Source organism: Triturus cristatus, chromosome 7 (assembly GCF_964204655.1).
Source record: "Triturus cristatus chromosome 7, aTriCri1.1, whole genome shotgun sequence".
In the NCBI taxonomy this organism is placed as follows: Eukaryota; Metazoa; Chordata; class Amphibia; order Caudata; family Salamandridae; genus Triturus; species Triturus cristatus.
In genome coordinates, this window is record NC_140590.1 from 348,279,148 (window position 1) to 348,855,863 (window position 576,716).

Consider the following 576,716-nt stretch of genomic DNA (forward strand, 5'->3'; position numbering starts at 1 on the left):
AAGGGCAGTGGAGGGGTGGTTGAAGAAGGTCCAAGCTTGCACATACGTTTTTTAATATTATACAGTTTGCTTTCGCCAACTGCTTGTGAGATTGCCGGGTGGGGGGCAACAGCCAAGGACAGCGGGGGGGAAGTTAAAGTTTAAGCTACATACCTTGTCTAAACGTGGTGCAGTCCGCTTTCACCGGCTGTTTGTATTTTACACTAGCATGTATTAATGCATTCTCTATTTTAGGCACGTTAACGCTGCATTCCTGAATTTCACGTAGCGAGCGGAGTGGTGGACATCAGTGTGGTCGCGGGCGAAATTCCGGCTGAGAGTGCGCCGGATCTTGAACGGTAAGAGGAGAGCGGGGGGCTCGCATTGCATTGCTTCTGGTAGCCGCCGGGTGGGTCTACGTTAGAGTTTACTCACCCCTGACAAACCGGATAAGCCGGGGCGTTGCGGTTACGGTTGCATGGTGCTTACAGCCCCCTGTATATCCTCCATCTGGTGAAGGTAATAAGCGTACTTACGCCTGTATTAGGGTATTAGTGTAGGGCGGTGCACCCAAGTCATGCCGGGGTCGATGGGTGGTGAAGGGGGGTCCAGGATGGAGGCTATGATGCAGGCCATGATGCAGGAGATGAACAGCATTAATAGGAGATTGAGTAAGGTGGATGAATTGGAGGCCCGCATGAATGAAAGGTTTACTGATCCCCCAGTCTCTTCAGGCAGGCCCGCGCGGCAGCGGAAGGCACCCTTGTCAAGAGGGGATTTTGTTAGCCCGCCCAAGACTTCTAAGGCCAAGAAGCGCAGGTGCAGTGCCCCAGCCCCAGTAGTACCGGTTTCGATTCCACCCGCACCCGCGGTTCCGGTAGCCCTTATACCTGTGCCGGTAGTCCCGGCGCCCGTTACACCGGCTCCTGCCATGCCGCCGGCGCTACCTCCTGTGGGGCCTGCTTCCCCGCCCGTGCTACCGATCCCAGTGCCGGGTCTGCCGCCGCCAGTCACTCCGTTGCCTGCCATACCAATGCCACCGGCCATGCCCCCTGGGGCGCTCGTAGTCCCAGCAGATAACCCGGACTCGGTCCCGCCTGAATTGGTATCTCAAATAGCGGCTTTATTGCCTTGGCTACAAAAGGGGGGCGTGTTACCAGCGTCATCAGATCATGCGGCAGAAGCAGCGCAGTTGGTAGAAAAGATTAAATCAGCAGCGGATAGAGCTGCGGTTCCCCCCTCTTCTTCACTTGCAGGTTCCAGCCCCGCCCAACCGAAGGCAGATGGTGGTCAACCGGCCCGGGCGCAGGAAAATGGTAAGGAGGTGGCCCTGCCTCTCTTGGGTGATGGGTCATTGCCCTCTAGGAGTGAGAATTTGGCACAACATGTGTCCCAGGCAACGGAAGAATTGATTTGGGCGGGAAAATATATTTACATTTTTTCATTACTACTGGATCACAGGGAGATGGAACAGGCAAAGACACTAAAGGAGTGGATGTATCCAAGTGAATGGAGGGCACAGTGTGCTAGATTTAGGGTAGAGGAAACTTTGCTCAATTGGGTTAGGGCTTTCGCAGTATTCACGACCATCATGGCCGAACGGCCTCCTAATGTGCAGGCGCCATTGGCTTGCTACCAGAGTAGGATTGTGGGGTGGAGCGAGCAGTACCCGGGGGATGCCTGGAAGGAGTATGATGTCAATTTCAGGAAAGCTAAGGAATTTGACACATCATTAACATGGGACAAGGTTGACTCTGTGTCATGGCATAGGCAGTTCTCAGGGAGCTCTGCCCCACTGCAGTCCACCAGTGCGGTCAGGGGGTACTCCACCAGACCTCAACACCCCTTTCGGGCGGCCCAGGGGAGCGAGATCCCGGGTAGGGGTAGGGGGGGGTATGAGAGAAAAGGGGTGTGTTGGGATTTTAATAAGCGCACCTGCACGAGGGCCCCTGGCACTTGTAAATTCAGACATGCATGTTCAGTCTGCGGTCATCCCTCCCACCCCGAGTCATCTTGCAGGTCTAAGCAGGGCAGCCACAGTCAGAGGGGGAGGGGGAAGCCAGTGTAGTTCAGATATTCTGGATATCCCAACCCCTATAGATGTTTTGGCAATGATCCCTTGGTTGAATAGGTACCCGAATCACACAGCGGCCACTCTACTGCAGGAAGGTTTTTCTCAAGGTTTTAGGATCCCGGCAGGGGGCTACACAGGTAGCGCACATTGCAGGAATCAACTGTCGGTGCAACATAACCCCGCAGTGGTGGCTGCTAAGATTAGCAAGGAACTGTCCCTGGGTAGGATAGCTGGCCCTTTCCAGAAGGTGCCTGTCCCCGGTTTTGTGTGTTCTCCACTAGGGGTAGTACCCAAAAAAGAGAAAGGGGAGTTCAGATTGATCCACAACCTGTCGGCACCGAGAGGTGCGTCACTGAATGATGCGATTGATGAGGGGATTTGTAGTGTAAAGTATGCCTCATTTGACCAGGCAGTTGACTTATTGCGGGCGCTGGGGCCAGGGGCATTGATGGCAAAATCAGACATAGAATCTGCCTTCCGCCTCCTCCCAGTCCATCCTTTGGACCACCATCTCTTAGGTTTCACTTTCGATGGCAAGTTCTATATGGATAAATGTATGCCCATGGGCTGTTCTATCTCATGTGCTTACTTTGAGGCGTTTAGCTCATTTTTGGAATGGGTCATGAGAGAGGTGACGGGCCACCGGCAGGTTATGCATTATCTGGACGATTTCCTTTTCTTAGGTGCGGCGGGATCTCAGGAGTGTGCTTGGGCGTTGCAGGAATTTTGTGTGCTCATGCGGGCTTTTGGGGTCCCGCTAGCGCCGGGGAAGACGGTGGGCCCGTCCACCTGTTTGGAATTCCTTGGTATCGAAATTGATTCAGTGGAAGGATGCTTCAGGTTACCCATGGCTAAGGTATCTAGCTTTAGAGCAGCCCTACGTCAATGCTGCCTACGCAAAGACAAGGTTACATTGCAACAGCTACAGGAGGTGGTGGGGCAATTGAATTTTGCGCTTCGGGTCATCCCAATGGCACGCCCTTTTTCACGCTCTATTGCCCAAGCTATGAAAGGGCTACGGGAGAAACATCACCACACGAGGTTGTCATCTGAGGTTCGCCAGGATATGCTTATTTGGATGGCATTCCTGGAGGATTTTAATGGCAGAGTAGTGTGGCCAGGTCCTCCCTCCACATCAGCGGAATTGGGCTTATGGACGGACGCTGCTGGGAGTACCGGCTTTGGCGCCATTCTGGGCACCAGGTGGGTCGCCCAGCGGTGGCCGGCAGAATGGAGGACACAGGGACTGACCACCAATATTGGCTTTCTGGAGCTCTTCCCGATATGGGTAGCATTGATGGTCTGGCCGGAACACTTATCCAACCAATCCGTGGTGTTCTGGTCGGATAACATGACGGTTGTGGAATGCATAAACCAGCAGGGGGCACGCTGTCCATTCATACTCCGCTTACTGAAGGAGATTGTGTTGCAATGCTTAAAATGGAATGTGGTTTTCAGAGCCAAGCATGTCCCTGGCGTCCTCAATAATGCAGCTGACTCCCTTTCTCGCTTTAAAATGCAGGTTTTCAGGGAACATCTTCCTGCAGCAGATCCCCAGCCGGCGCAATTCCCGGCAGTACTTTGGCAGATTGGTGCCCCAGATTACAGGACCTCGTGGTTGCTAGCTTAGCCCCCAGGACCAAGACAGCTTACGAAGGGGCGTTTTTGTCTTACCGGGCGTTTTTGGGGCAGGAATGGGAGGCTAGGTGGGCACAGGAGGACAGCTTTGCAGCTTACCTAGAATCGATGCACAGGGAAGGGCGCTCAGTGGCGACTGCGAACAGACATAGGGCGGCGGTCTCCTTCTTTGCGCAGGGTAAGGGTATGCGAGATCCCACTAACACCTTTCTGGTGCGCAAGGCCTTGAGGGGTTGGCGCCGTTTACAGGGTTACCGGGGCGATAGGAGAAGGCCCATTGGACTGGCACGGCTGACGGCCTTATTGAGGGCGCTGCACAGTGTTTGTAGCTCCCAGTGGGAGGTTATTTTGTTCAAGGCGGCATTTTCCCTGGCCTTCTATGGGGATTTGAGGGTTGGGGAGTTAGTTGCTGGGTCAAAAGCTGATAGAGTGGGCGGAATACGGTGGGCTGGTGTGGAGATCAGGGAGGACGTTATGAGAATAACAATTCAGAGATCGAAAACTGATCAGGACTCTCGGGGTCACACCATAGTGCTCCACCGGGCACGGGCCAACCCCTGCTGCCCGGTTTCTCACGTGGATGCTTTCTGCAGGCAGCGGGAGGGCACGGCGGGGGACACACTGCTGTGTCACGCCGATGGTACACCATTGACTAGGTACCAGTTTAGGCGAGTCTTGGAGCTAACGGTCAGTCTGGCAGGTTTCGATCCAAGGGAATTCGGCACCCACTCATTTAGGATTGGGGCAGCAACTGAGGCAGTGGCGAGGGGTCTCTCAGTGGAGAATGTGAAGACACTGGGGAGATGGTCGTCTGAACGTTACAAGAGTTATGTACGAATTGACATGTTGTGACAGGATGGTGCTCACGCCCGGTATGTTTCTGGTTTTTTGCAGTTTCTCAAACCTGTCACGCAGGGGAGGAACTCGTCACCGGGCGCCAGCGACCGACATCGGCACAGTACGGAGGACACAAGAAATTGGTGACTTGGATTGTGGGCCACTCTTATGTTAGGCGTGCGGAACATGTTTTCCTTTCAGGAGACCGTAGGACGAGTGCAGCGCAAAAGGGGTTTGATATATCATTTTTCGGGAGGGGGGGTTTATGCCTCAGCCAGTTTCGGAATTTTTTCCAGGGACTCTTAGCTCAGCAGCGGCCCCCCCCGTCAGTGGTGATACTTCACCTGGGGGAGAATGATTTGGCAAAATTGGGGAGGCGCGTGCCTATTGAGGAGATCATTTCCACTGCGGGGTGGGTGGCCAGGGCTTGCCCGGGTTCCACAGTAGTTTGGTCTCAACTTATCCCTCGGTGGCAGTGGCGGGGGGGGTCTCGGTCAGGGCGTTGAATCACTCGGTACAGAGGGTCAACACACAGTTGGACAAATTATTTCGGACCCCCCAGTTGCAGACGATTCCACATGGGTGTATCTGGGGCGAGCATTTTTACTTGAGGGACGGGGTGCACTTGACGGAGGCAGCGAACGTCTTTTGGTCTAATAATGTCTGGGCCTGGTTGGAGGGATTTGCAAAATAAGCGCGCTCCTGGTTTAGGTCTAGGTAAAGGGGGAGGCCAGATCGTCGGTTAACAATGCTGGCCTGTGGCGGTAAGGTCATGACCGGTGAGCAACTATTTGAAGGTCTGAGGGGGCGGGCATCATCCTACGGAGGTGCCCGCCCAGGGGGAGGAGCCATTGGCCCCTCCTAGAACTTCAGGGGCAAGGTAACTGGTGCTTCAAAGGGGCGCGGGTTGGGGAGTCACGCTTTCCTTAGGCTGGTAGCCACCCCGCGCGCGCATACTCATGACGTCACCGGATGGCGCAGAGTAAGGGCCTTCCTTTAGTGGGTAAATGAAGTTCACGGCGTGGACCGGGTAATTACCGGGCCCGGCTGCGCATGCGCACACCTGTAGGGGAGGCGCAGCTAGTAGGACCTGACACCGGTTAGCGACCTTGCCATATGGCCCAGAAATGTTAGTATACAAAAATGCAGAGGAGGATGTTAGACTCGGTTAGGAAACAATCTGTATTAGAGTCTTTGTTAAGGATAGTCACTCACACCTGTTGACAATAATGTATCTAATGTCCTGCTGATTTTTGTATAACTGTTTATCATGCACATTATATTTATTTATTGTTTTTGAACTTAATAAATACGGCCGGGGGGTCTCGCGACCTCCCGCCTTCCAAAGATACCACGTCTATGTGCTGTGTCCGGGGGTGGTGAGGTCATAGGGGGAGGGCGGTAGCCAGTCACTGACCATGTGGCAAGGGGGGGCTCTTGGCCCCCCCGCCTGCATGGCAGTGCGGCGACCTCCCCCGGACTTCTCGGTGGTGGGGCGTGTCCACTGGGGCGCGCCCTGCCACCGATTGGCTGCCAACGTGACCCGGATGTCGTTAATCGACATCCGGGTCGGAGGGGAGGGGGGCGGGCCACTGGGGGGATAAAGAGGCGGGGAGCGCCCAGGTGACCCCCTTGTTGCCTGGACGCTCCCCCACAACGGACGTGCCCCGGCGTTAATTTTTCCCCACCCACCATCCCTGGAGTACGTGGTTGATGCGTGACTAGTCCGACTAGCGGACATTGGGCGCGGTAAACTGTTATGAAATGTTAGTCTCTGATGAGGTTTTCTTTTAGGACTTTTTCTCCCATTGTAGTGATCAATATTGTATTGTGCAGTTATGTTCTTGACTATGCTTTCTCGTAGGCCTTTTTCTCCCAAGGTAGTGAATGATACTGTATTATGTGTAACTGGTGCAGTCGTGTTTAGGCCTTTTCTTTCCCTTGTAGCTTTATGGTGTTATACATGACGTGTGATTTTAGTCAGTGTAGTTGTCCTTTAGAATTTTCTCCCATAGGTCGTCGTATTTATTAGGTATGGGGCATGCGGTAAGGTCATGACCGGTGAGCAACTATTTGAAGGTCTGAGGGGGCGGGCATCATCCTACGGAGGTGCCCGCCCAGGGGGAGGGGCCATTGGCCCCTCCTAGAACTTCAGGGGCAAGGTAACGGGTGCTTCAAAGGGGCGCGGGTTGGGGAGTCACGCTTTCCTTAGGCTGGTAGCCACCCCGCGCGCGCATACTCATGACGTCACCGGATGGCGCAGAGTAAGGGCCCTCCTTTAGTGGGTAAATGAAGTTCACGGCGTGGACCGGGTAATTACCGGGCCCGGCTGCGCATGCGCACACCTGTAGGGGAGGCGCAGCTAGTAGGACCTGACACCGGTTAGCGACCTTGCCATATGGCCCAGAAATGTTAGTATACAAAAATGCAGAGGAGGATGTTAGACTCGGTTAGGAAACAATCTGTATTAGAGTCTTTGTTAAGGATAGTAACTCACACCTGTTGACAATAATGTATCTAATGTCCTGCTGATTTTTGTATAACTGTTTATCATGCAAATTATAAAATTTATTGTTTTTGAACTTAATAAATACGGCCGGGGGGTCTCGCGACCTCCCGCCTTCCAAAGATACCACGTCTATGTGCTGTGTCCGGGGGTGGTGAGGTCATAGGGGGAGGGCGGTAGCCAGTCACTGACCATGAGCTTAAAAGGACGGAGTGTGGCATATGCAAAACATGCCTTTTTCAGCGCTGTTGTGCGGTTTTCACAGTAAGTCTATATTGGCTGATGCAACATAGTTCTTTGCTGTCTTAATTGAGATGAACAACGGTGCCTCAACTGTTTTATATAATTGTCATCTTAGAAAGCAATTTTTGGGGAGTTTAGCATTAGTTTCAAGTAATTTTTAAACCTTCTCACTGCTCAATAGTTTGAAGTTTCTTGTATTTTAGCTTTTTCAATGCCACTCTCAGTTTCATTCATCATGAGCCCATTGAAACAATGGAAATGTCATATTTAACTAATCTGAAAACGTGGCAGCTATGGAGTAAGTCATGATCTCCTATGCCATGAAAATGTGCCTTTCCTTGCGCAGTCACGTTGTTCAAATAGGTATCATTTCTGATATTTATTTATATGTTTCCTTCGTCTTCATTGCTTGATTTTACTCACAAGAAAGTGTCACTCATAGTTGTTGAAATGTCACTCATAATTACACTTAAGTTATGAAAATGCCACACATAGCAATCATCTCAAACCTTGCAGCTATGCATGATATATAGTACTTTTCCCACTCCCTCAATCAGTATCTTCCTATAAATACAAGTTTAGACTGATATAAGCAGGCAAACAATGAGCGTGCACTCCACCGTTTCACCGGGGGCCAAGCAAGGACCTCCTTGTGGGCTCCCATGTTCTTTGTTCTCTCTTCGGTGCCCCTGGGGCCAAACCATCCACATCCGTGTGCCTTGTTTCTTCTTGTTCTTTTGCATCCTTTGGAGTCATGCAGTAAGCAGAGTAGGGTGTGTTTTCTTTGGACAGCGGTCCTTTCATGCCTTGGACTGCAACTCACAAAGGCAATTGAGTCTGTGTTTACATTAGCTTTGAACTTCAGTGTCGCAAAGTAAGTGGGGAAGTGGTTTTAGTACATTAAATCAGTGCGATCCCTGCCACTGACATTTGTGGCAAATCAATCCAGTCTCCTCATTTTCACTCTGTCATCCTTTCCTGGTCGTACTGACAACCAGCTTCAGTAGCCGTTCATTTTTCAAATTCTAACTTTTTTTTTTATCTCTCTTGAGATTGGCACGTAATGTATGCTGCAAACTGTCATCATTCGTGATAATGTTTTTATTCATGTGTATAGTGCAACTCTGTTTCTTGTTCTTAAAGGCTCTGCGTGTTTGGTTTACTTTTGGCCAATCACTCTCTCAGAGAGCATTTAGGCAGTCAGCTCCCCACTGCTCCCTCCCTCCTCCCTTGGTAGATAAAAAACATTGCCATTTACAATGTCAATAGCTCTAACTTAAAAAAAGCGAGACCGATTGCATTTCTAATGCTTGTTTAGGTCAAGCCTAGAGTCAGTGCCCATGCGCTGCTCTGGAAGGTATGATGTATTGCGTATGAGGAGTTTAGCCATGCCCACCACTTTTAATCTGTTCCTTTCTGTGCCTTTCCAACAACTTTATTTTTGTGTGGTAAATGGTGCCATTTGTCCCACCTTCGGGTGTGTTTTTCATGCCCATGGCGACTGACCCTCTTACATGGGTCATTTTGCTCAGGCTCTTACTTGTGCTACACTATTTTTTAACATGTATTTTTGGCTGTAACACTAGTGCTCGTGTTTTCAGATACTGTGCGCTTGTGTTTTGTTTAACATTTGTTTTTTGGCCGAAACACTAGCGCTCGCTCCTCCTCCTGACAGCCGCTGTCACAGCTTTATTTTAGTTTGGGATGTCGCCCCGAAACTATGGCAGTCTTCGCTTTTTAAAAGGGACACTTTACTGCCCTGCCCCCACTTCGCCTTTTTCCAGCTCTCTCTCCTTCGATCCTTTTCTAGATACCTATTGCATTCTCTATGATGTCCTACTATTTCCTGTTGTGCTGCAGTCGTCAGTCTCTGTCCTTTAATGAGAGGGTTGGCCAGTAGTCATACGACCAGATGACTGCCAAACTTTCACTTTCATTCTGATCCTTCCTCTTGGTTCAGTGCCATCTGGCATGACGGGCATGCATCGGTAATCAGTAGGTGGCAGTATTGCCAAGTATGACGGATTATCTTGACGCGCTTTTGGTGTGTTTTGGCAGAAAGCAACAAAGAAGTTGGAAACCGAAAGTGAAATTAGTTACCTCAAATTCTTGGGTACTGGATTTGAAAATTAGTATAAGTTGTTTTCAGCACAATGGTATTAGAACTCCTTAGTACTCAGTGCTGGCTTTCGGTTACGTCGATGCGACCTGTGCCGTTGCACCTGGGGCCAAGCTGGTAAGGGCTGTCTTTGCATGACAGACTGAGGTGAAAATAGAAATCTTTGCATGGACCACATTTTTGAGGGGATAATTGCAACAACATCATAAATAACTCTGGTGGTTAATGCACTTGATGGAGAGGCTGCAATTTGTGTAGTCATAGTTTTGACTAGTGATAAAGTGGCATACAGGGTTGTCAGCATCACTACAAATAATAATAATCCAAAAAAGGATTCTGATGCATACAGCACTAATGCACTTTAAAAAAGTGTATTAGCCCTGGCTGCTTCATGTGCCCATAAATGTTTCCTGAAGCAAGCATGTATTCCTGAATTACACTGCATGACCCAGTGCATAGTAATTGTATAGCTCTTCAATCCCTGGGGGCACAGCACCCAGGATAATGGACTACATGGCTAAAGGCTTAGACGGTCCCAAAAGCGAGACCTATTGGCTATGCCAATGCTTGTTGCTTTTCTCACCGCACATGTATGAGTATGATGGGTCTGTCTAGACATGAGTAACATGCTCAGGATGCCACAGGAATCAAGTTGCACCTCACCTAAAAGGCCCAAATAGGCCAACGCCGGTCTGGAGTTATTTCCCACTCAAAGGGAATCTGTTCTTGCAGTTTGGGATGGATTGTTCATGTTTGAGTAGGACCATGCCTGTTCTACATGAAAATGGTCACTGTCTGGAGTGTCACAGTAGGAAAACAACAATGCTCTGGAATGTGGGCCATTTTAGCCAACACCTTTTTTTTGTTTTCCTTATTACATCGGACATCCACCTTGGGGTTAGTTCATACTGATGTGATAAAAATAATAGGAGGTGTTTGTACAAGATATACACATGTTAATATGTGGGCATGAGTTCAGAACAAATGATCCATTAATCACCAATGTCGCATCACCACCACTAGTATACTAGTACTAGGACACCATCAACAGTACTATCACACCACTAATGATACCTTCACCACCAATCCTCCATCACTACGACCACAGATATCAACATCACCAATACCATACCACCAGTGTCATCACCAGCAATACGCCTAACATCACCATCATTCCTAACAATCCCACAACTATACCGCAACCACCATACCACAACTACCACTGTCAAATACACCAACACCAATCCAGTAAGTGCCAAACACCCCATCACCATTTCCAACCACCACCACTACCAACACTATGAATACTGCCACAACCATACCAAAACCCATAGCAACAATACATCAAACATGACACCAAAACCACCACTAGCATCAACAAAAAATATCAAAAACACAAAACCAAAGCAACCACCCACACCAATAGCACAATACAAAGACTACACCACCCCCACAAATACCATCACTAATACTACCACCAAGATGACTACCAACATCACCACAAAAACCACCATCAACATTATACATAACAAGTACGACACTACCAATAAAATGACCGCCATTTCTACTACCAACAATACCACCACCAATACCAGCAACTGTAACACAGAAATACCACTACCAGTAACATCATCAATATCGAATACCATCAGCAATACACCAATAGCTGCACCATCCGACACCACCAATATCACCACCACTACAAATATCACCACCAGTGCCACCCATACTGTCAGTAATGCCACTAATACCATGAGCTATACAATGCCACAAATGTCATCTACTCAATACCAATGCCACTACCACCAATAACACACCACCAGTACTGCTAACACAACCACTACTACGTCTACTGTCACTACTAGATTTTGGCAAAGCCAGTAGGTCTGGTTTTAATGTGCTATTACATGGAACCTTCATGTCTCCATGCCTTTTCTTATGTACATTATCACAATAAACCCAGCGTTGCTTGTTTGTGTTTACTCTTACGAAACAGGATGAGTTGCCATGGGTAAACACTAATCAACCTCCTCCATGATGAGCCTGAAAATGATTTGTTGTGTGCCAAATCCACTTAAAAATTCTACAAGTTGAAACCAAATATGATTATTCACCTAACTGTAGTGCCATGGCCATCAGAAAGGCAAAAGAACTGTAGGAGTGCACACCTTGAGATACAGTCCTTATCATGGGTTACTGCATCACAAATGTGGTGGATATCCAGTTAACCATATTACAAGTACATTATATCCTATTGAACTTGTGATATGGATGACAGGATTTCTTGAGTAACCCATCCACCAAACTGTAAATCAGGCTCTAAGTTGCCATTGTACACTCTGCTTTTAATGGCACATATTCAGCGCTGTGCCACATTTGGCCACTACAAACCCAACTCTCAAAGGCTGTTGTAACAATCAGCAATAGGCTGTGAGTGTGTGCACGGTACACATCTAGTGAAAAAAAACAACTCCATTTTCAATATAGGAATGGCCTGACTTCCATATAATTGTCAGCTGTAGGAAGTAGGGTTATTGGTTTAGTGGGGTGTAAACCCTCCTCAATCAACAAACCCAATCCTTGTGTCATGGCGAACAACAAAACATCACTATATTAACCTGTGCTTATCCTCTGGTGGCTTGGCACAAAAGCAGTCAGGGTATTTTGCAGCACTCAAACAGTAATAAAATGAAAACACAACACAAGAGAAATCCTAAACAAATTTAAAAAAATAAGATTATGTTTTAATAAATAATCATCTGGCGTCGGTTCTGATGAGGCTGTGTGGCAAGGCTTTGCGGGGATTTGTATCACTATGTGTTGGGTCTGATGAATCTTTCAGTTGTGTGGCATGGCTTTGTGGGCTTCGCTTCATGTCGGATTTGGTGGAACATTCACTTAGTCTAAGAGGAATTCTCTCAGATGCAAGCCAATGGTTCAGGACCTCAGGAGGCACCAATTGGGGATCAGAGACTCAGTCAAGCAGAGGTTAGCAGGGCTCAAGCTGGTCCAGTTGCAGGTCCAGGCAGGTCCAGACAGTGCCAGTGCATTAGATCTGCTGGGCTGTTGCAGGATGACTCTGGAGCTTGTTGTGCCCTGTAGCTAAGAACAGGAGGTCAACACGACAATGGAGTCATTCAATCTGGGATAAAGGGAGCAGGGCAGGCATCAAGCAGCAGGGCAGTCAGTCAGCAGGTCAGTCCTCTGGCAGTAGGGCAATGCTGCTCTTGTAGTATCCACAGGTACAGGAGTGTACTGAACAGTTGGTCTGAAGGTCCAATATTTATATCTGGTGCCAACGTTCCCTCACATCTGGTTCTGGGGCTTCCTTCCCTCCCCTGCCCAGGATCCAATGGGTCTGTGGTGACAATAGGCTGGTGTCAAGTGAGTCTGCTGGAGACCTAGTCCCCCTTTTTCTCACTGTTTCAGAGGAATACAAAGGCCTACTGTCAACTACACCAAGCCATGTGACCCAGGATACAGGCTGCAGTCACCGAATGGTTAAGACAAGAAAATGCCAACGTTTTAAAAGTTATCCATGTGGCAGGAGGACGATGTGATCCAGAGGGAGCCCTAACAAGCTTTTGTAAAGGAATCACTCTGGGCTCCAGCATCCACTTCTAAACAAATACAAATTACAGAGACTCACAGAACAACATGAGCAAACCAGAAAAGCCTGTCCTGCTTCTTTGATTTGGTGCACTAGTAAAAATCCCTAATAACCTTGACAACTGAGTAGTCAGAATCAAAACCTTTTGTCGTGCCCCCTAAGAAATCACCAAACCTTTGTTCTGAAGAGAACCCCCAAAGAAAGTGTGGGTTCGAAACGCGTAGACCGGGATCAATAAGGGATACTAGTTCAACCAGTATCAATATGGACGTATAAATTCATTTGTCGAAAGAAAATATTGGAAGCCCATATTAGATACCTCTGGACCCTTTATACGTTCCAGCACTAAGAGCACTCAATGTGAATGCAATGCTCTGGTCTTGTAAAATCTTGGATTGGTGAAGATGCAATTTTAGCCTAGTTCATGTATACATTTTGCGTTATCACAATGTATTTTTGACTTATCTTTTCATATTTCACACGTTTTCAAATATTTTTCACTGTATATCCATCGAGTTGAATGCGGATTGTCCTTTCTTTTATCACACCAAATGTGAAAGTTAAAAAAAAACATTTGTGTTCAATCATTACTAAAACAAATTTGAGGTCATGGTTATTGAGTAAAATGCACCTCATGCATAAGTAAAGATCTGTTTAAATCTCACAACCACCTGATTTTGTTTTGTGTATACAATTATCTAAGGCCCAAGGTGGTTGCAGGTAAGGGCCAAACCCCCCAATTCACACAGAACTTTTTAAAAGTGGCATTTTCAGAATTTTGACTCAATATCCGACTTTACCATTAAAGAGGGTTTGGAATTATAATGGATTTTGAGTGTAAACATGACATTCTTACCTACTCTCAATCAAAAGTCATCACTTATTAAATGTAAGGAGGTAACCCAATGTAATCCAGTGGGAGAAATAGGCCTTATGGTAGTGAAAAAACTAATTTAAGAGTTTTTCACTACCAGGACATGTAAAACCTAAAAACACTGTCCTACATTTTACTTGCAAAGCACACTGCCCTGTTCTGTTTAGGGCCTACCCTAGGGGTGATTAATATGTATTGATGGTTTAGCCCTGCCAAAAGGTTTATTTTGACCGGTTGAATTGCCAATTTAAAACTGCAAACAGGCAGCAATGGCAGGCCTGAGACATACTTTAAAGGGCTAGTTAAGTGGGTAGCACAGTACATACTGCTGGCCCATTTAATGTGCATGCTCTGGGTACAAACGGTGCCACTTTACTAGGGACATATAAGTACATTAAATGTGCCAATCAGGTGTTGGCCAATTTTACCATGTTTTAAGGAGTGATCAAAAGCACTTTAGCACTAGTTAGCAGTGGTAAAGTGCACAGAGTCCTAAAGCCAACAAAAATGAATTTCAGCAACAGAAGGCAAAATATTTTGGGGAAGCCCACCCTAAGGGTTGTCAGATCTAACATGTGTCCACCCAGCTGAAAGTTGGTAAGAACTATCCACCACCATGGGAGTTCTCCTCACTAAGGCGGAAGAACCTGGATAGACAATCAGCACTGGAGGGGTCTGACCTAGTGTGGTGTTCCAGCGTATAGTCCATTCCCTGTAGGGAGATGGACCACCTCAACAGTTTGGTATTCTCACCCCTCATCTGCATGAGCCATCTGAGAGCCTGTGGTCTGTCTGAATTTGGAAGTGAATCCCAACAGGTAAGGGAACCAGGAGAGTCTTGAGCTTTTTAACTAATGTCATACTGGCCTGGCAGGTGGGATATGACCTACAGAATGTATTTGAGGCTGTCTTCATTCAGGGCCAACAAAAGTGGATGACAAGCCTGGCAAAGGTCTTGACCTGCCCCAGATGTCCTGTAGTGGATATGTAATGAGCCAGACCCAGTAGGGAGGCTCTGTAGCACTGGGGGACCACCAACACTTGAGCTGCCCCAGGCTCATAAGCCTTAGGCTCACTATATATGAAGTAATTCTACCAAAAGATAAGGTGATCTCTAACTGTATCACCAGTTGAAAGGGCTTCAGCTTGTTACATCAAGCCCTCTAGAGTTGGGCACTCTTTCAGAGCTCAACCGAATTCCTCCCCCTAAATGTGGAGTACAAGACAAATATTTGTTTATTGTGAGGAAAATGATTCTTGTATCAGGCAGTGTGACTGATTGGCACATATGGAACGCACCATTTGTATCGTTAATCATACATCCATGACAATTGGGATAAATCATGGCTTCAGTCTGCACGCCATTACATAACTAGAGACAGAAGACGAGCACAAGGTGGTGTGCATTCTATCACCTTTCGCATTGTAGTCCCACCATCAGCCTCCCATCCTACAATCTCAGGCAGATCTCCAAGGGCTGCAATGTCCTCACCTGTTGGCTCCAGGGTGACACACTCAGTTTTTGCTTCCTACTGGACCATGGGAGTTTCAAAGGCTGGTTTAACACACCACTTGCCCTTTCTCTTTCTGGCAGCTGCCTGTGCCATTTTCCTAGGCTCCAGGCCTCCTTGACTTCCCTCTTTTAAAGAACTTGAGACCCTCTCTTCCCCCAATCAAAGGTAACCAGAGCCACTAAATAGTGATTTTCACTGTTGTCTGATACCACAATCTGGGAGATTGTTTTTGGGATACCCTGCTCTGAGGACACCAGATGACACCTTACATTAGTCATACTGACTCCTGTGTCCCACGGAGCATCTACCCTCTTCCCATTGATGGTGATGCCCTGCCTGTAATTAGAATTATTTGAAGGCATGTGGGCTTTTGGCATCATCTCTTTGTCACCCAAGGACACTACGGTAGCTTCAGCTCTACCCCCACACTAATTGGGACAATCTTCTCCCCAAGCGCTACACTGGCCATTCCTTGGGTCCACCCACAAGTGGGTGACTGTGGCCTCTTGGGATACTTGGTATCCCCATTCATGTGCCCTTACGTAAGACACTCATGGCACTTGTTGATAAACCTTTTTTTCTTATTTAAAAAAACAAACATTATTTTTCTGGTCAGATTAGGGCTGGTCTCCTTATTTTTGTTTTTATCTCCACTCTCTTTCTTCTGCTGGGGACCCTGACCACCCTTTTTGGAATCCCTCCGTCCCTCTCCTAGATATCTTCTTGGACACTCTGGTGCTGATCTAGAAGCCCACATTTTTGCAAGCTCACTGAAGTCAGTTAGCTTGCAGTCAATCAGATGTTGATGCAAATCTGTAAAGCAAGTATTGAGCATGTGCTCTCTCAAAATTAGATTGTACAGCCCATTAAAATAACTCACTTTACTGCCGCTCACCCAACTACTTAGTGCCCTGCTAGAGAAATCCAAGAAATCCACCCGACTGGTTTGACAACCTTTTGGCTATCCCTGAACCTGATGCATTATTTCTCTGGGGTGAACCCAAACTTAGTGAGCGGAATGGCCTTCTTGTGAGCATACTTCATCTAATCCCCCAACTCTAGTGTAAGAAGGGTGTCCGTCCTCATTATGGACATTTGTTTCCATGTTTCCACAAGCTTGCCCCCAATCCTTCTCTGAGACCTTGTGCATCCCCAGGGCCACCTCATAGGCTGAAAACAATGTATCTATATCATCCCCACCACAAGGCTAGGCACCAGGTCTTGTGGCATGTGGACTCTCACCTCTCTATTGGCCACTGGATTGCTGCCAACATCGTTGTTTGACTCTGCTGCTTGCTTAGCTTTAAGATTCAGCTCCTTCAAACTCACTTCATGAGCCAAGGCTTCCTTATAGTCAAGGCCCTTTCAGACAAAGCCTTCACTTTCTCCGGGGCCAGCTTCTCTTTTACCAAGGTTCTTTCTACCTCAGCTTATCTCTGCCCCAGAGCCCCCTGGGCAGCAGCCTCATCTGCCACCCTCTTTGCATCAGCCTCCTCCTTGACTGCTTCCACCTCCAACTTGATTTGGCCAGCAGCAGTTCGAACTCTCTGCTCTCCTGTCCTTCATCTCTTCTAGGGTCAGTTTGCAGGACCATAGGCGTCTGCCTGTCCGGGAATTGGACTGGCAGGGACCCTCACTCCTGTGGGTCCTCCTCTCTCCTCTCGAGCCATGGTCAGGGAGCTGCCCCTTCCATTTATTGCTCCTGCTCCTCCTCAACGTCCACCTGCACATCCTCCTTCTGTGCTGTAGCCTATAACTAAGAGGCCTCCTCCCAGGTCCTGAGGGCTTTGTGGAGCTTCAGCTTCTTGGAACTCGTGTTTGCTGGAAGCCCCTTCTCTCTGCTGAATTCCTTTAGCTGAGACGATCAACCTCTATGCTTGCAGCTGGCAGAGTGACAGATGCACATGGTCAGGTAGAATGGAAGTGAAGTTAGAAAAAGCAAGAGGTCAATCATGGAGAATTTCAAAAGATGTTGAATCTGGTATCATATTAATTATATGTGATTTTAGTGTTATTATGTATAAAATTATTGACTGGCACTGGACAAATGCAAGTACTGGATCTTACTGCTGCCACTAATGTACGAAACTGGGTTATTGGTTGAGGAGGTTGTAAACCCTTCTCAGGCAACAACCACAATGGTTGTCAAGATGAATCATAAAACATCACTAAATTACCCTGTGTTTAACCCTCTGGTTTCTTGGCACAAAAGCAGTGAGGCTTAACTCAGTGTGCTAAGTATTTATACAGCACACAAACAGTAATCAAGTGAAAACAAAACACAAGAGAAATCCCAAACTAATTTAGATAAATAGATTATGTTTTAATAAATAATTTGAAACCAAAACGACAAAAAATCCAATCAGAAGAACTGGACATAATGAATTTAAAAGGTGTAGATACAAGTAGCGCCAAAAAGGCACAAAGCAAAACTGAGAGATATCTGGTCACACTACAGCAGGACAAAATCACAAGTTCAGGCTAATGGCGATGTAGCACAGGCCAGGCACAGGACCAAGTTTGGCATGTTGAAAATGATGCCTTATGTCCTTTGTATGAGGTCTGACGCAGTGTTGCTTTGTGAGGCTTGGCATCTCTCTGAGTCTGTTCCGATGAGAGTGTGCAGCAAGGCTTTGTAGGACTTTGCATTACTTGGCGGTTCTGATGGAGCTTTCAGAAGTGCTGCGAGGCTCTGGGGGGCTTCGTGTCAATAAGCATCGGTTCCGATTACGCTTTCAGCTGTGCGGTGAGGCTTTGCAGATTTGTGCTTTGCACCAGATTTTGTGGAACTTTCACTTAGGCCAAGAGGAGATCTCTCAGATGCAAGTTAATGGTTCAGGACCTGGGGCGAAATCTCTTGGGAATCGGAGACTCCTTCCAGCAGAGTACAGCAGAGCTCAGGCAGGCCGAGTTGCAGGTCCAGTGCAACAGATCCGATAGGCAGTTTCAGGGAAGCCCCAGGAGATTGTTGTGTCCCTATAGCTCAGAACCAGAGGTCAGCCAACTGACCCTTGGACTCACTCAGCCTTGGATGAGGGGAACAGATCCAGCCTTCCTTCTCAAAGAGCAGTGCAGGCCACAAGCAGTGGGGGAGTCCATCTTCTGTAATGTCCACAGGTTCAGGAGCGTTCTGAAGGGTTAGTCTGAGGGTCCGATATCTATACCGGGTGCCAGCTTTGAAGTGGGAAAAACATCTAGACATCCCTCCACATCTGGTTCTGGAATGTTCTTCCCTTCCCTGTCCAATCTCCAAGGGGTCTGTAGTGACAATCGGCTTTACTCAGGTTCTTTGTGAGTGTACAGGAGGCAGCACCTTTGAAATGTAATTGAGGCAGGGAACACCTCTGATCTTCCCATGTTGGTATGAATTTCAGCATCAGGATTTGAGTAGCCAAAACATTTAGGAGAAGACCATCTGACAGAATGTCAGGTCTAACGTCAGCTACACCAGTGTCATATTATATATTGTGGAGAGGTGTGGCTCACTAGTTAGAGGCGGCAGACCCGTAAGCAGAGAATCGGCCAGGGACCAGGGTTCAATTCCCGACGCGGCAGGGTCGTGGACCAGGGTCAAAACGGACTCGATAATTCTCGCCTCGGTACCTACTCTAACCAGGAACGCACTCGGCAACTCTGGGCATTAAGCTTGCCTCATCTCTACAATGGCCCCCCACAGACGCCGGGGATGCCTGGTTTCACCTTGGAGATACCCAGAAAGGGACCATCTCACAGGGATAGCCAGGGCGGGTTCCCCAGCGGTCTACAGCGCCGGGACGCCCTGTTGCTGGGGTAGCTGTGCGCTTTACAAGTCTACAACATTTACATTTATGCAGCTGAGAACTTACTACCAAAGCATAAATGGTGATGTGTAAAACAGGAGGACTCCAAAAATTGGGAAGATCTCCACAAAATGGATTTGAACATCAAGGAGGGGCACAGGAAAGGCAATGCAAATCCCGCTTCAAATTTACTAAAGATAAAGCTCGACTTCCGGAAGGACAGATAGACAAAGAGAGACCTGTTACTACTCAAATAGTTCTACAGGTCAAGCAACTACAATGTTTCATTTGAGCCCTGGCACCCGCACACCACACACGGGCCACTCTTAAAAATTTCACTTAGGTAGAATTTTATTGCACATTACTTGTGGAGTGCATTCGGCCACTTTAATGATTGTTCCTACTTGAGAATTTAGACCACCAAAAGTCTGACTCTGAGGTGATACCATGTTAACTTAAATGGCCCACGGGTTTCGAAAATATGTTGGTTTGCTTCATGGTGACGTGGGGGAAGACACTACAAGGGGGTACACTGAAGGTCAGAAGGGTTTCAGGTGCATGGTATCCACCCAACCTGGGGGCATATTTACAAGAGCACTGCGTCACTGGAGCATGACTTTTTATGGTGCTCCGTGGTGCAATGCCCTACTCCATATTTGCAAGGCGGCGTTAAGCCACTTTGCATGGCACGCCTTGTAAATATGGCTCTCCTTGCCAACGTTTTCTGCAGCAAAGGGGCCCCAGATTTACACGGATCTGTAAATCTGAGGCAGCGCCAACAACTAACGCCTTTGAAAAGAAGGCGTTAGAGTGGCGCAACATGGAGAAATACCGTTATTTCTTCTTGCTGTTTCCTCCAATGCAGCACACGTAGAAGGAGCATAACACCATTAATGATTATTTTTGTGCAGGAAGGTATACCTTCCTGCACAAATACAATCATCCCTGCAAGTCAGGCACCCTTAAACCATGGTGCAAGGGTGTAAAAACTGGTGCTAGGCGGCATTTTTAGAGCAAGGGAAAACACAGAGGTGCACCATATTCTTGTAAGTACGGGGCATCCCTTCATTTTTTAAATGACACAGCGCGGCTCAGCTAATTTGCTTGAAACGCAGAGCTATGCCTTTTCTTTGTAAATATGCCCTCTGTTTTCCATTTCATTCAACAACCAACGCCACAAGACATTCACCTAACATCTCCCACACACACAAGTATTCAACATCCCCTTTGCAACCCCCCATACACTCTGAAAGGATCCCCGGGAAGCAGCTGCCAATCGTGGCGTTTTGCGACCCTTATCGTGGGTACAGAACCTCCGTATGAAGCTCTATATAAATGCTAGAGTGCAGTACAAGTGTAACAGCATATTTTATGCCCCTGTGTGCACACACTCAGAATAAGCTACACCAGCTTTGCTAAAGCCTTTCTTGTTTGTTGAAAAAAGAAAATAGAGACCGGTGAGGGTGAAAAAAAAACATTGAGCCTCCAAACGCCTTTATCTGTCTGTGTGCTGAAAATCAGTCCATTTGTTTGCGTGCCCATTGTTCCAGAACATGGGTAATGGACTGGCAAAGAATGCATATGCTGCAAGCTGATTATTTTGCCTCACAGGTTCTGTTTTTCACGGCTTGACTTGTTTGAGGGAAGAACGCCGTTCAGTCCAGCTGCTACTCTACTTTCTGAAATGCTTCTGCAGGGTTTTAATATCAGCAAATGTATGGTATAAACAGATCCCTTGCATACATTATCTGCCTATCTATGTAATGTGTACTGTGCTAACTGTATTACTGTCATTCTGTCTATTCATGCAGAAGATTACATCTTTAATTACCATTACTATGTGCGATGATAGAAAGGAAGGAAGGGTGACAAGGAGGGAAGGAAATAAAGAAAAATATCAACAAAAGAAATAGAGAGTGATCGGAATAAACGTCAGGAGAAATGTATGCTTTGCCTAATTAGCTGTATTTGCATTAGTGAAATTATGCAAAATTGACGAAAAATTACGCAAAATGAAGAGTAAATGTTCAAAATGCAAAACTGGAGCTAGGCGCTTTACTTTACTATCCATTTTGGAGAGTGAAGATGCATTATGCGCAAAAAAAAAGTAGCGCATAAAACACAAGCATCGCAAATAGCAGTTGCTTGTGTTCTGCTCGTTCGTGTTGTGTCTGTGCACTTCTGCTAAATTTTTGCTGCAAACTATGTGTAATTTTGTGGTGTGGCGTGATAGTGTAATTTTTGTAAAATTCACATGGAAAACCTAACACATAATTACTAAATGTATGTGAGATTAAGCCGGCACTACAGACATATCTAGTTGCCAAGAAAAATGCTGTTTTTCAATCCTTTTTGTTTTAATTTGTGCCAACTAGTGGTGGTGGTGCAGATCGGAGCTTCCGAATGCCCTCTACTTCCACGGACGGAGTGATCTCACAGTCACACACGCACACACACATAACACGCTGGTGGGGCCCATTACACCAACATTCATAACATTCATCCTACCACTCTATCCGTGCCATGTATAAGGGGAAACACTTTCGATACCTAACCAATCTGCATGTACCCTGAGGTCAATGGCATCAACTAGTTGCTATAGATCTGGTGAAACATTTTACAATACACAAATAAATTCAATAAACATGACAATAAAATAACCACCCGATACAGTGATTCAAACAGAATATTGTTTATCTAAAATTGTAAGAAAAGCCAATCAAATGCAAGATCATTCTTTCATATTTACCTATTCTGGCTAAAAGTCATTTTCTAAGTCAGAACCGGTCCTCAGCAAAATAATCAAAGTTTCTAGCCGTCATGTAGAGTCACCGTCCTCTCCGTCAGCATCAGGACCTCGGATCATCAGTTCGGGAAGAAGTGGCGCTAGACCTCTCTAGTCTACAAATATTTATACTAAATTTACATTCCAAAATGTTGCAATCATATCTCACAAAACAGTCGAATGGCGGAAATCATGTCGTCTTGGTACACTGGGATACAGTGATAGTTTTTCTCACACATTGATCGTCTCAAATAATGAATAGAAATAAGGAGTCCATAACTAATCCGTTACTTCTACGGATGTCTCTTTAGGGTAAAATGTTTCTTATTCGTGGGACCACTATAAGTTCAACAAGTCGGTATTTGGATTTGGCAACAGTCTTCACGTTCAGGGGCATTTGGCATCTCTCCCGGATTTGTCGTCATGATCATGGCTTTTCAGTTCACCAGGAGGGCAAGGTCGCAGTCAGCGCGAAGCCTTCTTGCAAATTTTCCATCTACTCGAATGCAGGCTGCGGGTGGTAGCCATGTTTTAACAGGCCACATTGGACAACTTAAGTAAAATGAAACACAAAACAAAATTACTGCACGGAAATGATTATACAGTGTTATTTCCCTGCTAATACCCTTATGTGTATGTATTTATCTAGCCATTTGCGACATCAAAAGCCATTAATGCATATTAATTATAAGCGCAAAGCACAATAACATCACATAAGCAACATCTATTCTGACCATTTGCTCACCAACTTAGTTAACTTATTATTTTAGCCATGCAATAGCATTCCCACGTGTAATTCTTCTGTTAATAAGGTTGATTAGTCGAGACTCAGCAAATCTTTAGTAATTATTAATTAATCAGTAGTACTTTTAATAATAACATACGAAAATGAAGGATATATTTGGGTTTAAAGTAAAAACCCTGCTCCATCAATCCCCCCTTTGGTGATATCTTATCACCACAAAAATCAAAACCCCAAAAATCAATTTAATTTCCCCTTTTGAAGAAATTCAAAATATCTTCTTGTTCATTTTTCAAACCCTTGTTTCCATCTCATCTTCTTTCTTGGTTTCTCTATACATGCTTTCCCTTAGCTCTTCTAATTCTATTTCTTGTGGATCTCTTTCTGGTTTCTTTTGTCTCTTTTTAACATTTTCTTGTGTTGTTTTCTTTTTATTTCTTCTGTACCTACAACAAATACAACCTAATCTAAGAATCAATAATGCAACAATTACACATGTTAATGGAAATAATATCTTACCAAAAATGGTACTACCTATTTTAGCTACAAAATTCTTAATAGCAATCATCTTATTAGCCATTTTAGTCCAGATACTTTCAGCTTCCAGTGGTACTAATTCTTCATGCAAATCAGTAATATTTTTGATATAAACTTTTAGATCCTTGCTTTCGTCAGGAATGTAAGTGCAACAATGTTGAACTTTCAGCATTCCACAGACTCCACCCTCTTTTGCCAAAAGAATGTCAAGGGCAAGTCGATTTTGCATCGCCATAGCTCGTAAAGCAACCATTTCAGTATTTACCAAAAGAAAACCTCCAGCGGTGCTTGTTGACAAGCGATCCACCACTGTTGACAGCTTCCGAATGCCAAAAGCATTTAAAGAAATTCCCACTGCTGGTATCAAAGCTCCAAAAATATCTCCTACAATTTCTGTCCATGTTTCTCTTCTATAGCATGTTAATGGATTAGTTTGTTCAGCATTTTCTACTCTATCCATGTGAAAAATCTTTGGAAAGACCAGGCCAACATAGCATGTGCCAAACCAATGGTCAGGCAACCTGTAATAAGCCTTGTTCCCACAAATATAATACACTCCCGGAAAAACTGGATCTTCTCCTCCTCTAAATCCCCATCCGGTTGCAATAAAGTATGTATCATGGCACTCACTAGTCCCTATGAAATAATAATCATACTGGGATCTCTTACTGGTAATGCATAGTTTGCCTTTCTGTGGTGCATCTATAGCCATAGTTGGACTGGCTCATTTTTCAATTCTTTTTCTTTCTCAATATCCCACACTGTTTCACTCATTTTATGCCCTTCTGCTTTCTTGTGCATGTTCAACCTTCTTCTCTCAACCATGTCTAGGAAAGTTTTCTCCTCTTCTTTCAAACTGCAAGTTAAATTGTTTCTAAAAACATATTCTAATGTTAATTCTCTAGTTTCTATAAAAATCTCACCTAAAGTGTTAGCTTCTTTTGCAGGATTCAGTTCTTTATTCATAGGCAGTTGCCCAAGAATATTATCTACATTTGACATATTATAATCTAATTTCCCTAACTGGTAAAATATACTAATCAACACTACATGAAATTCCATACGTAGCCGGAAGATGATGATAAGTCACTGTGAGAAGTTGGCCTGGTATATGATGTTCACTAGTTAAAGTGACCACCTTGTACCATGCCAAGCAACCCTTATGGTGTGGTTGTAAGTCAACCTTTTCGGACTAGCTGCCCTAGTGGTAGCGTAGGCTAAGCAGTCTTTGAGGCTAAACTCGTGAAACGTGTTAAGCAAGCTGTTTTACCAAATGTAACCCCCTTTTATACCAATGAAAGGACACCACACAGATATATATTCAAAATATATATGTATTTATTTCTCAAAGTAACCCCTAGTCTCTTTATGAGCACAGGAGCACAAATCGTCAAACAAGATTACAGTAGAATACACAGAAGTTGCACTTTATATGGATAGGCCCTGGTGGCCGCTCAAACCATATACTAAAATAGTGGTATAAGTACCACGAACAGAAAAGGGAAAAGGCCTAGGGCCTCTAGAATCGCTGGGCCTACAAGGAGCTAACTTCAGTTAGTGACCAGGAGGTCCACGGGTTGCGTGTGCAGAGCAAATAGTCACACGCGAGCTCCCATAGGTTTTCAATGGGTGCGTAAAAAGTACAAAGTTACTGCAAAGAGGATCTTCCGGGTGGACTAGGAACTTAAGATTGGAAACACAGACACTAGAGATGATTCTCTACACTTGGGCACCGGAGTGCCAGCTTTACCTCACCCACAGGAAGCGGGTGCATAGGCGTCGAAGTGCGTCGGGTTTCTTCTATCTGTTCAATGGAGCCTGTGGACAAAGATGCTGCAGGCGACCGGTCCGGAAGAGATGCGGTGGATCCAAGAGTGGATCGGAGATGTTGAAGACCTGTAAGCAGAGGGGACAGTGTTCACAGTCACTAGCCAGTGACCAGCGTGGCACCAGGTGGGTACCAGGCGATGTCGGGTGCAAACAGGAAGGAAGGTGTAGCTTGTCTCTGCAGCCACGTGGTCCCTGAAAGTCGACGACGTCCAGGAGTCGGTTCATGAGCTGTCCCACGCAGGCTCTCGCTGTCGGCGGTGTCGGCGACTTGATCGAAGCAAACAAGCCTTGGCAAAAGCAATTGTTGTGGAAAACGAAATAAGCTGATGGTTCTGACCAGCAAGGTCAGAGGGATTGCTCCTTTGGAGGGGAGCAAGGGCCAGTCTGGAGCAACCAGACCAGTGGTGTATTTCTTGAAGTTCGTCGCCAAGATGGCCACTAGCCAGCGGGCCAGCAACCGGTTAGGTGCGTCGAGTGGCAAAATGCAGAAGGGCCCCACGCAGATCGTAGAGATGCTGGAGGGCTCACCTTTGATGCAGATGCTGCTCGGGTGTTGGGCTTCTCAGATCACAAAGCACAACTCGGAGGGAGCCTCGGTTGTTGCGCTTGCAGCTTGTCGTGGTCTTTTCAAGATGGCTGGCTCCACGTGTCTCGGTGCCTCCACGGGTCTCCTCTTCTCAGGGACTGTGGATCGGGCGGTGAGAGGTCTGGAGGTCCAGGTCTTGTCAGTCTCTGTGCTCGGGCTCCGGCGGGAGGCAGCGGCAAAGCAGACGTTGATTCGCTGGATGGGGCTTGCGTTAGCAAGGTGGTCACTCCCTGACCACAGGGGAGATTGGCTTCAGTCCTCTCTGCGGCAGAGCGTCGAAGTTCCCGTCTTCTTCTTAGTTTCAAGTTGATTCCAGGATGTCTGAAGTCTTAGGACACAGCTCCTACCTTTAAGCGGATTCTAGGGGCCGGACTACCTGCTAGGTCCCTCCCTAAGGGTGGGACCAGGAAGGGGGGTGGTTACACCCCCAATCCTTTGTCCAGCTCACCCCAGGCCCGGGACTGGTGTGCCCCAGGACCGGATTGAACTGGCATATGCACCGAGGCTCCTTGTGAGCTTCAGGCATGTCTGGTTTCTTTCAAGCCCTACCTGACCAATACACAAAATCCTGTCTGGGGTGGTGCACGCACCTCCCCAGGCAGAAAACCCTTTGTCCACGTCTCCCAAGCTGGAAGGACTCCCAGCAGCAGGAGGGCAGACTTGTGTCTGTGGTGGCAGCATCCATTTTGTGGAGCTGAGGCTATGTCTGATTTTACCCGGGTTTCAGGTACTGTACATGTCGTGTCCCTCTAGAAGGGTGGAATGCTAACCCCGTCGCCAGAATTGGCGAGGGGTTAGTATTCCAATTCGTATGACACCTTACTCGACATGTTTTGATAAAGCCAAACCAAAGTTAGCATTTAACCGCGAGGTCCATAATGCACTTAAGAGTATATGGTATGACGATATCTGGAAACAGTAGAAGGAAGTTATTCCGACCACTGCAGACAGGCTCAGCTCATGCCAGAGCACCATCTCACATGGAACCAAGCACTCTGCCTTCAGGATTGTTAAGGCCTGCCATAGGAGTGACTTATAGGTTACCAGGTGTCCCATTTAAGGTTAGGTATAGGTACACTACACCTAAGTAAGAGGTGGTTACACCAACTTACCCCAGCTGAGTGATCAGCCAGTTGTGTCAAATTTGTTAGGCCAAGCCTGGGGTGGCATAATACATGCTTCAGCCCCTGGCAGGCCTTAGATACACCAATGCCCTGGGTACCTAGTGTACACTGGTACAGGGGCTGACAGGGTGATCCAATTCCAATTGGTTATGCACCTAGGGTGCATAGTTTTAATTTAGTAGAGAGAACAGCAGGCTGGGGGTCTGATTGGCAGGCCCACAGCCTCAATAGGTCAAAAACCAGTGAAGCAAAAAGCAAAAATTTGGGGTGACCATAGGATAGCAGACCCTACTCTCCTACACAACCCCCCCCCAAACGCAGGGACATTAAACTAGCCTTGACCAGTCTCGTCTTCATGTCCTAAGTGGAAGTACCTGGAGAGACCATCTGCATTCCCATGGTCAGTACCTGGCCGGTGCTCCACTGTAAAGTCCATACCCTGTAGGGAAATGGACCACCTAAGCAGTTTGGGGTTTTCACCCTTCATCTGATTTAGCCACAAGAGGGGCTTATGGTCGGTCTGAATCTTGAAGTGAGTGCCAAACAAGTATGGCCTCAGCTTCTTCAGGGCCCACACCACAGCAAAGGCCTCCCTCTCAATAGCTGACCAATTCTTCTCTCTGGGGGTCAACCTTCTGCTAATAAAAGCAATGGGTTGGTCTTGACCATCTACATTAAGTTGTGACAGCACAGCTCCCACACCCAACTCAGAAGCATCTGTTTGGACAATAAACTCTTTGGAGTAGTCAGGACTTTTCAGGATAGGTGCAGAGCACATGGCCTCCTTCAGGTCATCAAATGCCTTTTGACAGCTTACTGTCCACTGAACCTTTTTGGGCATCTTCTTGGATGTCAGATCATTAAGAGGAGTCACAATGGACCCATAGTTCTTAACAAACTTCCTGTAGTACCCAGTCAAGCCCAAGAAAGCTCGAACTTGAGTCTGGGTGGTTGGAGGGGACCAGTCCTTGATGGATTGTATCTTACTCTCCAGTGGTTGAACTTGGCCTCCACCTACAAGGTGGCCCAAATATACAACCTTACTCTGCCCTATCTGGCACTTAGTAGCCTTGATAGTGAGGCCTGCCCTTTGCAGGGCCTCAAGAGCCTTCTTCAGGTGGATCAGGTGATCCTCCCAGGTGGAGCTAAAGACAGCAATGTCATCAAGATATGCTGCACAAAAGTCATCCAACCCAGTGAGGACTTGGTTCACCAGCCTTTGGAAGGTGGCAGGTGCATTCTTCAGACCAAAGGGCATCACCACAAATTGATAATGCCCACCTGGGGTTGAGAATGCTCTTTTGGCCTTAGACTCCTCAGCTAATCTGATTTGCCAATAGCCAGCTGTTAAGTCAAATGTGCTCAAAAACTTTGCAGAAGCTAGTTTGTCTATGAGCTCATCTGCCCTTGGAATAGGGTGTGCATCTGTCCTGGTGACAGCATTGAGACCCCTGTAGTCCACACAGAACCTCATCTCTCTCTCTTGCCATCTTTGGTGTGAGGTTTGGGGACCAGAACCACTGGGCTAGCCCAGGGGCTCTCTGAGGGTTCAATGACACCTAATTCCAGCATTTTATGTACCTCAGCCTTTATACAGTCCCTGACGTGGTCAGGTTGTCTGTAGAGCTTGTTCTTTACAGGCAGACTGTCACCAGTGTCCACAACATGGGTACACCAGTCAGTTTGGCTAGGTATTAGGGAAAACAGATGTTGAAATGATTGTAGAACTTGTCTACATTCAGTCTGCTGATGGGCAGTGAGGTTGCCTCCAAGGGTCACTCCTTCAACTGAGCCATCTTCAGGGTTCTGAGACAACAGGTCTGGGAGAGGGTCACTCTCTTCCTCCTGTCCCTCATCTGTATCCATGAGCAAGCCCATGTCTGCCCTGTCAACATATGCTTTTAACCTGTTAACATGGAGTACCCTGTGGGGACTCCTGGGAGTTCCTAGGTCTACCAAGTAGGTAACCTCTCCCTTCTTTTCCAGGATTGTATGGGGTCCAGACCATTTGTCTTGGAGTGCTGCTGGGGCCACTGGCTCCAACACCCATACCTTCTGTCCTGGCTGAAACTCAACCAAGACAGCCTTTTGGTCATGCCAAGCTTTCTGTAAGGCCTGGCTTGCCTCAAGGTTTTTGGATGCCTTCTCCATATACTCAGCCATCCTGGAGCGGAGACCAAGTACATAGTTCACTATGTCTTGTTTAGGCTTTTTGAGAGGTAACTCCCATCCTTCCTTCACTAAACACAGTGGGCCTCTTACAGGGTGCCCAAACAACAATGCAAAGGGGCTGTAGCCAACTCCTTTTTGTGGGACCTCTCTGTAAGCAAACAGAAGGCAGGGTAGAAGGATGTCCCATCTTCGCCTGAGCTTTTCAGGTAATCCTTTGATCATACCCTTTAGGGTCTAGTTGAATCTCTCAACAAGCCCATTGCGTTGTGGGTGATAAGGAGTGGTGAACTTGTAGTTGACACCACATTCCTTCCACATAGCTGTCAAGTATCCTGACATAAAGTTGGTACCTCTGTCAGATACTACCTCCTTAGGAAACCCCACTCTGGAGAATACTCCCAGCAGGGCCCTGGCCACAACAGGTGCTGTAGTGGTACTAAGGGGAATTGCCTCTGGATACCTGGTGGCATGATCCACTACCACCAGTATAAATCTGTGCCCAGATGCAGTGGGAGGATCCATGGGACCCACTATGTCTATTCCCACTCTTTCAAAGGGGACCCCCACCACAGGTAGTGGTATTAGGGGGGCCTTTGTTGTGCCACCTGATTTGCCACTGGCTTGGCAGGTAACACAGGAGCGACAAAATTCCTTTGTATCTTCATTCATGTGAGGCCAGTGAAAGTGAGGGACAAGCCTGTCCCAAGTCTTGTTCTGGCCTAAGTGTCCTGCTAAAGGAATATCATGGGCCAAGGTAAGAAGGAAGCCCCTAAATTGCAGAGGTATAACCAACCTCTTGGTTGCACCAGGCTTGGGGTCTCTAGCCTCTGAATAAAGGAGCCCATCATCCCAATACACTTTATGGGTACCTTGAGCATTCCCAGCAGCCTCAGCAGCAGCCAGCTGTCTGAGGGGTTCAAGAGAGGGACAGGATAACTGAGCCTGCCTTAAGTCAGCCCTGGAAGGTCCCCCTGTCCCCAGAAACTCAACCTGATCAGGTTCAAGCTCTTCAGGGACAGTTCCTTCAGGGTTCTCTAGATCAGCTTCCTGGGAAGGCTGATCATCACTCTGAGGCAGGGGGGAAGGCACAGCCTTGACCCTCCTGTTCTTCTTCTTGGTAGGTGCTTGGTCCATTGTTCCAGGATCCAAGACCTGTGGTTCAGTAAGGCACTTTTTGGCCTGTGACCTGGTCACAGCAAGGACATGTGGTGATATACCTAACATCTCTGCATGTGTCCTGTACTCCACTTCTGACCATAGAGAACTCTCTAGGTCATTTCCCAACAAACATTCTACTGGGAGGTCTGCACTAACCACAACCCTTTTGAGGCCAGTTACCCCTCCCCATGAGAAGTTAACAACAGCCACACTATGTGAAGTAGTGGCATTGCTGGCATTGGTCACCAGGTAATTCTCACCTGGTATGTACTGTCCAGGGTCCACAAAGCCTGGTGTCGCCATAGTGACACTGGCACATGTGTCCCTGTAGGCTTGAGCCACTTTTTCATTAATTAAAGGAGTCTGTCTGTACTTGCCCAGGTTACTGGGGCTCATAGTCAGGGACAAATCAAGGTCCCCATCACAGATCAGGACTGCCTGTGTCAGGGTTCTGTCTAAGTCAGAATCTCCTTCAGTTCCCATAGTGATTCCCACTACACCCTTTGTCTGGGGACCAACACTGCTAACAGTAGTACTGGGAGCAGGTGCCTTGGGGGCAACAGTATTGGGGGCTACACCCTTTTTGCAATCACTAGTCCAGTGAGTTGTATTCTTGCAATGATTGCACCAGGGTTTCTTTTGACCTTCTTTCTTCTTTTTGGACTGTTGGGACCAACCCTCCTTAGCAGTAGTTTGGGGCCCTGTTGAAGACTTCTGGTCTTTAGATTTCTGATCTCCACCCTTTTAGTCTGTTTTCTTCTGATCACCCCCTTGGCCCTGGTTCTGGTTCTTTTGCTTAACCCTGGTTCTGACCCATTTGTCTGCCTTCTTTCCCAATTCTTGGGGAGAGGTCAGATCAGAGTCAACCAAGTGTTGATGCAGTTGCTGGTTTTGACAGTTATTTAAAATCTGTTCTCTCATCATCAAATTATACAATCCTGTAAAATCAGATACCTTACTTCCCAGCAACCAACCCTCCAAAGCCTTAGTGGCACATTCAATGTATTCAGACCAGTCCTGAGTCTGTGTCTTTTGGGTGTCTCTGAACATTAACCTGTACTGTTCAGTGGTTAAGCCTAACCCATCAACTAGGACACTCTTCAGGACTCTGTAGTTTCTGACTCCTCTTCTCTAACAGTGAGGAGTCTATCTCTGCCTCTCCCCTCGAAGGAGAGCCATAAGATTGTTGCCCACTGGTCTTCAGGAACCTGCTGTACTTTGCAGGCTCTCTCAAGAGCAGTTATCCATTTGTGGATGTCATCCCCACTTTTGTAGGGGGGCACAACCTTAGACAGGTTCCTATTATCAAAGACCCTATCTTTGTCCTTAGGGACAATGCTGCCACCAGTGGGTATAGACCCACTCTCTTTATGCTGCCTAGCCTTGCTCAGTTTCTCTTCCATCAGGGCTACTTCTAGCTCCTGCTTCCTGATCCTCAGCTGGGCTTCTTGCATTCTGGCCTCATGTTCCCTCCTCTGAGGGGTGGTCATCCTTTTCCTGGAGTGACCTTGAGAGCCTCTAGAGCCATGAGAAGCATTGGATTCACCTGAGCGATTCCTTTGCCTCCCAAGCCCTGTGTTAAGTCCACTGGGGAGATCCAATGGGGTAAACCCACTGTCAGTCCCCAATAGCCTTAGTTTAGCTGGGCCAAGTATAACACTTGGCACTGGGCTAGTTCCCCCTTCATCCTCACTCACATCTGTATCCCCCTCACTTTCCTCCTCTGTAGTATGGTGCTCATCTAAGGGATGGCTATTGGAAAGGGGTACCTCAGTGGCATCTTCAGAAGGGGGGCCTCCTGTTCCTGTCCCTAAGGGGGCTAACTGGGAAGCTTTCTCGAGCTCTTTCTGATTTTCATCATTCTGTAAGAGTTCTCTGAGCTCAGCAGAGGTAGGGTTCTTGGGCTGTTTAAGGCCTCTAAGAGTTGCCAAATGCCTGAGCTCATTCTGATTTAGGGTAGCAAAGATGGATGGTGCCCTCTTGGGGTCACTCTCAACAGAGATGGGTACTGTGGACCCCTCTGCCCCAGCCATTGCTCTTAAGTGTGGGTGGATGTGTTGCAATCTACCTACACTTGGGTTTACCTACTAAACCTATGTAGTAGTTGTAGTCAGGGTGTGCTACTCCCTTTGCTCTACAACAACTAAGTTCAGTAGAACTTAAGTATATCTAATCTTGTTTTATATGTACCTACAGGTACCTATGTGATCTTTCAATTGGTAACCAAGAGATTACAATGGTAAAACACAGCAAGCTCAAATCCAACCGCTGCTCACCAATGTGAGAAGTTGGCCTGGTATATGATGTTCACTAGTTAAAGTGACCACCTTGTACCATGCCAAGCAACCCTTATGGTGTGGTTGTAAGTCAACCTTTTCGGACTAGCTGCCCTAGTGGTAGCGTAGGCTAAGCAGTCTTAGAGGCTAAACTCGTGAAACGTGTTAAGCAAGCTGTTTTACCAAATGTAACCCCCTTTTATACCAATGAAAGGACACCACACAGATATATATTCAAAATATATATGTATTTATTTCTCAAAGTAACCCCTAGTCTCTTTATGAGCACAGGAGCACAAATCGTCAAACAAGATTACAGTAGAATACACAGAAGTTGCACTTTATATGGATAGGCCCTGGTGGCCGCTCAAACCATATACTAAAATAGTGGTATAAGTACCACGAACAGAAAAGGGAAAAGGCCTAGGGCCTCTAGAATCGCTGGGCCTACAAGGAGCTAACTTCAGTTAGTGACCAGGAGGTCCGCGGGTTGCGTGTGCAGAGCAAATAGTCACACGCGAGCTCCCATAGGTTTTCAATAGGTGCGTAAAAAGTACAAAGTTACTGCAAAGAGGATCTTCCGGGTGGACTAGGAACTTAAGATTGGAAACACAGACACTAGAGATGATTCTCTACACTTGGGCACCGGAGTGCCAGCTTTACCTCACCCACAGGAAGCGGGTGCATAGGCGTCGAAGTGCGTCGGGTTTCTTCTATCTGTTCAATGGAGCCTGTGGACAAAGATGCTGCAGGCGACCGGTCCGGAAGAGATGCGGTGGATCCAAGAGTGGATCGGAGATGTTGAAGACCTGTAAGCACAGGGGACAGTGTTCACAGTCACTAGCCAGTGACCAGCGTGGCACCAGGTGGGTACCAGGCGATGTCGGGTGCAAACAGGAAGGAAGGTGTAGCTTGTCTCTGCAGCCACATGGTCCCTGAAGGTCAACGACATCCAGGAGTCGGTTCACGAGCTGTCCCACGCAGGCTCTCGCTGTCGGCGGTGTCGGCGACTTGATCGAAGCAAACAAGCCTTGGCAAAAGCAATTGTTGTGGAAAACAAAATAAGCTGATGGTTCTGACCAGCAAGGTCAGAGGGATTGCTCCTTTGGAGGGGAGCAAGGGCCAGTCTGGAGCAACCAGACCAGCGGTGTATTTCTTGAAGTTCGTCGCCAAGATGGCCACTAGCCAGCGGGCCAGCAACCGGTTAGGCGCGTCGAGTGGCAAAATGCAGAAGGGCCCCACGCAGATCGTGGAGATGCTGGAGGGCTCACCTTTGATGCAGATGCTGCTCGGGTGTTGGGCTTCTCAGATCCCAAAGCACAACTCGGAGGGAGCCTCGGTTGTTGCGCTTGCAGCTTGTCGTGGTCTTTTCAAGATGGCTGGCTCCACGTGTCTCGGTGCCTCCACGGGTCTCCTCTTCTCAGGGACTGTGGATCGGGCGGTAAGAGGTCTGGAGGTCCAGGTCTTGTCAGTCTCTGGGCTCGGGCTCTGGCGGGAGGCGGCGGCAAAGCAGACGTTGATTCGCTGGATGGGGCTTGCGTTAGCAAGGTGGTCACTCCCTGACCACAGGGGAGATTGGCTTCAGTCCTCTGTGCGGCAGAGCGTCGAAGTTCCCGTCTTCTTCTTAGTTTCAAGTTGATTCCAGGATGTCTGAAGTCTTAGGACACAGCTCCTACCTTTAAGCGGATTCTAGGGGCTGGACTGCCTGCTAGGTCCCTCCCTAAGGGTGGGACCAGGAAGGGGGGTGGTTACACCCCCAATCCTTTGTCCAGCTCGCCCCAGGCCCGGGACTGGTGTGCCCCAGGACCGGATTGAACTGGCATATGCACCGAGGCTCCTTGTGAGCTTCAGGCATGTCTGGTTTCTTTCAAGCCCTACCTGACCAATACACAAAATCCTGTCTGGGGTGGTGCACGCACCTCCCCTGGCAGGAAACCCTTTGTCCACGTCTCCCAAGCTGGAAGGACTCCCAGCAGCAGGAGGGCAGACTTGTGTCTGTGGTGGCAGCATCCATTTTGTGGAGCTGAGGCTATGTCTGATTTTACCCGGGTTTCAGGTACTGTACATGTCGTGTCCCTCTAGAAGGGTGGAATGCTAACCCCGTCGCCAGAATTGGCGAGGGGTTAGTATTCCAATTCGTATGACACCTTACTCGACATGTTTTGATAAAGCCAAACCAAAGTTAGCATTTAACCGCGAGGTTCATAATGCACTTAAGAGTATATGGTATGACGATATCTGGAAACAGTAGAAGGAAGTTGTTCCGACCACTGCAGACAGGCTCAGCTCATGCCAGAGCACCATCTCACATGGAACCAAGCACTCTGCCTTCAGGATTGTTAAGGCCTGCCATAGGAGTGACTTATAGGTTACCAGGTGTCCCATTTAAGGTTAGGTATAGGTATACTACACCTAAGTAAGAGGTGGTTACACCAACTTACCCCAGCTGAGTGATCAGCCAGTTGTGTCAAATTTGTTAGGCCAAGCCTGGGGTGGCATAATACATGCTTCAGCCCCTGGCAGGCCTTAGATACACCAATGCCCTGGGTACCTAGTGTACACTGGTACAGGGGCTGACAGGGTGATCCACTTCCAATTGGTTATGCACCTAGGGTGCATAGTTTTAATTTAGTAGAGAGAACAGCAGGCTGGGGGTCTGATTGGCAGGCCCACAGCCTCAATAGGTCAAAAACCAGTGAAGCAAAAAGCAAAAATTTGGGGTGACCATAGGATAGCAGACCCTACTCTCCTACAGTCACTCCTTCCGAAACAGAGGGAGGTAATTGCATACAAACGTAGCAATCCCTTACATCCATTGTCTTTATGTATTCATACAACAATTTTGAAAACACATTACTAGAAAAATCATTAATTGACCTATCCTTATGTATATGTACATTGCTAGTTCTAGTTGGAATTATCTTCTGTGAACTCTTCCCTATATTAGTCCTGTTCTCAGTATGTCCTTCTAAAGTGTCTATAGTTACTCTAAAAGAAATCAGTAGAGCAAGCACGCTCCAAAGCAGCATAATCCTGTACAGCAGCAGCACATCTTGCACCATCTTTTCAGAAAGGTACATCTACTTTGATTATTGTTAGTGTTAGCCATCTTGTTAATTTGACCGTGTCTTTTGACTTAGCCTTTTCTACTCCACTACTGAACTTTTGGGTAGCAAGTACCCAACAGATTATTACAATCTACTAGTTTTAATATTACTTCTTTTCTTTTCTTCTCCAAATGATTTCTTTGGATTTATTCAGTTTGGATTTTCATCACTTTTCACTGTTTCTTCATCATCATCAAACTGTATTAGGTCCTGAACATCCGTTTCTTCTCCAATGTCGGACAAGATAACTCTCAGGATTTCCACAGCTTCTTCTTCATCAACCACTTTCTGTAAAGCCTCCTCTGGACTTCCTTGACTGTCTGCCTCTTCTCCTTGTTCAGGCAGTGCCACATACGTCCATTCTGGTGACTTATACCCCTGGTTTGGTTTTCTGATTCTTTTAGTTCTCTCAGATATCTTTGTTTCTTCTTCTTTCGTTGGATTTTGACTTGACACTTCGTTCACTTGTTCAGCTTTCGAAGAGTTAACTCGTGTCAGTCGATACCTCAGTCTCTTTATCTTGTTAGGCCAAAGATCTCCTTTAGCATTTCTCTTTTGTCTTCCTTCTTTATTGTTTCTTTCTCCAATCCAAGTTCTCTTTCTCAGAACTCGTCCTCCATGTATCTCACTCTCACTTTCATCAGATTCTGTCTCAGTTGCCTCTTGTTCATCAACAGTTTTCTCTTCTCTAGCAACTTCTTTTTCTCCAACAGTCTCTTTTTCCACCAATTGAGATTTCCCTACTTCTGTCCCTCCTCGGGTCTCCGACACGCAATCTTCTTGCTGTCTACTTGTCCCTTCACCGAGCTTGTTGTCGATGTTCCCTACACCTCCTCTGGGTTTTTCCGCAATCTGTCCCTCTCTGTCTTTTCCTGTCCCTTCTTCTTCAAGAATTATCTCAGGTGGAACTTGTCCAATTTCCTCATTTGATTCTGGTGTCACTTCTGTTGGAATGTTCTTTTCTTTTCTTTCTTTCTTTTTGTGTTGGTCACTGTTAGCTGAAACCTCAGGTACTTCTTCAGAATCTGAACTCGCCTCTGCGGTTTGCAATGTTCTTTTCAGAACCTCTTCTGGTGGGATGAAAATTTCTCTTGACTCACTTTCCCCCCTTTCAGGATTCTTTTTCCTTCTTACTGCCTCACTGTCTGCATCATCACTGGAATCTGATTCTTCAAAGTATTCTTTTCCAGTGCCGTCGCTTGGATTTGGAACTCTCAGTGTGTGACTTGCATGTATCCAATTTTTTACTCCAGCACACTTCACAGCAGTCGTTGTGGTCAGAATGACTTGTCTTGGCCTTCCCCACCTTGGAACCAGGCAGTTCCTTCTTCTGTGGACTTTTATCCTTACCCAGTCCCCTGGGCTCAGATCATGGGCTGGTTTCTTTTCAAGTGTGGTGGCGTCTTCTCCAACCTGGTGAAACACAGAATGAACTGCGTCAGCCAGGCCTTTACAGTAATCCAAAATCATGTCATCAGTTATAGTCATCAGCTTGTTGACTGGTACAAATGCATGTCTCATAGCACGTCCCATGATAATTTCATGTGGACTCAAACCTGTTGTTCTGTCTGGAGTAGACCTAATGGTAATCAGGACTAGAGGCAAGACATCAGGCCATTTCATTCCTGTGGCCAAGCACATTTTTCCAATTCTGTTTTTGATGGTACCATTCATTTGTTCAACCACACCAGAAGCCTCTGGTCGGTAAGCACAATGTAGCTTCTGCTGTACACTCAATGCTTCACAGATCAAACCCATGATTTAATTATAAAAATGTCCTCCTCTGTCTGATTCAATGGTCACTGGGAACCCGTACCTTGGGATGAACTCTCTTAACAGTAGCTTGGCCACTGTTATCCCATCATTTATTCTTGTTGGATAGGCCTCCACCCACCTGGAGAACAAACAGACCACCACCAGGACATACCTTAATCTATTGACTTGGGGCATTTCAATGAAGTCTATCTGCATTCTTGTGAAGGGTCCTCCCTCTCTGCCTATTGTTCCTAGGCTCACCACTGTTTTCTTTCCTGGATTGAATTGCTGACATATCAGACATCTCTGACAAAGACTCTCTGCTATCAGCCTGAATTTTGGACTATACCAGGTCTGCTTAAAGGCCCTTATCATAGCATCCCTCCCCAGGTGTCCTTGGCCATGATACATCCTTGCCATTGTTGATAGCATGCTATTTGGCATGACTGGTCTTCCATCCCTATAGACCCCCACATGGTCTTTTTCCCTTGGTGCACAACCTGCTTTCACCCAATCTTTCATTTCTTCATCTCCTGCCTCATCCTGCAGCTGCTTCACTTCCTCCGATGTTCCCACCGCATTAGTAAACATTAAGGAACAAGAAGACATTTCTCTTTCTTTACTCCGATTAATGGAATGATTATTCCTTGCACAGTATTGTGCTATGTCATTGGCAAATTTGTTCCCAACGGTGACAAAATCATCACCTTGTCCATGAGCAGCACATTTTACAACTGCTAGTTCTTTAGGCAGCTGTATCGCCTCTAGCAGTTTTCCAACCACTTCAGCATTCTTTATGGGAGTTCCACTTGAGGTCAGGAAACCTCTTTGTAGCCATAGCTGGCCAAAATCATGGACAACTCCGAAGCCATACTGGCTGTCAGTCATTACAGTCACTCTCACATTTCTTCCAATCTTGCAAGCTTTCGTTAGTGCCACCAATTCTGCCACCTGAGCGGATTTAACTCCTTTCAAAGGTGATGCTTCCACAACTCCTGAAACTGTACACACAGCATATGCAGCACTCAGTGTTCCTTCATCCGTTCTCAAGCAAGATCCAGCCACAAACAACACATGATCACTCTCAGGCAGTGGCAGATCTCTTATGTCAGGTCTTGGTTTTGTACAGTAATCAAGCACATCCAGGCAGTCATGATCAACCTCATTTCTCACTCCCACACATTCAGCATCAGGCAACAGTGTTGCTAGATTCACATTCACACATCTCTCCAGGCTCACATTTGTTGCACCAAGAATGACTTTCTCATATTTAGTCAGCCGACTATGAGACATGAACTGGGTCCGGCTCCTTGTTAAAAGGATTGCCACATCATGAGGTACGAATACCCGTACAGGATATCCCATTATGATTCCCTCACTTTGTTCCAGACTTCGGCATGTAGCAGCTACTGCTTTCAGGCAACCTGGTAAACCCACAGCTACTGGGTCAAGTGTTGATGAGAAGTATGCAATTGGCCTTCTCAGACGTCCATGTTTCTGGATTAACGCTGAAAGTGTGCATCCATTTCTCTCACTACAGTACAGTTCAAATTCTTTTTCATAATCTGGCATTCCCATGGCAGGGGCTTCACATAGCCTGTTCTTTAGCTCCTTAAATGCAGCCATTTCTTCTGGGTTTAATTCCAATGGGTCTTTCACCTCACTTTTGGTCAATTTAATCAATGGCTTGGCAATCAAGGAAAAGTTACTTATCCACTGACGACAGTAACCAACCATTCCCAGAAACATTCTTACTTCTCTTTGTGTCATTCGGGCCCTCATTCCCCTGATGATTTTTATCCTGTCAATGGTCACTTTCCTCAGGCCTTTCTCAATATTATGTCCCAGATACTGGGCTTCTTTCTTGCAGAATTGCAATTTGGCTGGGGATACTTTTAATCCTCCATCTGCCAAGTGATTCAGTAAAGCAATGGTGTCTACTTCACAAGCTTCACATGTTTTTGATGCCACAAGCAGGTCATCAATGTATTGGACCAAAACTGAATTTTCAGGCATTGTTAAACTCTCCAGAGATTTCTTCAGCAATTGATTAAATATAGAGGGGCTCTCTGTATACCCCTGTGGAATTCGGCACCATGCCAAAATTCGTTCTCCAAATCTAAATGAAAATATCGGCTGGCTGTCATGATGCAACGGGATAGAAAAAAGAAAGCATGACACAAATCAATTACTGTATACCATTCTGCATCATGGGGAATCTGATACAAAATCACTGATGGATTTGGCACAATGGGACAGCATGACACAACAAGCTTGTTAATTTTCCTCAAATCCTGTACTATTCTGAACTTTCCATTAGGTTTCTTCAGTCCCATATTTGGCGAATTACATGGCCTGCTCAATATTTCCCTTAACACCCCCTGCTGGATCATTTTCTCGATTATGGGTGTTATACCTTCAATTATTTCAGGTGTCAGTCTGTATTGTGGAATGTTTGGGTAAACTACTCCTTCTTTTACAGTAATTTTCACTGGATCTACATTTCTCATCAGGCCCACATCTTCTCCAGTAAAATCCCAAACTGCTGCTTTCACTGTCTGTTTCAATTCTGGGGGTAATGCATCTGGATTAAACACAGCATATGTTCCCAAAGCTTCACTTTTCCTGTTATCTAGGGTCATTCTGTATAGGACATCCTCATCTGGTGTTTCAAAGGTTATTCCATCTGGTGTACAGAAAATAGTGCAATTCATCTTGCACAGCAGATCCCTGCCTAGCAAGTTCACAGGACTGGTGTCACACACGACAAATCGGTACATGTCTGAGAATTTCCCTATTCTAACCCTTACTGGTTCAGTAAGAAGAGTTTTAATCTGTGTGTTAGAAACACCAACTACTTGGATTGCTTCATCCGAGAGAGGAAGATTCTTTATATCAGCTGACCTGACAGTTGATCTCGTAGCTCCTGTGTCAACTAGAAAAGTTACACTTTCACCATTGATTTTTCCATCTACAAAAGGTCCTGCCTGGTCTATTTCTAGAGTTGCGCCAAGTACGCACTCTTCCTCCTCTCTTCGGCACCGCCAGAAGTCTCCCTCAGAATCACTTCCCTCATTTTTCAGCCAATATTGAGAAACAGCGCTTGTACGTTTTGGCTTGTTTACCTGCTCTTCATCGTAGAACCCCGATTCTTGGCTGTACTTCTGGGATCCTCTTCTCTGTGGCAAGGGTGGTTAAGGCACCTGATTCTACTGCTTAACAGCCTTCTGCTGTTGCTGATGCTGACCACATCCCTCACTCTGCACCTGTGAATTCAATGATGGATTGTCATCATTAGTAGACGGTGGATTCTTACACTCGGATTTCCAGTGCCCTAATTTTCCACAGTTGTGGCATGGAAATTTCTTCTTGGCTTCCTCAATATTGCCTTTCCCTTTTCCTGGACCAAACCTGGGTTTATTTCCTGGGTTATTTGCTTGTTCAACCAACTGAGCTTCCTGTCTTTCTGCAACTTTCACCTGTGCCCACATTGCCTTTTCTTTCAGTTTCCTTTGTTTCGCCTCAATCTCATCACTGAAGTATTTTGCATGTCTCAGGATCTCATCAATCTTTTTGCTCTGCCAGTCTACGGTATGCTGCCTTATCATTTCACTGATTTCAGGTTGCAAGCCATACACAAATCTATATAAAAAATGGCTCAGATCCTTGTCACCCAGGTGTTCATCTCCACTGAACTGTTTGAAAGCCAGTATCAGTCTTTCATAATAAGCATGGACTGATTCTTTCACTTCTTGATGTGTTCGATCTATCTTAACCCAGTCTGTTTCCTTGGGGGGTACCTTGTTTTTCAAGAAGGCCATAACCTGCTCATACTTTTTCATGACCTCCGGATCTGGAGCTCCTGTCTTTGGATCTCTCGGGTACTGTTTAGTGGGCCAGTTTATGACTATCTTACATTCTGCCCACAGGTCTGCTGGTACAATTATATCAAACAGACTATTCAGGTCGATCCACAGCACCTTTGACAACTTCACAAATCTGTCGACCTGTCTATACCACTCGACGGGCTTCTCCCTTAGTCGAGGGAAATCATTTGTAAATGACAAAATATCCTGTCTGGTCCATGGGACATGTACGTACCCACCTCCTGGAATCTCCCTCATGGGGTAAGCTGTCACTGCTTTCTCTTTTTCTTTCATAGGGAATGTTGAGTAAGTTCTGTCTGCTGCATCCTCTCGCTTTCTATACCATCTATCTTTCCATCTCTCCACATCTCCCTATTTTCTCAGCAAAGCAATCATCTCCTTAATCTGCCCTGTTCGGCCTGCATTGTTCAGATTCTCAATGTCTTTATCTGTAAAATCCACTCGGTAAGGCTTTTGTAAAGCTTTTACCTTGTCCATGTCGATCCCCATTTCACTGGCTATTCCTTTCAACCTGTCATGTATGTTCTTCGCTCTCCATGTGATACTCTTACATAGAAATAGAATCTCCCCTTCCTGATAATTTTTCAGCGTTTCTGTAGGGATTGTTCCTACAATCAGCTCCTCCATTTCCATACGTAGTCTACCTACATCAATTCCCTGGGATTCGTTTTCTTTCCTCTGCAAAGCCTTCAGCCAATCATTCAAATCTTCAGCAGTTATTCCCATGGATTTTTCTGGACCCCCTGATTCTGCCACTCTTTGTGGTTCTAAGATCGATCCTCTGTTCCCTTCCACACATCCAGAGTTCAAACCTGAGTTAGTCTGCACATTCAACTCTCCTCCACATATGGTATGTCTCCACTGATTTTCTCCCGTTCTCCACTGATTTTCTCCTGTTCTCATTTCTGCCTGCTCTGGAGGAACAATCAATCTATTGCCCACATATGGAACTGTCAAACCACTTTCACCAGTCCTCTGCTTGTCGAAAATCGGCATAACTGGACCTATTGTCACAGGCACCGTAACTGCCTCAAGATTTTTAGTCAGTTCTCTGATTTTCTCTGTCAATTCAAAGGTAGTTCTTGCTAGTTCTCTGGTCTTTTCATCCTCAACTTCATTCTCCCTTTCTCTCTCTCTTTCTCTCTCTCGTTCTCTCTCTCTTTCTCGCTCTCTTTCCACCAGAGAACTACTGCTTTTCAACTCAGGGGTCATCACCTCTGTCTTTATAATCTGCAGGGTGTCTCTCATTGGGGTAACTGCTGTTCCTACCTCTGGTTCTCGTCTATACGGGGGTGGTCTTTTGTAGAGCATGTCCTCTAGGACATCGTCATCAGACTCATTCGCCCCATATCCCCTTGTTTCTACATTATGTTCTTTTTCTGTACACTTTCTCCCTTCTGTCTCCTTTGCTGTTCTTACAGGATATAATCCCTCAGTCATACTGGCATCACGCCATCTTCTCATCCGGTCATGATGGGTTTCGCGATCATACTTTCGCCCAAACATATACCGGTAATTTCCTTCACCCCTCTGCTTTTCTCGCTCATGCATTTCATCTTCCCATTCAGTCAATGCCTCAAATTGCGTTGGCCTAGGCCGACGCTCTAGACACATCATCCGCTCCCGTAAATTCCTCAGTATGGCCAGATTAAATGAGCCATGTTCCGGAAAAGCTAAAACTCCATCCTCTTTGGTATACTTCACCCAGTTGTCTAACCAAATACAGGTATGATACCCATACTTCGCAACCATGAAGGATGCGGGGTTTCTTATCGGGGGCAGTAACTGTCCTTCCCTAGTCACAATATCCTTATCCTTGTCAAACCAGTTCTTAACCTTACTAAACAAGGATTTCTTTTTCTTTTCCTCAGCGTGGTAATACATTTTCTTATTTTCCGCAACCCTTTTTGTCCTTTCTACAACTGTACGATCTCCTGTCCAATTGCAGCGCGACTCACACTAACGCACCAATCCTGGAGCGTCTACGTCACTGACTCAGTCCACGAATCACAGCGCGACTCACACCAACGCACCAATCCTGCAGCGTCTACGTCACCCTGTATGTCTCCCAATCCTAGCGCGGCGTACACTAACACACCAATCGCTTCCACCGTTCTTACCCACTGTCCAATCACAGCGCGGTCTTCCTGACGTCAGCAGTCGCTGCAGCAGCTCCTGCTCCTGTCTCCTGTCTCTCTCGTCTACCCCTCCTTTACAAAAGTACCCGGTAGACTTTGTTTCAACTTCTACGAGTCTGTTAGTTACAACATACAAACATCTCCATTGTCTGCTTCGCTAGCCATAGAACAGCAAAAGACCTTTCCCACGAGAATTCCGCCTTTCCCGAGAGCAGCGCTTACCTCTGCCTTACTACGGAATCGTTACTCCCGTTGATAAAGTAGCACATCCCTCTACTCTACCCTTCTAACATGCACCAATTAACTGTTTTCTCCGGAATGCTCCTAAGAGTTTCACGATTAACCAGAATGCCTTCTCATTCACGCACTTTCACACCAGAAAATGTAGTACATTCACACAGAATTCTGTCTTTCCCGAGAACAGCGAACAGTCTGTCCTACTACAGAATTATATCAAACGTTAACAAAGCAGCGCTTACCTCTGCCTTGTCCTTCTAACAAGCTCAGAGAATACCTATTACCTTTCTAGTGATAAGCGTTAACGGAATGCCATAAGGATCCCTGATACCTAAGACCAGAATTTCACAGATAACCTTCGCTATCATATACACTTTTCTCACATAGAAAATTCGCTTCTAATGGCAACACACGGCGATGCTACCTCATCGAACCCAGACAATGCGACGCGCAACTTCAATTGTCACACGTTTTCCCCTGTCTACATACAGGGCTAACAATCCCGCCTTTTCCGAGAGCAGCACTTCCCTCTGCCCTACCACGGAACTGTCACCGACTTCTACGTCCCAGAAGCCGTACACACTACATAAACTCAATACGACTTCGACATACAGTGTTAGTACATATATCAATACCAATCAATAATCAATAAGCTTATATACACGCAAAATTCACCAGATCAAGACAATAGTTAACCATCATTCTGCTACCAAGAAACTGGTGCAGATCGGAGCTTCCGAATCCCCTCTACTTCCACGGACGGAGTGATCTCACAGTCACACACGCACACACACATCACACGCTGGTGGGGCCCATTACACCAACATTCATAACATTCATCCTACCACTCTATCCGTGCCATGTATAAGGGGAAACACTTTCGATACCTAACCAATCTGCATGTACCCTGAAGTCAATGGCATCAACTAGTTGCTATAGATCTGGTGAAACATTTTACAATACACAAATAAATTCAATAAACATGACAATAAAATAACCACCCGACACAGTGATTCAAACAGAATATTGTTTATCTAAAATTGTAAGAAAAGCCAATCAAATGCAAGATCATTCTTTCATATTTACCTATTCTGGCTAAAAGTCGTTTTCTAAGTCAGAACCGGTCCTCAGCAAAATAATCAAAGTTTCTAGCCGTCATGTAGAGTCACCGTCCTCTCCGTCAGCATCGGGACCTCGGATCATCAGTTCGGGAAGAAGTGGCGCTAGACCTCTCTAGTCTACAAATATTTATACTAAATTTACATTCCAAAATTTTGCAATCATATCTCACAAAACAGTCGAATGGCGGAAATCATGTCGTCTTGGTACACTGGGATACAGTGATAGTTTTTCTCACACATTGATCGTCTCAAATAATGAATAGAAATAAGGAGTCCATAACTAATCCGTTACTTCTACGGATGTCTCTTTAGGGTAAAATGTTTCTTATTCGTGGGACCACTATAAGTTCAACAAGTCGGTATTTGGATTTGGCAACAGTCTTCACGTTCAGGGGCATTTGGCATCTCTCCCGGATTTGTCGTCATGATCATGGCTTTTCAGTTCACCAGGAGGGCAAGGTCGCAGTCAGCACGAAGCCTTCTTGCAAATTTTCCATCTACTCGAATGCAGGCTGCGGGTGGTAGCTATGTTTTAACAGGCCACATTGGACAACTTAAGTAAAATGAAACACAAAACAAAATTACTGCACGGAAATGATTATACAGTGTTATTTCCCTGCTAATACCCATATGTGTTTGTATTTATCTAGCCATTTTCGACATCAAAAGCCATTAATGCATATTAATTATAAGCGCAAAACACAATAACATCACATAAGCAACATCTATTCTGTCAATTTGCTCACCAACTTAGTTCACTTATAATTTTAGCCATGCAATAGCATTCCCACGTGTAATTCTTCTGTTAATAAGGTTGATTAGTCCAGACTCAACAAATCTTTAGTAATTATTAATTAATCAGTAGTACTTTTAATAATAACATATGAAAATGAAGGATATATTTGGGTTTAAAGTAAAAACCCTGCTCCATCAGTGGTACCCTTACACTGCTGACTTGATGCGCATTGGGGAGGCACCAAAACATAGAATAGGACAACAAAAGCTAGAGTGGAATAGGATCACATTGAAGAGGCGGAATGCAGTTTTTGGAAGGTTCAGTTTTAGGAATGCCATTGCTTTCTTATACTCTTTCATAGGACCTGGTGTCATGCACGAATATATGACGTTACAACGCAAGCAATTACAACACATGCTTTTACAATGCAGTCTTTACATTGCAACTACCATTACATCGCATAATTTTACAATGCATGCCATTACAGCGCATTTTTAAAAACTACCATTACAACGTATTCCTTTGCAACGCATTCCTTTACAACGCATACCATTACAACACATAATACTTTTAGGGCAACAGTAGGGAAAGTGTGGGATAGTGTAGGGGTAAAAAATACTATTCCCATGTACCCCAACACCCATACCCAACCTAAAACTAAATAAATCTCCATTACTTACCTTATAATGTGTTGTAATGGCATGCATTGTAATGGTATGCGTTGTAATGGCATGCGTTGTGTGTGACATGCGTTGTAATGGCATGCCTTGTAATGGCATGCGATGTAAAGGCAGTTGTGTTGTAACAGTTGCGTTGTAAAGGTAGGTCGTTGTAATGACTGCGTTGTAATGGATGTTTCCCGTCATGCACATATTGATGTCCTGATGCTTTCACTTCAGGTATAAGGACATCAGTCATTGATAACTGCCATGGAATGGATGACCTTGTTTTGTGAGTTGTCTCAGGGGATAGCTGATGGTTGCATAGTCTTGGATATACCGGACACAGTAGCTGGCCATCCCTAAGAAGGAGCGAACATCTCCTGCATCCCGAGGGCTGGAGGTGTCATTCAACGCAGTCTCTTTGTCTGGATCTGGTCTCATTCCCACCTGGGAGAAGATATGGCCAAAGAACTTCAACGTGGACTTATGGAACTCACACTTGGCTTTATTTAACGTGAGGCTGGCTTCCATTAGTGCATGACAGACTCGTTCTAGGGCGGTGTCGTGTTCTTGTGTTGTGGACCCATAAACCAGGATGTCATCACTGTAGTTTAGGGCATTGGGGATGTGATGAATCATTTTTCTAATGGCTTCTTGAAAGATTTCAGCAGCAGAAGACACTCCAAAACTGAGTCTCTTGTACCTGAAGAGACCAATGTGGGTTGAGAAAGTTGTGATGTAACGCGACTGCTCGTGTAACTCCAGTTGGTGGTAACCTTTATTGAGATCCAGTTTGAAGAATATCTTTGCTCCGTTGAGTGAAGCAATCATGTCACTGATATGTGGCCCGGGGTGTCTTTCTCGTTCAATGGCGGTGTTGGGCGCCCTCATATCAACACACAGACGGACTTTGTCAGGTTCACCTTTTTTCAGCACGACGACTACTGGAGAAACCCAGGGTGTAGGTCCATCTGTCCTTTCAATGATGCCAGCTTTGAGCAGATCCTGTAGCTCCTGTTCGACTGCTTGTTGGAGATGAAAGGGGATCCGTCGATGGTGTTGAGCTACAGGAGTTATTTGTTCGTTAATGTGTAATCGAATTTGACAATTAGCCATCTTTCCCAGGCCAGCAAATAGCTTTGGAAATTTTTGAGCCACATCAAGTTCGTCATCATCCTTGTACAAAATGTCCACTAATCTTAGCCGCTCAGCAGTCGGAAGACTCAGAAGGCAATCAGCCTCTGGTCCTTTATTGACATGGATGTAGGCAGGAATTGTGCGATCTTGATACGTGAGGTGCGTTGAGAACTTTCCCAAGCAAGGGAGTGGCTTTTTGGACATCCAAGTGTAAACTCTCACATGAGCAGGGCTTAGTTGCGGTGGTGACTTCATCCTCTGATATTCCGCCACTGGTATATAATTGAGAGAAGCTCCGCTGTCCATCACAAGTTTGGTCCAGTGCGTGCCGATTTGGATGCTGAGCCGAGGATATTTCTTCAATCGGTCGGGGTCAGCGACCATACACACGTATTCATCACTGTCCTGCGAGATGGGAGACAGTGACCTTGATTCTTGAGAAGACGCGCGTCGGGATCAATAACTTCGGCGGGACTGGTAGCTGGAGCGGGACGATCCTGTTGACGAGTCTCTGTGATCACGTACTGCTTTGGCCTGGTGACGCGTGCTCGAAGGTCGAGATGACCTTTCCTGATCTCTCTGTTTGTCTTTTCTGTAGGTTCCACATCCGTTCTCGAAGTGGTTCTCCCCCCACACTTCCTGCATTTCTGACCCATAGCGGGGCACCCATCAGTGTGGGAAAAATCATAGCCACACCGATAACATTTGAGATGACGCTCCCGCCGTCTGTTATTTCGACTGGAGCTACGACGTCGTCGGTTCACAGGTTGCTGCTGCATCTTGGACCGGGATGACCTCGGCTTCGCTGGAGAATATCTGCGTGTGTTGCGAGATTGAAGCCTGAAAGCTTGTTCACGCTTTTCATTTCTCCCTGCTTCCATCTTTTTGGCATGCTCTTCAGCCTGATCATGCACCCGTGTCATCTCCTCAATATCGTCCAGCGAATAGCTTTTCTTTAACAGTTTCCGTCTTAGTGATTCGGACTGACAGCCTTCAATAACCCTCAGACGAAGGGCATCTTCGGTCGAGAAAGAGTCAAACTCGCAATAGCGTGCCAGACGTCTAAGGCATGTGATGAAAGCGCACATGGGCTCTTCTTTTTCTTGAGCCGCCAGGTTAAACGTGTATCTCTCATAATCAATGTTCTTTATGTGCAAGAATTTCCGGTTCAAGGCTTCACACACATCAGGGTAAGATGCCACATCGGCTGCAGGTAGTTCCTTTATGATTTGGCCAACGTCTTTTCCTATTAAATTACGTAGTGCTATCAGCTGTTGACCGGCGTCCGTCACGTGCGAACCCTTCATGAAGTCTTCAAAATCCTCAAGCCACTCCTTCCAACGAAGACCCATACCTCCTCCCGTTTTGAGGACCAAATGTTCAGGTGGACGCAGAAACGACACTCCAAGCACCCCCATATGTCCAACATTGGCTTGCGCCGGACCTGCTTGAGGAGGTGGTGTAGTAGACATGGTGATGAAGCGGCCTTTCAGTTGACTTTACCAATGCTTGATGATTTTCAGACTTTTCAGTTGAATTTATCAATGCTTGATGAATTTCAGGTTATTCAGTTACATTAACCAATGCTTGATGTCTTTTTTTGTATGAACTTCGCCTGACTTCAAAATGGCCGCCGGGACTTCCTCGCAGGGGATTGGTGCAGGCGCCTGACTTAAAGATGGGCGCCACGAACTCTCGCGCCCCACGAGATTTGGCCTTTCACACACCGGCAGCAGCTCCTCAAGCAACCGGACCTCCCCCAGCAGCCGAACACGAAGGAAGGCACTCACCCACAGGTACTGGGGCTCAGCAACACGCGACTGGGGTGGGCACCCAGATCACTTTTACATGCAGTAAACGTGGGACCTCCACGCTGCTCCAACGTCGGGGGGGGGCTTACAGGTGTCCCTCACTCCTTCTACGCTACTCCAACATCAGGGGGGCTCTCAACTACCCCTCAGTCCATCAGCGAGCCAGACACGAATGGGGTGGGCACCCGGATCGCGACGCGCCAAAATGAACGCGGTCGGGGTAGGCTCCCGAACCGCACCACAAAAATCCTTTAAAAGCGCTCCACGTGCTCGCACAGCCCCTCCTGGCAGCCGCACTCACAGGGCACGCACCCACACCGCATGGGCCGTGGCCACGCTCGTCGCCAGTTGTAGTGTCCTAGCCACAGAGGACACAGACGCAGGGTCAGGATTCTCTCAACTTTCTTTATTGCTACCTTCCTTAATCGACTCCTTCTCACTACTGCCCTTCCCCAGGGCATGACTCCGCCTCCTACCTTATCCCACCCTCAACCCGCCTCCTCAGCCGAGGAGGTCCTAGTGCCCAATGTTTGAATGCAATACTACAAGGGGAACAGAGGATAGTTTGAAAAGATTGATGCTTACCAGCACTTTTTCATTAGAGATTAGGCATTTCAGCTCATTTCTCAACCGGAAGAGACTGATGGAAATGTGCAGTTTTAGAAGCACTGAATTCCATGAGCATACTGCCCTGAATTCTAATTTTCTGCCTTTGGCCTTCTGGAATGCCTTTGGTCTCAATTACATTTTATTTCTTGAGTGCAGATCCCTAGTGGTTTCATACAGGAGGTGTCTCTCCTCAAATAGTTAGGAGCAGACTCTTGTGACAGCTTCATGCATCAAGGTCAAAGTCTTAAAAGCTATTTTTTCCTGGCCAGGCAGTCTACACATAATCTGCAATTCAAGAGAGATGTGCTGTCTCTTGGACTGACTGGTGATAGTCTTTGCTATTGTTTTGAACAGCACTTGCAATTTCCTAAAGTTAGTTTTAAATGCGTCTACTTATAGTGCTGTACAAGATCTAACGTAGTGCCCAGACTGGCCCTTCCAATAACTACCCTGTGTGTTTCTTCTAGCAGCAGTTGGATCCTACATAACTGGCTGATATGGTAACTAGTGAATGCAGCAACCTTGTTCACATGCCTCTTAATCCACTATTGAAAGATCCTCCGCAATGTCTTAACTTTTTTCCTGGAAGGAGATTTCAGTCAGTCAGTCAAAAAAACTTTATTTCGGCTGTACAGCCATAAAAGCACAATTAAATATAACATTTGTTCATAAATTACAAAAATTATAAAACACAGCAATTTATGGAATTAATAGTAATACAGAATATCATTCAAAACCGGCAAGAAATGATGTACTACAATTTCATGAAGTGTTTACCGGCGCCACTACTACTCGTCACCCTGTAAATTACAGCCTTAGGTATCAATCGTGATCAGGAGCGCTATTAACACAATTTAAAAGATTAAAAAACATTTCAAAACAGCTACTATAAATAGGATTAAAAAGAAAATAAAAATAATAAAGTAGCTGAAGGGGGAGGTTTCAAGACAGTTTTGATGGCAGGGAGATGTGCAAATTTAAATTAGCAAGATAATTAACAAATGGGCACAATTGGGTCATTTCGGAGCTCTTTTTTCTTTATAATGCCTCTACGTATATTCCACATCGCAAATAAAAATCTGGAGGTAGCAAAGACAAATAAGGGGTGTATCTCATATTTTAGTAACCTAAAGGCCTCATTGTGGTCTCTGATCCCCACATTTCTGCAGAGCTGGAGCACCCACTTAGACCTTGACCTTCTGTAGGCAGGACAGAAGAGAAGAACATGGAGTTCTGTTACTTCGGTCTCAGTACACCCAGGACAGTCTAATTTTGTAGCTCCTTTCCATTTGTTAGTAAGTACACGGAGTGTGAGCACCCCGTGTCTAAATTGTAAAAACAATTTCATTGCGAGAAAGGGTTGAATATTATCCAGAGCCAACTCTAATTTGTATTGCTGTTTGACTTCCAGAAACCTGGAAGTCAGACTTGATGAGTTGATGCTCTGCGATAATTGGGCAAATTTATGTTCTTTGTAGGCGAGGAACAGGGACTTTTTAGGAATGGAGGGGCAAGTCTCTTCAGGTGTTAACCATATGTTTGCCCTCCCCAATGCTTGACAAGTATTCCTAATATGGGACAGCCATGGTATATTCCCTGCTCCCAAAATAGTCATAACATCCTTCAGTTCCTCCCTATAATTTGCTAGATCAGGCGTGCTCCATAAACGGCGCCAGAATAAAAGTGGTCGGGAGACAATTATATCAGCAATTGGGCCAACGCTAAGGTCCATCCTTAGTGGTGTTAGAGGTGAGCTTTTGGGAAGACCCAAGAGCTGCCTGAGGAAGGTGTTCTCTATAATGGATAAGGTGTTAGATGGGCAGTGGCCCCAAAGCTCTGCTCCATATAATGATGCTCCCCTTGCCTCAATTTTATATATTTCTACGGGTGGGCCTACCACATTTTGAGTGCTATTTTTATATACTTTTAAAATGCCCCCTATAGACTGTGTCAGTTTTAGATTAGCTTTTTTTACTTGAGTTCCCAAATCCATCTTATCATTAAGAGTGAGGCCCAAGTAGTCAAAAATCGACACCCTTTCTAGGGGCCTGCCATCCATTTGAGGGTGTGGGCAATTGCTAGTGTTAGCGTGGAAAACCATATACTTTGTTTTCTGGTGGTTTATCTCCAGTTTCCTATTCCTGCAAAATGTGCAGAACTCCTCCAGTACCCGCTGCATACCCATAGGAGTCTTAGACAGTAGCAGCGTATCGTCCGCAAACATTAAAGCTGGTATTTTGCGGTTCGCTAGCCTCGGTGAGTCTATATCTTTCACTGCCAATAAGGTTTCAATTAGACCATTTAAAAAGAGGGAGAACAGGGTCGGGAATAAGACACATCCCTGTCTCACCCCTTTCTCTACAGGGAATGGAGCTGTCAATTCCCCTTTCTTGCCATATCTTACTCTCGCGTACCTATCCTGGTGTAAGCGCTTCAGCTGGTGGCACAAATAAGTTGGTACTCCCATGTCATGGAGTAGGCCCGATAGCTGGTCGCGCTGCACCATATCGAAAGCGGATTTAAGGTCCACAAAGGTTAGATATAGGCTACCACCCCCCAAAATTACTGTTTTCCAATGGATCAGTTGCAATCTGAAAATCTGGTCAATAGTTGAAATTTTAGCCCTAAAACCAGCTTGTAAAGGTGTTAAAACTTTCTTTTCATCCATCCATGATTGCAATCGGCCCAGGAGAACATGGGTAAATATCTTTTGAGTAACATCAATAAGACTTATTGGGAAGTAATTTGCCAGGTTGAGCGGAGAGCCTTTTTTATAAATGGGAATGATTTCTGCTCCTGCCCAAGTCGGAGGCAGCATCATACCTTGGAGGATAGCGTTAAAAAATAACCATAGATAAGGTGCCCACACTAATTGTTCATTCCTAAATAGGTCACCGGGAATTCTATCCAGACCCGGTGCCTTTGCTGGAAGCAATTTGCCCATTGCCGCAGTGACCTCTATCATCGTACAGGGGGTGCACTAGTATTGAGTATTGGGGATTTATTTATTGAAGATTCTCTAGCCACTACGTCTCCATCTAAGTCCCTCAAATATACAATTTTAAAATGGGATCTCCAAACTTCTTCCCCCAAGTTTGGCTCAATTGCTGAGTTGCCTTCAGTTTTTACAGTTTTCACTAGATTCCAAAAACCTCACATGTCTCTATTGTCTAAAGCTTTTTTAATTGCTTCCCATTTATCTATCTCCCACGATAACTTAGCTTCAGCTAGCATTTTTTTATATTGAGCCCTGGTTTCTTTAATACGTGGGGTGTCATTATTTTTTATCCCCAGTAATAGGGCGTGTTTAGCTTCCCTGCACGCTTTGTTGTACCAGGGATGTTTGGGTTTAGTGTCTACGCCATTATTATTATCACCATTATAGAAAAATTCCGCCAGTTTTGAAAACATGTCCTCATGATTTTTGCCTAATACCAACAGAGATTCAGAACCTTGACTATTTACAGACATTCGAAATGCAGATTGTAAGAAGGGAGTAATTTGTTCGTACAAGGAGGCCACTTTTTCCTCTGATTGTATAAATGTTCCCCAGCGTACTCTTCTACCACCTTCAGTTGCTATTAAATTTGGGACAGGTTGGGTGGGTAAATTCTGGTGGTTGTTGGGCTGTGGGAAAACAATTACTAGCACCAGCGGGTTATGGTCGCTTTCGCAGCGAGGTTGGACAGACAAATCACTAATTCTATGCCATAACTCAACGTCTACCAAAACGTAATTAATTATAGAGGCATAACCCTGCCTATTAAACGTAAAATTACGACCATCAGAAGAGAACCGACCATTACATGCCCTAACTGAGTGGCTAAAAGTGAGTGAGCTCATCTGCAGAACTAATGGGGTCCATCCCCTTACTTGGTAAGCATAAAATTTGGGAATTGACCAGACCGAATCTTCCTCACTAGTGATGGCGGTGGTTAGACCATTTAATGGTCCAAAATGACAATTAAAGTCCCCGCCAATAATTACATATGTGAGCTCAGGCAAAGTATGAAGAAAGGTAAACAGACAATCTACAGTCTGTGAAGTTTTCCCCTGCCTCACTGGACGTGAATAGATGTTAATAATAGCAATTTTCAAAGTATTATGGAAGGTGAGAAGGATACACAAAATATCAGGAGAGGGGGTATCTATCACTTTGATGTTACAACCCAGATGTATACCGACCCAGGTACAAAGACCCCCTGATGGTCTCCCCCTTCACCCCCCTGAACAGCTGGAATACAATATGCCACATAACCCACTCTGTGCATATCTAGCCGTGACCAGGCTTCCTGGAAGAGGCATAGCTCATGGGTATCTATATACTCTCCCCAATCTGGGAGATCTATTTTTGAGCTAAGGCCTGCTATATTCCAGGATAGGCTCTTAGTGTTCTGTATAGAACATCCGTCCTGTTGTACAACTGGGTACAGAATTTTAGCCTGATCATGAGTCCCAGACTCATCCCGAGGGGTGCAGTCTGGGTCCCTTAGTATCTTAACATACACACTAGGAGTACTTGGTGCTGGAATAACCTCATAGATTTTCTCCGAGAGTTGAACACCATTCTCAATTCTTCCACAATTTTGGGGCGCGGGTTGCTGATTGTTAGTAGGGATCAAATATTTACAAGTAGGATTTAGTCAATCAACCAAGTCGAGGGAACTAAATCTATTACTGACAGGGATGTTAAATGTCATGATGTTTTCACAACCCTGGTCCATATTTGACAAATTGCTACTCTGTGCTCTCGATTCCCATTTTTTATACACGCTTCCTACTCTATCTAGCAAAAGACTAGAGGGATAGAAATAACCCAGGGGAAGTGTCTGGATACCTCCTGTCTCCCTGGGGGATCCCCATTCGATGATGTGTTTAACCGCCCTTCTATCCCTAAAGTTGATTAAGACACAATCCCCCAAAATGTCTTTTCGCCTCTGCCCCAACCAACTAACCCTACGGGTGAATAGAATTTCACTGTAGATTGAGTGGGGGAGTGGTCTGTATTTATTTAACCAATAAGGGACTTTGTTTTTGAGTTTAAGATATGTCTCCTCTCGACCTGATGAGAACTCTGGTACTCCTGCTAGTAAAACGACATAAGGTATGGAGGCTGGAGGCAAATTTATACAGGAAAGTATAGAATTGGTTTCCTTTTGCTTAGAATAAGGAATATTCCTAATGTCTGCCTCACAAGTTCTTTCTACCTGTTTTATAGTTGTCAGACCTGGGGTAGTTGCCGTAACCCTAGAATCTTGGTCGTTATTAAAGAGATGAGGCACCCTAAGTTCAAGAATATTTGGGCCCTGATTTTGTTGGGCTGAAAAATCAGTCCCGGTGGACAAGTTGGTTTGAACAGTCAATGCTTGCTCTTCAGGGAGGGGTTGCTGGGAAGGGAGCGCTGGAGATGCCATTAATTGTTGGGGATCAGTTACCCAATTTGGGGGTTTACCAGATTCAATGGTATGGAGAACAGTATCGATGTTAGTCCCCCATGATTCCATCAGTATGTTCAACTTATCGATACATCTCAATGCATCCTCGAATTCAGATTTTATAAACTGTTCGAGATGTGCTTTGAGCTCCGTGGCCAAATGCGATACCCATACTGGAGGCACAGAGGATTTGATACTACTTTCATCAGCAAGATAACTCCCTTGCTGTTGGTTTATCGCCACCCCAGTTATGTGTTTCGCATATTTCCCTCCCTTTCGATCATTTTGCTTCCGTGGTGCTCCTTTTCTTTTTGCCCCCCCCACCCGAACCAATCTTACTAGTGGTACCTGCAGCTATGGTTTCTTGTGTAGACGACAAGTCTAGAATGGTAGGAACAACTATTGGTTGGGGTGAATGGAAAACCTCTGGATCCGTAGATTGTGAGATACTTGGGATCATTGGTGTTAATGAGAGGTGTCTCTCAGTGCGTTCTATTTCACTGGAGACTGCTCCAATAGCCTGCTGCAGCATTCTGTCGATGGCAGTTGGTTGGGCAATGGGTTGAGCAATAGGGGTTCGAATTGGGGCTTTTTGCCTAGTGGTCGGCCTTGTGTGTGGGGGGAACTTTTCCCCATAATTATTAAATATTAAAGCCTCCTCAGGCCCAGCTAATGTTAATCAATAAAATAGGGCAAACAGTCGCCCCACAAATCTTCAAATAGTTTTGTATCTGGGTCATACTCTAAAAAGCCCCCCAAGTCTATCCCAAGTTTAACAATGCTCTGTGGGGACTAATACACAAACATTAGGCTCACAAGAGGGAGATAAAAGGGGGGTGGCCTAGCCCAGCCTCAATCATCTCGGACGGGCTTCACCCGTTGCGTCCCGCGCAGCGGGGTGCCTGGCAGCGCTTTATAGCGCGATGGTGACGCCTCCACCCTCAGCAGCTGCGGGTGGTTTCGTGATTGGCGGTGTTGGCGTGTTGCACTCTGGGACACCGAGTCCCACCAGAGTGTGGCCGCTACAGGGAACAGCAAAGGGAGACCGCAGTGATGGTGCCAAGTTCTCCAGAGGAGGCGGAGTGCCCCCGGTCTCTCAGGCGTCCCAACAGCAAACCGGCGTGGCAAGCAAGAACAAACAACCCCCCTGGGGGTATCAGTTCTGATCACTGCTAGATGTAATGACCAATTGCTGGGCTTGTAATGGCACACTTTAGCGACTATCACACTGCGTGCACTACAGGCTTAGGGCCAAATCCGTGCACCTTAGTCTGCTCAATGCTTCCCAGCTTACGGCAAGTCCGCAGGGACACCCAAGTTCGCACTTCGCCAGTAGACCAGGCCAGCAAGCGGTGCAAAGTCGTATGCAGGGCAACTGTGCATCCCACGTGCTCAGGGGGGCTCTATCCCATGATGCTCCTGAGAAGCCCTGCTGCGGCGCAGATATTAACAGTGGGGGATGGTGAAAGACGCTTTCGTTGGGTAGATACACAGGCACTCGCTGATCACCGTGACTGTAGTCTGGCAATCAGGTCGCCGAATGAACGGAGTGACGCAGGGTGTTCCCCGGTAGCTGCGTCTCTCGCTACCGCTCCAGCCTAGGCCTCGGGTCCTCGGCCTTCATCCGCACTACACCCTCAATCAGACCCACTAGGCAGACTGTCGATCTCGAAGGGGATCCGCCGGGTCGTCTAGCCAGCCCGCACAGCCCACTCATCCAGGGCAGAGCTTCTGCACTAGCTCGGCTGCCTGGCGGTCGGGCACTTTCCTTTCATTTGAAGCTCTGCTCGGCAGGACACCAGCCGGCGCCGACGTCTGCAGGCAGGCCCCGGGCGCTCGTTAGCAAGCAGCACGGATCGGCTCCTCGGGACCTCCGATCTTTTAGGCGCTCGAAATCGCGCTGTTTAGGTTCTTCTATCTGTGAGGAGTTTTAAGGATAATGCGATCACATTGCAAGTATGAGATGAAAATCAGGAGATGTAATGGAACCCTGAAGCTGCTCCAGGAGAGGTTCTTGCTAACAGGAAAGTAGAAGAATGAATCCAGATCTTGGCTGCCACGTCCCATCCTGGATAACAGGATGGCCAGGAATCCCTCATGGCTGACAGTATCAAAAGCTGCCAAAAGGTCTAATGGTGATACCAAACTGTAGATATCATGAAAAGTCACCCACCACCAGAATTAGAAAAGGGTTGTTGTCTGTTGTGTATGCGAATTAAGGGGAAATTGCTGGAGATCGCTGAACTGCTGTGACAATCAAGGAAAACAAGATGGTACAATAATTCTCCAAGACATTTGTTTTTTGGGGGTACTAATGTTCTGGTGAAGGATAAGCGATTGGAATAGAAAAAGTGCAGGAATTGTAGACTAGAAATTCCACAGACTGACTGGCTTGCAAGTCCCTAATGTAGGAAAAGGCCCTGCACCATTGACTGTTTTTTTCCTTTAAAAAACACAACATCTATTGGATCTTGTAGTAATGTGTTGTTTAAACTATTCATGTTTTAACATTTATGTCTTTCAAGGAATCCTTGGTGAGTCCAGGTTCCATACTCTATTGTGTCATGAGGTGGCGCTTTGGCAGTGTCAGTGAGGCTGACTGGCTCCGGAGAATCCAGTGATGTGCTACTGAGTGTATTATCCTAAATAAACAAGCATTGAATTGGCAACGGTGTACTGATCCTGAATGCTACAGAGCTGTTGATTCTTTGTCAACAGAATCTGCACATTTCTATGGGGTACTCTGCACAGAGATCTACTACTGGGAGCTATGTGGACGTGGTATTTTTATTATTGCACAGTTTTTAAGGTCCAACCTCTTCCTGGACGAGTGCCAGTGTTAAAGCATCATATGTAAACAAAGAAAATAGGTGCAGAAGCCAAAAACCTTTCTTAGGAGTCCTTGGCCTACAATAAAACAACTGCAGAACCCAGAGGCCTTTCTTAAGGGCCCTTTACCAACATTTAAATAAGTGCAAGGGTCCAAAACTAGTTTTCTGCTGAATTTGCCACGTGCTGTTATTGCTCAATACCAAGGCTGCTTAGTCTTGATTTCACCTAATTTGTCTTTCCTCTGCCACCCTAAACCTGTCTTTATCTCTTGTTGGTTGTTTTTCATCCACGCTGCCTCCCTTTGTCACTGTTTCCCATATTTCTCTTCCATTTTCCTTCTCTATGTTCTAATTTCGCTCTCTTGTTCTGGGTGTTGAAGAAAAGTTCTGTTCTGGTCCTTCACAATACGTGATGAGGCACAAATTAAACAGTGGCTGGTGGGAAAGGACCAGTCAATGGCAGGCCATAGATCTATCCTCAAACCTGCACCCATGAAAAATCATCATTCTGGCATAAAATTGGCACTGGCCATTGAAATAATGCTAGCTCCCCTAATGTCAGAGACTACAGGTTTGAGTCATTACAGGAAGCACCGTTCATTTAGGAATGCTCAGCTCCCAAACTCTTGAGCTGACAGAAGGGATCATCACTATAGGGTGTATGGTAAAAACAACTCATCAAGATCCATATGTCTGCCAGCATCGATCACTTTATCTTACAATATTGTCATTGGTATAACACAATCTGTCTATAGAATGGCCTTGAAGTGCTGTTGGCTGTCCATGGGTGCCTTCATGCAACGTTTACATTGCAGACCAGAGACTGAATTGTCTGACATTTCTGACAATGTGCTGTAAGACTGGGCAGTGTAATTCTGTGGTGTGAAGTTGGATGTTGAGAGACTACTTGTGTGGGTGGCACAATCAGTGCTGCAGGCCCACTGGTAGCATTCGATTTACAGGCCCTGGGCACATGCAGTGCACTTTACTAGGGACTTACCAGTAAATAAAATATGCCAATCATGGAAAACCAATCATGACACAATTTACAGTAGGCGCACTTGCACCTTAGCACTGAATAGCAGTGAAAAAGTGTGCAGAGACACAAAACCAGCGAAAACCAAGTCCAGCATACCATCAAAAACAGGAGGTCAGAAAGCAAAAAGACTGAGGAAACACGCCAAAAGATGCCATGTCTAACAGTACCTACAGCATACAAGGGTGGCTGATAACCATTTACTTTTTACACCTGATAACCCATTGAATATATGGTGTTATTCAAATGATGATATCTATGTTTGGGAAAATGTGATTATATCATTACAAAGTTATCCCTACCAATGTCAGAATCTCCTGAACATGGACAGAACCAGAGATCTGTTTTCTGACACAGTAAATCTGGAACTGTCCTGTTTATGGACTGCTCAGTTTGTTGAGGGGCAGACTTTCCAAGTGCATTTACTTGTTTTGTTCCATTAACCCATATGCTTCAGGACTGACACAGCAGCAGGTTCTTGTACTGAGTTGGGAATTTGTAATCTAGCCAAACTGGTTTTCCCTGTTTGCTGAGTTGGTGAAAGAAATGAAAGGGGTGAGTACTTTAAATGTTTAGGGTCCTCAACAATCCTTTGATCTGTCCTCATTCCAATAGATGGGTCCTATTCAGGAAAGAGGTCCCCTGTAATGCCCTCTGCGTCTGCTGCTGGGCGATTGTCCACGTGGTGCAGAGTGACTGCAATTGAGGCCTGCTATCACAGCTCCACCTGTATCATTGTAAATTACTTGGGGCCCTATTCTGTAGAAGTTGCACTTTCCCTGTTTGCGCCCTGGAGCACCTTGGAACAGGTGCGCCGTGCGCAAACAGGGAAAGTGAACCCTATTCCTTAGAATGTGCTGCCCCTAGGACAGCCGCGAACTCATGCTGCCCTGGGGGCAGCGCATCCAAGTGAAATACAGAGCGGCTTTGAAGCAGCCGCTCCGTGTTTCACTGTGCAGGTGGAAACACACCTGCACTTTTAAAGAGGATTAGCGATCCCCTTGCATGTGTTTACAGTGCACCCACCTGCAAGGGGATGTCTATGGTACCCTTCCAGAGGGCTGGTATCAGGGGGCGCCCTGACAGCGTTCCACCATTTAGGTGGTGCGCAGTCAGTGCGCCTCCTGAGAGCTTCATTGCCTGTGCGTCCGCGTCTGTAATATGGTACTAGCAAAGAGGCAAAGGTATTCCCTCATTTGCATGGGGCACCCCCATGCAAATTAGAGAACACCCTCTTGGGAAAGTGCTGGCGCTGTATGCGCACCAGGGCTATTAGTATCACAGAAGGGGCTGCACAAGCGTCTGCGGCCCGTTCTGTAATACCAAAGTGCCCCGGGAGCGTGCAAAGTTGACGCAAACGTGTAATACGGCCCCTGATATTCCCTTGATAAAGATTCAGCTTTTCAAAATTATGAGCTAGTGCTTGAGATGCACTTACCACTAACTGGTCTTCTACAGATGTAGTACATGAAGTCTCTACATTTCACCCCTCAGCTTGCATGGCTCCTGAAGATATCTTCATTATTCTATCACCAAGACCAGCTACATTGACTGAGTTGAATATATCAGTGGCTCTTGTAAGCCCGTCCTGCTGTGCTCTTTTCATTCTTGACCTTTTCACTTTTTCTCTCTCCTCCCTGTGTTTGTGCATTCCCTCGGCATCTAGCAAGGTGTCAAGCTCACGTTCCAACAATTCTCTCATATGTTCACATTCTTTCGGCATAGTCTGATCAGAGAAGACTGTTCTTATCGGCACATATGCATTTCCAACTTCAAACACAGATTTTTCATAGCCTTATGGGCAATTATACCTTCCTTAGGCCATAGGGGTTCATAAATACTACAGTTTTTCACTGTTGTTCCTAGGAATGCCTGTCAGAGGTGTGGCCTGTGTGTAGTGTGTTGCTATTATTTCCTCATATTTGCATTCCCATCACCAAATGGTATTTTCCGAAGGCGCGTCCCGTGCACGTAAGAGCGGTGGGAGTCGACATATGACGACAAGGGAAAATTAAATTTAAAAAAAAGAATAACATGGTTTTCTTTGTTTTATTTGTTTCCCTCGTCATCGTATTTCGACTCCCACCACACCGCCCCGCCGCTGTTACCAGCGCGGGCCGCGCTTGTATTTGGTCTGTGGCACTGTGGAACAAACAAACTACATGTGTTCAAAAGTGCTCACGACTCCTAATTAATTAGTGGCCCCAGAATACCTTTTCTATGTGTGTCTTATGACCCCTTTTACCATTCTGTCCATAATATGCAAATCTACCACATCCACAGGTATGTTAGGCCATACATTCACAAGTTGTGTATTTGTATATTTGGAATATCTTGACAATCTGCAGAAAAGAACACAAAAGCAAGTATTCTTTTCAATGCCATCAATAAAAGCAAACATGGAGGGGAGGGGGGCCTTCTGTGAAACCTTTCTATAGCAACAGAGGAGGCTATTATTACAACAAATTAGACTATAACGAGAAATAAAAATAAGCTTTACATACAGAAATATATTTTCACAATCCGTTATTACAGGCAGAGAAAAGGAAAATATCCAACTATATTGGCGCTGGGCACAGATTTCTTTTCTTTTCCTTTCTTTTCTTTTCTTTCGCAGTGCCAGGTGTCATCTTAAAAGAACAAATACCATATTTACAATTAACAAAACAGCTTTGCTACTACTATTTTGGGACACATGGGAGCACTCTGGTTATTTTCTGTATGTTTCTTGTTTTTACCGGTTTCATCTCTTCAATTTAGATCCAGTGTTTCTGGTCCATTTCCGAGCTGAGTACTTGATACACAGCAAGGGACAATCTGTCTGTGATGACATATGGCCATGAAAACCATGATGCTGGAAAAGGGATGTATTTATGAGAACAGTACACTCAGCTCCAATATTCATCTGTCTAATATATGAATGCACGTCATATCAGTTTCACTTCTTCTTTCATCTGTTGGTTTGCAGAATCTGCGAATGCATGTACTTGTGCTAGCCTGTCAATCATTTCCTGTACACATGCTTCTGACACCTGTGGAGCACTTAAATCTGCACAATTAATCCACCCTTGCATTGGTCTCCTAAAAAGAGCTTGATAGGAGATTGTGCCTATACCTGGGAGGTTGTGTGCTTGTGCTGTTCGAAGTGCATCCGACAAATGCTGATCCCATCCACCACCTTTAGCACGGAGCCCTTTTTTCAACAGTTTTATCTAACTTTGCATTCAATTCTTCCATTGGTGAGGTTGCGAGTCATAGTTACTTCAGGTTCTGAGTTATAATTATTGAAATAACTATAACTGGTGAATTTCAGTAGTTCTGTTCGTTTAAATCTGTTTTTATTGGACATTTCCACCTAACTATACCATCCCATCAACCTGGGATTTTTTTTAGAGAATGTCTAGGTTTTTTTAATGTAAAGAAAGATATTACAATTCTCAGCTATACTGTCACTTAAAACATTATTTTTTCGGTAAAGTTATAGCTTTGTTTTTGAAGTAAGATGTCCGTCACTGTGCATGGTGTGGGGTTGGCTGCAGGGCCTTGCTTCACAATATAAAGGGTGTCATTTTAAGTAAGGCAAATCTACTAGCTCTGTCAAAGGGTCAGAACACCAAAATATAAAAAGAGGTGGGCTTTATTGGCATTTTCAAGGGACAAGCACATCAACTATATATAAAGCAGTCATACAATAACTCTAACCATATGCACATTTTGTAAATTCACATATTTCAATGTTTAATAATAGTGATTGGCCAAAACATTTTCAATAAAATATTTAAAAAAATATTTTCATCATGGCTTTGAGGGTTTTTTTCACGTTTTTCAGGCCATAAAGAGCTTTCCTGGGGTAACTGATTCAATGACTTAGGAGACTTTGTGAATTTTCTTAAATGTTGGAGGGGGCTGCTAAGTTCCTTGCAGTCCTCCACACAGGCTTGGTGGTGCCTCTGCTCTTTTTAAGGGCAATTGCTGTGTGTGGAGTACAGCTGGCTGGTGGTCCTCAAGCAGTAGGAGGAGGCAGATACCATTGCATGGGCCCAGCCAGAGGGACCTTGGCAATGACATCGCTGCCACCGCAGGCAGCCTTGATCTACAGTCACCCAAAAATCGACCCAAACCCAACCACCACTCTGGCTACCGAAGACAAATCACTTGGGACCTGTGGGAAATTAAGGAGGGCCAGCAGGATCTCATGCGCTGGATGGAGGCAGTGGACACCCATTTTTATAGGGAGGTGGTGGGACTTGTTAGAGGTGGGGAAGAACAGTTGGGTGACAGAGGTGGTTTTTCGAGTTAGGGTGAGGCAGTGGCCATGTTGTGGGAGGGGAGGGTAGAGATTATTTTTGTATGGAAATAAATAGGTTTGTTTTTCTTTACTACCTGTCTTTACATTAGTAGTTAGTGTAGCATCACAGATAATTAAACAGGGAGTACTGTCAATGGAGTGATGAAAGAGGCTGTCCTTCAGGTCACACCTGTCCCATCACAAAGCAAATGTCGTAATGTATCCATCCCCTGCCCCGTCTACTTCTTAGTAGACCCCTAGCTAAGCTCCCTGCTGTTAAGTAGTTCACTTGCTTTACCCCTTCAAGTCTAGAACTCCCTGTGCAAACAGTGTTGTACAATACAATATGAATGACCATACACAACAATCCCACACTTCAATGGCTTAATCAATCTGAGCAGCACCCATGCCCCCATCAATGTCAATAACTGTTGTAAACTCCTTACTGCTCTTGCCCTACCCTCTGTAACTAGTGGTCGCTAAAGGAGACTGTCAATGTACAGCAAACCAACAATCCCCTACCCAGAGAACTTATTTCTTACCTGAGTGGATAAAGTAATGGCTGCTACCTCTCCTAATCGGCCCATGCCTTAATGAAAGGATCTTCTTAATGGACCAGTGGCGGCCCACCGGCACTAGCAGGAAAAACCTGAGTAATTCTGGTGAGGTGAACTAGTGCATCACAGGCAACCAGATTCAAATGAAACACAGAATGAGTGGAAAATCCAATTCTGGGACCATCGTGATTAAAAACTAGGCCTGGGTGTAATTGTAATTATGCTGAAGTAATCAGAGTAATTGTGGTAATTCCACATTCATCTTCAATGCAGAATTTCAGGTAATAACTTGCTATATGTGTTCTGCTGCAATCAGGGCTATTTCTTAATGCAAAATGCATCCTCACATCCATTTTGGATGCTAGGTTGCATTTTGCACTAAGAAAATAGAGCTAAACACCAGGAGTAAGTTGGGGGAAACGTCTACCCCAATAGCATATTTAGCACTATTTCATAATGCAAAATTCTTTCCCGTGTCCATTGTGGATGTGAGGGGGGCATTTTGCAATATGAAAACAGCACTAAATGATGGGGGTAGGTTTGGGGACAATCCTATCCCAAAAGCATATTTAGTGAGTAGCTACTCGCTGTTCTTGTTTGTGTTCTGTTGCATTTAGCACTATTTCTTAGAACAAAATGCATTCTAGCACCCATTTGAGATGCAAGGGGGCATTTCTGAATTAAGAAAGAGAAATCAATGTAGAATTACTATTCTCGCATAATTATGCATAATCTCGCAGAAGTTTGATTATGCTACACTGATATTAAAAACAACAACTAGCAACATAGTGTTGACTTACTTATAAATGCATAATGAACCTGTAAGAAATTGGGTTACTGGTTAAGGAGAGGTGAAACTCTATTTAAGAAGAAACCACATTCCTTGTCAGGGTGAAGTCACAAGCACACTCCAAATTAACCTGTGCTCAAACCTCTGGTAGTTTGGCACAGAACGGCCAGGCTTAACTTAGAGGCAATGGGTAAAGTACTTATGCAGCACTTCAGACAGTAATAAATAAAAAACAACACAAGAAAAATCCCACTCCAATTCAGAAAAGGTGGATAAAATGTAGTCACTATTTAAGACCAGAACAACAAACATCCAATAAGTAAAGATTTAAGTGAAAATAGCACCAAAAAGTACAAACAGTCAACTATGGAAATCTGGTCGCATTTGACCGGGACAAAGTCACAAGTTGAGGCCAGCTGCAATGAAGTGCGGGCCAACCACAGGGACCCACTTAGGTCGGCTGAACACAGTACTCAAAATCCTGGTTTGCAGTGCATTGTGAGGATCCACGTCGAAGATGCGTTGCACAGATGAAGCGATGCAGCGGTTCCAAGATGCAGCGAAGCTGCGATGCGATAGCCTGCATCATTGTTGAGATTCCATCGACAGGGCTTACGTTGCGAACTCCAGCATCGAGGATGCAGTGCACAGTAGGGGTGATGCATCTGTTCAGAGGGGCTGGGAGACTGCAATGCATAGTCCGGCATCATCATCAAGACTGCTGACGATAAGAGATGCGAGGGCCTGTTCAGAGGAGGCGTTGCGCAGTGGTTGTTCCAAAGTTGATGTGGGCTGTGTGCGGTGGCAAGGCCGGTCTTTGCAACGGGTCAAATCCACACAAAAGCAGACATGCATCAATTCTGGTCGGGTTGCACCACGCAGCGGAGGAGATGCATAGGTTCCTCTGGGTCCACAGGGGATGCAGAGCACTTTAAGCCCACTTCCAAGGGTTCAGGACCAGGGTGGTACCACTTGGAAGGATAGACTCACAGATGGCAGAGTCCAGGTGCAGACGCAAGGTTGTTGGAAGGCTGTTGTGTCTCTGAGGCTTCAGTTCAGGAGACCAGCCAACTAGCCCTTGGAATCAGTCTGGGTTCAAGAGGTGCAGGCTCAGTTCTTGAATCCAGTGGCAAAGTGAGCAAGGGACTCACGTCTGAGCATACCCTGCCAACTTATGGCGAACAAAGCAAAAACCAAAGGAAATGATGGACGGAGTGTTGAACATTGCAAGCACTCACCCCCAGTCAACTGATCTGGGTTTAATCCATCATCGTTCTTTAGCCCACTCTGCCACTCTGGCTGAAGACGGCTGAAATGCCAGAAACCGGTCCTCGGAAGCTTGTTTCCGGTCCAGGGAAGACATGGCTTGGCAGTTCGGGCTGGACTGTTCCCATGAGGCACAGGGTCAGACTGATTTGCATATGGCCATGTCTGAACTGGGGTGGCAGAGTGGGCTAAAGAACGGTGATGGATTAAACCCAGATCAGTTGACTGGGGGGGAATGCTTGCAACGTTCAACACTCCGTCCATCATTTCCTTTGGTTTGCGTAGTTCCAGACTAACTACAGGAGTTATCCAGCCCTTTGTGTGGAGACAGCCTATTCAAGGGTAAGTGCGACTGGGGCCTATCTCCTCCCTCCGATCCTGCCAGTGATGACCCATCCAGTCACACCTAATCTCCTCATTGGGGGTGACTGGCTAGGAGGACTACACAGAGCCCAACTGTCACACACATCCAGTCATGTGACACAGAGACAGGCTACAGGCACCAAACGGCGAAGGCAAGAAAATTATTGGACTTACTCAGCTCCCAACTGGATCTGTGGGGAAAGCAGAGCACGGGCAGCATAAATCTGGCATACATGGGTGGAAGAGCGCTTTGCGTTCTAGTTGACTCTCGCATCTTCCCCCCTCATGATACCTTCCTCTGCCTCTGGGTTCACAGTCACGTCGTCAATCAGGCAGGCTGCTATGTGGTGGCTCCTTTGTTCCTCGTTCCGGCTGGTGCATATTTGGCCTGCATTGGTATATTCTCTATTCCTGGAATTCCTGCAAAAAGCACAGAGCAAAAAAGAGAAAGAATATTTAAAGACATCAGCAATATAAAGGTGGTAACTTGCTTTCCGCATATGTGATATTCAGTATTGAAATAATACTTATCTGATTGGGACTCTTGGTTTGTGGAGTGTTCTTTCTTTTCCCGTACTAGCTTTATGGTCCTAAAAGAGAAAGAAAGAAAACGTGTTAAGTGCTACAGAACAAACCTTATAGCTTTGAGGTGATAATGCCCTACACGTTTTTTGCGCTCAAATTTTTGTGCTTAGAGTTTTTTGGAAGAGGCTATTGTATCAACTCTGCAATTTACAGAATATTTATAAGTGTGTTTACATGCCCCATTCCTTTTCATATGAACCAAAGTCTATAGTTGTTGTACTCTACAAACATATGCTCTTTTCTCTAACTGTTCCCATAGATTGTATATCATTCCAAGGTATGCAGTCAAATCTTTATGTTAGGAAGAGGGTACAGATTGTCTTTATTGAAGTGTGGCCACATACATAGTACTGTATATCTTGTTGCCTTACCAGAAAGGCCGTACACATACACTAATACTCCTTATTCTCTTCCTTGTATGCAGAAATATAAAGATACTTCAGGAAACTATTTGCCTCCCTGAGCTGACTCCGTGGGGCACATGTCTTTTCTCTTCCCTTCCCCTCTTCTCCCTTATCCCACGATTAGCTTTGACAATGTTGGGCAGTCTTGGTGGTGAGAGGAAGTTGGGACCTTGCTTCACTTTTCCTATCACTCCTGCGGAAACACTGGTGAGAATTGGAACAAATTCCAACTTTGTAAAAGTAGCATTTTCAGAATTGTAATGTAACATTTGACTTCACCTTAAGTTAGGATTTTACATTGTGATTCCAGAGACACCAAACATGAATGGACTACCTGTTCCCATTTCGAAATTACACTTATAAAAAGGTAATTCCAATGTTATCCAATGGGAGAGGTAGGACTTACTGTATAGAAAAAACAAATGTAAGAGTTTTCACTACAAGGAAATGTGAAACTTTAAACATGTCCAACTTTTTCAATACAATGTTTTCTGCCCTTGGGGCTGTCCGGGCCTAACTTAATGATGACTTATATGTATTAACAAGCATTGGCATAGCCAATAGGTCTCGCCTTTGGGGCCTTATAAGTGTTTAGCCAGAGCTATTGACTTTGCCAATGTCTTTAAGCTGTGCTGTAGAAAAGTGGGGCTGCTGTGCAGCTTGCTGAAAAGTGTTAATAAAAAACTGTCAGAAGCATTTTGTTACCTTATATATGACCAAGAAGGCATTATGTACAACCATATTAAAAAGAGTATTTACAATAAAACAATTCCTCAGTTTTCTTTTATTCATGCAATGCTGGCAATTTGTTTCTGCCTATTCCAATGGTTGTTTGTTGAAGCTTTTTTTGAGGTGGCATAAACAATCGGAGGGTGAAGGTTGGGAACTAGTACCTGTATTATAACACTAGCAGCGCCCAGACGCTAGGGGAGAATCAACAGATGCCAGATTCCGCGAGCAGGCTGAGGTGGTGCTGAGGGATGCTGAGGTGGTAGTGGTGGTGGTGACTGGTGAGGAGACGATGCTGAGGTGATGCTGAATGATACTCAGGTCTTGCTGAGTGATGATGATGTGATGGTGTACTAGTGCAAAGGCGATGCTGAGTGATACTGATGTGGTGCTGAGTGATGCCGTGGTGGTGCTGAGTGATGCTGTGGTGGTGCCGAGTGATGCTGTGGTGGTGCTGAGTGAAGCTGTGGTGGTGCTGAGTGATGCTGTGGTGGTGCTGAGTGATATTGTTGTGGCGCTGAGTGATGCTGTGGTGGCCATGAGTGATGCTGTAGTGGTGCTGAATGATGCTGTGGTGGTGCTGAGTGATGCTGTGGTGGCCCTGAGTGATGCTGTGGTGGCCCAGAATGATGCTGTGGTGGTGCTGAGTGATGCTGTGGTGGTGCTGAGTGAGGCTGTTGTGGTGCTGATTGATGCTGTGGTGGCGCTGAGTTCGTTACACTGTGCTTAGGACTTTGGATGTTAGAAATGGGTAACTGGGTTAGAATCTCGGCTCAGGCGCAGCATCTTGGGATTCCATGCAAATCGCTTCATTACAATGTGCTTAAAAACTGTAAGGGGAACTGATTTCCGTGTGAAGCGTTATAATGCCCTTGGTTCAAGTTTGCGCTATAATTATGCGGGACAGGCAAGCGGGTGTGGCCTAATGTAATGTTATTGGACAATATCAGGTGAAAGCACTACGTATTCACAGCTCAGGGAGTGCTTCTTCTTATGACAAATCTCCTAATATCACACCCGTTGCGGCTAGGGCTGTGGATGTTAGAACTGGGTAACTAGGTTAGAATCCCGGCTCAGACGAAGCATCTTGTGACTCCGTGCAAATCGCTTCGTTACACTGTGCTTAAAAACTGTTGTGTAAGTGGAGCTGATTTCCGTGTGAAGCGCTATAATGCCCTTGGTTCAAGTTTGCGCTACAATTATGCGGGACAGGCAAGTGGGTGTGGCCTAATGTAATGTAATCGGACAATATCAGGTTAAAGCACTACGTATTCACAGCTCAGGGAGTGCTTCTTCTTATGACTAATCTCCTAATATCACACCCGTTGCCACTAGGGCTGCGGATGTTAGAACTCGGTAACTCGGTTAGAATCTCGGCTCAGGCACAGCATCTTGTGATTTCGTGCAAATCGCTTCGTTACACTGTGCTTAAAAACTGTTGCGTAAGGGGAGCTGATTTCCGTGTGAAGCGCTATAATGCCCTTGGTTCAAGTTTGCGCTATAATTATGCGGGACAGGCAAGCGGGTGTGGCCTAATGTAATTTAATCAGACAATATCAGGTGAAAGCACTAAGCCCGGGAGTTGTGTGCGCGCGCGCGTGCGCTAAAAGGATCTGTTTTCAATTATCGCACCCGTGTCTGGGCACGATAATTGAAAACAGATTTGGCCTGTGTGGGTAACCGCAAGCTATAGGCCGTGGGCGGGCAACGGCGGGACATGCACCCGCCTTTTCCCAATTGCATGCCGTCTTTCTTAGAATTACAACAAACAAATGATGGACGGAATGCTGACAATGCATACATTCTCCCCCAGTCAAGAGATCTGGGTTAAATCCATCGTTGTAACGTCTTTCTTAGAATGACGCACGCAAAGCCCAATAGCCTGCCACGAAAACAAAACCACACGCACGAGCGTGTGGTGAGATTTCAAAAGTCCTCACATAAAGTCTTCGCCAGAACAGCGCATGCGCACTGTTACAGGCTTGAACTAAAAAGGAAGCTTTGGGCCTGGCAAAAGGTTTATTTTGCCAGGTCCAATGGCAGTTAAAACTGCAGACACACAGGCTGACCTGAGACATGTAAGATGGCAATGGCAGGTCTGAGCCATGCTGAAAGTGCTGCTTAAGTGGGTGGCCCAATCAGTGGTTCAGGTCCACCAGTAAAAAACACACAAACAATGGACAGAATGTTGAACACATCAAACATTCACCCCCAGTCTAGAGATCTGGGCTAAATCCATTGCTCTTTTGCTAACAATGCCACCCTATTTTAGACCCAGTCATATGCAAATCAGTCTTGAGTGGGCTCCTTCAGGGAGCAATCCAGCCCGAACTGCCAAGTCAGGCCCTCCATGGACCAAAAACAAGCATCCTGGGACCGGTTTCAGAGTATCACCCCTCGTCAGTCAAGCTAGATTGAATTCAGTGGCACAGTGAGCCCAGGACCCATGTCTTGGGTACCCACCACACTCATGGCGAGAAAGCAAAAAGCACACAAATGATGGACAGAATGCAGAACAAATCAAACATTCACCCCTGTCAATAGATATGTGTTAAATTCATCATTCTTTTGCTCACTATGCAACCCGAGTTTAGACCCAGCCATATGCAAATCAGTCTTGACCCTGCTCCTCATGGGAACAGTCCAGCCCGAACTGCCAAGTCAGGTCCTCCCTGGACCAGAAACAGGCATCCTGGGACAGGTTTCAGGGTATCACCCCTAATCAGCCAGGCTAGCTTGAATCCAGTGGCATGGTGAGCACGGGACCCACGTCCAACTCGGGGTGACAAATACAAAAAGAAAAATTGATGGAAGGAATGCTGAACAATGTCATACATTGGACCCCCCATCCTGAGCTCCGTCCTCAGGCCTGCTGCGTGGCAGAGTGCCCAGGATGGTGTCCCACGGGCCCAAGGAGGCCTCTACTGTGCAGTTGAGTCCAGGAGCGCCGAATGGGCCCCACCAGGCCCAAGGGCAGCCGCTCCCACCATGAGATCTCTCCTCCGGCCTGGGTCCTGGGCCCTGGGCCCTGGTGCTTGGTCACTGGGCTTGGGTCCCAGTGCCTGGGTACTGGCATCTGGGTCCTGGGTGCTGGGTCCTGAGTCCTTGGGCCTGGGGCCTTGGTCCTGGGTCCTAGGACTTGGTTCCTGGGCCCTGGTGCCGGGTTCCTGGGGCCTGGGTCATGGGTCCTGAGATTTGGGTCCTGGGTCCTAGGGCATGGGTCCTGGGGCATGGGGCCTGGGGCTTTGGTCCTGGGTCCTGAGGCCCGGACCTGGGTCCCAGGGCTGGGGTATGGGGTCCTGCTGCCTGGGTCCAGGGGCTTGGAGCCTGGGTCATTGGGACTGGGTCCTGGGTACGGAGGCCTGAGTCGTGGGGCCTGTGTTGCTGGGCTTGGGTCCTGAGGCACAGGTCCTGGGGCCTGGGTCCCAGGGCCTGAACCTGTGCCATGGGTCCTGGGTCCCAGGCCTGGGTTGTTGGGCTTGGGTCATGGGCCTCGGTTCTGCACTCAGGACCTGGGTCCTGGAGCCTGGGGCCTCGGACATGGGGCCTGGGATCATGGGTCCTGGGGCCTCTCTGTCCTAAGCTCCGTCCTCCAGCCCACCATGTGGCAAAGTGCCAGGGATGGAGTCCGGTGGGCACATCAAGGCCTCCCTGCATGTCTGGGCCCAGGAGCTCTGTCCGGGCCTGGGGCAGGAGCTTTCACCATGGCCTCCATCCTCTAGCCTGCCACACCACCAAGGGTCTGGGACGGAGGCCATCAGGCCTGGGGAGGCCTCCTCCACTTCACCTGCATGTAAAGGTGCATGCGGGCCCCATGTCAGAGGTCAGTCAGGACCCCCTGACAAACCCGGTGTCTGAGGTCTAGCTGGGGCTCAGTGCACCCGGGTCGTAGAGCCTCCATCTCCGCCAAGGACCAGCGGAAGCTTTTTCATTAAGGCACAGCGTGCTTTCCAATTGCATGTCCAGATGGCCTTGCTGCCCTGGAAGTCCTGATGAGGGCTCATTTGCTTCCTCAAGCCCAGCCAGGGCTCCAGGAGGTCGGATGCATTCGCGCCTTCGGTTCCCTCTGTCACTCGGGGGAAACATCCTTTACCCCGCATGCGTTACTCCGTGTGCCATTACCCCGCAGTTTTTATACCGCAAAATCTTTTACAACGCAGGGCTTTACACTGCAACTATTACAGCGCATTCCCCAAAGTAAAGCCCCGGTGGAGTTAGAATAGTAAATTGCATTGTAATGGGGAATCCGTTGCAATGGATTGCGTTGTAAAGCCCTGTGTTTTAAAAGATTTTGCTTTGTAAAAGCTGCAGGGTAATGACACGCGGAGTAAAGGTGTACGGGGTAAAGTGTCCTATTCGTCACTCGGTGCACATGGATTACAAGAAAGGAGGATATTCTTCATCTGGATTACAAGGTACAGGGTACTCCGCCCCCCCTTGTGGTACAGCGGTTCACAGATGGGTGCTGCCACGGGCCCGGGTCTGCACCTGAATCCATACTCTGTCCAATGGGCCTTTCCTCTGAGCCTGCCTTCCCCAAGAGCAGGAAGGGACATGAAGCTGACATCCCACCTGCACTGGACGTCTCAATAACAGTTCATTTGCTTCACGCCCTGGCAGGGATCCAGGAGGTCAAGTGCATTTGCACCAGTGGTCCCCTCTGTCCCTCGGTGCTCACAGATTACAAGTAAGGGTGGTAGCCTTGCTCTGGATTATTAGGGACAGGGTACTCTGGACCCCTTTGTGGTCCTGCTGTTGTCAGCTTGATGCTGCCCAGCCTGGCTCTCCTGGTCCCCCAGTGTCGGGGTCCGCCCCTGACTCCTAGCTCTACCTGAATTGCCTATTTTCAAAGCCTACCTTTTCCGAGAGCAGGCAGGGACATGAAGCTGATATCCTAGGGCAGGACAGCCTGCCAGGGAGGATCTGGTCAGCGCTGCATACTCAGATTGATTGGGCACGCTTGGTCCGCTTAAGGATGGACTGCTTGAACAGTCTCGGCTGTTGTTTTAAGCAAAGAGCTTCCACCCTGACAGGGACCGTCTGACTCAAGGGCCTGCCATTTGCAGAGACCCTAACCAGCAAAGCAAAGGCCAAATATCCTTGGCAGCATGTGCCCCCCAGCGGTCTGACCAGGGTGAAAGGGGGACAGCTGGTGCCAGGTCCCAGATACTTTGTGATGGTCTGGGCACCCGTGCGCCTTGCCATTGCCCTCCTCCACCAAGTGCATTTCCATAGCAGTTTAGAACGACCGTTGCATGGGGTGTCCGTAGCCACCCAGACCAGCACGCTTGTGTCTCACTCAAGCTGCACCTCTGCCCGCCTCTCCCTTGTGTGGAGATGGCTGGGCATACTGGTGCCCGTGTAACCGCACCTGTCCCTCCAGAAAGCCCCCCAGATGGGTGAGCGTCCCCAGCAAGTTCCCGAGGGGTGCGCATGTTGGTCTAGGATGGGCATGAGGCTCCAAACAACCTGCCCAGCAGGTGCAGCTACCTGGTTTATCCTGCCAGTAGTGTATGCCTGTCTCAAAGATTAAGTTGTGCACATGTAAGTTCACATGGCCGGTAGAGTGAAACTGTGAATGGCTCATTAAATCAGTTATGCTTCCTTTGATCGCCCAATCTGTTTTTTGGATAACTGTGGTAATTCTAGAGCTAATACATGCCAACGAGCGCTGACATCCCGGGATGCGTGCATTTATCAGACCAAGACCAATCTGGGTTTGCCTGCCCTCTGTGGTGACTCTAAATAACCTCAGGCCGATCACACATCCCTGTGATAGCTCCAATAGTGTATATTAAAGTTTTTGCAGTTAAAAAGCTCGCAGATGGATCTTGTGATCAAGCTGGTGGTCTGCTGCGAGCTACTGCCTGACTTAGCCCCTGCCTCTTTGTTAAATGGTAGCGGCAGTTGCAGTCGATAACCTTTCAAGTATTGCCCGGCGGTAATCGCCTCTTATACCATTCGAAAATTAACCAACAAAGAGGCAGGCGCCGGAGACTGGAAGGCAGGAAACAAAGTTTTATTCTCTCCGGAGGAGAACACATCAGATCAGACAGCAAGGTATCGTCACGAGGTGCACTAAACACATCTCTGTGGCCTGGCCTCTTATACACAAGTTTATTGCTTTATTACACGGTTTATTGTACATGGCACATTCTTGAGATTGCTTTGATACATGAAAGAACATCCTCGGAATCCCCACTTCGAGCTCGTTCCCACACATATCTATAGTAGAAGTCCCCACCCTACCCACAGTAGGAGATGGCTATCACACAGCTGGACATTCCGCCAATTCCCGGGGGTGTGTGCGACTGGTCGGGTCTCAGGGGGTGGGGGGCCTTGATCTTCTGTAATCCCTTTGATGTGGGGTGTTTCCCTTACAGTAGGGGCAATAAACTGCATCCGCAGGGCTAGGTGATGGCCTGGGATCGGTTCGAACAATCGGGCGCAGAGGAAGGGGGTTATCAAAGGGATGTATGACCATGTATGGGATGAAAGAAGGTGTCGGTCAGGCGTGGGATGTGGTTCCATGGCAGGGTCGCGCAGAAGGAGAGGGTTTATGGCCCATGTATGAGAGAGCGGGGGTGGCCGGCGCACGGGGGGATGTTCGCAGCGCCAGAGGGACGCGCTGGCGATCGGCAATGAGGTCATGGTGCCTAAAATGACCGTTGCGCGTTTTCAGCGAGCGGGCCTGAGAGGGGACAAAATGGCGTCGATTATGTTGACATCGCAAACCAGATTTTAACAGTCCTCCCTTTTCAACATATCTAGCCAGCTTGTCTAGCTGACATTCACCTTCGCTAACCTCTTAGCCATATTATCGTAAATGCTTTCATGCGTTCCTGTTTTAAAAGTACAGAGTTTTAGGACAGACAGGAACAATCTGACACAATTGTACATAGTTACATGTGGTTGATGTGACAGGCGAGGAGGTAGTGTATACAAAATTACATCAGCTGCGTTATATGTCAGGTGTACGGTTGATGCTATACAATTGTCATTCATACCAAGCTAATGTTTCTTAGATATTAGTGTGTAGTTGGAGGAGACCGATAAAGGACCTTGGAAACTTGATTGGAAGATAGTCAATTCAAAAGTGGTTGGGAGAGGAATACAACTCAACATGAGTTTCAGTCAGGGAGGGGGTGTTTCTTCTTTCCAGTGTCTTATTGCATCGAGCCATCACTGGTAAGCTCTCATTGTTCTTCTTCTTTCGTTGGCACTGTTGAGCACCGGCGGTGGAGCTAAGGTCCAGCTCAAATCCAGGCTTTCGCGTTGCAGGATGTGACCAATCTTTGCTCTTGGAGCACAGTCCTGTTTTGTCCTGTCCCTTGACTGGTCTTATCATAGGTACCTTGAGACGGAGTACCCGCTTCTCATTCTTCTTTTGTCAAGTCAAGTTAAAAATAGGGGAGTTTTGGAAGGCCGAGGGAAGATGGGGTGGAGTGGGATCGGATCAAAAAGTGGGCCAAGGAGAGCAGAATCTTTCAGCACTGGGCCCATCCATCGGGCCCGACGGGTTGGGACTTCAGGCACGGGCTGATCAGCGAGCAGGGGGCTTCAGGATAGCCTTTCGTTCTATCGTTTTTCATGCTGAGAATGGTGCCTCATCCCGCATCCTTTTGCTTCGTGGCTCCCCCTTGGTCGATGCCATAGGTGTTCCATGAACCGCAGCCAGGCTGTGCGTCACGTCCGACCCCTCTCTTCCGATGACTGCATGTTATCTTTGAATGAGTACAAGAAACAAAATCTTAGAGAGCTGGCAGGGAAGACATTTACACACTTCATTCTCTCTCCCAACCACCGAGTAGTCGGGGAAATGTTTTATCGGTCGCTCTATGATGGATGTCTACTAACTCTTATGTCGGTGTATGTTACTAACTTATTAATCATTGCTGTGGTGCGTGTTTTGTGCGTGTTCCTGCAAATTTCCATCGTCTGGCCTGCTAGGTGTCTATTCCTGTACCTTATAATCGTCGCAGGAGGCCTGACATCTGTCAACTTTCTGGTCTATCAAAATTCGAACCGGCTTCTCCGGTAGAAACTCGTTCTTCTAACACAAGCTCTGTTAATTCACATTTTTTTTTTTTCTCCGAGGACTGCTAAGTTTATGAAAAAGTGCAAGGTGCTACTGTCATGGGTTCACAAATATCTATTTCGGGGAGGGACACAAGCTAAACATTTTATTTTTTTTCGCTGGAGACAATAGGTAACCCTCATTAGTTTAGGCGATGTATCTTCAGAAAATAAAGTCATCAGCTGTATTATTCAAAATACCCTGGGACGGCTAGTACAAAACTGGGGCTATTCTGGGAGGACGGGGTGCTTAGACGTTCCAGTTCTGAGCAATTGGGCGGGGCGATTCTGAGCGGTGGAGGTGGTGTCGTTAGAGCTCTAAAACGAAAACCACTGACATATAGTCCCCGTGATGAGGGCCAGATTGGGAGACATCAGTCGTCGTACCTGTCCTTTCTTTCTCAGCCAGTTAAGTTCAACATTTTACAGAAAGGAGAGGTAGTAATGTGGTAAAATACGGTCGTTTTGCTTCTGTCAATTTGTTCGAACACTGTCGTGTTTCAGGCCAATTATACACATACTGAGGAGGTATAGTGTCGTTAATTTATTCAAAAAGAAAGAGGGCAAGAGAGCCTTCAGCGAGAGAGAGAGAGAGAGAGAGAGAGAGAGAGAGAGAGAGAGAGAGAGAGAGAGAGAGAGAGGGAGAGGTGCGCATCAAGTAGGCTATTTGGTACACGTACGACATAAAACGAGAGAGAGAGAGAGAGACATGTGTACGATAATAGGCTACTTGGTGTACACACAACATGGAGTAGCACGGGTCAGTTCTACGTGAGAAAACACAAGTGGGGGAAAAACATAAATTCGGTGATCACGTACACACAAATACCGGATAGGGCGTAACAGTACATACATCAAGCGCAGAAACTTAAGACGAAGACACAGAGCTACGTTGAGTATGGGGACCTCTCCTTTCCTGTCCTCTTTCCTATGCATGCTGCGTATTTTCAGTATTTTCCGTAATTCATTTTGGGGGGGTGTCGGACTTTTTACTCCCCTCCCTTTGATCGGTAGACAAGCACTCCAGTCATACGATGACGTTCTCTTCCAGCGACCCAAGCACACATGAAATGCACACACATTCATACCGTACAATCAGGGCACATACGCACAGTCATAACATACAGTTTTTCACGTTCCCAGTGGTGGTCTGCACTTCACGCACTATCCCACAACGTTTGTCTATGCTTTTCCCTACATTGAGCATGGTGCCGTCCATGTCCACTCCATTCTTCAGTAGTAACTCCGATGTGACCTATAGAGAAGAAAAGAAAGGGGGGGGGGGTGCAGCATTCAAAGTACGTTTGCGCGCGTAGACACGAAAAAGTTCTACTTACCACGTACCAGGCTAGCTGCAGGAGCGGGTAATACCACAGACCTACTATATCCTTCCTTTCGACTATACAAGATACTCCATTTTATTCGTCTCCTAAATTCGGGTTCCCTTGTCGTGCATTTGTTTCTCAATCGGTCGCATATTATGGGGCAAGGTACCGTACCTTGCATTCGGCAGATACCTTAAGCTATAGTCAACCATTTTCTAACAACTCTGAAAAAGACAGGCGTGATGGGTACAAATTTCATTACTCCAAAATTCAGGCAAAAAGGGAAAGGGTCGGCATTATCTGCCTTCTATTGCTTGGGAGTAACAGTCATTAAAAACCTTTACCAACCTAGATGGTTTGTTATGACGCTGATTCCGTAATTCCTTCAAAAAGCCCTTTATTGAAAACAATGTCAGTATACAAATACGGGCCTGCAACCGTTACAGGCCGGCCACGGTGTGAGAGGCGTCGAGTATCATGAGCAACACTACCTTAACATGAAAAAAATAAAAATGATAATAAAAATGGGAAGGCCAGCATTAATAAGGTTGTTCGTATGCCCGATCAGTACTCTTCCCGTCCCTCCGCCCATCATGTGTGAAAACATCGCATTCATATCCTTTTAACATAAATGTCAAGTAACCGAAACGCCATAAGGAGTTGTAGGCCCCTCCTACGTCGGCGCCATTTTGGGGCGAGGTCGGGTGGGTCCAGTGTACAGTCTAAGTCCTTCCATTAACTAGCTGCCGGACCAGAATCCCTTTCGGTAGTTCGAGAACTTTCGTTAGCGCCAACGGAAAGAACAGACAGCATGAATCGTGATTCGGGGGTGGGGAAGCACAGTTTTTGTTCCTACCGGGTCGTGTTGAGGTTCCACCGGAACTGATCCGAGCGGATAGGCTACAGTGTCTCCTGATAATTCAAACAGAAGCTTGCGTCAGCATGGCGTCACCACGGTCTCGCAGCAATGCCGTGATCCGTTCTTAGGGCGGGACAGCAGGTGGGTCTCTCTGCCGACGCCTTGAATCAGTCTCTCTCACGGCACCAAACGGAGGCAAAATGGCTGCAGCCCGAGGCAAAGACAAGTTAATGTGGAATGATCGAGCAATAGCGGCGGTTGCCCCCACCGGAAGTCCGTGGGAGTCGAGGGCCAAAGACTCCCGCAGAATCTGCAAAGCTGAGAGGACGTTTTCAAGGGTGTGGCCCACGCCCGAGCAGGCAAGCTTCCGAGTTCCAAGGTAGCCCAGAGCCATCTTTTGGTGAACCAGGCCTGAATCTGAAGAGCCGACCGCCATTTTGAGAGTCCAGTGGCAGCAGCAGCTCTTCATTACAGCCACCGGGGTGGGTCCCCCCGACCACTTGGCTGCGGGGGGGCCCACTTCTTGCGTCGAACGCTAATGGCAATCTTGGTGCAGAAAGGAACCTGCGCCTGGGTGATCGTCCGGTAGGCGAGAAGTAAATGGTTCCCCTGCTGCAGCTGGCCGGTGAGTGCAGGGGCGCCTACTCAGCTGGACGGCGAGTGAAACGGCAGGGGTGCCTTCTCAGCTGGTCGGCCAGTGCAGGGGCGCCTACTCAGCTGGAAGGCGAGTGAAACGGCAGGGGTGCCTTCTCAGCTGGTGAGCCTCCACCTGGGGAGGCGGGGGAGGCCCGTTCGCGTCGCTTCCCCCCCGCCAGGGCACCCTTCGTTGTCGATCTGTGCAGCATAGTAGATTGGCAGGACCAGTACACTTGTCGGACACCACTTCTTATGCCGTCCTGGTCTTGGCGCGTCGTGTAGCCTCCGGCCTATTCGCACAATATTCCACCACTGATGCTGCCTCACAGGCCGGTGGACTTTGTGGGCCTTTTATAGCCCAAGCCGACTAAAAGACCGCCCAAAACAGGCCAATGTTGCTATCTCGAGGAAGGAGGGGCTAGGACTATGTCATGTGGACGTGAATGCTTTGGGATTTGCAGCAGGCTATCATGTAAATAGTTAAAAAACGTGTTTTAGCATGTTTACCCTGTTGGAGTGTTGCATATACCTACAAGTTATTAAAAACGTTTTAACCATACTACTTTGTTGGAGTGTTGTATATATTTGTAATCTGGCAACGAGCACAAGGATGTCACTGCGTAACCGGAAAATGACATAGCCCAATTGTGCGTGATCTAGCCCAGTTCGGTAACGTCGATGGTGGGTATCGGCAGACTTCCATTTGTGCAGGATTTTGTTGGGTTTACTGGGCGGGGTGGGTGGTAGGGCAGACATGTTTAGACAACGAGAGCGATGGAGCCGAGCTACCTCGTGGCCATCCTGACCGTGAGCTTGGCTCCTTCCCCTAGTTTCATATTTTTCGCAAAGGGCTATTTCCTAGTGTTTCTTATTTTTGTAGGGTCAAAAGGGTCCCATCAGTGGTCTACTGGTCTCTCTCGATTATTTTTGTTTCTCTATAGCGATTTTTATGCCCTAGTTTGTTGTAGGCTACAGCGACTGATCCATATTTAGTAAATATGTCCTAATTAGGGGTGCCTTCCAGTGGAGCCGGATGGTTCACCTCTAATAAGCGGTCCGGGCAGAACCAACTACCAATCAGTGGGGAGAAGATAGGCATGACGGGTTACAACGGGGACAAAAGTCTGCACTACCTATCTTTTCACTGCTTGCAAAGACTAGACAGAATATCTCTATTCCACGTTATTTGCAAGCAGAGAATACCTCCAAAGAACCAATATCGAACAACTAGTGTTCGGTCAATCAATCAATCAATGGTGAGAAAGAGATAGGCACGACGGGTTACAATGGGGGACAAAAGTCTGCGTTACCTATCCTTCACTATCTGCAAAGACTAGACAGAATATTTCTATTCTACGTTATTTGCAAACAGAGAATATTCTCAAGAAATACTATTCTTCAAAACAATCAATATTCGGACAATCAATCAGTGGGGAGGAAAATAGGCACGACAGATTACAATGGGGGACAAAAGTCCGCGTTACCTACCCTTCACTATCTGCAAAGGGAGAGAGAGTATTTCTACTCTTCCCCGTTTGTAGGCAGCGAAGACCTCAAAAAGAGCAATCAATGAGCAATAGTAGTATTTTCAATCAATCAATCAATCGTTTCGCAATTCGTCGTGTTACACGACCTTACCCGGACCGCATGGACAGTTTTCCCGTCTTCCACCTCCAGCGCCCCGATCGTCCTTTACTCTCCGTGTTTGCCGCGGCACTCCTGATGGTTCCCAGTCAGGACCATAGATCACTCGAGAGAGGTCTGCTCGGAACCAGTGAAGTTCGGATGATCGGCTGCCAGACGAGGGTCTATCAGGCAGGAGCTCTCCCGATCGCTGCAGTCGTTCACTCTGTCGTCGGGACCTCTCCCACTGGATCCACGTGTCGCTGATGGGCCCCACGCTTGGGACGCCAATTGTTAAATGGTAGCGGCAGTTGCAGTCGATAACCTTTCAAGTATTGCCCGGCGGTAATCGCCTCTTATACCATTCGAAAATTAACCAACAAAGAGGCAGGCGCCGGACACTGGAAGGCAGGAAACAAAGTTTTATTCTCTCCGGAGGAGAACACATCAGATCAGACAGCAAGGTATCGTCACAACGGCCCCCCACATTCGCCGGGGATGCCTGGTTTCACCTTGGAGATACCCTGGAGGGACCATCTCACAGGGATAGCCAGGACGGGTTCCCCAGCGGTCTACAGCGCCAGGACGCCTCAGGGCAGCAGTGCGCTTTACAAGACACATACATTTACATTTAAACACATCTCTGTGGCCTGGCCTCTTATACACAAGTTTATTGCTTTATTACACGGTTTATTGTACATGGCACATTCTTGAGATTGCTTTGATACATGAAAGAACATCCTCGGAATCCCCACTTCGAGCTCGTTCCCACACATATCTATAGTAGAAGTCCCCACCCTACCCACAGTAGGAGATGGCTATCACACAGCTGGACATTCCGCCAATTCCCGGGAGTGTGTGCGACTGGTCGGGTCTCAGGGGGTGGGGGGCCTTGATCTTCTGTAATCCCTTTGATGTGGGGTGTTTCCCTTACAGTAGGGGCAATAAACTGCATCCGCAGGGCTAGGTGATGGCCTGGGATCGGTTCGAACAATCGGGCGCAGAGGAAGGGGGTTATCAAAGGGATGTATGACCATGTATGGGATGAAAGAAGGTGTCGGTCAGGCGTGGGATGTGGTTCCATGGCAGGGTCGCGCAGAAGGAGAGGGTTTATGGCCCATGTATGAGAGAGCGGGGGTGGCCGGCGCGCGGGGGGATGTTCGCAGCACCAGAGGGACGCGCTGGCGATCGGCAATGAGGTCATGGTGCCTAAAATGGCTGTCACGCGTTTTCAGCGAGCGGGCCTGAGAGGGGACAAGATGGCGTCGATTATGTTGACATCGCAAACCAGATTTTAACAGTTTGGTGCCCCCTTGACGCTCTTGACTAAAAAATTAGAGGGTTCAAAGCAGGTCAGTCACCTGACAATTCAGCTAGGAATAATGGAATAGAACTCAGGTTTGATTTTGTTGGTTTTCAGAACTAGGGCCATGATTAAAATGGACGGCGGGGGCATTCGTATTGTCCCACTAGAGGAGAAATTCTTGGACCGGTGCACGACGAACCAAAGAGAAAGCATTTGCCAAGAATGTTTTCATTAATCGAGAACAAAAGTATGAAGTTATTTCCATGACCCACTGAGAAGCTTCTGGGAAAACAAAGTCTTTGGGTTTCAGGGAGGAGTATGTGTAGAGCTCAATGTACATGTGAAAGCTCAGTAGAATGGAAGGCTTGTTGCTAAGGTGGAATGTTGGTGTTTGAAGGAGAGAAGAAGATTGTGAGCTGGAAGAGCAAGCTGGAGGTATCTCTCTCTCATGCTACAAATAAAGTTTACCAACCTATGTTCCTGCGTTGGGTAAATCTTTACATTGGCGACGAGGATGAAAAATGGAGTGGTATTCAGTTGGGATGAGAAGTGTAACGCTGCATTCAAACGCATAAAATATTGTATACTCCATGCTCCCACTTTAGGTCATTTTAACGTGAAAGCAAAAACTTTTGTCACTACAGACGCTAGTGCAATTGGCGTTGGAGCGGTCTTGACTCAAGTGTATGAGGGTAACGAAAGAATTATTGGATTTGCGTCAAGAAGACTCCAAGGGGCGGAGTTATCCTATTCAGTTATTGAGAAAGAGGCCCTGGCATGTTGTTGGGGTATAAAACATTTTCGCTATTTTGTCTGGGGGCTACCTTTTAAAGTCTGCACCGATCATAAGCCCTTAGTGCATTTATTTAAAGGTGGTAGAGGATTAGAAGGAAGTGTTACTCCAAGAATTTCTAGATGGATTCTATCTGTGATGGAGTACAACTTTGAGATGGAGTATATGAGGGGTGTGAAAAATTTGGTGGCTGATTATCTTTCCAGAATGCCTATTGACGCAATTCATGAGGACTTGGAGGAGAGTGTAAATGTGATTAAGCATGGCGATGAGCAAGCATTTGATAAAGGACAGTGGGAAGAAGCGATGATACAAGATAAAGTGTTACAAGAGGTGATGGTGTGTGTGTCAACAGGGTGGAAAGAGAACTATAGTCAAGACGTTAACTTCAAGGGTTATTGGAATGTGGGAACAGAGTTGAGTATAGATGAAGGAAAATTGTGGCGGAGAGATAAGTTGGTACCGCCGGAAGGTCTCAGACGCAAAATAATAAATATAGCTCATGAGGGTCACTTGGGCAGGAATATGACCAAGAGACGTGTGCGACAGTCATTTTGGTGGCCAAGCATGGACAGTGAGATTGAGGTGTTGGTTAAGGACTGTTATGCTTGTGCTAGTAGTGATAAGACTAAAGTCGTGAGGCAACCACCGCTTGCGTGTCCTGATTTTCCCAGTCACCCGTGGGAAAGATTGGGGATTGATTTTTTAGGACCCGTCATGAAGCTTGGTTCACGAAGCAAATTTTTAATGGTTCTAGTGGACTACCACTCTAAGTGGTTTGTAGTGGAAAGCACAGATAGCATTGAGACAGAAAAGGTGATTAGCTTTATGGAAAGGGTATTCTTAAATGAAGGCATACCAAAAACTCTTGAGTCAGATAACGGGGTTCAACTGGTTTCCCATAAAATGAGGGAATTTCTTTCAAGTATGGGAATCAAGCATGAAAAGGTCGCATTGTTCAGACCACAAGCCAATGGCTTAGTGGAAAGAGTTAATAGGTTGATAATGGGTAACATCCAACTTTCCATTTCCAATGATTTGTCGTGGGCAGATGAATTGAAAAAATTGGTGTGGTCATATAGGGTTACGCCACACTCGGTTACAGGTGTTTCCCCTTTCATCTCTCTTAAGGGTCGTGAACCGGGAATGAAGGAAGTGCCAGGATGGCTGAAGAGCAAAGAGTGTGTGTGGGTTGACCGTAATGTTATTAAGAATGATGTTGTTGAGCAACAGAAGGCTGCAGCCTGGCATTATAATATTAAGAAAGGCGTTAAAGATCATGATATAAGGGTTGGTGATTGGGTGGCTGTTAAGCGTGGGGGAAATGTCATTAAAGGGGAAAGCAAGTTTTCTCAACCTATACAGGTTAAGATGGTAAAGAAAAATATTCTCATTTTGAGAGATGGGTCAGCGTGGAGTACTGGAAATGTTTCCAAGTGTCGAGCTCCTGACCATATTGTACATGATTGATATTGATTTCTCATTTAATGTGTTTATGTAATATATGTAAGGGGGAAGATGTGTAGAGCTCAATGTACATGTGAAAGCTCAGTAGAATGGAAGGCTTGTTGCTAAGGTGGAATGTTGGTGTTTGAAGGAGAGAAGAAGATTGTGAGCTGGAAGAGCAAGCTGGAGGTATCTCTCTCTCATGCTACAAATAAAGTTTACCAACCTATGTTCCTGCGTTGGGTAAATCTTTACAGTATGGTTGTGAAGCTGAAACTTAAAGGAATTGACAGAAGGGCACCACCAAGAGTGGAGCATGCTGCTTAGTTTGACTCAAGACGAGAAACCTCACCCGACCAGAACATGAAAAGGATTGACAGATTGATAACTCTTTTTCAATTCTGTGGGTGGTGGTGCATGGCCATTCTTAGTTGGTGAAGTAATTTGTCTGGTTAATTCCAATAAGGAACGAGACCCCTCCATGCTAACTAGTTACGCGACCCCAAGCGGTCGGCGTCCAACTTCTTAGATGGACAAATGGCGTTCAGCCACCCAAGATTGATCAATTACAGGTCTGTGATGCCCTTAGATGTCCTAGGCTGCACTTGTGCTACATTGAATGGACCAGCATGTGTCTGCCCTTTGCCGGCAGGTGCGTTTAACCTGCAAAACCCCTTTTGTGACAGGGACTGGGGATTGCAATTATTTCCCAGGAACAAGAAATTTCCAGTAAGTGTGGGTCATAAGCTTGCGTTTATTAAGTCCCTGCCCTTTGTACACACTGCCAAATGCTACTATTGATTGAATGGTTTAGTGAGGTCCTCGGATCGGCCCGGTCTGGGTCGGCAACGGCCCTGCGGGAATGCCAAGAAGACGATCAAACTTGCCTATCTAGAGGAAAAAAAAGTCATAACAAGGTTTCCGTATGTGAACCTGTGGAAAGAACACACACCTGTAGGCATGGGACCCGCATCCTGGCTGGTGGAGCGGAGTGCGGCCACTGGGGTGCTTGGGCCAGGACCAGGTCTCGGATCATGCTCCTCCACCCATCCTTCCAGGAGCGGGACAGAAGGAAACCACTCCTGAAAGGGAACCCACTCTCACCCAGGACGAAACCGAATCACAGTTCCTCCCTGGGTTGGGACCACTCCCAAAGGCCTGGATGAGAAGGAGCCAGGGCCATCAAGGAACGCCAGATCCTCTCAGTGGGGGCATGTAGGAGGGGGAGCCTCCTGGCTTTTCCCCTTCTGGTGTGAGTGACCAGGGCAAGCGGTGTGCAATTCCCAGCCCACCGGCATGGCTCGGACCGCTGCCTAAGCCAGGGATGAGCCAGGTGGTGGATGGCAGATGTGCAAATGGGGTGACACTCCCTCGTTGCCAGCTACCCGGTTTGTCCTGGTCCTGTGTGACCAGGCTAAGGGTTTGAAGACTTGCACGGTCCATCCTGGTCCTCTGGGAGGGGCTGATGGTGGGGCTGCCTGCCTCTGCCACTTTGGGAACCCTCCTCTCTCATGGGGACGGGGGCTCCTGGACCGAGCTCCTTGAAACCCTCTAAGAATCATGCTAAATCATCCTTAGGTTACCTGATTCTGGGTCAGGGTTTCTTTTTAGTAGCAGAGCAGCAACCATGCTGTGAACTATTTAAAGTCAACCCCTGAGCCAAGCTTTTGTCTCTGTCCGTGGTTGCCCGCAGACTCCCATCACCACCCCCGGGGGTAGGTCCTTCTGCCGGTGGAATGGACGCAGAGGGGGAATGTGGGCCTGTGGGAGGTCGCCTGCACTACTTGCTGACCGGCATGGGGGACCTCTCCCTTCCGCGCTGCACCGTCGGGTGCAGGGATGAGGTCATGATCCCTTGCTGGTCAGCAAGACAACCAGATGGCTGGACCGGGATCCCCCAACTCCGTTACAAGTCGTTGAGAAGCAAGCAGCCCTGGGAAGGAGCCTCCTGAGCACCTGCCTCAGAGTGCATGGCCACTCTTGTCGTCGTTGGACTGCCATGTGACAGGGTCCTGGATCTGGTCGTCCCAGGCCATCTGGTCACTGGGCCATCCTGAGCGACCAGATGGCCCAGCGTGCTGCATGACCAGATGACTGGCTGGTCATTTGGCTGGGATAACTCCAACTTTAGTCCTTCCCCAGTGTTTTCTAAGCCCCCACTTCGTGGGAACTTAATAGTCAAGGAAAATGCACTTCCCAGGCAAGCCCATGGGGAGAGGGTGTGGGGTAGGCCGAGCTAAACCCTCCTTGGCTCCCCAGGCCCAGGAAGGTGGAAGGCACCCACCCACGGAAGCACCCTGAGCCCACTCTATGGTGAAGGTAATCACTACCCACGGCAAGGTGGCTGCAGACCATGGAGGCCTCTGTCGCTCCGCCTCTGGGTTTGGGTCTATCGGCTAGACCAGCCGTGCATGAAGGCCCAGCATGGCACCAAGCTGGAACACAAGTCCAGAAGAGGTCTGAGAAGCCCTTTGCAGATGCCTGGACCCAGTCTAGAATAGTAGTGATGGTCGATATTCTGTGCCACCCAGTAGGTACCATCGGCATGCCTGCCACAAGGCTTATTATTTGCCTGAGAACGAGTGGGGCCTGGCAAAGGGGAAGCAGCAGGCCCAGGAAGGTCCTCTCCACCCTTTTCCAGCCACAGCCTTGGTCAAAGTCCCGGCTGGGCCGGGCTCCATGTGGCGTCCCCAATCGCCACAAAGTGCACTGGGAAGGACTTTGCAGTCCCGGATAGGGTTGTATGCTCGAGGATGGTCCCGACCAGACTCCGGTCAATCTGACAAATTTGGAACCCATTTGGTGGCTCTTTGCTGCTTAGATGGAAACACCTGACCATGCCCCTGGCCAGGGTTTCCGAAGCACACAGAGCATGCAGGAAGGGGCTACGCATTGGTGAGGGAACCAGCAGGCCCAGGACTGGCCCGTAGCACCCGGAGAGGCTTCCCCTGCGTGGCTGGGTTCAGAGGCTCTGAACAGGATCCTGGGGCCCACTCTGGGCCATGTATGGGGTGAGCACTCTGGTGCTATGCTCCGTCCTCTAGCCTGCCGGCTGAAAAAAGGATGGGGGGTCCCGTGGGCCTGAGGAGGCCTCCGCTGTGTGGTTGGGTTCATGAACTTTGACTGGGCCCATGGCAAGCTCAGGGTTGGAAGTCCCCTGCCCCTGGCTCCATCTTCCTCAGGCCTCGAAAAATCATAAAAATGTTACTAAACCTGCAGGTTGAGTAACTTAAATAAACTCCATATCTTGTGCCCATTCTGGAAATACATAGATTTCCTTGATACCTATTTTCCACTTGGTATATTTTACCAAATGAATTGCTGTACACCCGGTATACAATGAAAAACCACTGCAAGGTGCAGCTCAGTTATTGGCTTTGGGTTCCTCTGGTTCTTGGAGAACCTGTAAGCCCTATACATCCCAGCAACCAGAAGGGTTCAGAGGACGTAACAATATATTGCTTTTAAAAATATGCCATAGTTAGAAAAAGTTACAGTTGAAAATATAGACACAAATGGCTGGATTTTTTCAACTCAATTTCATTTTTTTTTTATTTCATGTCTTACTTTTTATAGGAAAACCTTGAAGGATCTACACACATGACCCCTTGCTGAATTTAAAATGTTGTCTACTTTTAAGTAATCAAGAGATGCTGGACAGTGGAACCCTATAGGCCTCAGCACCTAACTTGTTATCCCTAACTTATATAGATATGATCTGGAACTACCCAGAAACGTGTGTGCACACTGACAAACACCCACTGTCACAGTGTAATTCCACTACAGGAATATGACAATTTAAAAAAAAAAACAGCACAGGTGCACCACAAAAGAGTTTAGACAGAGAATTTTATAGAATCCACGTCCAAAAATATTCTTCCAAAGTTCTTCTTTTATTTCAATGAAGTTTTTTTTTAAACATGATCAGGATGATCAAGACACAGCTGACGCGTTTCGTCCATATCAAAAGGACTTCTTCAGGTTTTTCACTGATGAGGAATACTCCGACTGATTCTAGCCGGCTGTTGCAATTGTGCAATTATTGTCGTATATCACCTAGTTCCCTGACCTGGGACCTTTGATTGCTTTGATTGGGAGTTATCATATACCCATTCATCCTTCTTCTTTCAGATTAAAGTGCTAACTAAATCTTAAACTTAATACATTTAGGATGGAAGCAACTGTTCACTCTACATTTGGCTTATCATGCGGTTTATTTTCCAATGTTAACAGCATAAAAGACTAATCTCGCCCTGAAGAAGTCCTTTTGATAAGGACGAAACACATCGGCTGTCTTAACAATGGGACGAGTTTTACTTCTTCTCACCAATCTTGTGAAGCTTGACAACTTTACCAAACGTTTGCTATATGTAGAAATTACCATAATTGATATAGTTTTGGAGGAGCAAAGGTAAAATCTGAAATTCACCCAGTAAGTTGATCAAAGTTGGCAAAATGTATACTTCGCATCGCTTGCAAAATTTGTTAAATGTTCCCACAAGAAAAAAAATGATTATAATGGAAAATCTCTATAAAGCTGAACTTTTCAACTCTGTTCGCACACTCTTCCAACAACATTGTTTTAAGAGACGGTTAGGGTTGACTTATACACTAAACGCAGATTCCCAGCTCCAGATCTTAAGTAAGAGTCAATGTCGTACATCTCTGTCCGCTGCCACGGAACTCAGTTACATTCTTAGCGGCCCCCCTTATCTCTGTCACTACCAGCAGGAGTCACTGTGGGTTATGCCAAGAGCCCACCTAATGTAATTCCAGACTTGCTCGGCAGGTGTCACTAAAGGACGCCATATGCTCTGTCCTTAAAACATCCTGTTGCCTCTATCCCAACTACCAATATAGCAGGAAGCAATGGACAATATGTCTGAGATACTCTCCATCTTCTTATACTTAAACAGATTTTTGAGGCGATCGTGGACAGTGCCCGGGCGTGCTGCCTTTCCCTTTCTCCCATCCTGTGGTCTGCACTGTGTGCTCTGCTAACTAGGCACGCGCCTTTAAGGGAGACTTAAAATAACCCACTCGCCTTGGCAATCTGATGAATGCAACAGGTGCAAAAATTATTTCCAGGCAGAGTGTGTGCCCGCGTGTGTGCATACAGAACTATCAGGACCGAGCTCGCTACCCCTCCGGTGCTTGTGCCGCGCTTCCCTGCCCTACAAAAGGTACAGAAGAACACTAGCTAATACATGATATAAATACCTCAAGTCCAAACACAGCAGCCTACGTCGCCAGCGGCGGAAGTAGAACAACCACCGGAAGCGCCGTGCACCTGTCTAGGACCCCACTCAGCTCCAAACGTGGCGAACCCTTCAGAAGCAAGGATGTGGTCCAACTTTTTCATGCAGGAGGAGGAACAACGGCTGGGGGCCCGGGGCCGAGGGAACCGGGGGCAGGGCATGAGCGACGCCCAGGAGGGCAAGATAAAGTTGGCCTTTTTCGTGGCCATCGCGGGAGTGACTTTGACCGTGCTGGCCGTGGGCACCGAGTTCTGGGTGGAGATGAACACCTTCAAGCAGAACCAGAGCCTGACCTGCGAGGCCGCTCACTTCGGGCTCTGGAAGTTCTGCTACAAGAAGATCTACGTGGACGACGTGGACGTGCTGCGGGCCACCTGCGGGCCCGCGGAGCTCCCTGGAGGTAGGACTCGGCGACGAGCGTCCGTTCACCTGTTGGCTGTTCACCCGCATTCGATGCGGTTTCGTTCTTGGCAAACCGTTACCCAACTCCGTGAGGGAATTTTAGTGAGATGTGCGAAAATGGAGGCTAGGAAAATCTGATGAGAATGCAAAAAAGAGTATTGGGTTTACACTAACAACCCGTGAACATTTGCATGCAGTTAGTTTGCTATGAAATAGTGGGGTTCCTGACAGAACTAAAGCAAAGAGGCCATGAGCCCTGGTGCAAGCGAGGAAACTGGCCCCTTTGACTTCTGTTGGCGTCAAAAAATGCAGCATTGGCAGAGTGCAATGCGCCCCTCGGGGCTCTGTGACCCGGTTCCGCTGCACCTGCTACACTAATGATAGCTACGCCCCTGGTCTTTGGTCCAGACCAGTGTTATAGCAACGCTGTGGTGCTGGAAACTTTTAATGTCGAATAATAACGTTTTTTTAGAAATCTGAGAATAGTACACCTCAGAGAACCGACATTGCGTTCGGATTGCGCGTTTTATAGACACCGACGTTGTGGTAGGTGGGACTGCGTGTACTTGCTCGATGGTCATACAGGACATGATCGTTTTTGGTCTGTGGCAGTCTTTTCTTGTAGCACCTCTGACCGCAACACTAAGCTATTCTGAGGTACACGCAACTCCTTGACACCCGTCTGCCGGTGGTGGGGGCAGGCGAGATTAATGATGTTACTTGCATGTAACGTAGGGACGGAGGCATCAATACATCTGGCTCCAGTCCAAAATTGTGGGCAGGTGTCCAGTTTGCACCCACTGCCAACGCCAAACTCTGCTGAGAAATCAAGTGCTGATTACGTATCAAAATGATGCAACCTCACCTGCAGAGACTATTGGACGGTTCGTTTATGGGCCGAGGTAAACTGGTAGCATGTGAGATGGTCAGTGCGTCCATGAGTGTGCTGAGCGCGCGATGGTCATGTGAGCCCGTTGTCATGCACACGCGTGTGCACTTGTGTGTATCAGTGTATCTACTGCTCCCACTCCCAGATAGTGAAATACTGAAAAATGGCTAATGTCCTCGTTTCTCCGCAATGCTGCCCTCCTTTGGGGTGGAACACATGTGTCTGCTGAGTTTATCAACAATCATTCTTTGTTTTGGCTGTTTATTCATCTGGCATCAAAATATGTTTATTTGATAAGATTCAAGGCGGGGCATGGCTGTGATTGTCGAGCGTCCCTTGGAGACGTCCCGCTGCCACAATACTATTCAAAGCGCCGCGGCTTCATTACATGGCAGTTGCGTGAAGCCAGTGGGACGTTCGTACTCGCATGTTCTGCCAGTCCCTTGATTTTGGGGTAAAAGTTTAAAGGGCTGCAGGAGACCCATGATGTGGGGACATGTGCAAGCGCAGTGCTACGTTTGCCAACATGTGTTTTTAAAATTGTAACGGGTTAAGAAACACAAGGAAATAAACACAAAAACTGTGCATTGAACTGAATACACCTCTCAGGGGCGTAGCTTGGTCAGTAAGGGGGGGTAGATTCCGATTTCTCAACAATCACGCTGGTTTATGATGTTAAAATGCATTATAGGACAAGCATGGCGCATGAGAGGGGCTAAAAGTGCGGTGGAAATGGAGACGAATGTGGAATAGTAGGGTGCTAAGTGAGAGAAAACACGTTATTTTGTAAAATAACCAACACTTTTAAAGATTTTCAAAATAGAGTGGGAGAATGTGCGTGTGCATATTTGCTTGTGTGTATATAAACATTCCTGGTGAATTTCGACAGACACCGAACAAAACCCGACGGAAAGCCTCTGTACCCATCTATTTACCAGAAAACACGTGTATTGGGAGAGTTGGGGGGAGGGGGGGGGCGCCCCAAACACCCCTGAAGCTACATCCATGACGCTCTGTGCATCGGCTCGGTTCGTAAATAGCATACAAGGTGTCTGCCCGGATCGCCTTCCCCGGCCATAATTTAGGAATGGATCGCTTTTCGAAGTAACGTGAGAATGTCTGTAAGGGAGACCGTCTTAGAGGCTGATGTGCGAAGACCACTTTCAGTCAAGGCTAGCATTCGCTTGCTGGCTTATGAGTAAACATTCGGTTGCCTACAAACACTTATTTCAAAGGTTGAAACACCTGCAGCAATGTATGAGGGAATTAGGGCACGTTCTGTTTTGAAATCTAGTCCTGACTCCGCTCCCGCGCGCTGACCACTCTTGTTACCCGGGGCAGCACTTTGAGGCGCTCCTTCTGTGAAGCTGTGCTTTGGCAGCGCCTTGCCACTCACGCGCCCACTTGATCTGACTTGCAGCTGTGGGTCGCTTTTTTGGCCAGTGTGCTGTCCGAATTGGGCAGTGTCTGAGCTGTTCAGATGCCACCAGTGGCCCAGTTGGTGCCTCTATTACCTCCCGCTTACCAACGGGGCGGAGGTGTCACTCCCAGTCTGTGCCGGCCCACTGATGTATGCAGATGGGGCAGGGGGCCAGAGCCAAAGCGGCCTAACTAATATTCAGGTGCGGTTCACAACTGTGAACGAATCCGTGCAAAAAGAGTCCTGGCACCAATCTTTTAATTTCTCAGCAGCGTAGTTAAGAAAACATGCCTCTTTAGAGAACTCTCCCCCTCCCTTCTTTTCATGATACTTAAATCACTGAAGTAGTGTTTTGTGAAAAAGCGCAAGCCGCAAATGTGACCACCTGTTTTTAGGCTTCCCAAGCCTGTTTTTGATCCCAATCCAACCCTGCCCACATCGTGTGACGTAGTTACGGCCATCCTCAGATGCCACCTCCAGGGGCTCTGGACGCCTCAGCGCACCATTCATTCTACTGTACTGTAGTTTATCTTCAGATACCAAACTGGGCCCTTCCATCTCCGCTCTCGCCCTGCAAGCCTCCCGAGTGACCCCACACCCCAGCCCTCGTCAGAAACTCAGTATTCCCAGACACAGATTGCTAGTGGCAACCCCAGGGCTTCGGGGTCTAGGCCGCACTCCATTGAATGCTCTTAGGAATATCACAACCATGGACATGAGACAGGTCCCTGCAGCCCCAGGGGCACAGCTGTGTGTGTTTGTGTGTGGGGGGTGGGTGGGTGGGAGGTTGCAACTCTCTAGGGTCCCCACAACCCTGAAAGGGTCCGCATTTATTCCAAGGCCAATGAATCTCTGTGAGATATGGGAGACACGAGCCCCTCAGCCCATTCCGCAGAGGGGCCCATTTTCCAATTTATGCCACTTAGAACCTGATTCACTTCTTCAACAACTTCTTAACCCCCCCCCCCCCACCCCCACAACCCTTAGTTCAGTTCAGTGACTGACATCTACTCATAAATTACATAGAAAACATCGGATGCAAAACGATGTGGCATATGATAACAAAAGTAACATAACTCAACTAAATATGGCATCTAAGAAAATGCACCGCAGCGGCTTGACATGACACGACGGAGCATAGCACATTCATTAATAATGTTGCAATTTATGAAACCCGTTATCCAACCAAGATGTGTTCTTGAGAGCACATGAATCAGATTTCTATGTGGCAGTAATTTACGGGTGAATTCAGAGAATTTCATACCTCATGAAGAAATGCAAAGTTTTCCAAAATTCTCTGAGGGTAGCATAAGTCAACTTTGTAAGTCCGTGCAGTCGGACAGTCGGATGTGCCATCACAACCCACAGGTGGCATCAGGCTGCAGGGGCTTTAGCAACGGGGAAACCCAATGGCCGCTGCTGGCTGCACGAGCTCTGTTCTCTTCTCCCAGATGTCCCAGCATAGGTCACACAGGAGCAGGAGAAGGAGGACTGCAGTGCTGCCATGACAAAAGGAAAGTGGTTCTGCTGCCACCCTGGCTTGATCCCACTGCAGGACTGGGCCCCTTCCTTCCAGCTTTTTTATATTGCAAAGCATTGCCAGGTATATAGTGAGGGCATAATCTAGAGTTTGGAGGACAACCTGCTCCATCACAAACGCAAAAGCGTACCTCGTCCACCCGCGGTCTCTTGCTCCATCTCGTCCACCCGCGGTCTCTTGCTCCACCTCGTCCACCCGCGGTCTCTTGCTCCACCCGCTCAATTATAAGTCAGGTGGACTGTCAGTGTTATGACAGCAGCACCCCCACTCTCAAAGACTTGCTCCGATGCTCGATCGAATAGAGGCCAACAGAGTAGGGGCATCAGACCGCCCACCCAATTTAGAGCAGATGGTCGGATTTCCTGTTTTTTTGAACAGAAAAAAATACCCATGCCACCTTTAATTTACCCAGCAACGAATATGAGTGGAGGAATGTTTTTTTCATTAGTTTGCAGGAACAAAAGCGAACTGCTGACACATTTTCCTTTTTACTGGCTCTCTATTTTATTCCTCTTAAAGTCATGTCATTCTTCAGAAACGATGAGGGTCAGCACACAACTAAACCCAGTCACACGCAGAGAAGAAAGACCTAGTCGTTGGAAAAGAAAAACACATACATGATCCTATCAACATTTGACTCAGTTAGGTGACTTCGAAATTAGGGGTATGGCTTCCAGTGTTCAAATGGTAGTAAAATCAGTTAGGGTGCCATTGCACTATTAGGAAACCCTCTTGTACAATGGTTAGGCCATTGGCGTAACACAAAATGATGCGAAATGATGGTAACAGGACACAAAAGCGTACACTCAGGTGTCTACTTCACAAATTCACCAAAGCCTGAGTAAAGCTGGGACCCAGGACGGACGCGGCCCTCTTGCGCCGCTGGTGCTCCAGGTACGTAGACTCCACCCTGATTTTGCTTGGGAAAACATACAAGATCTTTCATCCAGTCCATATTTTTTGATCATCATTGCCTGAGAATAGTCCACCCACAGGTGAAGGGAGATGCATGAGTCTGGTTATTATATGCATTTAATGCCCCTGAAGTGAACAATAGTTAAGACCAGTGGACAAGAACACGACTCACCTATTTATGGATCAACCTCGGCATAGTTTAGTAACTGTACAAGGGTAAATCACCATAAATGACTGGTCCGATTTGCAGAATAAGTTTAAAAATCTGCATCCACAGGATTCCGAACTTGCGTGGGTCCAGATTTCTAACCGTTTGTTATATCTTTGAGATTTAGAAGGGCATGCCTGCAAATCTGCTACAGCCTCAGGTTTCAAAGTGTAACTTGGAAAATGTTTGAAGATTTCCATTTGCTCACATGCAGAGGTATTTCTACCTGTGCAATTGTACATAGTGAATGAGGGAATGGCTTCTGATGTGCGAGAAAGTATTGATTCTCTGTAAGAGACACATTTATTCCTTGGACAAACCCATTATCTAGACGCCTACCATTTTTGCTTTTCTTTACCAACTTTGATTAAATTTTGTTCCCAAAAACGTAAGAAGATCCACATTTTACAATATTTGGCAGTTATCTAATATGCAGTCTGAATGTATTGAAAGATGCACATCGATTTTTTACAAATGGTCGTTAAAGTTTTTAAATCTAGGGAGTGTGCTCATAGTATATAGATCTCACATGCTTTTAGAAGTAGAAGATATTTCAAATTTTGTCGAGTGTTGAACATACCAGTGGACCACCTCTTGTTCCATATGCATTTTAAATTGCAAACATATGTGACACATTTGTGGGCCTTTCGCTTGATTGTGGCTGGCAGCTTTTGTATTGCATATATATTCCATATCCTTGCCTACTATATAGCAACAGGTGGCGTCAACCGTTGCTTCCGAAATTGATCTATTGATAACCGATTGGCATCGTGAGGGGGCGTGTAGACTGTTCACCTAGATCTCTCAACAGTAGTGCTCTGGGTTCAAGGAGAAGGTGGACCCTTGTAATGTATCCAATGATTGTTGATACCTTTCCCAGTATCTTTGAATGTGTGCACAGGACCACCGCATATGAAACGTGGAATCTTGTTCATCACCTTTCCAACGCAAGTCTGAACTGCCATCGGCTGCTGTTAATCGCATAGGAGTGACATTTCTCCCTGTTGGGATTTTATATTAGTTTTCCTTGTGCTGCATGCACATAGACAACTTAGAAGCTAAGACCCATATATTGCCCCACAGCCTTCCTGATAGTGCTGCATTTCAGATTTCTTTCCTAGATAACAGAGTATGCATGTTGTTTTTCTGATTGTTTAGTATTCATATGTAGACAGAAGTGTAATGTCCCTTTCCTTGTTTCTTTTATTGTAAAACATTGTCTCTAATTGTGTTGTTCCTCTAATTGCTAGTTCCTTAGTTTGCCTTTTGTTTCTCCAGTGTTGCAAGTGAACCATTCTGCAGTGGTCGTTTGGTGTCAATGCCCCTTCCATTACTGGAGCGTTTCTCTCTAATTTCCCCCATTGAAAGAGTTTCCCACTCATCCAAAGGACAGAAGTCACCCCAACTCTTTCAAAGATTGGAATGGGTCAGAGAGGAGTTTGTCAATGCCCTTGTGGGTGCTTCCAAACTCTGCGGGGCCTCTCTGCACTTGGTACCTCGTGCAAGCCCCTGGCCACCCTGCACCTCACCCTTTATACATGCTTATTTCAATATTTATGTAAGTACACCCTTTTAGGAGCTTGTGAATTACAATGGTGGTTTTACGTTTGCAAGCAAATCTGTTGAGTCTGTTAGCTAAAGGTACAGGCTCCAGTAGCTTTGGGACTCAGCATTATGTAGATACCAAGACACAGATGGAGACAAGGACGGCCATCCTATCTAGTTTTCCATGGTCCGTACAGCTGAGAAGCTCGTGCGTATCCCCCAGGTTCTAACTTTGGTCTTTAACTGTGATTAGTATCTGTCAAGTGCTCCTAACACTGACTTACAGTGGCTGGCCAATAAGCTCCAGCACTACTGTACAACAATCACATTTGAAAAGATAGCCGAGAAACTACACCCACTCCATCCGCTCTCTCCAAGATGAGACAGACCCTCCCTGTCGAGTCCCAGCTGCAGGGATGGTTTTACCTTAATTGACAACAACTCAAGAATTTTCACCACCAATTCATTTCCATCAGGCTCTCCACCATTCACTCCAGGGCTGCTGTTTGGCAGTAAATTGTTGATCTGGACGAAGAGAGAAGTAATTTGGCTGAGAAATGGTTGTCCTCAGGCTTGGTGAGTTTGTCAGATACCTTAAAAATGCAATCTTTTTTCAGGGTTCATAGGTTAGTAGAATGTAGTAAGTGTGGTGATTCACTATAAGAATAGGTGTCCCAGATCGCCTTCCATAGACTCAAGGCCTCACTTATAATACAACGTGTAATGGTTCTGTTTAATTAAAGAAAGGAAACTATAGCTTCAAATCCATCAGTGGTCAAACACAATAGATCTGAATGGTTCCTTTTCCTCTGCCTTCACCGAAGCAGTCTTCAAAGACCACGCCAACAAAAAGTCCCAAACAGCCTAGTACAGCGTCATTCTTTTGTAAAATATAACATATTTTACCCTTAATCTTTCTCATAATCATAAAAGCACATGTTCTATCTCACATTGACAAAGAAAACACCCTGCTCACTGGCATTACCAACACTACCCTCATCGCACTCACAGGTGCCTACACCCAGCTCCCTGAAGAGTGTAAATCCAACCACACTCCTACCACCGTTGCTAACCTGCAGAAGCTCCCCAACCTAGTTCACTTGAAAACGGAGCCGTACACTATAAACCCACCTACCTAGAATGGCTAGCTATACTTCACTGGCTGTGATCGCCACACTTTTATCACTGACCATCTCTTCATAAAAACCCTCAAAACAAGAAAGGAATAAACAAGAAAAAAAATGGCTGCACCCAGCAACCTCCACCTACTTGAGAATGGTACAAACCCCTCCTCGTCAGGCTAAGGGTCGTTTGCCACCACGGTGTGCAAATAGTACACCCATTGGTTTGTAACTGCCCTTCATTTTGTAATGTGATTAGCATACTTACTAATCAGGTGCATTGCACAATTTATATTCACTGAGCATCACAAAACCTCCTTCCTCACATAAATGAGTGAGGAGCATGATACCAGAATAACGAGTCTTACATTATGGTGTGCAGAAATATTATGATGAGACAATTATGAAGGTCAGTATTTGCAGGTAAGTATAAGCTTCTATAAATAACTCTACTTCTAGGTATCCTTAGCATATATATATCTTAAACGTACGTATGTGGAATTAAGAATACTAAGTCTAGACTTAGCAATAGAGTCTTAATTTCACAGTATTCTGGTTTTTGAAATGTTTTCCAAAATATTTTTTTCACAGCAATGTTTGTGTAATTGATATTGGGACATACAAGCGGTAGAGGTAGGATGCATTTGGTAGAGGTAGGATTCATTTTGCGACGCTCTATGAATGACTGTTAACACAGGGATGGCGTCCGGGAGGACAGCAGACCTGCATTCACTTCATCAGAACGGCAACCTGTTTTGTAAAGCCGCCTGTGTCCGTCACATGTACTGGGTCTGCGTTCATAAAAATATCTCTTACGGCGCTGCCTTGTGGGATTGGAGTCAAATGGCTTCCGTTTTGGTTTTTTTGTTGTTTAAAAGAACTTCTTTTGAACCATTAGTTGACCATAAATCACGCTTACTCTTTCCTTTTCTGAAAATATTCATCCATTTATGCATGTGCAAATATTATCCACAATTGCCGTAGTAGGCAACGATTCCAAGAAAAATACAGTGATCGCAGTTCATTGAATTCTATACCCAGATCTAGAGGGACACCTACCCATCCTATAAAATAGATTCATCTTCTAGGAGTCAAACTAAAGTAAAAAGTTTTAGTGCTCCAGCAACTACATATTTTTAAATAAAAATGTCGGCATGCTGAAAAACATTGGATGGAGCAACATTGGCCCCTCCTAGATGTCCACCATGAATCCCAAAGCAGAAGTTGGTCAATTTTCAAATGGAAGTAAAATGCCCTTATCATGACTATTTGAGATTAGGAAAGAGCTACAAAACCCCTTTAGAAAGTCAGAAAAAACATTTCCAACTCCCAAAAGTAGTTTTTTTGCATTTCAAAACGGTACTTAACGATTCTAAACCATACGCTTTTGCAATTCCTAGGCTTTGTGACTTGAAAATACCTTTGTACATTGAGCCCCTCACCCCTGTTATCTGAATAATTCCCACCCTAGTAATCCAGCCCCCATGCATGTAAACATACACCTATGACTGTGTAACCAGCACTCACATCATGTAACCCTCAGATTTACATAAAGCTCTCTGCTCTCACCAGGGATTAGAGCTGAGCTATATAAATAACCCCAAATAAAAAAAATCAATAAAATAAATGCCTTCTCCCATATTTTATTGCTTAGAAGCAACTGCCAGAAGTGGACTGGCATTTAGAAAATGGGGGATTCATTCCTCAAAGGCTGGGGAAAAACACATGCCAGTTACCGATAAATACAAACATTTGACATCAACATTTCTGTAGGTTGCTTTAATTTTCTTGAGCACTAGAAAAGCACACACCTGTCTAACTGTGTCCATCTGTGTCACAAAAATGGAATTCAGTTTGTCATATCATATCTCCTCCCTCGCACAAATGCTAAGTCCTTTGCTGTATCAGATAAGGCCAGTCTTATCCAAAAAGTCCATATCTATTTGTAGAGAGTACATCACTGACCTTTGACTCTCCAGCTCTGATCAGCCAGCTTCCTAGAATCACTGTGGCTCGTTGTTATGGGGCAGACCAAAGAAGTGGCCTTGAGAGCAGCGGCTTGCAGCAGGCGGTTGCACTAGCTTTTTGGCACTTAACTGTTACAGAACGGACGTAAATGCACGCACAGCTGCTTATGTAATAACAATTTTGCAGTGACGCATTTCATATCTGTATAATGGTAAGGGGGTGCTTCCACATTTGCATTGGGGGTGGCCCCATGCAAATAAGGAAATGCCTTTGCCATTGAGACTGTGCCATATCACCAATGCAGAGGCAAAGAGGCCCTCTGTAGATAACCTGAGTTGTCCACCATCTTGGAAAGGATGCATAGTTAGTGTGACACAGAGACAGGCACCTTTACAGGAGTGACAGAGGGACCCAAGGACTTCCCTAGAGCTCCAGGTAGGATGTTGACATCTCCGAGGAGATCTCCACACTCATTGCAAATGGAAGCTTTTTCAAAGGCAGCAACAGATAAAGTGGCAGTTTGAGAATCATTACTCTATTTTCACTAATTCAGACTCTCTGTAAGAGATTGGATTATTGGTTAAGGGGATTGAACACCCACCACACACAATAATCACAATCCTTGTCAGGGTGAAAGAACCATAAAAATCACAAGCTAAACCTGTGCTGGTAGCTTGGCACATAGCGGTCAGCCTCATTTTAGAGGCAATGTGTAAAGTGCTTATTCAGCACTCAAACAGTAATAAAGTGAAACCGTAACACAGGAAAAATCCAAACCAATTTAGAAAAAATAGAGCGAATTGTAATTAATAAAATGACACAAAAGGGAAAATGAAATAGAACTGGAGTTATTAATTTTTAACGTTTAATGTTAAAAGTAGCGCCAAAAATCATTAGGCACAATTGTGGTCATCTGATTGCACTTGACTGGGACAAGGGTATGATTTAAGGCTGACTGCATCTGAGCACGGGTCGGATACAGTCCTGGTGAAAAGTTTACCTTCAGATTTAGGGCCCTATTATGATGTCAGTCAGAGGCTTTTAGACCGACATCATATGTTTCATTTTTGAATGCCATATTACAATGACGGCGGTCGGAAGTGACACCGACCGGTCATGCCAGCTGGCTTCCGACGGGCTCAAGGAGCCCGTCAGGAAGTCAGAACCGGCACTTTCGGCATCGGGATTACGATGTCCATTTCCCACAGGCTTTCCATGTCGGGCTTTCCAACAAGGAAAGCCTGTTGGAAAGCGAACTTGGGGGCCCCTAGCAGGGCTCTCTTCTCTCTGTGGCCTCCGGTTAGGGGACAAGGGAGCACCCTTATATCCCTTCACAGTGCTGGGATTAACAGAAACTCCCATTTCTCTATGGGAGCTTGTGCTGTGGCCAGTTTACGGCACAGCACAAGCTTCCATAGAGAAATGGGAGCATGCAACTGCACCATGTGCAGTCGCATCACAATCAGTCCCTTAGTCTCTGGAATTGAAGTAAAAAATTTACAGCATGGCAAGGCACCAGGCTGTGACAAAAGAAGGCTCCACGTTATTGAATAGTCACTGGACAAGGTCTGGTAAAGGCGTTGACTGTTGCTGGGGAAGCTCTAAGTTGTAGAAATTTGAATTTCATGTGGAGAGATGGTCCCTATCCACGGGATACTTTTCACATCTTTCCTGGTGGAGATTTTGACCTTTGGACGTAATCACTTTTTTGGAGCTTGGGTTTTTCCAGCAGGTCAAGGCTGCAATCTGTAGCTAAAGAGGGTTCCAGAGGGCCAGATCCCTTATCCTCGAGAACCCACTAAATCGGATTTGTTGCTGTGCAGAAGAACATAATGGGAGCAACATGAATCCTTGGCCAAGCAGCAATGCACCTCTGCCGGATCAGCTTGGCTGGTTGGTCTTGGTCCCCCATCAGATCCCAGAGCAAAAAGTTGGCAAAAATGTGTACGTCCTAGGTTTCAGGAAACCTCAGTATGAGTACATTTTCAACACCAGCCAAGGATTCAGGATCTCAGGGACAGCACTTGGGGGTCAAGACTCACTCCAGTAGACGCCAGCAGCAGGGTCATCTGGAAATTCAACAAACAACCTCTTTGAGCTTGTTGTGTCCCTGTAGCCGAAAGAGGAGGTCTGCCTTATGACCCATGAAGTCCACTTCTTTGCCATAGGTGGAAGAGGGGAAAACTGGTCCAGTCTTCAAGCTCTTCCCAGGTCACAGAGAGCAGGTCCAGGCCTCTTCTGTTCTTCCACAGGTCCAGAAGAGACCTGAGGGTACTGGGTATGACATATTAATGCCCAGTCAGCCTGTGTGTGGAGAAATTTCAAGGCCACTCTCTAGCCAATAGGGTAAAGGTTCCCAGATGTGACCTTACCCAATTTTGTAGCACTTCTTGCATGTTTTACTTTAAACTATCCCACAGCCCCTGTCTGCCCAAAATCAACATGGCATAACATTCATTGCCTTGCTCAGAGCTTCCTGTGAACTCCCAGACGTGTGATTATGATAAAAGCAATGCTTTCCTAGTGGTCATTCCAAACCAGTTATGTGACAGCTCCCTGCTCTAATTAGGTTTGTGGCCAAGTTGTCTATGAAGACAAAGGTATGAAGACCTAGGTCTGGGATACATCTGCCATAAATAGGGTTGGCATCCTTTGAAGCTCAGGAAGGGCCTGGGCATAGCCCCTAGGCTATCCGCTCAAGGAAGAAATACTCCTCCCTGTACCCCAGCCATTTATCCGCTCTCTGGGAGCAATCTACAACTCACCATAGGGGAGGCATCAGCTGCCAGGTGACCCTGGGCACTAGTAGAAGCACCCTTTTGGCTTAGGCAGGGAAATTACAACATTCTAAAAGTGTAATTTCTAAATTAGTAAAATAAAATTCGACTTGAGCATTAGCTGGATTTTTAATTATTAATAAAATGAGTCCATTCATTTTTTCTAGCTACTCCCAAACTGGATTTAACACTTTTTCAAGTGCAATCGTTTAAACTAGTGTTAACCTATGAGAGAGCCAGCCTTGCTAAATGAGTTTGGAGGCTTTTCACTGCCAGGGAATGTTAAACAAGTACTTTACTACTGGGTAGCAGGAGTCGAGTGCATGGTCCTATGGCCAGAAACAATAGATGCAGAAAAAGAAGGCTAAAATATGGGGTAAAAGCACACAAAAGATGTTTATCTCCAATACTGTCTGTCACAGGCACTTTGATAGTTAGCACCTGCTCAAGAGAAAGCACTGTATTTTTGTAATCAAACGCATACCTAGATTGTGTGCCCATTTCAGTATTACAGAGCCTGGTGCACTGTGGTTAAACAATGGTATATCCATGGCTTAGAATTAGGAGCCCACTACAACATCTGCCCAAAAGGCCATGGAGGGGGAGCAGCAATGAGTGGGCAAGTCATACCCGTGTGGGCTCATTAGTTGCTGCTTTAGGTACCATATACACGTAGGTGAAGTCAAAGTTCCAGGTAGGCCCTACGGGGCAGATTTACAAGCCCCTTGCGCAACCGTATGTCACTTTTCCCATGTTAAAAATGATGCAAAAGTGGCGCATGGGGTTTGTAAATAAGCCCCTAAAGATTTAATCAGATTAACATCCGAGATTACCCACAAGGCACTGTGGAGCTGCACAAGATGGCGTCCAACAGAGTCAAAGAAACAAGGGGTGCTCTGAAAGGTTATATTTTAAAACTTACCAGGTAACTGAGGGCAGGAAAATTCTCTGTTTAAAAAAGATTTCACTTAGATCAACAATAAATCTCACAAACTCTTTCTCGTTTTCTTCACAGTTGACTTGCAAACTATCCTGGTTCTGTTGTTTTGAGTGTTATTCAAGGACATTCTTAATTCATAATGTTTGACATTGTTAATACGTTGCTGATCTGTTTTTTATCTCATTTACACATAGGCAAAAACTACTATTACACGATGGACATATAAAATCCTTAATCCTGGGAGGCAGTGTTTTAGAAGTGTGCTTATATCTAATAGGGGAGCGGCCACTACAACGCGGCCGTTTCCACGTATAACCATAATCATGCATGCATTACAACACATGCGTGGTTATCACGAAAAGCCTTTACCACGCATACCTTTACTACTAGATATGTAGTAAAGGCATGTGTGCTAAAGGTAATATTAAAAAAGGGGGCTTGGGGGGTCTCCCACCACAAACAAAAGTGTGCGTATCAAAAAAATACACCTGATTCCGTAACGAGGTGGAGGCAATCGGCGACGTTAGAGGAAACGGAAAGACACTTCCGCTTCCTCTTCACGATGTGCGACGCAGATCGGAAGAGCTTACAGAGAAGAGAGGATGTAGAGAGGTAAGGGGGAATTTAGTTTAGAAAATAATGAGGGGGATGTGTAGTGAAGGGGTAAATTTATAGGGTTCAGGGGAGGGGAAATTGAAAAAAGGGTTTGTGGATGGGAGAATCGCGCAGGGAAAAATGTTTAATGTTAAGGGCAGGGGAATCTATTAGAAGGAATGGGGGCATCGCACAGGGGTACAGGGAAGGGGTACTATAAAAAAAAGAGAGCTGGAGAGGGGAGGTCGCAGGGGAGCAGTAAAAGGAATTGGGGCAGGGATCGAAAATAACCTTTACCAAGAATATGCCATTATCATGCAAATCGTTGTAAAGATATGCGTGGTAAAGGCATTTTCATGGTAAATGTTATTCGTGGTAGGCCTGGGTGGTAAATTACGTTCCGCACGCGGAATTTGCGAAATTTGGGTAATTTTGCGTTCCGCGGAGAACGCAGAATTGCCAAAAATTCTGCGATCCGCGGCTTCACAGAATTTTTTGCTTGTTCACGTTTTCAAAATGCGTGTTCGCGAGATATTTCTCCCCGAGCACGCAAACAGTGTTCGCGAACAAGAAAAAAGCATCGCGAACGAGCGGACAAGCAATTCCGCATGTTCGTGGAACTTTTGTGTGCTTGCAGAGACTTTTTACCATTTCGCAGAGCTTTGCGTAGTGCGACTACGCAAATTCCGACCACCCCTAATTCGCGGTAATGGCATTCGCGTTGTAACGCATGCGTGGTAAAGGCACGCGTTGCAACGGAATGCGTTGTAATAACATACAACCTATCTAATTAGTTGTACAGTGCATAGGAGGTTCACCGTCAGGGATGGTAAGTTCTGGACCTGTAATGTAAGAGAGCGGGGAGAGTGAGGCAGTGGCGGGGCTCCTTGGTAGAATGACACCCGAGCTTCTTCTGTTTGTTTCTTAACAACATCTAAACAGAGACACACAAAGCCATTTGAAGACCTTTGTTGAGAAAAGACACGTGGAGGTGTGAAAGAGAGCTTCAGGTTGGATAGAGGTCTGACATAAGGAGAGCAAATCTACAAAGCTCCAATTCTTTTCTAGCTTGGCCCCCTGCTCCCTTCTCACGCTTGCAAAACAAGTGAAATGTCCTGCTCTCTTGGGAAATGACAGAAGAAAACACAGCAATGCAAGGCGGAGAGCTGGTGAAGAACAGGTTTGGGGTGAGACGTGCTGAGTGTGCATATGGGATAGTGGAATTTATTTTTTATGTCACTGTCCCATTTTAATATTTACAATTCACTCTAAAATGGAGAAGACCTAAAGAACATAAGACGATGAAGAACGGTACCCAGACGGTTATCTTACAATTATTGAACTTCTGTTAATTTCAGTACTTAATTTGAGCTGGTGGTTGCAGGTGGGGCCTACCAACACCCAATTTTGGGGACTGGCACTTATTTTTTCTCAAGAGACTTTGACTCAAGCCAAGAGAGAGAAAAACAGAAAAAGTGGAAGAAGTAGAAAGAGAAAGACAGAAAAACATTGACAAATGGAGAACGGAGAGATGAAAAAGAACTTTCAAGAGTGGCATACAGGGGCAGGGAGTGTCTGGTGATGGATGAAAGAGCTATGAAGTGGAATCAAGACTATGTAGCCTTAACCTTTAATAGAGCCAGCTGCGGGCTTCTTTGAAATCTTTAGGCACCAGCACTAATTATTTTACAAACTTAGCCCTGGTAATTCCCTTTGTCTGAATATACCAAAACACAATCTAAATTGGAGAGGAGTTGGCCTAACGGATAGGGCAGTCGACCTCAAACCTGGGGATTCAGGTTCGAGCCTCGGCAAGGATGCGTACCATCCTGTGATTCTGGGCAAATCACTTAATCTCCCCATGCCTAACAAATATGAAAGTGTCCTCATGTAAAGCAACTGGTGCTTGTGTAAATCGCTCTGATACTCGATTACCTCGGGTCAAATTCGTGCTATATAAAACTCAGTAAAAAAAATATATAATTACAAAGCCGAACAGTAAGATTGCTTGGAGATGATACAGAATGAGAAAATACTAAACCTTTGCTGGAGAGCTTGAAGTGCCTTCTGAAGATATTTAGGATCTAATAGAAGATGTTCTATATAGCTAACAGCCAGAATTGAAATCCCCAAGAAACGAATTCAGGATAATGAGATTAACCTGAAGATTAATGTTCACAGTGACAAACACTTTGAGAATCCCACACACTATCAGATCTTCATGGTTTGAGTGACCACTAAAAACTGCAGATTACTGTTCGGAATAAAGACAGGCTCTACACAATCTTTTAGACTGCTGATATTTATTAGGACTGGGTGGAGTTTGTGGAGTTCCAAGTAGCAGAACTACATGAAGTAACCGAAAAACCCTGCAGGCAACAGAGTGCGTTAGATCACGCAGTTCGCACTAATTTTTAGCTCCGGGTGTTTGTCCTGCACTGGAAAATTAGCGCGAACAGAAGCATGCGCAGCGCAAGAGGGCGCTGCTTTTGTCTGCCGCTTGAGTAGATGTTCTACTCGAGCAGCAGCTTCCTAAACGCTAACGGATGGTTTCTCAACATGAGCGGCCGTGACCATCCGTGACCGCCCTCTTTGAGAAATCTCACTGGGAGGTGGAGTAGTGTTGGAATTTCCTCGCTCATGTTCACCAACTTAACATTGGCAAGCACTCGCGAGAAAGAAAACTTCGCTCTGTGAAGTTTTTCTGAATTCTGCATGCTCCGTGGAGTTCGGAAAATTTTGCAAACTCTACGAACCGAGTGGAGTTCACCAGCCAGGCCTAATATTGATAAAGTGAGCAGGATAGATTTGGGTCCTGTCAATACCTATGACTTCTTTCTCAGTGTCAAAGGAATACCAGCTTCAGGTGACAAGTCGAACTCGACCCTCAATGTCCAAATAGTGTGATCATTTTGCACACCTGCAATTTTCCCCATGCACATGAAGGGTGCACAAAATTGTGTTTTGTTTTTTCATGAATTCTGCAAAATGATAGAAAGTTACAATAAATTTTATGTAAATCACAAAATGCACTTTGTAGTGTTTCAAGTGAAAATTTTATGCATAAACCTCATCTTCTAAAGCTGATTTTGCTCCGCTCAAGTCAATTTTCTACTCGAACAGCAGCTTTCTGACCGTGAACGGTCGCGACTGCCCGTGACCTCCCACGTTGTAGAAATCTTTTCCGGGTGCCCTCATACTGACCGAAAATCATGCTTGGGGAGGGGATGCCAAATCTCACTCGCCAACTTACAATTTTTGATCTGCGCAAGAGAAAAAACTTGGAAGAATTTGGTTGGAACTTCGTATTACACGCATAATGTGGAGTGGCCAATTCCACCGGCGGGGCAGAATATATTGGGCACCGCTAATTTTGACCGTTTCACTAGTGTGAAAATTACGAAGTGAAAACAGATCACAACAAGAAAAATTGTACAGAAATTGTATGCTAACACATTGCATACACCACCAGGCACCACCAGGCAATATTCAACATGCTTTCAAAGGTCAAATACACAATGAAGACTGATGCTCGCTATATAGGGCTATGAAAAATGGCATGGCATAACTTAATTTTCCTATATAGCATAAAACAATGTAACCTAGCATAACAAACACAGCATAATATATTGAGTTAAAAAGTGTACCTTGTGGCATGTTAAGACGCGCAGGGACCTAAACATTTTCTTCGGAGATGGTCGCTGGCTCTACTGATTGTAGGATTGCTGAATCACAAAGGTACTTGGTTCTGAATCCACCTCAAGCCACGTCCACCACCCTACACTTGCGTTTTTATCTGACATTTGCAGATTCTTTTACATCAATGCTTTCTCCCTTTGTCAGTTGTCACAAATTTCTTTTACTTCTCTTTTCTGCTTTTCTCTATCTTGTTCTTGGTCAAAGTTTGTTAATGAAAAATAAGTCCCAGTCCAGAGCTATGGGTGCTGATGCCTAGCACATGCAGCCACAGGTACATGTGCTCTGTAGAAGATGCAGGATTTGTCTGCTGCCAGAATTGCAGACAGGCTGATACCACTAAATGGCCAGTTTAGCTGAGACAGAGAGGATTCCAAGTCAAGCTGACTTGAAACGTGGCAAATGTGAATCCCATGCAGGGACAATTCAACCATTCATGCTTCTGAGTCCCAGTGTTGCATAGCAGCAGCACCTTTTACTATCCTATCAGGGAGTTGCACTTGCTGCTGAGATTTGCGGTGATCGGCAGGTTACCCGATGGAATCTCCATCTTCACAAACACAGCCCTTCATCTTTCCTAGGTCGGTACGTCATTGTGTATCATTACATTGTGCAATAATATCATTTTTTGTTTACGGCGCTTAGAAACGGAGGACGTGCTGTTTATTTTTCAAGCGTTCTTACGAGGATAATGAGATATTTTTAGAAATAACGCCTAATAAGTGTTTTCTAGTATTTGGTGTCAGGAAGCCTGACGTGACCTGTGTTTTTGTTTGGAAGAGGCTGGCAAAGGCCGCAAGGAGGTTCTGTGTAAAGGTAATCTCGCGGGATCGCATGTCTCTAATGTCACACAGTACGGGTAGAACCGGAGGGCATTTAGAACAAACAGAAACACATCAAGTGATGCCGGGACATCAGGTTTTACCCCTCCCCCAGCCAGCAGCGGAGGAATTGTCGCAGGGGGCCTTGTTGGAGAGCGGAACCAGAGGCAGGCTTAGCTAAGATCCAGAGCCATCAAAAGATACGAATCCAGCAACAAAAGTCATGAAAAAAATATAAGAAATACTTTAAATGATTTTTTTTATATACTTCAACATGTCTCGGTCTCTAAGTTAATTGCATACAATTATATCACTGGATTGAGGGACGTTTATTGGAAAGTATGTTTTTTAAACATGCAACATTAGGAATAAACAATGCCCTGACAACGTTTGCAAGAGTTGATTAAAATGTGTCAGTTTGTCATGTTCCCTATTTATATAGCCGATATTGTTATTACACATGAAGCAAGACTATTTTAAGTGGACTAAGTATAAGGAATTTCTTTTCATAGAGTACAGATCCTGTACTGAATTCTGCTCTCAAACCGGTTGATTAAGGAAAATGATACATAGTGAAGTAAAGAGGTAGGCCATAGATCACACAATTTGTCTAAGTGGGGAAGCTGGGATTGAGATCCATATTGTGTAGTTCAGAGACTATAGGGTTGCCTTCTTCTGTCTTCCGTTTAACACCAAAGATATGTGTTTTATGTTTGGTTTTTACGTTATTGTTATTCAGTTCCGGATAGTATATGGCGTTTCATAAATAAACCTATCACAAAATATATATATATATATATATATATATATATATATATATATATATATATATATTCACTGAAAAAACCATAGGTTTCACACATGTTATAGTTAGCTGGACATTTTACTGATAAAAAAACCAATGAAATTCCCCCGTTATAGTTAGTGCAGGCAACTATAACTCACGTGACCGCAATCCTCTGCTGATGACATATGTGTCTTTATGAAAAAAAAATATTTGTAATATATGTAAAGCTAAAATTTAATGGAAGAAGACATGGGCAAATAAGTGTCTAAATACAGTATTAGCATCAGCAGAGGATTGCGGTCGCGTGAGTTATAGTTGCCTGCAGTAACTATAACGGGGGAATTTCATTGGTTTTTTATCAGTAAAATGTCCAGCTAACTATAACATGTGTGAAACCTATGGTTTTTTCAGTGAATATATATATATATATATATATATATATATATATATATATATATATATATATATATATATATATATATTCACTGAAAAAACCATAGGTTTCACACACGTTATAGTTAGGAATTAGCATTTAAAAAACCTTGCAAATTCACTTAAAAAACCATAGGTTTCACACAAGTTATAGTTAGCTGTACATTTCACACGTAAAAATCCAATGAAATTCCACGTTATAGTTAGATCAGGTAACTATAACTTGCGCGCCCACAATAAACTGCTGATGACATCACATATTACATCACTCATGACATGGTCAGTGACATCACTCATGACATCAATGATGACATCTGAAATGACACATTGTGGATTGCGGTCGCGCAAGTTATAGTTACCTGATCTAACTATAACGTGGAATTTCATTGGTTTTTTACGTGTGAAATGTACAGCTAACTATAACTTGTGTGAAACCTATGGTTTTTTAAGTGAATTTGCAAGGTTTTTTAAATGCTAATTCCTAACTATAACGTGTGTGAAACCTATGTTTTTTTCAGTGAATTTGTACGGTTTTTTAAATGCTAAGTTATGTATTTATTTTTAATTTTTTTTCCTGGTTTTTCACCGTGCACACACCCTGCGCGCACCGCCAGTAGATAATTATCTACTGGCGGTCGCCAGTAGATAGTTATAGTTAGGACCGTGTTTCCATAGGAAATCCGCAACATTCTATTTGGAATAACTTTGGCGCCGGTTGACGAATCCTCGCGAAATTTTCAAAATAGGTGGGGCGCTCCGCTCCGCTCGTACCCTGAAAGTCTCGGGAGAATTCGTAAAGCGGGGGCTGAGAAAAAAGGGGATCCCAAAACGCGTTTTTCCCATGCAATTTTCCATAGGGACCTTTAGTCCAAGGTACAGCCCAAACGGCTGAACAGAATTATTTGAAATTTGGCAATGAGGTAGTCCTCAGGTCAGGGATGTGCCTTTTGCATATCTGGAGACAATCTGTTCAGTAGTTGCTGAGAAAATAGCATTTAAAAGCATATACATACCTATAGCCGCGCACCGTGCGCGCAGCGTGCGCGCACCGTGTGAGCACCCTAACGTGCGCGGGCGTAATTCTGATTGGTGGTTACATGTTAGTCAACATTCGAATCGGTCGAAATCAGGAAGTGTCGGCCGCCATTTTGTTTGTTTTCAGTGCGAGAGTGAAAAAGGAAGGTGGCGAACGTGAAAAGGGGGCAGGGTAGAGAGTTCCTGACCCCCTAGCCTTTGTCAGGGCGTCCCTGAAGGACCCCGAAGGCTGAAAATATATATATATTTTATTTTTTTTAATCATGGGGGTGCGCGCACCGTGCGCGCACGGTGGAAAACCCCCCCCAAAAAAACATTTTTTTAATACTTAGTTTATTGTAAAATAAATATATAAAAAATAATAATACATACATAACTTAGCATTTAAAAAACCGTACAAATTCACTGAAAAAAACCATAGGTTTCACACACGTTATAGTTAGGAATTAGCATTTAAAAAACCTTGCAAATTCACTTAAAAAACCATAGGTTTCACACATGTTAGGTGGATATTTCACTCGTAAAAAACCAATGAAATTCCCCCGTTATAGTTAGTTGAGATAACTATAACTCGTGCGACCGCCACTCTATCACAAGGATGATGTCATCAGTGATGTCATGAGTGATGCCACTGACCATGTCATGAGTGATGTAATATGTGACGTCATGAGCAGAGGATTGCGGGCGCGCGAGTTATAGTTATCTCAACTAACTATAACGGGGGAATTTCATTGGTTTTTTACGAGTGAAATATCCACCTAACTATAACATGTGTGAAACCTATGGTTTTTTAAGTGAATATATATATATATATAGTGATTAGAAGTGATTTTCTGTTTTGAATGTTTCCACAAGCATTGGAGAGCAAGCACAGTGAAAGGCCATGCCTGTCTGAAATCGGGCTGCACTTCATACAAGTATTTCTTTGAAGTGCTGGTACTTAAGGAGTAAACTGTGGGGGTACCAAGACCTCTTCATTTTTTGCTAATTGTTTAATTGCATCATTGAGGTGTTGAGAATCTCCTACAAACTGTCTTTTTCTCAAGTCTGCCCAGCTGGCAGTAACATTAACATAAAATATCATCTCCTGCCTCTCCATACCCTTCTGGCATGGCAAACAGGATGATTTCACAAGTGGCCAAAACCTCAAAGTTAAATAATTAACAAAGAGGTCATAGAGCCTTCCCAGGGTGTACAGTGCTTTAAAGAGAGTTAGGTGATGTGCAGCATGGATTCAGGTAGATCTCTTCTGTCTGAAACAGTTTATTCTTTAGTTTCTACTTCAAAAGTTGACGATGAGGGGTTGGGGGGTATCATTCCCTATTCCTCTGTCCCGCCACTCTAAAATATGGCGGTTGCATCTCACGACTCCTACGCCTAAGCATGTTTAGATAGGACCGACCTCACGTTGGGCATGCACGCTGAGCGCAACGCCAGGCCGACCGTACAGTGCAGAATTCATTAATAAGGGCAAACTAAGCGATAGGTAATTGATTAGCATTTCTTTAGCGCGGGGACACACCGTTTTGAGTGTAACCAGGCGCTCTATAAGTGGTTTTATTATTATTATTTATTATTATTATTATAATTCCTGACAAAGCTAGGTGACAAAGAGGGGACCAGTATAGGGTTAACCATTATGCTTGAAATGTAACCAACTCTGCTCCTCTGTCTTTTAGTGACACCCAACAAATATTCCAAATTCTATGCACCCTAGCCCTCTTCCACACTGTCTCAGTTTCTGTACTAATATTTTGTGCAGTGTGCAGGCAAAACGTTGCATCAATTTACTTGACATTAAAAAGGCCCAAGGGTACATTGCAAAACTGTGCAGAGTTGCATAAGCGCCAATATAACTCTTAGTAAATCTAGGTCTTAATAAGCAGTTCCACAACTATAGAAATGTGAATAAGCAGTTCACTGGTATATTAAATGAACCAGTCTTAGAATAGCGCAGCCTGAACTATTTTAAGTCACAGCAGTTTTTCCCAGCTGAGTGAGCACCGGAGGAGGGTCAGGTGATTGCAGCCTTCCACGAACCAGTGTGTGAAAGCCCTGGGGCTCCTTGCTAGGACAGCTTCCATGGTATTGCTTTGTGTCTTAATAACTAAGTATGGCCATTAGTGTTCCTTGCTTCTTTGGTTCATTGGCAGCATGTGGGTTTCCATTGAGGACATTTCCAAAGGGTGGGTGGGTCTTCTGATTTGTCCCCAGCACATGCAGGTGTCAGCCGCGACCGGTGCAGATAAGAGCAGTGGGGCTGTGGGGCACGGTGGTGCGAGGTGGGGGGGGTTTGACGCATGATGATGAGGGAAATCCATTGAAATCCTCCCCCCCCTCGTTCTTACCTGCATCGGCCGTGGCTGGCAGGTGTACTGTGGGCCACGATTGATGGTTACATACATATATGCAGCTATTTTATGTCTGTGGGAGAGTGGATGAGCATTTTGTTGTCAGAAGATCACTTCTAGAGGGAGCCCTGCTTTTCTTGAGTCTCCTAGATGTCTTCTGTTTTCTAGGTATTAACAAGGGGGGGGGGCTTGTGTCCAGTCTGTCTAGCTTCACAGAAAGCTTTAATTTAAAAACACGCGCTGGCCTTAGACTTCGAAGTGTTGAATACTTACATTGTTGGGTTACTAGGGAATGTAGCTGGTCTTGCCTATCAAAGATGTGCTCCCTTTGAGCTTCTCAGATACCTACCAAACTCGAGTCTTGCTGCAAGACAATGAGGGTTTTGGCTGATGCACCCACACCATGAATGCTGTGGTCGGGGCTCATGACATCTTTCTTCATTTCCCTCCATGGAATCCATATGTCCTCATATCCCAGTAATGGTGTTTCATAGAATCTCATTCTGATTAAAGTCTACAATTCTCAAATGGAAAGTAAACATTTGGTGCTGTATTGTAGGTGAGGTATGGTGTCATATTGTGTGAGACAGTGTAGCAATGGGCGGAGCATTTTCTGTTCAACCTTTTTGTGGTCTATTATGGTACGGAGTTGTAATATTTGCTGGTTGGTGATGTAGGGTACTGGTTTTGTTGGTCGTACAGTTAATGTGTGTGGTGCAATGTGATTTGGAATTGATACAATATGATGTAATGTCCTTATCTGGTGCTGGAAGGTGGGGTGAGGAATGGTCTAGTAATAATTTTAGTTGTGTGATATAGAGACATGTTGTATAAAATGGAGTAGTGTGATTTGAAGCATCATAGATAAGGCCTGGCTGAGATTGTGTCGTGAGATATGGAGTGTGTTGCAACTTATGGTGTCATTTAGTGCTAGGGGGTACTTAAATTCATTTTATGGTATAAGAATGTCATAATTAAAATATTGTCCTCCAGAAATATGATTTCCTAAATATGGGTTACAAACATATTGCCTCATTGGTAATAATGTAAGAAAACTACACCTAGTGGAGCGATATTCTTCTGTGTGATCTTTTTGTGAACGGTATTTCTGTCAGAGAGAATTTTTCTTAATATTATTCTGACATACAACTTCCAGCCTACACTGTCAAAACAGCTTTTAGTTTTACATTTCTCGATGAGGTGCGAGACCTTTGATGTTGCTGGGGAACTTTTTATACGTCTGAACAGGTTCTTGAATATGGATTATGGCCACTGAGAGCCATTACCCCAGGCCATACTAACACTTTTCATATTCCTTTCTAAATTTAGGGCCACGGTTACTAGCTTCCAATCCCAAACTGGATACACTTATTTGGAATCTCAAGAACTTTGGAACTTCTGTAGATGTGACAATGGATGTGAATTACATCTACCTCATCGCCCAGCGGCCCCCACCCTCTCTAATAGGTCACAGGCTAGTACATTCTTTGAGATATGTGAAATGTGTCAGGTGGCTTTGTGACGGGGAATGCATCCATATGCAAACTGGCAGAGCACTGGCAGAGCACTGGCAGAGCACTGGCTGAGCACTGGCAGAGAGCACTGGCAGAGCACTGGCTGAGCACTGGCAGAGCACTGGCTGAGCACTGGCAGAGAGCACTGGCTGAGCACTGGCAACGCACTGGCTGAGCACTGGCAGAGAGCACTGGCAGAGCACTGGCTGAGCACTGGCAGAGAGCACTGGCAGAGAGCACTGGCAGAGAGCACTGGCTGAGCACTGCCTGAGCACTGGCAGAGCACTGGCTGAGCACTGGCAGAGCACTGGCAGAGAGCACTGGCTGAGCACTGGCAGAGCACTGGCAGAGAGCACTGGCTGAGCACTGGCAGAGAGCACTGGCAGAGCACTGGCAGAGAGCACTGGCTGAGCACTGGCAGAGCACTGGCAGAGAGCACTGGCTGAGCACTGGCAGAGAGCACTGGCTGAGCACTGGCAGAGAGCACTGGCTGAGCACTGGCAGAGAGCACTGGCAGAGAGCACTGGCTGAGCACTGGCAGAGCACACTCGCTGGGAACAGGGCTAGGACCACCCCGCTCAGTCCCCATGGTTCTTGCAGCAACCTCCAGCCCAGCTTGCGTTTACAACCTGCTGTATGAGGACGACCTAAAATTGAAGACCAGATTATTTCACTGCTTTTCTCAAACTGGAACAATTCCCCAAATTAATTTTTTGTATGAAGGAAATGTACCTATTATATGAAGATTCAAAAGGTGATCGCTTTACAAACTCCCCAACACTCCTGTTTTGCTTGTGTAAATATTTGCAGCATGTCCAAAGGCTCATGAAGGTAAAGGTAGGAGACGGGGGGGATGGGGGAGTGGGGGAGAGGGGTTTATATGAACGGGTTTGGGGCTGTTTGAGTGATGGGGGGTGGGTGTGTCTTTCCACAAAGCAAGCAAAAGCACAGAACGATAGGTTACTATCAGTGGTCTAAATGGATAGGCGCTGTCCAGTACTGAGTTCCTGCGCCTCTTTAATTTGATAGGGAGAGTACCTGCAATTCTCAGCACTGCAGCAATACATTAAATGGGAGAGTACTGGCACTTCTCAGCACTGCTGTAACACATTTAATGGGGGAGTACAACACTTCTCAGCACTGCAGCAATACATATAATGGGAGAGTACGTGCACTTCTCAGCACTGCTGCAATGCATTTAATGGGAGAGTACTGGCACTTCTCAGCACTATTGCAGTGCATTTAATGGGCGAGTACTGGCACTTCTCAGCACTGCTGCAAAGCATTTAATGGGAGAGCACTGGCACTTCTCAGCACTGTTGCAGTGCATTTAATGGGAGAGTACAACACTTCTCGGCTCTGCAATACAACTGGCACCTCTCAGGAGCAAAGTCTAAATAGGGAGTACTTGCACTTCTATATTTCTATTGACAGCACTTGTTACTATAATAACGGCATATTTGGCTGTACACTTAATCTACCTCCATAAAGTAACCTGAACACCGAACTGTGTACGTAAACGTGTATTTTTTCCATGCAACTCTTCATTCTTGTGTTCAACCTGTTTTTATGACGGCCGCTCAAGCTTGCAAATAGAAACTGAGGTCCAGAGAAGTAGACACTTGCCAGGCACACACAGTTTTTTTTATTAAGGGTAAAAGGCAGGGCAGGCCTAGTAATTGCCTATTCCGGCACCATTGTGGGCCGACTTCAATACACTATACGTAACACAGAATTCAATAAATACGGGGACTAGCCTTGTCGAAGGACGTGCGTCATATCCGGTCTCTATAAACGAATCCATGGACATCTGTATTGTGAAGCGTTCGTATTCTTCTGTCAGCACACTGCATTGTGCGACAGGATATCAAAGGGGATGTTGATTCCGCGCGAGCGCAGGGCTTGCCTTCCACGCTCGCAGGCTTAGCCTTAGGTACAACATTATCAGAAGGGGCTAACGGAAATATGTGCAGCTGCGTCAGGGCAGAGGGGGCATTCCAGGGTTTATCGAGAGGCTGCTTTTAGGATCGCGAGGCTTCCATCGAGGGGGCCGAGCGTGACTTACTGACAGCTTCGAAATCTGAGACCAGGAGTGAAACCTGCCGAGAGCAGCGCGAGAAAAGGGGTAGGTGGCACGACGGCGCGTGAATCCCGCCCACCTCACCCCAACCTGCGGCACAGATTCCAGTTGCTGCATTAAGACGCAAAGCTGCTTTTTATGCTCGACGTGTTGCTCAGCGCCAGGCGCTTGTAAAATAGACCGTAAGAGATAGTTCAGTGGGTTAGGCATCTGCTACAGAGGTCTTTGTGTATCCTGAGCATGGTTGAGTTCACGCTGCTATTTATCCTTCCGATATTCATAGGAGAGCCATTGTGCCGAAGTCCAATCTTGCTCCGTAAATACAGTTGTGGCTGGTGTCAGGGCAAAGTGTCGGGGCGCGAGAAGGGGGGACACAACAAAAAAATAAAAACTTTTAAAAAAACGTACCTGCATCTCGCCACATCGCCGCTCTTCTGGCTCCACCGCAGGCACAGACTTCCCGACCGCCCTGTGGCCCACCCTGGCGCAGCTCCCACAGCATGAGAGCAGCAACAGGACTGGCCTGAGTGTCCTCGATTTGTGCTGCCAGGGAGACTGGGAGCCTGTGCCTGCCGTCTCCAACCCGGCAACGCAGCTGGGGTCGGAGAGAGCTTCAGCGCGCATGGCGGTCTGGCCAGCCTAAGACGGCCAGCCAAACCGTCATGCGCACTGATAACAGTCCCCACCACATCCCTGAAGTGCCTGTCATCCCCTGGTCCCGCCCCCAAGACTCCACGGTAGGAGAAAAATAAAACGATAATAATATTGCTTTATTCTTCAAGTTTTGCAGCTGCTGGCGGGGGTGGGGGGGGGGCAACGCTCCTCTACCGTAGAAGAGGAGCCGCCGCTGCGTAGATACATTCTGCCTCTGTTAGTCTACACCGTTGCAGGAGGGTTATTTGGCATTTAAGTCTATCTTGATTAATGAGCAATGACTTTGCCAATAGGTCTGGCTTGTGAATGAAGGTGCCTTTTGTGTCTGACAATAAGTCATTGTATTTCTAGAGTGCATTAGACCAGGAGGCATCAAAGCGCTGTACAAGCGAAAGGACAGACTCACCAACCTAATTTGTAAACAGCTAATTTTTATTTGCTTGCAGAACATCAGCTGTGAACTCTGGCTCCAGATATGTTCAGGCATGGAGTTCCACAGCCTGGCAGCTGCCACAGTAAAGGCGCGTTTCCCCCCAACTTGTTTTCTTGCATTGTGGAACTGCTACCTTATGACGTCCTGCAGATCTCAAAGATCTCCTGGGAACAGACCAATTCATGTTTGTCCTAAGATATCTCAAGCTTCTTGAGCGAAGGGCTTTGTGCATCAGACACAGTACTTTAAAAGACACCTGTTTCTTTATTGGCAGCCAATGAAGAGATCTCAGACCTTCCCTGACCGAGGCGTGTTTGGGTATTTCCAAAATCAAGTGTGCAGACACATTCTGGATGACTTGGAGCGTGTTTAGTGAAAGTTGATTGATGTTTGGGTACAGGGCATTGCAGTAGTTTAGGCGTGAGGTGTTAAGTGTAATGATGCCCTGAACTCCTTCGGAAGCAGCGAGAACCTTCTTCAAGATCCTGATCATCCAAAAACATGAACTCACCATTCTGTTAACCTGTGCGTCATAGATCAAGGTGTTGTCAAATAACCCACCCAGGTTTTTGGCTGCCGCCACAGGGATAGGTGGGATACCATAAGTAGCAGGCCCCAAGCGCTCAGTCCAAATTGAACTGTCCGCGCCAAACTCCACAATCTCATTTTTTCCCCATTCATTTTTAGCCATGTATCCCTCATCCATCTGCTAGTCGTCTGCGTACACTCCCTAAACCTGTTCACTACCTCTTCCCCAGCCATCAGAGATGGAAACAATGATCTGGGTGTCGTCTGCATAGGACAATACCTGGAACCTGAATGACCATACCAGTTTTGCCAGTGGGGCAACATACAAGTTAAATGGGGTGGGGCTTAGGGACAACCCTTGAGTAACTCCACAGGACTCTGAAAAGGAGCTGATCTAAAGTCACCACAACTAACTGTGTATGTTCTATTACACAGGACTCCAAAAGGTTGAGGGCCATATTCTTCAGTCCAGCCTGCTGCAGCCTTTGCACCAACAAAGATGGAGATATGGTGTCAAAGGCTGCTGACAGGTCTAGCAAAACCAGGACTGCCACACCTCTCTGATCAACTTGCCTACGGAAAAAATGTCTAGTGTCAATAAGCACTGATTCTGTGCTAGGATTCTTCCTGAACCCATTCTGCAAAGGGTGCAGCAGTTCAGGTCAAAGGAGGGGCCCGATTCACAGAACTAACTTAAGACAAAATCCTAAACTTACTACCATTTTCATATTCACAGAAGGCACTTACTCATTTTGGTATTCACAGAAGACACTTACTCACTTCGGTATTCACAGAAGTTAGGAGTCCTAACTTTAGGACTCCTAAATGCCTTCTGTGAATACCGAAAGTCTTAAAATTAGGATTTTTCTCAGTTTAGGAGTCCTAAAGTTAGGACTCCTAACTTTACTACTACTAAACTGAGAAAATTCCTAATTTTAAGGCTTTCGGTATTCACAGAAGGCATTTAGGAGTCCTAAAGTTAGGATTCCTAACTTTACTACTACTAAACTGAGAAAATTCCTAATTTTAAGGCTTTCGGTATTCACAGAAGGCATTTAGGAGTCCTAAAGTTAGGACTCCTAACTTTACTACTACTAAACTGAGAAAATTAATAATTTTAAGGCTTTCGGTATTCACAGAAGGCATTTAGGAGTCCTAAAGTTAGGAGTCCTAACTTTACTACTACTAAATTGAGGAAAATCCTAATTTTAAGACTTTCGGTATTCACAGAAGGCATTTAGAAGTCCTAAAGTTAGGACTCCTAACTTCTGTGAATACCGAAATGAGTAAGTGCCTTCTGTGAATACCAAAATGAGTAAGTGCCTTCTGTGAATACCAAAAAGGTAGTAAGTTTAGGATTTTGTCTTAAGTTAGTTCTGTGAATCGGGCCCGAGGTATTTGACAAGTTCCTGTTTTATATGCTTCACCAAGATCGTCACCGGAGAAGGCAATAAAGAGATCAAACACAGATTTTTCAAGGCTGTGGGATCATCATCAGACTTCTTCTTAAGAAGAATGACAACTGCGCCTTCCATACCTGTGGACACAGTCCGGTGTCCAGGACCTCTGAGTAGAACTTCTCCACAGCCTCAGTCTACAGATCCGGAACCAATTGCAGGACCCTAGGCGGACATGGATTGTCTGGAGAACCTTAAGTAGTACCAGCTAACAAGGACTTGATGCTATACACAGGCAACCACAAAAATTTGGCGAAACAACTGGGGGCAAGATGATCTAAGGCTGCCCCGTCACATCATGGAGAGACTGATTTCAGAGCTACCAAGACACTCAGAGGGAGCTGGAAAATCTGTGTGGATCTTAAAGATTTGATCTTTGTCAAACTCTGCTTCCTTATTACAAAAAGTTTGGGAGTTCTCCTCCTGCGCCATCTGCGGTGACATAAGGGTGCTTACTGTATAAAAGAGTTCTTTAGGGGCCCTAATAGCTGACCTTTTCCTTTGGGGTGAAATAAGCTGATTTGGTTTCTTTAACCCCCCTTTTATATATGAGAGTGAGCTCCCTAAGTTTAGTTTTCTCCTCTGGCACTAAGGCCAGTTTCCATTACCGCTCTTGCCTCCTACACTGTCTTTCGAGCTCCTTGAGTTCTTCTAAAAACCAAGGGGCAGGGGGCTTCTTCATACCCTTCAAAGTCTCTTAGGGGTCCAACCTCTTCTACAGCCAATCTTACCCAGTTATTGACATTTTCAGCAGAAGAACCCAGACCCAAAAGGTCCATCTCCTTAAATTTCTCCAGGACATGGACAAATTCTCCCACAGCTTTTTTTCTCCAGTTTCTAGTATTCTTGGTGATACTCTGTGTGTCCTCTTTGGCCCAGGTCTCTCCATGCCAAAAAGGCAGTCCAATCGGGTTGTCCCAATCAACTCACTAGTTTCCAAGTTGTGTTTAATCCGAGAGCGGGCATTCACCAAAGCACAGTAGAGAGCTTCCTTGGTCGATAAGACTCCCTCAGTATGTACTTACCAGACATTCACCAAGGGGAGCCATATCAGGTGGCCCCTATTCTCCCCCTTAGGGCTTCTAAAGGTTCATTTACAGCAGGGATAGAAACAGCTTCCCCCATCCATAATCTAGACCTATCACCTCCCCATATCTCATCATAGGCTCTAGATTCATAAGAGCCAGTCTAGAATAAGTCAGGTGGTGCTTGGGGTGGGCGGGTGCAGGCGGGCTTGCCTTAGGTGTGTCTTCAGCACACCAGCCACACGGTCGCTGGCACAGCTGTGCATTGTGCATTTAAACTGCGGGGGCAGACACATCCTGCAGAAGGGAGCAAAAAAAACTAAAACACTACCCTTCCCCTAAAGTATAAGCGTGGTGGCAAAACAAAGATGGCCGCCTCAAAGAAAATATGGGCTCTAACAGGCCCTTTAACCCACAGCCAAGTGAAGAAAAGCTCAAGAACAAGCCTATTTAAAAACAACAAAATAAAATGTTTTTAAGCAAAAAAGCAGTGTGAACCTGGAAGTCCAAAACCTTACTGCTATCTCCTCTTCGCCCGCGTCCGCACATCTGCACATTTAAATTGCATGCAGACACTCTGCCACTCATCTTTGTACACATACATCATTCACCAATCTATTCACCCTCTGACACAACCGCAATAAAGCTCATACAAACTCAACAACATATGCAAGATAAGTTAAAATAATACAAATAGCATAAAGAAAACACGCTGCCTTCTAAACACAGTGGGCATATGTTTGTAATAACAAAAATAAATACAGCAGTGGCAATCAATTTGGCAAAGGTATTGTAAATCGTCTATCTTAATTTTACAGTTCAAGCTGGGCCGCCACATTTAGAGCTGTGTTGGGCCATCTTAAAACAGTAGAACAAAGATACACATATGAAAACAGCATTCCATAATAATCTCCTGGTTTACAGGAATTGACCACCTAGAAAACTAAAGGACTGACCAACCAATCCTGATAATGAAGCACGCTCATTGTCAGGTGGATGCACACACATGATCAGAAAATGCCATCATTCATAGGGCAAAAAAGACTGATGCAGACTAAACCATTACCCCATGCAATTCACTGCCATAGATGGAAGCAGAGTGTAAGTGGCAGACAGACCAATGGCAGAACTGAGTGCACCCAAAGGACCTCTATGTATCTATGTGGATATATATTAATATATATAGATGTATGTATTATTACATTATTTTTGTACTATTAAGGTCCCGCCAGACATCTAAGAAGAGATTCTAGCAAGAAATATTACAGTTCAAATCTTCTCTCCCTAAGGTGTGTTAAAGGGATTCAAAACCAAATTCCCATCAAAGGTAATTTGGTAATTTGGCATAGTAAAAAACAATCCACTCTTAAATTCGTTTTGAATTTATCGTATGCTTTTCTCAATCAATATGTCAAGCCTAATGTGTTTATCAAAACTTTCCTAACAAGGATTCTGCTAGTACAAATCTTCTGTACCCATTGTTTGTCAGAGGGGGTAACCAGCACCGAAATCCTTGTCTACTATGGTAGTTAATCTGAGTGATTCCATGTAACAAAATACCTATTAGTGGGCTTTAGTACTGATTAATAAAAGTGTACACTTAAATACCTATTGACTTTAACATACATTTTTCACAATCAATATGTCAAGCCTATTGCCTCTGTCATAGCTTTTCATTAGAAACAGTCAAGCTTATAGCATTTATCATTGGCTTATTACCATAATGAACACAGACCTACTGTGGTGGGTCATAAGCCTTTCCACAAGGAAACCATCAGGTATACCATAATTTTCTTGTACAAACATGTGCAAAATGTAGGTGTGAAACAATTCAAGTCCCTACTAATAGAGCCTACTAAGGATTGCCATAATGCAAATTGTCTATCCTCATTACATGTGGAACAAAGAAAGTGATCGAATGCGCCCATTTCAGATATTCAATTTCACACTATGATGGGGAGAGGGGCACGTACCCACAAACAATAGTATAATTGAGCACAGGAATGAGTAGGGGACCAGAATTTGGAAATGATAATCCAGGACATTCCATAAACAAAAACATAGGACTACTACTATTTTTCATTGATGGGGGCGCATAGAGGAATTTATTTGCTCACCGACATCAAAAACATAGACAGTGAGGTACTAAGGTGAACAGTCCATTGCTTTCTGCTGGGAGCTGCTAATTAATTCTGCAAAAGAACACATGAAAATATGCGTCCTTCTGTTTTCAGTGACTCCTCTATGAAATTCGGGAAATTTTCCAGGATGAACAGTGAAGAACAGTGACTGTTCAATGCTAATCGGGGGTGCCCGGTCATTCTAGTAATAACACACATGGGGTCAGATGTATGAAAAATCAGTTTTGCGAGTCCTTAATAACGATTTTTAGCGAATCGCTATTAAGGACTTGCAAAATGGAATGTATGTAGGAATCGCAATAATAATTGTGATTCCTTAATATTCCTTAATTACGAATCGCAATTTGGAATACCTTCCCATTCATTCCTATGGACCTAGAGGCCCATAGGAATGAATGGGAAGACATTCGCAATTTGCCAGTACCCATTAGGAACTCGCAAAATGCGAATGCAATTTCAAGGTTGCAGGGGTGTCAAAAGGATACCCTGTTGCACCCCTGAAATATGTATGTGTGCACAAGTGGTGCACATACATGCCCCAAGGGCATGTAAGTGCGCCACATGTCACTTTGAAAAATGCAAAAAAGTGCATTATTCAAAGAAATCGCAAATTACCACCAACTTGAAGTTGGTGGTAATTTGCGATTTCTTAGGGAAAATTCGCACAACTTTGGTGCTTTCTGCATTGCATTTAAGGAATCGCAATTTGCGATTCCTTAAATGCATTCGCAAAATAGGGAATCGCAAATTTTGCAATTCCCTATATTGCGAGGGCCTTTTGGGATGATACTTCCCAAAAGGTTTTTTCCCGTTCGCAAACGGGCTGATTCTGAGAATCGGCCCATTTGTGAACGGGAAAACCATTGATTCATCTGGACCCTGGGACTGTATCATGCGCAATATATGCCTGAGCGAAAAAATGGTTTTCACACCTCCACCTGCACAAAGACATGTGCGGTTCACTAACTATTGAAAAAGATAATAACTATTAATAAAGGTGCCTGTGTGCTAATCTCGTGTGCAAATGTGTACACATTTCAGGAAAGTGCCTGCAACTGTGTGCAGGTGCATAAAACAATTTCTGCACAGACCCATGTTAAGGTCTCAATAGTTAATGACCAAAAGTCGGTTCAGTTTATTGTATGCGCCATCCATAAATCACTTTTCAAAATGCGTTTGTTAGTGCTAATAGTTATATAGTTATGTTAACAATATTAAAAGCGAGGATGATCATAATGCTAATCCTAATAATATTGGTTTATGTATTTCCAGCTAGTACAGCTTGTTGTCAGAAATGTCCGGAAAGTTGTAAAACGGAATTGGCACCGTATGCTCTGGGAACGCTCTCCCATAAAAGGAGGATGGAATGAAGTGTCAGATCCCCAGAGAATGCAATTAGTGAACAGTTTGTTTGCTCATTAAATGTGTGCACGTGTGTTGCTACAAGCCAAAACTGCAAACGTAAGCAGAAAGTCTAATAAACACTCTCAAGCCATGCGATTCTACTGCACCCTTTAAATGGTTGAACGAATGAATTCAGTGATAGGACTGTGCCTACTCCCACTTTATAATGCCTGTCTGTATATATATATATATATATATATATATATATATATATATATATATATATATATATATATATATATATATATATATATATATTACCTACTGGCGGTCGCCAGTAGGTAGTTATAGTTAGGACCCCTTTTCCATAGGAAATCCGCAACATTCTATTTTGAATAAATTTGGCGGCAGTCAACGAATCCTCGTGAATTTTTCAAAATAGGTGGGGCGCTACGCTCCGCTCCTACCCTGAAAGTCTCGGGGGGATTCGTCAAGCGGGGGCTGAGATAAAAGGGGGGTCCCAAAACGCGTTTTTCCCATGCATTTTTCCATAGGACCTTTAGACAGGGCTACAGCCCGAACGGCTGAACAGATTTACTTGAAATTTGGCAGAGAGGTAGTCCTCAGGTCAAGGAAGTGCCTTTTGTAGGTTTGGTGTAAATCTGTTCAGTATTTCCTGAGAAAATAGCATTTAAAAGCATATATATATGTGGGCGGAGCCTAACCACACATCTCATCCTGAGATCTGATTGGCTGTCAGCACTTCATCCAAGAAGTGTTGGCAGCCATCTTGGGACCAATATACATGATAGCACCTCATTAAAAAGCATTGCAGTTAATAGAAGGTTTTAAGACTTTAGTTACATTATAAATCATTTGTTGATGGTACCATACTCATTTTAGGAATTGTGGTATGTTCTAAGGTGATTTCACCATGTGAAAAAGCCTTCTGCTGGGATATCATGATTGAGAGAAAAATATTTTCTCATGCTTTTACCACAGAGGTTTGGAAGGTGATCTATAAGCTAAACTGAGAGCTTATTTTCTGTAAATTCACATTATCTTTCTCAGTCATGTGAGAATGAAGTCTGACATTCTCAGTAAAACATGTACATCCAACAAGGGCAGAGACTGTCAGTTGATTCCTTTGTGTTCTACTGCAGCTTCCCAGAGTGTTCCAAAGAACTACTAGAGCGCTAACAGTCCTACCTATGATAAACGTATGGCACACCTGAAGCCATCTTGCTTGGAATAAAGTGGTAACTCTTAAAACATTTAATTTCAAAAGGAACAAAATGAGGGGGTTCATTTTTCCATAAAAAGTATGATTAGTGCTGCAGAAAGAAAAATTAGGGCACATTTTGAGTGACTTCTCAAATCCTCTTCTATTTCATTAAAAAATTCTGACATGCAGACTGAAACATGAACTTTCAATACCAGCAGCAGTTTTCCCTGGTGAGCAGTAGCTTTACTACAGTGATCTAATGAGCAAAAAGAGTGCTATCTACCTGGTCTCTTGGCTGCTCCTGCTGAGCCTGAACTCGGCTCCCCTAGCGTGGTGCTGTGGTTGCTGTTCCTGGTGTTCCCTCCCTCCCGCCGCCGCGTTAGTCATCGCGTGGTCGCAGTGAGGAGGGAGGAGAGAAAACTACATTTCCCAGGCTCCCCGGATCCCAACATCCCGGAAGCAGCCTCACCATCGCCCGCGCCCGGAGGCGTTTTAAATCAGGACCTACTCCCGGCGGAGTGGGTGTCGTATCTACCTGGTCTCTTGGCTGCTCCTGCTGAGCCTGAACTCGGCTCCCCTAGCGTGGTGCTGTGGTTGCTGTTCCTGGTGTTCCCTCCCTCCCGCCGCCGCGTTAGTCATCGCGTGGTCGCAGTGAGGAGGGAGGAGAGAAAACTACATTTCCCAGGCTCCCCGGATCCCAACATCCCGGAAGCAGCCTCACCATCGCCCGCGCCCGGAGGCGTTTTAAATCAGGACCTACTCCCGGCGGAGTGGGTGTCGTATCTACCTGGTCTCTTGGCTGCTCCTGCTGAGCCTGAACTCGGCTCCCCTAGCGTGGTGCTGTGGTTGCTGTTCCTGGTGTTCCCTCCCTCCCGCCGCCGCGTTAGTCATCGCGTGGTCGCAGTGAGGAGGGAGGAGAGAAAACTACATTTCCCAGGCTCCCCGGATCCCAACATCCCGGAAGCAGCCTCACCATCGCCCGCGCCCGGAGGCGTTTTAAATCAGGACCTACTCCCCCCGTCGCGGGCTCGCGCGCGGGCTAAGCCCGGGCAAAGGGCGGGCCCTCTGTGGCCCTCAGGGGACTGAAGGAGACGGGACGGGCTACCCCCCTAACAACTCTTTCTGGATGCCATTGCTGTAAGGTGATATTATCATTGTGTCTCGTAAATGCCATAGGTCTGATTGGTGTGCCTTGGAAACTCTATCTTGCATCATCTCGGCACTTATATCCAATTGTATTTCCAAATAGTTGAACATCAAGCTTGAAATGTCCAAGTCTAGGAAAACCAATATGGCGACAAGATCAACGACGAGAAACAAGTCCGTGCCTGTAACTCCATTGCCTTCCCTTACAGCTATAGACTTAATGCTGCAAAAAACCATCGGAGTGGTCGCTGACGCAATTCAAAACACGGAGAGACGCCTCTCACTTACTCCTAATCTGTGTTTTCCTAATCTATCCATGCATACTTCAGTGCAAAATAACACTGCGGAGTCTATCATCAGTGTAGAGGACTCGCTATTACAGCAGTCCTTTTCAGGATTGCCAAATAGTAATAGCTGCAGAAGAAATACGTCTCCAGTCCTTCCCACTCTACCAACCAATATTGAAGGCAGCCCCCAATTCGCTTCTATTGGCGGGGCTATTCCATGTGCATTACATTTGGAAAATACGTCACTGACTCCTTCAGGGGTTGTGCTCGCAGAAAGCTCCCTTCTAATCAATACCATAGATGCAGATAAATCCCCTTCCCCAAAAACAAAGAGACCACGATATGGTAGGCAAAAAACAAAATCAAAATCGCTCATGAGGAAAATATATAAACCTATAGGCAAACGCAAGTCTTCAGCTAAAGATGTATGGCTCAATTTTAAAATGGCTAAACCAACAACCAGTACCTCTAACGATATTACAACAGTTGGAGAGCAAGCAGTAACGTTGCCTAATAGAAACTTGTTCAAGAACAGCAAAACTGTTATTAATGAGACAACGCAGACTGATGAGATGTGCGTAATTGATAGATCATATTTATTGAATTTGGAACAGATGTTTAAATCCATACTCCAACCCCTAAATGAGAAAATTTCTAGTATAGAACAAATTTTAAAGAACTCTGATAAACTTCATCCTAAGGATCGCCCGAATTTGCCTCAAGGTATTAACATCTATACCCAGACAGATAACCTTGACATTACGGGTTATAACATGAATTCCTCTATGCTATTGAATGCCAAGGCTCAGATTAATCCTAACCAATATACAAGTACATGTAATACTACCTTAACCCCTCCAGTCATGCCTACCACTATGATGGGAACCCCATCTGGCGGTGATGAAAGTGAATGGGCTACGGAAGGCACATCTTCCATACCACCTGACGCTCAGGTTGAGCCAGACAGGCCTATCCTTACAGTACCACCACCTCAGAATACTCGGCCAGTGCAAAAGCATATGCAGCCCCAACAAAACAAGAAACCCATTCACATTAACCTCCCTCCAGAATCCCAACTTCACACCATAGTAATGATAGGTGTACCACAATTAGAAATGGGTAAAACGGAGAGATATGGTGATTTAAAGAATAAAGTTAGTCACTGGTTAACCAGTCATAGACCGCTCCCCTGCCATATTAATGGTAAGATCACAAATGTTAGGAGGGTCGACTGGGTGGGCCATAGATTTAAATCAACCGAGGGTGACTGCATTATAGTCACTTTCGATGACACCAGAGCGGTAAGGCATATTTCTAGCTGGAAGGATAATTTGATCCATAGCTTGATTCGCACTAAGGATTTAAGCTATTTTTACCCCTCACGAAATCATAGCAATTCATATCCTAACATTGAGGATGAGGCAAACTACACTATGCATAACCCAAATTACAATGGTGCAATTCAGAGGAATCGCGAACCCTTTACTATAAAGGATCGACGTTATTTTAGAAATGATACACTAGATATGCCCAGCAAAGTTAACTTCTCAACATTTTACCCGGAGAATCAGGAGTATATAAATGCATCATATAACAATCATAACACCCCCCGTTTCATATATTCTAACACCCAATATAATGTCCCTATCTCAAACAGGTACAATGCCCTTTATGAGCGTAATGGTATGGAGGGTGTCGATTGACTGTGTGATCTATCAGCTTCATCTCTGCCTATCGATTTTAAATTTAGTAACCTTGTCCATGATGAGAATCTCTCCCCCCCTTTTATTAATTTAGATAGTAGCGTCCCTACAGATTTGGTCACAGATTCTTTTCCAGCTAGCCCCGAACTTGATGGCTTGGAGCATATTAGTACAATGCAACACCAGATAGAAGCTTTTAATATCCATCCAATTCATATAGACTCAGAACCCTCTGCAGCAGTAACTGTGGGAGCTATCAGCGCTGAACAACCTGATCATACATTAGTTCCCAGCGGCATCGAGGCCGCTCCCTTTAATATGAATACTGCTGTCTTCAATATGAACTTAGTCTCCTGGAACATAGCAGGTCTGGATGACAAACTAAGTGATCCATCCTGGCTCGCATTTGTTAGAAAATTCGCAATTATATGTCTCCAAGAGACCTGGATGGAAGGAAATAATGCCTTCATTGAAGGATATCAAAGCTTTCTTAGGCCAGCAGCCCCCTCAGCTAGCGGCAGAGCAAGGGGGGGTCTTGCTATTTTTGTCAATCTGGCTCTTATGTGTGATATAACCAGTCTTAAAACTGTTAATTGTAATATCCAATTGCTTGTACTGAAGCGAGGCAAACATGTTTTAACACTAGTTAATTTCTATAATGCTATAAATGACGAAGGGGAGTGTAATATATTGTCATTGAATGAACTATTGAAAGAAGGTCCAGGTACATTGCCGTGTAATGCTTTAATTGTGGGGGATTTTAATGTTCATCCCTGCGGTAACCCCCGAGACACCCCTATGGGTGCCCTGGGATGTAACAGCATGGATGGATTTCATTTCCGCCACACTAGGCAAGGGTCATATTTAAATGACATGCTAAATGAAAATAACTTGCTTGTTGCCATGTCGCTGGTCCCTGAGACCAAGGTCTATGATGTCCCAACATTTAAAGGCTCTGGTTCTGGGTCGTTCATAGATTATATGTTACTATCCGCCAATCTTGCCAATCAGGCCTCTAATTTCGTGATTCAAACTAGCATCCACAGCGATCATAACCCACTTTCTATTAATTTAAGTGGGGGTGTATTTGAACAACGGAAGCACTGTGAAGATGCGGGTATATTAAATTGTATTAACGGAAAGCGTCGCTTGAAATGGCAGATGGTAAATCAAGAAAAATTTTATATAGAAATTAACCTGACATGTGGTAGGGACTTAATGGATTGTGTATTAACATGTTTGCCCCCAGAACAAATCTTAGATATTTTTGAACGAATCGTGACAACAGTAGGGTCGCTGCTATCAGTCCCAGTAAAGGGGACGGTTAAAAATAACCCTAAATGGTTTGATAACGCATGTTCCTCGGCAAGTAATAACTTAAGAAAGGCGCTAAAAATCAAACCCAGAGACCCAGGAAATATTAAAAATCTCCGTATGACATATAAAAAAACTCTTATCAAACGGAAAAAGGAAATAAAAGCCTATACCTGGGAGCGTCTACTTGATCCCTCAGTTTTGGGTAACAGTAGCAAATTCTGGGAAATTATAAATAAGCCAATGTATGACAACCCGAGTGATACTGCATTAGGCACAAACATTTCAGAGAAAGACTGGGTTACTCATTTTAGTGCAATTTTTAAAAGTAACGACCAACAGACAGTAACTGATCTTTTAATACCTAAGGAGAACTTTTTATCTTTTACAGACAATGAAATAGAAAAGGCTATCCAAGGTTTAACTGGAAATAAGGCCCCAGGTCCAGATGGCTTGCCACCGGATCTTTTTAAATCTTGTACCTCGGTATGGGCACCTGTCCTTACCAGGGTGATAAATGCAGCTATAGTCTCTGGTTGTCCAAAGTCCTGGGGACAATCAACCATAGTTCCTGTATTCAAAAAGGGCGACCGTGGTAGTCCACTATGCTACAGGCCAATATCGCTAATTAATTCTGTAGCTAAAGTAATAGGTGGTGCAATCTTGAATAGGTTATCAATATGGGCATCAGAGAATAAAATTATATCCCCTATACAATATGGTTTCAGACCTGGTCATTCTACTATAACCCAATGTCTGAATCTATATTTAATAGTGGGCAAATACACCCTGGCCCGGCAGGGAACGATTCACTTGGCCTTCATGGACCTATCGTCCGCTTTTGATTGCGTCGATAGAGGTAAACTGTGGGACATCATGTCCAAGATGGGCGTTGAGCAGAACCTAATTCATATTTTGGCTGACCTGCATTCAGACACTAGAGCTAATGTACGTTACACGCAAGATCTGAAAGTAACAAGTGACATTAGAATTAATCGGGGAGTCCGTCAAGGGTGTATCCTAGCCCCATTTTTGTTCAATTTATACATTAATGAGCTAGAAGATTACCTGATAAAAATAGGAGCAGATTACCCCTATGTCGGCCGAAAAGGCGTCCCGGTTCTGCTATACGCGGACGATGCCGTCCTTATTTCTAGGACGGCAAATGGTCTCCAGTTACTTTTAAACTCATTTCAAGATTTTATGTGCTCTCGAGGCTTGAGTATTAATAACTCAAAGTCATTTGTGATGAAAATAGGCCAAGGAATGCGAAAGCCTAATTTATTATCCATAAACGGTGGAAAAATCCCAAACTCTAAAACCTTCTCTTATCTTGGTGTCCTACTTGACAATCAATTAACTTGGGGCCCAGCTGTTGTTAAAAAGAAGGGTGAGGTAACACGAACTAACGCAGCCATACTCGGGTTCGCTAGAAAAATGGGTAATAGCCCGGTGGCTGCTTTACTTAAACTTTACCAAGCCAAAAGCGTTGCCATTGCCTGTTACGGCAGCGAGCTCTGGGGCTACAGCCAAACACAAGCCCTGGAGACTGCAGAAAATAACTTTTTAAAGAAGGTTTTGAGGCTGCCAAGGGGAACTGGAAACTTCTCGGTGCATGAGGAGTTAGGGGTACCCTTTCTAAGTGATAGATTAGCAGCAAGTCCCCTGTTATGTTGGTTGACCTCCTGGCTAAATAAAGATATACCACTCACTCATGACATCTTAAAGGAAGCCTTAACCTGGGACGGCAGGTTTAAGGTACCATGGCTGAGGTACATAAACGACCGTCTTACGGAATTAGGACGACCTGACTTGTTCTCAGCCCCAGAGACTATAACTAGAGCCGATGTATCCTTTGTGAAAAAAACATTGTTACTCACTAGGTCCTTTGCCCGGGAGGAGGGTGAACTGCTGAAAGCTAGCATTAGGAAACATGCTTTACTTCAAACAACCCTAAGTATGGAACCTTATCTAACTTGGCCTATGTCCGGCTATGAGCGCTTTTTATTGATAAGGTTCCGCTTTGATTTATTCCACCTCCTGTTAGCAACTCCGAAAGGGGCATACCGAGGTCAAGTGCTTCCTGCTTGCGGCTGCGACGGGAAGTCTCCGCAAGATTTGGTGCATTTTTTATTTATTTGCCCTTATTATACAGTACCGCGGAAGTTATACCTAAAGCCTTGCTTAAAAAAATTCAATTTCACACAGATCAAACCAGCACTTTTTTACCTTCAACTTTTAAATAGTGACTGCACTTTATATATTTGCAGCTTCCTGAAACTAGCTATCACTTTCAGGAATAGTATGGAGGGTTAATTATGCTGTATCTAATATTGTACTTCTCCTTCATTTTAAACTTGCATTCTTATTTATATTCTTAACTGGTTCGTTTCGTCTGTTGCTCTGGTTTTAATATAGTTTCGCAACATATTTTGTCTCATATTTTTGCTGCTCAAAAAAAAAAAAAAAAAAAAAAAAAAAAAAAAAAGGGGAACCGAAGGGCTTACCTCTTTATCTGTGTAATCTTGCTCATGATTGTATATATATGATATGAATTTTTTAATTGTCTATTTGTGAAATTTGTTCTATGTATATATATTTGTGATATGTACTTTTATGATTGTAAAAAAAATACAATCGAATAAAGATATTTTTAAAAAAAGAGTGCTAACATTCTGAATTTATGGCAAATGTGTGACACATCTGAATGCCTTCTTGATGGAATCAAAGTAAAAAACTGAAAGTATTTCCTACTGAGGAGACTGCAGCAAATGAGGAAATTAGGAAACTTCATAACAAATAAGTCTCCCAAGATGGCCACCAGAGACAAAAGAGCCCAAATGTAGCCCAAATATCACCCAGATGTAGCCCAAGTATAGCCCAATGACAGAATGTCCCAGAATGTTCTTAAAAACAACTAGAGCGCTTACTGTCTTCATTATGACAAAAGTATGGCACACCTGAAGCCATCTTGATTGGAATAAACTGGTAACACTTAAAACATTTAATTTAAAAAGGAACACAATGAGGGGGTTCATTTTGCCATAGAAATTATCATTAATGCTGAAGAAAGAAAATGAGGGCACATTTTGAGTGACTTCTCAAATCCTCTTCTATTTCATTAAAAAATTCTGACATGCAGACTGAAACATGCACTTTTAATACCAGGAGCAGACTTCCATGGTGAACAGTAGTTTTACTACAGTGATCTAATGAGCAACTAGAGTGCTAACATTCAGAATTTATGGCAAATGTGTGACATATCTGAATACCTTCATGATGGAATCAACGTAAAAAACTGAAAGCATTTCCTACTGAGGAGACTGCAGTACATGAGGAAATTAGGAAACTTCATAACAAATAAATCTCCCAAGATGGCCACCGGAGCTAAAAGAGCCCAAATGTAGCCCAAAATCACCCAGATGTAGCCCAAATATAGCCCAATGACAGAAGTGTGCAAAACACTTATTATTTAGTGTTTTTGCAGTGTTATATAGTGCAGACTTGTCAGGTATTGGAGTGCTTTACATGAGCATTGGTTACATCACACAAGCACATATTCATTTTGGTTGTAGACATGGGGAGACTAAGTGATTTGACCAGAATCACAGAATGTCGAGCTGAAGCAGAAACTTCAACCTGGTTCCCCAGTTGCAAAGTCTGCAGTTCTGGAAGTAACACCACATCCTCTCCCCTAAGTGCAACATTTAATCAAGTGGTCAACTGGATAAAAAAACATAAAGATAACAAATAATTTAAAAGTGCTTTGTCGCTATTTGAAAACTCAGACAAAATGTCCTTATTTTAGTCTTTTAGAGCACTAACCATAATTTTGATGCCAATAAGACCCTCTCATATATGTAATTTCTAAAGGAAATGCTCTAGGTATTACAGTTTTGATTACATCAAGATGATGTCAGGCGTTCCACACTTTTGTAATAAATATAGAATGTTAGCAATCTAGTTGTTCATTGGGATACTGTTGAGAGGCAAAGGCCAGGGGCACGGACTCTGAAAATTGAAGGCAGGTAGGAGAGTGCAAAGGCAACAATTTAACCACACTGAGCAGGCAGGAAGGGCCGTGGAAGCACAACAGACTATGGAGGGCAGTGGAAAGGGGGGCAGGGGCAACAAACCAACAATACAGGACTTGCAAGAGAGGCTGTTGGAGGGAAGATCTATTACGGGTCAAGGAAGCTAGAGGCGGTCCCCAGAGCCCCGGGAGCCACCACAGAACTGAGCAGGAGAGTGAGTCAGGGACAAAAGGGGCACCTTAATTTGAGCCGGGGTGCCTAGGAACGCTTGCTCCAAAAATGAAGAAAACAGACATATGAGACATGGAATTGGTGGCAGAATACAATGGCAGTTTAATGAGAAGATACAACTTCAAAGAAACCGCAGAATAGAGACATAAAGTACAAAATACAGAATCCAGATAATCATACAGCTGTCATGATATTCTCTGTATCTCAATTAATGTACTGACAGAGAGAGAGAGAAAACACATCTATAAATGCATCATGAGAAACAAGTTACACCAAGGAAAATGTTACCTAGGAACACTCACGTTTACTCTTAGAGCAAGCATTCCTGCAATTACAATACAAAATCTTTTAAATGCAAAAGTAAAGAGAACAATGGTTAAACATAACATGACATTTCATATAGGTAAAATAGAATAAGATACTTCAAGCAAAGCAGAGCAAGACATTTTAAGCAAAGGAAGACAAGAGCTCCCAGCTCTTGGGGAAAACTTGCACAGCCTGTTAACCTACATACAGACGGCGAGGTAGTCCGTCGATATCTGTGGGTGCTCCCTTTTTATATCATTTTGTGGGCTCCTTTGCACGCTACATCTACCTACGTATGCTACCCAAAAGCTTCGTCTGCAGATTTTACCAGACATTTCGTCATTTACCCACTTAATGCTGACAATGGACTGGGTGAAAAGGTCAGTCTCTCAGGCCAATCGCTTATCGTAAGTTCCATAGAGCAAGCAGAAAATAATGGGTATTGTACGGGAATTCAATATATTCATGTACAAAATCTCCTCAGTTCTCCTAACTTGACGCTCTGCGGTTGCCACTTCCTTAAAAGCGGGAAACCTGCCCAGGAAGCAAGTACCAGTCCAGGATGCAGCCTACTGTATGTCGACAGCTTCAGTGGGATGTTGAACTTTGATACCGAGCACGGAGCACTCGGGTAGGGTGGGGGCTACTAGTTTGGAGCAGAAGGCCTCGCAGACCTGCCTTCAGACTGCTATACACTAAAATTGCAGAGCTATGGTCAATTTAACAAAGAGGCCTACATATTGAACAGAAGGGCCTACACAGGGGTTTTATGCTGGCTGAGTGGTAAGGATGTCTCAGGATAATTATATAGCAACACAGGACCCGCTGGTCAATTTAATACGGCCTACAAATGCGGCTGGCAGGGCAAGGACAAGGGTCTCATACTTCAGGTGTGGACAGAACGGGCCAGGGGCCCCCTGTGATACAAAATCTACCCTCCTTCAAGGCTGTGGCAATGTAATAGACCATTGTGGGCAGAAGGAAGAGGCAATGGTAGTACAACCATACATGCCAACAGACCCGATTCAGCGAGGAAACGTCCAATGTTTTTAAGCTCAAATGGGCTTTATTTGATCTGTCTCCTGTCTACAATATCCTCTTTTTCAATGTAACTCAAAGGGGAAAATCAATACCCCAGTTTTTTTTCAAAATCTCCCTCTTACCAAGTTCAAAATGTTCGCAAGTATGGTACATTGGATCATGGAAGGAAATGGGATAGGGACATGGACTTGGATAACAGAGGACAAGAGGGACATGGAGAGGTGCACCAAACTGACCCTGCAGGGCAGGCATCAGGGTTTGCAGCAGCACAATACACCACACAGGGCATGCAGGACGGGAGTGCAGCACAACAATCCATAGAAAGCAAGAGGGAGGGGACAGGACCATGCACATGGACAACAGAGAACAGAGGGGCAAGAGGCAATGGTAGCTAGCTGACCATAATGGACAGACAGGAGAGAAAGCTGCAGCATTACAGACCATAAAGGGCAGTAGGGACGGATCAGGGGCATTACAATGGAACAGACAAGCCAGGAGGGAGGGAGTAGGGGTCTTCACATGTAAACAGAGGGCTGGGGGCAAGGGGGCAGGGCAGGAGCAGCAAGATAGCCATGGAGGTCAGGCAGGATGGGCACTAGAAGCAAGACACACCATGAAGAGCAACAGTGAGACTGTGATGGCATACACACAGACCATGGAGGGAAGGTGGGAGGGGGTCAGGGGCAGCTAACTGACCACACAGGGAAGGTGGGAGGGGCCATGGCAGCACAGAAGACCAATGGCTATGATGGGCAAGAAGGAGGGTGCAGGGGCATGCACAAAGGACGATGGAGGATAGAAGGGAGGGTCAGGACCTGTGCACAGACAAGAAAGTTCAGGGGAAGGGACCTCACAACAGACCACACGGGGCAGGCAGGAGGAGCAGTTGCAGCACAACAGACCAGGGAGGGCAGAAGGGTGTGGCAGTACAATGGACCATGTAGGACAGGAGGAAGAGGATAGGGGCATGGCATGTGGACAGGCAGGGTGGAGGTGGCAGGGACAGGTTACAGTCATCTGACAATGCTAGGCAGGTGGGAGGGGAGTGGCAGCTCAACAGAACACTCAGAGTAGATAGGAGTGGCAGGTCCATGGGACATGGTGGGCAAAAAGGATGGAGCAGGGGCATGCACAAAGACATCGGAGGGCAGGGGGAAGGAGAATAGGGGCAGCAAGCTAAGCACAGAGTTTAAGCAGGAGGTCAATGATGGGGCATAGAATTGGGCAATGGAGGGCAGGAGGAGTGGACTGGTACATCATACTAAATTGAGGGCAGTGGCAGCACATCAGACCATGCATGGCAGGAGGGAGGAGGCTATTCCATGGATTCACACAACAGAGGATAGGGAGGAGGGGGATGGGGCAGCAAGCTAACTGTTCAGAGAAGGCGGGTATTAGGAACTTTATTGTTTTTAAAACATTGAGTCTGTGCGAACTACTTAAAATATGAACAAGTATGCAGCATAATCTCACTTTTATTCAGGAAGAAGAGGACGTTTGTGACTGTGACTCCGGGCTCACTTGGCAGAAACACCCCCTGACCCTCCACCCCCTATCGCAAAATGTAATGCCCGTGAAAAGGGTAGGTGAACACAGTGTTATATAGAACATAGTCCTGAGAGCACGATTGAAAATGAAAACTAGATATAGTGTATGGTATAAACTATGCACCAAAAAGTGTGATATAAGATGAACCGGGCGTGAAATATAATATGCAATACATTGTGCGCAATGACAGATTCATTGGAGAGCGCGAGATAGCACAGGCACTAGCGCGTGCTATGCGATATGCGCCTTGGAGTGTAATATGCACAGGGCAGTGTTGTGTAACCTAACTAGTCTCTAAAGTTGTAATATAAAATATGTGCTGGGGAGTGTAACGTTGCATATGCACTGTGACACAGATATGGATCGCAGATTGTAATATGTATGGCATAGCACTGTGCGTTATAACATAGGCATCGAGGAAGGCACGTTAGATGGGGCAATTTAACCCGTGCGAAGACAAGTGTGGCATGACATATTCACGGGGTGGTGTTACAGTGCACATGGGCTAGAGAGTGTCATAGCATATGCACTAGCTAGTGGAATACAACACAGAGGTGTGTGGCACTCGGCAGGCAATGGTGGGTGTAACACAGCATTGGGCTCTGTCAGGAGCGCGCTGTGACTCTCAAGTGATGTTCGTCCCCTTTCCAGAGAGTAAAATAAAAAGTATTACACATCCGGCAGTGGATGTGTGTTTTATTAACCGTGAGGGGGGTTTCTTGCATAGTTTTGGTCGAATTTTTGTCGAATCCCCTTTGAATGGCTTGGTGTGCATGTGTATTAAATGTGCCCGTCAATAGCTACCCATGTTTGTATAAATAAACGACAAGGGTGTCTACCGGGATTAGGCACGGTAGGGCATCAGACATGTCAGAGCTTCACTAGTAGTGTAAATACATTCCACGTGGATTCATTGCATGCATAGTCGCCTTTTAATGAATATCCCGCAAATCGTCATGGTGATAGGTACGTACGGTTTAACCAGCATGTCCTAGGTGTGTCTATAAATAAATATTTTTTTAAAATAATAAAAAACAGTGGCCGGCCCTAGGGATTGGGGTCAAAAAAATATAATTAGGAGACAGGCCCTGGGGGATGGGGTCATCAGGGCCAATAAATTAGAATAAGAAGGGGAACCACACAGCCCCCCTTCTTAAAAAATTAAAATAAATAAAAGACTGGCATCGTGCCGGAGGCCATGCCCCCTCCGTGCAGCACTCTGCAAACGCGCCCCCAACAGGCATCTCCAGTATGCGCCAGGGAGCTGCGCTGCAGACAGGTGTTCTGAGGCCAAGCCCCTTTTTACACCTCTCTGCAACGCAGCTCTGTGGCGCTTACTGGAGGTACCTAGTGGTCTAGTTTGACCCTAGGGACCCTTAGGATTCAAGGGGACTTAATCTCTCAACTTAGAACAGCCACAGGGCGCGTTTACACAGTGGTGAAGGGAGGGGACGGGGCCTGAGGTGACGTGTGCAAACACGCACTATGGCACGTTTTAAATTGGGGATATAATTTCCCTTCAATACTGAGGGCCCCTGGGGGCTAACTAGCCCACCAAGTGCTTCCAGTAAGCGCCACTGAGCTGCATTGCAAGGAGGTGGTCCAGGCCGTGCCACTTTTTACACCTCTCTGCAACACAGCTCTGTGGCATTTACTGGAGGTACCTAGTGGGCTAGTTGGACCCTAGGGACCCTCAGGATTCAAATGAACTTAATCTCCCAACTAAAAATGGACACAGGGCGTGTTTACACAGTGGTGAAGGGAGGGGACGGGGCCTGAGTTAACGTGTGCAAAAACGCCCTGTGGCCTGTTTTAAGAGGTAGTTTTAATCCCCATGCCCTATTATGTACTAGGGGCTTACAGAGGAGGTCATGCTAATCACAGGGGGACCCCAACGCATAATGTTCCCTAGTGTATGTAGGTGTTTTCACTGTATTCTAAGTGTCTTTTAACATAGCACTGGCTCTAGGACTGGCTAGTCAGACTCAGTTACCACCAGTATCCGTCTGAAAAAGTTGAGGGTACAGGATGATTTTGCAACAAGGCTTCTTTCTGCTCTTCTTTTTGTTCTTTCTGCACGTTATCCTTCTTCCTGCACTTATCTTCGTATTTGAGGACTTCTGTTGGTCCTTTCTGCACTTCTTTTGTTTCTTTCTGTGCATTTTTTCTTCTTTCTTCACATGTCCTATCTCTGTAGGCATAGTTAGAAATTAGCATTTAAAAAACCTTTGAAATTCACAGAAAAAACCATAGGTTTCAGGCACGTTATAGTTAGGAATTAGCATTTAAAAAACCTCAGAAATTCACTGAAAAAACCATAGGTTTCAGGGGTGTTATAGTTAGCTGGACTTTTCACTTGTACAAAACCATTGAAATTCCCCCGTTATAGTTAGTTCAGCTAACTATAACTCGCGCGCCCGCAATGCACTGCTGATGACGTCACATATTACATCACTCATGACATGGTCAGTGACATCACTCATGACATCACTGATGACATCTCAAATGACATCACTGATGACATCACTGATGACATCATCCTTGTGATAGAGTGGCAGACCTCCTCTCACCCTAATATAACCTTTGATACACACATTCAAAAATAGAGACTAAAATTTTCAAAACAATGGACATACCAATACCAGTTACAACAACCTCTTCAGTAATTCTAAGATCCACATACACATCCACTCATTCACCAACAGTCCTATACAGTCACTCATACATGTACTCACTCATCATATGTACTCATGCACCTATACATCCTGTTACACAATGCCACTCATCCATAGAGTTACTCACACACATAGTCACTCATGCTAATAAGGAATCAAACATACATTTACTTGCATATACAGTTATACACACACCACCACACTTACTTCTACGGAAACTTACACATACTTAGTCTTTTAAACAATCACTTATAGAAACACATACTTATTCATACAGGAACTCTTTCAATCTCTCACTCTCACATATACTCACATATATACACCAATAGTCACATATACTAGTTTAAAACATATGTAGTTACTCATAAATACACTATTGAGACAGTCATTCACTCACTAACACACCCATACACACACTCATCCACCCATACAGTCCTGCACACATGCTGTGTTCAACACATACAAACAGTGAGTCACTCATTCATGCACCTATGCACTACGTAATACCCCCCACCGAACCATGCAGACACTCAGACTGATACTCAAAAAACCAACTAATAACCTATATAGACACCCATGTAGCTACTCACCAACCCATGCAGCCACTTATACACAAAGTGAGAGACTGATACAGATATTTACATATTTAAACATTACTCACTAAGCCATGTATTCACTATGATACACTTAATCAGTCAGTTACACAATCAATTTTTCAAAAACAAATCATCCATTTAGACACTTATATACCCATTTATTCTTCCATCGACCTTGAGATATACATATATAAAACATATTTAATTTTCAGAAAAACACACATTCACTAGATGATGTCATCAGTGATGTCATCAGTGATGTCATTTGAGATGTCATCAGTGATGTCATGAGTGATGTCACTGACCATGTCATGAGTGATGTAATATGTGACGTCATCAGCAGTGCATTGCGGGCGCGCGAGTTATAGTTAGCTGAACTAACTATAACGGGGGAATTTCAATGGTTTTGTACAAGTGAAAAGTCCAGCTAACTATAACACCCCTGAAACCTATGTTTTTTTCAGTGAATATATAGATATATAGATATATAGATATATGGATATATATATATATGATTTTTTTTTTCAACCAATTTGCCCCAGCATTTGAAAGGTCACTCAACAGCACCCCTCACCAACAGGTGTCTTTTAGCCTCGTTGCATCTTGCCTCACATATGCCATAGTGTGTCTTTATGCCGACGCGTTTCGAGGCAAGAACACCTCTTCTTCATAGGCTTCAGTAAATCAGGCATTCAAAATCCACTTCAAACCAATGCGCTTTTATTTGAAAAAACACCTGCAGTGGGCGTGGCTCAGAGCAATCTTTTTTAACAAGGCATTATGGGAATAATAGTCCCTTGAAGTGAATAGCATTAGTACCTTCGTAGGTTGAATGTCCCGTTTCTACAATTTAATATATATATCGAACACACAATCCTGCTCCAGCAAGGAAGAAGGCAAGTACTCGAGGCTCAAGGAATAGGGTTCATTTATTGCTTCGGGTCTCCCTCGACCCTGCGACAGGAGAGACGCGTTTCGGTTTCAAAGAAGCCTTTTTCAATCTAATTAGCGCCATGTACATGTGAGTATAAATAGCCCATCCAATTCTAGGCACTAATAAACATAGAGGAAATACTTTTGTGTTTAACCCACGCACTGACGTAAATCGTTTCTAATATATCCTGACATGATGACAGAAAATATGGCTGGTAAAACATATAATCACACACATATATATAAAATGCATAATGCAACAGGTTGTAAAACTTATCCCTGCATAGCGCATCCTCAGACTACAGTCATCACGAAATCAGCATAATTCCTATCTGGACGTGCACATAGGAAACATAAATCACCAGCCTATTTGGGGTACCAATCATGCATTCAAGGTATGGCACCAATCTCTCAAAAATATACTGCCCTTAATGTATAAAAGAATTGAAAATACATTAAAACCGTGCTGCGTGCATCATACGCGTGTTGTACAGAGACCTCTTTAAACCCGTAATGTAGACTTTGATTGTAATGGAAGCTGGTCTGCCGGTATTTGACCTGTGATCTTAACTAAGGGATGAACGTTTAGGTATGTTGAACATCACATAGCTCTCAAATTTGAAGTGCAAGAGGCAGTAAAACGTACTGATTTAAAGATGCACCCCGGGGCTAAACAACACTTAGGGCCCGATTCTGATGCGGTTAGGAAATCTTCCGGATCAAATCGGTTTGGAAATGGTTTCTGACCGACTTGGATCGGGAGAGTCCGACCGAGCGAGTATGATGCATCTGGATGCTTTCAGATGCGATTTGGTTGGACTCCCATTGACTTCTATGGGAGCCTATGTTCCTAACCACATCGTAATCTGGCACTCGGTCAGGAAGACAGGTACCCCGATCCGATTCGGAAGGAGCAAATGCTGTTAGGAGGCCTTCCTAACTGCATCGTAATCGGGCCCTAGGTGGGAATGCTTTCCTAACTGCATCAGAATCGGGCCCTTAGTCTACACATTTCCGGCATGAATGCCTGCCACATGGTGAATGCTCATATCTCCGAAAGGACTCCAAGTCCCACAATGCCTCTTAGCAGTTTCATAAACGTCAAAAGTTTGTAGGCATACATCCCGTTAAAGAGTCAAAGTCATGAATTCATTTTGCCGGTGACCGTAAACACAAGTTATTGAAATTACTGAAAAATCGGTAAATATAGACTGTTGAAAGGAAATGTCTCAAAGTCTTTCACAGCAAACAGCACTGAATATGGATTCAAGATAGGCACAAACAAGGGGGTCGAAGGAGACCTATAAACAAAAATGAGGTATGCCAAACAGTCTTCACCGCTTCTGCGTGAGCGTCCGCGGTGGCCAGTCTATATATAAACACACATATATATATATATTATATATGTATATACACATATTTATATTCATATATGTATATATAAATGTGTGTGTGTGTCGATAAGCAGACATTATAAAGGGAGAGTAGGCACAGTCCTATCACTGAATTCATTCGTCCAACCATTAAAGGGAAAATCGTTCATCGCAACAATTATATATATATATATATATATTACCTACTGGCGGTCGCCAGTAGGTAGTTATAGTTAGGACCACGTTTCCATAGGAAATCCGCAACATTCTATTTTGAATAACTTTGGCGCCGGTCGACGAATCCTCGCGAATTTTTCAAAATAGGTGGGGCGCTACGCTCCGCTCCTACCCTAAAAGTCTCGGGGGGGATTCGTCAAGCGGGGGCTGAGATAAAAGGGGGGTCCCAAAACGCGTTTTTCCCATGCATTTTTCCATAGGACCTTTAGACAGGGCTACAGCCCGAACGGCTGAACAGAATTACTAGAAATTTGGCAGAGAGGTAGTCCTCAGGTCAAGGAAGTGCCTTTTGTAGGTTTGGTGTAAATCTGTTCAGTAGATTCTGAGAAAATAGCCTTTAAATCAATATATATATCTGAGCCAGCTTACGGTGCGCTTACGGTACGCTTACCGTACGCGTACGGTGGCGTGCGCGAGCGCGATTCTGATTGGCTCTTAGATCTAAGTAAACATTCGAATCGGCCGAAACCAGGAAGCGGCGGCCGCCATTTTCTCTCTCGCACTGAGAGTGATTTTTAAAATATAAAGCCCAAAAACATGTAAAGGGGCTGTTTAGACAGCTCCCACACACATAGCCATGTTGAGGGAGTCCCCAAAGATCCCCCAAGGCCAAAAACGTAATTTTTATTTTTTCGGTAATTTCGCCGATTACGCTTACCGTACGCGTACGGTAAAAAATTTTAAAAAAAAAAAATTATCCACACTCTCTCCACCCCGTGTGCAATTGGTGCCCGAAGGGCACCAATTGTGCATGGCTTATTAAATCCTGAGATAAACTAAAATATTTGTAAAATAAATAATTTAAAAAAAAATTATCCACACTCTCTCCCCCCCGTGTGCAAATGGTGCCCGAAGGGCACCATTTGTGCATGGCTTATAAAATATACGAAAAATTAAAATATTACCTTTCAAAACGAAGTGCATCATATGTCCTCCATGTGCGCACGGTGCGCGAAGCGCATCGTGCGTACATGGCCCATCTAGCGTAACGTGGGCACGCGGTGCGCGTAGCGCACCGCGTTCCCACCGTGCGTGCACGGCACTAACTGCGTAAAGTGGGCGCGCGGTGCGCGAAGCGCACCGCGTGCTCACTGTGCGCGCACCGTGCGCGAAGCGCACCGTGCGCGCACGGAACGAACTGCGTTAAGTGGGCGCGCACGCCACGAATGGCGTAAAGTAACTTAGCATTTAAAAAAACGTACAAATTCACTGAAAAAACCATAGGTTTCACACACGTTATAGTTAGGAATTAGCATTTAAAAAACCTTGCAAATTCACTGAAAAAACCATAGGTTTCACACATGTTATAGTTAGCGGAAATTTTACTGATAAAAAACCAATGAAATTCCCCCGTTATAGTTAGTGCAGGCAACTATAACTCACGCGACCACAATCTTCTGCTGATGACATATGTGTCTTTATGAAAAAAAATATTTGTAATATATGTATAGCTAAAAATGTATGGAAGAAGACATGGGCAAATAAGTGTCTAAATACAGTATTAGCATCAGCAGAGGATTGCGGTCGCGTGAGTTATAGTTGCCTGCACTAACTATAACGGGGGAATTTCATTGGTTTTTTATCAGTAAAATTTCCGCTAACTATAACATGTGTGAAACCTATGGTTTTTTCAGTGAATGTATATATATATATATATATATATATATATATATATATATATATATATATATATATATATATATATATATATATACACAAAACCCTTTACTCCAGCAGGAAAAAGGCACGTACACGAAGCTTGTAAGATTATGGCTTCTTTTAATGAAAAGGTTCCCTCGCGACCATGCATATATATATTATTGTTAGGACCAACTTTTCCTGTTTTCCTGTGGACAAAATGTTTTTTTGTTTTGCTAGTAACTTTGTGCTGTGTGATGAATCTTCACAAAAATTTCCAGGAAAAGCTCCCTACTGTGCCTTCTTCTGCATGGAAAGTTTCAGGGTGATCCTTTTGGTGGGGGCTGAGTAAAAGACGGGGTCCCAAAACGCTTGTCCCCCCTTGCAATGTCTATTGGGATTTTGAAGTTTTTAGACACAACTATAGCTCGAACTGCTGAATGGAAATATACGAAATTTGGCAGAAAGCTAGACCTTGGTCCAGAAAGATTTCTGTTTGTAATTTGGTGTAAATCTGTTCAGTTGTTTGGGAGTTAATAAAGGAAGAAATCTATAGATATCTAGAGACGCGTATCCTCTATGGATCCAGCGCATACCATCGGGGCAGGTACCCGTGGATCCAAAGACCAATTGAAATGAAAAAGACCTCACACACCATAGCACCGCCACACACAGCCTATGGGGCTGGGTGCAAGTGGGGCCTGTCTGCAGGGCCTTACATACAGTGATAAATATATTAGTTTACGTTAAAAAAACATTGAAATTCTAAGAAAAAAACAAAGGTTACAGGAATGTTATTCTCAGGTTCACATTTACCCACGCAAAACCATGGACATTTGTAAGTTATAATTATACTAATACCTATCTAAAGAAACTATAACTCGTGCCTCTATTTACTTTAGGCCACGAGTTATAGTTTCTTAACATAAGCATTACTATAAATGTAACTATAACGGGCAAATCTCAAAGATTTTGTGAGGGCAAAATGTGAACCTAACTATAACGTCCCCGTAACCTTTGGTTTTTCAGTGCTGTATATATATATATATATATATATATATATATATATATATATATATATATATATATATATATATATATATATACACAAAACCCTTTACTCCAGCAGGAAAAAGGCACGTACACGAAGCTTGTAAGATTATGGCTTCTTTTAATGAAAAGGTTCCCTCGCGACCATGCATATATATATTATTGTTAGGACCAACTTTTCCTGTTTTCCTGTGGACAAAATGTTTTTTTGTTTTGCTAGTAACTTTGTGCTGTGTGATGAATCTTCACAAAAATTTCCAGGAAAAGCTCCCTACTGTGCCTTCTTCTGCATGGAAAGTTTCAGGGTGATCCTTTTGGTGGGGGCTGAGTAAAAGACGGGGTCCCAAAACGCTTGTCCCCCCTTGCAATGTCTATTGGGATTTTGAAGTTTTTAGACACAACTATAGCTCGAACTGCTGAATGGAAATATACGAAATTTGGCAGAAAGCTAGACCTTGGTCCAGAAAGATTTCTGTTTGTAATTTGGTGTAAATCTGTTCAGTTGTTTGGGAGTTAATAAAGGAAGAAATCTATAGATATCTAGAGACGCGTATCCTCTATGGATCCAGCGCATACCATCGGGGCAGGTACCCGTGGATCCAAAGACCAATTGAAATGAAAAAGACCTCACACACCATAGCACCGCCACACACAGCCTATGGGGCTGGGTGCAAGTGGGGCCTGTCTGCAGGGCCTTACATACAGTGATAAATATATTAGTTTACGTTAAAAAAACATTGAAATTCTAAGAAAAAAACAAAGGTTACAGGAATGTTATTCTCAGGTTCACATTTACCCACGCAAAACCATGGACATTTGTAAGTTATAATTATACTAATACCTATCTAAAGAAACTATAACTCGTGCCTCTATTTACTTTAGGCCACGAGTTATAGTTTCTTAACATAAGCATTACTATAAATGTAACTATAACGGGCAAATCTCAAAGATTTTGTGAGGGCAAAATGTGAACCTAACTATAACGTCCCCGTAACCTTTGGTTTTTCAGTGCTGTATATATATATATATATATATATATATATATATATATATATATATATATATATATATATTTTTTTTTTTTTTTTAATTCTTTTTACCCCAATAAAAAAACAAAGGTTAAAGCCTAGTTATAGTTATGAAAACGGTCATTTATTGATTTTGTACAAAGCCTACTCAATCTACACAAACATTTGAGACTTAAAAGTGATAGTTAGAATTTTATAGTTATGCTTAGTTATAATTTGTGCATCGTTCAAAACTTACTATAACTTGGGCACCTCAGTACAGTGTTGTCAACTTGCTTGCCACTGTAACTGAACTATAACGCGCACATTCCCCATGTACAGCTAATACTCTTTCTTATTACATCACTTGTAGCATGTTTAATCATAGTATTCATAAGAGCACTCATGACATCTGAAATGACATCATTTATGTGAAGACTGTGCATTGTAGAGGGGTGATTTATAGTTCCTTTACTATCGCCGGACAATGGGCAACACTCTGTAAATAGGTGCATGAGTTATAGTAATTTTTGGGCGAGGCACAAATCATAACTTTAAGTTATAAACTATAAAGTTATAACTATAAATTTCGAATTTCTAATAGGTGTGGAGTTTAAGTTGCTTTTGTATAGAAATAATAAATAATGTTTTCCTAACTATACACTTTAACCTTGGTTTTCTTCACTGAATTTCAATTTTAAAATATTTTTAAAATAAAAATGTGTTTGAAATCATTCAGTGGAGTATTGTCAAATGGAATTTCATGCAGTAGAGTATTGTAGAGTTGCATAGAATAGAGTGAGTGTAATAGTGTAGTGGCATAGACTGGTGTAGAGTATTTTAGAGTGGAGTATAGTGGAGTGTCTTTGAGCTGAGTGTTGTAGAGTAGTGTGTCATAGAGTGGAGTGTTGTAAAGTGGAGTGGCAAAGAGTGAAGTAGAGTGTTGTAAAGTGGAGTGGAGAAGAGTATCACAGACTGTGGTGGAGTAGAGTGGCATTGTCTGTCTTAGAGTGGAGCGGCATAGAGTGACATAGACTGGAGTAGAGTACAGTACAGTGAAGTAGTATGTCATAGAGTAGAGTGTAGTAAGGTGGCATAGAGTGGCATAGAGTCTACACTATTGGAATAGTGTCTACACTATGCAACTGTACACCACTCCATATTAAAACACTCAAATCTACTACATTACACCGTATGACATTCTCCTCTACTCTACCGTGCCACACTACACTTAATGACACTCCACTCGATGACAGTAAACTCTACAATTTGGAACTCATTTTAATTAAAAATTAAATAAAACATTGGAATTCACAGAATAAAACCAAGGTTAAACCTTTGTTATTGTTAGGAAAACGTTACTTATTCTTTCTCTACAAACCAAACTTAAAATGCACAAATATTACAAATTCTAAAGTTATAGTTATACCATAAATATACACATTATGCACTACTTTTAAATTAATATATCTTTATTTATTCTTTAACTACAAACCAAATTTAAACTACACACAAATTAAAAAAAGAAACTTATATTTCTATGTGGAATATTGATAGCATATTAGTGTTAACATTGTTGGTTTGAAGAATAGCAGGTAAATTATAAGCATCTAATGGTTGTGCAAATTTTATTTTCGGCCTGCTTTATGCTGCTGTAATGTGATGAGTGTGATAACTGTTTTATTAGTATATAGTGTAATGATTTTTACAACATTTTTGTGGTATATAGTGTAATGATTTTTAGTAATCAATAAATACATTTCACTTAGCATTGACACTTGTGCCCCTCCCTTTTCCTCCTGCTTGTCCTGGTGCCCTACCATTGAGTCTGTAGGGGGAACTGAAGAATTCTAGCTCTTGGAGTTTTGAAGTTTCCTCATACATTGGCAGTCATCTTGATAAGCATCACTAGGCTGCTGTGATACAGAAGATGGCTGTCTTACCTACCTCCATTTGATCCTTCTGTTCATATTAGACATGTGATCCAAGAGCCAAACATGCTCTCCTTTGTGAAGTCCTTGATCTCTAAACCTGCCTAAGTCATTTCTACAGATGTTGGCGTTATTTTGTTGTATTGAAATAGTGTTAATATTGTACTGTATTTTATTTGTGTATAGCGTGCACATACGCCAAAGCTTCACAGTGCTGGTAAAATTACAATGCAGATACAAATCAGTGGTGGTAAAGGATGCAATGAAGGATTGTCATTAGTCTGGGAAGCGGAAAGTTTTCACATTCTTAAGAACATTGAACGATGAGGTGTGCTTCCCAAAACTTAGGTAGATTATTCCACAGTAAGGTGGCAGAGTATCAAAAGGCCTTGTCGTCAGCTATCACCTTTTATGTTTGTAGGAATGGTGAGGATACATTAGCCTCGAGTTCTTAGATGGCATAGCGGAAGGTGGAGGGAGAACTTCTTTTTCCAGAACTGTGGTGGTTTGCCATGTATAATTCTGTGCATAATTGTCTGGGTCTTGAACTGTATGTGCTGCTCTACCAGCAGCCAGTGAAATGTTCCCAGGAACCACAGTCTGGGGTGGAACAAAGTTAACAAATGCCTGCTACTTCTTTTCTTTCTGATGTTCACGAGCGGAGAGGTTTATATTCAGCAAATAGAAGTTGTGGTGAGGGTATGAGATACTTATACTTCCTACTTTAGAGGCATATTTACAAGGGCTTTATCTCCGCTTTTTTGGCCTTAAAAAGCCAAAAAAAGCAGAGATAAAAATATCGCCCTATTTACAAGAGGACGCTAACATGCATAATCGCATGTTAGCACCCTTTTTCCAAACGCCTCCCAGCGTCACTGGGTGTTCCCCGGATGGACTACCTTGCAAATATCGCTGATGTTCACATCGCAATATTTACAAGGCAGCCCACAGGATTTTAACACACTTTAGATTTTGGCGAAAACAGCAGTTTTCGCCAAAAACTAACGTCTGCTAAAATCCAGACTTACCTATGCTTTACATAGGGGGTGGATTATGCTGATACGACCACAGGTTCGTATCAGCAAGGTCATCACCGCTTTGCAGGGAACATCGCTGGAAAACCAGCGATGTTCCCTGAAAAACGGCGATAATCTCGCTATCTCTGGAATTTGTATCACCCTGGAGAAACGCGTTACATGGCGATACATTCCAGAGATAGCCTGCGATAAAAAAGTTATCGCTAAGCACAGCCAGCGATAATTATCGCTGGCCGTTGATAATATGCCCCTTAGTACTTTACTCTAAAATTGTGAGATATGTGGGCATCTTGAGGTGTTGGCAATAAGGTGAGTAGCAGCACTCTTTGTAGGTAACTTGGACTATTTGTAGAGGCACACAAGTAACAGGCATCCCCAGAATCAAGCTGGTTTAAGGCTAGGGCTTGAATAATAGTTGTTTGAAGGCATGGATCTAGAAAAGGTAAAACATTCTTCAACATATTCATTTGCTGGAAGCAAATACTGGCTTTGTGGGTGCCCTGCAGATTCATTGTGACGACGGGAACAGCAACCAGCCCTGGCAGATTGCTGCTCGACCAGCCCCAGGAGGAGGGGGGCTGCTAGTGAGAAGCACCGCTCCCAACTTTGTTACAGGGGCCGATAATGCAGCACTGGTGCAAAACCGGCTCCCAGTAACAAAACCGACCCCCACGGGTACAAAACCGGCCCCACCCCTGCTGCTCACTGGGGAAACACCCAGTGCCTGCTACGGTCTGTCCGGTCCTGATTGTGACCTGAGAGTCTGGCAGTATGCATAGATATTTATCCTTGTCAACTGGTTGGAAGGGGGATATCTTCATAATAGAATGCCAGGCAGAGAGAAGAAGACTTTCCTATGTTCACAAGTTCCATCTTGGAAGGATTGAGTTTAAAACAAATTGTGGCCATCCATTGGATTATGATAAAAGTCTGATTTATGCATCGCTCATCTGGATGGAACAGCTGACCTTGAGGAATGAGGGTGAAGATGAGTTGGGTATTGCTATCATACGTGTAGATCTACACCCCTGTTCTACCCAACAAGCAGACTAAGGGGGTGATGCAAATGTTAAAGAGTAGGGGGGATATTACTAGCCCCTGTCATTCCCCACACACCGGGGACTGGGGTTTCTAAACAAATGGAGGCAAAGCTACCACGTGAGTCCAGCTTAACAGTAAGAAGCAGAACTATTGAATGGTCAGATGGTCACCTGCCAGTAAATTCTAGATGGTTCAGTAGTATCTCATGGTCAGTGATGTCAAAATATTTGGATGAGGCCAAAAGTACTAAGGCCACCAGTTCTCCCTTGTAAACGTTATGGCGTAAATTGTCAAAGACAGAGAGTACTAGTACCAACTCCGTGTTATGGCCTCTTTGAAATCCCACATGTAAGGCATGCAACGGTTTATTTTACTCCACCAATTCCTGAAGTTAGCTAAACTGGAGTTTTTCCAGCACTTTAGCCAAGATAAGAGGAGCCTTTGGTGAGGTACTGCCTATAACAAGGGAACAGATCTCCAACATCGAGGTTAGTGTTTTGGAAGGCCCCTGTTTCTGTATTGGGATGCTTGCCAACTAGAGATTAATGGTATTATCCAGATCACGGTTTGATGGTCATCTACATTGTACAATGACATGTAAGACTCCAAGTAATGTAGGTCTCTATACATAATGTCTGGAATTCTATTTCTTACTGCATATGTGCTGCATATGTGCTGTAGATGAGTCTCAGAAACGTGGGTGAGGGATGCCTGGAGATTTTACAAGATGATATTTGTGCTATATTTCACAGTTGTTGATCTTTTGTACCAAATAAACAAATGTTCATTATAATCCCAGGAGTCATAGTCTGGGGTGAAACAGAGTAAGAAAACCCCTGCTATTACTTTTACTTCTGAAATACATAAGAGGAGAGGTTTATATTCTACACCAAGAAGTTGTGGTGGAGGTATGAGATACATACAATTCCTACTGTAAACGTTACTATAAACCTGTAGCACAATTACAGCATCCTTCTGGGATGGGGGTATAAGTGCATAAAGTGGAACAAACTTCCTGTTCCATTTCTCACACTGAGCATGAGGCTGCTGGAGTAAATGGCTCACTCACCATTAAAGAGACGTGGAAGAGCAAAGGGAGCGGAATGCAGTGCTCCCTCCAGGGACACACAGGGACTCAGGTTTGAGAAGAGAGCCTTGTGCAGAATCAGCCAATTTTGACAGTGGCAAGTCTTCCACTATGGCGGAGTTGCGTCGCCCCACTGCTTTCTCGCAGTGCAAGAAGCAAATACATAAAATGGTAATAACTTTTAGTTATTGCCATTTTATGGTTCTTTTGCTGGTGGGCAGGAGGGCGGGGCTGCTCTGCTCTGCTTACGGAGCAGAGCAGGGGAGGAGTGGTTGCCCACTCCTGAGTGCGCAAGGACTGTTTGGTCGGCCCTCTCGGGCCTTCCAAACCAGTCAAGTGCTTTTTGCCCTTCTCCATGGAGAACATGCCCAGGCCCTGGCTGAGCCCCGTGTCTTGGCGCTACTCACAACGCTGCACTGCAGCATTGGGATTGGCTTTGGGAAGGGAGCCTGGCTGCCTGCTTCCTGTTCCTGTCGGACGCAGGAGAGCAGGAGCATGGAAGACACGGTACCTGGCCTAAAGGTAAGTTTTAAAAAAAAAATTTATTAAGAACACCTCCGCGATTCCCCTATCCCCGCGACCCACCTACTGTCATGAGAACCCCGGCGCACAGAGACCCACTATCAGGTAAGGTACTGGAAGGTTGGTCCATAACGTCTCTGCAAGACACACCGGTGCTCTTCGACAGGTAAGAGTGCATGGTCGTTCTGACACCTCCCACCCCTCACACCCACCCCCTCACCCTCGAGGCATGCCGGCCGCAACTGAATTTTGAGATACAGTTAAATGATAGTCATCTTCTAAGAAGGATCGCTTCAGTTGCTGAAAATGTATTAGTCCTTTATTGCCTGTAAATAACAGTGCTAAACCTGTGTCTTCCATGAACTGGAAATAAAGCAACAAATCTTAAGAGTGTCATTACAAATGAAACGTTACTTCCTGTTTGGGCAAAAACAGGAAGAAGTAGCAATCCAAGTTTATTGCCCTGAGGCACAGCTAGGGCAGGACTGGGAACCGAAACCGGCCCTGACAAACTGCTCGGCCGACCCCCCTGGGGGGCTGAGGGGGTACAGCCAAGCTGTTTGCAAGGGCCGGTTTCGGACGATTTTGTTACCGGGGGCCGATATTGCAGGTCCCCGGTAACAAAAATGGCCCCCTAGGGGCCCAAAACCGGCCCGCACCCTAGCGGCCTACTGGGGAAACGCCTGGTGCCCACTACGGCCAGTCCGGCCCTGGGAAAAATTAAACATGTTCCCTCATAGCCTGTTTATAACTACCATTGTGGCTTCGTTCTTACCAGTTTCAATTATCAATTCACTCACAATAGTGACAACAAAACATCACTTTTATCATTATTTTATTATTACAATTTCTTTGAATATATCTCATAACATTTTCATTTTCCGTTGTGTATATCCTTTTTTCTTTTTTTTCCTCAAACTAAAGATAACAATTTATATAAAAAGACAAAAACAGATACAATTAATACATATAACTTCATATCAATAATTCCTTTCAACATAGAAAAATGTCCCTACATGTAATTTAAAAAAATACAAACGTACCACATTCATTCCAACACATCTATACTCTCCCACAGATTTATACAAAAGACAACTGTGCATAGGATGAGGTTATATTGTAGTAAGTAACACCTCTGTGACCAGTAAGATTTTATATTTGAAGAGCAAAGGCTCAATAAGCGGTCGACGCGCGTTTTGGTGGTGTAGGAATGATGATTAAATCACCTTCATCAGGACCTATACAGTAGTCAATTTCATCCGTACCATAACAATCAAGGGACAAGATCACTAGATAGGAAATATTTCCAGAATTTATCCGTCTGTAGTTTTTCAAATCGTCATATGCTCTATGGTGGCGATCTCCACTATAGTCAGCATAAAGAGCCTCTCTGTCGATAGAAAATTCCTTTACCCAAATTGTGCCGCTTTATTCTCTTTCTTCTTTAGTCCAAGATACTAGACAAAAGGGTCCACATTGGTCCCAGACAAGTTCGAAAAGGATGTGCTTCTAATTCCTCTTTGCAATTCTTGATCATCAAATCACGCTCTGCTTCAACGCCATGTCTTGGCTTAGATGATATTTCTATTTCTTTCTCATCAAAAGTTTTGATCCCCTCAACGCAATAATCCTTCCGTTTCTCCAGATCAGATACCTAGATACCAGATACCTAGTCCGGCCCTGGGCACAGCATTCTTCCTCAGCATCCGAGCACTGTTCTAATGCCCTAACAAATTCACCACAGATCGCAAAGCCACAGCATTGCAGAAGCACAAGTGTAGGACACTGGCTCAAGCTGGTGTGGTGCATAAAAGAAATGTGTAACCTTAAAGTAAGAACTATGAAGGTATGACATATATCTCCTTTCTTAAATGATCAAACAAAAGTAAAAAAGGTTAAGTGGAATAAAGGAAATAAAATTAAAATAATGGTTCATTATAATAGTCTTTCTTCCAAAAAGCCTGCTTACGCTTCCAAGTTTTGTTAATAAAATCCTGAATAGCATACTAACTGGTTTACTTTCTTGTTCCAATTTGGTCTTCCACAGCGTATGGTTAAATTGCAAAGTGTTCAGTTAAATTCCCTATAAAAAGCGCAGTGTGTTGATCCTGAGGAGTAACATAAGGAGGTACTGCTTAGAGATCCAAAATTACCACTGTCCATTTTGTCTTTTAGCCTGCTAATAATTTCTTACTGTCAGCAACCTGAGAGAAGGTTGTAGTGCTACTTGTTACACAGTATGTGAAATCTATGTTCTATATGGATTAGTAGGAAGTACAAAGGAACAGGTAGTTTTTGCACAGAATGTAATAAGAAAGTCTTGGCCTTAATATTGCCTGTCCAAAAACATATTGTTCTAAATATTGTCAACAAAAAATATTGTCCCATTGGAGTTAATGTGTTACACCCAACAGGGGCGGCCCTATTTACCTAGAACCTGGTGCCATTAAACAATATGAAAACAACAATGGTTCAAGAAAAATAATTTAAAAAAAATAACATTTCAAGCTGAAAAACAAAAAGAAAAAAAAGAAAAGGTACCCTAAAAAAATGGTTTCAAAACAATAAAAATTAATATTAAAGAATAGCAGCAGAATACAGTCTACAAACAATTTATACTCAGCATGTTACACTAGGCAAACATTTAAAAACAATATACAGTGTAAACAAAACACAATCACAATTGCAAAGGGTTTTCAATTCAATAAAGTTGTCCACATTATAACAGGAACACAACACAATCAGTGCTTTCTCCCCCATTTGTCAGAGGTGTGTCAACAGCGTTATGACCGTTACACATTTTTGGGTCATCATCAGGACAAAGAAATATTTTTTGCGCAGCCACAAGTCATGAAATCTGAAAACATAAAGAATATAAATATAAAGAATATTTATTCTTCTGGTGCCATCTTACATATATATATATATAGCTATATATCTATATAATATATAGATCTATATATACATATCTATATCTATATATCTTTATATATCTATATATATATATCTATATATCTATATATAGATAGATAGATAGATAGATAGATAGATAGATAGATAGATAGATAGATAGATAGATAGATAGATAGATAGATAGATAGATAGATAGATAGATAGATAGATAGATAGATAGATATCCTTTGGCTGTTCTTCAGTACTGGCTGCTTCATAGACAGCTTCCATCAGATTCCATCAAGCCAAATACCGTATTCATACCTCAATTTGGACTCCAAGCAATATGCTCTTGCTTGACTGACTTGAGGGCTCTGACATCTTTAAAGTTTGAGGTAACTTTCCAGAGTATTCCATAATCGTGATCATTAATTTCCCAACAAGACCAATTGAAAAACTTAGAAAATCAAATGAATGTGAACCCTGCTTAGAAATTGATTTGCCCTTACAGTAAATCTTTACAATAGGGCAACAACCGTGAATCCAGGTGAAATTACATTTATATTTGCATGTAATAGTTCCAACCCTCACCTATTAGTGATATTTAGGTCCTATATTTGTAATATTTTTTTGTTTACCTCGGTCTCCTAACTGTGTTGCTGGAAACGTGCATAGAGTGCTTAACGTCAACGTCCAGTAGTTTCCAAATATAATATTGCATGTGTTGTGTTTATGGGTCCTGTGTGTGGTGAAACTCTCTATTGGTATTGGGTTTTTATCAGTTATTGGATCTGTTGTACAGTACTTGGACATCTGTGCCTGCTGGTGTGTACTGTGTGTTTGTGTTTTGGGTATGTGTGTGTGTGTGTGTATGGTGCCTCCATGTGGTTATGTCCATCATATACTTCAGAGTGTCAGTTTCTGTTGTTGTGTGTATTTGTACCCATTGGTTTTATTCAGTCTTGATTATCACAAGAGTTTGTTCCCTCTTGCTTACAATGGATGAACTCTGTCACATACAGCATGTTCACAGTACTGGCATGTCTATTGATGGATATAAGCAATGGGAACATTTGTGTCCTGCTCTGGAGGCTCTGTAATGTACAGGATAACGAAACATGTTGCCTCACAGATATGCAGAGTACTTGGGCTGAGATAGGCTGCACAAAGGATGGGTGTTACCGTCATGGTCCTGTTGCACAAAATTGAACCAGAGAATTTCGACGTACAAGAATATCACGGTCAGAATATCGACGGGGAAAATATCGAAAGGTAAGTGCATACAGGGAAGTCTGGATTTAGTATTCCTAACTCCATGTCTATGTACCTTGAAGTATATATCACCAAAGTACACATATGTAGTGTTAGGTATAGACATCTATACTTACTTACCTTTCAATATTTTGGATTCAATCATTTGTCCTCAATGTTTGCATGCCTCGATATTGTGAGTTTGCTATTTAGGTTGCACACCCATGGGCCAAGTGGGAGTAAACTTCATCCTAAACATAATACAGCCCTACCGTAATATTTGTGTTGCTAATAGTACTGGTAGAATCTATATAGCTCAGTAGATTAATGCTTGGGATCCAAAAATGTATCTATAACCTGCAGTTCACATATTCGTGACCTATCACAGTCGACTCAGCCTTCATATTTCTAATGTGGAGTAACTAAGTACCATTGAGCGGGCTTAAGGTAATACCTCTTTTTCAACAGTCTACGCTCATGAAGATACAACCTTTGACTTGCAAAGCTGGGAAACTCAACCTCAGTTCTATGTTCCATGTCTTAGCTGAATGATTTTTTTCCCACCAACATCCCGCAGGCTGCTTGCTGTCCCACCACGCGATGTTCCACCCATTAAGACGTGTGAGAATCTGAAAGATTATCCGGGGGGGGAGGGGGGAGGGAAGGTTGACTGCCATAGATCCTAACAAGTGAAGAGCATGTTTCAATGAGAGGTCCTTGGTTTATCTTTGGTGCTTTGTTCCACTCTTTACAGACCTGACCCAGGAGGTACTTTTCCTCTAGATCTCACATCATGGTGTTCTCCTTTTATAAATCTCAATTCTAAAGATGACCATTGTGAATTAGAAAATCTATAAAAAAGCACATTTCGATTGTAAAGTTGTGTAACCCTGTGGCCATAGGGAAGGGCTTTTGTTTCACATTGGTGAAGATCCTGGACACGGATGAGAGGGAGAACGCTGGATAGTCACTAAGCAGCCATTAAGCTATTGCACCCCCATGGGCATACCTGGAGAGTCCTGCTATACAGAGAATAACAAAAGGCATCAGCTCTATGCCCATATAGCGCATGTTCGGTGTTCGGAGTCCTATAAAGCATGCTTATGCTCCTACCAGCACTGACAGCCTAGCAAGTAGTGGTTGGTACTAAGAAATACAGAACAGAGTTTGGTGTTACCTTATTGTGAACATTAGGTGTCTTTGTGTGTTGTAATGGAGTATGTGTTGCGCTGGATTTGTGCATTTCTGATGTTTGTTGCTGGATATATTAAATCTGCGTTTTGAAAAATACAAATGTAGCTTAAAAGAGCTTTCTTTTGCATGATCAAAGATTAAAACCCCTGAACTCTGAATAGTTAGGCAATGTATATGCGTGCTGTGGGTGTTGTATCTCGATTTCTAGATTGTGCTCTCTGTGTGTGTTATGGTAGGAAGCAATTGCCCACGCGTGTTGGCAATGTGCTTGCGTTCATGCTATATGCCTGTGTGACACTGTGTGTGTTAAGTTTCTTTGCATTTGTGTGTTGTTTATATTTTTTTGTTGTGGTTGTGTCTGTGTGTTACGTTTAGTTAATAACTTCTGCACACATGCAATGACTGTATTTGCTTGTAGTTGTGATCTGGAATCTGGGAAAAATTTAGTAAGAAGTCACGCAACGCAATGCATCAAAACAACTTGCTGCGCTGTGTTGTGTGAGAGTGAGAGTGAGAGAGCAGATATGTGCCATATCTGCTAAGATATTAAACATTTCCACGCTCTCTCTTTGCTGGTACACCATATGTTACGTGGCACCAATGGAGGCACCCTTGCGCCAAGGTGCAACAGTGCCCACGTAACAGGCAGAATGGTTTGTGTAGGAAGGTATACCTTCCTGCAAAAAACCAGTCCTTAGAGGCATTTTACTCTTTGGAAAGAGAAAGGGATGAGTAGAAGTACCATTGTGACTCAATCCCAGGTTTACAGACCTTAGTAAATCCGTTATTGCATCAGAATGCGTTGGTGGGTGCATGGGAATGCCCGTGCGCCACTCATGGAATGCTTTCTCAATGCAGAATAAGACAGGGCTGCAATGTGCGCTGCTTTGCTTTACTCTGGATTACCACACAGAGCCTCGCCCGGTGACATTGCGTTGTTTAGTATATCTCACTCAAGGGCTTGCGTTGCAGCCCTTAGTAAATCCGGTATTGCATCAGAATGCGTTGGTGGGTGCATGGGAATGCCCGTGCGCCACTCATGGAATGCTTTCTCAATGCAGAATAAGACAGGGCTGCAATGTGCGCTGCTTTGCTTTACTCTGGATTACCACACAAAGCCTCGCCCGGTGACATTGCGTCGCTTAGTGTATCTCGCTCAAGGGCTTGCGTTGCAGCCCTTAGTAAATCCGGTATTGCATCAGAATGCATTGGTGGGTGCATGGGAATGCCCGTGCGCCACTCATGGAATGCTTTCTCAATGCAGAATAAGACAGGGCTGCAATGTGCGCTGCTTTGCTTTACTCTGGATTACCACACAGAGCCTCGCCCGGTGACATTGCGTTGCTTAGTATATCTCACTCAAGGGCTTGCGTTGCAGCCCTTAGTAAATCTGGTATTGCATCAGAATGCGTTGGTGGGTGCATGGGAATGCCCGTGCGCCACTCATGGAATGCTTTCTCAATGCAGAATAAGACAGGGCTGCAATGTGCGCTGCTTTGCTTTACTCTGGATTACCACACAGAGCCTCGCCCGGTGACATTGCGTTGCTTAGTATATCTCACTCAAGGGCTTGCGTTGCAGCCCTTAGTAAATCCGGTATTGCATCAGAATGCGTTGGTGGGTGCATGGGAATGCCCGTGCGCCACTCATGGAATGCTTTCTCAATGCAGAATAAGACAGGGCTGCAATGTGCGCTGCTTTGCTTTACTCTGGATTACCACACAGAGCCTCGCCCGGTGACATTGCGTCGCTTAGTGTATCTCGCTCAAGGGCTTGCGTTGCAGCCCTTAGTAAATCCGGTATTGCATCAGAATGCGTTGGTGGGTGCATGGGAATGCCCATGCGCCACTCATGGAATGCTTTCTCAATGCAGAATAAGACAGGGCTGCAATGTGCGCTGCTTTGCTTTACTCTGGATTACCACACAGAGCCTCGCCCGGTGACATTGCGTCGCTTAGTGTATCTCGCTCAAGGGCTTGCGTTGCAGCCCTTAGTAAATCCGGTATTGCATCAGAATGCGTTGGTGGGTGCATGGGAAGGCCCGTGCGCCGCTCATGGAATGCTTTCTCAATGCAGAATAAGACAGGGCTGCAATGTGCTCTGCTTTGCTTCACTCTGGATTTACTAAACCACGCAGAGCCGCGCCCGGTGACATTGCGCCGCTTAGTGTATCTCGCTCAAGGGCTTGCGTTGCAGCCCTTAGGAAATATTCCCCTCTGTATTTCGCCTCGCCTGTATGTGTGAGGGTGGTTTATGTATCCGCTTGTAGTAGCTGATTTTGTGTTTTTAGATGTGTGTGTTACACTGTGCTTGTGCCTGTTGTATCTCAGTGAATGTGATTTGCGTTTGTTTGATTGTATTCATGTGTGATGTGATTTCTGTGTGTATTTTGTAACCTATGACTCTATGTGCTGCTCATTTACGTCGAGATGTAATGTTTTTATGCCTTGGCTGCCGTTCATATGTGTGCATGTCTGTATTACGTGTGCCATGCCGTTATTAATAATAGTTTTCTATGTGTTTCTTTTTCTTAGTGAGTATTACGTTTGTATGCCACTCATGCCTGTTTTCTCTGTGTGTGTTTGATATGTTGGTTGTGTTATGCCAGTTTGTGTTCTCTGCATGTGTTTCGTCTCTGCGTTACGCCTCTAGGTGACATTTCTCTGTTATTTGTTCCTATGTTTGTTGTGGTTGTGTAGCTTATGTTCATGTATACATGGATTGTCCTGTGTATGTTATATGAGTATACATGGTGTCCGATGCCAATACCCGAGTTGTGAACAAATTGGGATGTGTGTGCTATATCCGTATGTGTCGTGTCTGTTCGGGCTGTGCCTGTGTGAGTTCCATTTATGTGTGTGGTGACTATTGGCGCACCTATAATATTAGAGGCGTGTGTTACTTACATCGGTGATAAGTCTGTGCGTGTTGTGTTATGCCACTGAGTGCTGCCTCTATATGCCATGTCTGCATATGTCGTCTCCTGTTTGCTCCCTGGGTGAGTGTTGATAGAGCGGGATTGGAACAGGTGCTAAGTGTCTGCTTTCCTTTTGCTGCGGGTGCTGCTCAAGTGTGATTAAAGACGGTGCACACGGTGTCAGACACACCTCCCACCCCCGCACTAAAATAAGCCATCCTTGAGTTGCAGCGCAGCCCAAAATCCGAAGAAGACGTCATCAGAAATATTTCTATAAAGAGCTTCCCAGTGTTGTCATGGCAACTTGGCCGCGGTGTGTGAGAGAGAGAGAGAGAACGAGAGGGAGAGACAGAGGAGGAGAGAGACACAGAGAGAGGCCTACACATAAAGAGAGACCGATAGGGGGATCAGAAATTAACAACTAAAGAATTATATAATCGTCTTCAACGACCGAGAGCAAAACAGCTCTTCCTTCCTGTGTGTGGGTGGCAAAAAAGGGAAATTATTAGCCGGTTGCAGAAGCAAGAGCTGCTGGGGTAACCACAGGGGAACCTTCCCTGATGCCATAAGTAAAACCCACTCACTGGCATAGAGATGATAGGTGTGCTCAGGATACTGATCTCTGATTGGTCACTAGCGGGCAGGTCATGAACGTTTAGTCAGGTGACGAGGTCGCGCAGGATGTACTGGTTGAAGCCGCGTTCACACCACAGTGCACAGGTGGCATGACGCGCGTGCCCGCGCTGGTCCAGGTGACCCATGAGGCCGTGAGAATACTTTGGCCTGTGGCATCAGACGTCCGATAATTCCTGTTCTTCCTCAGATCTGAGATAGAATTGTAAATTGTGAAAGAACATTAGTGCGCAGGAACTAAGGAAACCAAAATGGGCGCTGGCAACAAATAAATGACCAAGATCAATATGGCAAAAACTCCAAAAGATGCGCCAAATAACAAACTCCGAACTGGTGGGTCGCGGACAGTCTCTGCAATGGCCCGTGACAGCGGAGTGTGATAAACTAGCCTACAACGCAGAGGTTAATAGGTTTCCTAAGAGTCCCTATGCTCTATTTCCTAGCGAGACAAGAGCAGCAAAGACAAATATACACATATAAACATATTTATTGTGTTAAATGTCAGCAAACATCAGTACAGTTAAGAAATAAAACACCAGACACGGGGACACTGCACACTGGCAGGGTGGGATTTGTCAGTCAGTTACCTCGAAATGATGCTCTTTTAATTAAGACAATACAGACATATTCCCAAGAGTTTTTCAAAGCTGTAGTAATTTTCACCCACTTCAGTGTGAAGTCTGTGGCACTCACCTATCTCGACAAAAACGTTGGTGGCCCGGTGCAAACCAAGCACACAGGTCCGCACCATCCTCCCAGTGCCTCTCACATCAGCTGTGAGTCGTTGCATCACAGCCAGGCTCTGATTGGCTTCAGGAGACAATTCTGATCCAACCTCACAGACTTTCAGCTCCCAGCACAGCATTCTATGGGAACCTCCCTCTCTGTCTAAGACATCTGCATATTCCAGCACACTGTCCTTTGGAGCAGACTCCTCCCAGCAGGCAGTTGTAGGGGCAGAGACAAGACAAACAAGCATTGCCAAATCCAATGGTCTGACCATGGCAGAGTGTTACAGTGATTAATACATTTTTTTAAAATTGTTTATTCCACGAGTCTACCACAAAACAGTGTGGCCACCTTCACATTTCTGCTATAGGTTGCATTAACAATGGTAAATGTAGACAACATTCACTGATGTGGCCAATTTACCAGTTATTTTTTATATAATACTTTCAGTTGTGTCATGCATTTTAAATATTATTTGTAAAGAAGACAACAAGAATAAATCACCAGCTAAACAGTCACTCCAATCACAGCAGCTTCACTACTACAGTGTCACCTAAACACTTTATAACATAAAGATAAAGAAAGCCAATCAACATCTAACTGAGCTCCCAAAGTGCAAGGAAAATAAATAGCTGCTATTTAATTTTGGTAAAATAAATACATGAAAAAGCAGATTTTAAACCAGGATTATAACTAAAGGAAGAGGAGTTGTTTTTAAGTAGATGTAAACAATGCGCACACTTTTTTTGCAGTCACTCAAAGTGAAGAGAGCCAGTGGGTAAAGTTGGCTAACCCACTGCCCCCTGCTGTATGCTATGGTGGCGGAAGCAAAACGTGTATGACAAATTAACAGACCAATGGACGAAGCCCGTTGATAAAAATATCCCATCTATGTATGTATATTATGTATGCATTTTTGGGGAAAAATTATAGTCTGCCAAATGAAGCTGTTTCAAAGGCCAGACATAAAGATTCATATCAGCAGCTGGGAGAGTGGCTTCCAGTATCCCCCGCCACACTGCAGCCGGCAGCAGGCATCGAGGCGTCATATTCTTCTGTGCTCCAAGCAAGTCCTCGAGCACCAAGGAAAGACATAAGAGTGATGCAGTTCAGGGTGCTCTGAGTTATAAACAATAAGATGACAACAAACAATATTAGTGCTATGGATGCCCCCTGTCTGCCCCAACTCCCTTGCCACCAACCTTCCTTTTCTACCTCCTTTTCTGTCTACTCCTAAGGGATTCCAGCACTGTCTGCTAACACTTTCTTAGGTTGTTTTCATTTGGTTTTGTCATTTGGTTGAATTTTGATGGTGTAATCTTTCTCTGGGTTGGAATATTTGAATAGTAAGGCTACAACCTAAGAGTAAGGGGGTCTGAATCGGGCATACTTAGCTCTAACAACTATAAGCATCACAATAATTTTCTAGGATGTTATTTTGATGTTCCAAGATAACAAAAAGAGTATCCTTTACTACACTGTATATAGACTAGGAACAGTTTTGTGCGGCATTGTGCAGTGTGTTACGTGCTGTGGTTTATGACGATAAATACAATGAGATTAATCTCATGCATTTTAATTGTGTACATTTTCTATTAGACCCTAGTTGTCATCACTATAGTTTAGAAAAAATAATTTGGACTAAACATGCTTCTACGAAAAAGAAATCTCAAAAGTAATATTCCACCAGACCGTAAGGACTTTGTTCAACAAGCAGTAAAAAACAATAACTTCCAGATGCTGTGGACGTCTGAGTCAAGCATTTCTTTATAAGTCGTCTTCTAGGTGATGCTTGATTTGTAAAAGAAGAAGTTCTGGGGACCAAGGTTTTCGCGGCTGGTGCTATCAGTGGCTGGGGTGTTGTACAGCAAGCTGCGTAGTCATTACTCTTAAATCCACCACTGGACTCTTCATGCCCCTTTACCTCACTATTACAGGTTCCTGCTTTCTCTTTTTGTGAGGACTTTTCCGTCTTTTTCCTTCTTTCCCCCTTGTTTGTTTTTCACTCTTTTGGTCTCTGTCGAAGCCTTTTGAAAAAAAAGTGCAGGCCCCTAAAAGTGTGTGCCTGTGGTCCCAACCTGCACTACCGGCTCAAAATAAGCACTGCTTCTAGAAGAAATTGGAATTACCATTTTCTTATTTCTGGGTTGCTGATGGGGATTCCCAGACAGATCCACTGTTTACTAAATCTGCATTGGTTGACAGGAAAATGGCAGGCAGATGGAGTCCCTCTGCACGGCATGGACTGCAACAGGTTGTCACGTGTCACAGGTCTTTAGGCATGGGAAAACCCATGCCTTTCTGGACCTCAAAGTAGTCCTGGAAGGCCCAAGTTCCAGCAAGAACATTCAATGTCTACCAAGTTGCCAGTCTGAACGCCAGAAAAGAGGGAGCGATTCTGAGTGGTTGAAAGGCGGCCGGCATGACTGGCTGAGGCAGCCTGCTGTTTTAACCAATTTGACTTGGACACCCCTTGATGTAACATAATGCATCCATGTGTTTAGGTAATTCTGAATTGAGACTCTACAGTAAACCATAATGGCAAAGGGACCTGAGGTCCTTGTGAAATGGCTTTGCTGTCCAATATGGTGCACAGGTGGTAAACAACGTTTACCACAAAACTTTTTCCCCGCAGGGAATCACAACGCGATCGTTACAACGACCGCGTTGTGATTCCGCATAGCATTACTCCGCAAGTCGGAACAACGACTTGCGGAGGGGGGGAGGGGCGTGGGGGGGTGTTGGTTTTAAAATCCAACACCTTCCCTAGTGTTCGCACTGACTGGAGTTGGGATAGTAAATTATACTATTCCAACATCCAGTGACCCCCCTCCGCAAGTCGTTGTTCCGACTTGCGGAGTAATGGCATGCGGAATCACAACGCGGTCATTGTAACGACCGCGTTGTGATTCCCTGCGGGGAAAAAGACGGCGGGATGACGACATAGATTCTGCACAGGTGCAAGGGACACAGCAGATATGCCCAGTATGTGAGCATGATTGGGAGGGGTGGTGACCTTCAGATTCAACAATCATGCTGGCATATAATGTTAAAATACATTTTGTGACAAGCAGAGATCAAGAGAGGGGGATTAAGGGGCAGTGGAAAGGGAGACAAATGCAGACTGGTATGAGTACTATCTGAGAGAAAACACAAGATATTGTAAAATAACCAACATTTTTGATGACTTTTAAAGCAGAGAAAGGAGAGTGTGTGTGTCATTATAGTTATGTATGCAAAACTACCAGGTGTAATCTGACAGACACCTCACCATACCCGAATGAAAGCACATGTACCCAGCTATTCATCAGAAAATACATTTACTAGGTTGGTGTAACACCTCAAATACACCCCCCCCCCAAGCTACGCCCCTGTATGTGTGATGCGTGCTCAATTGTGAAAGTTTATTGAACAAAGCACCATACTGAATGCTTCAACAGGTGAAGTGCATGCATTATGTGTTTCAGAAAAAGCATTCCCTCTCTAAGTGGATACAAAAAAACTGTTTCTTTTAGGTGTTTCCCCCTAAAAGTAGCCTCCACAAAACAATCATAACTTTCGAAATGTAAAAACATAGGAATGGTTCTTGATGTGTTTCGCACCCAGTGCTTAATTTGAGATGGTGGTTCCCGGTGGGAACATCTGGCACTCATTATTGGGGACCAGCACTTGTTTTTCTGTATCAGACACTTACCAAGAGAAGGAAAAACAAACAAAGCAGAAAGACAGAAGTAGAGAAAGCCATCATAGAGGGAGAAATCAGGAACCTGCAAGAGTGAGATAAAGGGCGAGGGTGTGTGTGGTAGTGGATCAAAGAGTCATGAGGTGGATTCAAGTCTACACTGCCTTAGTATTGGGTGCATCGACATTTAATTGCACCACTGAGGGCTGCTAAGCAGAGCTGTGGGCACCAGCACTTATTCTGTTTCAAATTAAGCACTGTTTGCCCACCTAAGAAAAATATGAGTGTTCAAAATGTCTCAATTACATCTGTAAATACCAGTTCTTCTTTAAAGGAATCAACATGTAATTATTTGATGGTGTAGGTTGAATTTCAGAGGAACATCTTCGGAGTCTCTACTGTTATAATGAATACCGCATGGTGAGAGGAGGGTATTCCACTATGATTGTCAGAAGGTTGCAAGTGCAAATATAGTGGCCACAATTTAAAAAATAATTTAGTGGGTATTATCTAATATTGGCATGCGTTTACCACCCAAACTGTACAGTTTACACCTAGAATGTGGTAGATGCATATTCTTCCAGGAAGCATGGACACAGGAAGTCCATGCAGGAGCAGCTCCCCCATAAGGGCTCCACTAACTAAATTGCCCCCAGAAAAGCCCCATGGATTAAAAATAAAATAGTAATACAGTTCTTTTATTGCCATTTTATTTTTCACTAACCTGCTTCCAGAACCGTGGGTCGGGATTGGTGGACCATTGCTGCTGAGTGGCAGCAGCAAGGAGTGGTGGGCTAGGCACTTAAGTTTTAAGTGCGCATGTCACTTTGACCAGCTGTCTTGCGACTGGAGCCAGACACTCCCACTCAAATCTCTTTAATCCAGCTGTCTTGAACAGCTAGGGTTAGAGCAAGCACAGGCCTCCATTGCCCTTGTGAGCACTGAGAAAGGCTCCTCCCTCCAGTCCTGATGCTTCTCTCATGCTTGTTAACAGCATGAGAGCAAAGCCAGGATTGGTTATGTGAGTTAGCTTGGGGCCAATGCTGGAGCCTGGAAGAGAGAAGAATACTGGGACTGGAGTGAAGAGGACGTGTCAAGCAGCAAGCAAGATAAGTGGCTATTTAGTTTATAATATAGGCACCTTACATGTAGCGTGCATGCATGCGCGTACCCACCACCCTTTTGCCCACCTCACCATTCTCAGTAGTTGCCAGCCGCTACCAAGTCCATATATAGAAAGAAGTGAAAAATGTGTGAAAGAACTAGATTTGGACTGTCCTAAGTGACTCCAAAAGGTAGGAATAGGGATTTGCCTATAGAAGTGACAGGAGTTAACAGTGCAAATGTTAACAGATGTAAAAACACTTCACTATGTTAAGTTTCTCAAGCATTTGCTACTATTTTCCTACCGCAACTGTTCTTAAAAGCTTACCCTTAGAATGCACATTAATTCACCAAAACTTGAGTGCTGCTGTTTGAAAAATTTCCTTCACCAGACTTATTACACAAAGTGACCCGTTGGCTCTTTGGTATTGCAGAAGGCCATAAAGCTCACATTGCATCTTCTATTATATGGATTGCACCAGTGCATTGTTTGTGATCCCAAAAGAGGAGTCTCCTCATTTGCATGGGGGCATTACCCCCAATGAAATGAAGGAATGGATTTGTCATTGCCCCTTCCCATGTTACAGATGCAGGGACAAAGGCAAACAAGCCCTAGAGAGGTGCCATGATTATGCACCACGTATGTAGGGGTCACAGCCAGTACATTCCTGAGTATGCCACATTGGAGGGAGACATGGACATCGTAGACATCCCCTGATAGGCCACTGCAGTCACATACCACATCTGCCTGTGGGGAGCATGTGATTCCTGGATCCATGTCCTCCTGTGATGAATTTAGAATGTGTCCCCTGACAATAAGAGATGTAGCCATAGTTTCAAACCACAGGTCTCTCACTCATTTCAGTGGTCTTGGTAGCACAGGCGCAAACTCAGGAGTTTGTGCCTACGCTGGCATGAGAGCATCTTATTTAATCAGGCTCACTTTCATGGTCTGCATCAGATGTATCCAAAACAAGGTTCACCAGATTAGGGGTAGGCGGAACTCGCAGAGTTTCACTCTGTGGAATTCCACTGAGTTACATGAAAAATCAGGGAGAACGGGCAGAATGAGGCACGTCACAATGTTCAAGCTATTTTTAGTGCCTCAAGCTCATTCCACGCTGACAAATCAGCACAATGTCACCATGTGGCATGCCAGAGGGCGCTTCTTCTCAAGTTGATGCTGCTGCTGCTTGGGTACATTTTCTACTCGAGCAGCAGCTTTCTGACTGCGACCACCCACGATGGGGAAATATCGCTAAGTGCCTTCCTAGTGTCGGAAAATCGCACTAGGGGATGCCAAATCTCGCTTGCGCTCGGCAACTTACTGTTGGCAGCTGCATGCAAGGAAAACTCAACCGCACGGCAGTTGGTGGAATTAGGCTAGAACTACACGTTACATGTGTCACATGGAGTTTCCAAAACTCCGCCAACTCTGCCGGTGGAGCAGAATTTATTGCCCACCCCTACATCGGATGTAAAATATTAAAGTGTCCATGATTAATGCAATCTGGCAGCAGAGGCCATATTGGACATGAGGTATTCTATCATTGCCTGTTCCTCCCTGCACCATGACTTGTGCTCTCCAGGTACAAACAGGGACAGTACGCTTTTTTATTGAGAAAACATGCACTCTCCCCAGTGCAGGTGCAAACTTTGTCAGTCCATGCCTGCGCAGAAGAGAACCCATCAGTTTAAGTCAGAGTTGCAGTTTCACTGCCATTCATTCCCTGCCACGTTTTCAAACAGTTCAGTGTATGACTGTGCCTGCCTATGCCTTGGGTGGGGCCCAAGTGCTCCCCTTCAAAGGCGTGTCCTTGTGGTAGTGCACTGATTCTGCCCCACCTTATATGTGACACAATCTGTGGGTCTAAACTTGGGTGGCATAGTGAGCAAAAGAATGATGAATTAAACCCAGATCTCTTGACTGGGGGTGAGGTGTTGAAACGTTTCAGCACTCCGTCCATCATCTTGTTGTGTTTACCATATTAGAGAAGAGACAGCATAAGCATTTGTGGTCATTCTATAATACTAAGGTAGCCGTGGGTGCAAAAGTGGGACTATTCCTTGTACAAGATAGGTTGAGAGAGTTGGTCAGATGGGGAAGAAGATATGGTGTCCAGCCTTTGGTATTAGTCCCTGGTATGGGGTCCAAGGAGAGATTTCAGATTGTGACTTTAGCTATGATTTTGAATAGATCAAGTTCAGAAAGAAGGTTGAACTTAATCCATTTTGTTGCAGCTTTACATGTTAGATTAAGGTCTTATCGCCAGTTTTAACTACATCAGAGAGCTGTTTTGGGAGACTCTTAGTATTATCAATCAAGCATTTGATTTGGGTATCCTTGGCCATGAAGATGTTTGTGTGTACCACCTTCTGGTTGCTCTGCATATTTCCAACCAAATAAGAGGAAGAGGGTGGAGTGATAATGTGACACACTAGGACTGGGCAGAGGTGCCCACCTTCCAGAACATTTCACCCCCAATTCAAAAGCCCTCTACAAGGGAGAGACTGTTGAGCAGACACTAGACCTGGGAGCGACAACAGCAAAAGCATACTCTGCTGAAAGGAGAAGCCAACTAACCCCATTGAGAAGATGGACTGAAGGACTTTGACTCTAGCTGGCACAGAGGACTAGTGTGGGTTTCTCGAGGGTCATTGGCGATGGCCCCACTATGTTCCCTGAAGAACAGTTGGAAGAATAAATCTACTGGAGGACCCAGAAGTGTTTCCTGGGGCTTATGTGTACTGGCCACTGACTCCGCCCTGGCTAGGGGTGGGAGTTACTCACTGTGTAGCATAATCACATTATTTACCCACAAATTCTGCAAGATCGGACAGAATTACGAAAGAAAAGTAATTCTGCATTTAGTGCTATTTTCTTACCGCAAAATTTCCTCCACACATCTAAAATAGATGCGAGAATGCATTTTTTTGCACTGAGAAAATAGCGCTAAATGCAACAGAAGATAAACAGCAGCGCAAGCAATCTCTCGCTGAATGTGTTTTCTTCGTAGAATTTTTTGCCATCAAATTACTCTTTATTAGGCGAGTGGGCGTAACCACATTATCAGTAATTCTGTGTCAAAGAGCAATGCCTAATTGCCACAATAACTCCAGTGCAATTGAAATTCTGCCTATGCTTACCACTGACACAAATGTGCCCCGCAAAATGGAAAAAGCCAGGGATGGTGTTCTACTTGTTGGCTGTGAATCGTCTGTGCAAAATCCCCCCTCAAGCAGGTGAGAGCAGAAAGGAGCCCAGTTAGAGGACAGGTATGGTGAAGAGAGGATCAAGACTCAAGCTGCACAACAAAAGCCAATTTAGAGGCTAGGAGACCTGAAAAAATGGTCCTAGTGGATAGAGCTCGCCACCAGGAGCAAAGTGACACCAACACCGGTCAAATCATCCCTTTAGGTCCAAAGAAAAACAGCACCTGAAGCTTGGTCCTCCAGGGGAACCAGTTAGAAAACTGAGTGCATAGCACTCTGCTGTAGTTTCTAAAAGCACCTCCAAGAGAGAGCAGAGCCCTCGGGGTGGTGCAACCATTACTTGATTATGAGAGAGGTGTGTGTGGGGCGCCTTTCCCAGAGCTTCCTTTGTCCGTTGGGATCCCCATCTCCCAGGGCCCACCACAATGGAGACTGCCAGAGGACCCCTTCTCCCTGGACAGATAACAAAGCATTCAGTACCAATGCACCCAAACAGCACTGCTTACAGGGAAGCCAGGGACTCAGGAGCAAGGTGGTGTGCCTCCTCTACCCAATGACCGTGCCTGTGAAGTGGAGAACATTTTGGGAGCTGCTAAGAACGCAGCAGCCCCTACATGCGCCCCCACAATGTTTTCTTGAAGTAGTCTTACATCTCCCAGGAGGTTATGTCCATGTCCCTCGGAGAGGTTTGTTACATTTTGAAGCACAGTGCGCTCCTCTGAGAAAGTCAAGTGTTACAGTGGGGAACTTGGGTCCCAGTGAAGGGGAGTTGCAGACGGATTACTTGTTATGTTATGTTATAGGGGGTTTTATACCGCGCTCAAATACTCAAGAGTGTCCTGGCACGTACAGTTACCAAAGCCCAATGGAGCGAAAAGTATAAATCGTCTAGTTGAAGAGAAAAGTTGTTTCTTAAAAAGTCTAAAGTCCTGAGTATGCCGCAGTTCCATTGGGAGAGAGTTCCAAGCCATAGCCGCTTTAACAGAAACTAAAGAACTAAAAGGGTTCACAGATGATAAAGCAACCCCTATTTCTTACAAAAACAAATTATCACGAAAACATGAGCACCAAAAGCAATATCGGGCATGGTGAATATCAAGCATATGCTATATATACATATGCAAAATATCAACAATGTCAGATCATCAAAGGCAGTATCGACATAAGAATGAGTTGAACATCACTCTCTTTGGTAATAGAGTAGAGGCAAAGTTTATCGTGAGACGAGCAATGCCTAAGACAAGTAATGTCTCTCAATCACAGTGGAGACAAAATCCTAAGTGGGAACATAAACATTGAGAGAGCACCAAAAGCAGTATCAGCTATGATGCTTGGGGGAATATTGAGCACACGGTTCTATACTTAATCAAGACCTAAACAATATTGGAGCACAAAAGGCCAACCATGAAGACAGGGCAAATAACAAACAATAGAGTAATGTCACAAAGTACATCTGTGGGCTTATATTGTTTAATATAGGTATGTGTCTCAGTCGGTAATCTACCATTACTTCACGGCCACTACTACGACTTACCATTACTACGGATTTTTTACTTACCAGGATCTTTTACTTCGCATGCTTTAAGTTTGCATGCTTCTACTTCACATATACCATTACTTCGCAAAGTCAATTACTTTGCTGACTATTCACATCGTTGTTTGGAAAAGGAGGTGCTTCCATTTCCAAACAACGACGTGCAGCTCTGGCGACGCCTGAAGCAGGAGAAGAGAGGAAGCCCGGTGAAGCGAGGGACCACGAGGAGAGAGAGGTAAGTGAGGCAGTGTAGTTTTTGGGGTCGTGCAGGGGGTTGTCTTTTAGGTATTAGGGTTGTTTTTATGTAGTGTAGAGTAGTGTATTTGGGTTTAGGGTAGTGGTCGTGCAGGAGGTTGTCTTTTAGGTTGTTGTGTTTATGTAGTGTAGAGTAGTGTATTTGGGTTTAGGGTAGTGTTGTGGTGTTTGTGTAGTGTAGGGTAGTGTTTTAGGGTTTAGGGGAGTGACGGGGGCGTGCAGGATAGTGTTTGAGTGTAGTGTGCAGAATGGGAGAAGGGGAGGGTCGTGCAGGGGGTTGTCTTTTAGGTTTTAGGGTTGTGTTTATGTAGTGTAGAGTAGTGTATTACCATGTCATCCCGTATCAGTGGATACGTTTCTATTACCGTGTTTTATTATATTTAAAAAGAGTCAAAATGCGTTGAAGTTATATACTTAGTAATATACTGAGAAGTAAATGCATATTGAGTACTTTTAAATGTATTTGCGAACTAAAAGTATGCGCAGTTAAATCTTGTGAAGTTTGGTATTTGCGATGTAAAAACATTGTAGTAAAAACTTGCGAAGTAATGGTCTGCTAAATAACAACATATATTCGTCTCAGTCACAGTGACAGGAGAAACAAATTGCATTGTAAAGTCAAGACAGACAGAAGGTGTGATGCTCCATGAAAGCCGTAGCAGGTCAATTAGAGTGACTCTCACACTGTTAAAAGTCTGAAGAAACAGAAAAATCACAAATGTTGAGCTTCACCAAGTAAAGCAGAATAGACACAAAATTGCACATAATTACAGCTGATGGACTTAAAGGGTACTTAACTTAATTAAGGCGGTCGACTTTTTAAAACTCATCACACCAAAGATGAACAGAAAATTCAAAACACTGCAGCGTTTTCATTGGTAGTGTACACACAACATTTTGAAAGGTTTTTAAGGATTTTAGTTTCTGAGAAAACATTTTTTTATGTCCACAAGATCATAAAAGCTGTCTTTGCTTACTATATAACATAGGCTTAGAAATACTCCTAAAAATACTCCAAACAGGGTTGCTTTAATTTCATGTCCACAGCTTTAATTGCATCAAAGCTTTACCTGCACTACAGAATTCCTATGAAAATCGAGTCAGGACTATAATATATAAAGTGTTTTATAAGGATAGAATATATGCATCTTTAAAAGTTAGTGATGTTAGGGAAGCACTCTAAGGTGCTGCAATTCAAGAACATGTGTGAATAGCCTAAATAACTTTTATTCCTTGTCATAAACCTCTCTGACCCATATTGATATACAGAATGCAATTGCGGGTGTGCTTTACACCCATTTTGTGAGAACCTTTCTAACTTTTTTAGTTTTCCAAAAGAATTCCAGAAGCACTCAAACACATAAAACATTTTGCCCACGTAAACATGTGTGTTCATTTCTGTCTGTGTAAATCTCAGGACAATGTGTATTTGCACAGCAATTTTTTGGGAAGTTTTGTTTCTTCATTGAAAAATATTTTTGGCTGTGAAAACACCCTTCCTTTACACCCCTAGAAATGTTGTGTGATGTTGAGAGCTTTTGGTGGCAGTTTTGGGGCACATCAGGCAAATAACTAATAACGAGGTAAGGGCCTCCCCATTGACAGCACTCTTGGGCTATGTGGCCGAAGACGTCCCGGAAACTTACGTCCATGCTACTCTTATTAGCTAAAAAGCAGTTTGCGCTCAATTGGAAGAAGCAGCTAGCCCCTACTATAGCAGCATGGTTGAATAATGTAATATACTGCAAGGACCAACTATCCAATTATTGGGAATTAATGCCTAGCAGATGCAGACCTTTGGATATCTGGCAGCCATTCATTACCTGGCTAGACTCGGGAGGTTTAGACCTATGCAGGAGCTAAGCGGGCATGCTGTGGTGGAGCGGCTGGGGCTAGAGGAAATTACTAAACATCTTGGACTAGGATCTAGGTGTGGGGAATAAGATGTGAGAATCCAGAAAAATGACATAAAGGGTATGGAAGGTAGGACCAACTACATCACTAATATACATCACGCGACATACAGGGTGGTACTACAGTCCATTTGAAGACAGCAGGCGGGTGGGGACAGAGGGGGGGTTACTGTTAGGTTAAGTTTAGACTTATTGAATATACACTCACGACATACGCTGTGACAATCTCATCAGAAGACAAGGGGGATGCTGCTACACGAATGTTTGAATTCGCTGCCAGCCCGTTGGGTTGCAGGCATGATAGCTGTGTAATGATAGTCCAGTAATAGTACATTTTGTGCTGCCGGCCTCCGGGTTGTGTGCATACAGCTGTGTCGCAACAACTTGTTTAAATTAAAAAAAAAAAAAAAGAAATGTTGTGTGTCCCGTCCTGGATGTATGTTACATTATCTCAGTCGAAGTATATCGAACTGTAAGTAGTATCGCATCCACAATTTTGACCCCATTATATCTTCAATGTACGCTTATGCAGAGAAATATATATTTACTGTTATTACCGCCACATCTGTTCACTTACATCATAGAAAAGAGGTCAATATTGCGGATGCAAAATTGTTGCAGGTTGATATTTCGTCTGCAATATTGTTACCTTCTAATTTCTCTCCTGTTCTATATAAATGGATGCACTTCTGACTTTGGCACTGGTACATCTGTAAATATTTGCAGGGTGTTCAAGTCCCTTCCTAAGGTTTTTAAATGCTCATGCACTTATGAGGAGAAAAACCATTTAAAAGTGCAAATTCAGAATTTCGTGACTGAGCAAAGTGGATTTGCATGCATAAATGTGGATATCTGGAACCCAACAGACTGACTTAAGAGATTGGCGGAAGGGATGCTCTATGAAGGCTATCCTTTCCTCTATTACATGCACCATAGGCTGTAGAGCGCTTTTAATACGGAGGCGGGATATCTGTCACTTTTGTAACAGAGTATTCCATGCACCAAACTCTAAATCAGACCCAAATACTTTTCGGTGGGTAGACATCTTGTGATTCAGGCCTAATGCATCAGGCAGAATGTGTGGACACTGAATAGATAATGTAGTTAAAATTGGGTTCTGGCGGGTCTAATAGGAAAATCATATCTAGATTGTTTCGCTCTGGCATTCACTCATTGAAGAGACTTGTACACTCTTCCTGGATAGAGCCCTTAGCCAGATGTGCTTAAGTAATTGTCCTCCAGGTGAAATGCATTATAGGAGGGGAGTGGGCTGTAAAGTATGGTGCAGGACCCTCAAGAAGGCCTATCTGTGAAGTGCAAGGACCTTCTGGTGTCTGCCTGTTGTAGGCACAGAGAATGGCCAACGAGGACATAAGCAATGCAGAATAATCACTTTAATGCCCAAAAATGTATTTGGAAGAAAGTATTTCACTAGGAACTTCTCTGTGCCTCCTAGGCCATTTTCATGTTATTGTTTTGAAAGGCTCGCCAAGGCACATTCAGAATGTTCAGTCCTGTTGGTGACACATCCTTATAATGTCGTTCTTTCGCTAGGCACAGGGCAAGTACAACCACTGCTGATTTCAACAGATATCCCAAATATGACGGAGGGATTTCATCATAAACATGCCACAACACATTTTTCAAGTGTTTAACATCCTACTGGCAACAGGATGCTGTTAAGACTGTATAATGTTGTCTTAAGGGTGGAACTGTTTCCATATTCATTAATCACAATAAGGATGTATTTGTAAATTGTGAAAATTATTATTGAAGGTGACTCGATATTTGGGGATCATGGGGGCATATCAACAAGGGCTTTATCTCTGCTTTTTTGGCTTTAAAAGCCAAAAGAGCAGAGATAAAACTAGCGCCCTATCAACAACAGGGTGCTAACATGCAAATTTGCATGTTAGCACCCTTTTACTCTACGCTTCCCCTTGCATCTCTAATGAGATGCAAAGGGGGCGTTCCAGACTAAAATAATAGGAGAAATGTCGCTAAGCGACATTTCTCCTATTATGAAGAATATCGCTAACCCTGTTAGAGACAAAAAAAAGCAGCGCTAACCGTGAGATTATAGCTGGGTTTCCAGAGATAATCTCACGTTAGCCACTTAGCGTGAGGATTTTTATCGCTATTGAGATAAGCGTTGCTAATAGCACGCTATCTCAGCGATAAAAATCAACGCTAGCCGGCGATAATTATCCTAGCGCTAAGTGCGCTTAGCGATAATTATCGCCGGTTGTTGTTGATATGCCCCTAAATTAAGTAGGGGCTTAGATATCAGTAGTGCAGCAAATGCAATGGCACCGCGGCCTAGGGATGTGAGTGGTCCTCTTCACGTAAATCATAGTTGTTTTTCGTACCAAGCAGGAGTTGGAGTTCATTTTCCTACATTGCATTAGAGCCCATGACACTGTTGCTCGGTCACTGCAATTGCGCCATAAGGTATTAGGAAGGAGACAAAATATATTGTTCTGATGCACCTGGTAACTAGTGTTACTGGCACCACTCGAATTTACGGTCAGAGTGTTTCAACACATAAGCATGATGCTACATTTACATAGCATAATTTGTTAAAATGCATATATATGAAAAAATAAAGAATTGAAAAAATGATGCTTGGAGAAAAAAGTTGCACATCAAACGTTAGAAGCTCAGGGCCTCTGTGGCATTCTGTATCATAGGTTACGGGAAACTGCTGTGACCTAAGGGTTCTTTAACCATGTGGTGATGTGTTGATCTGTAACCAACACATCATCAGTAGGGGAAAGAATTGTAATGGAGTCAGTTGACAAGGACTGGATCTGAGCTGCCGCACCCCTGTTCTGGATGGGATCTCTGTACATTTTGGACTTAATAAAAAGATTTCACCTTTCTCTACATGACGTGGCCTGTGGCTATTATTTACAACGTAAAAGCCTTGTTTATGCATAGGGCATCTCTGCAAGTCTTCTTGCTGTGCTGCCCTACACCAATGTTATAGGGCAGGAATGCACTGTATTAATGAAATATGGTGCATTCCTGTCCTTTCCCCTCCACTGGCACACAACTTGCCGCCTAGTGCCAACCGAAGCACCTTTGCACCATGGTGCAATGGTGTCTGCTTTGCATGCAGGATTGTTTTTGTGCAGGAAGGGGCACATTACTGCACAAAAACAAACCAGAGAGGTGTTTTCCTCTATATGGAAAGAGTTAAAAACTAGGAGAAATAAAATATTACTCCTCATTACGCCTTGTCTGGGGAGGCATTGGGTTTTGACGGTGCCCCTGGTTTATGTGATTAAGTAAACATGGGGCAGTGTCAAAATCCATGGGTGTTGCATTGGAAAACCCACCAAAATGCCCATGGAACGCCTCCCTGGCGCAGAGTAAGGAAACGCCTTGTGCTGCCTTGTCTTACTTCATATCTATGAGGCCATGCAAAGCCACGCCAAGTTGCGTCATAGATATGATTGAGAGGCTTGCGCTGCCAGAGCATCAAATAAGTGATGCTCTGGCGACGCAAGCTTCTCATAAATAAGCCCGTCAGTCAGAACATATAAAGTAACACCCATGTATACTATACAGGAACACTGGCTAACATAGCTAATATGTGACATATGACAACTTGACCAGAAGATAAACAGGTTAGTGTGTGATTGCTGGTAGGGTTTAAATTATACAGTTTGACCTGGTGAGGTCAACCATGACATGCAGAAAATTAGTCTCATGATGTAAATATTGCACTGTGGTTGAAACCTGTTAAGAATTACTAAAAACTGCCCACTCAGTGTTCCAGACCGACAACAGTGGGGAGTCAATCAGACAATTCCTGACATTCCCACCCTAACTCATATTCCAGCCCCATCTGGAAAGCAGACGTGGATGGACACCAGAGTTGGCTTGACTCAATAAGATGTTATATTGGAGGCCAAAGCAATCTTGCACTTCACTTATGGGGAATACAGTATTAAAATGCAGAGTCCCCTATGTGACCCAGCTTCATGAATCATATATTATGTTAGGAGACCAGAGGGCTGGTTTATGATGCCTTGTGTTTGCGTGTGCTCTGTAGTAGGTCATTTGAGGTGCAGTGACGTGGTCTGTGGTTATCATTTACAACGTAACATTGACCACAAGCGACTCTATCAAGACCCAGAGAGAGCTGAGAGACACGTCAGCACAAATTGTGAAGAAATAAAGAAGACCTCAACACGACAAAAATGAGGAGGTGTTCAACTTATTCGTGATGAGGACACATCGTTAGAACTGCGCTTCAGATGGGGCTAAGGTAATGTCCAAAGGTACCTTTTATATGCAATGACAGTTGTCTGCTTGAGCAGCAGCTTGTGCTTCCCTGCCCACAGCACTGGAGCTGTGACTTGTGCTTCCTTGGCAGCCCCAGCGCTGTAGAAACCGATTGCAGCACTCGAATGGTGCCTTGCGCTTCCCTGGCTTGCGGCGTGGAATCCTGACCACAGCACCACACAGGCCTTGACGTCTGAGATGTCTTGATGTCTTACGTACTGCGGCAGCGTGAGGAAGCCGTATTGGTTTGGGTTGGCAGCGCTTTGCATCCCCGTGTCCCTGTGATACGCACACATTTAGGCTCTAATCTTGTACAACGTGAGGGAGCCAATTGAGTGTTGCTCCTTACAGAAGTCCATAGCGTGTCTCTGTGATACACACACAAATCGACTCTGTGATTTATGCTTCTCCCTTCATGCACGTTGTGGGCTCTGTGCAGCACTCTGCTGCACACATTGGCCTTTGTGATACATGGGCCTGAGTTACTGACCTCTTGACCTTCGGGTTAAAACAGCCTTCTCTCACCAAACAGTTAACGCTTCTCATGTAGTATCTATTTCTGTGTAATATTCTTTGTTATATTTAGTTTTCACTACCTTATTGCATCTCAGTAGAGGACAGTAGTGGGCTCCTGCATTCTTCTTATAAGTTACTGACATTAAGTGCATTTGAAGTGATGCAGAATTTGACTGCTCCACTATTTTCTCTTGCTTCTCCAGGTGATCCACCAATACGATGGATTCAGTGTAAGAAGGTCTTCACCCATTATGAAGGGTGTGTGGCACTTCTCAGAGTGCTGAAAGAAAAACCTTGTTAATTTTACACTGTCTGGGTACAGAAGGGCAAGACGTATTTGAACACATGCCTGATTTGTCAGATGGCTAGGTGGCAGATCTTCATGAATACAAAATATTTTTAAAGAATCTTAATTTGCATTATCTTCCTAAACTGAGTACAGTTCTTGAGCGCTATCAATTTGGGAAGAGGATACAAAGTCAAGGGGAAACTGTTGAAAAATACATAACTGAGATGCGTAGGCTAGCTTCCACATGTGGTTTTGGTGGTTCCAGTGAGGAATGTTCAAGGGGCTAATTTATGTTGGGTTGCATGTTGGAGAAGGCCAAAGAAGCCATGTGGCAGAAAGACAAACCCACTCTGCAGGAAATCTTAACAACAGTAAAGACTCATGAACATTCAAAGGCATGTGTTGAACCTATTCGTAATGACTTGTCTCATGCAGTCAAGGTTGATGAGGCAACAGTTAAACTTGTATGATAAAAGTCAATTGCCGGAAAGGCAAGTCAGGACAAAGTGGGTACACAGGGCAAAATGGCTGAGATGTTTTCTGGCAAGTGCTTTCTATGTGCAATGTAGATCACATGGCAAACTACAAAGATTGCCCGCGGTGGAAAGCTATGTGTAAGACTTGTGGTAGGAAGGGACATTTCACAGAATGTTGTAAATCCAGTGGTAAAAAGTGAGAGAAAGTGATTGTGATGACAAGGATGATATTGTGGAGGAAGTGGTGGTCCTACAGACTAAAGAAGATGCGTTTGTAGGCCTCGTGGGATGGTACAGGTTAATGGGGAGCCGGTCAAGATTTTATTTGACTCAGGTGCTAAGATAACCTTGATACCAAAAATGTTTTATAACAAAAACTAAAAGGGAAAGTAAAACTCTTGAAACCAGACATTAAGCCTAGAGAAAATGGTGGTGAACCAATCAAATTATCAGGATATTTTTGGGAAATGATTGAATCCAAATATTGCATTATACCAGAGAAGATTTATGTATTGGTTAAAGGTGATTCCCTTATAAGCTGGATTCATCAGCAAGAACGTTTTGTATATATTGATCCAAATGAGAATCCTGCAGTCAGAGTGAGGGACATGAGTATTTCAGATGGTTGTGATGGGTTACTGAATGAGTTTCCTGATATTTTTAAAAAGAAATTAGAGTGCCTCAATAACTATGTACATGTGATTAAATTCAATGCCAATGCACAACCAAAAATTGCAAAAGTCAGGAATGTACCTTTGTCAGTCAAGGAAAGAATGAAAAAGGAGTTGAATAAGTTGATAGTCAAAAGCAAGAATACAGGAAGTAGAAGCCTTGGAATGCCTTGCACCAGTCATGATGGCATGAAAGGCTAACAGTGAGGCTAGGTTATGTGTGTACTTGAGAGAACTAGGCAAGGAATTTGTGTGGTATGATAGGTGTGAAAAAGGATTTAATGATGTGAAGTGCAGTTTGGACAATGCCTCGGACCTTGAGAGTTTTTGACACAAAAGATGAAACCATGGTCATGACTGACGCCAGTTCCAAAGGGTTAGGGGCTGTCTTGATGCAAAGTTCAGGAGTAAGAACCATTTTGTGTATATCACATAGCCTGAGGGGAGCTGAGACCAACTATTTGGCTATTTAGAGGGAGGCATTAGGGGTATTTTGGCCCATAAGGAAACTGAGAAAGTTCCTTTGGGGATGCAAATTTGAAGTGAAAACTGTTCACAAGCCCCTTAAAGAGGTTTTCTCAAAGAAATGAAAAGACCAAATTTGGATTTGCATTCACAAATGGGTCTTTGCGCTTCAGAAGTTTGAGTTTGCACTGTCTCATGTGCCTGGCGCAAGTAATTTACAAGCAGACTGCGCCTCAAGGTTGTGTCCTGAACCTGAAGTTGATAATCTCTTGTCAAATAAGTACTTTGGAGGGGAGAATTTTGAAAAGGAAGTGTTGGACTTGGCCCTTTTTGCAGGGTCATCCCTGAACTTTTTGCCTTCCTCCTAGCCTTTTTTCTGACATGGTGTTGGTGGTTTTAGGACTCTGGGGACTATAGCACTGCTGTCCAGTGTAAAGTGCGTGTGCTCTCTGATAAATATGGTAAAGGTTAGTCTACACCTGTTTGGCATATTTAATTTACCTGTCAGTCCCTTGTAAAGTGGTATCTCATATACCAGGGGCTGGTAAATTAAATGCTACTGGTGGGCTTGCAGCGCTGATTGGGCCACCCACCAAAGTAGCCTTTCAAACCTATCCCCGGGCTCTGCCATTGCAGGGCCTGTACGCGCAGTGTTACTGCCGCTGTGACATGGCACCTAAAGGGTCATTTTGGGTGGTGATGCCTAATATGATTGTGGCATACTGTGTTTTAGGCTAATCTGATTTATGCCCAGGGTGTTTATGCTTCTGATGTTTAGGATAATGTGTATGCTGGTGATTTATTGCCTAATGTGGTTTATTCCTAATATGTTTTATGCCTAAGGTGATGCAGACATAATGCATTTATGTCGCCCATGCTAATGCTGAGTACAGTATTCTGCCAGTAGTTACTGGTTGTGTTTTATATTTGCTATGAGAACTTTCTAAAGGTTCTGACAGTGGCCCGATTGGCCTTGTCCTGTGTATATAGTCCCCTGTAAATACTGCCTAGTGCCCGTTGGCATAGTGTATATTATGTGATTATGATCTAATGTGTTTTGGATAATACAAAGGCTATTTTTTTATTTGACCTTGTGTGGAGTTTCTTTTGTAGTGTGCCTAGTGTGTGGCTGCTGTGTGTGTGTTGCGCAAACACTTTAAACATTGCCTCTGGGATAAGCCTGACTGCTCGTGCCAAGCTACCAAGGGGGTGAGCAGGGGTTAACATCAGCAGGTAACTCCCTTGCCCTGACTAGAGTGGTGGTTTCTGCCTGGCTGTGGCGCATGCCGTAGCCAACCAGAAATCGCATTTCTAACAGGAAGTGAATATCTGCTTGATAATAGAAGGAGTGGTACAGGAATACGTGTGAAAGAAAGAACTCCATGATGTTGAGAGTCTACAGAAAGTTGTTAAGATGGTATTAGGAGGTTGGGTTGGTAAAAGCAGGTGTGATGATGAAATCCTAGGATTTTGGCAAGTAAGAACTTAGTTGACTGTTGTGGATGGGTTATTGTTGATTGGGAGTAAGTTGGTACCACCACACAAGAGAGTTAGAGAGGTCTTCTGGTAACTGTCGATGGACTTGATGATTGAGTGAGAAGTGAGGAATTGTGTTGAGTGGATGCAGAGTGACAAGGTATTGAAGTGCTGAACACAACCCATGGTGGTGAGGGAACAAGCATCAGGACCGTGGGTAGATATTGTCCTGGACATTCTTTGTTCTGTTAGAGTGAAAACATGTGAGAAGTATGTTCTTGTGTGCTTTGATATGTATTTATCCCAGAGATTAAGGTAGTCAATTCAATAGAGTCTAAGGATGTGGTTAGTTTTTTGGAAGAATTGTTCGAAAGAGGTAGTTTTCCATCCACCATGCTTACAGGTAGTAATGTTCAGCTTACCTCAGTGGTGGTTGAGGAAATGTTGAAGATGAGAGGAATTAAACACAAGAGAGTGGCATTTTATCATCCTGAAACAAATAGTGGTGTGGAACGCTTTATTAAGTGTTGAAAGAAAGTTTGCAACAATCCCTGTTGTGTGGAACAGATTAGGAATAGGTTATGAGGAAGTAAGTAAGGGACTACTGACTGACACCGCATTCTACCACTGGTGTTTCACCTTTTCAGTTGTTTAGAGGAAGAATTCCCAATAGTGAAACTGTCCCTGCATAGGTAAATGCGAAAAGGAAGGAGTGGATGATCAAGTTGCTAAAGTATAAGGATGGAGAGAAAGAGAAGAAAAAACAAAAGTGAGAGGGAAAGAACTGTATGACAAACGGAAAGCAGTCAAGGAAACTGTTGTGCCGGTGGGGGATTGTATAAAAATCAAATCTCGTTTAAGGTGATAAAATAGTGAAAAAATGCAGTTAAGACTGATGATACCAAAATCTGGAACCTCAACATGGTGGTTAAATATAGTCCTTTAAAAGGTGAAGGCTCAACCTTTTTGGACAAAGATTCATTGAAGGATCAAATCATGAGACTGCAACGTGAGAGGAGACCAGTACGGTTACAAGATTATGTATAAACCTAAGGATGTTGTGATTTTACATTTTTCTTGTCGAAGTCATTGTTGATGTAATATAACATATTTCTTGTTTATAGTCATGTATTTGTTTAATTTTATTTTATTTGTTTTATTGTGTAAAGTGAGGGAGGTGATGTGGTATTCTGTATCGTAGATTACCGGAACCTGCTGTGACCTTAGGGTTATGTAACCATGTGATGATGTGTTGATCTGTAACCACTAGAATGTAGGGGATAGAATTGTAACAGAGTCAGTTGGTGGGGACTGGATCTGAACTGCAGCACTCCCTGTTGTGGATGGGGTCTCCGTATCTTTTGAACTTAATAAAAAGATTTTACCTTTCTCTAAATGATGTGGTCTGTGGCTATTATTTACAACGTAATAGCCTCATTTATGCAAAAGTGGCGTAGGGCAGCCCTGTAAGTCTTCTTGCTGTGCTACCCTATACCAATGTGAAAGGGCAGAAATGCACTGTATTTATGAAATATGGTGCATTCTTGTTCTTTCTCTCCACTGGCACACAACTTGTTGCCTAGTGCCAACCCAGGCATTCTTGCACCATGGTACAATGGTGTCTGCTTAGCATGCAGGATTGTTTTTGTGCAGGAAGCGGCACCTTCCTGCACAAAAACAAACCAGAGAGGTGTTTTCCTCGAAAGAGGTAAAAACTTGGAGAAATTAAATATTACTCCTCGGTATGCCTGGTCTGGGAGGCGTAGGGTTTGGGCGGTGCCCCAACTTTACGTGATTAAGTAAACATGGGCCAGTGTCAAAACCCATGGATGTTGCATTGGAAAGCCCACCAGAATGGCCATGGAACGCCTCCCTGGCGCAGAGTAAGGAAACGCAGTGACTTGGACTACTTTGTCTTACTCCATATCTATCATCAAAAAAGTGATGCTCTGGCTGCACAAGCTTCTCATAAATAAGCCCCTCAGTCTGAACATATAAAGTAACACCCATTTATACTATACAGGAACACTTACTAACATGGCTAATATGTGACATATGACAACTTGACCAGAAGATAAACAGGTTATTGTGCAATTGCTGGTGGGGTTTAAAATGTACAGTTTGACCTGGTGAGGTCAACCATAACATGCAGGAAATTAGTCTCATGATGTAAATATCAGACTGTGGTTGAAACCTGTTGAGAATGACTAAAAACTGCCCACTCAGTGTTTCAGACCAACAACAGTGGGGAGTCAATCAGATGATTTCTGACATTCCCACCCTAACTCATATTTCTAGCCACATCTGGAACACATACTTGGATGGCCACCAGAATTGGCTTGACTCAATAACATGTTATATTGCAGGACAAGGCAATCTTGCACATCAATTATGGGGTATACAGTATTAAAATGCAGAGTCCCCTACATGACCCAGGTTAATGAATCATACATTAAGTTAGGAGACCAGAGGGCTGCTTTATGGTGCCTTGTGTTTGTGTGTGCTCTGTAGTACCTCATTTGAGGTGCAGTGATGGATAATGGAAGAAAGTCAGGAAATCCAGAGAAATAAGAAATGCAGTCACTAGAAGCAATTGGGTTGGAAGAGTGTAGCAAATAGAGCAGTCAAAGTATGGTACTTTACACATACATTTCAACATGCACTTATATTGTGTGGAACGATTAGGTTTTGCACACATTTATAAGCACTACGTGATGTGATAAGCCGCATATCTCCATAGTCACCAACATTCAGTTGTGTTGCAATTGGTGAGCTACAAAGTATGAAGTTGTTCACAAGGATGTACAAGAGAAATGTTGCTAATGTATCAAGTATCCCCTGGCATCTAAGATACCTTGTACTTTAATTGATTGCCTACAGTGACAATTGTGATACGGTTGTGTAGTATGTTGCATGTTGTGCAGCAAGTACCTTCACATCATTGACAGGGGTATAATGGGAGCCAGATATTAGTGATACTTGCTCCTAGTCCCCCTACCATGTCCAGGCTCAGATGTGGAGAGAAGTGTTATCTTCCCAACACATCTTTCACAACCAGTCCACAGAGTATGATTTTTCATTGTGACTGCTCTCCCTTCTCACTGGGTTGTTCTAGATGATCATGGCCATCACTGCATTGCCTTATCCTGCCTTTGTGCAGAATGAGTTTAGGTTGGGGTTTGGTTACTAATGGGATCCGCTAGTATCTGATTTAGACTTTTAAATGCACTGAAGCTGTGGTGTTTTTTCTACATTAGCTCTCATTGTCTTTTGCTCACCATCTTAACGCTTAAACTTTGAACTTGTATGTCAGCAATGCTTACATAGTATCATGCTGTATACACTGGACTGACAATGGTTTCAAAGAAATTATTTTTAAATATACTTTGGCTTTTTCAAAAAGACGTGGCGTAGACCTAGCAAGTCACCTGATGGATGTGTCTGATGTGAATGTATTTTGTGTCTGTCTGATTTATATTGTGGTTTAGCTTTTTTGATGCTATTTTGCTCTGACGTTCTGCCTAATTGTAAGAAAGTGGGTTATTATTTGGGAAGAATGTGAGCCCTTTTTAAGTAATAAATTTGACACCTTTCTTTTACGAGTAGCTAAGTTCCCATTTATAGTACTTGACTCTCCCGTGGTAGCGAGGCAAAGTAGTCCAAGGCCTACTCAGAGGAGGCGGTGCCCAAGTCCACAAGTACACAAAAAACATCCAATAAGTCATTGTCCATTCAAAACGCCTATTCTTTCTTAATAAAAAAAATCAAATGTACTTTGATGCACGCACACTACTCAATACTATGCATTAATTCATAAGAATATACAAGTTGCCAGGTGGAAATACCTAAGGTGAGATCCTGCCAACAGTTGAAATTCCTAGCAAGCCCTAAACTCTAAAACCACATTACCCCCCTCCATATACCAGACACATTACACTGGGGTGTAGCTATCAAAAGTCAAGCCTACAGGCTTTGTCAGAGGGTCATCAAACGGTAAAAGCAGAGAGAGATATGTCAAGATACACCAATACAACACTATTAAAACAAATTGGACCATCTTACAATGATTTCATTAATACACATAATGATTCACTTTTAACTTTGTCATTGTCACTAAAGCATTCCAATGACAATGTACTCTGTGCATGAGTCTTTTTTCTACCTTTATGCATGCTACCAAACGGTTTATGACCCAACAATATGAGATCCCTGTGCCTCACAGCCATCAGGATAAAAGCCCCAGCTCCAGGAGTGCTTGAAATCATGGAAAAGTGCCCCATGGTCATCAGTTTGACCCCTTATAGTGCCATTATTAGATACCATCATGGTGCTCCTCAGCGGGGTCTCCTACCTTTCTTGGTGCCTCTCTGAGAATCCTCAATACATTTTTTAACTTCATCCATGTCACAATCAACCATTTCACTCCTCTTCATCCAACCAGGCTTAATATTGGAATGAGGTATTCTGCCTCTCATTAATGAAAACGGACTTCTACCCACAGTACCATGAATTGTACGTCTGTAAGCCCAAACCATTTTCTTTATTTCATCATCCCATGACACACCACCTTTATTATCAAGTTGCAGAACACCTTTAATACTAAGCTTCACCCTCTCAACAATACCATTACCACTGGGATGATGTAAAGCAGTGAACCGTTATTTAATCCCAGAAGCACAAAGATAATTCTTCATTTTAGAAGATTTGAATTGCACCACATTGTCTGAAAGAATTACTGCTGGAAACACCTCCCTTAAAAATATCTCATCCAAAAATGAAATCACTATTCTTGTGTTGATAACCTCTACAACACGAACTTCCAACCACCTTGAAAAGGTATCCACCAGAACCAGGATGTATTTCTGTGAACCATCTTGCCAAGAGATGGGTCCCATGGTATCCAATGCAATTACCTCCCAAGGTAGTTTTGGGCAACCCGAGGAGCATAAAGGTGGGTTAAAGTTTTAAGGGTCTTATCAGATACCTCAAATTTGACACATAATCTGACAAATCTTTCAATGTCTGCATCCACTTTGGGCCACCAAAACAAAGTTCCTTGAGCCGGTGTTCAGTACGTGTGATGCCTGAATGACCTTCATGACATAAATTCATTTTTTCCAGCAACTTTGTAGGAGGAACCACATTCTTTCAGCGTAGGACTAATGAATCACATATACTCAGTTCATTACGCACTTCCCAGAAACCCCTGCACTCATCTTTCACTAAATCTTCTCAATGCCATTCCATCCATTCACAATCTATTCTTTCACTTTCAATAGCACCTGGTCAGTACTTTCAGCTTCAATCCATTCCTCCTTGCTAAAACTGTCCTGAGATCCATTCAATGACACTTTGCTACAGAGAATTCATTCCAAGGAGTATTGTCTATATCTGTCAACAGTAAGGACATTCTTCTCAGAAAATCAGCTGTGAAATTGTTTGCCCCTGGAACATTTTGAATGTCGTACATGAAATCTTGCAACCTCATGGAGAGACTTGCAATTCTTGCTGTAGCTTTATTCAAACACTCCGTTAATAATTTGGTAAGGGGTTTGTGATCACAATGCAGTGTAAACTTTCTGCCACACAAAAACCTCCTGCATTGTTCTAGTGCCCAAATACACACCAAGGTTTCTCGTTCGATCACTGAGTATTTCTCCTCAGTAGGGGTGAGCGAACGAAATGCAAAAGCAATCACCACTTCTTTGTTATTTTCATCCAGTTGATGAGGACACTACCTAATCCTTTACTGCTAGCATCGCTGGTGAAAATAGTACAAGCAAGAAGATCAAAGCCTTGTAAATTTGGTGCACGTCCAATAGCATTTTTAACTTCTTCAAAAGGTCACTGACAAAGTGCACTCCAGACAAATTGTACTTTGTTCTTAGTGAAGATCTCATAGCATGGGTATTTTAGGAGAATTGTTCCACAAATTTTGCATAGAATTCCACGAGTCCTAAGAAATATCTATGATCTTCCTTAGACTTTGGTGCAGGAGCATCAATGATAGCTCTTACTAAACTAGTTTTTAGTCTACTACCAAAAGCACTAATCTCATGACCTAAATAGGTAACTTTCTTTTCCGCAAATTTACATTTTGAAATTTCAGCTGTCACACCTTTACTCTGCAGATATTCATTACCTCTCTCAACTAGTATGTCATCTTGGAAAAAAACTACTCCCTGCGTATCACCAAATAATTCTCAGATCAATCTTGGAAGACTGCTGCCACAGATGCTAAACCAAAAGGCATGCTGCGAAATTGGAAACAACCGAAGGGTGTGCAAAAAGCAATATATTCTCTGCTAGAAGGATGTAGAGAAATTTAGTGATTTGCAGAGGAGAGCTCATTGGTCGAAAACAGTTTTGCGCCTTTAGTTAAAGAAAGCATGTCATCAATCCTGGGTAAAGGAAATTGGTCCACTATGATATTGTTGTTCAAATACCTCAAATCAATACACATCCGAATCCTGCCATTGCTATAACTACTGGTGAAACTCATTCTGAGGCTTCTATAGATTCAACAATATGTGCATCCTGCAATTTTTTACGTTCTTTTTTCACCTCATCCCTCACTATAAGAGGAATATGACGTACATTGTGGATTTTGGGGACAGCATTTTACTTTACACAGACCTTATGCGTAAACCCTTCAAGGTTTCCAATTTCTCCACTAAAAACACTGTGAAATTCTTTTAAAACCCATTTTTTGCCTTCTCAGAATCCCATGTAACTAATACTTGCTCCTGACTATTAGGATCTAGAAAATTATTCAATGCACGTTGATCCTTCCATCCTAAAACAGACGGACCATCAGCAGCCACATATAACTTACATGACGCCCTTCTGCCTTTAAATTCAAAAATATGAATTCTGTATCCTAGCATATTGATTTTCTCCCCAGTAAAACTCTCAGGATTAACATCAGTAGATTCTGAATAAGCACCTATGATATTAACAAACTTGTCTTCCCAAATGTAGCGAGCAATAATGGTGAATGGCGATCCAGAGTCTGCTGCCCCTCGTAAAGCTATACCCCCAAAGGAAACCGTGCAGAAGGGTTTGTAGCCATTAGCTCTACTTAAATTTAGTACAACATTTTTCTTCTTCTGAATAATTTCCTGATAAGTCTGAACCACTTTCTGTTACACATGCCACACAATTTTTCTTTGTGCGTTTCTTCCTACACACCCTTGCAAAATGTCCTACAACCCCACATTCTAAACACTTCAAGCCTGGCAAGGTACTACCACATCAAAAACACACAAAAACAGAACTTTTCCTAGGGTGTTCACTTCTTTCTTAGAATTAGGTTTCTGGTGCATTCTTTGATTCTTAGATGTAGTGGTCTTTTCTCTTTTCCCGTCACTAATTTTGTTGACAGATGAATAGTCATTTGAAGGAGTTACAACTTTAGTGCATCTCTCGGAAAGTTCTGCTTTTTTTTACTGAAGTTATGATGTCTTCGAGGCTTGCTTCACCTTCAATCCCTAACCTGTCTTGAATGCTATTTGATCAATTCATCGTTTAAAGATCCAAATCAGCATTTAATGGCCAAATTCTTAAGTGCAGAAATATAGTCTTCAATAGACTCACTGGTATCTTGTTTATGTTTGTGAACGCTTGCCTGGACACTGCTGCACAAATAGCAGGTGAATAGTGATCATCTAGATCTGCATTAGCACATTTAACCCCATCCAAGTGACCACCTCTTTCCATTTTTTGCATTTGAGTATACAATCTGAGACCCTCAGGCCCTAAACAATGCATTAGTATACTTTTTTTTCTTTCCGGTAACATGACACAATCATTGCCCTCCAGGGTAGCAATATAATTAATGAAATATTCTCTCCACTCTTGCCATTTTACTGTAGGTTCACCAGGATTGGTTAAGAATTATTTAGGGTTGTAGAGGTTTATGCTAAAAACTTTTTGCACCCATTGAATTAGCTGTAATTGATGATGAGCTTGCAGATTTTCCTTCCATTACTAGCTTGAGTTGATAACACAATCAATGACAGGAATACGAAATAAGCAAAACAAATTAACAAAACAAATCCTACCAAAAAAAAATAAAAAGGGATAAATCACCTCTTCTCACTGTAATGTTGAAAGTCCTTCGCTCACAACAGCACTATACCCTGTTTTTTTTAATGTAGTTGTGAAGCAGTGGAGGTGGTGAAACTATGTTTCAGGAGTTGGTAATTAGTGTAAAATGATCGCACGTAAGGTCAGGCAATGTGACTTTTAATGAGACGAGCTGATGTTGGCCACAGGCACAACTCGCGCAGGGCACTTGCGGCACTGCAATGTCTGGGAATCCTCATGAAGGAGCGCGCTCGAGAGAGAACGGCTTGAGTCGCAACGGCACAGCAGTTTAAAGGTAAACAAGGAGAAGGAACCACAATTGGGGCTGTACGCACAAATCCAAAGAAAAGAGGGTTTTTTAAACTCGCGCAAAGCGGGCGGTGTTCCCTCAACATGATCTCCACTGGCAAAATGATCAAAGTTTGTGCTGAGAGGACACCAACGCACTAATATGCACACTGTAGATAGGAGCGTTGACAAGTGAACCACACGAGGTCAGAGCAGCGGTTGAAAAATCACCATCCGGAATTCGTCAAAACAATGTAGCATCCTCCAAAGAAAGGCCACGAACAAGTTTCAGTAAAATATAGGTTCCTTTAGTCCAACCCCTGCCAGGAAGAAGGCATCCAACACAAACGGTCTCCTAGCAGATAATCATCATTCTCCAGACTTATTATATACCTATCATTCTACCATTCTAGAGCACAGAGTAGAGTTCTTCAATTAAATCTATACCTACCATAAAGGTGCTCCAAGCAATAATACACAATACTACAGGGTGCCACTATTAGATACCTTCAGTGTGCTCCTCAGCGGTGTCTCATGCCTTTCTTTGTGCCTCTCTGGGGCACCACAGAAAGAAATATGCAAATTATCAGGCCCCCTTCACCCCCGGGACTAATGGCGTAAGTCTTTCTCTCCAGCTGATGGGCGCCAGCGGCACAACCTTTTGTGTCCCATCAGCATTTGATAGTTGCTTTTTACTTTTTTTGTTTCTTAAGGTGCTTAAGGCCCCATTCCCTTTCTGGGTGGCTCCTTGTTTGGCCCCCAAAGGAGGTGACGTGGGAGCTAACCCTACGTGGAAGGCCTGGCCTGGCTGCCTTCCAGTGCCTAACACAGTTTGTGTGTTGGCACAGAGCAGACATCCTCATTTCCCTGCCCATGCTTCCAAACATGCAGGTGGGTGAATGTGCCATTTCTCCTCACCCACTCTTGGGCAGCACATGATGGGCTTGAAACACTGGACTTGTCTCTCTCTCTCCCCAGAAATGGTCATGGGGAGGCCACCTCGTGATGCTCCTGGATATTTGGCAGTCCCTGGTAGTTTTCCCATTATCTGAGTCTGATGGCTCTCCAAGGTCGTAAGTCCCCAAGTTATTGGGGCCCTTCAGGGACCTTTGGTACATAACAGTGCCACAGCACTAGCTACCAAGGGTGACCATTTTCTGCCTTCTGCTTTCTAATCTGTCTTTTACCTCCTAGAGATATTTTTATTCTTTGATCCCCCTCTGATTAGAGAGGTCAGGGCCTGCCCGCCTGCCCCCAAGAACCTGTCCTCTGTCTAGTATGTGGCGTTCACCTCACCTTGGGGTCACCTCTAGCAGTACCACGCAACCCTCAAGGCAGAATAACTTCTCTGCATTCACTCTTCAGGTCCCACTGGCTCCTTTGGCCACTTGCAGGGCTCCCATGTGGTGGTAGAATTCAGGGGGCAGTAATATAATGAATGTTGATCCAATGCAGAGCCAGTCTTCAGAAGATTCGGGAATCCATTGTCCTCCACAGTCCTCACCAGGTCCATCCCTTTACTGTCCCTCAGAGAGTGTAAATGGACCAGTACCACCGGCCCTGGAAAGGTGAATCCACAGAGTCCCATCCAGTCCAAGCCCAGAGTGTCCCAACAAACCAACTTGGAGTCCAGTCCTCTTCAGGGTCCTGCAAAATCCATCTCCTCTCTACCTTCCTCTCCAGTGTGCAAAGATTTTTAAGTTGAGGTAGAAAGTTCCAGGAGGTACGCATCTCTGCCCAATCCTAGAATGACACGTCATCACTCCACCCTTCTACATCAGAAACATTCTGACATGGCGACTTGAAGTGGTCTGTTGAGAGATGTTTCTGAGAGCATGAATCCACACCCATGCTGCCACAGCTGATATATCCATTCTCTCCATAAGTTCAAATACGTGATTAGCTTCTGAGGTCTGGCCTTCTCCCCTTTGCTGTCCTTGGAATGAGCCTTCTCAGATCTGGTGCAGTGTGAAAGGTAATTAGCACATGTAGATTCCGTCTCCACTCTTTCCTCTGAAAGGAACAGGTCTAATCATTGTCAAATGGCTCCCTTGATCCTCCTGCTGGTCAGCAGAGTAATAACCTTGACCCAGCAGGATGAGCAAAATCCAGAATCTAATTAGGGGCTGTGTCTATGAAATATGATAAAACCTCAAGTGTCAGAAGCAGTGACAATATGGCAAAAGTAATCTTAAGTATGCACTTGTGATCGTATTTCCATAAGACTGGTGTGTCACCCGAGTCTCTAAGCCTTACCATGATAAAACTGTACTTTTGGCAAGATTTTGCCCATAAGGTACAAAACAGTGAAACGCACACACATTCCAAATTATACAGTAAATGCCCATTCACATTATAAGGTCTGTATCAGGCTAGCACCAATCCATTAGCAGTCACTTCTGCAACAGGCTAGCTATGCGCAGATATTGGCTAAGCTGGATTGCCGTCCCACTCAAACAACCCACACACATGTACACATATGTTCACATGCAGCTAACCCAGGGCCTCTTCCCCCAGCGGTTCAGCAGCAGACCTTTTTTTAAAGGTGATTGATGGGGACTAGCAGTCCCACTCCACTTTTACAGAGCTTACAGTGAGTGAGACTCAGTTATTGAGACTCACCCACAGCAAAACGAGCAGTCCAAAAAGCAACAGTCCAGGGGCTTAAATGGTTTAGAATCCATTTCCCTACCTTAAGGATTTATCATTTCAACTTTTCTCTTGCTTAACATTTCTTTTCATTATTTATTGGCAAGTCCACTGAGTGGAATGAGCATGTACTTCAAGGATAGAGAGGTGTACATTTGAACAAGATGTGCTTGGAATACTATTTGAATCAATTTGAGTGTTTTCTTCTGTGTTTCTTCTTTCTCTCTGACTTCCTAATTTTTGGCTATTTGTGGTTTCTACTGATTTGCATTACACTGTCCATATTTTTCTCCTTCACACTGTTTAGGATGTACTCTCCTTTGGGTTGCATTTGTTGTAAACGTCCATATTTGGATTTGTGTATTACATTTTCAACAGTGTAACATTATGTTTTTGACCATAAAAATTGAGGCATGAAAGTATGGATAACACTGAATATATGTTTCTAAATGGAGGTTTGTGAATTTGAAAATATTTCATTCGGCATGATTAGTAGGCAGACACCAGGCATATTATTACAAATGCAAAATTTTGGTTTTGTTATTTTGGTCTAATGCGAACCTGTTGCTTCCTTATTTATCACAATTAGTCACTCAGCAAAACATAATAAACAGCTTTCTGAATATTAACTCATGGGACACTGCAAGCTGAGTCAGATAATGAAGAGAAATTCATGCATATGTTAATCTATATATCAATATTTTCTCCATAATGTGTATACAACAAAGGTTCAAAGGGTACAGTTATTTGTCATCACATTTAGCTGTAAGTATTTTTGTTATGTTTTATTTTTTTGAGCTAAATGATGAACTCACTGAGCATTTTTACGAATAGAAAGTGGTCTGGAAAACTATTCCTCGCCATCAAAATTATGATACACCTAACATTAACATATATTAACAGGGATGTAGTTGACCCTCAAAGAAGTATGTAACAATTAGAAAAACAAAGATATGCAGCCTCCATTTTAAAATGTGGAATACACATATTGATGTGTTATAGTACATAATGCCTATTAATATTATGTGAATGAACACAAAGCTGGCACCACTGGCAACTTTTTTACATTGATATTTCAGACATATTTTTTAAATACTTCAGTAAGGCTGTGTAAGAAATTGGGTTGTTGGTTGACTGGAATGTAACCGCTAGTCAAGTAGAAACAATCCTTGTCAGGGTAAGGGACAAGCAAACCTCAAATTAACCTGAGCTCACCCCTTGGTAGCTAGGCACAGAGCAGTCAGGCTGAACTCAGAGGCAATGTGTAAAGTATTTGTGCAACACTTCAAACAATAAAACAGTAAAAACACACCTCAAAAGGAGCCCAAAACACATTTAGAAAACTACAGTAATTTTTAATAAATAAAACAAGATTAAAACAACAAAACTCCAATTGGTAGAACTGGAGATATTGAATGTTAAATTGTTTTCTGAAAATAGCACCCAAAATCATAAAGCGCCAACTGAGAATATCTGGTTGTGCCAAAGTCACAACTTCGGACTGACCACGATGGAGCATTGGCCAGTTAGTCCTGCTGCACAGAATACCTGAAATCATGGTTGCAGAACGTTACATGGATCCGCGTTGAAGATGTGCTGTGCAGCCAAAGTGATGCGTCTGTTCAGACATGCGTCAAGGCTGCTGTTCAAGATCCTGTTGCGTTGTCATTGAGGAATCCGTTGACGGTGTTTTCGATTTGAAGTCCGGCATCGGGAATGCGGCGCACAGCTGGGATGCGTCCATTCCGAGGAACGGAGAGGCTGCGATGTGGAGTCTGGCATTGTCGTCGAGGATGCCGTCGATAAGAGTTGTGAGGACTTGGGCTGTAGATGCGCTGCACCATTGGGGACTACGGGGATGATGCAGATATTTGTGATTGGGCCAATCCACGCAGCAGCGGCGATGAGTTGGTTGTGTTCAAGGATGCAGTGTGAGAATTTGGCCTGGCATATTCTGTCCACTAGTTATAGTGGGCACCTTGCACCAGTCCAAACAACCCTTATTGATGATTAGGTTTAAGACAACCTTTATTGAAAGCTATCCTAGTGGTAGCTATGGAGAGCAGCCTTCAGGCCAAGTCTTGAAGGAGTGTAAAGCAGCTTGGTTAACCAGATTAGAACCTCTTGAATAACTAAATGAAAGGAGAACCACACAAGGTATTTATATAAAATATATGTATTTATTTCTAAACACTCTCTACTAACCTCTTTATGAGATTAGAGAAATGGGCACACAATAATACTGTTCTAAAATGACAGTAAATAGCACAATATACGATGGGGGAGACCAAACTATATATTAAGAAAGTGGTATAAGAACCATGACTTGACGAGACAGAGTGTCTAGAGCACGTAGAATCGCTGGGACCCCAAGGAACCACCCAAGGTAGTGACACAGGGGACCCACGGGGGACGTGTGCAGTGTGAGAACACAGCCGCGAGCTCCATACAATCCTATGGGAAAGTCACGATTGGAATTTTAGAGTTTAAGGACACTTAGGAGAGGGCTTGGAGCAGACCCTTTTAGACTTAGAAGGTTCTAAGGCCAGCACCCACGTGAGCACTGGAGTACTTGTGTTACCTAACCCAGGGAAGCTGGGTGCATAGGTGTCAAATGGTGTTGGGAATCCTCAATGTCGTCAATGGAGAGTTGCTGCAAAGTGCTGCTGCCGTGGAAAAGAAAAGTGTCAGGGGTGATCCAAGCCTGGATCAAAGATGTTAAGAACCTGAAAGCAGAGGGGACAGAGTCTGGGTCACTTGCCAGTGACCAGGGGCACAATAGACGAATGCCCACCAATGTCGGGTGTTTCAGGTGCAATGAGGTGAAGCTTGACTCCCCTCCCACGGAGACCAGGAGGTTTCGATGATGACGACCATAGTCTGCAGGCGAACTGTCCCACGAAGGATGTCGAGTGCTGGGGGGTCGGTGTCCGGATTGGAGATCAACAAGCTTTGGCAACGGCAACCCACGTGGTGAGAGTAAAATGGTTTCGGTGTGGACCAGCAAGGTCCTGTGGACTCCCCAAGCAATGGAGAGCCAGGGCACGTCTGGAGCAACCAGGTAATCCCATTGAAAGTCAAAGTACCCTTCTCAGGGACCCACAAATCGACAGACAAGGGATCGCAAAGGGACCTCGAGAGAAATCACTAAATACCAGCCCACGGGTCACTCAAGGAGTGTAGGCCAGTAATCTTCAGTGGAATCACTGCTCGGGGTCTGAACTACAAGTAGCCCAAAGCACAGCCTTAGGGATTGCCAAGAAGCATATGCTGCTGCAAATGTGCACGGTGTTCAGGGGTGCGGGTTGCACGGTCCTCACGAGGGCTTTGGATCTCAGGGTTGCTGAGAGCATGGATCGGCCTTGGGGAAGCTTGAAAACCCACCTCCTGTGTTGCAAAGTCTTCGGAGTCCTTCAGGAGCTGCGTAGTTGCAAACCAGACAAATGCGTCTTTGGTGCCTGCCTTGCAGGGGAGTAACTCTGTTACAAGGGAGATTCTTTGGTCATCCAACGTCGTGTAGATAGTAGAAGTTCTGGGATTCTGTAGCAGAGTTTTGTCCAGGAAAATCTGAAGTCCTGTAGTCAGCGGTTCCTACTTTATATCCAAGGAATGGGTGGGACAAACTCTGGGGACCCACCTATGGGAGGGTCAGGACAGAGGGGTGGCTACACCCATATCCTTTGTCCAGTTTCACTCCAGAACAGGGGCTGGTAGCCCCTGCAACCGGTTTGAGCTGGACTATACAAAGGGACACCAAATGTGCCCCCAGTGCAGACATCAAAGCACTCTTGGAGTGCACCCACCCAGCCCCAATACACTATAGCCTGTCTGGGAGGTGGTTACACCTCCCTGTGACAGGAAACCTATTGTCCAGTCTCCCCTGCTGGAGTTTCATCCAGCAGCAGGAGGGCAGACTCATGTCTGTGGCTGGCAGCATCCATTTTGTGATGCCAGGGTTCTGTTAAGCGGGTACCGGGTGTACCGGTGAAGTCATGTTTCTCCCTCTAGTAGGGTGGAATCATACCTCCCCCGCCAGTTACTGGTGGGGAGGTATGATTCCAAGGTGTTCGACACCAAACACAACATGTTTCCATGCAGCCATTCCAAAGTTAGCATTTACCTTGAGGTTATAATGCACTTAAGAGTATATGGATTGGCTGCATCACAAACAACCCCGGAATAAAGGTTCCGAAGGCTGCAGAGGGGCTCAGCTCATGCATGGGCACTGTCTCACATAAAACCTAGCACCCTGCCTTTAGGTTTGATAAGGCCTGCCATAGGGGTGACTGATAGGTTTACATGTGCAGTGATATGGATAGATATAGGGAACCTATATCTGAGTGAGGGGTGCATACACCACCTTACACAGGCTGGTGTAGCAGACCTGTTGTGTCATTTTAAATGGTCTCCCAGGGGTGGCATAACACAGGCTGCAGCCCCTGAGAGGCCTCTGAGGTACCTATGCCCTAGGTACGTAGTATACCATATACTAGGGACTTATAAGGGTACCACAGAATCCAATCTGTGGTGTACCTAAAGTACATGCAATCAATTTAGAGAGGAAGCAGCTAGGCTGGGGCCTTGAATAGCAGAGTCCCAGCCAGACTAAAGTCTAAAAACAGTGAAACATCAGCAAAAAGTGGGGGTAACCATAAGAAGCAGATCCTACTCTCCTACATGCAGCACTCAGCCGAGGAACTGCATCGGTTCTGTTCGGAGCTACATCACTCACCATAGAAGATGCATCTGTTTCACCTGGCAAGCACCTTAGGCCCACTTCCAAGGGCCCAGGACTGCTGCGGCACCACTTGGCAGGGTAGACTCACAGATGGCAGAGTCCAGGTCCAGGTGCAGGCGCAAGGGGGTTGGATGCCTGTTATATCCCTCAGGCTTCAGATCAGGAGGCCAGCCAACTAGCCTCTCTAGTCACTCGTGGTTCTGGGTTCAAGAAATGCAGGTCCAGTCCTTCTCAACCAGGCAAGAGGGCAGCAGGTCACCACAGCAGGGCAACAGTTTCTTCAGAACAGCAGTCCTTCAGCAGCACAGCAGTCCTTCTTCCTGCAAGAATATCCATAGGTCCAGAAGTGTACTGAAAAGTTGGTGTCTGAGGTTCCCATTTTATTCCTTGGTGCCCTGGTTCTGGAAGTTGAGAGAAGCTTCCAGACAAAGTCTTTGAAGTTCAGGGAATTCTCTACCTCTCCTGGCTCCAAGCTGGCTGAAGTGACAATGCAGAGTTGTTAGGCCCTTTGGGTGGAGACAAGTGTTAGACCTGGCATCTTTTAAATGTTGATTCCCCAGTCTTTTTGCTTCTGGCCTCTGTTTTTGACTATGTGTTGAACTTCGTTTTTGCTAGATTTAGGACTCTGGGCACTTTACCACTGCTGACCTGTGCTAAAGTGCATGTGCTCTGTGTGTAAAATGTATTGGCATTTGGTTTCTCCATGATTTCCTTTTTTGATTTACTAGTAAGTTCCTAGTACAGTGCACTAAATGTGCCCAGGGCCTATAAACTAAATGCTACTAGTGAGCAAAAGAATGATGGATTTAACCCAGGTCTCTTGACTGGGGGTGAATGTTTTGATTTGTTCTGCTTTCCATCCATCAATTGTGGGTCTTTTGCTTTCTCGCCCTAAGTGCGCCAGGTATGCTCAGACGTGAGTCCTGGGCTCACTGTGCCACTGGAATCAAGCTATCCTGGCTGAAGAGGGGTGAAACCCCGAAACCGGTCCTAGGATGCTTGTTTCCAGTCCAGGGAGGACCTGGCTTGGCAGCTCGGGCTGGACTGTTCCCATGAGGCACAGGGTCAAGACTGATTTGCATATAGCCAGGTCTAAACTGTGGTGGCATGGTGAGCAAAAGAATGATGGATTTAACCCAGGTCTCTTGACTGGGGGTGAATGTTTTGATTTGTTCTGCATTCCGTCCATCAATTGTGTGTCTTTTGCTTTCTCGCCCTAAATGCGCCAGGTATGCTCAGACGTGAGTCCTGGGCTCACTGTGCCACTGGAATCAAGCTATCCTGGCTGAAAATGGGTGAAACCCCGAAACTGGTCCTAGGATGCTTGTTTCCGGTCCAGGGAGGACCTGGCTTGGCAGTTCGGGCTGGACTGTTCCCATGAGGCACAGGGTCAAGACTGATTTGCATATAGCCAGGTCTAAACTGGGGTGGCATGGTGAGCAACAGAATGATGTTTTTAACCCAGATCTCTTGACTGGGGGTGAATGTTTTTATTTGTTCTGCATTCCGTCCATCAATTGTGTGTCTTTTGCTCTCTCGCCCTAAGTGCGCCAGGTATGCTCAGACGTGAGTCCTGGGCTCACTGTGCCACTGGAATTAAGCTATCCTGGCTGAAGAGGGGTGAAACCCCGAAACCGGTCCTAGGATGCTTGTTTCCGGTCCAGGGAGGACCTGGCTTGGCAGTTCGGGCTGGACTGTTCCCATGAGGCACAGGGTCAAGACTGATTTGAATATAGCCAGGTCTAAACTGGGGTGGCATGGTGAGCAAAGGAATGATGGATTTAACCCAGATCTCTTGACTGGGGGTGAACGTTTTGATTTGATCTGCATTCCGTCCATCAATTGTGTGTCTTTTGCTTTCTCGAACTAGTGGGCCTGCAGCACTGCTTGTGCCTCCCACAAGTAAATTGTATGTCTTAAAAATTGTATCATGTGTTGAGTGTGATTAAATAACACTCTAGCACCTATTTAATTCTCTTTTGATTTATTGTTTTGATTTATTTTCATCGTGTTCCTTTGCACTATTTGATGTATTAGTACTGGGACCACCCTGTTCTATACTGTTATGCACCCAGGTCCCAGTGATTTTGGGTTTACACTTTTCTATAACGTTTACCGAAGCTGTGGACATCGCTCGTTCAGTGCGCCGTGCAACGCCCTCAAATTTCAACACAGCCCCAACTTTGCTGCCGTGCTTCCGAAGAACCACTGCTGCATGAGCCTTAGACACTGCACCACCGATGCCCTTGGAGCTCCACCCTGACTCTGACGCATCCCCGGTCGTTGTGGCTTTCAACCAAGACATCGCTTTCAGCCCAGTGGTTCGACTTCAACAGTGAAGAATCAACACCACGCCTATTCGACATCGCAGCATCATCGACACCACATGGCCTTTAGGAACCAAGGTCTCACACCTGCAACTGACACTTCACCTTCTCAGCGTAATGCATTGTGTCGGAGCGGCAAACTTTCAACAACCTTGCACCACCTTAAGGAACCGATGCCTCACCTGTATATGCATACTCAAGCTACACCTCATTTTGTTTCCAATGTATTTAAAGTACTGTAAGGGGGTCTGTGTGACTTCTGTATCTGCTTCATGCTGCATCACAGTCAGACTGAACTTTTAGATTTGTCCCAGTCAAGCGCGACCGGATAGCCACTGTTGGAGCTATAGCTTTCTAAGCAATGCATTTTGGTTTAATGTTTAAAAATTCATATCTTGACTTGTGTATTTTGGAATTTTGTTGTTTTGGTCTTGTTATACTCAGATACATATTGGATATTTTTCTAATCTGCTGTGGAGTACTTTTGTGGTATTTTCACTGTGTTACTGTGTGTGTGCCTCTTTAGTTTATCCTGACTGCTCTGTGCCAAGCTATCAGCAAGTGAGCACAGGTAAACCTTTAGTGTTGTACTACACTAACCTTGACTAGAGATTGGGTCCCTACTTGGACAGGATGCATACCTCTGCCAAATAGAGGCCCCATTTCTGACAACAAGACACAGCTATTCAGATGTGAGTGAGGCTGAGTCCAGTTCCTCCCTCCCATCCTGCCTGTGATGGCCCACCCAGTCCCACCTATGCTCCTATTGTGTGTGACTGTCTAGGAAGAATACATAAAAATCCAACAGCCAACTATTCTCAGTCATGTGACCAGGGACAGATTACAGGGACCAAATGGCTAAGGCAAGAATATGCCAACTTTGTAAAAGTGCCATTTTCAGAATTGTAACTTAAAATCAGACTTCATCATAAATTAGGATGTTAAATTAGGATTCCAGAAATACCAAACTTGAACCAGCCATCTCTTCACATTTGGTAATTAGACACAAAATGTAATAAGACAATTCCAATGATATCCTATGGGAGAGATGGGCCTTCCAGTAGTGAAAAGCAGATTTTTCACTACCGGCATGTGAAAAACTTAACAGTACATGTCCAACTTTTTAAATACATTGCATCCTGCCCTTTGGGCAGTCTAGTTCCTGCCCTAGGGGTGACTTATGTATTAAAAGGAAGGTTTTAATCTTCCTAAAAGGTTTCTTTTGCCAGTTCGAAATGGCAGTTTAATCTGCACACACAGGCTCTGCAGTGGCAGGTCTGAGACATGTTTAGAGGGCTAGTTAAGTGGGTGGCTTACTCATTACTGCATGCCCTTTAGGAGCATGTAATTTACAGGCCCTGTGCACTTTCTGTATCACTTTCGAAGGGACTTATAAGTAAATTAAATATGCCAATTGGGTATTAGACAATATTAACAAGTTTCGAAGTGAGAGCACATGCACTTTAGCACTGGTTAGCAGAAAGTGTTCAGAGTCCTAAGTCCAGTAAAAACGAGGACATTAAAAATCAAGGAGGAAGGCAAAACGTCGTGCATAAGACCACCCTAAGGCTCATAGTTCTAACTGGCTGTAAATGTTTTCAAACTGTGTTTATAAATAAGAAGTAGATCAGAGAACAAGAATATGTATTCTTCAGTAAGTGCATGCAGATGACCGCTGTAGTAAAGCGCTGTGACTCACACTTACAACATCTCAGCACAATGGCAGTAGGTGACAGAAGCAAGATACTTGCTGCTCAGCGCAATGAAACCCGCCAGATCTCAGCAGATCATCAATATTTAGGGGGTTAATTCAGCAAAACAAGTCATGGTTCTGGGTTATAAATACAGGCAGTTACTATAACTTGAACACGATTCCTAATATCGACTGTGCACAGCCCTCTAGACGCACAAAACCCACTGGTCTTGCTTGTGCTGTGAGGTTTAATGGAATTCCGCAGGGATAAAAGGTACAAATAGCAAAGCTGCCTCGTCGCCACAAGCCGGAATCGCATGCAGTACTTACCCGTGAAGCCCACCCTCGCAGGAAGCGGACTATGCCAGACAACCGACGCGCAGCCCGGGCTGTGGAGGGGGGCGGCGCACACACTCTGCTGGCACTCGGGGCCGGCCACGCGGAGCCTGACTCAGGAAATCATCTCCCTTTGTTCGTGATTGCTCGCTGCGCATTTTGTGAAAGGATGCAGAAAATCCTCCAGCAATTGGCATAAATACTTTCCCTGTGAGGTGGCACAATGCTCCTGTGGAACGGCTACAAGCGCCCACAGGTGTTCCAAGACATCCTTTCTCACACGCAGTGACGCATTTACAATGAGATGATTCTACCACTGGAAAGATATTATCTTCTCCTACACAGGTCATGATATCTGAATGCAACACAGCGAAGCACAAGCACAGGTTCCATCAACAGTTTTAATGAGCATGTGGAGCTAAAGAAGTCAGTCCGAGGCTCGAGATGTAATTCTGTGTCTTTGGAATACAATATTGAATAGTCACACCATTGGTGTATAGTTGTTTGTAGCCTTTAATGGGGTACTCCCATCTAAAATAGTAAAACAAAACCTTTGCTTCCCCTATGACCTCCCAAGGTCATTCCTTTAAGTTCCAGTGGCCTGGATGTAGACACACCGAAGGCCCTTTACAGAACGTGCCTCGGGCACCAGTGTTTGTGCCAGCTGCTTGTATCCCCGGAGCACTTTGGTATTACAGAAGGGGTCACCATTTCAAACCGCAGCCGGTTGTTTTACTAATGTGCTCTCCTCAGTGCAGGTGCGAAGTAGCAAGTGCTCTGCCCCAGTGTGCTTTGGTCTCACCTAGTTATTGGTGCGTTCCAGGCAAATGGGGACGGTCTTCTAAATATATGTAATACAGGCCCTGGAAGTGACTGGTACACCGAGTCTCAGCTGTTGCATCTAGCAATCATCAGATGTGACGTGGATGCATTGCACATGTGGTATCAAGATCATAACCTAAAACAACCAGACATTTCAAGGACTAACAAGACGTGCAGACATGAACTATTTAAATATTTTAATGTTTGCAGTGAGAGTAGAATGGGGCAATACCTTACTTCCATTGATAACATATCATTGCATTTTGTACTTTTGGAAAGAGGGTTATTCAAATGCTTGAGTGTGAAGAGTTCCAGTGAGGAGGGTATAAAGAGTAGAAGGATCAGAGTTTGAAGATCCGGTGGCGGCTTGAGTTTGACTAAGAGGTTATGTTTGGAGGATCTTATTTTCCAAACTGGTATATAGTAGAAAAGGACTTTGGGAGAGTAACTGGTGGCCAAGGAACTCCCTGCTTGACAGATAAATGCCAGCAGGTTGTATATGGCCTCCGGGTGTTTGGTTATGTGGCGAGGTGGGAAAATGTCTTTGAAAACTGTTGAAAGTTCTGTTGGTTAAATTTAGAAACTCGGTGAGTGGAGCCAAGAAGTATTGGAAGAGGTCCACTTATGGACAATTATAATGGCCGAGTCTGCTAAGTGCAAGCTAATCACTGGGGATCTTAGCTTTGTCTAATGCTGTGTTTGGGTGAGCGTAGGATATGTTCAGTATTTGGTATCATAATACAGAGGCTGCATTGGTTATGAATGATTCCAAGGTCATAGATTGACTGAAGTTATGGTGTATTAGGTAATCCCTGCTTCTACATCCTTATTTGTCTTGTTAATTCTGATCGATGGGTTGTTGGTGGCCCCTAAGAGTCTGTTATTGATGACAGTTGTGGTTAATTGGGTTAAGGTGTCCTCTGAGAGGATGCTCGATATTTGGATGTCATTTATTTGATAACACCAATGCGCTTGTTAATCATGAATCTTGTTGGTGGCAATATGATGATGGTGTTTGTGATGGCAGTTGTGGTTGATGGTAGGAAATTGTCATTTCAGAGGATATTAGGTACTGTTTAATTGTGGTTTCTTGCTTGATGCTGGTGCATTTTTATTTGTTAGTCTTGAAATTGTTTTTGCATTGATGGGGTGATGATGATAACTAAGAAGCTATTAGTAATTACAGTGAACTTGATGATTACCTACCAATGTAGTATTTTATTGGCCTGATAGTACTATAAAACGTAGGGTTATTTTTGGGATATATATATATTGTGACATAAATGATCAGAAAGAAACTGAGAATTGAGACTAATGTTGGGTTACCTTTGAGAAACAACAAAAATTGTTTGAAGTTTTGCAGAAATTCGTTTCTGCTAGTGGAGGTATGCGAATGTTCTCAAGTTTGCAAATTCATAAAGTTGTGAAGTTTGTGGAGTCTGCACAATTTTACTGGTGGTTAAATTTTCCTCCAAATAAAAGAAAAGCATTTCACATTTAAAACCCATTGCTGCAAAATTCTCCCATTAATGGTTGAGTTTGTGGGTTTTTCTTAGATAAAGAATTACTTTATTAGGTTTTGATGCAGAAAGTTATCTTAAAACTTAGCTATTTGATTAAGTTCGCAAACTTTAGAACACCTCTTCATAAAGTTGACAGAAGTGACTTTGACCAACTTTGCTACCGTCTACAAATGATCCTGAACCTAAGAGTGTGCAGATACCCACTTCACCCCAAATATGGCTTTTTGTTACGGTCCTACATGAGGTTAATGGTCCCAGCTTCCTTGCCTGCATCATCTTCCATCATAACCTTGTGAACCCACACTTGTTATCAGACCAATACAGCAAAAAAGTCAACTTTAGATTTTTTCCCTAAATTCTGGTATAACTTTGGCACCTCAAATCAGGACAAGAGTTACAATAGATTCTTTCAGTTACTGAATGTAAAGCATATTCCTCTTTCCTTTAAATTTCAAGGCAGTTGACTTACACCTGATGTACCGCAACAACCGTTGGATAGCATGTTGTATTCAAAAGCTGCAGATAGCCCACAATGCCTCTTTCAGTACTGCCTGTGGACTAAAAGGCACCATATTGTGTATTTGGTCAGAAGATACTTTGTCAGCTACTTGTGAAGAACTATATACAATTTTAATTGTTTCCCTTTTAAATGTGCGACTCGCCAGGCTTGCTGATATCGTACAGATTATTTTATACTTTGTCCCTAAATTCTAAACTTGGGAATTACAGATCAGCTGTTTCTTAGAGTGTTTCTCCTCTGACAGGGAAAGTACGAGGGGTTATACCTGTCACTTAAGACCCAGCTAGATCTCATAAGATTTAAAATTGATTTGATTGACAACAAACGACCAAGAGTGGTGAAAGTGTCTAGTACAAACACAGTGTACATTTGAGCTAGCATTGGCTTTCGACACATTGTACATGATCTTTATAAATGGTAACAAATGTCTGTGTCAATGGGGAAAGTTATAAGAAATGTTTCTTTTATGTTCACAACAATTTCCAGATAAGCATGTATTCACCTCTTATGGCTATGCAACACTTCATAAGAGTAAAGTGCCTCAGTAATATTTAGATTGAAATTATGAAAGCCTATTTGCTGGTTTTCTAAAACTTTTTTTTTCAAAAAATGAAAACAATCAATTAAAAAGTATAATTTAAAGAAGTAAACAAAAATAACCAATAGTTGATTACTTCTGTAAGTTGATGCATGCTCGAATTGTCAGTAGATTTCGTTACTAATATCCTTGAAATGTAAGCTTTAGTAAGATCCTGTGACATTGCTGTGACATTGTGGTTATTTGTTAAACTATTTAGAGCATCCCATAGAAACTCTCATTGTAGGGACAATATAGTAAGCTATGAATAGGTAAGTCAATATTTAAAGGTATATCAATCTAAAGGGGGGGCGTGGCTAACCACCTAAGATGGCGGTCGGGTTTTGGTAGAGCTCCGGACCCTCAGGGGGATTTACTTCTCCTGCACCACCATCCCCTGTCTACTGGCGACCGAGGATAAGGACACCTGTACGCTGGGGTCCCCTGCATGACCCGATACCTTCTCACGCCCCCAGAAATGCGATCCCGTGAGGTGTGGAGGACGTGCCTGTTCGCCGCTGTGATCGGGCGGAGGCCAGGAGCTCGAATGTGATGCAGGCGGCCCGGTGCGCCGCAGGACTGCCTCTTTCTTAGGCCCGGCGGCCTCAGGAGCGGTCTAACATCGGGCCCGCCATCGTGGATGCTCCGCTGTACGCGAACCGGACCAGAGTACTGCAAATAGCGGCGTACCTCCGGAGGCTCCGGTGCACTATGGGCGGGCCGACGCACCGCACGGTGGTGCCCGCGAGGTGCCTGCAGGTGGCCACGCGGCTCTGAACTCGCGTCGGCTCTGGGATGTCCGGCAGTGACGGTGGCTGCCTGGAAGCGCCGGACGGATCCTGCTGAAGACAGTGCGGTGAGTTGTTGTGCCCGCATTGGTTCTGGTGCATTACCCTCACTTCTGGCCTCTCTAACCAGGTGCATTGGTAGCCCCCTGCATTCTGAGATCCAGGGTGGCTCAGGCACTACGGAATTGGACCGGCTGACATTAGAGCAAGACTCAGACTTGTTGGTGCACTCGTCCCCCCGGCTGCCGCGGGCCTCTCCCCACCCACACAGGACATAAACTGGGCACCATGGACCCTCGCTCTACCTGCATTGGCCCACACATACGTGCCCCATAGCGGCCCTGGCTCCACATTGCAGACGCCCTGCCCCAATACTAGCTGGAGCGGCCCAGATGGGCTACACTGCGCACTACAAAGCTCTGCACTTGCTTGGGGAGGCATAGCTGACTGGAGACGGGCAGCGCGACACACATGCTTTCTCTCTGCTAGACTATATCTGACTCACTAACCCCCTGAGGACTGCGCTGGCCTGCCTTGAGCTATCTTATACGGTGAGGTCCCCTATGTGAAATCCCCTGGACACTCAGTGGGGGGGCACTTCTGCTGGTTTCTCCGTGGTATCTCCTCTGTCGCCTGGCCCTTTTCCGGCTGTGTGGGCCTGACTGTGGTGCACTGTCGCGACCTCCCGGGGTAACTGCTACATCGAGCCTCACCACCACACATGGATATCTTCCTGGTGGGACGTGCTGCAGGGCCTGGATGGTGCGGGAGGAATAGGCTCTTTCCCCCCACCTATTTGTTTGCCTACTCCGTGCGACCGGAGAATAAAACACTTCGTCACAGTCGACACACACCATGTCAGAGTCAGAGCGAAAACGCTATATGGCCACCAAGGGGCAGGCGCCCCCTCCGCCATGCCGGAGCTTTCCAGTCGGCCTTCTTCGCCGGGGGCTCCGTCTTCTGAGATTACCGAGGATACACCCGACAAGTTGGATTTAATACTTAAAGAAATCTGCGATTCCAGAGCGGCAATTGAGATGCAGATCGGCACGCTCACCACAGGCCTTACTCTACTCAGGGCGGACCACGGGAAACTGGCTGATTCCGTTAAAGAACACAGACAAACCCTCGAAGACATGGATCCCCAAATCACAGCGAATACCACAACCCTACAACAGCTACAGCTACAGCAACAGGTAACGAGCCTGCTGGACCGGGTGGAAGATGCAGAAGGCAGGAATAGACACAACAACATCCGTGTCATTGGCCTGCCGGAACGCAGCGAGGGCACTAAGGCAGCCGAATTTATGGAAGCCTGGTTCAGGGACCATATAGCACAGGATGGTCTCTCTCCTTACTTCTGTGTTGAACGGGCCCACAAAATACCAACTGGGGCACCCAAGCCAAGCGCACCACCTCGCCCCTTAATAGTAAAAATCTTGAATTATAGGGACTGTGATATACTGCTACAAGAAGCAAGAGGAAAAGCACTGATCCAGTACGAAAACCATCGCATTTCTCTGTACCCCGACTACACTGTCATGGTCCAAAAACAGAGATCGTCCAATCAAGCTGTGAAGAAGAAACTCCAGAAAGCGCAACTTAAATACACCCTTTTGTACCCAGCTCGGTTGAAAGTCATCTATGACAAAAAAACTCACTTCTTCGAAAGCCCAGCGGACGCCGAGGAATGGCTCGAGGTTATGTGCCTTGGTTCAAGCCAGTTCAGCCACTCAGACATCTCCTCACAGGGCTCCGGCAAACCTCAAAGACTGGGTTCTCAATGGGCACGGAAGTCCACTCAGAACAGTGGTGGCACCGGACCATCGCGCGAACAACAGCGACTCGACCAGGAGGGGGCCCTTGCTGTTGCCCGGACATTTCGAGAGGACTCCACCAAGATCCCCACAGACTCAGAGGACAGCACTCTAAATTCAGAATCAGAGCATAGTATTACTCTGTTCCCCACGATCACACCCCGAACAGTGGATGACATAATTGATAATTGAGGCACGATGTGGACACACGACGAGCATGGAATGACAAAGGAATCTCTGCACTTTGAACTCTTGTGCGGAAGATGCAGAGCCCGACTTCCAGCATCCATTATTTCCCTTTTCATATATTGAATATAAATGCTAGCGCTATGTTTTAATCTGTATGATTATGTAGTGAGTTTGGGTTGTCTGCGGAGAGCGCACTGACAGACTGCTCCTGGGCCTCTGCGAACTTAACACTGCTTTGCTGGGATCCCGGCTGTGGCTTATATAAGAATACTTAAGCAGAAATGATGTCCTTGCCATGATTAGTTATACCCCCCCCTCCTGGGTTCCGTAGAGCCACCAGAACTTGGGCCTCAGAATAGACATGACCATGGTTGGCGGCAGCGACCCCCCCTATGAGCGTACGCACCGTTTTCTGTTGTATGATTGTTACAAATTGTTGTTGGGCCCAGCATAGTTCGAGCGCTGTGCCATGTTTTGTTAATGTTAGAGGGGGAAGGGAATCCAGGTCGATATCGGTCTATCGGCTCCATATAATGTGGAGCTTCATTCAGTCTATTATTAAATGCCTAGAACCACTGCTACTTTAGGGTCTTATAACCTAATAACGTGGAATGTACGAGGGATTGGGGCGATTCAGAAGAAACACCATATACACGCCTATCTCCTTAGGCGCAAAGCCCATATAGTTTTTCTGCAGGAATCCCATCTAACTGAGTCAGAAACACAAAAAACACGCAACACATGGCGAGGGCAGATCTACTCTGCTAACTACTCGGCATTTGCTAGATGTACGACCATATGGTTACGCCACGGGGTCCCATTTATCGAACTGGAACGCCGAATCGATGACCAAGGGAGATACATCCTGTTGAAGGGCACGCTTGATGGCTCCTTGGTGATTCTGGGCAGTATTTACGCCCCTAACTTTGATCAGGACCGATGAAGTTTATTGAAGTTTGAAGTTTATTGGTTTATATAGCGCTGAATCACCCCAAGAGGGTATCTCTGCGCTTACAACGGTAATCTTAACAGCCAGACTAGGGGACTAGAAAAGGTGAGTTTTAATAAGTTTGCTGAACTGAGAGTTCGAACAGTTGCGAAGCTGAAGAGGTAGTTCATTCCAAAAAGCAGGGGCAAGATGAGTGAAAGCTTTGCCACCACTACGCGCTTTTTTAATTCTGGAGGTGCATAGTAGGAGTTTAGAACCTGATCTAAGAGATCGAGAGGGGGTGTACTTGATTAGCTTATTAGAAAGATAGGAAGGGCCTAGGTCGTTTAGGGCCTTGAAGATGGTGCAGCTCATCTTGAATTTCACCCGCTTTCTCACGGGGAGCCAGTGGAGTTTTTTGAGAAGAGGAAGGCGAGCAGCCGTGTTCTGCACTACTTGTAGCTTGTTAAGGGAAGCTTCACTGGCTGATAGAAGCAAAGCGTTACAATAGTCCAGTCTATTTAGTATCACCGATTCCTCCACCGATTAGGTGCAGCACTGGCTGAGTGGGATGGTATCCCCTGGGTGTTGGGAGGTGATTGGAACGCTGTTTTAGACACAAACATGGATAGAACCCACCCTACCCTTCATGGTACAAATGCCCATAAGCTAGCCGACATATTTAATAACTGGGCAGATGGTTGGGTGCTTTCAGATACCTGAAGATGTCTACACCCTACATAAAGAGTATTCATTTTATTCCCCCGTACATAATCTCCATACCAGGTTCGATAGATTTCTCTGCTCTAATTCCATTGTCACTCAGGTCTGTCAGTCCACATATCTGGCAAAAACCTTCTCGGACTACACTCCCCTAGAGCTCACACTTACATGGGGCAATGTACCAACCCCAGTACCCATCTGGAAATTACACCCACAATTACTTGAGGATGCTCCATTTCGAACAGCACTCTCCACCACCATTACTAATTATCTAGCTGAAAATTGGAACACAGCCTCATCTAACTTAATAGAATGGGATGTACTAAAGGTGGTGGTATGGGGGGCGTCGATAGGACAGATAGTGGGAGCCCGGCAGGAAGCACATCAACTTTTGCTCCGAATCGAACAACAAATGACCACACTAGAGCAGGAGGCAGTGACGGACCCGGGTAAAAGAGAGGCACTACAGAATGCCCGTATTGGTCACGCTGAGATACTAGAGACACTACGGACAATCGATCATAGGGAATTCATGCAGCGAAAACACTCAGAAGCAGATAGAACTGGTACTCTGCTAGCCCGCCTGGTACAAGATAGGCCTGATCCACTGATCATAACCCAAATCCACACACCGGATGGAAGTATGGCCCATACGCAACTGGAGATAAACGTAGCCTCTTAGCACTCTCTATGCTGCACCCACACTAGCTGAGAACTCTTCTATTGCGGAGTTTTTACAGGATCTTACCTTTCCTGTACTCTCAGATGCAGTACAAAAAGAAATAGATGGCCCCATCACCCAACAGGAAATTCAAGCTGCAATTAAAGGTCTGAATCGTAATACAGCGCCCGGTCTCGACGTCCTACCTACTGAATTCTATCATACATACTCAGACGCTCTGGTTCCCACACTAGAGACAGTATATAGGGCCGCCCTAGAAGCTGGCCATCTACCACAATCCACCATGCAAGCATTGGTTACTTCGCTGCCCAAACCGGGACGAGACGGCCTTGATATGTCTAATTATAGGCCCCTTTCCCTACTGGCGACTGAATATAAAATTTTGAGCAAAGCCCTTGCTAATCGCATACAACCCTACACTAATACACTCATACATAGTGATCAATGCGGTTTCCTGCCGAACTGTAGCACATCCCTTAACACGAGACGGCTACATTATGTCATGAGGGCCACCCCGCACACTTACCAGTCTGCGGGATGCTTGGCATTAGACCTTCGGCAGGCCTTAGACTCCCTCTCCGGGGATTTCATGTTTGCGACACTTCAACGATTTGGGTTCCTGGACACATACCTTAAATGGGTACGCTTACTGCATACTTCCCCCACTGCTCGAGCCCGTACAGTCCGATATATTTCGAGCCAGTATACAATTCACAGGGGTACAAGGCAAGGATGTTCGCTATCTCCCCAATTATTCGTTCTTGCACTTGAACCCCTGGTGATAGCACTCAGACGGTCAGTAGACCGTCTTGGGATACCCATAGGTGGCGCAACCCACCTAATTTCAATTTATGCAGATGACATCCTACTATATTTACGTGACCTGACTGCCAATAATGCTCTGCTTCCGGATATTTTTGCCAAGTTTGAACTTGTCTTGGGCCTGGCTATAAACCCGAGGACATCTCTAGCCTACTTCTTCCAAGAAATACCCCACCCGAACGAACTACGGTTTAGTGCGTACGCCTTGCCAGTGGCCCCCACCACCTTTAAATACTTAGGCATTCAAGTCTATGGAACACAGATAGACCAACTTGATGGCAACCTAGTGAAAGTCAAAACGGGCCTTCAAGCCAGTGTGGCTTTTTGGACCTCTCTGCCTCTATCGGTGATGGGGCGTATCGCCATCTCGAAGATGGTAATGCTCCCTCGCCTATTGTATTATTTTGTGAACTTACCTGTTATCGTCCCACAGTCTATTTTCAATACCCTGAATGCTATGTTAGTGGAGCTCATCTGGGGGTCAGGCCGTAGGAGGGTGAGCCTACAGAAACTTCAGTTGGAACCTCGTGGTGGAGGCCTGGGAGTTCCCGACTTCAGAGCCTACTACTACGCTAGTCAGCTCCAATGGCTATCTTATTGGACTACCGGGAGGAACCTACAGGAAATCGGATATATACCTGGGGACCTAGACCGAGGCACACTGCACTCCCTGCTCCTGCCTAAGGCTAAAATCCCTGTGGACAGCCCCCCCTACCAAAGACGGCACTACTCTGCTGGAAGAAGGCATTATCATATACCTCCTCAGCGGCCCCAGACTAGATGAACATTCCCTTACTGGGTTTTCCCACACTGCAGGGTAGGCTTAAGAGGGCCAGGATCCGCGACTGGGTAGAGACGGGAGTGGAGGATATCGGGGCATTCTTCGGAGATGGTAATTTGCTTGATCATGAATCCTTTCCACAGGCTACAGGTGCACCAACACTTTTATACCTATTACACGCTGCAGTCTCCCATTACATTAGGAACAGATGGGCCCCACAGCGTAGTGAATCTCCGCAGCATAACTTGGTCCATCTCTTAAATTATATGGGGAAAGGGGGACAACTAGTCAGATGGCTATATACGGGTATACAAGCACACGCCGCAACCACACTTACATCCCTTAGAACAAAATATGAGTGCACAGAAGGTACATCTAAGATTTGTAGATTTGGCCCACATATTGGCGATAAGAGCCCTTACCATGAGGTGGAAATTCCCCAGGTGCCCGACGTTATCCAGCTGGCAAGACGACATGATACAGTTGGAGAAAGCTGACAGCGTAGCCCTTCGGAGGGAAGAAGAGAAGGGACTACGAAAACAACCCATCTCAATGGAATGGGATCTCATGTTACACGAATTCGAATTACTTGATTTACTACCCCCACAGTGTACCCACAGTGTACCCCAACACCATAATTTGCGATACCGCTCTGCGACTAATGGACTCGAAGCTCACAAATTCTGGCCCACATACTGCAATTTATGGGTAATATAGACCCTATAGAAATACCCTGCTAGACCCCTATCGGCTACTATTGACATTAGCATAGACTGACCAGGAGTACGGGATGGGGGGGTTAGGGAGGGAGGGGACATAGTTGGGTTTGTTTTATTTCAGTTATTTGAAAATATATGCTTTAAGCTATTGATATTTATGTGACACAACTGCAATGTTCTCGAAACTTATTGCTATTATTTGGAAGTATTTGAAGTACATTTTCTGTCGTACTGTATAAACACTGTATAGTGGACTCATGCAATGTATTTGTGGTAACTGTCTCAAGAAAAAAAAATAATAAAGGTATATCAATCTAAAGTTTGTAGGGATCAATTTTTAAGTTAGAATTGTTACACCTCATAATACTTAATAGTTCATAAACCATTTTAAAGTAATTAAAGAAGTAGATATTTTGTGTAATTAACACCCAAACTTTGAAAAGCTCTTGGAAAATGAAAACAACCCTCAAGCAAATGTTACCACATGTTTAAAGTGGCTAAACAACCCAGAGGAAAAAATTAGCATCCTTAGGAACACATAAACCAATCTCAAGCATGTGATGTCGATTTTTGGAATTGTAAATATTCAAGGCCTGATTCACAAACTGCATTCAGTACCATGTTTTGTAGTACTACAAAACATAGTACAAAATTAAGTTCACAAACTATGTGTAGAGTTTTATGATGCTGCACTCCCTGTAATTAGGTGTGTGGAGTTCTCTGCCCCAATTGTGGAGTTGCTGTGTGCAGAGAACTCAACAAATGTTAGTATAGGAAGTACAGAGTTGTTAAACCAATAAGTAGTACACGTATACAAAAGTGTAAGATTCCGTTTGTTAATCAGGCCCCTAATAGGTCCCTAGTAGGCAAATGTTAAATCATTGCACCAACAAAATCCCTATACCAACACTGAGCCCTACTGACAAATGGATGCAGCAATGGGCAACACTACTGCATCAAGCTCCTCTGCCTGATAAGATGTAAAAGGCATGCATTTTTCTACTCAAACTGAGAAGTACATCATGAACAATAAATGCAGTGCAGTTGGAGCTAGGTGTCAATTATTTCTTTATTTAGCTTCTGTATGATGTTTTTGTGAAGCACTTTATATCACATAGGGTAGCCTCAGAGTTCTCGGGTAGGGAACACAAGGAAGGATGGTAAAATACCAAAATTGCAGGGGGAAAAGTAATTCAATACATCTGTTGGGAATGATGATCCAAGCCTGCCTCCTTGTAAGCTGATAAACTATGTCAAAGCCTTAGGAAATCATTTTTGAGTCTCAGATGTAGTGGTGGATTATTCCATAGAGAGAAGTATTGAGCATTGATAAATCAGATGCTAATATTTTTGTATCTGTCCCACTCTATGGAAAAAGTGGTTTAGGATGGCAAACACAAAGCTTCTCTTTGGTAATATAGCCGTATAACCCACTGTCAAGAGCTACACTGGTACCTAAAGGTCCGGAACCAAATTATAGGCCTGACCTGCAAGTGATGGCCTAGAACAAGGAAAAGGGCCTTTAATGACTGGTATAGCCTGAGGCACAAAGGCTATAAGGCTATTACAACATTCCATCCACTGAAGGTAAAATGTTGTAAATTAAAGAGAAAAAGAGAAAGCTATGCATTGGAATGTTGTTGCAGAAGGCTTGATGAAAATGGAAAGATGAAGTGCCTACACCGGATCAGGGCAGTGTTGTCCTCAAGTATATATATATGAGGCGGTGTGGCCCTAATTAGATTAGCACTGAAAATAAAAAAAATGTGATTATCAGCTAAATAATAATTCTTGAGACGGATACAATTTTGAAACCATGAAGGCTTATTAAATAGTTAAAGTTTATTACAGAATGTAAAATATAGTTAGTCATTCGATGACATGCAGGGAACTAGCGTAAAGCTCAATTAAATGCAGAAACCAAATATGGCAAACCTTTAGAATTCTAGATGCAGCATGAGCTCAGTGAAAAAAGGAGCCTGCTCTCAAAGAGTCAGCCAATCAACTCTTTCTCGCCTCCAAAATCAGCATTCTTTTGTAGCAAACCACAATACAGAATAAACTGCAAGAGTACCCAGTACCATCCCATAAATGAATAATAATTAGTCCCCTTCCGCCCTAATGACATCGGATGTGTCAGGTCAAACCTTGTTACATGTAAGACAAAGACAGACGCATGAAATTAAGAGTCACACTAAGCTTCACGCATGAAGAACCTTTGAGAGGTGATCTTTCTATAGAGCTTACAAAGAACATCATCTAATTATGAAAGGAAAAGAAAGAATCACAATACTTATAACACTCATTACTATTTCAGTGCACATTTTGCTGAATGAAAACATGGTCACATTTCTAATTTCAAAATGGAAGTAGAGCCTAGTCTGGCCAATTTAAGTTCTGCTGTGTGCACCGGATTTATTCCAAATGTAGCCATGGTTTATTAATTCGAAATGTGCTTATACCAGCCATTATCAACCCTGAGTGTTACAGCAAACAAATGATGAACGGAATGCTGACAATACAAACGTTCTCTGCCAGTCAAAAGATCTCGGTTAAATCCATCGTTCTTTTGCCCACTACGCCACCTCAGTTTGGACCCAGCCATATGCAAATCAGTCTTGACCCTGTGCCCCATGGGGACAGTACAGACCAAACTGCCAGGCCAGGTCCTCCGTGGACCGGAAACAAGCATCCTGGGACCGGTTTCAGGTGCAATTCGGGTAGCGCGTAGTTGCGCAAACTACGCAAACTACGCGAGAGTAGAGTAGTCCTACGCCCAGGGTTAAACCTGAGTCCACGCCAGCGGGAACTCCATTTCCACCTCTGGGGTTCCAGCTGTGAGCGGAAACACAGTGGACTTCACCCAATTAATCCCCAGTCCAGAATACCTCTCAAACTTAACATATTCCCGAAGAAGTGCTGGTAGGTAGGTGACAGGCTCCCTCACGTACAACAGCATATCATCTGCATAAAGGGAAACCACCAGTGGTCACTGACAAAAGCGCAACGCAGTCGCAGCATGTCGCTGCCGGAGTTTAAAGGGCAATGGCTCTAGCGCGAGAGCGCAAACCATTGGTGACAATGGGGCAGCCCTGACGTGTGACCCGCTCTATAGGTATAGGTGAGGAAACCCATCCATTAACTCACACTCGTGCAAGAGACTCCGTGTACAGCACCCTTATCCGATGCAGAAAGAACGGAGGAAGACCCATTCTGGTGAGAACAGTAAACATATGTAGGAGAGTAGGATCTGCACTTATGTTGCCCCCACTTTTTTTCTGATGTATACACTGGTTTCTGGCTATAGTCTGGCTGGGTCACTGCTAATCAGGGCCCCAGTCTCTCTAAACGACTTGGTGTGCACATTAGATGCATTAGTGATTGGATACTGTGGTACCTTATGAGCCCCTAGTATATGGTACCTTAGGTACCTAGGGCATAGGCACTTCACAGGCCTACCAGGGGCTGCAGCATGTATTATGCCACCCCTGGGAAGCATTCTCAATCTGACACCACAGGACTGCTACTGCAGCCTGTGTGAGGTAGTGTTAGCACTCCTCACAGAGATATAGGTTCCTATACCTCACCATACACACACATATAAACCTATCAGGCACCCCTATGGAAAGCCCTATCAATCCTGAGGGCAGGGTGCGTGGTTTACAATGTAAGGGGGGGCCTCTGTGTGAGCAGGGCCCCTCTGCAGCTACCAGAGTCTATTCTCTATGGCTGTTTGTGGATGGGGTTAAACCATATACTCTTAAGTGCATTAAAATGCTAACTTTGGAATGACCACATCAAAACATGTCGTGTTTGGTGTCAAACAACTTGGAATCATACCCCCACATCAGTCCATGATGTGGGAGCATGATCCCACCATTCTAGAGGGGAAAACATGTAAAACAACAGAAATCCTATAAGAGCCCTGGCATCACAAAATGGATGCCACCAGCACAGGCACTGGGCTGTCCTCCTGCTGCTGACTGCAACTCACAGTGGAGGAAGCCCAACAAAAGGCATCCTGTCACAGGGAGGTGTCACCACCTTCCAGACAGGATTTAGTGTTTTGGAGCTGGGTGGGTGCACTCCTAGAGTGCTTTGAAGTCCTGCACTGGGGGAGCAGTAGGCTCCTCTGTGCATATGCCAGCTCAAACCGGTTCAGGGGCTACATGTCCCTGCTCTGGCGCAAAACTGGACAAAGGGAAGTGGGTGCAACCACCCCCTACCCTGACCCTCCCAGAGGAGTGGTCATAGCGCTAGTCCCTCCCCTATCTTCACAATAAGATAGCAAACTTTGCCATTGCAAATCAGATAACCCTGGATGACACTCTACAAAAAGAATCCTGGCCCTTCGACATTCCACTACCTTTGGAAGACAGAAGAATCTCCCTTGGAGTCAAGGAGTGACTCCCCTGCTTGGCAGGCACCAAAAACCTTAATCAACGGTTGCAAACTTTCCCGCTCCTGCCGGAGTTCGAAGTTCCTGCTGCCCCGGAAGTGGATTTCCTGAATTCTTGATGGCCATTGTGAGTCTCCAGCAAAACTGTGGTGAGTGGACCCCATGAGTGATGAGGAACAGCAATACCCGGGAACCGTGCACTTTTGTCGAGTGCAATCCGTTCACGACATTCTACGAACTTGTGCTTTGGACCATTTGTGGCCCAAGCCTCCAGCAGGTTTTGCAGTGAAAATCAGAGGCCTACCCCGCCCGAGTGACCATGGGCTCCTGTGAAGCATTTCCTAAAGAGGCATCTTTGCGATCACTTGCCTGTTGGCTAGTGGGTCCCCCGAAGACTTTCTCATCAACTAAAAGAGCTCCCTAGTTGCTCCAGGCCAGCTCTCACCTACCCTTGCGGGGTGAGTTCCTCAGACCTTGCTGGTCAGCACCATCGACTTTCTTCAGTTTACACAAGACTTGCAGTTGCCAAGGCTTGTTGGCTCCAATCAGGTTGCCAACACCGCAGTCAGCTGCAGACGTCATGGGACACTCCGAATCCAGCTGCTGGTCATTGTTGATCCTTCCTGAACCTCGTGAGCGAAGAGTCAAAACACCATCGACGACCTGAAATCACCCGACATCTGTGGTCATTCATCTTCTTGGCCACCGGTCACTGGCTAGTGATTTTGAACACTGTCCCTTCAATTTTCAGGTCTTCTGCATCTTGAATCCACTCTTGGATTCCACTGGACACTTCTTCAGTCGACGCAAGCAGCAAATCTTCTTTGGTCTCCATAGAAAACAGCGAAGCGACCCAACACAAAAAGACACCTATTCACCCGGCTTCCCTGGGTAAGGTAACTCGTGCACTCCGGTGCTCTAGTGTGTGTTGACCCTCGAAGTACTTACCTTGTAAGTGGCTTGCTTGTAGACTTCCTCGAAGTACCCCAAAACTTTAAAAATCAAACCGCGACTTGCACCATTGTAATTAATGGGGAACCCGCGGCTGTGTTCACACACTGCACGCGTCTCCCGTGGGCCTGTTACTTACCTGCTAACACTGCAGTAGTGAAGCCCCAGCGATTCCCCAGGCCCTAGGCCTCGTCATTTTGCGAGTTGACATTCTTATACCATTTTTTTAGTATATGGTCTGGTACGCCCCTAGGGCTCCAGCCATATTTGTGCTTAATTTATTGTAAAACGTTGACATTTGAATGTGTATCTGGCTTCTAATCTCATAAAGAGATTAGTAGAGTGTGTCTAGTAATAAATACATATATATTTGATATATATACCTGTGTGGTGTCCTTTCATTTGGTGATTCAAGAGATTATAAGGTAAAACAAGCTGCTTTACATTCCTCTGAGACTTAGCCTGAAGGCTGCTCTCCTCAGCTACCACTAAGATAGCTTTCTCTAAAAGGTTGTCTTAAACCTATCTACCATAAGAGTCTAATTGGACTGGTGCAAGGTGGCCACTAGAACTAGTGACCAGCATATGCCAAACCAACTTCTCACAACATATAATCCCACTGAAGGGAATCAAAAGCCTTTGCTGCATCCAGTAACACAGCAACTGCCTGAAAGTCTGGATCAAAGTAATGCAGTGTGGAATACACCGTACGCAAATTATGAGCAGTGGATCTAGCTGTCACGAAACTCGACTGATCCGGCAGAACCAGAAGAGGGACAAGTGGCTGCAGCCTAGTGGCTATCATTTTTGCTAGTATCTTGGCATCTATATTAATTATAGAGAGAGGTCTGTAGGAGTCACATCGATTGACAGTTTTATCTGGCTTCAGGAGTGTCACCAAGAGAGCCTCTTTAAGAGTAGGTGGGAGTTTTCCCTCATCGTATGCCTCCGCATACATCTCCAGCAGCCGAGGGGCCAATACATCCGCATAAGCTTTGTAAAACTCACTAGGGAGTCCGTCTAACCCAGCAGCCTTACATGTGAGAGACGTTATGGCTAACTTTACGTCTTCAACATCAAAGGGCTGTGTAATGAATTCCCTGTGCCCTTGGGACAAGCACCCCAGTGCAACGTCGTCAAGATAGGTGTGTATCTCCATTTGTGGCACAGTGGCTCCCCTCACATATAATGTAGTGTAGTACTTAACAATAATATCGCTGACCTCGGGGGTTGTATAATGAGCCACTTCATCTTCATCCAGCAGCTCAGTAATACATGCCTGACTACGCGGCGCCACAAGTTTCTGGGATAGAGACCTACCAGGGCAACCACTTTCCCCATAATAACGAGCTTTACTGCACCTTGATCTGTGCAACAGTTCTTGATCCACGGTGCTGGGACTAGGGACTTATCGTACTCACATTCTAATGTAGAGGTATATCTGCTGCAAGCCTACTTATCCTACGCCTAATATCCCGCAACACTCCAGCCTGTGCTCCTATACAAGTGCCCCTGATCGTTACTTTAAATGCTTCCCACAGTACTCCCGCACTGTCTACCGAGCCACTGTTTTCCCTAAAAAAAAGTATGGATTGCTTCCTCAATAGTCTGTCAAAACACAGGGTCCGTCAAAGAAGACGGCTGTAGTCGCCATGTGAAGGGTGGTCGCTCACAAGGTGGGACCTGCAATTCAAGCATCACCGGGGAATGGTCAGATAGTGTTCGTGCCATATGACTAACTTTCAGCGTCCAAGTACATACAGTCGCAGAGACAAGCCAGTTATCTGAGTGGGACCATGTTCCGTAGACAGAGGATATGAAGGTGCTTTCCTGTTCCCCCAGATGTTGAGTGCGCCACACATCATGCAAGTTTCCAGCCTCCATGACTCCAATAGCGTCTCTGATGCCTGCTTAAGCCTAGTTGCACTTCTGCTCATACGTTCAAGCGCTCCATCCAAGCACACGTTAAAGTCGCCCCCCCCAAATAATCTCAGCTGATGGGAACCCAGTTATACGGCACCATGCATCTGTGAAAAAGGTGGGATCATCTACGTTTGGTCCATAAACATTCACCAGTAGTAAACTCATGTTACCCAATTGACCATAAACCATTGCCACCCATCCCTGCTCATCCGTATCAGACCGCAAGACCATAAATGAGACTCCTTTCTTAACTAAAATCATCACACCCCGTGAGTAGGTAGAGTAAGATGAAGCAATTCGCACTCCTGCCCATCTGGCACCCACATTGCATTCAGAGGATCTAGTAAGATGTGTTTCTTGAAGGAGTGCCACTTGCACATCCATCCTATCCAAGTATGCCTGTACTGCTCAAATTTTTTGGGGGGTATTCAGACCCCGCACGTTCCAGGTCAAGCACTTCACTCTACCACTCATAATGCCCGTACCACGATGCACACCTAGAAGACAATGTTTCCTCAAGTCTTGTGTCTGCTGTTATGCGATGCATCTCAATATCCTGTGTCATGTAGATAACTAGTGCCAATACCGTACCCTGACCCACTACCACACCACCCCCACCCACTTCAGCTTCCCCAACGCGCCAAAACCATCCCAATGTGAAACAACTTGCCCCAACCAAAGACAACAGAGAAGAACTTGTTTGCGGGGTACACCCATTCTGAGGGGGGACGTCGGAGCGCTACTAACCTCCCAACTAGTAGGAGGTGGCTGAGCAGGTCTAGGGACTGTGCCACAGTAACTATGCAAGTTAACCCCAGTGTGCAGTCCATTTTGAGCTCAGCATCTTAGGGGAGCACAGGTATAAAAGACATTAAGCGTCCGTAATACAGTTTATACCATATCAGGAGAAAGCAATAAACAATAGTCCAGTTTAAGATGACAGATTCCCCCACTACTGCTCCTCATCGCTTCGTGCCGCGCTGGACTCCTGCTGATTCTGCTTCAGCTGCTTCACGTGTTCAAGGGCCGCCTTGAGATTAGAGAAGATCCTTAGTCGAGCAGGATAGGGCATCGCACAGGGGACCCCTTCCGATTGCAGACATTTTTTCACATTACCAAATTCTCTGCGGGCAGCTTGCACAGCAACATTAAAGTCAGGGAAGAAGGCCGGAGCATTACCCTGGTGGACAATAGAACCTTTATCTCTGGCCATCCCGAGTATGGCATCACGGTCCCTGTGGTTTAACACCCTAGCTATAATTGGGCGGGGAGGAGCCCCTGGGACCGGTCGCGCCGCAAGGGAGCGATGTACATGCTCCACAATAAACATAGTGGACAGCTGTTCTGTGCCAAAGATTTTCTATGAAGATCTCCATTTTTCCAACATTGGTGGATTCCGGCAACCTCGTGGGCCTTATGTTGTTGTGCTGGGACCGCACCTCTAAGTCCTCATTCTTGGCCTGAATGAGGGCCAGGACCTTTTCCATATTCAATGTCTTACCCGCAACTTCACTCAGACCATCCTCTGCTGCAGAAACTCATTGTTCCACCTCACCCATGTGGGTGTTTTGTTTCACCAGCTGTGCAGACAAGTGGTCCAGACGATGGTTTACCGCTGCCATGGTGCCCTCAATAGATTGCAGGCTGTGCTGCATGGTCATCAGCGTGGCCTCGAGGGTGGGAGGTGCGTCGCTAAGGGCATCCACCTCAGAGTCAGAGGCTGCTTTTTGTGCCGCCTTCGTTGATTTTCGCGCCTCAAAAGTGAGAAGCGGCTGGGAATTGTCCGTCCTCCCCATTGTCAACCACAGTAGCGGGAGCAGCCTGAGTATTAGATTTAGGAAACACCCAGCGCCGGCACTCTCTGCAGACTGGCACCAAATACTAGGTACACAGTCAAGGGATAGTGAGCACACTCACCAAGACAGTACCCAGGTGAGGGCAGCCGGCGCCAAGTAGACTCCCCGCAAGGCTGCACCCAGTCATGCGGCAGGAGAAAAAAGAGAGAGGCACTCACGCTATGCTGCACTGGCCCCCCACCCAGGAGTGTCCGCTCAACCCAATTCCACCTGCTCACCCCACTAAGCCAGCCAGAGTCCAAGTGGCCAGACCAAGAGACTAGAAGTCCGTCGTGCACCCACCAATTGTGCAGCCAACTCAGAGGAAAATCCAAATATCAGATGTTGTCAGGCAGTGGGGGAAGCCACCAGTACCAATATCCCCATCGGGGGACCAGTACCCCAATGCGAACTAGACTCCGTGGCTCACAGGTGGACAGCACCGGGCCCGAGACTATTAGTACAGCTATGTCCCATCCAGTGCCAATCCACGTGGTGTGGAGCCTCTATTCCGGGTTCCAAGGTACCACCACCACGAGCCACCATCCACCAGGCCCAGTGGCGCTCAGATCACACAACCGCTTCTTCACCCCCGGGCCCAGCAGCTCCTTCCCTCACACCAGCATCCGCTTGCCTATGTCCAGGTCTACACTGCAGCGTCCGGCCACACTCATAGGCACAGTATCCCCCAGAACGATGAGGCCGCAGGAAGAAGAGAGATTTAGTCGACTTCAGGCGATGCCCCCAGACTTAGTTAGGCTGCATACCGCAGATCGCCGGCACCCACCGCACCTGTCCCACTCTCCTCCCCCCGATGCTCCCCACAGCTTGCAGAGCAAGACCCGCACCCCCAGACCCACACCCACCTCCGTAGCCGTGAGCCCGGTCAGGTCCAGCTTCACTCACCGCGGTTGGCACCAGGAGGTCGCGGTTGGCGACAGGCACCCTCAAGGCATCTGGGGTTACAAATCCACGATCCGAACCGCCGCGGCCTCTCTTCACACCGTGGGGCTCCAATCCGCGTGGCAGGACCACAGCACTCCAGCGACGGTTAATCCCTCGGCAGGCCGCCTCAGACACAGTATATGGCACTCCGTGTCGGCGACCACCTCAATACTCGGCCTGCAATCTTCTGTCAGTTGGGACAGCTCACTCGTCAGCAGCCACAACGGTAGAACCACACATCAAGGCCGCACTGCAGGCGCCATCTTGCTCGCACTCACTTAAACTCGCCGGGGGGATCTCCAGCGCAGCGGCAACACCAAGCACTGCACGTTTCGCTCAACAAAGGCAGGAGAGTGGTATCTTGCAGTCCCCGTGCAGTAGGGACTTTGATGCAGCGATTTGGTGGCGGATAATGGCTGGATATTAGCTCACCCGGGCAGAGCTACACTAGCATGGGGCCATCTTGCTGGGCGCCCTCCCAAAAAAGTCTAACTTTACTACTTTTCGATTATCACAAAGTTAAACTTAGACCAAAAGTCTAACTTTACTACTTTTCGATATTCTCAAAGATAAATTTAGACCAAAAGTCTAACTTTACTACTTTTCAGTATTTACAAAAGTGAGATACTACTAGTAAAGTTAGACTTTTGGTCTAAGTTTACCTTTGTGAATACCGAAAAGTAGTAAGCTTACATAAAAGTCTAAGTTTACTTTTGTGAATCGGCCCACTGTTCGTCAGCGGCTGCATTAACTATATCACTAACAATGGAAATGTTTTTCAAGAAACTGCAAATTAGAACCTTCCATGCTCACATAGCACACCTCCTTTTCACATTCATAATCAATGAAGCTGTAGTAAGCAGAGCTGCAAAGACAGATTCAATTAATTGTTCAAGATCACAGACGGAGTTGGTGGCAGAGTTGAAATTGGATGCCTTTAAACCTAATTAATCACTTCTGCCCTATTGTGGTATGCAGAAGTACTTACAATTGAGCTGGCACTATAGAGGTACGTGCAGGATAATGTACACCACCGCACTGTAACTATGATGTGGATGGTAAAGAAGGGAAAGCTAATACAAAGTATTACTGGAGAAGCACTTGAAGGAGACTGGTGAGCAGAGTAGTTAACACTGAGCTCTAAGAATAACATGTTCTGTCATTTTTATATCAATCTTAATTTTTTTTTATCTCTGTCACACTTACAATGATTGCGGGCACTGATAGACCTTAGTACATATGAACTGGCCCTAATATTCATTGGCATAGCATGTGAAGGTTGTACCACTCCATTACATCACATCTTACATCAATCAAGCCATTAGTCTTCAATTACCTCTTCAGTTACATCCACAAATATCCTCTGGAAGGAAACAGCTTGCTGTCTTTCAAGGTAAATTATGAAATCTAATCAATGTGTATGATCAAATAGTTTCATAAAGATCGGATTCGGAACATAGGCAAACTTATCCACGATCTAACAGCGGTTGGGGAAACAGCACAGACTCCCTGTCCTGAGCGCAGCGTCAAAGCAGCCCACTGAGGCAAATGGACTCTGATGCTGCCCCATTGCCCGCTGGGACAAGGAAGAAGCCCACTGAGGCGTGAAGCGGGAGAAGGCAGGTAGCTTCAGGTAAGTTTCCTTATTTTTGAAAAACATTATTATCAAATCCCCTCCACGCTCTCCCTCCCGCACTGCCCCCCGCACCTCCTCCAAGCGCCCAACCACTGTTCGTATGTAGCGACCGCCACTGCCATTTACTGGTGTTGCTTTCAGTATGGATAGACTCCCTCTGAAGAAGGTTCAGTGGTCCATGGCATTGAATGCTGCCAAGAGGTCCAGCAAAACAAAAAAGCATCCAACACTATCATCTGTAAAGCGCAGGGCATCATCTCCCAAACCACACAGGGACGCTCTGTCTTGAGATGAGGGCAAAAACCTGATTATAGATGACAGTTGAACTTTTCCAGATGTTCCTGGAACTGTGTCATTGTCACCATCACAGCTAGACCCTGTTTAAGTGGGAGTGGGACAAAGCCATTGTGAATAGATAAGTTCACCTGCTGCAATATGATGGAGAAACCCCCAGATACACACTCCTGGGGGAGCCATGCTGGGGCCGATCTACATAAGAATCTGTGGCTTCAGAGATTTTAAGATAGGCTCAAAATTAATATGGTTTCGTGTTAAGATTAAGGTGGATTGACTCTTTATTTGTGGCACAGTATGCCCTGATTTCTTGTCCTTTAACCAGGTACTCAGAACAATGACAAAGTTAAGATTACTGTTTTTAAAGAGCATTGTGTATATATTTTGGGCCAGATTCTCGAAGATTTTGCTGTGATTTGCTCTTGTAAAACTCTTGAATTCTAGGAGTAAGCAAGGAGTAGCAAGAGTAAATCATGCTCAGTCATACACTACTCTTCGTGAATCTGGCCCTTTGTGCATCCAAGCATGTCCCATAGTGCAACATTGCACTATTTCTTTTGTGATCTGTGAAGTGAGATACACAGACTGGCAGTGAGTCCTGCATTATTTGTAATACTGGCTTAGTTTAGTCAAGCACACATGCTGTAAACCTAGCACAATTATCATTATGTGCTTAGTGTAGAGACCCCCCACACACATACACAAATGCAATAACAATGTGAAATACTTAGCATGTGCATAGACATAGAAATTGCAATCACTACACTATTTGTATCAGATGCCGGGCCTGATTTAGAGAAGAACGATTACAGCAACTACTCCAAATGTAGAGAAAAGGATAATTGTTCTTTGTGGAGACTCCCATGACTTACAAACAACTGCCATGGAGATCATATGGCAAAGGTCATTGTTTTGTGACTCTTGAGATCTGGAATTCTGTCCAAGAAAACCCTGTGCTTACCCAAAAACCTTGAGCCTGGTTACCTATATTTCCACATCCACTCAGCTTCTGCTTGTAATTCTCCACTGTCCTCTCTAGCATTAGATTAATCTTCTCCTCTCAACACTGGTATTGTTCTTGTAACAGAATATTCAAGTGAATCACAGTCTTTGTTGGCATGAGCGCCACCCACTGCTTAATTTGTACTGGTGTTTGCTGGTGATCGGTACTGGCACTTATTTGTAAAAAGCAGCACGTACTTATGAGAATTTACACATGGTGTCCTTGTGTGTGCATTTTTTAGTAACCTTTGTTAATTTATCTTTAAAAAAAATGATACAATTCGGACTTAAAACTGCAGTTTAGAGTGACTTTTGGGTTTTGCCAGCTATAGTGGACCCATGTGAAATACCTTGGGTCCTGGCACTTAATTTGCACAAATGTAGCACTGCCGCCACCATATGCATAACATTGCAAATAAAACAAAACATATATTTTTAGTGAGTGGGTGCACATAGAAAAAGCAAGCTAACTTAGAATTGGATGAACATGAAAGTCCTTAAACTAGTGGACAAAGTCCTTCATTCACTAATCCTTGGGAGAATCCAAGAGCATAACTTTCACTGTGCTAGATATAGTATGGAAGAGATAATTTTGCTGTTGGATTCAGTCAATAGCTGGACGCAGTCGTTGAAGCTGTCAGAAGTGTTGAATCCTTCTTGTAATCACTGTATTTTCTTTAACACTCAGGAATATCTCAGGGACGTAACAGGTGTCCCATTGAAGGGTCACTGATTGGAGGAAATAGTCAAGTGACATAAAAGCCCATAGGTATATAGAATATCCAAGATAGAGAATTGTAGAAAAACCTAACATTCACCAAACCCCAAGCTAACTAATTGAAGACTGGATCTAAATGGAGCAGAGCACCAGGACTAGAAGAAGAGGTCCAGAATCTAGAAAGAATCATGGACAAAAATCAGAAACAAGAGTTGATGAACTTACTGACGGAATGTTACTGGAGCATGTCCGATGCATGATATTGACTGTTCCAGTTCTTTTAATAGTGAGAACCAGGAAGTATGTGTAAAGAAGAATCAGGAAGTGACGTACAGGAAACCGGTAGTAACATACAGGAAATCGGCAAGCCATGATGGATTAGGAAACTAATAGGCAGTGTCTTTACTAAGAAAGCCTCGTTAATTTGAGAATAAAATACTGCATTAATTCCTTCCTTATGAGGGTGTAGACTGCAGGAGGAGGAATCGTCAGCCTAGAAATGAATCCAGAAAATGCCTCTGCCAGGTAAGAGGGTAACAGAAAGAGTGCACATGCTTGCCCCAGGACGATGCACAGACAGTAAGTGAAGGTGGGTAAGGTCTGAATTCATTCAAGAGTGTGCTCATCCCGCAATGCACCTCAAGGAAGGTTTGAGGAATTTATACGGGCAATCACCTCCCATCGATGGACCCACTGCCTGCAAGGAATATTAGATTCTTCAACGAACAAGAATAAGATAAGTACTTTGCACTTCGTGTGCAAATCGGAGGATTATCTATCACCAATTAACTCAAATTAGGTCCCAAAGTTTATGAAGGCTGCTCTATCACTATCACGTTCTTCCTGTAGCCCGACACACGATTAGTCAGGAAGCAGTGACACACAAATGTAAAGTACGTGTTGCATTTCATGACTTTTTTTGCGTGACATACTAGCCTTTCAGTTAGTCCTCTTCATATTGTTGTACCATATGCAAAACCTAAACTGTTAAAGAAAATCTAGCAGTTTGCCACAACCTTTCTGATGCAATAAGCCAAAAGTCTGTAAGTTTTATCCGAAATCCTTAAGTTTAGACCTTTGTGCTCTCATAAACTAAACTTTAGAAAAATGTAGACACCCACTTGCATGCTATATGTGCCAGTGTCATGTGCAGTTTCTGTCCTATCAATGTGCAAGGCTGGGTTTTTCTTGAGCAGCGCAGACTTTTGGATCAGTTTGTTTGTTGCATTCTCCCTCCCACCTCCTCTTCTTTCTGTGCTGCTTCCGCCTGAAGATTCTTCATGCTGCAGATACAGGTTCTTAAATTGAAGTTGTCATGGCAACTCCAGTCACCTCTTTTGCACACCATGCACTAACATGACTGAAGAAGTAACAGACGGGTAATGATCACACCAAAATGCAATTGTTAATATTAAAAAAGTCGATGTCAATGTGAATGACGATACATTTATTTACAGAAACGAAAATGCATTTTTATTGACAAATTCATCCATTGTGAACTCTGTGGCAACCCCGAATCAGAAATATAGAGGCAGGCCCTGAGACCCAGGCCCGAGGTCACTGATTGACAGATCACAGGCGGGGTAGCGCGTAGCCAGCAAACATGAGCGCAAACAGGAAATCCCAGATCAAACCCACAGATAGAAGCAGCGACACCACAATGGTCCTGGGAGATACAATCAAACATGGCCAGAGGGGTGCGCACGTTCCCAAAGCACGATAAAGTCAGATGCCTCATAAAGTTAGGAACACTCAGCCAATCAGGACACAGTACACACAGTGCACGCTGTGATCACATGTTACTCATTCCAGACATCTGGCCACGTTATCTACTGGCTGCATTGTGTCCATGTAAGGTCGAGACCTACCTGGATTCTTCATCCAAACATTAATTTATGGCCCAAAAGACAGCGATCCTCATTCCTTTCCAAAAAAGGACTGGTGGAACCATTTTATTACACCCAATGAACTGTATAGAAGTTTATGTTAGACCGATAGTAAATTTAGACAGTCCTCTGACCATATCCCTGTAACAGTTCGCTCGGCCGCACTGTTTAAGTAAATAAGCTGTTCCTGTTTTGCCAAATGCCTATCGTCTCTCGTTTTCCAAGGTATTTCATGTTCAAGCAACACAGTCACTGGAGTAATGTTCTTCCAGTTATTGAGGGACTCCGAATGATCAGCTTCACCGAGAGCTGCTGCTATGCAGTGCACTCTGGAATACCACCTTCAAAAAGCATTTGCACACAAGAGAATCATCTGGCATGAACTACATGCACCCAGAGCCTGGGATGCACACAGTTGAAAAGCTTTCCAACTTTGGGAATATTGTGTAGTTGTTCATGAGAACATTTCGACTTTTGCAACAATGTGTGTCTCTTATATGCTTATAGATAGAAATTCTGTATATTATGATTCATTTCGAAGTCCAAGATACCCCACCTTGGGCCAATGATATTCACACCTGTCTTCATTCCTCTTGCCACTTCTCTGCTCCCTTAACACGCTTTACCAAAAGGCTGATGCAATTATAATTGGATGATAGGTTACAATTGGAACCAGTTTCCTGTATTATGACAACCTCTCTGCCACTCTCACCATCTGTTATGAGTTCAGCTTCTCTACTACCCTAGCCAGCTGTCTGCTGCTGTGCCCGCACTCCTGATAACATGACAGCTGGCCTGCTGCTTTTAAAAGCTGTCAACAACCCTTACCACTTATCGAGTGGTAAGGATAAGCCGTGCGCCAAGAAAACATGCTACTGCAGTTACAACCCGTTGACTACCCTAAATGTGGTAAACTCTTTTAACAAACATACCTTTACTCTTAGAATATGATTGAAGTACAATGCTTCCCTGTTTACTACCCCTGCAACCCGCCTACGTATGTTCTACCGATAGTAGCCGGTCGCTTGATGCACATTATAGTTCTGTTGCATATATATAGTTTGTTTATCTCAGAAAGGTTTTGCTGCCCATATAGAATGTAGTGTGCCCATGTTTACTTATGAATTCTCACTAAAGCCTCTTACTTTTTAATAGACCCTCGAAGTTGTCAACAATTCCCGTGATTTTCCTGTTGCCCACATGAATTGCAAACAATACCATGGGCTATCTGTTGCCCTTAGGAAATGAAAGTCATTTTTTAGACTTGGTTACTGTTTCCTGTGAATTATCAATAATTCACAGAAGGGTTTTGTTATGCCTGAAAATACCCGGAGGCCCGTGATGTGTTTGGTGCCAGGGCTTACGTGTTTACTCTGTAGACTGTCCTAAAGCTACACTATTTGTTTGCTGCCACTGTTAGTATTCTAGAATATTCATGGCCTGTAAGAGGCCTTTAAGAAATGGCCTCCACTTTCAAGACTATTCTGTTTCCGGGATGAATCGCGAGTTATTCCCGCCCCCCCCCAGGACTTTTTGGTTTCCCCTTTGAACGATCAGAAATGCTCGTGCATTGTCTGTGAATTCCACAACAGTCAACGGTCCCAGTGATTTGTCTGCTGCTTTGGTTTCACACATAGTGACACCACCACCTTTGGATCCCTCTCCCAGTCGTCCTGCTCCCACCTCTTCCTGCTTTGCTGCTCTCAGTTCAAGCCAGATGTGTCTCTCTGACCAGCTGTGCTTCTGGAGTACACTCTCCGGACTGTAGCCTCTGTCCAGGCCCCCCTCTCTCTCTTCACCCCGAGAGGTGTGTGCATGTGTCTCCGGTGTCAGACCCTGTCTCTACTACACAGTCACTCCCATTGACCTGGCCACCTACCAATCCCTTTCTTTCTTTCTTGTCCAGTTTCTCTTTCCATCCAGTCATCTCTCCCCATCCAGTCTCTCCACCTGCCCCACTCTTCACTATCTATCTCTCGCCCCTCTACCTCTCGCCGCTTTGCTCTGTTTACCTTGTTCCACTGTCGGTTCCTTCTGGCTCTGGCACGTGGTCAAGGTGCTTCTGAAGCACGCCCAGTCTGTAATATATTAGGAGTTATAGGCAACTATATAAGCCTTTTGATTGGTTGAGCCAATATATTTATTCAGTTTCATATCTGGCTTCTTCATTGGTGTGTGAGGTTGTGTTGTGACAACATCACAACAACTTGGATGTGATGATAACATTAAATTGGGAAATACTAGAAAGTGTTCAGTGAAGTTGATTTACCTGAGTCACAGATACAATTATGTGAATATAACAGAGTTATTGATTAAGTATTAAAGCTGGGATACTTAGGTATCCTGTTAGCAGTGAAGAAAATACTGAAGTCTGATGCCTTCGTATATCTTTCATAATTCACATTATATTTGATAACTTGGAGGAAAACTTAAATGATTTCATTGGGTTATATGTGAATCTCCTGTCAGTCATGCACTTTTTTACAAAGGCACCAACAACAACCAGCGCTACTCCATTACAGACAAACACACGCCCTCCTGTGTCTTCAGAATTAATTCCATACAATAGATATAGGAAATTAAACATTTGTGTTGCAAATTTTCAGGTGAGCATGAGGTATTGTACCAGATCCCTCATGAAATTGAATTCCAAATAGAAAGAGAACACTTTCCTTTCATGCTGAACCTCTTTGTTTATTTGAAGGAACATATGTGTGCTGTTGCGTCAATTGCAGGGTGTCTGGAAGCCATTTTTCTTAAAGCCAAAGTGCCTTCCTTTCCTAGTTGATGATATCATCTCTACGTCAAAGAGATTTCGCTCCTTCATCATTCTTTGGAGCATTTTCTTTCTTTTAGTGTCTTTCTGAATCCCCGATTCACCTCATCTTTCGTGGGGTGATTTTATTTGTGTTGTACTGTTGCATATAACTTCTAAGACTTCAGTATAATCCTGAGATGTTGGTAATTCCATGACCCTCCTGGCCGCTAATGTCCCCAGCAGAACCCTCTGAAGTTGGCTGGCTGTGTCGCCGGGTGCCTAGTCCTTCTCAGGCATGGCATGAGCGAGCCATCTCTTAGCTCTCCGGGAACAGTTGCAGTGATTGCTGGCAGTCGCTGAATACCACCAACAAAAGCCACTTATGAAGCTAGATGCTTCCTATCGCTTTTGTGAATCAACACAGGAGATTTTTGCTGGCATCTGTCACTGATAGCTTGTTACGCGGCAGCTGTGGCAGCCCGCTTCTGCTGTGCGACAGCGGATCGGCTGGGCTTATAAATATGGATTTATAGACATGAGGTTTCTGAGCATGTGTGTGTGAGTCTTTATCAAGAACCCTGGCTGCCTGTCCTTGGATTGTTTCTGTCATTGTTCTGTATTTTGCTGGCTAGTGACTCAAGACCTCTTTGCAGCTAGTTGGTTAACAGAACTTCAGTCCCCTCTTTTTTTTTTTTTTTAAACTGTTTTTATTATATTTTTGCAAACAACAAAAAAACATAAGAAAATCGGTTACAGTCCTGCAGTGTCGTACATTAGTAATCCATACAGCAGACAGTAAATCGTTATAGCCATGGCGGGTCTTTTGAAAGATCAACATTAAAATGCCCACATAATTGTATCGTAATTCCGTGGGGTTTCTCTTTCAGTTTCAGTCCACTCTTAACAGCCATTTCCAGGAGACTAGGTAGCTTGAGGGCATGTTGATGTCAGGATTTAGTGAATGGACTGAACTAGGGGATGTGACCCCATCATAAAATGGAAGTTGTCCCAGTAGTATTGGAAAGGGAGAGAAGGCCTTCAGGATGAAGCAAACCCTGAGATTTATTAGGAAGGTTGGCAGTCATTGTTGATAGCTCAGGTCTGAGGGTATCGAGTTTCAGAGTAATGTGTCCTTGAAAAAGATGGTATTGCAGTTTAATGGCGTTTGTGTTATCCCCAGGCAGGCCGCTCCCCTCACCGCCGCGCAGCCCCCTGTGTGACCGGTGCTCGCTGCTCTGCCACCCGGGCTCCGCCCGCATCGCTGGTATTCCTGCTTGTCGCCCTTGCCCCCTTTCCATTCTTGATTTCTGTACCCCCGCTCTCCCTGTCGTTGCTCTTTGCCCCTGTGTTTTTGCAATCCCCGTTGCCCATTTTCCTTCGTGCCCCCTGACTCCGTTTCCTGCCGCTGCGTCCCTGCGGCCCTGCCCCCTGCCTCCCATTCGCCGCCCGCTCCCGCCTCCCAGCTGCTCCTCCCTCCCTCTGCCCCTCATATGGAGGCCGTGCAGCGGGCGCGCCGCTGGCGCGCCAAAGGCAAGCCCGTCTGCGCCCGTCCGCGCCCGGACCGCGCCCAGCGCCAGTATCCCTGGTTCCTGCCGTCACCAGGAACTCTGACTGAGATACGACACCGCCGCCCTCATCGCACTCAACACCGGACGACCTGCCGCCTGCCACCAAGCCACCCCGAAGCGCACCCACGGACCCTTCACCTGCCAAGCCTGCAAATTCACCTGCCTCCGAACCTGCACCCCGCCCACCGAACACAGCAACAATAACAACAACCACCTCAAGTGCATCCTCCTCAACACTCGCTCCGTCCACAAACACGCCATCGAACTCTGGGAACTCCTTGATACAACAGCACCAGATGTCGCCTTCCTCAGGGAAACCTGGATGAACGCCTCCTCGGCCCCCGACATCGCCATAGCCATCCCGGACGGCTACAAAATCACCCGGAAAGACCGCGTCAACAAAACTGGCGGGGGAATCGCCATCATCTACAGGAACACCATCAGCGTCACGACCAACGCCGAAGACAGTCTCACCGCCGCCGAAACACCTACACTTCCAGATCCACACCGACCCCCAGACCACCCTCAGAGGAACGCTCATCTACAGACCCCTGGGCCCACGGACACAATTCAGCTAAACCATCGCCGACTTCATCAGCCCGCACGACCTAGCCTCACCAGAGTACATCCTCCTAGGGGACCTGAACTTCCACCTGGAGAAAAACAACGACAACAACACCACCACCCTACTTGACAACCTCGCCAACCTCGGATTCAAGCAACTGGTGGACACGCCCACCCACCTCGCGGGCCACATGGACGACCCCATCTTCTCCGCCAGCAACCTCGTCTCCTTCAGCCACTCCACCGGACTACACTGGACCGACCACAGCTGCATCCACTTCACCTTCAAGAAGACCACATCCCACCACCACATGCCACAGATCCCCCGCAGATGCTGGAGCAAAGTCACCACAGACCAGTTGACCACATCGCTAAGCCAGAACCCACCTATCAACACCCCTGACACCAACGACGCAGCACACAATCTCGCACAGTGGATCACCAACTGCGCCGACGACCTCGCCCCACTGAGAAAACCCCCAGGCAACACGGGCAACAGAAAAACCTCATGGTTCACAGACACAGACAAAGAAATCATGCCGAACCCTCAAAAAAGCCTGGCGCCACAAACGGACATCAGAAACCATGACAGCCCTCACGAGCGCCACCCGCGAATACCACCAGATGATCAGCACCACCAAAAGGACATCGTTCAAAGAGCAGCTGGACAACAACACCCACAACAGCAAGGAACTCTTCAGCATCATCAAAGAGCTCTCCAACCCCAGCACCAGCAACAATGACATCACACCGTCACAAGACCTCTGCAACTCCCTCGCCACATTCTTCCACCGCAAGATCGCAGATATACACGACAGTTTCGGACCCCAAACTCCGCCTCCAGCAACCAAACCAATGACCCCCACCACCCTCAGCGCATGGACCCCCATCAGCACTGAAGACACCACCCACTTCATGAACACCATCCACTCCGGCTCCCCCTCCGACCCATGCCCTCATCATATCTTCAACAAAGCCAACACCATCATCGCACCCCACCTCCGGAACATCATAAACAGCTCCTTCACGTCAGCCATCTTCCCTGAAAGCTGGAAACACGCAGAAATCAACGCCCTTCTGAAGAAACCCACAGCGGACCCCAAAGACCTCAAGAACTTCCGCCCCATCTCTCTTCTCCCCTTCCCGGCTAAAGTCATCGAGAATAAACAGCTGACTGCATTCCTCGAAGCAAACAACTCGCTCGACCCATCCCAGTCCGGATTTCGAGCCAACCACAGCACCGAGACCGCCCTCATCGCAGCCACCAATGACATCAGGACCCTGATGGACAACGGAGAGACAGCTGCTCTCATCCTCCTGGACCTCTCGCCAGCCTCCGATACCATCTGCCACCGCACCCTAATTACCCGCCTCTACAACACTGGGATCCGAGGGAAGGCCCTGGATTGGATCACATCGTTCCTCTCCGACAGAACCCAGAGAGTCCGCCTCCCTCCCTTCCGCTCTGCGGCCACCAACATCATCTGCGGCGTACCCCAAGGTTCCTCACTCAGCCCAACCATCTTCAATATCTACATGAGCCCCCTCGCCACCATTGCACGCAAACACAACATCAACATCATCTCCTACGCCGACGACACCCAACTGATACTCTCCCTCACCAAAGACCCAGCCACCGCCAAAACCAACCTCCAGGACGGAATGAAATATGTCGCAGAATGGATGAAGCACAGCCGTCTGAAGCTCAACTCGGACAAGACGGAGGTCCTCATCCTCGGACAATCCCCATCCGCCTGGGACGACTCCTGGTGGCCCACGACGCTGGGCACCGCACCGGCAACCTGGGATTCATCCTGGACACTGTCAGGATCCCTAGCTCCAGTCCCAAAAAGACTCGCAAACGGTTACACACTAGTGATCATTCAGGGTTGAAAACCAGGCGTCAGTGGTCGAGTTGCTGGCAAGTTCGCAACTCCAAGATGGCCGCTAAGGTGCTGGGGTCTGCGGTCTAGTTGATTACAAGATTCTGGAGCGAGCTGATGTGACGCGCGCACACCTGAAGTATTGCGCACTTCACTGAAGCGTTTCCACAGAGAAGACAGAATTTAAGAGCGTCCGTAGTTTAAGGCATAGATACTCTTAGGGCTCGAGTTTTAGGAGAGTTTATCAAGCGTCCAAGTTAGTTAGTCATAGAATCACAATAGTTACCCAAGGTGAGAGAAAGAAGTTATTCGGAAATTCCGAGCGGAAAGAAACTTACCAACATCCTGACAGCGCTTCGTTGTTCTAGTCTTCGAGTCAAGTGGCGAAGCAGCAAAACCTGAAAAGAAAAGAAGAAGAAGAAAGCTAAGTGAACTTCTGAGAGAATTCCTAGAGTGATAAGATATAATAAGTAAATGTAAGAATACAATGTCGTTAAGGTAGATACCTACCATTGACAGCAGATTTAAGACTCAGTAACCTGTAAGAAAATAAGAGAAGATAAATGATTATTGGTTGCGAGAAGTCCTAAGAGATATGACATTAATAAGACATTAAAGATAGTAAAAGAAAAGATAAAAAGCAATACCTGAGGAGAATATCCAGTATAGAACTAGAACTGAGAATTCCTGTGGAGAGAAGCCGAACCAAGAACAAATAAAGAGACAAGAAAAGAAACAACCTAAAAGACAATAGATAAAGCCATAAGGAAGAAGCAACGACACATTAAGAGAAAAACCCAGTTAATTCACATCTGGTAGGTTAAGGAGTAGGAGGGGAACACATTAGGAAGCAAGGAATAAATAGGTAATAACCAATAAAATATATTGCAGGAAAGAATACCAACTCGAACCAGAGAGAGAGAAGAAGGCAGCATAGCGCCAAGGAGAGGGGCACAGAGTTTTAGGATCTCGGGTAGGTAGCTTTTCAAAGAAAAATGTAGAAGCAAGAAGTAGGATAGAGTAGAGGAGGGAAAACAAATAATTGTTGTGTGCTTAGTTTTTCTAGGGAGACATCAGCTAGCCAGATCAAAGGCGGAAGAAGGTTTCCAGATAGAAAAATCTGAAGGTCCAGAACCAGTCTCTCTTATTGTTTATTACTTTATCCACTTTCCCCCTTCCCCCTTGCTGATCAGTTAGCGCCAAGTATTCTTTTGGGGCTGAGTGGTTGGTAGTGGGAGTTGGGAAGCAAGCAACTTCTGTTCCTGTGCAAGACTACAGAACCAGCGAGAAGCTGAAGGGGAGCTCTGACAGAGTGAAGTGCCCACGTCGTAAATCTTGCACCCGAACAGAAAAGAAATGGTTGAAGGAATAAACTTACAGACCTTAGGGTCGGTCCTAGAGGCTATACAAAAGGAATTGGTAGCGGTTAAAGAAGAGAATCAAAGTTTAAGGCAGGAGGTCATGAATTCAAGGAAAGAGACGGCAGAACTAGCACAGAGAGTTAGGCAACAGTACACTGCTGGAAGGGAGGGTCCAACCACATCTATGGGATACACAAATAAGCTAACAACACAGGTAATACATTCCTTGTCACCAGTAATACCTTTGGCAGCACCCGAGAGATTCAGTGGGGACCCACAAAAGGCGCAGGTGTTTATTACGCAATGCTCACTTCATTTCATGTGTCGCCCTTCTATCTTTCCTGATGCGCAATCTAAGGTCATACTTGAGTGGTGACGCTGCGGCATGGTCGATGCCGATAGTCTCACGAGATGATCCATTGCTGCAGAATTTTGACGAGTTCCAAAGAGAATTCCTGAGAATCTTTGACCGAAGGCGGATCTCTCAAGCGGTAGATAATGAACTATTGGAGCTGAAGCAGGGAAATAGAGACTTAGTGGCTTACTTAGCTCAGTTCAACAAGCTTGTAACGGAAACGGACTGGCCGGAAAGCAAGCGGACTGCAGTTTTCTATCGAGGCCTGCGGGACGAATTAAAGATGGGTTGGCTCAGATACCCAACCGTCCAACTGAAATCTCCGCCCTTATAGATCTGGTTCTAGAGTTGGATTTCAGGCAAGGGGAGCGAAGAGGAGAGAGAAGACGAGAGTATCGAAGTACCGTTCCACGTTTCGACAGAGCAAAGACTGAAGTTGGAAAGAGCGCAGAAGGCATCTCAGGACCAGAACCTATGCAAATAGGAACTCTTTGGGGGCCGCTTACTAAAGAAGAGAAAGAGAAAAGGCGAGTCAGCAACTTATGTATGTACTGCTGTTCAAGTGGGCATTTTGTGCGAAATTGTCCAAAGAAGCCAAAGGGGTCTTTTAAGCCGAAGGAAAACTCGCAGCACCACCTGTAGAAGGAGTTGTGCAGGTGGATGCGAATCAGAAATCAACTCCCCAGGAACATCGGTTGGCGAATACGTTACAGTCGTCATCACCGCATTTGATTTTATCCATGACAATACGATTCCGTCAAGAAGTAATGCAAGGAGTAGCGGTTATGGTGGACTCGGGAGCCACAGGCAATTTCTGTGATCTGAAGTTCGCGGCTAAGATTGGACTGCAAGCAATCGCCAAGGCAAAAGGTGAACCAGTTAGAGCAATTGATGGTACCAATCTATCCTCAGGGCCTATAATCAGTCATACGGAATTGGTAGAGTTGATTCAAGAAAATGGGCATAAAGAAGCAATACACTTTAATCTAATCGATGCCCCTCAGTTTCAACTCATATTGGGGCTTCCGTGGCTCACGGAGCATAATCCCTCTATAAATTGGAATGATAGGACAATTGAAATGAATTCAGCGTATTGTAAAGAACACTGTTTTGGAACTTTAAAGGAGACGAGTAAACAGAACCTGGCTCACGCCTTATGTTCAGCCGAAGTGTCAGTGTGCGTAATCAATACGCAATCAATACCACCGGAATATCAAGATTTCGAAGATGTTTTCAACGAGCAGGAAGCCGAACAACTGCCACCTCATCGTGTCTACGACTGCAAGATAGACCTAGAGCCAGGGGCAAACTTGCCTTGCAGTCGGGTGTACGCATTAACGGAACAAGAGAATCACCATCTGAGAGAGTATATCGACAAGTACCTCGCAAATGGATTCATACGTCCTTCCCAATCCCCAGTGTCTTCACCACTGTTTTTTGTGCCTAAAAAAGAGCAGGGCGAGCTGAGGACGTGTATCGACTATAGAGCCATCAATCGCATCACAAAAAAGAACAGGTATCCTCTTCCACTTATCTCCGTCTTATTGGACCAGATTAAAGGGGCGCGGATAATTACGAAGTTGGATTTAAGGGGAGCTTACCACCTTATTCGAATTAGAGAGGGTGATGAGTGGAAGACGGCATTCAGGACACGTTTGGGGCTATTTGAGTACCAGGTGATGCCCTTTGGTTTGTGTAACGCTCCCGCAGCGTTCCAGCATTTCATAAATGACGTACTCAGTGAATTCATTGATCAATGCGCAATCGTGTATATTGATGACATACTGATCTACTCAGTAGATACGCAGGAGCATCAAACACAAGTTCGAGGAGTCCTACAGAAACTGCGAGAGAACAGATTATTTGTCAAGTTGGAAAAATGTGCCTTTGGAGTTTCGCAGGTGGAATTTCTGGGCTTTGTGATCTCGCCAATTGGAATCCATATGGACAGACGGAAGATTCAGGCTGTACTTGAATGGAAGTCACCCACCAGTGTCAAAGAAGTCCAAGCGTTCATTGGATTTGCAAACTTCTATCGGAGGTTTATTGGAGAATTTTCTCGACGAATCCTACCTCTTACGCGATTACTGAAGAAGGGGGTACGATTCGAGTGGTCAGAAGAAGCAGAGCAAGCATTTGAGGAACTAAAGAGTGAGTTCACCACTGCGCCTGTCCTCCTACATGCTGATCCGATGGAGCCCTTTTATGTAGAGACAGATGCCTCTGATTTTGCGGTTGGTGGAGTGCTTTCTCAAAGGAATAAAAAAACTGGCCAATTACACCCGGTGGCCTATCGATCTAGGAAGTTGACGCCAGCCGAAATTAACTATACGATTACGGAAAAAGAGTTGTTGGCTATAAAAGACGCTTTCAAGGAGTGGAGACACTATCTAATGGGAGCTCACCATGAAGTAACAGTTTACACAGACCATCGCAATTTGAAATTCCTGAAGTCTGCTAGAACTTTGACACCTCGCCAACTTCGTTGGTCACTTTATTTTGCCGATTATGACTTTGTGATAACTTATCGGCCTGGTACACAAAATGGAAAGGCGGACGCCTTGTCCAGGATGGGAACTGGAGAAGAAAAGAACCCACTTAGTGCTCAAGCGATCATACCAGATACTAAAATTATTGGCGCCACAGACATTCTGAACTTCAAGGAGAGGGTGATCCAAGCTTTGACCCCCGAAGAAATGCTGACTTGGGCGCAGCAAGAGCATGGAAGAGAAGTTCGAGATGAACTACCTTACAAGGAAGGTGCTTTGTATTTGCCAACAATAGCATTGCAGAACCAAGCCTTACAGGAATGTCACGATCATTTGTTGGCAGGACACAAGGGAGAGTTCAAGACGGCAGATTTAATCAAAAGAAAATATTGGTGGCCACAGATGAATAAGGATATAGAACAATATGTGAAAACCTGTGAGATATGCGCTCAGGGAAAATCAGAACGGCATGCTCCCCAGGGGCTGTTGCAACCTTTGCCCAATCCTCCTCATCCTTGGCACACAATCACCTTAGATTTAATCACAGATTTACCATCATGCCATGGAATAAACACAATTTTGGTAGTTGTAGATGCATACACGAAAATGACACATTTCTTGGCCCTAAAGGGAATTCCTACAGCGAAACAGTTAGCAAGTCATTTTAACACACAGGTTGTAAGGTTGCATGGGATACCCAAGGTCATAATATCGGACCGGGGCACTCAATTTGTCTCACATTTCTGGAGGGCTTTTATGAAAGGATTAGGAGTAGAAACTCGCTTTTCCACCAGTTTCCATCCGGAGACGGATGGGCAGACGGAACGAGTGAACCAGGAATTGGAGCAATATTTACGATTGTTTTCCTTGAAACAGGATGGAGAATGGCCTGACTACTTGTGGACAGCAGAATTTGCTCACAACAACGCGAAGAATGTGTCCACTGGGTATTCACCGTTCTATTTAAATTACGGAAGACATCCCAATTCCGCAGTACAAGATGTTGAGCTCTCAGTCCCAGCAGTCAAGGACTTGGTGGTTCATTTAAATTCTGTACATGAATTAGCATCAAGAAACCTAGAACAGGCTAAGGAAAGGTATAAGAAGTACGCAGACAAGAAAAGAAAGGAACCTCCTCCTTTAGAAATTGGAGACGAAGTCTGGTTAAATACCAAAAATCTAAGATTAAAAGGGAACCGAAAATTTCAGCCCCGGTTCATCGGTCCTTACCCCCATTGCAGAGCAGATTAATCCGGTGACCTATAAGTTGACTTTGCCCTCCAAATTAAAAATTCACCCGGTGTTTCATGTTTCCCTATTGAAGAAGGTAGTACCAAATTTGAGAAAAGAACCGATTCCGCACCCAATTCAGTTAGATACAGGAGTGGAGTTTGAGGTAAAAGAAATCTTAGACTCAAAACTAGTCAGAGGAAGACTGTATTATCTGGTTGATTGGAAAGGCTATGGTCCAGAGGAGCGATCTTGGGAATTAGATTCAGATGTGCATGCTCCTAGACTAATAAGACTTTTTTATCAACGCTATCCAACCAAACCCAGGGTGGGAGGACCATCTTTGGTGGGGGGGTACTGTCAGGATCCCTAGCTCCAGTCCCAAAAAGACCCGCAAACGGTTACACACTAGTGATCATTCAGGGTTGAAAACCAGGCGTCAGTGGTCGAGTTGCTGGCAAGTTCGCAACTCCAAGATGGCCGCTAAGGTGCTGGGGTCTGCGGTCTAGTTGATTACAAGATTCTGGAGCGAGCTGATGTGACGCGTGCACACCTGAAGTATTGCGCACTTCACTGTAGCGTTTCCACAGAGAAGACAGAATTTAAGAGCGTCCGTAGTTTAAGGCATAGATACTCTTAGGGCTCGAGTTTTAGGAGAGTTTATCAAGCGTCCAAGTTAGTTAGTCATAGAATCACAATAGTTACCCAAGGTGAGAGAAAGAAGTTATTTGGAAATTCCGAGCGGAAAGAAACTTACCGACATCCTGACAGCGCTTCGTTGTTCTAGTCTTCGAGTCAAGTGGCGAAGCAGCAAAACCTGAAAAGAAAAGAAGAAGAAGAAAGCTAAGTGAACTTCTGAGAGAATTCCTAGAGTGATAAGATATAATAAGTAAATGTAAGAATACAATGTCGTTAAGGTAGATACCTACCATTGACAGCAGATTTAAGACTCAGTAACCTGTAAGAAAATAAGAGAAGATAAATGATTATTGGTTGCGAGAAGTCCTAAGAGATACGACATTAATAAGACATTAAAGATAGTAAAAGAAAAGATAAAAAGCAATACCTGAGGAGAATATCCAGTATAGAACTAGAACTGAGAATTCCTGTTGAGAGAAGCTGAACCAAGAACAAATAAAGAGACAAGAAAAGAAACAACCTAAAAGACAATAGATAAAGCCATAAGGAAGAAGCAACGACACATTAAGAGAAAAACCCAGTTAATTCACATCTGGTAGGTTAAGGAGTAGGAGGGGAACACATTAGGAAGCAAGGAATAAATAGGTAATAACCAATAAAATATATTGCAGGAAAGAACACCAACTCGAACCAGAGAGAGAGAAGAAGGCAGCATAGCGCCAAGGAGAGGGGCACAGAGTTTTAGGATCTCGGGTAGGTAGCTTTTCAAAGAAAAATGTAGAAGCAAGAAGTAGGATAGAGTAGAGGAGGGAAAACAAATCATTGTTGTGTGCTTAGTTTTTCTAGGGAGACATCAGCTAGCCAGATCAAAGGCGGAAGAAGGTTTCCAGATAGAAAAATCTGAAGGTCCAGAACCAGTCTCTCTTATTGTTTATTATTTTATCCACTTTCCCCCTTCCCCCTTGCTGATCAGTTAGCGCCAGTATTCTTTTGGGGCTGAGTGGTTGGTAGTGGGAGTTGGGAAGCAAGCAACTTCTGTTCCTGTGCAAGACTACAGAACCAGCGAGAAGCTGAAGGTGAGCTCTGACAGACTCCTCCCTCACGATGACCGAGCAAGTCAACGCAGTCTCATCCTCATGTTTCAACACCGTGCGCATGCTCCGAAAGATCTTCCGGTGGATCCACACGAGACCAGAAAGACGGTCACCCAGGCCCTCATCACCAGCTGACTGGACTATGGGAACGCCCTATACGCAGGAACCACAGCCAAACTTCAGAAACGTCTTCAGCGCATACAGAACGCCTCCGCACGACTCATCCTTGACATCCCTCACCACAGCCACATATCCACCCACCTGAGAAACCTGCACTGGCTCCCCGTCAACAAGAGGATCACGTTCAGGCTGCTCACCCACGCACACAAAGCGCTCCACAACATGGGCCCCGAATACCTCAACAACCGCCTCTCGTTCTACACCCCCACCCGCCAGCTCCGCTCCACCAGCCTCGCCCTCGCCACCGTCCCTCGGATTCACAGAACCACCACCGGAGGAAGATCATTCTCCTACCTGGCAGCCAAGACATGGAACTCCCTCCCCGCACACCTACGACTGACCCAGGACCATCTCACCTTCAGGAAACACCTCAAGACCTGTTATTCGAGCAACAGCAGCACCCCCCCCCCCCTCCCTTCAGCACCTTGAGATCCTCACGGGTGAGTAGCGCACTCTACAAATGCATTGATTGATTGATTGATTGATTGATTGAGGTTGTTATCTCAGCTATCAGAATCAATCTCTGTAAAGATTTTGGGCAAAGGAGCTTGCACATGTTGGAGATGCAACAATATGAACATCTGTAAATCTAATTATGTCCCTATGTTATTAAATGAATTGTATCTGCAGTGGCCTGTATGAGAAACTGACTGTCAGAGTAGAAGCAGGAGAAGGATTATAGGTTTAACATATTTTAGCTGAGAAAGTCCTACAACACTGTAATCTAGCTGTTTATGGATAGTGGTAGAGCAGCAGCATTCTTAAAGTGTTAGTGGCTCAGATGTAGAGAGCAGCTGAGGCTAAATCAAAGGGTTAACTTAGCCAGAGGCTCTGCAGAATATATAATTTGATACAACTCTTCAGTACAGTTAAGAGATGAAGCACATAATGTCAAAGCCAAAGACGATATAAAAATGTGTCAACTAAGAATCATTAAAAACATTAAGGGTGACAACTGGAGAAACCCAAGATAAAAATACATTAATATGTATTTACCTGGTTTAGTAAATATTAGGGGTGGGCGGAATTTGCGGAATTAACCTTCGCAAATTATCGCGAGAATGTTTAAAATTATCGCAAACAAGCAGAAATATCGCGAAGATGCGGAAGTTTTTTTCCGGCATGTTCGCGCGATTTTCTGCATGGTTGCGGGTCGCCAACTTACCCATGTGGCTGCTTGCGGGCGCGGCCATCTTGTTTTGAGTTGTTCTCGCGGTGCATGATCGCGAGAAGAAAGACGTGATCGCGCGACGCATGACGTCACTGCGGGCGCGAACTGTCGCGAGACAGCGCAAATGGCTAAAAACAATACAACATCTCATGGAGAACGCGACCGGATCAAGAAAACTTGTCGGCGAACGCAGGGATTCAGGTAAGGCGATCGCGCGCGCGCGAGAATGTATCATTTTACAGCGCGAGCAAGAAACAAATTATCGCCAAGCTGCGGAAACCGGAATTTTTGACATGTTCGCGCTCTCCGCGGAACGCAAAAATGTCAAATTATCGCAATTTCCGCGAACGGAACGAAATTTTTGCCCAGGCCTAGTAAATATATGTAAAGTCCTGAAGCATCAAAAGCCATCCAAAGGGGTTAAAAATCCCTTACGTGTTTTACCACAAATTTCAAATGGCACAACACGCACATCTGTCAAAGCAATAGGTTGTAAAAATATTTGGAGGCTTAATTTAGAGTTTAGTTTTTTGAAGTTCTGTCCACCATGTTGCAGGGCCTATAAACCTGCCTGTCAAGGTGGCAGATGAATATCTATCATTACGGTTGTCTGTCATGGTTGGTGGAGGTTTCTCCACTAAAAGAACTTAATCCCCTAGAGCAGAAGTCACTTTGACTTTATCTACAAGGGGAGTCGTCACTTTGCTTTTATGCTTTAGGAGAGAAGCATCCCACAGAAAATCAACCATCAGCAAACCAAAGTTAGGATACACTGTTCGTGTCACATTGTAACCTACCTTGTCAGGCAGTACGTCCTAAGCTCTTTGGGACACAATACTGACCTCTAAATATCTGCCAACCTTCCCACAGCAGCCTCCTTGAGAAACTCTGCTAGACTGGTTGTTCAGCCACCGTGCCTGGCAAAGTCGACTCACAGCCATGCATAGGCAATCTAAGTGCTGAAGCACTTACCATGGTTCACAAAATGTGTGCACGGCCTATGAAAGACCACAGGGCTAAACCTGTTTGAGCCAAAGTAATTAGATCACCCACCTGCACCTATCCCCTGCACTAAACTGATTGTTTATTTGTTTCGTTGCATTTTCAGATTGATTCTCGAAGTTTTAAAAAGATGTGTTTGTATCAGGACCATTCCAACGCTCTTAATCTACTCTGAACTTTAAATGATATTCAGCACTCTCCTTTGGGAGCATGTTTACCTTCTAATGCATATGAAATTACAGTCTCCAAATGTGCATTCTCCCATTGCTCCTGATTATACCTCTAATGCAGTCCAAGAGTGTGCACCAGAGTGTCCTGGTGAGTCTGTATCCAGCCCCAAGTTGCAAGGTTTTGGAAATGAGCAGCCAGCAAAAGGTTGGGACAGCTATAGGTTGCACTCAGGTTCAGTGTGATAACATCTGTTTACTTCAAATTTTGGGACAGTAAAAAATTGCACTTTTGGTCTCATTCTGATGAAAAACCATTGAAATCACATTTTTTTCTCATCATGTGCACCCTTAAGTGCCACAGCTAGGGTTGCCACCTGGTAGGTTGCATACCAGCATGACCATTGTTTTAAAGTTCGGCTGATGCAAAAATTTGGAAAATCACCTAAAGCCAGTATATTTTCCCTGATGAGTAACATACTTCAAACAGTAAATGTTAGTAGAAAGCACTTTAAAATGTTTTCTATAGCCTGCCCTAATGACCTCCAACTGATAATTAAACTAAACAAACAAAGGCGCCTTCATATAAAGTTCTACTTAAGAATCATCCCCGGGCCTTCGCAGAATATTTATACGTGAACAGCTGGGCGGTATTTTTCTCTGGAAAAGGTGGCAACTCCTACCACAACTGAGATACACTGCAGCCATTTCCAGTTGGCCAGATAAAAGCTGCCAATGGTTAAACCCTTGTTAGGTCTCGCCTTCTAGACAGTGCAAGCATAACGACCTATAGACAGCGTAAGGTGAGCTCAGTGCCTGCCCATTGCTTACCATTGGTTGACTTTATTCTCACGCTCAGTTGCTTGCTTTTTATTGGCCGGCTTTACTTCCTCTTCTTATGTTTGTACCTCCCCTGGGACGTGTACGTGTATTTCCACTGCTCACATTTGAAGCACTACTTTTGTTTTAAATTAGTAAAAACTAATTCAGACAGTATCAAGAGATAGCAAGCAGATGAGGATTACAAGTTTCATAGAGAAACCACATCCCTCATTTCTCTTACTATGACAATCCTAGTGAAATGTGCAGGGGAAAACGACCAAATAATGGGGAAACCTGCGGGAATCAGAAGAGAAGCATTGATTGGCAAAACTCCTACTTTTTAAGGGTAAAACTCAGGATACTAAGGTATTCCCGCACCTCTGAATGGTGTCAGTAATTCTGAGTGAAGGAATAATGCACTGGTATGTCCTTCTACCCAGGAGTGGACCTTAGTCGCACAGCAAGGTGCAACATCTTGATTGCGGCTCAGATTTTCTTTGCCTAATATATATATATATATTTCTAAGATCTTTTTATTGGCATTTTGAAAAGTAAGTGCATTTCCTCTGCCTTACAAGGCAGTACAACAATAACAAAACATATAACCACTCTGTGACCGACCGTTGCACAATCAGCTTTCTAATAAAGCTTCACATCAGTTCCAACAAATACGCTTGCAGTAGTGTGAAATCCTGTACACAATAACATCATCCCCATTAGGCCTGTGGCTAGTGGTAGTCTGTTGTTGCTGGTGTTGGCGCAGAGGCTCCCATATGTCTCTAGGTCTGGATACTGAGGGCAGTTTTTCTGCGGACAATGTCAGGTTTTCTCTACAATACACCAAGTCTTTGATCCATCTCTCAGTCTTTGGGGCCATGGCGCTTTCCCAGTGTATATATTCTTTGCCTAATATTTGCCCATTTTCAGCAGTGTACGTTTTACAATCTTATCGACTTCTATTTCCATCATTTCCCTTCTATTGGCACGCCTTCCTGCATGTGGTTGCTGGGGGTGATGGATGTTGGCAATACTTGCAGTGGAGTTTGTGAAACAGGAGGCTCCATTGTTTATCAATTGGAGGGCTACGCAGTGCAGTTTGTTGACGACACGAAGGCAATGCCAGCGCTTTGCCTCCATGAGAGCGGAGGAGCACCGCTCCTCTACTGGAGAGCAGGAATCAGATTTATTAACATTTTATTTTTCATGCTAGCAGCAGCCAAGTCTGAGGGCCGGGCATAAGCAGGGAAGAATAGTGTGCATTTCAGTTTAATGTGCATGTCACTTTAGCGGGCGTTCTCATGACAGCCAGCCTGACATGCGCACATTAAATACTCCAATCCGGCTGTCTTATACAGCCGGGTGGAGAGAATGCACAGCCTGCCCAGTGCTTCAAGGAGCGTTGAGCCAGTGCGCTCCAGCCAATCCTGGTGCTTCTTTTATGCTGCCTGAGCAGCATGAGAGCAGTGCCAGGATTGGTAGAAAGGAGTTGTTGACTGGAGCTCTGGGAGCTTGTGCTGCAGAGATGAAGATGACCACCAAGCATGAGGCAATAGGTAAGTTAATCATTTTATTTTTTTGAAAAAATCATTTAACTCGCTGACAGGCACTGTGAGAAACTCTCCTGTACTTGTTCTCATACATGAACCATCTACATACAATGTTAGGTCCGGATCTGATAAGGGGATGTCTGTCAAGTCTTGTCTGGGTTTCGTCGTGATGGTAATGACTTCAATACAATCATGTGCTAATGGATCTGTTCCGTTTACTGGCAAAAGTGTGGCAGGATTTAATGTATTACAACGTCTGATTTCTATGTGTGGCTGAAACAATGTTAATTCATAACCGGTGAGTCTTGCTATAGTCAAGTGTTGTGTTTGTGTGCGGTTCAAGAGAACCTCTACTGCGTGTGGTACTTGTACTGTCAATTGATGTCCTAACACTATGGCATCGCTTTGTCTGATTGCTAAGGCTGTTGCTGCCACTGATTTCAGGCACGCAGGAAGAGCCTGAGCTACGGGATCTAATGTACTAGAAAAATAAGCAGGATATGAACTTACATTGTTTCAGCCACATATAGAAATCAGACTACTGTAAACAGACGTCGTTGCTTCTTCCTTATGGCTTTATCTATTGTCTTTTAGGTTGTTTCTTTTCTTGTCTCTTTATTTGTTCTTGGTTCAGCTTCTCTCAACAGGAATTCTCAGTTCTAGTTCTATACTGGATATTCTCCTCAGGTATTCCTTAGATATCGACAGCTGCGTTCGGCAATTCATAGCCACTTGACAGATGGGACTGTGATTCCAGAATACTCCCCGCTGGAGGATAGACTTCTCTTGGACCCCATAATACAGAAGGCAGTGTCTCTGACATACAAAAAAATGGTAAACAATACTCTGGACTGCTTGTGTCCCTTGCGAGAGGCCTGGGAAACGGATGTGGGTCTTATAAAGATGATGACTGGGCGCAGACTCTCCAGTGCCCCAGGGAAATAGCCATCAGAGCACATTTTCAACTGGTACAACTTCGCATCCTTCACAGATCATATGCCTCGAGAATGGTGCAGGTCCGTAATAAGGGTGGTGGCTCCAAGGTATGCCTCAGGGGGTGTGGCAAGAGGGGATCATTAATTCATAGTTAATGGTCTTGCCTCAGGATTCAGAAGTACTGGAAGGGCATTGCCCAAGTGATGGAGGCTGTAGTGGGTGAACAGGTCCCACTGGAGTCCAGATGGCACATTCTTGGCATCACAGGAGAGATTACGTGGCCAAATGGGCCAAGACGTGGTTAGTTTTTGCAGGAGGGGTCGCTAAGAGGAACATTGCATGAGCATGGGGGGCGCCGGAGCCCCGACAGTGGCCGCCTGGCTTTGCGATATGAACTGGTGTCATAGTGCGGAGCGGGTGGTGTATCAAAGCCAGGGATGCCCTCGCAAATGGGGGCCATGGACATTGTATGGGGGTCTGTGAGGGGGTCTCATGGGATACACTGACTCGGCTTTTTGGGAGGGTTTCGAGACGCACTCCAATGAGTATTGTGCGGCTCCGTCTACTGGGTATTTGTAGACTACGTGTTATAATGCTGACAATGTGTCTTGTCTTCTACATGCTTTGTATATTTATATATATATATATATATATATATACTGAAAGATGCTTATATCTGAAGCTTGTTTTTGATTTAATAAAAAGATTTTTTTTTTAAACAAATCATGGGAACAAGGTGGAGTTACACCTTAAGATAACCCTTGGAGTAAGGTGTAATGGTTGTGTTTCCGGACTATGGAAATTTTTTAGTGATCATCGGTATTCTAACTGAGAATTTGTTGTAATGGATGGTTATTGATTTTGTACTTTTGAACCTGCAGTGAGCACTTCATTGGTAAAATAAATTAGAGAATGTTGTCGTAAGGGTAATGTTCTTGCGTTTGGACTTACCAATGACTGAAAGAAAGGTGCTTCATTAAAATGGTTAGAATTAGTGAACTTTGCAAGGGTTCAGGAGAATGCAAAGTGATTGTAGAAATGAAAAGTTGGAAAATGCCAAATTTTAGAATTCTGCACAATTCTTCATGTATATGGTCAATGTTGTTGAAACTGGGCTTCTTCAGAGTTCAACCGCACGAGAAAGACAGTGGGAAATCGATAGCGGAAGAATACACACAATTGCCATGAAAATCGCTTTTTAGATAAAATTAAACCATGCACACAGTAAATGACGTTTTCTAACAAACGAATTGTTTTTTATTAATTACTCAATATTTGTCAGATCATTTTAAAACTTATTAACACTTCCCACAAGAGAGAGTGAAAGGAGAACATGACTTCAGAGGTTCCCTAAGACACACCATTGTAGACACTGCATGTTTCTAACTTTGTAAAATTTACAAACATTTTAAAAGGGAGACTATCCTTGGAAGTACTAAAGGCATATTACAACTTCAGGTCCATTTTAGAGTTCGGCAGGCAGCCCACCCTTCCACCAGGATAGCGGAGGACAACACCTTGCACCCTCATGGACTACTGTCCGCCATACTTCACAGTCAGTTGTTCTTCTTAAGGCACAGCAAGTTTGGCACATGCCTGCTGCCTTTCAAGTGCCCAGGCACCAGATTTTGTATGTTTCAATAACAAACTCCCAAGGATGAATTTTGTCATTAAAAAACAAAAAAACTAATGATCCCCAAACTCTGAGAGTATTGTTGCTTACTATACATTAAAATCTTTGGATAAGATATTTATGCTGTGTGAGACATTGATAAGTATTGCATTACATTTTATCATGAAGTCATGAGAATTATCATGACATAGGTTTGCAAGTGTGTATGCTGTATCAAGAACAGACATGGAAGTGATTGAATCTAGGCGTTATCAATTGCTTAGCCCTCTTTGAGTTTTGGGTACAACCAAGAGTGAAACTTGTGTGAGTTTGTGTCTTATCAAAACTGTAATAAATGCATATACAACAGGGGACCCCTGCACTAATGAAAAGTTCTTGACGCATGGAAAAGAACAACAGTAATGTAAATCCTCAGGCAACCACTCTCTTTACTTACAAATACAATATTTCATGATTAACAGAGCTCACGAACACATACAAATTAGAATAGTTTCAAAATTATTTCATTATCAATGTTCAAGAATAGAGAAACATGTGACATATACATAACTATTTATAAACAAGCATTTGCAATGCAAATAGGTCTCGCATTTGTGAGTTAGAGCTATTGACATTGTAAATGGCAATGTTTTTTACCTACACGTTTTATTTTTGAAGTGAAGGTATGTAGTGTGCAAAATCCCTTGGAAAGGTCCTGCACTTTGTAATACATATATTAAAAAAGACGCAAAGTGTGGATTGTGTCAACAATTGTTTGGCTCGTACCTCATGGGTGAAGTGTCGCCACACATGCACACAGTGGTGCTTTACTAATGCGAAACTCACTAATAAAAGTAGTGCTTACAGACTAACCAACGCCATCGGGATCGGAGCATGTGAATCTGAATCCCGGCTTCTCTTTCATTTTCTAGACTATTTGACTCACTCTCCTGCGTCTTAGTTATCCCCCAAACACTGGGAGGCAATGAAGTTTGCCAAGGGGGCGGGGGGCAGTGGGGCTTCGGGGGTAGATGAAAATGTATTCATTGCCTAGTTGTCAAAGGTTGCCCGGTGCTATTAGTTAAGAGTGTGCAGATGTCATTAAGATATTTGGGTGCCGATTCCGATCTGTTAAAAAAATTTACCGACAGACTGGTATCCGTAGTTTTTTTACGTACGAATCGTACAAGTCCCGTACAAACGGCGAAGTACGATTCGTACGTGAAAAATACATACAAATGACCTCGGGAAAAGTCTACGACACGTCCCCGGACAGTTTTACGTACGAGTCGTAAAACTGAAGTCCGAGCGCACAAGTCCGATCCGTACCGGCGTCCCGAATACACAAGCGCATGGAAAACGTCCCGTACGGAGCGAACTGTGCACGACCCCTACCCCGGGTACACTTGGGCCCGGGGTACGAGTCGTAGTGCCCCCCAGCCTCCCACCCCTCCCGCGAACATCCGCACCATACCCCCAGCCCCCCGCATGTACGCACCCTACCCCCAGCCCCCCGCATGTACGCACCATACCCCATTTGTACCCGGGTTATACAGGATCAGAATCGGCACCTAAGAGTACTTTACTCGCATCTATGAGAAAATCGACATTAGCTAAACAAAATGCCAGAATGAGTGTCAGTTTTCACAGTGTTTTAGACAGAAATGGTTGCTTAGTTTAATTGCAATATTTTTTGTATTACTCTTTTACACAGCATCCAAAGTAGGTTACCTAACCCCAAAGCCTCGAGTTGTTAAATGACCCATAGAAGGGAGTGTTTTACAGTTGAGCAAATGTGTCCAAATGTAATTTTGGTAGTGCCATGGAATGATCAGCCAAAGAGGTACTCGATGAGCAGGTATTTAACTACACGTTCAAAACGTACGATATTGTGGCTGTTGTTTGTTTGTACACAACCACCTCTCTGAATGTGTTTATTAACACAGAGCTTCATCTACCAGACAGTGCTCACAGAGGGGTGAATAAAGCACAGAATAAAATGTATTCATTTATCCTGAGTGTGAAGGCACCCGGAAGGCTTAGGTCCCAGCCCGGAGAGACTAGGGATCCCAGCGCTTCTACAGACTCTGCCGTGCTCCTCTGCACCAGCAGGGCACAGCTCAGAATCTGCCGTTTCTGTTAAGAGTGGGTGAGGGAGATGAGGTTGGGGCATGCGGGAGTTGCCAGCAGATTTCCAGGTTATTGAAAGTGATGATTCTGACGTGAGGCAATGGAGACTGACTTTGTCTATTTGTCTGCACCAATCTATTTCTCTACCATCTACAGGGCTCACTGTCATGTATCCATTCATCTCTCTTTGTTAGAGGTGCACGAGTCAATATATTAATCAATAGGTAGAGCCAACCGGAGACTAGCCAAGCGTATACGAGCCAGTGGGCGAGCCTTGAAAATGATCGGCATGTTAATCATACAGTAGACATGATGTAAATGTGCGATAATGTCTCTTCAGAATTCAAAAAAGTGCATTTCTTTAGCGCGTCACCTCAGTACACAAGATTATAGCACTAAATTGAGAGGAAGTTATTAAAAGTGCTCGTTTTAAGCATGTGTTAAAACACTGTCGCTCCTCCCGGCCGACAACAATGCCATTTGTCAACTAAGAGGCGTCAGTTGCCATGCATACCCCGAATATTGACTAGAGTCTTATTATATTTAGAGTAACATTAAAATCTAGTTCATTAAACATAAGAAGTTTTTGTACAGCACGCATCTTGAACTCGCATAGTTCAATGTGGCAATAATAAAGATGAAAACGGAAGTGCCGGCAGCCAAGAAAACTCTAACGGGAGTGGTGGGGGGAGGGTGAAAAGTCACAGACTGAGGGAGGGGGCGGTGGGGTGCGGAGACAGGGAAGATAATAGTGTTAGGAGTAAAGGGCCGTGGAAGGATACAAATGATGAATGAGGAGGGACTAACAAGTCTCAAACCAATCGAAGGCAGCATTTAAGACAACAGCCAATTGGCAGAGAGTGGGCAGAGCTTACAAAAAGCTTCCACACTACAGTATATACTGCATGCCTCGCAAAGCGATGGCAGTGCATTCGCCCTGCAACGCTAGGCGAGACCTAAAAGAAAATAGTGTCAGGAGTAAAGGGGCCAATAGCCATGGAAGGATACAAATGATGAATGAGGAGGGACTAACAAGCCTCAAACCAATCAGAAGGCAGCATTTAAGACAAAAGCCAATGGGCAGAGAGTGGGCGGAGTTTCCACAAAGCTTCCACACTACAGTATATAATGCATGCCTCGCAAAGTGATGGCAGCGCATTCGCGCTGCAACGCTAGGCGAGACCTAAAAACAGCTCTAAAACAGACCAGTACAATCATCCACAATTGTCATAACTCATATATGTTCATGAATAGCACTTAATAAACAAATAATGGAGTTCCAAAATATTTATAAATCACTTTCATGTTTAATGCAAGTCCTAATCTGAAAGATAACCATTCCGATATATATTTTCTTATATAGATCAAGATATGCCACATGACACAAATTCCAGCAGCCAAATATCATCGACAGTTCATGAATGTAACGTAGCTGGAGTACATGATAAACTCTGTATGCGCATTTCGACTCACAGGCCTTCACCAGGAGAGCCATATTTCATAGGTTTGGATAATGCCATCCTACTTCCTGCTAGTTAGAGTTTATATATCACACAGTCAATTCAGCAAGATTGACATGTAACAAGTGACTGTCTTTCCTCAATCGGTTATAAACGGTTGTTCCTGTGACGAACCACTAGGAATAGCACCTGACACAGGAGCTAAATAGCAGGCAAGGCTTAGAACAAGTTGCAAATCAAACAAACGGTTCTTGATGGCACTGTGCTGTGATGAGACAGCGTCCCAGTCTCTTTTCTACTCTCAGATTATTTTTCACCCTTAAAAGGGGCTTAAGTAGTTAAAAGAACATCTAGATTAAAAAATGTATCCCCTCTACATGCAGTTTAGTTTTCAAGAATCATGAATGCTTGTGTGCGCGTCTAGGATAGAACACAGAATCTATGCGATTCCGTCCATGTGGTGCAGCCAGGACCTCCACACGAACTGTAAAACAGAAAGTCTGAATAATAGCATGAATATAGTTGCTAGGCACACATGGTATTAAAAGACGCACAGCTCTGTGTTTTAGAATGGAGCCTTGTGTGAGACTGCGTATCATGATGTTTCATTTCCAGGGGCCATTTTATGGAAATTGCCCTGGGGGTGCAACGGACATGTGCACCAGCGGTGCGTGTTCCCTGGGCGCTTTGGTATTACAGAAAGGGCAGCAGACACTTGTGAAGCCCTTTCTGTAATTTATATAGCGCTGGCACATATATATCGCAAATAAAGCAATCCCTTTACCTCTGCGCCAGTGCTGTATTATAGACTCAGGCGTAGAGGTAAAGCAGCTGTCGGGAGGCGCACTGACAGTGTACCCCTTGATGGCAGCCCTCAGGAGAGGGGAAAGAGGAACGCCCCAGACATCCCCTTGCAGGCAGGTTCAGTCACTCACTGCACCCGCCTGCAGGGGGATTTTTCTCCCCTTCAAAAAGTGCAGGCAGGTTGTCGCCTGCACAGTGAAATATGGAGCGGCTCCTCCCAAGCCACTCTGGTGTTCACTTGAATGTGCTGCTCCCAGGGCAGCACGACTTCACAGCTGCCCTGTGGCAGCACATTCAATGTAATAGGGCACACTTTCCCTGTTTTTGCCCAGCGCACCTGTTTTAAGGTGCGGAATTGACACAAACAGGTGAAAGCGCACCCTAAGTGTAATAGTGCCCTAGGTCTACTTTCAATAGTGACCCTTAATCTGTGAATGAAGAAAGCTATTAAGATGAGATTATTCACTAAATAAGACTGAGCTGAATGTCCAGTGGTTGTTTCTGCTGAATTCACTGCATCAATAGGCCATTCAGCTCGAGAATTTGCTTTCTGTAAAGGGCCATACCAATCCACATTGTTATCATTCTTTGAGAGAAATATGTTGCTTAAGGTTCCAGTTTTGAAAAATGTCAAGGGGAGGGAACAAGGTTGCCACTCTCCTACTAAAAAGGCATGGCTTTTCCTGCACTTGCTTGTTTGGTAACGTCAATTTCCTGTGATTATAGCTATGTGGCACCAGTTACCATTCTACTTGATAAAGGTACAGTATTCATTTAATTTCCCTTTCCTGACACAGATGTTTTGTAAAATCATGTGAAGTCAGCTGCTACTGTGCCACTGAACTTGTAGGTCTAGGGGGCTGAAGACCTTCTTCTTTGAACGCTTCCAATACAACAGTCATCCTCCTCCCCTTTCCCTGACAAAATGCACCTGGAGTTTCACCATCTTCTCTTCCTAAAAGTAGGACTTTAAAACTCTGCCTCCAGGGCTTGCAGTCTACATTCTGTACATGTAACATTTTGCAATACTTACTAAACTGTTAACCCCATTCTGAATTCCAGAGCTGTATAATGTTTGTGTTTGCGTCTCCAAGTTCAATGGTTGCTAGGGAATGTTACACGCCCTTGGCCTCCAGGTCCCTGTCTGGTTGCCAGATGCCCTTCTGCCACTGTAACCAAGCTCCTGTGAGGAATGGGAGATCATGTGACCAGCTGTAATAGAGACGAGCTTCATGATTTTGAGGTGTCTGCATGTTTTAGAGCTCAGGCCGGGTGTTATTCTGACTGCTGAAACCTTTTGCTGTCTCTCTCGTTCTGCTAAGTAGGATTAACCCTGTCTTTTGTCCCATTTGCCTGCCCCGTCCTGAGGTTTCACCACATAAGTCCCCTCCAAGTTTCGTGCCTGGGCCCAAGCCCTTAGAATTCCCTGTCTGTGCTACCCAAATGGAATTGCCTTTACCAGCATATTGTACTCTCATTGAAACCACCAATGAAACCAAACGAGGTAAAGTTTGCTACATAAGTGTAGTCGCTCTCTAACTCGTATTCTCTAGGGGTGGTGTGAAATTTCGCTTGCTACCACTCCTACTATATTACGTTTTAAAAACATTTATTCAACTTCAAGGTGTTGACAGTTTTTATTGTTAAAGTGTAAGACAAAATGTGGTAAACGTAGTGGTGGGCGTAACTCGCATAATTCCATGTAGCGTAGTCACGCGGAATTACCTGAGGATTCCACAAGATCAGCTTGAATTATGTGAGAAGAGTAATTTTGCATGTAGTGCTATTTGTTACAGCAAAAGTACCCACTCGTATCCAAAATGGATGCGAGGATGCTTTTTGCACCTCTAAGCATCACTTAAGGCAACGGAACATGAATAGCTTGCCGAGCAGCTGCTCCCGCTTGCTAAACGTGCTCTTGGGGTACGATTTTCTCCCATATTACTACCAGCATTTAGCGCGTACAGAACGTGCGTGAGAATGCATTCTGTGCTAGGAAACAGCACTAAATGCAGCAGAAGACGAATATTGTGCGTGATTGTCTGCTTATGCTTGCTAAATGTGATCTTGCAGTAAGATTTATTTCCCCAACATTTCTCTTGATTACGAGAGCAGGAGTAATTGCATAATTATCAGTAATTCCACATGAAAGAGTAATGCAGAATTACCGAAATTACTCTGAATACTACAGTGTGATCGAAATTCTGCCTAGGCATAAGTACAAAAATTGTCTGTAAATTACTGAATGATTTCTTGTGTAATCTCAGTTAAAACCAATCTTTTGAGGGTTTTCTACATATTGCCGTGAAAATCAAGGGCTAAAATTCCCCCAGAGGGACAATTTGTGCCTCTAATAAATAGGCCTTAGTAAAAGTAGAACTTTTTATGAGTATAACTCCCTCAAACCTACCTTGCCTTATAAGGGAGTTTTACTCGCCAACTCGGCGGTGCAGCATGCCCAAGATACATCGTTTTATTTCTTTATTTACCTACTATACTTGTGGACGTCGTATGTCCAACTCCACTACCCCCCCACCCTACCCCTCCCCCGCCCGCCCCACCGTAGCAATCCCACAGCGAGCCACCACTGCATATATTTATATATATATATATATATATATGCATACCCATCTCCCTGCATTTTTGCCGGCCACATCTACCTTACGAAGCCGGTGCCGAGTTACAGGGCACAGGACCCTGTAATAAATCCAGGCAGCACTCGGGACTCAACTCCTAGTAAGACGTCAGTAAGATTCGCACTCCAGAGAAAGTTTCAGCATGTGCTAGTTTTATTTTGTTATATCTTTGCATATACTTGTGAATTGCACACTCCAGGATAAAGTGCTAAACTTCGCTTGTTCTAATTAATATTGCGCACTGAGCATTCACATTGGTGCACACAACTGAGAGTTAGACGTACTACGACAGCGGACCCTTTGTCCAGTAATTGATTAATTTGTTATACATTGAAAATTGTTTCATAATTAATTTTTTCTCTCTTAAAGAATATATATTTAGCAATACTTTGTTGGCAAATGGTAGTTTAAATGCAGAGATGAGGTGCATTTTACATTATTACTTTGAGAGCAGAGGAGTCTGTTTTCTCAAGGTCCAGAGCACAATGTGAGGGCCCATGAGTCTTTTCACTATGTTTTTCTGTTGGTGTAAGAATTGTTTTTGAAGGCGATAGGGCACCATCACTGCTTGTAAATTTGTCATCGAGGAAACCATAGATTTCAGGGACGTTATAGGTAGAAATTAGCATTTCAAAAACCTTTGAAATTCACTGAAAAAACCATAGGTTTCAGAGACGTTATAGTTAGTTGGACATTTGACTCATATAAAACCAGAGAAATTCGCCTGTTATAGTTAGTTGAGCTAACTATAACTCGCGCGCTCGCAATGCACTGCTGATGACATCACATATTACATCACTCGTGACCTGGTCCGTGACATCACTCATGACATCACTGATGACATCTCAAAAGACATCACTGATGACATCATCCACGTGATAGTCTGACACACCTCTTCCCACTCTAATATAACCTTTAATACACCCACTCTAAAATACAGACTACCATTTTCAAAACCATAGACACACCAATACCAGATACTAGATACCCATTCACTGATTCCTATCTATATATTGTGAGCCGTACATACACTGATACAGTCACTCATACATTCTGTCACTCATCATTACATCAGTATAATATCCACTCATACACCTATACATACATTCACACAGTGCTACTGAGCCATAGAGTTACTCACACGTCTACTCAGTCATGCCAAAAATCAATGACACGCCCATGTACTCACCTATGCAGATATATACACACCACCTGACTTAATTATACATACACACCACTTCCCTTATTTATATAGATACTATCACATACTTACTCTCTTATACAATCACTAATACAAGTACACATTTGTGTATGTAGACACTCTTGCAATCACTCTCTCTCACATATAGTCAATTATACACCCCAGCACTCACATATACTGTCTAAAAACATATATAGTTACTCACATATATACAACTGAGACATCAATTCACTAATCAACACACCTGTACACACGGTTAGCTACCCATACAGCACTTCCAAGATGCAGTTTTGGATGTATAGAACCAGTGAAACAGCTATTCAGACATGTATGCACAGAGTCAGACACCCCCCACCCACCCAGACAGACACTCAGACACCCATACAGATACTCCTACAAACAATCAATAACCCATATAGACACTGATGTAGCTACTCACCAACCCATGCACCTGCTTACACACCAACTGAGAGACTAATAGAGACATTCACACAGTTTAGTCACTAATCCATGCATTCAGTAACATACGTTCAATCAGTGACTTATAGAGTCAGTCATGCATCTACTAAATAATCCATTCAGGCACTTATACATTGACACATTCTTCAATAGACCTTGGCATAGATATATAAGAAACATATTTACAATTTACAGAAAAACACATTCACTGGATGATGTCATCAGTGATGTCATCAGTGATGTCATTTGAGATGTCATCAGTGATGTCATCAGTGATATCATGAGTGATGTAATATGTGACGTCATCAGCAGTGCATTGCGAGCGCGCGAGTTACAGTTAGCTCAACTAAATGTCCAACTAACTATAACGTCTCTGAAACCTATAGTTTTTTCAGTGAATGCTAATTTCTAACTATAACGTCCCTGAATATATATATATATATATATATTCACTGAAAAAAACATATGTTTCAGGGGTGTTATAGTTAGCTCGACATTTCACTCGTACAAAACCATTGAAATTCTTCAGTTATAGTTAGTTCTGCTAACTGTAACTTGCGCGCCCGCAATCCACTGCTGATGATGTCACATATTACATCATTCATGACATGGTCAGTGACATCACTGATGACATCACTGATGACAGCTCAAATGACATCACTGATGACATCACTGATGACATCATCCAGTGAATGTGGTTTGGTTCGTTATTTAAATATGTATTATATATATCGCAATCTGCATTGAAGAATGAGTGGATGTATATATATAAATATCTTGATGGAGGATTTAGTAGCAGTGTGATTGACTGTTGACTAATTTATAGTGTCTCACTAAATATATTGGATAGTGACTAAACTGTGTGAATATCTGTATCACTTTGTCAGTTGTTGTGTAAACTGCTGCATCAGTTGGTTACTAGCTATGTGGGACCCCCTAAGCAGGTCTAGAGGGTCAGGGTATTTCTACCCTGCCCCCTCTATACGTTTTGCACACTTGATCCACTGATTTCTTGAGCCTCGCTTCTACCGAGGCACAAAATGGCTGCCAACACTTCCTGGTTTGGAGTGTTTACAGCCAGTTGACAGTCAATTAGCATGCAGCTCGTGATCGGGAGGGTACGTGCTGGGTGCGCATAGGGTGCGCGGATCCTCCGAGGCCATAGATATATATCTGATTTTACTTTTGATTTTCTCAGCAACTACTGAACGGATTTACACCATTTAACCAAAAGGTACGAATGTGAACCAAGGGCTACCTCCTTGTCAAACTTGGTGTAATTCCGTTCAGCAGTTGCGATTAAAGGTTCCTATGGAAAATTGCATGGGGAAAACACGTTTTGGGACCCCCTTTTTTCTCGGCCCCCACTTGACGAATCACCCCGAGACTTTCAGGATAGGAGCGGACAGGAGTGCCCCACCAGTTTTGAAAATTTCACAAAGATTCGTCAACTGGCGCCGAACTTATTCCAAATAGAATGTTGCGGATTTCCTACGGATAATAGGTCCTAACTATAACTTCCTACTGGCGACCGCCAGTAGGTAATATATATAGATAGATAGAAAGATAGAAAGATAGAAAGATAGATAGATAGATAGATAGATAGATAGATAGATAGATAGATAGATAGATAGATAGATAGATAGATAGATAGATAGATAGATAGATAGATAGATAGATATCCATAAAAATCTGCTCCTTACGGAAACTAGAGACCCATGGAAGGTGGCGCGCCGACCAGCAGAGCTAGCTGGTAATTAAATCCCACGTATTGGAAAGTTTATAGTGCACACTCAGGCAAAGAGATGGTGGTAAACTACAAAAGCGATTTATTACTTCATAAACTCCGCGTGATGCATTTCGGCCATACTGCGACCTTGCTCACACACAGTGAGAAAACAAAAGAGCGACTTACATGTACATGTTACAAAATAAACATAGGACTAAAATAGCCACATGACAGAGTAGATGCAGTTGCCATCTTGTAGCATGTCTTTGGCCTGTAATAACAAATCAAACATAAAGTACATCAATGTTATGCAGAGACTGCCCTCCCCAAATGAGTTAATTGCGTGGCCTACTGGCAAACATCAGCAATTGTATACATGAGCAAAACAAACTTATTGCTTTATTAGGATGGGGATGCAACAGTCGAAACACATCAGCCAAAATAAACTCTACATCTGAAACTTTCTCTGGAGTGCGAGTCTTACTGGCGTCTTACTAGTGCTTGAGTCAGGACTGCTGCCTGGATATATATATATATCGGGGTGTGGCTGATTTTTGCCACACCCCCACTTCACTCACCTGGTCCTGACTAAAGCCTCCCACTGTTTTACGAGGCTGAAACATGTAAGCCGATTACTGTGACAACCCGGATCATTTTTTCTCCAAAGTTGTCCTCTCTCCTTTCTAGGTCTCGCCTACGCAGCGCGCATGCGTTGCATAGGAAAGAGACCTCTTGAAATCGATTCAGCTTTGCAGGCAAAAACGTGCACGCGTTGCATTGCTTTCAATGCAACGCGTGCATGTCTGGCGATTCCCTTGAGGGAGCGAGCGGTGCCATATGTTAGCAATTATTGCACTCGCTCGCGCAAGGGAAACGCTGCCTGCTCTCGGCCGCACTCCCCCACCCCCTACTTGGGTGAGGCACGCGCGCTTGTTTTTCGTATGGAGTGGGGTTGGAAATGGGATGCATACATCAGTGAACTCACCAGCAATAACACTGCAAATACAAGCCTCAGGGAGTCAGGGACGTTGGACACGCCTAGCAAACAACTTACTGCGGGATATTCTAGCAGTGCAAATAACAATACTCCTAGCTTACGTGCAACTCACCCAAAATCCCTGCCTTGCACCTTCAGAGCTGCCCGCCTGAGGTGAGTGCGGTGCTTGAGATCATTAAACCAGACCGCACCCTCCAACCAGCTGCCATCTTAGAACAGGAGTCATGCTTGTCACACCAACAGAAAATGTCAACGCACATAATACTGTTCAATAAAAAAAATATCAGTAAAAACATCGTTATTAACACATGTATTTTTGTTGAATACTTTACAAAAATGCTAACAATCAGTAGTGTGGTTATATACTTTTACAATGATACTACAATACGTTTTACACTAAACTAAAAATAAATATTCAAAATACTGTTTGTAATTCCACAAAACTAAATAGGGCTGCTATTTACTAGTTTAAATGCACTCATTTAAAGATGTCTGCCTTCTTGTCAGTAAAACGGAGGGATTTCTGTGTATCCGGATGTGCGTCATGCTGCAGGGTTCTGAGCTCTGTCTTCTATCTGTCACTCTCAGATATGCGGCTTAGCAGAGTCTGAATGGGGAGCGTGCGCTGGGCTTTCGGTTGCGGGGCATGGACCCCCGAGCATGCACAGTGGCTTCAGGCTGCTCGCTGTGTGCAACCAGAAGAGAAGCTACGGATCGGACAATTTGTGTTCACTCGGGATGCCAAAGCCGCCATGGTACACGCATTGCCTACTTCACTAGTTGCTTATATGTTGCATTGTGCAGTAATGGCATACAAGGCGCTGTTCAGTTATGGTGCACAATTCAGTTTTCTCTGACTGGCACATAATGAAAATTAAAGTGCACAATAAAGCAAAGTGATGTCCTGAATCATTATGCCTCCATATAGAGTGTACAGTCTACTTAAATTATCATGTGTTGCACAATGGAAAGGATGCTTTTGAAAGTGTGTCTTAGCCACCATACGTGCCAACATTTGGAAACAAAAGGATGGAGAGTTAAAAAAAAAAAAACAATTATCAGGGAATTTGTTTTTCCTACTGACTTGTATTGAATTTGGGCGAATTTCAGGCCGGAGACAGCTAAAATAAAGTCTTTTGGATTTAAAAATCCGTAGTCTCCCGCCTGAATCGGTTGAAGTATGAAAGGTTTTAAGCGGCTCAGCATACAACTAACCTATTGATGGGTATGGGCATGCTGTGACAGGCGGGTGCCCTCTAAAAGGCCCATAGTGTAGGGATACCCATTCATTCACAAGTCACATAACTGATTCTGCGACAGCACTACCCGCTTTTCATACCAGCCTGTACCAATATCACTCCTCTTACACAGCACGTCTTTTCTCCTCCTGCTCTTTCTCTCCTTTTTTCATTTATCACCGCTCCTCATGCCAAATTTAGTACCCTCTTCCCCCTAACGTGTCTCTTTCAGGGCTATCTGTATCCCTCTTTGCACAACCTTTTGATGACAACTGTCACCTTCTGTTGTCCTGCCTCACTTCCCTTTTGCTGCCCTTATCTCTTGTCCTCCAATCTCTATCCCCTCCCTTGCTGATTCACTCCACATCTGAAGAAGGCAGTGACTCATTCTTATCTCGGCTTGGTTCATTTTTGGCTCATGGGTTGTAAAGGACCTTGAGATGAGCCGCAGCCAAGCATCTGGCTCGAGCCATCAGTGACGTCCCCACCATTGTGTAGGAATTTTAAATCTGATCCCACCCTCAAATATATGCATTTTCCTTAATGTTCGTAGACTTGAATCAGAATAGTGAATCTGCTTCCTTCAATTATATGCCCGATCTTCAATGCTGCAGTGGTTGGAATTCGAATAGTGAATTTAGACCCTCAAATATATGCACTTTTCCCAATACGTTGGAATTGGAGTTATAACAGTTATTCTGACTCCCACACCAACATGTATGCACTCTTTCCAATGTTGATGGGATTTGAGTTAGCATTGTAAATCTGACACCTTTTTCAATAAAAAGATTTTTGCTTTCCTAAATATTATTAGAATTTGGATTAGAATGGTACATTTCACCCCAGCCCCCAAATATATGTATATTTCCCAGTGTTTTTCCAACAGCAGTTTGAATAGTTTACTGGATACTGCCAAATGTATGCGCTATTCCCAATGTTACCACATTATATTTTTGTGAATGTAGAATTGCAGTTAATACATTTTATTTTTGAATGTTTAATTTATTTCTAGTTTGCTTTTATTGTTCTTTGATTTTTTAAAAATAATTCCTATTAGAATATTTCATGAAAGAACCTAAAAAAGTACTCAACTATAAGAATAAATTATTATTTAAATTGTATTCAGGGATTGCGTGAGTATTTAGAATGTGTTTTGAGACATGTAAATTGTTATTGTTTTTAAATTATTTAATATTTTCTTATACCTGTATGCTGTTGTAATAATAAGTAGCCTTTTTATGAACTATTTTGTAAATGTATAATTCTAAAATATGAAATTATTTTTAAATGTATAAAAATTGAAGATAGTATTTTTTATTTGGCAAAGTACTTTTAAATACTGTATTTTTAATAATTACTTAATTACATGTATTTAGTAATATTTAGATTTATTAACATTTTTCTACAGTAATATTTAAACCCTACATTTAAAAAAAATAGATGTTATTTTTAAATTCTATTGCTTAACTTAACATACTATGTTTTGTAGTTGATATTTTCACGGCAGTTATTTTTTTAGTTGATATTTTAGCTCTCTACTTTCTATCAATGTAAATTCGATATTTATGTAATAGATATTTTTACCTCAATATTGTGGTAGGTCATTATTTTTGTAATCAATATTTAAGAGTATGATCTCCTAAATAACAAAATGTAGGTGAATTGTGTGTGGATTGAATGTATCATGCTAATCTGTTCGTGCCAGTACTTCAGTTGTTTGCATGTTCAAAGTTTGCAATAGAAGTGTCTGTTGGGCACAATGTGGTTGACAGGTAGTTGACTTTCCCACTACCTTCTTGGACTCAGTATTGGGTAGCGCACTTGATGAAAGCCATACTCTCAATGCCATGTATAACTCAAAAGATCAGATCTCAATTACATGAATTCTTCAGTCAATTAACCCATTGATATCTGTAAGCCAGTTCCATCCATGACCCACTAGTCTTTTGAATCCATGGTTAAACGAGTGGTGCGGCGAGGACAGAGCGCGTTCAGCAAACACACACACACAGGCTCATGCTCGCACCTGCACAAGAGAGAGCGCTCTGCGCATCGGGCTGGTATTTCAAGTCTGCCCAGAGCCGTTTTTGGCAGCGCCCATTCATTCCGCCACTCAGAAGGTGGAGCTCAGTCCTCGCCGCCCCACAGGCAGCTAGGAGGCAGGGCTAGGCTCCCTGAGTGCCCGGGAGCACAGGCCGGAACTCAAACGACGTCCTGGAGAATGCACCATGCCACGGAGAGGCCCGTGCACGGTCCCAGCTGGTGCACGGTGTGCTTTTGTGTCTTGACTTCCACGGGAGCTAGTTTCTATTTACCAAAGCCAACCAGCGCATTCCTTTGCCTTGCAGCTGCCATGACAACCTGCCCATTAAACAGGCTATGATGAGTCTTTTTTATACACGCATTTCCTCTTAGTCGCCCTACTCTTTCTTCCATGTCTTCAAAGTTTCTTCACAGTTAGAAACTGCCACCTTTCTGAGCGCAAAATTTTGGTTATTTGTACACGGATTGAGATTCTGGAAGGGTCAAGATGTTGCACTTCAGTACGAATGTGAGGAAAAAATCCATTCTTCTATTCGGCAGTTTTTATTTTAATACTAATCTAGGAAGAGCTTAGGTAACTCGTAAGGCACATTTGAAGTATTTTGTTTGTCTATTTGCTATTTTAAGCTTACATTTCACTGTGCTAAAGTACCGGCTTTTGCAGACTTTCACAATTTGTACTACCAGCCATGACAAGAATGACAAGAAAATACCAGCCCTACTGGTGAGATACTGGCCAGGTCACTACCCTATGTGGTGCACTGGTACCATAAGGCACAACAGATTCACTAAATAAATAATAATTGTAGTAATTTTGTATTGGCACTTTTGTTGCAAATAAGTTGCCGTTAATGTAGCATTGGGGCACCTTGTGTTACTCCAGGGTATGACTTTCCAAATATTGAATATTCAAATGACAGACAGCAAGAATGTTCTGCAGATGCATACTGATGGGGAGATGAAAATTTGGCAAATCTTGGAAAACCAGCATGCGTCTCCAATTTAGAAACAGACCTTTAACTAGTAACATTAAGTTTAAGGCTTCCCAAAGAAATACAGCTCCATTTCCCAGAATTTAGATACTTTAGGCATTTTTGGCACGAAGAACGAAGCATGTGAAAATAGCTTCCATGCCTAGGAAAATAAACAAGCATTGGCATAGCCAATAGGTCTCGCCTTTGGGACCTTATAAGAGTTTAGTTATCCAGCACAATATCCTTGGTGCAACAACATCAAGTGTTGCAGGGCTAAACACTTATAAGGTCCCAAAAGCGAGACCTATTGGCTATGCCAATGCTTGTTTAACCTTATCCTAGGCCTCTAAGAATAAAGCTTAATTAGTAAGCGTTCCTAGACATAATTTTAACTTGCACCACTTCCTTCACAAACACACAAAACCAGCTCCGCTGTAATCAGGCGTCGTAGCACAACTAGGTGGCATTCGGCTAACCATTTGGGGCCCCAATGATGAAGTATGCCATCAACTAGGTTGGTGGGTGAGGGGTCTTTCAACAAACCTAATGGTTTCCTGGCCCTCATCTAATTAAAATACGAGTGAGTCGCTATTGCTAGTGGGTCCGTCCACTTTTTTTTGTTTGAGAGCATGTAGTGGCCAGAGGCATTGGGATTCTAGGAGGAACAAAGGCAGAAGAATCAAGGAAATAAATGCACTCCCATGGAGTGCTGAAAGGCAAATAAAACAAGCACTGGCAAATCCAATAGTAGTAATTGTAGGTGAATGTGTTCTATGTTGCAATGTTTGTTGTTGGGTGAAAGAAAAACGCAGATTACAAGGTAGCTGAAGGGACCAAGAGTATTAAAAATGTACTTGCACAACTTGTACTTGAGAGCAAAATATAATTCTCTGGGCATTTCAAAGCCTCCATAAGTTTATATTATTAAGTTTTCAGTGTTTGTCAATGTACTTATACAAATTGTACTTGAGAGTAAAATGTAATTCTCTGGGCATTTTAAAGCCTCCATAAGTTTACATTATTACGTTTTCAGTATTTGTCACGATCTGGTCTCAATGTTTCGCCCTCTGCCACATTTTTCATTACTAGACAAAGAAGGTGTCACATGTCTAAAGTTGATGGTCCAATGATTTCTTCCAACACATCTCCTGGAGAGCTCCAGCAGTCCCTCAATGAATAGAGCTTTGAGTGTAAGGCCTTTACCGGTTACCTTTTGCACATTTTGTTCAGTCTTAACAGATGTGGGGTATCTAGGTGTGAGGTATGTGTTGGGTGAATGTAACATGCATGAGTATGCTGCAAGGTATTTTGACTAGGTGATGGCATCTGTGCTGCAGACAGTTCTGAGTGTATCAGTGATCCAGGAGAACTAGTTCGGGAGCGCATGAAGAGAAGGCCCTAGCTGCATTAACATCTAATACCTGGTGAGGGGTTTGTATATATGCAACTGATTCATCAACTTGTACATAGTTTTAAAAACCAACTGAGCTGAAACTCCTCCTTGTGGACAGTGAATACTACAATATGCTAAATATCAATGACACACAACATTTTCAGGGTGTGGTACCACAATATTGACGTTCAAAGATGTGCAAGATATCGACTTTTACAATATTGTCTAGGTAATATATGTTTGTTATAATAGTAAATCCACACATCCCTATGTATGCCTCCCATGGCGATATTGTGTAAGTGAATGTTTTGACTTAAATTGTTGCAGGTCATTATTTTTTATTACCTTATATTGACACAGAAGCTCTATTTAACTTTATTTATTATTTACAGCAAAAGCATTGACTAATGTAATCAGAAGGAACTGTCAATTTAAAAGGAACAGTCAACAAAATACACTGGGGAACATGTGATAATTATCGCAAAATAGCTTAACGCAACTTTGCACATCACAGTCTATCGTGGGAAAATAACACAGTGTTAACGTTGTATTCTCAACCCGGCGGCACCATCCGATAGTCTCATGATAATGCGTCAAATGACCCTGTTAAAACTAATGCAACACCGAAAAAATGCGAAACACGAAGGCGGAAAAAGTTGCGATGTGGCCAATAGCGATACAAAAATCTGCAGTAACCAGAGACAGGCCTGCAATTTCCACGCGGGAAATTGCACTATGAAAGCAGAACAAAAAAAAGGCAAAAATAAATAAACTGCATAGCACAATGGATGCACCCGGATTGAGTGCAGAGGACAACTCCAACCCCACAAGCCCCACGGAGGACCAGCCAGGAACCCCGTGCTCAGGGAAGGCCAAGGAGAAGAGAAAGAGGAAGACGGGGTTCAGTCCACAGGAAAACCGGATCATTGAGGTGATAGAACACTACCAACAACTGTTCGTCACCTCCACTGTGTCATTGGCAACACAAACATGGCAGTCCATCGTGAACAACGTGAATGCAGTTGGAGTGTCGAGGAGGTCCATGGAGGAGGTCAAGAGGCGCTGGCATGATGTGAAAAGCCAAACCAAGCAGAAACCCGCTGCCAACAGGAAAGCAGCAATGGCGACTGAAGGTGGGAGTCCTGCGCCACAGGAGGAGCTGGAGGAAATGGTGGCCACAGTCATCAGTGTGGAGACGGTGCAAGGAGTTGGGAGTCTGGACACAGCTCGATATGACCTGACCCAACAGCAACAGGGTGAGTAACAACCAGGGACTGGGGGTACGGGGAGATGGGCACAATGGCACACATGCACAATGATGTGTAGCACACTGCACACCCACAATGACTGGATCATGTCTCTGATCCCTGTGGCACAGTGTAGCACACGTACAAACACCAAGTAGACCCCCTGTCAACCATGTGCCCAAAGGGGTCCCACCCCACACATCACCAATCTCACAACCAACACATGCACACGTGCGAAACCCAGCAAAGATGCGTATTTGTGAGCCACACTGACAATGCAAATGACACTACATGACGATTAGCATGGCTGCAGTCCAATCATCATGACATTGTGCACGCCACAACACTGAGGTGGCTGAGTGAGGACCTCATCCGGAAAGGAGCAGGTCACACTATGACACATCCACATGCACAAACAACCCCTGACGTCAACAATACATCTGCAGACAAACAATGCACAAAAACCATGCAAGAGCACAAATGACCCAAGTTGCCAACATCTCAGCACCGTAAAAGCACACAAGTCAAAGGCACACCGCCTCAAAGGGATAAGGGGCAGCAAAATCACAGCTGCAGGGGCGACTCTCCCACAATGCAACACACTTAGCAATAGCAACACATCCACATTGACGACAATGCGGTACAAAGTGCAACACTTTCACCACAGAACAGAAGACACAACTGGTCCCGCCTGTGCGTAGAAACTGGCCAATCACATCTGGCATAGCAGGAAACTGTGAGACGAAAATGTACGTGTACATACTCACATCCGTGATGTAGTTCAAATATCCACTGTCCTGCATCAAATAGTCAGCTCCTCCCAAACAGTCACAATGTACATTGTCATGCAGTCTGTATGTAAAATTGAACAATGCATCAACATACATGTCAACATAATGTTAAAATGCATCTCCTCTTCACATTGCAGAGGGACACTCAACACCTCCTGCAGAGCAGAGCAGACAACTCATCAGTGATGATGAAGAGGACTTCCACACCTTCGACACCGACGCCCTACAACAGCCCATGGACATCTTAGGCAACCCACCTCCAGGAGCAGGGCAGCCCAGCTGCATCGAGGAGACCCATCCTCCTGCACAGACCACAAAGCAGGAAGCACCCACCACCACGGATGGCTCCCAGCACCTCACTGAAGAACACATTGCATTCCAAGGCCAGGTGTTAGAGTTGCAGAAGGAGGTGGCCGAACAGGTGCGGGAGGGGTTCGACCTCAAGGCAGCCAAACTAGATCACATACGTGGGTGTCTAAGTCCCATCAGGGACCACTTACACACCCAAACGGAGACCCACACTGTGACAAAGACACACGCATTTGCACATTTCCAGTACTGAACCACACCCAGAGCCACGGGTTAATCATTCACACCCCCATGCTGGACTTGCGTACACCGGCCCAATCCACTCCTCTTGCGTATTGAGTGGGGGACATCAAAGCTACATGTCCAAGGTCTTACCCACTGCCTGCAGTGACATGGTTGCGCCTGCTTTACACAGCACAATGTAATGTGTTAGGGCCCTGGGCCCTCATGCATGCATTATGACCACACGGACACACTGAGATAGTTTGTGGAACTGGCTATGGGCACGTGCGCCAGGCCCCTTTATTGCCAGGGTAACATGTACAGTGACGCCTGTGCTGAATGGGTGTGGGGTGAGTGTAAGCCAAACCTCATGGAGTGGTTGGTGCTGGCAACGAATATACCACGTTACATCGCGGTGTTTACACCGCGATACCTTTACCAGGCAGGCATTACAATGCAAGTCGTTACAACAACTTGCGCTGGAGGGCGCTGGAATTAGGAATAGTATGATTTACTATTCCAAGTCCAGTCTACATACAGTAGGAAAGGTGTTGGAATAGTAAATCATACTATTCCTTGGGTTAGAGCGCCATCCAGCGCAAGTCACTGTAATGACTTGAGTTGTAATACCTGCGCTGTAAAGGTATTCCGGTGTAAACACCGCGATGTAAACGAAAACACCAGCATAACACAAACAACTGCGAAGCATCATGGTGGTAGCCGGAGCAAGTACAGCGGTCACCCAATATGCGAACAGAAGGGTCCGTGAGTTGCAGTGCACTGAGGTTGGGGCACCAGAGCTGAGCGTCCTCATGAGAAGAAATTGTCTAGGATTGTGCCCCTTCGGGATATTCCTGCTGCAGCAGCAGTGGGGTGTTACACCTGCATCATCTTCCTCATCATTGTCCCAGGTCTTCCCCACTGCCTGAGGTGACATTGCTGCGTGAGCTGTCCACAGCACAAAACTCAATTAGAAAGGGTCCATGAGTTTTGGTGCACTGACTTAGTGGCACCTGAAGAGCTGAGCAGGGTATCAAGCTGATGATGGCATCCACGACAGGTGTGAGCAACTCTGATCGTCTGGCTGTAAGACTCTTTCAACTCTGGCAGTTGTTGGTTGGAGGTGGTCCTGGCAGTGGTGGCGTGTGCATCCTGCGGTGATGCGACATCCGGGCAGGTCAGGACTCGGTTTGATGTGTGAGCCCTGGTGGACGCAGTTGAGGCCGGAGGCAGCCATCAGCGCAGGGCTACAGACACATGGCGTTGATGTCCCCCGGGCCATCGACCCAGAAGGCCATCCAATATTCAATCAGACAGGGTCCATGACTTGAGCTGCACAGAGTTAGTGGCCCCGGATGCACTGTGGCTGGCACAGGCACACCGCCACGGGGCAGTGACTTGTGGTGCACTGAGGTAGGGCCACGAGAGCTGAGCGGGTCCTCATCGATGTTCAAGGTGAATGTTGCATAGTGTTTCGGGGGACAGCTGAAGGTGTTCTTCAGGGCATGATGCAGAGGGCAGAACCAAGCAGGAACAGGCACTATGGAGGAGATGAATGCTACAGACTCATTATTAACACCAAGTCAGTATCAGCTACATGATGATGAAGACAACCCCCAGGCCATATACTCAGATGCCACCAAAGTTCAACCAGAGAGTGTCCGTGAATTTCGGGGAACAGAGTTAGTGGCACCAGAGCTGGAAGGGTATGCAGCCTGCGATGAGGCCTGTACAATGATATAAACTCTGCCATAAATAAATCACGGCTCAGATCCAAATGTGTGACCTACTCGACCGCAGTGTGAGGCCGAAGGCAGCGGTCAGCAGGGGCCCACAGCCACGTATCGTTGGCTTGCGATGCACAGAGTTAGTGGCACCAGAGCAGTTGTTGGTCGTGTTCGATCACCTTCGTAACGATGATCCTTTTTTCCTCCGGACTGAACCGCGTCTTCCTATTACTCCTCTCCTTGCGTACAATGATATGAACTCTGCCATAAAGAAATCAAGACTCAGTTCCAAATGTGTGGCCTACTCGACTGCAGTGTAGGCCGAAAGCAGTAGTCAGCAAGGGACCACAGACAGGTGTCTTTCGAATGCTATGCACAGAGTTGGTGGCACCACATCGAAGGGAGTACAAAAATATAAATGCTGCTTTTGACATATGAACTCGGCCATTAGAAAATCAAGACTCAGTTCCAAATGTGTGACCTACTAGACCGCAGTGTAGGTCGGAGGCAGCGGTGGAGTATGTCAACGAGAAAGGAGTGCTGCGGCCATGTCTCGCAGAGTCCAGCGATGATCTGAGGAGGGTGCCAAGGTCGCGGGCCTCGGACTTGGAGCGTGCACCGGCACGTGGTGGGCTCTCTTTGACACACGCCGGTGTCGGCAGGTGAGCAGTGAGGCTTGGTGCGCAGGGGAGGCCTAGACGGGTCTGGGGACCAGCGGCCTGGGGTGCAGCAGGTACACAGGATCGCCGGCACCACATCTCATGGCATCGGCCTCGTGGCGGGGTGAGAGGCGCCGCCCTGGCAGACACGTTGGCCAGTCCGGAAGAGAACTACGCCCAGAGCAATGTGCTTTTTATTCACACCCGACGCAGGCATGGCGTATGCCGGTCCAGCCAAATCGGCTCACGCTTGCAGGGGGGAACGTAACAAGCTACATTTCTGCAATCTTCCCCACTGGCTTAGGTAACATGGTTGTGTCCACTGTCCACTACACTCCAAACACCAGCAGTGTATGTCGACATTTGGCATTGTGTACATTCTCATTCATGGGTCACCTGCTTCCTTCGCACATGCCTGGTTCCCACCTCTCCCCACATTCTGCTATTGTGTGGCTGAGGTGCCATGCCATTGATGGCTTGTGTACATGGCCAGCCCGGGTTACCACAGTAAGTTGTGCTGTTGTGTCTTGTAGGTGGGCATGTTGTTGGGCATGTTGTATGTGAGCTTGTAACATGTGCATTCCCAGAGTTGTGAGTTGCATGATTGTGGAGTTGAGGTGTGTAGTGTGTTCATTTGGTACTTTCCAACGAGCAGTGCATTCCCATAGGTGCCATCCTGGAAGCGCTGGTTGATGTTGGACTGCAGAAAGATGAAGGAATCATGCACACTGCCTGGGTAGTTGGAGACAACATTGGTGAAGAGTCCCCGGTGGTCCACTATTGCCTGCACATTGATGGAATGCGTGTGCTTTCTGTTGCGGTAATTGTGTGCAGTGTCGGCAGGGGGAACAAGTAGGACATGTGTGCAGTCGATTCCCAACACATGCGGGAATCCAGCTATGGCGCATAGTCCTTGCTTGGTCTCCAGCTGTTCCTGTGCATTGTGAGGGACGTATGGGTCCTGGAGGACCGAGCTGATGATGGCATCCAGGACAGGTGTGAGGAATGTGGATGGGGCTGGCTGTGAGACTCCTCCGACTCTGGCGGTTGTTGGTTGGGAGGTACCAGAGGCCAACAGGTGCAGCACAGCCAGCAGCTTTGTCTGCGGAGGGATGTTGGTTGTCCGCTGTGTTGGTACCGTCAGCCTGTGGGCAATGATGGTCTGGATGTGGAGGATGGTTGTCCTTTTGAGCCTGCAGTGGGCATTGACATTGTCTGGTGTTGGGTCTGTGATGCTGGTGCATTTCCAGAAGTTCCGTTGTCTTTGTCTGCGATGCCTCTGTGGTGGTTGGGGGGGGGGTTGGGGAGGGTCCGGGGTGGTGGTGGCGGTGGGTGTTGTTGCCCTATTGGGGCTATGGGATGCATGGTCAGTGGCGCCATGGCATCTGTTGTTCTTCATGTGTGGCTCTCGGCTGGTCTCCCTTTGATGGTGCAGGTTGTCGTCCGACTTTACACCAGGTCAGAGCAGGTGTTAATTTCCTGCTGCTGACGCACCCTATCGCCTGTTTTGTGGTCTTATCGCCGATGTGGCTGGTCGTTGAGAATGTTGAGGTGTGGTGTTGTTGCTGAGTTTTGCTCGGGAATGCCTACTCCGCATCTCATTATTGATAGTTGCCTGGGTCATCTGTGGCGATGTTTTTTGCCGATGCTTTAGCAGGAATACTGGTGGTATCGACTGTAAGCACCAGCTTGTGAATGGGGCGATATATTTTTCGCGACTTTGGCTGCGATAAAGTGCCGATTACTCGGCGATAGCTCCTTGAGAATATGCCCCTTATTTTTATATAGCGCCTGATACCGCACGTCTGCCATTTTCAAATGCTGTATAAAACAGGTGTCACTGTTTCTAACATCCAATGTAATATTTAAAAAAATGTAAATTACAAGGATGAAAGGCCACTACGGGTCCTGATCATCACGTATATCCGAGCAGATCTTCAGCTCACTGAACCATTTTGTTAAACAAACACCCTCAACAATGTTTGCTCCATTCAGAAACAAAGTAAATATTACAATTAGCCAATACAAGTTATCTTTTTATTACAGCATGCAGGAAAAGTACACATCTTTGCACGTTCATGAATATGCACATAAGCACTCATGGGAATCTGTGACAGACACAGCTTCCCAGGAGTACTCCATCATACATGCTGATAGACACGATTCAGACGGAAGACTCACGATTTTTTAAAGTAAAAATTGGCTTTGTTTTAGCTGTCTCCTGTCTGAAGTTGCCAACAATATGTTAATGGGGAAAATACATTGTCCCGATTTTTATTTCAAAATCTCCCACTTGCCAGTTGAACAATGTTGGCATTGCATGCTCCAGGGATTTTTGGAGAATTCATGGAATACCCAAATTGCATGCAAATCAAAAGTCAAAACATACAAGAATAGATTACCGACTTTTCACAGTGCATTTAAGTGATTTGGCCCAGCTTGAGCACATGGGGTTTTGGAACCTGTGACGTTGCCTGACAGAAGTAGAAGGAGGTGGCCTTCCTCTGCCACCATCTTTCACTCTGGTGCTGTAAATGATATATTGTTTGCTGACAGTTCGCACCTGGGAGCACACACTTTGTCAGAGAGTAAAGAGATACATTGTTTGAGAAATTAGCAACTTTTCCTAAATGCCGATTACCTACAACTGTGCCTGCACAAAATGGAAAACCCTCTGACCGTGAACGTACTCAGAGGCGGATCCTCCGCTCATGTGGAGAAGCATCACCCCACTGGTTTTCAGCACATGAAAAAAGGAAAATAAAATGATAATAACACGCTGTTATTATAATTTTATTTTTCTATGCTGATGCAGTCCGGCAGGATGGGGCGGGGCTGGGTTGCTCACAGAGCATGGGGAGGAGTGGTAGGAGCACTTTCTAAGTGTGCACGATGGTATGGCCAGCCGTCTTGGGTCGGTCAAACAGTCATGCGCCCTTAGCATGTTCTCCACCGGGCTGTAATACACAGTGTGGGTGGAGAACATGCACAGCCTCCTAGTCCCCAGCTGAGCATGGAACCACGGCGCTCAGGCTCACAGACTCCCCTAACCCAATCACAACGCTGCTGTTAGCAGCATTGTGATTGGGTTAGGGGAGTCTGTGAGCCTGTGTGCTTCCGGTCCACACAGAAGGAGAGAACGGAGGAGAGGTGGCAGGTAAGTGATCTTTGAGTAATCGCACCTCACTACGACTGACAGGGAGCAGCCGCCACTGAACTTACTACTCATACTCAATATTCATCAAATAAGACAACATATTTAACATAGAGCTTTCAGTGCCTTTTTAGTCATAGAAGAACTGTTCTCTAAACCCCTACAAACTATATTCATTCCTGGAATTTCACAGTGATGAACAAGGATTATGAGACTCACGTCTGCTAAAAGTGGCCAACAATAATTGTATATATCAGTACATAGGGCCCTCTTTAGAACTGGCATAATGGTGCATTCTCCATAAGTTACTGGTGCTTTCGGTAAACTCAAGATCCCCCGCTCTGGTTAGAGGGGGAAACTCCAGGTTTACACCAGCAGTGCCTCTTCTGAATCCACAGATGTACATTTCTGAACTGGTGATCCTTCCACCAATGAGCTGCCACGTCATCGTGGAGGTTGTTTTTCCCTAATGATGGCAGGGGGACCATGGTTGATTTTCTGTTATGTTGTGTTCACAACCATATGAGGTAAACCATCCTTTTCTTAACCACTCCCCATCTTTTGTGTGATTTATTACTGTGTAATTCTAGGCCCTTGTGGCAGAGAATTACACATTCGAAAGCCATTTACACCTGACAAGAATCCTTCATTCGTAAATGGAGCTACTTTCAGTTATAAGCTTATATTTACAGCAAAAGGTGTCTTTGAGAAAAGGGTCCTTTAAGCATGGAGCAAAGTGCAAGGATCTTAGAATGACAGCAGCTGTGAGTGAGGACGTGGTTGGCTAGAAACTCCCTTAATTTTCCTAAGTATTATTTATGCTGGAAGCCCTGAGATTTCGGATCTCGATGGACAGTTCTATTGAAGAAGAGGAGGACTACACATTCTTTGGTTTGTAAACAGACGGCTGCAGACAGCAGCCATATCCTGCATTGATGATCTGCCGTGAATCGCAAAGGTCTGTCCTTCCGATAAATGAGAGCAGATTCCGTACCATCTTTGGGTCGTAAGCCAGATTGATCGTTAATGGGCACCTAAAGAGAATACAGATGTTTTCACAGCTGCTTGCACAGCGTGACCTACTTCACCAGTTGAGACTGTCCTTGGAGTACATAGTTTTTTTGTGCATGCAATATAATTTTATTGAACACCCACTGGACAATGTTACAGTCAAGTCCCCCATTTCCTTCTGAGATGTGTACAGCCTTAATGAAGCACTATAAATCATTCTGTGAAACATATTCTTCCTATGAGTGGGATGCAGTGCCATAGCATATCATAACACCACCTAATTTAATGGAATGTTAGTAACTGAGGGCCAGATGTAGGTGGCCAAATAGCGATCGGTAACACTGAAATTAGCAGAATTTCAGCGTTACCGATCGCTAAAAAAGCATGTGAAATGTAGGAGCAGAAACACTGAATCGCTAAATAAGGACTCGGTAAAAATAACGGAAATCAACTACCGATTCCTTATTTAGCGATTATGCACACCGACTCACTATTTAGCTACTCGCAAAATAAGGAATCTGTAAAATAATTTTCAAACCTATGTACATAAAATCGCTATTACCGATTACTGAAAAAATCGCTAATTAAGAGTCGCGAATTACCATGGACTCAAATCAGGTGGTAACGAGGTGCACAGCATATTAACAGCCCCATAATGCGTCATCGTGAACACAATGGCGGCCCTCTACGTCATTGCAAGGTGGTTAAGGATACGAGCTGCAGCACAAAGGTTATGGAGGCGACAGGAATGCATCTACAGAATGCGCAGCACCTTATTCCAACTCACAGAGGCTGAAGTCCATGAGAGGTACAGGCTACACCCAAACACCATCCTGCACCTGATATGGGACCGGCACCCATTCCTGGAGCACCAGACACCAAGGGCGCACGCAATACCTACTCATGTACAGGTACTCTGTTGCCTGCACCTCCTGGCATCTGGCAGTTACCAAGGGGTAATAGCTGCGGCAGGTGGAGTCTCACAGAGTTGCCTGACGCGTTTCCTCAATACATTCCTGGATGCCATGTTGCAAAGGATGCCACACTACATCCAATTCCCCAGCACACAGGCCGAACTGCAGAAGACCAAGATGGACTTTTACCAGAAGGCCCAGTTCCCACACATCATAGGTTGCATTGACGGAACACATATCCCAATCTGCCCCCCTACTGCGACAGAGTACATCTACCGCAATCGCAAATCCACACATTCTATAAATGTACATGTGATATGTGATGCCTCTTCCATCATCACTGACATAGTTGCAAAATACCCAGGGAGCACGCATGATTCATGCATATTCAGGAACAGTGGGATCTATACCCGTCTCGTTGCGGGTGAATTCGGAGAAGGCTACCTGCTAGGTAAATACATGTGACACCCTCCTGAAGTATACACATGTTGCTACGATTGTTGACTGTGAATAACTTACTTTCTTCTCACACTTAGGTGACAGCGCCTATGCCGTGCGATCTTTCATCCTGACTCCGTACCTGCACCCATCCACCCCAAGTGACATGCGATATAATGTTGCACATAGATCTACGCGCAATGTGGTTGAGCGAACATTTGGACTACTCAAAAGCAGGTTCCGCTGCCTCCACAAAAGTGGAGGTGCACGGCAGTACCAGCCCTTGGTCTGCTGCAAAATCATAGCTGCACGTGCCATGCTGCATAACCTTGCCACTAAGAGGGGGACACCCATGGAAATCAGTGAATCTGAGGAGGAGGAGGATGAGGAAGGTACACAACCACAGCACAGCGCAGCAGGCGGCGCAGCTACAGCAGATGGGAGACAGAGACGGTCAGCGATCACACAGAATTAATTCTGAGTAAGCAATGAGACAAAGCCAGTTAATGCAATTGTGTCAGGGTGTTTAATTTACCTTTCCACAGGCAATTATTCTGCACACCGTAACATCAATGATGGCCTCACAGTGCCTGATCAAGCACAACATGGCATAGTCACTCCCCCATGCAAAATCAGCAGTCCCATCATTGTGTCCAATGGGTTACGTCACCCACCACACAATGGAATGTGATGGCAGTGCTTATCTCCTGCGCACACGCGCACCACTGCTGCGTTCAGCAGGAACGCTGTCCTCACCAGTGCTGTGTCCTGCGGTAGAACCATGCCTGACACTGCGCCTCCTGTTCTCTTGCTAGGGGGGTGTTAGGCTGTTGCGACTGGTTGCCTCTTCACTCTCAGCCCCATCCCCTGTACCGGTGGCGGCAATTTGGTTTGTCTGAAGCACCTCTAAACCACTGGTGACCAGTTACCAGGCCCTAAGGGACTTCACGGCTACACTTTGCCATTTCCAGTTGCATGGCCACAGAGCGACGACTGAGCACATGGGTTGCATTGCACAGCCTGTTGACAGACTTGGTATACCCTTCAAGTTTCTGCCTGTCTCTGCGCCTTGCAGCACGGTCACTATCACTTCTGTTGCATAACAGCCTCACTGCATCCGACATCTCCTTCATGCCCTCTGCCACAGTATTGTTGAGGCAGTATATAGCCTCTGTCATGTTGTCAATCTTCCTGTTGTTTGCCACCATCTGACGTTGAATGGCCCTCATTGTCTTTCCCTGCAGGCGCTGCACTTTGAGCATCTGCCCCTCCAGACCAGAGAAGACACTGGAGTCATCAGTGTCAGGACTCTGTGCCCCTTGTCGCCGTCTACGGGCACCTGTGTTGCTATCCTCCACGGGGGACTGTGTCAAAGATGCCTGTGTTTCATCGTCCAGTGCAGTCTGTGGTGCTCCCTGGCTGGCATCCTCTGTGCCATCTATCTCCTGGAGGCTAGCCATTGTATACCTCCTTGATCGTGCTGGAGGTGGTGGTGGGGATGGTGGTGTGGTGTCAGTAGGTGTTCTGTCTTCCTCCACAATAGTGTTTTCTTCCCTGAAAGCCTCGCAAGTCTCCCCCTCTGCATCCTGGGGCGATGTTCCGTCCGTGGATACAGAATGTACTATTACTCACTTGTCTGCCAGAATATTTCTGCAAATAAATTTCATGACTTTACAATCTAGCTGTCTGTCCTCCGCTAGCTCATCTCTTGATGTGTGTGACATGCCTATGCTTTTTGGGGACTGACTGATTTGCTAATAGTTGATAGGAACTACATCTCCCATGATGCATTGCTAAATCTAGACAAAACATGTTCTGGAGTGGGATTCTTGCAGGGGGATTGGGTTTAGGGAGGGATACAGCATGCTGTGCAGGCATCTTACCTTGTCTGTTGGATGCTGTTGCTGAGCTGTCCACGTCCCCGATGCCACTGACGCTCTCCGGCTGGAGGGTGGACTCAACCATTTGCTCTAGGGCAGTCGGAGCAGGCGTAGATGAGGTTCCCCCGCCTGTCTTCCTGGCTTGTTTCAGCCGGTCAGCCATCCTCTCCTTTGCACGTTTCCTCAGATCATACCATCGCTTCTTAAGCTCATTTGTTGAGCGATGTGTGACGCAAATGGCATTGATCTTCTGCTGGATACCCAGCCAAAATCTCCTTTTTTGTGCCTCAGGGACGTGAAGAGATTTCTTGCCAAAGAGCTGATCATAATCTTTGACTACCTCCTCTATGAGGATCTCCAACTCCCTCTCACTAAACTTGTGCTAGCGCTTTCTGTCACTAGCATCCTTCCCCTTCTCCTGTGAGGCCATGGTGAAGTTCCTCTGTGTTTGCTAGGTGGTAGCTGTGCAGCCCCTGTGCTCTTGCTCCTGCTCCCTGCCTCTCCAACAGCTTCAGGATAAGGGCAGCTAAATGGGTGTGGCCACTTCCTGGTTGTGATGTCATCAGGAGACACAGGATTGGCTTAATCTTGTAATTGCGATTTTTCAAACTCCCGGAATCGCTAATTACCGAATCTGTATTACCGATTCGGTAATACAGATTCGGTAATGTGGATTCGGTATTTGTAATAGCGATTTTTACCGTTTCGGTAATTTTTACCGATTTTTTACCTACATCGGAAATAGCGAGTTCTTAAGAGCGATTCGGTAAAAATCGCTATTAAGGACTCGGTATTTCGGGTTTACCTACATAGGGCCCTAAATCGCTACTTTATTGCTTCCTTATGCTTTCTTGTTTTGTAATCTTGCATATAAACTAGGTTATTGACTTCAATTATACAGTTTCGTGTAATGCCAACAGTTAAAAGGGACATGCCATCACTCACTTTGATGTTAATGGGGTCAAAGATCAGGAGATGTGACTTACTGTGATTACATCAAGGCCTGACCTAGAGCAGTAGCAGTAGCTATCTAAACATCCTTTGTTTAAATGTAAAATGCAAGAATGAAAATTGGCTGTTATTTTGACTTATTTAAGTGGTTGAATTAAAAATATATGACGTGCAAACACCTTTAGTTTGAGTGCAATTGACATTTAAGCCTGGCTGCACACCTTTGAACGTGTGCAGTTGCTAAAGCCCAATTATATCTAACTCTAGTTAGGAGATAGGTTTGGTAGCAAAGCTATTCAACTGGCTCACTACTAATTAAAGAAAACAATATTTGTTCTGTCTTACTAGTTAATTGTTGTTTTCTTTCACATCTCATTCCCTCCCAGGACAGGTGCCCTACCACTACACTCAAAGATCTCCTTTGAAACAACCTTTCCTTCCTTTTATTGACCTTTGATTTTGTGTTTTTGAGTGAAAATGAATGATTTGCAGGTGAAACATTCTGGAGACATTGTCCATAATCACCTAGAGTGAGGAGATCATCCTATCAAGAACACACCATCTTGATATGTGGATGTGGGTCTTGATCGGGTGAGATTCTGCTTTGATGCCTGCAGGGCCAGAAGAAGGGGCTTTGTGAGGAGGTAGGTGATAGCATGAGGAATCAATCCTACACCAAACACAGTTTTGCCATTCCTTTTTTATCTTTTTTTTATTGTCAACACAAACGTGAAATATAAAGCCAATTTGTACAAACTGAATCATAATCACTAAGGTAATCATAATGATCAAGTCTTTTACATTACGCAAAAAGAAAAAGAAAGAAAGCAATCGGTTATATAGTTGCATGAATTTTCCTTGTACCAAACAGCAAAGTAAATAAACATCCCATTTATATATACATTTTAAATATTATAATTAGCCTTTTAGAACAATGATTCCCAGATTAAATTAAATTTGCGCATGGGTTGAACACCCTTCGATTTAGCTAGTGCTTCCTCCATATCATGTATTTGCCTAACTAACACCCACCAGTCCATTACTGTGGGAGCTTTTGACGATATCCAGACCCGTGCTATTGTCAATCTTGCACAGACAAGCAAAATAGTTAAAAGATCTTCATTATCAGATCTCAAATCCCTTCCCCCCATCAATATTTCCATAACCGTTAGTGGTGTTTCGATCCCCAATTTTTGCAGCAATATTTGTTCCACCTTCTGCCAAAATAAGGAGAGTTCTGGGCATGTGACAAACATATGTTGCATGTCTGCCACATATAGTTCACACCTGGGGCATTTTGTCCTATCGTTAGCCTGATTATTAGATGACCATTTTGCTATTCGATCCGGTGTGTAATATAATAAACAGATTGTGCGAAACTGTTGCATTTGCAGATTGGAGGAATGTACTACCCTAGCCATTTTACTAAGTGCGTGTGATATATTTTTAGCTGAGAATGGTGTGCCCATAATTCTAGTCCAACAAGCAGCTATTCTTGGACTATCCTCCAGTCTGTGACCACATAAAATTGTATATGCTCTACTAATCAGAGATTTTTCATTAAAGTCGTATAGACAGTCCCATATATCTGAGTGAGATACATTCATCAATTTTAAATGCTTAACAAAATAATCGCAGATCTGTAGATATTTAAACTGCATATTATCTGTCAGCTTATACACAATCTGCATTTTACTGAAATTCATAAAGCCACCATGATCGTATAGGTCCCCTAGACATGTTACCCCATAATCAATCCAGCGTTTACCCGCCGGATCCTGAAAAATGCTTGGCAACCCTGGATTGCACCAGAGGGGGAATTTACCATTCATAAGTGTCAAGTCATACTTGAGAGAAATAGCACGCCATATAGTTATGCATTCTCGAACAGTCTTAAATTGAACCCTTTTGTAATAATTTGGGTCGTTAGTTCTAAACAAAAACAAATTGCTCTCTGCTGCCAACATAAATTTATGATAATAAGTGCTCTTCTCAGAGTGAATGAAGCTGCGGAGGCGACCCAAAAAAAGCAGACCAAAAATAAGTTCTAAAATCCGGGAAATCTAGGCCACCATGTCTAAAGGGGAGTTTTAACAGATCTAGCACTTTTCTCGCTTTTTTATAGTCCCAGATAAAACTGCTAAAAATCCCATATAATCGTTTAAAAAAAGACATAGTCAATCGCAACTGAATAGATCTAAACAGATACAAAAATTTTGGTAAAATCTTCATTTTTACAATATTTATGCGCCCTATAATACCAATAGGTAGCCTATGCCAGCTCTTAAGTAATTTAGCCGTCTCTTTCAGCAGGATTTCGTAATTTAGAGGGATTATTCTTTCGATCTGTGCCACCATCTTGACTCCCAGATATGTGGCAGTCGAACAAACCGCCTGTATCGGGAGCACTGATTTATAATTCAGTAGAGTTTTATTGATATTCAATTTGTACCAGATATCAAACCAAACTCTCGCGCTTCGTCTGTGATCACTTGCATAGCCCCCCAGGATCCGTTGAAAACACCGCAATGTCATCAGCGTATGCAATGACTTTAAGGGAATTGCCCCCAAGCAAAAAGGGAGAATTAGCTGCTGATTTTGAGAGGTCGAGACAAAAGACTCTATATAAAGAGCAAATAAAAGTGGTGATAGGGGACACCCTTGCCGGGTGCCCTGAAGAATCGGAAAGCAATTGATTGTAGACCCGCATACATTATTTTGGCACTAGTTTTGTCATATAAAGCTTTTATCCAAGTAAGATATTGCCCTTTGATGCCAAAGGCAACGAGTGTGGCCACAAAAAGTCCCACCCCACTCGGTCGAATGCTTTCTCAGCATCTAACAATATCATACCGAGTGGGGTCGACTATGTTTTTGCCACATCAAAAGCAGAGACAGCCATGTTTACATGTGCAGTCGTGTCTCTCCCTTGGATGAAGCCATGCTGGTAAGGCGACACCAAACTAGGTAACACAGGAGATAGTCGGTTCGCGAGAATCTTTGAAAAACTTTTTGCGTCGGCATTGATGAGTGAGATCGGCCGATACGACCTGCACTCATCTGCTGGTTTACTTTCTTTTAGAAAGAAAATGATTTGCGTTATTTTCCATGAGTCAGGAGCCCTGCCTTCTTCCCCAATAAATCTTATAACCTGACTAAGTGGTATCAATAGTTCCTCCATAAACCGCTTATAAATTTCCAAAGGAATAGTATCATCTCCCGCTGCCTTACCCGATGGTAGGGAGGTAATTGCTAGTTTTATTTCTTCAATTGTTATATCTCTGGCTAAAGAATTAGATGTTTCATTCTCCACACTTAACAAGGGATTATCTTGTATGTAATTAGATATTTCCTCTTGCTTAGGCTCAATTTCCGGAGTATATACCACTTGGTAATAAGCCACAAATTGTTCCAGTATCTGATTTGGGCGTTCGTATAATTTATTGTTAATCCCCTTAATATTCTTTATAGTTGTCTTGGCCCTGTCATCTGCTGCTCTAAATGCTAAGATCTTACCTACCTTTTCCTGGCACTTGTTTAGTTTCACTATACTCCTCTCCCTAAATGTCTTTTTCAGCGCTAATCTAAGATCCACTAGGTTGTACCCCAACTCATCTACATTTTGAAGACCTCTGGTGACTGCCTCAATATGCTCATTTTCTATCTTCCTTATAGCTAGTATAGTTGCTTCCATTTTCATTTTCTGCTTTTTATTTTGTCTCAAAATAAATTGCTGGGTAAATCCTCTAATTATTGCTTTAAATGTATCCCATACTACTATGGGGAGGCTGTCCCTATATTTGTTTCAAAGACTCCTTAAGATGTGCCCGAGTCATACATTTTTCCTCTGTCAGAAAATATCTGGGAAAGGAGAAAGATCAAAAGCTTTTATTCTCCAGGGAGATCTTAAATATAAGAAGAACAGGATTATGGTCTGACGTGACCCTCGGACATATTTCCATACTACTTGACCATAAAATGCTGTCTGATGCCCAAGCCATATCAATTCTTGAATAAAGCTTATGAGGGGCAGAGTAATACGTATAATCTGCTATATTGGGGTAAAGGGTCCTCCAGACATCCTTAATTACCTGCAAGCGCCCCAGCTCCCATATGGCTGCCTGTGTCTTCCGCATCATTTGAAAAGCCCCCCTCCTTGTAGTGCCTACTCCATAATCCATTATACAATTAAAATACCCCATCACCATCCGCTCCCCTTCCCAATTTAATAATTCCAAAGTCACTGTCTCTATTATAGTAGGATTGTCTATGTTAGGGCCTTATAGTGAGCAAAAAACATACTTTTTACCGGCTTTTTTCACTTGAGCGATAGCCCATCTACCCCCATTATCGGACAGCGCCCTACAAATTTCCACTCCAAATCGTTTGCTCTTCAAAATAGCTACACCCCGAATAGACACAGTTTGTGCCGAACTAACTATCACTTCAAAACCTAAATGTCTCAGAAAGCCTCTACCTTTGTAAGAAAGGTGTGTTTCTGACAACATAACAATCTGAGGGTTGTACATTTTTAGTTCTTCCGCTACTAACTGCCTCTTGATCTTGCTGTTGAGGCCAGCCACATTCCAAGCTAAGCACTTTATCATTGCCACCCCAGTATTAATTCTTCCCTGCCTTTTCTGTTATCTACCTCCATTAGCTTTTGATTACTTTGCTGATTATTTTCCCTCTTACATGTATATTTACATTTTTCCCTTAGCCCTATAATTGTGTTGACTTATTCTGCTTTTTCACACCCCCCTCCACCACCTACCCCCTCGGACCCCCAACCCCCCTCCCGCAATCTAAAGGAGGAATCATCCCCTTCTTACTGCTTCCGGTTTTTACATGAAAACTACGAATAAAGCGGTTGACAAGATCAGAGGAGGAGCAAGATGGCGGATTGACGTAGTCTCTGAGAAACCTGTAACACGATGTGGCTGCTGAGAAGTTTGTGACTCCTGCACCTTTTACTAGCTTGCTAAATGTGAGAGGAACGCTAACGCTAATGCCAATGGAGCGAGAAGGGAAAGAAAAGCACAGACGAAACAGGAAGCTGAATATCGGAGTGTAGTGAGAGGGGAGAGCGCTGACGCTTAGAGCCTTCGGAGCCTATCTGCACGCCCGGTACTCATCTCACGTGAAACTCGACTCGACTTGACTCACCTGACGGCGGCCCCGCTAACAGCCTACAGCGCCGGATGCAGACGCTAGTAAGGATCGGACTCAGGTGTACACCTCGCTTGCTGCTCACTTACGAGGCAGTGCGACTTGCAGCACGGTGTGTTTCGAATTGCACTAACTCAGGGTCAGCTTTGCGGGTACAGGCGTCCCCTCTGCTGTTGGAGATGGCCCCGCAGAAGAGTCCAGCTAGAGGGACTTGTGCCACGAGTCGTTTGCCGGTGAGTGTGGAGACGCCGGGGTGTTCAAAGGGAGCACGGAAGGCTGATGCCGATGGCGGAGAGAACGTGAAACAGGCGGTGAATCTAGGGAAGCCGGTCCTGCGCTACCTGCACTTGAAGAAGTCAGCTGATTGGAAGCAGAAATCAACGCTGATTCTAAAACTAGCAACAAAATAGATGAAATGATTACCAACTCAATTAGTTTGGAGCAAGCAAATAACGATAATACCTGTGAGGGTTTTAATCAAGCGGTGCATCAGAAGGCTGTGGGGGGCTCGGAGCTGATAATACCTGCTGTGACTGAAGCCGAATTAGGGGGGGGCTGAGATCTTGGATAATGTGGATGCACGGGGAGTATTAAGGGGAACCAAGAATGACAATTCAGATCAGCCCCTTGCGAAAGGTGAATTAATAACAAGAATCAAGCCTGCAGTGCTACAGAAAGTAACTTTACCTTCAGATGTTGTATCAAATGGACATACTATTGAAATTAAACAGCAGGGTGTTGAGAAGGAGTCTAGTGAGGCGAACGTTTGCTATACGCGATCTGTAGAGCATACAGCTTTTGGAGCACCCCATTTTAGCTGTGGATTCAGATGAGGTCGCTCTTACTGCTGCTATCGCTATCGCTAAGGTCGCAACTGCCACAGCGGCTGCAGCTGTGATAACGGCTAACCATTTGGAACATCACTCTGGTGTAATTCGTGGAGAGGAAGACCAAGAAAATCAGGTCCCTGATGACGTTGGCGCGGAGCAGCAACTCCAGACAAATATAAGGGAAGAGCAAATGGCCTCCCCGGTATTATTATTTAAAAAAAAGAAGAAGAGTCCAAAAGTCAAAATTTTAAAAGATACAAATAGGAGTCAGAGTATATCTAGTGTTGGGTCTGCTAGCAAGAAAAAGGCACAATTTAAGGGATTGCCTGCTAACTGTCCCATGCGGAGATGGGTTCAATCAAAAGGAGGGATAAAAACTGTTATGTCAAGGCTATCTGATGTAGGGCTGACAGATAAAGCTACAAATATCATCAGTGTTGCTGAGACTGTTAAGACAGTACGAGGAGCAAGCTGCTCAGAAACTGACCTAGACTCAGAGCTCTGCATAACACCTGAGAGAGATGGTGATTCAGGTCAAAACGAACCACTTACGGTATCTGGTTCATGTGGCTCATTCCAACTACCCTCCTCGTCAAGCCCGAGGGTGGACTTGCAAAAAAGACCTTCTGAGGAAATTGATACCCCAATACTCTCCCTGATATTACAAGCCTTAAAAGATCAGGGGGAAGAGACGAGAGAGCTTTTTGCCCAGATCAGGGCAGATAATCTTAGTATCCAACTATCCTTGAAGGAAGTAATAGGGAAAGTTGGGGAAATGACCGGTGAGATAACAGAGCTACAGCAGAGAGTGGTCACCACTGAGGAGGTTACGGCTAAAGTGGTAAACTTAACACAGCAACATGATGATCAGATAGAAAGCTTGGAACTCAAACTCGAAGAGTTGGAAAATAGGCAAAGGAGGCAAAATCTAAAATTATTTGGTATTCCTGAAGGGCAAGAGGGCTCAGACTCTAGAACATTTATTGTGCAAGTGATGCAGAAGGCCTTCCCGGATCTGGTGGACTGGGACTGGGATTGCCAGATCCAGAGGGCTCACAGACTCCCACTGGTGCAACGCCGTAAGAATGAGCGCTATTCAAGGCTGTTTTTAATATGTTTTGGGAATTATTTGCTGAGACAAGCAGTTTATTTAAAAGCGAGCCCCCGAACACCGATTGCCGTAGGGTCTTATTCGATCTGTTTTTCGCTCTGACTTCTGCAAGGCAACCATGGACAGGCGATGGCGGTTGAGACAGTTAATTGACCCCCTAAAAGCTACATGGGGCACAAGCTTTCTTACAGGAACCAGCCCCCCTGAAGATCATTAGGAGCAGTCAAACGCTTTCTTATTCGTCTGATCTTGAGGCAACGGAGGTATTATTAAAATGGCAGAAAGAGGTGACTGTATAAGATCAAGAAGGAATTAGTAGCTTTAATATTAAGGCTCCAAACTGGCTAAAGAGAACGGCGGGCTTCTTTTGCCCAGGGCTCTTTATCTTAATCACTCGCTTTGTGCTAAATTGGTTGTCTTGTTTCTTCTTTTTTTTTCTGATTCAGGAAAACTTAACTATCTCATAGGGTTTTCTTTTCTCTTTATTTCATGTTGAGCTATCCTCTCCGGCTAATTGAATCAGGGGGTTGAGATTAACTGACGGTTATCGTGGTTGCAGGTTTCCAGTTAGCTGCCACATCACAGTTTTGCCATTTCATAGAAAATAAAGAAAATAACTTTGTGGCTTACCTTTATCACAAAGTCCCTAACTGGGAAAGGAACCAGATAATTGTGCTTTGAAACATTTAACAAACACAGTTTGGTTCAGCTTCCAAACGTTTGCAATCACTCTCAAGGCAAAAGTCTGCAATGGACAGAAGCAGGGAAGAGTCTAAATGGCTGTAAGCTGGAAGTATTCTGCTCAGCGTGGAGAAAGTAGTGTAGAGTGGTTGGCTCCAGTTCTGCTTTAAATCTCTGGACCAGCAACACTTATTGGATGCCCAGAGGAGCTTCCTGACCTACAAGGGCAAAATGTGCCCAGGATGCGATGAAAAGAATACCTGCCGTGGAACATCTTCCCAATGTTTGGAAACTGTAGGAGATATAAGGAACAGTGACAGTTGCATTTGCCTGGAAGACAAAACAGCAAGAACAGTGGTGACTGGACATTTGACTGTGCTCCTGTTTGGACATGGGTTAAAACATTTCCCCAGTTGAATCTGTAGCCTTCTGTAACTGGAAGTTTGGGATATTTTGGAGCCCCATGGATTTTGTTTGAAATTAAACAAGGAGATTTGTTGTGAGCTAAAGAGTATTTAAAAGGATGGCATTGCGAAAAACACTCTTCCATTGGAGGGGGGAGGTTACTTTATTTCACTGCTACAATGGAGTAGTTATGTTTGTGAATTTGGAGAACCATAGCCAGTTCCTTGCTGTGCTTAAACTTTTACAACTTACACTCAATTTGTGTTTTTAAAAACCTTTCATTAATACATCAGATTAGTTTCATTTTTGTGTCATTTGATTATTCAGTTTTGTGATAACTTTGTTTGGGAATTTAATATTGTTTATTTCCTAACTTAATTTTGTTTTGTTGTTGTAGTTCAGGTAACACATACCATTTTTCCTGATAAAACCTTTCTCCTTGTGTCTGGCTATTGGGAGTAAGCTTGTAATTCCCCACAGAAACCTGTGACTTAGGTTCTTTTGAATTTGTTGGAGTGTAGCCACGGTTCATACCTAGACTAAGGCCTAACTCTCTGTAGTGTAACAGGAAGGTAAGTCTTGGTTTGGTACAGCACTCTACTTAAAGGAAAAGAAATACAGGAAATATAAAAATCTCCAAAGGTGCTGGCAGGTGCAATCACCCATATAGAGGTGCACAAACGTGAAAGCTAGATACTATAATATGGGGCTGTGTTATACATTGTTGGATGCCATTGCTTACTTTCAAGATACATTTGAATTTGAGATCTCTGAAACCTGCCTATGCCTGGCAGTCTTTACAATTTTAAATTGAGGTCCACTCCTGATCAATTCCTGTGAGGACTGAAATATTAGTCACTTGAATTCCTTTCCTTAATCTGAGCGAAATGAGTTGCAGGCTACCTTAAATTCCTGACCAGTTTTATTAACCCCTTTGGTCCAACATTAAATTTGCAACACACAGATAAAACAAGGTGTGTAGGTAACACATTTGTTTCAACCTACTACTAATATTTTCATCGTAGATTAGTCACATGTGTATGCATATATAATAATTAAATATAAAATAAATATGTAAATGCATATGTTTTTTCTCTGACCAGTACATGTATTTTAATTTGTACAATTATAATATTGCAGAAGATTTGTTGCACATTCTAAAGGATGATGATCTATTGCGTAATGTATACAGCAGATCTGAACAGAGGTTGGTGTTGTTGTGGTTCATGGAGTCTGCACCAAAAGTGATTACAAAGTCGGACGCAGTGCTCACACTAAGCAGAAGGAACTGTGCACTCTCCAACAGTAGACTCACATGTGAAAAATAGAGAAAAAGGCATGGCCAAGTAAAATGATGGGCTCCACCCTGCCATAGATGCTATAATAACGTAAGCCATGCAGTTTTCCCAATACACCCTGCTTGGTCATGGGATGGCGAATGTGGAGGGTTCATTTAAAAAAGAGGGTGTCTCCATACACCCACTGGCCTGCCCAAAACCAGTGTGGGTTTTATATTGCTCACAGTTTTGCCAAAGGGCTGGGTGCACATGAGGTGCCCCTTTGCACCCCGACCCCATGTGAGACCGTTATTGCCTGGCCATTTAATGGGTGAGGTATTCTTGTGGGACTTCACACCCCCTCCTTTAATCTTTGTTGCTTCCCTCTGTATCTAGTGGATGGACAGCAGCCAAGAGGGGAAATTCCCCATAGCACTTTTAGTACAGCAGCCTGGCCCAGAGGCTATGGTGCATGTACCCTCTTCATTCCATAGTTCTTTGATTGCCCCCAAACCTGTCCAGCAATGGGAAGCAAAATATTGTGCACTTTTGTTAGTGTCCAGGCTTCAATTCATAATGGAACAGTGAACACACAAGTCATTCACTGTCCCTCCATGCATTTCAGGAGAGAATCTGGGTGGATTAAAAGGGGGAGATGATAGTACCCTGGACTCTCGATGTCACTAGGATACACCTCACTATTTCATTGGAGAGCTCCAAGGCTTCCACTGAATGGATGCCCAGAAGCCTGCCTTTGACATAAGGATGCTGGACACTTGACAGTTTTATATTCAATCCTCTTTCACAAACCACTACTCTGATGGTGTAAGACTGGGATCACGGACATAATATTAATGCATACAATATTTATACACCAAAATATCAGAAATTAAATATCGATAATAGAAATATTGACTTCCTTTACTTAACTAATAAAACCACAAATATTGAGAACACAAATATCATTGTTAAAAATATCGATATTTACCTATTTCAAAAACAAAAATATTGGTGATAAAAATATTGTTACCTTAAGTGTTACCTTTAACTAATATTTCAAAAATATCAATTCACACAATATCAACTATGATATTATATCTAAAATAATGAATCATTAATGATTTTTTTTAACTCTTTATACATAAACAGTTACTTCAAATAAATCCAAAACAATCCATACACATATTTAAATTAAATTAAAATATTTCACATCAACAGAATATTTACAGTACACCCCAATAAAGTATATAATTAAAATATTAACAATACAACTCCAAAAAATAGCATTAACTACAGACATTTAAACTCCAACCTAAATATTGATAAATATATATAGATATAAATCAATTTATATTCAGGCCTATCAAACCATATATCGTACATCAAAAATGAAAGCTTAATTAGTGTTTACCATAGAAGGACTCAACTGATAAAAACTATCTAATTAAAACTAAAAATAATAAAATATACCTATACACAACTTTAATCAATCAAACAATTAAATTAACAATAAAAAAGATACACTAATTTGAACAACGAAATACTTAAAAATCAACAAACGCTGCAAGATGAGGAAACTCTACCAGAGTTTCTCACCAGACCGTAAAAGAAGAAATATATATATCTAACCAACAAGCTAACCAAGTAAGTAAAATATATATTTAAGCTGAAATGTAAATGTTATGAAATGTAAAAACATTAAATAGCAAATAAATATTAAGACATTCTCCAGCGGCTATCTCTTTACAAAGCCTTCCTAGAAAAACTACATTGTGAAAAACAAATAAGCTGCCAAAAAATAACACTATCAAAAACCAGCAAAAATATACTTATATGAATAAAACTATAAAATCACCCAAATAGCAAGCAAAAATAAATCTAATGACCTCAAACTCTAGAAACTACCAACAAATGAACATTTAAAATTAAACTAATGCTTTTTCCCAAACAACAGAAAAGAAAGCACCTGCTCCCCGATAGAACACCCCAAAAGAAAGCTGCAAAACCATGTGAAGCACCTAAACAGAACATATACAGAAGTATACAAAAAATCAGTTGCATATTTTTACATGTAAATAATAACAAAGATACAAACTTTCAATTATTATGTATATTTATACTAATAAATGATTTACTTATTTACTTGATTTTACTGTATTTATGGAGTGCTACAATTATCCCTACAGGGATATCCTGGAGCTGGATCAAAGTATACCATGGCACCTTGCTCAGAGAACCACTGTAGAGGAAATAGTCAAGTTTTCAGTCTCTTCTGAAAAGTAAGAAGGCCTGGTGTGAGGTAGAAATCAAGAGGCAGAGAATCCCAATGGGTGGCTGCTAAATGGTTAAAGGAGCCACCACTCATTCTGGCTTTTTTGATGCGCTTGGACTTCACCGTTACTAAATTTACAGATTAAAGTGCCCGTGACGGCTTGTAAAAGACCACTCAGTCCTGTAATGTGGCTCTCCCAGTGCCTTATAGCACCCTACGTACATGCCATAGAAGATTGAATTTGACCCTTCTGTGGACTGGTAGCCAATGGAGTGAGTTCAAACAGGCAAAGGCAGAGATGCTTTGTGAACTATTACAGATGTTTAGATGATGCATTCTGAATTGATTGCAGATGGGTGGATAAATAGTTGGTCATTCCTAGGTATAGAGCATTCTCATAATCCAGTCTTCTCATAATAAATGCTTGAGTGACTGTCTTGCACCTCTCTACTAGAATCCAGTGAAAAGGTTGGCGCAGAAGATCAAAGCATGTATCACAGGTCTTGCATGGATAGAGTGTCATGTATTAGAAAGCCAAGGTTCTTGGCTGCCCTAATTGGTGTTGGGGTGGGGCCGAAGTGCGAAGGCCACCCGGCGTCATTCCCAATTTTGCAGGCTCCACCAAAGAGCAGCATCTCTATTTTCTCAGCATTACGCTTCAAACAGTGGAACTGCATCCATGTGGAATCTTCAGATAGGAAGCCAATATGATTGTCTTGTGTCTCATTGTGTCTTCCACCCACGGAGATGATAAAGTGAGTATAATCTACATAAGAGAGGATCTCAAAGCCCCAAGACCTGACAATATCCACTAGGGAGGACAAACAGATATTGAACAGGGTGGGGCTAAGTGAGCAACCCTGTGGGACCCCCACACTGGAACAATTGAGGAATGGACCTGAAAGGAGGCAGTTGGACTGATCTATTATTTAAGAAAGAGCCAAATGACTGCAAGGCTTTTGAGTGTGAGACGATTTCATGTAGTCTCTGCTTTAGGCTGTGGGAGACCTTGTCAAATGCGGCCAGCAGATAAGCAGCCTTACCCTGGTCCACCTCTGATCTGATGCTAACCAGGACGGCGGAGGACTGCAGAGTGGACTCAGTGCTATTTCTAGCTTTAAAACATGTTTGGGTTGGGTCCAACAAGTTATTGTTTTCTAAATAGGGATTTATATGGGCATTGACCAGTCTTTCTAGGACTTTGGATGTATAAGGCAGTAATTAGATCGGGTGATAACATGACAAAGTGGAAGCGTCTATTCTCGTAAAAGGCTGAATCAGGGCATGCTTCCACATGGAAGGATACTCAGCACTATTTAAGGTAACACTACTTTCACTAAAAAGAAAGCATTTACTAAATTACATGGGCTACGCCTACAGCCAAGAAGTGCATCATCAGAGAATTTAAACTGGAAATCTACTAAACCTTATTCTAATGCATGCTATAGGAGGGCAACTACAAAGGAAAATGTTGTAATTCATATAAGAGAGCACAAACCCCCTCAAATGTGAGATAAATAGAAGTATGGGGAATTTGCAGAATATAGGAGAGACAAGCACTAGCTACTGGGAACCCATGATCAAAATCCTTAAATATATATTATCTAAAGTCCCTGATCATATAACAGGTTAATTACCACTTATCCCCACTTTAAAATGTTTATTTGCATGTACTAAAAAAGCCACTAGCAATACCCCACTTACCTCTAGAAGATACCAAGATATACACATACCTGAACATTTAACAATGACACATAATGAGGAATCTATCATTTTACATGGCAACCTAAATAATGAGAAATTAATCCTAATGTTCCCTACAGCAGATAACATCGTAAAACTTAGCAATAGGACCGGATGCCAACAGCCCGTCGGTTGCGGTCCAACCGCCAACAGCCCACCAGTCCAACCGTCGCATTACAATGCCGGTGCTCGTACCCTTTTTGGTAGGACAAAAGACCGCCACCTCCGCCAGGATCATAGATCCCGACAGGGCGGTGGACGTACCAACGTCCAACAATGGCGGTGCTGATTTGGATATCCCCTTCCTAATGCCTTTTCATGGCGGGAACACTGATATGAAAAGGTTGTCGGAATGGGATATTGGGGGCCCCAAACAGGGTCCACTTCCATCATAGGCCACTGAAAAGTGGCCCTGGGGGCACATGTAGTGCCCCCACTCATCTCCGTGCACCATTTGTCATGCACGACATGGTGCATGGCACATGGTGTATGGACATGCATGAGGTGCTGCACTGCAGCAGCATTTGCTGTAGCCCTTTACAACGGCCAATGCATACCAACGCCATGGTTTTGGCACCTTTATGACTGCCAGCCCGGTGGTTGATTCGAAATGAGGTTGTCGGACCGCTGCACGCTTGTCGGCAGAGTCTCCTGACCACCGCAGTAGGGGGCGGCAGTCCGACCGACCGTCATCGTAATCGGGGCCTTAGTCCCCTAATGGACTATTTCGAAGATACGTGAACGGCAGACTGCATTACTCCAGTCACAGACGCCAACCCAAATAGCAAATACGACACAGGCACAGGAAACCAAAACAAACAGCGAAGTGGAAGGCTGGCACAATGCCTTCAAATTCATACTAGGCAGAACCCTACCTACACTCTACAAATTTATGGAAACATTACAAAAAGAGCAAAGCTACCAAGTCCCACAAATTGAACAATCTGTCAGCCTAATTTGCCCTAAACTTAGCAAACAAACCAAAAGAATTTACAAGATGTTACAATTTAATGTAAAACTTTTCATAAATACCAAAGGAGTATATTACTTAAAAACCATAGCCAAAAGCATATTACAAAATAAATATTGACCTACCAAAGTCCTCAAACACACAACATATTTTTTATGGTAAATAATAAATATATTATTGAATTACATCAGTCAAAAAATGTATTTAAATTGCAATGTTGAGGCAGACTGATATAATAAAAATTATATATAAATTAAAGTTTTTTCAAATCTAACCATGAACAACCAAGAAAGTAAAAAACAAACTCAATCCATCACATAAAATAATTACACATAAACCAAACAAATCCACATAACAATCACATAGGGGCCCATTAGGATGTCGGTCAGAAAGCATCCGACCGCAGGTTGGAGGCTTTCTGACCGACATTCGTTGGTTTAAAGTCCAACCGTCTAATTACAATGTATGCGGTCGGAGTTTAATTTGGCCGGTCGGACCGACTGGTTTCCGACGGGGTCAAGGAGCCCATCGACCAGTCGGAGTCGCACATAATTCCCCATGGACGATGTTTTTGCCACAGGGATTATCATGTCGGGCTTTCTGACATGAAAAGCCTGTTGGAAAGAGACTTTGGGGGCCCCTAGCAGGGCCCCCATGCATCTGTGGCCTCCTGTTTGGGGGCTGAGTGCACCTATAGTGCCCCCCTGTAAATCCCTGCACAGTGTGGCAGGCACTGTGCCTGCCACGCAGTGCAGGGATTTACGGGAACTCACATTTTTCTATGGTAGCTTGTGCTGGAGCAGATTTCTGAGTGCTGCACAAGCTCCCATAGGGAAAAGTGAATTTGTGACCGCACCATGTGCGGTCACATTGTAATAGGGTGTTCGGAACCACCGACCTATGGTCGATCGATTCCCACACCAAATCGGTGCACCTGCCATCATAATTAGGGCCATAATGTTTACACAAACAATACAATATCACAACTCCCACCCAATGAAAGAAAGAAATCAAACTTACTGCTTTGTAGCTGCAGATCTTTGTCTGTATCCATGTAATATAAAAATAAAAATCCACCAAAAATGGGAAAAATATTGTCCAAAAAGTCCCCACCCAACAAATGCAAAAATGAAACAAATACAATAGAAATCCCTTGAAGCAATCCAAATTATCTAGGAACCATACAAAGCCCACAAAAAGTGTTTGAAATAAAGAAACTCACCAGGAAACCTCAGGAAAGGCCATCAAAGTAAAAAAAACATTGGTTTATTATAAACCATAAATGATTTCCTAAAAAAATATATTTATAAACTCCCACTGTCCATAGGACACACTTGCAGACAAAAACCTGTGAAGCAAATGAAAAAAACCTACCAGCAAAACACAGTACATTTCCAAAAATATATCTACATGACAATTAATCATCAAAATATAACTAACATAACACAATTTAACATAACATAGTAATATGTTACTAAAATAGTGCACAAAAAGCCAAATGACAAACTAGTGAAAAACAGTAAAACTAATACATCTAAATATAAAAAAGACCCACAATAACATTATAACTTACCTGAAGACCGCCCCCCTAAACCGCCCTTACCCTCAAAACCCTTACAAATATCCTTAAAAAAGGACTTACCTGTTCCAAAGAACAGTAGCACCTTACAGTGACCTGGTTCCTGGAAAATAGACTAAAAATAACACAAATAGGTTAAAGAATAGATGGCAGCAGCAGGAAAAGATGGGCGCTAAGTGAAACTTTAACAGAATAACGATCTCCCCATAGACATTAATGAGAAATATTGCAAAAATGTTGAATACATATATTCATTTTTTTAAATTATTATTAAAAATGTAAAATAGATAAATGTAAAAAAAAATTATAAAGTATAAATTAAATAATAGTATCAATCAATCACTCAATCATGTGTTTGTTCACCTGTAAGGGTCTCAAGGCGCTGAGGAGGAGGGGGGGTGCAGGTTCCAGTCCATCAAGGAGGGGGTCCGTCGAAGAGCCGAGTTTTTAGATTTCTCGTGAAGATGGGGAGTGATGTATTCTGTCTGAGGTGGAGCGGTAGGGTGTTCCAGGCACTGGCCGCGAGGAAGGAGAAGGAGCAGCCTTCCGATCTTGTCTTTCCAGCGTGGGGGACAACAGCGTAGGAGAGCTGGGCTGATCGTAGGGTCCTTTGGGGTGCGTGGAATTTGAGTCAGCTGTTGAGGTATGCTGGTCCAGTGTTGTGAAGGGCTTTGTGTGCGTAGGTGGGAATCTTGAGGTGATTCTAGCATCGATGGGGAGCCAGTGGAGTGCGCGAAGGTGCTGGGAGAAGTGGCAGTGTCTTGGCAGGTTGAGGACCAGTCTTGCGGCGGCGTTCAGGATGTTTTGTAGCTAGTGGGTGAGGTTTTTGTTTATTCCAGCGTAGAGTGCGTTGCCATAGTCGAGTCTGCTGGTGATGAGGGCGTGAGTGACGGTCTTTCTGTGCTCGAGGGGGATCCATTTGAAGGTCTTATGTAGGAGGCAGAGAGTGTGGAAGCAGGAGGATGCGACGGAGTTGATCTGGTGGTCCATTTTGAGCTCGGAGTCCAGGATGATTCCAAGGTTGCGTGCGTGGTCCGTGGGGGTGGGTGGGCCTCTGAGGTCAGGGGGTCACCAGGTGTCGTTCCAAGCATCGGGGTGTGGGCCCATGATAAGTACTTCTGTTTTGTCAGTGTTGAGTTGTAGGCAGCTGCTTTTCATCCATTTGGCAACGGCTTCCATGCCTTTTTGAAAGTTGTGTTTTGTTGCGTTGGGTTCATTGGATAGGGAGAGGATGAGTTGGGTGTCTTCTGCGTGTGAAACAATGTTGAGTCCGTGGGTTCTGACGATGGGGGCGAGCGGTGCCATGTAGACGTTGAAGAGCGTGGGGTTGAGGGAGGACCCCTGGAGGACTCAGCAGGTGGTTTGTGTTAGGTCCGACAGGAAAGAAGGGAGTCTGACCCGCTGCGTTCTGCCAGAGAGGAAAGGGTGGATCCAGTCGAGGTCCTTGTCCCGGATCCCTGCGTCGTGGAGTCTGTGTGTTAAGGGTGTGGTGGGAGACTGTGTCGAAGGCTGCTGAGAGGCCGAGGAGGATGAGGGCTACTGTTTCTCCTCTGTCCAGGAGGGAGCAGATGTCGTCTGTTGCAGCGAGGAGGGCGGTTTCTGTGCTGTGTGTTTTTCTGAAGCCGGATTGGGAGGAGTCGAGGATGTTGTGCTCTCGATGAAGGTGGCAAGTTGGCTGTTGATGGCTTTCTCGATGACTTTCGCTGAGAACGGGAGCAGGGAGATGTGTCTGTAGTTTTTGAGGTTGTGGGGGTCCACTGAGGGCTTCTTCAGGAGGGGGTTGATTTTGGCATCTTTCCAGTCGTCGGAGAAGGAGGCATTTGCCAGGGAGCGGTTGATGGTGTGGCGAAGTATGGGTGCGATGGTGTCGGTGGCTCTGTTGAAGATGCGGTGGGAGCAGAGGTCCGTGGGGGCCCCGGAGTGGATTGACTTCATCGTCTTCAGTGTGTCTTTGGTGGTGAGGGCTGTCCAGCTGTCAACCGTTGGCTTCAGGGTGTCGGGGGTTGCTGGTGAGGATTCGGTGTGTTGGTTGTCTTCGTCAAAGTTGTCATAAATGTTCTTGATTTTGTGGTGGAAGAAGGTGCTGAGTTTGTTGCAGAGGTCTTGTGAGGGAGGAATGTCATTAGACTCGCTGGTGGGTTGAGTGAACTCCTTGATGATGCTGAAGAGTTCTTTGCTATTGTGCACATGTGTGGAGATTCTGTCTTTGATCACTGTTTTTCTCCTATTTCTGATGAGTTGGTGGTGGGCGTTGGTGGCGGCTCTGAAGTTGTTGTGGGCTTCTGTGGATTTGGAGTGACTCCAGGCCTTTCTGAGGAGGTGCCATGTGCGTCTGGACTCTCGAAGTTCGGTGGTAAACCAGCTGGCTTTCTTGGTGTGTGTGTTGTTGTTTTGCTTGAGCGGGGCTATGGTGTTGGTGCTTTCGGAGATCCATCTGTGCAGAGTTCAGGCTGCGGTGTTGGGGTAGTCGTCTTCCGCGGTGGTTGGGGTGGAGTTGCCGAGTGAGGAGGTGAGCTAGTCGTCGGTGATTTTGGCCCAGTTTCTTTGTGGGAGCAAGTCCTGGTGTCTGTGGATGGTGGGTGTTCTGAAGGTGAAGTGGATGCATCGATGGTCTGTCGACGGGAGTTCGGTGTTATGGCTGAAAGTGATGGAGTTTCCGGTTGTGAAGAGGGGGTCAAGGGTGTGTCCTTGCTGAGAGCGTGGGTTCGGTCATGATCTGGCGGAGTCCAATGTTGTGGCAGTTGTCTAGGAGGGATGTGGTGTTAGGGTCTAGTTGGTTGTCGAGGTGGAATTTGAGGTCTCCCAGCAGGGTGTAGTTGATGGATGCGATTGCTTGCAGGGAGATGATGTCCATGATGGAGTTGATGAAAGGTCCGCAGGGTCCGGGGGGTGGTAGATGAGGGTTCCTCGGAGGGCGGTGGTAGGGCTGGCCTGTATCTTGAAGTATAGGTGTTCCATCAGGTCTGTGGGCTCGTCGGGGAGTGTGCTCAGCCATAGGGTGGATTTGTGGACGATGGTGATTCCTCCACCCGGGCGGGAGATCTTGTATCCTTGGGGAATGGTGATGGAGATGTTCGGTCCCGAGGTGGTGTTGGTCCAGGTTTCGGTGAAGAACGCTGCGTCCGGGGTGGTGCTGTCGAGGAGGTCCCAGATTTCGGTGGTGTGTTTGTGGTGTGATCGAACGTTGAGGAGGATGCATTGCAGGGTCTTTGGTTTGGTTGTGTTCTTGTAGGCATGTTTTGCTGGGTCCGTGATCCTGGAGGTGCTGCAGGTGTGCTGGCAGCGGTGACAGCTGAAGGGTTCGTGGGTGTCGGCTGGTGATGCTAGCTTACAGTTGTTGTTGCAGCCCGGGTTGAGTGCGTGGAGTGCCGCTGGGTTGTATCGTTGGCGGTGCGGACATCCAGGGTTGTTGGCGCTGGTCTGATCGCGGACAGGCACAGATGGGCTTGCCTTTGGTGCGGCCGCCATTAACTAGGGATCGGGGAGGGCTGGACAGCTGGGAGCAAAAAAAAAGTAAAAAGGTGAAAGGAAAAAAGGGTGAAACAAAGCAGAAAGCAGAGGAAAACTGCTACAAAGAGTGAAAGGGTGAGAAAGCTAAAGGGTGCAAAACGGAGCAGAAAGGAGAGGATGAAGGGGGCAGAAAGCGAAGCGCGAAAAAGAAGTCAGAGGTCCACTGGAACACCAGGGATGAGGCGCAGGTATAACCTGCGGGTCAGGGCCAGAATGGGAACCGAAACGAGCCCTGGCAAACTGCTCTGCCGGTCCTCCCCCTGGTGGGAGGGGGGGTGCAGCTGAGCTGTTTGCGAGGGCAGGTTTCATCCGATTTTGTTACAGGGGGCTGATATTGCCGACCCCTGGTAACAAAAAAGGCCCCCAGGGGCCCAAAACCGGCCCCCACCCTGGCGGCCCACTGGGGAAACGCCCGGTGCCCACTATGGCCAGTCCGGCCCTGCTGCGGGTGGAGGAGGACCTCGAACACCAAACACTACGGGAGTGCAGGGGCTCAGGAGAGGCTTCACTTAATGGTGGAGTTGCGAGGGTGGGAGAGCAATTTCACTGACAATATATATAATTATTTAGGATATACTGGAAAACGTATCTTAAAATAAAGTTGAAAACAGTTATATAAAAAGTCATGAAAAATAAAAAATCGGTTAAAAAAATGGAAAATAAAAGTTTCAAATATATAACATACAATACTATTGTAATATATTGTATATTTTTTTATTAATACATTTTTTTTAAAAATGTATTTTCCTAACTTTATATAAATGTTTCTTTTTAACTTGAAGTATGTATGATTAAAAATGTAACACTGTACAATAACTAAACTTTGGAAACAAGTAGAATTATTACATGTCTTTATTATATAAAACAATGTAATAAATAATATTATTGGTTGCAAACATACAACTAACTTCTTTTTAAATTATATTTCTAATCACCAACAATACTACTAAAATAACAAAAACAATTTCTACTACATAAAAATAAAAGCAAAATAAAATATTTCAGAATAAAAAGCTAAACTTAAATAATCACGCTCCAACATAAAACAAATTCAAAATTAGTTGAACACTAAGGGGATCATAATGATGATGGATGGACTTCAGTCCATGCACCATCGTACGGTATTTGGGACTGCCCGCCTACAAGGCGTTGGCCCCACAGGGCAAATTACAATGCGACCGCCACTGTAGCGGTCGCATTGCACATATTTTTGTATTGTGGCAGGTGCTGCGCTCTGCAGCACCCGCCGCATGACAAAACAGACACCCCACACATATCCCTGCACTACGTGGCAGCCACCTTGCGGTGGGGATATGGTGCCCCCCCAGTGCCTATGTTCATGGTCCAGGGTTTTAGGGGGGCCCGCTGCGGGCCCCCAAATCTGTTTCTGCCTGCCGTTTTGAGGTGGGTTGACCACCACAGAATGACCGGCATAAAAAGATATTGTGATCCCTACGGCACCATTCTGGTACTACAGGGAGGTCCGACAGGCGGTCGGACACAGACTGCCTGTCGGACCATGGCAGTCGGAGTTTCCGACCGCCACCAGTACAGAAGCCATTATGATATGGCAGACGGAGATCCCTGTTCCGATGGTGGGGAGAGTCCCACTGACTTTGTCGGTGGAAGTCTCCACGCCATCGTAATCAGGCCCTAAATGAGTGACATTCACTATTCCCACTCCAATTTAGCCTTATTAGGGGAAGGTGTTGGATACTAAAGTGGTGACATTTACTATTTCCAGTACAATCCAAACCAATTTGTGGAAGGCATTGGACACTAAAGGGGTGATATTTACAATTCCCACTCCAGCCTAAACCAATTTGGGGAAGGCAATTGACCCTCAAGGGTTGACATTTACTATTCCCACTCCAATCTAAACCAATTTGGAGATGGCATTGGACAATAAATGGTTGACATTTACTATTCCAACTCCAATCTAAACCAATTTAAGGATGGTTTGGACACTAAAGGGTTGACATTTACTAAAGGGGTGACATTTGATATTCCCACTCCAATCTAAATCAATTTGGGGAAGGTTTTGGACACTCAAGGGGTGACATTTATTATTCTCACTCCAATCAAAGCCAATTTAAGGAAGGTGTTGGACACTAAAGGAGTGACTTTTACTATTCACACTCCAGTCTAAATCTATTGGGGGAAGGTGTTGGACACTAAAGAAGTGACATTTGCTATTCTCACTCCAACTTAAACCTATTTGGGGAAGGCGCTGGACATTAAAGGGTTGGCATATACTATTCCCACTCCAATTTAAACTAATTTGGGGAAGGTGGTGGACACTAATCGGTTGACATTTACTATTTCCTCTCCAATCTAAACCAATTTGGGGAAAGGGTTGGCATTAATTAATCCCACTCCAATCTAAACAAATTTAAGGATGGTGTTGGACACTAAAGAGGTGACATTTACTGTTCCCCTTCCAATCTAAACAAATTTGGCGAAGGCGTTGGACTCTAAAGCGGTGACATTTACAATAAAGCGCTTCGACGCCTCGTATGGGGAAGTAGGCGCTATATAAATGCAATTACAATACAATATTCTCACTTCAATCAAAACAAATTTAAGGAAGGAGTTGGACACTAAAGGGGTGATATTTACTATTTTCACTCCAATCTAAATCAATGTCGTGTAGTTCCTATAACCCTATATTGGATCTGTGGGATTGGTGTCTAGACTGATTCCAGACACCCCCACAGGGGATGTTTGCCTGTATACCAGCTAGCTCACAGTGCCATTAGAAACCCCTCTTACCAAGGAGAGAATAGTTTGAGGCAGCTATCAAACATGACAACTCTGTCCCATCAGAGATCATGGAAACAGTACAGTACTTTCGCTCAGTCACTCGTGCTCACTTTGCCTCAGAGAGATACATAGAATAAATGGTGGGGACGTTTTCAATAAGCATTTATTGAACCAACGTCATTCTAGTGTAAAATAGGTGTGCTGAAACAACCAAAAGACAGAAACAGATATAAATGATTATAAGAACCAACAGAGCAAAAGGATGGTAGATTCCTACCATAGTGCTTAAAACAATTAATACAGGCAGGTATAAAAATACATTACAGTAATAATGTGTACGCCGACGATGCAACCCTAACTAGATGTACCTAAGTGTACCTAGCATGGATGTAGGTGTAGAGCCAAGAATCCTTCTAGGATAAAGCAAACCCCATTACCTGAAGTGGTACCCTCAGGAGATCTACCTTGCTGTGTCATGTCGGACTAGAATGACAGAAGGAATGACCTTTATACATAGTTATTATGAAGGAGATGTTAGTCCTGCTGAGATTAAAAGAATCCTTATGCATAATGATTGAGGCTAGTTTTCAGAGAAAACCCCACGTCTTACAAGCAGTAACGTAACTAGGAAGAGGTCAGCACCAAGAACCGTTATGTAGTGTAATGGCAGGGGAAATATAGATGAAAGGTCTGGTTACTACCTAAGCCTATATCGGGTTACCTGTATGAAACATAACATCAATTTGGGGGAAGAAGTTGGTCACTAAAGGATTGACATTTAGTATTCCTACTTCAATCTAAGCCAATTTGGGGGAAGGTTATAGACATGCAAGGGGTGACATTCACAATATCCACTTTACATAAGATAATACAAATGAAACAGTTAAAATACACAATCAATGCTCCATACATTTTTTTTACAATTAAATGTTATAAAATTGTATATAAAAACATGCAAAAAAAACTACAAACTTCTAAACATATTTAAATATTATGTCAACAAAACTGATTACTATTAATAATAAAATTTTCAAAATATTTACTACCTCTCATAAAGATGAAACCATAAAATGACTAATAAAATCATAATACAAAATTAACAATCATAAATGAAAAAATATCTAGAAAAAGGATTATTTTTTTAAAAATGTTTTAAAAAAGTATTTAAATTAATTTACAATTTTATAACACCAAAAATGTAAAATATTTCAACATGTTTAAAAGATTTGCTACAAATATGTAAAATGTAGATATTTAACAGAAAAATATTTCTAAATATTTAACTTTACTTCAAGCTTTGTTATATATTTTTTAATGTTATACTATTTAATTTTTATTTTTACTTAATACCATTAATACTTATCTTCATCAATATGAAATTAAAATGTATTAAAGATATTAATATAACAAAATAGATTTTAAACCTCTAAGGGGCCGATTACGAGTTTGATGGTCCATCAGCAGAAGGTGCCGCTCGCAGGCGTGGACGGGACGAGTGTTTGTAGGGTAGCTCACCTATACCGGGACTGCGAGGACCAGCGTGTTCCCTGCTCCTTGTGCGGCGAAACCATCAGCAGCTGGGGGACTCTTCCCGACCCTCCCTCTTCTGGCATATAACGCCTCACGGCCCCCGCTTCGCGGGAGCCGCTCGCAGGTGTGGACTTCTCAAATCATTCAGAGGGACGAGTGTTTGTAGGCTAGCTCACCTATACCGGGACTGCGAGGACCAGCGTGCTCCCTGCTCCATGTGCGGCGAAACCATCAGCAGCTGGGGGACTCTTCCCGACCCTCCCTCTTCTGGCATATAACGCCTCGCGGCCCCCGCTGCGCAGGAGCCGCTCGCAGGCGTGGAGTTCTCAAATCATTCAGAGGGACGAGTGTTTGTAGGGTAGCTCACCTATACCGGGACTGCGAGGACCAGCGTGCTCACTGCTCCTTGTGCGGCGAAACCATCAGCAGCTGGGGGACTCTTCCCGACTCCTCCCCCATTTTCAATTTAGGCACGCCTGATCTCGCGTAAGCGGGACGCGAGCGGGGCGCAGACCGGGGCTAAGCCCGGGCAAAGGGCGGGCCCTCTGTGGCCCTCAGAGGCACGAGGAAACCGGACCGGGCCCATCCATTAACACTTTGTGGTTTCCTACGTAAGTACTGCTAGACTCTGCTGTTTTGACTATTATGGCTGAGTCATTGAACAAACATCCACCCCCTACCACAGGAGGTACAAACAAGGGCACATTGGATGATTATTTTACTAGGGTCGCTTTGGATATTGGGAAGGAGACTATACTTGCTGAACGTAGGGCAGAGCGACGTCGTTCCGTTGAATGCATGAAAACTAGACTGCCAACGGACTTCACGCTTAATACTACATCTTCTGAGCCAAGCCCTCTTATTGTTACCCAGGAGTCATCACCCATAGACAATTTACCCATATTATTACGAGATACCCCCTCACCGCTTGATTTGTTTAACAATCTGCATGTTCCTAATATTTTATCTCCCCCTAGTATTTCCATTAACGAAACTGATATGATTATGGTCTCCTCTTTCTCAGAGGTTAAGGTTGCTAAAAAGAAGGCTGGGAGGGTACTTGCGTCTAAAGCTCAAAGACCCCCTCCCACCAAAAGAAGAAAGAGGGTAGGCGACTTACAAAGAAGTAAGATCAACCACTCTGATTTTGGAAAAAGATCAAGGTCCATTGTAGATACTGTATCTATGCCAAAGTCTAGTGTACCACCTATTTCATCTATAGTGGCCCCTACAGAAATAAGCCCTAACCCTACATCTTCTGCTCCAATGGCACTTCCCCCATTTGACCTAATTAGCCCCTCACATTGTTTGCCTAATGAAGCTCTGCATGTTGCCCCTCTTGAGAGTATCGAACGACTTTTAAGGTCATTCGTATTACCTATAATGGAAAGATTAAAAAAGATGGAGGAACGGCTGGGGGACCTAGAACTGGCCATTACTAATAATGTGGGGGTACTTAAAGATTCTGTAAACCCAGTGCCCCCCCCCCCTCTGTAGTACCAGTGATCCCTCCCATTCCTACAAGTAAAAACAGCAAGGATATTCCTGGTAGTCAACCTAGGGTTATACTCCCCAAAGCAGTCCAACAACAACTAGTACAAAATGATTTGAGTGAAGCAAATAGGGGAGCGAAACAATCTTCCGCAGGAAACATGCAAGATGAGAAGGGAGGTACTTTTTTAGCTAGGTTAGTGGACCACCTGAGGTACCAAGTTGATTTACCCCCAGAAGCGGTCCCTTATGTGGTTGTGCTTACGAGAGTTCCAATATTAGAAAAGGGTAAAAAGGAAGGGTTTTTTGAGCTTAAAAATAAAACTATGCACTGGCTTACCTTGAATAAGCCCCTCCCCTTTAATGTTAATGGAGAGATATTGCACGTCCGACGACTCCCCTGGTTGGGACGTAGAGCTAAGGACATTGAGGGGGATTTAATTGTTATTAATTTCAGAGATCCTAGAGCTGTCATTCACATTCTTAATCATCCCTCGGGCAAAAGTAGCGGGTCTATTATGCCTTGTGAACTGACATATTTTTATCCACGACCCTTAGTTTCTCATATGACGTATCTCGGGGTCTCAGCTCCAACACAGATATACCAGCCTGTATCATCCAGACCTTCTGATAATCAGCATATAATTAATGCACCAATTTCTGCGGCTTGTAAAAATCCATCCGACTGGGCCACTGTACCTTTTAGGAGCCACCAAAATGGCTTTAGGAGGATGGACTATCGGCCATCATTCACTCCGCTGGAAGTTGCAAATAGATTTGATGCCTTTTCAGGCTTTGATGATTGCGATTGACTGGGGGGATTTCTAGCTAATAAGCCTACCATTATGGAGCAACAGGCTGAGAATATTGAGTTAACTTCCCTAGTGCAGACTTTCTCCCAAGAACTACCTATTCTCCCTGTAATTGCTCCCCCTTCTTCTGACCAGCATGCATTGTCGCATAAGCACGTGTCTGTACCAGAAGCTGGATTTGCCTTGACTAACGACCCCAATGGTCCCTTGTCCCATGATCCAACCACCCAAGATCTATCGACTGGCCATGTTAAAATTCTTTCCTGGAACGTAGCGGGCCTTAAGAGCAAATTGTCCATCCCCGAGTGGAGCTCTTTTATGGCCCTTCACGACATTTGTATGCTACAAGAAACCTGGGAATTAAAAAGCAGTCCAGCCCAGGGATTTGCTACATTTGATATTGTGGCCAGCAAGGGTGAGAGGGGTAGACCTGCGGGGGGATTGTCCATTTGGGTTGGCACGCACTTGGGAGTCACGGCATTACAAATTAGAACCAATTCGCCGGACGTTCAGTGCGTATTGCTGACTATACCAAATGGACCAAACATCGCCCTGTTTAATGTATATTCAAGGCCAGTTAGGCGGGGCCTTGTGTCAGAGGCCATTGAAACTTTGTTGACTCTTATTCAGTCAATGGATCCTTCCACTGTGCTAATCCTGGGTGGTGATTTTAACTGCCACTTTGAGCCACTCATGGATTTGAATATGGGTGGGCCGGATGACGTTGATTCATTGTGGGCCATCCCTCAACCATTGACTTCCCAGGTCAAGGCTTGGACCCCGCTAGCTTTACAACTGCAGTCATTCGTCCTCACAACCTCATTACGAGCCTGCAATAAGAGGGTGGAACCTGACAGACCAGGGAACGTAACATTTAATCGGCACAATCAGTCCTCGATAATTGACTACATCTTCTTAGAGGCTAGGCACTGGGACAAGGTGCATGAATTCAGAGTTACTGAAAGAAATGACAGTGACCATAATGCCCTGGTGCTCTCACTTAAGACAGGCAGCTTTGGGCTTAAATGTCAAATTTTGGATGATAACTCTGCCACTGTGCCTTTAATTATAACAAACTGTAGACGTAGAGTTAAATGGCCAGATTTTCAGATGTCCGATTCCAAGCTTGCTGCCTTATATAAGACTATTATCCCATTTATCGAAGAAATGGGGAAATTTGGCCACTTAGGCAGGGCATCTGAAATTCATATTAATTTGGTAGCGGCACTCAAGGATATTCTCTGCCCTGAGAGAAGGGTTAATCGCCCTCGGTCTTAGTCCCTCCAGTGGTATAATGCCTTCTGTCGGGCTACTAGGAAGGCTCTCTTTAGAGCTTTAAAAACAAACAACAGGGAAGCCATTAAAGTACATCGTTCTGCGTATAAGGCACTTAGTGAAGCTAAAAAGGAATGGGAAGCTGCCAAGTGGGAGAATTTGGGTTCTGCACTCGGTAACAACAATTCCAAACCATTTTGGTCTATAGTAGCAGCTGGACTTAGTGGGCATAGCTCGGTTCCTGCCCCCAATATCGCCCCTTCCGTCTGGGAAAGCCATTTTTGTGCCCTTTATGGCATTTCTGAGTCTGGTGTTATGGTCGTCAATACCATTGAATCTCAGCAATCCCATAGTGCTAGTGGCATCGAAGAGCTTGTTCGGTCTATTGCCGTCCGCCCATATCCTTCTTTAGATGAATTAATTACCCTGCGTGAGGTAGAGACTGCATTAGGAAATCTGCTCCCAAATAAGGCCCCTGGCTTGGACAAACTGCCTGGGGATCTGTTTGGGACGCAACCAAAAATCTGGGCCCCTCATTTACTTGCCTTATTTAATGGTATCCTGCAGGGGGACGATCTGCCGCCTACTTGGTTAGGTGCAGAAATTGTGCCGATCCTAAAAAAGGGCTGTCCTCTAACCCCCTCAAATTATAGACCCATCAGCCTAATCGATACATCACAAAAGTTGATGGGGAGGGTTATTTTGGATAAGATCCTTGGGTGGATCGAGGAAAAGGGGATACTATCTACACTCCAGGCAGGATTCAGGTCTGGTACTTCTACCCTAGACCAGATATTTCGCCTGCAGGTCCTGTACTGGAAAACAGCTAAGGTGGAGGGTGGCAGCCTCTACCTTGTGTTTGTGGACCTGCGGGCTGCTTTTGATCTGGTCCCACGTGGGAAACTCTGGAGAGTCCTTGCGGATATGGGTCTCCCGCCCTATTTGCTAGCCATCCTCTCGAGGTTGCATCTAAATTATTTTGCGCAGGTTAGGTCCGGAAGGCATGGTGAACTCACAGATCAATTTCCCGTTTTGAAAGGAGTCCGCCAAGGGTGCGTCCTGGCACCCACCCTTTTCAGCCTTTATATCAATGGCCTCATTAAACATCTGAATGGTGTGACCAATAATGATGCCCCTAGACTGGCTACAGGTAGAGTCCCCGCTCTGATGTTCGCGGACGACACACTTTTGTTGTCCAGAACATCATCGGGCATTCAAAAAACCCTTGACGGTTTTGTAGAGTTCTGCCACCTCAGGGGGTTGGAAATTAACATAGGAAAAACAAAGTTTATGATTTTCAACCCCCCAAAGCGCACACGTCCTAACCCAGTACTTTATGGTAGCCCCTTGGAAAGGGTCAAAACTTTTATCTATTTGGGCGTTACCCTTACAGAGAAATTTGATTGGCAAAAGCAAATTGCTAGATCTACGCTTAGGCTAACCCAGTTAGCGGGGGGACTAACCAAAGTTTTTAAGGAATCCACCTTTAGGCCGGTTTCTCGTGCACTTAAAATATATAGCCATCAAGCGAGAATGGCAGCAACCTATGGGGCTGAAATCTGGGGCCACAAGCAGACCCTTTATCTCAAAAGGGTGGAGCAGTCTTTTGTCAGAAACCTAATTGGTCTACCGCCTAGTACGCCGTTGATCCCTCTTAGATTTGATCTTGGGTTGATCCCACTAGAGGAGATCATAAGCGCTAGACCAATTATGTACTGGAAGAGAATGTGGTCCGTCTCTGAATTGGCTGACTATAGAGCTGAATTTTCTGAGATTTGGCCTATTCTTAGATCTAAAGCCATCCCTTGGCTCCAGCACATTAGTGCAGTTTGTATTGGGCTTGGCTTCCCCGGTCTATGGGATACTCCGGAGACTAATTGTTCCGGGATACCTAAGAATATACTCCTTTCTCATATTCGTACACTAAACCATCAGTCGTTAATGAGTTCTACATCATTGGGTAGGCTGTCATCTGAGTTCCTCTTAATAAAAACAGAGCCTAAGGCTGAGGAATTCATGGATTCAATTGAACCTCCGGCTGCCCGCAAGCTGTATATTCAGCTGAGACACGGCACCCTTCCCATAAGATCTTTTACCTCTAAATGGACCAAATCGAACATTGTAGCTTGCCCCGCATGCACTTATAATATTGAGAATATTACCCACGTTTTGTTTTTTTGTCCTGCCTACTCTGTATTTAGAAAACGCTGGTTGATCCCTATCTGCAGGAATTTGGGATTCTTGCATTTTACTCAGGCTAGCAGGATACTGATGTACGATACCCATCCTCCCATTGTGTTTGCGGTTTCCCGCTACCTGTTGTATATGTGGCGCATTAGGCTGAACTTTTTAACCTAATTGTCTCAATTGTCCTATTTATTGTTTCTTTTTAATGTTTATTGTACTTTTTATGGTCTGAAGACCGAAATAAAGTTATTACAACAACAGCGTTGCACCGTCCTCTGTAGAACCGCCAAACCCATGGTGCGATCGCCTGCCAGATATGAACTTCATCCTGGTCTGTCGGGCAGTCGTGCGGTGGTCTCACGTCTTTGCTTTTCCCATGGAGCAATGGGAGAGGCTAAAAAAGTTCCAGCATGTCATGGATGGTGACGTCCATGCTGTGCTGGAAATTTGGGGAGAATACAGACTGGGGTACATGTTATACCCCCCTGAATGTATCCCTATGGCAGGGGGGATGTGGGCCCTGTAGGGCCCCCTTTGTTCCTGCACCGCCAGCCTTTTCAAGGCAAAGTTCCTGCCATGAAATGACTCACGGTGCAGGAATTTGTATTTTGCTCAGCGGGACTGGGTCAGTCCAGCTGAGCGTTTTACATTGTGGCGCTGCTCCAACATCATCAGGAAACAACTATTTCCTGGCACAGCTGGTGGTCCACCGCCGGTATGACTTTGAAAGTCTTAACCCGGCAGATGGTGAAATGCCACTGCTGCGCTACCATGAGTGCATCAGTGAGAAGACCGCCGCAATCGTAATCAGGCCCTATATTTTTACCTTCGATATCTTGTCAACGATATTTTTGATATCCCGATATTCTCAACATAATATTTTTGGAGAGTTGAGGGTCCCCCACATTGCCCAAGTGTTGTGAGACGAGCCTGGCTCCTCCGGGGAGAGAGCGGTGGAGTGCTGCTGCCTGGCTGGGCGTGTCCCCAGAGGGCGAGTGGTTCCGATCGGGCGTGCTGCAGCGGGAATGAGCTACGAGTGGTCCGGCGCCGACATGGAGGCGTCAGCAGTACTGCACTACTCCGAGAGGCCTGAGGCTGCGGTGAGCATTGTGTGAGCTCACCGATCCCCCCACACTCCCACCGAGCGGCACCGGTTACTGTGCTGCACCCACTGGCATTCTCACTAAACTCTCTGATAGTGTAAAAACTGGAGGCAAGAGCTTTGGAGGTGAGCAGACAGCCAATAAGAGGGTTTGGGAGTGGAACGCCATTCCTGCCACAAGCCTGCTCCGTAGGGCTAACTAGATTTGCCTGACTTTAAGATGGCTGCCAAGATTCACTCCCCTTCCTATCCTTCTACCCTTTCAAGCTCCACCAACCCGTCTCTGGACTCTAGACTTTTGGTCCCTTCCTGATCCTCATTTTTATGTGGCGGAGTCCGAAATGTATGACCGAGTCCCAGTGGAGCTGCTCTGACAGCTATAGGGGAGACAAGCTCTGGCTCACCGCAATGGCCGCCACCTACCCAGCCGGACCTCGGACTTAGGCCTGGTCTTTTTCTCTGCTGCTGACTCCCTCCCTTGGACTCCCTGCTCTCCCTGGCCTCTTTCTTTTTTGTGGATCTTGTTTTTCATGGTCGCTAATAACTCCTGTTATTGAATTTGTAACCTTTCTGTAATTAATGTGATTATTTTTGTAATCTTTTATCACGTTGTTTCCTTATGCAAAGCACTCTGATACCTCCGGGTCAAGCCAGCGCTATATAAAACTCAATAAATAAATAAATAATAAATAAATAAGGTCTCTTCTGCACATGGGGGGAATCTGGGCTTGATCAATTCACCACCGCCTAGCATGTGCAATGTCAGCAGTCAGTTCAGTGTGTTCTAGTTTCTAAGGTGTCTCTCTCTAGGAGTTGCATTTCACCTAGGGTGGAACTCTCTACTTCTGTATGCCTTCCCACCTGTACCTTTTCTTCCCCGAGCACAGGAGACCAGTACTGAGCAGAATCAAGTCCTACTAGAAGTCCCAGATTGGACATGGAGAGGAGAGTATAATATCCAGAGCTCCTGGGCTGCTCCGATCAGGCTGTTTCTCCATCAGGATCTGCTGTTTCAGCAACAGGGTAGCGTTCTGCGTCCGGGCCTTCTCTTTTTTTTTTTTTTTGTAATATTTTATTTGAGAGTGCGTACCGTCAAATACATATTATTAAGTGGGTACATAGATACAAATAATAAAACATATAATTATTATACCCTCGTGCAGTACAAAAACAGACAAAGCAATAAACAGTGACATACAATACAAATTCGATTGGTATCTTAAATATGAGTCCACCAATATATCATTCGTTTGTAGTCAATTTTGCTGCCCTCCATGTAGCCACCGGGGCCCAGAGTCGCTTGCCCAAATCCCTTAATTTTGCTCCCTTTAAATCATATAGTGCCTCCTCAATATTATGTATACCCAGCATTCTGCACAGCCACATTTGAAAAGTTGGGGCTTCTGTATCCTTCCAGGCTGCACTGATTAGAATCCTAAGAACTGATACAGAGATAAAGACTAAAGCTTCAGCCTCAATACTTATATTTAGTTTCGCATCACAGCCGACTATTAACAGGGTCGGGGATAGAGTAATTTTAACAGCGAGTAGCCTCTCTAAGAAGCGTGTTATTTCAATTTTGATTAATTTCAATTTTTCGCAACCATAGAACATATGTATAAGATCTGCCGAGCCTTTTCCACATCTGGGGCAGTTACTGTCTATCGCTTTCCCCCACGAAAATAGTTTTTCGGGCGTGTAGTATAAATTAAATAGGGTTTTATAATGTTGGGCTCTGAGATTCGTAGAACGTAAGAATCTCTTGTCCATAGCTAACGCCTTATCGATATCTATTTCTGGATCTCCTAATTTTTTAGCCCATGCAGCTTCGATTTTGTTGATATCATCTGTTATTGCATCATTAAATATTTTATATATATCTCTAATTCTGTGACCCCCGGATTTCAAATACTCAATTAATTCAAATTTCCCTAGCAAATTGATACATGGCCTAATTGATTTAATTTTATTTACAATCTGCATGTATTTAAACTCTTGAAAACCTCGTAGTGAATAATGTTGTGTAAGTTCTTCAAGTGTTCTACACTTGTCGCCAATCATTATTTGGCCCAGCTCTACTATGCCATGACTCTCCCAGTAACGCCACGTCCCATCCCTACTAAAATTTGGAAAGTGTGTTGAATTCCAAAGTGGCGTGCGATAATGGAGGGTAGGTATATCTAGAGCTTTTTTAACAGTTTTCCAAATATACCATACATCTTCTAACGTCTTATATCCAGTTTTCTTGAAATATCTCCTCTGAGTTTGCCTTAATAGAAGCCCTACGGCTTCACCGCCTACCAATAGATGAAAAATTGATGGTATTTCCATTTGTCTGAGGGTTGGGCCACCCGGATGAAATAGAATAGCCATGTCTGTAAGAAGACAAGCAAGATGGTAGCTCTTAATATCTGGCAGACCCAGCCCACCTCTGTCTTGTGGTAGTGACATATATCTATTTGACCGCCTTATTTTACCATATTGCCATAGAAATTTCAAGAAGATGGCCTCAATTCTCCTAATAATTTTATCATCAATTTTAAATGGGATTGATCTTAATTTGTAGAGCACTTTAGGAAACATTGTCATTTTTATAACGTTAGCCCTCCCTATCAATGACAGCTGTAATGAGTCCATTCGTTTTAAGTCTGTTTCCATAGATTTCAAAAGAGGGATGTAATTATCGTTGATTATTTCACCTGGTTCTGCGTTTATTGTTATTCCCAGGTAAACTACCGATGCTACATATCTTCCATCCACCTTGTCTATTTTTTTTGAACATAATACCTGAGTTTTGTCAACATTTAGTCGATAGCCAGACACATCCCCAAACTGAGTGGTGATGTTAACTACCTCCCTCATTGCTAGCTCTGGATCTTTTGTTATGACTGCTAAATCATCCGCATAAGCGAGAATTTTAGTTTGAAACCCATTTGATGTTACTGGTGTGATAATCGCGCTGTTCATTAATTTGGTTATTAAAGGATCTATATAAAGCGCGAACAAAATTGGAGAACAAGGGCAGCCCTGTCTAGTACCCCTTGTTATATTGATCCTATCTGATCTTTCCCCCATTAATTGAATTCTAGCCGTTGGTGATGCATACATAGCACGAATGGCTTGACAGATTCTGGGGCCAAATCCCCTTGCTTCCATAACCTTCCATAGAAAGCTCCATCTAACGCGATCAAATGCCTTCTCTGCGTCGAGGAGGATCATTGCGACCCTCTCCCCCCTAGCAGCACCCATATCGAACAGTGTGATAGCTCTCCTAATGTGGTTTGTAGTTCCTCTTCCTGGGATGAATCCATGCTGCCAGGGGGAGACCAGAGACGCAATAACCCTCCCGATGCGAGCGGCCATTATTTTAGCATATAACTTGTTATCGCTGTTTATCAGGGAAATTGGCCTATAAGAGCCCGGGTTGGTCTTTGATTTCCCTTTTTTGTGAAAGATAGCTATATTAGTTTCTTGCCAAGACTTTGGTATTATTCCGGTATTCATAACACCATTGAATAGATCTAAAAGCAATGGTGTTATTTCCTCCCTTAAGCTTATATATACCTCCAATGGTATGGCGTCCGGGCCCGCAGCTTTGCCACTTGCGAGATCTTGCAGAGCTTCGGATATTTCCGTCACTGAAATGTCTTGTTCCAAAGAAGTGATCTGGCCTAAATTTAGCCTACTGCCCATATCTAACCAGCTTGTATTCGTGTGCCCTCCTACCACTTCCTCCTGATATAGTTCTTGATAGAACTTCCTGAACCCCTCCAGAATCTCGCCAGGTTTGTTGTATGTTTGGCCCTGATATTCAATTTGTGACACGATGTTTTTACTTGCGACCTGCCTGATTCGCAGAGCAAGAGCTCTACCTGCTTGCTCGCCGGTTTCGTAAAGACGCGTTCTCTGTGCCTGATAGTATGCTGCCGCCTTTCTTGCTAATTGTTTCTGGATCTCGGCTTTTATGGAATTAACTTTATATAGGCTCTCGGTAGATTGATCACCTGTACTTATATCTTGTCTATGTTGTGTCTCTGCCTCACTTAATTTTCCCATCCATGCCTCCCTTTCACTATTAGCCTTTTTCCATACGTTGGTGGTGTAACTTATGGTCTCTCCTCTTAATCCTGCCTTAAAGCTATCCCATACCACTCCCCGTGAGGCACTATACCTATTAGCGTCGAAAAAGGAGTGAGTCCATTTTTTCAAGCGAGTAATGTATTCGACATCCGTTAACAGTTTTTTATCGAATGTCCAGGGTCTAGGGACCTTGACTGCTCTATTAATCATTATGTTTAGAACTAGGGGGTTATGATCTGACATGATTTTGGGGAGCTTATTTATTTGAGCACTCTTAAGTAAGATGTTTGATATCATAAAGTAATCTAATTTCGAGTATTTATTATAAGGATGTGAATAATATGTATACCCTGGATCTCCGGTTGATAAGTTTCCCCACACGTCATATAAGCCATGTGACTGGATAATAGACATAATTGCTCTAAACACCCTTGGCTTACTGCCAATGTATGTGCTACCATCCATGAAATTCGCAGAAATGTTGAAGTCTCCACATAGAACTATATTGTTATGCCAATCAATTAATTCGTTTTCAATATTGCTAAAAACTTGTGGCTCATCTGTGTTGGATCCATATACTGTGCATATAGTGAAGCCTAAGTTCATTTCGCATATTGCCCATCTACCTAGTGAATCCGCCTTGCACCTTTTGGCCCCTCCCAACCCCACTTTGCCAATTATGGCCACGCCTCTTATCATAGAAGTCTGGGATGTACATGACAGCAGTTCATAGCCTTTAAAATTCAACCAGTGTTTTTTGCTCCACGGTAGGTGGGTCTCTTGTAAACATATTATATCTAAGTTTATCATATTTAGATACTGCTCAAGCTTCCCCCTCTTTTTCCAATTATTTAAACCTCCTATGTTAAGAGATCCAATACTAATTCTTGACATTATCAATTTTTATACGCTTCCATAACAGCGTCCGGGCCTTCTCAATCTCCACCTTCATGCTTTGAGATGGAGCAGTGACAGCTGAACATCTTCAGTCTTCCTCTGGAGGTGGTTGATTATGTCTTCGCAGCCAGGCATCCCTTAACAAAAACAGTATGTACTTGTAATTGGGACAAGTTTGGTGCTGCATATAGCAGAAAGACCTCCTCCAGGTAAAGTTATCTGGTATTTTGTTGTTTGTTTTGTCAGTCACCCGGCTAGGCTTTGCTTTGGCACAGTAAAACAGTATCTTTTGGCTCTTTCGGCCACTTTGTGGTTGCTGAACAATTCCCTCATTATTCAAATAACCTGTTATGATGCTTTTTTGATGGGGTTACAACATAGGTTTCCTCCCTCTCCCATTCTCATGCCACAGTGGACCCTTAACTTGGTCCCCACTTATTTGCTTTGTACTCCTTTGAGCCACTTCACAGCTGCCATTTGCTGCTTCTTACCATCAAGACAGTATTCCTTGTCACCACGGCATTGCTGCTGCGGGTGATTGAGCTTCAGGCTCTCTGTGTTAACCTGCAGCACACCACTTTTATTTCTAGACAAGCTGGTTCTGCGAACACAAGCATTCTTCTTGTGAAGTCGTGCCGCCTCAGCCAAACCATTGCCTTGCCAGCATTTTGTACTCTGCCTCACCACTCTAAGGGGAGGAGAGACTCCATTAGTTTGCCCCCAAAAGATCACAGAGCTTTTACATTGATCGCACTAAAAAGCACCAGCTGAACGATCAGCGCTTTGTGGGGATCGTTGTAGAAAAAAGCACAACGCATTGCAGAAAAGGACCATCTCATGCTGGATTGTGCTCTCCACTAAGCTCTGCCATGCAACGGACCAAACGCAGCCTGTGGAAGGGCTCATTGCACCAGAGTCTTCTACTACTGCTTTGGCACGTAGAGTTCCTGCCCTGGACATCTGCCAGGCAGCTACGTGGGTATCACTCCATACATTAACACATTTCTATCTGCACAGACAGTTTCGCTGAGCAGTGCATTTCATCTACTCCGTGCTACAGGACTTTTTGGGTTTGAGATCACTCAGAGACCCACCGTTAGGGAGGTAGTCTTATGGTATCTATTCAAAAGGTGAGGAATCTGTAGTTAGACATCTCTGTCAGAAGAATTAGTCACTTACCTACAATAACTCTATTTCTGATAGTGTTTCTAACTGCAGATTCCTCACTGACTCTCCCACCCTCCCAGTTCTGTGAACTGTACTCCATCCATTAATAAGATCCCAAGTTTAGGAATCTGCACCCTGCTCACAACCAATTTACTAGTCGGGGTCGGGGAGCATGAACAGCCTTGAGGCAACTGATGTTAGCGAGTGGGGGTGCCGCCTGTATAGGCTTTGCTCATTATTTCCAGAGCGGAACCGCATCAGTGCGGATCCACATGGCGGAGCAGAGGTACTGCTGAAATGTTTTTGGTTCCACTCTGATGCCGGGGACATATCCAAAATGGGAGAAATTTGCGGTTATAGTCCCTACAAAAAGAGTGTTACCGATGGTAAGTAACTTGATTTTAGCAACCATACTTCTCTTGCCAGGTAAGGGTCATTATTCACTGGTTCAAGTTGATTTTACATGGCTATGACTCTCCTTTCTGTAGAAGTTATAAAGGATTTAAACGATACTGTATGCTCTCAGGGATTTGAGTTCTGCTGCTGTGTGTGTTCTCACAAACTCAATCTATAGCAAGCTAAGTGGAGGTAAGTCTTGTGTTGTGTTTTCTCAAATGCTACCTTGGAGAAAAGGAGTTGACGTGTGTTTCTGATTCTGCTTTGACATGAGCCAGGATAGAAATGTTGTGTGCGTGCTACTTCTTTTAGGTAGATAATCTTCTGTTGTGGTTCAGTAGCATTGCTGCTGCAATGGGAACACTCTCTGCTATTCATGCGGTTATCTACCAGTAACCATGAGTTTTTGTTGTACTGCAGTATATTTGCCTCAATACGATAGTGGTCAAAATACTCTGCTTGTCTTTGTTCAAGATAGTGATAATTGTAATAGGCACCTCATATACAGCATTATATATCTACCTTCGCAGCCCACCTGCTCTGTTTCACTCCTAAAATATATCCTTCTCTATGTACAGAATATTGCTTGGTGCAGGAAATGGGATCATCTGCTTCATAGAGCTTCCCGCCTACCTCTTTCCTGCCTAGTTAGCCACTGCTAGAAGGGATCGAACTCAATATGTCCCAGCGGCAGGACTTGGCTACTCATCTCTCCTGACCCCACCCAGCATAGCTTCTGTCCCCTTTATCACCATTTGTCGATTTTTCTAGGGGTGGGTGGAGTTCTGGTCAAATTCCGCCAGAATTGTTTATTGTGCGTGGCTCCAGAATGGTAAGTTGCTAAGAGGACATCAGGGGAAACATTTCTAACAGTTGCGGTCACAGGCGTTTGCAACCGTTCGCGGTCAGCAGGCTGCTGCTCAAGTAGAAAATGTACTTGAGATGCATCAAAATTAACTTGAGTAGCAGCACCCTCTGGTGCACCGCATGGTGCCAATCGCGTGAAATGCACTACTGCTACTAAGTTATAGCACGGCATGCTTATTTCTGCCCATTGGCGGAACTCCGAGGAATCCTATGAAGTTTTTATTGCAACTCCGCTGAATTTTGTGGAGTCAAATTTCAGGAGTTTGTGCCCACCCCTCGGTTCTTGATGACGGAGTGTTCATCAGGTAGGACAAAGTGGGGGCTGAGGGGAGGGTGGAAGTGGTGGCTCTCCAGGATGTTAAGGATGTTCTGTCCGGTACTGCTGTGGGAGTCTCTATATATCAGTCAGTGTGGCCCACTGGACGATGCCAGCTTGTTTCTGTCTCTGCCATTTCTTGTCTCCTGCCTCTTGCTTACAGCTCCAAGGCTTTGCTTTTTAGGATGCCTTTGTTTTCCTCTTCATAACCCAATGCCCATTTTTGTACATTCTATGAGGCAAACTCCAATGTTCGTAGATTTGGTTGCGGGGTTTCCGGGAGCTCTCAACAAAAGTCAGCTATCTTGCACCTAGCAAGCCAGGAATGCAGTGAAGCGCAAAAGATCTTATGCATGACGTTATCCTGATGTAAAGCTTTCTGACACCCACTGGAGTTAGGGCTCATGCATCTTGAGGATGTTTTAAAGTCTTGTCTATTGATATTGTGGCATAGTGAGTGAGGCCCTCTCCCTAAATAGACTGCTAATTAAGGACTGCCTGTCTCTTTCACGGTCCCTAGATTTACCCTGGCGGCTGAGGGGCATTAGGGACTTGACAGTGGTCCTGGGCAGGCAGGACTTATTTGAAGACCCGGTGCAATTGATTCTTGGCCAGTGAGGGATAAATGCTGTATGCTCTGGGAGGAAGAAAGACGGGCTAGGGTGTCAGCACTCCCCTCTGTCATTCATTATATGCATCTTGATCCCCCAGGGACATGCAACCATTTTTATTGCACGACACACAGCACGATCAGCACTTTATTTTGCTCAGGTTTCGTGATAACACATTCCACAGACTGGTTACCTTCCCTCAGTTTTTTGGTACTTTTTGCTCTGTTCACAGATCCATTCTTCTCAAACCTTTTTTAATTAAGCATTCCTTTGCACCGTTGTACAAAACTGCACCTTTTACAATCTTTGGGATCAAAGGCGATTGCTTTAATTGTTCATTCATTTTTGCGGTTGGTGCTCAAGACAGGGACATTGCACGTGCACGTCTGCCCATAAGAATGAAACTTCTTTGCACTGAGGCCACAGACTCATTCTAATCATGTTTCCTGTACTGATTGAATCATTTTTACTGTTGAACTGTATTATAATCAATGTATTTTTAGCATTCTTATGGCAAATGTTTTATTCTTGTTGCAATACATCAGGGACTGAACCTCCGGGACTATATTCTGTGTGCACTATGGTTTTATCTTGGTGCAGAGTGGCGGCTGCTTCAAATTGCTGTTTTATTTCGCAATTTACATTTTTTAACATACTTTATGGTCTATCTAATATGTCCGAATATTGTTGATTTGACTTGACTTGAATTGACTTGACACCTATTGGGTCTGGTTTACAGTATATATAACTGCAATAAATACATAAATAACTCACTCTCTGCTTCCTTCTGACTGTTGGAATACCATCCTGCTCTCAATTTATTGATTTGCTTGATTCCACTTTTATCACCACCACAAGAATACTTCTCTGTGACTACATTTTACATCCTCAGGCCCCTAGTTCGCTTTTAAGACCTGTTTCTATAATAGATGTTGTAACTGGAAACATGCTTAATTTTCTCTGTTTTAACTGGTTACCTGTTGCATAAAATATGGTTGAGCTATGCAAAACCTCAATAGCTGCAAATATTACCAAAAAGGTATTTTTTAGTTATAACAGAATCCTCTTTACTCTTATTTATTTAAAGAAGTTAATCCGCTTCTTGTGATAATTGATGCTGGGTTTGCCATTCTAAAATAGGTGACGTATAACATATCTGAGATATCTGAGTTCAATATAAGAACATATATTTCTTTTGGAAACCAATTAAGACTACAGTTGATGACATTTTATTTTCGAATGTTCCCATTGCTGTTTGAAACATATGTTGGTTCTGTTTGTGCAGTAGTGATTATAAAATGTTAAGTTCAGTTACATTCATTGCATGTCAACATATTACCACTTGTTGGAAAGAGTCTCCTAAATTATCTTTTGTCTCTTAGATGAACTTTGTTTGCACAAAGCATAGGACAGATAGAAAGCAAAAGAAATTTACAAGGGTTGCTTTTAAGAAATATTTTATCATATAATGCTACAAAAATCAGATTCCACGGTAGATGATGGTATGTAAATCCATGGGAGGTTAATTAAGAACATAAAATATTTGTACTTATTTTTGGTAATATTTCATTATTTGGAAAGTATTTCATTGAATTACGTATTATATATATATATATTTTAATGTTCGATCAATAACAAGATCATACCCACATATCAAGCATAAAAGACAGCAAATATAAATAGATAATAATCAGTGCAACGATTTAAGAACACAAAAGATAAAAGATTATTTAAAAAAATATAGCAGCTTGAATCACCCATCTTAATTTGATGCAGAGTAAACATTAGTTACAGTCAACAATAGCAAGTATTTGTTCGAAAGATGTCTAGAATCTTTTAACCACCTTGGCCATCAACCACCAGGCAAAAAGGAGGTATCTGGATAAAGTAAAAATAAGCCATTTAGGGGCCGATTTCGATTCCGGTCGGAAGGGCTCCGACCGACGGTCAGAGCCCTTCCGACCGATTCAGATCATGTCGGCCGGATTCCTTTCCGACCGAGCCATTCCGATGGGCTCAGTCGGAAAGGATTTCGACACGGATTTCCGGATTGCGGACGACAGGCTCGGAGAGCCCGTCCACAAATCTCCCAGTACTCCCCCGGCAGCCTCTTTGCGATCGAGGGAATACGATGGCAGTTTTTCTCTGCCTTTTCGTGCCGGTTTATCAGGCACGAAAAGGCAGTCGGAAAGTGTCTTTGGGGGCCCCCAGTAGGGCCCCCATGGGTGCGAGGCTGCCGAATGGCAGCCTGGGGGCACCTATGGTGCCCCTCTGTGGATCCCTGCACCCGGTGGCAGGCACCTTGGGGTGCCGCCCCCAGGGTGCAGGGATGAACTGCACCCCTGCTTTCAAGGATGCAGGCATGCATTCTGCTCGGAATGCATGCCTGCATTGACTTGTATTTGAGTGCGACCGAACCCTGTTTGGTCGCATCGTACTAGCAAGGCCATAACCGACGACTGCAGGTCGGTCAGTTACGGCTCCTGACCGATGTCGGACGGACCTGAGTCCGTCAGACATCGGAATCGGCCCCTTAGTAGTGTCCAAAGTAAAAACACGCAAAGCATCTGAGTGGCAAGTAAAAGACAGCACATGGAATGCGGGAACAATCCATTTTTTCCTCAATGTAGCATAAGCAGGACAAAGAAAGAGATAGTGAGCAATAGTTTTGGAGGCAGAATTACAAGACGGGCACATTGAGGTAAGAGTGGAGTTCAACCATTTGCTTCTCACAGCGTTTAGCGGAAGGGTGCCAAATCTAAACTGGATATAAAGTGCACGTGCTTGCGGGGCTTCTACATCATCCATGTACATTTCAAATTTGGAGCAACTTTTAACATTTAAAAATTGTGTTGTTAAAATACCTGGTGACCTTAATTCATTACGACCAGTATTAATAAAATTCCAATACATTATTTTTAGTTGAGGAAGCATATTCCTTGATATGGAGCGAGGGTCATCCCAGAGGGTACTCATCCCTATTTTTAAGAGTCACCGCTTGATATTCCTGAACCAGGGCAAGAGACCTGATTTCCTTTGTATGGACAGCAATTCATTCATAGCATCTTTTACAGGTATGTGGCTTTTGCTAGTCCATAATCTTACCCAGAATACAAGCACTTTTAGGGCAGCACAATGGGAGATTGATTTTAACCCAAGGTCAGTACCTAGTGGTAATAGGGGAGTATTCTTTGGGATGTTTAGGAGAGCTCTTAAGAATTTATTTTCTGCAACTTCTAATTGTTTAGTGTCCTTTAACAATTGCACCATCAACTTGTTATAATGTCAAAACACTCTTCAAAATTTGGGGGGACCATGCCAAGTTCCAGCTAATTCTGAGGCCTAGGTAATCGAAGGCTTTAACCTGCTCTAAGAGTTGTCCTTCCAGCAGCACTTTTCCCTTGGCAGATTTGTAGGGGTTGAAGACCATATATTTCGTTTTGAGACAGTTGATTTTCAAGCCCCTCGAATCACATGCTTTTGAAAATTTAGTTCGAATATTTTGAATGCTCTTTGGGGTCTTCGATATAAGTAGCGTGTTTTGATGGAGTAGGGCATGGGGAAGTCCCATGTCCCTCAGGGAGGTCCAGAGCCGAGTACGATCAATGGAATCAAAAGCGGTTTTCAGGTCAACAAATACTACATAGAGATGACCTTCCTTTAGTGTGACCTCTTTCCATATGAGCATAAAAAAACAAAGGGGCAAGCTGGCAATGAAAAATTATCGCCGCTTTAGCGTCCGTTTTTGGATGAAAAGCGGCTATAATTTTATCGCCTAATCAGCAAGTTCACGCTACCGCGTGAATCCTTGCTTTAGCTCCCTTTTCCTTAACGCCCACCTTTGCATCTCTAATGAGATGCAGAGTGGGCGTTCCGTCCCAAAATAACTGGAGAAGTGTCACTAACTGACATATCTCCAATTATCAAGGGAATCGCTAACAGGCATAGCGATAAGAAAAGTAGCGCTAACCACAGTTAATGCTCCTTTCCTTACGCCTGCTTTCACCCTGACTTAGCCATTATATCCAATGTAAGGTGAATATAACGGCTAAGTATGCCCTGCCTTATCAGGAAGCTAAAGCCAAAATGTGTGAGATCATCGCTGGATTTCCAGCGATAATCTCACTTTTGGCTGTTAGCACGAGGAATTTTAACACTTTTGAGACAAGCGTTGCTGATAGCACGCTATCTCAGCGATAAAATTCCACGATAGCCGGCGATAATTATCCTAGCGCTAAGTGCGCTTAGCGATAATTATCGCCGGCCCTTGCTGATATGCCCCCATATACTTGGTCTAGAGTGCTAGTGGCAACATGAAACCCTGCCTGCAGATGCGAGATAATATTGTTGCCCTCTACCAAATCTTGAATACGAGTTAAAATTAATTTACTAAAAACATTTTGAGCCACGTCTATGAGGCTAATGCGCCTGTAGTTGCGGGGTCCCCTTTATCCCCTTTTTTATGTATGGGAATAATTTCAGCGCCCTTCCACGTACCCAGTATGGGACCTCCATGGATAATAGCATTAAAGACAGCATGAAGCAGGGGACCCGAAATGTTGCATTGAATTATGGATTAATATTTACGGACACTACCATTACTATTCATTATGCATAATATTTTATTATAATATCCCCTTCTCCTTCTTCTTTCTTTTCCTATATATTTTATTATAATCTAATATAGTACTTTAAAAGTATTATAATTGTCATTAGGATTTTTTACCTTTTTGTTCAGCAGTGCTTTTATAGCACTCTAAATTATAGTAAAGTTTTGCAAGTAGATTATTATCTCGTTATTCTTATATGCAATCATGTAACATTTCTTACATTTGTATTTATTTACATTTTAATTGCTTAATTTTTTTTACTTATTTTCTTATCGCATGTTGCACGTTAAGATTTTTATGTTTTGAATATCCCGAAAATGTTATTCTCATGTATTATTAGTGATATTCCCATAGCATTACTAAATTTAAAAAGAAGTGTAGGTGGTATAACAGTCATTATAGAGCCCATATTCAGAAAAAAAGAGACTTTATCACTCATTTGTCCCTTACTTGTCAGTAAATACTTGATCGATAAGTGCTTTAAATATTATATGTGTATCTGGTGATGGTTTTGAGGTATTTGTGTGCTTCCTCTGGTGGTGGCCTTCCCTCCAGATGACTGCGATTTGTGTACTCATTATTGCAGATGTTGTGTAACTTCTTGTGCATCAAATGTATTTGGCTTATTGACTGGAGGTTCGCAGTACAGAATGAGTGTGCAGTAGCCATGCACTTTATATGTTTTTCCAATAATTCTTTTCAGTCAACTTCTCTCATGATGTGGTGCACACTATTTCAACTATCCCTTGCAATACATGAAGTTGCAAATTGAGACTTACTTTACATATAGCAGCGAATGTAGTGTAAAAAAACAAGAAAAAAAATATAAAAGAGGAAAACATTGAGAAGATAACAAAAACAGTGTTACAGAAACGGGATATCCGCAACAAACAGTTATGAAAATTATGAATCACTGTGTCAGGATTTTAGTCCTTACGCCGGGTCAACAAAATGCACTTTTAAAACAGTGAAGAATTTCCATGTTAATCTTCCCATTTATGAACTCATGCAACAAAGTATTCACATAAGATCAAATTGTAACAAGCTCCAGGAAATTAATACTGAAAGAAAGAGAGCACTTAAGATGTGTTATTGTGGCTTTAGTAGCCCCTCTCACTTACAAAATAGTACATTCAGGAGCTCTAAATACCTGGCACAGATACTAACCCTCTCCTCTCCATGTTGGCATGTCTCGGGTTGACTGCATCTATGAGGCAAATGCCATTCTGGGCTACATGCTGCATTGACTGTAGAGACCACACACCACAACGGCAAAGGCATTGGGGGCATTTGAAATAGAAACGCATACATCCAGCATTGACTTAACTGCACTAGTTACCAGTACTTCAAAGCATAAAGTTCTAGTTGAGAATGAGCCTGCTTTCCTGAGAACAAAGCTGAGACTCGGGGCTTCATTCACAAAGGTAAACTTATAATTTTGGTGTAAATGTATTATTTTTGCTATTCACAAACTACGAGTGTAGTTTTATGTCGAGTCTTTTTACTACTGCAGAGGCTGTCGTATCTTTTTATGTGCAGATTTTTCCGCAGTCGTAAAGATACCACATGTAAAACTACACTTGTAGTTTGTGAATAGCAAAAAAGTACTAAACTTACACCAAAAGTGTACGTTTACCTTTGTGCATTATGCCTCCTGTGTTCTTTCTAGAGCCATAGGTTTGGGTCATCACTAAAATGTATTGAATTGGAGACAGAACGTTGTCTGTTCAGGTGACCTGTGATATCTAATGGAATGTTGTGCAACCTCCCAATTAAAGTCACTCATTAGGGGGTCATTACGATGGCGGAAGGCCTGCCACTGCCAGCCGTGCGGTGGCGGGCCGTCCGCCATCAGAAAGCAATTTTCCCTCGCCACATTACGATGGTGGGGGGAATCAGACCGCAACTGTGGCGGGCGCAAAGACTCCCCTCTAAGGATCCGCCACAGGCAATTGTTCCGAGTGCCTGGAGGAGCGCTCAGCACCCGTAAAATGGTGGCGGTGCCTAGCAGGCATCGTCCGCCAGATTAGGATGCTGGTCTCAGCCAGCCTTTCCGTGGCGGGTAAACCGCCATTGAAAGGCTGGCAGAGAATGCATTTGGGGGCCCGTTGCGGGCCCCTTTTGTGTTGGGGAAGTGGTGGTACACTGTGGGGGTACCAATGGTACCCGCCTACATTTCACTGCACTAAATGGCAGAAACCACGTGGTGATAGCCACGTAGTGCAGTGAAAAGCACGACCTGCATGTTTAGCATTGCGGCTGGTGCTGCAGCACCCACCACAATGTTAACCATGCACTGGCGTGCAGGACCGCTGTGTTTCAGGCGGACGGTCCCAGGCACTGCTATGGTGACGGGCGGACTCGAGTCCGCCCGCCATCGTAATGACCCCCTTAGACTTAAGGAGAGGCCTGACAACATACCTATTACTGCCCTGATTGCAAGCTGTGAGGAATAGAGTGGATATTTACCACAGCCAAATAAATACCACTGCCTGAGGTGTGTATGATATGTGATAAATTCTCCAATTCTGAGTTTTCAAATTGAAAATAAGGCATAACCTGCAGAATCTGTTTTTAACAGAGCGAATTTAACAGCTTATACCCTTTTACAAATCCCTTCCTCTGATACTATCGAGAAGGTTGAACCTTTCAGGCTTTTTAGGAGGAAAATAGAAAGGATGTGATAATTATCACACAATTCGGAATTACAATCCCTCTGCATATGTCAGAATTTAGAACTGATCTTCTTCTGATCAGGGTACATCGAAGGTAGTGGGACTCCAACAGTTGTCATGCTGTTGTCTGTGATTGTGGAGCCTGTGTGCATCATAGGACTAAGCAGCTCCTTTTGCCAATTGTGCTCCTTGTAATAACCTATAACATAGCTTGCCTGCCGCACATGAGGAGTGATGTGTATTAGTCAATCTTGCGTGGGTTTACTGATAGAATAACGATGTTACAAATATAGATTAAAAAAAATATAGATGTAAAAAAAATTGAATATATATATATATATAACATAAAATAATATATAATAAATATTAATATTAATTTTAACAAAATCAATTAAGTTTAACATACATTTTCACAAAATATTACAAATAAACTTAAATAAACAAACACACAAGCATAATACTTTATACATATATATATATATATATATATATACTATACTTCAACCAAGGGTTGCAGGTGTTCCACGATACTCCAGAGCGAGAGGGCGTCTCGCTAGAGCCAGCATCTGCAAGCTGGCGACACACAACAACCAGTCTTTCTCCAGGTAAGGACAAAAGCGCGAGACAGCTCTGGGATAAACTGCAACTGACTTTTATAATTACCAGCGCTCTGTGTACAACAACCCATGAAACGCTAGGCAGACGCGTTTCGCTTGTAATAGCTTCCTCAGTGCCCGTTTCAAAAGTTTAAACAATGTCCTGGGGGTCTGCTGGTATTTTAGCTGTTATTGCGGCCACTCCCAGTCAGGTGCTTACTTGCCCCTCCTCCACCTCCGAGGCTGCAGGACATCTCGCGCTCCACCCACTAGGCCACTGCATACTGGGAATTGACGTCCTCCATGAGTGCCCATACAGTGATAGGGCCTCTCAGGCAACAAGTGATGCCCCAAACCAGTTTGGATGGTGGCCCTCACTCCTCCGCAGTTTCTTGGGGGGTGCAAGTCAGTTACAGTCTCCCTTATCAGGCAAATGATTTGCCTCCTCTCTCCTCTTGCGCCAATAACCTCTGTGTGGAAATATGCAGTATCGGTGGGGTATCGCGGTGTAGACAATACTACAACCAAGGGTATATATATATATATATATATATATATATATATATATATATATATATATATATTTACTTTAAAATAATTAATAAACTATTATGTTTAATTTATTTTAAAACATTAAAATTATATAAACATTATATATATAGATAAATTATAAAAAAGAATTCTAGAATAAAGAAAAACATTAAACTATAAAAAAGTATTTAAACTTAAACTGCCCAATACAATCAGTGCAACAGTAGGAAAAGTGTAGGATAGCAAAAAATTTTAATTTGCTATTCTCACTCCAGTGAGTGCAACAGTAGGGAAAGTGTTGGATAGCGGAGGGGTAGAAATTACTATTCCCACTCCAAAGAGTGCAACAGTAGGGAAAGTGTTGGATAGCGGAGGGGTAAACATTACTATTCCCACTCCAGTATGAGCAACAGTAGGGAAAGTGTTGGATAGTGGAGAGGAAAAGATTTTGATTCCCACTCCAGTGAGTGCAACAGTACGGAAAGTGTAGGATAGTGGAGGGGTAAAAATTACTATTCCCACTCCAGTACGAGCAACAGTAGAGAAAGTGTTGGTAGCAGAGGGGTAAAAATTACTATTCCCAGTCCAGTGAGAGCAACAGTAGGGAAAGTGTTGGATAGAGGAGGGGAACAAAATTCTAAACCCACTCCAGTGAGCGCAACAGTAGGGAAAGTGTTAAAAAGCAGCGGACTAAAAAAGACTATTCCCACTCCACTGAGTGCAACAGTAGGATAAGTGTTTGATAGCAGAGAGGTACAAATTACTATTCCCACTCCAGGGAGTGCAACAGTAGGGAAAGTGTTGGATAGCAGAGGGGTGAAATTTAATATTCCCACACCAGTGGGAGCAACAGTAGGGAAAGTGTGGGGTAGTGGAGGGGCAAAAATTACTATTCCCACTGCAAAGAGAGCAACTGTAGGAAATATGTTGGATAGCAGCGGGGTAAAAATTAGTATTCCCACTCCACTGTATACAACAGTAGGATAAGTGTTGGCTAGCAGAGGGGTAAAAAAAAAAATCCCACTCCAGTGAGTGCAACAGTAGGGAAAGTGTGGGAGAGCGTAGGGGTAACAATTACTATTCCCACTCCAGAGAGTGCAACAGTAGGGAAAGTGTTGCATAGTTGAGAGGAAAATATTACTATTCCCACTCCAGTGAGTGCAACAGTAGAAAAAGTGTTGGGTAGTGCAGGGGTAAAAATTACCATTCCCACTCCAGTAAGAGCAACAGTAGGAAAAGTGTTGGATAGTGGAGGGGTAAATATTACTATGCCCACTCCCCTGAGTGCAACAGTAGGATAAGTGTTGGATAGTGGAGAGGTAAAAATTACTATTCCCACTCCAGTGAGTGCAACAGTAGGGAAAGTACTGGATAGCAGTGGGGTAAACATTACTATTCCAACTCCAGTGAATGCAATAGTAGGGAAAGTGTTGGATGGCGGAGGGGTAACATTTAATACTCCAACCCCAGTGAGAGCAACAGTTGGGAAAGTTTCGGATAGCGGAAGGGCAAAAATTACTATTCCCACTCCAAAGAGTGCGACAGTAGTGAAAATGTTGAATGGTGGATGGGAAAGGATTAGTATTCCCACTCCACTGAATGCAACAGTAGGATAAGTGATGGATAGCGGAAGGGTAAAAAAATGTATTCCCACTCCAGTGAGTGCAACAGTAGGGAAAGTGTTGGTTAGCGATGGGGTAAAAATTATTATTCCCAATCCAGAGAGTGCAACAGTAGGGAAAGTGTTGGATAGCGGAGAGGTAAAAATTACTATTCCAACTCCAGTGAGTTGAACAGTAGGGAAAGTGCTGGATACCAGAGAAAACAAATTACTATTCACATTCAAACACAAAAAAAAACATTAATACAAAATTTATATAAACGAAATATTAAACATATAAAAAGAACACATATTATAATATTAATTACATATAATAAAAACCTACAAATACTATATATAATACAATAATAAATAAATGTACAAAAAAAGAATTATTTTAAACTAGAAAATATTTACAAACAAGAAAAGTATTAAAACATGAATGTATTTATTTTATTTCCTACCCTATAACACCACACCAATAACAAAACACTGCAAAGCATTTTATTAAATGTATTTACATAATTAAAATAATTAATAATCAATTACAAAATATTATTTATAAAAAAGCTAATAAACATTCATTGACTACACACACTTTAACACTATAACGTCCACAATACACACCTAAATTATTTTTTGGTAAAAGATTTTATTACATTTTCACACCCAAGGTCTTACAGACCAACATTACACATATGACCAGCAGACGAGGAACCCCCCCTCATAATACACATCAGGAGAAATCCGTTCCACTGCATGTCTACCCTACAACCCCCACCCGCCGCCCCCTCTACCCCCACCCCCCCAGTCAGTGTGCCCGCAGTAAGTCCTCAGCAGCCACCTTCCATCTGGCCCTAAGGCCTAAGACGTCCCTGCTCCAGGCAAACGGGCGAACCCCTGCTAGTAGTCAGTCCGAGAGAGAGGGCCCCGCCGTGGCCTCCCTCCGCAGCCCTGCTCCCACCTGCGCTCTTCCACCGCTACCCAGGTAGAGTGCAGATAGCAAGTCCTCCATGAGTGTACCTAAGTGATCCCGTCCTGTATGCACTCCCCCGCAGCCCCCACCGACCCCGTCCCAGGCTCCACTCCCCCATCCACATCTACAGAATCCCCAGCCTCCACAGCCTCCACATTCCTCGTCTCCCAGGACCGCAGCTCTTCCACCAACACCTCCCACGCCCTCGCCACATCCAGCGCCTTCTCATTAGCGGTCCGCCTGGCCATCTGATGCCGAAACGTCCCTTCGCTTCCCGCCCAGGCCAGGAAACTCCCCCTCCATCTCCGAAAACTCGGGCCGGATTTGGCCTTCCAATGCAGAGTGAGCTCCCGCTTTGCTAGTATCAGCCCCAAATCGCAAAACTTGCTTGTGACCTTGGTGCGGGGGGTGTGCGGAAACCACAACAAAAGACAAGTCCCCATCTCCACCTCCAACTCACGGTCAGTCACCTGATTCAGACACGCCACCACATCCGCCCAGTACGAGCCCAGGCCCCGGCAGGACCAGAACATGTGACCAAAATCAGCCCCTTCTACTCCGCATCGAGGACATGGCGACTGAGAGCCTCCAAAATACCGCAGAATTTTGACCGGAGTGAGGTAAGCCCTATGAAGGGTGTAAAATTGGATCAGCTGGAATCTAGCATTGCGCGTGCCCTTCCAGGCCCGCCGTAAAAGCTGTGCCCAAGTCGTCTCAGGAATGGGCCTGCCAAGATCCCCCTCCCATTTACCCCGCAAGACTTCCAAGGGTGCCAGCCTCTCCGTGGACAACCGTCTATACAGACAAGTAATGGCCTTAACCGTACCCGCCGCCATAGTGACGTATTGACATCCCTGGGAAATTGGGGGTTCTGACAGCCCCATCCCCCAGTGCTTCTGGATCCCACGCACCAAGGCAGCATGTAAAAGGTAGTCCCCCCGTGGTAGGTCATATGCCCCCTGCAGATCCGGAAACGACAGCAAAACGCCATCTCCGTATAAGTCCCCAATCATGTGCACCCCGCACTCCTCCCAGTGAGCCAGGGCCGACCAGTCCCCGCCGTGCGGGAGGGCCGTGCACATGCCCAACGGTATCTCCGGGGCATACGGCCGGGCAAACCCTGCCCGTTTCTGACTACGGATCCAGCACAGCCGAAGCGTGCGTTCCTCGAGGGTAAGCTGATCCAATCTGAGCCGTTGCCGGAGCACAATGAACGACAATACATGGCGCGGAATGACCCTATCCTGCGGACCCTCTGGGCCCCGAAACTCACGCGCCACGGCCTGCGTCAGCCACTGCAGCTGCGCCGCCAAATAGTACCATTCAAAATCGGGGGCTGCCAGCCCGCCCGCCTCCCGTGGCCTCAACAGCGTCGACATCGCCACTCGTCTCCTCCCAGTTCCCCAAATGAACCCTGTCATTAAGGACCGAAGTGTCTGGAAAAAGGCGGCCGGAATCCAGATCGGCAAAGTACGGAAATAGTAGAGCAGGCGCGGTAGTGCTATCATCTTCAACAGCGCCACTCGTCCAGCAACCGAGAGGGGAAGGGTGCGCCAGAACGCCATACTACCCCGAAGCCCCCTCAGTGCGCCCCCCACATTCCCCTCAAAAAAATCATTAGGGGTGTGGAATATGCGGACGCCCAGGTACGGCAAACAGCCAGGTTCCCACCGCAGGTCAGCCAGCGCCAAGGGCTGCTGCGCTCCCAGCGACAGAGGAAACAGGCAGGTCTTAGTCCAATTCACCCGCAACCCCGACAAGCGACCAAATTCCTCTAGCAAAGTCCGAGCACCCCGGGGGGAATCCCCCGTATCAGCCAGATACAACAGGAGGTCATCCGCATACAACGATATGTGTTGCAGTTCCTCGCGCCACCAAACCCCCCCCGTAGTACTGCCCTTGCCGGGCGCGGGCCGCCAAAGGCTCCACGGCCAGCGCGAACAACAGCGGGGAGAGAGAGCAACCCTGGCGTGTGCCTCTCCCCACCAAGCACGCCGCCGAAATAGTACGTCCCGTACGGACCCTAGCCGTAGCGGAGCTATACAGCAGCTCGGTCCAGCGCACAAAATTATCACCGAGGCCAAATTCCCGCAGAACCCGGAACAAATACGGCCATTCCACACTATCGAACGCCTTTTCAATGTCGACCGATAACACCGCGGCATCCGATCTCCCCTCCCCCTTGTCTCCCATTATCCGCACCAACCGCCGAATGCACGTCGCAGTGTTCCTGGTCGGGATGAACCCCGATTGATCCGAATGAACCAAGGAGCGCATGTTGACCCAACAATCGCGTAGCCAAGATTTTACTAAGAATCTTGTAGTCAACCGAGAGCATGGAAAGCGGCTGGTACGCCGCCATGGAGGTAGGAACCCCACCCTTCTTCAACAATGGGACTATGATCGCCTCTCTCATGGTGGCCGGAAGCCGTCCCAGACCCCACGCCTCCCGATATACCGCCTGTAGCCGCGGCGCCAGAATGTCCAAAAACGCAGCATAGAACTCCACCGGAAGGCCGTCAGCCCCAGGAGTCTTCTTCCGCGCCATATGCTTGACCGCCGCTCTAATTACGCCCAGAGAGATCTCCGACCCCAGGGCAGAACCCTGCTCCGGGTCCAGGCGGGGCAACCCCGCAGCCTCCAAATAATCATCCAGCCCATCCGGTAGACCCTGCATCCTACTCTGGTACAGCAGGGAATAGTAACCCAAAAACAAGTCATTAATCTCCTTTTGCGAGTGGACTAGGTTCCCCGTCGGCGCAGCCAACGACACCACCGGGGAGCCCCGAGCCGCCGGATCAGCCAGCCAGGCCAAAAGCATCCCCACCTTGTCACGCTCCGCTTGTGCCCGCACCATATATTCCTTGTGGTCATAGCAGCGGAGCCGCTCGACCTGCAGGGCTACCTCCTCCCGCGCCGCCAGCAGCTCTCCACGGGCACCCTCAGACGCGTGGTCCTTCAACTCTGCCTGGCGCAATCGCGTCTCCGCCCGATCTACATCACGTAGCAGCACCTTGCGCGTCCCAGTCACAGACGAAATGCAAATCCCTCTGACTACCGCCTTGAGTGCATCCCACTCGTGCGCTCTACTCGTCGCCGTCCCCGAGTTACCCTGAAAGTAGCGCTCCACGCCATCCCCCAGCTCCGCGTGAAACACGGGGTCCTCCAGCAGCGCCGGATTCAAACGCCACGTCGGGATCGCCGCCCGCTGCCGCGACCAAAGTATCGTGATCAAGCACGGATTGTGATCTGAGAGCGTCCTTGCCAGGTACTCACTATAGGAAGTAAGCTCTAGGGCCCCCGGGGTACACAAGAAACCATCCAGTCGAACATGCAAGTCATGTGGTGCCGAGTAAAAGGAGTAATCCCTATCTAATGGGTGGTGCACACGCCAGGCATCCACTAGACCCCACGCCTCCTGCCAATCCCGTCGCACCTTAGCCACTCTGCGTACCCCGGACTGAGCCAGCGGGGGGTGAGAGCGATCCAATTCCACATCCAGTACGGAATTAAAGTCCCCCCCGAGAAACACGGTACCCGCTAAGTACGCCGCCAGCTTCCCAGAAAGCCGCGCAAAAAATGCAGAGTGCTCAGAATTCGGGGCATAGACACTGCAAAACATCACATCCCTACCATCCAGCCGGCCAGCCACCAACACAAACCTCCCCTCAGGGTCTATCAGCGTGGTCAGGGGTTGGAAAGGAACCCCAGCTCGTACCCAAATTAAGGTCCCCCTAGCAAAGGCTGAGAATGTGGTGTAGAACAATTGACCCCTCCACCTCCGTTGTAGTGCCCGCCCCTCCGCCTGATCAATATGTGTCTCCTGCAGGAAGGCCACTTGGATCCCCCTACGGACTAAATAAGCATGGACCTTATAACGTTTCCTCATGGAGTTCAGCCCGCGCACATTCCATGTGACGCAGCGTAACTCAAGGCGGGTCGCCATACCGTAAAATACAACTGAGCACAATCCAACCCGGCCTAGCGGGCACACTGACATGACCCCCCCCCTGCAAAACATCCCCAACAAACCCCCACCCCACCCTTCCCCAGAACAGGCTCTAAACCATAGTTACCCATCCAAACACTGTCCCAACAATGAAAGTCCCCCTGGTAGCTACCAGGGACTCACAATAGGTGTGAGGTAAGAGGGGTGACCTAGCACCAGCACAAGCCGGACCGCGGTCCCACCAGCCCACCAGATGTGCCAGGCCTCAATCACAACATTCCCCTCCACCCGGCAGTGTCCCGACCCAGGCGGCCCCCCCGGACCACAAGACCCCCACCCGGCCCCTCAGTTGCAGAACCCCCGACATCACCCACCGCGCCAACCTCAGCGTGCCAATCAGAATCTCAACCCATAAAGAAGGCAATAGTGTCACTCATCCAAAAGGCCATCGGCAGTTCCGGGAGTCACTCCCGATAGAAGTGCGACATCCTCCCCAGCGTCCTCCGACCCCTGCGAGTCCGCCCCCGAGGACGTCCGCCGGGAGCCCGAACCCACCGGTGACGTCGCCGCTCCAGAAATAGCAGAGACCGCCTGCAGGGCCGCCCGCCTCTCCACCTCCGTCTGAGAAGCAGGCGGCGATCGTCCACTCCTGGCACGGTGCCTATTGCGGCGGCCCCGGCGTAGTCGCTGCCCAGCCCCCACCTCCGGGGCTCGCCGGCCAGGGCCATCCCCGCCGGCTCGGCGCTGCTCCAGCCACTGCCAGGCATCATCCGGCGAATCAAAGAACGTCGAAGTCCCATCCACCATCACCTTCAAACGGGCCGGAAAGTACAGAGCATACTGGAGCCTCATCTCTCGGAGGGCCTTCTTAACTGCCATGAAGGAGTAGCGGCTCCGCTGGACCTCCTGGGAGTAATCAGGATAAAGAGAGACCGCAGCATTATCCACTTTGTACGGGCCTGACGCCCGGGCATTCCGCAGTATAAGGTCACGATCCCTATAGTGCAGCAGGCGTGCCACCACTGGCCTTGGGGGGCGGCCCACCGCCGGAGGGCGAAACGGCACCCGGTGGGCCCTCTCCAAGGTGTAGAACTGCGACAGGCCTTCGCGCGCCACCACTTCTCGCAGCCACTTCTCCAGGAACTCGACCATATCGTCCCCTTCAATTCTCTCGGGAAGGCCCACCACTCGGATGTTGTTGCGGCGATTGCGCCCTTCCGCCTCCTCAGCCCTCTTCTCCAACAGCTGCACCCTGTGCTCCAAGCCACTCAGTGAGGTCTCCGTTGCCCTCTGGGCAGGCTCCAGCGTCTCCAACTTGTGTTCCGCAGTTGTGACGCGGTCAACCAATTTGGCATGATCGGCGCGCAAAACTCCAAGACTTGTGGACACTTGCGCAATGTCACGGCCCAAAGCCTCCCGCGTGTCCGATATGGCCTTTAAAATTTGATCCAGCTGCTGCTGTTGGAGTCCCGCCGCCGAGGCGCCATCCGCACCCGGAGCCTGAGAGTCAGGCGGGCCCTCCTGGTGCTCAGCCGGAGCCCCCCCTGGGCCCCGTCGCGGTTTCCCCATGTTCGGGCCTCGGCTATGGTCCAGCCCCGATCTCCCCGACCAGCGGCAAAAGTCCCAGGAGCCCCCCGGACCCACAGCACCAGGACCAGGAAGGGCAAGTCCACGTCCGCCGCACCCGGGGCAGGGGTGACCACCGCGGTCTCAGCGAGGCAGAAGGGGATCAGCGGGCAGCCGCAGGTGCACAGTCGCGGCTCCCGATCACGTGCACCCCGAGGTGAGGCCGGTAAGTAGGAGTCCTGCACCGCTCCCAATCCAGCGCCGCCAGGGGACCACACAGCCCCGAGTCCAATCCACCAAGCGAGGGCTCCCCCCGCTGCCCAGGAAGCACAGGTCCAGCACGCTCGGCGCCAACACCAGCAAGGGCACCGCGCCCGCCGTCACAGAGGGCCACGAGGCAGGGGGCACCACCGGTCCAGTCCACGCCAGCCCTCCCGTGGGCCGACGATCACGCACGCCAGCACTCGGAGGGGCGAGGTCCCCCCAGCACCACAGGGCTGCCCATCGCCCCCAGGGTGCTCCGTCTCCGCCGCGGGTCACAATCCACCGCCAGCGCCCCGAAGAGGCGCGTTCCCGCTCACCCGCGATCTCGCCGGCACCAGCTCCACGGGTCCCGTGACGGCGCCCCAGGCTCCAGAGGCTCCGCCGCTGCCCCCGGCCGCTCACAGGTCACTATCCTCCGCCGGGATTGGCTCCGCTCAGCCCGCACAGCTCAGGGCCAGCAAGCCACAGCGCGGTCCGCAAGCCGCCCCCGCCGAGTCCTCCTCCACTTCCGGTGGGGCCGCGCGCCACGCAACTCCGGGGATGACGGAGTCGCCGCACCCCGCAGGCAAGATGGCCGGTCCCCACCGGGCAGGGCCCTCGCAGTCTCCGCGTTAGGCAGCCCCCGGCGCCGCCGGAAGGATCCAGTCAATCGGCCAGCGCCTCTCCGTCCAGGGGAGCCCCCCCCCGGGTCGCAGACTCCGCCAGCGAGGGGCACGTCAGGATAAATTGCACGGCCAGCACGGAGCTCAGGGCTCACGCGTCCATGCTCGGCGGCCTCCAAGCCACGCCCCCCAATACACACCTAAATTAAACTATAAAATAATAAAACACAACAAAAACTTTTAAAATTTAAAACTATTACTATTAACAACTAATAATTAAATAATTAAAATATATTTAATACCCACCCCTTACCCCTTTAAAAGTAAAAACATCACAAAAATAAACAATTACCCCAAATAAATATCAAATAATTAACATTAATTAAAAACTATATATTAATTGAATTAAACACAAATTACTTCCCACCCATTACGCCTATAAACACCCCAACGCACACCTAAAATTAATTACACAATTACCATAATTAATTACCAAATAATTCAAATTAAATACCAACCAATTATTAATTCATAAATTAAAAATAAATTACTTCCCACCCTTTACACCTATATACACCACAACACACACCTACAATTGATTACACAATTACCGTATTAATTAACAACCAATTATTAATTCATTATTAATAAATTACTTTATACATTTAACACTATAACATCTCAATTAAACCAATATGAAAAAATAAAAATTAATCAATACATTTAATATAATTAAATTACTTCCCAGCCTATTCCCCTATAAACCCACAATCGAACTGAAAGCGCAAAATTCCAATAGAAAACAATTAATAACTACAAAAAATGTTACAAATATATTAAAAATACAAACAATTCTTGTACAAAAAAACATACATCACATACATATAAAATATATACTAAAAAACATAACAATAATAAAAAACGATATTTTTAACAACTATATTTTTGCAAATGATATTAAATACTTCAATATTTTTAAAATCAATATTACTTACCTTAAGTCAACATTCTTGACCACGATATTCTTGCTGTCGATATTTCTGACCCACGATATTAATGACTCGATATTTGTGCAACTCGATATGTTGTACTTGATATTCTGTTCCTGCACCATTGGGTGTTTAATGTGGAGGCAGGCTCTCAGCACTGGAAATCCAGTGGGTATAGCAGGACAGGATTGGCGTAAACCAGCAAGATGGTGTACAATGCCGAATATTGGAAGAGCTGTGACATGTAGGACGGTATTTAAGTGCATTGGCCCTATTGTCTTTAGTGTCCTCTTTGTGGCGGCAGTGGGTGCTGCAGGGTAATACCAGGGTGATGAGGCAGTGTTGCACATTGTTAGCAGCTTACTGTAAATGTGCTGAGCTAAAGAAACTGGTGTGAACATACCAGTGGAGCTGCGGAAGAAGCGCGATGGTGCTTATGTCGAAGAATTGAATATGGGCCCAGAATAGCATAGTGCTCATGAAGTAACACTAACATAATGATTGCGGGTGGGAAGGCTTCTAGGAAGTTTGAACACCACTCTTGGAACCTGAGTTGAAGAAATTCCAGGCAAGAGAGGAACACGAATGTTCTGGATAGGATTTCATGATGTATGACGGAGATACAGACCCAGAAATAAAAGGCCCAAGGGCTCACCTCTGCCCCAGAGCCATTACTGGAACAGTGTAAACAAGCAGAGGTAAGAGCATTGACTTGGAGACAGTGGTGTAGCCGGGGGCCTTGGGCAGTTGTACAAGTAATGAAACTAGCCCCCCCACCAGCTGGTATTAAAATACTTCTATAAATTAGGTGTAGTGCACCCATAACAGTCCTGGACTGCGGTGTTAATGCTTTTGCTACACTAATGTAGTTTACTGATGTCCAAGCTCCTCACTCAACTCCTCTTTCCTTCTCATCTCCCTATCTCTACCCCGCTCTCCTCTGATTTCTTTTGTCCATTTTATATTTTCTTCTCTATTCCCTTCCTCAGTCTCCCTCTCACACCATGGAGTGGCTATCATCTTTAGAGAACACTATCCAGTCACCTATTACCCTGCTTCTACTCCTTCCTATGAGGCCCTTCACTTCACATTTGAACTTAGTCCTAAGTTGACTTTTAAAGTCATCTTATTGTATCGACCGCCAGGCACTAGAAATGTTTTTATAACGAATCTTGACACGCTCCTCGAACCCACTCTTTTAAATAAGAATTTTACCATCCTTGGAGATTTTATTTTTTATCTGGAAGATATAGATAATAGAGAGACAGCGATGCTTTTAGACACACTCGGAGCTGTAGGGTTAACCCAATTAGTGCAATCCCTCACCCATGATGCCGGGCACACGCCAGATGGGGTTTTTACTTCAGCTCACGGGCTTACAGTGAAAGAAACCCTTCCACTGATGTGGTCACACCAATCACTAATTAAGTTCAGTCTTCCATGCACTACTGATGGACAGATTAGCACCACTAAGCCGCCTGCCTCCTCTTGTAAAGCATGGAGTAAAGTGGATAAAACAATCCTTCGCACCCATCTGGAGGGCTCACCACCTCAACTTCAAGGCCACGTGGACTCAGCAGTCACCAAATACACAAATTGAGTTTCTGATGCAGTCAAGGCCTCGGTACACACAAAAATATTGTCCGGTAACAGGAATACTCCATCTGCCCCCTGGTTTACTGACACACTTCGGAAAGAAAAGCAAAACTGTCACCGAATAGAACGTTGCTGGCGAACAATTTATCACGCACCAGAAAAGAAAGCGTATAGGTTGGCCCTAGTGAAATACAATAATCTACTTATATCAGAAAAGAGGAATTACTTCAATAAACAGGTTGAGACAGCTAATAATTCCCCTAAGGAATTATTTTCGGTAGTAAACAAGCTTACCTTACCCAATAAGACAGGAAGGAAGGGCAACCAAAAGTTCTGCAATGATATTGCTGCAATGTTCAAATCTAAAGTCCTGGACATTTTGAAAGTCTTTAAGGATGGATCAGGGTCTTGCCCTTTGGCTCAAAAGAATTGCCCCGACCCCGATAAAAGCACCCTGCTCAAATTCTCCCCAATCTCTTCAGAAGCAGTAGAAAAGCATATAAATGAAGCCAGGTCATGATCTCCGTTGGACCCATGCCCACCAGTTCTTCTTAAAGAAATAGTAGATTTGGTGAGCCCTGGGCTTGCCTTCAACTCTATGTTTAACTCTGGTACCTTTCCCGTTAGTTGGAAAGAGATGTCCATTCTTCCTTTGTTGAAAAAAACTACCCTAGATGCAACCAATCCAAATAACTATCGCCCTATAGTGAGATTGCCAACACCGGCTAAAATAGTGGATAAAATTATGAATACTCAACTATCATAGTTCATTAGTGAGAACAACTTGCTTGATCATACCCAGGTCGGATTTCGCAAAGAACATAGCACGGAAACGGTGCTTATGAAGGCTACCAAGAAGATCAGAGCGGCGATGGATGGAGGAGGCACAGCTGTTCTTGCGCTCCTCGATCTGTCTGCCGCTTTTGACACGGTTGATCACGTTCTTTTGCAGCAGCGGTTGGAGAAGTTGGGGGTAGGGGGTATGGCTCTGGCTCTACTGTCCTCCTTTCTTAAGGATCGGAGATTAACGGTGTCACTTGATGGATTTGACTCGGTTCCTTATATCCTGCCGTGTGGAGTGCCACAGGGCTCTTCGTTAAGCCCCTCAATATTTATGTCTCCGAACTGGCTCCATTGATCCGGGAATTTGGGTTTAGTTTGACGTCATACGCCGACGATACCCAGATCGTGGTGGCTGCATATAAACATCAAACCTCTCCTTTCCAGCAGTTCCAAAACTGTATGGTTACAATTAACAGATGGATGAGTGCACATTGCCTCAAACTTAATTCTGAAAAAACTGATGTTTTGATCTTTGGTAACATGCAGCCAACTTGGGGCAATCTGTGGTGGCCGGCAAAGATGGGAATACCACCTAAACCAGCAGCCAAAGTCAAGAACTTGGGTGTATGGATTGACAATAAATTAACACTCTGTCAGCAGACCAACGCTATTGTCTCTGCCTCACAGTTTCTTATAAAGAAAATAAGAAAGATCCTTCCGTACATCCCGGCGGATACCAGAAAAACGGTGGTAACATCTCTCATCCAGACCAAATTAGACTACTGCAATGGGCTATATCTGAATGTTCAGAAGCAGTGTCTAAAGAAGCTTCAGATGGCCAAAACACAGCAGCACGTCTATTGCTCAATATCCCCAGGCACAAAGCGGTATCTAAGGAAACCCGCAATTTGCACTGGCTCCTTGTATCTCAGCATATTAAATTCAAGGCACTGTGTCTCGCCTACAAGGCTTTGAATCACACAGGCCCCTCTTTTCTCCAGAAACTTTTTGTATGGTACCAACCGACCAGACATCTACGGTCTGCAGGAGCCAGACTTCTTATAGCTCCCAGAATCCGTACTGCGCATTGGGGTGGCTGTAGTTTCCACAACGGTACCTCTAAGCTTTGGAACTCCCTTCCAAGGGAACTCAGAAACGCTAGCTCCCTAGTCAGTTTTAGGAGAAAGTTAAAGACCTGGCTGTTTCAGGACTAGACGCTGTGCATGCTTACTGTTGTCTCCAGCGCCAAGATACCTCCGGGTATTCGTGCGCTTTTACAAATTCCATTAACATTAACATTCCTCATCTCCATCCTCACCTTTATCATTATTTCTGGTTCCTTTTTTTCCTTTTCCCTTGCCAGCTTTGCTCATCCTTACCACCTTTACCTTTGTGCTCAACATTATTTCCTTATCCTCTTCTGTCCCCTTTTCCTGCCCTCCTCCCCGTTCTTTCACCTCTTTTCATTCATTCCTTTCAGTGGCGACCAACATAAATAAAAAGTGGTGGGCATATGGAGGGGACACAGGGGTTTTAGTGGAGTGGTATAATAAATAAATTAAGCTTACCTGATGCTGCAGGCCACCTCGCGCCTTGATGCTCCTCTGCTTCTTGCTCCCAGCAGTCCCTCGGACAGCAACAGAGAATCTCCATCAAATACTCACACTGCTCTTATGCTATTACCATTGATGATGAGAGCAGCATGGGGATTTGGCCGGAGCAGACAGGTTTAATGCTCGCTCAGGCACAGGGAGTCTGTGCTGTTTCCCCAACCTGGCTGCGCAATACAGCTGGGTTGGAGAAACCTAACTGTGCATGTCTATTTGGCTGGCCTAAGATGGCCAAACCGACATGCGCACCTAATAGTGCACATCACTCCACCCCATCTGCCATGGCCCGGCCTGTCCCACCCTCCTCACTCTGGCTCAGCCAGCAGCTGAAAAGGAAAATGATAATAAAATATTGTATTTTTTTTCAGCTTCTGACTCTGAGCCAGTGGGGCGTTGCTCCTCCGCCATTGCGGAGGAGCCACCACTGATCCCTCCCTCTCTTCTTTATTGTTTGCTTATCCCTTGCTCCCTTTGTACCCCCTACGCCCTGAAAAGTAAACGCAGCCAAGCCCCTGGCATGCACTGTGTCTAAAAAAAATCAGAACAGGCAGCCTCTGTAACAATATCCCCTGGGGCAGGGCATACTGGGCCCCCCTCCTACCTCTGGGCTCCAGTGCATTGCACCTGCTGCACCAATGGTATATACGCTTCTGCTTAGACACACAGACATGTCAGATAGATTTGTGTGTGATGTGTATGTGTGTTTGTTCATTAATGTGTGCAGCAGGCCACAGAAAGGAAGTTGCGGATCATATCTGGCCTGTCCCTCTTACAGTAAAATATTATTAATAAATATGGTCGTCATAATACTCACATTTATGATACTATCAATAATAAAAGTAATACTTCTGCAATTACTGCTCCTACTACAAATAAAAAAGATTGTAATCATAATGATATTTCGTGACATCCCAGTGTCTGTTGAAGGCATGGAGGACAAGGACATCACGACCCAGATGCCAGGCTCGCCTTACAACCTGCCCAAGGGGACATTATATTCTTTTGCATTGAGCTTGGTCCTAGCATAGCACCCAATTCTTTTACATCATAGAATTGAAAACACATTGATACCTGTATAAGTTTAGTGATACAATGATATAGCTGAACACTGAATCCATCAGTAATTTCATAATGCATAAAATGCCTTAAAATCTTTTGGCAGACTCCGCTCAGACAGGAAGAGCAGGCACTGTGTATTCAGCGTGGACCTCTGTGCCACACCTGACTACATAGAAAGTAGGAATGTAGACATGCCTGTGATAAACCCTAGAGCTTCCTGCTTTCAGAAGTGGAGATAGAATGTTGGCTGGGACACAAACAAATGAAAGTTAATGTCAATAACCTATAGTCATTAAACATGTCCTTTATAAACACACTCCAGTCTGCGGACATCAGAGTTTTCAAATTACTTTGCAGCATTTATCCAGAGTATCTCCCTGTGACAACTATCGCAGTAACATATGTTAATGTTACTCCACGCCTGTTTTCGTTTACGATATTCCTTGACCTGTGTATTGTTGTGGTGGACTCAGGAATATAGGGCAACATGTATCAAACTATTTTGCATTCACAAAAGGGCAAATTGCAAAATTCGCCCATTTGCGAATGCAAAATGGCCTTTGTGAATGTATGAAAGGCTTTGGGATTCACAATTTTGGTGATCGTAAATTTTAGCGATTACCTAAATTGCAAATGCAAATAGGGAATCGCGAATTGTGAATCCCTAATGCACATGTAAGAAGCCTTAACTAAATGCAAACTGTGCATTTAGGAAACACTATTGCCATCTTCTTCAAGTTGACAGTAACCATGTGCAAACTTTGAAAAATGCACAAAACAGCATTTTTCAAAGTGGCATGTAGCGCACACAGGCTCCTAGGACATGTGTGTGCTCTACACGTGCACACTTTCTTTTTGAGTTGTTTCAGGGGGGCCTTAGGCTAATTTGCGATGACAAATTATGTAATCGCAAAATAGCTAATGCAAAACCATTCCCACCTATGGGCTGGTGCGAATGGAGTATTATTACCTAATAGTGCTTCGCTATTTACCGAATCGCTTTAAGGTAATATTAAGGCATCGCAAAGTTTTGGAGATTTGTACATACGTAGCATTTTGTGATTACCAAATAGCAATTCTGCAAAAATCGCTATTTGGTAATCACAAAATGCTTATTTCAGACTAGGGGCCCATAGAGAAGAACCATGTAAAGTATTGGAACGGAGTTCAGGATTAAATGCAGTGTGTGAATGGAATAGGTGTTCGGAATAGATGGAGAACAAACCCGAGCAGCCCTGTTAACCCTTCCCAAAAGTCCTGAAATATCTGTAGGAGTGTAACACCATGCCAGGAATGCAGACAATGAACTGTCAGGGGGCCAGAAGCGAAGTGACTTGCAGCTAGCAAGTTATCATTTTGTTTGGACATTTGTGCGGAAGGCATGGCCTCCTTATATGGCAGGAATAGCAAGAAAAGAATTGTACTTCAATTCAGGTGAATATGGTTTGTAATTGACCATAATAGACAGCAGGCCTGAAACAATTTTCAGACTGGGTGTGCTGCTAGCAATGTTACACAATGTACTCAAAGAGATTGCAAAAAATTCAAGTGTCACAAAGAGGGAGGGTAGGAAATAAGCCACAACCATTTGTTAAGAGAGTGGTAATGATGCAGTATGTAGCAGGTGCTGCATTTTGAAGTACACTGTCAAAAATATATTACTAAAGCATGGTGTGGTAGCACATTGTCATTTCCAGGCAGCATATTTTCCATTGAAGTGACCTTTAAATGTGCACAGACATGCATGTTTACTGATAAAACTGTACACCACATAAACCGTGATGTGTGGAAATTGAATGTTGTTGTGCCTTAGAAAAGACAAATCCTACAACCTATCAATTCGCACCAGCTAGATTGTCACAGTTCACTTTACAAAATGCTCTCACTTATGAGTCACCGAAAGAAAAGTAAACACTGGTCTCCATGTTAAAAGAATTAGAAGCAATTTGTCAGAAGACACAGCCTGACATTTGACCTCTGTCTTCGAACACACAGCAAATGTGACAAGATGAAAACAAAATGTAAATTCATCTGGAACTGCGTTATGTTAATTTTGGGAGTGCTGCAGCACACAGCGTACTCCTGCTTGCAGAGCCTATGATAATAGATTGAGTTAAATGTGTTGTGATGCGTTATGGTGGCAGCCAACTTGGAATTTGTGTACTGCTGCATGCAATTAATTCTTAATTTATTTTTATACACGCATCAACCTTGGCAGAACCAGTCTTTGGCTAGGGAAATCCGTTTACACCTTCTAGACTCTACCCCACAAGCAGCTAGTGCAAGTGTGGAAACAATCACACTTTGGAGATGTTGCCCCTTGGGTCGAAATCTGGGGGTGGGGGGGGGGGGGGGTGGGGACTGAGGGAGCAGGAAATGTAACCACCTGAAAGTGGGTAAACAGTTATTTACTGTCTGGTGGGGACAAGAAAGTTGGGTGAATTTCTGGGCAGCTGGGAAAGTTCTGTAGGACCCAAAGCTTGCAATGTGGAACTGTGCAGCGGTTACAGTGTGAATGCCGGGGAAAGGGAAGGCTGTGTCCAGCAGGTAGGCCACTGTGTGTAAGCATCCTTTGCACTAGTTTGCGTGTTAGGAGCCATGAGGCAGCCTTGTTCAGGCTGAAAGCCAGAAGGTAGCTACCAGGCCTGTCTGTGACGCCAACCCACATCCTGGGAGCCGGAACTGTGAAGTAGCCATTAGTTTGTGTACTGGCTCTCATGTTAGGAGCGGTGAGATGACTTTCAGGTGTGGCCATGATAAGCGCATATGTTTTTGCAAACCTAACACCAATAGTTAACTTATTACACATCCTGCTGATTTTTGCACAAGTAAACTAATGTATTGCAGTCTTTGAAATCTGATACATTTATGCTAATATGACTTGCCTTTTTCTCAGCTTCCAGGCTGCAATATAAAAAAGCTGTTTGAATTGTATTTTAGTCTATGTTTTATAGCACTGAGTGACTCCTCTGTAACAAATATGAATGCCAAAATTGTAAATAGCAGAGGCAGCTATATCATCCTTGGAACTAATCTGGAGCAAAAAGAGCAATTTTCACATATACGCAAAGCTTTTCCACGATAACTATTGGTTCTTTACCACTGGACCGCACAGCTGCTTGGTGGTCGAATTCCTAATCTATCCTGAACTTCAAGGGTGTACAAAGGCACTGAGTCACTTGTAGAGAGGTACACTTTAGTATTATATCTTTAGTAAATTTAGGGTTCAGGGTTGGGTAGTGGTAAAGGGTAATTTTAGGGTTTTGAGGTGGGTAGTGGTAAAGGGTGGTAAGGGTAATTTTAGGGTTTGGGGGTAGTCATAAAGTGTTTTTGAAGGGTCATTTTAGGGTTTAGGAGAGGGTAGTGGTAAAGGATGGTAAGGATAATTTTAGGGTTTGGGGTAGTCGTAAAGTGTTTTGAAGGGTAATTTTAGGTTTAGGAGAGGGTAGTGGTAAAGGGCAATAAGGGTAATTTTAGTGTAAAGGGTGGTAAGGGTAATTTTGAACTTTATGGGTGGGTAGTAGTAACAGAAGGTTAGAGGTAAATAAAAAAAGAGGGGATGGGCTTGAGGGGGGAACCGACCATAAAAGTAAAAAATAAATGATATATTAAGTTTTATGGTTTAGGGGTAGGTAATGGTAAAGGGAAGCATGGGTAATTTTAGGGTTTAGGGGTGGGTAGTGGTAAAATCAGGTAAGGGGTGCATTTGAAAAAGGGGCGCATTATGGGGTGGGGTTTCCCCTCCACCCCCAAAAAAAATAGATTTAGATATATATATATTGAGTTATTATATTTACCTTGCGTGGTAAAGGGATACCCAGCTCATCCTCTCGCTCACGAAGAATCCCGAAGACACCAGACTATGCTTCCAGGAAGGCATGAAGAACATGGCAGCCTGGATGAAGGACAGCTGCCTGAAGCTAAACTCAGAGAAAACAGAAGTCCTCATCCTTGGTCCCTGCACCGCCTGGGACAACACCTGGTGGCCCTCCGCCCTAAGGAGCCCACCCACCCCTACAGACCACGCTCAGAACCTCAGCATCATCCTTGACTCCTCCCTCTCCATGAACCACCAGATCAACTCCGTCGCCTCCACCAGCTTCAACTGCCTTTGCATACTCCGCAAGACTTTCAAGTGGCTCCCCTCCACCTGCAGAAGGACCGTCACCTACGCACTCATCACCAGTAGGCTGGACTACGGAAACGCCCTCTCCGCCGGTATCAACAAAACACTACTGCACAGACTCCAGACCATCCAGAATGCCGCCGCCAGACTCGTACTAGGAACTCCACACCACGAACACATGACCCAACACCTACGAGACTTCCACTGGCTCCCGGTCGATAAGAGGGCTACCTTCAAACTCCTCACCCACGCCTACAAATCCCTCAACAACATCAGACCCAGATATCTATACGAAAGACTATCCTTCCACGTACCCAAGAGAAACCTCCGCTCCGCTGACCTCGCACTGGCAGAGGTCCCCCGTATCTGCAGGAACAGAACAGGCGGGAGAGCCTTCTCTCACATCGCAGCAAAGACCTGGAACGGGCTCCCGTTGAACATCAGATGCTCCCCAACACTGCACACTTTCAGGAAGGTCCTCAAGACCTGGCTCTTCGACTGATCTGGATTCCACCCCCCCCCCCCCAGTGCCTTGAGACCCTCACGGTTGAGTAGTGCGCTTTACAAACCCCTTGATTGATTGATTGATTGATTGATTGATTGATTGATTGATTGATTGATTGATTGATTGATTGATTGATTGATTGATATGTGTTAAAGAGTATGTGTGTGGCTCATGGCTGCCTGAAGTATTTCAGCACAGAGAAAGAGAGCAACCACAATGCATGTTAGTAGATAGGGCACAGTTTTGCAGTCTTCCATTCACAAAACACAGTACAACATCTTTGGTTGCTACGCTGCACGCATCACATGTAGGTAAATCTGATTCTAATACTGAACCCAAAACTGATTAGTATTGAACCCTGAGGATTATCTTGACTCACTGTGCTCGCGTGTTGATGGCTGAATCAGCTTAGACATATGATATAACAACATCCTCTTACTGTGCCGTCTGCATTAGAGCACTGCCTGTTTAGAATCTATATGTAAAAAATAAATAATAATGCAATAATTTTTTTTCAGTCAACGAGTTAGCAGTGATCACTATAATTTTCCTAACACACAAATAATGTACTAGCTATGCTATAACTGAAATCAGGGTGGTACTAAATAAAGAATTTGTGAAATTGGTGAATTCTAATTGAATCACTTTATATCACTTCCAAATGAAACAAGGCAGTTGGTTGGTATTCAGCTTGGCCAATAAGAATGCAGGTTTTAGTTCCGAGCACATCAGAAGACAGGTCACTCCTGAGTGTCACAATGAGCTGTTTGGGTGATTGGGCTCAGACATATCAAGCTTGGAGCAAACTATTTTCCTTACCATTGCTTTCTTTATGTTACAATGCAGAGGGTGTGGGTTAACGGCTAGAGCGGTCGACTATAAAGCTTGGGAACCAGGTTCGGGAGTCTGACTGAGGCTTAAGAATCCTGTGATTCTGGGCAAATCACTTAATCTCCCCATGCCTACACAAAATGAATATGTCAGTCTGTAATCCAACTGGCGCTCATCTAAAGCGCTCCGATACCTTTGGGTTGAGTTTGCGCTGCATAAAGCTGCAAAACAAAAAAAAACTTTTTACTAGTAGCAGCCCGTCCTCTCCAAAAGTGGCGGGGCGGGCTGGGTTGGAGGAGGGAGTGGGGCACAAAGAAAATAAAAAATAAATGAAATAAAAACTTACCTGAACACCGCCACCCACCGCAACGCGTACCTCCAGGCTTCTTCTTCTGGGCACAGGCTCCCAAACTGCACTGCGGCCAATCATGACGCTGCATGAAAGCAGCATCGTGATTGGCCTGAGTGCAGGTAAATTGCACTCCCAGGCAGACTGGGAGGCTGTGCCTGCTCTTTCCAGCCCCAGCAATGCAGCTGGGGATGGAGAGAGCTTCACTGCGCATGAGGGTTTGGCCTGCCTGAGACGGCCGGCCAAACCCTCATGCACAGTAAAGGGAGTTCCCACCACTCCCCCACTAGCAGTGTCATCCCCTAGCCCCTCCCATCTGTCCCATGTGTTGCTGCCTAAGACTAGTATACACCTTATTGCAAGTCCCAATTTACTCGCCTCGGGTCTGTGATAGAGGAACAAGGGTTGCAGAAAACTTCATGAACTATGGGTATTAATCTTAGCTAAATGTATCTGCCTGTAGACCTTAACATAGAAAGAAGGCTTGTCGCCTTTACAATTAGCGTTTTGCAGTTAAAAATCACAGACTTTCAAGCTTTGTCAAGGTGTTCGCAGTCAAAAAAAAAATTTTTTTTTTTAAATAATAATAATCCTGTCTTTTTAATGAACCAAACATACAGGCTTCAACATAAGTATGAACACCCGAATGCTTCCTAGAGATCAGCGGCGGCTCCACACAAGAAAAAAAAAGGATAACAACAGTTTCTTATTATTTTATTCGTCCCTACCGGCTCTGTAGGTGCGATGCGGGGTGGGCTGGGCTGGCCAAAGCATTGCAGCGGGAGGAGTGGTGACACTCTCCAAGATCCCATGACGGTTTGGCCGGTCGTCTTGGGCCAGTCAAACAGTCATGCACACTTTGCATGTTCTCCACTGGCTGTAATGCACAGCATGGGTGGAGAACATGTACAGGTCCCCAATCCCTGTCTGAGTGCCAAACAGTCAATCAATCAGCAGTGCTGTGATTGGCTAAGGGAGTCTTGGAGCCTGTGTGCTTCCTCTTTCCTGCCTGCATCGTGGCAAGAAGGATGGAGGAGAGGAGGTCGCTGGAAAGGTAAGTTTAATTTTCTTATCTTTCTCGTTTTTTTTAACCCCCGCCTCCCTGCATCACCACTGCTGCCCTGTAGCAGCCGCTACTGCTAGTGATTCCAACCTACTTCTAGGGAGACCTTTCAAGACACAAGCATTACTTATGGCCCAACCCAAATATATGTATAAATTATTCAAATGAGCCCTCTCATTAGAAAAACCTTTTAAAATCAGAACCAGACTCAGTGTTGGTTTGTGCGATCATATGCTCCAGCCCTTTAGCTGTTTGTTTACTGATTGCTCAACAATCAACAGAAATGTCTATGATTTCCTTTTTCCTTTTTATGTCTCGCCTGACCCAGCGCATGCGCTGGTCTGGCGAGACTTATTGAGAGGGCTCCAAAAAGTGCTACCAGGCCAGCCTAGAGCTACAGTGCATGTGCGCGGGCGCGCGCTTGACCGCGATTACTTTCACTTTCGCGGCCATCTCGGCATAGCCAATAGGTCTCGCTTTTAGGACCTTATAAGTATTTAGTTATGCAACTGTTGCATGGCTAAACACTTATCAGGTCCCAAAGGCGAGACCTATTGGCTATGCCAATGCTTGTTTTCTGGTGTCCTTGAGTAGCAGCTGCACCGGTGGCTTTTTATGCCCTGACGTACCACAACTGGAAATGGCCAGACACTTTTCCTAAGTGCCTCGTCCCTCTGTGGCAAACCTGACACTTGTCGTTGAACCTCCTTGCTATGTGGTCCACCATTTACCAGGCTCTTTCTTCATTTACGAGGGGAGAGCAGGCAAGGGCAGGCTGGCGAGCCCCCCCCTCAGTGTGTGCACGCAGCAGTTAGCTGGTGCTACTTTCCCTCAGCCTCCTGATGTTCCTCCTGGCTCCTTAGAGTGCAGGCAGTAGGGTCTGATCTCCCAACAACAATCTGGCGGCAGGACATGGTGGGGAAAGGATGTCATGACACTGGTATCTGAAGAGGATCCTGAAAAGAATGAGGATTAATGCTGAAATGTGCAGTCATTCTTAGGAAGCCCACTTCAGCTCACTCTAGCTTTGTATCCTGAAACTGCAGGTTTTACAAGGCTTCCGTCTAACCACAGCCATCAGGATCCTGCACAGAGCTTGGAAAAGAGCCACGACTGAGGTTAAATGTAGATGAATAGGGGGTCGCTGAACCAGCTTCAATTGGGCTTCAAGCTTTCCTCTGCCAGGTGGCAGCACCAGTCATCAGTGCCTGCAGTTCTAGCACCCTTTCTAGCCCTATAACGCTATAGAGGATTTCTTAATCCCCTCACAGCCTCCGGCACCACTGCATACTCCTCCTTAAAACAGTAGCTTCAGTGTCAGTAGTATTGGCCTGCCTTCCTGTCCTGCTCTGTTGATCTACTGATATGGGACTCTTCAGCTCCTGAGCAGCTCCCCACAGATACTCTTCTTTATACTACAGACTATTCCTGCTCTCTCCTGCCACAATGTGTTCTGCTACTTCTCAAAGCACTGCCACAGGACAGGTGTCAACATGAGTCCCCAGTGCTTCCTACTTCACGAGACATCAGCAGGTCCTCTTTCCACTTGGCCTGGAAGAGAGCTAGGAAACTGGAGGCCTGAAGATAGTCCAAGTTACAGCAGGAGAACAAGGCAGAAGTAAAAGCATCTGCAAGGCACCTGTCAGGGGTTGCAGGGGTGCTGGCCCCTTTCTCCTTTTCCAGGTTCTTTCTCAACTCTCTCTGTCTGTGCAGGGAGGGGATTGAAATGGGAGTTCAAGGATTCTGTGACTGGTAATATAAACACCAAGTATAGTGATGTGATGCTACATCATTCGTTCTTTCGCCTCTAACTGACACTCCAATAACCAGCCCACAGACTGCCCCACCCATACGCATCTTTCTGGGGAAAAAATGATCATGGAAGTTCTCTCCAAATTCAGAGCACATCCTTTCTCTGGGTTTTTCTCTGTCCATAGAGATGAGGCATATTCTTTTTAAGACTTCAAAATAAGCAGCAGGGCCAGAGGCAGAAACCTACCCTCTCCACACTGTTAAGACTGGGAACTTCTCCTACCTTAACAGGTTGTTGTTCATGGACAGTTATTGAAATAGCCCCTTCCTGTGAGAAAGTGGGTTTCTGTTGCAGTAAACCCCCCCATTTTTCTTTTTTTATTGCCAGACTACTGATGCTCTTTGACTTGATGTGCTCTGGGGCCATGGCAATCAGGACCCCAGGGCCTTTGTTCTTTCCCCAAAACAAAACCCAATTGGCATCTCTGGCCACATGTCAGCCCCTAGTAAATGGTACCCAGGGCACTGTGACCAGAGAAGGCCCCTAAGGGCTGCAGCACTTATTGTGCCACACTTAGAGGCCCTGTACCGTGACACACACACACTGCCTTTGCAGGCTGAGTGTCTTGTTGCAGAACAAAACACAGAGTCGACATGGCACACATCCCTGTGTGCCATGCCCACAACACACTGCCCTGGCATACCTCAGTCACCCCTCTAGCTGGGTGCCCTATGCCAGTGGTGTGGGTACAGGTGCATGAGCCCTGTACCCTACAGTACCCAGGTCCATTCCTGGGCACTGTAAGTGCAGTGCTGCCATTAAGAGTGTATGGTGCTGGGAAATCGTCATCGCGAACTCCACAGCACCATGATGGCTACACTGAAGTCTGAGAAGTTTGGTATCAAACTTCTCAGCACATTAAATCCACACTGATGCCAGTGTGGGATTTAATGTAACATGCACGACAGAGGGCAACTTAGAATTGCCCCCTGAAACTAACCCACAACCCACGTCCTGACTGAGAGGCTGCCTAGGCTGCCACCCAGCAGACAGGTTGCTGGCCCCCTGGGTAGAGAGCCATCCGCTCTCGTGGGCATGCAACAATGCACATCCTGGGGGGAGGTGCCAGGCCTTCTCCCCCAGGATGGGCAGGGGAAGCTTCAAAGGAATGCCGCCTTTGTGAACCTCCCCAGACCACTTGCTGTACTCGGCAACTGGTCCCAACCAGTTCTGACCCCCACTCTGGTTGGAAGACTGGCGGGAAAACCCAAGGGAGGAAAGGGGGTGTGCCAGACTCTGCCAACCCCACCCCTCAGGTAGGGGAGGCGAGGTGAAGCACAACTCCGGGCTCTCGCCGTCTTGAGGTTGGGGAGCCATACCCAATCAGGACTAGGCTCCTGCCCCTCTCCCACTGGAGAGTGGCAGGATAGGGGGTGTACCCACCCCAGGGAAGGGACCCATTGGTCCCTGACCTTTCCCTACCTGTAACGCCCCTAAATTTAGGGGCACCCTGAACCTTCCTTCCTCAGATCCCGATTCCAAAACAAGAACAAGAACAAGAGGAAAGAAGACCTGCCGTGCAGCTGCTAACAAGAGGATGACATCAACTGACTTGGCCCCAGCCCTACAGGCCTGTCAAACCTGCTCCTGCTAAACCCCGGTGTCTCCAGTGGTCAGCATTCTCAAAAACCCCGGAGGACCTGACTGCCTTGCTCATCTAAAGACTGGGACTCCCATGAGCAGTGGTTCTGCTCAAACAGCAACAACCCCTGGTGCCAGCCAGGAACCGCAAATCCAGCACACTCTGCACCTGCCGAGCCCGGCCTGTGCCAGAGTGAACAAAGACTACGAGGACGTCCCCCCGGCGACTGTGACCAAGAATCCAGCACCCAAGGACCCTCCTCGCTGCTCCTGACGATGCCAAAAGACACCCCTGTACCCGGCGCCCTGCGGCCCCCTGTGCCCAACTCCTCGGTGCCTACCTAACCTACAGCTTCCCAACTTACCTCTCGAAGTGGTGGTCGCACCTGAAGAATCTCCGTCCCCGAGCTTGAAGCCTTTGTTCGGCACACAGCTTTCCCATTGAAATCCATTGAGCGCCAGACGGCTCAAAAGCACCCTGCACCCAGCCGCCCAAGTGCCCCTGGAAGTGCAGCATCAGTTGTAATCTACTTCCCCACTTGCCCTGTGTAAGTGACCAGGAGCCCAGCTCCCACAGCCGCGTGGCCTGCCTGCTAGCAGCCACCAGCCAAAGGCCCCCTTCCCGCCATAGGCTAACATTGGGCCTACTCTCTCTGCACCCGGCTGCCCCTGTGCCGCTGAGGGTGTAACTACTGTACCTACCTGACCCTGGGAGACTCCTGAGTCTATGCCCAGAACCTTAACTCTTCTGAGCTGTATGCGCAAAGCGCCGGGACACTCTATCGGAGTAGCCGAGCGCTATATAATTGCTTTGTAACATAACATAACTCTGCCAGTCGAGTACTTACCTGAAAGCCGATAACCTACATTTTCTCCATAGGGTAACATTGACTGGTTTTCACTTGGATATTCTTCTAAGTGTTGTGTTTTGAAACTTTGAAATATTCACTAAAAATCACCCGATCAACGAAAACGAAATTACTCACCTGTTACCAGGAGAGATCCCAGTGCTGGATCTTTGTGCCTAGCACTGACCCTAAAAAGTAATTACAACTGTGATTTTCCGATAACCAAACTTTCCTCCATAGGATAACATTGCCTGGTTTTTGCCAGAAATTCTTCTGTCAATTTTTGCAACCTACAAATATTCCTTAAAAATCGCCTGTGTAACAAAAACAATTTCTTTCAACTGTGTACAGGAGATGCACCAGGGCTGAATCCAGGATCCAGCCCTGAGTAAGAAAAACCTATGCAAAGTAATTGATATTGCATTTACTTAACAATTCCCATTGAGCTCAATGTTATAATTGTGTTAACTTGTGTTGCCTATTGCAACAACTGTAACTATAGCATTTAAAAGTCTATTGCTATTTGAAAGTATTCAACTAGAGCATCTCATTCTGAGAAAGTATTTTGATATCTACTTGTGGTTCTAAAATAAAACAACTATATATTTTTATATACAAAACCATTGGCCTAGAGTTCAGTTCTTGAGTGTGTGAGATCATTTGCTGACTGAGTGTGTACAACAAATGCTTTACACTGTCCTCTGATACTGCCTTACTGCTCGACCAAGCTACCACTTTAGAGAGTAAGGTTATATCTAACTTTAACCTCTGCCAAACCTCTGGGGACTGTGGACTCTGTGCACACTGTACCTTACTTTGGTGCAGTATATACAGAGCCACTTTCTTACTCTTCCTCAAGCAGGAAAATCATAATCTCCCTGGAATGGGCCTATTGTTAACTGGGCAACAGTAAATACTAAACCCAACCTGGCAGCTCACAGACTGAATGTCATTAGTGAGTGACTCAGAGAAATATTTACTAAATCAAAGAGGTTAAGAAATTCATCTAGAACAAATCTGACCTTAGGTCGAAATTCTGGGCTCAAAAATGGATGCAAGACACAAACTTTGCCCCTTCTACTATGTGCCAACCCATCTTACTGTCTGTAGATGCTGAACCGAGTCAGACAGCAGTTTTCTTTTCTCAGCCTCTATGTGTGCACACTTAGGTGAACTAGTGTGTCATGCAACCTGCTCAGGACCCCTACTTGCAGCTGTCCACAAAGCTATATATACATATGAATCGTCAAACTTTGAAAAACGCTGCACTCCAGGAAAGTTATTTTTCAATTTGATTTATTCACCAAGTACAAATGTCGCCATATGCACCACCACCGACGCATTTCGACGAATGGATCTTACGCACGGTATATGCTCTATTTATTTTAGTGCAGACCCTGGAGGATGCAACTTAAAACATTTTATATAGAGCATTACAGTGAGCAACACTCCTTCAGGGGGTCCCCTGCCAAAACCAGCAGACCTGGGCATGTTCATGGATACAACCCACATTCCTTTCAAAGCATTTATGTTAATTTCTCTCAAGGAGTCTGCAGAATTGAGTAGTCTATGTTCCTATGACACAGCAGATGCATATTTTCCTTTGGGCTGAATTGCCATCAGGTGCAATCATTGCTGTATGTGTGGCCCAAACATCACTGTCGTTTAGGGGTATTATTTGACAGCCCCTTCAAAACGATTCTTCCTGAGTTTCCCTCTGGGACTCATACTTTGCGGCTTAGTTTTTGTAGCATGAAACATTCGCATGGAGGCCTTTCATTCCTCGCATGTCTTTTAAATCTGTCAGTCTCTCTCTCTCTCTCCTCTCTCTCTCTCCCTCTCCCTTTCTCTCTCTCTCTCTCTCTCTCTCTCTCTCTATCTCTCTCTTCCTCTCTCTCTCTCCCTCCCCCCTCCTTTCCACCCTCTGTGCCTATCTCTTTTTTTAGCTTGTCTCTTTCTCACACTCTGTCTCACGTTAATCATCACCTCTCTTAAGTACCAGACAAATGCTGAACCGGGCATCCAAGTGCTCACACGTAAAAGATGTGCCAAGAGGAGACACGTGAAAGATGTGCCAAGAGGAGACTTTCGGAAAATATGATTTCTCATCATGCATGTAAATGCATACATTTGCTTGACTTCTACGCTATTCTGTACCGCCCATTCCAAGCCCTTGTCCCTAGTGTCATGAGGGCTTTGTCTCCCATTCTATCCCTGTTCATATTAGGAATATTCACTATACTCTTCCTACAAACCAAAAGCGCTCTGGAAGGCTATCTGTCTCATTCGTTCTCTCTCTGTCTCTGTCTCTCTCTCTCTTTGTCTCTCTATTGTATGTTTATCGCTAACTCACTCTCTTTCCATCTCTAACTCTGCATGTTTCGTTTCCCTAGTTCTCTCAATATTTCTGTCTTTCTGACACCTACTCTCTTTTATCCCCACCCCCTCGGTCTTTATCTGTCCATCTCCTCTTCACTCTCTTTCTCTCCCTCTCTCTCAGTTTCAGTGTCCCTCTGCCCTTCTTGAATCTCTCACTCTCTTACCATCCTGTCACTCTCTTCTTGTTCTCTCATTCTCTAGCTCCCTGCTGCTCTGTCAGTCTCTCTCTCTCTCTCTTTCTCTCTCTTCTTGTTCTCTCATTCTCTATCTCCCTGCTGCTCTGTCAGTCTCTCTCTCTCTCTGTCTTTATTTCTCTCTCTCTCTATCGCTCTCTCTCTCTTCTTGTTCTCTCATTCTCCACCTCCCTGCCACTCTGCCAGTCTCTCTCTCTCCCTTGTTACCTCCTCCCACTCCGCTTGCCCCTTCTTAGTACCATCCACTCTCAGGGGCCTTTTGAAGCAGCTTAACTTGTGGTAGGTGGAGATGGGTAGAGGTTATGCACGTGTGGTGTGGCCCATCCCAAGCAGGTATCTCCAGTGCTCGCGGGAAGGTGGAATGGAGGGGTGGCCGGACACAAGCAGCCTGTCGGCCTCATAATGAGTATCAATTATCCAGGCATTAACTTTTCACTGTGCAGAGCCGCGTCACATGTTACTGTCCAACCCAGGAAGCCGGACAGTGAAGACTGTGACATCACTTAAATAAGAAAGGAAGTCTGAGTTCTTGTTGGTTGAGGGGGTAGGTGAGTTCTTGAGAGGAGGATCAGCTCAGATCACCTTTGGGATTCAAGAACCACTATGCCCGAAATCCTGGACAGTAAATGCTGTGTTACAGTTTGGAGAGAGGTGGCAACGAGTCCTTTCAGTTGTGCTTGAGTGAAACGATCACACTTATCGTGGAGGGTACCCTGTTGGCCTTGTTTCCCTATCCATGTGCGAGAGTCCCTAAAATGAATAAAATGACATGCGCTCGCTGCCACCATAAGCTTGGAGTAAAAGAGAAAACAAGTCAATTTTATCTATTTTATTTTATTTATAGAGTTTTATATGGCGCGAACGTGACCCTTGGGTATCAGAGCGCTTCACATTTACATGAGGTACATTGGAATATAGCGGGTAGACAGCAGCAGTAATATATATAATAATCCGGTACATGATTCTCTTAGCAGTTTCGGCAAAAAACATTTTTTTTTTCTAGGAACTAATTAAGGAAACAAGGTGTAACAGTGTTTCTATACAAGTGGTTCTGAACAATGGTCAATGAACAAATGTATGCACTTGCCTAGAAAATGCACCATCGTGGCATTAAAGGTCACCCCAGCCCTGCCACTACTCCTCTCTTTCCTTCTTTTCTGTGGGTCAATTGACTTAAAAGTGAAACTACTGCAAATATCGAGAGGTAAAGAAACAGAGACTGCAAGCGACACTTCGCAGAAATGTTTGGAACCGCGATTCTTCCACAGAAAGCGCTAAGAGAACACTAGCTTGCTATTTTTCGCTCCTTTTCTCCTCCGTTGCCAAAGGGACTATTCTGCTATTCAGCCCTTGACATCTTCCCTAAATAATCTCTGTTCGACAAGTTGTGTTTCAGGAGCATTTTCCATCAAAGGCAAAGTGACACTTTTGTTTTTGCTCAACTCTTTTTCCTGCCACGAGCCATCCCTCGACATACTGTAGCCTGCCGTTCTCGCCCTTTGTAGTGTCAGGCGTCTGTGAGTCTGCAGGCAACCCTGGGAGAAAGAGGGGGCCTCTGTACTGGGAACACGGGAGTCTTACGAGCAGGCCCGTGCTCCTGAAAGCGCCGGTCGGCCCAGCCAGGCTGCAGCCGAGCGCGCCAACCCGTTAATCAGAGGTGGAGCCGCCCATGGGGAGGTTTGTAGAGCCCCCTCCGAGCCTGCTCGCCTTTGATGAATTCACTGTGCAGCGCTGGGAACATCTTTTCATTTTGTCACGCAGGAAAACTAGAGATAAAGCGAAAGACAGATTACAGCGGAGCAGAGACAGATGAAGAGGAGGCATGCATAATTATAACGTAAGTAGAGTCCGGAGGGGAACTGCAGGCTGACACTAGACACCGCGCTTTCTAATTCGGTACAGTCAAAATATAGAGGCCTGGCGCTGCCCCGGTGGGCGCAAACTGGCCCGTTTCTGCAGAGAGGGCGGCCCGTCCTGCTGCACCTGCCCTACAAGTGCCTCTAATCAAAAACAGGAAGATGAAATGGGTCTAATTACCCAACGTGCTGCGAGACCCTGTGATCCCATTAGCGGAATGTAATGCATCACTGATAAGCGTGTAATTCTATCCAGGGAGGCGCCTGACATGTAACCCACTCAGCTGCCAATCACCACATTTGTAATGACATTGCTGGGGTGGGTAGATCTGCCCAGGCCTCGGTTAAGGAATGAGAAATTTGTCTCGGGAATATTATGTGGCCGTTTTGAAAGCTTTTCATATTGTCTATTTTCCACAATAAGTCAAAAAGGGGCAGACCTATCAACTGAGAGCCATGTTTTTGGCAGATTTTTATGTCAAAGCTTACCAGGCAGCTGCTCTGACTGGTTGCTAAATAATTTTGGGGGAAATTCTGAAAGCTGACCTAAGAACGCATTCCGCCCATTGCTTACCTGTGGCTGTGGTTTGCAACTCACATTTGCTTGCTTTCTGTTTGATTTGTTTTAGGCTGTCCAGCATGTCTTTGTCCCTCCCATAGATATTAACTGTTTGCTGTATTCTTCCACAAGTTCTCCCTTCCTGTAAACAGGCCTTTAAATCATCATGTTCCTTTCTGATAACATTTGGAGCACATTCAAAGGTAGAGGTCCAATGTCAGGCTGAGGCAAGCTGGTGTTTACAGTTCTTTGAATTCAAAGTGGGAGGATTTATCCGACATTCAGGGGATGTGAAAGGAAAGCCTTTTTCTAGCACACAACATCATTTAAATGTCTGTAAATGCACTATGTGAATATTTCAGCATATATCAGAATTTGGAAAGCACAAATGAAGCACATTTTTTTGCAATTCTGAAGTGTGCTTGAAACAAGCATTTTAAATGATCAAAACGTATCAATACAGCAGATGATGACATGTTCACACATTAGCCTGTGTGCGCTGTATAGTTTTATCGTGCTCACTTTGCCACTGGAACAAAGCTATACTAGGCTGATAAGCCCTTATCAGAGAGAAATCTTAGGTCTTAGGTTGCCTTTGTTCTGGTTTAGTGAGAACCTGGCCTGGCAGTTCGGGCTTAACTATTCCCATGAGAAGTAGGGTCAAGACTGATTTGCATATGGCTTGGTCCAAACTAAGATGGCCTGATGAGCATAATAACAATGGATTGGCATGCTACCCTGAGCAATTGCAGTGGTTACCCAAATTGCAAGCATTTGCCACAACACCTTTTGTGTGTTTGATGTACCAACCCATGTGCCAAGGATATGCCCATGGGTGGGTACTGTGCTCACTGCGCCACTGGAACCAAGCTATACCAGGCTGATGAGCCCTTATCAAAGTAAAACCAGCCCTAGGTTGCTTGTGTTCTGGTTCGATGAGGACTTGGCATGGGAGTTCAGACTGGACTGTTCCCATGAGGAGTAGGGTCAAGGCTGATTTGCATGTGGCTTGTTCAAAACTCAACACCACTCTACAATACTCTACTCTATAACACTCCACTCCATGACACTTTACAACAGTTTACTCCACTCTACTCCACTCTGTGCCACTCCACTCTACAACTCTTCTCCACTCTATGCCACTCTATGACCCTCTACTCTATTCCCCTCCACACTATGCCACATCACTCTATGCCCCCAACTGTATGCCCCCCCACTCCACGCCACTCCACTTTATGCTGCGCCACTCAACTGTACTTCACTCTCCTTTCCTCCACTCTATGCCACTCTACTCCACTCTACTTAACTCCATGACACTCTACCACCCTCCACTCTAAGAACACTCAAACCTTCTCTGTGACACTCTACACCAATCCACTCTATGACACTCTTCGCCACTCTATATCACTCTATTCCACTCTACAACACTTTACTCCACTCTACTCCACTCTTTGCCACTCCAGTCTACAACACTGTATTCGACTCAACTCCCCTCCATTTACATCCTTAGACATTACGCCCCTCTACACCACTCTATGCCACTCCACTCTACGCAACTCCCTCTTTGTCACTCCATGCCACATTGCTGCACTCTACTCTACTCTACTCCACTCTTCTCTATGACACACTATTCCACTCTACTCCACTACCCCACTCTACGCCATTGCACTCTGCGCCAATCTGTGTCATCCCACTTCATTGCCACTCTATGCCACTCCACAACAATACTCTGCTCTATGCCACTCCGCTCTACCCCACTCTAAGTCCCTTTACTCTACTCTATGACACTCCACTCTACAACACTCTACAACATTTCACTCTACGACACTTTATGCCATTCTACAACTTTCTATGCCACTCACTCTACTACACGACACTATCTTCTACTGTACAACACTCCACTCTACTACAGTCCATTCTATTACACTCCAATCAATGCCACTCTACACTACTCCACTCTACCAGGGCCGGACTGGCAGTAGCGGGCACCGGGCGTTTCCCCGGTGGGCTACTAGGGTGGGGGCCGGTTTTGGGCCCTTGGGGGCTGTTTCTGTTACCGGGGGTCGGCATATCGGCCACCTGTAACAAAATCGGCCAAAACCGGCCCTAGCAAGCAGCTCAGCTGCACCCCCACTTCCCCGGGGGGCACGGCCGAGCAGTTTGCCAGGGCCAGTTTTGGCTCCCAGTCCGGCCCTGCCCTTCACACCTCTCCACTCTCCACTCCACGACCCTCCACTCATAGCCAATATCTCTTGCATAGGCGAAGCCTATTGTTTTTTGCCAATCCCTGTTCCATTTTCAATAGAAATTAATTGACCAATACCAGTAAATACAAAATCACAATACAGGGATACATTTACTCCATTTAATAAAATGTAAAGCATCGCGAAAACCAGTTGAATTATGTGAACATATTTTTTTAGCGCTGCTCTAAATTTCTTTTAGCTCAAATGTATGGTGTCTTGCAAGTTTTAAGACGGAATCCTATTACCCCGTAATGGACTCCGTAGCGCTGTGACGTAGGTGTCAGAGCGGAATGGAGTGAAAGCTTGTTTTAGAAAGTTGAGTTCACAGTTACACGCAGACAAATAAAGATGTGTAATGTAAAGCTCAATGTGTGGTTTAGTCATTGGCAGGTACCCAGGCTGGGGAAGACGCTACAACTGCCGACGAGGATAGGATAAGTAACCCGAAGCATGATACAAGTGGTCCAAGCAAACTTTGTGCATGCCACTTGTGTGTCTCTCAAAGTACAGAATCAACACTTTGTACATGTAGAGTCAAAGTGCAGCTCCAGCCGCTGCAAAGCAGTTGAAGACAACAGCAGCGTTGCAAAGAATTTACACATTATTTGTTGAGAACCTGCTGGTCAGGCCATACATAAAGGTACCGCGCTGCCACGCAAAATAAAGTTCTTTTTTATACAGAGTGTTAACGTTGAAGGAGAATTCAACCAGGTTTACGAAGCGCAGTCACTTATAATTATAACTTGCAAAATAACGCTGCGAACAGATGCGCTGCAAGGTGAAGATTATCGAGGTGTCAGAAAATGCAAACTGACATTTAGAAGAGAAGAAATAAATGACTTACCGAATCCATCAAAGAGAGTTATCGTACCACAACACTTGCTGAAGTGGGTCAGGGAGAAGTGCCCGGGGTTGCGTTACAGAGCCGATACGACCTCAGTGCCAGGTGAGGCAATCCAGCACCGGTTGTGTTTGACAGGTGCACGGCATATCACCACAGTTTCTGATTTTAGTGAAAGGCTGTTTTTGTGATGGAGAGCAAGAAGAAAGTCTCATTCTCCAGTCATCATCAAAGATGATCCAGAAGCCTGTATGTTGCAAGTTCTCAGAGACACTATTCAAGAAACAGTATCAAGGAACATGCTACTTTCAAGTTCCACACTGGTCTACAATGATGCCGCCTTTCTGAAACAACCACCACCTTTTGGTACAGCCATAAAGCAAGATATTGTCGATAGATGGACTGCCTGGATAGAGGCATTTGATGATTTCATTGATGTACTTGAAGAGACTGATAACAACAAAATTATCAAGTATCTCAAAAATCTTGCTGGTGTGAAAGAAGTCAATAAAGAAAATGCAGCAAACTGACGCAGAAATCAAATACCATCAGATTAAAGAAATGTGGAATCCCCAATTCAATCCAGTACCAAACATTGATTATGAAAGATACATTTTCAGTCAAGAACGCCAAAATACTAGTGAAACCATTGATGAATTTGTGGAGAGACTTGATACACTCATCACACATTGTAAGTTCAATAAATATAATGATGAAGAAGCAATGCGTCTTAGAGTCATTAATTGCTGCTTGTCAGATTTAATTCAGACGAAGAATGCTGAGAGAAACTCTTAGTCTGCAGCTAGTGTTGATGGCTGCCAGAGCAGAGGAGCGTACTGAGAGACAAGCTGCTGACATGGAGGCTGGAGCTGCACAGTGTGAATCAAGCATGAGTATAGAAGGTAAGCCAAAGCAAAAGACTGAAGGACACAAAGTGATGTCTGCATGTAAAAAGTTATTTTAGATGTGGATTTTCCTTTCCACATGAAGGTGAATGCCCCACCGTTAGACAGATATGTAAAGGCTGTTGGAAAGAGAACCATTTTGTGATGGTTGGTAAAGCGAAGGAACATGTACGTGCATCACGACGCAAAGACAAAATGGCCTCCAGAGCACTCCAGAAGCAACATTCGATGCACACCCACAAGGCCAAGCAGCGACATCAACAGAGGCAAATTGACACTGAACAAAGTCGATCATCATCTAAATCATCATCTAGTGGTTCTTCCACCTCAATATCAAATGAAAGCGAGGTAGATGGTTGTGCCATGTCGATGTTTACATCAGAGAAATGTGCACATGTCGGACTGGCTGCATGTGAGGAAAAATGTCAGCCAAAGAAAAGTCGACATGCCAAAGCACCAACGTCATACAAACATTGTTCAAATATTACATTGGAAATAAATGGTTGCTCGATACATTTCATCATCACCAATGCTGCATCGATAAACAAATTGACTAAAGAGAAATACAATGAACTATATATTTTGCCACAACTTACATAATTGAAAACCAAAGTGTATACATGGGCTGCATCGATACCATAAAAAGTCAAGATTCATTTGTAGCGACAATGAAACACAAGAAAACAAAGGTGAAAGCACCCATCAATGTGCTTCAAGGTACAGCATCAAGTGCCTGTCTGCTCAGTGTTAGTACAGCTGCTATAGGTCTGATATCGGTGATTTGCCGCATGAATGCTCATCACGAAATAGTAAGTCAATTCTCTTCTTGTTTCATGGTTCAAGAAAGCTTAAGAATATGTAAGTAAAGTTGCATACTAATTATGATGTCCATTCTATTGCTCAGAGACAAATTGCTTTTCATTTACTAGAAGCTGTTGAAACAGAACTTGAATCGTTACTCAAGCATGGCCTTGAGCGTTCACCTGGTCCGACATACTGGCTTTTGACCATAGTGGTAGCGCCCCAAAAGGACAGTGAGGGAGATGTAGGCATATGTGGTGATCTGCGTCAAGAAGACAAGACAATTTGAGAACAACACAGATGTTCACACATTGCTGACATGATAATGAAATTAAATGGTGCAGAGGTTTTCTCTCGCCTTTATTTAAATAAAGGTTATCATCAGTTGGAACTGGAAGAAGATTGTAGGTGTATTACAACCTTTTCTACACACGGTCTGTTTCGATACAAAAGACTCAGTCTTGGTGTGTCATTGGCCGCAGAACTTTTTCAAGACGTCATTCAACATGTAATACAGCCTGTTGTGAATGCATTCAAATATAGTGAAGACATTGATTTTCTGAGCTATAGAGAATGAGCATGATAAAGCTCTTATGCAAGTATGTTGTGTACTTAATGATGCAGGTTAGACTTTGAATGCAGACAAGTGTGAGTTTCACAAGTCAAAGTTACATTTCTTTGGCCATATCTTTTCAGATTGGGGTATGATACCTGATCCTGCAAAAGTACAAGCACTGCCAAATGCAGATCCCCCACAAGATGTTTCTATGATACGTTCATTTCTTGGCATGGTCAGTTTCTGTTGAAGATACAAGACTTTGCTATTACAAGTGCCCCATTCCGAAAGTAAACAAAGTAAAATGTTTCATATATATAGTCACAAGAATGTGAGGGAAGTTTCAAGAAAATCAAACAAGCCATTGAAACTGCTGTGAAATGGCCACTTTAAAACAAAGCTTCATACAGAGGTTGTTGTTGATGCCAGCAGAGTTGGGTGAGACGCTATCATTGCACAGCACACAGACACCCAAATGCTTGAAGGCATAGTGTGGCATATGCCATTAGAAGTTTTTCCCAGACAGAACATCCTGAGAAAGAAAGTTAAGCCATGGTATGGGCTTGTGAACATTTCCATGTATTCCTGTATGGAAACTAGTAACAGATCATCAAGCTTTACTGTCTCTCTTTGGGAATCCAAAAGCCAAGCTGCAATACCACTGACCTTGTCAGTAAATTGCTTCCCTCACTGCACAGCTCCACCCCCTGGTAGCTGTTGACCCCTGACCTTTCAAGGTCCTGAGTTCGAGGCTCGGATCCCTGGTTGTCCAGTGGGGAGCATCTCTGCTTTGTTGCTGCTCTCTGCCCTCTTTGTTCTGCTTTCTACCTTTTGCTCCTCTGCTCTTTTCCCCTTCCTCTTTTCCACCTTCCTTTTTATCTATCTGTTGCTTTTCTTATTGCTTTTTCACTTTCTCTTATTTCTCCTCTTCTTGTGGTGAGCAGTCTAAATATCGAGTTTTAAATTTCGAACTACAAGTATATCGAGTTGTAAATATCGTAGGTAAAGAATATCGAAGTCAAGAATATCGATGGACAGAATATCGACCCCAAGGTAAGTATTATCGAAGTTAATAATATCGAAGTCATTAATATAGATGTAAGTAATATCGTAATCAAAAATTTCGATGTCAAGAATATCGATATTTTATTAGTGTAATGTATTTTAATATGTATTTTATTTGTATGTTAAAGACTATTGTAATGGATTTTAATACATTTAAAAATAAATGTTTAGAGATTAATAATTATGTAAAATATAATTTAGCGTTTTAGTATCAGAGCGGGTTGTGGGTTTATAGGGGAATAGGGTGGGAAGTAATTTAATTATAATTAATTAATTAATATGTATTGTTTAATTGGTATTTATGATTAATTAATTTTTAATTAATTACTAATTGTTAATTAAATATATTAATTGATTAATTAATTGTCAATTAATTATTAATTGTAAATTAATTTTATTAATTGGTTAATTATATAAGTTATAATTAGTTTAATATTAATATTTCTTTATTGGTATTGTTAATTAATTAATTGTTAATTACAAATTAATTGGTGATTTAATTTAATTAAGTGATTAATTGATGATTAAATTAATTATGTGAATTTTTATGTGTAGTGGGTTGTGGGTTTATAGGGGAATAGGGTGGGATGTAATTAAATTCAAATAATTAATGATAATTTTTATTTATTTGTAATTAATAATAATTAATTGTTAATTAATTATTAATTGGTATTTAATTGTTATTAGTACGTTAAATATAGTAAATATAAATAATTTATTATTCCATGTTATTTGTTGTTATTGCTAATTAATGTATTGTTAATTAATAATTAATTTGTGAATAATTGTAATTTGGTAGTTAATATGTATAAATTTGTAAATAATAAGTATATTAATTATAAAGAATGTATTATTAATTCTAAATAATAGATAAACTGATATTTAAATGTATTGTGTATTTTGTATGTGTAGTGTGTTGTGTGTTAAAGGGGGAATAGTGTGGGATGTAATTTAAAGTTATTTATATAAATATTTATTTTAAATAATTGGTATTTAATAATACATAGTTTGTAAATTAATTATTAATATGCTATTTTTTTATAACTAATTATTTAATTGGTTATTATGTTTATAGAATCCCTATGCTATCCAGTGCTTTCACAACTGTTTTACTATCTGGAGTTGGAATAGTAATTTTTAACCCTACGCTATCCAGCGCTTTCCCTACTGTTTCACTTACTGGAGTGGGAATAGTAATTTGTACCCCTACGCTATCCAGCGTTCTCACTACTGTTGCACTCTCTGGAGTGGGAATAGTAACTTTTTACTCCTACGCTATCCAACGCTTTCCCTTCTGTTGGACTCACTGGAGTGGGAATAGTAATTTTTACCCTTACGCTATCCAACGCTTTCCCTACTATTGCACTTTCTGTAGTTGGAATACTAATTTTTACCCCTACACTATCCAACGCTTTCCCTACTGTTGCACTCTTTGGAGTTGGAATAGTAATTTTTACCCCTACGCTATCCAGCGCTTTCCCTACTGTTTCACTTACTGGAGTGGGAATAGTAATTTGTACCCCTACGCTATCCAACGCTTTCCCTACTGTTGCACTCTCTGGAGTTGGAATAGTAATTTTTACCCCTACGCTATCCAGCGCTTTTCCTACTGTTGCACTCTCTGGAGTTGGAATAGTAATTTTTACCCCTACGCTATCCAGCGCTTTTCCTACTGTTTCACTTACTGGAGTGGGAATAGTAATTTTTACCCCTACGCTATCCAGCGCTTTTCCTACTGTTTCACTTACTGGAGTGGGAATAGTAATTTGTACCCCTACGCTATCCAGCGTTTTCACTACTGTTGCACTCTCTGGAGTGGGAATAGTAATTTTTACCCCTACGCTATCCAACGCTTTCCCTACTGTTGGACTCACTGGAGTGGGAATAGTAATATTTACTCCTACGCTATCCAACGTTTTCCCTACTATTGCACTCTCTGGAGTTGGAATAGTAATTCTTTTCCCTACGCTATCCAACATTTTCCCTACTGTTGCACTCTCTGGAGTGGGAAAAGTAATTTTTACCCTTACGCTATCCAACGCTTTCCCTACTATTGCACTCTCTGGAGTTGGAATAGTAATTTTTACCCCTACGCTATCCAACGCTTTCCCTACTGTTGCACTCTTTGGAGTTGGAATAGTAATTTTTACCCCTACTCTATCCAGCGCTTTCCCTACTGTTTCACTTACTGGAGTGGGAATAGTAATTTGTACCCCTACGCTATCCAACGCTTTCCCTACTGTTGCACTCTCTGGAGTTGAAATAGTAATTTTTACCCCTACGATATCCAACACTTTCCCTACTGTTGCACTCTTTGGAGTTGGAATAGTAATTTTTACCCCTACGCTATCCAACGCTTTCCCTACTGTTGCACTCTTTGGAGTTGGAATAGTAATTTTTACCCCTACGCTATCCAGCGCTTTACCTACTGTTTCACTTACTGGAGTGGGAATAGTAATTTGTACCCCTACGCTATCCAACACTTTCCCTACTGTTGCACTCTCTGGAGTGGGAATAGTAATTTTTACCCTTACGCTATCCAACGCTTTCCCTACTATTGCGTTCTCTGGAGTTGGAATAGTAATTTTTACCCCTACGCTATCCAACACTTTCCCTACTGTTGCACTCTTTGGAGTTGGAATAGTAATTTTTACCCCTACGCTATCCAGCGCTTTCCCTACTGTTTCACTTACTGGAGTGGGAATAGTAATTTGTACCCCTACGCTATCCAACGCTTTCCCTACTGTTGCACTCTCTGGAGTTGGAATAGTAATTTTTACCCCTACTCTATCCAACGCTTTCCCTACTGTTGCACTCTTTGTAGTTTGAATAGTAATTTTTACCCCTACGCTATCCAACGCTTTCCCTACTGTTGCACTCTTTGGAGTTGGAATAGTAATTTTTACCCCTACGCTATCCAGCGCTTTACCTACTGTTTCACTTACTGGAGTGGGAATAGTAATTTGTACTCCTACGCTATCCAACGCTTTCCCTACTGTTTCACTTACTGGAGTTGGAATAGTAATTTGTACCCCTACGCTATCCAACGCTTTCCCTACGTTTGCACTCTCTGGAGTTGGAATAGTTATTTTTACCCCTACGCTATCCTGCGCTTTTCCTGCTGTTGCACTCTCTGGAGTTGGAATAGTAATTTTTACCTTTACGCTATCCAACGCTTTCTCCACTATTGCACTCTCTGGAGTTGGAATAGTAATTTTAACCCCACGCTATCCAAAGCTTTCCCTACTGTTGCACTCTTTGGAGTTGGAATAGTAATTTTTACCCCTACGCTATCCAGCGCTTTTCCTACTGTTGCACTCTCTGGAGTTGGAATAGTAATTTTTACCTTTACGCTATCCAACGCTTTCCTTACTATTGCACTCTCTGGATTTGGAATAGTAATTTTAACCCTACGCTATCCAACGCTTTCCCTACTGTTGCACTCTTTGGAGTTGGAATAGTAATTTTTACCCCTACGGTATCCAACATTTTACTTTCTGTTGTTTTTGTTGGAGTTGGACTAGTAGTTTTATTGTGTCTGATATTTCATATGTTTTGTATTATTTTGGCTATTGTAATATATCATTAATAATAAAAATTATTCACATTAAAAATATTGATTATTATTTGCTATATGTAATTATTAAATATTTATTAATGTTATTATTTTATGTGTATAGATGTATTGGTAATTTTTAAAAATATTTAATAATTTATACGTTACAGAAATTATTAGTAAAATTAATTATTAAGTAAGTATATATATTATATATTATATGTATATGTTTAATTAAAGTTTTATTAAATTATATATATTAATTATACATTTTAAATATTATACAATATATTTAATTATGTTTATTTAATTTCTAAGTATAATTTGGTTTATTTTACATATATTTTTAAAGTAAAAAAAAACGATATTTTTAATAACGATATTTTTGACATCGATATTTAATTTTCGATATTTTTGTACTTACCATGTTGTAGATAGGATGTCGATATTCTTGACATCGATATTTTTGTTGCGATATATTTGTAGGTCGATTTTCTGTCTGTCGAAATTATGTCATACAACTCTTCTTGTACCGTTTAGCTCTTCTGTGCCCTTGCCACTGCTCATCCCCCGCGGCCCGCCCCCCTCTGGTGCCATTTTCCCACTTCCTGCCTTCTAGCTGTTCAGCCCTCTCCAACACTACTTAATGGCGGCCGCTGCGCGGTGAAAGAGTGATCTTACTGATCTACCCAGTAAATTGTTTACCTTGACGCACAGCTCCGCCTGGTAGCTGTTGCCCCCTGATCCTCCCAGGTCCTGAGTTCGAGACCCTGATCCCTGGTGGTCCAGTGGGGAGCATCTCTGCTCTGCTGCTGCTGTCTGTCATCTGTTTTTCTGATTTCTGCCTTTTGCTCCTCTGCTCTTTTTCTCCTTCCTCTTTCCCACCTTCCTTTTTGTCTATGTATTGCTTTTCTTGCTTTTCCTATAGCTTTTTCATTTTCTCTTATTACTCCTCTTTTTGCACCTTTTTTCCCTTCTGTGTCCTTGCTGCTGTTCGTCCCCATGGGCCCGCCCCCCTCCAGTACTGTGTTCCCACTTCGTGCTTCCTGCCTCCCAGCTGTCCAGCCTTCCCCAACACTACTTAATGGCAGCTGCTGCACGGTCACGTTCAGTGGGCGGGCCGCTGGCACGCTGAAGGCACATCAAAGGCAAGCCCAAATGCGCCCGTCAGTGCCTGGACTGTGCCCAGCACCATGGACCGTGGTCCTCGGATCATACACTGCTATGACTCCAGCACCCTCCGTGCCCTCAACACCAGGCGTTCCACTGCCTGTCACCTTGTGTCACAAAAGAACACCTAAGGTCTGTTTACCTGCCGCAATGCAACTGCAACATCTTCTGCCTCCGCACACTAGACCTCAACCGCATTATCCTCAAGAACTGGACCTGACCACCTAAGATGCATCCAACTTAACACCCGCTCCCTCAAAAGACACGCCATGGAGATCTAGGACCTACTCGACTCCATCTCCTCCAACTTCGCCTTCTTTATGGAAACCTGGAAAAACCCCACCTCACTGGATATCGCAACCGCCATCGCCGATGGCTATAAAATCATCCACAAGGACCGCGTCAACCGACCGGGAGGAGGCATCGCCATCGTACACAAAATCACCCTCCGCCCCACCACCAGCTCCTACGACTACTCACCCGACATAGAGCACCTCCACTTCCAGCTCCAGACCAACCCGAATACCACCCTCCGAAGCACCGTTGTCTACAGACCTCCTGACCCCGCCCCCTTCAGTGAAGCCATAGCTGACTTCATCACTGACCACGCTCTTGCCTCCATTAACTACATCCTCTTCAGTGACCTCAATTTCCACCTGGACCACCTAAACGATCACAACACCTCATCCCTACTGGAGAACCTTACGACCATTGGACTCAAATAACTAGTCACAACGCCAACCCACTCAGCGGGACACACGTTCGACACCATCTTCTCCGCAAGCAACAACATCTCCATCAGCCACACCAACCACCACTGCGTCCACTTTTTCACCAAACCCACCCTACACCACAACGCCCACTGCGATCCTCGCAGAAGCTGGAACAAGGTCACCGAAGACCAGCTCACCACCTCCCTCAGCAAAACCCTACCAGCGACATCCTAGGATACCAACACCTCAGCATGCAATCTCCACCACTGGATCGCCGAAGGTGCCAAACACACTGGCTCCCCTCAGGAAACCCTCAGGGAAGCAGCCCTCCAAGAAAGCCAGCTAGTCCTCCACCACCCTCCAAGAGTCCAGGCGCACCTGCAGATGGTTCGAGAAAAGATGGAGGAGCAGCAAGATCATGGTAGACCACGCAGATTTCAAACCCCCCATCACTGCACACCACCACCACATCAGAACAACAAAGAAAGCAGCCATCCAGGAACGCCTCAACACCAATGCACACAACAGCAAAGAACTCTTCACCGTGGTCAAAGAATTCGCCAAGCCCAGCACAGAGACAGCAGGCATTCCACCCTCTCAAGACCTCTATGACAACCTTGCCACCTTTTTTCACTTCAAGATCAAGGAGATCTACGACAGCTTCACAACCCAAGAACCACCCACCTCACCCGCAAACACAACACTCAGTGGCTCCAGACCCCATCAGACCTTGCCCAACTAGACCACCCTCACCCATGACGCCACCCTAAGGATCATGAAGAGCATCCGCTCCTGAGTCCCCTCGGATCCCTGCCTTCACCACATCTTCAACAGAGCCAGCACCTCCATAGCACCCGAACTCTGCCTCACCATCAACTGCTCCATCGAGTCCACCACCTTCCCGGAAGACTGGAAGCACGCAGAGATCAACCTCCTGATGAAAAAACCATCCGCCGACCCGACAGACCTCAAGAACTACAGAGCTATCTCTCTGCTCCTCTTCCCAGCTAAAGTCACTGAGAAAATCATCAACGCCCAACTCTCCATCAAAACGAACCACATACTGGACCTCTCCCAATTGGGCTTCAGAAACAACCACAGCACCGAGCCCGCTCATCTCACCGCTACAGATGACATCTGTACCCTCCTCGACCAGGATGAAACTGTTGCCTTCACCCCCCTGGACCTCTCAGCCTCCTTTGACACCTCAGCATCATCCTGGACTCTTTGCTCTCAATGAACTGCCAAATCTCCTTCTTCCACATGCTCCACCAGTGGATCCCCACCAAATCCAGGAAAACGTCACCCCTGTGCTCATCAACAGCAGACTCGACTATGGCCACTCACTCAATGTTGGAACCACCGGTAACTCTAAAAGAGACTGCACAACATCCAGAACTCCTCCCCGCCAGACTCATCCTGAACATACCACACAGCAAATACAAGGAGATGATGGACGGAGCGCTGAAACTTTTCAGACACTCATCCCCAGTCACAGATCTGGGTTGTATCCATCATCATTCTTTAGCTCACTTCGCCACCTCAGTTCAGACCCAGCTATATGCACATCAGTCTTGACCCTGTGCCTCATGGGAACAGTCCAGTCTGAACTGCCAAGCCAGGTCTTCCCTGAACCGGAAACAAGAATCCTGGGACCAGTTTCTGGGTAACACCCGTCATCAGCCAGACTAGCTTGAATCCAGTGGCAAAGTGAGCAGGGGACCCACGTCTGGGCATACCCTGCCAACTTAGGGCGAACAAAGCAAACACAAGGAGATGATGGACGAAATGCTGAAACTTTTCAGACACGCTCCTCCAGTCACAGATCTGGGTTGAATCCATCATCATTCTTTAGCTCACTTCGCCACCTCAGTTCAGACCCAGTTATATGCAAATCAGTCTTGACCCTGTGCCTCATGGGAACAGTTCAGTCCGAACTGCCAAGCCAGGTCTTCCCTGAACCGGAAACAAGCATCAAGGGACCAGTTTCTGGGTAACACCCTTCATCAGCCAGGCAGCAGCCACATCATCGGCCACCTGAGAGACCTTTACTGGCTACCTATCAACAAAAGAATTACCTTCAAGCTCCTCATGCATGCCTACAAAGCCCTCCACAACACGAACAAGGCTAAGCCATCCAAAGCACCCCGATATATACTAAACAACTGCATGTGTCAAATGACACTCTCTTACATTGCTAAATAATGTATTGTTGGCTCAGCAGTGTGCTCCATCTAAAATATTAAATGTAATCAGTAACACAGTCCAATATTAAATGTTCTACACTTGGTTTGTGAATATTGTAACTGCTCTCTTTAACAAGTAATTTTCCTCCAATTGCAAATCAGCAGCTGTAAAACATCTTCTAAAAAAATCTTCATTTGACCTCAATGAGCCAATCAATGTCCGCCAATCTCTTTACTTCGATATTTGGGTAGCTAAATATTTAGAAAAAGTAGTCTTGAACACAAATTTGTTATTAGACAATTTGGGCTCTAATACACAACTGGTAGCTTGCTAGTAGACTCAGTGCATGTTGGCATTCTGATGCTGCATTTAACACTGGAGGGCAAATTTATAAAATGTTCGAGCAACGCAGCAAGGTAAGTTGCGATGCTCCATTGTATGAACAGGAGAGAGCTGATCTGTGCCATATTTACAAAAATATGGCACTGTTTAGCTCTCTTCCTGCGCTGCCGCACTTATGGCTACCTAGCACAAAAGCAGACACCCTTGCACCACTGCGCAAGAGGGCCTGCGTTGTGGGTAAGACTGTTTTGGTGCAGGAAGGGACCTTCCTGTACAAAAACAATCTTTGTAGGCATATTCCTCTTTCTATGTGTGCTGCAGAGTGCAGCACACATGCAAAGAGGAACCTCTTTTGGGTGGGCGCACCATTTTAGTGCAAACCCATGTTTATTGCCTTTAGTAAATCTGGCTTTGCATCAAAATACATGGGTGGCTGCATGGGAACGCCCATGTTCCACCCATGTAACATCTATCGAATGCAGTGTAACGCAATGAAGTGAGCAGTTACTAAGCCATGTGAGGCAATGAAATTTGGCCCTTGCGTGGCTTTGTAAAACTTGACTAGAATTTTGCATCTATGCTGTGCTAAAAAAGTGGCTCAACTATGACTCAAAATGTTAGAAAACCTGGGCCTACATTCTTCTGCAGCATTTGACAATATTGATCGCAACATCCTATTTTCCTAATATTGTGGTATGTCCTGCTGCATGTGATTTTATGGTTGTAAAACCTGAATAAATTATTTTGGAAGAAGTCGGTTTCAGAGGCACTCTACTCTAATGGATAAAATCTTTCCTTATTAATATGTCTCAACACATCTCTCTGAGAGACAAAGCCACTTCTCTGTGGCATTACTCAGGGCTCTGCGTCCGTCCAATTTTAAGTGATATCAGTGGCGGCTCCTCCGTAATGGCAGAGGAGCGTCGCCCCCACTGCTCAAAGCCAGCAGTTGAAAAATAAAATGATTATAAAAAATGTTTTCATTTTATTTTGAAATGACTGGCTGAGCCTGTGAGCCATGCGTGTGTAGGGAGGAGCGGGGCTGTGAGGAGGAGTGGTGGGTACTTGAAGTGCGCATGTCAGTTTGAGTGGCCATCTTAGGACAGCCAAACAGACATGCACACCTAGGGTTCTCCAATTCAGCCATGTGGAGAAACGACACAGACTCCCTGTGCCTGAGCATGCGTCAAACCAGCCCACTCAGGCCAATCCTAGAGCTGCTCTCAGGCATGGTAATATCATAAGAACAGTATCTGTATTGGATGGGGAGTATGTGACGAGAGCAGGACAGCAGAGGAACACCGAGGGCCGAGGCGACCAGCAGCATCTGGTAAGTCTTTTTTTCTTCTTATTAACCCCCCCCCAAGAACACTCACCCACCACCCCACCACTGTCTATTGGCAGCAGCCGCAACTGTTCGATATGTACCTGCATCCGCTGGCAGCCCTTCTGTATCAATACAGACCCAAATTTTACCTTTGTACGTATGACACTCAGTTGACTTTTATTCTTCCCTGACTTCATTTTCAGCTGGCTTTCGATGAAGCTATTCCTTTTAGAACATTGTGCTATCAACAGTGCAATGGGGAATGTCGGCTAACTTTCTCCATTTAAATCCACCAAAAGTGTTGATTGTAGTTTCTTCTACTAGCGCCAGTCGGATGCATCCTGGTGGCTGCTGAACATGGATCCTGCCCTAACCCCTTCCAAAGCAGTTCGCAATCTAGGAGTTTTTGTAGACGATTAGACAATGCTCTTTATGTAGAAACTCATTGGATGAGTCGCGTAAACCTATTTATTTTTTTTACTCATGCGAACGTTAACAAAGATCTTTTATTCTCTCTATTCTTTACATTCCAAATGTAAATGCATTGGTGGAGTTCAGTTTGGACACCAATGCCATATTGCTGGCAGCTCCTGAGAAAGTACAAAACCGCCTACAGGCGGTCCAGAATGCAGCAGTATGTTTGATATCCAACATCTCTAGAGGTGCCCACCTTACAATTGTGTTGAGATCACTGCACTGGTTGTGGGTTAAATCTAGGATTATTATTCAAAGCAAATCCTAAAATACGTAAAGTTGTCTTTCCCTGCACGCCCCTTTCCTTTAAAAAAACTTCAATATACACCGTCCATTGTGGACCCTTAGAACAGACAGCCTTGTGTTGCTTGATGTTCTGAAAGTTCACACTGCCTCTCCTTGGGGACCCTGCTTTCTCGGTTGCAGTGGCGAAACAAGGGAATATGCTTTCGCGATTTAGTTCCCGATTTGTTCTATTTCAAGCATCTTTAACAGATATGATGTTTTTTTAATCCTTTATTTTCCTTCCCCTGCCTGCGTAGTACTCTTGTTATTAAAAGACCTTTTAGCCTGTTATGTTGGGTAGTGCCAAGCAGCTTTGACGTTCATTATTGTGCTGTGTAAATACACATATTACCACATGACATTGCATGGTTTATCATGTACATGCCATACCTGTCCATACGTATCATGCCCTTCACTACTCCTCTAAAAATTAAGCACACAAATCATACCTCTCATGATGTAAAATCTCTTCACTTTTCCAATAATTTCCCTTCTCTAGGTGGAACCACATGAGCAGGCAATGCCAGGTAATACCCTGATGATATGGGTAAAACGGTACCAAAGCACAGAAGAGTCACAACACTTAACTTTAGACAATGATTTGTCAATAGTAATGGTCAGCAAAGTTTTCTTTTATAAGTATCCTTGACATATTTAAAAGCACGCCTGTAGCCTGCACCTTCAGAACTGCTTACGTCCACAACTTCCACAGTTCAGCTTATCACGGCACCAAAAGCTTCACTCTTGTCTACCGGACTCGGCGGTGCCTGGTGAGGAGACTTGTTGGTATTTACAATTCAAGAGGCACACCTCACCCTCCAGTACTATTTGAGAAGTGGTGTATGGTTACTTTGTATCATGATATCAAATGTGTCTGGGGGCACCTAGTGACAAGTAGTGACCAGTTTGTCCAATCGCATAACCACCAGACTTTAGGGTGGCAGCGTACCTAGGCTACCGGAGTGCCTTTAAGGATGCATTATATGCATCACAGTTGAATAGTGGAGATACATTTTTTTACTTGACATTGAACTGATTACCACATGGACTAAATAACTCACAGTACCAAACGGTTTTGAAAAAGTCTGTAGACGAAACACGTCGGCTGCTCTTAGGAGATGTGTTGTATGTGATACGAAGATGTGGAGAAAAATAAGGTCAAGGATACTTCTAAAAGAAAACTTTGACAATCATTTCTATTGACCTGTCATTGTATAAAGTTAACTATAGGGACTCTTTTGTGTGCTTTGATACCATTTTCTCCTCATATTTACTGTGCTGGGACTGTGCTCCCGGCCGGATCGTCACCCGTGGTGACAGGGTGTAGGTACCAATTGAGGCAATCCCATTGGGATAGTTCTTATCTGTTTTACTTAATTTCCTCCTACTTTGACCATGTATCTGATGTGAGAACCCTATTGCATAAGCCACTACCTTGTTTTGTGTAATGCCCACATGATGTTGGCATGTCACAGTACTACAATGCACCAATGACATGATATTTTTGCAGGATCATATCGTCTGACGATATCACCATAAAATGTTTGCTTGATAAGCAGCACTTCAAACAAACGATTGACGGTTGACAAAAAGCAGTGTGAGATTGATTACTATATATTTTGGTGCCTTTGATATTTCAAGGTTACAGAATTCAGTCCAAGCCATTTGATGGATGGATTATTGGGTGGCACCTTGCAAACAGTACCATTTAACATATAACACTAATCAGGTCCTGAGTATGGTCCTGTAAAATCATAGGAGTGGGACCGAAACTTTGACGTTTTGGAGCCATAAAGGGCAGTCACCATCATTACTTAAAGAGTTGTTGAGAAATCTGAGAAGAGTGATGTCCACATTCTGTACACAATTTGTGTTTGGCCCCCGAGCTCCTGGCTCCTAATTTATCTGTGTGGCTTTGTTTTGCTCCTTTTAAATTTGTGACATTGTGATGTTTGTATGTTTTTTGAATGGTGAGGTTTTTTGATTGATTTTGGGAACATATATAACCCTATTCACCACATAGGCGCGCATAAGGCAAGCCCGTCTGCGCCCGTCCGCGCCTCGTCCGCGCCTGGCGCACGGACCGCTGTGTCTGCCGCCAAAGACAGCATGGAAGGGAATATGATAAGGCGGAAATACAGTAAGCACTTACTAACTAAGCTTAGAATGCCAGTGTGTGGCTGCACTCCCTTTAATTTAGATATGACTCTGGACTCCCCGGTCTGTAATGTTTGCAATTGGGTGGCCACACCCTTTAGCGTCCATTATGCGACTGAATCTACCCTTAAAATCCACCCTCAAGTAAATAATAGGGTCATGGGTAAACTCAAAGCTTTCCTCATGAATGCGTGTTCGGTGAAGAAGCATGGATTTCTTTTGCATGACCTTCTAACGGAGGACAAGCCTGATCTTATTTTTATTACAGAAACTTGGCTTCATGATGGCTCCAATCCCACTCTGCGAACGCTATACCTTCTGACTATAAAATCATCAGGAAGGATCGAACTGGGAGTCGTGGAGGCGGGGTAGCTATTATTTATAAAAGCCCCCTCCGGTGCTCTATGATCCCAGTAAACGACCTTGCTGGAGCCGAGGGTTTAGGGTTCTATCTTTCAATCTCTGCGCATCAGTCTGTTGCAGGAATACTCATTTATAGACCACCGGGACCGGTGGGCTGCTTTTTAGAATCTATCAATATGGCTACGGCCCCCATTGCTGCTAGATATAAACACTGTATGGTTCTAGGTGATTTTAATTTACATTTTCACCAGACTACTGACCTGGAGGCTAAAATGCTATGTGAATCTTTCAATATCTTTGGCATGCCTCCTTTTGTTTTTTCCCCAACGCATGATAGAGGCCATACTTTAGATCAGATTTTCTCGTCCCATAACATTGAACTAGATAATCCTTTAGCTCTGACTTGGTCGGACCACTTCCTGCTTACCTTCTGGATGCTTGTAGAACGTCATAAGCCCTGGTCATTATCCAGCATTCAATCTAAGGAAACTAGATCTTTTAAAAATATTACCCCCGAAACCTTAGCGGATATTTTAACTCATCACCCTATTCCGGCGGAAAGCCTTCTTGAGGATGCAGTATCTACTCTTGATAATTGGCTTTATACATGGACACTCCACCTGGCTCCTCCCAAAGTGCACAGGGACACGCGGAATAGCCTGTCGGCCCCCTGGTTCTCTGGGGAACTGAGGCAGAGTAAAAAAGCCTGTAAATGCCTTGAGCGCTCTTGGAGGAAAAATTATCTCCCCCAGAGCAAGCTCATTTATAAACAGGCTCTTAAAGCCCACTTCTCGAAGGTCCGTAATGAGAAGAAAAAGTTTTTAGGAAATAAAATTGAGTCCGCAAACAATTGCAGCAAGGCACTTTTTAAAGTAGCGAAGGATTTTGTTGCCCCATCTGTTACTCAGAATCCCTTCACTCCTACTGCTGAATGGACTGCAAATATTGCCACATTCTTTTACAACAAGATTAAGTCCATTCAGGACTCCTTTGCTGTATCCCCACAGTCAAATTCAGAGAGTGTCTCCGACTTCTCTGGTGGCTCCCAGACGGATATATTGGAAGAATTTCTGCCGATACCCCTGGATGCTTCCCTAACCATTATGAGAGCATTAAAATCTGGCTTGCCTTCTGACCCGTGCCCCACCAAAATATTAGCATCTGTTGCAGAAGTTGTGAATCCGGCTGCTAATCACGTGCTGAATTTGGCACTGAGCACTGGCACTGTCCCTGCGAGATGGAAATGGGGCAAGATACTCCCTCTTCTAAAAAAAACCACGGCCGATCCAGCAGTCACTAACAACTACAGGCCTAAAAACACTGCTTTCTTTCTTTGCTAAAACCTTGGAAAAATATGTGAATGCAGTAATTACTAATCATCTAGAAACCACCAACGCTCTTCATGCGAGCCAATCTGGCTTTAGAGCAAATCATAGTACTGAGACAGCTCTGCTAGAAATCTCTGAAAGCATTAAGAACACCCTTGACAGAGGAGGTAAAGCAGTTCTTATACTGCTTGATCTCTCAGCCGCTTTCGATACCGTGCCCCATGACCGCCTCCTTCAGAGATTGAGGGAATGTGGCCTACGGGGCATGGTTTTTAACTGGTTCTCCTCTTTCCTCAATGAGCGCCAACAATCTGTCTGGTCTCCTCCTTTTTCTGCTGTTATTCCCCAATTAAATGTGGGAGTACCCCAGGGCTCCGTGTTAAGCCCGACTCTTTTTAATATATATATGGCCCCATTGGCCTCTCTTGCTGAAAAAGTTGGAGCCAAGATTATAACATATGCTGACGACTCTCAAATTTTGATTACTTTTGGGAAGGATGAACCTTTTAAGGAATCTTTAATCAGGGAATGTCTGTCCAATATTTTTGGATGGTTTCATCTGAACCAGTTGTCCTGCAATTCGGCTAAGACTGAAATTATCTTCTTTGGACACACTCCTGGGGACGAGTGGAAAAATTGGTGGCCACAGGACCAGCCTTCTACACCCAACCCTGTGACTACAGTGAAAAATTTTGGAGTCTTATTGGACTCAGATCTCTCTATGAAATCGCAGGTGAAATCTGTGACGGGCACAGGTTTCAGGCTTCTCAAAATGATGAGGAATTTTCTCTCCCTTCTGTCTATGCCTCATAGACAGACTGTAGTTCAGGCTCTTATCATCTCCAGATTAGACTACGCAAATGTTCTCTATCTGGGCATCCTGAATTTTTTGCTGAACCGTCTGCAATTGGTTCAGAATGCTGCAGCCAGGGCTGTTGTGAGGGTCGGTCCTAGGACCCATTTGGCTAGCCTTTTCAAAACACTTCATTGGCTCAAAGTAAAATATAGAATCGATTTCAAGGCACTGGTCCTTGCTTTTAAAGCGCTTCACGATATAGGGGCTTCCTATCTTAAAAAGAGAATCATCCCCTATTGCCCTGTGAGGACGTTAAGATCTTCTACTCTCTATCTGCTTCGGGTGCCAAAGTTCTTTCTAACCAGGAAGGGAGGTCGCTCCTTCCAGGTGATTGTTAGTAAATTATGGAACACCCTCCCTCTGGCCCTCAGAAGCAATTCTGAACTCCTCAGTTTTAGACAGCATCTTAAGACCTGGCTGTTCCCCCTATAGACTGCAATACGTCTCAATGACAGGACAGGAAGTCGTGTGTGAGCTCCTGGTGTTGGGCAGGTACTTCTAGTGCCGGGACACTATTTTTGAGTAGCCGAGCGCTTTATAAATCCCTTTTAACATAACATACCATAACATACATGACCCATCTGATCAAAGCCATCCGCACCCACAACAAACATCCTCTCCTACACAAATGACAAACAATTGATTTCCAAGACTTCCAAAACAAGTTCACTGCCTGCATGAAAGAAGTCGCTGAATGGATGAAATCCAACTGTCTTAAACTCAACACCTACAAAACAGAAGTAGTAATCTTTGGCAACAGCACCTCACCATGGGACTACAACTGGTGGCCAGCCAAACTCTAACTCACACCCAGCACCCACACCAGAAAACTTGGGATCATCATTAATAGTAACCTAGATATGACCACACAAATCAGTGCCGACACAGCATCATACATCCACACCCTGAAAATGCTGAGGAAGACCTTCAAGTGGCTCCCCAACAACACCAGAAAAACCGTCACTCACAACCTCATCTTAAGCAAATTGCCAGGGTCTGAGTAAATCTGTGCACCATCTGTGTAGTGAGCTGTTGATATATGCAATGTTTGTCTTATTTAATGTCAGACTTAGTGAGCTCTCCAGACACTACCTACCCTTCTGAAAGCAAGGTATGCAAGAGGGTACCCAATTAGGGTGAGAAAAAATGCTTTTCTTCACCCACTCAAATCTGTGAGTTTAGTGGGTCCTCACTGGGCTCCCGCTGTCTTTAAGTATGAGGAGTGCCTGAAGTGTGGAAATGGCAACCACAGCATGGAATCACTGTGTTACTAACAAAATGAACAAGCATCGGCAAAGCCAGTAGGTCAGTGTTTGGCAATGGTAGTATTATTTTATCTTTAGCTTACAATAAAAATAAATATACATTATAAATTAACTATGATTCATAACCAAAGATCCTGATTTTATGATATTTATTTTTTATACATTTCTGTCTGTATTTATCCATATTTATTTTGGGTTTTGTGAAACAATGGAGCTGAAACTGTACCAACATTTATTTAACTGATAAATGTACATTCTTACTTGATTGTCTGACATATTTCAATGACTTGAACACCTACACATGATAAATCAATGTACTAATATCAACATTGTGCATATCTGCTGTTGTTTAAGCCTCATCACTAAATTTTCTTTCTTTTTGACCCTTACCTGTCAATCTGCACTTTTATTGGCCTCGCAGTCCTTTAGAATCACAAAAAAAACATAATTTATGTTTTTGTCCACATTAACCCCTTTGATGCTTCTGTCGGCCAATGGCCGTCGCGAGCACTACCTCCCTAGTGCTGCGCACGTCCGTTGGCCGACGCGGTCCCGCCCACTTAATAAAACTGCTGCACCACGGCAGAATTTGCACGCGGTTAGGCGGTTAAAAAAAAAATAAAGACAGAAAAATAAATGTTTTCTGTCTGTATTTATTCGTAGAATTCAGTAGCGGGGAAACAGGTAGCCTTACTTGTAATAGAAAAGTGCAGGGGGCTCCCCAGCAGATAGGTGATGTTTAAGCCTCATTACTAAAGTTTATTTCCTCTTGTACCTCCTAATCTGTCAATCTGTACAACTGTTGGCCTCACAGTCATTTAGAATCACTATAAAACACATAATTTCTGTTTTTATACACATTTTAAAATAAATACAGACAGGAAAAGAAATGTTTTTGTCTGTATATATCTGTAGAATTCAATAACGGGAAAACAGATAACCTTACTTGTCATAGAACAGTGTGTGTGCTCCCCAGCAGGTAGGTGTATTTACGGTATGTAAAAAAATACTTTATGTTTAAGGCACTTTTCAGGAATAGCATTCGTATTGACTCTAAGAAAGTGTACTATTCACTTTAAATTACTGTCACCTGAAGACATAGGGCCCGATTCACAGAACAAACTTAAGACAAAATCCTAAACTTAGTACCATTTTGGTATTCACAGAATGCACTTACTACTTCTGGTATTCACAGAATGAACTTACTACTTTTGCGATTCACAGAATAAACTTACTACTTTTGCTATTCACAGAATGGATTTACGACTCCTAACTTTACGTCCGCACTCGGGCCGGAAATCCCGGCCCGGAGGCGGAGCTTCCGGCCCGGAGGCGGGGCTTCCAGGCCGGAGGCGGGGCTTCCGGGCCGGAGGCGGAGCTTCCGGCCCGGAGGTGGGGATTCCGGCCAGTGGCGGATCTCCGGCCCGGAAGCTCCGCCTCCGGGCCGGAAATTCCGGCCCGAGTGCGGACGTAAAGTTAGGAGTCGTAAATCCATTCTGTGAATAGCAAAAGTAGTAAGTTTATTCTGTGAATCGCAAAAGTAGTAAGTTCATTCTGTGAATACCAGAAGTAGTTAGTGCATTCTGTGAATACCAAAATGGTACTAAGTTTAGGATTTTGTCTTAAGTTTGTTCTGTGAATCGGGCCCATAGTTTAAAAACACAAATGTGTCAAAAAAAGATAAAAAGGATGTAAAGTGAAAAAGAAAAGTCAGTGGCATGGTAAATTATTAGCCCACCAGCCCTGGCACTGCTTCCATGTGCTTGGGCAAAAAGCTGTCACTTGTAGTGAAAGAGAGTTACTTGCTAAATTGGACTAATCCATTGTTTGATGCTGCCTGCTGCAATCCGCAGAAGTGAAATGAAAATCACAGCTTAACAGACCAATATAGGCCAGTTGCCAGTAGGTAGTTAGTTAGGATGTATTTTCCATAGGTAGGTTGTTTTTTTATTTGCCAGTACCTTTGACGAATCTTTGCAAAATGTTCAAAACTAGTTTGATGCTCACTTCAGCTGCTGTCTTGAAATTTTGGGGTGATCCACCAAGCCAAAGCGAAAAAAAGGGGGGTGGGGGCAATACGTTTTTTCTGTATGTTTAATTTCCATAGGAAACTTTAAACACAGCTACACCCGAACTGCAGAATGGAATTACACCAAATTTGTCAGAAAGGTAGCATTTGGTCCAGAAAGCGACCTTTTTGTTAAATGGTGTAAATCCATTCAGTAGTTGCTGAGAAATGTAAAGAAATTCACAGTCTTAAATATAGGGATGCAATTAATCTGCGACCCCTCGCAATCGTTTGCTGAGATCTGATTGGCTACCAACACTTCAAACCAGGAAGTGTTGGCAGCCATCTTGTGACTAGGTTCAACTGAGTCAAAAGAAAAAAACATTAAAAAAAAAAAGGGGGCAGGGTAGAAACACCCTGAACCCCTAGGTCACTTGGGGGTTGGGGTGGGAGGGTCACAGGGACCTCCCAGGGCCCAAAAAGCATTTAAAAAATCCAATACCATTTCTGGATAAGAGTGCCACATGAAGTATGCAAAAAGAAGCACAGAACACTGGGCAGTTTTGGCGGAGAGCAGCTCCTCTATATAGCACTTTACAACAACAGTGACACTACTCTGAATCTGCTCACCTTAAATGTCTGCTTTTCTAGAAAAGTTTTTAAGCATAGGATATGCTGGTGGCTTGCTGGACCAATGTGTCCACCGTAGGGGCCTGTGTTTGACCTCATGGTCACAGATTCAAATCCTGGTAGGTCCATTCTGCCTTTCATCCTTCTGAGGTCAATAACATGAATATCATTGCATAACAATAAACATCTGTTATTCAGTGCCAAGATCCTCTCCTGGGTGAACGTGCACTTTACAGATATGTATGCTATGTAGCAGACTGCCATCCATGCCGAGCTTGAAAGGGACAAAGTCTTTTGTCATTTCTACTTCAAAGTCTTTAAGCAGAGGATTAGCTGTAAAATGACAAATGACGTTTTCCATTCCTGGCACAGTATTACAGCTTTGGATTGATAAATACCATCCAAGACAACCTAGATTTAATGAAAGTAACCGCTGACACTGAATACTTTTCTAGAAAAACAGACATTTGAGGTGAGCAGAACCAGTGTCGCTCGTGTTATAGGGTCTCTATACAGGAGCTGCTATTCAACCAAACTTGTGAACTACCAAGAGTTCTCTGCTTCTGTTTTGCAGATTTGTATAATATAAGAAAAGATATATATAATATATATATATATATATATATATATATATATATATATATATATATATTACCTACTGGCGGTCGCCAGTAGGTAGTTATAGTTAGGACCACGTTTCCATAGGAAAACCTCAACATTCTATTTTGAATAACTTTGGCGCCGGTCGACGAATCCTCGCGAATTTCTCAAAATAGGTGGGGCGCTACGCTCCGCTCCTACCCTGAAAGTCTCGGGGGGATCCGTCAAGCGGGGGCTGAGATAAAAGGGGGGTCCCAAAACGCGTTTTTCCCATGCATTTTTCCATAGGACCTTTAGAACGAGCTACAGCCCGAACGGCTGAACAGAATTACTCAAAATTTGGCAGAGAGGTAGTCCCTAGGTCAAGGAAGTGCCTTTTGTAGGTTTGGTGTAAATCTGTTCAGTAGATTCTGAGAAAATAGCCTTTAAATCAATATATATATCTGAGCCCGCTTACGGTACGCTTACCGTACGCTTACGGTAAGCGTACGGTGGCGTGCGCGAGCGCGATTCTGATTGGCTCTTAGATCTTAGTAAACATTCGAATCGGCCGAAACCAGGAAGCGGCGGCCGCCATTTTCTGTGTTTCACTCTGAAAAAAAAAGAGTGAAAACAAGAAAAGGGGGCAATGAGGAGAGTTACAGACCCCCTTACATTTGTGAGGGGGTCAAAGAAGGACTGTAAAGTACAAAACAAACATTTATTGATTTTTTAAAAAAATCACGGGGTACGCGTACGGTAAGCTTACGGTAAGCGTACGGAAGAAACATGGCGTGCGCGAAGGAGATTCTGATTGGCCCATAGATCTTAGTAAACATTCGAATCGGCCGAAACCAGGAAGCGGCGGCCGCCATTTTGTGTGTTTCACTCAGAAAAAAAACAGAGAAAACAAGGAAAGGGGGCAATGAGGAGAGTTACAGACCCCCTAACATTTGTAAGGGGGTCAAAGAAGGACAGAAAAGTACAAAAAAAACATTTATTGATTTTAAAAAAAATCACGGGGTACGCGTACCGTAAGCTTACGGTAAGCGTACGGTAAAAAAAAAAAAAAAAAAAAAATGAAAAGCAGATTTAAGAGTTTGCTCATCATATGTCCTCCATGTGCGCACGGTGCGCGAAGCGCATCGTGCGTTCATGGCCCATCTAGCGTAATGTGGGCACGCGGTGCGCGAAGCGCACCGCGTGCTCACTGTGCGCGCACGGTGCGCGAAGCGCACCGTGCGCGCATGGAACGAAATGCGTTAAGTGGGCGCGCACGCCACAAATGGCGTAAAGTAACTTAGCATTTAAAAAACCGTACAAATTCACTGAAAAAACCATAGGTTTCACACATGTTATAGTTAGCTGGACATTTTACTGATAAAAAACCAATGAAATTCCCCCGTTATAGTTACTGTAGGCAACTATAACTCACGCGACCGTAATCCTCTGCTGATGACATATGTGTCTTTATGAAAAAAAAATATTTGTAATATATGTATAGCTAAAATTTAATGGAAGAAGACATGGGCAAATAATTGTCTAAATACAGTATTAGCATCAGCAGAGGATTACGGTCGCGTGAGTTATAGTTGCCTACAGTAACTATAACGGGGGAATTTCATTGGTTTTTTATCAGTAAAATGTCCAGCTAACTATAACATGTGTGAAACCTATGGTTTTTTCAGTGAATATATATATATATATATATATCCAAAGAAAAACTTGCTCTAAGCAATGAGGCGCCTCACACTCCGAGCTTTTCAATCCCATTTATTGGAGATATCACAAGGTTGAAGCAGCATGCATCCCACAAACTTCTCTTAAGCCTGTATTCTCCATACGCGTTTCGGGAACAGCTTCCCTTGCTCACTGGCACAGGCATCTTTGAGGAACGGCGACAGAGTTCTCAGCACAGCTGTGCATATTTAAATATTCTGCCCAGTGGGCGTCAGTAGCAAGTGCATGTTGGTAAAGTGAGTTCTACTAAATATTTTCATAGTGATTGCGCCGTAGATTCCTCTAATTGAATTAAATCCATAATGTGGCAATTGTGATCGCACCCCACTTACAGCCTTGAATTTTTCAATCTCCAACTGGACCCGGAGTTCCAGCAGCGTTTCTTCGTTTTTTACGTTGCGGACCGGCTCTTCCGCCGCAGGGCACCTCACGTTCCGAGCCGACCGTAATACATCCAAAGAAAAGCTTGCTCTAAGCAATGAGGCGCCTCACACTCCGAGCTTTTCAATCCCATTTATTGGAGATATCACAAGGTTGAAGCAGCATGCATCCCACAAACTTCTCTTAAGCCTGTATTCTCCATACGCGTTTCGGGAACAGCTTCCCTTGCTCACTGGCACAGGCATCTTTGAGGAACGGCGACAGAGTTCTCAGCACAGCTGTGCATATTTAAATATTCCGCCCAGTGGGCGTCAGTAGCAAGTGCATGTTGGTAAAGTGAGTTCTACTAAATATTTTCATAGTGATTGCGCCGTAGATTCCTCTAATTGAATTAAATCCATAATGTGGCAATTGTGATCGCACCCCACTTACAGCCTTGAATTTTTCAATCTCCAACTGGACCCGGAGTTCCAGCAGCGTTTCTTCGTTTTTTACGTTGCGGACCGGCTCTTCCGCCGCAGGGCACCTCACGGTCCGAGCCGACCGTAATACATCCAAAGAAAAGCTTGCTCTAAGCAATGAGGCGCCTCACACTCCGAGCTTTTCAATCCCATTTATTGGAGATATCACAAGGTTGAGTATATATACATAGGTTTCACACACGTTATAGTTACGAATTAGCATTTAAAAAACCTTGCAAATTCACTTAAAAAACCATAGGTTTCACTCATGTTATAGTTAGCTGGACATCTCACTCGTAAAAAACCAATGAAATTCCCCCGTTATAGTTACTGCTGGCAACTATAACTCACGCGACCGCAATCGTCTGCTGATGACGTCAGATATTACATCACTGTATTTAGACACTTATTTACCCATGTCTTCTTCCATTAATCTTTAGCTATACATATATTCCTATTATTTATTTTTCAGAAAGACACATATGTCATCAGTGCTGTAATATCTGACGTCATCAGCAGAGGATTGCGGTCGCGTGAGTTATAGTTGCCAGCAGTAACTATAACGGGGGAATTTCATTGGTTTTTTACGAGTGAAATGTCCAGCTAACGATAACATGTGTGAAACCTATGGTTTTTTAAGTGAATTTGCAAGGTTTTTTAAATGCTAATTCGTAACTATAACGTGTGTGAAACCTATGGTTTTTTCAGTGAATTTCAAAGGTTTTTTAAATGCTAATTTATGTATGTATTTTTTTTAATGGAATTTTTAGCTTGCGCGCACCGTGCGAGCATGGTGCGCGAACTTCGCAGAATTTTTTCCGTTTTTACCTTGCGCGCACGCCGCGATTTTTCGAAAAAAAAAGAAAATCTTTTTTTGGCCCTTGGGGGTCCTTCTGGGACCCCCTGACAAAGGCTAGGGGGTCAGGAACTGTCCACCCTGCCCCCTTTTCACGTTCTCCACCTTTGTTTTTCACACCCTCAGACTGCGAGAGACAAAATGGCGGCCGACACTTCCTGGTTTCGACCGATTCGAATGTTTACCGACATCTAACAACCAATCAGAATTGCGCTCGCGCACGGCAGGGTGCGCGCACAGTGCGCGCAAGGTGCGCGCACGGTGCACGCGTATAGATATTGATATGGTTTTAAATGCTATTTTCTCAGGAAATACTGTACAGATTTACACGAGACCTTCAAAAGGCACTTCCTTGACCTTAAGGCTACCTCTCTGCCAAATTGCACGTAATTCTGTTCAGCCGTTCTGGCTGTAGCTGCGACTAAAGGTCGTATGGAAAAATGCATGGGGAAAACGCGTTTTGGGACCCCCCCTTTTTCTCGGCCCCCGCTTGACGAATCACCCCGAGACTTTCAGGGTAGGAGCTGAACGGAGCGCCCCATTAGTTTTGAAAATTTCACGAGAATTCGTCAACCGGCGCCAAAGTTATTCAAAATAGAATTTTCAGATTTCCTATGGAAAATAGGTTGTAACTATAACTATCTACTGGCGACCGCCAGTAGATAATATATATATATATATATATATATATATATCCACTCGAAATCAGCTCCATTTGTATGGACCCCTGGCGCCTCTTCTTTCGGTGCAGTTCCACAGCAGAGCCAAAGCCGTCAATAATTCATCAACCAAATTCCTTTGCAGGAGAGTCGGAACGCACTCACAGATCCTGTATTTGTATTCCAAAATTTCTTTTATTTAAGCCATAAAACCCAAAGTAAATCGGAAAGAACCAACGCGTTTCGCTATCAACCGATAGCTTGTTCACGGTCAGTTTCCTCTTTCAAAAAACAACCAATAAAAACACAATGATGCCAAAACATGTGACCGCTGATGTCACTAGATTATTGCCCCTCGGGCTTCTGGTTATTGTAGTCTACAATATTAGTACAACCATTCAAATTGAAACGATAACAGTGATTTTGGGTAATTACAGTTTCAGTGGTTGAAAAAACACGAAAGGGGTATATAAAGACACTTCGCTCTTTAAACAAAAATTGCCCATCTGTGTAAAAGGATTTTTTTCCCTCTTTTCACTTGTGCTTGTTGGTACCATCCATTACTAGATTGTATTCAGACAGGTCTGTAGTTTCGGTTTAACCGGCACGATGTCACATACAATGTATGTATGGCAATAAATTGGGATTTAATGTTTATGAATTGATGCCCCCCGGTGGGCTTATGTGTGTCGAGTGTACATAAATGATGTTGTTTCCCCAAAAAGTAACTGTAATGTTTTTCTAGTGTCCCCATTTATCCTCACATCAGGTGTCCTCATTGTGGGGTGTTACTGCATTAGTTGTCTGGACTTGAATGGTTGACTAGTGGAAAATTATGCATATGTGGTGACAAGGGCCTAAAACCACCTCAACTTCCTCTCAAGGTATCAAACACAGTATAGTTGCTATGGTACAAAAACTAGGTTCTACAGATGTATATACAATTCTTCGCTCTGGTTAAGACCCCATGGTGTATAGGTTCGAAAGTTCAGAATTTGTCGCGATTCTCTGCGTCTCAGATTCTTTTCACGGTCTCCTCCTCTTTCATGTGTTGGAATTGTCTCTAAAGCATAGAAACATAGAGTTTTCCAGTCCCCATCATGGTTACTTTCCATGTGCTTCGCAACCGCATTGCTCCTGTCTTTGTTTACTGTTGCACGCACATGTTCAAGTATTCTTTTTTTCAATTCGCACTCGGTGCTGCCGATGTATTTCTTCTGGCAAGGGCATTCAATTACATATACCACATATTGGCTTTTACATGTAATGAAGTCTTTGATCTTCCATTTTCTGTTGTCTGGTAATGTGACCTCAGTAACGTTCTTTGCAATTTGGCAGACCTTACATGTGTGGCATTTCTTGAAGCCCTTCGTTGATAGCCATTGTGTTCCCTTTTTCTTTTTATGATCCTGATGGTGGCTGTGGACTAGTTTATCTCGTAGATTCTTCGCACGTCTGTACGTAATTTGGGGATGTTTTCCCATGATTTCACTGACAGTTGGATCTAATTGTAAGAGTTTACAATTTTTTCGGAGGATATCCCCTACTTGTTTAGCTTCTTTGGAATGATCTAAAATCAATCTGATTGTTGGAGTCTTTTGATTGGTCGTGTCGTTTTTATTGCCTTTATAGTTGACATCCAAGATGGCTTCTCTTTTCTTCTCATTTGCACGTTTCCAACATTTTTGAATAGTTCCTTTCTTGTATCCTCGATGTTGGAATCTTTTAGCTGTATTGTGACTGTCTTCCACCCATTCCTGTTGTTCTGAGCAGATACGTCGCAATCTCAAAAATTCCCCATAAGGTATATTGTCCTTCACCGATGCTTTGTGGAAACTTTTTGCATGTAGGGTGGAATTAGTGGATGTTTCCTTTCTGTGTAGGGTTGTTTCCAGTTTGTTGTTGGCCACATAGATCTCTGTGTCAAGGAAGATTATTCTTTCACTGCTGACATTGTAGGTAAATTTCAAATTTGCATCCGTGGAATTCAGTATCTCAAAGTATTCCTCGAACTCCTGTATTGACCCATCCCATACTATCAGGAGATCGTCGATGAATCTGAGCCATTTCATAATTTTGTTGACAAATCTATCATTGCCCGGATGCCATGCTACTTATTGCTCCCACCACCCCATGGTGAGGCATGCGTATCCTGGGCTGAACGAAAAACCCATTGCACATCCTTTGGTTTGGATGTAGATTTCTTCACCAAAAAGGAATACGTTTTGAGTCAGACACATGTGAATCATATCCATAAGCATTTGATTGTGATGTTTAAATTTAATATCCCTTTCCTTAAGGAAGTGGCTGCATGCCAATAGTCCAATGTCATTGTCAATGTTCGTATAGAGCGAGATTACGTCCATTGTAATCAACAGATATGATGTTTGCCAAGGAAGGTCCTGAATGTGTCTGAGAAGATCCGTTGTGTCCTTCAAGTATGAATTTAAATTATATATATATATATCCAGACGAAAGTTGCTCAAAGCAATGAAGACGCCACACGCGATGTTCAAATTCCACCTTTAATTGTTGGGTAGGCAGCAGCAATAACAGTCGTGGCCTTCCAGCGCTATGTTCGCCATATACTCCATACGCGTTTCGGGATAGTCCCCTTGATCACTGGCATGGCTTGTGGTGGAAAACAGCTGCGCAAAATTAACTCGCACTTGCGATTATCTTTAAATAGTCCCGCCCTCATGGGCATGTGCAAAAGTGCATGCTGGTTCTTGAAGTTCAAATAAGTACATCCATAGTGGTGTCGCTGTCATTTATCCCTCCATATAATTTAAAAATCCGTCGGGTCACTGTTCCGGACAGGGCTGTCTTGTTGCTATGTTCATGCCACACCGAACAGGCAACATCGCTCCTTCAATGCGCTGTCTGTTTACAGCGCAAGGATCCGTTACACAACAGTGGGGCGTCTTCGTGGCCAGAGCGGGTCACTATATATCCAGACGAAAGTTGCTCAAAGCAATGAAGACGCCACACGCGATGTTCAAATTCCACCTTTAATTGTTGGGTAGGCAGCAGCAATAACAGTCGTGGCCTTCCAGCGCTATGTTCGCCATATACTCCATACGCGTTTCGGGATAGTCCCCTTGATCACTGGCATGGCTTGTGGTGGAAAACAGCTGCGCAAAATTAACTCGCACTTGCGATTATCTTTAAATAGTCCCGCCCTCATGGGCGTGTGCAAAAGTGCATGCTGGTTCTTGAAGTTCAAATAAGTACATCCATAGTGGTGCCGCTGTCATTTATCCCTCCATATAATTTAAAAATCCGTCGGGTCACTGTTCCGGACAGGGCTGTCTTGTTGCTAGATTCATGCCACACCGAACAGGCAACATCGCTCCTTCAATGCGCTGTCTGTTTACAGCGCAAGGATCCGTTACACAACAGTGGGGCGTCTTCGCGGCCAGAGCGGGCCACTATATATCCAGACGAAAGTTGCTCAAAGCAATGAAGACGCCACACGCGATGTTCAAATTCCACCTTTAATTGTTGGGTAGGCAGCAGCAATAACAGTCGTGGCCTTCCAGCGCTATGTTCGCCATATACTCCATACGCGTTTCGGGATAGTCCCCTTGATCACTGACATGGCTTGTGGTGGAAAACAGCTGCGCAAAATTAACTCGCACTTGCGATTATCTTTAAATAGTCCCGCCCTCATGGGCGTGTGCAAAAGTGCATGCTGGTTCTTGAAGTTCAAATAAGTACATCCATAGTGGTGCCGCTGTCATTTATCCCTCCATATAATTTAAAAATCCGTCGGGTCACTGTTCCGGACAGGGCTGTCTTGTTGCTAGATTCATGCCACACCGAACAGGCAACATCGCTCCTTCAATGCGCTGTCTGTTTACAGCGCAAGGATCCGTTACACAACAGTGGGGTGTCTTCGTGGCCAGAGCGGGCCACTATATATCCAGACGAAAGTTGCTCAAAGCAATGAAGACGCCACATGCGATGTTCAAATTCCACCTTTAATTGTTGGGTAGGCAGCAGCAATAACAGTCGTGGCCTTCCAGCGCTATGTTCGCCATATACTCCATACGCGTTTCGGGATAGTCCCCTTGATCACTGGCATGGCTTGTGGTGGAAAACAGCTGCGCAAAATTAACTCGCACTTGCGATTATCTTTAAATAGTCCCGCCCTCATGGGCGTGTGCAAAAGTGCATGCTGGTTCTTGAAGTTCAAATAAGTACATCCATAGTGGTGCCGCTGTCATTTATCCCTCCATATAATTTAAAAATCCGTCAAGAACCAGCATGCACTTTTGCACACGCCCATGAGGGCGGGACTATTTAAAGATAATCGCAAGTGCGAGTTAATTTTGCGCAGCTGTTTTCCACCACAAGCCATGCCAGTGATCAAGGGGACTATCCCGAAACGCGTATGGAGTATATGGCGAACATAGCGCTGGAAGGCCACGACTGTTATTGCTGCTGCCTACCCAACAATTAAAGGTGGAATTTGAACATCGCGTGTGGCGTCTTCATTGCTTTGAGCAACTTTCGTCTGGATATATAGTGGCCCGCTCTGGCCACGAAGACGCCCCACTGTTGTGTAACGGATCCTTGCGCTGTAAACAGACAGCGCATTGAAGGAGCGATGTTGCCTGTTCGGTGTGGCATGAATCAAGCAACAAGACAGCCCTGTCCGGAACAGTGACCCGACGGATTTTTAAATTATATGGAGGGATAAATGACAGCGGCACCACTATGGATGTACTTATTTGAACTTCAAGAACCAGCATGCACTTTTGCACACGCCCATGAGGGCGGGACTATTTAAAGATAATCGCAAGTGCGAGTTAATTTTGCGCAGCTGTTTTCCACCACAAGCCATGCCAGTGATCAAGGGGACTATCCCGAAACGCGTATGGAGTATATGGCGAACATAGCGCTGGAAGGCCACGACTGTTATTGCTGCTGCCTACCCAACAATTAAAGGTGGAATTTGAACATCACGTGTGGCGTCTTCATTGCTTTGAGCAACTTTCGTCTGGATATATAGTGGCCCGCTCTGGCCACGAAGACGCCCCACTGTTGTGTAACGGATCCTTGCGCTGTAAACAGACAGCGCATTGAAGGAGCGATGTTGCCTGTTCGGTGTGGCATGAATCAAGCAACAAGACAGCCCTGTCCGGAACAGTGACCCGACGGATTTTTAAATTATATGGAGGGATAAATGACAGCGGCACCACTATGGATGTACTTATTTGAACTTCAAGAACCAGCATGCACTTTTGCACACGCCAATGAGGGCGGGACTATTTAAAGATAATCGCAAGTGCGAGTTAATTTTGCGCAGCTGTTTTCCACCACAAGCCATGCCAGTGATCAAGGGGACTATCCCGAAACGCGTATGGAGTATATGGCGAACATAGCGCTGGAAGGCCACGACTGTTATTGCTGCTGCCTACCCAACAATTAAAGGTGGAATTTGAACATCGCGTGTGGCGTCTTCATTGCTTTGAGCAACTTTCGTCTGGATATATAGTGGCCCGCTCTGGCCACGAAGACGCCCCACTGTTGTGTAACGGATCCTTGCGCTGTAAACAGACAGCGCATTGAAGGAGCGATGTTGCCTGTTCGGTGTGGCATGAATCAAGCAACAAGACAGCCCTGTCCGGAACAGTGACCCGACGGATTTTTAAATTATATGGAGGGATAAATGACAGCGGCACCACTATGGATGTACTTATTTGAACTTCAAGAACCAGCATGCACTTTTGCACACGCCCATGAGGGCGGGACTATTTAAAGATAATCGCAAGTGCGAGTTAATTTTGCGCAGCTGTTTTCCACCACAAGCCATGCCAGTGATCAAGGGGACTATCCCGAAACGCGTATGTAGTATATGGCGAACATAGCGCTGGAAGGCCACGACTGTTATTGCTGCTGCCTACCCAACAATTAAAGGTGCAATTTGAACATCGCGTGTGGCGTCTTCATTGCTTTGGATAACATTTCCATTTTACCACAGAGTAAGGACGTCAACTAACAAATAAGGGTTGAGATGACATGAGAAAATATCTATAGTACACTCTATAACTGAGGTAGTCTTTAGGCCCGGGTCAGCACAGAGCATTGCCTGATGAGAACAAGACATTAGACAAAACTAGGGTTTGAGATTCCATGGAAATGGAATTCTTTCCTATGTGAACCTGGAAGAAAGATTGAGAAACACATGACTCATACTGTAAAGTGGGAAAATATCATGCAAAAAAGGTTCTGATCAGGTGGGAGGGGGCTGTACAATGTGCTTGTCTTACCTGGGGGAGAGAATCATGTTCACATTGTTGGGGGTCATTGGTAGACATTAGACTACCATGCTGGCATTGTTAACATGATCCATTTCCTCAGTGGCTGTGCTTGACAGATCCTTGCCTTCAGAGTTCTTGTAGATGGGAATTCCTGTTGTGGGTCAAGCTCAAAGAGAGCATGTTGACATTGTCAAGTCTTAAATTGACCAATGCCATTATCATGGCCATGATCAAAAAGAACCTCGAGCAAAAGTTGGAAAGTTCAATTATCATTTTCGAAGAAGAAAAAGTATATTATTATGGACTGGACAAAGTTTATTTGGGCTCATAAGGTTTTTTACTCATGTTTGAAGGTGGAAAGCTCCCCAAAGATGACAAAAGGGGGAAAAAGTTGTAATATCATCAATTCTACTGATGGTTTCAAGACACACTCAATATTTTTCACATTCCTCTAGAGCCAACTTTGTCTCATCCAACTCTCTACTTTTACCAAGAAGACAGCACGATTATTAAATTGAGTGAAGGCCCTTTTTTTTTAAGCATGGCCCGTTTTTGATCTGCGTAGTAGTGGTAAAGAAGTAGATGTTTAGATATTAAATCCGGTTGCATGTCAGAGGGTGCATATCAGAATATCATACACAGAATCATTGCTCATATAAATGTTGTGTCCTACATTTTTTTTACAAAAATATTGGCCCAATTGATGTAGATGTTCTATTAATGACTCTATTGTTGTGAGAAGTTTGTAAAAAATATTTAGACCACATTATTTATATCTGACTATTATATAACAAAGATATACTCGTTCTGCTCTATTAAGCCTTGTACGCGGCAGTAATCCGACCCACTATCCAAGAATAAGAATACTTTTGCCAGGCAACTCTTAGGTCTTCCCAAAAGTACACCACTTATGCCGCTACGAATGGATCTTGGGGTCGGCCCAATTGCAGAGGAAGTTGCCCTCAGACCCCTCTTACATTGACGACGTTTATGGAGTACCCCAGAGTTAGCAGTTTTTAGAGAAGAGCTGAAGGAAGTGCTAAATTTACAGGGAGCTAGTAAAATCCAATGGCTGGTCTATATCAGAATTCTCTAGAAGCAATGGGGTTGGGCTACCTATGGGCTAATGATGAAGGAAGTTGCCTGTCAATATCCAGGAAGGGCCTGTCAAAGATCTCTAGGGAATACAGACTCAATCAGACAAAGAGGAATCCTGCGACTGGTATATTGACTGCAACCTTCCTAGAGGTTAAAGAGCAATATAGGTTAGAACCTGCCCTTGATGTCATCCATCCTGCCCTTGCCAAAAAGCTCTATCTACAATTTAGGCACGAAGTATTGCCATTACGTGCCTTTACAAACAACTGGGGGGGCATTCTGACTCAGGGCTGCCCGATCTGCAATAATATATCAGAGACGGACCAACACGTATTATTCTTTTGCCCAGCATACAAGAAGGCGAGGCAACGATGGTTACTACAGTTATGTAGAAACCTTGGAACAAATCACTGTGCAGAGGCCTATAGGATACCAAAATATGATACTAGAATGCCTATTGTGTACTCAGTCTCTCGATATTTATTTTCTATGTGGTGTGTACGTCGAGTCATTTTAAAGCTAGGCCTCGCCTTATTCGATCATTTTATCCCATTTCTGTGATTGCTAATTTTTTCCAACCTCATTTGTTTTCAAATTTTAATGTTACAAATGTGTATTTTTATATATTTATTATATTTTAAAACTTTTATTCGGAATTACTGACATTATGATGCACATGCACTTTATATCTGGGAAATTTAAATGCATGAATTGTGCTGTACTTTTTATTTGTGCTTTTATGGCCTCAAAGGCCGAAATAAAGAATTCTTTGACTTGACTTGACTCTATTAAATCCAACACATATTGAAAATGTAGGAAGAGTGGAGAGAGAATTTGTGCACATTTGAATTCTAAGGGCAGAGAATGAAATTGTGCTATATCATTGTTCCTTTGACACTGTTGATTCGTGATGTGAGAAAAATATCAGAAGAAGTATCACCTACTCCTGCAATATTTTCAAGACTTTTGATGGTTAGATTAGGATTTGTCATGTAAGAAAGCTGTAAAGGGGTCAAAGAGGTTTTGAAGATCCATCATCTCCTTCATTAAAATTTTCCAGAATATTAACCTTATCCACCGGGGAGGACTCAGTTCTACTGAATACATATTGCTTGGAGTCACTGATATCAAATTGTTCATAATGATCCTGCAACTGTCCCATCACTGAATTTTTCATGCACTTAATTTACAGAAGGAAGGATGGCAATAGGTCTTTATCTGCTGGGACCGGTTGAGTATATGGCTTTTTGTTAAGGAAGATGGAGATAATGGCTTGTTTCGGGTGTTGGAACAACAGCATTCTTATAAGACTGTTTAATAATTATGGTAACAAAAGTTAAAGCAAGGTAGAAATGCGGTGTAGCTTTCACACTGGGGAAGGATTATAGTCTAGTTTGATTCCTTTAAGATGTTGAATGTAAGAGATAACATCTGTGTAGGAAACAGGGACATAGCGGGCACAGGCTGCTAAAGGAGGTCCTAAGACTGGGATGTAAAGGAGGGACTCCGTAGACAAAGAATCAGTAAACAAGGACCCACACCTGACTGGAAGAGGCATTAGGTTTGCAATCACATTGAAGACTGCAAAAATCTTTTTATTTGTTAAATATTTACTCTGTTGCAGAGTGAGGACTTCCTTCCTCGTGAAACTCATTCTGACATGTTTCATACTGACTTAAATGACTTTAAAACTTTTTAAAGAATACATCCAATTTTTTTCAATCTAAGCAGCTTTTATATCGATAAAAACACAACGTACTTTTATGTATTTTAGAAAAAGATGGGATTGTTTTGAGCCTTTTGTTTAAAACTATTTACTTTCAAAGAAACAATTCCAGCTGCTTCCATTTTTGCTGATTATTTTTCAGATGAACTTTACTTTGACTTACAGATGTTTTCCAGAGAAGTACGAAAAAACCTTATAAAAACTATACACCTTTAAGAAATTGTGTGATTTTCATTCTCCAATCCTAAGGAAGGATTATTGGGAAATAGATACAACAGAAAATTCACTCAATCTAAAGCAATTCTAAAAGACGTTAGCAAAAGCCCACTAACATTGATTAAATGACATTTCATCTACTGCCTTGGCTGGGTAATTGCTCTGTGATTTGAAATTGCTAAATGAATGAATGAATAAATAAATAAATAGCAGGCTGCCTGTGCATTATAGATTTCTATAAATACCCAATTGCAGTTTTTTTGATTGCTTAATTTTAGTGACGCTTTTAATGCAATCTTTATAAAATGTTAAATGATGTAATAATTTTTGTTTACATATATATCCAGGATGCGTATGTCCCTTATCCCCCGTACCACACAAAATTTAATGCAGTGCAAAGCTCTTTCTGTTATCCACTATGTAGCCTTCTTTTTTCATTGCATATAAGTGTACGTAAAATCTCCAATTTAACCCAAAACTAGATCTCCACTACAGCCAGATTAGTTGCTACGGGGCATATTATCAAGGACGGCGTTAAATTATTGCTGATTTAGAGGCAGAAAACTGCCGCTAAAGCGGCGATAATGGGCTTGATAATATGCCCTGGAGAATTCCAATAGAAGCCCATGTTCACACCAGAACATGGGCTTCTATTGGAAATCTCCAGGGCATATTATCAAGCCCATTATCGCTGCTTTAGCTGCAGTTTTCTGCCTCTAAACCGGCGATAATTTTAACGCCGTCCTTGATAATATGCCCCTACATTTTTTGAAGAATTTGATATCTCCTTGGCACTACTGATGCTGCAGGTGAGTTCTTAACAGCCACTGCCCTTCATATTCACCTCTCTCTCCATGACCCACCAACACCTTCTATTTCCCAACAGACTAGAACAGTAATTTACTGACCCCCATACTTAAATCCGCCTCCAATCATGTTGTCCAAGGATTGGAAAGCATTGGAAAGCTTCATGATCATTCACCTCCATCGCTGCAGGAAAACAAATTGGTTTCTCTTTAAACTATTGAAATTGCCTTGCTAAAGTTCCTCATGCTGGCAAATATTCCCAATGCCACTGCTGTTTTGATAAATACAGTTGAGGTTAGTACCTGAGAGAGAATCGAAGATAGCGCCACAACTGTTTCGTAGATGGAGTCTGGAGAGCTTTTTGGGAGACATGCAAGAATGCCTAAAAATCAGCAACCGAAAGGAATTCATGTACCAATTTTTATGTTGGACCAACAAGGTCTGGTAGCAGGTAAAACAAGGAACAGCAATTAGACTAGATGAAGATGATCTTAGGATGTGAACAGGCAGGTATGTGAACAAATGGGTGTTGAAGATAGACAGGGCCAGTGTGTAAGTAAGTTTTGAAAATCAGGTACAAGTATTTGAAGAAAATACTTTTAGAAGCTGGAAGCCAGTGAAGAGAATTCAAGATGGGAGAATGAAGATAAGATAAGCAGCACCATTCTGAATGCTCTGTAGGTGCGCAGGAAGATTAGCAGTAGGCGTACAATGCAACAATCGATCTGGCTGAGTATGATCTCTGAAACTACCAGGCAATGAGAATTGGAAAGAATAAATGCAATCTTACAAAGTAATTTTAGATAGAAGAGACAGGATAAGGATATTTTGTTGACCTGTGTAGAAAGAGAAAGATCTTCTTCAAAAAAGACCACAAGATTGCAGTCCGGTAGGGTCCAGGAGCGGGAAGGTCCCTATTTGGGCTGGCCAATATTCTGTTGGTCAAGATCAGGGTTTGTAACAACCACTGATCCCCAGAGTCTCTGTTTTGTCAGTTTTCAATATGAGTGAATTGTTTGTCATCCAGGCGACTACAGTGAGAATTACATTTTTGAAGTTATTCCTGGTAGCCGGCAACTGAGCCTCAGTAGTATTGAGAATTTGCTTGTCATCTGTGTAACATATGAAGCAAAAGACAGGAAAGTAAATAAGTTGTACCAGAGGTAGGACGTGAAGACTGAAAAGGGTGGAAGAGCACTGAGGGATGCCATCCAAAAGTGGTTTGAAGTTGGAGCGGTGGGGGGAAGTAAACCCTCTGCTCCCAGTCAGACAATTTGGACTTAATCCAAGCCAGAACACTGCTCCAAATTCCAGACTCCAACAGTTGATCAATCAGATGGTCATAACATACTGTATTGAAGCTGTGGAGAGATCAATGCAAACCAGGGCAAAGCAACTATCCTGGTCAGACAAAAGGTAAAGATCGTCAAAGATACAAAATAGTGCAGACTCGGTGCTATGGCGTGAGGAAATGATATTCATTATATGACGTGGTTGTGCGGCCTCACCGTCTAATACACTTGTCAACCCCTTACAGGAGCAGTAGGCTTTGGCTGTCAAACTCCTCAGCTCAATTGAGGTAGTTATGGCACTGAGCAGCAAGGCTTAAACAGGGGAACTGGCATATAAATAGCACCAAAACAATTGGAGAAGAAAGAGACTCGACAATCAAGAAATATGACACCAATTTATAAAACAAATACAATTATTTCAAATATAAATTTAGACACTAAAATGAAAAAGATCCAATGGAAGGTTCCAGCCATATGGAATTTACAAGAAATAGTAAATAAAAGCATTTTACTCAACCGTAAACAAGCATTGGCAAATTGAAAAACTTGGACAAGTGTCAATGTTGGATAGAGTTACTTGAGGTAACCAACTAAGGAGTTAGTCAGGGGGACCAGCAAGATCCTCAGAAACAGGTACCTCCACAGAAGAAGCAGTCTTCAACTACTTCCAGGCATTTCATCGGTATTTCAATGGATTCCCATGGAGTGGTCCTGATGCAAGGGATAAAGGATGCTGAAGATGCTCCAATGATGATGCTGTAGATGCGATAAAGTCGACAAGGGTCTTGCTGCGACTACTCCTCGGCCCCTTAGCTGGATGAGGCAGTCCTAGTCGCAGGGTCGATGTCCCACAAAGTCCCTCCCAGGCTGGTAGTCGCCCGGTGTCGCAGTTACAGCAGTATCTTTCCTTGGGTGATAACTTGCCTACTGGGTAACCAAGAGGCACTCCGACGGCTCATCAGGATCCAGCAGAATCAGGTGCAACTTTGAATGATGGGTCCTGGTCCTGGGTACTACACAGTGGTTAGGAGTGGCGATCCAGTGATCTGCTGGACTACCAACTGGCCACAGTAGGAATTGTGCTCTGTTGTTGCCCTGTACAGCAAACGGGGGTCAGCCAACTGACCCTCGGAGTCTCTGACTTTGGCTGGGCTCAGGAGATAACTAATCACTAAGCAGGACACAGCAGCCAGCCACAGTACCTTCTCTCGTTAACCACCAGGTGCAGCAGGTGCATTCCACAACTTTGTAGATTCTCGTTGACGGTTCAACAGTGAAGCAGAGAAGTCCTCCTTAGGTTCCTTCTTCCAGTCGATAGAGATCCGAGTTCTGGTTGGCATGAGTACCCTATTTGTCTTCAGAAAATGCCCTCAGGGTAGGATGTGGTTGGTAGCCAATGAGCCAGAAACTTGAGTGAGCTATATTACATGAATGGCTCCAGGATAGCTGTGTATTGATTACCTATTCTAATATTTTAATCAGGAATTGGAGCACAGAGATGGGTCTAAAACTGTCCAAGAGGGATCAGCTGAAGGTTTCATAAAGAGTGGGATCAGGAAAGCCTGTTTACAGGAAGGGGGTAAATATAAGAAGGCAGTAGATTTATTGCAAAAAGACTGGAGAGCATGGGCAATTAAAGATTTGTTGAACAGAAGAAATCAAGGCAAGCAGGGATCAAGTGGGTGGTAAGCTGGATGGCATGGTGGATATACGTTCATTAATTAAATCAAAAGAGAGAGGGGAAATGTGTGTAACAAAGGAAGAGACATTGAACCATGAATGTTAGACTAGTGAGAGTAGATGTTGAGCCAGGAGATGGAGAAAATGATTTGCAGAAAGATTTAATATTGTCTGCGATGGAGTTAAAACGTTTTTCACTGAAGGATTGAGAATGTTGAAAGGAGAAATGGCAACAATCTGGGGATGAAAAATAGTGATACATTTTTAAAAGTTCTGTGGTGAATTGGCTAAGCAAGTGGCAAAATAATTTGTAGAGCTAGAGCAGACCACAAGCCTATAGGAGTGAAGAGCTAATATTAGAGCTACTTTGCTGGAAGGAGAATAGTCCTTTCACCAACAATGTTCCAGGTGTTTTTAATGAGATGTAGCATTTCTGAGCTATTCATTATATCACAGGCTGATATGTACCTGTAGGATCCTGTCCAGATATTGAAATCCCTGAGAATAAAACCACAGGAATGGCTCTGTATAGAAGGAGAGAATTAATCAAATAAGAGACTGTTGTAGTGAGGTGAAATACTTTATTTGGGGTGAGGACCAGGCAAAGAAAGGCAGGAAAGCCACCATAGTCCAGGCTCCTATAATTATTAAGCTATCAGTTATGGCATGAAGAGGAAGATCTTAAACTTTGAGAGAATGTTTAACAAGAGAGAATGCACTGAGAAGAGAACATAGAATGGCGGATGAGTGAGGGAAAGCAGGAGTGGAGGTACCTGTGAGCAAATGTGGTTTGATGGGATTACTAGGTGTCATGTGAATAGATGATATGATCTAAAGTAAAACCATGGTGCTTGAGTTGTTATGAAAAGAAAGGCTACAAACAGAGCTGCTGGCGCTGTATGTGAACAATGTGTGAATGGGTACAGATAGGCTTGCCTTTGGAACACTGAAACACGCCTAGTTCACATGTGAGCATGCACATGGATAGAGGCTGGCTATCCTCAGCGTGTCCTGTATGCTTCAGTGATGTTCAAGTTTATCTTTACCTTTCATACCTAGATTCATGTGCAAGGGATTCCTATCTTCATCTACTTATGATTTCTATGGTCATCTGTCAGTGTTAGATCCCCCATCTGCTCACGATGACTGACATTTGGATTTAGCAATGCCAAGATCCTTGCTTCACTGAAGGCTAATGGCGTCCAGGGTGCCTGCTGCGTTCAGGTAGATCAGGGCCAGATTCATTCTGAGTCTATACTGAGGTCATCTTTAGTGTGTCGTCAAGGGGCTTTGTCTCATTGTGATCAGTGTAGAAACATGTCGCTTTAATCCATGAGAGGGCTTTTAGGTTCTTTCTTTGACAGTCTGCCTGAAATTGTACATATCATGTCTTCTCTAGGAATCTGACTAGCCAAAGCATAACACCGCAAGGCATGCTGGCATCATGCAAAACCTTTGTGTCCACCATCTTCTCTACCCACAATCCTACCAACTTTTCATGCTACCAAATGCCTCACATCAAAATCACCTTGCAAACTATGCAACAATTCTGAAACACTCCTGTCCACCCATCTTCTCCTTGCCACCTCTTTGGATTCACAAATTATCAAAGCCCTCTACCTTCTACAACCTATTACTTCTCCTGTTGATCCACTCCCTCTAGTCGAAAGTTTCTTCTCCTTTTTAGGTCTGGAGACATGCAACATTACCATTCTGGTTGGCCTCGTATCGCAATTCTTTAAAAATGTGCAATAAGAACACGTATAGGGAGAGTGGGTTTTGTGTTTGCACACCTCATCCATTGGCTTTAATTAATTGTTCTTACTTTCGATTGCTTCAATGGATTTCTGTGGGGGCCATGGTATTTTGAAGATGTTTACATTCTCCCATTTGTATTCACATCATGTTTTGGATGATGGGACAGGAAGTAGTCCTTTTGTTAGACTGTATATGGGCCCTGAGATAGAGTCACTACACAGTCATTTAACTCCCTTGCTTCTTAAATTGTTTTAATTTTCCCTCATGCTAACATCTTGTTGGAATTACCAAATACACACACAGTTCTATTGCCTGGGCCCCATAATGATGTTAAACAAACAGTACTAATTCTTAGGCTCTACTTCACTTTCATTCCTTGTACCTTCTGCACACAAGGTTACTAACATGTTTTAAGCAGTAAAGCAACAAATGTTAACCAAAGCATATATTTCCTACACAGGTGTCCTGTAGATACTATGGGAAGCTAAATATAGACACAGCTATATCATCAAGAAAGTCACAACATGACAAGGTGAACACTAATGATTGAACTAAAACATTTTTCACAGTGTTCTTAAAGACAACTGATATGAAGTGCTTTTAACAAATAGTGAGCACACTTAGGTTTGCTGAAAAAAGCACCAGAACTTGTCATCCTTCTCAATTTCACTGGTATTGCCAAGTTTTGATTTTGATACTAAAAACGAAACTAAAGCTTGAAATACAGTGCATTTTAATACTTTTTTTCCTAAAATTTCTCCTTAATAGCAAGCATTTTCATATTCCAAGTAATTTTCAAACATTGTTACAGCATTTCATGAAAACTATCCTGTTGTACAAATGAGGCACATTTCAACTTTAGACTACAATGAAGTGTTTTTTTCAACTTTAGGCAACCATAAAGTGTTTTATGAGTACCAACCATTGGTTCTATTTTTTACCATGGTTGCCCGTAAAGTTAGCCCATTCCACTTTACGTATTTTACCCTCACCTTTTTTTATGTACCTCTCCTTGTTGGCACCTCTACCAGACTGTACCTTTTCTTGCATGACCACATTTCTGTCAGCCTGCACCAATCTCACACCAACATCTGTCTGTAGCTCTCCCTGGCTACTTTGCCACTGGATTCAAGCAAGCCTGGCTGAAGACGGCTGAAATGCCAGAAACCGGTCCTAGGAAGCTTGTTTCCGGTCCAGGGAAGGCATGGCTTGGCAGTTCGGGCTGGACTGTTCCCATGAGGCACAGGGTCAGACTGATTTGCATATGGCCATGTCTGAACTGGGGTGGCAGAGTGGGCTAAAGAACGGTGATGGATCAAACCCAGATCTGTTGACTGGGTGTGAGTGTTTGATTGGTTCTGATGCTCCGTCCATCACCACCCCCTTTTGTACCGCTTTGTTCGCCATAAGTTGGCAGGGTATGCTCAGACGTGAGTCCCTTGCTCACTTTGCCACTGGATTCAAGCAAGCCTGGCTGAAGACGGCTGAAATGCCAGAAACCGGTCCTAGGAAGCTTGTTTCCGGTCCAGGGAAGGCATGGCTTGGCAGTTCGGGCTGGACTGTTCCCATGAGGCACAGGGTCAGACTGATTTGCATATGGCCATGTCTGAACTGGGGTGGCAGAGTGGGCTAAAGAACGGTGATGGATCAAACCCAGATCTGTTGACTGGGTGTGAGTGTTTGATTGGTTCTGATGCTCCGTCCATCACCACCCCCTTTTGTACCGCTTTGTTCGCCATAAGTTGGCAGGGTATGCTCAGACGTGAGTCCCTTGCTCACTTTGCCACTGGATTCAAGCAAGCCTGGCTGAAGACGGCTGAAATGCCAGAAACCGGTCCTAGGAAGCTTGTTTCCGGTCCAGGGAAGGCATGGCTTGGCAGTTCGGGCTGGACTGTTCCCATGAGGCACAGGGTCAGACTGATTTGCATATGGCCATGTCTGAACTGGGGTGGCAGAGTGGGCTAAAGAACGGTGATGGATCAAACCCAGATCTGTTGACTGGGTGTGAGTGTTTGATTGGTTCTGATGCTCCGTCCATCACCACCCCCTTTTGTACCGCTTTGTTCGCCATAAGTTGGCAGGGTATGCTCAGACGTGAGTCCCTTGCTCACTTTGCCACTGGATTCAAGCAAGCCTGGCTGAAGACGGCTGAAATGCCAGAAACCGGTCCTAGGAAGCTTGTTTCCGGTCCAGGGAAGGCATGGCTTGGCAGTTCGGGCTGGACTGTTCCCATGAGGCACAGGGTCAGACTGATTTGCATATGGCCATGTCTGAACTGGGGTGGCAGAGTGGGCTAAAGAACGGTGATGGATCAAACCCAGATCTGTTGACTGGGTGTGAGTGTTTGATTGGTTCTGATGCTCCGTCCATCACCACCCCCTTTTGTACCGCTTTGTTCGCCATAAGTTGGCAGGGTATGCTCAGACGTGAGTCCCTTGCTCACTTTGCCACTGGATTCAAGCAAGCCTGGCTGAAGACGGCTGAAATGCCAGAAACCGGTCCTAGGAAGCTTGTTTCCGGTCCAGGGAAGGCATGGCTTGGCAGTTCGGGCTGGACTGTTCCCATGAGGCACAGGGTCAGACTGATTTGCATATGGCCATGTCTGAACTGGGGTGGCAGAGTGGGCTAAAGAACGGTGATGGATCAAACCCAGATCTGTTGACTGGGTGTGAGTGTTTGATTGGTTCTGATGCTCCGTCCATCACCACCCCCTTTTGTACCGCTTTGTTCGCCATAAGTTGGCAGGGTATGCTCAGACGTGAGTCCCTTGCTCACTTTGCCACTGGATTCAAGCAAGCCTGGCTGAAGACGGCTGAAATGCCAGAAACCGGTCCTAGGAAGCTTGTTTCCGGTCCAGGGAAGGCATGGCTTGGCAGTTCGGGCTGGACTGTTCCCATGAGGCACAGGGTCAGACTGATTTGCATATGGCCATGTCTGAACTGGGGTGGCAGAGTGGGCTAAAGAACGGTGATGGATCAAACCCAGATCTGTTGACTGGGTGTGAGTGTTTGATTGGTTCTGATGCTCCGTCCATCACCACCCCCTTTTGTACCGCTTTGTTCGCCATAAGTTGGCAGGGTATGCTCAGACGTGAGTCCCTTGCTCACTTTGCCACTGGATTCAAGCAAGCCTGGCTGAAGACGGCTGAAATGCCAGAAACCGGTCCTAGGAAGCTTGTTTCCGGTCCAGGGAAGGCATGGCTTGGCAGTTCGGGCTGGACTGTTCCCATGAGGCACAGGGTCAGACTGATTTGCATATGGCCATGTCTGAACTGGGGTGGCAGAGTGGGCTAAAGAACGGTGATGGATCAAACCCAGATCTGTTGACTGGGTGTGAGTGTTTGATTGGTTCTGATGCTCCGTCCATCACCACCCCCTTTTGTACCGCTTTGTTCGCCATAAGTTGGCAGGGTATGCTCAGACGTGAGTCCCTTGCTCACTTTGCCACTGGATTCAAGCAAGCCTGGCTGAAGACGGCTGAAATGCCAGAAACCGGTCCTAGGAAGCTTGTTTCCGGTCCAGGGAAGGCATGGCTTGGCAGTTCGGGCTGGACTGTTCCCATGAGGCACAGGGTCAGACTGATTTGCATATGGCCATGTCTGAACTGGGGTGGCAGAGTGGGCTAAAGAACGGTGATGGATCAAACCCAGATCTGTTGACTGGGTGTGAGTGTTTGATTGGTTCTGATGCTCCGTCCATCACCACCCCCTTTTGTACTGCTTTGTTCGCCATAAGTTGGCAGGGTATGCTCAGACGTGAGTCCCTTGCTCACTTTGCCACTGGATTCAAGCAAGCCTGGCTGAAGACGGCTGAAATGCCAGAAACCGGTCCTAGGAAGCTTGTTTCCGGTCCAGGGAAGGCATGGCTTGGCAGTTCGGGCTGGACTGTTCCCATGAGGCACAGGGTCAGACTGATTTGCATATGGCCATGTCTGAACTGGGGTGGCAGAGTGGGCTAAAGAACGGTGATGGATCAAACCCAGATCTGTTGACTGGGTGTGAGTGTTTGATTGGTTCTGATGCTCCGTCCATCACCACCCCCTTTTGTACCGCTTTGTTCGCCATAAGTTGGCAGGGTATGCTCAGACGTGAGTCCCTTGCTCACTTTGCCACTGGATTCAAGCAAGCCTGGCTGAAGACGGCTGAAATGCCAGAAACCGGTCCTAGGAAGCTTGTTTCCGGTCCAGGGAAGGCATGGCTTGGCAGTTCGGGCTGGACTGTTCCCATGAGGCACAGGGTCAGACTGATTTGCATATGGCCATGTCTGAACTGGGGTGGCAGAGTGGGCTAAAGAACGGTGATGGATCAAACCCAGATCTGTTGACTGGGTGTGAGTGTTTGATTGGTTCTGATGCTCCGTCCATCACCACCCCCTTTTGTACCGCTTTGTTCGCCATAAGTTGGCAGGGTATGCTCAGACGTGAGTCCCTTGCTCACTTTGCCACTGGATTCAAGCAAGCCTGGCTGAAGACGGCTGAAATGCCAGAAACCGGTCCTAGGAAGCTTGTTTCCGGTCCAGGGAAGGCATGGCTTGGCAGTTCGGGCTGGACTGTTCCCATGAGGCACAGGGTCAGACTGATTTGCATATGGCCATGTCTGAACTGGGGTGGCAGAGTGGGCTAAAGAACGGTGATGGATCAAACCCAGATCTGTTGACTGGGTGTGAGTGTTTGATTGGTTCTGATGCTCCGTCCATCACCACCCCCTTTTGTACCGCTTTGTTCGCCATAAGTTGGCAGGGTATGCTCAGACGTGAGTCCCTTGCTCACTTTGCCACTGGATTCAAGCAAGCCTGGCTGAAGACGGCTGAAATGCCAGAAACCGGTCCTAGGAAGCTTGTTTCCGGTCCAGGGAAGGCATGGCTTGGCAGTTCGGGCTGGACTGTTCCCATGAGGCACAGGGTCAGACTGATTTGCATATGGCCATGTCTGAACTGGGGTGGCAGAGTGGGCTAAAGAACGGTGATGGATCAAACCCAGATCTGTTGACTGGGTGTGAGTGTTTGATTGGTTCTGATGCTCCGTCCATCACCACCCCCTTTTGTACCGCTTTGTTCGCCATAAGTTGGCAGGGTATGCTCAGACGTGAGTCCCTTGCTCACTTTGCCACTGGATTCAAGCAAGCCTGGCTGAAGACGGCTGAAATGCCAGAAACCGGTCCTAGGAAGCTTGTTTCCGGTCCAGGGAAGGCATGGCTTGGCAGTTCGGGCTGGACTGTTCCCATGAGGCACAGGGTCAGACTGATTTGCATATGGCCATGTCTGAACTGGGGTGGCAGAGTGGGCTAAAGAACGGTGATGGATCAAACCCAGATCTGTTGACTGGGTGTGAGTGTTTGATTGGTTCTGATGCTCCGTCCATCACCACCCCCTTTTGTACCGCTCTCCCTGGCTGCACCTCTGTCAGTCTACACCTCTCTTTCCTCATTCATCTCCTAGTCTGTACCTCTCTTTCCCCATTCATATCCCAGCCTGTACCTCTCTTTCCCCATTCATATCCCAGCCTGTACCTCTCTTTCCCCATTCATCTCCCAGCCTGCTCCTCTCTTTCCCCATTCATCTCCTAGCCTGTACCTCTCTTTCTACATTCATCTCCTTGCCTGTACCTCCCTTTCTCCATTCATCTCCTAGCCTGTACCTCTCTTTCACCATCCATCTCCTAGCCTGTACCTCTCTTTCTCCATTCATCTCCTAGCCTGTACCTCTCTTTCACCATCCATCTCCTAGCCTGTACCTCTCTTTCCACATTCATCTCCTAGCCTGTACCCCTCTTTACCTAATCATCTCCCAGCCTGCACCTCTCTTTCACCATTCATCTCCCAGCCTGCCCCTCTCTTCCCTCATATATTCCCTGCCATCCTCTCCCTCTTCTCGCACCTCATTCTTCTTACTCTTCCTGCCCACTCACGTCTCTCCTAGGGGCTGATTTGCAAAGCGCCTCCGCACTTATGGCGGAGCGGCCGCAGTCGTGGCGGGGGTGACCGCACTTGTGGCCGGACCTCTGCACGGCAGTTACTCATTGCAGAGGTCCGGAGGCACGTGTGGGGTTCCCGCCACTACTGCGGGGCCTCTGCCACGAGTGTGGAGTCCCTTTGTAGATTGGACCTTAGGTGTGCATCTTTCCTACCCTTATCTCTTCCTTCCAGTACCTCGTCATACCTCTTGCTGCTCTTACCTTTCTCAGCCTGTATGTTTCCCGGTTTACACCTACCCTGCAACACTCTCTGCCAATACTCTACCTACCCGAACCAGTCCCTGCCTCCTCTTCTTCCAGCTTGCACCAACTCTCATCTATTACTGTCTGCTTTGAAAATCTTCTCCTCTTCTCTGATTCGGGTACCTTTCCCAAACCGCACATTTCATTTCACCTCTGCATGTCTTCATGTGTCTCTGACAGTATCTACCTGTTCGGATTGCTCCCATACCTCCTCCTGCCTTTCAATGCCCCTGCTTCTCCCAGGGTCTACCCAATCATCGTATTGCCTGCACTGCACCCTCTGCACATCTGCCCATTCCTGTATCCCCTCCTTCTCATATTCCTCCCTGTCTGCATCTCTTGCAATCCTCACAGCTCCTTGTTTGGAACTCTCTCAGTCTACATCCAGCTCACATCGCTCCTCACTCATGCTTCTTCCTGGTTACACCTCTCACTGCTCACGCCTCTACTTGCTTTCCTATATCTCTCTTCAGATCTTGTTCAGGCTTTAACACTGGCAAAGTCAATAGGTCATTCTTACAACCGAAAGTTCAAGCAAGTTCCTTATGCTTATTCATATTGACTGGTCGTGACTCAAGAAATAAAACCTTCTGGTAACCTTACATCCTGCTCCCAGTTTTCCACCATGCCATGGACTAACAAGGATTGTCTTCAATCATTTCATCCACTACATATCATCAAACAACCTCTTAAAGCCACATCTTCAGAAATTACACTATGCAGAACCCTATCTTCCTTGTAATTAGCTTAATGGTCTTTGCACACGTTAACCGTCTCTCTTTCTTTCTGATCAGTTCTTAGTAAGAAAGGCCCTGTGTCGGTTCCCTGGCCCTTATAGGAGGGAGGTAGTCTTGTGCATGACTAGTAGAGATGAAAATTCCTTAATGAAGACACAAGACGTCAGATATTTTTTGAAGGATGTGAAATGTGGCTTGTTTCTTGGGTCTAAATACAGGTCTAGATGCACTAAGATATTGGTCACAAAAAGTGGTCACAAATTGTCAATTTTGTGAATCGACCCATGTACACTAATAGTTTGGTTTTCAAAATACGCTATGCTACATGACAATCAGGTTATAACACTTGGTTTCGTTTTCATTCTTACTTGTGCTCTCCAATGAACTGCATTGGTTGGATTTTTCTGGCTTTCCCTCCATCAAATCCTTTCTGAAGGTCAATGCAGCCTGCAGAATTACATGAAAATGAAGAGATTAAACCATAAAAAAAGGGTATACCTGACATGACCAGCCTCGAAAAATGGTGGGTAGCTAGGGCACTTATGTCGGCAAAACTTTGCCTTCTTTAGTACTGGTCAAAATCCTGCAGCTTCTTTGCCTCTGTGCCCGCATCTATAGTATGGCGCAGGCGCAGAGGCAAGAAGATTCCCACATTTGCATGAGGCCACACCCCAATGCAAATGAATGAACGCCCTCTGAAGGCATATCTGGCGCTTTATGTATGCCAGCGCTGTCGGTATTACAGAAGGGGACGCACAAGCGTCTGCGACCCCTTCTGTAATACGAAAGATCCCAGGGGAATGCAAAGCAGGGGCAAACACCCGTTGCGCCCCAGGGCACTTCCATAATACAGCCAAAGATATTTAAACAGAACGATCAGTTGCAAACGTTTCTAGACATTTCAGGCCCTTTTCTTCTGTAGGAGGGAGTAACACATTCTTCCACTTTTACAACGCATTGAGTCTGAGGTATAATTCTGGTTCCTTATTTAAAACTCACGTCTCCCTGGTCTCCTTTATCTGGGTTGTGGAACAACCACTGACCAACTGTACGTAGAACTTTTCCATAGCCCTGCTCTATCTACATCCTGCTTCAAAGCTGTGAACTGTGTGAAATAACTGAAATTCGTAGTTAAGTATTTGCTTAAATCATTCTTTTGTAATTTTTCAGTGACTCTCATCTACACCCAATACTAGACCCTGCACTAGCCCTCATTGATGACTGGCAGCTTTCATTAAACAATGCAACCACCCCCTGCATTTTCTATGCACACATTGCTCTTGGATACAATGTTGATTTTGAGAAATGTGCGTTTTGGATGACCTAAACTGAGGGCTTGGTGTTCCAACCGCTTCCGGACACCCCCACAGGATGTGTCAGCTGCTAGACCAGCTAGCTCTACAGTGCCACTACCACCCCCCTGTATTCTACAGTGGTGCAAGTAGATTCTGGCAACCACTAAACATGACAACCCTGATTCCTCAGGGATCGTGGAAAACAGTACAGTACGTTTCACTCAGACACTCGTGCTTGCTTACCCTCAGAAAATACACAGGATGGCGATTAGGACGTTTCAATAAGTATTTATTGGTCCAGCGACAGGCTCGTTGTTAGACGGACCGGGAGGGTCGGCCGAGGACGAGGGGAGAGGTCTCCGGGGAGAGCCGTCTCCAGCGATCGTACAGACGAGTAACTTCCCCCCCACAGATGTACACCACACGAAGATAAGGTTTAACGTTCTTTATAAGCAATCTTAGGTACGATAAAATGGTACAAGGAGGTCAGGACTCAGGGGTCCCCTCGATTCTAGTCTCTTGGTTGGGAAAGGGGGTAGCGGGACAGTCTTGTTACCAATCTGGTAGATACGATGATATGATGGGTAGCTCACAATCCTCGAGCTCGGTGTTCTAGATGGATGGGCCGCGGCAGCGCCAGCAGGTCCCGGTGAAGGTGGTAGTTACAACGGTCCGCGGCAGCGCCAGCAGGTCCCGGTGAAGGTGGTCATTACAACGGTCTGCGGCAGCGCCAGCAGGTCCCGACGAGGATGAAGGATGCAGAAGGTTGCGGCAGCGCCAGCAGGCAGGACGGTAGTTCGCAATGCAGGGCTACGGCAGCGCCAGTAGTCCGTCAAGGATGAGTTCTTCACGGTGTCTCTCGACTCCAGGATACAACTGCCTTCCTGCTCTGGAGCAGCCCCAGTTATAGGTCTGGCGCCCTTTGATGTCCGGACCCTCGCACTTGGCAGTCGCGAGGTCCGGGATGAGGGAGTCCAGACACCCAGCAGGGGGGTGGAGCCAGCGCCCGGGGGAGCTGGGGGGCAATCGGCACCTGGCGGGGGAGAGCCATCGACCCTTCTTTCTCCCATGGACCTGCCAAGTGGTCCGTTCACCTCCTGGGTGTATGGTGGTGCCGGGATGTCGGGGCCTGGCCAGGCCCAGGGTTAGGGTCGAGCTGAGGCCACGCGGCCTCGTGGTGCAGTGTCCAAGATGGCGGCCGGGCCGGGCGAGGGAGCCGGTAGTGGTTCGGCCCCATGATACCGAGATGTCCGGGGGCAGGAGTCCCGTATGAGACGGGGTGCGGGTTGCTTCTGTAGGTAACACCTGGAGAGCTGGGGCTCGGGCCCTGTCATGCGGGGAGGGAGCAAGCCCTTTAGGTGGCCTGTCCAACACTCGTGTAAAACTTATGTGCTGCGACAATCAGGAGACAGAAGCACACGAAAGAGATTGCTGGTACCAATATAGTAAATAGTTGATACTTTTCTACCATAGTGCTAATACGATGAACATAAGCAGTTCAGATAAAAACAGTAGCACTTGCATATTCCTAAAATGTGCGCCCTAAGTAATTTGCCTAAATGTACCTACCCTAGATTTGTATGTGTAGCATGTATATGTGCATATGTATGTCTGTAGGTATGTAGCCAAGAAACCCCTAGGGATGAACCAGCCCCCTCACCTGATGGTTGACAATGAAGGACCCTGTCTCTGCTTCGAGAATGACAACCCGCAAAAGAAGTCAGACTGCTGCCTGTTGAAGATTCAGCATGCAGGACCCCGTCTCAGCTAGGAAGGAATTTTCCTCTAATTTATCGGGGGAGTGAGGGTCTTTTATAGTAAAGTGGTCACTCCAGGGTTTTTTCTAGAACTGATATGTTTTTAAAACAATCATGGATGCTTTGAAAACAATCATGAATGTTTTGAAAACAATCACCAATGTATTTCTAAACAAATGCGATCATGCACAGCTGGCTGTTGGTCAAGGATGAAAAAGTGGTGATCCTTATGCAGAATAATTCTGCTGTGCCTGGGGGCATGCTTATGTATGTCAGGTACAGGGATTATGATAGAGTGCCGAGAGCCTGGTGTCGAAGAGCCAGGAGCAAGGTAAAAGGTTACCTATTTAGAATCGTTATAGTTGTGTGGAGGAGACAAATGTATGTAATAGGTGTATACATGACAGGACTAGCCTAAAGGGCATGACACCCACTCCTCATCAAAAGGTCAACCTGGTCAGCTTAGATAATGACAAAGCTTAAAGCGATTAGGAAGTATAAAAACTATTTACAATAAAAAATGCTAAAAAGCAGTTTTAAAAGTCTGAAAATATGCCCATAAAAGAGAAGTCATTTTTTCCTAAAAAAAAGCATTCAAAAGGTCCTCTAAACTTGTATATGTTGTTAGTATTACACTGAGCACCTTGAAAGCTAAAACAAAGTCTGTTTCAACCTTCAATTTAGTAAATGTTTTAAAAAGTTGCCAAACCGTTCCCAGCACAGTAGAGGCCAGATTTGTTAATGAATCTTGCGCTGAAGACTCACATCGCTGAACATCGTATCCGCAGGTAGCAGTCCCGCCAGAACTTCAAGTATCATGTTGAGTGAGCAAAGATGTTAATCTCTAGTTCCCACAGCAGCCGCCGGGGAAGAATTAGATGCCTGCACGCCTGATACCAATCCTGTACCTCTGGAGCAGAGCCGATATCCCTTCCAACAGGAGTGGAAGCATCCCTTGGAAGCTCTAGAAATGCAGTCATCAACATGGGAATACGCTGGGGACAACTGCGCATGTGGGCCTGCAAAGGCTCCAAGAGCACTTCTATGTTCAGCGGCGCAACCGATGGAAGTGTCAGACACAAGTCCAACACGCAGCCAAATCCGCGGAAGAGGCAACGGAACACAGGCAGGACACAGTCTAGCTAGACTGGTCTGAAAGACAGGAACCAATGCTCACTCGGCTCTCGAAGCAGAGGCGTAGTCAGGTAGAACACCATACATTCACAACAACGTCGTTCCTGTAGTGTTCTCTCTATGTTTTGAGAGATTGAGACGTCCATTGCGAATCAATAGGATTAAAATCAGGATGCCTGCTACCGCTAGCAGGACCAAAGAAAGCCCTCCAAAAAAATCTTCCAAGTAAGGAGTGTATGAAAGTCGAAATTACTCCGAAGATAGTCTGAAAGATGATTGAGAGGACTGATTCAAGTTGCTTAAATAAGTGTATGATCCCACTCATATCAGACATGATAAAGGTACGATAAACCTTTTCTCCGAAATGGATCTGGAAGTTCGTACGGACCAGGGCCTGTATCTCTGCTGAAGACCTTGCAACCTGGAGATCAAAAGTCTCTCGGGCTGAAGTTAAGGCCACATTTTGTTGAAACAACATGGCTTTCAGTCTGCTCAGCGAATCAAACCTTATACTGAAACATTCAATGACGGCCACAGTGGTGCCTCCCTAACTGTACGAGCTGGGGGAAACAATACTTGCTTACAGTAAACAACCCTGAAGTTTATGGTGACTAGATATGCGATGCCTGGCACCTTTTCACAACAGCCTTTATCATTCAGCACCAAATAACTTCAATTCGAAAGCAGTTCAAAAACCGGATGAATCACGGCAGCTGGGGAGCCTTTCAAATAGCAAGATAAGTTCAATTTTGATGCATTACACGTTCCATGAAGCAACACTTCTCTGCACACTAAAGACCCACTTAAAGCCTTCTCGCAGTCAGTAACACTTAAGAAAACTTCAGTGTCCTTATTTCTGCAACTACACGGTAACTCTCAGGTTTCCTGTATGTGCCCTTCACCTAAGGCTTCACACCTGTCTGCTTGGATGTATCTAAGGCAGTATTGGAACTGAAATGTCAGGATTAGCAGTGTGATAAATCCATGAATTAATCAGTAGACGGTGACTCAGCTACTATGAAAGTTAACTTCTCTAATTTTTCAATGAGAAGCATGGTGTACTTTGCATCTCTGCGTGCCATAGTCAACTGTCTGTCGGTCAGATTGTAAACCGTGAACAAACTTGTGCTATTAATGTATCACCATGGCACGTGGCCTGAACGCAATTATTGCAGCATCCAGCTCAAAAGCATAATGGGCGCAATTGAGATTGCCCATGTTGTAGAATAGACAAATCCTGTTTCATTATGTCAATTGCCGAGGACACAATTTTGCCCAGTGAATAAATATGTGAAGAAAGTGTGGTCATACCATTCTCTACCACAGCCAGGTCCTTTTCTAGGTTAATATATCGATTTCACGTAATCTCTCAGCAGCATCCTGTTAGGAGACTTTCCACAGTTCATTGTAGATGACATATAAGAAGCGTTTCTTGCGCGGTTTCTTTGCACCTTGCAAGAAATCCCTAAGATCCATGTTTTCTGATAGAAGAGACAAGTGTTGTTTCACCTGTAATAGTGTTGAGGTTTTTAGCCATTCTAGGCACAACTTCCAAACACTATAAGAAGTCACTACCCCTGGGTCGTCAGTGTGTACATTGCATGGGTCAGGCCTATGGATACTAAACCCTCTGGTGGTACCCTTGATTCTTGATTGACACCAATCTGTGTCAATAGGCCAAACCAACCACCCCTTCCAATTGGGAGCTGAAGAATTGTATGTACCATTCTGTATCATTGTACCAGGACCTCCTCAATAATCAGTGTATCATTTGATATACCTTCAATAGGTATGGGTGAGGGGATGCGTGGTGTTTTCAGGCCTTTAATTTTTGCAAACCCGTAGCAAGTATTTTGTGGCACTGTTCTGTTCAGGAATATTATCTGTAATGGTATCGGGCAATCTCTAAATAAAGCCTCTGTTCCCTGATCCTGCCAATCTTTCGTCGCCCAGATGGACTTTTTGTCTATCTTGGCCCTCCAATAGTTGAAATCTTGTATAGACATTTGGGAGATGAAAGGTGCTGAATATTTTAGCTTGGTGTTAGTCAGCATCATTTTCTTCGCAGTTGCATTTGTCTGTACTAGCATATAGTTGTATGACATTGGGCCTGATGTATTGAACCCTAAAAAGTATGTACATTTCTGTGCGAATGTGGCAGAACTACTTTCGGTCGTGTTGGGCAATGTTCCCATTGATGGTAAGTGTTAACAGTGTGTGGGGCACTACCTTTATGCAAAAAGTGATGACCATAGTGCTGGTAACAATACATACTGTAAAAGTCAGGTGTATCTTTGTACAATTCCCTGTAAGAAAATGCAGCAGATTGTTCTAAATCTGAGACCATAGTATTTACAGACTCAATGTCCCAATCATCAGAGAGTGTACTTGGGGTAATGAAATAATTCATTGAAATTTTAAACAGGTGTGGAATTTTCAAATGTTCAGTAGGACCAAATACATCACATGAAACCCTGTCCCAAACTATACCATCTGGTACTGGAGCTGCTGAAATGTTCACTAAGGACAGGTCTCTCTGTTCACGGTGTGATGATGTATGAGGTTTTAAGACCAAGTTCACAGGTTGGACTGCAGAGCTTTGTGGGAGGTAATATCCATTCAGTAGTAGGAAAAAGACAGTCACTATACTAATCCAAATTGACAGGAACAGGATCCCTAATGCAAACCAAATATGCAATGAAGGGGACACCAAGTAAGTCTTTTTCAGTCATAGACAGAATTGTCGAAGTTGTTCTTTTTTAGAGATGGGTGGCATTTTCTCAGGTTCACTTGGATCTGAAGAAAAGTCATCGAAGTTGATGAAGTAGCCAGACGCAGTTCGATCTATCTTTGGTAGCTCAGCAGTGTTTGTAAAACTGGCAGTTGGTTCTTGTGAAAAAACATTGATGTAAAGTTCATTATTGGGCCGATTTTCAATTTGCGTTTCAGGTCCATTTGGGTGTTGTTCAATTTCAACAGGTGTGATTCGTATTCCGTTATTGGCTACTCCGGCATCTTGTGCACAGGAGTCTTGAAAACGTATACGTTTTTCCATCTGAACTTCATGTATAGTAGCGAGAGGAGATCTGTGGCTACTCAGGACTTCACGTGTCCTGCTGTTGAGAATTGGCCACATAGTGTGGTTTGATCAGATCAATGGAGGTAAATCTTTTTTCTTTTTTGCTGGCAAGAGGCGTAAGAAGTGTTGTTCTTGTTCCTTGAACTGCCAGGAAAAGTACAGGTGTTCTGTAAGATGGCCCAAACTCCTTCTTGTCCACGATCTTTTCTCTGACCAGATCCCTAACCAGACAGGTCTTGCCGGAACCGGTTTCACTTCCCCAGTGGCAGTGCATTTTACATGGACGTTGCTTTGTAATGCCAAGAATTCATTGAGTTCATGTAAAACAGCCAAGCGATCATTCAATTCAAATTGTTTTACATCCACCACTGCACTGGCACAATCGAGGTCAGGTACCCACATTCTTGTCCCACACAGGATCTCATAGGGAGTACGTCCTACCAAGGATTTTCTTGGCAAATTGTTTAGTGCCCTCTAGACCCCATATAGGTAACTGACCCAACTATCGCCCGCACCTAATACCCTTGCTGTTAAGGATTGCTTTAGGTCCCGGATTTTCCTCTACCACACCAAACTTCCCTCAGGATGGTAGGGGGAGGAATACCGCAAGGCATCGCCCATACTTCCCAAGGCTTCCTTGTAAGCCCGAGAGATAAACGCAGGGCCACGGTCGGAATGTAACGTGCTAATTGCGTATGTCCTGATGAAGACTCGCAAATCCTTTATAACAGTTCATGTGTTAGCTGAGCGCTGAAACCAAACCCATGGAAATCTAGGGCATGAATCTACTACCTGAATTTAAGGGGTGGCAGTGATTCAAATAGACACATGCGAGACGTCTGTCTGAAATGAGTTTGTGGTGGCCGTGCTACGGTGGAACTCTTCATCTGCTGGCAGATGTCGCACTTTAAGACATAAGCCTTTGTTTGTTCAGACAAACTTGACCACCAGAATCGCCGCTTCATTAACGAAACTGTAGCAGTGACTCCTATGTGTGCAGAGCCCAGACCCTCGTGTGCAGCTAGTATTAAACCTAATCTCCGATCCATTTTTGGTATAAGTCAATCCCTCACTCTTGGAATTTGAGCATACAGTGTGTTGTTATTTGAGGCGTTGACAGCTATCAGTATGTCTCTGTCTATCGTTGTGCTAGTACGAGTGAATACAGCAATGGCAGCAGTTCGCCTTGGCTGCTTCATCAGCCAGTGAATTCCCTTCAACGTTTACGCCAACACGCTGATGACTCAAGGTGTGATTAACTTGAGCCCGTAGCAGGCATGCTTTCAGCTTTGCCACTTGTTTCCATAACAATTTATGTTCAATTGTGCAACCCTTGGAATCTTTAAACCCTTTCTGGCCCCAGTAATGAAGATATTCATTGTAAGACTGCACAAAGTAGAACGAATCACACACTATCAGTGTGGGGAGTTTCTGATCCACAAATTATAGTGCTAGTATCAGGGCTTTCAGTTCTGCCAGCCACGCAGTACAATCTCTTAGAGATTGTGTAGTTGTGTTGCTGGGATAGAACTTACCATCCTGCATACAACCCTTCACTATAGAACATGCTGCGCTATATTGCTGTTTACTTCCTACTGCAGGCTGAGCGGATTCATCAGTGTAAATGATGTATTCCTATTTCTCTAGAGGCAAGATTTCATTCAGGAGAGGGAGAGGGTATTCTTATTCGTACTGCAGAAATGCTTTTAATGTACAATCGTATTTGTAATCTGCATCGTTTGCAGTGAGAGAATTAGCCCATTGTATCCATCGTGGATGCAGTGCTTTTGCATTTGGAATGCTCGCTTTGGTAACAGCTTCTAAAGTTGGTACCAGGGTTACTTAACAATAATGTGTTTCCCCTGTGCTAGTGCTCTTTCTCTCACTACAGCAGCCTGTACTGCTATCAGTATTTTTTTCTGTTGCTGCAAATCGAATTTCAGCATTTGTGTACAAATGTGATTAGCATGCAATTAGAAAGGTCTCACCTTCATTGAAAGTGATGTAGGTATAGCCGTAGGTATAGCCTGATAAACCCGGGACCACCCGGATCACCAAGTTAGTAGTATTCACATGTGTGTGTAAATGTTTTGATGCTATCATGTCAGCCTGAACTGAACGTAGAGCGTCCACTGATGTGGTGTGAAATCAGGTCTGATTAAGTCGTAGAAAGGTTTTACTCTATCTGCATAATCTTGAGTGTATGTTCTGCCAAAATTTAGAAATCCTAAAATGGATTGCAAACCGCTTAGATTCTTTGGAGGTTGGAGCAGTGCGCACTTTTCTAAAGAGTTGACTGCCAGGCTCTTGCCTTCACTTGACAGCTCATATCCCAAAAACAGGACATTGAGATGGGCAATTTTTGATTTCTTGAAATTAAAATTGTAGCCCAAATTGGCGAATCCCACAATTATGTTGTTCACCCTGCTCAAGTTTTCAAGTAATTCATCGTCCGTCAGACAGATATCATCTACGTAGGTCCTTAGGACTGTAGGGACGAGCGGATCGGTTGCTGACTACTAACATTGTAAGGTCTCAACTTACAATGGTTGGATCGCACAAGGTGGGAACGGGTGATATGTATTTGGTTATTTCCAATAGAGTACCCCTTTAAAAGGTGGATGGCAACGCCAGTATAGTCTCCGCATACCAGTAAAGGAGAACGGTTTGGCTAATTATGAGGTTACAGCTCATATTGGAGCAGGGATGTTAAGAAGGGTCCGTTTACAGTTGTAAACAACGGACAGTTGGTGCACTTACGGGGATCTGTTCATATATTACAGGACCTGACCGTATGAATATTATCCATAGAGGAGGTGAATGAGTTGAGTGGCTAAATGATTGCCCGCACCCAGTCTTAAAATCTATTGAACTATCTGGACTTAATTGACAGACATCAGGACTGTGCCCGTGGTTCCACTTGTGATATTTGGAACTGATTCAGGAGCGCATATTGGCAGACTGGTGATTCCGGCATTCACACTATTATGCAGAACCAATTGTGGTCCATTTAAAATCCTGGCTTTTGATTTCAACGTCCATGCCTTGAAAAAGTCTTAGTAAAAGACGAAACATGTGTCGGCAAATCGTGTGCTGGGAGTTTTTACACTTTTATAATATGAATAAAGACTGCTGAACAGCAAGAAGATTGATCTTTCTAGATTTCTGTTTTGATCAATATTGTTGAACTGTCGTCATTTGTAGTAGAGGGTTATTTATTCCCAGAGGTGTGATAAACTTAATCAAGACTAAATAAGGACAAGTGGTGTGCTGTAAAAGCCCTAGTTTTGGTATTTTTCATCTATATAGGACACTGCCTCCTCATCGCATGTTTGTAATAATTCTGACACTCTTGTCGAGAATAGCCCTGGGCTGTTCTTATAGCATTGGGACAAATGACAACAGTGACGCTGAGTGCTGAGGGCAGAAAATGCTGTCACACATCTGCTTTCTAGAGCTATATTTTGGCAAAATAATCCATTTGAGATATCTAATGTTATTTTGTATTTGTTCCGCACAATGTCATTCATTAATGTGGCACTATGTGCATTTTGAACTACAAATGTTCATGTGCATGTGTTTAAATGTCAGTAATCTAAAACTAGACAATACGAGTTGTCAGGTTTCATTACTGGAAACAAAGGGTTTTTCATTGGGGATGTGTAAGTCTCAATTACACCTTGGTATTTGAGTTGGTCTAGAATTTCTTTGACCTGTCGTTTTGCATCATTTTTTATAGGGTACTGTGGATTGGGAGCAGATTTTAATGGGATTTTGTGGTGGGTAGATTCCACGCCTCACCCTACATGGTTGCGATATAATGCCGGAGCTAGCACTAGCACCCACTCCTGCGCGTATGAATGTTTTGGAGATTCTGGAACGAGGTCAGAGAAAGCAGGCAAAATGATATTTTCCCCTTTTGGGCATTCCATCACAAACTCAGGCGGCCAATCTCTTTCTGCTAACAGTATGTCATATCCATATGTTAAGTTCTCCCAAAAGAGACATTTAACCTTTCTTGAGATGTCCACCTTTATTTGTAGTGTAATTTCATACAGTCTATGCGGGACACGAACTCTGGTATCAGGTGTTTCCACCATGATATGTTCATTCAATACTGCTGTCACCAGAAAATCCTTCAGGTTCTGGCGAGCTATTGTCACTAGTGCCGCGTTGTCTAGCATCGTCAGAGCCCATTCCCCGTTCAGAAGCTGAGTCCTCAGTAACCTGGGCATGTCTAATTTTAAGCCAGCTACTTTCTTCTTTTTGAATTGAAGTTTTTTTAGGTTGCTCTTCCTGTTTGATAATATAATCTGAATTTAGATGTGTTTCCCTTTTTGTCTTCTTGCTTTTGTTCTGATCGGCCGTCCCTCTCCGAGCTTTTCGATGAACCCTAAAAGGAATGAAAGGAACGTGTATCAGTGTCCTGATTCCTCTCAGCTTTCCTAATGTTATCACAATGCCTAAGGTTGTACCTCTTTTCATAGGACTACCGGTGGGGAGACCCACCCCTTGATCGTGAATTCTTTTCTGAATTGTTATTTTTGGATTTCTTTTTAGAAGAAGCAAGTCCTTGCTTCGAGTTGTACTTGTTGGGACTACCCGCCATTTGAGGTTTCCCTGCTTTGGTTCCCAAATTATCTCTACCTAATGCAGCATAGGTTTCTTCGATAATTTTTGGTAATTCTCGCTACTTATTTCTAGGTGCTATTTCCTTTAGGTGGCTGTATATGGCCACTGCTGCTGCCTCCCCCTTTATGTTGCTCTGCATTATTGAAGAGACTTGGGCAAAATTACCCATCAGTTTAATTCCCAAGTCCAGGGCATGTCCTGCCCCATACTCATTCTGTATTTGTTTTAATACATCAGTAACAACTGCTAAGAAAGGGGTACTGTGTACTCTAATGTAACAGGCAGCAAAGGTCATTCCCCAAGTGGCACAATCCTCAATCAAGGGAACCATCCCCATTGGCAAGCAAATGGTTAGCATTCTATGTTTTTCCTGCGGACCCGTATGGGGAAATACTGCTTCCAGCTGTGCAATTTTGTGTGCTATCCAGAACGGAATTTGCTTCCGTTTGGAAGGAATTGTCCCTATTACTGATTTCAGTGTCTGCAGCTTAATTGTAGGTGTGGTCTGATGTGGACCAGCTCGATTATTTCTTGCAAGTTGGACTATTAATGTGTGCATGACGAACTGGACAATATGTCTGTAAAGCCTGACTATGTCTTTGTATATTGTACGGACTCCATCTACTCTTAGTGTATCTATCTCGGGATGTGGCGTGTATGTCGCTAAGACCGGCCAGATCGCTCCTTTTATGCTGAGCGGACCGAGTCTCACGACAGATGTATGTGGGAGGGTGCCTTTAGACCAGTTTCTGTGTTGCTGGTAAGTTAAAGGGACTTCAATGTCTTTGTATGGAATGTATTCATCTGGTGGTTCAACTACAATGTATGTGTGAAACAAATTAGTCACCGGATCTGCAGGTGGGAACTGAACCCAGGAATAGAATACCTCTGTTCCGAACACCTCCTGTGCCTCAATCACGAAGGTAACACAACCACCTGTTGCTGGTACACTGTGTTCTAACAATTTCAAAGTAACTGCATGTCTGCAGTTCTCTGTGATGTTGAGTGCGTTAGCCAATTCTTCTTACCCCGAGCTACTGGCGGGGTCAGTCATTTTTAAAAGAGGAGAAAAATTTAAGAGGTAGGGTTTTGCACAATGTGGGGAACCTTTTATCCTTACAAGCTTGTTTAAACCTTCAGCCAATACACTGAGTATATCTGCTCAGCTGAGGCAGATTTCCCTTTCCACTCCAGACGTCTCTGAAAAATGTGATTAGGGCTTTCTGAGAAAGCATGACTGAACTACTCAGATTTTCACTGTTAATATAAGAACTAAACCAACGTTGGCGTCGCCATGTTGTGTAATTCCTAGGAATTCCCCAGGACCTGCGTGTTTTGGACGACCTAAACTGAGGGCTTGGTGTCCCAACCGCTTCCGGACACACCCACAGGATATGTCAGCCGTTAGACCAGCTAGCTCTACAGTGCCACTCCCATCCCCCTGTATTCTACAGTGGTGTAAGTAGTTTCTGGCAACCACTGAACATGAAAACCCTGATTCCTCACGTATAGTGGAAAACAGTACAGTACATTTCGCTCAGACACTCGCCCTTGCTCACTCTCATACAAATACACAGGATGGCGAATAGGACGTTTCAATAAGTATTTATTGGTCCAGCGACAGCCTCGTCTAAAACATATGTGCTGCGACAATCAGGAGACAGAAGCATACGAAAGAGATTGCTAGTACCAATATAATAAATAGTAGGCCTGGGCTAAATTTCCGTTCCGCTTGCGGAAATTGCGATAATTTGACATTTTCGCGCGAAAATGTCAAAATTTCCGCATTCCGCAGCTTAGCGATAATTTGTTTCTTGCTCGCGCTGTAAAATAAAACATTCTCGCGTGAGCGCGATCGCCTTACCTGAATCCCCGCGTTCACCGACAAGTTTTCCCGATCCGGTCGCGTTCTCCACAAGATGTTGGATTGTTGGTAACCATTTGCGCTGTCTCGCGACAGTTCGCGCCCGCAGTAATGTCATTGGTCGCGCGATCACGTCTTTCTTCTCGCGATCATGCACCGCGAAAAGAGTGAAAACAAGATGGCCGCGCCCGCGAGCAACCGCATGGGTAAGTTGGCGAGCCGCGACCGTGCAGAAAATACCGCGAACGGGCGGGAAAAAAACTTCAGCATCTTCGCGATATTTCCGCGTGTTTGCGGAGATTTTTAACATTTTCGCGATAATTTGCGAAAGTCACTTTCGCAAATTCCGCCCACCCCTAATAAATAGTAGATACATTTCTACCATAGTGGTAATAAGAATAACATAAGCAGTTCAGATAAAAACAGTGGCACTTGCATATTCCTAAAATGAATGCCATAAGTAATTTGCCTAAATGTACCTAGCCTAGATTTGTATGTGTAGCATGTATATGTGCATATGTATGTCTGTAGGTATGTAGCCAAGAAACCCCTAGAGATGAACGAGCCCCCTCACCTGATGGTTGAGAATGAAGGACCCCGTCTTTGCTTCGAGGATGATACTCCACAAGGGATGTCAGACAGCTGCGTGTCGAAGATTCAGCATACAGGACCCCGTCTCAGCTTGGAAGGAATTCTCCTCTAATTTGTCCGGGAGAGTGAGGGTCTTTTATACTAAAGTGATTACTCCAGGGTTTTTTCTAGAATCGATATGTTTTTAAAACAATCATGAATGCTTTAAAAACAATCATGAATGTTTTGAAACCAATCACCAATGTTTTTTCAAAACAAATGCGATCATGCACGGCTGGCTGTTGGCCAAGTATGAAAAAAGTGGTGACCCTTTTAATCACAATAATTGTGCCGTGCCTGGGGACATGTTTATGTGTGTCAGATACAGGGATTATGATAGAGTACCAAGAGACTGGTGTCAAAGAGACAGGAGCAAGCTACTATGTAAAAGGTCATCTGTTGAGAATCTTTATTGTCGTGTAGATGGAACAAATGTATGTAACAGGCGTATACATGACAGGACTAGCCTAAAGGACATGACAATGGGGCCCTACTGTGTAAAGGGCACACTTTCCCTGTTTGCTCCCAGCGCACTTTTAAACAGTTCCGATGGGCACAAACAGCGAAAGTGCGCCCTATTACATGGAATGGGCTACCCCCAGGCAGCCGCAAACTCTCGCTGTGCTTTCAGGTGAAAACGGAGCGGCTGCTGTGAAGCCGCTCCATCTTTCACTGTGCAGGCGGTAACCCACCTCCACTTTTAAAGGGGATTAGAGATCCCCTTGCAGGTGGGTGCAGAGTGACTGCACATGCCTGCAGGGGGATGTCTGGGGGTCCATGGAACCCCCTTTCCTCCCTCCAGAAGACTGCAATAAGAGAGCACACTAACAGTGCACCACCTTTAAGGTGGCGCACTGTCAGTGTACCTCCTGTCAGCTTCTTTGCCTCTGCGCCAGCATCTATAATACAGCGGGCGTGCAGAGACAAAAGGATTCCCTCATATGTATGGGACCACGCCCCCATCCAAATGAGGGAACACCCTCTGAAGATAGCAATTGCGATTTTTGTGCACCAGCGCTATCGGTAATTAAGAAGGAGTCGCACAAGCATCAGCGTCCCCTTCTGTAATGCCAAAGTGCCCTGTGGTCCAGCTTTTCTGGATTGTTTCTTCATGTAGTTTCGAATTCAGAGATCTAGTCTGTTGAAAATTTGAACTGGTATCAACTGAACCCACACCAGCAGAAGACTCAGGAAACAACCCTGTTCCTGGTCCCACATCCAATTTATCAGTGAGGAACATCTTTAATGAGATACCGCCAGGTGCAGGTCCTGACGAAAACCCCATAATGAATGCGGGGTTGGAAACACGTTGACCCCAGAATCTGGGACAAGACACCATTTTAGTGCCTGAGGAGTAAAACTTACAAATAATTGTTCTCCTGTTGTTAACACTCAGAACCTTAGGTCCCAGAGCTGCACACATAGGCAGGAGATAACCCACATTTGATGTCTGTACATTTCAGACACTCTTCGCCCTAGTGTGATTATCCATTCTTAAGTGTAGGACTGGTGTTTTATGTTTTGCCCATTAACGTGTAATCATTCTCATTTTTCTTATGTATTTATACAATATTTAAAGATGTTTAATGTATGTATTTTTGTGACAAATTGTCAAATATTGTTGGAATTGTGTTTTGTTCTTTTCGATGACATGATGTTAGTGCATCTAACATTTTTCTAAAAGTTACAAAGAAAAGTGTAATAAATCACAAAAGCTTGTGGATTAGCAACATCGGCTCGTCATATGTTTAATTGTTTATTTGACTCACGCAACTAGATACCTTTTTTGCATATAAAGTATTAGTGGTCCTATCTAGTGTGCGTATGGACCCAAACCTTCCTTAGGTTCCTAGGGGTACGCAAAGCAGGCGCAAATGCCTGTTGCGCCCCTGGGGCACTTCCATAATACGGACCCTGGCCCACTTATAGCTTCAGAGATGTGCACCCATGGCTGCAATTTTTTTGGCTCCTTGTATTTTCTAAGTGAAGTATAATTGTCTAACCCAACTTGGTCTGAATACTGAGAATTTTTGTTTCAACTGAATTAGACAGGTCCTGTCTGTTTGATTCTTTAGTCTTTGGGGTTTTGGACCTCTTTCTTAGGTGATCCAGCATAATTTATGTTGCAATATTCTAGTTCAATTTGGATATCTTTCTTTAGAACACCAACTGGTAGTTGGTATTTTTAACAGTTGTTGAAATCTGGTATTTAGGGAAAAGATTAGTGACAAACACCCCGTGATTTTGTTACTATTTGAACCAGAACTGAAACAGTTCCTAGTTTCTCTGTCCACCTCAATGACAGACTGCTGTTTGACTTGTCTCCTGTTGCCTCCAGCTACTAGTTACTATGCTCTTAATCCGAGAGGAAAATATTATTTTTTATATTGCACAACTGTTTTCTGTATTGCCTTGAGGTTCTTCTAAGCAACATAACCCCTTTTAACATGACTTCCTACTCCTCATCTCTTATTATTATCTCTGGTCATCCAGTCCCTAATCCCTCCACATTTTTGCAGATAAAAGAAATAGCGTAGAGGCAGATATATGGGTTGATTAACAAAAGTAAATTAGCTGCATATATAAACTTATGACCAAATTTACTTTGTTAACTCTTGCCTGGAATTCACTAAAGGATTCCTGGCAAACATAAATGCTTTTACGAGCACATATTTCTCTACCACTCATGGTGCACTTGTATCACCCAATGGTAAATCTCTTTCAAGGGCTAGAAAGAGCATGTTCCAAGACGGCATTTGATTTGGAAGTTTGAGAAGGTCAATAAACATGTGTATTTGTGAGCATTCTCAAACTTCAGTCCTACCCCTTTTTGAACCCTATTAATGGTTTGAGATTTAATCCAGCACAGAGTTGGCGTAACTCATCTGCCAGAGTGAGAGCAAGAACGGATCACCCTTACATCTGATGGTTGTGTAGGAGAAAGACTTTCTTTGTGGGACAGAATTAAAAAAAACTTTAATTAAAAAGTGTTTCCGCAGAGGGATCTATGCCTCCGTGTAGGCTCTTCCGCAATGGAGAATTTAGCATACGACAAATAGGAGACTTTCATAAACGTCACATGGCATGGCATTCTAAGAAGTACAGGTGGAAACCTGTCCTTCACTCAGCTTTCCAGGCATACATCTGGGAATGTTTGTGAACTGGAAAAAACAAGGAGTTGTTTTTTGTGATTAAATGCGATAGTGTTTATTCCATGAACACACATGTTGGTCAAGTGTTGAATTGTGGTTTAGAAACAATACCTCCTGTGTGCAACATGAGGAATTAAGAACCTCAACCACATTTCCACTGTACCAAATTTGCTTTTTGTGGATAATCACCCTATTATTGCTTTTGCTATATGTTTTCTGCTAGAAGATGACTCCTGACTCTTGACTCCTGCTGAAATAAAGTAACTCATTCATGGAATCATGTACTCCTGTTTCCTGCTGCCACCCACTGATTAGAACTGCTCTCCAAGAATCAATTAGTTGGCGTCCTGTTTAATGCTTCAAGGACACAAAAAGCAGAAGCACTACTGACTCCAAGATGGCCAGCTGACTACAGGGAACTGAAACCTGCAGGATACCTGGCTGGATAGAGACCTGGTGCCTGGAAGCCTTCCTCAGGAGCTCTGGGTTGCAGGGGCCGACCAGAGAGAACTTTCCCAGCAGTCATAAAAAAGTGGGGCTTAGTCAATTTTCCACTCTCTTGAGGACTGGGACAGTGTGTTGAGGCTGGCCTATGAGGGTCACACCCTATTAGAGCAAGAAAACTAGACTGTTCCCACTCTGAGCTTTTTGCCATACTTACATAAGGTTCAGCTGGGCTATACAGTAAAGTTATCCCACTTTGCCTTGATCAGCTACAGATTCCAGCCTTGAACTGCTGCAGGATTTTGACATTCAAAAAAGTGACCATGTCCAAAGGTAAAACCTTGGATTAGGGCAAGGTGGTAAATCTATCTGTGTATCACCAATGCTAACAGTTCCCAAAGTAATCAGGTACGCAGCCGTACTACGGTTGCGAGTAGGGGCCCCAGTGGGCGACTATATATGAGAGAGGAGGTAAAAGAAAAAAAGAAAAAAGAAAGAAGAAAGAGAAAGAAAGAGGGGTGAAAGGAAATGGAGATGTCTCTAAGTGATCAGGTTGAGATTCAATGAAGCTGGGGAATTTCTCCTTTAGATATTAGTGCCCTCACACACTCGTGCAAGTGTCATGCTTCATCATTGGGCGTTTCTCCTCGTAGGGGTGGCGCTGCTGTCCTCCATGGGCCCCATGAAAGTGTTCTTTATCGGAGATCTTTTAGGAGACGCCGCAGTTGTGCATGTGGGTATGTGGGCCTATAAAAAGATGTGTGTGTGATCTCTAAAAAGAGGGTTTTACCCTACTGGTACCTAACAAACATACTTTTATTCAGTGGTCCAGGAGGTAAAGGTTAAAATATACCGCTGGAAGAGAAGCACCTCCAAGAAACAAATAAAAATGGAGGGGTGAGTATTGCTCTGCTGCTTTCTTTAGAATTCCGTGCTTATGTGTGGTGGTGAAAGTGTGATAAGTGAGGTCGACATGTTTCGCGCAGTGTTGGTCCCTAATGGATCCTGGTGCGCTTCTTCAGGACTGTGTCAAGGTGCGATATAAAAATAATAATAAAAATAGGGTTCAGGGACGGCGACACCCTATAACCATATAGTACCTATGTTAAGGTGGAGTTACATCAGAGTGGCGCAGTGAAACATCAACTGCATGTTCCTAAGAACAACCTGAAAGAAAAGATAAAACAAAGGAAATGCAAGAGAGACATATCCAGCGAACAAACAAATGTATATGTTGCCCATGTTGCAACAACATTCCTGTATCGTGTTTAGTTCGCGGGTGGAATATGCACGGTGCATAAGATAGTGCCCCTGTTATCCCAACCAAAGAGCATGCTGTAGCATTGTAACCACTGCTGAATACTCGGAACAGCGCGTGCCTGTGCTACAAGCTGACATAGTGCGTGCGGTGACGGAACCAGAGCATAAATATACTTCCTACTTGACACCGTGATAGGCTCAATGAACAAATAAAAATCAAGTCATTGCTGTTGTGGGGGCGTAGCAGCCCATTACCCTGTACACATGTAGACAAATACAAGTGAAGACATAAATACGAGTGACAATAGTGCCGGATGGTGTGGTCACTAACTATAGGTGCACGTGACTCCCCAGTAAAGCTACTTCACTCGAATACTGGGAAAGTAATGCGTACCCCTTAGAAAGTTATGGAGTGCCTCTACGGCAAAGTCCGCGGTGCAGAAGCGCCCTAGAAAGACACAATAGTTCTGCCATAAGTCGGGGGAAAAAAGCAATGTAAATGCTCTTGAGTCTGTCGGACAAGCAGCAGAGGAATACTCACAGTTATGGCTTCACGTCACATCCTATTACCTGCCCCAACCGCTCGTGGACTGCCGGAGAACACTGTGTACACTCAGCCCCGTTTAAGTAGTCCTGTTGTGCGGCTGGCGGGAAAGGTGCTGGACGTTGGAGCGGAAGTGCTTCGTTCCGGAGCCTCCGCCTTGCATGATGGGATTGTACACAGCCGGTGGGTTGCGGCCGTGTAAATGACGCGGCCATTTTGTAAAGGTTATTATTCAATACCGAAGGGTAATGTAATCGGTGTCAGGTCACTCACAGGGTTGAAACAGTTTAAGCAGCACAATAGGCCGTGGCTCATTCAATATTAGTAAGTTGCATAAATGGAGCGACAGCTGGTAAACATTGACACATAGCTTCCCCGGGAGTACTAGATAATAGTGGGCTATACAGAACTGAAGTACAGTCACAGTCAGTGACACTGAGGCAATTGTGTCAGAGAATCATGGTGATAATGTACCTTTGGTGTCACTAGAGGGCCCATGTATAGTAAAGTAACAACAAAAGAGGAAGGGTAATAACACGACTGGTCCCCTCAAGGGAAAGTATATAAACCAACGAAGTCAGTGTAGTGTCAAGAATGCACTACCCATCCAAGAAAGCACGGGTCTCCAGAGTCAGAACCTACCCAATATATTACAGGGAGGAAAACAGACCTAAGGAGGTAATACAAGTTATGTATGAAAAGCCCTCACTCACCAACCTGGTTGGTGACATGCTTCATCATCGGGCTCCAGCGGGTATGGCCGAATGCCATCCCAGTGTGCTGCAACGCCAGGTTACTGCGGAGCGGGATTGTGTGTGGTGACAGTGAATTTAGCCACCTGGTGGCTCGAGGCATTGTAGGTTCCGAACGGGTGCCGAGCAGCGAGGGCGGTGTGCCATATTTGCTCGCACCTCCACCCCGGGATCCCTGAGGCGACGAACGGTCTTGCCTCACAAGTAAACTCGTTTCTCTCCACCATCATATCTCTTGGCGGATTTTTACCTGTGTTTATAAATAATTTTTCACACAGCAGCCCACGGTAGGGTGAACCTTAGCGCGTTCATACCACCGGGGCCCCCACACCCCCACTCTGGTCCTGATGAAAGCCTGTAGATCACACATAAAGGCAGAAACATGTTGACCGCCATGGAGTGAACCCGGTCTGTTATTTTTTGACCCTCACTCCTTTTTATTTTTTAATTTTCCAATTAGCAAAACTATTAAACTATTTTTTTGACTCAATTGGGAATTTTAAATTCACTGTCACCACACACAATCCCGCTCCGCAGTAACCTGGCGTTGCAGCACACTGGGATGGCATTCGGCCATACCTGGTGGGGCCCATGTATAGTGTCATGGTAGTCTATGTGGCCACACTAAGTGGACTGTTGTATACAGCATAATGTAACGGGTGAGGTTAGTTCATTCAGGTAGATACAATGAATAACATATTGTCCACTGAGTAATACATAATATTAGTGACAACAATGAAATAGCGGCTCGTAAAAGGATGGTCATCAGCTTCAAGACATGTCACTATAGTGCAGAGATGGGTACTAAGAATGAAGCACTGTTTTTAAGGGATTGAGATGATAATGAGCCCTATGCCTGATGGGGGGTACTAAGTAGAGGTGCCAAGTGGTGTATTGGGAATCAACCCTGAGTTATCTTGTCTACAGTATGACAGTAAGGGCAATTATGTTCACAGTGTTACTGAGTTGAGTCAGACAACGAGTTCAGACTATGGTATTTCGTCATTCAGACCCACAATATTGCTTTTCAAACGGAAAACCCACCGTTGTTCCTGGCGGAACAAAGTGCGAGGGGTGCAGCCAGGATTGGATTCTATGATAGTCCATTTTAGGCTCTTTGGTGTGTGACCCAATTCCAAAAAGTGCGTCAATAGTTTAGTGCTTGTTTTTTTGCATCATATTGTGCTCTTGTGCTCGCCAATGCGGATCTTTATAGGTCTTGTAGTCATTCCCACATACTTTTTGTCACAAGGGCATACTATTAAATAGACACAGTTCTTTGTGTTACAGTTGGTGTGTCTATTCTGGACCCATGGTCTAGCCAGACCCAGGTCGAGTAGTTTGGATGTTGTCGTGAGTCGGCAAACTGTACAGGACCCACAGGGATAGTGGCCTAGACCAGGAGGAAGAGACCAGAGTGTGGGTTGAATGACTGTTGTGGTCGTAGGTCGAGTATGTACTAATATGTCCCTGAAATTCTCTGTCCTCTTGAAGGAGAATAGTGGGGGAGGTCCTGGTCTAAAGGAACCTGTCTCAAGGATGGCCCAGTGTTTTCTGATTAGTTTTTGTATTTAATTGGAATTGGGCGTGAAAGTAGGGACGCAAGTTAGGACCTTAGTCTTAGGACTGTCTTTTATTTCCAAGACGGCTTCTCTATGGTTATTCCTGGCCCGTTTTTGTGCCTGTGCTATAACTCTTTTGGGGTAGTGTCTCTCCTGTAAGTTGGCAGACAGAATCTCTGATTGTTTGTTGAATTCGCACATGGTGTTGCAGTTGCGGCGTAGACGCAGGAATTGACCCACCGTGAGATTATCCCTAAGTGCTTTGGTGTGGTGGCTCTCATGCAAAAGCAGGCTGTTACGATCAGTGGGTTTGCGAAAGTTGGTAATTAGTATGGTTCCCTCACTTAAGGTGATCCATAGGCCCAGGAAGGCAATGTTCTCAATGGATATTGATCCTGTGAATTTCAGAAAGGGATCGACTCGAGAGCATTTACATTGCTTTTTTTCCCCGACTTATGGCAGAACTATTGTGTCTTTCTAGGGCGGCTTCTGCACCGCAGACTTTGCCGTAGTGGCACTCCATAACTTTCTAAGGGGTACGCATTACTTTCCCAGTATTCGAGTGAAGTAGCTTTACTGGGGAGTCACGTGCACCTATAGTTAGTGACCACACCATCTGGCACTATTGTCACTCGTATTTATGTCTTCACTTGTATTTGTCTACGTGTGTACAGGGTAATGGGCTGCTACGCCCCCACGACAGCAATGCCTTGATTTTTATATGTTTATATGTTTATTTATGCTCTGGTTCCGTCACCGCATGCACTATGTCAGCTTGTAGCACAGGCACACGCTGTTCTGAGTATTCAGCAGTGGTTACAATGCTACAGCATGCTCTTTGGTTGGGATAACAGGGGCACTACCTTATGCAACCTGCATATTTTTATTTGTTTCTTGGAGGTGCTTCTCTTCCAGCGGTATATTTTAACCTTTACCTCCTGGACCACTGAATAAAAGTATGTTTGTTAGGTACCAGTAGGATAAAACCCTCTTTTTAGAGATCACACACATATCTTTTTATAGGCCCACATACCCACATGCACAACTGCGGCGTCTCCTAAAAGATCTCCGATAAAGAGCCTTCTCACTGGGCCCGTGGAGGACTGCAGCGCCACCCCCACGAGAAGCAACGCCCAATGATGAAGCAAGACACTCGCAAGAGTGTGTGAGGGCACTAATATCTAAAGGAGAAATTCCCCAGCTTCATTGAATCTCAACCTGATCACTTAGAGACATCTCCGTTTCCTTTCACCCCTCTTTCTTCTTTCTTTTTTCTTTTTTCTTTTTCCTCCTCTCTCATATATAGTCGCCCACTGGTGCCCCTACTCGCAACCGTAGTACGGCTGCGTACCTGATTACTTTGGGAACTGTTACCATTGGTGATACATAGTTGTTCTTGGGGGCATTGGTACTGGACCCGCCTTTTCTTAAACACTCCCAGTCCCCCCTCGTGTGTTTGAGGTAAATCTATCTGACCAACTCTGCACTGTTTGTAGCCCCAACATTTATTTGACTTTGTCCACTTCAGAGGTTTTGGTGCCAAAACCAATAGCTTTAGTAGAAGTTCATCAATGATGTGCTCAACTTGAAGGGACCCTCGACGTCCACAGCCTAAGAACTTGCACTATTGCAAGATTGTGAATTTCATTTCAGTTAAAAGGTGAAAGTTTTTACTGAGATGACTCCCTTTGTCTGACCTATGCTCCATTGTAGTCATCCTGAAATTGTGCCTAGGTCCCTGTGAAAAGCTAACTGTTATTTTCAGAGGTGCTTTACTTTTTCTAGGTGTTTTTTGCCTTGAAGTCTTTAAAAAAGAATGTCTCCACTGCTTTTTATCTTACTTTATTTGCTTGTTGTCTGTTTGCTCAATAAATTGTTCTCTATTTTTCTAAATGTGGTTGCAAATTTTACTGGGCCATGTACTTTACTTTGAAATTGTTGGTATTACTTGAATTTAACATGCTATTGGTGTGTGCTGTGCCATAGGTACAAGGCGATTGAAATGTGTTTTAACCTAATTAAATTGTGTATATTACTTTGGTAGGGATCACCCTTTCCCAAATTAATAACCCAATTTCTGACCTTTGCCAAGGTCTAGGCCAGACTGACATGCAGGTATGTCCTTTGTAATGATCAAAGGATTGCATCGTTAAGCTCACAACCAGCTGGGAATGCATAGTTAAAATCATTTCAAATATTCCTATATTCAAAGATGACATGCCTTAAGTGCAGTGAAGCCAGATCTTTGGAATTTCCACAGTGGCAAGACGGAAATACTAACATTAATATTAGAGGTCACTCTACCATTTACTCATCATCTTTATCTTTCCTGTCGAAGTCACACTAGACATCATGAATGATTTAAGTGATGACGACAATAATCATGCTATAAATGGTCCAAAACAGTTGAATTTCCAAGCTTTGGCAAGAATGTATGATTGTAAGAAATTGGGTCCTTATTTCGGGTTGCCGACTGGCCACCTGAAGAAATAATCATACCTCTTGTCAGGGGGAACCCCTAAAGTCACAAAATGTACTTGAGCTCAACCCCCAGGTAGCTATGGGACATTTCAACCAGGCTTAGCTTAGGGCAATGTGTAGCATATATATGAAGTACCTAAACAGTCAGAAAGTAAAAACACCATGCAATTACACACTCTACGTAGGAATCACCTTGCACCTCCTGAAGAGACTGCAGATCATACAGATTTCAGTGGCCAGACTCATCCTTGATCTTCCAAATCTAACCCACATCACCCCCCACCTCAAGAAGCTTCACTGGCTCCCCATTCAGAAGAGATGTCAATTCAGGATGCTGATCCACACCTACAAAACCAAGGACCAGCATGCATTAACCACCGCGAGAACTTCCACCATCCCTCCTGATACCTGTGCTCAGCCTCCCTCAGCCTCACTCACAACCCTGCATGCACCAAAGCAACAGTGAAGGCAGTCCTTCTCCTATCTCACTGCAAAGCCCTGTAACAGCCTCTCTCTGGACCTCATCCTCTCTGCTGGAACTCAAGAAAGGATTCAAGAACTGGCTGTTCAACTGAACACCCCAAGCACTAGGAATCTCAGTGCCTGGATACCCTCACGGGTGATTAGGTTTTTCAAGTTCTGCTTGATTAATTGAATAAAACCCCCAAAACAAATTCCAAAAATAGAGAAACTTGTAATGAACAAAATGACACCAAATAGACAACAATCCCAAAAGAGGAAGCAGAGATAAGAATGTTTACAGATGTAAGTGAAAATAATGCTAAAAAGCATAATGCACCAGTTGTAGGCAATGGTCACGGTAAACTGGGACCTATATGAAGCCCTGGTTGAAAACACAAAGTGGATTGGGCCCTGTGAAAGTCCGGATGTCAAAATAGTCAAAAACATTTGAAGGTCCTAATCCAAAAAAAGGCTTTGCCAGGCAAGGCCACCACCAAAGTCCAGTTCAATTGTCAGTTGCCAATGGTCTGCTCGGAATTGTAGGGAAATGGTTTCTTGCCTATGTCCCTGTAGCCACACCGGAGGTCAGAATATTTGACCCTTGGAGTCCACTTCTTTGCCCAGCAGCAGCAGTTCTGGTCGTCCTTCAGAGCTCCACAAAGGTCACAGACAGTACATCTAGTCCTCCCCTGTTCGTCACAGGTCCAAAAAGTGTTCTCTGTGGGTGCCTTGAGGTGCCACATGTATGCCTGGCACCAGCTAGTGAGTGGTGTGGCTCCTGGGCACTTCCTAAGCAATGGAGTAAAGGTTCAAGGGGGCAATCCTACCCACTTTTTCAGCAATTCCAGTTTGCCCTACTGCAAACAATCCCACAGTGCGTCACTCTCACAATCCAAGTTGGGATAAATCCTTCTCCCCTTTTGCAGACCATGTGTGCTCACCCTGGGGTGTGGCCAGAGTAATGAGCAGTAGCTCCTCTGTGGCCACTCAAAACCGAATCTGGGGGTGACTTTCCACCCATATGTTCGGTGCCAACATTACGAGGGGGACAAAAGATAGGTCCTTTCCAGGTGTCAGCTACCATTTACTTGTGACAAGGAAAACCCCTTTGAAAAAGATTAAGTTCCTGAACCCATCCCAACAGGTCTTCCTTGTCAGGAGAAGAAAACACTTCCCCACTTCTAGGCCATTGTCTCTGCTCTGGGAGCAGTTTTCACACCTAATTGAGGCCAAGAACCAACACAGCAGTTGTTGGAGAGCTAACACAAAATAGCCTCCAGCGGCTGCAAGCAGAGTGAAGGTGACTTTCTAAAAGTTACATTTCTCATACAAATATACAACTTTACCATTAAATTTGAATAAGTCTTTGAAGGAGTCAGTAGTGCAAACAGTTCAAAAGTAATAGACTAAAGTGTATAATCAATACTTTGATTTTTCTATTTATCAGTTACAACCTTGCCAGTGACAATGTTGTTGTGGAAGTAATCACTGGGGAACATGCCATTTTTAATAACACATGTTCTACTTTTAAATATTATGCAATGTACCTCTTGGGCAGCAAGGTGCACCTAGGGGTGTCTCATTTAATATTTAACATCAGCTTTAACTACCTTTAGCTGTCAAAAGGGTGATTTTGACAGCCTGAGAAGCATTGTTCAAGCTGCTGCTATCAGGCTACATGTTTTCGCTGCCACTGTAGTGGATGGCACAATAGGCGCTACAGTCCACAAGTGGTAATTAACTTCCCAGGTCATGGGTGTATTTCTGCACTATATACTACCATCTTACAGGGAAGTTAAATGTGCCAATCAAGGTTAAGCTGATGAAACCATGTTTAAAGGGGGAACACAAGCACTTTACTCACTTGTTAGCAGGGATAAAGCATACATTCTAAAACCAGCAAAAATAGTTTTCACAAAAATGCACAAAATCTGGGGTGACCATGAAGAGTAGGTGGATTTCCTACACTTACATAAAACATGCTCTTCTGGTTTAAGCATATTTTTGGCATGAAATCTAATACCGAAATTTCATAAAGTAACACCAAACCAGTGTCTCTGAAACCATAAGTAGAAAATGCTGAGGCCTCACCAGTTTTTTTGAAGATCCATTCTTTCTGAATTTTGCAGATTTCCCACTAGATCTAGCACCCTCTCTGACAGTAAGGCCATGGAGAGCAAAATTGCTACTTGAGCTGATCAGAGTACAAGAGATGGTCCCTGACTTTGTTAGCTATTTAATTGGTTAGATGTGCCCTTGAGTTGTTTGTTGTGACTTCCCATTCCTTTTAGATGTTCAGTTCCCTATAGTTTGTCCTGATGTTGACCCTTCATTGTACGGCCACTAATGGCTGTGACGTCGACTTTCCCACTGGACCCAGGAGCACATAATCCATTGAATGGATTTGTATGCTAAAAGCAAAGACTATTTTTTACATTTTTCCCTACGCTAAAAATTATTTAACCTCACCACGCATTGATTTGCATTCCTATGTTGTTATTCTAAATGCCACATTCGGCACAGCAAGGACATCTGAATACAGATGATTATGCCACATTCTAATTCTGAATGTGTTTTTACGTGTATTCAATTATGTGTACTGTTTGGGATGTGAGTGTAAAAAGCCCTAAGATAGTAAGGTTTTGATTGCTATGATACACACATACTTAGCTGGATGACTGACCAAAGGTCATCTCCAGATGGACTATTGTTTATATTTAAAAATAATGACATATCCAAGTTCATCTTTGGTATAACAGATGGACCTGTTTTTGACACAAATGCTGGGACTTGGAGGCCTATCGAAAAAGTCTTGGTTATGCTTAGTGCTCATGGCCAAAAACAGGTGTGGTTGAATGTCATTGTGGTGATATAGAGCAGTTTAATAGATATATGTCCATTGTCTGCATATGTTGATACTCATATGCGTATGGGTGGCATTTATATGTACCTACATACATTTGCTGTGAGTGCATATTTACCTTCTTTATGCCTATTTATGTAAATATATGTTTGTATCTATGTGGCTTTGTATGTGGATGTATGTCATAATATCATCTACAGAAATATCATCTGACATAAATATCATGTCCTAAACATTGCTTACAAAAATATAATCCTGTTGGGTGTGGATTTTACTTTATTAACTCCAATGGGGCAATATTTTTGCAAATGGTATTTAGGATTCAATATTTACTTCAGGCAATATTCTGGTACCATACCCAGCACACAACAGTCTATGTGCATACTCGTCTGTGTGTGCATCAATGCCTTTAGATGTGTTGTCCACTCCGCAGGCACTATACAAATTTCAAAGCTATTCGCTTTGTCAATGCTTGTTACAGAAGCATCACTTTGCATAAGAACCATTTAAGCTTCTACAGAAGATAAGGAATGGGGGATGGGGATGCAAGGAGAGGAAGGGAGTGACAGAGATACACAGTGTGAAGAGAGTGAGAGAAAAAAACGCATTCAACGAGAAGCAGCAACACAAGAGGCACATACATGTATAAATAGAAGGTATGGGGGAGGCTGATAGATGCCAAGGGAAAGAGAACGACAGAGCCTCAAGAAGGAACAAGAAGAGACACATGAACAACATCAAAAACTGAAATAAATACGTACAGTTTGTGAATATGTATATATGTTATGTGAGTGACCAAGACAGCTTCAAATTAAACAATTCCAGTGGTACAAGGAAGGTATCAACATGGTGTACTATTTAGTAGAGAGACAGGGAGAAAGAGAGAGAGAGAACGCATGTGTGTGTGTGTGTGTGTGTGTGTGTGTGTGTGTGTGTGTGTGTGTGTGCACGACAAACACGCATGCTTGCTTACAGGCACAAGACAATTAATCAAATTACAGATTGGTGACACGTCATTGAAATACAATATGTTAAACTTCCGGAATTAGCACTGCTTTTCATGTGTTATTCTGTGCAGGAAACACCTCTCATTCACTTGTGTATTCTTCGCTGAGACCCTAAGAAAAAGAACACACGCGCAAATCCCAACCAATCAAGGAAACCCGGCCATACTCTGTGATGCGCATTAATGCAAGGCTTATTGTGGGTGGTCGAAGAGGGGAGGGAGTTATGAATGCAGATTTCATGAGGAGATTATAGTCAGGTAGTAACACTCGGTTTAACACGGTGAGTAGAGGGGTATCACGCATCCACGGGCATCAGCTGGACACACTGAGGAGAGCTGTGATCTTTTTTCTTACATGGACCCTCAGCTCCTCCATTGGTGATATTTGTGCAACATCACACATTACACCAAAAGTAATATGAACTTTCAAGGACAGTCCAATGATGGCTAGTAAAAAAAGCGCAAAGGGTGCTATTCACCAAGTTAAATGTAGTTTGGTCGTAAACGAACATTCACAACCAAATTGACCCTTTTTTTACTCCTGCACAAGCGGGTTCCTGACAACAGTGAACCTATTTACGAGGGCCAAAATCTCTGCTCCAAGTGTGGAGAGTTTCACAGAGGTAAATCCCACTACAGGGTTGGGAAGTGGGATTTGGAATTCCCAAAACATGGTTTACCCTGGAAATTTGGTAACACTGACAAACATGCATGTTTGTGGGCATTACCACACTCTTCTGCATTGGAGTTTCATCTAGGAAATGTCATAATTTAATCTAGCACACGGCTAGATAAACTCCCCTTCTCGGGTGCGACGAAGAACCTCTCTAATAACATAAAATTGTGCAGTTTTACCCAGGATCCTATTGGTTCTTTGCAGAGTTCTGTAACAATCAGAGAGAGTCCGTCTGTGTTATTTAGACTATCTTTACACTTTTTTTTTGCATAAAAAACAGATTTTCCTAGGTAGCATGCCTCACCATAGGGTTCTGCCCGTCCCGCTGCAGAACGGGGCATGCTGCGACCAATGAATGCATGGGAACATTTTTTGTCATATACTATGAAGAGTTGGGAGGTATAAGAGTGGGAGGGTGTTATCTAGAGTTAAAAATACCTGGCTAAGTAGGAAAAAATGTTTTATTCAGACCTCTCGATGGTATGGTTAAAAAAGGGGAATTGGAAGACATACAGTTACATGTATGTATTTCAGGGTCTACATGTTTCCATCCATTACCCCAAGTCTTTTCGTCGGGACCACCAAATGATCCCTAGTACCAATCCTATCAGTGAGCAGGGTTCCAGAACTCCAGGCAGTGGGAATAGGAGCTTGCTGTAAAATAACCTGGACCGTTCATGGGAATGTTGGCCAAAATACTAATGGAAAGAGAGGTAGGAGACACGCACAATGTTGCAGGGAGAAAAACAGATAAGGAGAAACAGTGTAATAAAGTACAAAAAAAGAAAAAAAAGATAGATGAGCAAAGTGAGGAAGAAGGCAGAAACAGTTAAGAAAGAAAAATAGATGGCAACAGAGAGAGAGAAGCTAAGGCGAGATTGACAGGACTCCTGCGGCGCCTGAAGAAGAGTGTAGTTTGGTTGGAAAGAGGGGGTGGAGGAAAAGAGCGGGCGTTGTGCAGAAACGTAGTTGGGGAGAGCACATGAATTCAACTAACGAAGCCATTAGCCATATCGACTGAGAGTGAGCATGACATCGTGTGAGCTGAGGGGGGCGAGAGTGAAGTCAAAGGCAGGCAGAGAAAGGAAGAGAGGGTAGAGAGGAGGAAAAGAAAAGGCAAGCAGTTTAAGTGAAGAAGAAAACAAGGCAGAGGAAAGAAAACACGACAGTGAGAAGGAGAATGGGAGAGAGAGCACATGGAAGAGGGGAAACTATGGAGGAGGGGATAACGCTTCACGAACAGAAAAGAAGCGTGAGACGAGAGAAAGGGGAAGGTGGGCAAGGGACAAATCGTGCGAAAGGAGAGTGGCAGAGTGTGGGCTGCAGACGAGGAGACGCTTTTGAGCGGGCCGCCCACACAGCTACGGCGCCAGCACCCGAGCTGCACAATGGAAGGAAGGCTCCGAGAGCAAGAACAAGGCCTCGGCTCGCCCAGCCAGCCAGCCAGAGCGCGCGCCCCCGACCCTCACACCCCCTCCTTCCGATCACACTAAGGAAAACAGACTTGCGCGCAGCACTTTAGTTTCCCCAGTGCGCATTATTACTATGCAAATAACAAAAGCCTGCCTACCTTCGGAGAGCTGCAGGGTCAGATATAGGCGCACACGTTTGAATAAAGGGGGAAAAGGGGGCCCTGCATGCCCGAGCATGCATTTTACTCTTCAGTCATACCCCTGCTGCTTTCATTGCCACAGGTGAGCCTGACTCGTTTTAAATGACATTAATTACATTTTAAGGTGTTAAGATTTTGTGATCTTGAGGTCAGCAAGGTGCACAGCTGGGAGTTATTGCCCCCAGTCCCTTTTCCTTCCCACCCCGGTCAAAGCAAAGGGCCCTGAGCTGTAAGAATGCAAACCTGATAAACCCACAAGTTAAAAGTGAGGGAGAACGGAAGTACGAGCAAATCAACATATTATTCACGCAAACCAGAGCAACAGTGTGCCACAGACTATGGACAGACACCATAAGTCATTAGCATGTGAAAGGAAAGTTGCTTTATCGTAATATAAAGCAAGGAAAGTCTCGTTCACAGTACGTGTCTGTAATAATGAAGGTACCAAGTGTTGTTGTTTCAATCGAGCCATGGCACGTTGCCACAGAAAGGAAATGTACTACCTATCCGTTGCTATGCAGGGTTAGGAAATGTCTTCTACCTGCAAAAACAAAAAACAAAGTTATTTGGCTAGTTTTCCCAAGCGGGAAAATTTAAATAAAAATACAAGCATTGGCAAAGCTAATTGGTCTCGCCTAAGCAAGAGCCACTGGCTTTAGCACTGTGTTTTAACCATTATGTTCACCATTGTCGCTGCTGTTCAGAGTGGTTAAACATTAGTGGAGTATGGTGGGGTGTATTGGGGTGGGGTGGAATGGGAAGGGATGGGTGGAATCGGGTGGAGTGGGGTAGGGGATGGATTGGGGTAGATTGGAGTAGGGTAGATTGGGGTAGAGTGGAGTGGAATAGATTGGGGTAGAGTGGAGTGCGAGAGATTGGGTAGAGTGGGGTAGATTGGGGTAGAGTGGAGTGGGGTAGATTGTTGTAGAGTGGAGTAGGTGATTAGCCGCACTCTTCAAATTCACATAGCATACCAGACAAAACAGACATAATCCACTGCTCCCCCCTTAGGCCTACCCTCCTCAGCGCTTGTATACCCTCACGGGTGATTAGCCATGCCCTACAAATTCACATAACAAATTTACATAACATAGAGAGAAGTAGATTGGAGTGGGGTCGAATGGGATAGAGTGGAGTAGAGTGAGGTAGATTCGGGTAGGGTACATTGGGGTAGAGTGGAGTGGGGTAGATTGCAGTGGTGTGGAATGGGGTAGATTGGAGTGCCGACTCCACTTCTTCTTTAAATGACCACTGCGGGCAAATGTAAGCCCGTCTGCGCTTGTCCATGCCCGAACGGGCCCAGGGGCCATAACCCTTGGCCCCCGCAACACAGGTAAAAATAGCTACTCCAGTAAGCAGCTACTAGCCATCAGGCCACCGCCACACCCCGCCTGTGCAATTCAACTAGGAGTTGATAACACACCCTTATCTAGGGTAACCTGTCAACAATTTGGATATAAGACACACACTAACCTGACAAGACAGGTCTGGTCAAATACCTCTAAAGAGGATACTTGGAAGATGGGATTGATGAATGCCTGCTCTATCCCAAAACACATCTCAGACTTTAGAAACCTGCTAAAGGAAGAGCCCCTAGACATATTGTTCGTAACTGAAACTTGGCTCAATGGTAGCTCAGGCCCAGATATCCATCTCGCACTCCCCCTGGGTTACCAGCTACACAGGCTAGACCGACCAGACAGAATAGGGGGCGGCATTGCTATCATCTTAAAAGATGAATTCAAATGCACCATATCTCAATTCTCTCTTCCCGAGTGTGAAAGCGCCCAGTTTCGCATAGCCTTATCTCCTACCCGTACATTCTCAGGAATAGTTATCAATAGGCTCCCAGGCACTAGCAGTAGATTTTTAGAGGCACTACCCGATTCTATCTCCAGCCTCACGATGGAAAAGGCCCAACTGACCATTCTTGGCGACTTCAATCTACACTTTTATAAACAAGATTCTCCCTACATCAGACGGATGCAGGGTGACATGAAAGCATTACAATTAACCCAACTCGTAACATCACCTACACACGAGAAAGGGCCTATATTGGACCTCAGTTTCTCCAACGACCTGCAGATCATAGTCTCAAAACCTATCCCAGTACCTTGGTCAGACCACTCTTTAATCATGTTCAGTTTACCAAATCCACTGCAACTGGAAAAAACCATAGTACAAACCATCACCACTAGGAGCTCGTCCAAACTGGACCCTAAAACGTGGCAGGCAGTACTGAAGGACAATTCCCCTACCCTTTCCGGAAATATAGATGAGAAATACCAGCAGTGGGAAAACTGGACCACCCAATCAGCCGATATCTGTGCTCCCAAAAGAACTCTTAAAAGTAAATCTTACCCTATGGTACAATGAACAGATCACCGCATTGAAAAAACAATGCAATAAATTAGAGAGACGCTGGAGGAAAAATTATGACCCTTCCCTCAGGTCTGATTACAAGCCATTAATCAGAACTTATCACAATGAAATGAAGATAGCCCAAGCTATATATTATGAAGGCAAAATAGCTCGGGCAGCAAACTCTCCCAAAAAGCTATTTAAAGTAGTCAAAACTTTGACCAACCCTCACGAAAATACCAACGCCCCCCCTACATCTGTTAAGAGATGCAACGACATTGCAGCATTTTTCTCTAAAAAGGTGACAGAAATGTATGATCAGTTCCCGAAAATCAGGGAACATGCTACAGCTAAAATGAGTAAGATACCCTCAACTTCTTCATTAGTTTATTTCCGACATTTAATCACGACTACCAAATCCAGCTCTCCGTTGGACCCAGCACCCCCACGTCTCCTAGCGGATGCTCTGGAGATCCTCTTACCATTGGTGACTGAACTACTCAATCTCTCCCTAGATTCGGCTGTAGTCCCCAAATCGTGGAAGCACGCAATCATTAAGCCTCTACAAAAGAAGCCCAATGTCGACCCTACCATTTACAATAACCTCCGTCCATCTCCCTCTTACCATACCTGCGTAAACTTTTGGAGAAGCATGTTAATCATTCTCTGACCAATTTTTGGGAGACCAATGGCATCCTCCATCCCACCCAGATGGGATTTTGAGCCACACACAGCACTGAGTCAGCACTACTGACGGTCACTGAGGAGCTAAAGTCGATACTCGATGAGGGTATGTCAGCCGCCATCCTCCTGCTGGACCTCAGCACCACCTTCGACACCGTAGATCATACCATTCTAAAATCGAGATTAGGGGAAGTCGGCATTCAGGGCAAAGCCTTGGATTGGCTTGCCTCCTTCCTGGAGAACAGAACCTTCCTGGTGATGGAAGGGGACTGGTCTCAGAACACCTCCCTATCACATGTGGTGTCCCGCAGGGTTCGTCCCTTAGCCCGACCTTATTTAATACCTATGTATGACAGCTGGCCGAGGTGGTGCAGGAATTTGGAATATCAGTGGTGGCTTATGCTGACGATGCCCAGCTAATTGTGTCTTTTACCGACGGCTCCAACCCTAGCAATTATCAGCTGCCACTTATCTGGAAAAAGTGGTCAACTGGATGTCCAACAGCTGTCTGAAGCTAAATGGTGGGAAAACCGAGCTCATGCTGCTGGGAAACCTTGACATCCACTCACCCCTGACACACTGGCCCAACTGTATGGGAGATCCACCTTTCCCCAAACCAGCCTTAAAAAACCTTGGAATCTGGGTGGAGGATACCCTCACATTGGATTGCCAATCCAAGAAGCTATCAGGGACATGTTTCGCCCTTCTTAAAATGCTAAGGGAAATCATTGATGTGGTTACTGAGCACCTGAAGAAAACTGTGACTCAATCCCTCCTTATCTCACGACTGGACTATGGCAACTCACTGTATATGGGTTCACCAGAGTATGTTATAAAGAGACTCCAAGTGGTACAGAACGCGGCAGCTAGACTCCTGTTAAAAATCCCAAACTGCATCTCTGCAAAGGAACCACTTAAACAGCTGCACTGTTTGCCTATCGAAGCCAGAGTTAAGTTTAAAACTCTCTGCATAGCTCGCCGAGCCATTAATAACACTGGGCCTGAAAATCTGTGGAATCCGATATCTAGGTACACCCCGTCTAGACATCTCAGATCCTCCCAACAACAGCTCCTTAAGACAGCCAGAATTAAAAGGGCCAGATGGGGCGGCAGATCTTTCACTCATCTGGTAACCAAGTTGTGGAATGCCCTCCCACTTGAAATCCGAGCTGCATCTAACGAATCTTTTTTCAGAAAATAGCTGAAAACCTGGCTATTTCCCCGCTAATTATGCGGTGGCTTGGCACTTCACTGGCATAACTCTCTTTTAGCACTGGAAAGCCCTCGGGCAGCCATGCACTCTACAAATCCCTTAAATAAAATGTTTAAAAAATAGATTGGAGTGGGGTAGATTGGGGCAGAGATGAGTGGGGTAGATTGGGGTAGGGTGCAGTGGGGTAGACTCAGACAGATCTGGGTAGATTGAAGTGGGGTAGACTGGGGTAGAGTGAAGCGAGTTATAGTGGGGTAGATTGAAGTAAGGGAGCATGGGGTATATTGGAGTGGGGTTGATCGGGATAGATTGGAGTGGGATAGATTGGGCTAAAGTTGAATGGGCTAGATTGGGGTAGATTGGGGTATGGTGGAGTGGGGCCGATTGGGGTAGCTTGGGGTGGGGTAGATTGGGGTAAAGTGGAATGGGGTAGATTGGGGTAGAGTGGAGTGAGGTAGATTGGAGTGGTATGAATTGGGCAGAGGGGTAGATTGGGTAGAGTGGAGTAGATTTGAGTGGAGTGGGTAGTCTGGAGTGGGGTAGAGTGGAGTGGAGTAGATTGCAGTGGAGTGGGGTAGATTGGTGTGGGGTAGATTGGATTGGGATCGATTGGAGTATAGTTGAGTGGGATACATTGTGGAAGCTTGGGGTGAGGTAAATTGGGGTAGAGTGGAGTGGGGTACAGTAAAGTAGGGTAGATTGAAGGTAGAGTGGAGTGGGGTAGATTAGGGTAGATTGGAGTGGTGTGAATTGGAGTAGAGTTGGTTAGATTAAAGAGGGTAGATTGGAGCTGGGTAGATTGGGATAGACTGGAGTGTGGTAGATTGGGGTAAAGTAGAGTGGGGGTTGAGTAAAGTGGGGTAGATTGGGGTAGGGTGGAGTGGGGTAGATTGGGGTGTGGTGTAGTGGGATAGAGTGCCATAGAGTGAGGTAGAGTGGGGGAGAGAGGGGTAGAGTGGGCTGGAGTCGATTGGGTAGATTGCATAGAGTGGGGTAGATTGTGGTGGAGTGAAGTGGGTGCATTGGATTGGGGTAGATTGGGGCGCCTTGGAATTTGGTAGATTGGTGTAGATTGGAGTGTGGTAGATTGGGGTAGAGTGGAGTTGGGTGTTGGTGAGGTAGATAGGGACAGAGTGGAGTGGGGTAGAGTGAGAGGGGTAGATTGTGTACTGTAGGGTGGGGTAGATTCAGGTAGAGTGGAGTGGGTTAGATTGTGATAGAATGGGGTGGAATGGAGTGGGGTAGATTTGGGTAGATTGTAGTGGAGTAGGGTATATTGGAGTGGGGTAGATAGGGGCAGATGTATTGAGTGGGGAACATTGAAGTGGGACAGATTACAAAGCAGCAGCGGTCACTGTGGAACATGCATATGGGCCGCATTCTTGATAAAAGTTTTAACTGCATGAAACAACCAGGTCACATAGATGCAGCTGGTCCTACCAACAGGGTGCTGTTGGCGACCCTGTTGTTTTTCAGCCATTGCCACACAGTCTCCATGTCAGGATTTGTAATGAGAACAGTGAAGGTACACGGGTAGCGTGTTTACTGCTGCTGAATGAAAACAGCCCTGCCTGAAGCCCACGCACAGTGGTGCATTAATGGCTCAACAATAATGGAGGACTTCGGCTGAAAAAAGACAAGCAGCGTCACTTCAATATCGTGTGATTCTGGAGAAATCTCTTAATCTCCCAGCATAAAGAAAGAAATATGAATTTGTGTAATGTAACTGGTGCTCATGTAAAGCGGAAAGCAACAAAAAGAGATGACTGGGCTGTTCCTTAGGAAAGGAAAGAGGAAAGGATCACTAGGAAAAAAGGGTTAGTGCTCAATGGAGGACAACCCCTGGGTATCCAATTTGTTGGATATAATGGCCTCACATACCCTTGCGAGTGTCATGCTTCATCATCGGCAATGCTCCACGTTGGGCAGGCGGTGCAATGCCCAACGGGCTCACCTCTAAGAGGGGCTCTTTATCGGAGATCTTTTATCCAACTGCCTATGGGTGAAGTGGGGGTGAGGGGCCAGGACAGAGTAGATAGTGTGGGTGAGGATAAAATGTGGCCTAAGGTACCGGAAAGCAATTTTTATTCTGGTCGTCCTCTGCCACAAGTAAAATCAAGGATAGCCGGTGCTCATGGGGACTATGGTTTCCCGGAATGGACCAGGGCTAGAGTGCAAATGGTGTGGTCAACATGTTTCTCGCTTCTAGTACATTGACTGTGATTCTTCAGGACCTAGTAAAAAACTACAATCTACAAAACATGACCTAATGATTAGTATCAGTTTAAATACAGCACATAAGTTGTACTACCTGTATGACACTGCTCCTACCTAGAAAGTGAAGATAAAGGAGAACATTACCACAGGTAAGTAACAACATGTGACCCTGTAGTGACCGTGAACACACTGTGAAGAAGTGACATACTAGTGCAGATAGTGACTAGTATGTGATTAAAACCAAGTTAAAAACTGGTAGCATCAGTATCCATTTGAACTACTTCACGCACCCATGGAATCGGTGATACTGTTACTCACCTAAGGGTTAGAGTTATAGGGTGTCAACAGTACCCGGTGGATCTGACATCAAGGGAGAAGCCATAAAGTTTCAGGCTGGGAAGAAAAGGACAAAAGTGGGATGGTATTGAGATAAGTGGTAAACTCAAATGTTGGGCGCATATGTATCCTGCTGCCTCGGTGCAGGCGTTCTGTCTACGGGGTGGAAAGCCAAATGGTGGAATATTGGCTAAGTAGTATGCATTTGAGGCGCTACACGGCACTACGTGGGAGTAATCTAAATTTCCTCTATCCAGCCAGTAATAACCCGTTAGTAGATGGTGGACTGGGCTGGGTTTGTGGACATGTTAGGTATCTAACAATGGGGAGACGCTCCCATTGTAGTTGTATTATAAAGATATTGCAAAGATAGAGTAAAAATATAGTAAAATTAGACCCGAGTCATGGGACACTAATGCGCCGCAGTGAGTACTGGTCAACAACGGATATTAATTCCTGGTCGCTGTAAAAGCGCACAATACAAAACTGCTGTTTGTTCCTCCCAGGGCCGCTATAAGAATAACAGGAAAATAGTTAGAAAATAGTCAGGCAATAGGACCCTGCAGCGCGGTAAAGAGGTTTTAGTCATAATGGGTTGGAAATCCCTGCTGGTGTAGAAGGCGGTACACTTACTTTCTACTGCTCGTGTCAGGGCCAGTCAAGCCTACCCATCTCACCGGGTCCGGATAGTGGAAAGCCGGTCGTGTCCCTCCTCATTAAGTAGCACCCAGGGTGTGTTCCACAGGATCCCAAACAGGAAGTAGGACCCGCCCGTAGATCATGTGGTTTCCCTCGCGAATTGGGCGGCCATGATGGAGTGGGGGGTAGTGTACAAAAAGTCAGTGGACACATTCAGGGTTATGTCACTAAAATGGCGGTGTAGCTCAGTGATAAGTGGGAAGTGATTTGCCTTATTAAGTGTGGTACGCCAAGGCATGTGTATTGGCCATGATAACTGTTGTGAGACCAAGCCAGCGGGTGTACACTGAACTTTGCATAGTTCGCTGGGCGGATCAGGGATGTTTTGGCAGAGATGTGTTCACAGAGCACTCCACGGTATATCCTCATTCAATCCCTGGCTGTCGGTGGACAAACGATGTATCCACCTCTGTTCCTTAAGAAAAAGACTGTGCTTGGATTTGTCTGGGGAGGATTCAAGAACTAACCAGGACAATGAGTCAGCCGTGTGGTTCTGTTCTAGGTAGTGCCTGCACATCTTGGTGTTTGTTTTCTTACAACGGAAGTTGCTTCTATGTTCAGAGATGCGGATTTTCACAGGGCGGGAGGTCATGCCTACGTACTGCAGACCGCATGGGCATCTCAACAAGTAGATGCAATTAGAAGTGTTGCAATTAGTATGGCCACGCAGTTCCCAGCGGAAGGTGTCCGTCAGGGGGATAGTTTTGTATGTGCTGGTGAAAGGGCACACACTGCAGGAGCCGCACTGATAGTGCCCACGTACAGGCGGTAATTGCCACAGGGTGGTTTGTTTAGGTTGCTCTGCCTTCCTCGGTCTGGTATGCACCAGAATATCCTTAATATTCCTTGACCATGTAAAGCGCCCAGTTCTTTCCAGTCAGGTTGAGTTCACGCTATATAAAAAATGCAAAAAAACAGTGGGAGCAGTGGACGGATACTAATTAAGTTAAATTAATCTGTACTTTGTCAATGCTCCACACAAACACAAGGAAGTCACACAGTAAGGGAAGTCTTGCAAGTGCTGCCGAATTAGAAGACATCAAAGAAGAGTGATAAGGATGCCAACAAATGGTAAGTAATGGGTGGTCTGAAATCTCATTTTTAGAGAATGTTTTTTTAAAGATACAATAGGCTGCTGCTAAGCAACAGCACATGTGCGCTGCATGTAGGCTCAACCTAAAAATGAACTAGGATGCATTCAGCACTATTGTACTTTGAATGTAAAAAAGGTGCATTCGCCCTAGCTGCATCATAGCAGTTTTTGAAATTAGTTTTAGCCACACTGCAAAGCATGTGCGCTGTTCTACAGTATGACTACAAAAAATTTCCAAAACCAATACCTCTCACATGCAAGACCAATGTGGTCTATTAGCTTTGTTGTCGTGGAGTGGCATTGTGAGGAGTGGAGCAGACTGATATTGTGTGTCGTGGAGCGGCATTGTGTGGCACTGTGAGGAGTGGAGTAGCGTTGTTTGCATTGGAGTAGAGTGACAGTGTGGCATGGAGGAGTGGCATTGTTTGGTGTGGAGTGGCACATAAGGGAGTGGAATGGAAATATATGGCCTGGTTTGGATTTCAGCGAACTCCAGAACTACCGCCTCATCTCGCTGCTCCTGTTTCCCACCAATGTCCCGGAGAAGGTCATCAACCTCCAACTCACCGAACACCTGCAGAGAAAAAACCTGCTGGACCCCTCCCAATCAGTATTCGGAGCCAAACACAGCACAGAGACGGCTCTGATCGGCATAACAGGCAACATCCACACCCTACTCAATAGAGGAGAGTCAGTCGCCCTGATCCTACTCGACCTCTCCGCAGCCTTCGACACTGCCTCCCACCATACGCTCATCGATCGACTGCACCAGATCGGGATCAGAGACGACGCCCATAGATGGATGGCATCTTTTCTCATGGGGCACACCCAAAGAATGCGTCCCTCCACCTTCACCTTTCAATCCAAGCACATCCTCTGGCATCCCTCAAGGATCATCCCTTAGTCCAACCCTTTTAAACATCTACACAACACACCTCACAGACATTGTCAGAACCTACCACATGATCTCCTAGGCCAACGACAACCAACTCGTCCTCTTGCTCTCAGCAGATCCCACCCCGACAAAGACCAATTTCCACAACTGTGTGAAAAACGGCTCGGCCTGGATGAAGAACAACTGCCTGAAGCTCAACATGTACAAAACTGAAGTCCAGATCTTCAGCAGACACACCTCCTTCTGGAATGACTCTTGGTGGCCATTGGAACTCCCACTACAAAACACCACACCTGCAACCTCAGCATCATCCTGAACGGTGAACTCTCCAAGAAACATCAGGTCAACACTGTCTCCTCAGCCTGTTTCCTCACCCTCTGCATGCTCTGCAGAATTTTCCAGTGGCTACCCACCAATATCAGGAAAACGGTGATTCGGGCCCTCATCACCAGTCGGCTGGACTATGGCAACACACTCTATGCAGGCACCACCACCAAACTCTTGAGAATACTCCAGACGTTCCAGGCGCAGGAGCCAGACTGATCCTCAACCTGCCCAATAGAACCCACATCACCCAGCACCTTAAAGACCTCCACTAGCTCCCCATCTAGAAAAGATGCCATTCGGGATACTGGCCCATGCCTAGAAAGCCCTCCACAACCAAGGACCTACCTACATAAACCACTGCCTGAAGTTTCACGGACCATCCAAGAACCTCCGCTCACCTCGCCCTCGCACAGTCTATGTGCATCCACTGCTGCTGCACCAGAGGATGCTCCTTCTCCCACTTTACTGCCAAATCCTGGAACACCCACCCTCTCCACCTCCGCACGTTACAGTCACTGACAGACTTCAGGAAAGGACTCGAGTCAAGACCTGGCTCAACTATGACCCACAGCACAGGGCCTGAATAACCTCATGGGTGATAAGCGGTGCTATAGAAATTCTGATTGATTGATTTAAGTGGCATGGAATTATGTAGCGTGGAGTGGAATTATGTGGTGTGCAATTGTGTGGTGCAGAATTGAATGGCATGGAATTGTGTGGTATGGAACTGTGGCGTTGAGTGGAGCAGAATTATGTGGTATGGAGAGGAATTGTGTGGCGTGGAGTGGAAATATATGGAAAGAAATTATGAGTTGTGGTATGGTGTAGAATTATGTTGCATTGAGTGGCGTTATGTGGCGTGGAATTGTGTAGCTTGAAGTTGAATTGTGAGACATGGAATTGTGTGGTGCAATTGTGTGGAGCTGAATTATGTGGTGTCCAGTGGAATTATGCGGTGTAAAGTGGAATTATGTGTGGTTGAGTGGAATTAAGTGGCACAGATTTATTTGGCCTGTAATTGTGTGATGTTGAGTAGAGTTCCAAGACATGAAATTGGGTGTCATGGAGTGTAACTGTGTGCTGTGGAGTGCAGTTGTGTGACGTGCAGTACAGTTCTATGGAGTGCAATTATGTGGTGTGGAGTAGAATTGTGAGACATTGAATTGTGTGTCATGGAGTGCAATTGTGTAATGTGCAGTACAGTTGTGTGGAGTACAATTATGTGGCGTGGAGTGGAATTAAGTGACATAATGTCGAATTATGTGGCATGGTGTTGAATTATGTTGTGGGGAGTAGAATTATGTGGAGTAGAGTAGAATTATGTGGTGTGGAATTGTGTGCCTCCATGAGTGCAGTCAAATTATGTAATGTGCAGTACAGTTGTGTGGAGTGCAATTATGTGGCGTGGCGTGGAGTGGAATTAAGTGACATAATGTCGAATTATGTGGCATGGTGTTGAATTATGTTGTGGGGAGTAGAATTATGTGGAGTAGAGTAGAATTATGTGGTGTGGAATTGCGTGCCTCCATGAGTGCAGTCAAATTATGTGCCATGGACTGGAATGTAACTATGTGGAATGGACTGAAATTATGTTGCATGGAGTGTGGTGGAATTATGTGGCATGAAGTGGAATTGTGTGGTGAGAGGTGGAATTATGTGGCATGGAACTGTATGGCTTTGAATGGTGTGGCATTGAGTATAGTGGCATTATATGGCATGGAGTGGAAGCGTGTTGTATGGAGTGGAAATTTGTGTAGTGGAATTATGTTGTGTGGAGAAGAATTATGTTATATGGAATTATGTGGCATGAAGGGAAATTGTGTGGCATGGAGTGGAATTATGTGGTGTGGAATTGTGGTGCTATTTGTTTGGGCCTGCACACTGTGCCTGTGGGTAGTTTATGGGATATCAGTTTTTCAATGAACTGACAGACCAAACCTTAAACTGGGAGGCAGGCTTATCATCCTGATTTCTGTTATCCCACTGCACAATCTGAGACACATTTTTTAATATCCTTCTATGCATAAAAAAATCAACGAATATATAACTTTTATTAAATATAATTAAATGACTTTTAATTCTATACATCACTTTTAATAATCATGAATGCATAATAAAATATTGTATTTTTGTACTTTAGGTGAGAATGTATTCTTTCATTTAAGATTAGGAAAAATAATTGTACTTAAATGTAATATATCTAAATTAATTAAAGATTTAAATTAAAATTAAGTTAGTTGTGCTGTAGTTTTTTTTAAAAATTGTTCTCCAATTAAAATAAATACATTCATTAAATACATTTAATTTATATTATATTTAACATAGATATATTTATGCTAATCTATTATAAATTCTAATTAGCTTTTATCATGATCCCGATACTTTACAATAGGAAGATCTTTTCAATTAATTTAAAGTTGGCGAGGGAACTATACATTCAATTTAGGCACAGGGGTTCTCCTGCTGCGAGTTTTTTCCAATAAATGAGGAGGTACATTCTCCCTAGGCTGTCCAGCCTGTAACTATGTAGAGAGGTCAGAGCTGCATGTATTTTTTTTCTGCCCTTGCTACATTAATTCCAGACGCCATTGGTTGATCCAATTATGTAGATATTTGGAGACGAATCACTGTGTAGAGGCGTTTAGGCTGCCGAAACACAATACCCTATCCCCAATCGTATTTGCGGTTTCACGCTTCATATTCTCTATGTGGTGTTTGCGCAGGTCGCTTTTGAAAAAAATTGTACAGGACTAAGTTGACAACTTTTTTTATCTTTTTGATTGGGTATGTTCCCTTTTAACAAACTAATTTTTATGTGATTTTACAGATTGCGTTTTGAGTGTTGTATTAATATGAAATGTATTAAGCTCTATTTCTGCCCAATAGCTGTATGTTTTATTAATATGGCACTTTGTATGTGTTGTTTTATATTTTGCTTATTTTATTTGGGTGTGGGTTAACAGTCTGCATTTGTAATATAGGATTCTGGGGTCTTGAGCTCATGTATTGATGGTTGCTTTTATGTAGTGTCAGATTTTTGCACTTGCACTTTTATGGTCTAATGATCGTAATAAAGTATTTGAATTGATTACTAAATATTTTATAATTAAATAATGAACCTACACTATTTTGTTAACAGTAAATAATATCTATTTATATTTGTTGTTATTTTGAATAATTTAATCAACTTAACATTTCATGCAGGGTTTCCTACCTTCATTGTATTCTGTGTGAGGGTGTTGCAGTACCAATCGTTGGCCATCTGTGGTTCTGGACTTACTCCAACATGAACTGGAGTAAATTACTAATGTTTTGAGTCGCTTTTTGGCTGTAATAACTTGAGAAGTGAAGTTTGTGAATAACAATGAGCTTCCATTTTTGTGACTGGGTGCATGCCTGTGTCCAAATTATCTACCATTTCTCAGCATTAAAACAGGCCTCATGATTTAAGATATAAGGTGTGAAAAAGAAAGGTGTGAATATCTCCTGCACATTTGCTCAAATCTACTATACTTTAAAGAATGACGCTATTGAAAATATCCTAATATAGCAAACCCTAAACGTAGGGTGTGTCCCCTGGGCACTGGTTGAATGAATGAGTATTTTCCACTGTTGAATCAAATAGTAATGATTTTCTATGATTTTCATTAAAGTTACACTGTTTTCAATTGGGTTGAACGTTCGTTTATTTCATCACGACGTTTTAAAGTTCATCTTTTAAAGCGAAGATGCGGTGATTAACAAGTTCTAAGTGTCTCACATATCCCAATGCATTTCGGCTTCAAGTGCAGCCTTCGTCAGGGGTTTATCTAGAAGAGAATAAACAAAATGTGTCCCTAATGCGGTATATGCTATTGATCTGAAAACTTAACAATCTATGTACATGTTCTCTCTGTCTGAGTAACTACGTGAAGTGCATGTAATGAGTTTGTATCTCTTCCTATCTGTGTGTCGATTTCTAGCGTGTTCCGGTTTTATATGATTGTATGGATTATGTGAATGTCCTGATTTCTTGCGTGTTCCGGTGTTTAAATTATACAATTGCCCTGTTACTTATCGGCTAATTTAGGGGAACGGATACTCGTTCGAGATACGGTTGTGTGTATGCCAAGTATTCAATGCTCCCAGTTCACTAGGTTATTCGTAATAGATACTTACTAGTGAGTCAGCGTAATGCGGTTCAAATGTTCAAAAAGGGTTTCGTGGACGGTGTCCGTATCTCCCTCCGGTGTTCGTGGCAATGTTATTTCAAGCAACATTTAACACCTTGCATGATTTATGCACTGTTTCTGAGCACAGTTGGTTGTATGAAATCAGATTGCCTACGTGATATTATTCTTGATTATATTGTTTTATTCAAGCCATAAGCTTATCTGAAACACATGTACTACCAGATCCATAAACCCTCATCCTAGTCTATTCACACCGCCCGTCGTTACCTTCCCTTACACATAGAATTTTAGTCCCATTTCGACCTTTACACTTCAAGCACACTTAACAATACGCCCACAGACGTGCTGACATCATCCACATGGAAAAGCCAATTCAGCCACGAACACCGGAGGGAGATACGGACACCGTCCACAAAACCCTTTTTGAACATTTAAACCGCATTACGCTGACTCACTAGTAAGTATCTATTACGAATAACCTAGTGAACTGGGAGCATTGAATACTTGGCATAAACACAACCGTATCTCGAACAAGTATCCGTTCCCCTAAATTAGCCGATAAGTAACAGGGCAATTGTATAATTTAAACACCGGAACACGCAAGAAATCAGGACATTCACATAATCCATACAATCATATAAAACCGGAACACGCTAGAAATCGACACACAGATAGGAAGAGATACAAACTCATTACATGCACTTCACGTAGTTACTCAGACAGAGAGAAAATGTACATAGATTGTTAAGTTTTCAGATCAATAGCATATACTGCATTAGGGACACATTTTGTTTATTCTCTTCTAGATAAACCCCTGACGAAGGCTGCACTTGAAGCCGAAATGCATTGGGATATGTGAGACACGTAGAATTTGTTAATCACCGCATCTTCGCTTTAAAAGATGAACTTTAAAACGTCGTGATGAAATAAACGAACGTTCAACCCAATTGAAAACATTGTAACTTTATTGAAAATCATAGAAAATCATTACTATTTGATTCAACAGTGGAAAATACTCATTCATTCAACCAGTGCCCAGGGGACACACCCTACGTTTAGGGTTTGCTATATTAGGATTCATCCGATGCACTCACATCAGAGGAGTGACGCCCTAGGAGCACGGAAAAAAAAACTCAAAAAAACTAACATCCACCTCCAAACCTTTTTTAGAAGGAGCAGTGCACGTGTCAAACAATTTTGTGCTATTGAAAATATAACATACGAGCTATTGATGCACTATCAACCAATATCAAAGTATTTCACAATGTAATGAACATTTCCAATGAAATAATGAGCAAACTCATGCACTTATAATGAAAATAAATAATAAATAATTGTCAAAGAGCACCTCAAAAGCAGGGAAAGCCAAGCACATGCCACTCAGATCTCCAGATCTTCACTTGGGAAAGAGCATTGTAAGGATCTTGGGATCTGATCCAGCAGACAAGCTGGCTTCCGAAATGGCAGTTGTCTTGGACCGCCCAAAAAACACTGAGATGTTCTATTCGGGTTTCTTTACTCTATTTACCAATCCACAATGCTAACAGTAACTGCACTAACCATTAGAAGCACCCTCATTCAGAGTGGTAGAACCCCTTTTTCCCTACCAGGAATACAGACAGAGGTACAAGCAACAGAAACTCGAAACTCTGGAGAGAGGCAGGAAGGCTGCAGGGAGCCAAGGACACAGGGTAGAACAGACAAGAGGTGACAGTGAAGAGATCCATTCATTAGAGGCACCAATAGCAAGGTGGCACCAGCAATAAACACACAAACTCCTCGACCGTGGGAAGAGCCACACACACTCAAGGAAGCACAGAAATAAAGAGACATCTGTGCCCTGCACACACAGAGAATCACATAGGAAGAAGTTGTCTTTAATGGTCTGCTCTCTAAGATGGAGAAAAGGACAATCCAGCACTGCATATCTCATCATATCACAGCATGCAACAACATCCCATGCCACACCAACCAACAATGTATCGCACCATACCCCACCATCATCCACCCCACATCGCGACATCCTAGTGCACACCACACAATATCATACACCACTTAATTTCATGCTGCCACACACCAAAATGTCCAACACATCACACCATTTAACACCAGTCCATTCCACAACACTGCACCTCACCATACAAGCAATGCAAATATAATCCATCACCTTGCAGCACACCTTATCACAGCACCCCCACCATGTCACATGAGACTATACAACTCACAAGACCAATAGATTCCATATCATCACACCAAATTCAGACAACATAACACCCACATGACTACATACCACATGGTACATCATTACAACATATTACAAGTTCATAGTCCACCGCACACATTCACACCTCCCCTTCACCTAAACATTACGTCAAACAAAATGCAGGATTATATCTTTACCATGTGATAATCATATCATCTTTCAACACTACATTACACTATCCTACAACACCACATTCCACTGCATATTAACACTAAATATCACTGTATGCCAAGTCCCACAACAAGAACACCACATCGCATTATCCCACACCACATATGCAATATCACAGTACTCAGCACCGGACCACATTCAAAAACACTCCTTCACAAAACATCCATAGCTTGCATGCATGATGTAACACACAATCCAACACCACATCACACAATACCATTCCCGACCATAACCATACCACAGCTGTTACACCTTTGCATACAACATTACTGTACCCAACTCTATACCATATAAAACCACAAAAGACTTTGTGACATAATAGCATCCCATTGCAGACCCCATCATGTCACACCACTCTGAAAAATATGAAAATGACACATCACAATTACCTAACACGCAACTTTACCTTAACATAACATAAGATAAACCATTCACCATACCATATATCACCACACCACATAAGCACTACGTCACAACTTTGCTTACTGTCCAACAAGCATTACCACAATATACCACATTATGCATCATTGCAACACTCAACACTACCTTTCACCAGTTCATACAATCCCGACCCTCAAGATTTTAAACCATTCACAGCACTTCAACCTACCCCACACTAGACCTCTCCACGTAACACCACAGCACAGTCACCTTCCCCAAACCCAGTCATACCACATCTTACATCAACACTAGGCTTGGAATAACACTTGTGCAATAGTAACAAGTAGGGTTGGTGGACAGCTAGGCCAGGGTAAATAATGGACTTTGGGAAGGAACACTGAGATAAAGAAACCTGTGGCTAGGGGATACACCTGCACAGTGGGGAAATGTGGACAAGAAAGACATTTAGTTAGTGGAAAGATGCGGGTAAGCGAGACAAGTGAGGATGGGAAACATGTGAGGGCAGAGGTTCTGCCCATCCAACAAATGGCATTTTTCACAAATAATAAACGTGCTTTTCTCAAATATAGCCTAGTTTCCATAGTACATCCCATGTTATTTTAATACCCCGAATTCTTTTATTTGGTTTGATGGTCTATAAATGAGAACATGCTTGGCCACGCTTCTTAAACTTTCAGAGGCTTATTTACATGCCATTGCGGCACCGGTGTGTCACTTATTTTGATGCACTGGTGGCGTTGTGTGTCTGCCCATATTTACAAGGCCATGTAAAGCCACTCTGTGTTGCTTTTCATGACTTGGTAAATATGCCCCCCCCCCCTTTCACGCATTACTCTGCGTGAAAGGGGCGTTCCATGGGTGTTGCTGTGAGTTATCCCATGCAACATCCATTGAACCTGCCACATTTCCAGATTTACAAGGTTTTGTAAACCTGGGAATGCGTCAGATTCCTACTCCTCCCACGGGAGATGTAAGGGAGGCGCAATAAGGAGAAATATCTTTATTTCTCCTTGTTTTTCCTTTTTATATGTGTGATGCATTCTACAACACACATAGAAAGAAGCAAACACCTCTCATAATTTTTTTTATGCAGGCAGGTGTCTCTTGCACAAAAACAATCATCCCTATAACGCAGACCCCCTGGCACCATGGCGGAAAGTGCCTGCGTTGGCGCATGGCAGCCCATTGTGCGCCAGAGCAGGGGAAAAGTACAGGAATGTATCTTGTAGGTACAGCATTTTTCTGCCCTTTTCTTTTGATGCACAGCAGTGCAGCAGAAAGGCTTGTGTCGCTGCATTCTGTCAAAATACTGTAAATAAGGCCCACAGTTTATTTTCTAGGATGCACTCACAACTTTGACTAATAGAGTGTACATTTGGAGCCCTGGGTTGCAGGTGCTCATCAATTCAAAGTCAGTTTGTATGATCAGTTCTATATGTAGATTACTTTGAATTATAGGACCCATAGGCGGGCTAGCTGGACAGAGTAGATGAGAGTAATGTCTGCCCCCATATCTTATGAAGAATTTCAATAATGTAGACTTTCTGGGGTGAAAAGACCATATCAATGTTATCTATGGACCCTCTCCTTTCTATATAGGAAGTAGGCCACAACATATTGCCTTTTAATGTGTGCAACACTCTTCACAAATCTGTAAAATGAATGAGAGGTAGATGGTTGTGTATAAGTACCCACGGGCTCCTAGAGTCCAAATGCCTGAAGTAAGTGTTTCTAGTATATTGGTTCCCATGGCCATTGTTGTGTTTGCACACCATGGTTACTAGAAATCCTAGTTAGAAGAAAGTAGAGAAAATAGCCAATTCCACCCCCAAGCCTAATGGATATTGAATAATATTAGCAACACAAAAAGATGATAGACGGACTGCTGAACATTGTCAAACATTCAGCCCCAGTCACAGATCTGAGTTATATCCATCATTGTTTTGCTCACCATGCCACCCCAGGTGGCCAAGGGTATGCCCAGACTTGGATTCCTTGCTCGCTGAGCCACTTGATTCAAGCTCGCCTGGAGGCTGATGAGGGGTGATGTCCCAAAACCAGTCCCAGGATGCTTGTTTCCAGTCCAGGGAGGACCTGGCTTGGCAGTTCAGGCTGGACTGTTCCCATGGTTAGCACAGTCAAGACTGATTTGCATATGGCTGGGTCCAAACAGGGGCGGCACAGTGAGCAAAAGAATGATGGATTAAACCCAGATCTCTTGACTGGGGCAGTGTTGGAAAAGGTTCAGCACTCCGTCCATCATCTTGTTGTGTTTGGTATATGTGCCCTAAGTGGCCAAGGGTATGCTCAGACATAGCTCCTTTACTCTCTGTGCCATTGGATTCAAGTTAGCCTGGCTGATGAAAGGTGATACCCGAATCCTTTCCCAGGATGTTTGTTACTGTTCTAGGGAAGACCTGGCCTGGCAGTTCTTGCTGGACCGTTCCCATGTGTAGTAGGTCCAAACTGGTGCTGCAAAAGTACAATGGATTTAACCTAGATCTTTTGACAGGGCGTGAGTGTTTGAAAAGTTTCAGCACTCTGCCCATTATCTTGTTGTGTTTGCTATATTGAATGATGTTGACATCAGACAGTAGTGGTCTCTTCAGATTATTTACCTATCTACATTGATCCACTGCATGCCTGGGTGATTCCTTCTCCTGCACTTCAGGGGAGAATTTAATGCATATTTACAATATCTTTGTCTCATGTACATGGCTGTCAATTGCCCTATGGCTGTTTCTGGATGCACTCTTTAGATCATTTTGCCATGGTTGACATTATCGATTGCCTGTCTGGAGTTTGCCCTATGTGTCTTCTGGTTGGGCTTTAAAGAGCATGCAGCTTGGCTGGTGATATCTGGTGCATTACTGAGAGTTGCTCCTATGTAGGGTGTGTGTGAAATACGCATAATTTGCTTTCTTGTATCAATGCGCGTTTTCTGCCAGAAACCGGTCCCCGGAAGCTTGTTTCCTTCCCAGTATAAGAATTGGCTTGGTAGTTTGGTTTGCCCTGTTCCCATCATGCACTGGGACAGGTACAGACTAATTTGCATGTAGCCAGGTTCTGAGCTGGGATGGTGCAGTGAGCTAAAAAACGGTGATGGATTAAAACCATGATCTCTTGACTTGGTAAGAGTATTCTGCATCATTCAGAAACTCTTTCCATCACCACCCCCTTTTTCCCAAACCGATTTTATCCACACTCAGTGTGGGAGGGTATGCTCAGACGTGAGTCCCTTGCTCATTGCACCATCAGGATTCAGGCATGCCGGGCCGACGAAGGCTGTGATGCCAGAAACCGGTCCCCGGAAGCTTGTTTCCTTCCCAGTATAAGAATTGGCTTGGTAGTTTGGTTTGCCCTGTTCCCATCATGCACTGGGACAGGTACAGACTAATTTGCATGTAGCCAGGTTCTGAGCTGGGATGGTGCAGTGAGCTAAAAAATGGTGATGGATTAAAACCATGATCTCTTGACTTGGTAAGAGTATTCTGCATCATTCAGAAACTCTGTCCATCACCACCCCCTTTTTCCCAAACCATGTTCAACTATCATTCCATTTGCCCTCATACCCTCTCCCTCTCTATTTTACCTTAAAAGAAAGTCGCCACCAGCAATCTGACCGCCTCATACTTGTCTCCGTGAGTTAACTGCTTCCTCCCTCTTCCTAGCTGTTAATCCATAATACCAGCTGCACTCGCTCGCGTGCTCTTAAATGGTCTCGCTGCGTGATTCTGAACTAAAGCCTTGTGACTGTATTCCCAGTGATTGCATACAACTTTCTCTGCAATTATGGCAAGAAACTCACTTTCCCATAATGCACCACCCATTTCTGCTCAAATTCATTTCCTCAATAAATCTTTTGCGTCTAAGTGTAACAATTAGATTTGTTGCATCCCCAAACATCCTAATTGTTTCCAACTCATCTTGTAGCTTAACATCATTACTGTGTCAAATCTAAATACATCAAACAAACTCCGTGATACTACTTAGTATAAAAATGTGCTGAAACAACAAGAAATTAAGAGGAAAGTCTTGCCGTTCCTCCAAATTATGTGCACCTGATTAATGATGTAATGAACTAAAATACATTACGTGGAAAACAAATAACTTAAAACAAATAAAATACCAAGCTCCCATTATATTATAATTATCACATGAATTAGCTCAAACTGTTCATAATAGATGTCCAATGCTGATTATTCGTTCCATTTCATTTAGTCTGTCTCCACGGTGATAAGTTCATTTTACGTTCTCTTCTTCTTGTTAAAGACGTCCTCTGTACCAGTAGGGTGAATGAACTCCTTGAGGCGATGAATTGCAAAGCAAAATATATATATGTGAGACTGCACTCCTTCCCTTAATATGAAATCAGCATTGGACATCTATTATGAACAGTTTGAGCTAATTCATGTGATATGCACTCCTTCAGTCTCACATTTATATTTTTTGCTTTGCACCATTTTGAAAGTGGCATTTTCAAAATTGTCATATAAAATAAGACTTCATCATAAGTTACGATTTTTCATTACAATTCCAAGGACACCAAACATGAATGAGTTACCGGTCCCATTTGGGAGTTACAACTTATTAAATGTAATAAGGTAACCAAAATGCTATCCTATGAGATAGGGAGGCCTTGTAGTAGTGAAAAGCAAATGTAATAGATTTTCCCTACCAACTGTTTAAATACACTGCATGCACCCTGCCTTCTGGTCTGACCAGAGCATTTCCTAGTGATATGTCTTAAAACGTCAGGTTTGGGCCTTGCAAAATTTTTCTTTTTCCACATTGAAACAGCAGTTTACAACTGCACACACAATCTGCAATGGCAGACCTGAGACATGTTTAAAGTGCTACTTAAGTGGGTGGCACAATCAATGCTGTAGGCCCACTAGTAGCACTAGTAGCAATTAATGTACAGGCCGTGGACACAGGCAGTACCACCTTACTGGGGACTTACAAGTAAATTAAATATGCTGTTTGGGTTTAAGCCAATCTTACCATGTTTTAAGGAGAGAGCACGAGCACTTTAGCAAACGTTATCAGTTGTAAAGTGCGCAGTGATAAGACGAGCAAAAACAAAATCTGAACAGGAGGTTTGAAGGCAAAACGTCAGGGGGAAAACCATGCCAAGGATGCCAGGCCTAACATTAACAAAGTGCTGGATACAGTTAACTTTCAACTTCATACCCTGAAGATCTGCCACTTCATTACCTCCTCTAAACAGCTGTCCATTCCCTAGTCATCACAAGACTAGATTTCCGAAATGCCATACTAGAAGGAGCCCACCAAACATCCATCTCCCCTTTCAAAGCACTTCTGCATTAGGCAACTAGGCTAGTTGACTCAGCTAGAAAATGTTATAACATCACTCCCCGCTTCCATTCTCTTTAACCTGCATTGGCTCCCCATAGGCAAGAATGCACTTTAAAATCTGCTGCATGCTCCAAAAAGCCATCCATGCTTTTTCACCTCCACTATCAAAGTTGCCATGAAGCTTCTAAGCTTCCAACCTCTAGAGCAAAAAAGTAATCCTTCTGTGGACAGCCGCCTCAGCTAGGATCACTCAGAGACTTTCTGAACTAAGTTATAAACTGTTTAGACTCACATCAAATGTACAAATGGCAATGAATGCTGTCATTCTTGTTGTTCCACTTTGTCATAATCTCAATATGACCCTGTTTTTCCCAAACCATTTTCATTGTAAAGTACCATTACTTTCAAAAATGGTTAAGATAAATGAACCAAGTTATGTCATGAGATCACTATGCGTGACATGACATTTTTCTTTATCCGCATAAGGCCCCATTGTTATGCGTAATGGGACATCCTGGGTCTGTGAAGAGGCCTCAAAACATGTTTCATGCTCAATTGCTTCCTCAAGGTTGAAAACATCATATCATTAGTACTTTTATAGTAGTGAGCAACTTATAAATAACAGTATATGATACACATTTTGAGTTAATATTATGAGCGGCGGAAGAACACTCTAACTTCTAAACAACTTAAGATGGCATGTGTTATATCACAATCAATTTATCAACAGATTGACATAACTGCTTACCACACTCTAAGGACATTTCTTCTGTTATTCAGACCACATATGAACAAACATTAAAAAAGTTCCAACAACACACATTGGAAGCCTTAAGTAATAATCAGCGTTTGGTTTAATTCTTTAAATATGCAGTTCATTTGTGGATATGGCACAATATACGTGATATGGATTTGTTTTATTTGTCATATGGACCAAGGCTTCATGTAGTTTTTTTTTATAACTATGAAATCTCAAATTGCCTTTTTGCTACCACCTGAGACCCTTCAGAATGGTTTTAGCAAACTTAAATCATGCTTAGTGCATCTCCACTTTGCTGTTTCCCTTTCTTAATTAGTTGCTCACCAGGTTTGTGGGAGGTTATTTAGTTTTGTAGAATCAATGTATGATCAATACACCAATATCCATCATCTCAGTAAAGTCCACTCTTTGCCACAGGAGACGTTGCAGGGCGTTCTAATTAAAAAGACTCCATCTAAATTACAGAATGTGTGTTTCTTTTGTATTCACCAGACATAGATATTTGCCAATATCCATTTTTAAGGTCAAGAACATCATTATAATTGATTTCTCCAACATATTTTCTCAGGTCCCACTCTTTCTTTCTTTGTCCACTAGCCGTCATTAAATACCTTGATTTAGTTTATTTTACACCATTGTATCATTCAAAAATTCACATTTTTTATAAATGCTAGTTTCACTTAACAATTTTAAAAAAGGATATGGAGGATGGGAGATAGGAAAAGAAGGTTTGGCCAATTAAGAAGGGTGACAGTGATGTTGCACTGAGTGATGTGAGTCACGAAGCCAGATCAATACTCATCTACATATCATGAGGATCCATGTTTCCCTTTGTCCCTGTAAATGTGGCTCAATTGTAGCTGTTTGTGATAAAAGCATCAATTGAAAAGGAAGGATGAGAGTGAAAGAGAATGTCACTCCCTGATAATATATATGACAAAATGATGGCGAGGGCACCTGCGTTTTGTTTGTTTGCATATGATTTGCATTTCAAAAAAATTAGTGAAAGATTTTAAAAAATGCTCTGCTATAGAAGACATGACGTAAGCATGATATAAGGGCCGTGCTGTATAGAGGCTCTTCTTGTTGGTAGTACAAGTTAACTTTGGAAAACCATAGCATCAAATTAAATGATGGTACTTTGTATGGTGTTTCTTGAGCATGTTCCACAGAGGAGAAATGGATATACACATGCCACTTGTAGCGAATGTTAGGTTAATATTCATGCACTGACTGTTTCACCATTCCTTGCATGTGGGCAGCACTGACCCCATGCACATTGACACTCAAGTTCATGTGAAGATTTTTGTGAATATACGCAATTGATCATTAGGATTCAAACAAAAGGTGTTGCAATGGGCATAAAGATATACAAATCTAGGTGTGATAATGACTTAAAAGACAATAATAAAATGCCAGTCCCTTTGATACAATAAAACTAGATGTCATTTGGATGCTATTTGGAACTTGAGAGAACTGAATTTAGGAAATCACTTGAAGAAAAGGAGCAAATTCAATAGATCAGAGACAGACAATGTCCTTCTGACTTTGTACATGTTAACGTTCCAATGTCGAACTCAGAAACCTTGACTTAGGTTCTTTTGGGGCCAAGAGAAAGAAAATTACCATATATAGCAACTATAAGAAAGCTACATCGCTTACTTAGAAGCCAGAACATTAAATTTATTCAGACATATTTTTATTATTTTCAGAGTTCACTTCCATTTTTTAAGGCAACTTTAGATTGTAAATGTATACATTTTGGAAAGGAATATGATATGTAACTTAGACATATACTCAAAGAACGACCATTACAATGTGGACTCATCCATTCTAGTCTCTAGAAAAGGAGGAAAAACTTGGCAACAGTGTGAACTAACCTCTCTTCTCTGACAGCAACAGTAGGGAATATTGGCAGTCATGTCCCGTACTTCTTAGAGGGCTGGGTGGCGGGGTAGGGGTTGGATGGATTGATGAATGAATGGATGAATACATTCCAGTTATAGGACTATAAAAGCATACTTACCTCTTTCCACAATTTCCAAATTAATAGATGAAGGTCACAGGACCAACACAGAGTTCTATGCAATAGAAGTTGCAAATGTGTTAGGAGTTAAACAGAAATGGCAAAAGAAACTGACTAAGTCCATGTATTGAGCCTCGAAATGTTCATGTGGGAGAGTGTCATCAGGCACTGCAGGAGTTCTGAGTTTCATAATAATGGGATATAACTTCTTCCCCAATAACTGATGCTCGAGAATGATTCCATCATTGGTTGAATACTAGTTCATGATGTTCTTTTTCGTTCTTCTAGTATCCAATTGCTCCTTCTTCAAGTTCTTCACCTCGGGCGATGAAGCACAAATATTTCAACGCACCACACACAAAGGTAAGACATTCATTTACCCTATACCCTGCTTTGTTGCTGCAAGTCTTTTGAAAGGAGAGTTTGGAATTTTGTAATGCAGTATGCTGTTAGCTGTTTGATATCTGTAGGTTCATATCAATGACCATAAATTATGGGTGTGATCTAAGGGGCTTATTTGAGCCACACGTTTAGCTACAGCCTTTCATCTGCCATTCACATGTTGAGGCAGCCTGGCACCGATTTGACATCTCTTTACCACAATCTCTGCTCTGCCCATTGTTAGCACTACTGAAAAGGAAGCTGGGAGGCTCAAGAAAGAAGAAGGTAACTCGATCAAAGGCAGGGAAGCTGATTGGTGTTATGGAGCAGATGCTTGTGCAAAAAGGAGAGAAGGTGACCCATCCAGAGAACAAAGATTCAGGAGTGAGAGGGGCTGATAATAAAGATTGCAGTTAGAGAGGCTGAGGAGTGCATTGGGAGTGACCCTGGGATTAGTTAAGATCATTTATGGGAACAGATAATGTATCCCCTCCTTGTCAATAAAGTCTGCTCAACAGAATCCCGTCAAAAATTCAACAAATTAACGTTTGTAAAAACTCAAACAGGGACTGTGCCGAAAGAGGCACCCTACAAGGAGAGAGGGTGGGAAAACAAATGTATACACTGCCCGGCCGTTTGTGTGTAATAGGCTATGCTACACTTCCTTGTAAAATGCAATCAATATTAGGTAGTTACATTTTGAGATGTAAAGAGAAGGAAAGGAAAAGACAAAGATAAACAGTTTCATAGGAGACATGAGCTAGAATTTCTGCTGGAATTAGAAATTGGTAAACATTTCCAACAATACCAATATCCACACGAACACTCTCGTTGCTGGTGAATCGTTTGACTGAACATTTTACATTACTTTGACATTCGGCGTCCCTGGACAAGTACCTAGACCCATATGATCCGCCTTGAGTAGGACTAGCAGAACGGCTCGAAAAGCGCACCCCCACGGGGTCAAGACACTATCGAGGAAAATAGTAAACTTCTGGCATGCTATCTCTTTCTGTCTCTACCCTAATTCCTATCTTTTCCCCTTTCACTCTCTCCTTTTCCCATACGGTGACAGTGGATGGGGGGCAGACAAGCATAAAATTACCGAAAAATGTACTACAGCTAACACAGCCAGTTTTGGCTGCCCTGTAACGACAAAGCGTTGACGATTACATGTTATATGTTGTAAAAAAACAATAAAAAGTATATTGAAATAAAAAAATGTAAAAAATGCACCAAAACTGTATAAGCAATAAACATGCCTGACATCTTTGAACTACGCCAAAATCTCAGACTTTTGCTCTAAAAGGTCATAATCTGCCTGAAATGTTATAAAATATATTACTTTTTGCATTTTAGCTCTTAAGTTCATTTTATTTTTCACCCGGTAGAAATGCATAGTTATGCACACACAGAGCCGGTCCATTACAACACACTAAAGGACTTTGAATATATTATCATACGTATTGGCCATACTTTAGTGTTACCTGGACTCTTGCCTCTGCAAACTTCCCAAAGTTGTTTTCGAATGTTTACAAATTCCTGTCACTTCGCAATGCTTGCAACGTTTAAAAAACGAGCAATAATTTAATCTGCAAAATGTAGGTTTTTATAACTGGAAACTTTAGCGGAATTTTGCTGAGAAAATCCGTTACAGGTAAATTTTTACAAGAACTGTATGCCCCAAGCGGAGTCCGGCAATCGCGGTTTTGAAGTGTGCGTAACGTGTGCACTTCGTGCAATTTAACAATTTGAATTAGAACCTTTCCACCCTAAGTTAATAATATAAAAGTGAAGTATCCCTGTTTACATCCTCAGATAACTGTTATTAGTGGTTTTAATGCTGATAATTTTCTGATCTGTTTCCTCAACACTCTTCTTTCTGCTTGTAGACCTCAACATCACAGCAGCCGTCATGTCTCTCATCAGCATCCTCTTGATGGCAATGGGTGCCCTGTGCATCACCATGGCTCTCAGCAAGGGCGTAGAGTTTCTTCTTAAGCCGGCTTCCTTCTTCTTCATCTTCTCTGGTAAGGGAGCACTTTATTGTTAACATCGACCAAGCCTTCTCTTTCTGGCGTAACCTGTCCACACAGCCGGGATGATGGGAAAACAGCGTTGAAGTGCTTTTCACGAAGTGGAAGCCATCTCAAATGAGTCCAGGGCAGGTGGGTAGTGGCCAAAGGCCTCTATCAATCTAATTATTTCACACTGGAGGACTCTGTCTTAGCACCCTGGGCCTGGGGTATGGATTTACATATTACACGTCCCTTCAATTCTAGAGCTAACTGGTAGACATATTTATAATCACAGACTAAATTCAATATATTTCTTAATTTGACGGACATTGTGACTTAACAGCCAGATGGGCTTTCCTCAATATTGATAATATATTTTCAGAACTAGAAGTGGGAAAAATTTTAATTTCATTAGCACCAACGGGCAAACTTAATTTTTTTTTTTTATTCTTCCCAATTTTGTTATACAGCAAGATGTACGTCCTCTTAATTTTTGGAGGGAAAATGTCCTCTTTTATTTAAAAAGGTGATTAGAATAAATGTTTCACTTTTTTGTTGACAGAGATCTGCAAAATAAATATTTGCTGTATTTTTTCTCCCTCAAAATAATTGTTTTAACTACTGGCAAAAAGCACGAGACTACAGAAACTTTGTGAAGTTTTCAAAGTAGGTTAAACGCCATGAGCAGTGTAGAAGCACACCTCTAAACAAAAGGGAGACGTGTGACTACATCTCAGTTTATTCTGAAGTTGTATAGCGTATGTACTAGTCCCTACAGGTGATTACAGTTCTGTACAACTGATGATGGGTATATGCATGGGATCTAAGGGTAGCAGTTTTTTATCTGCCATTTACATGTTGTACCAGTCTGATACAAATCTGATATCTCTCTACCACAATCTTTGCTCCTTCCATTGTTAGTACTACTGCAAGTAAGCTGAGAGGCTCCAGAAAGAACAAGATGCACTAGAAGCCACACAGGGACTAGTCGGGCCATTTATGGATACAGATGATGGATCTGCTCCATCTCAGTAAAGTCTACCCTACACAATGTCATCACATATTCAACAAATTAACACATGTGAAGACCCAATTAGTGACTGTGCTGAAAGAGGCCCAGTACCAACATGCAGGACCACTCCCAACATACTAGGGGGGGAAACAACTGTTGCACTGCCCAGTTCCAAGAAAGCAGCCAGTGAGTAATAGGCTATGCTACACTTCATTGTATAATGCAACCAATATTAAGACGCTACATGTTGAGCAATAGGTCTAACCATGAACCATAAGAAGGTGCTGACAAAAGGATGAATTAAACTCCATACAGAATTTACTTTCAAGGAGAACACAACAAAGGAGCTTTATGGAAGAAAAGATTAGCCTCTTGGGTGAAATAGTCCTAAGTGAGTGCTGGTGCACCTTACGGAAAGGCAGATTGTAGTACATTCAGAAAGGTTCAATGTTGCACCACCTAGTGATTGAGCATTAGTAACATGGTACAGCGTTAGTATGAGTCGGTTAAGAAACACATACAATTGGACTTGTATAAATGGTATGTTTGGGGCATGCAGGCAAAGAAGAGAAAATATTGTGGGCAAAAACACATGTTCAGAAGGATTTGATGCCTGTGAAGAAAAAACAATGAGGGGTGGAATTGTTGAATTAATCTCAGCTAATGCTGAGCTGCATCCCAGCGCATTGCTGTTTTGCACAAAGTACACTACCTACAGGGAGCATCCATATAGGCTTCATCCTGCTCCTCCAGAAACAGTTAAGTCCAAAATGCCAGACCATATTCCCTTTGAGCTTGTATTACAGGGCATAAGAATGCTTGGGTATGCAGTTGTTTTGGTCAGGAAGTGCAGTTTGCATGGATCTTCTTACACTATGTTTATAATTTGGCCGTCTAGATGAAGTTCGAGGTCTCTTTGTCAAACCAACGAATTTGGAGTTTAAAACCAGCATTGGGACATGCCACCAGTAGAGGATAATAATATCTTATACTGGATCGCGATGTTAGATTTCGATGGAGAGAAGAATAGCACCTTCCCCTTTTGTCAAATTCATTTAAGGTAATGCAGAATTCTACTCTTAAGTGGACTTCATGCAGGTTGTGATATGAGCGATGCACCTCTCTGGGTATCATCAGCATATTGAGGCATAGAGAGGTGCAGGGCTGTGGTAAGATCCCGAAGAGTGTGTTTTATGCATTAAGGAATCAGGGCATTGTACTGAATCTTGCAGGTCTACTGAAGATACCAAAACAAGGTGAATTTGGACTTCTCTATCTTGGCCTGTTTTCATTACTTTTCTGTTATGGAAGCAAATCAAGTTGTTACTTTGCCCAAGCACTTTCCAAGGATGTTAATGGATTGCATTATCAACAGTATCAAATGCAGCTGGAATAAAACCAAGAGCAAAAGCAGACAGGCACTGTTCTTGTCTCTAATGTAAAGCACACAAAGCACAGCCTCTAGTTCCCGACGACTATTAACGTGCCGTGGCCTATATTACACCTGATTGATGAACTCCGGCCAGGTTTATGTAAAAAGTTTGAGAAGTGAGAAGCAAAAGAACTTTGGATTTTTCTTCTTTGAGGTTAGGTCTGTGGAGGATAGAAGCTGAAGAGATTAAGGTGCCGATTAGGATCCTGGAGAAACCGGGTACAAACCGTCGGACGGAGGCTTTTCTCCATCCGACTCGTACCCGGTTGTAAAACTTTACAAACATGCAAGTACGATTCGCACGGAAACACCATTTCCGTACGAGTCGTACAAAACACCGACCGACGAAAATATACATACGAATGTGATCCGGGAATGCTCCGACGTGACGTCGGGACGCTTTCAGGCAGCGTTTCACGACCCAGGAAGTACGAATCGAACCGACAGCAGTCCGGACGGCAATATTTTTACGGCACCCAAAAAGTGCCGGAAAAGCGAAGTACGCCGCGAAATGACCAGATTAGGGGGCCGGGTACGCGCCGTACCACCCCCCCCAGCCCCCGTGAGTACGTGTCGAACCCCCCGTGTATGTACACCCATGTACGTACGAGTCGTACCCCCACCCGTGTACGTAATAGTCGTACCCCCACCCGTGTATGTACACCCGTGTATGTACGAGTCGTACCCCCACCCGTGTATGTACGGTGCGTACCCCCAGCGCTGGGGGTACACACCGTACATACACGGGTGGGGGTACGACTCGTACGTACACGGGTGTACATACACGGGGGTACGACTCGTACGTACACGGGTGTACATACACGGGGGGTACGACTCGTACGTACACGGGTGTACATACACGGGGGGTTCGACTCGTACGTACACGGGTGGGGGTTCGGCACGTACATACGGGGGCTGGGGGGGTGGTTCGGCGCGTACATACGGGGGCTGGGTGGGGTGTTGGGCGCGTATGTGGGCACATGTCTCCATGGTTGCTATTGGAGTTCGGTGCGGACGGTGTTTTTTCCATACGGTTGTAACATTGGACGCACGGGATGGATCGTACTTGCGCGGTCGGACTTCACTTTTCACATTTGTACGGTAAATCGTCCGGGGACGTGTCGGACACATTTTCCGACCCGAGGACGTGTGGGGAATTATTCCCAATGCGATTCGTATGGAGTTGTTCCCATGCGAATCGTACTTGCCAGTTTGTACGGTACTTGTACGATTCGTACGGTAAAAAGACCGGATACGAGTCGTACGGGGAAATTTTTTCCAGGATTCTAATCGGCACCTAAGTATCCTATCGTCTGCTGCCACTAACAGAGCAGTAGGCGTTAGACAGTCAGTCTCAAGTAAGTTATTTGCAATCTATAAATGTCTTACCTGACTGGAATAAGGCAAAATTGGTATTTTCATCATAGATGATGCCACCTTGGATTGCCAGTGATTAAAAATGAGGCACAACTATGAGCTATCTCAGAGTTTTCTTTGTGGCTACTTTGGTGGGGACTACGTGTTCGAGTTCCTGTGGGCCTGAGGAGGAGGCCCTTCATGCTATCGCCATCACCTGAAGGGTATTAGTGCTATAAAGCAGCCAGGGAGTCCTGCTGCGTGGGAGTTGTCATGGACACAGCTGTGATTCTGGCTCAAGATCTTTATCATCCTCAGAAACGCTATAAATTGTATGAAAACCCAGAGTATCAGGGTCCAGGAAGACTAGGGCTCAGTTCATGCCATGTCCATTCCATGTCTAGCCTGTGGCTGTTACGGGAAGGGTCCTATAGAAACGAGCATTCCTGGCTCTTTATCCCCAGTATCGGCGGTGCAGGTAGTCTCCCCAGCACTGAGATGAAATCTAGATCTGCTGATAGCATCTAACTATAAAACGCAGTGTCCAAAGTCCTAGAAAAGTAAATTCTTCCTTCATCACAAACTGGATGGGTGTTAATTTCAAAGACAAAAATTTGTCTCTATCCCAATTCAGCTTCTTCTATTACCGGTCAGATTGTAGGCTTGTTGGGGCCTTTATTGAGGTGATAATTCTAGTCCTGCCTGACGAGATGAACTTCAGTATAGGAGACTGCATCAAAGGAAGTGAGAGCCAGCAATGATCTCTGTGTTTCTTCCTGATTCTTCCTCTTGGAATATATACCTGCCACCTCCTGCATGGGTCACTGTGCTATCATTAGTACCGCTTCTGGTTTGCCTGTGAAAAAACCGTAGCCTGCCCGTCTTACCTGACATTTTTTGATAGAATCTAATTTCTTTACTACATGTGGGTGCTGGCAGAGCTCCATGCCACATCCTTAGTTTGCTATGCAACATTGCCTTGACGGTCTCGGTGTGGATTGTATCCATCTTTTTTTAAACTTTTATTTATTGAGATTTTCGTGGTGCACAAAGGTACAATATCAGCGTCCATCGAGAGGCTAAATCTCAAACATCTCAGAATGTAGTAAAAAAAACAACGTAAATTAAACATCAAACTCGATACAGAGGTGCTCTTCAATTTGAGAAGTAGCCATGCTAAACACTATGTCCGTGGGTGTCAGTATTGAACAACCGTATGGCTCGTGTGTAATCCCTAGGACATCCAAAGCTCCGTGACATAGCCAATGCGGGACACGCCCTATACTATAACCATTCCCCCTTCAGGATTCACGTTACAAGTTCATAAACATGCTTCAGCCTGTGCGCATAAATCCCCCCTCCTCCCGGCGGGCATGTGACATCAGCGGTACCAAGGGATAGTAGGTAATTCACATCTCACCCCTGCCCCGCAGAGGAGAGCCCAGTAAGTCGTAGCCTGCACAGAACCCCTAGTAAATCTCTAGTGGACATGCCAACAGTTTGCAGATATCTTTTGGGCGCGCAGCCAGTGGTTGCAATGTGGCATATATGTTGCTGGTGGTATCGCAATATATCAGGTCGCGAATCCAAGCCTTTGCTGTCGGGACCTGGGCACTACCCGAATGTAATGAGATCTGTTGTTTCGCAATAAGCAGGACCAGGCCAGGTGTGAAAACCCCGCCTGATCAGCAGCACACCTGGTACATGAGTGTGGTATGGTGGGATCCATCTTGGCCAGAAGGTGTGGTGTGATGTACGCTCGATGCAGGTACTTAAAGAGCAGTCATTTATGAAAGTGATTATTAGATACATATCGCATTTGTTCGCATCAATATAACCATGTTTGGTCTGTCAGTGGGAATCCTAGGTCTTGTTCCCAGGCTTGACGCGCTTTGCTTCCAACATCTGGACAGAGTACTAGGGATGTGTGGTAAAGCTGTGATACTAAATACGCCCCATCTGACGCTGGAATAGCTAATGTGAGTGGTGAGAAATCCGCTGGCTCTGTCACTGCGGCTGAGAGTGCATCACTTAGGGAGCTGTGCACCCTGTGTAGGATAAATCTATCCATATATGACACGACCCTATTTGAAATTAGGTCTCCCACAGTGCGCAGTTGTGAGTCTTTAAAAAGGTCATCTACAATACGCAACACATATCGAGCCAGAGTGCGTTTGGTGAGTACCTCAGTTGTTGGGGGGTAGCCAAGGATTATCGGCTAACGGTATATGAGGAGCGTACAGGAATCCGGCATTAGTATCTCTGTAGCTGGGAGCATGCCCAGCATGCAGTAGGCAATGCCTGGATCTTAGCATGGTTCCGCGGCAGCCCCTGTGATAGTATGACTGAGAGAGAGAGAGAGTGGACAGGGAAGCTTTCTGGTTTCAGATATTGCAGCCTGGCGTCCATGTGATACCAGTAATATGTAGAGTGAGTTTGCGTGATCAAATAATACGAATAGAAATCTAGGACCCCTAACCCTCCGAGCCGGTACGGCATGACCAGTGTGTTCCACCCTATACGCGGCTGCTTGCCTGCCCATACCAGCCAGATAACAGATTGTATCCATCTTAACGGACTCCTTCAAAGAAGAGGGAGCTAAAGAGAGGGAGCTCCTTAGAGGTATGCAAGCTGCATGCTTAAATGATGTATATTTCTGCATCCCTATATGAAAAGTGCAGGAAATGTCGGTGGGGCCTTGTGGTAGTGTGAGAACTCTATCAATAGATGGTGCTCTTTCTTCTCTTGAGTTTTCCTAGGACTTTACCAGATCCATAGCAGATGCGGTTGGTCATTTGCAGAGCCTCATATGTAGCAATGTACAATCAGAATATTGTGAAACTCAATAACTTTATGGTGTTAGGTTTGTGGAGAAGATCCCACAGTCATTCAGAATTTGTGCACAATATGATAGGGTGCTCTTCCACCACAAAAGTTATCTGTTGGCCCTTAAGATTCCTGCTGTATAGAGTCAAAAGACTCAGTTCAAAACCTCACTATTGCAATTTTGGGGACTTAGACACTTTCTCCGTTCCCCCGCAGGATTACGCACCATGGTGGCGCAACATGTACTTTAGCGATTGTTACCTTTTAAGCCAATACATCGCCTTCTCATTTCAGCCATTACAGTTTCTGAACTGATGAAAGGAATTGCCTTCTGAATGCCTCCGGGTTCGTATAAGTCATAAAGGGAAGGCTCTGACATCATACACATGGTCATGGCACCACAGTGTAAATTGAATCCTGTCCAGGGGCAACATTTAGTCACACAAAATGTCATTTAAAAATGTGTGACGCACAACTAAAGTTCTCTGCTTTAGGTACATTTATTTTATTTTCTCTGTCGGGCATGAAGCATTCTTTGTGTTGCATGCTCCTGGGGGCTACAATTATCCTATTAGCGGGAGCACACCTGGAATTATATTTGCCTGAGCATAGACCAGTTTGGCTCTGACAACAATCCGAAGTGCGTCCTTATCTTCACATGGTTGTAGAGGGATTGAAATCCTTGAGAGAATTTTTCCTCATCAATGGTTGAGTCTAATTCTGTACAGTCTCTTTTCAGTCCTCTTAAACACTATATTGACTCACAAATTTTGAAAATTATGCAGGTGGCCCGAGGCAGACCACAATATTTAGATCCTGTGATTACCTTGTATTTATTAGAGCATTTCTACTTTACTTGCCCACGGTTTACTTCATTGACCCCTGTCCACCTTGGGTTGTCTCAGGGTAGGATAAGGTTTCTTTAATCAGCCAGGGAGCCAAGATCCAGATTCCTACATATGTGGATGATAACTGTCACTGATATCCAGTGGATGATAAACTACCACTGATATCCAGTGGATGATATACTGTCACTGATATCCAATGGATGTCATGCTGTTACTGATATACAATGGTGGATATACTGTCACCAAGGGATGATATACAGCCACTGATATACAGTAGATGATATACTGTCACTGATACCCAATGGATGATATACAATGGAGGATATACTGTCACCAAGGTGTTATATACTGTCACTGATATCCAATGGATGATATACTCTTACTGATCTAGAATGGAGGATATACTGTCACCAAGGGTTGATATACTGTCACTGATATACAGTGGATGATATACTGTTTTTGATATCCAATGAATAATATACTGTCACTGATATACAGTCAAATATATTCTGTCACTGATATACAGTGGATGATAGTCTGTCATTGGGTTTGTAAAACAAGTGCAACCTTTTTTTTGGACTTTTTGTATATTGTTCTCTACTTGACTTAATTTGGCATTTAGGATTCTATGTGGCAGCATGACAGTGCAGTATGTTTCACCATAAAACAGAGTTATTTAGAAAGATTGTGGAAAACCCCTCCCCCTTGTATAGACTAAATGAAGGAACCTTTTGTTTGAGAATTTAATAATGTTGTGCCTGTTCTTGTTCATAATTCGTTTCAGCACAGTGCATTTAGAGACAGCAAACTGGTGACAGACACAAATGAGTTTATTGTGATAGTTGCATATGCAAGAAAAATACACTACCTGCATTTGCTTTCTTCTAGCACATTCGACATGTTTTAATTGAGATGAAATGTTATTAAGAGCTGACATAATTGTTGCTAAAGACTGATTAGGATTTTATTATGAAACAATAGATTTTCCTCCCTATATTGCCTCTAAATGTTAAGAGTAAATTGTTTCATTGGGAAGAGTAAATTTCCTAATCCAGATATTCAATGGATACTATTGATTGGATAAAGTCTCTCAGCGAACTGAACAGGTGTGTTCTTATACACGAGGGCATTAAGTCATGTACCAAACATCTAAGACTCACTTAGCTTGATGCATCATGTCATGGAAAGTAGGGAGTCATACTCCTTGCATTCTTTCTCTATTGTAAACCATTGAGGAACATGGAGTTAGAGTCAAGGCAGCATCAGTGACTTTTCAGCGGCCGGTCCTACTTGATGTGATACGTAAAGCAGCCATCCCGGGGTCCATCTCACTTGATATGATGCTTTGAGCAGTCATCGCGGATAATTTCCAGTTTTGTTGGAAACACTATGCATTACCTCCAGAGCAGATGAGTATTTCTAGTCAGCCATGTGTAGAATATCTCTGGCTAAGCCAGTAGCATTCTGTGTGTTAGTTGCTTACTCTTGTTGTGGTTTTGGATAAAAGATGACCAGTTTCCACGCTAGTCTGGAAAAAGAGGGATCAGCAAGTAGGAATAGGTGCACTTTGTTTACCTCAGTGACTCTTGTAAACCTAGACATTCCCCCCACATGCTTTCAGAATAGAGAACTATTAACTGTTTCCACTATCTGTATAAATATCTTTAGTTGGTGTTGTGTGTTTGAATATTTACTCGAGTTTCATAATACCAGAATATCATAGCAAAAATATTCAAAACCAAAATATTGTTAAGTATATATTGGAAGTCTAGAGTTACTATTCTTAGCTCCACTCCATGTATCTTGAATATATGTATATATATTATATATCCCGCCAAAAGCGCTCCTTCTGGACTACTGGGACCCCAGGAGAGTGGCGCGCACCCCGGCGGAGCACACCGGTAATAAATTCCCAAAAGTTCACGACGTTCAGCGCGCTCTCAGTAGCACACAACTCCGTTAGAATAGCAAACCACTGTTTAATCCACTTGGATTAAATGGTGGTTTGCTATTCTAACGGAGTTGTGTGTTACTGAGAGCGCGCTGAACGTCGAGAACTTTTGGAAATATATATATATACATACATATATATATATGTTGTCCAAGGACAAATAGTGGAGTTTAGTATATTAAGCCATTACTTGCCCCTGTATACTTACCTTGGTGATATTTTGGTCGTCAATAATTTTGCTACAAACTTTTGTATAGAGCAATATTTAAAAGTTATATTCTCATTCCATAACTTCTTCACAGTATCACTACAGATTAAAGCACGCGAGGTCTGGGGAAGTCAGTTGGGCTCCTTTGCTTAGGCGTCCACATTGTGCTATGCCCCCCTAATTCCACTCCACTCCTCTTACCATACTAGCAGACTCTCCTATTAGGCAGGAGCAAGGAGCTGAGAAGACTAATAGTACAAGAGTACCTTCAAAGAGTACCATTCCGTCCTGGTTGATCAGTAGACCTATGACAGTAGATACGTATTTTGAGTGCCTTTGTAGCCAGCTTGCTTTTCACTATATATTCCACCCTGATACATGCTTGTCCAAATTCCAGTAACTCTCTAAAGCTTTATTTTGCAGGACTGATGGTGCTCGTCACCATGGAGATCTTTCGTCAGGCTGTTCGGTGGCTGATCGAGAGTGACCAATCTATACCTCTCGAATACGAATACTCCTGGTCGGTCGCCTGTGCTGCTGCTGGTGGTGCCATCATGATGTTTGGAGGCTTGTGTTTTGTCATTCTGTCACTTCCGCCATTGACCAAGAAGCCCTGGGAGTACTGTATGAAGAAAGAGCCACAATCCAGTACTTAAAAAGGCTGTGATAGATATGTTTTGGCCCGAGGAGATTTTTGGAATAAATACCACTCAACAACAATGTCAGCAGAACTGATTCTTACTGGAAGAACCCTTCATTTGAGAAGGGCTGTTTATTTTGGCTTTTATTTTGCACCGGATTCATTTAACAGGCCATAGGACTTGTGGTGCAGGCCCGAGCCCCAAAACAGAGGAACCCCGGGAGCGTGAAGGATAAATCAGACACATCAGCGCAGTCACTCTGTTGGACCTATCATTTTTTGTCTCCATTGTAAATAAGCTTTCTAGCATACCAAACCTCCTTTAATGTGTTTACTTTGGACGGGAAGGGGGATTCAAAGGTGGGGCATGGCGGGAGCTGAGAAATTGGAGGAGGTGGTACATACCAACATAGGAGCAATGACCAATGTGGTTTTAATTATCCCTATTTTATTAAAGATTACTACCACTGTGGTAAGTAGTCCCACAGAGCAAGTCTAAGTTGATCTGTATTTTGGGCTGGTAATCACTACCATGAATTAGTTCAAACTGACTGATGTCTTGCAAGTTTGAGGAGGAGGGATTTTAAGTGTTGTTGCAGTGCAATCTCCTCATTGTGATATAGGCTGAGAGGCTTGACAGTGGAATTCAGGTTGCCTTATGCTGGGTAACAGAGGATCATGATGGAAAAGGCCAAATGTCCCATTTATTTGAATGCAATGAAGAGCGAGCATCTAACCACAGCTTCTTGACCTTGCCTTTACCCTAGCAGTAGCATTTCATCATCATTCAGTGATTGCAGCTGCATTTAGGCTAGGACAAGGCACATTTAGCAAGACAAGGATCTCGACGGTCACCAGCCCTGCTCTTGGAAAGGTGGTACCACCTTTCGTCATTCTGAAACGGGTGAAAAGAGATCATGCTACGTACAGTGTTGAAAAGTTGGAGAAACCTGTGTTGATTGTTCTTCTGGTAAAAGTGACGTGTCCTGGGCAAAGCCTTCTTGAGCAGGGGGCTCAATCAATCATGCTATCTTCATGCCCTGCTGTGTGCCAGTCAGAAAATAATCACATATATAAAGAAGACGGAGCCTACATTTAAAAGCCTATAGCTGACATCTAAAGTGTTATCCCTTACATTGCAGAAGGAAAGGAGACCTTCAGGGCTGAGGGATGAATTGTTAAATCTTTGTTTATATAAAGGAGATAGATATTGTAAGTTGCATCCTGTTGTCTGTGTACTTTGTAAAACAACAAGGAAAATAAGTTGGTGCATTTCATTCTGAAGCATTGACAAAGACAGAGGCATAATGAAGCAACTTGAGGGCAGAATTACCATTGTCTTATCTAGGTTTCTGCCGACCAGAGATTTGTTAGATCAATTCTTTGCTCTGGGAGGTGAAGAGGGTTGTGTTACATCTTATATTGAAAACATTTGAAATTCCAGCCATGCCCTGCAAGACTTTGAAGCAATATTTATTGCTAGACATTATGGGGCAAATATGTGATAAAAACAACTGCTGGTTATGGTGCTCATCTGAGTTGGTCAAAGAAATGTCTGCATACCTATTTTTTTGCTATTTAGGACCCATGCTGGTGAGAGATTGATGAATATAAGGCAGAAGATATCTCTCCACAAATGGGGCACACCTGTAAATAAAGCAATGTTAGGTTTGTTTGGCCTTGGTTTTAGCCATCTTATGTCATTTCTGACCTTCACTGGGCTATTGCACTACATATTTGTGAGCTTAAATCAAAAATGATTATGCATTTATGTTGCCAAAAGGGTAGACATCGAACGGAATTGGAGATTATAAATTGATTTTGCAGTTCATGTCTTTATGTGGGAAGTAAAATAAATCTTTGGGCATCATTTATGCCCTTTTGGGCCAGCCACCATGCCACTGGGGCAACAGAGGCCGTGCCTCTGCCCACCCAGCATTTAAATGTTTCTCTCTGAACTGATGGGGAATATTCTCTAACAAAACCTCAGCGGACACAACAAAAGCTCTTCTAGGAAAGCTCCACTATGCTTGTCGGCCCGCCATGTCATTTACTTGTTTTTCATAAATAAACACAAAAAGCACTGGTTTCTTTCTAAAAATGCTTCTTCCAGTGCATAGGCAACAATGGGGGAAGGCATAGAAGGCGGGGGAGAGGGGTGTCCAGAAAAAAACAATGCTGGAAGTCCTGCCCTAAATAAGTAGGTCCTACTTATAGTAAAGACCTGGTTGTTCTTCGGTGGCTGGCATGCTGGAGGAGGTGCAGAACCTCTTCTGTCAGAAATTAAGCACCTCCCCCACCTCTAAATAATAAGTGGTGGCGGCGGCCAAGAGGTGCGGTAATCTGCCATTGTTTTTTCACATTTCTCATTGATGCCCACCTCTAAATGAGGCCCTAACTCTTTGCTTTAGAGAAATATTAGATAAAAGAAGACAGCAAAGTTTGGTCAAAAGCAGGTGCTGACTGACCGTGTTACATGCTACAGTGCAGGCCTAAACATAATATGGGCATATAAAATGACTGTGGTTAAACTACATGGTGTTTCGTTGGATACAATATAAATCAGCATAGATCATTAAAAAGCAAAACGAGTTCACACTGTTTTTTTTATTTAAAGATATTTACTGATGAAACAGCTTGTTACATAAGAGAAAATGTGTAAATATAAACTGTGAGGTTTAAGCTTAACAAACTGTGAATATAAGTCACAGTGGGAGAGAATAATTGTTCAAGCAATATTAGCTATGTAAGATTAAATAATAAACTTTTGAGTAGAAGTGAGAAAAAGCAAGAAAAAGGAAATTTAGGAGGGAAAAGAGGGAAATAAACTAGAATATAAATAAAGTTGTAGCTGTACAGGTACAGAAATAATAAAAAACAGTTAAAACAGCGGAATATAAAGCATTATGCAATGCTAGGTGTATACAAATTTATAAAGATAGACTTCAAGTACGATTTATATAGTTAGTTGGGGGGACAGTCTCCTTAGCAATAAGTATCAAATATTTAGTGAGTGGTAACCAAAGCTGATGATGCTTATAGTTATCTAATTTATGGTGATGACATTCTAGGTTCCACCAACCTTGAAGAGTAATATTATCTGTGGAGTTCCAATTGGGTGTAATAACAGATATAGATATGGAGATCAGTGGATCAACAATTTCCCAAGCATTCTATGAGAATTCCATACATTGTGTACGCTGCAGTGAAAGAGTAAATCATGTGAGAGAGGTATGTGAATCTGAGTAATGTCTATAATGCGGTTCCATATTATAACCCAGAAAGTGGACAGAGCTGGACAGGAGAAGAGCATGTGAAAAGAGGTGTTTAGACAAAATATTGAGTTGCAAATCTCGACAGACAAGAATATTGGGTTTAAAATATCGTAACATGGAAATATCGATTTGAAGGTAAGTAATATCGATTTGTAAAATATAGAAGTAATTAATATCGTTTGCAAAAATATAGCTGTTTAAAATAACGTTTTAATTAGTGTTATGTATTTTAGTATTTATGTTAATTAGTGTTATGTATTTTAGTATTTATTTTAAATGTATGTGATGTAATTTTTTTGTATGTGTTGTTTATGTTTTTTAATTTATGTGTACAAAGCAAAACCAAAGGGGATGATGGACTGAGTGTTGAACATTGCAAGCACTCACCCCCAGTCAATTGATCTGGGTTTAATCCATCATCATTCTTTAGCTCACTCCGCCACCCCAGTTCAGACATGGTCATATGCAAATCAGTCTGACCCTGTGCCTTATGGGAACAGTCCAACCCAAAATGCCAAGCCATGTCTTCCCTGGACCGGAAAAAAGCATCCTGGGACCGGTTTCGGGTTCATAACCCTCATCAGCCAGGCTATCTTGAATCCAGTGCCAAAGTGAGCAAGGGACCCACATCTGGGCATACCCTGCCAACTTAGGGCGAACAAAGCAAAACCAAAGGGGATGATGGACGGAGTGTTGAACATTGCAAGCACTCACCCCCAGTCAATTGATCTGGGTTTAATCCATCATCATTCTTTAGCTCACTCTGTACTGGGGTGAATGTATGACATCGTTCTGCGTTCTGTCCATCAACTGTTGTTTTTGCATTTGTCACCCCAAGTGGGACGTGTATGCCCAGACGTGGGTCCCGTGCTCTCCATGCCACTGGAATCAAGCTATCCTAGCTGAAGAGGGGTGAAACGCCGAAATCGGTCCTAGGATGCTTGTTTCTAGTCCAGAGAGGACCTGGCTTGGCAGTTCGGGCTGGACTGTTCCCATGAGGCACAGGGTCAAGACTAATTTGCATAAGGCTGGGTTCAAACTGGAATGGCATGGTGAGCAAAAAAACGATAGATTTATGCCCAGATCTCCGTAGTGGGGTGAATGTATGACATTGTTTTGCGTTCTGTCCATCAACTGTTGTTTTTGCATTTTAATTTAAGTGTTAAATTTTTAATAGTTATTTCATATAATTTAAATACATTTTGTGTTTTTTAATTCTGTAGCTGGTTGTGGGTTTATAGGGTAATAGGGTGGGAAGTAATTTAATTATAATAAATATCTTTTTTTATTTAATATTTTTTTAATTGATATTTAATTGTGCTAATTGTGCTTTTAATTTTTTGGGGTGCATTTTATGTGTGGGTTGTGGCGTTTATAGGGGTAAAGGGTAGGAATTATTATATTTTTTAATAATTAATAATTCGGTGTTAATTATTATCAATTAATTGATCATTAATTATGTTGTTTATTTGTTTTAGGTGCAGGTTGTGGGGTAATAAGGGTAAAGAGTGGGAAGTAATGTATTTTTTATTAATTAATAATTAATTGTTAATTTATATTAATCAATTAATTGTTCATTAATTATGTTCATTGTGTCATTTATTTTAGGTGCGGGTTGTGGGGTTACAGGAGTAATTGGTGGCAAGTAATTTATTTTTAATTAATTAATAATTAGCTGATAATTAATATTCATTTATTGATAATTAATTACAGTAATTGTTTATTTACATATTTTATGGTGCAGGGTTTGGGTTTATAGGGATAAAGGGTTGGGAGTAAATTATTTCTAATTACTTTATAATTAGTTGTTAAATACTATTAGTTATTTATTTGAAAATTTATTTTAATTGTGTAATTAATATTTTTTAAGTTTAGTTTTAGGTGCGGGTTGTGGGGATTATGGGGCTAGAGGGTGTGAAGTTAATTAAGTTTAATGATTATAATTAGGTTTCTAATTAATTATATTTGTTTAATTGATAATTAATTATGTTAATTGTGCAAAGATTTTTTTTCCAGATTTTAGATGTGGGTTGTGGGTTTTGTAGCCGTATGGGTGGGAAGTAAATTGAGTTTAAGCAATTAATAATATTTTTTTAAATTAATAATAATTATTAATTTAATAATTAATTATCATAATTGTGTAAATAATTTTTTGTTACATGTTAGGAGTATGTTGTGTGCTTCGTGGGGATTTATTGTGAGAAGTATATTAATTATAATTAATTAATAATATTTAATAAATGAAAATTAGTGATGAATATTTATATTACTAGTGTAAATAATTTTGTAGCTGCAGGTTGTGAGTTTTGTGGTGTTATAGTGTGGGAAGTAACTAAACTAAATGTATGTAATAATGAATGTTTTTGTTACTGAATAATTTCTAAGTAAAAATTGTTATTTGTATGAAAATTATTTTTGTATTTTATTTATAATAATATTTGTAGGTATTTGTGATATGTATTTAAGATTGTGATGTTTTTATTTGTTTTAAATTTTAATATTAAATATATTTTTATTTTATTTTTGAACATATTATATATTTTTTTATTAACTTTGTTTTTAAAATAATACAATTTTGTTGAAGATATGTTGTTTGTTTTTAATGCTGAACAGACTGGAGTGGGAATAGTACATTTTACCTCTCCACTATCCAACACTTTCCCTTCTGTTTCACTTATTGGAATGGGAATAGTAAATTTTACCCCTCCGCAATTCAACACTTTCCCTACTGTTGTACTGACTGGAATGGGAATAAACATTTTACCCCTCCACTACCCAACACTTTCCCTACTGTTGCACTTATAGGAGTGGGAATAGTAAATTTTACCACTCTGCAATCCAACACTTTCCCTACTGTTGTACTGACTGGAGTGGGAATAGTACACTTTACCCCTCTTCTATCCAACACTTTCCCTACTGTTACACTCATTGGGGCTGGGAATAGTAAATTCTACCTTCCACAGTCTAACACTTTCCCTACTGTTGTAGTGATTGGAGTGGGAATAGTACATTTATCCCTTCGCACTCCAACATTTTTACTACTGTTGTACAGGCTGGAATGGGTACTGTAAATATTACTTATCCGCAATGCAACTCTTTTACTAGTGTTACATTTATTAGAGGGAGATTTGTAAATTTGAACTAGTTTTAGTTTTTTTCGCGTTGTGTGACGTGGGAGAAGTACATGTTTTTTTAGTTAATTTTAATAGCTTGCATAGTTTGGTATACATTGTAGTGGGAACAGTATATGTATTAAATTTGATATTTTCTAATTTATTTCATGCTGTTATAATTTTTATTATTATGTTTTTGTTTAGTTAAAATTATAATATTTACAATTACTAATATTTTCAATGTGTAAAATAATTGTTAGAAGAATTTTAAGTTGTTTAAGTTTTTTATTTAATTCTAACGGTTTGTTTATTTAATTCTAACGGTTTGTTTTTTAAAGATTGTGGTGCCGATTCCGATCCGTTAAAAAGAATTACCGTACAACTCGTATCCGTATTTTTTTACGTACGAATCGTACAAGTCCCATACAACAGGTGAAGCACGATTCGTACTTTAAAAAATACATACGAATCGTATCGGGAAAAGGTCTATGAGACGTCCCAGGACAGTTTTACGTACGAGTCGTAAAACTGAAGTCCAAGCGCACAAGTCCGATCCGTACCGGCGTTCTGAATACACAAGCGTATGGAAAACGTCCCGTACGGAGCAAACTTTGTACGACCCCTACCCCGGGTACACTTGTGCCCGGGGTACGACTTGTACGGCCCCCTCAGCCTACCCCCCACCCGTGTATGTCCGCACCGTACCCCCCCACCCACGTATGTCCACACCTTACCGCCCCACCATATGTACGGTCCGTACATACGTGAGGATTGGGGTACGCCTGGGGTACAGTGCAGACATACGCGGGTGGGGGGGTACGGTGCGGACATATGCGGGTGGGGGGGTACGGTGCGGACATACGCACCGTACATACGCACTGTTGGCCTATGTACGGTAGAGGCGGGCGGAATTTGCGTAATCGCGTCACGCAAATCTCCGCGAAACGGTAAAAAATCTCCGCGAACACGCAGAAATTCCGCGAACACGCAGAATTGCTTATTCGCGATGCTTTTTTCCTGTTCATAGTTGCTGTTTGCGTGCTCGGGGAGAAATATCTCGCGAACACACATTTTGAGAACGCGAACAAGAAAAAATTTCGCGAAGTCGCGGATAGCAGAATTTTGGGCAGTTTCGCGTTCTCCGCGGAACGTGAAATTACCAAAATTCCGCAAATTCCGCGAGCGGAACGGAATTTGCCGCCCAGGCCTAATGTACGGTGCGTATCCCAACAGCGCGTATGTACGCACCGTACATATGCAATGTTGGGGTACGCACCGTACATGATGACACGTACGATGTGGTTGATGGCGTGTACATCGCGTACCGGGCCCCCTTTTCGTCGTGCATCGCAGCGTACTTAGCTTTTCCGGCACTTTTTGGCTCCCGTAAAAAAATAGCCGTGCGGAGTGCTGTAGGTACGAATCGTACTTGCTGGTCCGTAAAACGCTGCCTGACTCCGTGCGGACGTCGCGTACGCGCTGTCCAGGATCAGGGTAGTAGGTATTTTTTAGCCGTACGGTGTTTTGTATGATTGGTACGGAAATGGTATTTCTGTACGAATTGTACTTGCTGGTTTGTAAGGTGGATTTCCCGGGTACGCGTCGTACGGAGAATACGCTCCATGCGACCATTCGTACCCGGGTTTTACAGGATCGGAATCGGCACCAGAATGTGTGTTAAACTTTTTAAAATTAAGTTTATTTGTTATATTTATTTGGATATATATTATTATTATTTTTTTTAAATTAATTTTACTAAGGGGTCGATTCCGATCCTGGATTTTTTTTTCCCGTACGACTCGTATCCGTATTTTTTTACGTACGAATCGTACAAGTCCCGTACAAACGGCGAAGTACGATTCGTACGTGAAAAATACATACGAATCGCCTTGGGAAAAGTCTACGAGAAGTCCCCGGACAGTTTTACATACAAATCGTAAAACTGAAGTCCGAGCGCGCAAGTACGATCCGTACCGCATGTCCGAAAACACAAGCGCATGGAAAAGGCTCCGTACGGAGCAAACTTTGTACGAGCCCTACCCCGAGTACACTTGTGCCCGGGGTACAAGTCGTACGGCCCCCCCAGCCTCCCACCCCAAATCGAAAAGCGTCGCTACTGTCGGAGGCCAAAGCCCCAGTAGTTATACCCACCATGACCTTTGAAGATACAATCAGTTCAAGAGGCTACCTTTGAAATGCACAGGCCCTCTCCAAATTTAGTCCTGTTAACCATCCTACCCCAGGAGGTTTGATCACTATCTTTAGTGGGGCCAAGATCCTGCCCCTTGGAATGCAGGTGCCAATTCCTACCCCACGTAACCATCCCGGAAAGGCCCCTCAGAGTAAGAGGTCTGCAGTTTCCCTTGAGCCTCTAGTTTATGGCCTTCAATTAGGAATGCACTGATGTAGCTGTCCCCATAGCACCCAGATGTGAATTGGAGACAGGCACAATCATCAAAATGCCTATTTTCCCAAAAGTGACTTTTCCACACATGTAATGTCAGATCCTGTCACACTACCAGGGAGGATTCGCCATTACGAACTCATCGATATCAAACATGATACTGCTACTGTTTTGCTCATAAGAAATACTGCTCAGTAACCTTTCTCTGCATTCCCCCATGCAAATCCAATGTGAGAAGCAGACCAATCATACACAACACCCGATGCCATTCATGACTCTTGCATGTAACAAATACACGCCTATGCTCTACCTCTTCCCAACACCGCACCCTGTCACCAGGGAGAACTCTGATATAGCAAGAGACATGCAGGAATTTGGCACGTAGGTTTTTAAATGCCAACCCATGTAACAATAACCTATAAACACAGGCCCCACCAGGGCAAACCTGTGGCACAATCGATGAGCTACCTCTGTGGGGGTACAACCAGTGTTACAAGCTCACATGGGAGCATTTGAGATACATGCCTGGGATATGTGTCTTACCTCTTGACAAGGAACTTACAGCTAACTCAAATCAGCCAAACAAATATATGACGATGACGAGCATAGCGATTTGGCACTGAATGGCAGTGTCAAACGCGCTCAAAGTCCTAAGGAAAGCATCCAGATCAGCAGACAACTCAGAAGGAGAAAAGCAAAAAGGTTGATTTCCAACACATAGCCTTACCATAGAGCCACAGCCTCTGAGGAGCATCAGTCAACGTAAACAAGTAATTTTGTAGTTGCTTGATGCCAAAAGCCTGGTGATAGGAAAATCAGGGAAATGAACTCCTCCTGAGGACTTGGGAAGTTTTCATTTTGATATTTTGGGGGTCTGCCACGCCAAAGAAATTTGGAGAGAATCCTATCAAGTAGGCCGAAAAAACTCTTGGGCATTTTTATAGGAAACATCATGATAAAGAAATGTATAATAGGAAAAAGCATTATTTTAATAGTGTCTAGATGACCCCATCAGAAGAGATACAACGAAGACCATTTCTGAAAAAAAGTGAGGAACTTATCCAACAAGACGTCTGAATTAATTTGAAGTGTGTCCTTGAGATAGTTACAATACCATATACCTAAACATTAGAGTTTGAAACCATTCCAGGAAAGACCTGCATTGACAAAGATATTTTTAGAACAATATTTATTCAGTGGCAGTACCTCTGTTTTGTCTACATTGAGTTTGTATCCCGATATGGCAGAGTGTATATTTAATTCATGAAAGAAAGCAGGAAGGGAGCAATCTGGATGTGACATAAACAAGAGAATATCATCTGCATATGCTGTATATTAATGTGAGTATTTTGAATTTTGAATCCTGTAAAATCATCTAAAGTCCTTAGTTGGTGAAGAAAAGGTTCCAAGGCTAATACAAATAATAAGGGAGACAAGGGGCATCCCTGACGAGTTCCTCTATTCAGAGGAAAGTAGGGAGAACGAATACTATTTGCGATGTCTGAGGAATGTGGTGAGGAGAATAGCCAGAATATTGAGTTGAAGCAAATTAGGTCCAAGACCTTGCTATTGCAAAGCCCTTATTAAAAAGCTCCAATTGACCCTATTGAATGTCTTTTCTGCATCTAAAAATAATGCTGGTAAGAGATCCTTTATCTTGTGGGCTTCAGTGATGATATTTAGGAAGGTACAAGAATTATCTGCAACATTTCTGTAAGGGATGAAACCAGATTGATGAATGTCACTGAGGTTCAGCATTAGAGTATGTGAAGGGCCAAGGCTTTGGCACATATTTTGGAATCTGTGTTGATCAAGGAGATAGGTCTGTAACTTTTGCATTGTGTCAAGTCACTATCCTTCTTGTGGATTAAGCAGGTAATGGCTTCTCCATAGGAGCCAGAAATGGATTTTGAGTCATTGAAGTGAGTGATTAATTAAAAAAGTTTTGGAAAGAGGAGTTTGGCAAAATGGAGATAAAATTAAACTGTAAAGCCATCAGGGCCGAGTACTTTCTCTTTAGGAAGAAAGTTCAAGGCTGAGTAGAGTCCTTCAATTTGAAACGGTTGCTCTAAAAGTGAGAAATCAGTCAGCGGTTAAGCTCTAGGGTTGAGATTGGAGAAATAAGGGGCCTATTACCGCCTGCCACTGTAACGGAGCATGGGACCGAATGCCAGAGGTGCGGCGGTCCCACCAGGCCAATTAAGATGCGCCCGCCACACTGGCGGGCGCATCCTCGACTTTAACATTGCGGCGGGTGGTGCTGTAAGCAACACCCACTGCAATGTTAAAGCCCATGTTGCGCTTTGCCATGATGCCTGCCACCTTGTGCATGGCAATGATGGGGGGTACCATAGGTACCTCCCAGTGCAGCCATCCACCCCCCAATCCCCCGGGGGCCCGCAATGGTCCCCCACAGTGATTTCCCGAGTGCCTTTCCAAGATGGGGACTCTCCGCCATGGAAAGGCTTTCCACCGCAGGCATCATAATATGGATGGCGGTGCCTGCAAGGCACTATGTTGATCGATGAAGATTTTTAAGTCAGCAGGTTCTTCAAAGGAGTAGTATATATCCTTGAAAGTCATATTGAAGATACATGGCTGAAGTAGGCCATATCTGATATTCAAGGATTTCAGTTGAGGGTGTAGGTCAAGTGATTGCCTATACAAATTGCTGTAGCAGGAGAAAAGTCCTGTGTAAAAAACACCTTATGACCTGACCATTGGAGAGATCCTGCCTTTTGGCCATAGACAAAAGTTGAATTAATTCAGTGAACTGAAGGAAAAGAATAATGATTTCTCTGGGTACAAGAGTTAGGACATGTTGCAGCCCTCAGACCAAGATGTGGAGCCTGTGGAATAGACAGAGGAGAAGTAGAAGGCATACACAAAATTGAAGGTATCACCGTTTGCAGGAAGGTGATCATATTGGTGCCTTCTGAACCTTCTGGAATACCAAATACATGGAGATTATTCCTCCTGTTTCTGTTCTCTACATTTTCTGTGAGTCTTTTAAGTTGACCAATGTCTATCCATTTGAGAACTGGCTGGAGTTGAATTCTCAAGGTTGCTAACTTTTTTCTCTAGTGTTGAGATGCACTGATCATGTGAGGACCATTTTAACGCTATACGTTGTGGTGAGGCATTGGTGGCAACCATAAATGGTTTTGAGGATCTTAGGGCCATATTATCAAGGAACGTCGATAACATTATCGCCGCTTGAGAGGCAGGAAACTGCCGCTAAAGCGGCGATAATGGGCTTGATAATATGCCCTTGTGAATTCCCAAAGAAGCCCAGGTTCACACCAGAACACGGGCTTCTATGGGAATTCACAAGGGCATATTATCAAGCCCATTATCACCACTTTAGCGGCAGTTTCCTGCCGCTAAAGCTGTGATAATGTTATCGCCGTTCCTTGATAATATGGCCCCAAGTTCCTCCATGATATCTTCTAGGGTCATATGAGTAGTTGATTATTTAGTGGGAGAGTCAAGGTCCTTTTTTGGCCGTTTGACCGAAGCGGTGTTTGGTGCTTTTTTAGAGATAGCACCAGTGGCAAAATGTTTCCATACTGACAGAAGATGCCAGATTGTATTTTGTTGACTGAGTGCGTATTACACAAAGGGAAGGTATAGACCTGGAAAAAGAGGATGACTAACTACCACTTTGTGAGGACTCCCTATGTAAAGCCGTGAAGCCAGGGAAATAAGAAAGAAAGAACCAGTATGTAATTTAAATGCAAACAATTTTTTTTTTTACCAAAGTCAATGAAAAGTAATACTAAATGATTTGTGCCGCATGTCAAACAATATATATAGCAAGTTTGGAGCTTTAAGCATAGGAAGTCACATAAGATAGTGATTTTTGCAGGAACTTCAATGATGTTATTGGAACTATTATTGCCCTCCTAATGTGCAGGTATTAAGAAGGCTCTCATTTGTAGATAATAAGGAGACTGAGGGTGCTGCAAGTTTATGAAAAATCTTAGCACATTACATAAGGCAAGTCCCTCAGTGTAGAAATGGCGGCCTCCAAATATACGTTTAGTCTGTGTGTGAAAACAGGGTCAAAGCCGCCAAAATCAGGAAATGCAGGCATTATTGGAATATGGCTGCTTTCCGACATCGGAGTCTGAAGGTAAGGCTCTGAGTTCAAGTCCAGAGCTCGCATGTCATTTTCAAAACACCAAAGATGCATGGAGCTTTATGGAGCAGGTGCCATCTTGTGTGGCATACAACCACCCACCCAGGAGTTCACATTATTAACCACCCTAATGCTTACTTTGCGCTACTGGGTGTCAATGGTGGGCATAGACACTTATTTGGGGGGAATGTGATTTATTTTTAAACATCAGACTTTGAGCTGGAGTGAAAGGTAGGAAGATCTGAAAACCATGAGGCGAGAAAGAATGGATGAAAAAGAACCTGCAAGAGTGTGATGAAGAGACTGGTGGGAGGATGGGGGAAGAAAGAGCCATGCAATGGAATGAAGACTAGGTAGCCTTGGTATTCAGCAACTCTGGCATTCGGCAGAATCTGCAGACACTTAAGAAAACTTTGACCCTTGACTCTTATTTTTCATTACAAATTAAGAACAGATCTATATATATATATATATATATATATATATATATAAGAGCTAAAGAGCTATGTCTTGGCTTTCCAAGCGCAATTAAGATCACTCCTTTTTTCCTAATCCTAAAAGTGAATGCATTGAAAGTTAGGGTGTCAGGTAAAAGAATGTTCAGCTGCATTTCTCCACTTTGAGAATATCTGGGATGTCTGGGCATCACTGACTACATTATCTGAAAATATAAGGGCTGCCTAATGACTGCACATTGGGACAGTAGGCTGTTTCCAAGTCAGAAAGGCGCAACTTAGAAAGCTTTACATTGTCTGTGTTCATAAAGTGGTATCTAGTGCAGATCCATTAAGAAAGGTGACACACAGTCTTCTCACTTTTTCCTATAGTATACAGCATCCTTCATTTGGAACACACTCCTCATTATCTTTGTCATGGGTCTGTGAAAAGGCTAATGCCACGCTCTAGCTGTCAGGAGAATATAGTGACGACAACAGAAACAATATGGCAAAAGGTTAAGAAAAATATGCTATTTTGAAAGGGTAATAGCTGTGCTCACCCATGCGCCATTTACTTAGCCAGCAAGATGAATGGCTGAGTTAACACTCCTAGCTGCTGACATCTGGGTGCCGATTCCGATCCTGTAAAACCCGGGTACAAATGGTCGTACGGAGCGTTTTACTCCATACGACTCGTACCCGGGAATTCCACCGTACAAACCAGCAAGTACGATTCGTACAGAAATACCATTTTCGTATGAATCGTAAAAAACACAGTGCGGCTAAAAAATACATACAATTCCGATCCTGGACAGCGCATACGCCATGTCCGCACGGAGTCAGGCAGCATTTTACGGACCAGCAAGTACGATTCGTACCCACAGCACTCCGCAGGGCTATATTTTTACGAGAGCCAAAAAGTGCCGGAAAAGCTAAGTACGCCGCGATGCACGAGTAAAAAGGGGGCCCGGTACGCACCGTACCCCCAGCCCCAGTATGTACACACCGTACCCCCAGCACCCTGTATGTATGCACCATACCCCCAGCGCATACCCCCAGCCCCGTATGTACGCACCGTACCCCCAGCCCCCGTATGTACGCACCGTACCCCCAGCCCCCGTATGTATGCACCGTACCCCCAGCCCCCCGTATGTACGCACCGTACCCCCAGCGCATGCCCCCAGCCCCGTATGTACGCACCGTACCCCCAGCCCCCATATGTATGCACCGTACCCCCAGCCCCCGTATGTACGCACCGTACCCCCAGCCCCCCATATGTACGGACCGTACCCCCAGCGTGCTGGGGGTACGGTGCGTACATATGGGGGGCTGGGGGTACGGTACGTACATACGGGGTTGGGGGTATGGTGCTTACATACGGGGGCTGGGGGTACGGTGCGTACATACGGGGGCTGGGGGTACGGTGCGTACATGCGGGGCTGGGGGTACGGTGCGTACATACGGTGGGCTGGGGGTATGGTGCGTACATACGGGGGGCTGGGGGTATGGTGCGTACATACGGGGGCTGGGGGTACGGTGCGTACATACGGGGCTGGGGGTCCGGTGCGTACATACGGGGGCTGGGGGTATGGTGCATTGATACGGGGGGCTGGGGGTACGGTGCGTACATACGGGGGGCTGGGGGTACAGTGCGTACATACGGGGGACTGGGGGTACGGTGCATACATACGGGGCTGGGGGTACAGTGCGTACATACGGGGCTGGGGATACGGTGCGTACATACGGGGGCTGGGGGTACGGTGCGTACATACAGGGGGCTTGGGGTACGGTGCGTACATACGGGGCTGGGGGTATGCGCTGGGGGTACTGTGCGTACATACGGGGCTGGGTGTACGGCACGTACATACGGGGGCTGGGGGTACGGTGCGGACGTACGCGGGAGGGGTGGGAGGCTGGGGGGGCCGTACGACTCGTACCCCGGGTCCAAGTGTACCCGGGGTAGGGGTAGTACAAACTTCGCTCCGTACGGGACGTTTTCCATACGCTTGTGTATTTGGGACGCCGGTACGGATCGGACTTGTGCGCTCGGACTTCAGTTTTACGACTCGTACGTAAAACTGTCCGGGGATATGTCGTAGACTTTTCCTGAGGTCATTCGTATGTATTTTTCACGTACGAATCGTACTTCGCCGTTTGTACGGGACTTGTACGATTTGTACGTAATAAAATACGGATACCAGTCGGTCGGTACATTTTTTTAACGGATCGGAATCGGCACCCTGATGTCATCTTAGCACACAGGTTGGAGTCCCAGCAAAGCCTACTCAGGCAACCAGTTTTCTTGGATGGGTAAACTAAGCATTGTTCAATTGAGAAGTGGTAAGACCTGTTATTTAAATCATTTAGAAAATGGCATTGGTTTGTGCTTTCCGTTCAGCTATGCTAACTGAATAACTAGTCATAAATATGTTAATCTTCCACAGATACAATGAGTGTGTGTCCTATAAATAATGGCAGATTTCAGCCAACTGCATTAGTGCACTCCATGTTGGTTGTCAATGTGAATTTGGCAGCAAAGCTGCAAGCAGTGCATTTACATATATATTTAAATGGAATGTATTTGCATGTTTATTTATTTATTCATTTATTTATTTGATTGGCTGAAAATTAGGATGTTTTGGGTAAAGCCAGAAGGTTCTGATTGGCTGACAGTAGACAATGGGTATGTTCAGGGCCGCACTGAGAACCCAAAGCAGCCCTGTCAAGTTTGTCGGACCAGCCCCCCGGGCGGTAGGTGTGAGGCACTGCTGCTTTTGTTACTGGGTGCTGATATTTTAGCACTGCTGGAAAACCATCCCCAGTAAAAAAAAATGGCCCTCGCCACTGCAAAACCAGCCCCCAGCCTTCCAACCTCCCGGGAAAACGCTCGATGCCCTCTGTGGCCAGTCCGTCCCTGGGTGTGTTGGAGCGGGCCATTGGCCTTGAAGGATAGTCCGGAGATAGGCCATATATGGCTTTGAAAAAAGTGTGGAAATATTTTAATAGTTCCTGTTTGTGTAGAGTCATTCACCCTGGTGGGGATAAAATGTGGTAGAAGTATGGATCAGCAGGGCCGGAGTGGTCATTCTTCATTGGTGAAACATGACTTAAAAACCATTTTCAGACACAATAAGATCAAACAATCTAATTTAACATCCAAAGATAAATCTCTTTTAAAAGATTTAGCAAATGACCCCAACATCATTTTTCTTAATGCTGACAAAGGGGGAGCACTTGTTGTGATGGATACTGATCATTAAAATCGTAAACTGGAGGAGCATGTATCTGATACTCTGACCTATTCTATTCTTGATCATAATCCCACATTGGATATTCAAACAGTTTTGCAGAACATCATCGACAAAGCAGTCTCATTTGGTACCATTGGAGAAACCGAGCGTAAATTTCTTATCACTAAATTTCCCAAAAATCCAACATTACGTATGTTACCAAAAGTTCATAAAAATTTAACTGATCCACCAATGAGACCGATAGTCTCCACCCGGGGCTCACTTCATTAACCCATCGGGAAGTACCTTGACAAACATTTTCAACCACTGGTTCAAACCATGTCTACATATGTCAGAGATACAACAGATTTTTTGAACATTTTATTGAATTTTGCCACCCCATGGGAGGGAGACATGCTTTTTTGTACTATAGACGTTACGTCTTTGTACACTTCAATTCCACACAGCTTGGGCATGGAAGCCGTTGAATATTTTTTACTGGAGTCAAAGATACCACTCGATCTACAAGTTTTTCTTCTTGAACTGTTACATTTCACGTTGTATCACAGTTATTTTTGTCACAATAATGATTTCTTTTTGCAGCTCAACGGTACTTCTATGGGCAGTTGTGCAGCTCCCAGCTATGCAAATTTGTTTATGCACAAATTTGAGTTAGATCACATCATCAATAACGATCCATGGAAATCCCACCTACTTCTTTTTTTACGGTACATTGATGATATTTTTTTGATTTGGCGTGGTCCAAAAATTCTGTTAACACAAGCCATTGATCAACTCAACCACATCAATGAAAGATTGAAGTTTACATTCAACATTGGTGAGTCTCACATTAATTTTTTGGATGTGCTCATCTACATTAAAGACAATCACATACAAACCAATCTGTACCGAAAGGATACTGATCGCAATAACCTTTTACATTTCTCCAGTTTTCATCAGCCTTCTCTCAAGAATCATTTACCATTTTCTCAAATTCTCAGGATCAAACGCATTATTTCAGAATCCACCCAATTGACACAACAAATCTCAAACATGGAACGTCGTTTTTTGGACAGATGTTACCCACCTGAAGTTCTTGTTAGGGCAATTGAAAAAACCTCAATGAAACCCAGGATACAACTATTGGGTCAATCTCAGACGAACATTAAATCAACTTCTAGATCCGTTATTGTAACTAAATTCTCCACAGAAAGTTTCAGTTTCAAAAAAGCAATTCTCAAGCATTGGCCTATGCTACAAGTTGAACCTGATTTCAACAAAAAAAATTCAGAGAGACCATTGTTTGCCTATGAAAGAAGCAAAAATTTGATGGAATTACTGAAACCACCTATGGAAACACAATTATCTTCACCACACAAGGGCACGATGCCTTGTTACAATTGCGGAAACTGCAACAGCATCATCAAAGGGAATTGTGTTCAACATCCTACACGTGGTTATAACATCAAACTTTTTGTCTCTGCCACGGGCGACTCGAAAAATCTAGTTTATATGTTGAAATGCCCATGTGGCTTAGCATATATTGGCAAAACAGAAAGGAAAATAAAAACACATTAGAATGAACATAAAAGTAACATCAGGAACAACAACTTGAAATCCACAGTAGCCGTAAATTTCAACGAACACAACCACAACATCAATCAACTACGTTTTCTTGTTTCTGAAATCGTTCCATTCAAAGACGGCAGGGATAACCGAAAATTTTTAATTCAACGTGAAACATCCTGGATTTACAAAATGAACTCCTTGGTACCTAATGGACTTAATGACCGAATTGAACTCAGTTGCTTTATGTGAACCTGTATTGTGCCATACATTATGTCTCTTATCAGTCTTGTCACTACTCATTTCAGTTATGTTTCTTTTCAACACTTTTCTTTCAAGTCATTCATTCCTTTGTTTATCTGTTTTACTCGCTTCTATTCTCTTCACATTCAAGTCAACGTAATCTTTCTTTTTATTTTCCTCTTCTGTTTTCCTCTTTTTTAGTTTTTTCAACTTTTGTTTTTATTTTGAAACTTTATTGTTTACACGCACATATTTTCCTTTTATTCTATTTGCTTATTTGTTCATTTTCTTGTACTCTACCGCTAATTTTTCTTTCATTCCATCATTTAAAATACCTTTAGTCTACCTTTAGCTTCGTTTACACCTTGTTATAATTCATTATGACTTACGTATAATGTTATGAACAGCGTTTCATTTGTTTTAGTATTCCCATTCCAAGATGGCCATCATTTACGCGTTAGACTAACTGTCCGCTTTTTCTACTTAAATTGTGGTGGAACAATAGGCAACACTAGTTTTATCAATTGTGCGTACATTGTGCGTATTCACTTGTGATTCGTACGTATAATGTTATGAACAGCGGTCTTACTTGTTTATGTATTTTCATTCTAAGATGGCCGCTAGTTACGCGTCAGACTAATTGTCCGTTTTCACTATTTATAACGCGTTGGAACAACTGTTAGCACTCGTTACATCATTCGTGCGAACATTGTGCGTGTTCGTTTGTGATTCTTAACAAAGGTAAACCCAAATTTTGTGATATTGCAGCATTCCATGTATTCTTGTTATTTTACGGTGGTTTGTTTGTTTTTACACTTAATCTACGGGCTATGCACTGGTTTACGGTAATCTCATTCTGCACTTTTTGAATCACGGTGTTCTTTAATCACTTGGTAAATGGACCTTTTATCTTTTATTTCTTAATTTCTTTGTAATGGTTCAGTCACGGTGATCTTTACTATCGCGGTAGGCATGCTTTAAATGAGACTCATTTTTTGGACTAATCGTTATCGTTTATCTAACCTAATTTTCACAGTTTCTTCAACGTGGATTTTTTTATCGGTTTCTTGCTTATTCTTTGTCACGACATTGTTGATACATATGTATTTTTCCCAAGCTTGTATTAGCTAGAGGGTAGTGACACTTTCTCCTATCTTTATATTCTCAGGATTCCTCCTGACGAAGGGTTACCCACCCGAAATGCATTGGGGATTTATCCTTTGGTTTCTTTTTGAAGTTATTGGAATGGCTTAAGTAACTTCATTGTTGGATATTCATGATGACAATGGATATATTGTTTTGATTAAACTTTCAAGATCAACTTCAGTGAAAATTTTTATTTGGATTCTCAGCGATTTTCTCGCACTACTACAGCTGTGCTGCTAGAGGGACACCACTCATAATTGAGTTGTGCAACTGCTGTCTATTTTCTCGCCATGGTTTAGAGGACGACTCCTCTTTAGCACGCTCAGGAATCTTTTCAAATAGCTTATCTAGTTTACAACAAAGGTGTGCGTGGTAATTCATATTATTGACTTTCTCACATTCTTCAACTCTGACATTTCCCCAGTAGGCTACAGGCTAGGGAGCTGCTTTCATAGCAGGATCAGCTGCCATGACCCAACCGTGCATCCACTCAATTTCATCGCTTGCCTCATGGATTTTGTGGCTGGTTGAAATATTTTGCCACCACTAATTTTGGTTTCCAGTCCAGTTCTGTGCAAAGGAGGTTGTGAAGTGTTCTTTGGGGGAAGTCTAAGACATTATCCAAGGAGGCAAGTGTTGAAGGAGGCCCACTCATAGATTGCTAAAGTAATTAAGTTTATTGAATACCGGGAAATTTATCCGAGCTTTAGTTGTGTTGGATGGGATGAGAAAGAATATATTCTGTACATTTTGTATTTTAGACCAAGCTGTAGTTGTATCAAAATTCTCTTACAGGAGGGAAAGTCATTGTGTCATAAGGAAAGTGTATTGAATAGACCAATGATACAGGGGCAGCAGAGGAAAAAAGTAAAGGACCTCTGTCTTTGAAGAGTTTAGCTTGAGAGATCGTAGTGCCAACCAGTGGTGGTTAAGAGCAAAGTAATCCGACAAGTGTGATTACGGGCGTGGTGAGAAGTAAAACTAAAAGTGAAAAGGAGAAACTATTTGAGGTTTTATTGCTGTAGGGATTATAGGAGAAACCAAAAGTAGAAATGATTGTGTGAAATGAGGTGTTAAATAAACAGAATAACATAAGTTCCAGGAATGATTCTTTGGTGGTACCAAGTTTTAATACATTTTGTGTGGAAGGTGTGGTGTTCCAGGCCACTGAAAACAGATGGGTAGAGAAATAAGAGAAGACTCATTTTGGGGGAGGTCAGTGATAACCAGGCGGTCGTACGAGAATGGAAAAGTGGGTTCTTCAAAACCAAGGCGTATAAGAATAGAAGATAGGTGATTGTTGTGAAATGGTGTGATGATGCTTGTTACATGTGTGAGAACTGTTTTTAAAGAGTGGAGGGGATTAAGCAGGTTATTGGAAGACAGATATAGAGCGATGCAGTGAAGAACAAGCATTCCAATGTTTTAGAGACAAAGCTAGGAGAGATTTTGGAAGATAGTTAGAATGCGATGATGGGCCTCCAGTTGTGGTTTTTAAGAAAATGTATTACCACTGCAGATTTAACACATTGGATAAGTAAGTAAGTGATAAATATGAGGGAATGGCTGGAAAGCGTGGTACGGCAAATGAGGACACGGGAGGGGAGACCTTGATGTTCAATGATTCCTGAGCTAATGAGAATCAGAAGTAGCCCATAAGAGGCTAGCAAATTGTATTAAAGGATGCTCTCTGCTCGCTGTCATTGACTTAATGATGAAGTTTGATAACAGAGCATAGTGAGTTCGAGGGGCAGTGTGTAAGTGGGGGAGAAGTGATGAGTGATCTAGTAATTTGAATGTTAGGGCCACATGTACGACCATTTCATTTTGCAACTCACAAATTGTGATTTTTTGTGACTTGCATTTAGTGAATCACAAATCGAAATGTACAACAGTGTCTCAGACACTGTTTACGATTCCCAAATGTGTTGGAAGGGACTTGCCTCATTAATATTCATGAGGCAGGTTGCAATTTGCAATCCATTGGGAAGGGCTGGCACTCACAGGGATGGTGGCCTGCTGGGGTCAGCAAACCACCATGTCTGTGACTGCTTTTTCAATAAAACTGTTTTTTTAATGCATTTTCCTTTAAGGAAAATGGAATGAGTTTCTAAAACAAAAAATGAAAGGTTTTCTTTTCATTTTTTAAGAGTAGGCATTGATACATGGGACCACTGCCTGCACCTAAAACACGTTTTTGCATACATCAAAAAAGGGAAGTGGTCCCCTGCGACACTTTCTTGCTTGCGAATGGGTTACCATCAACTTTAAGTTGATGGCAAAATGCGGATGTTTTGCAACCGTATTTCTGTTGCAAAACATTCTTACATACCACTGCGAGTTGCTATTATTTGAAAGGGATGCTCTTAATACGCCCCTTCCTAATAGTGACTGGCAAAGCCTATTTTGCGAGTTGGGTTGATACATGCTACAGGCCATTTTAACGGTCGAAAACAGCCCGTTTTGCTGTTTGCGACCGCTAAAAACAGTCATACATGTGGTCATTAATTATTTAAACGAGAAGTATAATGCAAAGTCAGTTGCCAATAATGATCTTCTTGTTTTCATACATGGTGCCACTGAGTCATAGGGTGGGGGAGTCAAAGTGAGGTGATGAGGCTTTGAAAGTAACCAGATTTTTCATAGCAAGGGCAAATGGAAGTGCATATAAAGCAAGTTTGAATGCTTGCATATTTGAGTGGCTTTGTTTTACATAATTTGGGGAGTAGTGCTCTCAAGCTGATCTTTATGGAGCCGAATTAGGTGTGATCCAAGTCTGTGATTGATACACAGTTAGAAAGAAAATGCGCATGGGATCAAAGGCGTGTTTAATGGCAGTATGGATAGGCAGGAGGTAGATTTACCTGGATTGTTATAAAATGCCATTATCAGAGGGAAAAGACTCAATTTTATGTAAGGAATAGGTCATGGTGTCAGATATCAGTACTTAATCTAGACGTTTTTTCACAAGTATGTGTGAATGAGTGATGGGGGAAATTAGGTGTTGTGTCGATGATTTGTGAGTTAAAATCTCCAAGTATGATGGTTCGACCATAAGTGACAAGAGCTCAAGAATGTTATTAAGTTCATTGAAAAATTAAACAATAGTGCCTGGGAGGTGACAGAGGGCAACAAGTGTACGTTTTCATCACTGGAAATGTGTTGCATTTATTGTGGGAAGCCATCTTTATTAGATAGCTTCTGTCTTCTCTAAGACGTCCCTTTCCCATGCTGAAAAAATGTATGTAATGCACTGCAATGGGAGAACTCCCTTGAGGTGAAATGCTGCACCAAACAGCCAACAGTATGACTCTGAAAGAGAAATACTAATTTGAAGTCCTTGCTATAAAGATTTTAGAAAAGTGGTGAAAAAAGATCTGGCAAGCAGCCAAAGCTGTCTAGTCAGACATGAAAATGGCAGAATGTCACAACTAGACAGAGCGTGAGACACTTTTATTCTTATAGAGGTTTATATCATTTGGTTTGAAAGTGAATGTAGTTTGCACTAGGTTCAGGATACAGTCTACTGGGGGTCATCAATACCTGGCCAGATGGATGGCAACTTCCTCAAATTAAATTCAGACAAAACTGAAGTTCTTTTCTTTGGTCCATGTGGTCCTCCCCACCAGCCGCTGGTGGCCTGAGGAACTTATTTCTCCTCTGGCTCCTGCTTTGACTGCCAGGAATTTGAGAATAGTGTTTGATTCAAGTCTTTCTTTTTCTACTCAAATTAAAACAAGTGCCATCAGTCTGTTTTGCTAGACTCAAATCTTTGAAAAAGTTGTTGCATCTGATCCCAGCAAATACACATAAATCAGTGGTCCACACCTAGGTAACCTCCCATTTAGACTACACTAATAGTCTTTATCTGGGCCTTCCCGCCTCCCTAATCCAAAGACTTCAGATGGTCCAAAATGCAGCAGCAAGACTGATCTGAAGATTTCCTTATCGGCAGTCTATATCGCCTCATCTGAAGCAACTTCATTGGCTGCCAGTCATAAATCAGTTTAAATTCAAAGCCCTTACTCTTGTGTTTAGGACTTTTTCTGGTGAGGGCCTATTTGAGATAAAGACTTCATCCATACAAGCAATGCAGATCGCTTAGGTCGAATAATCTTCTATTACTGCAGATCCCAAAATTCACTTTCTAGACAAGGAGGGAGATCCTGAAGTCCAAGCTGTGAAACGCCCTCCTTGTTACCCTTCGCAGAACTGCATCTTTCGACTTTCAAGAAAGAATTGAAAGCCTTTCTTGATGATAAAGGTTAGACCCCCTGCACTGTACTTGTTTAGTGATCAGTCTTTGTGTGAGTGCTGGGCTGCTTCTGATGAAGGAGCTGTGTGCCATACAATTGTCTTTTGTGTTTTGATTGATCTTTTTGAGTTATTTCTATGTCTTTTTGGTGCTTCTGGGTATGGGTAGCTTTCATAGTAGTAGTTTGGCTAAAGTAAAAGCAGCACCCTGTTGAGTTCAAACTGGTGTTTTATCTGGAGCAAAAAGGAGAGGACAGTGTAAACACAGACATCCATTGCTTTACTTTCTGCACGTAGACTGGTGTTTTTCCAATCTCTGATGCCATGGGCAAATTGTTGAGTTTTCAGTTTAGCCATATATCACCATGATGCAAGTTTTTGAACAATTTGGGCACTAGTAGATATCTTTGCTCCAGTAGTACATGTGGCTGTGATTATGGTGATTGTATTCCAGTGTTCTAGATTGTTCCCTTACATCTTAAATTGTTATTGGTAGTATGAGAGTGCCTCTTCTGGTGGTCGAGCTATGCATATAAAACAAATGGGGATTTCTTTGATAGTTTTTTTGCAGTCTTATATAGTACGAACTCTATCAGAAGGCATTGGAGCTCTTTACATGAACACCAGTGACATTACACAAGGACATATTATTTTGTAAGCATGTGAAGATTAAGTGATTTGCTCAGAATCACAGGATGTTGAGCCAACACTAAGACACGAATCTGGTTCCTCTGTTCCTATTGGCAGCTCTGAACATTATGCCTCATCCGCTAGACCTGGCCTCCTTAGCATGGTTCTCCCCTTACTTTTTGCATTCAACCCTCATGTTTTGCTCACTTTGTTTTTGCTGGTTTTAGGACTCTGCACACTTTACCACTGCTAACCTGTGCTAAATTGCTTGTGTTCTTTCTTTAAAACATAGTAGAATTGGCTAACACCCAATTGACACATTTATTTGCCTGCAAGTCCCTAGTAAAGTAGTAATGACTGTACCCAGGGCCTGTAAATTAAATACTACTAATAGGGCTGCAGCACTGATTGTGACACCCACTTAAGTAGCCCTTTAAACAAGTCTCAGGCCTCCAATTGCTACCTGTGTGTGCAGTTTTAAACTGCACTCTTTGACTGGGACACATAAACTGTTTGCCAGGCCAAAACCTTCCTTTTTAATACATATACGTCACCCCTAGGGTGGGCCCTGAACAGCCTATGAGGTAGGGTGCAGTGTATTTAAAAAGTAGGACACGTACTTTTAAGTTTTACCTGTACTAGTTGTGAAAAACTCCCAACGTTGTTTTTCACTACTGCAAAGCCTACCTCTCCCAAAGGGTGGCATTAGAGATATTTTATTATATTTAATAAGCTGTAACTTCCAATTGGAATGATAAAGTCAAGTTTTTATCGCAATTCTGAAAATGCCACTTTTAGAAAGTTGGAATGTTCTTGCCCTGACCATCTTGTGCCTGCAGCCTGATACTGGGTCAAGACTAGGTGCAGCTGGCAGTTGGTCTGTGTGTATTGCTCCCAGACAGTGAGACAAAGGTAAGATAGGTGTTGTCAAGATAGGTACCTTGAGTTTACGAGGGGGAGGAACTGTCACTTACCACACTTGCAGATCACAAAGGCTTTGCCTGAGCACTCTCAAAAAGGGTTATCACTAGTCTATTGTGACCCCAGGCAAGCTGGGCCAAGACAGAAAGGAAGGGGATGCCTGAAATCTCAGGGAGTGTAAACCTCTAGAATTTTCCTCCACTTCAAAGTGGGCACAGGTATAAATGTTGGACCTTTGGACCCAACTTTCAATGCGCCTCCTAAGGGCATGTTTGCCTCTGCACTCACGTCAATAATACGGTGCAAGCTCCAAGGCATAGTAATTCCCTTATTTTCATTGGGCCACACATCCCAATGCTAATGAGGAGATACCCTTTCACGATAGTGCTGTGCTACATGTGCACCAGCGTTAACAGAATTATCGAAGGGGACCCACAGGCGTCTGTGATCCCTTCTGTGATACCACACGCCCATGGCGACCTTGAGCCTTTTCTGTAATACAGACCGAGGTACTAAAGGTTAGCACTGAGGTACCTTGACAGAGCTTTTTGAGGGTTCAGGATGTGATGGTCCTGTGTGAGGTCCTTTTGCCGAGTTGTTGGACCACTTGGGTTATAGGTCATGGTTGAGGTCCTTTGATAGAATTACGTTGGACTACATAGGGTCAGGTCTAGGGCACAATAAAGTTGTTTAGGCTCCAGTTTTTTAGGGTCAGGGCTGTGGGCTGATAGAAATTTGTTTGGACTCCAGGTGTTTTGCTTTGATGACTTAACAAATTTGTGTCAGGCTCTCAGACGTGGGCATGAGGGTTAGCCGAATACATTGCCCTTTAGCACTGGTCTTACCATTAATCTTGCTGCATTAGCCCTTCAGAGCTGAGTTACACAGATATACAACTCTGCACTCCTCTGGTCCACGTCCAAGTCACATGTTCTGCTTAGGTTCCAGGAGTGAGTCTCACACCAGGGGTCATATTCCCATTTACACGGCAGCAAAGGTAGTGTTACCCCAGCAGCTCCAAGCCGGAGGGAACTGGAGCTGTCTATCCTGGTCTCATAGTTAGAGTCTCCTGGTACCGCTGTCCAGCTCTTTCTTAAAGTGCTCATCCAGTGAAAAGGAATCCCTCTGCGCGCGATCGTGTTCTTAATCTCTCCGTGTGTCACCTGCACCTCCTTACTTCACCCAGTGAACAAGTGGTCTGACTTCTGCAGAGATGTGTTCAGATTCGGAATATTGTGAACATCTACAGAACCAGAAACTCCGCTTCCAGAAACACATTTTAAAACAGAGCTTTGTTGCCTAAAATAGGCAATTGTTGCTAGGGGGGAGGAGTTGGCCTAACGGCTAGGGCGCTGGACCTGGGGAACTGGGTTCGAGTCTCGGCAACGACGCTGAACATCCTGTGATTCTGGGCAAATCACTTAATCTCCCCAATCTCCCCGTGCCTAACAACAAAAAAATGAATGTGTGTCCTCATGTAACGTAACTGGTGCTATGTAGAGCGCTCTGATACCTGAGTGGATTCTGGTCAAGTTTGCACTATATAAAACTCTGCCCAAAAAAAATAAAAAAAAATAAAAGAGGAACAATATTTACTATGACTCTTATGGGCATATTTACCAGCCCCTATCGCCACAGGCGAAAAGTGAAGTTCCAGTGGCGATATGGGCTTTGCTCATTCACAAGGCAGTGTTAAGCCATGCTACCTTGCAAATAAGGCCCCCTTTCACGCTATATTTAGCGTGAAAGCGGCAGGCAATGGGTGTTTCCGGTGGGCGTTCCACCGCAACACGCACTGATTTTGATGCTGCCATATATTTACAAGGGCGGCGTAAATATGGGGCAGCGCCAAAATGAAGACCAAGGAAAACCTGTTCTCTTACAGGTGCAACAAGAAGAAATGTTTCCTTTCTCTTAGTTTTTGCTGTTTCTATGTGTGCTGCGTTGTGCAGCACACATAGAAACAGCAAGGGGCAAGGGTGTTTGCGCTGGAGAACTAAAATTAGCCCCAGCGCAGAGGGAATTGCAGGGCTGCACCGTATCCTTGTAAATACGGTGCAGCTGCGCGTTTTGGAAGTGGGGGAGCTAAGGAGGCTAACGTTGAACTCCACCACTTCCTATTAAAAATGCCTCGATTATTACTTAGATTGTTTTCTTCAGAGCGCAACATTAGTTAGGTTTTACACAAACTATTTTACACTGTGAGGGGGGAAAGGCTCCTAGTGAAAGAGTGTTCCTGTGCCTCCATGCAAGAAACCACCGTTTTCCCTTTGTAACTCATTTTGATAAGCCTCTGCCCTATAGTTTTCATTTGAAAAAAACTCAGTAGTAATGTGAAAATAGCTGGATAATGATGCCACTGTATGTGCATACTGTACCACAAGGTTACCTTTTATTGCTGCGTACCTCAGTCAGTCTTTCACAAAATCTGCTGAGAATGTGTCCTCCTGTTGCCCTGCTGCAAGCAGATCTAGAAAATGGTCTGCTGATGCTTGCTGACTCTGTACACTACCTCTGTGGTTTATTCAGTTTGATTTCTCCTTTTGTAGTCAAGTATGTCTGCGAATGCACTAGCTGGGTGCTGGCGGCCGGTATAAACTTCTGTTTGTTAACAAGTTGATGACTAGAGTGTATTTAAAAAATGCATACAATAGCCACGCATCAGGGATATTGGCCATTCAGCGTCTTTTCCTGGGATGTCCTCTAGGGCCAGAGGACAAGTGATGGAACATTACTCATAGGATATTGCCTAATTATTGCCACCTGTGGTGGTCCAGACCAACGTTTCATTACAAATTCTAGTTTATGGTGGTTATAAGCTCAGCCGTCTCTGGTGGAGCTCACGTGTACACCCTGCTCCTAATGTCATCTGTTGACATTTGCCAGAATGTTTTCCTGCTCAGGAGAGTCACGTGATGAAGACACTGGCATTCGATCCTTGATGGCTGCAGATGCTGTTCCTTTGCAGATTCTTCTACTGTGCAGAAGTTCGGGGTTCCACACCATGTATACTTCCTTTCATCGTGGCACACCTTGTGTCACGAAGCAAAGCCATGAAAATACCAACTGGTGATATCTAAATGCTGATGCGATTTAGGCCATTTACCTACATGCAGGGAAGGGATGTCACCTACTGGCCCTCCTAGTAAAGTTGGTGGAATCTGTCATGGCTGGGACCCCTTGGCCCCAACCTCAGAGATGTTTGCAGTGTGTATATGTGTGAGTATATGAAAAACAAAATAGTGGTTCAACATATAAGCCTTTGGTAGTTCTTCTGGTATCTGTAAATCATTGTGATGCTTACCTCTTCGCCCTTCCTGCACAGGCCAGAGTAGATCAGGCTGGGATCGGATTCACAAACGTTGGAGCTGAGAGGATAGCCTTATGCTTTTCGGGTCAGACTGTACCTCGGAAGACGTGATGTATACTCAAAGAAGAGTCCAAAGGCATGGTCATTTGCCCTCACCTGATACAATGGGATGTGCTCAGTGCCCATATTCTGCATCATGTTTGCAGTGCCATCCGCAGTCTCTGACTGGTTGAGGCATCTCTGGAGCAAACTCACATCCATGTATACTACAATGTAAACAATGAAGTGTACAATTTAAATTGACTCCCTCCAAATTTTCAAGCAAAATTCAGAATACCATTGATTGTTTGGTCTAGCCCTAACGGTCACAACTTTGGGATACAAGTTGTCTGTTTGCATCAGAACATCAGATCAACTTTACTTCAATAAAACTCTGTGCAACATCAGAGCGGAAGGACTGGACCAAGAGCAGAACTCTTGTTGCTTCCCTTCTCTGGATCCCAAAAATCTAGGACTGAGTTACTTAGAGAGAAGGCGACATGCTGCCCTGAGTGTCGTGAACCTGCTGAAGTTGCTTCAAGAAAAGTGGAAGCCCAGCTGCAAAGGCCCTACCTGCTTTTAATAATTTTGAATTGAAGGCGTATCTGAAGATTCACTGTAGACTATTGGAAATGGCGATCTTTTGCGTAGTTTTCCCCCAGATTTTTGCCTTTACTTAGCTAACCTGTTTTTGGCCATACGACTGTGCACATTTTACTCTTGCTAAACAGTAGTAAAGTGCTTGTGCCCTCCCTTATAAACATGATAGAACTGGCATATCCCTGATTGACACATTTAATGTACTTGTAAGTCCCAAGTATATGGTGCAGCATGTACCCAGGGCGTGTTAGTTAAATGCTGCTAGTGGAATGCAGCACTCAGTGCGCCACCCACTCAAGGTAGCTCTGTGAAAAAGTCTGCCATTGCCACCTGGATGGGCAGTTTCAAACTGCCTTTTCGAACCTTATCAGTCACCTCTGCAGTAGGCCTTAAAAGCCCATAGGGCAGGGTGCAAGGTATTTAAAAAGCAGGACATGTACATTTAAGGTTTTACATGTCTCTGAGGTGAAAACTACAAAGTCAGTGTTTCACTGCAGGAGGCTGGCTCTCCCATAGAAAAGAACTGGGTTACATTTAACTCCTCATAATTCATAATTGCAGTTTGGGACCAGCTAGAAAAATAATTCAAAGACTCATTGTAATAGGAATTTAAAATACAACCTAAGGTTTGTCAGATTAAAAAATGCTATTTTGAAAAGGCTACTTTTAGAAAGTTGCCATTTTTCTACCTAAGCCAGATGGACCTTTCTGCCTGTGTTCAGGCCACCTGACTCTTAATGGCTCTCCTGTGGTGTGATGTATATTGTCCTGAGACAGTGAACAAAGGACCTGGGTGTGGGTCTTCCTGACACGACGGTAGAGGAGGAGCTATGCTGCTGTCCTGATAACACTTCAAAGGTGCCTGTCCTCGCCCTCAGAGAAGAACCTGACATCAGGACTGCCCTGCCTTTCTTTTGCTAGCCGGACTGGAGCAAAAAGCCAGGGAAAAGGAGGAATCTGACCATAATCAGTTTTAGGGTTAGACAAAGGAGTGTTCCCCACCCACAGACTGGCACTGGGCAGAAAAGCGTCATCCCCAGAATCTGAAATCAGAGCCCTCTTGAATCCCTAAAGACTTAGAAGAAGGATTTCCCTGCTATCTGAAGCCTGAAGGAAGACCTGACCTGCTTACTGTGTACCCAGATTCCCAGAAGTGACTCCAAGGGCCAGTAGGCTGACCTCCTATTTTAGCTACAGGAACCCAATAGGCTTCAGAGACCCTTCCTGATTTCCAGCTGACCATATCCACCTGGACTTGACCTGTGTTGGCCTCTGTGGGAGTGTGTCCTGGCCCAAGGTTCTCATCCTCTAGGTCCTGCACCCTTGGCTGGCTTTAGTGTATACTTCTCCCTCTCTGACTGAAGGTTTCACAGGATCCATTGCAGAACAATACACAGCCCAGCAGATGTACGCCATACAGCACCCAACTGAAGACCTGCGACGCAGAGCTGCACAGCTCCAAACTAAAGGCTTCATGGCATCCAATGTAGGGCCCTGCAAAGGTATGGCACACAGATACCGGCTAAAAACTTCTTGGGTTAGCATGCAAAGCGACAGCGAGTGGCACAGAGACACGCAGCTTCTAACTGAATGCCTCACCGAATCTGATGCAGAATGACACCAGGCCGCAGAGCCATGTGTCCCACATTGAATTTGGAAGGAAAAACTCCAAGTGGGACGAGCCTGGTCCTGTAGATGGCTCACGCTCCATCACGGTCAGTCAGACCTTTTTTTATCCCGTTCCAACCCAAACATATACCCACAGTTGGCGCTTTGCACCTTTTGTTGCTATTTGAACCTTAAACCTTAAAAACTCATATCCATAGTTCTAGTTATAGTTCTATTTTTTGGGATTTTTGTAGTTGTGGTGTCATTTTATTGATTAATATACTCACTATGTTGCTAAATTAGTATGGGGATGTTTCTTGTGTTATGCTCATTTTATTACTTGTATTAATAATTATTATTTAAATTACTGTCTGATTGGTGCAAATATACTTTACACAATGACTGTAAGTTAAGCTTGACTCTTTGTGCCAAGCTATCAGGGGCTGCATTACACATTTCCTTCATTGTGCCGGGAGCAGCTGTAAAAAGGTGCGCCTGGCAGAGACTGCACCCGCCAGCAAGGGGATGTCTGGGGGGCATGTTGGACCCCTTTATACCCCTGCAGAGGGCTGCTCTCAGGAGGCGCACTGACAGTGCACCTCCTGAGGACTTCTTTGCCTCCGTGCCCTCATTTGTAGCACGGCACTGGAGGAGAGGCAAAATGATACCCTCATTGCATTGGGCACGTCCCCATACAAATGAGGCAACACCCCCTTCAAGATAGCACTGGCGCCTTATGTGCGCCAGCGCTGCTGGTATTACAGAAAGGGGCTGCACAAGCATCCATGGCCCCTTCTGTAATACTAAAGGGCCACACAAGCATTTGCGGCCCCTTCCGTAATACCAAAGTGTCCCGAGGGCGTGCAAAGCGCGAGCAAATGCTCATTGTGCGCCCGGGGCACTTTATGTAATACGGCCCGAGAAGGTTAAGCACAGGTTTATTTAGTGACTTTAGTGGCTCACCCTGACAAGTATTGCGATTATTATTTGAGTTGGGTTCTCACCTCTTTTAAATAATAACCTAATTTCTTGCATAGACCAACCCATCTCTGAGGAAGCAATTTTTGCTCCTCCTTCTTGCCAAAAGGACCTAGCCCTCCCAGCAGGATTGTGGGCCAGTGAGCAGCCTCGGCAAAGGTGGCCAGAGTCGCTCAGGAGGGTGACTTACCCAAGCTCTCATTAAGCCGTGTACTACGATGGTAATGGTTATTCTGGGTGCCTGCTCCAGTTTCATTTTCACTTTGTTAGTGGTAAACATGTTTTCTACAATCCTCATATTTTAATTTTCTAGTAAATGTATTTTGTTTTCTACGTATCACCTGAACTTGCTCGATATTTTTATATACTAATCGTGCAAATGTTCATAACGCACATCATAAACCGAATTGCCTATTTTTGGCATGTGTAACAGGTGGTTTATTACCCAACAGAAGGGCATTTGTTTAATCACCCTCAGAAAAGTGGGATGCACTGCCTGCCCACTGGGATTCACGTGCTTCCAGTTAACACAAACATGCCTGCCAGCCCTGAGTGGGCAGCACACCAACAGAAGCCCCAAGCAGAATAGCGAGCAACTCTTGGGACCACTTGGGCCCTTCCATACTCAACTCCCTTTGTGTGACGTGTGTAATGTTAACATATCTTTATTCCAATAAGGAATCCGTGTCGGCTCAATGCAAAGCTGACAACATGATGCAAACTTTATATGCAAAATACTGCAGACTGAGAGAGAGAGAGAGAAAGAGAGAGAGAGAGAGAGAGAGAGTGTGTGTGTGTGTGTGTGTGTGTGTGCGTGCGTGTGTGTGTGTGTGTGTAAAGCCCACTCTGTAAGGACCAGATCTGTCCCCGTAGCGTGGGTAAACAATAGACAGAAGCAGACAAACACTATCTTTGTGAGGACCAGTGCGTTAGAATGACCGGGCTCTGTGGGTGTTTATGTATTTTCGAGTGAGTGTAGTGATTAAAGTGCTGTTATATTTGCCTCGGTCCGCTTTATATCCTACCCTGCTATCAAAGGGGGCACTTGGTTAGAATAGTAAATACACACTTCATTGCAGTCAATGGCCAGTTCTCATACTAACAGATGTGATTTGTGTGGTATAGTGTTATCATCCATTGACAGTGTATTTAGGAATTGTAATTGCCAATGCATGTTGAGAGGGGCCACAGCTTGCTCGGGCTAGCTCCCACAAAGCCCCAAACAACCTCACTCCTACACAGTGCATTCAATGGAAATATTGAAGCGCGGGTACTCGTTATTGGAGTGCCTGCTTGCTCCTGAGAAGTACCTGTACTCTCCCATTACATGTATTGCAGCAGTGCTGACATGTGCAGGTACTCTCCCTCAAAATGAAAGAAGTGCAGGTACTCAGTACCAGGCACTTACTGCCCATTCCAATCACTGCTCCTACAGAAGAAACTGGCTCCTGTGAAGAATACTTGACTCGCCTTTTGTGGTTTGGCTCTAGCCACAAATCTTTCCTCACGTGCAACTAACCAAAATAATAATACAGTTAAGAAAATAAAGACCATATAAAGACCTAACCAGGTTACTTTAAAATATTATTTAATAAATAAAATGACACAATATTAAAGACATCAGCTGTAGGGATCGAAAGCTGTAATAAACATGATTTTCGTGCTTAGTGGTAAAAGTCTCCTTTGGAAAAGGAAATTGTGTGAAGGAGGGGTTCCTCAAGAAAAGGGCACAAGGGAATAGCAGGGTACTGGTTTTGACACTGCAAGGAAGCAATGCCTCAAAAGGAACTGGAAAAAGGCAAAGGTTTCAGATCCCACGAACCTTGTTATGGATGTCCAAGTCTCCAGGGCTCCTTCCTCGGATCCCAGTCAACAGGTGCAGAGGACTCCCAACAACTCCCGTCCAGAGCCACAGCAAAATGTCCAGCGCCAGTAGGACTTTGGGATTTCTCCACATCAACTCCAACCCCATTTTTGCTCAGGACCTCTGCATTCCCCAGTACAGAGAAGATGTTTCACAGAAGCAGGCAGGAGAAAAGTCCAGCAGTAACAGCTCTGCTGGTTCTCTTCTGAGTAGCTTCACTTTCCTGTTTCCAAGACCTTAAGCATTCCCTACCTTGAGGAAGGATGGTTCACAGTGGCAAGCAGGCATGGCTGGCAGTATTGGGACCTCGAATTCATTAGAAAGCCAGGTGTCCACTCATTTAGAGCAGTTGTCAAGACCCAGAAACCAAAGACAGAGTGGGAAGTAATCTCCATACAGACCTCGGCCAGGTGTTCAGGAGTTCTCCAATGCAGCATCAGCAAAGCTTTTCTGTCTTCTTTGTTTATAGGAAACTCTTATCATGAGAGTGCATCAGGCAGGTCAGTTATAAGTGTCATTAGTCACGGCCCCTAAATGACTCAAACTAAAATCCTCACACATTCTCTCCACCGTTTTCCACTAAAATGGTAAATTTTCTCCTCAAGGGATGTAAGGTAAGACCAACACCAGATTTACTAAGATGCGACGCAGTGCAACGCAGCAAGACAACTTGCTGCACAGCGTCAAAGAGAGATCAGGAACGTGCCCTATCGTCTAAGATATGGAGCATTCCTGCTCCCTCTCTTCGCTGCCGCACACAATGCAGCACCCTTGAACCCATGGAACGCCTTCCCAACGCTGAGAATGTACCCTAACGGCTAGAGTGGTCGACCTCGAAGCTGGGGAACGGCGTTCGAGTCTTGCCAACGACACTCAACACCCTGTGACTCTGGGCAAATCACTTAATCTCCCCGTGCCTAAAAAAGATGAATGTGTCCATCTGTAATGAAACTGGTACTAATGTAAAGCGCTGTAATACCTTATATTTTCGGGTCTAGTTTGCGCTATAAAACACTAAAAAAAAAAAAAAAATCATGCAAGGCAACTGCCTAGAGTTACTCCATTTTTACCATGCCACACTGAGTCATGCAAAATGGCTTTGCATGCCTTATTACATCTGACTTAAGACCATGCATTGCCCTTGTGTCACCTCTGTGATGCAAGACAACGCAAGAGCTTAGTAAATCTAGCCCCTAGTCATCAGTCTCTTTTAAAACAGGTGTATATTTTTAATGGGCGACTAACTAACTTTTGCCTAATCAACTTAACAAAGAACTAAGTTGGCTAATTAATTTAGCAGATATAGTAACATGATAGGATTTTCTTTTGAATGTAGAGCTGAGGCATGATCTGCAGGTCTCAGCTATGCAGGGGCCAAAATACCAGCTGTTCACTTCAAGAAAATGAAAGGAAAATTCCAAAAATATTGCTAAGAATGTAGCTTCTCAAAGACGTTTTGCCATCCTAGAAAGAATAGAAAGGGGGAGACAATATTAACATCTGTCACATACAATATTCAATTAGTCCAGGAAGGCCATCAAATATAAACATCTCATTACACAAATTGTTGCGCTCCCACTCTTTTACAAAATACACTCTTTAGTGGCACACGTATATATATATATACTTTATTCGATCAAAAGTATGATCATTCACATCATAAAAAAAACAATACATTAGGATAAAAACAATTAATTTTGCATTAAAAGAATGTTCATTAAAATAACCATTAAAATTAGGGCTGGGCGGAATTTGCGAAATCCACTTTCGCAAATTATCGCGAAAATGTTAAAAATTATCGCAAACACGCGGAAATATCGCGAAGATGCAGAAGTTTTTTTCCCGCATGTTCGCGAGATTTTCTGCATGGTTGCGGCTCGCCAACTTACCCATGTGGTTGCTCGCGGGCGCGGCCATCTTGTTTTCAGTTGTCTCGCGGTGCATGATCGCGAGAAGAAAGACGTGATCACGGGACGCATGACGTCACTGCGGGCGCGAACTGTGGCGAGATAGCGCAAATGGCTAAAAACAATACAACATCTCATGGAGAACGCGACCGGATCAAGAAAACTTGTCGGCGAACGCAGGGATTCAGGTAAGGCGATCGCGCGCGCGCGAGAATGTATTATTTTATAGCGCGAGCAAGAAACAAATTTTCGCCAAGCTGCGGAATGCAGAAATTTTGACATTTTCGTGCTTTCTGCGGAACGCAAAAATGTCAAATTATCGCAATTTCCGCGAACGGAACGAAATTTTCGCCCAGGCCTAATTAAAATACAATGTTATAAGCCCCTTTTGAAACTTAGGGGCATATTATCAAGACAGGCGATAAAATTATCGCCGCTTTAATGGCAGAAAACTGCTGCTAAAGCGGCGATAATGGGCTTGATAATATGCTCTATGGAATTCCAATTGAAGGCCATGTTAGATGTGAAGGACATTTAACCTGAGCATCAATTGGACTTCCATAGAGCATGTTATCAAGCCAATTATCGCCGCAGTTTTCTGCCGCTAAAGCGGCGATAATTATATCGCCTGTCTTGATAATATGCCCCATAGTGAGCAGAATCAATCACAAAAACAGGTAGAGCTATAAAGGCACAACAATGTTCAGAGACTGGTTAGCACATTTTGATCTCTTCCACCAGGCAATTAGCAGGAATCTCGAAATAGCGAACACTAGCCAACTTGTGGTGTCTGATTTAAAAATGCGTGTGGCTTCCAAAGGGCACCTAATAGAAAACATACGTCAGACAGCAGCTATTCAATTTCTTCTAAAATCGGTATAGGAGGGACAACAGAAGAAAAAATGCTCAAGTGTCTCGGGAGCAGTGTGGCATGAACAGCACAATGGGTTGACTGACACATTTCCCCAGCAACTTCTCCTTGCATTTAAGGGAATGGTTCCCTATCTAAGTTGGGTATACAGTGCTCGTGCCTGTGATGGTTCAATATCATCCAGGAAGGTTTCGAAACCAAACCTACCTTTAACATTTAAGAACCTCATGCTTAAGGTGCCATGTGCAGTGCGTTCAAGGTTTTCCGAGACCATCAGTCCCCAGAACCTTTTTTTAACAAGGGGGGCCATAGATTTAATAATGGTCTCAGGTTCCTCAACCCTATTTTTATGAACCAAACCTTGATCTTATTGAACCACTTAGTTCGACCTGTTTGCTTGTGCTGGGCAATCAACTCGACCATAGCTTCCTTCAACGGGACCTGGGTGTTACTTGTCCAAACCCTTATCCAAAACAAGAGTGTCCTGAGAATAGCAAAGTGTTCAGTAGGTTTTAAGCTAAGATCTAGTATAAGCAGCAGGAGTGGTGTGTTCACTGGCAGGTTCATGATGGCTCTAATACATCTATTTTCAGCAAGGGTTAGGTCCGTCAGGTTTTCCAGCCCCCATAACTCGGCCCCATATAGGGCTGCTCCTAGTGCTTTTGCCCTGTGAAGTTCTAGGATAGGTGAGATAGGCCGATAAGGGGAGGCCCTAGCCCTGCGTACTATAGCACAATCTACATGATGGAGGGTCAAAGTACTCTTTTCCAACTGGGGATTCCATACCAGCCTGTCGCTGATACGAACTCCCAAGTAATCAAAGGACTTAACTTGCTCTAAGACTTGCGTGCCCAGCGCGAGTTTTCCCTTGCTCGATTTGTAGGGATTAAAAGATATATATTTAGTTTATTTCTAAGCCCTTTTCTTCGCAGACCTTAGCACATTTATTTAAAAGGTTTTGGATTCCCTGTGGAGTTCTGGCAATAAGCAGTCTGTCATCCGCAAAAAGAAGACAAGGCACTGCGCTGCCTGCCAATTTCGAAGGGTCACCACCACAATTATAGAATTCACCAATTAGACCATTAATGTAGAGGGTGAATAATGTAGGAGCAAGAATGCAACCTTGTCGCACGCCTTTCCGGACCAGTATGTTATAGGTCACGCTGCCATCGGAATTCCACCTAACCTTGGCATAGGTGTCATAGTGTAGCCGAATCAAGATTCCGAGTATGTAAGGTGGTATTCCTAATTCGCTCAGTGCTAACCATAGTTGGGATCGATCTATAGAGTCAAAGGCCGTCTTTAGGTTCACAAACACCACATATAGATGACCTCCTCTGATGGTAACTTCTTTCCAAATTGACAGGAGGAATCTAAAGACTTGGTCAGTGATGCTTGTGGAGGCTCTAAAGCCAGACAAAACATTACTTTCCTCAATCCAATTTTGGATTCTAGTCAAAATGATTTTGCTAAATATTTTTGGGGAAACATCTATTAAGCTGATGGGCCTATAGTTGCCAGGCGAACCTTTGTCGCCCTTTTTGTGGATGGGAATAATTTTGGCGCCCCGCCAGGTTTCCGGAATGGCTCCCCCATGCAAGATGGTGTTAAAGACTTTTTTGAGCAATGTGCCCCAGATAATAGGTTCAGCTTTGAACAGATCTGCTGGGAGCTTATCTAGGCCCGGGGCTTTCCCACTCTGCAGCAAATTTATGGACAGGATGGTTTCATCTACAGTTATATTGTCTCCATCTGATATTTCAAAACCCTGAAGATTCATATATGTGCCTAGATCGTGTAGGAGCCCCTGGCCTGCAAATAAATCCCCAAAATATTCCTCCCACACATGGGGCTGAATGTGGAAATCTGTTTCCGTTTCTAGGTTAGGTGACCCTATCGACAGAAGGTGCCAGAAAAGTTGGCTATTCTTATATTTTGCGGCATCTAAAAGCATTCTCCACTTTTCAGACTCCCAGTCCCTTTTTGCCTTATTTTGTGCAAATTTATATGACTTTCTGCAGCTTTTGACATCTGCAGGAGACTTCCATTTCACTGCTTCAAACAAGTCATCCCTGGCTTTTTTACAGGCTTCATTATACCAAGGCGCTGTATTCCGCTTTGATATAGAACATTGTTTATAAAAGAGGGGTCTTATATTTGAGATCAACTTCCAAAAAGTGGTCATAACAACTTCAGGCCCTGTGGTAGAGGCACTCAAGACTATTAAGGTCTGCTCCACTTCTGTATATATTTTTGGGCGTGCAGTTGGATCAACTAAGATAAGGGGCCACTTAACTCTTCTGTTGTTATTAGTGGTGATGACCGGAGTGCTCTCAACCCTGGAATAGCCATGAAATGAAGCTAGACCGGTCAACATAAGAGACAGGGCATTGTGATCACTGTCTTCCTGGGTTAAAATAGCCATATCTTTGACACTAGACCAAAGGTCGAGATCGACAAAAATATAGTCGATCAGAGACTTTGATGCCCCCCTTTTAAAAGTGTGACAGGCTCCTTTATCAGAGTGTGTCTGACCGTTACAGGCTCTTACCCCAAATGCGATAGTGAGTTACAAAACTTGTTGTCCCGCTCTAGTGCATTTCTTAATAGGTGGTATATAAAGTTTAGGTATCCCCCTGGCCATGTCTTCGCCTGAGATAAGATCCCGTATGTAATCATCCGGTTCAAAAGTAGTATTAAAGTCTCTGGCGATTATCAGTCGGTGACTCCCCAGGGCTGACTCTAGATAATTAGTCAGAGTAGTTATTGTCTTTGATGGTCTGTGTGGGCTAGTAAACCGGTTATAGATGTTAAAAAGTCTAACTTTCACATTCTCATTACCCAATGTTAGTTCTAGCCCAAGTATTTCATCTGAGTCGAGATCTAAAACCTTGATTTTACATACCAACGAGTTTTTAACCCAGATTAAGAGGCCACCTGCTGGAAGACCAGCTGCCGGCTGTTTGGCTTTAATACTATAAGTGGTAAAACCTACTCTGTGGGTACGTTCAACTGCCCAAGGTTCCTGCAGAAGGCGAAAATGAAAAACATCCAATAAATCGCACCAATCAGGGTTGGTTATCTTGGACTTTATACGGGCTACATTACAGGATAAGATTTTCAAGTCATGGGGGTCGACTAAGGATTCCTGTATAAGCCCTATGGTGTTGGTGACCCCCCCAGGCATCAGTTGGGAATGGAGATGAATGCTATTTGTTGCGAGATCACTAGGAACGGGATCACTGCTGGTGCATGGTATGGATATAGCATCAGACTGCATAGCAGTTATATCTTCTGCAAACGATGTAGATGCTCTGGATAGTCAATCTTGGGAATCCAGAGTACTCAGGAGATGGTACCTGTTTCTAGTTTCCAAAGGGGGGGCTTCCTGATGTATAGGAGTCTTTACACTGACCATTTCACTGGCCAAAGTGATCCTCTCACTATTTTCGAAGTGCCTGTAGAAAAACCCAAGTGGTAAAATAGTGATCGCTTTGCCCAGCGTCTGGTTGTTTAGGTAAGATCCCCCTCCCAGCAACCGGCTAACAATAATTGGGGATCTACAATTTATAACAATGCAATCTCCAGGGAATGACTTGCGTAGCGGACCAATCCAGCTAACTCGTCTCACAAGTAAAATATCATGGTAGTCTGAGTTAAAAAAAATTGTGTTCTGTCGGAGCCAGTGGCAGGTTTTATTTTTTAGTTGAGACTGAGATTCAATCTGATTTTCCTGTAGGGTGGGAACATTAGTAAGAATGGCTACATAAGGACAGCACTTTGGTGGAAGATGTAGGGTCGCTTTGTCATCTCGAATGAGTGGGCCATTTTTGTGGGGCTGTGGTGGGGGTGTTAGTTTGTTTGTGTAGTTAGTGTGTACGTCATTCCAAATAGTAACTACAGATGGTGGACCAGGCTTCATTTTATTTGGAAGCATACGTATATTTGCACCTTGACTAGTGCTAGTGGACCCTTGGTGTATCAGTGCATCAGTGCTACTGCTCTGGTTGGATTACTGGGGACGGCATTATTCGCAGGACTGGGTGGTTGAGTGTTATTTATAACAGATGACCCCTCATGTTGGTTTAGAGTCCCCCTTTGAACTGTGCCCCTGACCAGTGAGTTCAGGTGTGCCCCTGCCCCTGTAATTGACTCCCTAAACATAGAGTGCATAACTGCCACAGTAGACTCCAGTTTATCTAGTCTAGCTAGGATTGGTAGAAAATTTCTGGAAATCGTCTCTTCTATCAGGGATATTAGTGCCACAGTCATTTGCTGAGGAATGGCTACAGGCCGAGATGGTGATAACAAATTAGTTCCATTTAGGGTAGCAGGTCCTTGATGGAGTGGGGTCGGGGCTTCTGGGCATGTGTCTTGAGACTGTCTCTTTGACCTGGTCCATGTGCACCTTATGGGCTCCGTGTGTTTAACTTTTTTCTTCCTTTTACCAACCATCTCTCATACTGGAAGAGTTAGAGGTGTTGTGCAGGGCTGCTTAGCAGGAGATGGAGCCACAAAGCTATTAATGGGTGCGGAATTTGATTGACTTAAATCAATCATTTGAGTGTCTTGAACATCCAACAAGTCTGGGTCGGTGACCGAGCCAACCTCAATCTCCTTGTCAATAGCCTTTGCTGCTCGCAATAGAAAGCAGTCAAGTGTGGAGTTAGGCATACATTTTGGTGAGACCACCTTCCCTCCCCTTAGTTTCGGATTTGCCGGAATGACAGTTTAATTAATTGTATATTAAACTTGCTTACTAGTACAGATGCAGGCCGGAGAAGTGAACTGGTAGATAACCACGGTCCACGGGCCAAGAGCCCTGGCCCCGCCCCGCCTCTTCCTGCCGCAGACGGGAGCAGATGGGCCTGCACTTGGCCCGGGCACGGCCCAGGCACGGCCTGGGCATGCCCGCACGCCTCCGGCGCTGCGGGAGCCCGCGCTGGATTTGAAAGCGCCCCCCCAGCGCTTTGATTGGCAGGCGGGAAAGATGTAGGCAGTGGCTCCTGCCACGAAGACTGTTGGCTCCTGTAGTGCGTTGGTTAGCGAGACCCGCGCTGCTGGAGCCCACGTTCGATTTTAAAGCGCACCCGGCGCTTTGATTGGCAGGCGAGAAAGATGTTGGTTAAGGGGACACCTTTACTTGTGTCCCCAAGAACTAGAATGCATTTTTTTAAATATATGTATCCAGTTTCTTTTTCTTATGTAGGAATTGTTTCAGCATAATCCCAAGAACCCTTGTGTGTTTTCTCAGATACCACAGACTTAGGCTAAAGAACCACAGGTGTTTCTAAGTGCCACCAGTCCATGGTTGAGGATCTTCACGGTGTCAGATACAGTACAATCAGCGGCCAAATGATTGGAATGATGGAGAATAGAATGTGGGCCTTTAAGGAACAATTGAGCCTAGAACTCACTCAAAGTGAAAACCATTAACAACAAATTGCAAGTTACCTTGGCAAGCACATTTAAAACATATTATAATGCAATCTTTGCATTTTTTGTTTTTGTTTATTAGGAGTTATGGATGGAACACAAACTCATTACCTTAATTTAAAAAAACAAAATACAAACAGGGCATTTTATTTACTGAATGACAGTACGCTGAAGGCTTCTACTGAAACAAATATATGCCTCTCAGTGGTAGCCTGAAGAGTTCTGATCCTTTTTACTAAGGGGTGTAGAAAATTGTGTAATTTGTTCTTGAAACATTTTAGGAAATTCCAGGAATGCTTGGTGGAATTACGTAAAATTAAATTTTTCTAGTGAAACATTGCTTCCGGGTTTCATGTGTCACCTTTTGAAGCGAGCGCTCAGCTCATTGAAAAGAGTCTCACGAGTTATCGGCAGGAGACGGAGTTGAGCAAAAAGTCTCTTGAAAAGACATTTTCTGGGCAAACCATTTGCCTGTTTTATTTTGTAAAAACATTTTAGCGAGACATGAACCTTTGCTTAAGAACCGTTATGCTAAAAAAATGTATTTGAAATTTTGAGAAAGTTTGCAAATGTTTCATAACCTAAATTCCGACATTTCTGCAAGGCGGGTTTATGTGCTTTTTGAAAACCAGCCATTTTGCATTAAAGCAATGAAGATGAAACTTTTTTCTTGCCATCCCTAACCCTGCTGGCACAGACAGAGTTCTGGGAGTGTCAGGTTATAGGTCTGGCCCTGGATGCTTCTATGTATTTGTAGGCTTGCATATCATGCTTTGACTACTTACTGGTAATTGCATTACCCCGAGTCCCCTTCTCACTTGGCTTCCTTACATGTGGAGGCCCTTGCGCCTCCCCCAGCATCCCTTTCTCCAGAATAAAAAGCTCCCCCCACCTCCTGTATCATCAACAACCTCCACCAAACCCAGTTGGTATGGACATTCAGAGCCAAGCGAGAGAAGAACTCAGAGTAATGCAATTCCTGGTAAGTAATCAAAGCATTACCCCTAGTCCTTCGAACTTGGCTTCCTAACATGTTGAAATTTATCCAAGCTAAAAGAGAGCCGGGACAGCTGAGTGAATGCAGAACACAACCTTCAGTATTGCGAGGAAGACCAGGGTTACTTCACCACAGACAAAACCTTAGGTCCAAATATATTCCCCACTGCAGGACACTATGTAGTGCTTGATAAAGGTAGACAAGATCACTCAAGTGGCTGCCCTACAATTCTCAGTCAAGGAAGCCCCCTGACTGCCAGAGAAACAACTGACAATCCTCGAGTCCACCTGTCCTGAATCACCATGGCGGTGGAACACCAAACTGAGAATATGAGGATGAATCCACTTGGTCAAGGATTGCGTGGCTGGTTTGCGACCCTTCCTGTCTGGCCCAAAATTAGCAAACAAAAAGAAATTCTGATGGAAACTCTCCACCCTCTCCAGAAAAACCAAACCAGCTCCTTGAACGTCCCAAAAAAAAAAAAAAAAACTCGTCAGGAAACTGTTGGTCAGGACAGAAAATGGGCAAAACAACTTCCGGTTGGTAATGAAAGGAAGAGTTGACTTTGGGAACAAACCGAGGACCTTGTCTCAAAACCACCCAATCCTCAAAGATCTGTAGGAAGGGAACTCTACAGGAAAGCACTCCCAGTTCCCACAATCACCTGGTCAGAGTAATAGCCCCAAGGAAAAAAACCTTCCACATAAGAGAACTGAGATCAACGGAACTGAGAGGTTCTAAGGGGGGGTAACGCAAAACCTGCAGCAGCAGAGTTAGGTCCCAGGAAGGTCACAATAGCAACTACTTTGGACGAAAATTAGAAAAACTCTTAAACAATTTCTGGACCAGACCATGGGGATCCTCCAAATTACCCCCAGAATCCTGAAAAGCCCTAATCGCTACCCACTGAAGCCTCAAACTTGAAGGACAAATCCCAAAAGAGAGCCTTTACTGCAGAAATTGAAGGATCTGAGGAAGAGAGGCAGACATCGGCACAACCTGCTGTTTCCCACACCATTTTCCAAAGGAACCCTAGTGCCAAGCATAAGAAGCCCTAGTGGAAGGCCTCCCGGCAGCCTGAATGGAAGCGGGAACAGCAGCAGAACAACACTGAGACATCAATCCTGCCTGCTCAGTCTCCACACAGTCAACTTGAGACTAACCAGAGACTCTTCTTGAGGTACAGGGAAGAAAAGAGGAGATTGGTTTGTGGGCAGCAACTGCCCTCTGTCCCTCCTCATACTCATTAGAAGAGGAAATCAGGAAGAGGGGACCCATGTTGGAGCAACCAGGACTACCTGAGCTCCCTCCCTCCTCACCCTGAGCGGAAACCGCTGCATCAAAGGGAAAGGAGGGAAAGCAAACAGAAGACCCTGTGGCCAGGGTCAGGACAGAGCATCTATCCTCCAAACTGCAGGCTCCATCACCATGGAACAAATCCGGGGAAGCAAAGCATTGTGGGAAGACACAAATTGATCCACAATTGGAGACCCCTCACCGCTGACAAATCAGACTAAACTATCGGGAAGAGAGACAAAAGACATGAGAGGAGGGAATCACCCTGCTCAACAAATCCACTCATGAGTTCAGAAGACCCTGAATATAAATCACTGTCAGAGACAGGAGATGAGTCTGGTTCCATAAGAAGATGTGAACCAAAACGAGGGACAGGGATCAGGCCTTTGTCCCCACTGCCAGTTGATGTAGGTCTTAACTGTGGTATTGTCTGGCCTGATCAGGACCGATATGCTAAACATTAATGGGGAGAAGGCCAGGAGGGCTAAACACATTATTTGCAGCTCCCTCCAGTTTGCCAATTTGACACTGTTGGAGAAAGTTCACAGACCCTGTCCCTTATGCATTGAACCTACCCATCTCTTCTTGCTTGCATCCGTAGCGATTATTGATGGAGGGAGAGCACATAAGGGCACCCCCTTCAGGAGATGCAATGGGCCCGGCCAACAAGCCATTTCCTGCCTGATGTCCACTAGTACAGGAAGAAGGAGAGACATATCATGTGAGGTGGGATCCCAGGACTGAAGCAAAAATAGAACAAATATGTTCAGGTGGAAGCAAGTCTGGGAAGCAAAAAGACAGTGGCCGCCAAAGTCCCCTGAACTCTCATCCAGTCCAACCCCCTGGGGCAGGGAACGATCAGAAGGTCCAGAATATGGGACTGCATTTTTTGCACCCTGTTGGCTGGAAGCATGGCTACACACAGACCTGCACGAAGTATGCATATTAGTACAACAGTACAACATGCAAAACAATAATTTCCACACACATGCATGGATAAACAAGCCCTGCTCCAAGCCTCACATGCTACTAATGCGTGATGGCACCGTAGCTCCCCATCTGAGCACAGTTCATGGATCATTGTTGTAATTGCCTGGGCAATGCCAATCTGACCTCATCTGGTATCCCATTCTACACTTATTCTCTGTAAGCTGTATCATGTTCAGCTTCCTTTATGAATACTATTGTCCTCCCTGCTTGCCTAAACATGTGTCCTCTCTTTCAGCAAAACGCAAAATGTGAGGTATTCTAATTGTATTATTCTCCCCTGGGTGGGCACGCACACCATTGCATGGCACCTTGATTTCCTTTGCATTCAGGTTCCTCCGCCTATTCCTTGGTTTATACAATGCTTAACACAGTACTGCACCACTCTGCCACCCGCATATTGGTTCTCTTTCCTTCCTTATTTAAGAAGTCCCTTCATCTATAAATTCCTGATGAGACCCCCTTTACCCTTCCCAGGGTCGAAACGCTGTTGACCGTTTACTGCAACAAACAAACTGACTTTTCTATAAGACTTATCAAAATATTCCTTTGGAGTTGTCTGCAAAAAGAACAAGAATTGGCAGAGCCAATAGGTCTTTTCTATGTAAGAGCTATTAGCTTTGCCAATATGTTTTAGCAATGTTGTACACCAGAGTGGCTGCTGTTCAGCATGACTAAAGGTTAGTGAGTCAAAGGAGAGTGGCGTGGAGTGAAGTGTTGTAAAGGGAGCAGAGTGTTATGGCGCGGCATAGAGTGGGGTAGAGTGGAATACAGTAGAGCTAAATGGCGTGGAGAGGAGTGAAGTGGAGTGTCATGGATTAGCGTACAGTGTTGTGGAGTATCGTGGAGGGAGTAGAGTGTTGGAGAGTGGAAGGGCGTAGAGCTGAGTGGCGTAGAGTGGAGTATAGTGTCAGAATTAAGTACAGTGTCATAGAGAAGAGTGGCAGAGTATCATGGAGTGGAGTAGAGCAGAGTGGAGTGGCATATAAGGTTTTGCATACAGTGGAGTAGAGTGCTGTAGAATAGATTGGCGCAGAGCGGAGTAGATTTTCATAGAGTGGAGTGGAAAAGAGTAGAGTAGTTCATCATGGAATAGAGTGGAGTGACATAGAGGGAGTTGCATAGAGTGGCTTGAGGTGGACTATTGTCATAGAATGGCATAGAGTGGAGTAGAGTGCTTTAGAGTGGAGTGGCATAGAGTGGAGTAGAGTGTCAGTGGAGTAGAATTTAATGAAGTAGAATATCAAGGAGTGGAGTGTTGTAGAGTGTAGTGTAGCAGAGTGGGCTAGAGTGATGCGTAAAGTACAGTGGTGCAGACAAGATTGGAATAGAGTGCAATGGCGTAGAGTGCATTGTTTTTCAGTAAAGTGTTGCACTGGCATAGAGTGTGGTGATGTGAAGTAGCATAGAGTTCAGTGGCATAGAGTAGAGAGGTGCAAAGTAGATTGCAATAGTGTAGAGTGTAGTTGCACAGAGTGGCATCGAGTGAAGTACAATGGAATGGAGTGGTGCAGGGTAGAGTAGAGTAGTGCAGGGTAGAGTGCAGAGAAGTAGTGTGAAATGGTGTAAAGTGCAGTGGCATGGAGTGTAGTGTTGTTGAGTACAGATGTGTTATAGAGTTGAGTGGTGCAGAGTAGAGTGCAGTGGCATAGAGCCCAGTGGCATGGAGTGCAGCCATGCAGAGTAGAGTGTCAGAATACAGGGTCATAGAGTGCAGGGCCAAAGAGTGGTGAGTAGAGTGGTGCAGAGAGCAGATACATAGAGTACAGTGGTGCAAAGTAGAATAGTGTGGCATAGAGTGCAGTGACAGAGTGCAATGGTTTGGAGTGACGTAGTGAGCAGTGGCATGGAGTGCAGTGGCATAGAGTAGAATGTTGTAGAACAGAGGTCTACCATTTTTTCTCTCTGAGGCCCCCCAAAGCAAAAAAAATTTAAGTTGGGCCCCCTTCAAAACTCTATGGCAAGGACTGGGGAGTGGAGGGGCAGGCCTGAGCTCAGGGGCTCGGGACTTTTCATGGATACTTTTTCAGTAGCTTATAATCCACAATACATCTGAAACCTACAAAGAGCAAATTCATCAAACAAAAACAGAAATTGACCAACAAATTCTGCTCCCCATAATCAGTGTGTTGTGTTCACCTTGCACACCTGGCGCCAATGCAACTACACCTGTTGCACTAGTGATAGATAGCAGCAGCCCTGAGTAGAAGGACATCTCCTCTGTTCTATTCAGCGCAAACTGAACCCAAGGGCATTGGAGCCATCCTTTACACGAGCACCAGTTACACAGGGTCAGAGGTTTTTTTTTTAGACACATGGATATGGTGATTTGTCCACAGGACATTGAGTTAACATCAGGAGCCAGTAAAGGCTTGAACTAATGGAGCTACTTGTAGCGGCACAAAGGTTTTTTGTTATTGAGAGGCAATGTGAGATTGTCACCAGCTGAGTTCTTGAGGACTTCTTTTTAATGAACACTCTTTATAATGTTTCTAGGAGTAGTCTGACTACTTATTACTAAAATATATAGATAAAAATGATGACTTGCATATTCATAGTTTTTTCTGTCACAGGCTCGGACTTTGTAGGACTATATGTACACATGCCACCATTCCCCATTGTGCCAACTAGGATTCTGTTTTGTGATTTTCTGGCAGGATCACTGAAATTATGCTGTTCTGTGGAATTTTCCACATAATTATGAATTTTCCTCATTTGCCACTTATTCAGTCATCTCCTGCATAATCTGCAAATTTTAACCCAAATTTTTTTCTAGCTCAAATGGATGAAAAGGTATTTAAATTATAGTGACGTGATGCCACGCAGTGGACAGACCTTTACAAAAGGTGATTAGTCACCTTTCAGTTGCTGGTTTGTGTATTTCGGTGGTAAACTAGTACTAATGAAGTGAAATATTTGCCTAGACAGTATTTGCATGCGAACAAATTGAAAATATAATTAAATACTATCATAAAATGTGCCAAATTAAGTCGTATTATTTGCATATTCTTGCAACATAATTTATTAAACACTGCTGCATAACTTTGGTCCTTTCCTGCTGCATAATTCGTTTAACCTGCACTTATTTTCCATTTAATGTGAGCACATTTGTTATAGGTAGTTACTTGAAGGTTAGGACAATAGCACACCTGTTACAGACTATATTGCCCTTTTTAGCCACATCCTTGACCCTGCTACCCCACTCACTGACCCCCACCTCACGGCATCCAGGATCACAGTTCATACTCTCGTGTTAAAGCCCCTCAGCTTCTGTATGTAAATCAAGACTGCCTGGAAATGCATCAAATGAATAAAGTTGCACTTCCAGGCCTTTCTCATTCGCAAGTACTTGAGGAGCCATTGTTGCCCCCGCCCCCCTGGAATGCTGCCTCGGCCCCCCAGGTGGTTGCATCCCACAGTTTGAAGAACTCTGTTGTAAAGTGGTGTAAAGTAGTTGGCAGAGGTGCGGTGGTGTACGGTGAATTGCTTTTGAGTAAAGTGGTGTAGAGTGCATTGGCGTAGAGTGCAGTGGCATATGGTAGACTGCAGAGGCATAGAGTGGTTCAGCATAGAGGGCAGTGTCATAGAGTGGGGTAGAGTGCAGTGGCAAAGAGTAGATTGTTTCAGAGTGAAATGGAGTGGTGCAGAGTATAGTGGTGCTATAGTTGTGCAGTGGCGTAAAGTAGTGTAGACTATAGTGGTGCAGCACTGATTGCAGTGGCATAGAGTGGAGTCTCACGGAGTGGAGTAGAGTGGCGTAGAGCGCAGTGGCACAGAGTGCAGTGGTGTAGAGAAGATTGTTTCAGACTACAGTGAAGTGGTGTAGAGAGGAGTGGAGAAGGGTAGAGTGGAGTGGTTCAGGGCAGAGTGGACTGGCGTGGTATAGATAGGGTAGTGTTATAGAGTGCATTGGCCTAGAGTGCAGAGTTGCAGAGTGGAGTGGAGTGGCGTGGAGTGGAGCGGTGCAGAGTGAAGTGGCCTAGACTGGAGTGGGGAAGAGTGCAGTGGTGCATAGTAGAGTGGGTAGAGTGCACTGGCATAGAGTAGAGTGGTGCAGAGTAGGGTAGAAAGGCATAGAGTGCAGTGTCAGAGTACAGTGGTACACTGTATATTGGAGCGGTGTAGAGTGCATTGTCATAGAGTGTAGTAGAGTGGAGTAGTGCAGAGTAGAGTGCAGTGGCATAGAGTAGAGTGGCATATAGTTCAGTGGCAGAGAGTGCAGTGGTGCACAGTAGAGTGGTGTAGAGTGCATTGGTGAATAATGCAGTGGCATAGAGTGGGGAAGAGTGCAGTGGCATAGAGTACAGTGTAGTGGTGCACAATGCAGTGGTCCCGAGTAGAGAGTGCAGTGGCATAGAGTGTATTGGTTTTGAGTAAAGTGGAGTAGAGAGCATTGGTGTAGGGTGCGGTGGCATAGAGTTCAGCAGTATAGAATAGAGTGGTGAAGTGTGGAGTGGTGTAGATAGGAGAGAAGCAGAGTGGAATAGAGTGGCATAGACTGCAGTGGCATAGAGTAGATTGTTTCAGAGTAGCGTTAAGTGGTGTAGAGTGCAGTGGTACAGACTCGACTAGAGTGGCTTAGAGCAGATTGGCGTAGAGTACCGTGGCATAGATTGGAGAGATACAGAGTAAAGTTGCGTTGAGTTAATTGGAGAGAGCAGTATTGCAGAGTAGGGTGATGTGTAGTGAAGTCGCATAAAGTGGTGCAGAGTAGAGTGGAGTGGTGCAGGGTAGAGTGCAGTGGCATAGAGTGGAGGGATTCAGAGTATAGTGGCGTAGAGTGAATTGGCATACGGTAGAGTTGTGCAGTAGAGTGGTATAGAGGGCAGTGGCGTAGAGTGCAGTCATGCAGAGTAAAGTGTCAGAGTCCAGTGTCATACAGTGTAATGTGGCAGAGTGGTACAGAAAGCAGTGACATTGAGTACAGTGGTGAAGAGTAGAACACAGTGGAGTAAGGTGCAGTGGCATAGAGTGCAATGGTGTAGAGTGATGTTGTGTGCATTGGCATAGAGTAGTATGTTGTAGACTATAGTGGCATAAAGTAAAGTGGTACAAAGTAGTTGGCATAGGTACAGTGGCATAGGGTGAACTGGTTTCGAGTAAAGTGGTGTAGAGTGAATTGGCATGGAGTGCAGTGGTTTAAACTAGAGTGATGCAGCATAGAGTGCAGTGGCATAGAGTGGAGTAGAGTGGCATATAGTAAAGTGGCATAGAGTGCAGTGACATAGAGTAGATTGTTTCAGAGTAAAGTGGAGTGGAGTGGAATGGTGCAGGGTAGAGTATAGTGGTGCAGGGTTAAGTGCAGTGGTATAGAGTAGTGGTGTACAGCTCTGTGGCGTAGAGTAGAGTGGTGTAGAGTAGAGTGCCTCAACATTGAGTGCAATGGCAAAGAGTAGAGTGGCACAGAGTGGAGTAAAGTGGCATAATGTGCAGTGTAATAGAGTGCAGTGACCCAGAGTTGAGTGGCGCAGAGTTGAATAGAGTGGTGTAGACTGCAGTGACATAGCGTAGACTGTTTGAGAGTAGAGTGAATTGGTGGAGAGTGGAGTGGTATGGATTAGTTGTGTGGATTGCATTGGCACAGAGATGAGTGGCCTAGACTGGAGTGGTGCAGATTGCAGTGGTGAAGAGTGCAGTGGGGCATAGCAGAGTGGGGTAGAGTGCACTGGCATAAAGTAGAGTAGTGCAAAGTAGAGAGGCAAAGAATGAAGTGGCATAGAGTGCAGTGGTGCACACTAGATTAGAGTGGCATAGAGTGCATTGGTGTAGAAGGGTGCAGAGTAGAGTGCAGTGGCATATAGTAAAGGGGTGCAGAGTACAGTGGTGCAGAGTAGAACGGCATAGAGTAGAGTGACAGTGTTCAGTGGCAGAGAGTGCAGTGCAGTGGCTTACAGTGATGCAGAGTAAACTGATGTAGAGTAGGGTGGTGTAGAGTGCAGTAGCATAGAGTAGAGTATAGTGGCATACAGTGAAGTGGTGCAGAGTAGATTGGCATAGAGTGCAGCTGCGTAGAGTGCATTCATTTTGAGCAAAGTGGTGTTGAGTACATTGACACAGAGAGCAGTGGCGTTAAATGGAGTGGTGTACAGTGCAGTGGCCCAGAGTGGAGTGGCACAGAGTTATATAGAGCGGCATATAGACTGCGGTGGCATAGAGTAGATTGTCTCAGAGTACAGTAAAGTGGTGTAGAGTGCAGTGGTATAGAGAAGAGTGTCGTAGAGTGCAGTGGTGCAGAGTAGATTAGAGTGGATTGGTGTAGAGGACAATGGTGTAGAGTGGAGCGATGCAGAGTAGAGTGGCATAGAGTTCAGTGGCATAAAGGAGAGTGGCAGAGAGTGCAGTGTTGCAGAGTATACTGCCGTAGAGTGCAGTGGTGTATAGTAAAGTGGCGTGGAGTGCATTGGCATAAAGTGAAGAGGTGCAGAATAGAGTGGCGTAGAATGCAGTGGCACAGAGTAGAATGGCATTGAGAGCAGTGGCTTAGAGTACAGTGGTGCAGACTAGAATAGAATGCAGTGACGCAGAGCAGAATAAATTGGTGTAGAGTGCAGTGGTGCAGAGTAAATTGGTGTAGAGTGCATTGGTTTTGAGTAAAGTGGTGTAGAGTGCAATGACATACATTGCTTGCAGTGGCAAACAGTGGTGCACAGTAGAGTGGAGTGCGCTAAGTGAAGTAGCACTGAGTGCAGTGGTGTAGACTAGATTGTGTTTTCAGGTTAGATTGCAGTGGTGCAGAGTAGATTAGAGTTGAGTAGAGGGGATTGGCATAGAGTGTACGAGTGTACAGAGGAGTGGTATGGTTTAGAGAACATTAGCATTGAGTACAGTGTTGCAGAGTAGGTTGGTATAGAGTGGAGTGGCACGGAATGGTGTAGAGTCCAGTGGCAAATAGTGCAATGGTGCATAGTAAAGTAGTGTGGAGTTGAGGGCAATGGCATAGAGTAGACTGAAGTGGTGTAGAGCAGAGTGGAAAGGCGTAGTGTGGAGTGGAGTGGCGTATAGTAGAGTGCAGTGGTGGAGTGACGCAGTGTGTAGTGGGGTGGCGTAGTATAGAGGGTGCATAGTAGAGTGCAATGGTGAGGAGTGGTGCAGAGTAAACATGAGTGAGGTAACGTGGACTGGTATGGTAGCATACTGCCATTACAGACAACAATCTTCAGATGAAATGACCATTACACTTGCACTCACATACAGTTTTACTGATAAAAGTATGCAGTGCACAACCGATAAGGTGTGGAAATGTCATCACCCAATGTATTGATGTGTAGAGAAAAAAATAACATTGTACAGACTACCTCAAGCAGAGCCTGAGTAGCCAGCGTGATTGTCATATAAATCCTCTACCTTTAAAGCCAGAGAAAGAATAATAAACACCAGGTTCCCTGACATTGAACCTCTGTCTTTGAACACACATCAAATGTAACAAGATAAGAACAAGATTTAAAGGCAGAAAGTGAGTTATTTGAAGAATACAGTAAACAATGTTTGGGCAATGGGAGGGTCGAACTTGGCCTGGACAGCTTAAAGCAAATAAAGCCAGAAAATGGAAAGCCAGAAAGTGTTAGCTACAAACCACAAAGCCAATCATAAGAAATGGGCAGAATGCATTCCTAGTTCAACTTTCAGAATGTCCCCAAGATGTCTTTAGCAAACCAGACAGCTGCGCTGCCTGGTAGGCTGTAACCTAAAAATCAAGACAACAGGCCTTCTCCATCTATGCACTCAGCATCTGGAACAACAGCAGCAGTTACTAAAATCTATGACAAGAAGACTACCCCGGCAGACCTAATACACAGTTGCATAATTTTCAAACCCTGTTTTAATCTTCCCTTCCAGTAAATGGCGCACAGTGCTTATTTAACATTTAGAACGAGAGTGGACACTGCACCTGTGAGCCCGTTTAGTGGTTTGTGAGTCCTTCTCTCTTCCATGTGCTCCATCTCTCACTCTACCATCCGCCAATCAGGTGCAGGAAAAGCGTGTACCCATGTGCGTCCATTTCCTGCACCACAATGAACGCTAAACGTGAGATTGCAGCTTTTCCCGTTTTAGTCAACAACTGCTGTGTGGATAATGCCATACTGTTGTTACTCTACACCCCAATTGCCATGCTTTAATTTCATAATCATAATATGTGCTTTTTTGGTGATGGATCTGGTAGTCTTTTTGTTGTAAAGAAAAAAAACTATTTTTGTATGCAGCACTTGCTGACAGTGATGTGGTTTCATAACGATGCAATAATAGTTGTTTCTATTACCCAAGGATACTCATTTCATTGTCAATGGAAAGGAACTTGGGATGTTTGCCTCTGACCTTCAGGTTTCACAAAGATTTCTGAAATATGTGCATTAACCCATTGAGATATGTTCGGCACTGGTCAAATCGGATTCCAATTCAAAGAGAGCCTCTATTAAGCCGGGTTTTTCTGTGCTGGAAAAGCTCATATTCTCCTGAAGCGTGGTTGCGCTTCGTTCTCACCCTTCATCTATCCTCCTGTCCCACTCCCCACCCTTCACTCCCCCCCTTCCCGCCTCTCCTGCTGGGCCTCTGCATTCTGTGAGACGGTGGCACTGCAGATCTGTAATTTGACCAATAGCAATTTGTGTCATCCTCTAAACTTAGCCGTGCAGGCTCTCTGCGATCCGTCCTTAACCTGTTTCTCGCCTTGCGTCGTCGTCTTCTGGCGGAAAGTGATCTGGAGCCATGTTTACACACAGAAGGATACCCATCAATGTAAAGCATGCTGGCGCGAGCCTCCCGCGGCAACAATCCCATCCATCCTCTCTGTGAGACTGTTTTTGTGCTTCCTGAGGTGGGCAGCTGCTGTTGCCTGAAAACTGGAGGCATAAGCAGACATTTTTCTTAGTTACCGAAACTGAGCATCATGGCCCCCTGAGTTACATAGGGGCAAGCAGCAGGTCGCCACATAAACGTCATCACAACAATTCCAGATTCTGGTTTCGTCTGATAGCAGATCGCCATTCACTTTAAAATGGAAGGGAATTTGAACATTTTGCCTTCCTGCTAACAGGGGACCGGTACCTTTTCCGCCCACGGCTCAGTTTCATGTTTTCATGCCAAGCTGAGCTACAGTGCTGGCCAGATTAAAAAGGTGACTTCTCCACTTTAAGCTGTCAAAGCTGAATGAATCACAGGCCAGTTTAATTTCGCAAAATGTAAAGTCGTCTTCTTTCATTTACTTATTTGTTTGGTAGTTTTATAAAGCTGTGTGCATTACCTTTGAGAAGTGCTTTAAATGGGCAGGGGCTGTGTGGTACAGAGTAGCTGCACCACTTTCATTTGAAAAGGAGAGTACCTACACTTCTCAGCACTGCTGCAATACACTTAGGGGCCGATTGTGAGTTTGGCGGTGCAGCAACAGGACCGCTTGCTGCCGCACTGGCAAAACCTCCATGAGAACCGCCCACCGTATAATTACTTTTTTAGTCCTTGCCGGGCGATTCCTTTGTCGTTACCATGGCAGTGCCTATGAAATAGGCACTGCCATGGGAATGTCAAAAACAGTTCGGGCACAGCATGGAATGAAAAGTCCATGCTGTGCAGTAACTTCTGTGCATGCCCACACCCTGTGTGCATCCACAGGACGTCAGGCAAAAGATGGCCCTCTAGGGCCCCCCTTGTTTTCTCTCCACCTGGGTTTTCATGGAGGAGGAACTGCCATGAAATTCCTGGTGGTGAGGATACTCCTAATACGCGTGGCAGGACCACAGACTGTTATCGCCAGTATGTCCCACAAAGTGGGATTGCTAAGAGGTCTTTGGAGGCCATGTCTCCTTTCTCTACCACTCTGCAAACGCGGCTAGTGGTGCACTACTGGTTGGGGCATGGTGTCCACTTTACACCTGAGGGACATTTGGGGCCAATAAGCCCTTCTAGTACTTCCTGCATTTCCCACACAGTGGGATTCCTGAGGGCTGGGAGGAGGCCCATTCCCCTTTCTCCACCACTCTGCAAAAGCGACTACTAGTTAAAAAAACATAGAAATTCAATGACAAAACCAAAGGTTAAAGGGGCTTTATAGTTAGGAACTAGGGGCCCGATTCACAGAACTAACTTAAGGCAAAATCCTAAACTTACTACTTTTGGTATTCACAGAAGTTAGGATTTTGTCCTAAGTTTGACTTAAGACAAACTTAAGACAGACTTAAGACAAACTTAAGACAGACTTAAGACAGACTTAAGACAGACTTAAGACAGACTTAAGACAGACTTAAGACAAACTTAAAACAAACTTAAGACAAAATCCTAACTTAAGTCTGTCTTAAGTCTGTCTTAAGTTTGTCTTAAGTCTGTCTTAAGTCTGTCTTAAGTCTGTCTTAAGTCTGTCTTAAGTTTGTCTTAAGTTTGTCTTAAGACAAACTTAAGACAAAATCCTAACTTCTGTGAATACCAAAAGTAGTAAGTTTAGGATTTTGTCTTAAGTTGGTTCTGTGAATCGGGCCCCATCATTTTAAAAACCTTAGAAATTCAATAAAAAAAACAAATGTTACAGGGATGTTATAGTTAGGGTCAAATTTCACTTGTACAAAACCAGAGAAGTTCAGCCATTATTATTAGCTGAGCTAACTATAAATTGCGCCCCGCAATGCACTGCTTATTACCTCACACATTACATCACTCGTGACATGGTCAGTGACATCACTCATGATATCACTGATAACATCTCAAATGACATCACTGATGACATAATCCACCAAATATCTGACACACCCCTTGACACCCCATATAACGTTTCATACACCTACTCAAACTACCACACTATCATTCTCAAACCCATTCAAACACACATCACACGTACTTACACAGCCAGTCACTGATTCATAGACCAACACGCACATCCAGTCACTCAGCCATACAGCCACTCATACACCCACTCACTCACTAATACAGGCACTGACATATCCAGTTATACACTCATACAGCCACTACCACACTGAGTTAGTCACCCATAGAGCTACTCACACACCTATCTACTCACCCATACAGTCAATCACACAGCCACTTACACATACAGTTACACACACTCACACACTTACTCATACAGATACTAACGAATACTCACTCACCTATACAGTTACTAACACAAGCACAAACTCACCCATACAGCCACTCTCACATTCACGCACTTACCCATACAGTCACTCACATATACCATCACTCACCTATACTGCCTTTCACATACCCATACCACTGACACATGCACTCACTCACTGACTCAGCCATACACACACTCACTCACCCATACAGCTTCTCACAGACATACTCACTAACCCATACAGCCACTAACTCACCCACCCACTCACTCATCCATGCAGGCAGTCACACACCTCCTCGCCCACCCACACAAACACTCATACAACCATGCAGATACTCAGACAACCAATCAATCACCCATAAAGCCACTCATGTACCCACTCAGCAACCCATAAAGCCACTTAGACACCAAATGACAGACTGATACAGACATTCACACAACCTAGTAATTCACTCATAAGTTCACTGAGACACCTAATCACTCACTTATACAGTCAATCACGCACCAACTGAATCATCCATACAGGCACTCATAAACCCACTGATTCACCAGTAGGCCTTGGTATACAGATTTAACACCCATAAACATTTTAAAAACACTCACAGTCACTGATGTCATCAGTGATGTCATTTGAGATGTCATCAGTGATGTCACTGACCATGTCATGGGTGATGTACTATGTGAGGTCATAAGCAGTGCATTGCCGGTGAGCAAGTTATAGTTAACTCAGCTAACTATAACAGCTGAATTTCTCTGGTTTTGTATGAGTGAAATCTGACCCTCACTATAACATGCGTGTAACCTTTGTTTTTTTGAGCGAATATATAAATATATATATATATTACCCAGTAGGTAGTTATAGTTAGGCTGCGGTTTCATAGGAAGAGGGTTTTTTGTTTGCTAATAATTTCGATTAATCTTCACAAAACTTTCACAAACAGAAAAAATCCACCTCAGCTCTTCTTAGAAGGTTTTGGGGTGATTCGTCAAGTGGGACAGAGAAAAAAGGGGGACCCAAAACGCAAAGTCCCCCTGCATTTTCCATAGATTTGTTTTTAAGAGAGCTACCACAAAAACTGTTGAACGGAATTATACCAAATGTAGCAGGAAGCTAGATCTTGGTCCAGAAAGCATGCTTTTTTTGATTTGGTGTAAATCCATTCAGTAATTTTTGAGAAATGAATGTTAATAAATATATATTTCAGACCATGGAGCAACAGTCTGGCTGCCACCACATCAACAAAGATGTGGCATTGACCATTTTAGGACTCGAGGACTTAGTTCTTTGTGCTGACAAATTGTAAGAAAAACTTAAAGGGGGCAGGATAGAGATACCCTGCCCCTCCTAGTCTTAGTGGGAGGAGTCATAGATTGACCCCCCTGGAGCAAAGACAGATAAAAAAAACAATTACAGCAAATTTGTGGAGGATCGGCAGATGCACAGTAATATTAAAATAAAAAACAGATAGCTGCCAGCCTTTTTAACAAAAAAATTCCTGGGGTCCACCAGGGCCTGAGGGGGGTTGCCAATGTATATTTAACCGGGAGGGGCTGCCTATGTGGACTTTCGGTTTAGAGGGACTCTTGCACTAAAAGTCGTTTAAATCCAATTAAAAAAATAAAGCGCTCTATTTGGCCCAGGGGGCTTTTTTCTCCTTGGGCCAACTCGCTCCTGCAGGAGTCTAGCTCCCGTAGAACAAGTGCTCAGATTGGCTGCCAGCAACATGAAAAATAATGTGAGAGGCAGCTAATACAGAACTATGTCCCCTGTTGTGTGTTTTAAAAAAAATATAAGGGAGCAAGGTTGTGATACCTTGCCCTCCTAGCCTTTGAGGGGGGTGCTCCGAGGGACCGACTTAGGCCAAAATAAAAAATAGTTTTTTCAATGCTGCGATCCTTCTGGAGTCCCGCAGGACTCCAACGAGATAGCAGCATATTAAAAAAATGAAATGGTGTCTGGAGGCCACTGTGTATTCAAAGGGCAGGGGGCACGTGGCCTTCCTCCCAGACCCCCATTGAGGCCATGGGGACCCTATATGCCAGGGCCAAAATGTAAGAAAAGGGAAAGGTGGTGTGTGGTCCCCCTCCATGGGCCATTCACAACCTCAGAGACCACATTTCCTGGGTCCAGGACATTATGAAAGGAGAGGAGGGTATGCAGCCTCCCTCACTGAGCCTGATAAGGTGACCCCATCCCCTGGGCTCCACACCATGAAATGGGAGTAGGGCGTGTTGCATGCACCCAAGCCTGTAAAGGCCCCGTAGACCCTCCACCCTGGGGACATATTTAATTATAGGGGTGGGGGCACACAGCCCCCCTCCCAGAGCCACTAAGAACCCTGGAGACCACATCCTCCAAGGTCTGGCTCTACTGTGGTGTCCCAAAGAGGCCACCCCTAATACACTGTTTAATTTCCCACTAGAGCGCAGGCAGGGAAACTTGCCTGTTTCCACCTGGGGGGAGCGCTGGATGGCAGCAGACATTACCTTACCCACACTCTTGCAGGCCGGGAAACTGAAATTGCTCCTGCCCAGAGTAAGCAAAGCAAAACGCCTCCTGGCGGGAGCAAAGCCAGCTCCTGATGCCCCCAGGAAGGGTGCATACAGGGTGCTGCTGGGGCCTTGGGGCTCCCCCGTGACTTTTAACATGTGTTTTGTGGATGCTCCAGGTTGCCGCTGGGCCACCCATCTGAGGCCTAAGGGGCTGGGGTCCCCAGGGCTGTAAAGGCTCAGGTAGGGGGACACGTCACCATCATTTAAAAGAAGGCCCAGGAGAATGGGGTCTCAGAACCCACAGTGGCTAGGGAGGGGGGCTTGCACCCCTCCCTAATTAAGTAAGAAATTCTCTGGGGATGGGGTCTCCAGGACCCAAAGTGGCTGGGAGGTAGGGCTGCATAACCCTTCCCCTTTTAAAGAAAGAGAGGCCCAGGGGGATGGACATCCCAGAGTTCAAAGTGGCTCAGGAAAAGGGGCTTGGGCCCTCCCCCTTAATTTAACAGAAAGGCCACGTGGGGTGAGGTTCCTGTGGCCCTAAAGGCGTAGGTAGAGGGGCAGCAACTGGGTAGACCAAAGGCCCTACACATCGGAGTGTTGGCGTTACGTATCGTAATAAAACAGTACTTTACATTAAAGAAAAAAACTGAAATTCATTGAAAAAAACAAAGATTAAATTGATGTTATAGTTGAGTGAAAATTTCTGTGACAACGTCATGTTTTAAACTAAAAAAACACTGAAATTCACCAGCTACAATTATCTCAAGTAACTATAACTTGTGCACTAAGGTAAATGTATCTCTCAACGTTGCAGTACACAGCTAATTACCCCACATAATTAATCACTCATGACATGTTCTATAAGATCACAGCAAAATCTGAAAAGACATAATTGACGGCAGGACTGTGCAAAAAATACTTAAACATAGACATTCACTGAAAAAACTAAGGCTAAATGGACTTTATAGTTAGGTAAAAATGTCAGTAAAAACATACTGATTTAAATTAATAAAACCCCTGAAATTCACCAGTTATAGTCATCTCAAGTAATGCAGGTAGTAAATAGCAGCTGATATGGGCCCATCATGGGGCGCAGCATCAAGCAAGATGATGAGGGAATGGATGCAGCATTCCTCGTTTGACATTTAAGTCTCCATTTGGGGGCCAATAACTTGTAGGCTCAGATTTACTAAGGCTTTGCGCCTCCACAAAGAAAGGCAAAGCTATGACAAGCAGCACATGGTATGTACTATCTGCTTAGCATACAAGGGGACATTACTGGAGAGTTTCAGCTCAAATACCCAACGGCTTTGAGGCAAAACCCAGTCTATTAAGAAAGCCAGACCGGGTTTTGCATCAAAAACTAACTCCTACTTGAAGTTGGCGAAAACACAGCAGCGGTTCCTCTGCTATGGTAGAGAAGCGTCGCACCACCTTCAAGCTGCCAAAAGAAAAAGATTATGATAATAAACCCTTATTTATTATAGTTTTACTTTTGCTCTGGAGCCGAGGCTTGGGGGTGGGGCCAAGATGATGACAGGCTGGTGGAGTGTTTTGCACTGCAGTTCAGTGCGCATGACGGTCTGGTCGGCCATCTCAGGCTGCCCAAACTGTCATGCGCTCTGAAGCTCTTTCCAACTCCAGCTACATTGCAGGGTTGGAGAGAGCAGGCACAGGCTCCCAGTCTAACTGGGAGCGCAAATCTCCGGCGCACAGGGCAATCCTGATACTGCTTTCAGCAACAGGAAAGCGGCGTCAGGATTGGTTACAGTGCACTCTGGGAACCTATGCCTGCAGAAGAGAGGGCCACGATGCAGTGATGCAGGTGTTTTTTTCGTTGTTTTTTTTGTTTCATCCACCCGCCATCCCCCACTCCTCCACTCTATCCACCCACCAGCCGCTACTGCGTAAATAAGAGGAAGTATGTTAATTCCTTAAAAAACTGACACATTGCCTGTGTGCTACAGTGCACAGCACAAATCCAATGAATGGGTTCCTTCTGAGTGTGTCCATGCATGGGAATTTGTACAGAAAGAGTATGTTTCAGTACTTGGGAGTGCATTTTAGAGGCTTCGCGCCACACAAGGCAGTCTTGTCCGAGCGCCGGCGCAGGAGATGACAGCAGCAGCAGTCTATTCACATTGGATGAATCTCTGTGCTATGTTTTTCCCCTTGCAAAATCCAGCATATGAAATGTGGTTGCTGCGCAGAGTTGTGTGAAAAATTAGCAAATCTGGGCTGAAACATGTAGATTATATGCTAGTGTTTTATTGTAATACAGTTTAGAAGCTGTGGAAGGGATCCTTTTTTGGCACAGATTTAGAAACTACTTTTACCTTCAGGTCTGCAGTTCAACCCGGCAGACATTTCTTAGGACCACAAGTAGTTGTTTTGTGGCTAATGTGTAAACAGTGTGTACGTTTAGTCCAGAGGATGTGACCCTTGGTGTTTTACTTAGAGTGACAGGTTGCACTAACCGATGACTTGATCAGTGCGGGTTTTCTGTGCTTAACCGGAGCCGTCATCACGTTATACTTTTGGCTTCACTACTGTAAGCCAACACCAAAGAGCACATGCAATTTACACGACATACATATTTATGGCATGCTGACCTCCTGCTGATGATGGTTAAGTTTGGGGCGCTGGGCAAGACTTTCAGAAGGAATTTAGTTTTATTGAAGCCTGATTCATCCTCATCCCTGTCCTTACATCATGAGGTGTACATGCACCATGGGCACAGGTAGGAGTGCAGGTATTAGTGGCAAAGCTGGTGCAGTGGCATCAGAGTCTAGATGGGTGGGTGCCCAGCCTGCTCTGCACCAGCTGTTACTTAATTAAAAGAACACCTGCTGGTCTTTAAAAAAAATTGCAAGTGCTTGGAAACTGGTGCACTTTCACTGTCCCCAGTGGAACTGGTTCTTTGGACATCAACAATCATGGAGAGTGAGGCAGGGGAGAGATTTGAGTGCAAAGAGAGAAAGTGCACGAGGGAAATGGAAATATGACAATTTCATATTAGCGTCACAGCCACCAGCTGGTTGAGTCTTGAGGAATGTTGGGTGGCCACAACATTGCACTTTACCTGACTGATGCCTGTACCCCCAATTATTCACATGCTTAACACATACCTCATAGGTACTGGAAGTTGGAAGTCCCTTTTTATGAAATTGCTCTCTGGGAATAAAAAACTCAGCAGTTGTAGAAGTTTATTTACAGCCTCCCATTCACCACTCATACATATGCATATGTGGTATTTTCCAGTGTTAGTCAAATCAGTTTCCTCAGAAATGATCTGGCCCATCACAAAGCCATTAATGGGAAATGGATGGGTGGGCGAAAGTCTTCTATGGACCCCTAACGATGACTGATTGAGTCTGAGCTAGCATCTGTAAACCTCTGGAAAGCTCAAGGACTTCCCTGAAATTGCAATCCCAGGTCCTCATTACCAGTGGCCTGGTTTTGAGCTGATATTTATAACACGCGCTGAAATCTGTCACTTCTGGGTTGGAATTCATGGGGAACAATAAACAGCACCCAAGTATGAGTTTGTCTCCGATAATGGAGAATACTTTGCAGATTTTGGTGCTTGTTGATCAAAAACCGCATATCCTAGTAATTATAGGGATTTTTTCATTATAAATTTCAGCAGGTCCAACCTGCTGAAATTTATCCAGGGAAAACTGGGGGAGTGCGGCTACCAAATGCATCATTGACAGTAGTCATCGCATATATCCCGGCTGTTGGTAATGAGGCTTTGCACCTCCAGCTGGGTGCCGTGCAGACACTTGCTCAAGACCAACAGAAGTGGCGGTCCTTCATTTCTGCCCTGCATGCGAGCCGGTGTAACGGGCAAGAGATAGTAATGAGGGCCCTAGTAAGGACATTTGCATATTCTAACTATATGTTAGATATGTATACCACTTACATTTCCATTGTCTGTATCTCTATGCCAGCCTAAAATGACTAGACAATCTTTGCTATTTAGAGTCAACAAAAAATCGTGTGCTCATGATCCCTGTGTGGGATGCCTGATGATTGTCATTACTCCAACACGCCAGCTTTCTTTCACAGTTGTCATCAACACATGTGGGGAACCCTGTATTCCTGGGAACCTGCGCACTAATAATATTATTTTTAAATGGTTCCCTTGGAGGAAGCCATAAGTCTTTCCTCCCTTGGCGAATACAATGAGCATAGAGAGTAACAGTTTCTGTTTGAGGTTTAATAGCAGATATAATATAAACAGACCTCAAAGTTAAGATATCTTAGTAATTATGTAGCAGGTGTTCCAGTGGATGGCACAGTCAATCGTGACATAAGTGGATACTAGTGGGCTTAGTGTGGGTCACAAACAAAAACAGATATACAACACTGTATACAGGACCGCATTTTGCTTCAACAAATAAAAGACTCAAGTTTGGAGTACAAATCGAGCAGATGACACTGAACGTTGATCTACACGTTGTGGCGCCAACGTTTTGACCCATTATATATTACTCCATCAGGATCTTCCTCAGGACTAATTGGTAACACCATGACCAATTAATGATTAGGTTCGGTAATGATTGGGGCAATCCCTTGTATTGTCAGGATGTGAGTATTAATCCTTGATCAGCAGATTGACTGATCCTTCTCCGCGATATATGGCAGCCCTTGACCAAACAATGTTGTTCAATCTGTAAAGGGATTTTGGCCATTTCTCTGAATAAATCAGAGAGTTTCTTCATGGTGCTACCAATTAGTCCTGAGGAAACAACCTCAAACAGAAAATATTAATATGTATATGCTACTTTTATTTGCCAAGGAAGCAAAGGCCTTTGGCTTCCTCCAGGGGAATCATTGTTTTCACTGTCACGGTTGTTATGTTCAGTTTGTCTGTAGAACGACCTGCATCCTACACCAGCCCGTCACTCATACAATGCACTTATGCGCTCCAACACCATTATGTCAGCTGGTGAAATGACTAGCTGAATATTGCATCTATATGAGAATATAGGGTGTTTGCTGATTTTTTTACTGTAGTGTCTGTGGTTTTTCGAACACCAGTGAGGGTTTTTAATAGCTTCAGTAATAATCTTGAAGTCACTTATCTTTCAAATAAGGGACAATCCGGCCATGCACTCACATACATTTCAACCGCAGAGCAAGATCATTGAAGGCAGAAAAAAATACTAGCCCTCCCTAGGTTGCTTTGTGCTGACTGGAACCAAAGCATACCGCACCATTTATAACACGCTCATTAAAAGTGCATTAGGGTTCTTATGATACCTGCAGTGCTGAATTTGAGTCGATGATTGCCAGGGACCACCGGCACTTTTTTTTAGGGGGGGGTGGGGGGGTGGCACTTATTTTTCTCCATCAGTCACTTACCAAGAACAATACATGGAAAAATACACAAAACAGAAAGACCGAGGAAGCGACAGAGAGAAAATCTGTCACAAAAGGAGAAAGCAGGAACCTGGAATAGTAGTGAGATAAAGGGGCAAGGAGTGTCTGGCAGTTGATTTAAGAGGCATGAGGATGATTTAACACACGCAGGTTTTGTATTTGGCGCATGGACATTTAATTGCACCAGCTGCGGGCTTCGGAGCAGTGCTTTGGACACCGGCACTCATTCATTTACAAATTAAGCACTGGTACCAGGGCTATTGAGCTGTTTTCGCGCCCCCTGTCATTCTGGTGCGGCCAATCACCCCTGAGACCGACTGCGTCGGGATAACCGGCACTCGTAATGAAGAGTTTCCAAGGTCAGTGTGTGTGCCCAGCACATTCGTTCACGATAAGACCCAGAAGCTTATTTACAAGCCCCTTGCACCACTGCCACGTCACTTTTTACCATACTAAAAGTGGCATGCCAGCGGTGCAAGGGGCTTATAAATAAGGCCCCCAGTGCCAATTAAAAGATGTTCCTGCCACAGGATTCCACACATTGCACTAGTGCAATTTTGCACTGGAGCGGTTACGATTTACAGTAACATTTCTAATGGCAACCATGGATGTCACCAGAGGTCCCTCCTGCGACCTCTGGCTTGCCCCTTGCGACCCCTGACACTTGCTTCAGAGGTGGTGAAATCAGCGACTGGAAAACAGGGTCAGTTTGTCATTATGAACATGGTTGGGACCCAGCTCTCCTTGGCCCATATTATCAAGAACGGCGCAAACATTATCGCCGCTTTAGCGGCAGGAAACTGCTGCTAAAGCGGCGATAATGGGCTTGATAATATGCTGCAGAGAATTCCAATAGAATCCCAGGTTTGATGTCCTTGACACCAGAACCTGGGCTTCTATTGGGATTCTCTAGTCTAGGGCATATTATCAAGTCCCTTATCGCAGTTTCCTGCCGCTAAAGCGGCGATAATGTTTGCGCCGTCCTTTATAATATGGCCCCTTGTTTTCTGTTAATCATTGTATACTAATAGTGGAAACTGCTACATTATTCACTATTACGGTTAACAATGGAGTACAAATAGCTGGAAAATTACTTTTCCTGACAGATGAGGTCAGTTGTATGTTGTGTGCATGCTTGCGGGAGTTAGCTAGTATGTTAGTGAATGTGTGTGTATTCTTAAGAAGATTGTGTGTATGTGTGAGTATGTGTATGTGAGTGAAAGCGAAGGTCAAAGAGCATCTGATGACCCTTCTGCCATCCCTGGCATTTTGGTGAATTGACGTCCATGGTGACACGGGGCCTGCTTGTGAAAATGACTGGTGGGTCCTTCTGCATTGCTCCAGCGCCGGGGTTGTCTGTGTAATGCAGCGCTAGACAGTCCAACACGAGACGCAGCCCTTGGGGCAAACATGTCTATTGCGCGACGCTTTACCTCCGAGGCCCAGGAAACTGCTGGCTCAGCTTCAGAGCATCGAGCGCTCTGCCAGGGGCGACGGCTGGACGTCTAAATTTACACACACGACTCCTGGAGCCAAACATCCCCTTTGCCCCACCCCGACGCCAAGGAGCATTTTCAAAGCTGCAGTTACAGTCCATCAATCATGCTGCTTGTCTGCCCGGCATGATTTACAGTCTTGATTTTGTCATTAAAATTCCCATCTTCAAGCGACTCAAAACTCTGCTTTTCCCCCGAAAGTAATTGTCGGTTGTGCTTTTATGTTGGCCAGGCCCAGACACGCAGAGAGCTCTCATGGCCCTGCACTCTGGATCGGAGGTAACCTCCTGAGACTGCAGTCTGGTGACCGAGCATCTCTTCTAAATTATAGCCCGAGCTTTTTATACATCCCGATTGGGCCAATTTGTCCTCACAAACACTCCCATACTTTCAGGCGAATACTGTCAGGCGAAGTTATAGGAAGGAAACAGTTAGTGGATCATACACTCACACGTGTTCCAGTCTTTTTTTTTTAACACACTTTATTGGGTTTTTCGAGTTTTTGTATTTTATACAAACATTAGGGTGACCAACCGTCCGTAAATTTCACGGACAGTCCGTAAATTGGACCTCACGTCCGTTGTCCGTGAGGATCCTTTTTACGGACGCCTTTTGTCCGTAATTTTAGGCATTACAGAGAACTGATCTGTTCCCCTGCAAGAGGCCTCAGCTCCCTGATGGGGCCGCCTCGCACTCCTCAGATCACAAGAGCAGCCCCACCCGCCCATTGTCATTCTGTGTGGGGCTGATTGCCACATACAGAATGACAATGGGTCAGTCTGGGCTGGCACAGCAGGCGGTGGCCTCCTCCAGCCTTGCTCCAGGGCAGGGCATTCTGTCTCATGGAAGTGCAAAAACGCCCATGCTGCTGCTAGGTGAGAATCCAGTTAACCAAAGGAAGGCGGTGAAAGAAGCTCAAAGGAAAGGATTATAGTATAGCAGCCATGGTTGCTGCTTTTTTATTTTATGCAACAACCATTGACAAAGCCAATAGTTCTGGCTTGTTGTAGTTGTAACGTTACTTGTTCCAAATGTAACGTTACTTGTTGTATTATATATCTGGATGTAATGACACAAGCAACAAAAATACCAGTCGGGCGGCACATTATATTAAACACAGATTTTTAGCTTATGTGTTTTAAGCCACGCATTTTATTACATTAAACACCCTTTTGGAGAGACCCCCCTAGTTTTTACATCCCACTTAAAGCTCTGGAAACAACACTTTGTCACAGTCGCCCCATGTCCAGGCACTGTGCATCATGCATGACTCATGCCTTCCACTTTTTCAGATTGCCTAAGTGCAGGGGCATAGTGAACCCTGCCCCACCCACCCCTTGCTTTAGGAACTACAGCGAGGGTGGAGTTCTTGATGGGTCTCATAATTAATGTGAAAAGGTGAGTGAGTAAGTAAGGGATGGGTGGATGGATGGCTGGATAGATGAGTGAAATGATGGATTGATGGATGAGTGAAAGGGTGGATGACGGGCAAGAGAATGAGTAGATGGATGAGTGAAATGATGGATGGATTGATGAATTGATAAGTGAAAGGGTGGATTGCTGAATTGATAAGTGAAAAGGTGAATGGATGGACGGATGAGTGAAAGGGTGGATGTAAGGCTGGATGAGTGAGTGAAAGGGCAGGTAGATGGACAAAAGGATGGATAGATGAGTGAAGGAGTGAAATGGTGGATGGATGAGAGAAAGTATGAATGGATGAGTGAAAGGATGGATGAATGATATGTTCAATGGATGGATTCATGAGTGGATGACTAGATGGGTGGATGGAAGGATGGATGGCTAAGTGAAAGGGGAATTGAAAGTGAAAGGGGAATGGGTAAATGGATGGCTGAATGGGTGAATGGGTGGAAAGATGAGTGACTGGATGGATGAATGAGTAAGTGAAAGGATGGCTGGATAGGTAAATGGCTGGATGAATGAGTGAATGGATGGATGGGTGGAAGAGTGGATGGATGAGTGTACGGATGGATATGGTGAAAGGGTGGATGGATGGATAATGGGTGGATGAGTAAAAGGGTGGATGGAGGGATGGCTGAGTGAAATGATGGATGGATGGATAGGTTTGTAAATGGTTGAATATGGACATGGAGTGGCACACAGATGGAAGGACAGAATGAATGGTGAAAGACTGAATGATGGATGAAAGTATGATTACAGATTGTAAGCCTCATTATTTAAGCAACATTTCCTATATATTGACTTTAACATTTATATGAGTGATTGTCTCTGTATAATATGTGTGTGTTGCAACGCACTCCAACACTCTGCCCCACAGACTTGGGATGATTAGCACTATAGAAGAAATTAAATACACATGAGAGAGGGTCTATGTGAAGATGAGGGGCGCCATTGGAGGGTGGTATCAAAGCCGGACTGGCCGGACCGGGCATCAGGCGTTTTCTCTGGGAGCTGGAAAGGTGGGGTGGGGTGGGGGCGGTTTTGTTACCACAAAAAGACCTGCACATTTGCTTAAAGCTGCGCGCACACTGACAAACCATAAAGTGCACAATTGTCTCAACCTAATGTAAACTTATTTTCACTTGTACTTTAGTAGTTGTCTATTTACTTACTTATATACTATTGCGCAACCTTCTCTGATGTGTCTATAAAACGTACCTTTTGTCCTGAATTTTGACCTCCTGTCCTGAATTTTTGTCCTGAATTTTGACCCCTTGTCCTGAATTTTTACACTCACTGTCCTGAATTTGCACCCATTTCAGTTGGTCACCCTAACAAACATAGGTACAGGTGATGCATGTAGTACAGTTATATGCAGCACAATTACATTTAAAATTCGATCAAGGCTTTAATTTATTAAGCTAAGCATACCTTATAACGTATTGTAGAGTGCATAGCCAGTTCGATTGTAACTGCAGCTGGTTACCTAGGTACATATACAAGTGTATTAATTATTCCTAATCTGCTTAACTTTCCCCTCCCTCCCCACCCAACTCTCCCAACTCTGCTGGCCCCACCCCGGTGCATAGTGTTGTCATCGGGCTCTGTCATATTCCCCGCATTATCTCATGTAGGGGCAGACCATGTTTGTGTGGTAGTGTTGTGCAACAGAACTATTATTAGGGTTGTTTTGTTTGTGCAGGGACTGGCATGTTGGTCATAACTACTCCTCCTGGGCTGCGGGGACAGGTGTAGCAAGTGACTTAAATGCTTCCGTTACGAGGTCCCTATCCATCGATATGGGCTTTTTACGTAGACCCCGGGCTTCCTCTCGTCAGATGGCAGCGCTTTCCGCACTCCCCCACCTCACCACTTCCCCGTGCCATGTGTAAACTGTTGGGGACCTAGCTGACTTCCACTGCATTGTTATGGAGCGCTTAGCTGTATGTAGTGCTAGGTCAGTGAAGCGTAGTTGCACTTTTTGTGTTTTTGAGCCCTGAGTCATACCCATCAGGCAGCTGCCAGCTGTTTCCCATATAGGTAGGCCTGTCGCCAAACTAATACTCGAGACTACATTTCTCCAAAATTCTGTAAGCGCAGAGCATGACCATAGCATGTGTAGGATATCAGCTTTGCCGTGCTGCATCTAGGGCAATGGTGTTGTGTGTCAGAAACATGCGTTGCAGACGGCACGGGGTGAGGTAGGCCCTATGTAATATCATGTACTGAATTAATTTGAATTTGGCATTGCAGGACACCTTTTTGGGGTATTCTAACATCACAGTCCATTCTTTATCGGTCAGATCTTTATCAAGATCCTCAGCCCATTTGTTGCGTACGTTAGTAAGGAGAATCTCTGTATGTGCCCTAATGCCTTTATACAGCCATTTCGTAAGGTGTTGTCCTTCCCCCATTAGATAAATGATTCACACCAGTTTGTGTGTAGGGGGTTCCACTCTAAGTGGGGCCCAGAGTCTTTTGGTGTAGTTGAGTATTGCAGCATGTATTAAATATAGATGACCTGTTACCCCATTTGCCCTGGTGACATTCTCGTGGTTCATTAGGGTTCCGTTGTCGAACAGCGCCCCATCTGTGCTGAACCCCCCTTCAGACCACGCGAGGATTCTCCGTTTAGTGATTAGGCCTGTGAGTGTAGGAATACCTAGTAGCGCTGTGTTATCTGTGTATGGGGGGCACCTCCGTGTTTAGTGCAGCATCTTTTTCCAGTATGCGAGCGCAGTGCATAGTAATGTCGGGGCACCCCGGGATATTGTGGCCCGAGGTAGCAACAGTGTGGGCAGAATACCTCGGTTAATATCTCGGGCCGTGTATCCTAATTCGGCAAGCCAATACGACAGCCATTGAGGTTGGCTCGCATAACAATATGCACGGAGATCAGGTGCGTTCAGTCCTCCTTTAGCTGTGTCTAATTGTAGTTTAGTTAATCCTACCCTATGGCGGCCAGTTCCCCATATCAGATCTGATAGTAGTGTGTCTATTGATTTAAATACAGGGGCGGGGATTAATACCGGCAGGCTTGTAAAAAAATATAGAAGCCACGGGAGGACGACTATTTTCGATATAGCTATCGCCCCATCACAGACAGTGGCAGCGCGGTCCAGAAGGTTATCTGTGATCTGAGTGCCCTTATTGCTTTGGTTAAGTTGCCCTCTATTAAATCTTGTGAACTTCTATAAATTTGGAGGCCTAGGTACTTAAAGGTGTGCTGCGCGACAGAGAGGGAGAGTTGCCCAACCTGAATCGTGTCTGGATGTTCACCAGGGCAGAAGAAAAAGGCTTGAGACTTTGTCTCGTTTATAGTGAGGCTCGAGATCTGTGCAAATTGTGAGAATATCCCCAGTGTCGGCTCTAGATCATTGGTCAGGTTATTGGCATAAATAGTTATGTTGTCTGCATAGGAGCATATCACATGCGTGAAGTTACCCAACCTGATGCCTATCAGTTTTGCAGATGACCGTCGCTTAATGGCCAAAGGTTCTAAAGCAAGCACAAATAATAGGGGGGATAAGGGACATTCCTGCTGTGTGCCTCTGCCAACCGGGTATGCACGCGAGATGTGACTACCAGTGCGGGCTCTCGCTGTAGCGGCTGAGTATAGGAGCTGTACCCACTTCAAGTATGTTGGTGGTATGCCAATTTTTTCAAGGGTCCTGACCATGTAGTCCCATCTGAGGGTGTCAAATGCCTGTCTTAAGTCTAGCGTAATGCAGCCGGCAGTATGGTGGCCTACAGGGATTGATTCCATTACGTGGTAAAGTCTCCTGATAGTCAGTGAAGTGCTACTCGCTGGTATAAAGTCGCATTGATCTGGGTGGATTAACTTGTGTAAGTATGGGAGTAGGCGGCGCAATAGGATTTTGCTTAATATTTTGTACTCGGTAGTAAGGAATGATAGGGGCCGATACCCCGAAATGTCTGTTGCCAATCGGCCTGGCTTAGGGAGGGATATTACTAAGGCCTGCATTGTAGTGGAGGGGAGTGTCCCCGTGGCTAACGCAGATTGGTATAGTGGTTCCAGTTGCGGGATCAGGGCGTCCAAGAAAGTATCAAAGACTTCTATTGGTAGGCCATCAAGGCCCGGGGCCTTATTTCATGGTAAATCCCTGCTTTTATTTCTGTTTTACTGATGGGGCCAGATAGGTCATCTTGGGCTGGTCGATTCAGCTGGGGGAATGTTAGGTTATACAGGAATGCATCTAAGGAGTCATCCGCTAATTGTGGGGGGGGATTGGTATCGTGATTCATAATATTCACAAAAACAACATTGATTTCCCGCTGAGTGTTCACAATGTTCCCTCCCAGAGTGGTTATTTTGTGTTCTGTTGCGGGGGGGGGCGTCTCGTATTATACGTGCCAGAAGCGTACCTGCCTTATCGGCCTCAGTATGTTTTGTCTGGGTGTATGATTTGTAGTCTACTTGTCTAAGGGGTTTCAGCAGTTCTGCGTGCTTAATGGGGGTCTCCTGTAGTGACGCTGTCTTTGTGGGGTCACCTACCGCTTCTTGTTCTAATTTATTCATGGTGTTTTCGACTGTTTTAAGATAATTATGTATTTCCTGCCTGGTCCCGGCTGTGGTGCTTATGGCTATGCCCCCTATCACAGTTTTGAACCTGTCCCATTCTATGTGGCACGTGGAGGCTGTACCAGCATTTTCTGTGAAGTAGTTTGTGATACCCACTGCCAGTGAGACGGAGTCTCACTGCATTTGTGGCCATAATTTCCAGGTGAGGACCGGGGTGGGGATTCTGCCCCAGGTAAGGGGTTGTGGTCCGAAAAAGTCTTACCTAGGTATGTGGTGTGTGGAATCTGTGCAGTAAGGGGGACAGCGCAGAGTAACCTATCTATCTGGGTTTGGAGTTGAAGGGTCGGGTAAAAGAACGAATGCTCTCTATTGGTTGGATTTTTCAGGTGCCATACGTCCCCCAGTGCCCAACCTTCTGTCCATCTACATAGTGCCTCTGCTTGTTTTATGGACCCAACACCTTGAATTGGGGGATATGAGCGGTCTATGCTTATATCCATGACAGCGTTGTAATCCCCATCTAATATCCACGTGTAAGCTGTCCAGCACTCTAATTCTGAGTTAAGACCCACGAGGAACTTATCTTATTCAAAATTAGGGGCATAAAGGCTGCCAAGCCCTACCTGTGTGCCATCCAGTATGCCTTGCACTAATATGTATCTCCCAAGTGGATCAGTCCATTGTTCTAGTGCCGTAAACAGGACTCCGTTCCTGACACAGATTGTTGCCCCTCTGGCGAAAGCTGAATATGATGTGGAGAATACCTGACCTCTCCATTTCTTATGTAATTTAATTGCTTCAGTGAGGTGGGACTCCTGTATGAACACTACGTGTGCCTTGCATCTGTTCAAATGCGCATGTATTCTATGGCACTTGTGTATGGACCCCAGTCCCCGCACGTTCCAGGTGATTATATTATAAGTACCCTGCATGTGTTCGTGTTGTTGTATCTGTTTAGCTTATACATTGGATGTGTCAGATTCAACGACGTGTGGTGTAGTATATGGGGTGGGCCAGATTCCAAGAACCCCTTAACTATAACATTGAATACACGGAACTGTGATGGTCCAAACTAGATTCACAACAGTGTAAACATTTAACAAGTTATTAGTTGCTTTTGCCATTAGGGGGTGATTTCCAATGACCCGGCTAGTGCGGTGAGTGACATACGAACTCGCCGTGGCCCGGACCAGGTGTGTTTACCAATATATCCTATTCGAGACTGGGACAGGGGGTGTGCGCCGCTATCGACGGTCAACCTTGGGTTACCTTCAAAGTATTCTGTCTGCGCTCATCAGACCTCCCCCCCTGGTGTCACGTTATCCCAGGAAACCATCAGCAGTTTGAGGTGTTGCAGTTCTAAATAACACTAGGCTACTCTCCGAGTCGGATTGAACAGTGTTATCATCTGACGAGTCAGAGGTTGTGTGGTGGTTGCAGTCTTGAAACGTGCTTGCCGCTGTCAACACCTCCGTGCCCCCTTTCTGTACTTGCTCCGGTGTGGGGTTCCCAACCTAAGATTTGATGATTGGTTTGTTGCAGCGTGATTGTCGGTTCCGAGTGCTTCTTAGGGTCCGGGGGATGCTTTGCGAGGAGGACCCAGATTCCGTCAGAGGGAACATGATCTCTAGCTATTCTTCCGCTTCTTCTGGGGTATCAAAGAACTGTGTTTTTTGGTCACGAATGACTTTCAGAGCGTACTTAATGTCTAGGGCTCTGAGCTTCTTTTTGATCTCCTGTTATAGGGATCATCTGCGCTGCACTAGCATGGTGTAGTCTGGGTACAGGGACACCCGTTGGTTCTCATATTAAATTTGAGACCGTTCCCTGGCTCTCTGTAACCACATGTGCCGGTCTCTAAAGTTTAATTTTCTGGCAATCATAGGTCGGGGTGGAGCCCCAGCTTTTGGGTTTGCCAGTGGGGATTCTCTGTGCTCTCTCCACGCAGAAAAAATCTGATAAACCCTCCGGGCCACACACTCGCGAAACCATCGTTCCATAAACTTAGTAGCATTTGGCCCTTCACAGCGTTCTGGCAGACCTATGACTCAGACATTGTTCTGCCGAGATCTCCCCTCTGCGTCGTCAACTCTGTCCTGGAGCCCGGATAGCCGGCACTGCAATTGTGTTATTTGCCCTGCATGCTCTTTATGCTTTGGTAGCATCTCTGCCAGGGTGAGTTTCTTTTCTTTTACAGTGGCGGCCAGTTTAGCGTGATCTGCCTTCAGGAGGGTCAAACCAGTTGTTAGGGAACCAAGTTGTTGTTCAATAGATTTCCTCGAGTCTCTCACCTCCTGTAGGATTAGAACTTATTTATCCGGGGATGCCTCCAGATTGGTGGGTGGGATACTGTTTGTTAGCTGGGTAGTAGTGTCTATTTCTTCCAGCTGCTGTGCACCGGTAGTGTTGGTGTCAGGTACTTTTCTTTTGGGGCGCCCCATTCTGTAATGTTTCCTGATGCAGCGCTAGCGTGTGGTCTGCAATGCCTGCAGCTTAAGTACACTGGTTGATGCTTATTACTTCACGTGTGGGTTCATGAGCACAGGAGCCTCGTGTGGGCAAGGTCCGTCTTCCTCAACTGGTGCTGTGTGGTTACCACTCCCAATGTATGGCTGCAATCCGCCCGCATTGGAGCGAAGCACCTGTGCCAGCACTCCCTTTGGTCCCCCCCAGCAGGATCCAAGGGCCTTACAAAGGCACAGGAAGCCAAGGGCCTGCAAAGGTTTCAATATTTCACTTCAGCCGCTCCAGAAGGACAATGAAGGGCGAGGTGTCCTCCCCAGGCCCACAGCCGCGCCAGGCGGTCCTGGCCTGTCCCGTCATAGTGATTGGGCCCAGAATGTGCAGTGACCAGCGCACCGCTACCGGCCAGCCCTAATGGATTTGCGCACCTCTCCAAGGGGGGGGGGAGCCCACGCCCAGGCCGCACCGGTCCGACAGCGCTCGCACACCACCACTCAGCTTCGTGTCCAGCAGGAAGCCCAGCGATAGGCCCAGGTGCCCTAATTAGTGGAATGACGCTACCAAGGGTAGTCGCCGATATTACAGGCAGCACCCTCCGCTCCCATTAGTGCTCAGCGGCCTCCAGCCCCCTGGGCCGTGCCCGGCCCGGTGCAACAAAGCGCCTCGGTCGCGCGCCTCGCACTCACCGCCAATATTCTGGGTGGTTGCCCATCAGGTGAGATGGGGGGCTCTTAATGCTCCATCGCAAAAAGGGAGGGGGGAAGATCAGTATAGCCCGCCAGACCGCACATGACGCTGAGGGCCCAGGGCAATCTGCCGAACACAGCCCTTCGCTCACTCAGTCCCGGGCACTCAACAGCTGGCAATCAGTGTTTGCAGGAGGGTGAATGGGGGTCGATGCACGGCTGTTTTATGTCTCTGTTGCTGCGGAGTGTTACCGCCGCAGCCCGGTACCAGCTCCCCGTACTCCAGGTCCGGCGCACACGCGGTCTCCTCTCGGTGTCCAGCCTCTACTCTTTGCTCGATGGTTCGGGGGACACCAGAAGGCACAACAGAGCGGTCAATTCACGCTCCGGATACTCCGCAGGTCCACAGCCGATGTTACTGTCATGGATGGGACCCAGTTACATGGGATTTATTCAGGATTTGCTGGTTTTGGCGCGCGCGGAGCTCTTCCACATTACGTCTGCCATGTTTAGCGTTTAGCCATGACCCCCCCCCAGATGTGTTCCAGTCATATGTGCATGTCTTACATGCAGTCCTGTTAGAAATTGGGCTTCGGGATGGCTAGGCTTTGGACCTAAGCCAGGCAGAACCCACTACTCTAGTCAGGGCAAGGGAGTTACACACCCAAGATAAACCCTGCTCACCCCCTTGGTAGCTTGGCAGAGCAGTCAGGCTTATCCCAGAGGCAATGTGTAAAGTATTTGTGCAACACACAGACACTCCAGTGACACACTAGGCACACCACAAAAAGAGGCTCCTCACAGTGGTATATAAAAATATCACTTGTATTATATGTAAAACACATAAGACCACAATCACATAAATCAATAATAACTTTGCCACTAGACAATTGTGATTACAGAACAGGTAGAGCAAATAGATAAATACTTGTAAGTTGCACACGTCATGAAAACATTATGACATTATGACTTCGCACATCATATCCTTCAAATATCATCGTAAAACACATAAGGTGCAGTGTCCCTGCACACCTGTTACACATTGCATGGTAACTCCCACAAAACACATAGGGCACCAGACCTCAGTCATCCCTTTTATAGGAATTACGATCATTCGCTGTGCTGAGACAGCACTCATGCCAGTTTTAAGAATGGCCCCTAGGCCCTCCTCCCAAGTATGTACCTACCCGGGTGCGGGGCACCCATACACTACTAATCACGCAGGGAGGCTCCGTTCTCCAGTAAAACAAGGGGTCAGCAGGGTCACACAAAATGTCCCCAATATTAAATCCACCCGGAGACCGGGCAGTACAATGGATCCAGCTGGCTCGCTGGGATCGAGGAAAATGCGGGACTGCTCTGGTCAATCCAGGAGTTACCGCCACTCACCAGGACCAATGGTGTTGCAGCATGTCCAGAGCCCTTCAGGGCCGCCCGGACTACTGGATGCAATGACCAAAAGGACGACATCGCCTTCTGCCTCAGTGCTGGGCTAACCAGAGGCCTGAACACTACAGGCCCCTGCAGGCACCTGAGGGAACCTTCCACAGCTGGGGTGATATGGAGCAAAGTCTCCATTGGTGCCGCTCTCCTCTCTCTGGCCTTCCTCAGAGAAGGGAGACTCTAATTTGGGGTTCCAGTGGGCTGTCTCCTGAAACAGACCTAAGCCGAGACGACCACAGCACAGCGCACCGCACACTGAGCCCAGCGCGAGGGCTTCCTCACAGCTTCTTTCGAGTAGGGGGGCCCACTGGGGGTTTCCCGCTGGCCATCTCCTGAAAAAGCTCCTTTTCAGGCAGGAGGTGGCAGATTGGAGCATGCAAGGCTCCGGTTTCCTCCAGCGGTGGGGCCCCGCAGCCCTCTTGTGTCAGCGTTACTCCAGCAACACATAGGAACGTCTGGCTGGGGTTCCTCACTGCCGCTGCGCCATGATGCTTGGCAGCTCGGGCCAAATAGCAGAGCCCCGGCTGCAGATAACCACCAGAATAGATGCAGGAACACGACAGGGAGAGGGAGAGCGATTCTTCCACTTTAGCTCTCCCCTCCCGTTGCTCAGTCACCACGAGGAAAGTGCAGCACAGCATGCACTGCAGGGCAACAAAAAAGCTCCTCACGTGCTTCCAATTGAAAAATTGAAGAACAATCCAATCCTTCCCCTGCCCCAGTCAGGAGTAGCAACCGCAGGCCGTCCCACTCCACAGAAATAAGGGGCAGCGCTCTTCACACAGCTTTTCAGCTCTACCACCAGGCAGGCTACTTTTAGACCCAACAAAGATATTTCCTGAAGTCTTTTGTATCCCTGAGACTTCCAACAGGAGGCCAGCACACACAAGCCTTTGGAGATTCTTCACAAGCAGGATTCCACAGTTGGGTAAAAAGAGTCAATCATTTTCCTCCATCACAGACAGAAGCCACAACTGCAGGCCAACCCACCCCTCACACAGAAAATGCAGTGATCCTCACACAGTCTTTCCGCTCTTCTTCTTGGCAGGGTCCTCTTGTTCCTTGAAGTAATATAAAGTCCTAGTGATTTTGGTCTCATACTTATACCCCATTTTGTTATTGTTCTCTTTGCTGTAAGGGCCTCTGAACCCAGTCCAAACCAGTCCTGTCCTCCCTGGTGCAGCATGACCACAGGGGGCGGAGACAGCATTGTGAAAAGGAGGCACAGCCTATTGAGGTGTAAGCAAAACTCCTCCCACCACTCTAAATGCAGACCAGGTCTATGCAGCCCAGTGATGAGTCATCCAGGCAAGGCAGGAAACACCTCAACCCCCCTAGTGACTGTCTAGAGTGAATGCACATCCCCTTCTCCTGTCACTACAAAACCAGACGCTGAATACACAACCAGTCAGAGACACACAGGATGGTAAAGTAAGAAAATGCCCAATTTCTAAAAGTGGCATTTTCAAACGCAGAATTTAAAAACCACATTTTCCAAAAGGTGCATTAATAAATTCTGAGTTCAGAGAGCCTAAACTCCATTTCCCTATCTTGTCCCTATGGAAAGGTATACCTGGAAGATGTTACAAAGCAAATCCCCTGTTAGCCCATTTGACAGATAGCCTTTCAACAGTGAAATATTATATACACAGTATTTCACTATCAAGACATGTCACACACACAAGTACATGTCCTACCTTTCACATACACTGCACCCTGCCCATGGGGGTACCTTGGGCCAACCTAGGGGTACCTTACATGTAAGGAAAGGGATGGTTTGGGCCTGCCAAGAGTGTGCACTTGCCAGGCCAACATGGCAGTTTAAAAATGCGTGTGCAGGCACTACAGTGGTAGGTCTGAGACACATTTTCAGGGCTACTCATGTGGGTGACACAAGCAGTGCTGCAAGCCCACTAGTAGCATTTGTTGTACCGTCCTGGCACACTCAGTGCACTTTACTAGGGACTTACCAGTAAATCAATTATGCCAATCATGGATAACCAATCATATCACGATATATACAGAGAACATATGCACATTAGCACAGATCAGCAGTGGTAAAGTCCACAGAATCTTATAGCCAACACAATCAGGGTCAGAAAAATAGGAGACAACAGGCAAAAAGTTTGGGAGAACCTTGCGAAAAGGGCTAATTCCAGCAATCCGCAGTATTCATTTTATTTACAAGTACAAAGTGTTTGGCATCAAATACGTGTGCAGGTAGAGTGGCACAGCCACTGACATGTGTTTTGTCATATCTGCAACATTATCAGGAAGCAGCAATTCTGAGGATGCAGAACATTCTTCTTAAATTGCTGTGGCAACATATCATCCCCAACTTGTGTGAATTCCACCAAGCGACCAACAACAGCTCCCACCTTGAGGGTGGAGCCTGTCAATATGTTTCAGTAGTGTGCTTTATACACTAGCATGTTTTATCGAACTCCCCAAAGTGCATTCTGGTATATCAGTCCATAGCATTCATTTTACTCCCTTTATTTGTGGTCAAATGGTTTCATAGCTAGTGCTGCAAAACCCTTGACAGTGTTGGTATTATAGGCTGAGCTTACCAGAATGTACCTGAGAAGACTGGAGCAAACATGCCAGATACAAACCACTCTTGTAGAAGATAGAAACAGATAGAGGTTTGGGACTCGGAGTCAATAGATTGTAGAAGTTGAATATGATAGATGTAAAAGTAATACTAGATACTGACGAAAGGTAGACATAGAAGTGTATAAATATAGAGATTGAAATATAGATTAAAGGAGAAAGAAAAAGAAAAAACGTATGGGCCTCTAGCGATGTCCTGTACTCACAGCATTCAGAGTCATGGAGAATTTCTGACTTTTCTGGAATTTACAAAGAATTTCAAGAGTATACCCCGGAACCTACAACTGTCATCAACTCCTATGACTATTCGCTTGAGTAAACATTTTCTGGAATAGCACAGTCTGTGGTCAAGTATGTCAGTAGTATGCTGAGGTGAGTGAAAAAAACAAAGGGGGGTCCCTGAGAGAACTGTTTAATTTGGAGAAGAATCCAGGGAAGGATACTAAAGACAAAACTAAACATAAACTTCTCCAATTAATTCAATGAAGAAGCAATGCATCTACAATATTAGAAGACCATAAGTCAGACTAGATGAATTCATAATTTGCTTCTCATCAAAAATATTATTTTTTTACATTAGAAAAAGTAGATTTTATATTCACACTATATACATGAATTTTGTGAACTGCACAGAAATAGAATTAGACATACCTAGACAAAACAGAAATAATAAACATAGCAACTTTTGGAACAATCACACCCAGTCACACTTCACACTTCACAGGGCACAGCATATCAAAAACATTAAACATGAATAAAGCAAACTATCATGATGGTTATTTTATACTGTGATTAAAGAAATAAAACAATTCAGAAACTTTAATAATCTTAATTTATAGAGCAAAAAATGCACTGACAGAGTTGCGCCAACGCGTGTTTCGGTAGAAAAGGTCGGCTAAAGAGATGTCAGTAACCTTCATCAGGGCACTGTCTGTATTCAGTGCTTAGTGGCAACTGCCATCCAGTCTGAATGTTTTCCAACCACACAAGTGTAAGAGAGAATTTCTGCGAGCATCAAAGGACTGCGAAGAAACTTAACAGCATGTATATTTATTTGCTGTATTTGTCCTTTATGTTATATGTCTACCATTTTTTTCTTGCAGATTTTACCACCTGTGGGTCCGTAAGTACGGTTCTTCCACTACACGCACAGCACACCTTAGCGCGTGTGCTATATATATATCACTCCCACACACGTGGCTACTTCCAATTTTTGTAGCCACATCCCCACTTTTTGGTCCTGAAGAAAGCTTTACTAATTTATACTAGGCTGAAACATGTCGACCAGTATTTTAGAGATACAGAAGAGCAATTTTATCTTCACAATATCTCATCTTGTGTTTTTTAACGTGTCCTAGGACCCTGTGAATAAATCAGTACCAGGTTGGGCATCCTAGAGATACTTTTAATCAGCACCACTTTTTGAGCACATTTTTCACACTCACAAGCCAAAAAAAAACCACTCCGCTGTAATCCAGGCATCGAAGCACAGCTGGGTTGCACTCAGCAGCCCAGCTGGGAACCCAATGATGAAGCATGCCACAAACTAGGTTGGTGGGTGAGGGTTTTTTTTTTAATCCAGAGGATTCTTGTGCTCTCAAGCACTATACTTAGACGGAAAATCCTAGTCCACAACTTCGGGTCCCTCCACATTGTTATATAAAGTACTCATTAGGGGAAGAGGACATACCCCTCATTTTTCCTTCCTCGCTCTCTTCTTTATTCCTTGCATTCTTTTATCCACTCCTGCAGTGCCATATGCAGGGGTTACGTGATCTATTGCACAGTATATTTTGACATGGCTAGGACATTATATCCTATCTCTTGTTTATGATGCTTGACCATCAACGCCTGGCCCTGAGTAGGTGCCTGCACACTAGTCTCACCGGGTAAATTATGTTAATTTGAGCTGCTTGGTGGTGCAATTAGAGCATTCATTAACGTTTGTATCTTGTGCATTTACCAGGAGTTCTTGGTTGGTCTAGCTCTTTGGTCTTAACAATTGTGCCTTCCCAACAGACCTATAAGACTGGTGCAATGTGTCACAACTCAGGGCTGTTGAAGGGACCTTGTGGATATAGTCCACAATCATCCAAGGGCTCATTCTATCACACTTGGACCATGGAAATTCTCTCTTTTTGGGAAGTCCTTCCCATGTCACAAAAAGTTGCAAGTTACCCAGAATGCCACGGCCCATGTTTTGTTAGGTCTTTACAAATGGGCATCAGTGCATCCTGCCCTTGCTAAACTTCACTGGCTGCCAATAGCCAAAAGAATACAAATTCAAGCTTTGTGTATTGCTTATAAGCTAAAATATACATACAGCACCAATATCCTTCAGCATCTAATCATTCCTCACAAAGCTGTCATAAAGTTGAGATCTACTGACCTCTCCCTGCTGACGGCCCCCAGAATTAGGAGAGCAAGAGGTGACGGTCGTTCCTTTGCATCTCTGGTCACGAATCTATGGAACTCCCTCTCCCTCAATCTCAAAGCAGATAAAAATCTGTTAAATTTTAGGAAACAGCTGAAAACGCATTTGTTTAACTAATATTGTGCATGTGTCACTGGGTTCTATCAGCACTAGGAAGCCCTGTCTTGGGCCGCTATGTGCTATACAAAATCCTACAAATATATAGACCTCGCACTCGACCACCACTGATTTACTTTGGCCAACACAGGCTCTGTTGGGCACTCCCTCAATGATACTGAATGCAACAATGTTACTTACAAAGAATGTATAATTTCTTTTAAAAAAAAAATTTTTTTTTATTCTTTTATATCTTTTTTTTCCCTTTTTTTTTTGGTCTTATAATGTCATTTCATAACTAATAAGACAAACAATTTTCTTTTGCTACAATCTAGGTGTGCCCAATTTTTTTTTTCAGAAAGGGATAATGGCACCTATGAATAATTACTGGCAATTTAACAATACTATATACAAACATGGTTATTCAATAACCATGGATATTTAAGAAGATTCAATCACCATGTGTTTTCTCTGCCGCTTTGTGATTGGTCTGAGCACCGTGGATCGACGCTCAGACAGGAACTGGGAGGGTTTGCATGTTCCTCGCCAGGCTGTGTAATGCAGCCTGGTGAGGGACATGTAAAGTGTGCAGGACTGCTTGGAGAGGCCCGAGAGGGCCCACCAAGCAGTCCTGCGCACTTCAGAAGTGAAAACCACTCCTCTCTACTCCGCCAGACCCGCCCCGCCCGAGAGCCACTGAATTATATAGGAAAAATAAAATGATAATGACAAAAGTTATTAGCATGTTTTTTATCCTTTTGTTTAGTGGTGTGAAGCTCCTCCGCCTTAGCAGGGGAGCCGCCACGGTACCCCAATGCACAACCATGCCCCCGCTCAGGCACATACATATCCATGCTCCTATTCTTCCATATGCATGCATCCAAAGGTCTGTAAATGCATTCATCACGGCATCTGCACATATCAATGTAGTCATCCTTCTGCCTGACATACTTCGGCCCACATACACTCATACATGGATCTCTTGCCCCAGCTAAACACGTCCATTCATTCATCTAACGAGCTATAATGCAAACACTTTAATTCACGTATACGTCTATCCATCCAGTCATCATTCATCCATCCCTCCACCCAGCAATGCTAATCATTCACTCCATTAAATCTTTTTTTTTTTACAAAAAACATTCATAAATTCCTCACCCGTGAGTACGCGGGTCTCTGTATATGTCATATTTTTCTTGTTCATGTCGGCATGTTATACGTAGCTTGTCCTTTGACAGCTGCGTGTGGCACGTGAGGTACGTGTCTAGCATTCAGTAGCATCGTATTTTTGTGGTTTCTTTTTTAAGCACTTTTAGCTTCTGAATTGTAAATTACTAATACAGAGTGTAAAGATGTACTTTAAATAGGAGCGGACATGCTATTGTCAGTGGATGAAAACGAAGTAAGGAGAAAGGGGTGAGTGTGAATAGGAGATCTATATGACGTTTTCAATCAATCATTTATCTAGCCATCTGCAAGGATGCATTCATCAATCAATCCATTCACACCTATGCATTTACCTGTTCATCCATCGCATCCATGAAGTTACTAATCTATCCAACTATGCATTGGCATCATGAATCTCTGCACTTCACACTCACAGGCTCATCATCAATTCATTCACACATTTACTCTCTCCTCCTACACCAATGCCACGCCACTCATGCATATCATGTGTGCACCCATCCACCTATGCCCCCTGATCCATTCACCCGTCAATCTATGCAATCACCGACCGTATTCGCCCATAAATAATCCGTGTGTCCATCCGTCATTGCATGCAGTGACGCCCAACCACCCGCTCATGCAATCAACACCCCACCTTTGAATGTGTGCGAGCATGCGGCTTTGTTTGGTTGTGTACCTGTGTGTTCCATTAATTGGGTGTGTGATCGCTCTAGGTGTGTGTACAAGACAGCACTTAGCATATGATAGCAGTAATAGGGCATTCAAGGAAAACCTAGAATTGGATGGTGGTATGTGGGCAAGTGAGTCTGTATGATGGCAAGTAAGGCTGTCTTTAGGACATCACATGATAGTTGTACATTGTGTCATGTGCAGGGGCAGTAGAACTCGGGGGGATGCAACACCCCCAGACTTGCTTTGCAGAACTTCGATAAGACAATGATCAATAAAAAGTCCTTTTCGTTTTGTTTTGAGCTCCTTAGCAAGTGTCAAGCGCCGGGCAGCGCCTCCCTTCATCTTTTCTTTTTAACATGAAGAGTGGGGGTTCCTTTTCCTTTCTCATGCTGCTGGGTGAAGGAATGTTGCCTCTAAGTGGAGAGGAGAAGGCTGGAGTATGTCAAATGTTTTCTAACACACAACAACATTAAAATACTTTGTAAATGAATTTTACAAACATTTCCAAATATATTAGCAGCAAGTAAAGAGAAAATAAGGCGTATTGTTTTCTAATTCTCAATTGTAATAGATACAAAGATTTTAATAAGTTAAAAAGAAACGAGTACACTTTACTTGTTGATAAATACACACAAAAAACAAAGTTTGTGTGCCATATACGTTTAACATTAAAGTCGTTTTGTGGATGAAAATGTGATGGCTATTTCAAGAGGACAGTTTGATTTCAATGGAAAATGTGTTCTTTGTACTTGGCAGTGCCCTACCACGCCATGCTTTACACATATATGTGGGACTATGTGTCTCGAAAGGCACCCTCCAACATATACTCATGCTCCTGCTGAATGGACGCTGCTCATTTGCTTCACATGCCCTTTATATAGCGCTTCGATTTTTCACAATCTCCGTGACTTTAGTGACGAAACTGTGATGTCAGTGCCCACACTCTGAATGTTGTTCCAGCACCAATGGTCATGTGAGGCTATGCCAAGCACATTAAGGCAAGATCTGGGCAGGGAAGGCTCTACTTACCTTATACAGCCACCAACCTGGAACATTCATCCATGGGAAACAACCTTTACAACGCAACTTTTACAACGCACTGCTATTACAACGCATTTTTTACAACGCAAAAGCTTTTACAACGCATGCATTTACAACGCATGCTGTTATATGGTAAGTACTTTTACAACGCATATACCATTACAACGCATTTTTTTTTTGTTTATTTAATTAATATTTTATTATTTATATTAAATACTATATTTGATAAATATGAAAGAGTAATTATTGAGTATAAATTATTTAATAATTTAGAAAAATTAAAAAATGTGAGTAGTTTAATAAACGATTAATACTTGAGTATTAATCAAATATCAAAGAGTATTTTTAAAGTTAAATTAAATAAATATAAATTTAATAATAAATGATTTGTATTAAGAGTAATTAATACTTGAGTATTTTTTTCTTTCTTATAAAAACATGTAATAAATAATATAAAAGATTCAAAAAAAGAAAGTACTGTTGGAGTATATAAAAAATAATTAAGTAATTTTTTATTATTTATATAAAATACTATATTTTTAAAAATAAGAAAGATTAAATATTGTGTAAAAATTATTTAATAAATAAGTAAAAATATAAAATATGAGAAGTATTCAAAAAATGTTTTGTAAATTTTAAAAAAAAATATAAAGTACTATATTTTGAAAAATATGAAAGATTATATATTGTGTATAAATTATTTAAAAAATATGTAAAAATTTTAAAAATGAAAAGTATTATAAAATATTAATACTAGAGTATTTTTTTAAAAAAAATGAAAGATTAATACTTGAGTATTTTTAACCTTCTTATTTAAAATGTAATGAATGAAATAAAATTGAAAAAAAAATAAGAGTACTTTTGGAGTATTTTAATATAAAATATGAGAAATGTAAAAAAACAAAAATTAAAAAAAATATATAATATTTAAAATATTAATAGAGTAATTAGAAATGTATTTAACATGAAATTATACCAAAAGAAAATAGAGCAAAGAAAATAGAACTTACTTTAAAAAATATTTCCACGCTTTTGCATTGAAGTCTATGAGCTTATTTGTCCTTCATTTATTTTGGCAGCTTCAGAATATACAACCCGCGGAACAAGAAAGGAAGGAGCAGAAAGAGAAGAAAGAGCAAGTTTTGAAGGAAAAAGAAAATAGAGTCGAGGTAAGGAACACATTTAGTAAATTTACGAATAAAAAATAACATTTTACAAGATTAAATTACATTTTTAAAAAATAATAACAGTAAACAAATAAGGTTTATTAAATATTTCTTTATTGGAACAAACTTAGAAAAAACAATTACGTTTTATTGATTTTTTTAACATAATGTACATTTTTTAGAAAAAATAAACATAATTTATTTACATTTATAAACATTTATTTACAGATAAAGTAAATAAAATAGTCCGTTATAAACATTGATGCGCGCGATGACGTCATGACGTGAACGTAGACGTAAGGCGCCATTTTGAAGAGCATCGGAGGAGGAAGCAGCAGGAAGCTGATCTGCGTCCAGGTAGGAAACATTTTCACTTTTAAATATAGATTAAAACTTTAATAAAGATACATATATAGTAAGAAAAGAATAAGGAGAGGTTGCGGGATAACTAATTGATGTTGAAAATGTATTAAAACATGTCCACATTTATGTCATTAATTTATGCCTATGTCGGGTCGCGCTAATGTATTGGTTCATTACAAAAATGTAAGTAACTGGAAAATTATTTAAAGTTACTGCTCACAAAGTTAATTTCATAACTTCGGAACCAATAATAATGATTTTTATCTTCATTTCTTAGAGAAAAAAAAAGGCGTATTCGTCAAATTTGGAAAAAAGTGATTGTTAATAATTTGGTGTTTATGCAGCAATGTGCATTTTGGATAATGGCTTGAATTCTCAAATTTTGAGTAGTTGGATTTTTGGTGCATTTTTAGGGTGGTACTTAATAATGAAGTTTTCTGATATTAATCTACTGGCGTTTGGTTTTAGAAAAATTGGTCGAATACTATGGAACAGTAGATTTGGTCACATTGGTAGTTTTGCAAAAAATGAAGATTTGAAAAAAAAAAAAAAAAAAGGAGACCCGACTTTTAAGTTTGAAAAAAATTTTGGAAAAACATTGTATGCCAATTGTAATTAAATGATATTTAAATTTGAAGCAAAGCAAGAAAGTAAGTACAAAACTAATTTTAGAAAGAAAGAATGTTAGAAAGATTTTCCAGGTAGTCTATAGCCACACACAACGAAAATTGTTGTAAAATAGCCAATAGTCTCTCAGACATTTCCTTTGTTTTGACAGTTACTCGTGGGTTTAGACTACCTGCAAGTGTTTGGGCTAGTCTCATTTCTTGAAAACTTTGCTCCTTCTTCAAAGTTTCCAAGAAAGAGTAGAAGTTTGGATGAGGTTTGCCAATTGTGTGGTTGAAGGAGTTATGCCATCCCTCAATGGCATTGTTTGTTTTTGCTTCTCCCTCTAAACAGCTCGTGTAGCAGTTCCACCACTCCACATGGAATCGTGGCTTCCTCCTGCGACCCGATCTGCTTAGGTGCCCAATCCATGTGTCCTCGAAATAATTTAGGATGGGAGCCAATTTCTCTTCATTACTTGTATAATAAGCAGATTCTATAATTGCAGTGTAGTACTCGTCCACACTATCGGGAGGAACAAAACAAAGTGCTGTTAATTTTTTTAGTTCAAATTGTAGTTTGCTATCACGAGAATATTCTGCAACTAGGGATGTTTTTTGTAATTTACGCCAAAAAGCCTGGGAAAAATGGAAAAACCATCCCTGAATTTGGGTATCCGTGTACGTTTTATTGATCACATTGATCATGCTCAATTCAAAATCAATTATTATTTTCCTAGGACTTTGAGATGTTTTACTTTTAATAACTGATAAAAGTTCAGAGTATGTTGCAGAAGTCTTATCAGGTAGCAAACTATATACTAAGGGAATTACATTATTGTTAATTTTTGCATGTATAGTGTAAATTTGAGTGAAAGGATGGGGTGTACTTTTAAACGTCCCATCCATCATCCAAATTTCACTATTTTCTAACTTAGCAAGGTTACGTGGGGTACTAAAAATGAGAATTCGTTTTTGAGCGTTTTGGTTGTCATGCAAAAGGAAAGGTTCATCAGAAAAAGAAATAGAAAGATCATGTGGAATTCTAATGTCAGAGAAAGAATGTGGTGTAGATAATTGAATGTTACTTGCCTGCTTTTGTCTTTGAATAATTCTTCGCAAATTAGGAATTATAGGCATGTTACTAGCAACATGACTGGGGACATGCTGTGCAACCTCTCTTAAAATGGATCCTGTAGAATCATTGGAGGTGCTTGCAATAGCTTTCATTTCGTTAACTGTTTCTCTTATTTCTACCTCCATTGCAGAGGCAGAGTGGTTATGTTCTGTTGTTTTCACAACTAAATTATCAAGAGTAACCGCTCTGCCACTGCAATGGGTAGTGTAGTATTGCACACACCTCCAATGATTTCTAGGAAAACTTATTCTTTCCTTACTATATATGTATCCTCCATGGTTTAATACATTTTTTCCTTTCCTGGATTTAATGTATTTCGCTGCTTCAAGACTAGACATTATCTGAAAAGAGAAGAGAAGAAAAACAAATTAGGATGTAAAAGTAAATTCTATACCTCAAATGTTACCCCTACACCATCCAACACTTTCCCTACTGCTGCACCTTCCTGGAGTTAGAATAGTAAATTATACCCCTACACCATCCAACACTTTCCCTACTGCTGCACCTTCCTGGAGTTAGAATAGTAAATTGTACCTCTACACCATCCAACACTTTCCCTACTGCTGCACCTTGCTGGAGTAAGAATAGTAAATTGCACCCCTACACCATCCAACACTTTCCCTACTGCTGCACCTTCCTGGAGTTAGAATAGTAAATTATACCCCTACACCATCCAACACTTTCCCTACTGCTGCACCTTGCTGGAGTTAGAATAGTAAATTAAACCCAAACACCATCCAACACTTTCCCTACTGCTGCACCTTCCTGGAGTTAGAATAGTAAATTATACCCCTACACCATCCAACACTTTCCCTACTGCTGCACCTTCCTGGAGTTAGAATAGTAAATTGCACCCCTACACCATCCAACACTTTCCCTACTGCTGCACCTTCCTGGAGTTAGAATAGTAAATTAAACCCAAACACCATCCAACACTTTCCCTACTGCTGCACCTTCCTGGAGTTAGAATAGTAATTTATACCTCTACACCATCCAACACTTTCCCTATTGCTGCACCTTCCTGGAGTTAGAATAGTAAATTATACCCCTACACCATCCAACACTTTCCCTACTGCTGCACCTTGCTGGAGTTAGAATAGTAAATTGCACCCCTACACCATCCAACACTTTCCTTACTGCTGCACCTTCCTGGAGTTAGAATAATAAATTGTACCCCTACACCATCCAACACTTTCCCTACTGCTGCACCTTCCTGGAGTTAGAATAGTAAATTGCACCCCTAAACCATCCAACACTTTCCCTACTGCGGCACCTTCCTGGAGTTTGAACAGTAATTTGTACCCCTACACCATCCAACACTTTCCCTACTGCTGCACCTTCCTGGAGTTAGAAAAATAAGTTCATTCAACTGCAACCCTTATTTTATCTATTTTGGAATTTTATTATCATTAATAAGTAAATGGTTTGGCTAACATATTGATGGTTTTAAAACAATGCAGTTTAAAAATACCTTGTTTTTTTGGGATTCCTTTCCTTGGAGAGGATTCTGATGTGGTATTGGTCTGCTGGCTGGAGTTTTCACTTATGTGTTGGACTGAATCGTACAACAAAGTTGAAATCAATTGGCTGGAAAAATGGAAAAAAAAATGAAAAAACTGAACGTTGGTGACAAATGCAAATTTAGATTAAAAAGTTTAAATTAAGACATTCTATTTAACTATTAGTACATAACACTTTCCCTACTGCTGCACCTTCCAGGAGTTAGAATAGTAAATTGTACCCCTACACCATCCAACACTTTCCATGCTGCTGTACCTTCCTGGAGTAAGAATAATAAATTGTACCCCTACACCATCCAACACTTTCCCTACTGCTGCACCTTCCTGGAGTTAGAATTGTAAATTAAACCCAAACACCATCCAACACTTTCCTTACTGCTGCACCTTCCTGGAGTTAGAATAATAAATTGTACCCCTACACCATCCAACACTTTCCCTACTGCTGCACCTTTCTGGAGTTAGAATAGTAAATTGCACCCCTACACCATCCAACACTTTCCTTACTGCAGCACCTTCCTGGAGTTAGAATAGTAAATTGTACCCCTACACTATCCAACACTTTCTCTACTGCTGCATCTTCCTGGAGTTAGAAAAATAACTTCTTCCAACTGCAACCCTTATTTTATATATTTTGGGATTTTATTAACATTAATAAGTAAATAGTATGCCTAACATATTGATGGTTTTAAAACAATGTTGTTTTAAAATACCTTTTTTTTGGGATTCCTTTCCTTGGTGAGGCTTCTGAAGTGGTATTGGCCTGCTGGCTGGAGTTTTCACTTATGTGTTGGACTGAATCGTAAAACAAAGTTGAAAACAATTGTCTGGCAAATTGAAAAATGAAAAAATGAAAAAAATGAACGTTGTTGACAAATGCAAATTTTGATTAACTTTTTGAAATTATGACATTGAATTTAACTATTAGTACATAACACTTTCCCTTCTGCTGCACCTTCCTAGAGTTAGAATAGTAAATTGCACCCCTACACCATCCAACACTTACCCTACTTCTGCACTTTCCTGGAGTAACAATAGCAAAAGGTATGACTATTACATTGTGGAATTTATAACAGTGTGAATTTAAAATACCTTTTTCTTTAGCTTATTGTTTTCATGGTTTCTTGGTAGTGCTGGCTGCAGGATTAAGTTATTTATTTTAGTGATTTAATCCACAAAGTTGCAACCGATTTACTGTGAAATTGAAATTTTTTTTATTAATTAATGCAACTTTGACAACGTTGGTTAAAAAAAAACAAATAACCAATTGATTGTAAATCTGATATTTTATTTCACTCTAACTACATCACATATCATACTTTTCATGGTGCTGCATCACACATGAGTATGAGTAACAATTGGTACAGCAAAACATAATACACTTTCAATGCATTATGAAATAAGAGTAATAATGGATACCCCTACACCATCACTCAATTACTCTACTGCTGAACATTCTGGGACTTAGAATAGTAATAGTCACCCCAGTACCATGAAACGCTTTCTCAAATGCAGTACCTAACTGCAGACATATTAGTAATTGTTACCCCTGCACTATCGCATAATTTCGTTTATGATGCAGTGTGAATGTGTTAAAAATTAATATAATTCCCTTTACCATACAACACTTTTGCTAATGCTACAAATATATTTTTATAGTAAAAGAATTACAATTAAAAAAACATATACCTTCACAATAGTAAAGGTGAGTCGATTACGTTGAGGTGATGGAAAATTAGGGACAAGATTTATTGATTTTGAAAGAATAACAAGTTTCTGTTTTTGGAAAAAAAGTAGATGATTTCAGTTGGTATATTTTACAGTGTTTTTAGTGATAAAAAATTAGAAACAGTACATTTTATAAGTTAATATAAATTTTTTTAAAACATATTTTGTATGGAAATAAAACATGATTAACGATAAAACAAGGTGTTAAAATATATTAGTGACTTACTAGTAGTTGCAAACTAACAATGCTTTTCCAAACGAATGCAGTGCTCTCTCAGTGGAGGTCACAGTGGAGGTGTCAGAGGGTCAGGTTTTGACGTCTGGTCTCTCTGGTAGTTGATAATCAACTGATTGCAAAATGGTGTCTTCCTGGTATTTATAAGTTTTAGTCAGTGTCACTATTAATTTTTTTAAAAACTGCGTTTGTTGTGTTTTTTATTATACTTTATTTATCTGTGGAAAATGATAATTTAAAAAAGCATTAAAAGATGTATTGTTTTCATTCATTTGCTCCGTTTTGGCATCCATTTTGGAACATGTCTTTTACTATTGTTTTCATAGAAAGTGTTGTAGGACAAGTTTTACAAGTGAGATGGATGAAATGGCGCCAATGTGTATGTGTCTTCTGTTTTACTCTGTTTACTTATTTTCCGATATATTCATGATAAAAATGTGTATGAACTGTTGTTAAATTTTTCGTTATTTGTGTTAAACTTTGAAATGTGTGAAAACGGATTTTTGGGGGAAATGGGAGCATTAATTTTAATACTCGAGTATTAATTTTAATACTCGAGTATTAATTTTGTAATGCATTTCAGTCAATTTACGTACAGTTTTTCTCCACATTTTAATACACTTCCCCACCCTAAAACCCCTAATTTCCCTGCATCCCGTGCCAGATTTGAATGTACTTTTTATTAAAAAAATATTTTTTTCGCATTGTAATGGTATGCGTTGTAATGGTTTTCGTTGTAACAGCACTTTTAAGTATTTTAATAAGTTTAGCGTTGTAAAAGTATTCGTTGTAAAGTATAGCGTTGTAGTAGTGTTTGCGTTGTAAAAAATGCGTTGTAACGGTAGGCGTTGTAATAGCATGCGTTGTAACGTCATACATCCTTCATCCATACACCACACTGTGCCCGCAATGACAACAGAACCGGGGTCTTCGTCAACATCCGGCTCATTACCTCAATGTACCCTTCAGTTTGAGTCACCATTATCAACTTTGAATGAATCTCTCCGACCAGTATACAGCCTTCAAAATTGATCCATACAGAAAACCCCATTGCTTTTGATCCATACAGAAAACCCCATTGCTTGCCCACCTTTGCATCCATCCCGTTCAGTTCCCTTCAGTCAATCACACAATCATCCCACATCCATGAATTCACTCATACATGCATCCTCTATAATCATGACTATCTAACCACAACCATGCATTCATCTCTTCGTCCAGGCATGCTTATCCTTTTAAATATCGATCTAAAGAAACACATGTATTAATTGTAGGGAGCATCTACCAACATCCATTTATTACAAATTCAACAAACATCTGTCCACATGCATGCATCCATTGCACCCAATTATCCTCGAACCTGCCTTCAGTAATCCAGTCATCCATCAAGCTATGCTCGCATCTATCTGACATACATCCCCCACCTCCAGGTACATATCCATCCTATAATCCATTTGTTCAAGCATTAATCTATCTATTGAACCACTTCTACCCATCCGACAGACGGACATGCACCTCACTCTTATCCCTCAAGCAATCCATCAATCTCGATTTATTTATCCATCCAACTACTTCCATGTATTAGTCATTTATCCAACCACCCATCTATCTATTAATCCATTCATCCATCCTTCGACAGCTAGACACATCCATCGATTTATGTCTGTGCCCATCGATTCATGCCTGCTACACACCCATGTATCTTTACATCCAGTCACTCGTATGCACGAGTGCCTGCATGAGCGTGTCTATATATGTGCTTTCTGTGGTGGAGATATGCAAATGTGTTTATGTTGTATTTGGCTTCGTGGATGCCTATGTGTATATTGTCTCTATAATAATGGGCGCCTCTTGTGCATGTGCTGTTTTGTCTGTTGCACATGCGCATGATGACTGTATGTATTTGGGCATGTGTGGGCATGTGTGTCTCCAATCATGTTTCCTGTGCGGATATGATGTGCATTTGTGAACAGTATGAACGAGCAGGGGCTTCTTTCTTTGACAGATAGCTTTACGGTACTTTTGAAAGACAGCCTGTAGGAGCATTTTTAACATATTTATGAATAAGTAATAATATGCTTGAGAACTTATGTGATGCTCTTCAGCTGAGGTTTGTTAAACAGCTAACTTCCCATGTGAATTTATGTAGGTGAGAAAGCATTTTAGCGTGTTTCTATTATTTATTGGTATTCATATTTCTCAATGCTGTACAGTGCCTTGGCTCACTTCAGAGTCCTCAGACGCTTAGGAGACGGCGGTGAAAGGGATTGTGGGAGGCAGTGGGCCGCATGAAAAGTTTGGAGTCCTGAAGATATGGCCACCTGAACTGTCCCCACTGCCACCTCACACTAGGGCACTCCTCTCTGTGGGAGCGATGTACCCCTGCCTCTAAAAATACCGCTGAAAAGAATAACTTGCCATCTGCTGAGCCAGCCAGGGAGAAGCGTAATTCAGAACCCTTACACACCAGCTGGACCCTCCCAGGCTCTCTCAACAGAATTTGAGACCCAGCGAGCTGGAGTCAGGGGACCCAGCGAGATGGCTGCTGGAGGCATATGAAACTATGACAGGCCATAGGCATATGGAAGGTTTTCTTTCAGGCTGGAACTTTTAAAAGCAAGTCAGATACAAAGTGGCATGTGACTGACTCAGACCCAGCACAGCCAGCCTTCCAAAGTCCCAGCACAGTCAGCATTTCAAAGGCTCGAGGAGGTTGTGAAATATGTAGAGGCAGGGCCGGATTGGGAACTCCAAGAAGCTCTGGCAATGTTCTCGTACCAGCCCCTGGGGAAGCACCGCCTGGCCCCCGGAGGATGGAAATGCTTCCTCGCTGCTTTTGACACTGGGGCTTGAGATTGCAGCACTCCTGCAAAAGTGGCCCTTGGTAACAAAACATGCCCCCATGCCCCCACAGCTACAGAACCGGCTGCTACCCTTCCGGCCTCCCGGGGAAACGCCCAATGCCCACCCCGGGCAGTCCGCCCCTGTGTAGAGGCCAGGTCTGTAAGCAAACAAAAGAATGGAAGAAGAAGGGCAGGAAGAATGTATGTATTAATGTTTTGGTTTTATATATTTCTAAAGTTCTGCATGACTCTTTTTGACTACCTCCACAGGCCTCAAGCGTAAGACATTGTTGTTAGACCTGGCACCATTGACGTGAGTCTCTCTTCCATTTTTCGCGGTGTCTCCTCTGTTTTTGCTGGTTATAGATGGTCTGGGCGCTGTGCCGCTGCCATTCAGTGCCACAGCACGAATGCTTCCTTGTAAAGATGACATGTGAATTGGTACATCCATGATTGGCTTATTTGGTTTACCTGTTAGTCTCTAGTAGCGTGGCCTGTGTGTGCCCAGGGCTGGTAAACCGAATGCTGCTGGTGGGCCTGCACCACTGGTTTATGCCACCCACAGAAGCAGCTTGTAAAGTGTGTCTCAGACCTGCCACTGCATTGTCTGCGTGCAGTCCAGAACTGCCATCTTGGCTGTGAAGGGCACCCACTTCCCAGCCCCTGAACCTTCCCTTGGCATCCTGTAAGCCACCCTTATAATAGGGTGCATTGTATGTGTAAGGTAGGACATGCTCTGATGTGTGTAGCATGTCCTAGTAGTGAATTACACCCAATTTCGTTTTTCACTACTGTAAGGCTACCTGTTCTCCATCGGCCAGAATGGGAGGTCTGGGCTATTACATCCTATGGTCCTAACTGACCCACCGAACATGGTAGAAAAACGAATTTAGTATGCCTGAGCTCAGAATATTAAAATACATCTTTTAGTGAAGGTTATTTTTATATTCTGTGTTTGAAACTACCACTTTTAGAGTATAGGTACTTTCTTGCCTACGCCTTCCAGTGTGCTCTGCTATTATGTGTATTGGCTGTCTGGGTTTGGAGGGACAGGGCAGGCTGAGTCCGACCTGGGTTGAATAGAGAGATCTGCCTTGGAGTGAGGGGAGGAGTAGCTCCTGCACTTGAATAGGGCTGTACCTGGCAAGGTGAATGCTGGCTCCACCTCCCACTGTGCGTCTGAAGGCAGACCCCTTCTTTCTGAACGGAAGGATGCAGCCTGGTAAACAAAGTGCTCCAGGGCTGGGCAGAACTGGTTCTGGCTGGGTTCAGAGACTAGTGACTCCTAAGAACAAAGACTTTGGGGGTATAAATATTTGTGCCCAAACCCCTACAATTTGTATTGCTCCTGGACAAGAAGAAGAACCTCTGTCCGTGTGACTACAGGAATCTGCAGGAGAAGGACTGTCCTTGTGCTTGTGTGCAGTTTCTTGGACTGGCCTGCAGTGGTTACTACTGGACTTGGAAGAAGAGGAAAAGGACTTTGAAGGAACTTTTATTTTGTGGCTACAGCAATCACCCAAGGGCTAGCAGAGAGCTAGCCTCCTGCAGGAGTCTCAGGCACACCAGACTCCACCACCAGCCTCCTGTGTCCTCCCAGCGAGGATTTCTATCTGCAGGTGAGGCTCCTGTGAGTTCCAGGGCCTCTAGTTCTACTGCTGAGAAAAGAGTGCTGAAAATCGTCGCTAACCCCTGTTAGCGGGCCGCTGCAGCTGGTGAGCGTGAGAAAAATCGTCGCTCTGCTGCCGCCGAGTGCTCGCTAACCCCGAAGATTATCGCATCACCCATCAGCGGGCCTAAAAACGCCCACTATCCCGAAGATTATCGCATCACCCGTCAGCGGGCCTGAAAACGCCCGCTATCCCGAAGATCGTCGCAGAACCTGTCAGCGGGTCTGAAAACGCTCGCTAACCCAGGTTATTGAATCGCCTGTCAGCGGGTCTGAAAATGCTCGCTAACCCAAGGATTGTCACATTGCCTGTTAGCGTGCCCCAAAGTGCTCGCTAACCCCAAATCATCGCATCAAGCTCATCGCAGCGCGGATGCCGAGCGTTCGCCATTTTCCCCGCATCGCATCAGGATCGCCGCTCCCTCACGGAGCGCCATTTTCTTTCATCGCAGCAAGATCGCACACGCAACAGGCTCGATGTATCATCCTCCCTTAGCGGCAAGGATTTTTATCGCATCACCGGCTTAGCGTGAAGAAGTTTGTCGCTTTGTCCTGCCCGCAACCCAGCGCATCATCCTCCCTTGCGGTAAGGATTCAACGCATCACTGGTTAGCGTGAGGAAATTTATTGCTACAACTCCTTAGCGACATTTTTGTTGCTTTGCTACAGAATCCAGATACCTTGTGAGTAAAAGGGTCGCAGAGACCACTGCATTGAACTGAACGTCATTTTGTGCACCTTGAACTATTTTTTCAGCATTTTTAAAGTAACCCTATTTTTCTAGTATTGTGGATTTTTACTGTAATTGGTCTTGTGATTAAGTCTATTTAAATATACTTATTTTTTATAACTACTTGAGTGGTGTCCATTTGTAGTGTTCTTCATTGTATTACTGTGTATGGTCATAAATGCTTCACACACTGCCTCTGAGATAAGCCTAGCTGCTCGTGCTACGTTACCACAGGGTTGAGCAGGGGTTGTCAAAGTGTGTAGGCTGCTTACTCTGACTTAGGAAGAAGGGTCCCTACTTGGACAGTGGCCAGCCATTGCCAACTAGAGACCCCCATTTCTAACATTGGTGGTCAGCGGTGAGGATCTGGACTTGCATTTATGATTGCATACAGTAATTATAGTGTACACTACTAGTGAGTGCAGACCATAACATAACCACGTACGTTTTTTGAGATTTCTTGATTCTATTTTTGATTGTTATTGCCAGTTATTGCTACAATGGGCAAGCCCAGATCCAATGCCTCTGAGGATCTCTCCTGGGAAGAAGAGAAAATAGACACCTACACTTCTAAGCAGCTCAAATATTTTTGCAAACGCTTCACAGTCCCTATCACAGGTCTCACTAAGAGAGAATAGTTTTACAAGGCACTGAAGGCCTGGCTAGAGGCCAGGGATGCCCCTAGGAATAGGGAAGAGCCTGTGGAGGGGGGAGAGAATGCGGGAGAGCAGCAGGAGGAAGTTGTAGATCTGGTAGGGGATAAAGCAGTTTCCAGCCCAGGCACTAGTGTGTCCTCAAGGGGCCTGACTCCACAAGAGATGGAAGACAGAGAGAGAGATAGGCAGCATAATATGGAGATGACTAGGCTTAAATTGGATGGTCAGAGAGACCTAGAGAATAAGAAGTTAGAATTTGAGATGATGAAGGTGAAATTTGAACATGAGAGAATTTTGAGGGAGTTGGAGATTAAAGCAAAGAGTATAGAGATCTCCCCCTCTGGTGGCAGCATACCAGTAGTGCATACTGAGAGTAGAGTGTATATACCTAAAGAGGATATTAAGGATTTCCATAAAAGTGGAGATATTGGGCAATGGTTTGCGCTTATGAGTTAGCTATGGTGTCCCACCGGGTCCCTGAGAAGGATTGGGGAGTGGGGTTGTGGGGACACTTTGTGAGTGAGGGGAGGGATACCTTGTTGGACCTTCCCCCAGAAAGTAGGATGGTTTATGCCCACATGAAGGAAGCTTTGATTACCCGCTATGGTTTGACCACTGAAATGTACAGGCAGAGATTTAGAACCTGCAAGAAGTTAGAGGGTACCATGTGGGTTAAATATGTGTCTTTTTTTGGCAGAGCAATGGAGCGCTGGGTAAAAGGCAGCAAATTAGAAACTTTTGAGCAACTGTATGACTTGATTGCATGGGAGCATTTCTCTAGTAATTGTTTTCCTGAGCTACGCCAGCGTCTGATAGATTGCAAGCTAACTAACCCTAGGAAGCTTGCTGAGGAGGCGGACCGCTGGGTGAGCACCCGGGTTCGCAAGGGTCCAGTGGGAGACTTCGCCAAAGGTAGGTAGGGTCCCCAGCAGAGAGGTGGGGGGACAGGGGTAAACCAAGGGAGTTCCACCGAGGGCCCCAAAATAATTCCCAAGGGAACCAGGCAGTGGTGTCACAGCCTCCCCAGGATAAGAAGCCAATGCCCCCAACAGGTAGGCCTGTTCCAAGGGGGCCCCCTACTTGTTTTAAGTGTGGCCAGGTGGGCCACTGGTACTTTGATCCCCAATGTCCCCAAAGGGATACTCCTGCACCACCCCGTGCACCGCCCCGCCAGCTTGCTAGTGTAGCCCTGGGGGAGGAGGAGATGGGTGCCCAAGGTGGGTGGGACCCCATAGAATTGACCCTTGTCTCACT

General features: G+C 44.4%; 1 protein-coding gene across 1 annotated transcript; it reads left to right on the forward strand.

The window, feature by feature from the left end:
• The first annotated feature begins 88,868 nt into the window (after positions 1–88,868).
• Positions 88,869–479,750, forward strand: CACNG6 (calcium voltage-gated channel auxiliary subunit gamma 6). The gene is made up of 4 exons (XM_085616484.1): positions 88,869–89,589; positions 466,145–466,219; positions 468,130–468,267; positions 478,312–479,750. Exons 1-4 carry the CDS (start codon positions 89,274–89,276, stop codon positions 478,542–478,544), a joined length of 762 nt encoding a protein of 253 aa, XP_085472610.1. The 5' UTR covers positions 88,869–89,273; the 3' UTR covers positions 478,545–479,750.
• The last annotated feature ends 96,966 nt before the right edge of the window (positions 479,751–576,716 follow it).

What these genes read in the sequence shown, in the direction of transcription:
- CACNG6 (XM_085616484.1), top strand. Translation starts at nt 89,274, where the DNA reads ATGTGGTCCAACTTTTTCATGCAGGAGGAGGAACAACGGCTGGGGGCC. An exon ending in GCCCGCGGAGCTCCCTGGAG is followed by an intron (nt 89,590 to 466,144) that starts GTAGGACTCGGC and finishes TCGTTCTTCTAG; the next exon opens with TATCCAATTGCTCCTTCTTC. An exon ending in CTTCTTCTTCATCTTCTCTG is followed by an intron (nt 468,268 to 478,311) that starts GTAAGGGAGCAC and finishes TTTATTTTGCAG; the next exon opens with GACTGATGGTGCTCGTCACC.